General features: G+C 33.7%; 3 protein-coding genes, 1 long non-coding RNA gene and 3 other non-coding genes across 7 annotated transcripts; 4 read left to right on the top strand and 3 right to left on the bottom strand.

Annotated features, from left to right (window-relative positions):
- The first annotated feature begins 6,911 nt into the window (after nt 1-6,911).
- Nucleotides 6,912-8,792, top strand: LOC149412110 (glycerophosphocholine phosphodiesterase GPCPD1-like). The gene has a single exon (XM_089646301.1). It carries the CDS (start codon nt 6,912-6,914, stop codon nt 8,790-8,792), a length of 1,881 nt encoding a protein of 626 aa, XP_089502427.1.
- An 89,028-nt stretch (nt 8,793-97,820) lies between these two features.
- LOC149412109 (5S ribosomal RNA) lies at nt 97,821-97,939 on the bottom strand. Its single transcript, XR_016304781.1, has one exon. It is a non-coding gene; the product is annotated as a 5S ribosomal RNA (ribosomal RNA).
- A 322-nt stretch (nt 97,940-98,261) lies between these two features.
- Nucleotides 98,262-98,380, bottom strand: LOC149412108 (5S ribosomal RNA). Its single transcript, XR_016304772.1, has one exon. It is a non-coding gene; the product is annotated as a 5S ribosomal RNA (ribosomal RNA).
- A 33,143-nt stretch (nt 98,381-131,523) lies between these two features.
- Nucleotides 131,524-133,102, top strand: LOC149412107 (uncharacterized). Its single transcript, XR_016304702.1, has 4 exons — nt 131,524-131,721; nt 132,052-132,142; nt 132,247-132,604; nt 132,725-133,102. It is a non-coding gene; the product is annotated as an uncharacterized LOC149412107 (long non-coding RNA).
- Nucleotides 133,103-181,408: 48,306 nt separating this feature from the next.
- Nucleotides 181,409-183,572, top strand: LOC149412106 (uncharacterized). Its single transcript, XM_089646436.1, has 3 exons — nt 181,409-181,557; nt 182,137-182,205; nt 182,788-183,572. The coding sequence occupies exons 1-3, from the start codon at nt 181,419-181,421 to the stop codon at nt 182,922-182,924; spliced, it is 345 nt and encodes a 114-aa protein (XP_089502562.1). The 5' UTR covers nt 181,409-181,418; the 3' UTR covers nt 182,925-183,572.
- A 100,068-nt stretch (nt 183,573-283,640) lies between these two features.
- Nucleotides 283,641-283,714, bottom strand: TRNAS-UGA (transfer RNA serine (anticodon UGA)). The gene has a single exon. It is a non-coding gene; the product is annotated as a tRNA-Ser (tRNA).
- A 27,837-nt stretch (nt 283,715-311,551) lies between these two features.
- LOC149412104 (uncharacterized) lies at nt 311,552-569,245 on the top strand. The gene is made up of 8 exons (XM_089646300.1): nt 311,552-311,658; nt 364,918-365,173; nt 384,134-384,366; nt 519,525-519,626; nt 535,193-535,301; nt 546,816-546,927; nt 548,599-548,777; nt 569,085-569,245. The coding sequence occupies exons 2-8, from the start codon at nt 365,101-365,103 to the stop codon at nt 569,243-569,245; spliced, it is 969 nt and encodes a 322-aa protein (XP_089502426.1). The 5' UTR covers nt 311,552-311,658; nt 364,918-365,100.
- The last annotated feature ends 7,471 nt before the right edge of the window (nt 569,246-576,716 follow it).

Below are 576,716 nucleotides of genomic sequence, written 5' to 3'. Positions count from 1 at the left end.
GCCAAATGGAAGCTAGATTGGAAGTCTCACAGTTTTTCGTCAGTTATTTGACACAACGTTGCACCATTTCACGTTCTACCATTCATATTTCCATAGTATATTCATCGTATATGTTTTAAATGTTCAGCCAAATGGAAGCTAGATTGGAAGTCTCACAGTTTTTCGTCAGTTATTTGACACAACGTTGCACCATTTCACGTTCTACCATTCATTTTTTTATTTTATTTTTTATTTTGTTTATTGCAGAAACAAACAGTACATAATTACATAGATGACAATAGTTACAAAATTATAAAAGTTAGTACAATAATTGGTACCAATGACATGTTGCTGACATATATGCATATGAGGTATATTATACATTTTACGGTTAAGTTACATTTTTAAGTTAAGTTAAATTAGTGTGCTGGGGAAGGAGAGAGGTGTGTGTGAGTGTTTGTGTGTGTGTACGTGTGCATGTGTGTCTGTGTGTGGTTGTATGTGTTATGTGGGCGAATTCAGTGTGCTAAAAAAGTTTTTCTTATATAGAGGGAGAGAATCAAAAAATATATCGGTGTTTGTGCTTGTTTGAATTGAGTTGAATGTTTGAAGGATACGAGAAATAGGGGAATTGGCTGCAGCGTTTGTATTATTACTAGTTGTGTAAAAAAGGTTGGTGTGTCGAGTTCTTTTAAATGGGGTGTTAAAATTTATTTGGGATAGAAGTTCTGAGCAGTCTATTTCGTTGTGTATTATTTTATGGAGAAATGTCATGTCAGCTACCGTTCGCCTGGATTTCAGGGATTGGAGAGTGCAGATATAATTATTGTTGTATTTATAACCTAGGTACTTAATGAATTTATTTTGTATGCGCTCTATATTATTGACATAGTAAGTGTATTTGGGATTCCAGACAGGCGATGCATATTCCAGTGTACTTCTGACTAGTGAGGAATAAAGCATTACTAGCGTACGAGGATTTTTAAATAATTTACTCAGACGCAGTACGAAACCTAACATTTTGTAAGATCTGGTAGTGATTGAAGAAATGTGCGTATTAAATATAAGTTTACTGTCTACGTAGACTCCAAGGTCTTTACATTCGCTTTTTGAGATCACGGGTTCATCGCGGAGTGAATAGGGAAAGTTAATTATATGCTTGTTTCTGGTGAAGGACATGGTGTGGCATTTCGAAACATTGAGGTCCAAATAATTAACAGTGCAATAGTTGCAGAGCCTGTCTAAGTCACTTTGTAGCTCTCTACAGTCCGATAGAGAGATGACCGTTTTATAAATTTTCATATCATCTGCAAACATTAAAAATTTTGAGTGTTGGAAACATGAGCCTATGTCGTTTAAGTATATGTTAAAGAAAAGCGGACCAAGGTGAGAACCCTGAGGAACGCCCGAGGTTGCGTTGATTATTTTGGATAAGACACCATTTATTGAGATAATTTGACTACGATTACTAATGTATGACTTAATCCATCTAAATAAGTCACCGTGTATTCCAAGACGAGTAAGTTTATTTAAAAGAATTGAGTGAATAACGCGGTCGAAGGCCTTTGAAAAATCGGTGTACATAGCATCGACCTGTACCCTTTCGTCCATATTGCTGTGCAAATAGTTGACAAATAGGACCAGGTTAGATTTAGTAGACCGGTTTTTCATGAATCCGTGTTGGTTGGGTGTAATTGCTGTAGCGATAGTCGGGTAAAGTTGGTCGTAAACGATTTTTTCAAGAATTTTACTTAAGATAGGAAGTTGAGAGATAGGTCTATAGTTTGTAACGTCATGTTTATCGCCTTTTTTATAAATGGGAGTTATTACGGCAGATTTCCACTTATGAGGAAACGTTCCATCACTTAATGATTTTTTGAAAATTGCGCTGACCGGAATAGTGATATATTTACTACAATTACGTATGAAGATACCAGGCAAACTATCTAAACCAGGTCCTTTGTTAATGTCAATGGATGAAAGATATTTGTAGGTGATGTCTTCATTGATTTTAATTGAGTTTATGGCTATATTATTTAACGGATCAGGTTCCTTGACATCAGGTGCTAAATTTGGGGTATGATCAGTGAAGACGGTAGAGAAATAGTCAGCAAACAGGTCAGTGATCTCCTTACTGTTGTGTGCGATTTTCGAGCCGTATGTTAGGTGTTCCGGCATGTAGGGAGATTTTCTTTGCGTTTTGACAAAGCTCCATATTTTTTTTGTATTATTTTGTATAGAATGTTCTAAATGTGAAATATAATTGTGGTATGTGAGAGTAGCAATTTTCTTTTGTCTTTTTCGGAGCAGTGAAAAGGTTTGGTAATCTAGTGGGTTCTTGTGGCGTTTCCAGGCTCGAAAGAATTTCAGCTTTTCTTTTGTAATGTTAATAAGAGCCGATGAGTACCACGTTGGGAAATTGGTTGGTTTCACAACTTTCTTTGGAACAAAGTCATCTATTAAGGCGTCGATGATTAGGTAAAAGCTGTTAACCGCCGTGTTAACGTCCTGTGCGTTTAAAACAGAAGACCAGTCAGTTTTTGCCAGAGCGTCATTGACTAGGTCATAGTTGACTTTATTGAATAACTTGATCGTCTGGGGTGAGGAAGTGGTTATGGGGGCGTAAATATTGAGTTCAACTATTAAGGATGTATGATGTGCGTCCTCCGGAACCAGAGGAGAGTCGGCAGGAGTGACGCAGACTGTGGTGTTACAGAGCACTAGGTCGAGTGTTCTACCGTACCTGTTTGGAATGTGGTTGTATTGTTTTAAATCCGAATAAGATAGACAGTTAAGGAGGGTGGTGGAGCAGATGTCAGTACCACGGGGATGATATGCGGTGTTCCAGCTGATGTTAGGCATGTTGTAATCGCCAATTAATAGAAAGATATCGTTTGGATAGTTTGTGGTTAAGTCGGAAATTCTGGACGTAAGACTGTTGAGAAAGGATAAACGCTGAGTATTTGATAGCTTTGGACCGACTCCGGATAAGTACGAACAACAGATGTGAATATTAGATTTACGGCGTTTTGGGTCTTTTAATGCTAGTGAAATCCAGATGTCTTCAGCTTCCGAGCTCCACGAGTCGCGTGAGTGAACAGTAAATTCTTTTTTTATACCTATTGCGACACCACCTCCTTTGGTTTTACCCGTTAGGGGCGTGTCTCTATCTTTTCTGTAAATATTATACCTGGGGTCGAAGAGCTCGTTGTCAGATATGCTGTCTACTAACCATGTTTCAGTAATTAAAATTATATCGAATTCATTTGACAAAACATTATGATAAAACTCTTTCGTTTTAGTGCAAAGGCCACGCGCGTTTTGATAAAAAATTATTAATTTTTCGGACATAAGAGAGCGAAGTAAATTACCGATTTATTGTTGTCTGTCACAAGTCCACTGGGATATGCATTAGGCGAGTGTAACGCTTGATAATATATTGAATGTGCAAGTGTGTAGGTATGATTGTTAAACATTTTAGCGGCTGTTATGGGTAGAATGAGTGTGTTGTTGTGGTGTGTTGTGAGCGTGGGAGTAAATGATGGATAAGTTGAATTTAATGAGTTATAAAAAAAGTGAGTAGACAAGGTAGAAGGTTTTGAAGTTATAACAAGTTTGATAATTGAGCCAGGCCAGATATTAGGATTGCGGGAGAGGTATCGTTCTTCCTTATATATATCTTGGAGTTTCGCACCCATAAAAAATTGAAATTGTTAGCGATTTTAAACTCTTTCGCGGAACGTAATAGATATTTGTTTTTTCTTGTGAGTTGGTCGTTAATAAATATTTTCCCTCCGGCTAAACCTATGCTACTGCAGTCGAGTCCTTTCTTCTTCTTGATGGCGGCAATCAGTTCGTCCTTCAGTTTCTTGGTAACGAGTTTGGCCACAATGTTTCGGGGGCGGGTATCGCGAGGGGTAGCAAGTCCGGATCCATCGGGTAGAGGATGTAGGCGTATTTTTACCCTGCTGGCGTAAATAATGTCTTCTCTGTTAATCTTTTGTCCCACTTTGGTTGCAATTTTAATAATTGTGTCGGCAATGTCTTCGTTGGTGTTTTCTGAGATGCCGAAGATTTCGATGTTGTTTTCGAGCAGCTGTTGGTCGTGGTTATTGTTCCTTTTGTCGAGGTGGTTAACTATTTTCGTAAGCTCCGCAATCTCGCCTTCGAGCCTAACTGATTTTGTTTTTTCTTCTTTAAGGTCCAGGTCCATTGTTTTTAGTTTTCCTTCATAATCATCGATTTTTTTTGACATGTAATCTATTGTTTTTATGAGGTCCCTTATTTCGGATTTAAAAGACATTTGAAAGCTGTCAAATTTTAAGTCGATATGCTTCAGTATTTCGGAGTCATCAGACTGCAGCTTCTTAGGAGGCATTGCAAGTTATTCAAATAATCTTTTGGATTTGGATTCGATATTTGTTTACCTCAGTCACGGCCAATAGGAGTGAGCAGCAATAGCAGTAAGCCAATGACAAGGCAGCAGAAGAAATGGCGGCGATTACACCCAATCACAGCTGTCTAAACAAGAGTGACAGTTAGTTTAACACGGGTCACTGATATTTGGTTATAAATGCTGAGTTTAAATTTGAATTAAAAGCAATTTTTTCTGCACAGAGTCCGTGGATAACAGTCACACTTATGGATTGCACTTAGCTCTATTCGTTTTACTGGAACTAGATTCCGATGGTGTAGAAATGAACAATTTTAACGGTTAATACAACAGGTGTAACTTGAGCCGGTAAATGTATCTATGGTTGATGGAAGAAATATTTCCATAGTATATTCATCGTATATGTTTTAAATGTTCAGCCACTTAAATGTTAAAATGGAAGCTAGATTGGAAGTCTCACAGTTTTTCGTCAGTTATTTCTCAAAGTTGTGAAGTTCAAATATTGGTCCACAGACAATAGAATTTTACCATAGTATTTTTTTAGTAGATGTACACTAGATGTAAAACGTAAAAATTTTATACCCAATTGAGAAATTTTATTATTATTTTGGTAAACTAATGTTTTAAGACAAGGTTTTTTTATGCATAGCACAAAGGGTAACAATTATTTTTACAAGCAATAATTATTCGCCTGAAACACTCATCCACATTGAAAAATCTCCTGATAAAAGATACATGACGCCAACGGGACTCGAACCCGTGTCCCTTCGATTTCCGGTCGACAGCTCTGACCACTGAGCTATGGCGGCTTATCTCTTACCCGCAAAATGATTCAATATATACTAGTGTTTCATTCAACAATTACTGCTTGTTACATTTTTTCACCTGAAAACAACCAACTTTATTTTTATATGAGAAAGGCATTGTAAGTGCTAACTCTCTCACTAGATGGCATCGAGACAAATTGTCTACATTTTTAGGTGAAATACTTGAACTTGTCAAATATTAATTATTATTTTGGTAAACTAATGTTTTAAGACAAGGTTTTTTTATGCATAGCACAAAGGGTAACAATTATTTTTACAAGCAATAATTATTCGCCTGAAACACTCATCCACATTGAAAAATCTCCTGATAAAAGATACATGACGCCAATTTTATACTTTAAAACATATTTATATCTTTAATTTACAATATACTTGTTTTTCAATGCCATGCCATTTAGTGATTGTAAAAGCGCGCCAATGTAGGTACGTACGTACATTATTCAATGAAACTCGAATAAAATATTGACAGATGGGTTTTCAAACTTTGACAAAGGTGGTGAAAAACAGTGGTGACATGTAGTGAAAATATGAATAGTATTTTTTTTATTAATACCCTGTATATTGTATACAAGATTTTAATACCAAATTTGAAATTCTGTTGCCTGTGATAAACTGATGATGCCAAAATTTTGAAAGATCAACGCACTCTTGTGTCAAGGATGAAGAAAGAATGTATGCATAATGAATTAACAATGAATGGAAGTAAATCTACAGCAGCCATACTCAACATTTTTTTCTCGGGCAAATCGAAAAACAAATGGTTTCTCCATGTGGTATAGATTTACCAGTTTCCGATTACACCACTAGTTTCCAAACACTATGTATATTATAAGTTATGCATTATGAAATATTGTTTGTTGTTTGGCTGACCTAAATAACTCGTCCACTGGTAAAAAAGCAGGTACGCAGTTGCCAATCGGTTATTTCGCGCAGAAAGTAACGTGAATCGCTAGTATGTGCACTGCCGGTATTTGGAGCGTACGCATCTTTACACGAGTTCTGAGTTCTGTTAGCATCATTAGAATTCTACGCTTTATAAATTAGAAGAAATATCAGAAAATAAGAACGTGAAGAAAAAAACAATTAAGCGCCGAAGAGTCGTTTATTGTTTTCCGCCACAAAAGAAGAGAATTAAATAACATAATTGAGAAAACATCCATAAGCCGGTGAATTTCCGCACACGGAGCAAAAAATACTAAATTTTCAAGGAATTTTCCATTGCAGCGCAAAAACATTATAACAATTTTTCCGTTTCTCATTTTATTGATTGATTGGTGAACTTCAAAAATGTGTGCGATTCATCAATAAATTTATGTGTATGTTTTGTACATAGATACACAATTTATCGACCTTTTTTCATAGTTCCATAATTGCGTGACGAATATTGAAATTTAGTGATTACAATATTCTAATCATCTAATTTGTCATAAATTTCAACATTTATAAGTCATTTGAATAAATCTGTTGTTGTTGGCGAGCACCTTGAAAATATCAACTGGCTTATTTTAAACAAAGAGTGAACAACCTTTTGTTAAAGATAAGATGAGTCGTTCATAATATTATTATTGTTCTTAATATACTCGTACTTGTGGTAACCATGTTATTATTCTGAATTCGATACGAACTGTGATAAGATAGTGAAGTCGCGCGTGGTATATAAACGTATTTATTTGGGAAAAGTTTTAGTGGTATTATTATTTTTAACTGTGATAATGGAGCATACTCAAGAGTGTATCAATTGGTGCAAGCGAGGAATTCGCCGAACAACTTCAATTCCTGAAACCGTCCGGGCTGCAACCAGGGTCTGGAAATTCAGGGTCCTCGCGCCACAACTGAATAAAGCAGAAACTATTTGCATCACAGGAGACTCCGAAGAACTTGGATCATGGGAAAGCAGCAACGTCATTTTGCTCTACCGAGAAGGAACCACAAATTACTGGTCGGCAGACATCAACATCCCTTCAGAAACGGACGTCCTGTTCCGCTACTGCACTTGCATTGTTGTGAACACAACGTCTCCTGTCACCGTTGTCGTCAGGAAATGGGAAACACACATTAATCCAAGGATCATTAAAACTTCTAACACTACACCACCCGATTTCGATATTTTAGGAGTAGTCGAAAATTTAGAAGAATACGAAAATGGTTGGCTTTCCGCAGGCAAAGTTTTCCAGTTCAGAATTCCTGAAAATTCTGTAGTATTGTCAAATAAACCAAATATCAGAGTAAAACTAACTCCTTTGTCTTCAAACTTTGAGTGCGTTCCAGATAATGCAACAGAACTCTTTGATTCTAAGGAACCAGATAATGTCATTATTGAAGTTGCAAACCAAAATGGAGCCAATCCAACGTTTACCATTCAAGAGGAAACTGGTCATATTTACACCAAGGATGATTATTTAGTGTTCAATGTGACGGTGCCTATCGATGAAGTCAATCAATACAACGTGAAAATTTTTGATAATACTTCTGGTTCTCTTATTCATTTTGGATACAGCGAGATCTTGACGACTGTTTTAAAAAACTCTAAAGGAAGCTTGCAAGTTCCTGTTTTGTGCACCTCAACTAATTCCCCAATTGGCTACTTGAATATCAGTTACCTCGTAGTGCGACCAATAGTTGATATAACTTGCGATATGAGTATAAGTTACTCCAACTACTGGAATCCTGCCTGGTCAGGACTTGAAGTGGGACACCGCGGAATGGGGGCAAGCTTCAAAGTGATGGAAGCTAATATCAAACGAGAAAATACAATTGGATCTTTTAAAAAGGCAGGAGTGAGTGGTGCAGATATGGTTGAATTTGATGTACAATTAAGCAAAGATCTTGTTACAGTAATCTATCACGACTTCAACTTGTGCTTAATATCTAAAAACAAAACTGGGGGAGACTATCCTGACATGGTCCAAATGCCGATGCAGGAATTAACTCGTCAACAACTTCAAGAAATGAGAATATACCACGTTGCCGAATCAAAACTTGGGATTTTCACATTCGATGAAGTCACACCAGAACCTTTCCCATTGTTATCCGAGGTTTTTGAAGAAATAGATCCATTAATTGGATTTAACGTGGAAATCAAATGGCCACTAACCAACATCAACGGAAAATCTGAACTCGATCACCCAATAGACTTGAATCTTTATTTAGATCGAATCCTAGCTGTTATTTTGAGGTTTAAGGGAGAAAGAAAGGTCGTGATATCTTGCTTTGACCCTGATGTATGCACCTCTTTAAGGTTCAAGCAGAATTATTTTCCAGTCATGTTTTTAACCGAGGGAGCTGTCATCGAGGTTAAACAGGAAGACTCGCGATGCAACAGCACTCCAGCTGCCGTGAACTTTGCACTGAATGCCAGCCTATTGGGAGTTGTTACCAATTCTAAAGATTTGCTCCGAGATCTCTCTCTGATCAAATTAGTACGTGATGCTGGTTTGAGACACTTCTGTTGGGGGGGAGAAAACAATAACAAGGATGTTATAAATCAGATGAAAGCCGCTGGTCTGGACGGAATTATCTTTGATAAAATGGACGTGTACTCTACAAAACCGCAGAAAGTTAGTATTTTTAAGTCTGAACCAGGAGATTTTTAATTTTTATTTTATTACATTTATATCATTTTATATAGTTTTTGAAGATTTTATTTGAATGTAAACTAGGTACTTTGTTTGTAGTACACAGTTATAAAAATATATTTCTATTTACTAGTTAAGAGGAAATACATTCCTAATTCTATAATATTATGTGTACAATATTAATATGATAATCAAAACACAAAATGTAAATCAGTAAATATAAGAGGAAATTAACCATTGTACATAATTTAAAAAAAAATTGTATTTTTAATGTTTGAAACTAATGATAATGTCAAAACCACGACTTGTGTAGTTTTACTTTCAATATAACGATGTTTTTTTTTCTTTTTACCACATAATATGCTTACAGATGTTCACGAAATAACACGAAACAATATATTTTTAAAGAAAATTTGTTTGACAACAGGCTACCTTATTTTTTTAATATTGGATGTTCTTTAATATCACGAGTCCTTATACATATATTTGTTAACACTAATTTTATGTTGGCTTGACTGCTAAGCTGTTTTTATCCAGTTGGAAGAAATGTGGCATAATATGTTTAAAATGATGAAAATAAATGTATTGAAAGTAAACTTTGTATTCATCCACAAATTTATATTTCCCGTGTAACGCGATCGAAGGAATATTAAATAATTATTTAACGTATTCATTCGTTAAACATTTCAGAAACATATTTACTTTTATCGGGAAATACATAACAGTCAACCTGATAACAAAGTTATGACTGTTTTGAGATAATAATATGAAATTACAAAATACCAATCTCTTTAGCCCCTTTCAAGGGACATTCCCCTGAAAATAGCTTGGTCGGTGTTTCGTTAATTTTATTTTGTCTTCAAAATAAATTGAATAATTAAAATGTATCAACACAAAAAACGCGATATTCCTGTTAATGTATTATTTGATAATGTTGATTTTTATACTGTAAAGACAATTAAAATGATTTATGTTTTAAGAATTACGTCGTGTTGCGCAACCTCCTTCTTTAACCAACCTTTTGGAGAGCATTCTAGTTTTTTTTTTGGTTTTAGGCATTTCACCCTGAAAAGAGTGCTTTGTGGAGCATTCCAGTATCTACCATCAAGGCAGATGATGAACACTGTAATATTGTCCGAAACGTTGGCTAAAGATAGAGGTAGCGCATCACGGCATAGTGCCCCAAAAATAAATCACTAAAATACTTTTGGCCGTGAAAATCTCAAATCGTATATGTAGATACAATATTTAAGACAAAATAGTAGAGAAACTCTCCCACATTACGTTATGACGTTAATAACTGGTGTGGTTGCGCGTGGTAACGAAATTTTCGGTATTTGTAAAAGGGTTAATGAGAACACATTGATATTATCTCAGTGTAAATATTAAAAAAATAAAAATTTACCGCAAAGAGCGGTATTTCACAAGGTCGCACACTTGGTCCATTATTACTAATAATCGTAACAAATGATTCATTTTAGACTTAACCTCAAAATGTTTTAAACCAGCATAAGAAACTGTCACAAAATTGTGTATAACAATTCTAATCAAACAATAGTATTCATTAATTTAAAAAAATATACTCATCTTAAGTGAATGACGTTCCCTTGTCTATGTATAATGCATTGACTATTCACAAAAAAACACGCACAGGTTTATTATTTAGATTATTCATTTGATGAAAGGCTTACATATTTAACGTCGCGTCGGTGTTTTAGCCATTTTATCTTTTGATTTGTGTGAAAGACTCGCTCAAGATAATGTTTGTTATCTACACATGAATAAACCTTTGACATGATATTTTTATCGCTGTACAAAACGTGTTATTACAAACGTAATAATAATATACCTTTCACACGCTTTGAAAGATACGTTAATATTATTATTTTGTTTTTGTAATGCAGAAATGAATATTTACTTATTAATTACAGTAACAAAGAAAAATGGTTTTTTAAAAAAAATTTACTTAAAACCTAGTAGATACATCAAAATTTTGTAGTTTTGAGACTAGCCAATAAACAGCTTTAGTAGTAATTAATCGATTGTGGTCAACTTAGTGGTCAGTTTCATCAAAAGACCGCAAAACAGCCAGGCAGTTCGGCGGATCGTTGTTTTTATTGTCCCTTCACCGCAAACTAATTGCATATCGTGCACAGTCAATATATGCCCTTACGTCCTAAAATAATAAACTAATTTTTTATGTAACAATTTTAAAATGAATATATATAAATTTAAAAATGTATTGAGGCACTGAATGCTGTAGACATGACATCTCTGAGGCGTATGCGACGTAAAACCATGTATGATAGAATGAGAAATGTAGAGGACCACAAAGAATGCAAAAGTGATATATGCGTGGTAAGTAAGATTAATAAAGTGATGCTAAAATGGCTTGGGTATGTAGAGGAGAATATATGACGCATATGAGAATTAATACTAGATGAAATCGGAAACACCTGAAGAAGAAATGGCATGATCAAGTGAACCAGTAAGTCAGGCCAAGTCAAGAACTAGAATAATAGAGAGAGACAATAATTACTCCTTCGACATTATGGGAGGAATCTTGCGGACATATTGTTCCTGTTTAGCTAGCTGTTATCGCTGTACATCACGCTATCCATTATAAATTTTGCAGTACAATCGTTGATTTGCATGGCGCCCTTCAATGAAACAGGTCAGATTATAATCGTTTTATTCCTTTGTCACTAATTTACTTATAAAATTGCTATCATTTTAATTCCAACAGTGCTAGTGAATCTTCGACCACAGCACACACCTTGAGATATTATTATCAACCCTAAATTATAGATGATCTACAGTCTCTCGTATCTAGGATGAACGAAGTATGCATGAAGAATGAGTTAATGATGAATGTAAGTAAGTCTAAAGTAATGGTGTTTGAAAGAGATAGTACGAAAACAGTGTGCAATATAATTGTGAATGAAGAATACTTGGAGCAGGTGGATGAGTTTGTGTATTTAAGAAGTATGTTTACGAGAGATGGGAAGGCTGACAGAGATATTGAAAAAAGGGTAAATGCAGGTAATTCCGTTAATGGAGGACTGAACGCCGTTGGCGCTAACAAAAAATTGTCCAAAGAAGCGAAGTTAGCAGTCCACAACGGAGTACTGGTACCTACCTTGATGTATGGAAGTGAGGCATGGAACTGGCAAAGAAAGGATGAAAGTTGATTAAATGCTGTTGAAATGAGATCCCTGTATGTGTGGTAAAACCATGTTTGATCGTGTGAAGAATGTGGAGATCCGCAAAGAGTGCAAGGCTGATGTAAGCGTAATGAGTAAGACTAAGAAAGGGACGCTTAGATGGTTTGGGCATGTAGAGCGAATGAGCGAAGATAGGAGTGTAAGGAGGATATATGATGCAAATGTAAATGGTAGCAGAAGTCGGGGACGCCCGAGGAAGACATGGCACGATTAAGTGTTTATTATTATTGTTTTTTATTAATACATATACGTACATGCTACACATTAAACAGACTAGATCCATCCCATAGGATCCATATAGGCCAGGTGTGGCGAACCTAGGGCACGCGTGCCCGAGGTGGCACGTTTGATCATTTGGATGGCACACTAACGATTTCCAAGTTCAATTTTTTTTTTTAATTTTTAAGTATAAAAAATATTTTTTTTTGATTTGACCAGTTGTTTCAAAAATATCTGAAGAATCGTTCATATTCTTCTTTTCTTTTCAAATGTAACAGTCATTGTGTTGATTTTTTTCAAACCAGAATTTGGTTGTTTCAACTCAAATTTAACTTATATTTATACTTAATGTTCCTCGCCGAAACTGACAATTTTTCCAGAGAAATCGATAGGAATATTTTTTTTACGCTTGCAAGATGATAGGTTTATTTATGCTTGCAACACTCACAAGTTGTTTATGGAGTTCGCTGCCTGTCAAATTTTACCGGTTTTTATTGTTCGCCGTGCGCACTGTTTTCTACAAATAACACATACCTAAGTGCTGTTTTTATTCGTATTTTTTGTAAAAAAATGTCTAATCCGTATTCAGACATTATTTCTCAAATCAACAAAAATTTATTGATTTGAGTTATGATTTGGAAATAATTGAAAGCGATCGATTAACGAACATAAATAATAAAAATGCAGAAGAAGAAATAATGAGAACTTGGAAAGCCATTCCAGAAATCTTTAGCGATTTAAAAAAACTAGCGAGAGCAATATTATCAATTTTCTCTTCTACATATATGCTTGTGAGTCATTATTTTCAAAAATGAATTTCATAAAATGTGATTCAAGAACGAGAATGACTGATGAATCCAGTTGGTCGTGTGTGTTACTAAAAGTGACGAAATATGATCCAGATATTAAGAATTTGTCATCGAATGTACAACAGCAAGAATCTAATAATATGTACATTTATTGATTATGACTTATTTTTATGAAACTCTATTGTAATTTTTAAGCTTATGAATAAAATTTAAAAAAAAAAACTTTTTTTATTTTATCTATTTGGTTAATTTTTTTTACAGCTTGGGCACGCCACACAATCTAGAATTAATATTTGAGGATTTTTGGCACGCGGGCCCAAAAAGGTTCGCCACACCTGCACTAGATGATGCTAAATGCTAAAAAATTGTTCAAAGAAGCGAAGCTAGCAGTCCACAATGGAGTGCTGGTACCTACCCTGATGTACGGAAGTGAGGCCTGGAACTGGCAGAGAAAGCATGAAAGTAGACTAAATGCTGCATAAATTAAATCCTTGAGAAGAAGAAATAATGAGAACTTGGAAAGCCATTCCAGAAATCTTTAGCGATTTAAAAAAACTAGCGAGAGCAATATTATCAATTTTCTCTTCTACATATGCTTGTGAGTCATTATTTTCAAAAATGAATTTCATAAAATGTGATTCAAGAACGAGAATGACTGATGAATCCAGTTGGTCGTGTGTGTTACTAAAAGTGACGAAATATGATCCAGATATTAAGAATTTGTCATCGAATGTACAACAGCAAGAATCTAATAATATGTACATTTATTGATTATGACTTATTTTTATGAAACTCTATTGTAATTTTTAAGCTTATGAATAAAATTTAAAAAAAAAACTTTTTTTATTTTATCTATTTGGTTAATTTTTTTTACAGCTTGGGCACGCCACACAATCTAGAATTAATATTTGAGGATTTTTGGCACGCGGGCCCAAAAAGGTTCGCCACACCTGATATAGGCTAATGTCACTTTTTTTCTAACATAAATATTATATATATTCACTAAATAATTAAAATACCTAAGTGAAAACCTATTATTGGTTAAATAATCAACACTTAATACACCATACCTTGTAATAATTATAACTTTTGGTTTTCCAAATAAAATAAATAAAATATAAAAATTAATAAATAAAATAAAAAAAGTGAATCAGATACTCGAGTCGGGCCATGTCAAGAGTCAGAACAATAGAAGAGTATGTATGAATGTGAATGAGGCGAGAAGTGTGTGCCAAGACCGAGTTGTTTGGCGGTCCGTCCTCTCTGCCTACCCCTGCGGGGAAACGGCGTGATGGTTAGTTAGTTAGTCAGTTAGTTAAATTATGATTCTCATGTTCTGGTTAAATTTAATCGTAATTCATAACTTAAATAATCGTTGTTTGTTCTTGCCAATAAATGATATCTTGTGACATGCTTAAGTTGTTTCAATACTATCTGTCTCACACCTACCTCACACTGTGGTATTTGTTGTTCTTAACTTATATTAACTGTTACAATGGCGTTCAATGTGGTAATTTAGCTGACGCAATATTATTACGTTACAATGGCGCCCTACGTGGTTTGTTTTGCCATAATTGATTCTTATTTTGTTACAATGAGTTTGTGCCAAGACCGAGCTGTTTGGAGTTAATATTGAATTCTGTTAAAAATGAGAATTGCTATAATATTTTACAGGTCAAATAGTGAAAAAAAAAATTGTATCCCATTTTTTTAATTTTAAAAACAGCTGTTGGTAGCAACCTTATAAGACCAAAAGTGTTTGTGAACATTTCTGTAGGCCTGAAGAAAGCTCAATTTTTTTATACTTCTGCTGAAACTAATCAAACAGTTTCTAATGCCGAAATTCTTTCTTTAGCTGGTAATTTATTTAGCTAAGCCCAAATTGAGATTCACACATTTAACATCTTTATTAGAGGAGAAGGTAAGCATTTATATAATACAGAAATGTTAATTTATATATAAATTTTATAATGTATTCTTAAAAATATAAACAATTGCATATTTTAAAAATCAGATAAAAAAGTTGTATTCAATGATAATATGTTATTTATATATATTACAATTTTTTTAATTTGTGAAACCGAACAAGAGTTCCAACTGCTCCGAACAATCTGGCGCCAGTAAGACTATGGCATCCCCAATTAGGGAATATTATAAGGCTGAAAGTGACGATGAAGGGAAGGATGCGGGGAAGAGGAAGGTGGGGAAGTACCTGGTTATTCATATCTGGTCACCAAACACGGCCAAAGTCATTGCAAGAAACGTTTCAATTCTGAATGGTGGTCATACACCATAGCGATACTGAGAGTATCTTCCACAATGGAACATGCCACACATATAATATGTATGAAAATTTAAACGAGTAAATTGTTAAATATTTAAATGTATCAAGCACCAACCACCCAGTTACGTTACCATCCTCCTTTGGACCCAAAATTTCGAACGGTTTTGCAGACTCCATTACCAGGTCAAATGCGTTCAGAAGTAAAGTGTATTCAAGGATCAATCGTTTGTGGATGATATCCTTTCAAAGTCAATTTGGTATATTATTTGTCAATAGAGGCTACGAGATAATACTTAACACTTCTTGGTATCCGGCTTTGTGTGTTGGTAATTAATGAAATGAATTTTCTAGAATCAACGTTTAGGAATAGTCAACATTGTCGAAAAATAATCATGATATGGTATCACTATCACTTAATCAGAAATTAATACACAACAATCTACACTCTGTATATCTATACTATGGACTGCCAAAGTTTAACGAATTTAGATCCGTCGATGTTTTTAAAATTTATCAGAGAGTTCTAATTCAGTTCTGCTATGTGAAATAACTGGACAATAATTATATGATAACAGAACTTGAACAAAATCTTTTCGGAACTTGAAAATTAACCTAAAAATTTGATGAATTGCTCAAATTCTATGAAACAACTGGCCCGTAGTCTGCAATACGCACAACAACATCTATGTATATCATATTGAGGCACGACATACTTAGATCAGTAAACGGATCAGTAAAAAACCGACAAAAACCGAATGCGCTAAACTGAGAGCCCACCGATCCGTATATTTGTATTGGGGCCTGCAAACTGTGCAAACGGGTCGAGGGGCGAGCGGGTGCGATGCGATATGGATGCGATATATTTATCATAAACAGCTAGCGGTATGAGGTTTCAGTTGGTAACTAACATCGAATTATATTTTTTATTAATCGAAAAAGATTTTAAAAACATCACTTGACTCTCGATAACTAACTTGATTCACAATAGTTTGTAATTGTTTACATGTTTACGTGTCTTTCGGCTGTCTTCCCAGTCTTTTGTGGAATTTCGATTTCTATTAGTATATTAAATTACCCGTTACAATACGGGGGTTTGGGATCAAAGGAGCCTAACTACAAAAACATAGTTTTGAGATAAATGGAAATAAAGATTGGCATGCTCACATGTCCAACTGTATGCCCAACTATCTCTTGAACGGCTTTTTGTACGAGATAGAGCTTTGTGCTGCTAATAAACATGATTAAGGCATTACCGAAACCAAGCTTAACTCAAATCACCAGTTTTTGTAGCTAAGCCCCTGTGATCTTAAGCCTTTGAACAGTATCCTTATAATGATACCAATTTGACGGTGATAAGATAATGACAATCAGCGTAAAGGCGATAAATGTGAAAACAGAAATCTACGATACCGACAATTTACTGGGATCCATATTACTTCTTGATATCCGCCGTATGCAGAGAACATTTCCCGAATCCTCAAAGCACTCGGTTTAATTTGTCTATTTTTTACGGACCTGAAATGTATTTTGTTCGACGATAAAACAGAGAACAGATTATCGTTTGAGCTAATAACAATTAATGCTTTAATTATTATTTGCAGTGACGGTAGCAGGAAGAAATCAAATATTATCATACTATTCGTAACTTAGTAAAGTTTGTCTGTCTTTACTACCTTGAAATGAGATGGCCCAAGTTAATGACAAATGCATACTGCACAGGTTTCCCGTCTGATTGAACTAAATTCGACGATTACAATACATATTCTATCCCATGTGACTGGCCCATAGAATGACGAACCAATGGCTTATCGTTACAAGTTACTGTCACATCGACATAGAGCAACAAGAATGAGTGCTCTTCTATGTTCTCATTAATGACCGCATTTTATATATGCAGGTAAATATATATTGGGTACAACTTTGTATTTATTTACAAACCCTTGGAAGCCAAATGTTGAAGGACGGATATTTTATTATCGAAAAAAAAAATCACTTTGTGGCTTGAAATTTAATTGGTTCCATGATAACTGAACACAGTGAAAATTCAATTTAAACCTAACCTTACCTAACCTAATCTAACCTAACCTAACCTAACCTACTTAACCCGGTTAATAAAGCTTTTGTTTCATCACTTTCCATGACTTTATATAACTTTTTAAAGATGTGTGAATTATCATTGTGATGAATTATCTGGTCACCATTTTAATTATATGAAAATTCACATTGTTTTCAATAGCTTGTGGTTAAAAACAATGTTTTTTATCTTTATTTCAGGTTTAAAGGGATGCATCACGTCATGTAACATTTGATCGATAACAATAACAATCCTTGCGTAGATGGCTATAAGGTTTAAATTCACGCTGAAACCCAAACGCTTGTTTTGATTAATGCAAGAAAGAAAAAAACAAAAATTATTTTATATGTTATTTTGAAAAGTTTAGAGACTATTATTTAAATGTTTTATGAACACTTTATAAAAACTCACTTAGCCACATTTTACAATAAACCATAGCCAGTGCCGCCGACAGCTAATCTGGGCCCCAAGTCTAGTAGACTATACCGGGCCCCCTCCCCACAACTTACCGGGGGGGGGGGAGATAACAATTAATAAGTTCAAGAAGTCTAGTAGACTATACCGGGCCCCCTCCCCACAACTTACCGGGGGGGGGGGGAGATAACAATTAATAAGTTCATGCTTACCTGCTACTGCTAGGAATACTACTTCATTACCTTTTCTTATACCATTATACCAATCATTCGAATTTAGCATAATTATTCAATGGAGATGTTTAAAAAGTTATGGTGAATACTCAAAATAAAATACTTGTGTTTCTTGTTTGTGTGTATTTACATATTCTTCGTTAATCAAGATATCTTGAGGCTAAATTAAATTATTATATTCGAAAGACAGAAAACAGGTAACAAAAATAAATAATCAATTTTCAAAACCTATGTAATCATTGTTTTTTCTCACCTATAAAATTATGTCCCGTCTTTCCGGTTTATAAAAAAAGGTCTGATTTTTCGGATTGAAATTTTCAAAAAATCCCCAGGGTTTCAAAAATACGATTAAAAAAATAATAATAGTACAGAATGTCTTAGAATATTTTCCTTAACCGGAAAAAATTTTTAAAAATTATTATGCAAGTGGCCTATTATTGCTCCACACTTCAACTACTGATCAAGTATCCTTTTCCTCTGACATGAAAGAGAACAGAAAAAGTTTCAAATTCTCCAAAACAGAGTAATGAGAATAAAACTCCAAAGAAATAGATTTTTAAAAATAATTAAAATGTTAAAGGAACTTAATTGGTTAATCGTGAAACAAATGCTGACCTTGAACACGTTGATATTTATTCACAAAATATTAAACAACATGCACTACTTAACCTGACTAAACCATAAAACCATACCAAACTCAGCGCGCAGCGATTCCGCTATGACTGTCGCTGACGGATTGCCGACGCGACGGTCTGCCGATCGGGTCGGTAGGGCCCGGGGGTGAGTATGAGCGGGGGCGCGGCGGGCGGCTGCATCGCCCCTCCCACAGCGGGCCGGCCGGCATGGCGTGCTTGTAGCTTGAGCTGTGAGTGGCACGCTCTGAGAGCGTGTTCACACACATGCGTGGGATGACGTAATTCAGCATATCGCTCGCCATATATTCCAATTTGGAATATACGGCGAACGTTATGCCGAAATACGCTATCCCTCGCATATTATAGCTGTGTGCTGTGTGTGAACACGCTCTGACAGTTGGGCCTACGGAGCGTGCGGGCCTGGGCGACCGGCCCACGTCCGTTCCTAGTGTCATTGGCATTTTTTAGTAAAATATCCGGGCCCCGTCCCGGGCCCCCCTTAGGCTCGGGCCCCAAGTTTCGGACTTGGCTAACGTGCCCTCTCGGCGGCCCTGACCATAGCCGAAAAAGGTTTGTAAGTAGGGACTTTGATATTTATCATTTTTTATAGGCCTGATACCTTATTTTTTCCGGCTTTATGAAAAATTTCAACAAAAAAAACGCTCGATTTTTCAAAAGTCAAAATGTGTTTTACTTGCAGTATTTTATTAAAACATCTAAAATATTTAATTTATTTAAAAATACATATTTTTTTCGGTGACCCGATAAATCATCACAATGATAATTCATCACATCTTTAAAAAGTTACATAAAGTCATAGAAAGTAAAGAAATAAAAACTTTATTAACTGGGTTAAGTAGGTAAGGTTTTGTTGGGTTAGGTTAATTGTTTTTTTTTCATCGTTTCTAATGACTTTATATCACTTTTTAAAAGTGTGTCGAATCGTCACTGTGTTGAGTTATCATGGAACCACAAATACTATATCGTACATATGAAACTTTACCGAACAATTAAAACGTTCTGAAGTTCTATCTACATTTCTAAATGAGACTAACTATAGTGACATTCCTGACAGATTCATATCTTCTTCTTCATAATATGGTGGCGGACAGATCACCGAGTTAAAAATGGGGTCAGTCAACGGTGTCGAGAGTCAATTGGTTAAGCACAGATTTGCCTCCGGAGAACTGATGGAAAGAGTTATTATTCTAAATGGAGAGAAATTATTGGTAAAAAAAGGATTGCAGGCCTTTAACGAATGAATTAAATACTTAATTATTTTATTTCATTATAATATATACGCTTTTTGTAAGGTATTTCTTTACAATATTAAGACAAATTATTTGTTTGCGCCTGTTATTACACAAAACGAATATGGATAAATAGTTTTGCAGGTAAACAAACTAAAATTTTTTCAAGAAAGGCACACAAATACTGAAGACCGGATAAATCATCACAATGATAATCAATCACATCTTTAAAAAGTTATATAAAGTCATGGAAAGTGATGAAACAAAAACTTCATTAACTGGGTTAAGTAGGTTTGGTTAGGTTAAAAAAATTTTTTCATCGTTTCTAATGACTTTATATCACTTTTTAAAAGTGAGTTGAATTGTCACTGTGTTGAGTTATCATGTAACCACAAATACTATATCGTAACTATGATTCAGTTTAGGAAACTTCTAGTCGATATTATGTCAATGCAATGACAACATGTTCCCCTGCATGAATTACGTGGCTTGGCCATCCTTGTATTTCACGTGATTAATTTGATGATTTGGATGCGTTACACGACTGGGAACGGGGAATAGAGATGTAGTTTCAGTGGTTTATTGGATGTAGTAATGCTGGGACTTACACGTCGTTCGCGTACAGTGACCTATAAATTATTAAAGAATTGATAATGCAAATAATGGGTCGAAGTCAAATGTCATAATAAAATATTTTACTTCAAATATGTATATTAATTTTTTTTTTGTTATAACTTGGTGAGTAAAACCTCAAATTGAAATATTTAATTATTGAAGACAATAACAATTCCTAAACTATAATTTGAAACAGAAAAATGACAAAAAGATACGGTCACATCAAGGACTCGAATCCAGGACCCTTCCTTGCTGGGGCACCGCTCTGATAAGACTGAGCTAATAATAATTATTATTATTATTTATTCCAGGATGTGGGGAGGTGAGCGCAATCCCACACATCCCATAGACCCTATCTCCTTCGGTCATATTTAACTGTATCATACTTTGAATAAGAACTACCGTTATAGCCTTAATTTTTTCCTCACCCCACATTTTTATTAGCTGCTTTCGAACTAAATCCAATCTAGACAGTGTATTTAATAAATATATCTTATTTTAATTTTAATTTGCGACATCTATTGACTTTATCTGCAAGACTAGAATGAATATTTTATTTTGATAAATAATGCCATCACAAAGTGAAAACCTTTCCAAAGAAGTTTTCTTCGAAAAATGAATATTTTATTTTTCGGAATAACTTGTAAAATGTATTTTAACAATATTAATTAGGCTCTGGAGTGATTGGTGTAATATATATATACATTTACCATATTAGTTAATTAATACCATTCCTCGAAATATTAATATGAAATTGCTTACGTTTTCACCGTATATTCCAAATTTTTAGCTTCTTTAAATATGGCACATTATAAAAAGCAATCTCTCAAAACGTTTTTGCAAAAGGGCAAAGTATTACGCCAACAAATCACTCCAGTGGTTTTAAGTAAATGTTGTTTACCCAATTTAAATATAAACTGATTGTACTCCCTTTATGAATATGAGCTGTTCTTAATTATTGAGGTATTGAAAGTATTGAAGCATGAATAATATACGTTGCCTATTATTCCAACATAAAATTTATTTATTGAACACCCGTAGGTCTTTTACAAACATAATACTGTTACTATAACATTTAAAAGATCAATCAATTAAAATGCATTTAACCGATCGGCGATGTTATAAAAAATAAAGCGATTTAAACAAAGTAATATTATTTCATTTGTTTATAACTAGCTGTACCTTGCTACGCGTTGCTGTGGATCAGTCTCTTTGTGCAGATAGAGAACCAATAGCGCGTATTATTTTTACGTCCAAAACATAGCATTTTTTTTCGAAAAAGCATGTTTTTCCAATAGATGGCGCTGTTTTTAAAAAAAATCATGTTTTTATCTGTCATAGGTGATATCTATATTACAAACAACACACGCTTATTTAGATGCAATGTTGTGTCAAAATTTCAAAGCAAACGGTGAAGTACTTTTGGAGATATAAGATTTTGAACGAACGAACATTTTTATTTGTACAGTAAAAATATATTTATCAGCTTAAGCCATTAGGGACTTTAAAGTATTATTTTGTAATACATTGAAAAACCCATTGTCAATATAATAAACGGAATCTTTGCGAGTCCTAAATTTGATGAACGGATGGTTAGGAAATTAAATCCACACAAAGTCACCCGCTTGCAAATTACCCACCGCATAATGCCTCTCCCTTTGATGCCGCTTCTGTCGACTCTCTCGGCTCTGCGGACTGCGGACCACGCGGCTTGATTCTGACACGAATACCACTCAAACACGGTGTTGGCGAGAAAGGAAACAATTCAAATATTTTCCATAAATTTCAAATGCAAAATTATGTTTCAAGCTTTCTGGAAGAGAGTCAAATGTTTTAAATTTTGTGTTTAATTTAAAATTTGCACAATAGAGGCTGCAGTATAATGATTTTTCCTGAAGTGTTATGACAAACTCGGTATTAAATTGGAAAACAGGTACCTTGTTATGGATCCAACTATGACACTGCCGGGGTTCTTTTTCTTAAGTCGGTTTCTCTTTGCTAAGGATCGTGACCCCACTTCAATTTCCATTGTGGACATAGCTCTTACACTCCTCGTAGTTTTGCACTGCGTGGAGAGCCAAGGACACCGACGTACTGGAAGCCATTGATAATCGGTCACTCCAGAAGCGTCTTGGTGTCATTTATCTGCTTCTTCTACTTTCCACTTTGTCAAAGACTTTGATTTTATCCAGGTTCAAGTTCTCAGTTTGACTAGAAACCTGTTTAAAAATACGTTGTAGGCAGATAACAGAAAGCTTATTATGATGCCTGGCTTTTTAAGATTGGACACTTTTGTGCGTTTGGCTGTCCATGGAATCCTGGGCATTATTATTCAGCATTACGTTTCGAGGGCGTCTCTCCGCTTTCTTTCGCTGGCTCCAAGTGTTCACACGGTATGGAAATATCGGGAAAATCAGCGCCCGGATGAGTCTCACCTTGATGGTCTTAGTTATTTCTCGGTCACTTCATATCTTTAGCATTTTGCATATGACGTCTTTTGTAATGAAAGCCCTCCTTTCCAATTCTATTTCACAGCCTCCTTCATTACTTATATGCGATTCAAGATATGTGAAGTCATTCACCATTTCTAAATTTCTGATTTCATTAGGGTTATAACACATCATAGAAGATTTTGATTTCCCGGAGGCACACCTGTGTAGAACCAACTGACTCCTGATGCCATCGACTAGTTAAATAACCTCATCACCCATAAAACTATACAAAAAGAGGCGCTATTGCGTACTAATGCATCTTCAAAATGTGTTCCACTATTGGTGAAGTGGTGCACGAAGACCGGCTAGTTTCAGTTAGTGCGTTAGTAGCGTTTGAGATAAGTTGGAGGTAAAAAAGTTTAGCCTATTTTTTTGCTTCATGTCTCATCTAAATATAATGCATCAAGGTCAGCATCCCATTTCGACCACCACCAAATATCTTCCACCATACGAATAAATCTCTGTGGAAGGAACATTCTTACAATAAGCAACTCAAGTTCAGGTCGGGCAAATCTGACGCATCAAGCAGACTGGTTGAACCCTTTCCTATGAGTGTTGCTAAGATTTGGGATATAGAATTTTACGCGTTTAATCATTTTCTTGAATCATTTAAAGCATCAATTTCCGATATAAATGTTTATTGTTTTACAAAAATATTTAAAAAAATGTTTGACTTTCACTCCAAATCGATTGTAAAAATAACATAAACAATAAGAAGACAGTGTAAAAATAGCACGTACACTTAGAAATTAATAATATGTTGTAACATTTAATTAATAAATTGTTTTGATATAGAAGTGTCCGGATATTTGATATCTACCCCGTGGTTTCAAATACGGCACATGCCACGGTTAGGTTCAGTTAATACCACACAAAAATAGATTTTATAAACTTCAATAAAATTAGGTACCAAAAGTATAGCGTTATTAACTCGTACCACTCAAATCAGATTTTGGAGTATTTTAAGTATTTATTTGTAATAATTAATTGAATTATTGAACCAACACGCTAATTTCATCCATGTTTTCCGATATGACCTGGCAAGCAAACTTTTTTGTTGTTGTTGGGAAAATACAGTTGTACAAAGAATAAATTGGCCAAGTACCACTCTAATCTCTAAGTAGTCTGTCCGTTTGTGCGCTTAATTCTTCTAAATAATTCAATGGCTTTTGATGAGGTTTTCACTATCACTTAGATTTTTTCCGTAAAGTTTAAATATATAATAAATGTATATTATATTAATAGAAAGTAGAAAACAATCAGCGACGTTGGGAACATGTCAATTGTATTATAAAAATAAATTGAACCCGCACCCTCCTGATTGCCGGTCAACTGCTCTAAACCACTAAGCTACGTCGGTTTATTCCCAACATGCGAAATTATTCAATATATACTAGTATTACATTCAATTCCAATCGGTGTCTTTTATTTTTACTCGGGAGTTATTTTCAATTTGTATGGGTATTTCATTCAAATATTATTGCTTTTAATGACTTGTTATACTTTTTTATTATATTTATTTCGCTTTTTCCATTCACCCGCTCTACGTCGAATCCAATAAGTCTCCTTTTCTGAATCTTGTTCACTACATTGACATCAGCCTTGCATTTTTATGGGTTTTTTCATTCATAATTCCTTTATTTGATTTTTTTCCATGGATCTACCACTGAGTGAATCCCTACTCAGGGATCTCATTATTCCTACCGCATTCACAATAATATTATTAAAAAAAATGTACTTCGTATAATCACATGGTAGGGGTTTCAAAGAAACAAAAATATCTCCACAATGACAAAATTCACCAGCGCAATTATAGCAATTTTAAATAACTTTTTTTTTGTTATTTGTTTTTGGGGTGTTATGCCGTGTTGCGCTAACTACTTCTTTAGCAAAAGTTTCGAACAGCATTGCAGTGTCCATCATCAGGGCAGATGTGTTATTTTGTTCAAATAACACATCTGCCCTGATGATGAAGTTCAAATAACACATCTTCCTTGATGATGAAGTTCAAATAACACATCTGCCCTGATGATGAAGTTCAAATAACACATCTTCCTTGATGATGAAGTTCAAATAACACATCTTCCTTGATGATGAAGTTCAAATAACACATCTGCCCTGATGATGGGCACTGCAATGCTGTCCGAAACGTTGGCTAAAGAAGGAGTTAGCGCAACACGGCATAACACCCCAAAAACAAATAGCAAAAATACTTTTGGCCCTGAAAATCTTAAATAATATAAATAACTTGCTGAATTCCCCGACGTTGTCAGTAAATTTTCTCTTATTTTCGACGCAGTGTTCACAATTACTTCGAGAATTATCCAAATTCTGCTCTGAAAAGAGAATGGGGGTGGTTTTTTGAATTCATGAGAGGCCAATTACCTTTATTTGTTTTGAAGTTTTACCTTTATCTTGTGCAAAGTTTCATAAACTTGGAATAAATCTGTAGATTTGTATAAAAACTAAGCCCTATCACCCCACACACAACTAATTTATTTCATTACTTATAAAATGTATAGTCCTGCAATAAACTAACCAAATGTTGATGTTTGTCTTTATGTTGTTTTGTTAAACAAGAATCAATTCAATCTTGATACTAGAGAAAATATTAGTATTGAAGTAATTTTGCTACTTGCTCCATTACCACCCACCATCCTAACCTACCCCAAACCAGCTCACACCCTTCAACCTCAACCCCGGAATGCGGGCAATAAATATGATAAATCTAGCCTAGTTTTTACGACACCCGAGCGCGGCTGTGATAAAACTAGGTCTCGCTGCAGTCATTACCCCGGATCCTGATTATTCGCCAAATAACATTGTTGCTGACAAATTATCACAACAAATAATTTCATGAAACAGTTGTATTTAAGTGGTTTTGGGGGAAACATCATCCATACGCACCACTATTTGAAATATACTAAAAAATTGAAGCTATTATGTGTACACATATATAAAGTAATTCATTATAACCTAAGAATTCCCCAAATGTTTTTGTACATTCTTAGGATTCGTTATATTATTTATATTATTGATTACAATTGCATGAATTAATTTTAAAAAAAACTTTGCTTAAGGCTAGAAGGCTAGACTTAAGACAACTTCCTAACAATGTACATCTTCATATTATCATTACTGTTTCTATGCGTATTTGTGTTACCTATTATTATTGTCTTCAACAATTCTTGTGAATAATTTAATATTTTTTTCGTTTCATGTACTGTACATCATATAACATAATGTTGTTATAGCAGTCCAGTTATAATGAAAGCTTAAAAAAGGCAGGCAATTGTTGCTAAAACTGCCCTTCTTTAGTTCGACTTGTTGTTTTCGAGAGGCTTTTACAATTATTATTATAACACGGTGTTAGATATTTACTGTATGGTCATGGTAAATAAAACAACCATTCCGAATCGAAAAGTTGCTTAACATGGCTTTTGTGGTCAGATCTAAAAAGCCGGGTACTTCTTCACCTTTCTTTTCACATCTCCTTACCTCCCTACTACGTTCAGCCTCAAAACATACCCTAATTAGAGATGCGATAGTCCCGCTGTTGAGAGTGGTCTACCTTATTCAATTTTTTTTAGTGTAAATGTGTAAGATACAAAACCCCTCGACGAGAAAAACCTACGGTTTTTATAACGTATTTATGGATGTTTTACCATTTTTTCAGTCAAATAAAACAAATGGTCAGATATAAATCAAAGCTAAAATTTCAGAAAAATAAATGCTTGAAAGAAAATATTATCACATCTATACATAATTGACAGAAAGTGGAACACAAGTTCCCTTGCACTGTATACAAATTTCACAATACGATAATACCCAGCAAAGAAGTTAAAGCTCTGAAATTCACGGAAAATTAGATCTGAATTGAAGTTTGAAAAGTTTAGCAAAATATGCATGTCCAAAAAGCTTTAATTTGAAATTAAGAAAAAAAGCTTGACATCTTCAAGGGTTTATCCGTCCATCCCCAGCTTCCGTTAATTCCCTGACATTCCGAGTAATTCCGCTTCCCCACCTACACATCACCGCCCCCCTTTCGAGGACACCATCGACCTCCTAAATCTTCCACTTCCGCCCAACCCGATACCCGTGGGGAGGGATAGAGCCTTAATAGGTTGGGACGTAGGATACGCGAGGATATGAATTATTACCCCTGTATAAGAGCGGAAGAAAGTCCGAATATTTTTATTGCTTAAGAACATTCTTTCAGTGAATTTAGATTTTCTCATTCACACGTACAGCTTTTAAGTGCCCTTAAAGTGATTATTTTTTCAGGAAAACCGCGCTGTGTAACATATAATCATCAACATATAATTATTGATTTATTTATTAATTAACGCACTATCCAATCAATAAAAAAAAAAATGTGCATTACGAGAGTATAGAATGGAATAAGAAAGAAAAGACATAAACCAGAGAGATAGGGCAGAAGTGACGAGTTCAGTCGAAATCTCGCTAGGAATCCTTATAAATATAATATTTCTTCAAATGCTTAGTGAGAGACAAAAATCATTTAAACTTATATAAAAAAAAAAACAAAATCTTGTTATAAGTTGACCAGTCAACACGTCATTCTGGACAGTTGTTGATAGTATCCATAATTCGTTGAGTATTGATTGAGGCAATGCGGTTCATTATTTCATAAGAAACGAATGATATCATTATTTATTTATTTTTCGGAATAACTTTATTGTGTAAAACCTCAAATTGTAATATTTAAATATTGTCTTCAATATTTTCATTATTTGTTCTTAAGAATAACGATTAAGGACCAATTGTTTCACAAAATTTGAAAAATTCATCAAATTTCAAGTTCTGTAAAGGTTCTATTCAATTTCAGTTTTTATATCAATAATGGCCAGTATCACATTAATTAAATGATAACAAAACTTGGATGGATCTTTAACAGAACTTGAATTTTGACTTTTTTGACTTTCGACCTTTAAATCAAGTTATGAAAAGTGATAAACTAAAACTAAATTACACAGGTTATTTGGTTAAGGTTTTTAAGTTTATTTTTGTTCTTGCTCTTAATGACCTTGTCACTTTTTAAGGGTGAATTGAATTGTTACTAAGGTTAAGTTACTATGGAACCAAATTGAAATCCACCACGGATGGACAGTTTCAAAAATAGATACAATTATACAACATGTGTAGTGATCAAAATTTACTACGTTTTATGTATTTCAAACCTTTCATGGCTGAGGGTGGATCGGGTAAGGTTGTAATATGATTGTAATATTATTTTATAACACCAAGGAAGTGAAATATTCAAAGCCTTAAATGAAGTTCCAAACAGCCCTTTCTCAGAATTTTAGAAATATTTGACAACTTACAATATTAAACTACTTTCCAGATTCCAGACCTGTCCTCAAAATGGAGGACTTTACAGTTATGATTGATGGTTTCGGGAAGGTGAATATGATTGAAAATTGAATAAACAGGTCCTTCAAACCCGCTTTAATCCCTTTTCTTTTCTCTGTCTACAACCTTCGAGAACCTTATTTTAGAGCGACAGCCTTATTTCAGAATGAAACATTTGTATTTATAAGTTTGTTATTACAAGATTATCGTAAAGCTAACAATATTCTAACTGTAAGCAGGATGGAATAAATTATTTTCAGATTGGCTAGTTTTGAGTTTAAACCTTAGAGTAATTTAAGCATGTATTATTTATTCGTTAATATCACAAGGTGGTAGGTATTTTATAGTATAACATTAGCTGTTTACGTGAAGTGGGTTATTGACAGTGTTTTGGAATATTTATAAACTGCTTTCAAACAAAAAACCACAGTTGTAGTCCCAATATAACATTAACTTATGCATTTCTCCTAAGAACCGAAGGTTACTGGTGAATTTTTATCCTTCATACAACTAAAAAAATATTCCAGGGCCGCAGAAGAATAATAACAGCGGTATAGGTACTCGAGCCTCTAACTTTAATTAATTCCGACGAATTCGTAACTATAATTCCTTTTTTTCAGACCCACGGATGCAAGTTATTTATATTTAAAATTAATGAAAACAATTTCTACCTAACCATTTAAATGTTTAAATAATTTATAAAACGTTTTAATTTATAAAATTAGCGTTGAGTACCGAGATTTATTTTTTTCAGGCGATGAAGTATTAACTTCCCGAGGTATTTATTAAGAAACATCTGAAATTTTAGTAAAACGTTTATTAGATTTTATTTTAATAAACACCGCGGAAAATTTACCACTTTATTATATAGTATTTGCTAGGACAAATTCGACCGTAGGTCCGTCCCGGGCGTGTATAGCATACTTTTTCCATTTTCTATAAATATAATAGGCATGTATTAAATATTCACACATTTAAAAGAAATTTTCTAAATGACCGTGGAAATTTAGAAGAACTAAGCGCACAAACAGACACACACGGAAAACTACCATGTTTTGTACTATTTGAGATAATAATTTTGAAAGCTTACACAATGCTGTGAAAATTAGATATTTGAGGCGAATGTGTGGTAAAACTATGTGTGACCACTTTAAAATGAGGAGATCCGGAAAGAATGCAAGGCTTAGTGGTTAAGATTAAGAAAGGGACGCTCCAAAGATTTGGACATGTAGATCAAACGAAGGATGAAAGGGGTGTAAGGAGAATATATTACAAGAAAGTTGGTGGAATAAGTCGGGGGCTTCCAAGGACACACGGCGCGATCAAGTTAAGCAAATACTTGAATCAGGTCATGTTAAAAGTTAAAATAACAGAAAAGTATGCCGCGATGCACTAAATACTTGTATGTCGAGACAGACCCGTGTGGCGGTCTAATCTCTCTGATACGTTTGGTTAGTATTTAGATACGTACACCGCGTAACAGAAAACGATCTTAAAGGTAATACTAAAAAAACATAGACTGACTGATACAGACCAAATATTCAACAGCTGTGACGTACTAGATATACGCCAATTATACGTTAAAACACTACTAAACTACATTTTTGACAAAAAAAATTTCAAAATACACAAAATAACACTAACAGACCAGTTAGACAAGCGTACAAAGAAAACATAAAAACTCCGACGGTAAATTCAAGCTTTGGACAAAGACGCTACCAATACCATGCTATAAAAGCTTTCAACAGTGTAAAACTTGAAATTAAAATTGAGGAAAATAAAAATAAATTCACACACAAAATAACAAAATGGATTAAAGAACAAAAAAGACAATATTACCAAAATGTCATAGCATAAAACAAAAATAAAACCTAAACGTAACACACAAAACCAATATAAACACACATCACTCACAAACACACAAGATTTTTTTCATTGTATTATTTTTTTAATTTTAAATGTATCATTATGTATTTCGTATTTTTAACTTTAAATGTATTATTTTTTCTTTAAATGAAATATGTAGATTATATTTTCATATTATAAAATGAAGGCCTCAGCACGGGCAAGCCACCCAGTGAGGCCTACATTACTGGAAAACATAAATTGTAAAAAATAATGTACCAAATAAATAATAAGCTATTAATAGAGTGGAAGATACTCTCAGTATCGCCGTGCTGTAAGACTATCATTCAGAATTGCAACGTTGCCTGAAATGGCTTTGGCCGTATTTGCTGACTAGATGGGCAGGTACTTCCACACCTTCCCTTTCCCCATCTCCTTCCCCTCCCCACTACCTTCAGCCTCACAACATAACCAAATTGGGGATGTCACAGTCTCACTCTGGTACTGCACTCACACTGTTTTGTACTATTTTGCGGTTTCACATTTAAGCCCCGGCATACCCGATTTATACCGATTTATAACAAGTTTCTCGTTTAACTCTTTTAGTTTTTATGTTCCAAAAAAATATTAATTTTTGAAGATAAAATCTATCTATTTGTTATGCCGAACATAAGAACATTATAAGAACCAGTTTCTTCATTGGTGAGATTGCGAACATAAATATATTTTGTTACCATATAACATCCTGTACCCACTTATATATTTATATTAAATTTAAAAAAAATAATTTAATAAACGTTCACTATATGAAATCTCTCGATAGAAAAAAAATCGCATAGTAAGCTCCGAAAATTATTTAAAACACGTTTTGTTCCGTTATTTAATAAGTATTTAAAATAAAAAAAATAAAATATCATATATAATTTAGCCAGCTGTTGCTGTACAGTTTTTTGAGTAGTTGATGTATTTTTAACTGTTTCGATTTCACCGGATTTGGTGCAATGACTGATTTTTAGTTTACACTATGTGATTACCGAACAAGAGTGGCAACTGTCCGGAGCCATTGGGACTATTTGATTATCACACAAGAGTGGCACAGTCTGGAGCCAGTGGAACTATGTGATTACAGCACAAGAATGGCAACTGTCCGGAGCCATTGGGACTTGTGATTACCGCACAAGAGTGCCAACAGTCCGTAACCAGCGGAACTATGTGATTACCGAACAAGAGTGCAACAGTCCGGAGCCAGTTGGACTATGAGATTACCGCACAAGAGCGGCAACAGTTCGTAGCCAGTGGGACTATGTGATTACCGCACAAGAATGGCAACAGTCTGGAGCCAGTGGGACTATGTGATTAGCGCACAAGAGTGGCAACTGTCCGGAGCAATTGGGACTTGTGATTACCGCACAAGAGTGACAACAGTCCGTAGCCAGCGGAACTATGTGATTACCGAACGAGAGTGGCAACAGTTCGGAGCCAGTGGGACTATGTGATTACTGCACAAGAATGGCAACAGTCTGGAGCCAGTGGGACTATGGTGTAATAAAAAATAAAAATAAGTAAGAAACACGATGATCAGGTTAAAAGAAAAACAATTTAGATAAAGGAAAGAGGCTGGGATAAGTATTTTGTGTGGTTCACTAAATTCGCAAAATTAATTTTAAATATGTAAATTGCACCTGGTATTTTGGTTTCCCATTTTGTATCTGGGAATTATGGGAAATGTGCACTTTGTGCTTGCTGCAGTAGGATTCCAAGCTTCTGAACAGTTGAATTCGGAGTTCGGTATTTTAAGTAATAAAAATTATTCGTTTATTATTATAAAAAAATTGTACCTACTTAGTTTACAGAAGACTGTAAACAACTGATACCAGTTGACTGAAGTATGTATTTGAAAAAGTTTTTAAACTGTGCAAACGTGTTTTTAAAATCTTTCATTTTCTTATATTAAAGTTTATTTTTATTAATCAGGGTGCCCGGGGGTAAAGTGTGCTTACTTGGAGGGTCATTCTATACGATAGCAGGTACAAGTAAACAATGTTAATAACTTTTTTCGAAATTCGAACGTTTTAAGGTAAAAATAGTTGAATGGTACCTATATATGGGAAAAAAAATTGCATGGGGAAATAATCATTGGAATCCCGAAAAAAAATATTTTTCTTTTTTTTACTTCTATCATTATATAGAATCACGTCCCGAACTTAGCGCACTTTCCCCCATAACATCCTGTATATTTCACATGAGTAGCAGTTTTCAATGAACATTTCGTTGCAATATTATTCTGTCCTTATGTGAGCCGGTGATTTTGTTTAGAAAACGGGTGCTCGTAATGTTTTAGAAACACTACACACTTATATTGAATGAACATTAAAAAATATCTTAAAGTAAACCTTGTGCATGTTTTTTTCCATGTAGCAGCTAAAAAAACAGCTAACATTTCAATACAGTATATTAACAAAATGCTTTTTAACATATGTATGAATATAGACCAGTTTTGATGAAAACTTAAGTTATGTTAAAAAGCATTTCGTTCATATAGTATATTGAAATGTAAAGAAAACCAGTTTTGATGAAAGCTTACAAAGTTATGTTAAAAAGCATTTCGTTCATATACTGTATTGAAATGTAAAGTAAACCAGTTCTGATGAAAGCTTACAAAGTTATAAATTAAGTACAAACCTTTCCGCGCGTTTCACATAAATCCTCAAAACACAAATCACCGAAATGGTCTTGTCAACTAATGAAATTCTATCCCGGTAATACCTTTATCCGCAAAAATGAGGCACGGCATCACCTGGACCTTAATATCCCTCCTTTATATTCCCTGTATCCTTCATAAACAAAGCCCGGCCCAATTTCAGAACATTTCTAAAAGGCCTACAATATAAGGCTATAGTTATAAGGATATCCCTCCGATGGTAAAGAGATACGAGTTCTGCCATTGTTAATAACGGTCGCTCTGTCAACCTCTGCACGACGCACGTGTTTTGATTTCGGTACAAAAAGATTTCCTTTTAAAGGTTATTATAACTCATCTGCTTTTGTGCAGGTATTATTTTCACTATTTTAAATTGCCAAAGTTATATTTATTGTTTTATTAGTAAACTAAAGCAGAACCGTGAAAGATTAAGGGATATTATGTTAATAAATAACGCTTTCTTATAAATGGGATAAGAGCGGAGATGCTTTAAAAATCTTGAAATATGACTTTACTTGTCAAGATTATTCCTTTGGTTGATAATTGTGCCATGCTACGATTGATTGACGGACGACGTTGCACTGACAAGCTGGACCAGTCGATGGCATCAATTACTTTCTCGAACCGTTTTAACTATGCGCAAATGGGGAGTAGGTAGTACCCAAAATTACTATCCTCCTTATTTTAGCTTAAATATTTTACGTATTTCTGCGCAAATATATAAGTCACCATTAATAATTGACTAAATAATTGGAATTTCTATAGTTTAAAAGCCTATATGACAGAAAAATGCATAGGATCGTCGGAAAACCCACTTGGTTGCAGACGTTTTAAGAGTTAAGGACTACATGGGTACCTTAATCGGTTCCCACGTTAAGACTCTACTTTCGTAAACAAACCTACTATTAAAAGATTCTACAAGCCCCCGACTCTCTCAACACACATTTATAAATGCCAAAAACGTTTAAGTGTTCTCATCGAAGGCAGTTTGTTTGTTCTTGAAGCTAGTGCAGAGACAGCATTTATAAAAACACATACTACTAAGAAAAAAGACAGGAAAGAAAAAAAATTAACACGTTCACATGACAGCAAACAACAGAAGAACTGCCTTAGCTTCTGGCGTACCATAGGCAGTCCCAACGAGAGACAGTCAGTAGAGGGTGGGAAGGTAGCCCCTTCACATCGTCCCGGGCAGGACAGTGGCACAGACGTGACCCCTATGACGAGCTGGACCGATTGTTCTTGTACGCAGCGCATGTACATTTCATTCATTGGCCTAAATATTTCCGTATGCGACCGGACGAAGAAATTTAAATACATTTTAAAAACAGAATTCAAACAATTTTCTTGTAAAAAAATGTCCATTATAGATAGGTACCATATCGCTTGTCTGAATTTGTGTTCTATCACATCAGTTCCGATTTTGAGAATGGCTCTTAGATTCAAAACAAATCCGGGTTCATTGAACCAGAGTGTCAATCATTACCACAATCAAAAAAAGTAAATTTGATTGTCTTAGAAATTTAAAAAGTAATTCTTGCACCTAGAATGTCACAAAACTATTCACATGTAAAAACATAGCAAAATAATAATTTACAAGCATGTTTTAATATTCTCCTGATGAAGGAAGGGTACTTTTGAAACCGGTTGAGTGTAATTAAAATAAAGTGGTCAAAAACAAATGAATTTGTTTATATTATTGTTAATTATGGCGAGCCATAAAATTGATGCTTTTTACAAATATAAAATAACAATAAATTATTTCGACAAAAAAAGAACCTAGGTAAAACCATTATTTCTTATTTTACTTCGGTTTGAGTACAATATACATATCAAATAATATGCAACATGCTACAATTCGCCAACTAGTTTACTTGCACGCTTTACTTTGAAGAAGGCTTGGTTACTAATAACTGATAAGATAAGAGTATAAGGCACTATGTACATTGAACACAGAAATACTTACAAGCTACTTGACTATGATGCAACTACTGATATGCTACTCTAGCTGGATTCCGTTCACAGCCCTACCCGAATCATACATCCTTGTCCTTTCTTAAATAATAAAATTTTATATAAGTCCCATTTGCTAAGAACTGAATGTCACCCTAGCTGTTTTTATTATCTAGTTGTTTCTTTTTTTTATATTAACTCCACACAGGATTCTTATAAATAATGAATAATAAGTAGTTATGTTTAAAATATTTTTTACAATATACTGTCAAATTACCAATCTGGTAACTCATCAAATAGATATTTTTTTCTTTCTTTTTGAAATATTTTGTTTTTGTATGTTGTATTACTTTATGTTTGTTATTACTCTATGTTTGCTTCAAATGTAAATTATTAACCTCGATACAGGCTTAGTCCTAGTGAGGTTGATGTTTATGAAAAAAGTGATTTATGTATTTTTTTTGTTTTTTGTTTATTACCAATATAAAGTTTTTTTACAGGTTTTTTTTCGATGTCTGTCTCACTAGGATAAACCTGTGTCGAGACAGACGTATTTGATAAATGAATTAATTTTTACATTTTTTTTTGATACATAAAATATTTCATTACATTAAATGACATTGTGAAAAAGATAAAAAAATAATAAATAATAATAATAAATGATAATAAATGATAAATGATAAATTTGTTAATCAGCATCTAGTTGGAGTGCATACTTATGTAGGGATTTTTATAAATTTTTTGATCATAGATCTGTCTTGGCTGATGATCCAAGACTTGATGTCTGTTTTATATTTCAAAAAAAATTCGTTCAGTCTAATGGCTAGTGTGAGAGCATTATATAGCCTTGTTGCAAAATATCTAAAATTTCTCTGGCCAAAAGTTGTTTTAGCGAAAGGGATTTGTAAGAAATTATGTCCTTTGGTTCTAGTATCACGAGCAGTTTGGATATTGTCAAAAGTAGTTTTGTGTTTGAAGAGGTATGTTAGTATGTTTTTGGCATAAAGTTGCCTAATGTCCATAACACAGATTTTCCTAAAGATTTCATCCGAACTGCTTGTGATTGGTGGTTTGAGGATAATATAGTAAGATGCAATAAATAAAATAAAATACGATGTGAACTTGATCATTTTTTTCACGTCCAGCCTTGGAATTTAATACGACGTCAAGCGATAAACACAATATTTTTTTCTCAATATAAAGAGGTTGACCCTTACAAAAAAAATAAATATTGATTGTAGGGCAATCTTTGCCGCCAGGGAACTATACAAAAATGATATCAATTTGACTTTTTTTGCAACCTCAATCCTCACCTTTTCTGCTATATCATTTCTTATTTATTCCAGTAAATTTTAGCTCTGACATCATCTCTGTTATTTCTGTCGGTAGTTGAAACGTATGCAACTAGCGTAGCTTGCTACCAGCACTGCCAGTAGCGTGCAACTGACATCGAACCCGTTGACGACGCGTCGCGCAGTGTACGAACACTATAAAAATTAGTTTAACAGGAAATCTTACGTTTTAGGCAATTTTTTTGAACTACGAACTATTTATAAAAACACAGTTCTTTCGTTGTCATATACAATGATCTTCAATAGATGGGATTGATATATATTTCATTATCATTATCATTTGCGACATTCGATATCATGTTCAACACTTTATAATTACTTGTTGAAATTCTTCCTGTGAATTTCACGTACTGAAAGAATTGACCACGGACGAAATTACAGTCTAACCTTAATCAAGTGGTTTTTTAATTATTAAAATATTGTTTAATTTACACAAAAAAACACCAAACAATTTAAACATTTATTTTAATTTTATGTGAAACCGCATAAGTGTCTCAACTGATCCCAATCCCAACTGATCCCAATCCCAACTGATCAGAATCCCAACTGATCCCAATCCCAATTGATCCCAATCCCAACTGATCCCAATCGTCTGGAGCCAGTGAGAATATGGCATCCCTATTGTGAGGCTGAATATAGGTATGGGGATGGAAAGGATACTTAGAGAAGGAAGGTAGAAGTCCTGGCTATTCAAATCTGGGCACTAAACACAGCCAGAGTCATTTCATGCAGCTTTTCATTTCTGAATGGTGGTCTCTCACCAGGGCGACACTTATAGTATCTACCACTGTTGAACGTTACGAAAATATACAATAACTAACTAACCATCACGCCGTTTCCGCAGGAGTGGGCAGGGAGAACGGACCGCCAAACAATTCGGTCTTGGCACACACTCCTTGCCTCATTCACATTCATACATCGTCTCATACATACTCTTCTATTGTTCTGACTCTTGACATGGCCCGACTCGAGTATCTGATTCACTTGGTCGTGCCATGTCTTCCTCGGGCGTCCCCGACTTCTGCTACCATTCACATTTGCATCGTATATTCTCCTTACACTCCTTTCTTCGCTCATTCGCTCTACATGCCCAAACCATCTAAGCGTCCCTTTCTTGATCTTACTCATTACGCTTACATCAGCCTTGCACTCTTTGCGGATGTCCACATTCCTCACACGATCATACATGGTTTTACCACACATACGCCCCAGGGATCTCATTTCAACAGCATTCAATCTACTTTCATTCTTTCTTTGCCAGTTCCATGCCTCACTTCCATACATCAGGGTAGGTACCAGCACTTCATTGTAGACTGCTAACTTTGCTTCTTTGGACAATATCCAATATATTATTTTAAATGAGTAATATTTCAAATAACACAAATTAATCAAATTAATAAAATTTTCTTGCGCACGCCAGGATTTGAACTCGCTACCTTAAAAAGCCTTACCCCTCGACCACGGAGGCCGTTATGATAAATAGATTTTTTGACGTCTTTGATTTTAGTAGGTATAATTTTTCTCCACGTGCAATTATATCCATGTGTATTTCCGTCCGTATGTTATTCTGGAAGTGTGTTAATACTATATGAAATTCACGCCGGTGTAAATTGGTCTAGACACCTTTACAAAGTGCCCTATCAATTCTTTAATTCAAATCTGAAAGTGTGTTTTTCCATTTGCATATTAAATTTAAACAAGTAAACAAAACATTAGAGCCAAGATAAAAGTTAGCAAACCTTTTCAACGTCACCCCAATTTTTGTTGCGCTTGCGCCTTTTTAATTCTACCTCCAAATTAATCTCAACATTATCCATTTTTAGGTTATTCAAAGATAAACAAACCAACTCTTGGATTACTTTTTTGACATATAAATAAACGTGAAGTTGGCAACACGCCGCAAAATGCCAAATTTTTCAAGTGTTGCTACTGTAAAAAAATCAAATTCCATAATCCAGCGGTCGAGCTATATTGGGAAAATTTATGATTATGAGTAAAGATTTTTAATCTGACCAGTATAGGCCCCCACCCCAGTATAGCTAATACGGGGTATTATCGTCGTATTAGGGATTTCATTATGAGTAAGACTGTTGATGTTCAAGTAACTTTGCATATTTAAATATACGCGCCAGTCATTTGGTTCGTTCTTACACCGCCAGAGGTGCACTCTGTCGGCCACCTATTGCCGCGGTGCGTATCGGCCATATTGAATTAACGCGTGCTTTTTTCGCCAAACGTCAAACGTAATCACGTAATTGTGGATAATTTTCACTGTAATGTAATTAATCCAATGGATTATGAACTTTCTAAAACATATTTTCTTCGATATTATCCAAAATTGTATGAGCAGAAACGATATTTTTGAAGAAATATCATATTACATGTGGCGACTCTATTTTAGTATGAAATCGTGTCTTAATTTTTAATGTCTTATTTTTTTTGTATCCGGTCGCCTGCAAACCGAAATGAACCTTACGGTTGCTTAAAGTCGCGGGGCAGAGTGGTATTTTTTTCCTGCAGACCCCCAATGCAGAATTTATCCGAATCACATAATTTGAATTTGACCAATCATCGTCCAGACGCTAGGACAATAATACTATCAGATACTTCACTAAAACTTTTCTCATGGAACAAAAGAACGTTCTAGTATCATAAAATTTTGCTACAAACAGTGAAAGTGCATCATCATTACTATTGACGATTCACTCTCGTACTACGACCTTTATAATTTCCATTTGAAAAGAAAATAAAGTTAACATCTCTCTTCTGAGAAATTTGTATAAATATATTTTAAATAACCAATGTTGTTTTGTTTGTAGGTTAACCAAATAATAATTCTGGACATCAAAAGAGAATGGGACGTTTGAACTCGCCTCGCAAAAAAAATAATTTATGAATTTTATAATATATTTAATATTTAGTTTTATATTATGACATCATGGGGCTGTTACATTAGGTACATACAACGGTTACAATTTTCATGAAAAGTAATGTTATAAATAAACAAGAGTTGTGTATAAGAATTACTTACATTACAGTGGTTGACAGATACAAAAAAATATTCGAAAATAAATGCATATTAAAAATAATACACTATAACATTAATAATGTTGCATGAAAATTGTTTAGGATTGTTATAAACATCAAATTTGTCATGTTAAAAAATTGATATCATTATTTAATTTTTTTTAAAGAGTTACAAACATTCCCGGGTTACGAATAACCTGACAATATTATGAAATCTCCAAATACCATCACAGTAAGCGGAAAATGTTGCTTGTATTATGATGGAGGACTTGGCCAGCCGAGGAATTGAACACACTACACCTGGGTGGGACCCAAATGCGATTCCAACTCAGCCATCGACCAATATAAGCTTGCTAAATTATGTAGGCGAGAAATTGGCAAGTTGCTTCATAACTTTAACAAAAACTATAATTGTGCTTAAGCCTAGTGTGTCAAGTTGCTACTTTTATTTTGACTTGACTCAGCAATTTGCAATAGTTGAACTCCGAATTTACAGTTTGTTCTCCTTCGACCCCCAAGTGTATGTATTTTTTTTATTTTTTATTAGATAAGTGTAGTTTATTTGTTCCAAGGGTCCTTTCACTAAAAAATAATAAATCGTTTAAACCTTCCCTATGACATATTTTAATTCTTACAAAATTTTGTCAGAATTAAAATATGTTTTTGATGGCCCGGTAACCAAACGACGGAATTGTATATCCTCTAATTGGCTACGAAATAATGGTAACACTAAAATTTTCTTTAGATGTAGTAAATTTTTCAACATTGGCCTTGAAGATTTCAAAATAATAATAATAATAACATAGAATTTATATAGCGCAGTTTTGTGTTGTTTCGCTTCAAGTGCACTTAACTATAATAAACTTAAAAATAAAATTTCCTATTGTGTTCCTTTAAAAAAAAATAATAACATAATATGAAATAAAGAATAAACGGCTTACACAAAAGCAGAGAATAAAATTTAACAATAACAGTGCTATTTTAGTAGAGGACAACAATAAAAGACAATAACAGTGCACGAAAAATAAGAACTTTAAAATTAAAATATTATATAAAACAGGAAAGCATTAACATATTATATAATAGGTGGACATTAAACATAAAAGTACAATAAGGAGGAAACCGAAACCAAACAATTTCCGGAAACTTCAAAACCTGGCTTATTATAGTATATAAAGTCATTTTAGGCAAGAACTCTAAAATATCGGATATTGCTTTGATTAGTTTCGGCATGGTTCCGAAAAATGAATTTTAACTAGGCATACGGATGAAATTATTAATATTTTTAGGTAGAACATAATTTACTTTTGTGGCTTATTTTATTTATCTTAAATGTCTGTCCGTCCGGAATTATACTGATTTCAGACCTTCGGAGTGATCTTCATCTCACAATCTATGAAGATTTTCACTTTCAAAACAGCAAATGTCCGGAAGGGCACAAATTTGATTTTGTTTATTCAATCTATTCATCAGTACATTAACTGCTACTGTTGAATCAATGTAACAGCCACGGAAAATGTTCGACCATTCTCTTTTGTAAAAAACTTTATTTTTTTGATATACACACGATTAATTATTAGTCACAATGACAGTCTCAATCTGATGGAAATTAACAGAGAGATGTCTAATTCTCTAAAAGAAAATATTATTAGCCATTGTTCGAAAAACGAACAGGGGTTGGAATAGCCGACTCAAGGGCTATTCCACACAGATAACAAATAAATTAATTATATGGTTTTGACAGGCGGATGCGGAAACACAATGCGTAACGTTACTTCACAAGCAACTTACCGGTGAAATGATGGTGAAATCTGCATCAGCCTCATCTGTCAGCACTGGAATTGAACTGGTGGTTCTTTAGCACTTGTTGTTTTAAAGTAAATTGCGATAAAATACGTCTTAGGATTATTCCGATTTGACAACCGGCGATCGAGATTTGGCGGGACGAACGGTCATTTTTCAACTGGCTCGGCTCACGGCTTACCGTCGTTTTAGCTGACTTGTGCGAACTTAAACGACACAGTTCAAATTCTGACGATACGATTGGTTAGTACATGGCCTGTCAAAGCAATTGGCGTTACGGAACATTCCGCCCACCAAAATACAACAACGTGTATTTTAAAGAAAATTTAGAAACCAAAAACGGGCAATGCTGTGAAACGTTGCGTGAATGAAGAACAGTGAAAAGAGAGAAGAAAAAGAAAAAAAAAAAAAAAAAAAAAAAAAAAAAGTATTAATAATAATAATGAAAATGATAAGAAAAGAAAATAATGAAAATAAGACTAACGAAAATCGATAAGAGAGAATGCGCCGCGGAAGCGAAGATGATTAGTCACATTGACTAGGCAATGGACATAATTTGGTTAATGGTCTCGTGAGAAGAGAACCATTCGATGTACGAACCGTAGCGATACGCACAACGCCGTCGGGACCTGGGTGCAATTTGTCGACTCGCGCGAGAGGCCAGTGCAAAGGGACAGTATTTTCGAGTCGGATTATTACTACATCATTCACAGACAGTGAGTTGCAATCCTTGGTCCACTTGGCGCGCTGAGTTAGCGATTGGAGATATTCAAACTTCCAACGTTTCCAAAAATCCCGTTGGAAACGTTGAATGAGTTGCCAGCGACTCAGACGGTTGATTTTTAGATTAGTATAATCCTCGTCCGGCACGGAAGTCAAGGGTTCCAAAGTCAAAAAATGACCTGGAGTCAACACGCGTAAATCGTTTGGGTCAGAACTCATCGGGTAAAGAGGCCGAGAGTTTAGCATGGCCTCAATCTGCACGAATAGTGTCGTCAGCTCCTCGAAAGTTAACGTTTGGTTACCGATTAAGCGATAGAGATGAGTTTTAACCGATTTAACCTGAATCTCCCATACGCCACCGAAATGGGGACTCGATGGTGGATTGAAACGGAACTCAATTTGTTCTGACTGTGAAGCAGTCTGCATAAAGGAATTGAGCTGAGTCTTAGCTCCAACGAAATTCGTGCCGCAATCTGAGTGTATGACGTTTACACGACCTCGTCGACCTACAAATCGACGTAGCGCTGCAATAAAAGCTTCGGAAGACAGGTCAGAAGCGACTTCAAGATGTAGAGCCTTGGTGGTAAAACAGACGAATAAGCAAAGATAAGCCTTGTTTATCTTAGCGCCGCGATGGTTGCCGGCCTTTATACGAAACGGACCACCGTAATCAATGCCCACAATCGAGAATGGTTTGACCTGATTAACGCGAGCGGCGGGTAGGTCACTCATGAAAGGTTCTAGAGGTGCTGGATTTAGGCGATAACATTGTATACACCTTGACAGACAATGTCTTATGGCGCGCTTGGGGGACAGAATCCAGAACTGTTGTGTCAAGAAATATTGCATTGTGTTAATGCCTGGGTGACAATGTTCTCGATGTACAGCGTCTATCACAAGATAAGTAAGCTTAGATTCGCGAGGAAGTAGGGCAGGATGTTTATGCTCGAATTCAAGCCCAGATCGTGATAACCTGCCACCCACCCTGAGCACACCGTGGTCGTCAATGAAGGGATTAAGCTTCCGCATTTGTTTCGACATAAGGTTCCCCTTTTTCAAGCGCGTGATATCATCATTAAAATGTACATGTTGAGTGCGTTTAACTACTGTCAAAAGTGAAGTGTGAATTTCGGCACGGTTTAATGGAAGATACAAACGACGAGATTCTTTATTCTGTAGGTTGTAGATGAATCTAAGACAGTAACCGAGAATGCGTTGGATTTTCCGAATCGAAGAAAATTTAACTAGTAATAGGTCCACCAGATTTTCGTCCTGTTGGACAAATAACGATCGAACTCGTTCCTCAGAGTGAAGTTCGATTTCGTCGACATTGCCATCGAAAGACGGCCAAGAATCGGATGACTGGATCAGCCACGAAGGCCCCGCCCACCATAACGTGTTATCGATCAGATCGGCTGGAGATTGACCACGAGAAGCGACATCCGCTGGATTATCTCCAGATGACACGTGATGCCAAGAAGTCCCTTCGAGGGTATCTTGAATGTGACTGACACGGTTAGCTACGAAAGTCTTCCAGCGACACGAAGGAGAACGTAACCAAGCGAGCACGATGGTTGAATCCGACCACGCAAAGGTATTGGAGATCGGAAGCAATGGTACGTATAAATCTTTGACGAATTTTAATAGATCTGCTAGAAGAACTGCCGCACACAGTTCAAGGCGAGGCAACGAAATCTTTTTTGTTGGGGCGACTCGAGATTTGGCGCAAACCAAATATATTTGGACTTTATCGTCAACATCCGTGATTCGCAAGTAAACTACCGCGCCATATCCAAGTTCCGAACTATCTGAGAAGCCATGAAGTTGACACGACTCCATGTGAGGGAATGACACCCATCGAGGGATTTTGAACGACTTCAAGAGCGGTAATTGTTTAGTATAACGATCCCATTGACGAACAATGTCAACAGGGGGGGTGTCATCCCACCCAACCTTTAGAACCCACAACTTTTGTACTAGGGATTTGGCGAAAAACGTCAAAGGGCATAGAAAACCGAGAGGGTCAAAAACCCGAGCGACTTCACTGAGGATAGTGCGTTTAGTACACTCGCGATCGAGGCACAGGACTTCGAATGAAAATGTATCATGTCGTGGCTCCCACTTTAATCCCAATACCTTGAGAATGTGAGAGTTATCAACATCCATGGACACCAAGTCATTGAGGCAGTATTCCGGAGGCAGATCGGCGAGTAATTCTGGTTTGTTACTAGCCCACTTCCGCAATTCGAATTGACCTCGTTTGAACAGCTCGATAACTTCGGTTTTCGTTTGTTGAGCTTGTTCTAAGCTGTTACAACCGGTGACGATGTCATCTATGTAAATATCCGAAGTTAGCACACGACGCGCTAGCGGTAAATCATAACCTTCATCTTTGGTCAACTGTTTGACAGTACGACAAGCCAAAAATGGGGCAGAGGAGACACCATAGGTTACAGTGTTTAGTTGGTACTCTTGGATGGGTTCCGACGAATGAAAACGCCAAAATATTCTTTGGAAAGCGCGATCTGGTTCTTGAACCAATATTTGGCGATACATTTGTCGTACATCAGCAGTAAACACTACCGATGGTATACGGAATTTCAGCAAAAGCTCCAGCAGGTTCTTTTGAAGCTTTGGACCGATAAGCAAGGTATCATTTAACGAAGATCCATTCACATCTGTCGCTGAGGCGTCGAAAACCACTCTTAACTTAGTGCTAGCGCTGCCTGGACGAAGAATGCAATGATGAGGTATGTGATACTTTCCCTTGTGCAAATCTTTTCCAGGAACACGAGTCATGTGACCACTGTGTAAATAATCAGTCATGAAAGCAGAATATTGTTCACGTAAGGTTGGATTTGCTATGAGTTTGCGCTCGAGTGAATGGAATCTGCGTAAAGCGATCTCACGCGACCCTGGGAAAGAGATATCCCTTCCCCTTTCTCGGAAAGGCAAGGATACGATGTATCTTCCCGAAGATCCGTCCCGTGAGTGGTCAGTGCAGTACATTTGTTCACAAAGTTGTTCCTCAGGAGTAAGGTGTGAAGACTGGGGAATGGTGTCTAACTCCCACAGTCGCTGGACCTCTTCGTGAAGCCGGTCCTCGTTAGTAACGATGAAAGATTTCGTTTCGTGAGCAGTGTCCGAACCAACTGAACCTAGAAGAAGCCAACCAAATGCAGAATTGAAAGCTGATGGCTGACGTGGACCACCATTCACATTACCAGGTCTCAGAAGAGAAGAGAAAACCTCAGCACCCAGAAGAAGATCAATCGGTCCCGGTTTGTGACAGTCAGGATCGGCAAGAGGCAAGTTTCTCAACTGATGCCACGATGACTTATCTAGACGAACAGTTGGCATGTTGCCGCAGATACTAGGCAGCGTAAGTGCCTTGATGTTGAAGAGAACCCGTCCCTTAACACCGATCTCTAATTGAATGACTCCCGACGTGGTTGCGGAAGATTGGCCTAAGCCGCTAACTCTCTGAGAACTGGCTTGACGAGGGATGCCTACGAGCTCCGCAGCGCGATCGGTGATGAAGTGAGCTTGACTGCCCGAATCGATCAATGCGCGAAAGGTTTGGAAACGGCCGGATGAATCGCGAATGCCAACATTGGCTGTTGACAATAGTACTATGGACTTGTCTCCTAAATTGGTGAGGACCTGAATTTTAGAGTCGGAAGAAGAAGTCTCCGGGTCCGTAGACGTCGTGGGGTGTTGATGCTGATCTTCCGAAGAAGCATTTTCGTCTCGATGGAGCAAAGTATGGTGTTTTTGCTGACATTTTTGACATGTAAACAAAGATTTACAATCTTTGAGATAATGAGAAGAATGAAGACAATTGAAACACCAACGGTGTGATTGAGCAAACTGTAGGCGATCCTGAACTGACTTGAGTGCAAATACCTTGCACTTGGAAATGGAGTGGTCTTCCCCGCAACAGGAGCACTTCAGGTAAGTGGTGGAGGTCGAGGACCTATTTGTTTCAGACTGTCCTTTCTTAAGATCGCAAAGAAGTGCTGAAGTGCGTTTTTTGGCAGCCTGATTAAAGTTCCGTGCAAGAGGTTTGTCAATAGTACTGCTATCGCGAGTCGAAAAATGTAAGTCTCGTACAAGAGCTTCGCATTTGTTGTAAAGAAACTCTTTGAGTTTCAAATATGAAGGCAGCTCGGTAGGAGATTGCAGTTGTTCGAATGCACATCTTGTAGGTGAATCTAATTTCGATAGAATTAAATAACAAAGAACGAAGTCCCAATTGTCCGTTGGGAGATCCAATTCCTTTAAAATTGTTAAATCCTCGTTAAATATATCGAACACGCGACGGAATTCAAAAGGATCGTTGGGCGGAAAATTTAAATTTAGCATTTCCCGCCAACACGTAAAGGCGAGTTCACGCGCGTTACGATAGCGCGCGATTAATCTTTGATATGCTTCAACGTAGTGAGCTCCTTGTACTGGAAATGTCCGAATTAACCCTAAAGCTTCTCCAGATAAACATGAGAACAAATACTGCATGCGTTCGATGTTGGATAAAGATTTGTTTTCATGAATCAGAGCGTTAAACATGTCGTAAAATTCGGGCCATTGCTTGACATTTCCAGAAAATATTGGAATGTTTATTTTTGGTAATTTAACGTTTGTGCACGCATTCGCGGTCTTACAATCGAGAGGCTGACTGGTTAACTCCTGGTAAATTTCGACAATTTGATAATACATCTCGTCAAAGGTTTCACGAATTTTATCCTCATCAATTTCGTTTGTGTCATCTAAAGCTAATATTTCCGCGTGAGACGTTTCAAATTCAAGAACTATCTTTTCCAGAGTAGTATAATGCGCTAACAATAAGTTGCACTTAGTTGCATCGTGCAAAGCGCTTTTTGCTATTTCATGTGTCTTGACTAACCTATTATTCGCTAATGTCCGTTTCCGGCGCAATGTTTGAATGGCTGGGGCCATGTTGAATAAACGCGATTGGAAACGTACCTAAAAACGAAACGAAATAAATGATAATAATTTAATCTATTATAATTATATACGCGGTAGGTCGTAAATACTATGAAATCGTAAATACTATGGTCGTAAATAAACGAAATAAATGATAATAATTTAATCTATTATAATTATATGCGCGGTAGGTCGTAAATACTCAAGAGCTAGGTACCTACCTAATTACTGTTCGAATTGATTATTATTCAAAATTTAAGAAACATTCCACAGCACTATCCGTTTTGGCATAGATAGATTATAATCTTAAAGTTCCCTGGTTTCGGCACCAAAAATGTTCGAAAAACGAACAGGGGTTGGAATAGCCGACTCAAGGGCTATTCCACACAGATAACAAATAAATTAATTATATGGTTTTGACAGGCGGATGCGGAAACACAATGCGTAACGTTACTTCACAAGCAACTTACCGGTGAAATGATGGTGAAATCTGCATCAGCCTCATCTGTCAGCACTGGAATTGAACTGGTGGTTCTTTAGCACTTGTTGTTTTAAAGTAAATTGCGATAAAATACGTCTTAGGATTATTCCGATTTGACAACCGGCGATCGAGATTTGGCGGGACGAACGGTCATTTTTCAACTGGCTCGGCTCACGGCTTACCGTCGTTTTAGCTGACTTGTGCGAACTTAAACGACACAGTTCAAATTCTGACGATACGATTGGTTAGTACATGGCCTGTCAAAGCAATTGGCGTTACGGAACAGCCATGTTAGGAGCAAAGCATTCATAAAACCACATAGTTAAACAATTTACATCGCCAAAAAGTACAATGACATTTGTTACCTACACTAATTGAAAACATCTTAAAGCCAGCGACGTTCAATACAAAACGTAGACCAATTATTTTCAAACACAAACCTACAAAATATTTATAAGAACTTGTGCATCTCCCGCGTTATGAGCCTTTGAAGGAAAATTAGATAAACTTTTTGTTTGAACAACCCTCAACTACTATCAAGACTTTTATCAATTTCCGTTAGCTCAGTAAGCATTTGGAAATCAGCGTATCTTACTATGCTGTTTTACCAAAGTTATTGATTGATTACATTTTTTTAAGTTGTGTGTATGTAACATATTCTGTCATTATCATAAACTACACTGTTAAAATGTGTCAATACAAGTATATTGAGTAGTTGAGACGAAAAATGACAGATTGAACGTAAACAAGGGTTGTTCAGAAATGAGTTGGGCTGACGACAAAAAAAAAACAACCGCATATTGTGGCAAGATTCACCAATGATTGGTATTATTGAAGAAAATTTGGATGGATTTTGAATACAGTTAGACCCCATACAGAGAATGGAGAAAATATAAAATAGGTACTACTTACAGTAACAAATAAATATTAAACATGTTACGCTTGTATAGCTATGAAAAAAGTACAAGGCCCTGTGTGAGCTTAATGGGAAATATAAATAAAAGGATATTTGTATGGTTAATTCATGAAAAGCGGATGGACGGAGAAAGGATTGAAAATCTTAAATATTTGCTGATAAAATAAGAAATGAGGAACAAGAATAGTTGTTTAGTGTTCCATCTACTTTGCTTACTCCTGCGGTAGGTTAGGTACATTATAGCACCCTCAAAGATTTGGTTGCAGAAACTGCGCTTCAAAAATTATTCTGTTAACCTTTCTGTCGTTAAAAATACCATCATTATATATCCACGTCAGCTTTTGCAGTTACTTAATGACTCATACAAGTGTATTACTCTTTGATGAATGTGTTTCTTAGATAAGGATATTCTTGTAACTAATAGACTAGAACTTCAAGTTGATTTTGTATCAATATAAGAGCAAACATTACAACTCTGTAAATAACGCACGCATTCCAAACATTTCTTAGGTCAAATTAGAGATATTTACGGCGATTAATGAAGGTATCTTTTGCAAAGTAAATTCTTGGCATTCCTCGCTTCAACGGGACTCATTGATAAACTTTTATTAACCCCAGTTTTGGGTATAGAACTGTACCTATGGAATACAACAGTTCGTCAAGCCACACTTACTCCTTACTCCTGCCACTGAGAGATTGTCCGTAAAATCGGGTCAATCAACTAAAGTTTATTTGTTCTTTGAGGAATTTATTTATATTTCCTATTTTTAATACATTTTTAAATAACGCGCTCTAACATTAGGTACTTTTACACAATTATAATTTACACAAGAGGTAAAAGTGTGCTTTTTCTGAAACATAAGGGAATGATATACAAATTTTATTAGTTCCAAGCAAATCATGTCTGTGTAAGTGAACATTAACACTAGAACGACCGTACCTATTCTTCATTTTGACGGCTGTCCGATGTGATGTAACGATATTTTGCTTAAAGTTTATTGTACTCATTTGATTTTTTTCTTATCATGATTCTTGATTCAACTACTATGGGGAAACAAACAGATATGTATCTTATTTACTTTTTGAAATATAATAACTTTTACCAACACAGACCACTGCCGTCAATTTGACAGTTAGGGACATTAAAAGCTGAGTTTGTTTACAGCATTTTTCCTCCATGTTTACAACATAACCGTTTCACCTCGCTGAAATGATAGAAATAATCTGTCGGTCTCTTTCTTTCGATATAGCATATCATTTGAACTTAATTTGTATGTTGATTGGTCTCTGTCTTTTGGTGTCAGTTGTTAGTATTCTATCTCATGCTGATCTATATGCACTATTTCAAGTAGCTTCGTTTCGTTTGTGTTTTTGTGGATGTTTCTATCAAATGTTTACCTAAGTAAATAAATTAAGCAATTTCATTCATTGTTGTTTTATTTATTTTATATAATACCTAAAATGAATGTGATCAGTCGTCAATTTGACGGTTGTGGTCTTTATAGGTATGGTGCAGTACCCAGTCGTTCTAGCGTTAAAATACCTCCTTGGCTTCGTTATAATTAGATAATTAGCTGACGTTTACTCGGAGCTGCTCAGGTACTTAAATGGTTTGAGATAAGGTTTAAAGATAAAAAACACCCTAGTATTTTATTTTGATGTATCTCATTACGTTAAGCCAGCGTTAGCAATATAAGCACCCGAAAATACATTTTTTATGACTTGATTATAAAACATTGACTTTTCTCTACTTTTTATAAACATAATATGCATGTGTTATAGATATAAATCTTCAAAAAATATATTTAAATGCTATTCCCTGTCAAATTTCGTTATGTAGTTAAGAAGAACTAGGGACAAAAACAGACAAACGAGGAAGCGACTTTATTTTAGTTTAATTGAGATTGAGATAATTGCAGTGAGTTCTCGCAATATTTCATTTCACCATTCTGACATCAGACCAGATGTTCTCAAATGCAGTAGTCTTCTTCAATCGGTAACATGGCTAAACTTTAAACTCGAATGGATGGAACTTACTTTGACAAAGTTCCTGATGTAATTCCAACTTTCCGCGCAAATTTGACAAGCTATGACGCAGAGAGATCTGAATCCGGCTTCCTGTTTCCTATTTCCGGTTCCATCTACAACTTGTCAGTATGGTTACGGATACAAGTCACATCAAGATGTTATCAGTATCACAGCACCAAAGTTTGTGGGTTCACAATTCTGGTTAATCGAATAACTAGCCTTGCATCACATTGCATATTAATTAAATAGATTGCAATAATTAAATGGATATCATAGTTTCAGTCGAAACGTGTTACTGCGAAAAAGCATTCGAATTTATCGTAGACTAGCTAACGTGTTACTGGGGGTTATCCTTAGGAGAAAGACATACATTTATTTATTTTATATACCTTTGTCTGTCCAACTGGGAAGGATTCTCGTTTCAGGACAGCCAAATTGTGTATTTAGTACATAATATTCCCTCAATGGAATGGCGATACTGTCAAAACCAATTTCGAGAGCATTGTTGATTGCATTCAAAGTGACAGGATGGTTTCTTTATCCTAAGAATCGCAAAGATGTAATTTATTACCAGGGTCAATTTGGATAACATTAGTAATTGCATTCAGAACAGATGAATGGTTTCTTTCGGGACATCACAAGTCTGAGATTCTTTTCAGGGCATTTTAGAGAACATTTACAATTGTATAGTAAGAATTTCCACATTTATAAATCAGTATAAGACATATGAATCCTATAGTACTATATTTTTAGAATTTCTTAGTTGATAGAAATTACACATTACTAGACCAGAATATATGCCGTATGACATATGAATTTCCAATTTTAAAATTTCGAATCATTATTTATGAAACATTGTTGATTGCATTTGAAGTGACAGGATGGTTTCTTTATCCTTGAAAGAATCGCAAAGATTTAATTTATTACCAAGGTCAATTTGGATAATATCATCGCTCATTTTTTCTCTAGGCCTATTTAAGACATACAATTTCATTCTCCATTATTTTGATGTATCTCATAAGATTTAGCCAGCGTAAGCGCCCGAAAATATGTGTTTACGACTTGGTTAGTATACATTAACTTTTATCTACTTTTCATAAATATTATATAAATAAACCATAGGGAAGAAATTTTCTTAATGATAGTGAAAACTCTATAAAACTCCGTTTTGCAGTTAAGTCGAACTAAGTGCAAAAAGACAAACGTGAAAAGCGAGTTTATTTTATACTGTTTAGATACTATGTCACATTACTGGGAAAACGTCTGAAAGCGATGATAAAAAAGGTTTTTGAGAGATGTAATGTATTTTCGACTATGTCATATTCAATTTACTGGGAAATCGTTTGATTTTGACGATAAAAAAGGCTTTAGTACATTTTAATTTATTAATTATTATTGCAGACTATGTAATTACCGTTTTTTGCACTATCCGAAAATTTCCTGATGCCGTGTCCTCCACGCGAGATAGGTAAACCATTGCAAAGTTAATACTTTTTAGTCACTTAGCGCACTGATGAAACTACTCCAAATATGTGAAGATTTTGCAAAAAATCATAACCTTGTATATAATACGTCCAAATCAATAGTTATGGTTTTCAAATGCAAAAACGAAAACATGCTAACACCTTCAGTATGGCTGGATGGAAGGAAAATGGATGTTAGTCGTAGCGTCAAATACCTGGGACATATTATCACAGACGACCTGAAAGACATCGAGGATATGGAAAGGCAAAGAAGAGCGATATCCGTTAGAGCAGGTATGCTGTCAAGGCGTTTTTATCTCTGCAGTACAAATGTGAAAAAGATACTTTTCAATGCCTTTTGCACTTCGCTGTATACGTCAGAGCTGTGGGTGGATTACACTTCATCCCAATGGCATAAGATAAAAGTTGCATACAAAAATGCATATCGCCAACTATTCTGCCTACTGAGATACTGCAGCGCCACGGAAATGTTCCTGGAGGGACGAGTACACTCTTTCAGAGCGCTTCTCCGCCATCACATGGGAAGCTTATGGCGCAGACTACGCCAATCTAGTAACAAAATCATCACTGCCATGGTTGCCTCTGTGGAGTCCCCTCTGATGGCCCTCTGGAGACGGGAGATGTGCTAATATCCCCCATAAACGGCTGTTCACGCTCATTTTTGTGTTTATATTTTATCTTCTTTCACTTAAATTCCGCTTTTTTGTTATTACCAACCTTATTATTATTTTTATTACTTATTATGTATATTATTTCAAATATGGAATGTATTGCATTGCACTACCCCTGCATACATTCTGGAATAAATTCTTATTATTATTATTATTATTATTAATACACTATAGTGGCGTTAGTGGCTATGAAGTCCTCCTACAGCCGTTGTGCCCACATGATGCACAGGTTAAAGAGTCGGTGATGTGTAAATCGATGCGGTGCAGACCACCAAACACGTTCCCGCTGCATTCATTCCCTTGCGGGATGATTCCCATGATGGAGTCCACAAGGCGACCCCTAATGCCCTAGACCAGCCCACTGACCTAGTTGTTCCTCTCTGACCCTCTCACATTTGAAAAGAGAAGATGTGCCAGTTGAGAATATATTTGCTGGACCGTATTATAACTGTCATTGAAATTGTTCATCTTTTCATAGTAATGCTTGAAAATAAATGTTTTCAACATGTCTCTTTAATAGATTTGGCATATGCAAATATCTAATTATAATAGCCTCTTGAGTAGCAAGCTAAATGTCACAGGTTTAAATCCCGGCGTGCGCAAGTAAATTTTAACTGTTTAATTTGGGGTTTTTTAACAACATATATATTTAAATACTATATATAATACTTGCGGCACGTTCCAGAGTGAAATATACTCTCAGTATCGCCCTGGTGTAAGACCACTATTCAGAATTGAAACGTTCATTGAGATGAATTAAGCCGTATTTGATGATCAGATCTGAATAGTTCACCCCCACCTTCCTCCTCTAAATCTCCTTCCCCTTCTCACTACTTTCAGCTTCACAACATACCCCAATTATTGGGGATGCCATTGTCTCACTGGCGCCAGACGGTTGGGAGTAGTTAAAAGCATTAAATAAGGGCTTTTTATTTTATTAAAAGAGCAAATAATTAACAAGACCTATTTTATTTTTACATTAGGGCTTTTTATTTTATATTTGAGCTGTATTCCTTTAAAATCAATTGATTATGAGTAGTTATTACATTGAGCACGATGTCACAGCCAAAAGTTTTAAAGTGATTTATTTTTGGGGTATAATGCCGTGTTTTGCTACCTCCTTCTTTATCCATCGTTTCGGACAGCATTACAGTGTCCATCACATCTGCCTTGATGATGAAAACTGTAATAAGGTCTAAACAATTGTCAATATAAGGATATAGCGCAACAAGCATAGTACCCCAAAAATAAATCACTTTAACATCTTTATAGTAATTAAAATAAAATAACATTGTTTTTAATACCACTTTATTGTATAATTTTTTTCAATATCTACATAAAACCAACCTTTTTCGGTTAAGTCAATATAACATTTATTTATCTTCAAACCCTCTACAAAATATACTGTCAGGATTTTCTTTCAATAAAAAAGCAAAGAATTAACAAAACGTTTATTTATTAATGAACCCACTATAAACAAAACATCTTTGTGGCGTATGCACAGTATTGCACAAGCTACTCAATGAACTATGTACATATTGTGCATCCATGTTTGTTTAGTAAAGTTCAAATCGTAAAACGGAACCGCCTTTTCAGGACAATCCTCGAACAACGCTCTTAAAATATTCATTGCCATGAATATTGATATCGGGAAATTGAAAACAGAGAGCCACTTTGCTATCGGTGTACGGATTTGTATATTTGAATAAGGCCTTACTACATAAAAACCACTTCGAATTCGTTAAGCGGTGTTATTGTTACACATTGTATAAAGACTGTAAAAGTTTAGATTCGAGTTGGTACTAGTAAAAACTATCTTCAACTGGGCTCCGAAAGAACTGGTAATATTGGATTTTTTGCAGACTGACTTGTGAAATTTTGGTTATTATGAAAACATTTTTCTTCAACTGACCGATACTGCCTGAATTAAATACAAATTTTATGAAAGTGATGTTTTTCAATAACATTAGTATTTTTGTATGTTTAGGTTAATATAAACTATAAAAAAACAACGTTGATATTTCGCTGACAGTGAGTTAAAAATCTTCGTTTTTTGTTGTTGTTATTCTCTGGTAATTGTAATATATTATAAGCAATGTGACAGTTTTCTTGCAGATTCCATAAATAAAAAGAATGTGTCATAATTTCTCATCTTTACAATTTGTAAAAATTTGGGTGTTCTTTATTTTCAACTTTGTTCATTTTTGAAATTAAAATATTCCAACTTATATAATCTGAAAGGTAATTCTATTTTGTTTCTTAAAATGGTAGGTGTTTGTTTTTACGATATCTTTAAAAAATAAGTACCACATTTAAAATACCTTGGAAATATTTCGAAATTCGTTGAAAAATTTAAAGTTTATACAACAGATAAACAACCCTCTGTGGCTGTGTAAACAAGGTATATATCTTTCCCTTAACTATTTAATGTTTCTTTATTACTAATCTGTTTGCCACAAGAAAAAGAAAATAAGAAAATATCTTATTATTTTAATTAAATATTTATACCTACATGGTCGTTTATCAATTGAATTAAATTTTCATCACGTTTTTTAGTAAGACCTGTTTAATATCATGTAAATAAATTGTTTTTTTGCGGGTTTTCTTTACTTAGAATTCAATTTCGAATATAATTCTTAAGGCAATGTAATTTGTCCATGACGGAGTAGAGAAACATGATGACTGCAGGTATCTTGAATAAATTTGAAATAAAGCAAATTTTTTGATACTTAGATAACAGAAAATGTATAATTAGGTAATATATTATCATCTTTATTATTTTGTAAGTCGAATTTAAACATGACTAAGAAGTGCTGTAATAATGTTAAAAGTTTTTTTTTTTATAGTGAATACCTCACAAGAGTCCCAACTGCTCCCGTCTGGAGCCAGTGAAACTATGACATCCCCGATTGGGGGATGTTGTGAGGCTGATGGTAAGTGGGAAAAGGAAAGAGGAAGGTGGGGAAGTACCTGGCTATTCAGATCTAGTCACTAAACACGACTAAAGCCATTTGGAGCAACGTTTCAATTCTGAATGGTGGTCTTACACCAGGGCGATACTGGTAGTATCTTCCACTCTGGTGAAATTCACTCAAAGGTGTTTTAATGTTTCAATTTCGAAAGCAATCATTAATTTATGTACGTGAGAGATTTTTTTATAAATATTAACCAACTTCAGACTAGTGCATTAAATTATCAAATAGCTGAAAATATCCTGAATTACGTATACTATTCAAATCTTGCTTTAGAAGTCGTAATTGCTTTCCGGGGATTTTCCACGGAACTTGTCGACCCATAAACCCAGAACGCGGTTCGTACTATGTACACTGTGGACATAAGCCCTCAGACAGCCCGGACAGCCCAGTGGCCATTGCGCTACTGATTATGATGCAGTAACGCCCCTGTTTTAGAATGCAAAGTATCGCGGGAGCCTGAAGTCGGAACTCATGCGATAAAGTCTATTTAAATGGTAAGTGTATGGTTAGATTGGGTAGTCTTCTATATTGCTTATTATATTGTGTCATAGATACCAGTTATGCTACCAATTTCATATCGTACACACAGTCTTAATATGTGATTTCTAATTTTGCACACCTGATCAACAACCATTTATAATAATAGAACAGAGTAGTGATTGCAATGATCTATCTGTCATATAAGTGTCTACATAAATGAATAAATCTAAATAAATTACACGTTATTAATTTGAAAATAAAATAATATGGTAAACATATTTTGCACTTGTACTTCGGTAGCTTGAAGGCAATTCTTCATCTATAGTGTAAGAGCGCGCCCTGCCACTGGGCGACGGCCTGGACTATAGTGTTTTCCTATCTTCCAGTAGGTCTGACTCGTCACGGCTACTCTGCGGAGCATCAAAACTGCAAAAACATGCATTTTTACCTCTGCGAATATCTGTGAGGCGCTGCATCGCCAAGGGAAGCAGAACAGCGCTCTGTATGCATGGTTATACTGTACCCGGAGTGTGTTCATGATGCCTTGTGTGTACCTTGTCCATAGTTTGCTAGTATAAAAGCTCATGCAGTTTGGCTGGAATATTTGCTTCTTCGGAGGAGGACTGCACCCGGTGAAGCTCTTGGCAAGCTTGTTGGCTCGTGCACTCAGTACTGCATTCTGTCATTTTTATCATTTAGGTCGATAGCGACGACATTCCCCAAATATTTTATTTCGCTGTAGATATTTAGATTGGCTCTACCGAAAAATATGGGTTAAATGACAGCCAAACCAGTATATGATTTAAATATCAACAATGATCTATGATTATTTATCGTAACGCTTATTGTTTATCATTATCGGCAAGCACCCCTGAGGTGATTTTCTCACGAAAATGGCAATATTTGAAAATCTCCTACTACCACCACAGTAACCGTAAAATTATGCTTATGTTGTGATGGAGGACTTAGCCAGCCGAGGAATTGAACACACGACTCCTGGTTGGGACAAAACGCGATGTCAACTCAGCCACCGACCGGTCAATAGAAGTGATGCAATCATTATTATAATAATAAGTTGCGTGAAATTTAAAACACATTTAATTAGTTAGGGTCGTACTTAATTCCAATTGTATTTCGATTCTGTCTAGATTGTGCAATACATCAGGGTGCAGTTTTTCGAAATCAATCAAATTCCTCTTATTTTTAACGTCAAGTTTGGAAAACTCCATCATTAAGTTAGTATCAAAATTCTGCTTTAAGGGTTGGGAAAAAACAGTAGAGAAGCAGTAAACTAAGACTTAGTTAACTTAAATTAAAAATAGTCGACAGGATAGACCTCTCTGGGAAGTCTCGCATAGATTTTGCTCTGCAGGTAAGGTGATAATGAATTACAGTAATCTTTGCATTAATCAGCTGGATTCATCTGAGTTATATTGTTTGACAAAAGTGGGCACCACTATTCCTGTTTGGTCAATTTAAGACTAAAGGATTAAAATATTTCTGTCACAATAAAGTGACAGTACTTTAGAATTACAATGTGTTAATTCTTTTTTTATTCTAAATTCTACTCTTCTGAGAGCTGGTCGTAACAGATAATTTCATGGTACAAATGCAAGTGTTATTGTGCTGATTGCCGTCCGTTGCTGAATTTGGAGATTAATAAATCGCTGCAAAACTCAATGCGAGTGATATATTCGGTGAGTCTTCTATTTTAATGTATTTGGTGGCTGCATTATAATTTGTTACGTTTCCTGCAGAGTAAATTTTGTAATCAACCAATTTTTTCATAGGGAATTAATTATTCCCTGATGGTCTGTGTGGCTTACAAGCCAGATCATCACCAATGGAGATAGTTTTTAGAAAGTGATCGTCCTTTTGTTTGGACGATCAAGTGTTCCAAATTTCACTAAGCACAGAATAAATTATTGTGGATTAACAAAATAAACCTGGAAATTCTATTTTAATATTATATTGGGACTGTTAAACGTACTTTAAAATCCATCCGTTCAATAATATCCCATTTTCAAGGAGCATAGCTTGTCAGACGGAAGAAAAGTAGCCCTTGCTAAACGATTTTTATTATTTTTATTAGTCAGCCAACGTTTCCCAATCATATCGAAGGATTACTAGAAGTTTGCTTTTCCCTCCTTTGTTCCGGAACAAAGATATTGACGATTAACCGGACGGTTTCAGGGAGATAAAGTGAGTTTTAGTTCATTCTAAGAGTCAGTGTTTGAAACTTGCTCTTCCCAGCATCATAACCGCCTAGCTTAGGTAGTAGGTAGCTAGCTACTCGCAGAATACTGGATCCATTACGGCATTATGGTATCCAGGCTGGGGTAAAGGGATGGACTCATCAATTTAAACAGTTTTTTCTACAATCTATCCAAAACTTACTAAAATACCATCCTGATGGATCCCATATAACTCTGTCTTGCGCTCATTGCTTAAAGCTTCGTAATAAGCGTTAAAAAAGGAGATGATGGTTTGAAAGGGAGATATTATGTTAATGCAAATGTTGAAAGGAGCGTGCGAACAGGCGGAAGGGATAATATTTAAAAAAGAACGACCTAAAATAAAACAAAAATCTCTGAGCAAATTAAATTAATGTGTTTATGTAGCATTTAAAGAAACTCTGTGAATTTTTTCATACATAAATAAATGAAATGTTAAATAACAGAAACAAATGTTTTATTATTAATTTTCGGAGCACGCTGCAATTTTTTAAATTAAGGGAATTCCATATAATTTATTTTTCAGCTCGGCCAATGTATAGGCATTATCTTTAAAAATTACATATTTCATTTTTATGAGAGCTTTAAAAGTATGTTTTAAATCTGTAGAAATTCGGGATGTTGAGTCTTAAACTTTAACACGCACATTTTGCTGTTTTTCTCACTCTTGACATGGCCCGACTTGAGTATTTAATTTGCTTGATCGTGCCATGACATCTTCAACCGTTCACTTAATTTACACTCCTTACCTCACTCTTACTGTCCAAACCATAATAATATCATCCTTTTAATAATCTTATCCATTACGCCATTACGTATTGACATCTTTCTAGTTCTCCACGTTTTTAACACATTGATGATTAATTGAGACACATACGCCTTAGGAATTTCTTTTCAATTATTTTTTTGCCAGTTTCATGCCTCACTGTTCTACATTAGGCTTGGTATCAGCATTCAATTTTGGGCTGATTAGCTTCGTATTGGCATTATTTTATTATCGCTAGTTTCTTGCATCTGTCCTTCATTCAGTAACCTTATCAGACTTTCTAGTTTCTCGACTAAACTATTGATTACTATTATTATTACTATTCCATTATTGCTCCACATTTTAACTACTGCTCAACGATTCTTTTTTTGTGTAATTCTTTAAAATAAGCGAATAATACTTTTAAAAGTCAGTAAACTGTTAAAGGAACTAAATTGGCTAACAGTGAAATAGATCCTGACCTTGTACGCGATGATATTTTACATAAAATCAAACTACTTTCAAACAAAATTATATTAAACAAGGACGTTCACAGACTTAACAAGGACGTGCAATGAAATCAGGCTACCAAAATAGGACAAAGCGAATACGCAAAATAGTTTACTATACAAAAGAAGGGAGGATCGGTACCTAATGAACTGTATGGAAAATTCTTTCATCTTGAAAATCTACCCTCTCCCAAAAATCAAATATCACTAGTTTCTGAATTATTTTATGTGAAACGAAAAAAATTTAAGTGATACGTTTGTGTAATTGAATACCTTTTCCAGTTCCGTCTAAAGTGGTATTTTTGCCCAGTGAACTTATTTGAAAATTAATGTCAACTCGTGAATATTTCTAAATAAATCATGAACCAGTGCTCACTTATCTTATCGGAACAGGCATCTTAACTGCTCTACCATCGGGATCAAGTTAATTAAAAGACATATTTTTTGATCTCATATTTCAAATTCTTAATTAACAATATCATATTGAATCTAATTTCTCCCGTTTTATTTGCGGCTACCGTTTTTTTTATTAATATGTACCACTAGTCGACTGGTTAAGACTGGTAAGACACGAGATTCTGGGTTCAATTCCTAGTTTTAACCGTTATCTTTTAATGTTTTACTTTGTCTTGTTCTGTTTAGATTTATTAATAATATATCTTCTTCTTAATTGATAGATTTTTTTTATCATTTAAAATTTAAAAACATGTCTTCTGAATCCGGTCCTGCGTTCAATTTTTCCTCCTGCAAATCCCTTTTATATGAAACGGCTGGACTTTAATATGAACGCGTTCATTCGTAGGGACACCGGGTAGTAGCAGACAGGCGCGGGGTGCGGACTGAGGGTGTTGCCGTGCAATACCGTGTCCGGCATTAGCCTATCCCACGAGATGGAATTAAATCCGTTGATGTGGAACTTACGGACAGCAGAAGGAGATAGAGAAGGACAGTTAAGAAACGGACAAACATACTGGCAAATGGAGTTGAAGCCATGAGCTTTTCTTTCAGCAAATTTACACTCAATTGTATAAATTTAATTGTTTGACTTGTGTGATTAATTGTTGATGAAGACGTGCAGAGAACGGACAATTCTGCAAAAATTATCTACTGTAGTATTTTATAAAATATCTTAACCTAAATGTTTAATTTTTATGTAATCAATTTAAGAAAATTTAACCTACCTTTAAGTTTTGCAAAAACATAGATATTTACTATCCTTGTTAATAATACTATCTTTATTTACTTATTACAACAGTTATTACTATCTACAAATTAACTATGCCCTATTATATTCAAAACTTTGTATTTACTGTGTATTTTTTTGATACATACAGGTACATATATAATTATACAAAACATAAAACAGTAACAAAAAAAATCCCACAAAAGCGAAGCCTATGCGTGAGCATTATAAGTTATGTATTCAAAACAGTGGAGGTTACATTATCTATGGTTTAAATGGAAAAATAAATATGATAAAGAAAAAAAAATAGTACATAAGTTAGATTAATATGATTTTACTGGAGTTTTTACGTATTTAATAAAAAAACAGTTTAAAATAAGTTAATTTTTTAACGTAGATGGTTATGGCATATTTTAGGTATCAAATTAGTGGTATAAATTATGGAAAAAAATTCTCTCACTTCCAGATACTTTTTTACCCAGCTTTTGACATTTATTTTAAAAGAATTTAGGTTTTGAAACATCTTGATGGAAGTCGGCAAGAAATTAAACAATTTAATAAATTAGTTTATTAGGGAAACAACATAATAGTGAGTAGTGTGGTTATATAATTGAATCATTAATGCGAAAACATTTTGTGTCTTGGCCATTTGCGGAAAAAAAACTTATTCTGGATACCTACTGGAAATATTGAGTTGTGGAGCTTAATGGATTTATGAAGATAATTTTAGACGGTACCTAATTGTACCTTGTTTGAAGTATAGCGTCTAGATGTGCATAATTGATATCAAGTACGTAGTAAGTACGAGTATAAACATTTGATATCCAGCATCCCTTCTACAAAAAGGAACCGACCGCCACCGATACTTTAATCATAAAATAAAGATCAAAAATAAACAAAAGAAAAACAATATATTTAAAACGTGAAAATATCTTACACGCAGCTAGGGTCGAGGGTTCGCAAGTGACAATTTGTTTTTCTTCTATTATGCATTTATTAAATTGACTAAAGAACAAATAATGGAAAATAACAGCGTCAGAATCAGAAAAATTGTGCCCATCCTTCTGAAAAATGAATGTTTTGTATAGTTAGTTTTTAAGTGTGAGATGTGGAATAGTTGTGCTGTATTATTCCTAACCTAACCTAACTTTAATCCCTCCGGACCTACTAGGTAGTGACCTACTCGACTAGTCGTATTTTTTTCTATTTCACAATAATAAGTTAATAAACAACAATTGCGTAAGTGGTAAGATAAACCCCCAAAAAGGGGTAAAAAATTAAATATATCAGAGACTGGCTCTTAACTGCAGTGAATTTTTGAAATGTCTGCAAATTTAAAAAAAAATATGGTTTAACTTTTGATAGAACCTTCCTCTCCAGGAACTCGATTCAACCGCCCTAACAACTGAGCCAAATCCCAACTGGGTATGACTGACATTTAATTTATATATTAACTGATGTAATATCGTCTAATTTCAGTATGCTTGCTTTCGATCAAAAGATGTACATTCCTTACAAGCACTGTACACTCTGATGCGCAAATTTCTAAAAACTTGAACTATCTTCTTAAGTAATTAATTAAATAACTGGTAGGATGTCAAAATTAATGTTATTTTTGTAATCCGAATCTTCCCATACGAAATCACAAGCCATTTCTTGTGGGTGGAAATTTCTACCGTATTCATATATTAAAATGATTGCGTACCCCGGAGCCTTTTTCTCTTTACAAATGAACCAGAACAAACACTGTTGGTAAATATTGAAATACAAGCCAAAGGAAATCTCGGTTCAATGGTCGTCTATTTGATTTACTTTAGGTACTTCCGAAATGCTATCATATCACTCGTACGTGGTTTTAATACAATTAAATTTGAGTGTTTTAACAAAATTCAAGTTTGATTTTATTTATCGTTATTGTTAGTAATTTGAAAAACGTGTAATTTGTAAGAAAGTCCTTAATTTTTGCAAGTATTAAAAAAAATTGTGATAACCGCACCAATTGTTTTTTATTTAAATTAGCTGCAAACATTGTGTGATTTCGGAAGCGGGTTTGGTCACCGGGAATCATTTATTGGATGACCGACACCTCTGCCATAAGTCACGCCAAGTGGTTTGCTACGTTTGATGATTTAGTAGGGGTGACTGGGTTCATCGGGTGAGGTGTATTCAAGGTGCGCCTGCCCACCAGTCTGGATAAAGTCATATTTTTATATTGTTGAAGCCGAGGGACATGGCTCGTTTAGGGAGACCTTTTCACCGGTCTTTAACTGGTCTTCTCGACCGATAATTTTTCATTTCCAGAACTTCATCCCCAAATATAACATGGTCCCCGAGGGAATTTATTTTCCTCAGGGCCTTCTGTAAATGTAGTAGGCTAGTTTTTTTTTGTTCGGTATTTACGTTGAATCAAAATGTGTAAAAAAAATGCAGTGTGTGGCAAGCCTACGCACGACGGAAGTGAAACTTTTAGTATTCTTCTTTCTCTCTTTTCATTTCATTCTCTCTTTTTTTCTGTCTATTGACATATTTATAAGAAGCATGTGATAAAAAAAATTTAAAGGTTATAAAAATATGGAATTCGAACCCGGGTCCTGCATAACGAGTGTCGAACGCTCTGCCTCTAGACCGCGAGGAGAGGTATCTCGCGCGACGAGAACCGCGTATACAACGTGTACTCCTCAATTGACTTGTCCCGAGCAAATTTTTCGTTTTCAAACACGGCAAATGAATAATATCACATAACTTCTCGTTTACGTTTTATATAGGGTCGAATCAAAGATATATCGGCAGTGTGAAGTCATATCTGTCGTTTTTTAAAATATTTCCGTATATTTGTCCGTTTTGGAAAAGATCTATCGTGTTTTAACAGTCTCATGCCCGTATGAAGTCTGAATTTGAAAAACATTTCTTAATTTTGAAAAACTCACTTACGGCTGTGTTTTTTACTAAAAAAACACAGCCGTAACAGTCACGCACGTCTGCGAGTGACTCTACCGGTTCGATTTGTAAGCTATGTTTCGACCAAAATATCATATAGTCAAAATATCTAAAAGTCGCAGCACGAGAGTATTTTGTCACTTTTCCTCGTATTAAAAAAATCACAAAAAGAAAAAAAAAATAGTTAAAGCGGGGATCGAACCTCGGTTCTTCACGACGAGAGTCGGGCTAGAGAGCTTAGAGAGAAGAGTAAGTATTTAAGTCACTCTCCAGCCTCTAGACCGCTAAGCTGAGTTTGGAGAGTGACCTAAACTAGGTATATAATATTAGCTAGGCTCCTAGAGCGAAATGAACACGGTTTTTCGTGACGGTCATGAGTCGGTTTTACTCCGGTCCTCGAAATTGCATGACGCGCGTTAAGAAGTTTCACTTCAAAATGCGAAGAGAATACCAAGCAGTCGTAATAAATTATGAGATGTCATTTATTTATTCATATTTTAAATATTTCAGAATCTGTCCTGCCTAAATTTAGTAACCATTGACATATAGATGACAATTCACTGAGTTTCAGATATGAAACGACCTAAAATGGATCATATTTTGCGTCAAATTTGTGCATGTTATGCCATCGAACTTTAGTTCCTGATACAAGGACGTTTTTGAGGTTAAAATACCTATTGTTTGCATGTAAGCAGCCTTGAGCCAAAGAACAACTCCTAATCTCCACAGTAAATTCTTAACTCCGTAAAAAGGTTTTTTCAAAAAGCCGTCTTTGAATTTTGTTTATTCCTCATTCGAAGACCATCAGAGCGAATAAAAGGAAAATTATGGAGAGCATTTATTAAAAAGGACAAAAAAGTGATAAATGTAGTCGACATTAAGACTTACGCAAATTTTATAAACCTTACGAGCCATGGTTGATTTATATGCTTCACGCACGACCCCTGGGAGAATCTCTAGAGTTTCTTGGATAATATCCAGAGGATAAATTTGATCATTCATTTGAGCATCTTGGATCGCGTATTTAATGGAGAATATTAAACAGGCAATATAGGACAAAGTTATATTCTTCTGGTGTATTGTTTCAGAGGATTTATTCGAATTATTATTTCTACAGACGACCAATTACTGTGACAAAGACATATTGTTTTTGTGCTAACTTCTTGTTGTAAAAACAATAATTTCTGTGGGAAAATAGCTTTAAGAAAAAAAATTGTCTGTGATTTTAAAGGAAAAAGTTTAAAGAAATAATCAAAAACAGTAGACTAAATCGATACTGTGTTAAATGTATTAAATAATTGCCGATTAAAACTAATCTAATTAAGGTTGAGAAAGAAACATTGAAATATTTTCAGAGCGAATAGATGGAGAAATATGTTTCAGATTAAAGTACGTACAACTATCTACAGATTTAGTACATTCTATGTACGATCCAGTATCTACAGATTTTTTATGCGACACCTCACAAGAGCGCTCTTGTCCGTAAAGTGTAAAGGAAAGGGAGCAATATCGCCACTCGGTTGGGCAGCGTTGCGAGGTGGTTTAAGGTAGGGGCTATAAGAAGGGACTTATATTAATTATAGACGATCTGATACGCTTTTACATGAAATTTATTTTACAAGTTTTAAACTTGCAGATGACATAAAAATAATATTACCTAATGGTTGATTATACGTAATTTACAAGTGAATACAAGTAATTTACAATAAGAAGAAAAAAATGTAATTGCTCCCATGCGATGCTCCTAAATAATGGTATAATACTTCATAAAACCATAATTCAGTTATGTCTTATTTTAGGTGAATTTGTTTCCACGTGTATGAAGGCGAGAAATAGGCGCGCGTGTGTGGTAGTTATAGAATATATAAATAGAATAATAAGACTTAACAATTAAGAAGCTTTAGAATTTTAAAAAATCGGTAAATTCAAAAGTTAAAACTATTATTATCCAATTAAATTTAACTGTCAGCCCAAGTCTAAGTATGTTCCCCATTACTTCACTTATCCCATGTTCCCCTTCCCCACTCTCTCTCTCTCCCACAACTGACGCTCTGTCTGACTCTAGTATACTGTCTCTTTCTTTTTTAATAATTTATCTATATGTGACCTTCTGTATTTAATAGCACAATTTTGTATAACTGTTCTGATGATAGTACGGAGGTACTGAAACCGGTAGACAAAAAAAATCAATAAAATGACCTAAAACCAAGTATTTCCACTTCATTTATTCAGAACAATTTACTTTTCCTGCTTTACCTGCTTGGTTCTAATGAGGAAAAACAGATGCTGGTAGCTCGTTCCACAAACGAGAAGTCTTGCACAAAAACGAGTCGAAAATCCGTTCTCATGAAGCCAACATTAACTGTGAACGGGTGTTCTACTCGTGTACGCGCATGCACCGGTGTACCGGGAATCAATGCTACTAGCTCATTAGAGCAGGCTCTATTAAAATACCTGTAGAACAAACCCAGCAAGTTCACATTGTGTCTGTATCCATTGATTATTACAATAATATCGACAGATATCCCAAAATATATACAGTAATAACCCAACACAATCCTAAAATATCTGCGTAAATATCCACAGATATCAACTGTATTTTTTCCACAGACGACCACTAAAATATTGTCAGCAAAATAATCCGTGAATGTATTAACAAATGTCCTCAAAAATATTCACAAAACTCCACGAAAATATTCACAGAAATTCAAAGAATTATTCCAAGATATTTATTTATTAATTATCGCCCTTTTCGGGGCTTTTACATATAAATATTAAGAAATTAATCATTATTTATTGCACATACCTGAATTGCTTCATTGACAACATTTTATATTTGTTTAAAGATAAATTGAAGATGTTCACTGACTTGGTATGATTTTTTCCCTCCATTAGTATTTTGGGCAAAGAGGAATACATATGGTAGTTAGTCCCAGAATTTCTGCACTGAAATAAATCCTGACTTCTAGTATTACGTTGTGGAATCCGGAAGCTTATCAATTCTAACAATACCGGACTACCAACTAAATCATGCAGAATTTTATATGGAAATACCAAGTCAGTGAAAATTCTTCTTTCTGACTGGGCACATTCATATAATTTAACAGGGTGTTGTAGTTCAACATAATTGCTGGAATACCCCTTATAAAATTTATAAAACGTATAATTTTTTTTTTGTATTCTTTCAACAGGTTTTACATGTATAATATAATGTGGGTTCCAGACAGGAATATTGTATTCAAGTTGACTTCTTACATTGGCAAAATAAATCAATTAAATTCACTTGATATTGTTAAAATTTCTATTTGTAAATTTCTAAGATAAATTTATATATCCGGTCTTTTTTTTTACATGATATTGGTCATCATTATATTTTGTACCCTGTAAACCTTTCCCTTACTGTGCTAAATAAATCCACGCGTTCCGGTGCTGTGTAGTCAATATACATCTCAAAATCAGCGATTTAATATCGAAAAAATATGAATATTAATAGCTAATTGATTATGTTTACTATATTTTATATGAAACGTGATAATAATTGTAATTGAATTGTTGAAAACATGAAAAAACCATTGGCAGATGCTAAAAAAACGTGCGAGGGGTCCACATCTAACGACGGTTCGCGGGCGACTGGCTAGCGGCTGGCGGCTGGCACAAACACAGCTGTGCGGTCGTAGGTATCGATGATTTAAATCAAAATACAACTGCAAACGTGTGGATGTCTCATGTTCCCGCATAGTGAATTTAAGCGGGGCATCAATAACGTGTCTATTAGCGTGTGTTCCCGATTTTTAACAAATATCTCTGATTTTTAATTGAATTTGAAAACTGTGTAAACTATTATTTTTTAATTCAGTGCATAAATGAATAATGGAGGAATACCTAAAATCTAAGCCCAGAATTTATTTTATTTATAGAGTTATTAAAGTTATTAGAAGCAATGTGTAGTAAATATACACCACAGATCAGAAAAGGTTAAAAATGCTTGCCGTTACTGTATTAACAAAGCAAAGAAAACGTTTTATTCGCGGTGGCGTCAGTAGTTTTTGTTTACACGTTAAACCAGCGGGAGGAACTTTAACGCGAGTAAATGTTTTATGATGGTGCGATCAAACACGAAATTACCCACAATCACTGAAGAGATAAAGCGATAGAAATGTGACAAGGGCGTATCGATACACCTTTATTAAGGTCAATTTTGCCTTATTTTTGGGTGAAATTATTGACATAAATATCAAATAACGACTTTCTGTCTTCAACAGATAATAATCAATGTCACTGACCGATCTCTGAGTGGAAAAGTGTGTTTTTTGGGATTATCCATAGATATCCAAATTAATATACGACCTAGAAAAAGGGGAACAAATTACTTGAGTGGAATGCGGGAGGCAGCGTGACCATCCCACTTTCAGTAATTTGACAATAAATGAATCTGACAGTATACAGGCAACTCGCATTGTAATATCACAATTCGGTCATCATAAATCTTATCCCTATGCATTACAAGTCGCTTTTTCAATGGCGAGCAAATTTCTGGCTGCGCAAATTACTTTTGGTTACACAAATCGGGTAAAAAAAAGTTATGGCGTGTTTCCAAAAATTAATATATTTTTGCACGATAGTTATAATATACTTTTTTATTTAATTTTTGAAATTTGTTCTTATTTACCCTTCTCACTCAACTTTAGCGTCGCTACACTAGGCGGTTCGTTTAAGAACGAACATTAAATGAACAAACTTTGACTAATTTTAGCGAACCTGGTTATTTCACTGTGCGCTATTCGGAGGTCAATTTACGATAGATGTCATTGTTTATTCAAAGTATTCTCGAATCCTCCTGGTGCCAAAAATATGGTCACGTGGTTTGCCTCCAGCTCGTCGAAATGTTACCCAGATTTCATGTTAGAGCAAGTCTATTAATTTGAATACCTATGAGGGTACCAGTTCAGTAGAAGAGATAATCCGGTAGATTTTGTTGTAGGTGTCTTTGTGTCTCCGAAACCGTAAATTTTTTTTATTTTTTTTACTTTCTTGAGCCAGTATTTAATTTAATTGGCCTATCTGGAAAAGTGTTATTATAAACTGGCAAAATCTGTTTTTTAATCATGGGATAGATCCCATTTCTAGTTTTATTATCTGTTCACTTACAACATTAATAGCAACCGCCCTGTACCGAGAGGCTGAATAAATTTACTCCGGTTATCTTATGTAATATCTCCCACGACTTTAAAACCTTTTATACACTGAACAAAAAAATTCTAGAAAGGTATCCGAAAAATTTGTGCCGGAAAACATCGAGTCCTAAGTGTTATTCTGATACTAAAAAACTATAAAATTATTGAAAAACCTTGAAAAATGTGTTAAATCGTTGCAAAACATGAAAAAATATTGTTAAACCTTGAAAAACATGTTAAATCGTCATAAAACATGAAAAATTATTGTAAAACCTTGAAACACATGTTAAATCGTCATAAAACATGAAAAATTATTGTAAAACCTTGAAACACATGTTACATCGTCATAAATCATGAAAAAATATTGTAAAACCTTGAAACACATGTTAAATGGTCATAAATCATGAAAAAATATTGTAAAACCTTGAAACACATGTTAAATGGTCATAAAACATAAAAAAAATATTGTAAAAACCTTAAAACTCACGTTAAATCATCATAAAACAATATTTTAAAACAATAAAACACATGTTAAATTGTCATAAAACATGAAAAATTATTGAAAACACGGTTTATCGTTGTAAAACATCGACAATTATTGAAAAACCTTGAAAAATGCGTTAAATCGCCGTAAAACACTACAAAAATATTGAAAAACGTAGAAAAAACTAGAAGATACTCTCAGTATTTCCGTGGGAAACATCACCATTCAGAATTGAAACGTTACTTAAATTTCTGATGACCTAGCTTGGTGACCATACCTATATAGTCAGAAAACAGATGTCGCATAAGATTTGCAAAAGAGCTTTCAAACCTAAGCCTCAAACAGTTCAGTGAAAATATTTATCTGTTCAAGAATGACTTTATCTCCGCGGATTTCTCACAAACTCTCTCTAGCAATAAGACTCCGGCTTCAACAAAACGCTTTGACTTTTATTGTGATAGATTGACAATGGCTCTGACTTCATTAGAATGTGGTTTGAATAATCTGGACACCAACCTTGAAGTCCTCACCTTATTTTCTATCCCAAAATAATCGACAGCTAATGCCATATATGGAAAACCTAATAGACTAATCTAGTGATATCTATGTGTGAGCTCATATACTAATTTCAACTATTTTACACAAATGAAAATCAATTGCATGAGAGGCAAGTAAATATGCATGTCAATGTCCATGTGCCCAAAAAAGCTTTCTTTTTGCATATGGACACGCCGACAATTAATACACTTCTATCGCCATAAGTATTCAGTGGTTTTATATCCCCTACCGCTACCAAGCCAAACAAATCATCCCTTACCTAATTTAAAGCCTTCCCTATTAACCCTTCAACAGCTGAAAATTATACAATTTTGAAGACTTTGAGACTAGATTGGAGGATTTGGTTGGAGATAAAATGTATTATATTGTATCATAATTCCGAAAGAGAAACCTTTAAAAGGAATTAAGGGTTTTTTTTAATTTACCCTACTAAACAATTAGGTACTTTGTATCATGCATAAAGCTTCAACTCCAACATTTTATTAATTTACTCGCGATTGGATCTATTTTTTGCACGGTACGATTTATTTCGTTTACGAGAGAATTTTTACGAACAGTGCTTTATTACAAGAAGCCAAAACATGGCAAAAGGGTTCTAAAAAAAATCAAACCGTAAAAAATATTTTTAAATATAATACATGTATTTTCAATTTTCGTGCTAGTTGCGCCATCTCTTGGGCCGGCTAGTAGCCAAGTTTAAAGATTTTTTTGGTTTGACTGGGGATTGAACCTTCCTCCCCAGAGACTGGCTCTTAAACTGCTGTCAACTTTTAAAATAAAATACGGCCCCAGTGGTTGATTGGTTATTGATGGAGATTCTTTGATACTTTTTTTTTATTTTTTTCTTATATTAACTCCACACAGGAGGCCATGAAGAAAATAATTTCCCTCAGGGCCGATGTCATCTCTGGGGATGCTGTGTGGATGGTCTTTTTGTGGAGAGGAAGGAGTGAACATGGGTCTTGAAGAGTCCCATGTTTGTAGGAGGGAGGAAACACAGATGCCGGCAGTTCGTTCCACAGCCGAGCTGTTGAACTTAAGAACGAATCGTAGAAGCGACCCGTTCTCATGTGACAAATGTCAACTGTGTACAAATTTTGAGCGCGCGTTTGGCGTGTATCCCGACTACGCACCGGAAAAAAAAGGATCAATGACGCTAGTCCCTCAGAGCATCTTCCATTGTAATACCGATAGAACAAGGACAGCATACCTACCTGACGCCTGTGCTCTAAAGATTGCAGTCCGTCTGTAAAGATTGGGGAATCTATCAAACGGACCGCCCGTTTTTGCACAGAGTCAAGGGTTTTTTTCAGGTATTTAGGGGCTCCGGACCAAATTCGACAGTAGGGCGCACTAATTCACAGGGTTCAAATCCCAGTGTGTGTAAATAAATTTCATTTGATAATTTTGTTTTCACATAATAGTTTACAAATTACTATTTAAAAATAATATGGAGAATATTTTTGGCTTGTTCCAGAGTGATTCCAGACTTCCAGTAACACCCTAGTGAAAGACTATTGATCTGAATCGAAACGTTGCAATGGAAATTTAATCGACTTTAGTCGTATTTAGTGACCAGATCTGAACAGCCAGATATTTGCCAACCTTCCTCTTTTCCATATTTTTCCACTCTACTACCTTCGTCCCACAGCTCAATTTGGGATGGTACAGACTATTGGAAGTAGTTGGGACTCTTCTATGGTACTCATATTTAAAAAATAAATTACAGTTGAACATCGCCCAATATTCCCAAATTATTTACTTATTAGGTAGGTAAATCTATATAACTAGGTTTATACATATTTCTACTATGCCTATCTAACTAGGGATATCGATTGTCTACACTAGTTTACAAATATTTTACGTAACAACTGGCTGTACCCCGCCACGCGTTGCTGCGGCTCAGTATGCCTGTACATACAGAGAAACAATAGCGCGTGTTGCGTTTACGTCCAACAGATGGAACTGTTTGAAAAAAATCATGATTTACTTGTACAGGTGACATATATATAATAAGGGTATATATATAAAAGCACTCTCATATTCGAATGAGTTTAATTTCTTTATTAGAATGAAGAACGTGTGCATAACTAATAATGATACATATTATTACTGACACTATATGAAAAAAATCTTAATATTAAATTTTATCAATTCCACAAAAAAATAATTGGAGAGTCATTATTTAAAAAAAGAGTCCTTTTGCCCTTCTGAGTGGCGACAATCAAGGCTGGAACCTACCATAAGGCTTTATGGCGCCCACGTACAATGTACCTTTGGGTACCCTTCCAGTAGTCCTTCAACCCCAACCCCCAGAACCTTGGTAATACTCTGTAGCTGTAGGTTCTAGCGCTATCGAGCAAGTCTTCACCCACCACGCTTAACCCACCCCAATTAAACCTGCCTCCGAATTATCAATTTGTTTTCAGCTGGGAATAATCGATGATGAAATAGCACAAGGAATCTGTCAGATTTTAGATAAGCGCCAAAAATATTTTTTTTTAGACTTGATTACAAAACATAGACTTTTCTCTACTTTATATAAATATAATAGGCATGTCACCACAGCGCAAACATTTTATAAATATAGTGGAGTGAAATGGTTTAACGAATTACCTCTAGATGTAAGATTACAAAAAAATGTTGTAATTCAAAAACACAATTTAAAATATAATTCAGCAGTATTTCTTTAATTATTACACTTTTGAAATAATATCATAATTCTCTAAAATAATATTAGATATCCCTTTTCGGCTTTCTTCTTTTTTTCTCTCCTCCTTTTTTCTATTTTTTTTACAACAATTGTCTCTAAATTGTATTTTATTTTTCTTTGTTTAAAATAATAACGTTGTTAAAATAATAATTAATTACGTTTCTCCACATTTTTAACACGAGCGTTTGCTCAATTAAAAGGTGTGTTACTTTACTCTTTCTGATATTTAAAAAAAACTACTTTGTAATATGTATACATTATAACTGCACCTTTTTAATCCAAGAAAGAAATAAAAATAAATGTTTTATGTAAATAAACCTTTGGAGAAAAATTGTCTAAATGATAGTGAAAACGCTATCAAAATCCGTTTCGTAGTTTAGAAGAACGCGCACAAACATATACGCGGATAGCGACTATATAGATCTGTTTGATTCCAAACAAGAATATAATGTTTAACTCTTATAGTTATATCAATTATTTAATTGTTTGAAACATTTACAACGTGGTAACCAGTAATCACCATTGTGATTTTTTTTTTGTATAACACTTTTTTATTTAACAAAATAGGTAGACCAACAAAGCTGTCACATGCCAGCTTGTCTGCAGGATCCACCGAATCAAAATATTTTAAGTCTATGTCTATATTATTTATTTTCTTACAAAATAAATAACATTGTATGATTATGTGTACATGAGTAAGTCATATTTCTAAATAAGACTTACTCATATACATATTCGTAGATATTAACAATCAAGGTTTAGTTGTGACCAGATGGAGATGCTACTAGTGAAATAACAAATAATAATGAGCAAAATAAAATATAAAACATAGTCAGTACAGAAAAAGTAAATAAATTATAATCAATCATAATGAAGTAATTATGATTTTTTTAGTTAAAATACTTGATAAATTAGCAGACGTCTTTTAAAAAATATACGAGGCTGTTTATAAAGATGTCAATATCATTACATTATACGGCATTAGGTATTTCGTAACATTCTTGACATTGGATTGAAATAGGCAGTATTGATATTAAATAACTCAGGATGAAATGTTTTATGACACCTCTAATAAGGTCTGTTAGGAACTTTAACGTGAATAATACTTACACAGTAAAAGGTTTCAAGGTCGTTGTTAACGGTGACCGAATAAATCATCAAAATGATAATTCATCACATCTTTAAAATTTTATACTAAGTGATGAAACAAAAACTTTATAAACTGGGTTAAGTAGGTTAGGTTAGATTTTTTTCATCGTTTCTAATGACTTTAAATCACTTTTTAAAGGTGTGTTGAATTGTCACTGTGTTGAGTTATAATGGAACCGTTGTTAACATATTTAGTCAGTAGATGGTCTTTCCATTTCTAAAATTTATAAAATTAAAGTTTTGTAGTCGTGCCTTGTAAGATTGGAGTAAGGCGTTTAATCCACATTTGAAAAAATAATGGACTTCACAGAGTATGCCTTCTTACTCACTTTGTTCAAAATAGTTAAAAATAATTAGAGGAACTAAGCGCACAAACAGATACAGATAAGGACTTTATTTTATTCCATTTAGAGATTATAAAAGTTAAAATTTTTCGTGGAAGCTATGAAGTTGCGACTTATCATCGTAAACAATGTTAAATAGATAAGACAAAAATAATTAATTGATTCACTCACCAAACACAAGAGCCTCGTCTCTTTATGGTGAGGAAAAGCTATTATTATTTACCTTTATAACACTGTATAATATGTATAAATTGTATATTTATTGTAAAAAACATACAAAAAAAAAAAAAAAAAAATCTTGGTTGTATTGCTGGATTCTCCACAAATGTAATGTTAATCAGTGATACAAATATAATCCATCGACGTGATGGAAAGGGACTTCAGACAACGTAGGGGACCTAAATATATCCATGTCACCGCTGTTTATACGGGCTGTGTAGTGTATAGTGTATACTAGGCTTCAACTTTATTCAATTTCTCGTCATTCTGGTCGGAACTAGGAAAAGTTACACAACATTTATGTAATGACAATCAATAGCATAATACAAGTTCCTGCATATATCAGATACAGTAAAGTATAGGCGTAAACCTTACTTATACGCTGTACCAATATTTAGAGTACCTACCTAATCAATATATATTCTAAGAGTAGGTGTACAATGCCCATGCCGCTAAAACTCAGGAAAAAGTCCCGGTACGATCAAGGGAGTTATATGGTGTGGTAGCCCTTTATCTCCCATCCATGAAGAAGGTTCCCGTTTTTACCTGAAGGGCGTGCATTTAAAGATATAAGGGCTGGAAGTTTCGCCCTCTCGAGATTTCTAAGACAGTTCAGAACATACGAGAGTATTCGAGAGCATTTCACAAAATTCCAGAACATCCTGGAATGTTCAGGAATAGTCTGAAACGTTTAGGAACATCTTGGAACATCCCAGATCATAATGAACTAAAAACGGGATTAGGAGGGTGGGGCACAGGGGTCATTCCCGATAAAACCGAAACTAGCGGCGCCATCTTAGTTTTAATTCTTGCAAACGCTGTGCTCGGACGCCATCTTTAGTCGGATCACAGCGAGCGGCGTGAGCGGACGACGATTTCGGCAAGAAAGTTAAATAATCGTTTTTCAAAGTAAGTTTCTAAAAAAAATATCCTATTAATGTTTATTTCAAGAAGAGATACTGTATCTGTATGTTGAAGTAGTATTTTTTACCTGATTTGTAATGTATTTGAGGTGTATTCAATAGTTTTATTATATTTGAGTTCATTGTCTTTAACACGTAAAATTTCCGATAGCATAGTAAGGTAATATGGGGCACACGGGGCCAAGCTAGACGGGGCACAGAGGACCATTGGTCCTCTGTGCCCCCATTCTATGATCTATATTGTGTTTCAAATATACATTATTTTTGTGTTTGTATTTTGTTTCAGATGGTTTGTAACTATATAAAGAAGAAGGAAGAACCAAGTTGAAGCAGCTCGGATATGATAAAAGCTGTTTCGGCTGTGAATTTGAAGACGTTGTCAGTAAGAAAAGCATCGATGCAATTTGGGATTCCAAGGACGTGTCTTATGCGTAGACTGAAAACAGTAACTTGCGTAATGTCAGCTGCTGGACAATTCATTCCACCGTTTTTTCTCTTTCCACGTCAGCGCATGAAACCAGCGTTCATGAAGGGATGTTCATCAGGATCAATTGAGTATGCAAACGGGAAAGGATGGATGGATTCGGTCCATTTCGTGAAATTTTTGGAACATTTCGTTAACTACGCAAAGCCCTCTGAAAATAGGAAAGCGCTTTTAATTATTGATAACCACGCCAGTCATAGAACTCTCGAGGCGATAACTTTTGCACGTAATAATAACGTGATTATGATTTCTTTACCTCCGCATACTAGCCATCGACTACAGCCTTTGGATTGCTGTTTTTATGGCCCACTGAAAAATCAGCATGCACGTGAGTGTGATATGTGGCTAGCAAATAATCCGTCGCAAAGAATTTCAATTTATGATATTTCAGAAATATTTGGGAGAGCTTTTATTCGGACAGCTACACTGGAAAAGGCAATAAAAGGATTTAAAATTTCAGGAATTGTCCCATATAATCCAGATATTTTTACTGAAGAAGATTATTTACCATCTAACGTAACTGAACTTACCGGACTTCGTGAAGTTAACGAAGTTCCAAAAATCCTAACTTCAAATGATGTCTTTGAGTCTGCCATAACTAATGACATATTAATTGATTCGGCACTTATTGATATTGATAAAGAACCGATTGCCGATCAATTAAAAACTTCATTGATATCATCAGTTTCGGCGGTTTCAGAACCATCAACTAGTTTCCAGGATGAAACGAAAATTATCAAGATGGTCCAAAGTATATTAAATCAAATATCACCAAAACCCACTTCTCAACAAAAATTCCAAGAAAATAAACGTAAAATAAGGACACAATATGCAGAAGAACTAACTGGATCACCTTTCAAAAATGCTATACTTGCAGAAGAACAGGAAAAACTTAGGAAAACGCTATTAACTGCCAAAAAAAACATTAAAAAAGTTGTCAAGAAAAAAAAAAATAGCAAAAGTTATTTTTAATGCGACAGATGACAAAAGTGATGATAATTCTGAAGTTAAGAAAAACCCACATTGTATTTACTGTACAGAAAAATTCTTAGATTCAAAATCTAGTGAAGGATGGATTCAATGTAGAGTATGCAAGAAATGGGCTCATGATTCTTGTGCTGGAGCAGAAGATGATGAAAAAAATATTACATGCATAAATTGTACTTAAATTATACATTATATATATTTTTTCCTTCTTATAACTCATATTTTTTATTCCTTACTTTTGACTTATAGTACATTATTGATAAAAATTTCGTTTCCTATATAAAACCTAATTATTTTTTGTGTTCTTATTATTATTTTTTAAGTTGAAAATTGTTGTGGGACACACGGGACCACGCTTGGTCCTCTGTGCCCCAGCTGCGGGGCACAGAGGACACTTTCTCATTATGATTATTTTGTGATTTACAAAAACTTATGTACCTAAAATTTAAAAAAAGAGTTTGCCACTTTATACTGAACCCTTTGGAGAACATAGTGTAAAAATTTTATAGCATTCATCAGAGTAATAATTATTTTATCAACGATAGAATGTTAAGCTGTCCTTTGTGCCCCACTCTCCCCTACATGACGTTTCCTGATAAACTTTTAGTAAATTCGTAATCATGACATAAAATTGGCATCTCTAAATATTATAAAATAAAGTCACTATCCGCGTCTGCCTGTTTGTGTGCTTAGTTCTTTTAAACTATACAAAGAAGTTTGATAGGGTTTTCACTATAATTTAGATAATTTCTCGCGGAAGGCTTTTATAGGGTTTTTTCAATAAGAGGTGTTATTTTGATATTAAAAGAAAAAATCCATTTTTTTATATAAATGATCGAATGTTTATTTTATTATAAAGAAGAAGGTATGCCGTTAATAGTGAAAATAACATCAGTCAAATGACCACCACGACCACGCCTTATACCATATCCTTTTCATGAAATTTTCCATAACCAAATCGCAAAGTAGCTGCCTTATTTTCATCTTTGAGGTCTTGAATCGACGCTGGACTGTTGGCGTAGACCTTTTCTTTCACGTGGCAAAGGAAGAAGTCATAAGGTGTTAAATCACAAGATCTCGGTGGCCAATTGTGATCACCTCTTCGAGAGATAACACGGTTCGAAAACTTTTCCCGTAAAGGATCAATGCTTTCGTTGCTTGTGTGGCACGCAGCGCCGTCTTTTGAAAGTAAACGTTGTCCAGATTAATACCATCCAATTCCGGCCATAAAAAATCATTTTATGGCCGGAATTATACACACATAACACCTCTCAGTGGAAAACCGGATATTATATTTATTGAAAGTAGAGAATAGTCGAGCAAAGCCAAATACACTTCAGCAAATAAATAAAAATAACAATTTTTTAAATGTACATATTCCATAATTCAAAAGTAAATATAGTAGTCCCAGTAAGAGGTCGTACGTGACGTCGTCGTTCTAGTTTTTTCTGACTTTTTGAAAAGGGAAGATTTTTCGTGGAATACGCACGTGTGATCACTGTGTATCACAAACGATGCATTTTTTTTTTCGAAACTGAATCTAAAACATTCATTTTATATAGATGTTAAAAAAGATTTCAGCATAATGAGTATTGTATTACAACCTTTTTTGGTGGAAAAAATAAAATCATTTTTTAACTAGTCGATCGAAAACACTTTTTAATTGCAACAAAAATATCATGACTGAGTCATTTAGATGCTCGCTTATACCTAGATTGCATGCAGTTGGCAATGTTTTCTCAGAAGTAATAGATGTGTTCAACTGCACAGAATATAGTTATAAGAAGGCTATAATAACATATCTCAAACACAATAATCAATGTCAGGAATGATAATATTCTTGCGCATGGCTCCTTGATATCTTATAGTGTTAACTAACATTCAAATTATTATTTCTTATTTATAAGTATCATTGAATCGCTGACAGCCCTGAATTGTTAATGCCAAGTTGCGATGCCTACTCAGCTATTCCAAGTACAATTAATTTTGTGGGTAACAATAACTCACTACTGACTATTCTCATTGACACCTCATACTTCGAATTATGACAGGTCTTATATAAACCTAGCATAAAGTAGTTCAACTATTGTTTCACTGGTATATATTTAAGTTGAATTTTGAATTTTCTTACTGCACTCATAGTAATAAGTGCATCACTTGCAAAACTGTTTTTTTTTACAAATAATTGTTCTTTAATTTATTGCTATTATTATCCTGTTTACCACTGTACGCTTGTAATTCGATTATCACTGTATTGTAAAAGCCATCATAGTGCGTTTGAATAAATAAACAGATAAATAAATAAATAAATAGATAATTAAATAAATAAATAAAAAGATAAATAAATAAATAGATAAATAGATAAATGTAAGTTAGGAAGTACTCATATCTTTGTTTTACATAATAAAATTTACAATAACTTTTTTTTCAGTACGTCCATAGTTGTTTCTATTGAATTTATTATAGATAAAGTTGACTAATTCCTTTTTTTTATTTATTTATAAAAAATAATGAAAAATGCCATTTTTAGGGGTTCTTACATATGAATAGTGAAAGTTATCCAGTATTTACACCATATTCCATAACTGACCTGCCTCAGTAAAAATCTTTTGTATTTACTTTCTTTGTATTTAAGTGATACATTGAAGATTTCCAATGACTACATACATACTACTACATACGTCACAGCGGTGCTGCCAAGGTCTAGTATCTATGTGAGGACATTGTGTCAGCGCTCTATTAGCAGCAGACACATACCTGGACGGATGACGAACCTCGTGCTGGCACTGTTGGTGGACGCGGTGCACTCTCTCACTGCAGCAGCTGGTCCAGTTTCCTCACCACCTAGGATTCTTGCTGCAGATTCTCCATCTTCGTGTCACCTGTTTCTGTACTTCATTTTATTTAACTTAATTTCAAATTATTTTTGAAATATTTATATTTTTTTTGTAATACCTGCATTAACTGTAGAGCGCCCCTGAGGTAATATCTCACAAAAGCGGCGCTATACAAATCATCCAATAAATAAATAAATAATGTCGTAATTAGTCCCAAAACTTTTGCACTGCAATAAATAACAGTAAAAGTTATGCATAATCAATTAATAAGAAACTTTCTTCTTCGAAGTTCTATAAACATTCAAATAACATCTGTTTTTGGTACCATTTAAATATAGCCCATTTAAAGAAAGCCAGAATGTGTTTGAGTGTCATTCTCTAGAGCCTGGAATAAATTGCCACACTATGTGAGAATGATTTGACTCGACAGAATCCGGAGCAAAGTTTAAAACTCATCTCTTCAGAAAATCATATCTGCAGTTTCAAACCTAATTTACATAATTAAGCTAGCCAACTCGTACCTCTAAGTCACTTGCAGAATATGCTACTATTTCATGCATTAGTGTGCGAAATCCTGGATCTACCACTATGCAAAAAATCTAAAATTTTCACAATCTGCGATAAAGTAATCAACTAATTATCTAAATGTATGCAATAATTTAACAGGTCAGTAACTGAGTTGGCATCGCATCTGAGTTTCACCCAGGCGTAGAATCAATCCAATTAAACGGCTGGCTAAGTCCCCCATCACAATACAAGCAATTTCTTCTGCTTTTTGTAGTAGTTGAGGGAGATATTCGATTTTTTGTTAGGTTATTGTTAACCCAGGAATGTTTCTTTAAAAAAATATGCATTTATATTAATAATTTCTGTATATATGTATTTGTGCATAGTAAAATAAAGGCCAAGTAAGTAAAATTGGTAAAGCGATCCTGAGGAGTTTTTCGCAAAAACAACGCTACGTAAATTATTCATTTAACGTAACTTATTTTGATTATTTGACTAAATATGCATAGCGACTTTGAGGTGATATTTCCCAAAACTAAATGCGTAATTTGTCTATCTTGTTGCGACCTGTTTAAGAGGTCCCTACCAATACCTGCGTAGGGGTAGGTAAGTACAAAATCCTTGCCTGTAAAGCTAGGCGGGCATAATTGGCCAGTAAAAGCGGTCACTAGCTTTTTGTCACTGCGGCAAAGGCTAATCTAAATCGGTTTAAAAGGTCTTCTTAAATGTGTAATGTTTTTAACGTTCTTTCGTCAAAACAAAGGAAAGAAGCCAGATAGATCTTCTTACCTCAGTTCTTGTTAACGGATTAACATTTTGTTCGTTTGGTTTTATTTACAACTTCCCGCGGTTTATCAACCCTTCAATCTTAACGAATTAATATGTCACGTTGTGTCAATTTTTTGTTTCGACAGGGATTAATTCATTGAAGGATCCTTTTAATTGGTTGTGGTAAATTTGGTTCTTTTTAGATGAGGCGTGTTACATTCTGTATGGTTCGAAAATAAGACAATGACCGACTACCCTGATTTTAACTACCTTTTCCTACCTTGTTTGCTCGCCCAAACGTTTCCGGTTGCTGCAGTTGATAATGTGCTAATATAATGAGACAATTAATTACAAATTAAGTACATAAAATTCACTATAGACAATTCAATTCAAGATGCACAAGATTCTAAGTTAATGATTTGACTATGGATTGTTAGTTTTGTGAGTTATTTCTATGAGTAGGTATTTTCGGGAATAGCTAGAGACAAAACATGTGTTGCTTTCGATTGGTCTCCGTCCAAATCCCACCCATCAACGTGACCAGCTCGAGAGCAGCCAAGTTGATGGTCCAATCCCAACACCTCCAGAAATGAATTGAATATCGCTCAGCGACAGATGAGATAATGACATGTTTTGCCTCCTGCCGGAGGGTGATGAAGGTGGAATGTGGGTCCTTGGTGGTAGCTGTTGATATTGGTGTTGATGATGAATGATGAAGATTCATCTTATACCGTTAGGTACAAGGAGCTGCTCTGGTCCGGTGGCATGATAGCCTGGTGTCAGGAACCATTTGGGCCACGTGGGTAGCGCGAAGTTTAGGTCGCGTCAACCTCCCCCAAATCGATGATGAGTTGAGCTTCGCCAGCATGCCGAAAATTAGGAGTCCACTCTACTAACCTCAAACATAAACATATACTGAAGTGGTTTGCATCAGCAACGTCAGGAGTTCGGGAGTCCCGTGAACACCCCTCTGGTTTACGCTCGTAAGGATAATGATGAATTCAGCTTCAGTTTGTTCGACTTCGCCTCTGCAGTCACGCTACTCCAAATAGCTCCTGGCTCCAGTCTATACAGCTTCTCGTTCCAGTAGAGGTAATGACACATATTTATCATATGTACAATACAGAACATACTTCAAGTCTTTCGTCCACACTCAAAATAGTCATGTCAATATTTAATTTGAACGGGGCGTCCATCCGACATAACGAATGTTTCCTAGACGGGAGATTTTACCCCACTTCAAAGTCATGGTCATTCGCTCTATCGTTTGTTACCCTCCGTTCGCTTCAAATATCAAAGAATGGTAGAAATTGATATCCTCGACTTCCGGCGCTAAGGATCAGGGATACTGGAATCATCAGGTCGTGAATCTGAAATCATCCGATCTCCGTCAGCTCAAACGGTTTCAGTCGGAGTCAATTTCCAACCTAATTCTGGATGACTTCTCCTCCTATAGTGGGGTAAATACTTTGTTATGAAGCGGTGTTAAGTCTTATTTAAAAGTAATTATTTAAAACACCTCTTCAGAACAAGTACCATTCATAGCATTAATTTTGATTAAAATTATAGAGAGCACGGTCTGGCAACAAATAGACCGCCGGGCAGTCTATTGTTGGTTTCCGTTTCCTTTCGCTGGGTACTCTGGAATTGTTACACGAGCGGGACGGCCGTGTAATGATCGCACAGTCAATGAGATTATAATTCATTTTTACCCTGGATGGGCGATCGTATTAAAAAAGTGTACATCAGTATTCCTGATGCGGGTTATTCGGTTCTTTTTTACAAAAACCAAGTCGGTGCAGGCTCTATTAAATAAACGTCCGTATAATGGATGACCGTGTGTGTGTTCGTGAAGATCACAAATAATGTTCTACTGAAGTTTATATACGCGATCCCTTGCAAATCGTTATTCCGCGGACTCCGGGAAATGAAGCATTCACCTCAAGTGGCGCGATACAAGCCGTATTTTTCTTAATAAGATACGGATAATAAAATCACAAGCCAGGACGGCACCCGCTCAAGTAATCTGCCGATCAGCTCAATGGATGGATTCGCTCCATTAATGTTACATAAACGATAGACCCGATACGCTCCAGAACCGCTTATCAGCCACCTTGTCGGAGACGCTGGACCCGTCTCCTGGACCAAAGCCCTGATGGTGCCAGCTCGATCTGTCTGGGACAGACCACCGCCGGCCGTATGGAAGCTCCCCGCTCACTTTCCGTAATTAAGTGGTTAATCAGTTTTAGATAGAATTAAGAACCAATTTTTGATCCCTGGGGGTAAGTGCCGAGTCATAATATGTAACATGTTTACTTAAATATATTCTCCATGTTTTATAATGTGCAAAAACAAAACTACTGCTTTCATTTCACTACAATCAGTAGAACCTGTAATCCTTTGTGTGCCCATGCCTTGGCGACAGTTTCATGCTCTGCCCATCCCGAACATTACTCGAGGACCGAGTATTGGCGCGCAGAAAATCTGCAAAGTTCGGGATGGCATTTAATATAAAATATGGCCGGTAACAATTGGCGCCTCAACGTGTTTTGGCTCGTGGTGATTGCATGTTGTGCTGATTTTGGTGAAATGTTTCATGATTAATTGACATAATATTGTATCACATATGTCAAGTGATTTGAATATTGTTTCATAACCTCAAATACACTCAGTATTCTTGTAACGATAATTCATAATTTGCGTTATTCTATGGTAAAATCTTGCGTAAACTTTCATCTTTCATGAAATCTATGATTTATCTATGCTTTTGTAGCTGTCAAATTTTATGTCAACACTAATTGGTAAACAAGATGATTATATGGGAGGTTATGTCAAACTGTCTAATTCATAATTATTTACGATTATTTTACGATGTCATTCACTTGTTTGATCAAGGCATATTTGCGTTTTATAATATTATTAGATTTTTACGCTAATATACATAATATTAAAAACATTTATGTCGGCGTTCTACAATACAAATTGTAAGTCCACATTACAATCGATATGCGTTTTAATTACTCGTAAGTCAACAAACACTCAATATTATTTATATACATACCTACGTCATTTTTTTTCGCCCAAATTAAATGATATCTTTGATTGACAATTACATTAGGCCGACGTTTAATAACGTTTCACAATATAATAGGGTGGTCCATTTTTCGCAATTCTCATTAGGGTGGAGCATATTTTTTTTAACAATTTTTTTTTGTTTTTTTTCACAATTGTACAATAGAAGTTGAGCTAATATTACGTCTAATGATACTACAGCCGTCAATGAAGAGTTTCTTTTGTTTTATAAACAAAAAAAAATAAATATTTATTTTTCTCTTCTTTTACTTCTTTCTTTCTATCTGAACATCAAAGAACGTAATCATGTCTTCACCAATACCAATACCAAATATCAATGGGGCTTCGAAGGAGGTTCTCATTAAAGAACTTAAAGACAGGAATATTGATCCATCGTCGACTTCTCATGAGTTACGTTTACAGGCGCGCGCTTATAATAAAGAGATTAAAATACCTGCTATAAGTGAAGTGAATTCTGAATCATCGGATTCTGAATTAGACGACACAACCATTAAGAAAGCCCACATAATTAAACAAACGAAGATTATTTATAGGGACTCACACTCAAATAACGTAGACGGTTGGAAACTGAAATATGACGGAAAAAGTAGTGTAAGGGAATTCTTACTATTAATTGAGGAGAAATGTAGGACAAAAAATTTTAACCAGGATCATCTTGTACGCGTTTTTCCTGATCTTTTAGAAGGTTTAGCACTCCTGTGGTTCAGGTCTATTTACACTCAGGATTTGAAATGGGACGATCTTTCAAAACTTTTGATAAGACAATTTGAAGCAAACGACCTTCAAACAGATCTTAAGGTAAAACTATTTAACATGACACAACCTAAAGGTATGTCAGTGCTAGAATTCACTCTCAGAATGAAATCATTAAACAATATGCTTGAAGCTAAACTACCGGAATTAGAACTTTTGCGGTTGGCAAAAAAAGCTTTATTGCCTATGTATACAAATTTACTAGTCTCAAGAGATATATCGACATTCGAGCAATTGACTACTCATGCAGGCAACTTGGAATCTTATGCATCACTGTCGGATGATTTCGTATCTTTCAACGATTCTCAACCAAAAGTAGACTTACCTGTCACTAATAAACCGGAGAAATTTGATAGTACTGCTAGACAAACACCTAATTTTAATAATAATAATATGCATAGACACCAAGGTTATAACCAAAATCAGTACAGAAAACCAAATAACAACAATTATTCCAACAACTATACTAAAGTTAGTCTTGGAAACAGAGATAATAATTATAAATACAATAAACCGTCTTCTTCTACTTCTAACACATATACAAAAACTGCACACGAAAATTCTAGAACGTTTTACAATAAACCATTCTGTTCATATTGTAAACTATCGGGACACGTTATAGAAGATTGCAGGAAGAAAAATTCAAGGTCTAACAATCCTAAAGTGGGAGCTATCAATGACAAAGCTCATAAAAAGTCAAAAAACTAGGTCGGAGTCTCTCTTGCTACAAGCCGTCCTTGGCGCAGAGGAAAAGCGAGTGGGAGAGTTGGCTCCGAATAGTTGATAAATTTCTTTCATCCCCATCAACCGGAACAGTGGGCCCGCTGCCACGGGAGATGGCTATTGAAAATGATAACCGTCCTTATACTTATGTACATATTATAAATAATTTCTACAGTGGAATGCTAGACAGCGGCGCTTCATTGTCATGTCTAGGAGGCAATAGTTATAAAATTTTTAAGGAATTAGGTATTAAGTTAGTTAAAGTTAAGTTTAGTGTTTATACAGCGGACGGTTCAAACCAACCAGTCTTAGGGACAATGTCATTGCCGGTCACGTATAAATCATCCACAAAGGAAATTCTTTTCTACGTCATCCCGACATTGTCGCCTTCAATTATTCTAGGAGTTAACTTTTGGAAGGAGTTCCACATCGCACCGGAACTGTTTTCGAAAGCTACTCTTCCTGTTTCGGAAGGAAATATTAGTGGGTTGCGGGCTATTCGGCCAGCCTCATCCCTAACTATTGAAGAGAACAGGGAACTCTCTAAAATAGTTAAAAAATTCGAGTCAATTTCTTTTGAAAAAAAGGGGTTAGGTCTAACACACTTAGTTAAACACAAAATAATTACAACAGGACCACCCATCAAACAGCGGTATTACCCTCTTTCACCCGCACGGCAGAAACAATTAGAAACAGAAGTTGATGAAATGCTAAAATTAGGGGTTATTCAACCTTCTCGTTCACCATGGTCCAGTCCAGTAATAATTGTAACAAAAAAAGACGGAACAGCTAGATTCTGCCTTGATTCTCGAAAAATTAATAACGTCACGGTACGTGATAGTTACCCTCTTCCCTATATTGCGCGTATCCTAGATAAACTGGGCGGTGCCAGATATGTTTCCTCGATTGACCTCTCCAAGGCATTTTGGCAAATAGCCTTGGACAAAAAATCATGTGAAAAGACAGCATTTGTTGTTCCTGGGCGGGGCCTCTTTGAGTTCACTCGCATGCCGTTTGGTTTGAAAAATGCTCCTAGCGAATTACAAAGACTAGCGGATGCATTGTTTGGACCTGATTTCGATGATAATGTTTTTTGCTATTTAGATGACCTTATATTAGTATCGGAAGACTTGAAATCACATTTAAACTTGTTAAATCGGGTGTACGAACGTCTACGAGACGCGGGTCTCACCATTAACTTAAAAAAGTCAGAATTTTGTAAAGCCGAGCTTAAATACTTGGGCTATATGGTGGATTCCCAGGGACTTCGCACTGATCCAAGTAAGATAGATAGTATTAAAGATTTTCCTATACCGAAAAATGCTAAACAAATTCGGGCATTTGTTGGCCTGTGCGGTTACTTTAGACGGTTTATCAAGGGATTTTCAAGCATTGCAGCTCCTTTAACAAGTATTACTGGTTCAAATAAGGGAATTAGTAATTTTAAATGGTCACCGGAAGCTGAATCCGCATTTATTGCACTAAAGCAAGCACTTACTTCTGCCCCAGTCTTAAGTTGTCCAGATTTTTCGAAACCCTTCGCTATACACTGTGACGCAAGCTCCGTAGGCATTGGGGGGGTATTAATTCAAACTATAGATGGACAGGAGCACCCTATTGCTTATTTTTCGAGATGCTTAAACGTTCACGAACGTAATTATGGAATAACTGAGCGCGAACTTTTAGCCGTACTAGACTCCGTTACACACTTTAGACCATACATTGAAGGAACTCATTTTACAGTTGTAACCGACCACTCAAGCCTAAAATGGTTAGGTTCTCTGTCCAACCCCAGCGGTCGTCTCGCGCGTTGGAGTTCACGCCTATCCCAATTCTCGTTTGACGTAATCCATCGTAAAGGTACTCAACACATAGTCCCAGATGTCCTTTCGCGAATGGATCTTGCCGAAATCTCCATTATAGATTCAGGAAATATTCAAGATGAGTGGTATCAAAATATTTGGAAGGGTTGTCAAGAATTTCCCCAACGTTTTCAGAACTTCCAAATTCGGGAAAACGAACTATTTCGTCACACGAAAACTCGTTTAGCACTGTGTGAAGACACTGCGTGGAAAAAAGTAATTCCTCAAGAAAAAAGATTAGACATTTTAAGTAGTGTTCACGAGTCTATTCGATCTTGTCACCCCGGCGTTTTTAAAACTTATAAAAAAGCACAATTACGGTATTTTTGGCCAAATATGTACAGAGACATTAAACAATTTGTAAATCGCTGTACGGTCTGTAAGGCCCACAAAATCAGTACGGCCTCACCTAACGGTATTTCATCACATCCAAAAAAAGTTACACGTCCAATGCAAATGTTATCGTTGGATTTGGTAGGTCCATTACCGAGAAGTTACTCTGGTTTTACCGTTATTTTATCCTGTGTCGATGTTTTTTCAAAGTTTACCTGGCTGTTCCCGTTGCGCAAAGGTACCGCGCGAAGCATTGTGAAGAGTTTAGAAGAAAGTATCTTTCTTGTACATGGCGTACCGCGCACCATTGTTTGTGATAACGGCCGTCAGTTTGTATCCAAAGAATTTAAGGACTTATTAAATAATTATAATATACCTCCTCCGTTTTATAACTCTTATTATACCCCTCAAAATAATGTGGTAGAGAGATATAACCAAACTTTGGGCACCGCATTATCGATATTAGTTGAATCAGACCACCGTAATTGGTCAAAATTTTTACCACAAATACAATCAGCTATGAACAATTCCGTAAATTGCGCTACGGGTTTTACACCTTATTTTCTAATGCATGGTCGGGAGCAAATATTAGACGGTGATTTGCATCGTAACCCTATAGCTGATACGGAATCTAATTCACAAAATTGTACTAGTCAGAGAATCTACGCACAAAAATTAGAAGAACTGTCATCAGTTTATGAGCAAGTCTCAGATGCTTTACTAAAAGCTTATCAAAAAGGAGCAAACCATTATAACCTGCGGAGAAAACATGTTAGTTTTCAAGTCGGAGACAGGGTTTGGCGTAGAAATTTCGTCCAATCAAACGCTTTAAATTACTTTGCACAGAAACTAGCTCCACGCTTTGTGCAAAATATAGTCGTGAAGAAAAAATCAGACTTAATCTATACATTAGCAGACCTCAAAGGTAAGGAAACTGGTAACTTTCACGTGAAAGACATCGTCAAGTCAGAAAATATACCGGATTAATATGTTTCTGATAGTGCTTTGGTGGGTCTGGCCACCCTACCAAGTACTCTCAATTAATTAATATTTCAAATATTTTTCAATGCACGGGAGCACAAAGCGGCTTGATCACCCGAGTTGGAGCGACCCAGCATTATGACAGTCCTTAGTCCTGTCCTAGTTAATTTTCTTTTAGAAAATATAGAAATTACGTAAAATGGTTAGTATAATCGGTAAATAATAGAAAGAAACATAATAAATTTAGTATAACACTCTAGTATCCTACTCGAGTTTGTTACACGACAATGATGTTGTTCAGATAAGCTTATAAGACAATAATTAAAAAAAAAAAAAAAAAAACGACGTGAAATATGGCTTTGACTAAACAAGTGAAAGTTAGGTAGCATGGGATATATAAACTGCCCAAATCTTGGAATGCACGGTGATACTTTCCCACTATCCCCGTATATTCTAGGTTTCTTAATATATACTTATGTGCATATTGTATACGTTCGCCCGTTACTTAGAAAGTGAAGATGTACCGGTCCAGTACATCTTTGTTTTCTAAGCAGTTTTAAAAATTTTATTATTAAGAATTGAATTTTACCAAATATATTTTTGTTTACTTTATTATAATTATCTTGTCATGTTTGGAAATGGTATACTTATGTTAGTACTCTTGATATTTTGTTTAATAATTTCATAGTAATTAATGATACAATTATAAGAGCTGGTTCAGCATATGTCTTTTCCTGAAATTCCTTCTATAACTTTAGTTATATTAAGTAAAAGTAGGTTTTATCTATAAATTAGTACAATAATACAATTTTCTACCAATTGCACCATTTACAACAATGGATGTATACAATCTTCGACCAATGACACCATTTACAACAATGGATGTATACTACTACTAATTGCACCACATCTATAAGATTGGTTGTTGACAGTTCCACTCGATTAAACCACCTTACACACCTGCGTGCGTGTAAAGGTTAAAAGTTTTTCTACTATTACGAAATAATGCTTTCCAAGGATGATTATTTTGTCTTATTGTATAAATTCTCTTCGAAAAACTTACCCAATAACCAGGTCAGGTAGAGTAGATAGAATTTCTTCGAAGTGTGTTTTATCTCCAACGGAGAAGTAGACTCAGTGAAAAGTGAGGGTTGGTTTACCTCCCTAAAAAAGTGTTGCCTGAGTGGCTTATCGCCCTATTAAAGGGCCAGTGAAGCTTTAACGCTTAAGTTGTTTAGATGTGTTGAGAAGAACAATAATATTTTTTTATATACCTACAGGTTTACCTACAATTTTGTTTAAGAATATTTTCCGTCACAGATGTAACGCTAACGGCAGTCTTCGACAATCGTCAATTTATCATCACCCGGTATTCCGATACTGTGGGTGCTTGCAGACTCCGTTCACGTAATATCTTCTAAAATTTGTAATTAAGTTACATTAATCTTAAGTTATCTTTAAGTTCTAGAATGGATGAATCGCAGGCTCAACCATCCGGCTGCACGCTCGATGGGTGCGATTGAAGCTGCGGCACACCCATTCATCATAAGTTTTGCTATCCAAATCGTAGATTTTGTCTTATTCCTTACTTATCTTACAAATTATGATGCTCATGTATAATTGTTGATTGTTTTTTTTAGAAACCCAGAGGATCTTTTCAAGCTTAGTTATTGCAGTTGTAGTTTTTTTTAGAGTTGTATTAATGTTTGGGGACAAACATTTGTGTGGCGCGGGGGGTAATGTTATGAAGCGGTGTTAAGTCTTATTTAAAAGTAATTATTTAAAACACCTCTTCAGAACAAGTACCATTCATAGCATTAATTTTGATTAAAATTATAGAGAGCACGGTCTGGCAACAAATAGACCGCCGGGCAGTCTATTGTTGGTTTCCGTTTCCTTTCGCTGGGTACTCTGGAATTGTTACACGAGCGGGACGGCCGTGTAATGATCGCACAGTCAATGAGATTATAATTCATTTTTACCCTGGATGGGCGATCGTATTAAAAAAGTGTACATCAGTATTCCTGATGCGGGTTATTCGGTTCTTTTTTACAAAAACCAAGTCGGTGCAGGCTCTATTAAATAAACGTCCGTATAATGGATGACCGTGTGTGTGTTCGTGAAGATCACAAATAATGTTCTACTGAAGTTTATATACGCGATCCCTTGCAAATCGTTATTCCGCGGACTCCGGGAAATGAAGCATTCACCTCAAGTGGCGCGATACAAGCCGTATTTTTCTTAATAAGATACGGATAATAAAATCACAAGCCCGGACGGCACCCGCTCAAGTAATCTGCCGATCAGCTCAATGGATGGATTCGCTCCATTAATGTTACATAAACGATAGACCCGATACGCTCCAGAACCGCTTATCAGCCACCTTGTCGGAGACGCTGGACCCGTCTCCTGGACCAAAGCCCTGATGGTGCCAGCTCGATCTGTCTGGGACAGACCACCGCCGGCCGTATGGAAGCTCCCCGCTCACTTTCCGTAATTAAGTGGTTAATCAGTTTTAGATAGAATTAAGAACCAATTTTTGATCCCTGGGGGTAAGTGCCGAGTCATAATATGTAACATGTTTACTTAAATATATTCTCCATGTTTTATAATGTGCAAAAACAAAACTACTGCTTTCATTTCACTACAATCAGTAGAACCTGTAATCCTTTGTGTGCCCATGCCTTGGCGACAGTTTCATGCTCTGCCCATCCCGAACATTACTCGAGGACCGAGTATTGGCGCGCAGAAAATCTGCAAAGTTCGGGATGGCATTTAATATAAAATATGGCCGGTAACAACTTATTGAATTTGACAGGAAGGACGTCAGAAAGCGCCGAAACAACTTCATATTAGTCACGATCCCTTCGTTCTGTCAGCGAGAAAATCCTCCTCACACGCCAGCCAAGAATAGCATAGCCCTTATCCGCTTTGTTCCTTCGTCTACCAGCTAACTCAAGTAGGAAAGCCCATTTGCAATTTTCGTTCCCTTCGATCTGAACTCAGTGAAAGCGTCCTCTCACCAGCTGAAAATACTCGAAACAGGGGTCTATTCCAGGTGACTATCTAAGGCTGGTCCGCCAACACCTTCGACAGAAACCGGTGCTTGTACGGGAATAACTCAACCACACCAATAGCAGGGGAAAAAGCCGGCGCTGCTATACTAAAATAGACGTTATATCGGTATCCAGGGTTATCGACTTTGCTAACACAAGAGTCCCTATTAGGCAAGCCAAATTACAAATTTCGTTCCCTTCGCTTTTGTCGCTTTGGTAAGATAGGACAGCCTACGGAAAATTCGTACACTCCGTCCCCGTCAAACTTATGAAAAATGAAAATCTCACTTCATAGAATAGGAATGCCAGACAGATGAATTCTCCCGGCGGCTAGCTGTAACCCGCTGCGTTATCCCGATTCAAAAATGAATGAAAAGAGTGATGTTTGAATAAGTTATATTTAATTAAATATATTTTATGAATTCCGTATAACCTAATCGTTAAATATTATTACTGGAGAATTATTAAATCATCTTAAATTGCAGAAAACAAAATTGTCTAGCTCATAAACAATGTCTATTGTTGAATGATCTTAAGCGGCTTCAGGGTAACCGCTCTTAGTCCTTTTGTAATCGCCAAGACCCGGTCACTTCAACGCATTAGGTGATTTATGGCCTCCCTTGCTAACAGGTCCGGACCTATAGTGCTCAAGTTAAATACCCTTACTTCAAAATACAATTGGACTATTCGGTTTACATTAAGGAAATAAGTGTTAATAATTAGATTATAATAGACTTACCGATACATCTTAGTGTCAACAATCCAAATAATTATAAAAAAAACAAACACAGTCACATGCAGAAAACTCATGCTGTTAGAAAACCGCACCTTCTACACTAAAAGATTTTAGCCGTGTTTGCGTCCCGACGATTAATTCTTGTTGACGCGCTTCTTAGTTTTTACTAACTCGCCTATCTTAAAACGCTGACCGATCCTGATTATTCCTGACCGTCTCCCACCGTTTTCAAAACCTGACTATCAAAACTGACTACCCGCCCGCGCTCCTTAACCACGACTATCGACTTGCTTCTTCCGACCTTCAACGCTAACTGTCCCGACCGTCTCCCCGCGCTTTCAAATCCAGACTCCCAAAAACTGACTACCCGCCCGCGCTCCTTAACCACGACTATCGACTTGCTTCTTCCGACCGTCAACGCTGACCGATCCTGATTATTCCTGACCGTCTCCCCGCGCTTTCAAATCCAGACTCCCCCTTCTCAAACCAACCCCCCAAATCACCATATGCGATTTCTAATTTATGTTCTTTTGAATTCTGAATGCTTTTTGTTTTCAAAAGACAGAAATGCACTAAAGGAACACATCAATTATGGCCCTAGAACCTGTCACATTAATTTTAAATCGTTTCAAAACCAATAAATTGTTACTTCTCCAGTAGAATGTCTAATTCTTCGTTCAAAGGATGAAACTTGACTACCCCCAGTCCAGTGGCGTGTTGGCCCACCAGCATTTTAGCTCGGCTTACTATTATCAACCACCATCACGGAGGTCTCTGCCGATACAGTGCATGTTCCTTTTTTTTTTTTCTCTACCCTAATAAATCTAAACACTTGTTTTAAAATCAGTTGTCCAACATCTGGTAATCTCCTATGTCGTGAGACCAACTGAAAATTTCTTTCCCACCATAATAAATCAACAATAAAAAAAATTTATCCCAGGGCGAGTCCATCACAGCTCCCTTCTGGAAAAATAATAGTGGGAGTAGATACAGAGATAAGCTATTGTCAGCTATTATTGTTCCATCACCCTTAGCAGCAGAACACGTTTGAACTCGCCAATAATACTTTTTTTTTTCCCAACCTTCCTAGGTTTCACTCGCTCCCCACTGCCCTGTTCTTGTCGCTAAAATTGTTAAAACTCCTAATCCCTTTTACTTTTTATTTTATTTTTTTATATATATTTTTTTTCTACGAAAGATTTCCCAATCCGCCCCTGTCTCGCTCGACGTTCTTATTTTTTTTTTTCCTTGGCCGCACGCTATCAGTTAAACCTCTGGTAGGTCCGTTATGGGGCCCTTTTGTTAACTTTTTGTGTGTTCCTGCCGTTGTTAATTGTTTTATGACTGAGCATACAGTAACCAAGATCTTGAGAGTTATTTCGCACTAATTATTTGCATTTTTAAGCGTTGGGTAATTTGTTTTGATGTTTTAATTCATGTGAATAGGACTCCTTCTATATGAACAATCTATTAGTGTACCTATATGTTTTGCGGTAATTCAGTTCCGTCTAATTAGAGTGGATAATCTCTTTACCAATTTAATTGATAAATTATTTCTCGTAAAACCGTGTGCCTTATTTCCTATTCCTCCTTACAGGACGCCTGATAATAATAATTATTATTATTGAATAATTTATATAGCGCCGTTTTCGTGAAAAGCTAACTCAAGGAACCTAATATTGTAGTAGCTACTAATATTTTGATAAGAGTTTTGTTGAACAACTATGTCGTATTATAGGAAAAAGAAGTGTGGAGGGGGAGGGGAAGGAAAAAGGGGTAAACTATACAAATGAAATCTCTTTCAAACTACGCTGTCTTACATTAGCCAAACAATAACGGTGAATGGTGATCAGAACTCAAACATTGACCTCAGCGTGTCTTAGGCTATACTCTAATAGCTGGCGACCCACTTCTCAAAGGTACCGTGACCTACCAGAACCCACCACGCCTGAAGGAAAACGAATTGAGACTTCCCAACACTTCCAGATACTGTTCCAGCGTATTCACTTCTGTGAACCTACTTTACTGTCTCTAAATGGGGAAAGTAATTGCATCCCATATCACGATGCTGACGCGAAAATGTGTCATGTAAGTTTCGTCTGATGAAGTCCTCCTTCCACGTGCTGTCAGACCTACACTTCACCTCTTAGAATCTGTTGTAATTAAGCCAAGATTGCGTTGGCTTACATCAGGTTCCAGGTCGACGCCATTGGAGTATTTGATAGAACTTTAACGGGTTTATTCCTACGGAATATCGCGCGAACATCTCTTCCACATAACCTTGCAGGAACCTCGCAGGTCACCTTCAGCTAGACGCCTCCAACAGCGAATTACGCTCTTTTCATCCCAGAGTCACTCATGTCTTCTCACCCTGTCTGTCATTCCTTTTTACATTGCATAAAACCGCGAAAGAGTGAAGCTTTCAGTATGCCGCGCTGATCCGCTCAGTTCACGCTGGCGTCTTCGTCCACGCGATAGCGCAGGAAAAAAAACCATTTCTGCTTGCTAATATTTGTGTGATATTATTACAGCGAAACTATCTAATTCTCCAATTATGAAGTTTAATCGTTGGTCGAAAATCGGGACAGGGAAAGGTTTAGTAATGTTGATGACACTACCGAGGTAATTAATGTTGAATTGGTGGGGAGTCTGAAAATTATCAGGGAAACCCTAGGTATAAATATGTTTATATGTATACATATTTTTTTTTTCACGAACCCTTTATTCATAGTACGCAACTTTTATTAGAATCTTAACACTCGTGTTTCTATTACGTTTCAGGAATCCTATTATTATTCAACCGTTTTGAATTGAAGTCCCCGATCGATTTTACATTTGAACTGTGCTTAAGATGAGTTAGATTATTATTTTTATTAAATTAAGTTGATCCCTACGTTTATTATTGTAGTACATATTTTTTTTGTTTAATTTGAAAGGAATTTAATTGTTTTATTTACAAAACTTAATCACTGATTCACGCCGTAATGTCCTCATCATAACTTTATTCAATTAGCAAGTTAGGTTATATCAAAATTGAATCAATTTATTGTAGATATTCACTGCACAAGGACACGGCCTTCTTTTCATGGAAGAATACCCGTTAGGTAACGAAACATAAATACTCTACCAGTGCACACTTTTATTGTTCACTGAATTTTTTCTAACATTTCAAGATAATATAAATCTGTTCCGTCGACCACTTATAAATGGTCAAGTTCATAATAAGTTACGTAATAAGCTATTATTTGGTTTTGTCCCCCCGGGAAGAGGCTCCGGTCTAGTAGTACAATACATCTTTGTTTAGATTTTACAACCGCCTTAACTTTCTCACCGTACGTATTATTGACTTTAAAATGTTTTGTTTAAATTGCACTCTCCCTTCAAAGTTGAACTTCAAAAAAAACTGTTATCATAAGTGATTTTTTTGTTGTTTTTTCTCTCCCCAAAGTAAAACGGGCATGTGCCTAGAATGGTGGTCGAAAAAAATCCTAAATGCATGTACTAAATAATTTCAATGAATAAAGAAACATAAAAAAAAGTTTTATCTGTTAATTCAGTCCTTATCGGAGGTTGGACATCAGCCTCTAGAATGAACTGGGTTTGTGTCTACTACTTGAAGAAACTATTTTCTCCCTCCACAATGTAATACCTTTAATAACTATGTCTTATCGGAGGTTGGATGACATCATAAAATTTCGGTCGTATATTTTTATTTGGAATTTAAATAAATTAATTTTTACCCTAGTGATAAATTCACGTATAGCTCAACTATTATTGTAGAAATTCACTACCTTCCGCAGTTTTGTATTTAAAACACTGAACGATTAGCCCTGGCTTTTTATAATTTTTTTTTCATTGTCTTGAACCAAACAGAATGTAAAACATTTTAATACCTCACCTCCTGGTCCAACGGCATCACTGTAATGTTTTCCCCGTTCTCGGTATCCAGGGTTATCGACTTTGCTAACACAAGAGTCCCTATTAGGCAAGCCAAATTACAAATTTCGTTCCCTTCGCTTTTGTCGCTTTGGTAAGATAGGACAGCCTACGGAAAATTCGTACACTCCGTCCCCGTCAAACTTATGAAAAATGAAAATCTCACTTCATAGAATAGGAATGCCAGACAGATGAATTCTCCCGGCGGCTAGCTGTAACCCGCTGCGTTATCCCGATTCAAAAATGAATGAAAAGAGTGATGTTTGAATAAGTTATATTTAATTAAATATATTTTATGAATTCCGTATAACCTAATCGTTAAATATTATTACTGGAGAATTATTAAATCATCTTAAATTGCAGAAAACAAAATTGTCTAGCTCATAAACAATGTCTATTGTTGAATGATCTTAAGCGGCTTCAGGGTAACCGCTCTTAGTCCTTTTGTAATCGCCAAGACCCGGTCACCTCAACGCATTAGGTGATTTATGGCCTCCCTTGCTAACAGGTCCGGACCTATAGTGCTCAAGTTAAATACCCTTACTTCAAAATACAATTGGACTATTCGGTTTACATTAAGGAAATAAGTGTTAATAATTAGATTATAATAGACTTACCGATACATCTTAGTGTCAACAATCCAAATAATTATAAAAAAAACAAACACAGTCACATGCAGAAAACTCATGCTGTTAGAAAACCGCACCTTCTACACTAAAAGATTTTAGCCGTGTTTGCGTCCCGACGATTAATTCTTGTTGACGCGCTTCTTAGTTTTTACTAACTCGCCTATCTTAAAACGCTGACCGATCCTGATTATTCCTGACCGTCTCCCACCGTTTTCAAAACCTGACTATCAAAACTGACTACCCGCCCGCGCTCCTTAACCACGACTATCGACTTGCTTCTTCCGACCTTCAACGCTAACTGTCCCGACCGTCTCCCCGCGCTTTCAAATCCAGACTCCCAAAAACTGACTACCCGCCCGCGCTCCTTAACCACGACTATCGACTTGCTTCTTCCGACCGTCAACGCTGACCGATCCTGATTATTCCTGACCGTCTCCCCGCGCTTTCAAATCCAGACTCCCCCTTCTCAAACCAACCCCCCAAATCACCATATGCGATTTCTAATTTATGTTCTTTTGAATTCTGAATGCTTTTTGTTTTCAAAAGACAGAAATGCACTAAAGGAACACATCAATTATGGCCCTAGAACCTGTCACATTAATTTTAAATCGTTTCAAAACCAATAAATTGTTACTTCTCCAGTAGAATGTCTAATTCTTCGTTCAAAGGATGAAACTTGACTACCCCCAGTCCAGTGGCGTGTTGGCCCACCAGCATTTTAGCTCGGCTTACTATTATCAACCACCATCACGGAGGTCTCTGCCGATACAGTGCATGTTCCTTTTTGAAGTGAAACTTCTTTACGCGCGTCATGCAATTTCGAGGAGTAAAACCAACTCATGACCGAAACGAAAATGCGGGACCGATTAAAGTTCATTTGATGTAGTAAAAGTTTTGAAGTAAAATATAAATGCTTCTTAGCTCATCTCGACAACTGGCGTTTGTGGTGTAATGGTCAGCATAGTTGCTTTCGAAGCAGTTGATCCGAGTTCGATTCTCGGCCATGGAATATTATTTTTTTGTTTTTAAGGAATTTTTTTTTTTTAATGGTTGACCATAATATCAATCCACTAAGTAATATTTTAGGCCTGTAGCATAATTGAAAAGTTAAAGAATGATATAAAATTTTTTATGATGTTAACGATAAAAAAATGAAAAAAAACATAAAATTAAAATAAAAAATGGGCCAACGGCACGCGGTGTTCCCAAGCGGTCACCCATCCAAGTACTGACCGCGCCCAATGTTGCTTAACTTCGGTGATCGGACGAGAACCGGTGTGTTCAAAATGGTATGGTCGTTGGCAAAAGTTAAACAATATTAATTTCTATTCTACCTGCCAATAAATATATGAAAATTAGTATAAAAAAGCCCTAATAATATTGAAAAAATTAGCAAGGTGTGTGCGAGGTTGATAAAAATAATCATTACATACGCGCTTGAAAAAGATCGTAATTACATTAATAAGTTTGTAGGAATTTTTTTTTTCAATGGTTGACCATAATATCAATCCACTAAGTAATATTTTAGGCCTGTAGCATACTTGAAAAGTTAAAGAATTTTATGATATTATTAATTATAGTAATGATAAAAAAATAAAAAAAACATGAAATTAAAATAAAAAATAGGCCAACGGCACGCGGTGTTCCCAAGCGGTCACCCATCCAAGTACTGACCGCGCCCAATGTTGCTTAACTTCGGTGATCGGACGAGAACCGGTGTGTTCAACATGGTATGGTCGTTGGCAAACGCTAAACAATATTAATTTCTACTCTACCTGCCACTAAATATATGAAAATTAGTATAAAAAAGCCCTAATAATACTGAAAACATTAGCAAGGTGTAAATATTATATACCTAGTTTAACTCACTCTCCTAACTCATCTTCGCTGTCTACAGGCAGAGCGCACGACTGTGGTCGTGAAGAACCGAGGTTCGATCCCCGCTTTAACTAATTTTTTTTTTCTTTTTTTATAACTTTTAATTTTTTTTATCACATGCTACTTATAAATATGTCAATAGACAGAAAAAAAGAGAGAATGAAATGAAAAGAGAGAGAGAGAAGAATACTAGAAGTTTCACTTCTGTCTTGCGTAGGCTTGACACACCCATTTTTTTTTTTTTCTCTACCCTAATAAATCTAAACACTTGTTTTAAAATCAGTTGTCCAACATCTGGTAATCTCCTATGTCGTGAGACCAACTGAAAATTTCTTTCCCACCATAATAAATCAACAATAAAAAAAATTTATCCCAGGGCGAGTCCATCACAGCTCCCTTCTGGAAAAATAATAGTGGGAGTAGATACAGAGATAAGCTATTGTCAGCTATTATTGTTCCATCACCCTTAGCAGCAGAACACGTTTGAACTCGCCAATAATACATTTTTTTTCCCAACCTTCCTAGGTTTCACTCGCTCCCCACTGCCCTGTTCTTGTCGCTAAAATTGTTAAAACTCCTAATCCCTTTTACTTTTTATTTTATTTTTTTATATATATTTTTTTTCTACGAAAGATTTCCCAATCCGCCCCTGTCTCGCTCGACGTTCTTATTTTTTTTTTTTCCTTGGCCGCACGCTATCAGTTAAACCTCTGGTAGGTCCGTTATGGGGCCCTTTTGTTAACTTTTTGTGTGTTCCTGCCGTTGTTAATTGTTTTATGACTGAGCATACAGTAACCAAGATCTTGAGAGTTATTTCGCACTAATTATTTGCATTTTTAAGCGTTGGGTAATTTGTTTTGATGTTTTAATTCATGTGAATAGGACTCCTTCTATATGAACAATCTATTAGTGTACCTATATGTTTTGCGGTAATTCAGTTCCGTCTAATTAGAGTGGATAATCTCTTTACCAATTTAATTGATAAATTATTTCTCGTAAAACCGTGTGCCTTATTTCCTATTCCTCCTTACAGGACGCCTGATAATAATAATTATTATTATTGAATAATTTATATAGCGCCGTTTTCGTGAAAAGCTAACTCAAGGAACCTAATATTGTAGTAGCTACTAATATTTTGATAAGAGTTTTGTTGAACAACTATGTCGTATTATAGGAAAAAGAAGTGTGGAGGGGGAGGGGAAGGAAAAAGGGGTAAACTATACAAATGAAATCTCTTTCAAACTACGCTGTCTTACATTAGCCAAACAATAACGGTGAATGGTGATCAGAACTCAAACATTGACCTCAGCGTGTCTTAGGCTATACTCTAATAGCTGGCGACCCACTTCTCAAAGGTACCGTGACCTACCAGAACCCACCACGCCTGAAGGAAAACGAATTGAGACTTCCCAACACTTCCAGATACTGTTCCAGCGTATTCACTTCTGTGAACCTACTTTACTGTCTCTAAATGGGGAAAGTAATTGCATCCCATATCACGATGCTGACGCGAAAATGTGTCATGTAAGTTTCGTCTGATGAAGCCCTCCTTCCACGTGCTGTCAGACCTACACTTCACCTCTTAGAATCTGTTGTAATTAAGCCAAGATTGCGTTGGCTTACATCAGGTTCCAGGTCGACGCCATTGGAGTATTTGATAGAACTTTAACGGGTTTATTCCTACGGAATATCGCGCGAACATCTCTTCCACATAACCTTGCAGGAACCTCGCAGGTCACCTTCAGCTAGACGCCTCCAACAGCGAATTACGCTCTTTTCATCCCAGAGTCACTCATGTCTTCTCACCCTGTCTGTCATTCCTTTTTACATTGCATAAAACCGCGAAAGAGTGAAGCTTTCAGTATGCCGCGCTGATCCGCTCAGTTCACGCTGGCGTCTTCGTCCACGCGATAGCGCAGGAAAAAAAACCATTTCTGCTTGCTAATATTTGTGTGATATTATTACAGCGAAACTATCTAATTCTCCAATTATGAAGTTTAATCGTTGGTCGAAAATCGGGACAGGGAAAGGTTTAGTAATGTTGATGACACTACCGAGGTAATTAATGTTGAATTGGTGGGGAGTCTGAAAATTATCAGGGAAACCCTAGGTATAAATATGTTTATATGTATACATATTTTTTTTTTCACGAACCCTTTATTCATAGTACGCAACTTTTATTAGAATCTTAACACTCGTGTTTCTATTACGTTTCAGGAATCCTATTATTATTCAACCGTTTTGAATTGAAGTCCCCGATCGATTTTACATTTGAACTGTGCTTAAGATGAGTTAGATTATTATTTTTATTAAATTAAGTTGATCCCTACGTTTATTATTGTAGTACATATTTTTTTTGTTTAATTTGAAAGGAATTTAATTGTTTTATTTACAAAACTTAATCACTGATTCACGCCGTAATGTCCTCATCATAACTTTATTCAATTAGCAAGTTAGGTTATATCAAAATTGAATCAATTTATTGTAGATATTCACTGCACAAGGACACGGCCTTCTTTTCATGGAAGAATACCCGTTAGGTAACGAAACATAAATACTCTACCAGTGCACACTTTTATTGTTCACTGAATTTTTTCTAACATTTCAAGATAATATAAATCTGTTCCGTCGACCACTTATAAATGGTCAAGTTCATAATAAGTTACGTAATAAGCTATTATTTGGTTTTGTCCCCCCCGGGAAGAGGCTCCGGTCTAGTAGTACAATACATCTTTGTTTAGATTTTACAACCGCCTTAACTTTCTCACCGTACGTATTATTGACTTTAAAATGTTTTGTTTAAATTGCACTCTCCCTTCAAAGTTGAACTTCAAAAAAAACTGTTATCATAAGTGATTTTTTTGTTGTTTTTTCTCTCCCCAAAGTAAAACGGGCATGTGCCTAGCATGGTGGTCGAAAAAAATCCTAAATGCATGTACTAAATAATTTCAATGAATAAAGAAACATAAAAAAAAGTTTTATCTGTTAATTCAGTCCTTATCGGAGGTTGGACATCAGCCTCTAGAATGAACTGGGTTTGTGTCTACTACTTGAAGAAACTATTTTCTCCCTCCACAATGTAATACCTTTAATAACTATGTCTTATCGGAGGTTGGATGACATCATAAAATTTCGGTCGTATATTTTTATTTGGAATTTAAATAAATTAATTTTTACCCTAGTGATAAATTCACGTATAGCTCAACTATTATTGTAGAAATTCACTACCTTCCGCAGTTTTGTATTTAAAACACTGAACGATTAGCCCTGGCTTTTTATAATTTTTTTTTCATTGTCTTGAACCAAACAGAATGTAAAACATTTTAATACCTCACCTCCTGGTCCAACGGCATCACTGTAATGTTTTCCCCGTTCTCGGTATCCAGGGTTATCGACTTTGCTAACACAAGAGTCCCTATTAGGCAAGCCAAATTACAAATTTCGTTCCCTTCGCTTTTGTCGCTTTGGTAAGATAGGACAGCCTACGGAAAATTCGTACACTCCGTCCCCGTCAAACTTATGAAAAATGAAAATCTCACTTCATAGAATAGGAATGCCAGACAGATGAATTCTCCCGGCGGCTAGCTGTAACCCGCTGCGTTATCCCGATTCAAAAATGAATGAAAAGAGTGATGTTTGAATAAGTTATATTTAATTAAATATATTTTATGAATTCCGTATAACCTAATCGTTAAATATTATTACTGGAGAATTATTAAATCATCTTAAATTGCAGAAAACAAAATTGTCTAGCTCATAAACAATGTCTATTGTTGAATGATCTTAAGCGGCTTCAGGGTAACCGCTCTTAGTCCTTTTGTAATCGCCAAGACCCGGTCACTTCAACGCATTAGGTGATTTATGGCCTCCCTTGCTAACAGGTCCGGACCTATAGTGCTCAAGTTAAATACCCTTACTTCAAAATACAATTGGACTATTCGGTTTACATTAAGGAAATAAGTGTTAATAATTAGATTATAATAGACTTACCGATACATCTTAGTGTCAACAATCCAAATAATTATAAAAAAAACAAACACAGTCACATGCAGAAAACTCATGCTGTTAGAAAACCGCACCTTCTACACTAAAAGATTTTAGCCGTGTTTGCGTCCCGACGATTAATTCTTGTTGACGCGCTTCTTAGTTTTTACTAACTCGCCTATCTTAAAACGCTGACCGATCCTGATTATTCCTGACCGTCTCCCACCGTTTTCAAAACCTGACTATCAAAACTGACTACCCGCCCGCGCTCCTTAACCACGACTATCGACTTGCTTCTTCCGACCTTCAACGCTAACTGTCCCGACCGTCTCCCCGCGCTTTCAAATCCAGACTCCCAAAAACTGACTACCCGCCCGCGCTCCTTAACCACGACTATCGACTTGCTTCTTCCGACCGTCAACGCTGACCGATCCTGATTATTCCTGACCGTCTCCCCGCGCTTTCAAATCCAGACTCCCCCTTCTCAAACCAACCCCCCAAATCACCATATGCGATTTCTAATTTATGTTCTTTTGAATTCTGAATGCTTTTTGTTTTCAAAAGACAGAAATGCACTAAAGGAACACATCAATTATGGCCCTAGAACCTGTCACATTAATTTTAAATCGTTTCAAAACCAATAAATTGTTACTTCTCCAGTAGAATGTCTAATTCTTCGTTCAAAGGATGAAACTTGACTACCCCCAGTCCAGTGGCGTGTTGGCCCACCAGCATTTTAGCTCGGCTTACTATTATCAACCACCATCACGGAGGTCTCTGCCGATACAGTGCATGTTCCTTTTTTTTTTTCTCTACCCTAATAAATCTAAACACTTGTTTTAAAATCAGTTGTCCAACATCTGGTAATCTCCTATGTCGTGAGACCAACTGAAAATTTCTTTCCCACCATAATAAATCAACAATAAAAAAAATTTATCCCAGGGCGAGTCCATCACAGCTCCCTTCTGGAAAAATAATAGTGGGAGTAGATACAGAGATAAGCTATTGTCAGCTATTATTGTTCCATCACCCTTAGCAGCAGAACACGTTTGAACTCGCCAATAATACATTTTTTTTTCCCAACCTTCCTAGGTTTCACTCGCTCCCCACTGCCCTGTTCTTGTCGCTAAAATTGTTAAAACTCCTAATCCCTTTTACTTTTTATTTTATTTTTTTATATATATTTTTTTTCTACGAAAGATTTCCCAATCCGCCCCTGTCTCGCTCGACGTTCTTATTTTTTTTTTTTCCTTGGCCGCACGCTATCAGTTAAACCTCTGGTAGGTCCGTTATGGGGCCCTTTTGTTAACTTTTTGTGTGTTCCTGCCGTTGTTAATTGTTTTATGACTGAGCATACAGTAACCAAGATCTTGAGAGTTATTTCGCACTAATTATTTGCATTTTTAAGCGTTGGGTAATTTGTTTTGATGTTTTAATTCATGTGAATAGGACTCCTTCTATATGAACAATCTATTAGTGTACCTATATGTTTTGCGGTAATTCAGTTCCGTCTAATTAGAGTGGATAATCTCTTTACCAATTTAATTGATAAATTATTTCTCGTAAAACCGTGTGCCTTATTTCCTATTCCTCCTTACAGGACGCCTGATAATAATAATTATTATTATTGAATAATTTATATAGCGCCGTTTTCGTGAAAAGCTAACTCAAGGAACCTAATATTGTAGTAGCTACTAATATTTTGATAAGAGTTTTGTTGAACAACTATGTCGTATTATAGGAAAAAGAAGTGTGGAGGGGGAGGGGAAGGAAAAAGGGGTAAACTATACAAATGAAATCTCTTTCAAACTACGCTGTCTTACATTAGCCAAACAATAACGGTGAATGGTGATCAGAACTCAAACATTGACCTCAGCGTGTCTTAGGCTATACTCTAATAGCTGGCGACCCACTTCTCAAAGGTACCGTGACCTACCAGAACCCACCACGCCTGAAGGAAAACGAATTGAGACTTCCCAACACTTCCAGATACTGTTCCAGCGTATTCACTTCTGTGAACCTACTTTACTGTCTCTAAATGGGGAAAGTAATTGCATCCCATATCACGATGCTGACGCGAAAATGTGTCATGTAAGTTTCGTCTGATGAAGCCCTCCTTCCACGTGCTGTCAGACCTACACTTCACCTCTTAGAATCTGTTGTAATTAAGCCAAGATTGCGTTGGCTTACATCAGGTTCCAGGTCGACGCCATTGGAGTATTTGATAGAACTTTAACGGGTTTATTCCTACGGAATATCGCGCGAACATCTCTTCCACATAACCTTGCAGGAACCTCGCAGGTCACCTTCAGCTAGACGCCTCCAACAGCGAATTACGCTCTTTTCATCCCAGAGTCACTCATGTCTTCTCACCCTGTCTGTCATTCCTTTTTACATTGCATAAAACCGCGAAAGAGTGAAGCTTTCAGTATGCCGCGCTGATCCGCTCAGTTCACGCTGGCGTCTTCGTCCACGCGATAGCGCAGGAAAAAAAACCATTTCTGCTTGCTAATATTTGTGTGATATTATTACAGCGAAACTATCTAATTCTCCAATTATGAAGTTTAATCGTTGGTCGAAAATCGGGACAGGGAAAGGTTTAGTAATGTTGATGACACTACCGAGGTAATTAATGTTGAATTGGTGGGGAGTCTGAAAATTATCAGGGAAACCCTAGGTATAAATATGTTTATATGTATACATATTTTTTTTTTCACGAACCCTTTATTCATAGTACGCAACTTTTATTAGAATCTTAACACTCGTGTTTCTATTACGTTTCAGGAATCCTATTATTATTCAACCGTTTTGAATTGAAGTCCCCGATCGATTTTACATTTGAACTGTGCTTAAGATGAGTTAGATTATTATTTTTATTAAATTAAGTTGATCCCTACGTTTATTATTGTAGTACATATTTTTTTTGTTTAATTTGAAAGGAATTTAATTGTTTTATTTACAAAACTTAATCACTGATTCACGCCGTAATGTCCTCATCATAACTTTATTCAATTAGCAAGTTAGGTTATATCAAAATTGAATCAATTTATTGTAGATATTCACTGCACAAGGACACGGCCTTCTTTTCATGGAAGAATACCCGTTAGGTAACGAAACATAAATACTCTACCAGTGCACACTTTTATTGTTCACTGAATTTTTTCTAACATTTCAAGATAATATAAATCTGTTCCGTCGACCACTTATAAATGGTCAAGTTCATAATAAGTTACGTAATAAGCTATTATTTGGTTTTGTCCCCCCCGGGAAGAGGCTCCGGTCTAGTAGTACAATACATCTTTGTTTAGATTTTACAACCGCCTTAACTTTCTCACCGTACGTATTATTGACTTTAAAATGTTTTGTTTAAATTGCACTCTCCCTTCAAAGTTGAACTTCAAAAAAAACTGTTATCATAAGTGATTTTTTTGTTGTTTTTTCTCTCCCCAAAGTAAAACGGGCATGTGCCTAGCATGGTGGTCGAAAAAAATCCTAAATGCATGTACTAAATAATTTCAATGAATAAAGAAACATAAAAAAAAGTTTTATCTGTTAATTCAGTCCTTATCGGAGGTTGGACATCAGCCTCTAGAATGAACTGGGTTTGTGTCTACTACTTGAAGAAACTATTTTCTCCCTCCACAATGTAATACCTTTAATAACTATGTCTTATCGGAGGTTGGATGACATCATAAAATTTCGGTCGTATATTTTTATTTGGAATTTAAATAAATTAATTTTTACCCTAGTGATAAATTCACGTATAGCTCAACTATTATTGTAGAAATTCACTACCTTCCGCAGTTTTGTATTTAAAACACTGAACGATTAGCCCTGGCTTTTTATAATTTTTTTTTCATTGTCTTGAACCAAACAGAATGTAAAACATTTTAATACCTCACCTCCTGGTCCAACGGCATCACTGTAATGTTTTCCCCGTTCTCGGTATCCAGGGTTATCGACTTTGCTAACACAAGAGTCCCTATTAGGCAAGCCAAATTACAAATTTCGTTCCCTTCGCTTTTGTCGCTTTGGTAAGATAGGACAGCCTACGGAAAATTCGTACACTCCGTCCCCGTCAAACTTATGAAAAATGAAAATCTCACTTCATAGAATAGGAATGCCAGACAGATGAATTCTCCCGGCGGCTAGCTGTAACCCGCTGCGTTATCCCGATTCAAAAATGAATGAAAAGAGTGATGTTTGAATAAGTTATATTTAATTAAATATATTTTATGAATTCCGTATAACCTAATCGTTAAATATTATTACTGGAGAATTATTAAATCATCTTAAATTGCAGAAAACAAAATTGTCTAGCTCATAAACAATGTCTATTGTTGAATGATCTTAAGCGGCTTCAGGGTAACCGCTCTTAGTCCTTTTGTAATCGCCAAGACCCGGTCACTTCAACGCATTAGGTGATTTATGGCCTCCCTTGCTAACAGGTCCGGACCTATAGTGCTCAAGTTAAATACCCTTACTTCAAAATACAATTGGACTATTCGGTTTACATTAAGGAAATAAGTGTTAATAATTAGATTATAATAGACTTACCGATACATCTTAGTGTCAACAATCCAAATAATTATAAAAAAAACAAACACAGTCACATGCAGAAAACTCATGCTGTTAGAAAACCGCACCTTCTACACTAAAAGATTTTAGCCGTGTTTGCGTCCCGACGATTAATTCTTGTTGACGCGCTTCTTAGTTTTTACTAACTCGCCTATCTTAAAACGCTGACCGATCCTGATTATTCCTGACCGTCTCCCACCGTTTTCAAAACCTGACTATCAAAACTGACTACCCGCCCGCGCTCCTTAACCACGACTATCGACTTGCTTCTTCCGACCTTCAACGCTAACTGTCCCGACCGTCTCCCCGCGCTTTCAAATCCAGACTCCCAAAAACTGACTACCCGCCCGCGCTCCTTAACCACGACTATCGACTTGCTTCTTCCGACCGTCAACGCTGACCGATCCTGATTATTCCTGACCGTCTCCCCGCGCTTTCAAATCCAGACTCCCCCTTCTCAAACCAACCCCCCAAATCACCATATGCGATTTCTAATTTATGTTCTTTTGAATTCTGAATGCTTTTTGTTTTCAAAAGACAGAAATGCACTAAAGGAACACATCAATTATGGCCCTAGAACCTGTCACATTAATTTTAAATCGTTTCAAAACCAATAAATTGTTACTTCTCCAGTAGAATGTCTAATTCTTCGTTCAAAGGATGAAACTTGACTACCCCCAGTCCAGTGGCGTGTTGGCCCACCAGCATTTTAGCTCGGCTTACTATTATCAACCACCATCACGGAGGTCTCTGCCGATACAGTGCATGTTCCTTTTTTTTTTTTCTCTACCCTAATAAATCTAAACACTTGTTTTAAAATCAGTTGTCCAACATCTGGTAATCTCCTATGTCGTGAGACCAACTGAAAATTTCTTTCCCACCATAATAAATCAACAATAAAAAAAATTTATCCCAGGGCGAGTCCATCACAAATGTATGCAATTAAGGATTTTCTATAAAAGCTTGCAGTGATGATTCTTTTAGTTAAAAAATATTGTAACGAAAAGCAACAGTGATAATACGGGCCACATGCTTTACAGCCTGGAAACTTCTAAACTTGCTACGTGAACGAGCCGCCCTTTCTCAGCTTTTAGAACTATCGAGGCGGCACAACGAGGCGCGCTCGCGTGACGCACCGCACTGGTTAGTCAGTCTAGTATTCACTCCTTTGGTCGCAACAACTAAGCTATGTATTATTTTTCTTTGACAATCTCTTCTGTTTTCTCATTATATAGATAATTACTTTAAACTGACAATGGTTAAATTGAATAGATTTTGAGCGTATAATATTTGCTAACCATCCTGTATTGGTATCTTAGAAGGAAAAACTCGGTTTAAACGCGAACCGTAAATAGCCCCCGGCCGCAACAGGAAGTGGAAAATAATGTGTTTGAAACGGAGGGGATGAGGGTGGAGAGACAATACAGACTGACCTAAAAAAGTTTCGCAATTATTTTTAATGCGGAAAACCTTTCCAGTTATGTGAGAATTCACTTTAGCCGGCGAACTTTTGCGGGTGTTTTTAACAGGCGGGAAGATTATTGTCGTAGAAATGGCGCGTTTTATACGCAGATATATTATTTTATACTTATAATCTTCTCGGCCTTAATAGGTTTCAAAACTATTATAATGTTTGCGTGAAGTTGTTTTTATGTTCCCTAACTTGGTCCAAGCAGATTTGTTTTCTTTTTAAAATATTTCTTTACGAAATTTTGTTCCTATACTGTACCATAGTGACGAGTAGGCCAAGAAGTTGTGCTTTAGTCCAAGTATCGCGGGTTAAATCCATCATTCTACAAGTAATATTTTTCGCTTGGAGTAGATATCATTCAAATGAGGAAAAGGAAAGGCTAAGTCTTGTTGTTTCAAAGAATTTGAACAGTTCATAAAATCTTCAAAGCTAATATTCAGGTTTTGTGAAAATGCTGTTATTATTTCAGTTCTGTGAAACAACTGGACCAGAATGAAATGATAACAAAACTTTCACATAACATGAATATTAAATTAAAAAACACTAATATCTTATTATTATTCACATGACAACATTTTATATCGTGTTTTTAAAATTGAAACCAAATCTAGAAGTGAACTTTTTAATTTTTTTTCTACGTGATCAGCCTATAGAAGATTTTTATAAAAACTGAATAAAAAGTTTTTAAATTTTTCCATTTATCCGTAAAATTAAAAAAAATTCACACAAAAGACGGCTAATTTGATGTTTTGATCTCAACTGCACCAATTGGTGGTGCAGTTTTCTCTTTGTATGGCCTATGGTAGAGATTTAACTGATCCTCTTTGAGTAATTCAGAATAGGTAGACTTGATATATTTAAACCATAGTGAAGGCACACTAATTACTATTTATTGTTGCACTACTCGTACAGGTGTACCGAAGAAAGCTTTCTGCTAATAATGACAAGTAACTAAAGCAGACATACCCTTTTATACGAGTGAGCATAATTTTGCTATATCTTTCATACATGAATTTCTCTTTCTTATACTTACACATACGTTAATTGCATTTAATTTCTTTGTGTAAAAAGTCTCATTTTTGGAAATTTTTCTTATGAAAGCATTTTATAACATTATTTTCAAAAAATCTCGAAGTTTCCATACGTTATACGCCTTTGACTTATTCCCCCATAAAAGGCATAAATTCTAAAAAAAGGCAATTTATAAACGCATGTAAGCAAAAAAAAAATGGGAGAATTATCCTCCCTTGATGTCTTAAGTGCCTTAGAAGTTTCGGAACACCCTGCCCCGGATCCAATGTAGGTCACTACTATTCTCATAAATATAGGATGTGTACAAACTTGATTCGCCTTCTTTATGTTGCAGTAGGTTTAAATATATAAATAAATGTTCATTCATTTAAAGAAAACAGAATAAGTCAAATAGCTTAACAAAATGATTTACTTTATTTTTCCTCTTTAAGAACGATGGAAAAAAATTACAAAGTATTTTTACACAGATATATATGTGTGTGTTGCTCTGTACACCGCCAAATGAAAATGTAGTTTTCGAATATTATAATACATGTATAGATATGTGATAAAGTCGGTACCATAAATAAAATCTTACAAAAGTGTTGAAATCTGCACTAAAAAATAAACCAAAAACTTTCCAAAAATAATTTTCCATTTAAATATATATAAAATAAGAAAATAGAAAAAAAATCAAATAAACCAGTTTTAAAAGTGCAGATGGTATCAAAACAATATATGTTAATAGAACAGATTGATAATACGAATGCAAACATGTAATTTATAAATATATTTATATCAGAGAGATTAAAAACTATTCATATTAATTACAAAAAAATATTTGACACCACTGATGTATCTTGTAGAATTTGTTGAGAAAATATTTTGACAATAATGATCAATCTAATATTTCAAATCGTAATTCAATGAAGAATAAATAATAAAATTGGTGAATAATAATATATCTTTCTCTAAAATATTTATATCCCTTTGTTTATATTCAATTATGTATTATATATATCTAGACTTATTTTTTTTTATTTTGTATGTTTTATTGCACCTATTTTATTTTGTTTTACTACATCTTAATATTGTAAGTAATTTTGTATATTTTACTTTGTATCTGATAGTATTATTGTCCCAGCGTCTGGACGGTGTAGGCCCTCTGATTGGTCAAATTTAAATTGTCTGTTTCGGGTAACTTGAATATTAAGACACGATTCCATACTAAAATAGGATCGCCTCATAATAATACGAGATTTCTTCATAAGCATCGTTTCTGCTCATATAATTTTTGGATAATATCGAAGAAAATATGTTTTAGAAAGTTCATAATCCATTGGATTAATTACATTACAGTGAAAATTCTCCACAGTTAAGTGATTATGTTTGACGTTTATAAAAATTCACGCGTTTCTTCAAGATGGCCGACAGAGCGCACCTCTGGCGGTTTAAAAACGAACCAAATGCCTGGCGCAAATATTTAAATATGCAGCTAACAATACTTGACTACTTACCATTAACGAGCGTTTTATAAGAAGATTTCTTCTGGAAGCTTATCACTTTGTAATGGCATTTATCATTATTTTTTATATTTTTTTTTCTTATTAATTATATCTGATTTTATATTGGCATGTTTTCTAATTTCTAAAATTTCAAAATTATTTATTTGCGATGCTTTATATCCTGAGTGAAGTATTTTAAGACCTGAATTTTTATCGAAAGTGTGATCATTATTTAAAAGATTATTTGCAAACTCAGATTCACTATTTCCATTTATAGCCCTGCGATATTCTTTAGTTCTGACTTCAAAGTTTCTATTGGTTCTACCTTTGTAAAAGAAATTACAAACATCTCAATTGAGTTTTTAAACTCCTGTTTTTTTTGTTTGAATTTTGCTATCATTATTATTAAGAATATATTTCTTCATTGTTATTAGTGTAAAACGCCAGTTGAATGGTACCAGGATTGTTTATATATATAATTTTAGAAGTATCGTTATCCACAAACAGAATTCTACGCCATTGTTTATTTCTATCTTTAGAAAGACCGTTTGAAGAGAATGTGTTTAATTTTTTTATTTAGTATTTCAACTATCAATTTATTAGAATAACCGTTATTAAATGCTATTTGTCTTATGAATATATTGTTTTATGCTTATATGCTATTTGTTTTTTTCAGGTCTTAAAATACTTCACTATAAATAATTTTGAAATTTTAGAAATGAGGAAACATATTAATATAAAAGCAGATATAATTAACAAGAATTTTTTTATAAACTCTCTTTTAAATATTTTCCCACTCAACTGGTCTTTCCCGTCTAACGATATTGTAATTCCTAATTATTATAAACCCAGCCTACTCTTACTCCTCCCCCCTCCTTCCACTTCTTCTTTCCCAATTGCAATCTATATTTAATTTTTGACTTCGGTGTATACACAATAAAATGTAAACATTATAATTATTTATTTATTGGACAATTTGCATAGCGCCGCTTTTGTGAGATATCACCTCAGGGGTGCTATATTGTAATAATTTACCTTTATATATATATTTTTACTCTCCTGATGAAGGTGTTTATATAATCTAGCTTTAAACTTTATTAGATACAGTAACAGTTGTAGGTAAAGAATTACCACCAGTTGGAGTAAAATTAACACCTTTTAATTAAACCGACTGATAATGTCATCGCACAATTACCCTCCTTTTATTCATAAACACGGGTACAATTAATCAATATGTAATAATCTATTATTTAAGTCAACTTTGTTAAAACTATCTTTAATTGTGACAAACTAAACGATATTGATTCAACTTATAGACATTGACGGTTGTAACACATATTTAAGCACTGCAAGTCTCCTATGAGCTAATTATATTAGGTACGATAACAGTTAATATCAGTTGTAGACATGTAGTCAATAATAGTGTTTCATTTGAAATAATCCATCACAAATACGTAAAATTTCATTTATTCAAACAACTTTCATTCTTATTATGCGTAAATTTAGAATGTTATTATTAATTAACTCCTTCCTGTTCCCTTTTTTAACAATATATATACTCACCCTCTCTCTGTGAATGTTCTAATATCTATCTATTAAATGTAACTGTTGTCAATATCACTTAAAATGGGCGAAGCCCAAGTAAGAGCCGCCCGCAGGGCCTAGCAGAAAAAAACCCGCGGAGCGGGTTTTTAACTGCTAGTTTATTTAATTACTCTTTGTTTTACAACATGCTATTTCTGTACATCTTAACATTATAACTTAGAACATTATGACTATTATAATAAGGGCATGAGCCTAGCATGTGGTTATAAAGAACACAAAAAATGTAATCACTTAAAGTTTATGAATAAAGGAACACAAAAAAAATAAGAAGCAAATTAAAAAAAAAATGCAATCGTTCCTACGCGATACTCCTAAATAATAATTTAATGCTTCATAAAAACATAATTCAGGTTTTTCTTATGTAATGATAAAATTATATGTCTATATGTGAGATGAATTTATTTCCAAGTGAAAGAAGGCGAGATATGGTTGCGTGTTTTAGATAGTTATATCTTTGGAGGGCGTCTCAAAATATTTTTGTGGTATTATCATCATCAAACATAATTTTGCTGTGCGTCTGTCTATGGGTGACTGTTATTCTGGTTCAAGGAACTTTGATTTGTTTTAAATTGAAATTTAATTTTCAAAATTGGAACTGATGCGTCAAGAATTCAGACCAGCGATACAAAAGGCATTCATAATTTTTTTTATCGGAAAATTATTTTAATTCTATTTGCGAAATGTGAATTTATTTTGTTTAAATTTCTTATATTTAATTTGAAAAGCTAAACCAGTCATAATTTTTCAAGGGTCCGTGCTAGTTCTGTATGATCCTTCCATAAAGTTTTTGCTATTCAGAAAATATCTTTGTTTTTTTTTTTCAAAATTTTAAACAACTATTTCGTTTATGATCAACCGTATCCATGTTTAAATAAAAATAAAACACGTAAGTATTGTAACTTGACGAAAATTCACGAAAGCAAACGTTAGCAAAAATAGAATATATTTAAAAATTATCGCCAGTTAGCTCTTTACCAAGAGTATGAAGTTTTAAATGACCCGACTTTCTTGAAAGTTTTTCTTTCAGAAATTACGGCTTCCGGTTAAAAAACGAATGAACAAAATGTATGAAAGTGGAAAGTTTAAAGAAGCCTTCAAAAGCTGATTTCAAATAAGTTGATGAAGTCCCAAGATGAAATTTAAAAATTTTCTATTTCACTGTGTAAGAAAACAACTTAATTTCAAGGCAATATTTAAATGTACTTTGCACTTGTTTGGTCTCGAATCGGAATTACTAATTGCTTTTGGGAGAAAGACTACCCACAGACAAAGAAAAACTAATTTTTCAACGTCAAAATATTACAAAGCTATAGACTGTGCTGAGGTTCTGTTTTAACACGAACGTTTTGTATCTCATCGTCTGTAAACATGTTTATGTGTTGCGTTTACATTTCAAGATGGTGGCCATTTTAATGTCTCGATGAAGATTATTGTTTCAAATGTAAAATGGTTGTGTTTATTTGTTCATTCTTTTTCGCATTTTTCAATATTATGGTAGCACAAAGCACTCTTTTCAGGGTGAAATGCCTAAAACCAAAAAAAATATATATATTATGGTACCGACCTGCGAGAAAAAAGGTTGAAAAAATAATTGTCTTTGAGATAGTGACGTTTCTTTGGACAAATTGTATAATTCTTTATTTGAAATTAAAAATAGAGGTACATAAAATATGAAACTGTTCATAATTAAATCGGAAGGAATTTTATTACGTATTTGCAAATTATGTGACTCCAAGGTAAATTCTGGTAATGATTTATTAAATAAACAAATTAAAGAAACCTTATAACTGTTCACAGAACTATTACTTACAGAAATAATCCTTTTTTTCCAAGAAAATGTTAAAAATTACATTTTTTAGAGTATTTGACTAAAATCACGGTTCTTCAGAATTCAAAAAGCTTAGAAAAATACCCTTCAATACAAAAAAATATTGAATAATCCCATCTTGAAAATTTTTCATTGCTTTTATGAATCTCTAATCGATGTATTGATTAATTTTATGGGACTTCTTTGAAAGTTTATCAAAAAGACTTTGTAAAAATCTTCTGAACATAGTAAAGGACTCTTTTCTTTCTCCATTAATGATTTCTTTGAATTTTAATCTTCTGCGATGAGGTTTCTAGGAAAAAATAAACCAAGCGGAAAACACTTCACCTTTATTGTTGTATTGCCTCGTTTGAAGTTGATTTAAGAATAAATGTTTTTAATCACTTGTGTATTTTTTATAGTTCACTAGCTGACGTGACCAGCGTTGCTGCGGTTACAATTCCTTAGTACATTATTTTGATGTATTTCATAAGGTTTAGCCATCTGTTGCAATGTCAGCGCATAAAAAATATTTTTTAAGACTTGATTACAAAACATCGAACTTTTTCTACTTATTATAAATATAATATGCATGTTTTATGTGTATAAACCTTTCGAAATAAATTTTCTAAAAGATAATAAAAAGTTTATTAAAATCCGTTGCTTAGTTTAGAAGAACTAATCGCACAAACATACAGACGCGAATAGCGACTTTGTTTCATGTTGTAATTACGAGATTATGTATCATGAACTTAAGAAAACTGTTTTCACAAATAAACTCTTTACTATTAAAATTGAAGCTTTGCTTGAAATGGCTTCAACAATGCAGATCTTAGAAGCAAAGTACATCTCCATCTCCTTACCCTCCCTCACTACCTAGCACACATAGTTTCACTGACTCCAGAAAGTTGGGTGCAGTTGTGACTCTTGTGCGGTACTCATAAACATGTTACAATAATGTCTTACTATTCAGTTATATTTTTTTGATGATTAAGTAATGTTTATAAAACAAGGTATTTTATGTATAGCACAAAAGATAACAAATTATTTCTTATAATAATTTGTTATTCAGTTCTAGTTATAAGCATAACAACGTAAAACTATTTTAAGTCTTATCACAACAAGCAGTGTTAGGAATTAACTTGAATTAATTTGAATCAACGTCGGTATACCCTACATTAAAAATGTGCTAAATTAGAGTTTTGCTTAGAATATTTCAAATTTTTAATAATATTTTGACATCTTTTTAAACTACATTTTTATTTTATATGCTGGTTTGTTAAGAATCTTAAATCTTTGAACGTTTTTCACCGATTGCTTTAGACGCGACGTTGCATTCGAATAAGCCTATGTTCCACAGGTGACATCTATATTCTACATTATATAGATGTCACCTTAGTGTATTCTACATTATATAGATGTCACCTTAGTGTATTCTACATTATATAGATGTCACCTTAGTGTATTCTACATTATATAGATGTCACCTTAGTGTATTCTACATTATATAGATGTCACCTTAGTGTATTCTACATTATATATATGTCACCTTAGTGTATTCTACATTATATAGATGTCACCTTAGTGTATTTTACATTATATAGATGTCACCTTAGTGTATTCTACATTATATAGATGTCACCTTAGTGTATTCTACATTATATAGATGTCACCTTAGTGTATTCTACATTATATAGATGTCACCTTAGTGTATTCTACATTATATAGATGTCACTTTAGTGTATTCTACATTATATTGATGTCACCTTAGTGTATTCTACATTATATAGATGTCACCTCACGCGAGATCTCACCTCGCTTATTTTATTACATCTTTTTATCGGCGCCAATATCGTGCCAACAGTAATGTATTTAGTGTCATTGAGGTGAGAAGAACAAACAGGAAGAAACGAGTACCAATGATCCTAGTGGTGAGTCCTTCTTTCCATTCAATATATTATTGTCTCAAGTGCAATGGTAATAACACTAAATTCAAGGTCCTACGACAAACATTTTTACACTCCTAAAACAACAAAACATAACATCTTTTACACACCAATTTGTATGTGTACATATTTTTTACTACCCCTAGTAGAGTGAAAACTTCCGGTCTCAATTAATGCTCGGGTTTTGTTTTTTCGCTTAAAAGGTGAATTACATAGATATGCTGCTGAAATCAATGGTGAATACACACTGTTAAATTTATTTTACTTTAACAAAAACACATGAAAATTCGCTGGCTTTTGTGATGGCTTCTGAACATTTCAACTTTCCATGAAACTTTCCGAATTTTCAAAACAACCAACTCAACTCTAACTCGGCGTTTGAGATCGGCTATCGTATTTCTAAGAATTTTCAAAATTAATCAATTCTCAACTGTTGAAATTACCCTCAACGATAATCACTATCCTTCTTCATTACATTGAAGCTGTCAATAATTAAATTTGTATATGTTTACTTCACTTGGATTGACGTTGAAGAGTTTTGCCGAAATTCAAATGAAATATTGTTACAAACAGAGCAATATTGTTTGTTTTTTAAATTTTGAAGGTGATTTTCAAACGCCAATTCTAATTCCGTTATGAAAAATGTAGATGGATTTACATAAAATAATTTGAATAATGAATTATGAAAATTATTGATATTATTTGAGATTTTCACTGCCAAAACAATTTTGTGATTTACTGTTGGGGTATTATGCCGTTACCTATTTTTTTAGCCAACAATTTTGACAGCAATATAGTGTCAGGGGCAGATTCCAAATTTTTCCTGATGATGTACGCTGCAATACTGTCCGAAACGTTGGCTAAAGAGGAGGCAGCGCAACACCCCAAAAATAAATCACTGTAAAGGAAATTAATGTGCATCTGTTGTCATACATTTTATGGTGATTATGAATCCTTTATAATGTTGTTAACACCAGATACGGGTCGTATGTAATATATGATTTAACAGTACTAATTACATTTTGGTTCTTTGTTTTTGTTTTTCAATGCTCTTCTCCATCCCTCTCTCTATATATAAAAATCATTGCTCCATATTAACTGTATACATTAAGCCGAATAAATTATAAAAAATGATCTAATAAATAAATAGATATTAAAGAATTAATAAATAAAAAAAGCAACTGGCCCAACTAGTATAATCTGTCAAATTACACCACCATTTTTCACACAACGCAACGACAAGGTTAAAGAGGGTTTAAACCACTGGTTTACCAATCACAAAGCAGAGTTATTAGGTGAATATCCAGCCAAAGGCCGAGCAAAAAAAGAAAGTAATTGCATAAGTGACGGGATCCCTCGATAGCTGAAGCTGGCGCGGCCTGCTGATTTTATCATTCCCGCCAGACGTGTGGTTGTCGAGATTATTCCACGCCGTCCACAACTTCATCATTCCTACCTGATGTGTAGTTGAAGAGATTCTTAGACGCCATCAACAATTTTATCCCTAATTTATGCGTAGTTGTAGAGATTTTTCCATGCCATCGAAAACTCCAACAGCCCCACTTAAACGCTAGGTAGCGGCTGACCAGCAAGCAATCTCTTTACCACGTAAGATTATCAAAATTGTGAGCCACTTGAGAGTCCAGTTTAGTTAGGGGCGGCAGACATTTCAGGATATGTGGAACTTTCCCGCATGATCGAACCTTCCCCTGTTTATCTCTTGATAATTTTTAATAACCTTGCTGTGTTGTTGTGTGAATAAATTTGCTCTGTTCCATCATGATTCTGTTTGTTTCACTATAAACCAACAACCTTTTATGTGACAAAACCTACGCCTAGAATAGTAACATGCTCTACCAGTCGTTAGTTAGTCAGTTATTAGTACGTATTACACAAATAGAAACGTGTCAGTCACCAGCCACGGCATGTCCGATGCCATTCGTGAGGTCTGAGTTTCAACTGACCCAAGGTACCCTCAAGAAGAAGCTGGTAATTTACAGTGATTTCACTGGCGTGAACGTCCAGTACAGGTTAGGTTATTATAGTTTCAGTTAGGAAACATTATGTTTTATTCTGTTTTATAATATTTATTTTTCAAACGATTTTAAAACTTTCGAAGACCTTTTTTTACTCATGACCCTTAACACTTTCAGACTTTCACTCCATCTTTTTTTATTTTTTAACCTTTTTTTATTTTTATTATTCTTTTTAAATTCTATTATATTTCAATCTTTTGATATGTTCTTTCAAATTATTTTAATGTATTTCATATACACACTAAATCGCACATATAAAATAGGAAGTTTTATTTTTTTCTTTATTATTTTATTTTATTTTTTTTTTTTTTATAGTAAATACCTCACAAGAGTCCCAACTGCTCCCGCCTGGAGCCAGTGAGACTATGGCATCCCCAATTGGGGGATGTTGTGAGGCTGAAGGTAAGTGGGGAAGGGAAAGAGGAAGGTGGGGAAGTACCTGGCTATTCAGATCTAGTCACTAAACACGGCTAAAGCCATTTGGAGCAACGTTTCAATTCTGAATGGTGGTCTTACACCAGGGCGATACTGGTAGTATCTTCCACTCTGGAACGTGCCGCAAATATACTATATATTATTTTAATTAATTAATAGAGAAATAACACAAATTAATCAAATAAAATTTATTTGCGCACGCCGGGTTCGAACCCGCGACCTTCGGAATGGCAGTCCAATGCGTTACCACTGGACTATGCCGGCCGTCATGTACTGTATATATAATCAACCACCACAACACGGGCATGTGCCTAGCTTGGTGGTCTTATATCCATAAAATGTAATAACCAAACACAATGAATAAAGAAAAATAAAAAATAAATAAAAAATCTTCAAAATGATACAATATGCTTTTCTTTGAAGTATGGTTTTTATATACATTTATAACTATTGGGGTATCAGGGGGAGGGGGTGTGAAATTGATTTTAATGAAGTTATTTTTTTATTATTTTTTATTTTTTTTATTTTTGGGAAATCAACAGTTTACATTTTTACAGATTGTACATAAGTAAAATAGCCAAAATAAAACCAATTACTGATTTCCTCCTTGTGACTTTACGTAAGACAGCATTAGAAGAAATAATTAAATTTATGAGAAATGTGAAGTTTTAATTATATAAAATAAAAGAATTGTATAAAATAAAACAGTGTTGTTATATCCTGATTTAACGTATTGTAGGCTTAAGATAATTTGAAATTATTAATATTGTATCAGTTTAAAGATGGCTGTGATGTGCTGTAACCGTTGACGGTGATAAATAAATAAAACACTAAATAAAAGATTTTTTAAAGTCCTAAATCGTTGTAAAAATGTCATTATTATGTTGTGAGTTTGGAAGACTAAGATATGTGATGCAAGAATGATAGCGCAAATTATGTCCACAAGATTTTATAAACGGCTATTCTGGTATGTTTTTTTTACATTAGCTCCATACAGTAGCCCTGATTTCGTCGAAATGTGAAATGTGATTGTCGTTTAAAAAGTTAATTATATTGTTTAAAGGGGAGCTGGATTTATCAATTTCTTCTCCCTAATTTTACTATCAAAAATAGAATTTAAAATATACTTACACAGAATACATAATACTTCAAAATAATGAAATGCAAATCATCTGGCTATTTTCAGGAAACCGCTGAAGAATGTGAAAAGCTCAGATTAAACTTCCAACTGACTGCCGAATAGCAAATACAATAAAAAGCCGGAAGTCCAAGGCTTTTCCCAGCCGTGTCTGTAGACTCTGTAGGGTGTAGATTGTGTAGAAGTGTGGAACAGCGGTTCCTAAAAGGTGTTCCGCGGAACCTTAGGGATCCGTAAAAAGGTCAAAGTGATTCAGAGGGCGCGGGCATTTGGCAGAAACTAGGCTATAATGACTCTGCTTCCCTTTGTTTCGATACAAAAAGAACTAGACAGGATGCCACTCTAGGTCTGCGAATTCGATTGTCGGACATCAACCGAAATATTAACCCTTCAGTACCTTTGTTCAGTTCGGAATGTTTTCTCTGTATTTCAAATGCGCTATATATACCTTATTTTTTTTTAAATTTTCTATAAAAACAAACATGGTTTGAGAAATATAATAAAATTATCTTTCCGGGGTGTATGCATTTAAAATAAACATTACCTTTTCTAAACAATAAAATTTTAGTATCAAACGTGAAAAATATTTTCAAAAACGCTAACCACATTTTTACATAATTTTTTACTCCAATCGTAGAAAAATTGAGAGATATCGTATTTCAATAACATATTCGTTTTGTTTGGAGAATTTGTAACAAAACTGTTATATCACTTTTATCTCTTTGATATAATAAAGAACTAGAAATAATTTTAAAAGTTAAACCGATTGTTATGATAACGATACAAAATATGAATTATTCATTTTGGCTATTTTTAGAAATTTATAAATGGCAACCAGTATTAATGTGTGCTGCAATCTCGAAATAGTAATTATTTTTCTTTCTTAAGTCAAAAAAGTAACGTATTTTCTCACGATAGAAAAAAAGTACAAATGCATTTATAAAATATAGACGCCCGGTCATATATTACCAAAATGAGGTTCCGCCAAAAGAAACATAATATATCAATAAGTGTTCCGTAGCCAAAAAATATTTGGCATCTCTGGAAGAGCGTGTAGAAGTGTAGGGTGTAACTACGAATAGTAGTAGGGGTTCGGCAGTTCCAGTCCACGGACGGTTAAGTCAGTTCACTCTTGTCGGGAACATCAAGTCTATTCTCAAGATTGGAAAAGTTCTCGAAACCGCGATGGGAAGTTCCTCCAACTCACAATTGTTTTTTTGGCTAACTCTTGGTTGGCCCTGCAAACACAAAACTTCAACTATCTGGCAATGATCGTTAAGATTTCGCCAACGAAATATTCACAAATCCATTCGATGCCAAAAACTATTGATTCCCGATTTCTTTCTCATTTACTCACGACTAAAAATGCGTCCGTTATCTATTAATTAGTTTGATGTATGGTAATAAAGTTGATTATTTAAGAGATAGATGGCACTAGTCATAAAGCTTACTCCAGAGTCCGACAGATGTCACTAGAGTGTAACAATTACCTGTGAGATGATATTGACAGGGAGCAAGCTTCTCGCACCAGAGAATTACCAACCCTCGAGTTGTAAATTGTAGCTAAATCCAGACCTATTTTTTGAAACGTAAATAAACACAATTATAAGTAGAACCTTTTACTTTTTACAAAGAGTTACCAACACTTAAATTTGCAAAGTAAGTCAGATATAACAAGTAGATACTAGATTTTGTGGAAAATTGATGAATTTATATTCTCGTTAGATTTTTTCTTTAGAGTTTGAACACCATTGAGTTTTTAAAATATATTTTCTTCTAGCTGACTTGTACATAGCAGTGTTCAAAGTTTCTCTACTTTCTATAAGTAAAATTTTCGTATATTATGTATATATTTTAAAAATTTGGAATTTTTTTCCAAATAATAGTGAAAACTCTATAAAAATCCGTTGCGTAGTTTAGGATAACAAAGGCACACACACAGACAAACGCGTATAGTGACTTTATAATATTTATTAATATTATTATTAGCGATATCCACTTCACAAACCCTGTTGACAAACTGCTTATTTGTAGTTTATCGGAAAAATAAATACAAAAATGAAATAAAAGTTCAAGTTAAGTACCTAGGTATTTGAGCAGTGGTAGACAGTTACTACTGGTGTATTAATATTTTGCTCCTGTGATTTTTTTTCATTTATCAGTCTTATTTTATCTACGTTATTGTATAATGTGATACTAGGAGAGTTTGAACTGCAGAGTAATGGTTTCCCTGATGATAGCTAACCTCCCATAGGAGATGGGTATCGGAAGATGATTGAGTAGAGTATTTATTTGGTACAGTATATTTATATGATTATTTAGGTATATAAAAAAGCAGCTCTAAGAATTTATCCAGCTATGCCTAGCTTTTCCATTAAAAGTATTTTCATTGAAATAATATTATAAACGCAACACTCCAGCGATATGAAAATATTCGCAATATATACAAGACGCCCAGCTGCAAACGTCTAGGAAAAATGCAAGTTTTCTGTGCACAATGCCTGCCATTCGTGACTTTGAAGTTTATATTAAAAACCAATATTAGATACATTAATTCTTGAAAAAACATTTTTTTCTTGCTATCTACATTGTCAACATACATACCCATTAGAAAAAAAACTTAGAGCTACGTAATATCAATGAATAAAATTGTGAAACCTAAAAAAACTACGTGTCAAAAATTGATAGTGATGTATATTTCTATTTTTATAGTAACAACTCGTGGTGGAATTCCATAAAAATTATATATTTAAACAATTTTAAACTTTATTCCACAAATGTTTTGACCGGTTTCATCTTGGCATAGCCATTGTCAGACATGTTTAATTATTCCTTAAACTATGTTAAACTATGGGGGGGGGGAGTTAAAAGGAATGATTTAGGTACAATGATTTTCTTCTTCTTCTTCTTCAATGGCCCTACAGCCCATTTCGAGCCTTGGCCTCCTTTAACATGAGCCTCCACCGCCCTCTGTCCTCGGCCGTCGTCTTCCAATCTGCAACATGGAGTAGTCCTCTGGCATCTTTCTTGACATCGTCCTCCCATCTCAGCCTAGGTCTGCCCGCCTTTCGTTTGCCTCCCGGGTGTCTTATTAGAACCTTCTTTGGTACACGTGTGCTTGGCATTCGGTGCACATGTCCAGCTCATCTTAGTCTTTGGTGCCGTAAATGAGTAGAGAGTCTGGGGGCTTGGTAGATGTCATATAGCTCCTTATTGTGGCGGATTCTCCATGCCTCTCCCTCTCGCACCGCTCCTAAGATTCTTCGAAGTACCTTTCTTTCGAAGGTGTCCAGCCGTTCCGCAGACTTTGCTGTCAGTGTTCCCGCCTCACATCCATAGGCCAAGACCGTTCTAATAATTGTTTTATTCAGGGTTATTTTGGTTTTCCTATGGACGTTTCGGGATTTGAACACTGGCAGCAACGCGAAGTAAGTGTTGTTAGCAGCTGTGATGCGCTTTCTTACTTCTATTGGGTCTTCGTTGTCCTGCGTTATGATGGAGCCCAGGTAGGCAAACTCTTCGACCACTTCAAAGTTATAGGAGTTTTTAAAATTCACTTTATCTTTTTTTATGCGGTGTGGGGTTCTGGTTTGCATCATGATTTTAGTTTTGTTTTCATTGATTTGCAAGCCCACCTCTCTTGCTGCAGTCTCCAAAGGGTCAAACACCTCTCTTACAGCCTGTAAGGATCTTCCAACAATGTTAAGGTCGTCTGCATATCCAACTATTTGATTGCTTTTGTGGAAATGTTTGAGTCGGTAGCAATCATTGTCTTCCTCACGACGTGCTCCAGAACAATATTGAAAAGAGTGGGAGCTAAGCCATCACCTTGTTTCAGCCCCTGGGAGACGTTAAAATCCTCCGTTGTTTCACCTCCTATCCTTACTCGACATCGTGAACCAACCATCGTTGCTTTTACAAGCTTGACAATTTTGGGCGGTATACCAAAATTAAGGAGTATTTCATATATTTTCTCCCTATCTATACTGTCATATGCCTGTTTGAAGTCAACAAATAGTTGATATATGTCTATATCGAATTCCCAGCATTTTGTCAGGATTTGTCGAGTAGTAAAGAGTTGATCAGTGGTGGATCTCCCCCTTCTAAAACCTGCCTGATACTCTCCCAGCAAGTTCTCTGAATGACGTTCTAGTCTTTCTTTCAAAATTGTTGTGAAGATTTTATACGCTGTACAAAGTAGCAATATTCCTCTGTGATTTTCACATTTCAATTTGTCTCCCTTTTTATGTATGGGGCATATTATACTAGTTTGCCACTCTTCTGGTACTCTTTCGGCGGTCTATATTTTTACAATAAGATTGTGTAGCAGGTTTTTCAGATGTTCGTTTCCATAGGTACAATGATTTTATTACAATTGTAATCTTTATACTTATTAAAGTGAACAAGAGTTATCATCGTGTTAACATAGTTTATCGGTGAAGCTAACCACGTCAAGAGTATTATTACATTGAATAACGGAAAAAAAACTTTGACGCCGCACCGTCTACGACAGCTATTGAATGAGTATATCTAACGGATGACTAAATCAATTTTATGGATTTTGTATAAATAAATTAATCACAGGATAATTTTTACTTGGGTTTAATTAACGACAGTAATTTAAAGTGGAAATAATATATTATCACTACAGCAAACACACAGAAAATTATATGCTCCCTTAAACAAATTCTCTACTTTTTTAATTTGAATCAACTCAAAATAATTTACAATCTTAAATCGAGTACGGTATCATAGCCTGGGGAGGGGCAAACACTGCCGCTTTTATTATTTTTTCATCAAGAATTATAAGTCTGAAAGAAATATGTAGATTGATAAAATTTCAGCGAAAATTCGCCGACGGGAATTAAACCCGCAGCATCCCGGTTGACTGCCAGTCAGGTGGTCTAATATATATACTAACAGACTATACAAATAATATTATACTAACAGACCGAAAGATTTACTCATAATAGACCCGATATTGTTTACATGACAAAATAAAAATATCATTGGTGTCGCTATTCCTGTAATATTCAAAAATCTGTTTCTGAAAAAATAAGAAAATACACAGATTTAGGAAATGAAATTAAAAGAATTCTCAGACTATAAAAATATTACCAATTGTTATTTCGGCTACTGGCATTATACCTAGCTCTCTCATTAAAAATTTAGGCGTATTAGATCTGTCAAAGAATTAAATATAAAATGCAAAAATCAGTCATTTTAAATACATGCAGGATTACGAAAGATTTTTTATATATTTATATTGAGGGATCATTAGGATTTATAGGTCCTGTTAGGAGTTCTACCGAGTCGAACATTTGATCACTGGTGGGTTGATATGTATTGTTCTTGTATAAATAATATATAGTTTTGTATTTATTATGCTTATATAGTCAACTTGCATAATGTGAATTGACTAGATTATCATTTGTGGAAATGTGTGTGGAAGGGTTTAGTCCCCTGTGGGGAAAATTTAAGAAAATTAAACCCTGAAAATTTAACCCGGACATAAAGTCGGAAAAAAATGATCAACACAGGAGATCCTTGTAAGACAGACACATTATATCACCCATGTAATTAATAAAGATAAAACTAATAAAAATTAAACAACATTCTTTCACAAAAAGGTATTACTTTATCATACTTTATCTATTAAATCGATTAAAATGCCGCAAACCTTTCACTGAACCTATCGAACTGCTTTTATTCGACTTATTTCCAAGTGACACACCGGTGAGTATTTTTTCTTCGTTTTCTACGAAATGCTTTTAACGTCCTGGCACAAATCGATTAAAGTCAAGTAGAAGAGAAAAACGTAAACGTAGTTTACCCACAACCAACTTTCCACGTTTAGGATGACAATAAAAAGGCTCACCATTATTATTTTGGTTTTACACATTTCCATTTATAACGTTACCTGTGAATTGTTTCTCTTACATAAGTCACAACTCTTACCAACGGCATAGAGCCAGTGAGACTATGGTATCCCCAGTCGGGATTTTTTAGAAACATTTCAATTCTAAATTGTTGTCTAGCACCAGGGCGATGCTGGGAGAATCTTCCGTTCTGGAACGTGTCGTAAATATACAACATATAAGTTTTAATTAATAAATTGTAAATCATCCCAAATTTATCACATATAAAATACTTGCGCATTTATAGCCACAGTTAGTTAAAAAATTACACATTTACAAAATATTATAAACATGTCAATTTTACATAACCGCCATTATAATTGAACTTCCTGTGAAAAACAGTAATAACCTGGAAGTCATACAGAAGAAAAAGTCAGGTATTAGAAAAAAATACTTGAAATAAACTGTTGTAAAAGAATTAAATATACTGAAAAATGTATTATTTATTAATTTTCGGGAAATTGACAGTTTAAATTTATTTCAGATTGTACATATATTATTGATTGTAAGGATTATATAGCCAAAATAAAACAAATTATGGATTTCATCCTTATGAGTTTACCTCTACTGAGACAGCATAATATGAATTATGATATGAGTATAAGTTTATATATATATATATATATATATATTTTTTTTTTTTAAATAAATAATATTTATATTTTTTTGCAGCTAAACTTATACTTTTTAGTGATTTTTTTTACTATTTTACATTTTATGCTTATACATATGTTAATGTCACATGTTTTTCCTTATGTATTAAAATAAATAAATAAATTACCATGAAACTTTCATCGGTCGTAAAAGCAAACGAATTTGTTAAAAATATAACTCAGAGTTTTTAGCTAGTACTATCTTATAAAAATCGCTATTTTTTGTGCAAAATTTATTTAATGTAAAAAAATACCACTTGCGAGAAATCTGTGATGAGACTGAAATATTCCGAACAAAATATTTTTTCGTTGTTGTGAACTGAGGTCATTTGTTAAAAAGTTGTGCGACTTTGTCCTCTTTGATAATTTGCCCTTGATAAAAAAATCTTTGCTACTATTTCATGTGAATAATTTTCTATGGTGGTTGTGAGGAATGAGAAATGTTTTTCAGCATACCACAATTTTAAAATTTACCACAATTTTATTTGTCCTTTTTTTTAAATTTCCAATAATAACATAGAATCAAACAAAAATTCAATTCTCAGTGACACCCAAATATCAGCTTTTTTCTGTATTACATTCTTCAAATTAATGAGTAAGATTTTCATTAAAAAAATCCAGAAATTAATACAAATAATTAATATCGTGAGAAACCCACATGATACGGTTCAAAAGATTTTTTTACTTGTAAATTCTTGTTGAAAAGATGGGTGACTTTATCATCTTTGAAAATTTATCGTTGACACATATAGTCACATATTTCATGAATTTTCTAGGTTAGGTAGCTTGATTGTACATAGATTAAATGGGGTGAGAAATAAAAAAAATGTACAAGCTTTACCTAGATGCTTACACCATCAATAATATTTTCGTGTACTCTCAAGAATTTCAGAATTCAAGTTAAGATATTTTCAGAAACAACTATTTCTTATTCATTTAACTTTGTTTTTATACCCATCAATGTAACTTATCTATGAAGTAAAAGATAAAATTAACAAAGCTAAACAAAACTTGAAACAAAGCAAGACACAGAACAAAAAAAAGGATAACGGCCACAACTTTTCTATCCACTGTTCTGGTAAGACTACAAATCCTGGGTAATTCGATTCCTACTTCTGAAAGTTGTCTTTTATTTTCTGCGTCTTGTTCAGTTTCAGTTTCTACCTAGAAAAATTAATTTAATATCTTTAATTCTAAACATGAACTATGAAATCAAAAAATTTGACGTTTAAGAACTAGGTCCCAATGGTTGGGACACTGTCCCGGTAAGACAAAAAAAGCCAGTTCGATTCCTAGTTGTGACTGTTATCTTTTTTTGTGTGTCTTGTTTTACAACATGTTTCGTTTAGATTTTTTATTATTGTCTTCTTCGTTAATGATATTAGATATTTTCCTATGAAATTGCTTTTGTTGTCATACTTATTTCACAAAATTAACACGCTTAACCTGGGTACAGATTTTAATTATTTTTTACATTCAGAGGTTTGCGCTTAAGCTACTATTTCAGCTTTTTGAGATGCCTTTACATGAGTCGAATGTGTACAGGGGATAGAGAAACTCCACCGGTGCGAACGGATTATGTTTTCAATTAAAGAACGAACCAGATTAGTTCCGCTACTGAAAGGAATATAAGCTCAAGGTGTGGATTCTCTTTAAAACTGGAACAGTTTTAATCATTCAGCAGTGTTGGATTTATTTTAAATAATGGCATTAGAGCCTAGGAATACCCAGTGAATAAATTAGATATGAATAATTGTCGAATTCAATTAGGAGAAACGAGGCTCATCCTGATTTTGAAGGATCTGGATTAAGTAAATGTATTCTACATACCGTATTGAAACGTTATTTTCTAGAGAGATCTTTTGGTTACCATTAATAAAATCTTAGTAGCTCCATTCAATTCTATACAAATTACGAACGTTTTTTGGCCCGACTTAATCTTAATTTCAATACAAAACAGTAATTTAAGTCACAACTTCAGGGTAAACGTAAAGTTGGTTAAAATCTAAGCGTTCATTTGAGCTTTAATCGAATTATTTTTAAAAAAGTACTTTTTGCAAGTTACACTTTGAAATATTAAGAATGATTATTTGATTTCGTCCGCATAAAATAAAGAGTTTTGTCCAGTGAAAAATCAATTCATTCAAGAAAGGCTAACAATACTATGTTGTATCCATCAATCAATATTGTATTTGTAAGCATGTCTTGAGAGAGTTGAGATTTTCTTTAAATATTTAAATTAACGCCATCTATAAACGCGTTGATTATCAAGTATGTTACGTATACTCCAAAAAGTTTTATAATTTTTTTTTAATGATAAACTAACGTTTATAAGACAAGGTTTTATGCATAGCATAAAGGATAACAAATAATTATAAGCAATAATTAGTCATCCGAAATACTAATACAAATTGAAAACATCTCCCGAGTAAAAATAAATGCCGCCAACGGGAATTGAACCCGTGCCTTCTGATGTCCGGTCAGCTGCTCTGAAACCACTGAGCTATGTCGGCTTATTTCCAACCCGCCAAATGATTCAATATGTACTAGTACCTCAATCAACAATTACAGCTTATTATATTTTTTCACCTGTAAACAACCAACTTTATTTTTGCAGGAAAGGCTTTGTTAATGCTAAATTTCTCACTAGATGGCGTCGAGACATATGATATCTTCATTTATTGGTGAAATATTTTTTGACTTGTCAAATATTATAAATTTTTTTAATGATCAACTAATATTGCTTATAATTATTTGTTAAAAAGTTTTATGTTTATTAAATATTTTTTGTATCATGGTGTGCGATATGATACTTTGTACTCAGGCACATTCAAATAATAACCTTTTCTGCAATTTTATTAATAAACCGCTCACTTAAGGCGACACAATACCCTGATAACGGGGATTTGCCCCGACGCTCACATTTTAATTATTTCTGATGAGCTTATTACTAAAATCTTAAATGTTTCTCGAGGGATTCGAAGGGATGCAAGTTATTTATATTTAAGATGAATAAAAACAGGACCTTACCATTAAATATATTATGTAAAACGATAAGTACATTATATTAAATGTAAAATGTTGTAAGATAAGCGGCAAGTACCAGATTTTATTTTTCTAGACGATGAATTAGTAACTTCCCGACGAATCCCTCAAAAAAGATTAGAGATTTTATTAATGTATTCATACGAATTAATTAAAATAAAAACACGCGCGAAAATTCAATTTCTGGCCAGATACACAAAAATCAACCGCCAGAACTTCAAAACTCTGGATTATGCGTAGTATATTTGTGTGCGCGTTGACAAGGAGTTACTACGTATTGATTCAGACGCCGTCAAAGTTCCGGCCTGTAAGGTTGTGTGTCGCCCGGCCCGTCGCTTCGGTCATTTCTTTTACGTATTTTTTTATTTAATCAAACTATTACTTTGAAATCTATTAGTGAAATTTTCTGTTTTTTATAATTTAACTTCTTCCTCAAGTGAGTATATGTTTCACCAATATAAAAGAATACATTATATTTTTTTCAATTGTTTATTCTTAAAATGTGTACAGTGGTTATGTTTCAGATAAATTTGGACATTGTTAAAAAAATATGAAAACAGTTTATTTAGTAGAAGTTTTTTAATTCTTAAGTTTCTTTATTTTAATAGTTAAATATTACCTTAAATATTTTTTTTCGTAAAAAGTATTTCAAATATAATAATTATAAACAGTGTAGTTTCTTTTTACATATAAATTATATTATTTGGCTTTCAGTCACACCAATTTTTGGGCACGGAAAAATTGGAACTGATTGTGAAGAACTCAGACATGCTATAAATACCTAATATAATATTTTAACAAAAATTAAATGCGTAAATGTGTAGGCACTTGAGAAAAAAGATGACACTAAAGTATTGTCGTTATGTTATTATGTATCATTTCTAGCCCAAGTAGACTTTTTTACTATTAATCCGTTTTTTACGACACTTGGCGAGCTGGCTGGCAATCAGCGGCACAGAATGTTATAGAGTGGCCCCTTCACTAGAATCGTTTTCCTTTATTTACGCCCTACTGGGCTTTTACATAAATTTCTAATTATACAGTCATCTTAGTTGTAACAATGGTATATCTAATAAATTATGGTAAAATAAAAGGAGTTTTTTACTAAGGAGTGGTATTCTCTTATATTTCAATTAAGTGTTTGTGAAGAGTTCGTTTCATTACTAATACTCCAGGGCAATTAACGATTCGCGATCGTAATTATTCCGGTAGTCCCAATTTTTTTATATATTTTATAAACTGGTCCCCTGATGTAAAATATGAATTTCCGACCTTGGCACACCTGTGCTCGCGCCGCCATTTTGAAAAAAACCGGCCGAAATCGCTCCAAAATCTAGTTTTTCCAAAATATCTCATTCCCAATGCAAATTTCGGCCAAATTAGCTAGACAATTAAAGTAGAAAATAAAATTACTTACAACTTTTGAGAAAACAATTTTCTTCAATCTCTAATAGGTACCGAGGTAGAAAGTCATAAAGGTGCGTATATTTTTGAAAAAAACAAGTTTTTTGCGCGACTAGCTTTGGTTTTTTGTAAATATCTCGTTTCCAGTACAATTTTGTGAAAAAAATTATTGATACTAATTTTGTAGAAAATAAAATTTCATAAAATAAATAGGTATTTAATTTATGTGTTTTAACTCTAATACGTATCCAAGCTCTAATCCACCAAAACCAGTTAAATTACCCAACAACAAATTTTTGAAATTCGAAAGTTTTTTTTCCATAAAACAAAAACTCTACATCGAAAGTTTTTCTCCATACAGAAAATTAGACATATGTCACCTATAAAGTACCTAAAGTCATTCGAATATTAAAAAGAGTCATTAATCTTTTAAGTTTAGATTGTTAGATCATTTGTTGTAGATAGAATTGTGCAATTATCTCCCCAAGTTACTGCACTTACTTACGTTGAAATGATTTTCAAATTTAAGGTAAAATTGAACCAATTTATAATAAATCTCTTGGCTAATATATACTTACGTTTCAGTTAAATATGGGAAAACAGAAGACAAAAGGAGTTTTATCCCGAACAAAATTACGGCACCAAGGAAAATGTTTAGCGGAATGGAGAAGGTACTACTTAAATACACACATAAAAGTAGATCTTTGGGATACATTTTTTACAGAACATAATTGTACAATGTCAGCTTAAATAATTTTATATATGTAGATATATACATATATACGCAGTCGATAAACTTCTGAGCATATTGAATTTGGAGTATAAGAAGTAAATTAATTTTGATTTCCGGTGACATATTTTTATTTTTACCGAAATGCAGTTTTTACACCAAATAAGCTCAGGAATCGTTGGTGAAAGTTTGTCGGGCATGTCTTAATACATCTCTAAATAATTAGGGAATAGAGACAGTTTAAATAATTAACAAGTATTTCTCATTTTAGGAAAAATTCCGCAAGACTTCATCCAGATAATATTGCAAATAATAAAGAAAATACGAGTATTGTGTTAAACGCTATACCGACACTCAACATGGTAATTTTTTCACAATTTCTGTAAATATAAAGTAAATAATATTAATTTTATATGATTAAATAAGCGCTCTAAAAAAATTAACAAAAACTGACATTATTTTTCAGCACGGACCAGAGATGAATGAACCTGAAAAGTTTTCACTATTTGCTGGCTCTAGTTCTTATGACACTAACGTGCATGCCGTTTCCAGCCCAAACCTTAAAGTAAGAACACTTTATTTTAAAACAAGACTAGCTCAGTTTGTAGAAACCAGCCACCGCAGATTTACCTTGAAGGCAGCCATTTGTTTGTTTTGCCAAATATAATATAATGACCGTACATATTTACATGCAAAGCTTCCAACAAATAGTCTTCTTACAGGATGTACAAGAGACTACACCAGATACAAACGCCTGGGATTCCTCAACTTTCGGGCTTAGCACTCATGATATTGAAGTTGATTCCTTCCCAATTTCATACGAGGTATGTAAAAGCAATATAAAGAGAAACATAGTTGAATAGAAAATTCTATTTTATATGTTTGAATGATGAATCATTTTACGCTGAAGAAGTAATGTGAAAATATACTTTTTTTTCTTTTAGGTGGAAGTTTGTCAACCGTTCAAGACTGAGATGTTGATTGAAGGCCGTAGATTGGTTAACGTTGATATGTTTCTAAAAAAACTCAAAATATTTAGTCAACATTGCGAAAATTTTGGATGTAGTCTAAGAAATTTGGAAATAGTAAGCGAAAAAAGAACTGGTCTTATTTCTAAATTTACAATAAAATGCAATTTTTGCAATTATCAAAGCTTTCTTTCGACCGATGATGATTGTGCATCTTTGGATCTTAATAGATGTGCGGTGTCTGGGATTATGGCAATTGGTGGGGGACAGTACCAGTTGGAGGAGTTTTTAGCAGCAGTAGACATACCAACAATGTCTCCAAAACTGTATACGAAAATACATTCAGAAGTATCTGAAAAATGGCAGGAAACTTCTATCGATTGTATGGCATTGGCAGCTGCTGAAGAAAGGGATGCAGCATTAAAAGAAGGAAGAGTCAACAAAAATGGAACCGCCATGATTGACGTGATTGCAGATGGATCCTGGGGTAAGAGATCATACCGAACAAACTATTCCTCTTTGTCAGGAGCAGCGGCAATTATTGGAAAGAAGTTTGGAAAGGTATTGTTTATGTCAGTTCGTAACAAATATTGTTGTATTTGCGCTCGAGCAGAAAAAAAAGCCACTGAACCTAAAGGACATGTATGTTTTAAAAATTACACCGGCTCTTCAAGCGGCATGGAGTCAGATATTCTTCTCGAGGGTTTTAGGGAATCGATTAAAGAATACAACTTAATTTATGCTCGGCTAGTATCAGATGGAGACTCCAGCACGTATTCCAAAATATTGCAGGCCCGACCTTACTTGGACAATACAGTGGAAAAGATCGAATGCAGAAATCACGTGTTACGTAACTTTTGTACAAAACTACGCTCTCTTGTCACTGACACAAAATATCCCAAGAATTTGAGAAAATTATTGAGCATTAGTAATATTATGTCTCTCCGTAAGGCTGTTACCTGTTCAATCAAATACAATAAAATTTCTAACATTCCCTTGTCGAAAAAAATCGAAAATTTGCATAAAGACATTATAAATTCACCCTATCACGTTTTCGGAAACCATGACAAGTGTAGAAATTATTTTTGTTCTGCGGAAAAGACGGGTGACTCCAGTTTATTGAAGATGCTTAAAGGAAGCCCGCTGTGGCTAAGAATCGTTTTGATAACATCTGCTGTCGGTGCACATGCACGCAGTCTCATACACGATGTGGATAGCAATGTCGTTGAACGATTTAATGGCATAATCGCCAAGTTCATAGGTGGAAAGAGGATAAATTTTGCAATGAGGCAGTCCTATGAGGCACGATGCCATGGTGCTGTGGTTTCTTTTAATACAAGAGCCCCACTGTGCAATTTACAAAAATCTTTTTATCATAATCCTAGCACACGTGTGAAAATTCTTGAAGCCAAACGTCAAAAAAGAGTATTGAATACACAACGGTATATGAGGAAAAAGAATCGTGTTCTTCAACAAATGTCTAAAAATGAAGAAATTCATGGTGTCAATGTCAAGCAACCAGATATACTACCAGAATGTTTCCAGAAGAGCAAAGAAGAATTTCTTTTGAATTTAAGAGAAAATATTATAAACCGGGACAAAATCCAAAAAGAAACCATTTTGCAGAGAGATTCTGGTGAATGGTTGCAACTAAGGCGGAATATGTTAACGGCTTCCTTATTCGGAACTGTAGTCAAAAGAAGGGAAGATATTAACTGCGGACCGCTAGTGAAAAACTTGTTAAATCCAAAAAGTCTGTTAAATGTAGCAGCCATTCGGCATGGAATCGACAGTGAAAAGGTGGCTCTTCAACAACTGTCCGTTCAAGAAAATGTGACAATTAGTCCTTGTGGACTGTACATTGATTTGGAGTACCCGTTTTTAGGCGCTTCGCCGGACGGCGTTACCGAGGATATGGTTGTAGAAGTAAAATGTCCAATAACAGCATTTAAAATGGGATTAGACGAAGCTATACGTAAAAGAAAACTAACTTTTTGGAAATTAATTAAAGGCCAGCTGGTCATCAATAAACAACACTCGTGGTATTACCAAATACAAGGACAACTCCGTGTCACAGGCAAAGAAAAGTGTTTGTTCGGCCTTTGGACTGGAAAAGAAAATACAATGAAAGTAGAATATATCAGAAAGGACGATGCATTTTGGAAACAATGTATGGAAACAAAGTTGATAAGATTTTACATGGATTGTCTACTACCGGAACTCCTTGATTCCCGTTTAATGCGAAATATGCCAATCAAAGAACCTCAGTTTATAGTTGAAGCTATGCAATTGCGCCAACTTAAAAAAAGTAGGATAAATACGAAGACATGTAAATTGACTTCCACTACGAAACAAACACAATGCCAACCAAATGACTCTGAAAAGCTATTTGTCAACGCAGAACATTTGATCTTTCCAAACGAAGCAGAAGCAGCATTGTCTACTGGTACTGTACATAATGTAGAAGATTTACAAGCATTGCCTATTAGTCCATATTATAACGATCTCGGTACAATTGATTCAATCGTCGATTTTAGTAATTACTAGCAGTTTTTAGGCAGAAATCTGCTAAATCTGCAAAGATGAACATTTTTTTAAAAATAAATGTTTCCTCTTTCGAATACTGCTTAAATCACATATATCTTACCGTAATACAAAAGGAGATAGAACGACGTTGATGAATCGATCGCAGTTTGAGCTGTCTGTAAAGTACACAAAAATAGCAGAGTGGTTAAAAAAAAGGAAAAATTCAATATATTGCGTAAAAGTTGAATTTTTACATACTGCCATCATTTAATAAAAATTGTGACGAGATGCCGATATTTTACAACGCATTAGTCAATTAAAATCGATTTATTTAATTAATAAAAAAAGCGTATCGGTTCTGAGTAATAACAGTTATTTAGTTACTAAATTTACCCTGTCGAAAATAAAGGTAAGCTCCTTGTTACTTGTGACGATTTGGTGCGTTTTGCCGAGACTAGAAAAATTATTTTAACCATTAAAACTAACTGTTACAATAAAACATACATATTATAATAAAATACATTAGGTATTTAGAAGCTAAATATTGATTTAAAAATAGATTTCCTTATTCTGTAAATAGGAAAAATGTCATTAAGTATTAAATTGTATGTGGGCTCGCACGCTCGACCGACTCGTACAGTGATCGCTGAGACATGATATCTATGGCGACAATCTGACATGTAAAATAACTGTAATGTAAAAACTATTTTTTGTGTAAAAGTTTTATTAGTAAATATATTATATTTTTCTATTTTCGTACTGTTTCGTATGTGCAACTTGTAATTTTGACATCAAAATATCAATGTAAAATTGTAATTATTAACTCCCACCTATGTATTGTAAGTTCCTCCCGTCTTTCAGTGAGTTTTGTAACTCATCGGGATTGCTTTAGCAAGAAATAATTAAAAAATCATTAATAATTAAAAACATGCGAAATTAGACATATTTTTTCTTTAAATGTATTAAATAGAATTTCGCAGCACGACTCTTTTTATGATTGTAATTATCTAACTTAGAGATAGTTGAGCGTATACTTCGAGATGACAAGTTCTGGGAAGAAAAAATGCTTAATAAATTAACTAATTTTTAAATGGATTGCATTCTTGTCGAGCTTATCGATCCTGGAGTCACAAGGTCTATGAATGTTCGTGATCCTCTACATATTTTAGATATTGTATGTAAAGAACGTCAATTTGGAAAGCGTCATTTAGATTTCGACGAAATGCTAGTTTATTGAATAATTATTTTCGTTTTTTATATAAAATTATTTTTACTATTTCTAACTTATATTATAATAAATTATGGCCTTTATACAAAAAGTTGCATCTTATGCTTTTTACATTACATAATTATTTGTTTTATGTAACTTTTTGTAAACGATAATAATAAATATTGAAAATTACTGATATTTTATTTATCTTGTCATTATATTCAGATATAATTATGATCAGATATTATGAAAATGATTCGTGATTGAATACCGTATTGCTTTGACATCTGTCAATGAAGAACACGTCGGTTACGAGTCATAAGTTACTGCCTACCGTCTAGCAGTATGGTTGATGGTATCAAATAAGTTTGATGAATTAGTCGATAAGAATCATAAAATCATGAGCTCCTTCTGCAATAGGTAACGTTTCTATCGAAATTTACCTAAAACATGCACATTCAACTTAATATTACTATTCACATAGTTTGAAAGACGCCCATTATTAAGCATTTCATGTTCAAACCTTACTCATGGGTACCATCTAGTGGATTTCATCGCTGCTCTTACTTCGAACCGAGTTGACCGCGCTTGGTCAACTCAACGTGTCGTGTTCCCCGTCGCAACTTACTTCATTCCTCCACACCCCGAAACATTATAATATTTGTTTCGATGCCGCGGAGCGCAAGTGAAACTTTTTTGGCTTCGCCCACTTAAGCGCGTTCACGCCCATAACTGATATTTTTTTAGGATCTTATTTCGTCTTAACCTAACCTAACCTAATTTAACTTAACCGAACCTAACCTAACCCAACCCAACAGCCTTCCGAACGATCCTAACATACTGTTGAGTTAGAGAAATAAAGATGAGATTGAACTCAAGCATGTTATTGCAAATTGCGATCATGATTATGTCGATGCGCGTTCCGTTTCGGAAACTTTGTCTCACCTGATTAAAATCATATTTTAGAAACATTTTTTGAAAACAAACAACTCTGCCATAGGTCACCCCCAAATGGTTCGCTACGTTTGGTGATATAGCAGGGTTGCGTGAGTTCATCAGGTGAGTGTGTTAAGGATGCACCTGCCCACCATCTGCGTAATATATCAGATCAGGAGGGCTAGTTTGGAGAGACCTTTTGACCTCTTCAACTGGACTCTCGATCCATTGCCTTGCATTGCCACACAGCATCCCAAAATATGACATAGTTCACATATTCTGTGTAGGGTTGATATTAAAAAAAAACAGTTTTTAAGCCATATTCAATATTCATCAAATTTTCAGTGTCAGTATGGTGAAAGACCATCATTTACATTTGTTGAATTAAAACGTTGATTGAAATGGATTTAGCCGCTTAAGAGATCTGAATATTAAGGTTTTTCACCACCTTCTTACCCATTTTTTCCTCTATCCATTTCTTCAATAATATACGATTATTGTTACACACCCTTAATTTGGATGCCGTAGTCCCACTAGCTCCAGAAAGCAGTTGGGACTCTCGTGAAGTAGTCACGATCGCAAAAATTGTATGACGATAAAACTTCCCTACTTAAATTAGCAATCTTGTAACTAAAAGTAAAATACCACACGGAGAAAACTTAGTGATATAAAATATTGCTAATTTATTAATAATATGCTCAAATTATTCGTATTTCTGTTAAAAATGGGATTGCCGGCCTGTAACAAATGAATCGACAGATTTCCTAACAAACTATCAGTAAAACACGAATGTGTTATGAGGATAGGATATCGTTAATATAAAAATTTCAATATTATTGCATTTCGTCTTTATAATATTTATCACGAAAAGCGCAGCTGCATGAACGCGTGTTCCGAGACGTTTTGAATGTGCTTACATTTTACTAGGAAATGGCTTGCCATCACGTTTTTAATAGGATTTTAAGAAAGCTAAAAATATTTATGAAATAATTAAATAAAATATAAAAATATGTGATTCTTCAAATCCTTCGTAAGCGTACTTTGCTTTCGTGTACTAACTATTGAATGCATTTCCAAGATAATTGCATCGGAACCTGCGCATTGAAAATCGGCGATTCAAAGGCTTCTATTATGAAGCACTTTACGGCAGTCCCGCTATCCCCACGAAGCATAAAGCCTGTTAGCTGGACCAAACTTTCATCTCAACTAGGGGTGGAATTTCAATTACTCCTTTTGGCGACTACGCTGGACAACGTGAAACCTCTTCGGACTTCTGCTATGGGAGACTTAGCTGTACCTAAATATGTACTTAAGGTAACCGTGGTACACTGGATATAGTCACATAAATGTTTGTCCAAAAAATGTGTAAAAAAAATAAATATAAGTATTTATTTTGAATTTGGCATCGTTGTTGTTAAATAATATTTCAACTACCAAAATCTTTAACTTATCTTATCTTTGGTATAAGATAAACCAACGCTTAATGAAGTAAACGACTCATAGCGTAAATTTGAACATAACATTTCTTAGATCTAGGTTTTAACTTTTTCAAAAAGTGAAAAGTTATAATAATTTTGCGGCATTTTTTTTTCAGATTCAGATTTAAATAATCAAAATGTTTCAAGAATAATGTTATCTTTTCTAAATGTGTACCTACCTACAATCTGAAACCGAAAAATCAGAAAAACGATTCGGTTGAATCTAGGAATTGAACCCAAGACCTCAGCCTTGCTGTTGCTTTACTCTACCACTCAGCATAACCGAACCTATCCCCTTTGGTCTTATTTGACTATAGTGACATTCACTAGTGCTGAATAAGTAAACATCATTCTTGAAACGTTTTGATATGATCAGTAAAATATAATGGAGACGAAAAATATGTTACTCTTTCTTCAGTGTTTATCTGAAACGAATTGACATGTTTCGGATGCCGCGAAAAGGTTAAAAATAAGATCTATTATAATGATCCAAATATGAAACTTTTTCCACTTTAATTTTACTAACCGTAACCCATCCGCAACCCGTAAACCATCTTCAGACTGGTCAAACTGGTCAAAAGCTGAAACCGGTTACGGTCAATAAAATTAAAGTGGAAAAAAGATTAATTTTTCTTTTATTATAATAATATATTATAATGGAATTCCACCATGAATTGTCAGTTTCAAAAAAAAAAATTAAAAATAAGATCGATTCCATTTTTACAAATTTTCAATTTCGATTTCCTAGCTGTGGAGTGAAATAAATTCTTTCCAATCAACGGTCAATTACAATGATAGCCAATTTTCGATTTTTTTTATTATTATATATCAATCATCGTTGGTCTGATGCTTGATTAAAAACAATACGTTTTAAAATAGTTCATACAACAATGGAACACAAAGACTTACTAGACAGGTGAGGAACATGACTAAGAGGTCTATAAACCTAAAAATAAGGACATCAATAAAACTGAGATGAATTATTCAACAAACATTATAATGAGGTCTATAAACTATAAATTATATATAATAAGGTCTATAAATAAGATAAGAAAATCAACAAACATGGTGATGATGAAATCAACAAATATGAAGATTAGGTCTGCAAACCCGAAGGTGAGGAAATCAACGAAACGGAGATGAATTAATCAAAAAACATGATAATGAGGTATAAAAATCTAAAGATTAAGAAATCAACAAACATGAATATGAGATCTACCAATCCGAATGTGAGGAAAACAACAAAAATGGATATGTGGGAATCAACAAACATGAAGATGAGGTCCACACACATGAAGATTATAAATGCAACGCAGAAAGTCAAGAAACTTGAAGATGAGGAAATCAACAAATGCGAAAGTGAGGTCTGCAAATACGATGAAGAGAAAATCACAAAAATATGTTTTAACACTAACACAAAAAGTCCGCCTTGGAACAAAAATTCCGTGCGAGGAGGGTTGTGAATATTCAAATTATACTAAGTATCTTTAACTGTCTTTAAAAATAAAAATAACAAAATTGAATGGTAGACGAAGTCTGCCACGCCGAGGAAGACATTCATATTAAATAAACTCCATGGGCGAAGTACTATGATTCACTCCTTGTGACTTGAAGCCAGGATTAATCAATACTAATAGTTTCTAGCAACCAATGCTTCCAAGCTCGGGAACCTCTCTACTCTGAGACTCTTCGAGCTATAGTGCTACAGCTCTACGGCGCTCCGTTCTACAAGGCAAAGATGCTACGAAGTCTGAGTGCTATGATGGAATGCTTTTGCAATATGACTACGAGACCTATTTATGTACTTGCGGAGTTTGTTCAAGATACGTTTTTTTCTAGCAAATAGATCTATTTAAGCGTTGGCTGTGATTTTCAATGGAAACTCAATGAACGATGAAATGATAGGAGTATTTTGAATGCATTTAAGAAATTCATTATTGATGTGATGACTATAAAGCATTTTTTAGTAAGGAGGACAGTTAAACCGTGTAAATTTGACTTGTTATTGCCAACATTAACTGTTATTTGTAAAATTTATAGTAATGTTAGCTATGTTTACTAGAGTTTTTAGAAATCAGATGTGGAGAGTTATTATATTTTATTGATGAAATGTTTTATGTATGACTACTTCAACACGGGCATCAACCTAGTGTGATAGTCAAAAGAAAATGTACTGCATCATCTTAATTTTTATTGAATAAAATAAAAATAAATTTCCTTTTACTTTGAACGTCCAGTGTGCAAAATCTCATCAAAAAGCTAAAAATTCTACTATAAAGGCTAACATAGGAGGATAGGGGTAGTTTTTCAACAGTGATCTTTCAATTGTTTGGAAGATTAAGTGTGGACAATATCAGCAATTTTTTTATAAAATTGTAGATTTTCATGGAAATCAAATACAAGTCACTTGCCACGTCACATAAATAGATAAATATCGAAAGTAATTTAGGTATACGGAAATTTCCAAAACCTTTACGACGATACGATATAATTGTCTGGTCAAACGAAAGGCGGTGTGTTGAAACTGTGGCGATCTAATATATTATGACAAACAAGCAACAATGGTGGGCGGGATGGACCACTTTGTATTTAAACGAGTTTTTGTGGAGAGAGTGGAAAATAAACTGTTCTGAGCGATAAGGTTTAATAATAGATTATTCGGTGGGACGATATGCCATCGTAGCCACATCAAACAATGTAATTCATCTTGGTAGATTAAAAGCTGACGGTTGATGATTAACTGAAGAACTAATTCAATGTTGTAGATACCTACTTGCATTTTATGTGCTTCATTTTATTTATGCATATATAGTATACGCCCATACGGACTTTCACAAACATGTGCATAATAATTCAGTGGATCAGTAGAAAAATATAATGCTTACCTAAATTGAAATTATTACGGATTTATGTTATTATAGCCTTCTTGTAACTATGTTGCGTGCAGTTGAACACGTCTAAAATTATCAAAAAGCTGTTGAAAATGATGCCAACTGCCAGCAAACTAGGTACGAGAGAGTTTCTAAACGACTCAGTCCTAAAATTATTGTTGAAATTTAAAAATTTTTCTATCTAGTATTTTTAGTTGGTATGTTGCAGGTGATTATGCTCAATTAATCAGAGCAGTCTATAATTACATATATATATTTTTTTTTAAATTCACGACGGAAATAATTTTAGAGTTTTAATAATTTTAATTCTTTCATTAGGTGGTTGTAATTTATTTTGGTAGACTGAATTTATAGTTAATATATCTTTGAAATTCATGCTGAATTTTTTCAATGGAATCGCAGTGGATTTCAAGGTAAGGAGACCAGATAGAAGAATTATATTCGACTTAACTTCGAGCTAAAAAAGAATGTTTTTGCGGGAAGGGTGTACACATTTTTTTATTATGAGCTTCATTTTACCAACCAATAAAAGGCATAAAGCTGGTCTTATAAATGCGTATACATATAATTTATTATGTTCTTTTGGTTGCAATGCTGATGATGAAAAACTTTTTTTAAATAGATAAATGTTGTTATTTCCAAAAAAATTATCTGAATTCTCGTTATATTATTATTATTATCTGCTGGGTTTGTGTATTATTATACAAGAGATAAAAGACGGTACCTATTTTATATTTATTAAGTTAGTAACAATAAGTTCCTAACTCATCCATTTTATTTCATTTACATAATGGACATTTTCATTATTGTAATAAAATTGTTATTTTTTTTAATAATTTTATTTTGTTTATTTATTTTGCATCAGTGCAAAATCAATAAATTAAAGATTTACAAAAAAAAAATTTAGGGTAGTCTATAGATAATATAGGAAACGGTAACAGGTAAGTTCATGTATGTATAATTAAAAGTTAAAGGATACTTCGTACTTATAGTTGTCGAAGGAAAATATCCACGTTATTTAATCTAGTAAGTCTTTCCAGGGGCATAAATAAAAGAAAGCAAGTTCTGCACGCGGGAAATACCAAAAAATTGTGTTGGCGGCCTCGCATGAAGTTATTCGGGAATGTCTGGTAGTGATAATAAATCTTTCAGAAACCTTTAAGCCTTTAGCAATAATGCGACATCCCTCCTGAAAACTGTTTATTATGTAATTTGTACTAAGATTGTCAATTTGACTGTCCTAAATTTTCTAGTTGGACAGTCAAAGATTTCAATTTACTGTAAAATATTGAATATTTTACATAAATGTTTGATCCAGGTTGCCGGGTAGAATATTCATTTAAAATATTTTTTCAGTTACTAAGCATTTCAGGACGGTCTATACGACACCTGTGTCAAATTGGGAATTCGAGTTAAAAATCTATTCATATTGATCATCATGCGCTGATTTTTAATACATATAACACTAGTTTAATAATAATTAAATCATCATTATCCCTCACGAGACGGACGGTCGGGCAAATTTGAACATTGTCGCGCTGCGTGAACTCGCACAAAGGTCTCCAAATGTTTGTGTATAAATAATTTCAAAAGTTTTAAAGAATTTTTTTATAATTCTTTCTGATTATTTATAGTTGATCTCATACCAACCCGCATGGGAATGGCCTTATTCCTTATTTACAAAAGCGAGGTATATATGACGTCACGCAAGCCCCACTAGACTTCGACCGTTTATTGTAATATTTTGTCCGCAAACCTGAACAGTGTTACGTAATACAAGTTACCCTATAAAAAGGATGCTCACTTCAGCCTCACTCTCCCCCATGCAAACAGTCGCGGCGTATTTGGCACACGCGGCCAGATGTTAAAATCACGTGCACAATAGCAGACCGTCGGCAGCAAGCAGCGCGCTCCCCCCGTTCCCCGACCCCCGCTTGCTTGGCGGGCGCTTCCTCAGCCCAGCACCGGCCTCAGCGGTGGCAACAGGGTCTCTTGTAAACGGACCGCAAACACTCGCGATGACTTGCATAATTACGCGAACGGACGCAATCTCGTCCCAGTTTCCTAATTAATTGCTATCAATCTCCAATCATGTTCGTAATCTCGGCTCGAACCAACTCCATGGAGTCCCGTTCTCGTGTAAAATCCCGAGTGCACATCTTCATCTCAACTGCCCCGTCGCCTTCGAGCGCGGGAAGATCTGGCTCAACATGACCTTCCATACCACACCTCAAGACGAATCGTAAGCTTTCAACCTATCCCCTTTTCTTGTGTTCAATTCTCGTAAATTCATGTAGAATCCACGCTTGATCCGGTCGTCATAAATTAGTAGAGAGAGTTAGTAGGGAGATCTATGTCAACCTGTATTTCTCGAGACATTTAATATACCTTGTGCCTTTCTAATCATGTGTTATTTATTATGTGATAAACCTACCCTTTGACCTCCTAACCGATGGACGAGCCTGATGACCAAAGAAGCTGCCCGCCCCTGATAGTACACGAGCCTCATCTGCCTCTACCATTTAATCTGAGCTTAGCCAATTTAATAACCAGGTTCGATTCCCGGGTACCATATGTTAGCACTGGCGCAACGTGGATTTTTTTTGGTAATTAATCGTCCATCGGGAGGTCAAATTGGAAATAATCTTGTACTCTTTCACTGTGTTTTCATGCCTTGTGTTGTATTAACCTTTGAATAACAATGTTTTCTTCCAATAAATCATAGCTATTCTACAAACCATCGCGTCAAATTTAAAACAACTGTGTCACATTAAAGCCATTCGGTGTTTAATTACAAGTTTTACGAATCGTCACTCGACAAATTTTAAGTACCGGTATTCCATCACAAAGTGCGCAATCGACGTTTACTTCTTTTCGGACATCTCAAACATCACATAGTGATCCAAAACCACAATGGTTTACTTTCCAAGTGCAACTATTAGAGAGAATGAGCCACAATAAAAATACAATTCAACAGTTTCAAATCTTGTTCATGATACAAAATAAATTCCTTGTTAGTGGAGCCATAAGCCAGCATCGTTCTGCAAAATACATAGACAAGGAAAACTAACGCCCTTCTGTCATTTGATAATTCCGCTTTATATGTAATAAAGGTGGGTAGAGTATCCTTTTCGAAAGAAAAGTCTTGAAAGCCGACTTACCCTTTACATATAATTGAGATTCGCGTTGACGTGAATGCCCCATCTGTCACACATTGCTAATAGGCGCAACTTTGACGGGATGTAAGGAACTAGCGTGTAAATAACCAAACACTGGTTCTGCTTAAATTCAGACAATTTGTCACGAATCACAAACAAACCCTCCAATAATTGTTGAAAAAACAAACAATACTCTCTCGAAATCTGCACTTTGAATTTTTGTTTTTTTTCGGAAGAAATTTTTTCAAAAATTTTCTTCACTCATCTAGGACTTTGAAATTTTTCGGAAATTTTTTTTCAAAACGCACAATCTCAGGGACTTTTCCACTAAAATTGCAAGGAGACCCCTGGCCGTTTTGTTTTCACAAATCAAAGACTTGGAAATTTTTTTCAAAAATTTTCTTCACTCATCTAGGACTTCGAAATTTTTCGGAAATTTTTCAAAAACGCACATCTCAGGGACTTTTCCACAAAAATTGCAAGGAAACCCCTGGCCGTTTTGTTTTCACAAATCAAAGACTGGGAAATTTTTTTCAAAAATTTTCTTCACTCATCTAGGACTTTGAAATTTTTCGCACAATCTCAGGGACTTTTCCACTAAAATTGCAAGGAGACCCCTGGCCGTTTTGTTTTCACAAATCAAAGACTTGGAAATTTTTTTCAAAAATTTTCTTCACTCATCTAGGACTTTGAAATTTTTCGGAAATTTTTCAAAAACGCACATCTCAGGGACTTTTCCACAAAAATTGCAAGGAAACCGCTGGCCATTTTTTTCCATAATTGGAACTTTGAAAATTTTTCGGAAATTTTTCAAAAAACGCACATCTCAGGGACTTTTCCATCAAAAACACAAGGAAACCGCTGGCCATTTTTTTCCATAATTGGAACTTTGAAAATTTTTCGGAAATTTTTCAAAAACACACAATCTCAGGGACTTTTCCATCAAAAACACAAGGAAACCGCTGGCCATTTTTTTTCCATAATTGAAACTTTGAAAATTTTTCGGAAATTTTTCAAAAAACGCACATCTCAGGGACTTTTCCATCAAAAACACAAGGAAACCGCTGGCCATTTTTTTTTTCCATAATTGAAACTTTGAAAATTTTTCGGAAATTTTTCAAAAAACGCACATCTCAGGGACTTTTCCATCAAAAACACAAGGAAACCGCTGGCCATTTTTTTTTTTTTCCATAACTGGGACTTTGAAAAAAAAAATTTCACAAAATTCTTCACCTACCATCACAAGCAAACCCCTGGTATTTTTTTTGAAAAACAACCAGCCACACACTCAGACAATTCTTTTTTCTTCTCACAAAGTCTAAATCAACTTCCACAAAATGAATCCTCGAAACAACACCTTAGGCATAATAGCCAACATCTGCTCTCAAAGTACTCAAAGTTTAGAAAAGGAATTAAAAGACAGGAATATTTCTCCTTTCAACAAAACCAAAAACGTCCTGATTAAGTACGCAGCATTTCACAACAGGAAATACATAAAAGGACTGCAATTTCAACCCGGCAGTATAATCTCTGCAAACAAATACAATCTACGCAGGAAACATGTTACCTTTAAGGAAAACGACACAGTTTGGAGACGCAACAACACACTCTCACAAGGTGCTTTGTACTTCTCTGCAAAACTAGCTCCTCGTTTTGTTAAAGCAAAAGTGCTGAGAAAAATCTCAGATGTAGTGTATACCCTATCGGACGCCTCTGGTAAACACATCGGTAACTACCACGTGAAAGATATTGTCAAACTAGGAAGCGTGGACACATTGGACATCACCTTCACTAGGTCACACACACATAGCTAACAAAATTTTGGCTCTACCTTTGTCCCTCGAGATTTGGCTCTCGTGCAGACAAATAGCATGTCTTATCGCGTAAGTTTCATATAAAAACTCGCACTTCGACCTCTGCAAGGTAACCTTCTCATATTTTTCTAAAAACACAGAAGTGTCAACTGTGGTTTTTTTTAATCATTTCTCACCCATACATGTACTACTATGCTCTTTTGTATAAACCTTTTGTTATTTTGTTTCTTTATCACACCTCACCGTGTAATGTATATAGATTGTACTCATATTTTGTACGTATTCTTCTCTGGAACTGATCATTCTAGTCAAGAGACTTTTCTGCTTCCCAAACAATTGATGCTCCCGGAGTCGCGTCCCTGGACATTAATTGTTAGTCGTCACCATTCTGACACTTACGACACTAAATATATAATTATTTTTTGTCATAACTACCACAAAAAGTCACGTACAACTTTGTATGTAAATGTTTTTTTAATTCTCTCATGTTCCTTGTTATTCACATTGTTTTTCACATTGTTCTTTCACATTTGTTCGTCACATTTGTTCCATTGGGCTCCATCGTACATAAAACAATGACCCTTTGCAACATACACCCAATTGAGGTGAATTTTCTACCCCTGTAACTTGTAATCATAATGCGTGTGTAAATTCCAGTTTGGTATCGTCATTTGATTCATGTTTACAAAGGTGTAACAAATAAAAGTTACAATTACCTTTTTTAAAGTTTTTTCAGTTTTGTCTAAAAAATTGAATGGCGCTCAATATTCCCATTTGCTCTAATTTGTTGTTTTTTCAGAATTTGATATTGACACGTCAATTCTGAAAAAGGTTGTTGTAAAGGAGAACAAACGCCGTTTTGTCCTCCTCATCAATAACAATAACACCTTTCGGTCACATTGAGTATGTAAAATCTTAAGATCTCAACTTTCTGACCCCAATTTGTTATATTATGCACTATATTTTGACTTAATTAGCATTAATTTGCCTTGTCAAATACACCGAGCCAGGTCACTTATATTAAGTCATCCTGTGTCTCTAGGTGCCACTTGTATCAATTTGTATCATAAAGTTCACAACATTCGTGTTTGTGGCAATTTTGGCAACACCAAGTGTGTTCCCCGTTTTTGTGTTTGGTCATTTTAAGTAAGTAAAACCCAAAAAGGTCTTAAATAAACCACTACAAACCTTTTTGTAAGCAAAGAGTTAGTAAAACCAAATAGGTCTCTTCTGCTATACTGTGTGTCTCGCGTAAGACATCTTTAGGCATATGTCTTGTATTATTGCCAACTAAACGCATAAACCCAACCAAAGGTTATGCCATTGTCCTTTTTGATAATACCAAAAGCCACTACTTGATTGTTTTTGACATTGTGTATGTATCTTTTTTCCGGTATTGAAATGGTATTTTTTTATTATTGAACGTTGATACGTTATTTTCATGATACATGAGAATGTTACAATATCCACCATGAGACGAGGGATCGTTATAAAATCTAACACTATACATGAGAATGTTACAATATCCACCATGAGACGAGGGATCGTTATAAAATCTAACACTATACATGAGAATGTTATAATATCTACCGTGATACGAGAAGTTCGTTATAATTACTTTTTTACTGGCTCACATACACTGTGGCCAAAGAGATAATTTGTTCCATAAATGGTTATAAATATCTATGTTGTACCGTCCTTTCAATACTAGGGTTCTTTCGTAATTCGTTCAATTTCTACATGAGACGTGGAAACGTTATAATATTTACCATGATTCGTGCGAACGATACAATATCTTGTTGTTGTTTTCTTTAAATAAGTTGACACTATGTACTTGTTCTACCAGACGTAGATCATTTTACCCTGACTTGTCGCCCTTAATTGGGACCCTTTTGTATTACTCATGACACTGAGGGAAATGTCCTTCACTGTAGTGAGAATTTTTTGTTCTCTTCAAACAAACATGAAGCTGTGCATTCAGCAATTTTTTTACGCTAACTGATACCTGTGGACTTCTTGTCAAGCGGACCCAAGAACCATCCACTATCCATTGACCATGGACTAGCCATCAGCTTCACTGTTGGTTATGAGGTATCGTGTCGTGGGAGTTAATTGAGACAGTGACACAAAACCACCTAACTCGTTGTCTGGGAGACGAATAAGAAAAACTCCCAGGTTTGTGAAGCTTGAGCAAGGGTCTGTCATGTTCTCACAAACTGTAGAAGATTAAAAACGACCCCTAATCTTTCACCAAATACACGTGAAAGATTAGATTGTTATTACTGTGTATTCTCCTTCACCTTTTCATCAAATTCATGTATATGTGTAAAGAGTTAGGAAATTTGCTGGTGGATATATTTCGTCCTCACATGGAGATCGAATTGAGAATTAGCTCAGTCACTATCAATTTTCGCTACTCAAACCCTCCATCCTTCACCCTTCCATCAAATTCATGTATATTAGTAAAGAGCTAAGAAATCTGCTGGTTGACCACATTTCGTTCTCTGAAAAAGATCGAACGGAGAATCAGCTACATCACCAGCAGACCTTCTCGCTCAACGCCATTTTTTCCTCATCCCTCATTATTCTTGAGGTTAATTTCATGAATCTGGAAGGTGTACCCTACGCACATAGCGTATCGTCTGTCTTTAAGACAATCTTTATCCATGAAATCTGCTTCAAAAACTTCCTTTTCACCCCATTCCTAGGTAATCAACACATTTCTTGTAATTTTGAAAGTCGTAAGTTGTTATCGCTCAAGCGCTAACACCGGCCATGGAAGGCCAACTTCTTTCAGAAACTTGGTGTTACTACGGCACAACCACCTACCTGTACCTTGTAAATCAAATAGGTAACCTCACGCCAGTCGTGATAGTTTTTTTGTCTCCCCAATCTCGGGATACTCATGGTATAGTCAGCATAATAGATCTCTCTCTACTCTCTCCTCTCTAACCAACAACGTTTTTTTTGTCTTTTTGTCTTTTTGTCTTTTCTCTTGAACACAATTTGTTTCTCTCCAAACGTTTTTTCATCATTGGTCTACCAGGCAGGTAAACTTCAAGAATTTTGACTATAATAATAACCTGTCCCCGGATTAAAAAGAAGACCAGCAGCCCTCCTCATCACCTGCAAGCTGAGCTTCACTTCTTTGCCGCCTTCACTTCCATCACTCACTTCTCTCCAATCTCTGCGTACCAAAAAACACCCGACCGCACCCAAATTAGGTGTGAGTCGTGCGTGCAGTAGCAAATCAAGTTGTATCATCATTCAAACCACATTCAAAAGAACCAACCTCAGAGCATGCCAGCTCAAGGTTAGTTATGTTCCTGCAATCAACCACTTGCCATTGTGCAATCAACTACCTGCCGTTTGTACAAATCAACCATTTGCCGTTGTGCAACCAACCACTTGCCGTTGTGAAATCAACTATTTGCCGTTGTGCAATCAACCACTTGCCATTATGCAATCAACTACCTGCCGTTTGTACAAATCAACTATTTGCCGTTGTGCAATCAACCACTTGCCATTATGCAATCAACTACCTGCCGTTTGTACAAATCAACCACTTGCCATTGTGCAATCAACTACCTGCCGGTTGTACAAATCAACCACTTGCCATTGTGCAATCAACTACCTACCGTTTGTACAAATCAACTACTTGCCATTTGTACAGATCAACTACTTGCCGTCGTACAATCAACTACGGGCCATTGTACAAATCAACCACTTGCCGATGCGCAAACTCAACATAATAGCCATCACACGCATCAATCATCAATCAACTTACTGGCATTACTCCATGTCTTTACCAACTTCATTTCACCTTGACAACCACTGCCCCACCACATCAGCATAATGGAATTCACGCTGGTACAACATCAGAACCCGGACACTTCTGGCCCTCAGCATCACCATCTCTCAACCACAACCAAGAAGCACAGTTCAATTTCTATGGCCCTAGTGATACTTGAGTGCAATCTCAAATGGGTCAAGTTACAGTGAAAGTGTAACTTAAATAACTTCAGTGAAATTACGTCTACTTGGTACTCAACGAACACTACGCTCTTCAAACTTAGCTTACAGACCAATGAAATTTTAGAGTCAGGTTTTTGTCTTTTCATCACTGCATAACCTTGTATGTTGTCTTTTCATCACTGCATAACCTTGTATGTTTGTCTTTTCACCACTGCATAACCTTGTATGTTTGTCTTTTCATCACTGCATAACCTTGTATGTTTGTCTTTTCATCACTGCATAACCTTGTATGTTTGTCTTTTCACCACTGCATAACCTTGTATGTTTGTCTTTTCATCACTGCATAACCTTGTATGTTTGTCTTTTCATCACTGCATAACCTTGTATGTTATCTTTTCATCATTGCATAACCATGTACTCTTTCTTCTTTGTTTTTTTGTAAATCAACACTTTTTTTTTCTCTCTCTACTCACCTCACGACAAGATGAAGAGGATTTTTTAGCGCCTAAAGCTTCATTACCACGTCGCCTTTTACTGGCGGAGGGAGAATGTGTTACGTAATACAAGTTACCCTATAAAAAGGATGCTCACTTCAGCCTCACTCTCCCCCATGCAAACAGTCGCGGCGTATTTGGCACACGCGGCCAGATGTTAAAATCACGTGCACAATAGCAGACCGTCGGCAGCAAGCAGCGCGCTCCCCCCGTTCCCCGACCCCCGCTTGCTTGGCGGGCGCTTCCTCAGCCCAGCACCGGCCTCAGCGGTGGCAACAGGGTCTCTTGTAAACGGACCGCAAACACTCGCGATGACTTGCATAATTACGCGAACGGACGCAATCTCGTCCCAGTTTCCTAATTAATTGCTATCAATCTCCAATCATGTTCGTAATCTCGGCTCGAACCAACTCCATGGAGTCCCGTTCTCGTGTAAAATCCCGAGTGCACATCTTCATCTCAACTGCCCCGTCGCCTTCGAGCGCGGGAAGATCTGGCTCAACATGACCTTCCATACCACACCTCAAGACGAATCGTAAGCTTTCAACCTATCCCCTTTTCTTGTGTTCAATTCTCGTAAATTCATGTAGAATCCACGCTTGATCCGGTCGTCATAAATTAGTAGAGAGAGTTAGTAGGGAGATCTATGTCAACCTGTATTTCTCGAGACATTTAATATACCTTGTGCCTTTCTAATCATGTGTTATTTATTATGTGATAAACCTACCCTTTGACCTCCTAACCGATGGACGAGCCTGATGACCAAAGAAGCTGCCCGCCCCTGATAGTACACGAGCCTCATCTGCCTCTACCATTTAATCTGAGCTTAGCCAATTTAATAACCAGGTTCGATTCCCGGGTACCATAATGTTAGCAACAGCTAGGAGCTTTTCAATCATTATTTTTTCTCCTACACTTTGTATTAAAGCATTACAACATTTTCTTGATAAATATTTCACAGTTTTTCAAACTTAAGACAACTGAGTAATAGTACACTGTATCACAATAAATAACAAACAAGTTATGTTTTCTCTCTCAGAAGGGTAGAAAACATCAACATTGAAACCGGAATACTTACATCTAATACGCTTTTACAGTGATTTACAAATGGATACATTTCATGGTACGAAAATAGAATAGATCAGACCACAGAGAATATTTTTGAATAGTGTCCACTTTCCGTACTCCCGGGGCTGGCAGTTCCCCTAGGGGCGCATTTGTTCTGCGCGTCGCGGCACCTGGCGTCGGATGCCATCGAATGCATTTACAAACCTCAGTATCCCCACATTTGAAGCCTCCTCTGTAAATAAAAGAAATGTTTCTCTACAAATACTCAAAAAATAAATATAATCGTGATTTAGTTTTGGGGTATTACGTCGTATTTCGCTACGTCCAACTTTCGTCGACAACGAATAAAATCCAAGACCCACTGAGGCCTGCAAAAACCAAGGTTCCTTTTGAGACAAACGGGGTATATAAACTCAGTTTCTCTGGATGTGAGAAGCCATATTATGTAGGCCAGAAAGAACATAAGATCTTCGAAAGAATCTCAGAACACCTTATTGCCGAGCACTTAATTAAAACCAGCCATTACTTTGGGTAGGTTCCAGAAATACTAAAAATACCCAAAACGAATTGAGCAAGCCTAATTTCAAACGCAAATTATGTCCATAAAAACTTTATTAATCGTAATGGTGACGACGAAGCTAAGCTCAATTGTTTTTGGTATCTGATACTTGACGGCCATGTCAAAATAAAACGCCGTAAATCACATTAATTTATTATTAAATTTAAATACTGGCCCTGAGAGGATAAATTATTACAAATCATTAGAAAAATAGATCAAATTTCTAGGTATTTTGTGTTCAGTGCCTTACATTTACATATGCAGTATATTTTTCACGTGTAAAATTATTCCGAAATTTTATTCCGAATGAGTTTTAACGCGACTTGTAGGTTTGTACGTGTATTCGTGTTGCAAACCATTTCGCCAGCAAAAACATGGCAAACTTCATTTGCATAAATTTAACAAATTAATTTGAGTACTGCATTTTTAAATACACGTTCGTTTGAAAGACCAACAGAAATGCAATCGGAATGAAAAAATTCAAAGTGGGTTTATACGTGCTGACTTCAGCAAACAAAGGTTCATTTTTTAAATTTATAGTGAGTAAATCGAATTTAATAATGTATTTATTTATTTTTGCTAGTGTAGTTTTATTTTAATTAATTACTTTAGTCATTTAATTTGTACATCCAAGCTTACAAATGTCTAATTTATTTAATTATTGAAGATAATTTTAGCGATTTTTATGCGGAAATTTTAAACAAAAAAATATACGGTCGCATCTGGGACTCAAACCCAGGGCGATCCAGATGCGACCTATTTTTCTGTTCTAAAATCGCTAATCTTATCTTCATTAACTAAATATTTTAATTTGAAGTTTTAATCAGTAAAAATAGTCTCATTGATTATAAGTAATTACATACATACATTATTGTATTTTCTTATGATGAATATGGATCCTATTTTATTTATTTATTTTTTTTATTTGGTACTATATTTTTTACATTATAAGTTTTCCAGTAATGTTGGCCTCACTGAGTGGCTTGCCCGTGCTGAGGCCTTCATTTTATAATATGAAAATAAAATCTGCATAATACGTGTAATGAGAAAATAATATATTTAAAATTAAAAAATAATAACATTGAAAATAATCTTGTGTGTTTGTGAGTGAAGTGTGTTTATATTGGTTTTGTGTGTTACGTGTAGGTTTTATTTTTATTTTATGCCATGACATTTTGGTAATATTGTCTTTTTTGTTCTTGAATCCATTTTGTAATTTTGTGTGTGAATTTATTTTTATTTTCCTCAATTTTAATTTCAAGTTTTACACTGTTGAAAGCTTTTATAGCATGGTATTGGTAGTGTCTTTGTCCAAAGCTTGAATTTACTGTCGGAGTTTTAAAGTTTTCTTTGTACGCTAGTCTAACTGGTCTGTTAGTGTTATTTTGTGCATGTTGAAAATTATTTTTTTTTTTCAAAAATGTAGTTTAGTAGTGTTTTGACGTATAATTGGCGTATATCTAGTGCGTCACAGCTGTTGAATATTTGGTCTGTATCAGTCAGCCTATGTTTTTTTAGTATTACCTTTAAGATCGTTTTCTGTGCGGTTTCTATGTAATTGATAGCCGAGTTTGTTGCTCCTCCCCAAGCAATAATTCTATATTCTATTATTGATTGGCAAAGTGCAAAATATATTGTTTTTAATTGTTTTCTTTTATCTATGTTTCTTATGTTTTATAAAATGTGTATTGTTTTGAGAAGTTTGTTTGTGATTTGTTTGATTTGAGGTATCCATCTAAGGTTATGGTCAATTACGTTTGTTTTTAACAATTTTAATAACCAATTTTTTTAACTATGTTTCTATTGTTACGACAACTGTTTTGGCCGCCATTGTTAGGTCGCCAATGTTGCCACATTGAGACACTTACCACTTATTTTTGAGACACTTACCACTAAATCAAAGCTGAAATACTTGCAAACCACAATAAAACATAATTAAATTAAATTATAAACATTCACGTTAACATTAGCAAATCTTAAACGAAAAACGTAAAGAAATAATTTGATCGCTTCAAGAAAATGAAGCCTTGCCGGTGGGCCCCGAAGACTCACTCTCAGCAAGCAAGCCCCACTCTGAACCCCGGCAAGGCTGAGGTCCTGGGTTCAATTTTTAGATACCACTGAATCTTTGCTGATTTTTTAAGAATTGTTGATAAATTTCATGATTGATTAAGTATTAAAAATGAAATCAATTTTGTTTTTTATTTGTTTTTCCTTGAACATAATTTTATTATTTTTATTGCTTACACTAAGATTTTAATTATTCGTTGTGACTACACCGTGAAAGGTAATTAATTTTTAGAAAAGCTTAGTTCGGCCGAGGAACGATTTTCCGGCTTTTGTGTTTTATTCCTCGGAAACGTAGCTGATCAAGTCCCAAGTTGATTTGTTCCGTTGCTTAGAGCTTTTAGATCTAATGATTTTCGCTTGGTCTTCGTATTCGTCAGAATATCTTACGTGATAATACGTGAATAAAGCAAGGCGTGTTTTATGGGAGAGATCTCTATGCATTAAATGGCTATGAAAAATCTATAGTATTATTTAAACTAAAACCAATTTACGGTCTTCTAAAACTTCCTATCTCCTCTATTTTTATTACTCACGAGATTAATGATCGATTCTTAGTAATAACCTTTTTGCGTATCACGTTTAGTGGAAAAAAATCGGATTTGTGAATTGTGATAAATGTGGTTCAAAATTTGCACATTTATTATTATTATTTGCAAATATCATAGAAATGAAAATGGGTACCAATGGGCAAGCCGTGGAAGTGGCAAATATATTTGCAGTGTACGAATGCGTTGTGTGGATTTTTAGTAAATTTTGATTATACGCATATTTTTTTATATAAATCTTTTTCTTTCATTGGAATATGGCAATAAAATTAAAATACAAAAAATTTCTGACGAAAATAAGTGTAAACATAAATATAAGTGTAAACACAAAAATAAGAGTAAACATAAAAATAAGTGTAAGCATAAAAAAAGTGTAAGCATAAAAATAAGTGTGAACATAAAAATAAATGTAAACACATAAATAAGTGTACATAAAAAAATCACAAAAACAAGTGTGAACTTCAAAATAAGTTTAAACACAAAAAAAAGTGTAATAATAAAAATCCCACAAAATCAATGTGTGTGTTTGTATTATTTTGATATTTTTTACAGGTTTCTACCATTTTAGATTATATACGCATAATATATAAATGAATACATAAAGTCTTAGTTTTCTAGGAAGAATTATTTTAAACGGAGTAATAAGCAAGATACAATTGAGATTAAAAGCAAAAGGGTAAGATTTTGTCCAGGAGTACATACTATACGGATGGATGATGACTGTTAAAACTTGGACATAGACTTAGACATAGACGAAAAAAAAAATCTATTTCGGTAAATTTTAGCTAAGATTTGATTTGTTTTTAGAAGAGTTCTGATGGAACATGGTCTCTTCAAAGATTGCAAGCAGTGCATTGTACATTTTATGTGCGCTAAGATAAAAATGTCTTTCGGCTTATCTGGTTTTGCAATTGGGAACTATGTATACACAAGTACCTACCATATCTTTGGCTACAACGGTTTGATATTTTGTGAAATTGTTTGGACGCGTGTAATTAAATTTTAATAAATAAATATGATGATTTGGTTTTAATGTTTTACTAGTAAATAAATGTATCTCTTTCATTTATTTGACAAACTAATCCAAACCATCGTAATTCTAAACAATAAAATATGATTGCAGTAAAAAAATCTCTTTTCAATGTTTTTCGATTTAACCAATTTTACACTTCTAATAACCATGTAATGCCCTATTTAACTCCCCCTAATCCCACCCCTTCCATTCCTCTATCAATTTCTCTGCTGATTTGGGTTAATTTTCCCTCCCCTACCACTTACAAACCCACTCCATATGTTAATATTTTACTTTAAGATACGACTAGTCCTTTTAATTATATCATCACAAAGTAATAACAAGCCTTTAAAAAAATCAAATTAATAAACTACTCAATATCGTCTGGCAACTGGGTATCTTCTCCATATGTTAATATTTTACTTTAAGAAACAACTATTCCTTTTAATTGTATCATCACAAAGTAAAACCAACCTTTAAAAGTACTATTCCTTGAAAAATTAATAGAGTACTCAATATTTAGCCGTCTGGCAACTAGATAACTTCTCGATGTGTTAATATTTAACTTTATGATACGACTAGTTATTTTAATTATGTTATCACAAAGTAAAAACCAACCATTAAAAGTACTATATGAAAAATTAATAAAGTACTCAATATTGAGTGGTTATGGCAACTAGGTAACTTGCAACAATATTAGTTGATTAATACTAAGCCGGGAATGGACTGATGATGGAAAAATACAACTATCTTCGTTCTCCGTATTTAATTTAGTAATCAAATTCGCTCGTAAATCTCTTTTTATCTCGACGTTGAATCATCGCAATAGACCGCAGACTGGGGAGCTAAGAATACCACAATGGAGATGGTTTACAGAGCTCAAATTTTCATATAACTTTACCGATACGTGAACTCCTCCCATTTATAAATACTGGAATTGAAAAAAAGTTACTAAGACTGTGATGTACTGTTTTATTGTATTTCTTACTGAAGAAAAATCACTTCACTACCGTTAAACAGTGTTTTTGTAAGACCGGGGAGTTTCTATTTAGAGTTATTTATTTCCCGTAAAAATGCTACATTCAAATCTCATTGTATCTGAGTTTCCTCGCGAATGACTGTGTCTGTTTTTTACGTGTTATTAAAATCATGTTTTTAATGTTTTAAAAGACCCCCATACAGCATTCCAAAGATGATAGAGGCCCTGATCAACTTATACATAACCTCTTGACATATGGTTCACTTTTATCTGCGTCACGTCGGGCATCTCCTACCTTTTCTAACAATCACTTCCGAGTCATATATTTTTTCTCCTTACGCTCCTTTCTTTGTTCATCGTTTCTATTTCAACACGCCCATACTATTTAAGATCTTCAAATGAAGTGTTTTAAAAGAATTGGCATAGCGGTGTGATAACCTGTATTGCATTTTAATTTTGTTTGCTGTAGACAATGTAGACTTTGTAGACAATGTAGACTGTAAATCGGATACAGAGTGTATTATACTCTTATTTTTAAAGTCAAGTGTGAAAAATTTCATCAAGAGGTATTAAAACTCTGCTTTAAGGGTTGGGAAAAGAGGATCAGAGTGGCTTTTCAAAATTTCATTTGGACAGTCAAGTTCCACTTTTTTTGAAGCTAAATTGTGAAAAATGTTATCAGTTTCGGAATAAAACTTTTATTTGTAAAAATCAAATTCACACTGCCCGCTCCAGATATTCTCCTTTATAGAAATAGATAGATTGATATATACGTTTAAAAAATATAATGTAATGAAAATAATAAAGTTAGACGGTGTCCATTTTAAAGCCATTGTTCAGCGCCATAGACCACGGACACATTTTAAAGGGCATTATTTCAGTTTTGAATTATTATTTCAGTTTTGAATTATTAAATTTCACAATTCGTTAGGCAATTTCAGGATAAAATAATAACATTTTCACTTTTAGTCTGTTTGAAAATTCTGAATTTATATAAAACCATTGACTGCGATCAGGCCTGAAGTATTTACATCTCATTTACTGAAAGTTGTTCTAAGAAAACTGAATAATTTCGATTTGCTCGTAGATAGAATAAATGATAATAATTACTTTGAAGATATTCATCATAAGCTAAATACTAGTTAATTCTCTAATCTAAAAATAATGATATAATATATGAAATATATTACAGCCTCCATAATATTATTTTTATATGAATATCGCATAAAAATTTCAACCGGCTGAAACCAGTGGGATAATGGCATTTCTAATATTGGGTGTGATGTACACGGAAGAAACTTACACATACAAAATATTGCAAATATTTTTTTAAATCTGGTCAAATTATTCGTTCTTTATTCGTTTTAACAGGAATGCAGCCTTTAACAAATGAATAAACAGACTAACAAACAATCAATAAAACACGAATGTGTTATGAGGATGTCGGAACACGTGCTCATAAAAATTCTTTGGCCATTATATTTATCAGAAAAAGCACAACTGTATAAACGCAAGTTCCGATGTATTCTGAATTGACGAACATTTTATCAGTAAATAGTTTGTCATCACGTTTTTAACAGTATTTTAATAAATGAGCAATACTATTTTTTCTCCGTGTAGGGTTTAGGGAAGGCTGAATGAAGTTGTGATAGGAGGGGGGAGGTGGGGAAGTCTCACGTTATTCTGATTGGGTTACCAAAGACAGCTAAATCATTTTTCAAGTAGTAACGTTTCAATTCTGAATGATAGTTTTTCAGAAGTGGATTGCTGCGAATATGTTTAATACAGGGTGTTTCAACTTTTGAAATCTAATCGTCGATTCGTCATTTTGACCGTCAAGTTCAAATTGAATAAGAACAGTCTCATCATACGTTGAAAAGGGCCAAGGATCTTCGTTTAACATCATTTTGACCGGTCGCCGGTCGGTTCAAATGGAAACATTTTAGAGTCTGATCAAACGTTAAAATAGACCGAGGATCAGCGATTAACATCATTTTGATCGGTCAGTTGAAATTTAAGCATAACAATCTGATCAAACATTGAAAAGGACAGAGGATATGCGAATAATGGGACAATTAAAAGGTCAGACATCCAAATTGCGCCGATCGACGATATAATGGAGACCAAATGTGAAGTGGAATTGAAACAAACCAACCTTAGAAACACTTTTTGAAATGAAAAATTATTTTATGTAAGGAGATAGGTACCACCGAATACCTTTCACTCCAGAAGATAGGAGGAAACATGTAGTCGGCTGACATTAAAAATGCCCATCTCGTGCACAACTCCAATAAGAGACAGTCTGGATTATCACTACCTCGTAAACTCTGTTCCGCTATCAATAGGATAAAGTTTTCCCACAGCCAATGTACCTATATGATGCAGTCGGCGATGGGTGAATGCGGTGCGGTCAGGCTACCGAACATGTGGTCAAAGAATGCCGGCTGCATTCATTCTCCGGAATAATAAGGTTAACAGGGCAAAGCCCGCGCCCTACACTGGCTCACTGACCTAGATGTTCCCCTCTGAACCCCCAACCATACGAAAGAAGAAGAAGTAAGAAAATAAAATTTTGTGTTTTACTTGCGTCTTAGGCCTTATAGGTTTGTACAACCGCTAGAATACCAAAAATAATTCTAACTAACTAGCCAACAGGGTTTTCAGGGACGAACTGCCAAACAATTCGGCATTGACACACACTCCTTGCCTCGTTCACATTCATACATAGTCTCGTACATACTCTTCTTTTTTCTGACTCTTGACATGACCCGACTCAAGTATCTGATTCACTTGATCGTGCCATGTCTTCCTCGCGCGTCCCTGACTTCTGCTACCATTAACATTTGCATACACACAAATTCAGTTTAATAAGTAGGTAAAATAAAATACACTTATCGGTTATCGGTGGATGGGTGATTTGATATTGTATTCCTGCGTAGTGCGTAAAGTTATTAGTACTAAGTAGCAAACTGTGACCAGCAGAAGAGGACAACTATGTTATAACTCATGTTGTTAAGCTAGTTAAAAAGCTGAAACGCACTTAGTTCTTTCAAATGTAAAAAAATACCATTTCAATAACTCTGTCACCCGTAAACTTCTGAGAAACAACTGGATCTGAATCACTAATGATTTTTAAAGTTTACTAACGGTTTTTATTCGGAAATAATTTCTAGTTGTCTCACTGATGAAATATTATTTGTCAAAAGAAAAACATAATTACATCATAAAAAAATTTGACAACATGGGAGCAAATTTTAAAAGTATGTCAACATTAAAACATCTGTATTGCTCGTTAGTACGTAGCAAATTAGAATACAATTCCACCGTATGGTCACCGTACTACAAGGTCCATTCTCAATCATTAGAAAAGGTACAAAATAAATTCCTTCGTTACATTAATTTTAAAATGAAAATTCCAATCGAATTTATAAATTACAATAACTTGCTTGCTGAAACTAAACTTCTTAAATTATCTGATAGAAGAGTGTTAATTGATTTGCTATTTTTATTCAAAATTATTAAATCTTTAATTGACAGCCCTAATTTGTTGGAACTTATTTGTATTAATGTTCCTGCTAGGCAAACTCGCAGTAAAGATACTTTTAAATTTAACAAGAACCTCAACACTAATTATTCTATTTTTTCACCAATTCCTAGAATTCACAACCTTGCGAATAAATACTGCGAACTTATAGATATATTTGGTTTTGACAATTTTGTGAGCTTTAAAAGGCAACTTATTTCGATTCTATCGGCTAATAATTAACTTTTATAGCTTTAATAATTTTATTACATCTTCTCCCATTCGAAACCTTTCAAGTAAATTATATCCATATTTGTTTGTTTTTTATTTGCTCTACTATACACTTATAATTGTATGCATATACCTACTAACTACTTTTTATACATAACACTATGTTCCATCTCAGATCTTATTATTTCTTATTCATGTCGATATTGCTAAATTCTATTAGTTTTTGCTTTTTACAGGTGCAACTCTTATTTTGTTATTTTTTTTTTTAAATCTCTGTTATAATGTTCTTTACCTCACGAGTAAGTTACACTCTAATTTATATTGGTTTATCGATTTGTTAAACACACAATTAATACTGGGTTTAAACACACCCACTTTCTTACTTTTTATGTTGAACTTTCTTTTACTTACTATTTCATGCTTGGGTATATTTTATATTGAATCCATCTTATTAGTGTTTTGCTAATTTGCACAAAATTTTATTATATGTGTTGCTTTCTTACAATTAACTCCATTTATCTTCTTATGTTCAATTATTGTAATCATTGTAAATGTATATTTTCATGTAAAAGCCCATTAGGGCGTAAATAAAATAATAAATAAATAAAATAAATAAATAATAAATAAAACATTATTTGTTTTTGGTAGCAAAATCTCGAGGCAAACATTTTATACTTTCAGCTTCACAATTATATTATTTTTTTTAAAACATTAGCACTACTTAGGAGACCTTGGGGAATAAATGCCTCAGGGCCTATGTCAACCTTGGGGATGTTGTGTGTAGAGTTTTTTTAGGGAAAGGAATGAGAGGTTCTGGGAAAGAAAAAGGTATGAGGTGTGGGTAGGAATCTGGGAGTCAATGCATCCAGGAGTGATGGACGTATGAATCCATCGCTTCCACTGCGGTGCAAGGCTATAGGTCGAAAGAGTCCTGTTGGAGAGGTCAAAAGGTCTCCCTTAACCAGTCTCCCCACGCAGTGGGGTGACCTATGGCAGGGGTGTTGGTTATCCAATTAAAGGTTCTCTGGGCGGCGGTACCCATGACCCGCCTTCTAAATTGTAAAATCCCGTGATTTTTTAGTGGCTAGCGCAAGTGTGCAAATAAAAACAAAAAATACAACCATATAATTACTCTTTTTAACGCCTGTGGGACTTTTATATTGGATACATATGGTTACATTTCTTTACAAGGGTTAGTGCGTTTTCAAATGGCTTACAATTGGACAAAATTTAAAATAATGTAATAATCTAAACATTTTCAGAAATACATTTTTGACTTAAAATATTTTTTTAGGTTTGTAAAAATCTATTTTTTGTTTTAAAGGTGTCGATATCATTTTAAGATTCGTTTGCTCAAATTTGTTGTCTGTTGTCTATGATTCTGCTACATAATTTGTTCGTGAACGGTGACAGTGAAATAGGTCCTTATGACTAGCGTGTCGAGTAAGTACCCTTATATTGACTAGACTTCACAACGGTCAAGCTTCAAATTTTCAGTTTTAAAATAGAAGTGTTATTAGTTTATCATTTGCCAATATATTTACGATAAAATGCGTTGAGCGCTGGCGATTTTCGTCCATTTTATTTTAAATTCGCCTTTGAATTTTGACTTCTTCAAATTTTGTGAAAAAGTATTTAAAATTCAGTAAAATTAAAAACAAGGTTTAAAAAATATAGATAGTAACATCATTCCGCAATCTGATTATAATTTTAAAACAATGTGCTTACAAAAAATGCAAAAATCGCTCGTTTGTTTTTCACTTGACAAATTATTTTTCAGTCGAAATTAATTAGATCAAAAATTATCTTAGAATAGTAAAGTTGTATTTTTTTGTTATTTTATTTTATTTTATTTTATTTGGAAAACCAACAGTTATAATAATTACAAAGTATGGTGTATTAAGTGTTAATTATTTAACCAATAATAGGTTTTCACTTATGAATCGCTTGTACTGAATTAGTATTAAAAATCACATAAGTTACGATATTACACACTGCATTTAACGACGATTTAAACACGAAACCGAAAAATAAAATATTTTGACAGGTGCAAATTAAATTTCACTTTTACCTCAAAAAAATGGTAGTTTATTTGTTCGAAGAGAATGTTAACATTAAAATTAATAAACTTTTAAAATTTCCGCTGAATCCTCATTTATTATGATAATTTAATGTTTATTAGAAATAATTCCACAAAATATAGGTACCACATTAAATAATTAATATTAAATGGTCACAACCGCTGAGATGTCTTTCGGCACATATTTGAGACGCTTGTTCCAACAAACAGCTTCAAATTAGCGTCGAGGATCAAAGCCGCCAGTGTATAGAAATTAATTGCTTGGTGTATGAATATTGGCTTCAAGACAGCTAAGTCAATAATTGCCATTTACGTTGGGATCAATCGTAACATAAGATGTATTGACGCATTCAAGAAGCTGTTCCTAGAATAAAATCTTAACGCAGTTTATCTGGAGATTTGGTTTTGAGTTTGAAAAGCCTTGTGCCTCGATTCAAAATAAAATGGTATTATTGAATAAAGGTTGATCATTGATTTGTATAGTGGAAGGATTATTAAATTGAGTGTTTCGCACAGAGAGAGTGTCTGGGGACACACTCCTTGCTTTATTCAGAATCATACATCGTCTCATGTATTCGGATGTTCTGACGCTTCTGATGAACCGACTCAAGTTTTTGACACACTTGATCGTGCTGTCAGACATCTCCGATTTCTTCCATCATTTATTAACTGTCGCGCAATATGTATATTAGTTATTATTGACTAAACATCTAAGCGTCCCTTTTCCTAATTTTGTTAAAAATGCCTCTTATTCTATGATAATTTATTTCAATCCTTTCAATCTAAAAATTATGTTTGCAAGCGTAAAATAATTCTGATATTTATTATTTATTTCTTTATTTGGTACGATATTTTTTACATTTCAAGTTTTCCAGTAATGTTGGCCTCACTGAGTGGCTTGCCCGTGCTGAGGCCTTTATTTTATAATATGAAAATATTATCTACATAATACATTTAAAGAGAAAATAATATATTTAAAATATAATCTTGTGTGTTTGTGAGTGATGTGTGTTTATATTGGTTTTGTGTGTTACGTGTAGGTTTTATTTTTATTTTATGCTATGACATTTTGGTAATATTGTCTTTTTTGTTGTTTAATCCATTTTGTAATTTTGTGTGTGAATTTATTTTTATTTTCCTCAATTTTAATTTCAAGTTTTACACTGTTGAAAGCTTTTATAGCACGGTATTGGTAGTGTCTTTGTCCAAAGCTTGAATTTATCGTCGGAGTTTTTGTGTTTTCTTTGTACGCTTGTCTAACTGGTCTTTTAGTGTTATTCTGTGTATTTTGAATTTTTTTTTTGTCAAAAATGTAGATAAGTAGTGTTTTAACGTATAATTGGCGTATATCTATTACGTCACCGCTGTTGAATATTTGGTCTGTATCAGTCAGACTAGGTTTTTTTAGTATTACCTTTAAGATCGTTTTCTCTTATTATATACATAAATAAATGTTTATTTTTATTTTGAAATCGCATTTGAGTCCCATCTGCTACCAATTGTCTGGGCCCAGTGAGACTATGGCATCCACAGTGGGTTATGTTGTGAGGTTGAAGATAGTGGGTAAAGGGAAAGAGAAGGGGAAGAGGAAGGTAAGGATGTACCTGGCGATTTATATCTGGTCAACAAACACGGTGAAAGCCATTTAAATCAACGTTTTAATTCTGATTTGTGATCTTACACCAGGGCAATACTGAGAGTATCTTCCACTGAGAGTATCTTGCATGCAGTAGCGGTTTTCCCTGAGGTTCGTTTTTATAGCGAACTCCCATCAAATAGATAAGAAAGTAAGGCTAACATGTATTTTAATTTTTATCCCACTTTAAACAGGCTGCGCCATTCAAATTCCGTGTTAAATTCACCCGTTTGAATTATACTGCCCAACAGCCTAACAGCGATTGCAAAATGAATCAAGTTTTTATGCGTTATGAATTTCGGCAACCACCGGCTTCTATTTTAAGAAATAATTCTAACAAAACACTAGTGGAAATAAGAGCGGGAGATTTTGGGAGAAGTATTTTTACCAAGTTTACCAAATTTGTATTTCGCAAGAGTCAACAGATTTTTTTTGTAATTATCGTATTTTATGTAGTTATTAAGATAAGTGAATTACTGAAGATTTTACATTATTATGAAGAAAAAAACAAAAAAATAGCAAGATCATTCATAAGGTAAAGGCCTCCCTTTCTCACTCCTATTTTCTTTGTTGTAAACATGATCGTTTGATCATATTTTCTCGTTAAAAATTACAGTTCATTTGTCGGTACGCAGCACGAATCACACACCAATGAACCAGAGATTAATGACCTAGCAACAAAATACAATGCAGCGATTCGGCTAGCCAATATTACACACGACCTAATATTGGCTAGCCAAATCGCTGCATTGTATTTTGTTGCTAGGTCGTTAATCTCTGATTCATTGGTGTGTGATTAGTGCTGCGTACCGACAAATGAACTGTAATTTTTAACGAGAAAATATGATCAAACGATCATGTTTACAACAAGGAAAATAGGAGTAGGAAAGGGACGCCTTTACCTTATGAATGATCTTGCTTAATTTGGAAGTTCTAATGTTGGTATTGAATGTTCTGTAAAAGTTTACAAATGTACATCTAGTATTGTTTCACAACACGAACTGTTTTTGTATCACACACGACAATATTTTTATATTCATTAAATGTATGATGATTTTGTCGGATATGTAATGTTTTACGTTAATTATTAGGAAGGGTATTAAATATGCAACAACGACTAAAACAATACTAAAAACAAATTACGCTTCAGGCCTCTATTTGTCAAATAGTCTTGCTTGCTTTTTTCGAATGAAAAATTTAGGAATGGAACTAAATAAAGGAAAAGACAATTACGGCTGGAACTGGATTGTTAAAATGATCATAAAATTGTTTCAATATTAAACAGGAATTTATTCATTAATTTTACATTTTAGATTAAATACAAATAATATCGAAAAAAAATTCTTCACTTTTTATTCTCCGTATGAAATCCCAATGAGTTATACTTAGCTGCCAGTTTTGTTTGTCATAATATGGATCTCTAGTACTGCAGCTCTGATTTATTTTTCAGCTCTGATTTATGTATTCAGACTTTTAGATTATTCGAACAAGACCTTCCGCCATACTACGGAAGACGAAGCAAAAGTATGTTGTTCGAGAATTTATTAATACCTTCCAACAAAGTTTCAGCATTCCTTGTTTAATATTCGGCCCGTAATTATTAATCCCAAGTTTGAAGCCTCGGAGAAAAAGTTTCGAGATTAAACCGGAAGCGGTTCACAAAGGTTCAACTTTGCGTAGTCGCGAGTACCTACTCGCTACACACAATAGGCCGGAAACAGGCTTATTTTGGCTCGACAATAGCACACAATACTCAGTTAAATAATAACAACACTCAGAGGGTAACTTATTAAATAAAGGCTTTGCAGAGCAGTTGAAAGAAGAAGACGTTTTTGTTTATTGAGTTCTAAAACTTGTTTTGATTGGTATTGTTGTCAATTGGGGAGCTTAATCAATGGAACAATTCCGTAGCTCTCAGGTAAAAGGGCATATGTAATTGTTTAGAAAACTTTTATATTTTTCTGAGAAAGAGGTTCATACATTATTGACTAATATATTTCAAAGGAGTCTTTGAAACATAATCACCTTTCTTACCTATTTTGAATTATTAACCTTTTTTCAAATCTGTTGAATTGTGTAAAAATATTTTTTTTTTTAATTATTTCTCTTTACTCAAATAAAACATCAAATTATTCTTCATTTTTCAAAACAGTTGATTTGTGTAAAAAGATATATCTTGAATTATTTCCCCATACCCAAAAAAACTTATGATTTTCCTTCATCTTTCAAAGCAGTTGATTTGCGTAAATAGATACATCTTGAATTTTTTCCCTTACTCAAACATAACATGACATTTTTAATAACTTCCTTTTCTCATACCCGCATTCCGCTTATACAAAGGAATTACGAAATTCTCCTTTTAATATCACGAAAATTATTATTGTTATCGTCAAACAATAATTTAAATGTGTAGATATGAACATATAAATCGTATGAATAAAGTACTGCTGTATCGCTTTGCTAAACACATTCAAATAACCTGATTTTTTTTTAAATTTTTATTAAAACCCCATAAGAATCCCAACTGCTACCAACCATCTGAATCCAGTGAGACAATGGCATCCCCAATTGGGTATGTTCATGTTGTCAGGATTAAAGTAGTAGTGAGGGGTAGGAGATGGGGAAGAGGAAGGTGGGGAGTACCTGGCTACTCAGATCTGTTCACCAAAAACGACTTTTCAAGCAAAATTTCAATTCTGAATGATGGTTTTACACGAGGGCGATTCTGAGAGTATAGCTCACTTTGGAACATGCCGCAAGTATGCTATATGAATCTTAAACGAATAATTTGTGAAATAACACAAAACCATCACATAAAACTTACTTGTGCACGACAGGATTTGATCCGCCGACCTTTCGAATTGCTAGACGAGAACCTTACCCTTCGACTACTTAGGTATGTATCGTTTCATAACTTTAATATTTTTAAATTTACATAAAATAAATGTACCAACATCTTTCACCTAGATATTATATTTTATGTAAGGATTTGAGTGAGCACGACAGGATTTTTATTCCCAAATTTCTAATTACATCCTTAAAGCTATGAAAGTCAAATTCGAGCAGAATCACGGCTATGTTTACATTGGTCGGCTATTGAGTGGAAAATTTAGTATAAGTTTAATGGAATTAAAAAGTTGTTAGCGCGGAAGTAAAAATAAATGGCAATTTTAAAATTCTTAATTAAAATTTTGTAGGTTTTAGATACATACCGTGATGTATGAAATATACAATCTATTTAGATCAACCATTTTAAAAGGAAGCAAATATTTGCAGAGTAAAAGTTAATCGACATTTTTTTTTTAAATCTACTTTTTTAATGTGAATACCGCACAAAAGTCTCAACTGATCCCAACCGTCTGGAGCCAGTGTGACTATGACATCCCCAATCAGGGTATGTTGTGAGACTGAAGGTTTTAAGGGTAGGAGATGGGGAAGAAGAAGGTAGAGAAGTAAATGGTTATTCAGATCTTGTCACAAAACACGGCTAAAGCCATTTTAAGCAAAACTTCAATTTTGAATGGTGGTCTTAAAACAGGGCGATACTGAGAGTATTTTCCGCTCTGTAAAGTACCGCAAGTATGATATATTTTATTTTTAATGAATAAATTGTGAAATAACACAAATTGATCAAATAAAATTCAGTTGCACACGCCGCACTTTGGACGGAATTTAAAAAAAACGCGAATTAAGTGGTTTTTGCAAATGGTAATTTTTTTAATATTTATATTTTTTTTAGTGTAGTACAATAGTTTCTGCATTTTATGTGTTAATTTAAATATTTCAATAGGGCTTGATGGATGTTTGGCAACGCTGCAAAGTGTGTCGTAAGTTGGATGTTCTGCATGGCGTTTTTCAGTTCACTCCTACGCGTGAGCAGAGACGGTTGTGTAATAAGTGACGTTTGGATATATTTACAAAAGTTTGTTATGGCTGACATTCCTCAAGGTATTCTTAATTTAATTTACTAAACTATATATCAATATATCATGTGTGTGAGATTTGAACTAACATCTAATTTTACACTATTTTTGAATTTTTTTGCTGTTAAAATGCATATTTCAATTAGCATTTAGAAACAAAACATCGTTTGTTCCCATTTATGAATATATAAGTATTGTAGACTAAAGTCTCACCTTTAATGACATATATAAATTGTGATCATCTTTTGTCCTTCCTTGAACAATTTTGTTATTTTCAGGAAGGCCTATATGCATTCCCCGGAGAGAATTATTCGAGGCATTAAAAGAACGGGGTATATTAAATGCCACTTCTGTAAAAATCAAAAGAGTTTTTAATTAATTACGTAACACAAAAATACCACATAGCGGCAGGTTCTAACATTTTGAGCCCTACATTTTTCAAAAACATTAAGAATTTTTCACTACAATTAATGAAGAAATTTCTACATAAGACGATATTAATATTTTTACTTAAAAATAGTTATAATTCATTAATAAGATAAAAAAAAAATATTGCACTAATATTTAGCCAGCAAACAATTAATTCGTGTTTTTTCTTCATTCCGTCCACTGTGCGCCGGGATTTGAACCCGCGACCTTCGGCTAGCTAGTCGAGAGCCTTACCCATCGAACACGGGGCCAAAGATATTAGAACTTGTATTCTAATATCTTTGTCGATGGCTTGGGATAGTCCAATGCTCTGTAGGGAACCCGCTAGAACAGTGCGGGTATAAACTGGCCGCCCTAAAGTTTAATTTTAAACCTCATTTTAGAATTCAATATTACTAATGAGAAGGACTATGAAATCCATATTATATTTGAATACCGCACAACCATCTGGAGCCAGTGATATTATGGCAACCCCAATTGGGGAATTTTGTGAGGCTGAAGGTAGTGAGAAGGATATGAGAATCGTTCTTCACTTGTTTATTTCATATATATTAATTCTATAACAATAAAATTTTAGAAATTGATGTTATTTGAAACATACATTTTTGGAAAGACTTGAAATTAAAATAAATTAATCTATCTAGAAATAATGTAAAACAACAATATTTCAAATTAATTTTAACTTATAAAAACGTATGTTACGCTTTCTAAAGAAAATCTTAATTTCTCTTAATTACCCTCAGCTCGAACATAAGTTCGCTATTCGTCATCTTGCCTCTTAGCGACAGTCAAAATCAATATTAATCATCATCTACTAAGAAACCTCGAAACTTTCCATATTCCTTTCCAAAGAACCAACTTAACCTTCTCCCAACCTCTTGTGCGAATATGTGGACTATACGAATAACACAAAATGTAGTGACAAGATTCGGACATATTTAGCAATAGCGGCTGGAACTTTACAACATTTCTCGAATCTCTTGTTTTCACTTGACTTCATTTGACCCAAACTTAAATATCTGACGATTTTTTTTATTGTTGTTGTTTTACATATAATTTTTTTAAGTGAAAGTTTATGTTCGAGTTGGTACTAAATAAAAATATTTTAACTCTATTTTTTTAAAATCTGGCAACATTGCATTATGAACTTTTTGAAAAGATTTATGGTATGTACAAGTATGTTGTTTTCTTAAGATGGCGTTCATGGTTCAATTTCGCAAATCCGAATTATTGGTATTGTTAAAATACGTTAGTTAGTGGCCAAGAGATTAATGCAAGAACTACGCACAAGTATCATTGGCTCTTGGCTTTAATATAGAGATAAGGTACAAGGTACAAGATATTACAGCTTACTAATTGCATCTTGGAATTAACCGCTCACACCCAAAACAGTAGCTCAATAATTGATGGCACACGTGTAGTTCAAGGATGCAACAAGTTATGTAGATACATATTAATTGAGATTCACTATCAATGAGGATGACATTGCAATTATAACGTAATCAAGTTATATAATCCTTACAAATAAAAAAGTGTTATTTATTTTATATGGCAAAATTATACCCTTTTTTGTCATTTATCTTACTTATTTATTTCATATTATAGAAACAAACTACATTGGTTACGGTGTTATAATAATTTGTGATGCCTTTAAAAAAATGGGTTTTTTGTACGCCACACTGGACGATTTTTTCGTTGTGATTTGATTAATTCAAAATAATGCGCCCAGGTTATTGTTGGGCTTCTAGATCATTTAAAATATAAAGAATAAGGTTGAGATCAAAATTTTAATAAGACAAGAGATTTAACAAATTGAATTGCTCCGTAGCTAAATATTTCTGTAGGCATACCATTTTGCTTTTCCCACTATCTTATGCAACTCAAAATTTCACTTTTTCTTTATTATTTTAGAAACAAACGGTCGTTATAAGTAAGTTCCATTAAATAGATTTTCAACAAACAATTCCACTATGCCGATAGATTCAATTTTCTTAGGTACATGAAGTGTAATACAATTGGTTAGGTATGATTTGAGATGTGACAAGGTTTATGTAGGTTATACAGAACGGACAATCTCCAAAAGGATATCTGAACACTTCAAAGCTTGTAAACTCGGCCACCCTGACAAATTGGCAATTGTCGAGCAAAACGGTTCCATGCTAATTCAACACAGTGACTATTCAACAAACCTTTAAAAAGTGATATAAAGTCATTAAAAACGATAAAACAATATTTTTTTAACCTAACCTAACCTACTTAACCCAATAAATAAAGTTTTTGTTTCATCACTTTCCATGACTTTATATAACTTTTTAAAGTTGTAATGAATTATCCGGTCACCGGGAAAACATATAGAGCAGGGATGATTACGGAGGCCATTGAAATTCATAAAATTCCCGTAAATATTAATAGAGACGATGGAGCTAAGCTCAGTATTTCTTGGTATCCGGTGGTTGACGGCTACACCAGAACTAAACGCAAAAAACCACTTTAAAACTATACGTTAATGTCAGCTCTTGGAGGTTTGGAGCTGGCAACACGGTATCGCATCTTCATACATAAACACACATTTCACGTCAACCTTAGATTACACATCTGCCCTGATGATGGACACTGAAATGCTGTCCAAAACGTTGTCTTAAGGCTGACGTAGCGCAACACGGCATAATACCCCAAAAACAAAAATACTATAATGTTATACAATTACACAAATTAATTGAATGCCTCGTCGGTATTTTGTATTCCTGTATAATGTCTTACCGAAGTCAAATTGTCACTTTGTCGTACAAACGATACTATCTTGTTCAATTTAAAATATCACTATGTCTTTACTTTTCTACCAGCTAGGTAAAATACAACACAGCTGTTAAATTTATTTATTTTCATAAAATATGATACAAAAATTGAATGCTATTTAGCTAAGTACGTATTAATTTATATCTATACGATATCTTACCCAAGTTAAATTGTCAATTTGCGTGCAAGATTGTTCGGTTGGGTGTAGTTTATACAGCCGGCTGCATTCGGGTAGCCTAGTCCTTATTAGGGTAAGTCCATTAACCCATATTGACATAGGACTAACGATCTCGTCTTGGCAAACAAACATAGGCCAGTCTCTTACAAGTCAGTCTGGCATATTAATTAACTATTTGTCCACTTAGTTTTGCGAGCGGATTAAGTCCATGTATCCTCAGGCAAATGGGTGATTCTTATATGCAAAGATAATAACTTCAGGCTTTGCAGTTGCTAAAAAGCAATTGCAGTTTATAGAAAACACACCAATTAGATAATTGATTAACAACGAGGCGATAACCCTCTCCCTGGGGCATAAGGGAGATCCAAGGGAGGCGGTGATGACTTCGAGAGCAAATGAGGGGCGGTAAAAAACTTTAAGGGGGCGGTAAAAGGCCGAAATTAAGCAAAAATCTTATTATGAACCGTTCATTAAAAAATATGCATTATTGATGAAATAGTATTTTTGTTATTTTGATAATATTTCCGGGTGCGAAAATAGATGACTAAACTAGTGAAGAATCATAGGGAACTACCAACCGGTTGGTCGTGATATTTAAAATAATGAACTGTCAGATTAAAAAAAAATGTTTGTGATCACTACACATAATATTACAGGGAGAAAATAAAAACATGTTTCATGATTGGCAAGTTGGGTACTTCGAGAATGCATTTTAAGAAAATTCGAATTATGCGTATCAAATCTACGAAATAGCTATTTAGATGAATTATTTTGCTTCTTCGATGACTAAAATTTTGTTTCTCACTTTAAAACAGGCATTATTATTATTGTTTTTATAGTTTGGGTTTAATCAGGACTTTGATGATGAATAGCGCATGATAAAATTACCCCAAGCCTTCCTCTTTTTCTATCTATTTCCTTTCCCTATTCCTTCAGCCTCATAAAAAATCTAATTGGGAATGACGTAGTTCCACTGGTTCCTGAGAGCAGTTGGGACTCCTTTGCTGAATTTACTCGTATTTTAATCGAATTGAAGACGATAAAAAAATGTTACTGCAATCAAAATTGATATTAAATTTCAGGTGTTCTTACTAAAGAAATAGTTATGATTAATTAGCGTAATTGTATCCACAGATGTAAAGAAGATAATATAATAATTATCTTGTTTACAAAAAATTGTATTAGAGAAATGGCGGGCCAACGCCTATCTTGTATTGATTATGTATGGAGTAACAGATACGGACAAAATACAAACAATATTGAACGCACTACTCAGATGAAGTACCTTGGCATCGCCATTGATCAATACCAAAAATGGAATCTCCACACTCAATTAATTGCAAAAAAAAAAAGAAAACCATGCATTTTTTCAGAACAATATAAAACTTTCTCGACTTACAACACTTGAAAATGATCTACTTTACTGTTTTTCAATCTATCATTTCTTAGGTATGGAATATGTATGGTGGCACTTCATCAGCACTAGACCCAATAATAATAGCACAGAAAACCATAATCAAAATAAGCCTTAGGATACCTCTAATTACAGACTTGAACTTAATCTTTAAAATTATGAATGTGTTTGACGTTTGGCAGATATGCGTAAAAACAATCCTCACCAGCCTATATAAAAAAACACACATAAATACAACACAAAAAAGTTTGAATACTCGCTGTACTCGCAACAATAACAAAGATTTACTCCAAATTCTTGCAATGCATACAACTTTCAGTCAATGAAATTCTAGGTCATAGTAACAAGATTGTACAACACTCTTCCAACAAATGTATACTCAAACAAATTTCAAAAAGAACATTGTAATTTAGATAAAATAAATAATCATAGGGCCTTTACCGGTGCCCTCATCCAAATTCGAAACAATTGATAAAACAAAAATATTCAGCCATAATATCATAATATAAGCGAAAGTATACTCCTGCATTTAAATTAACTTTTAAAATGAATGCCTCAACACAGGCTAGCCACTAGCCTAGTGAGGCAGGTTAAAAATCGGATACAAATACACCAATACAATCAACCGTGTGACACTGCTACGCGAAGAGTGTGCGAAGAAATGACACGCTATTGATGTCCCGCTTTAGTTCGCTATGAGTGAACATGAGAAATCCACACGTCCGCAGTTGTATTTTTATTTACCATCGATACCTACGACCGCATAGCGGTGTGTGTGTGCTAGCACTGCTAGCCGCCAGTCAGTTGGTCGCGGAACGTCGTTAGATGTGGACTCCTCGCACGTTTTTTTAGCAGCTGCCGATGGTTTATTCATGTTTAAAGCAATTAAATTACAATTATTATCACTTTTGCTATAAAATATAAGAAACACAATCAATTACTTATGAATATTCATATTTTTCCGATACTAAATCGCTTATTTTGAGATGTGTATTGACTACACAGCACCAGAACGCGTGGATTTTTTTAGCACAGTAAGGGAAAGGTTACAACTACAAAAATTAAAGCAAAATTTAAAAAAAATTAATAGACTTAGAGGCTTACTTATAGCTTAGTTCTATCGGTTAGAATGAAAAAAGAATATATTTTCTATGGTAGACCATAAAATCTTTATAATTTCTTCCAAAAATCAACAGGATCGTGCTCCAAAAGTTAAAATGATTCGCAAAAGCAATCAATCAACTCTTGGACAGGCGTTAAACAAAACTTACTTTAAAAAGTAAATAAGCAAAACTGATAGTCTAGTCGTGTTACGCAGAGCGGATAGGTACAAAATATTAGTATATTTTTATGTCAGATGTAATAGAAAGGATAATGTTCTTATTTAATTATTCAAATAAATATTAATAGGCATTTTAAAATAGGTACCCACATGTTTCTTAGTACTCAGTGTATTTAGAACTCACGTCTCACATATAATCTCCTGTGAATGCAATCGTAGAGCAAAATAAAATTTATTTAATTTAATCGTTTTATTTTGCAATACATTTAAACGCCCATAGAGTTTTTATATTATATCTCATGTAAAACATATTTTTAGAAAAAATGCAAACAGAAAAAAAAATAACTATGTTCAAAGATTGATAAAAAAGGCATTTATTATATTTCAAAAGAAAATACAACTGTCCTCTATATTTCAATTACTATGATATTAGATTTAAAGCTCGATGGAGCCCCGTTTTGTCTTACTTAGATATCACTGATTACATGATAAGGCAATTTTTTCTATTGATAAGGTAAGACATTACCCAGCAGTCACCTAAATATAGGATCTTGTGGATACGTTTTTCTTATTGTGTTAGTAAAATCAATTTATATAAACATGGGTAGCTTTTTTGAGAATTACTTATTATATTTTGTACGTGAAACACAGCTTTTCTTTTCGGAACTAGTTGGAGACCGAGCCGTCCTTTAACTGGGTAGAAATGACAAAAGTGCTGAGTCACAATTTGAATTGATTTATTGTAAATAAACCAGACTGATATATAAAAAAATGGAGTGTGTGTTTCTCTATTGAAGAGGCCTAAATAAACAGCTAATCTGCAAACATTCACCAAATCAACGATTATATTAATAAAAAAATGAATGAAGTAACAAAGAATGTACATTATTTTCAGAAATTTCTACAGGTAAACTTACTTAAACCATCTGAAAGACCACCTTCAGAGTCAAAACGTTGGTGTATTATAATCTCGACTGCTCAGATCTATTGAGACTATAGTTTCCCCAACCAGGGTTAATCGTGAGGATGCAAGAACTGGGGAGGACAAAGAAATGGGAAAAGGGAATATACCTGGCTATTCAAATCTAGTCATAATTAATAATAATAATAATCAAATTTATTTCACATAAAAATCATACAATAAAACATGCGGAAACTTCGACTAGCCAACTAGGTATGGATCCTGTTTTAGGCCAGCCAAATTGACAAGTTTAGTTCATATCAAAATTAAATATGGATAATCCTATTTTAGGCAAGGCTTCAACACGAGTTCTTTTACTTTAAGGATTCTGAAAATGAAATGAAATTAAAATTAAAAATTAAAAATTCTGAAAAAAAAAAAAAAAATCATCCTGAAACTCCTGCGGATACCTTGAAAACAGAAACGTTTATAAGATGGGGTTTATATGGTAAGGCCCCCATCCACCTCAGTATTCCATTGAAAATAATACAAAACCACTCATAGTTTACATTCCAGAAAAATATAATAATATTATTTGTACCTCTATCTCGTCGGGTAGAGGTCTCAAAAAATTAGGATACAAAAAAATCACACCCCTCCCCCTCCCTATGCAATTCTATAGTCACACCGCTGAGTGGAAGGATTTTTAGTTCAATTTGTAGATTTTTATTTTTAATGACACTAAAAAAACATATTTCAACAACATGATAGATGCTTCTCAATACCGTTGTTTAAAATATTATTATATCTAATATTTATGTTAAAAACACGATTTACCTCCTGCATGAGATGTTAATTATTGCATGGTTACAGGTTCACACGTGCAATAATAAACTTCTTGCTCTTCCTGAAAAGTTATTTTGTAGTTTAACGTCTGTATTGTTATATAAAACTTTAAAATCTCTAAATAATATTGAAAAAAAGTCGCTATCAGCGTCTGTTCGTTTGTGCGCTTAGTTCTTCAAAACTAAGCAATGGATTAAGATAGAGTTTTCACTTTCATATAGAGAATTTCTTCCGAAAGATTTTTTTTTTTTTTATATTTATTTATTCATTTTCGGGAAATTGACAGTTTACATTTAATCAGTTTGTAGATAAGTATTGCATAGCTAAAATAAAACCAATTATGGATTTATTTCCTGTGATACCTCTTCTGAGAAAGCATAATATGGAATAAGTTAATTTAATATGTGAGAAAGGATGATATGAATTAAAAAAGTTTATATAAAACAAAATATTATATACGACGAAAAATTTACAAAACAATACATTTATAGCCATGGAGAGAGGTTGTAGATATAGATCAAATCAAAATAGAGATATAAGCAATCATAGCAAAAATATTATCATTATATATTTGTCAAATTATGAGGTTTTATCGTATAAAGATCCAATCTTTTTTTAAATTATTCCATTAACAATATGTTGTTAGTATCTATTTCGGAAATTAATGACTTAGGTATTTGGTTTGGTTTAACATTATCAAGCATATAGAAATAACAACCAATAAAGCTTTGAAAATGTTGAGATTTATTTTAAGGGTATCTAGTGATTTCAATAATGTCAATACTGTAAAATACATTATATATGTCACTTGTAAGGAGTCATATAGAATACAATTCCACAGTTTGGTTCCCAAATTATGAGTTCATTCACATGCGATTGAAAGAATCCAAAATAATTTATGTTTATTTAAAAACAAAATAAGATATGTTTATTTTAAAATTGGCATTCCTTGAGAATTTCTAAATAACGATAACGTACTTTTAACACATTAGCAGTATTTTGTCGGCTGAGAGAATTTTATTTTTTGAATTTTTTTTTAATATTTTTACCTACATACTGAGTGGATAAAATTCAATAATATTTTTATTTTTATACATTTTTGTTCAAGTGTTTTAAACAGTAATTTTCTGCAATATTTACCAGTATAATTTCATAAATATTGTTATACGTGGTGTCCGAAAACTCGTAGTACAAGCGGGAAACTCGTGAATCTACATCACATTTGGAGTAGATTTTGTAGTATATTTTTTTTTGATTTGAGCTTTCGTTATCGAATAAATCGAGTTAGAAGTTTTTTTTTTTTTTTTAATCAAATTCTTATAAATTATTACTGAAGATCAAAGTACCCAACTAATTAAAACTATTTGAAAGTAAAACAAATGAAGAAACTCGGATTTGAAGCATTATTTTGAAATCACCCTTCATTTAATCCGGTGTAATCATAAAATATTTCTGCTCTGTAGGGTTAAAACATCTGTTGTTCAACCCTAAACACCAGAAAAAACTTTTACCCTAAAATAGCCGAAAAATATTTTTTTTTGGTTTTTTTTTTTTTGTGAAAATGCTCAAATCAAAAAACTTTATGTTTATTTGGGTTCCCCATGTGGTGTAGATTCTCCAGTTTCCCGCTTGTACTACGAGTTTCCGGACACCATGTATATGTATGTAAAAGCATTGATAGGCGTGAATTAAATAAATAATACCCGCAGATTAAATTCACAGATATTAGAGAAAATTCTCTGAGCAAAACAAAGTTCACGTCAGCTGATAACATATAATATTTGAATTTAATTTTTACTATCAACCAAAATATATCAGTTTAAGTGTAAGTTAAATTCTAATCAGAAATGTACTGACCATCAATATACAAAATTATGTCACTCCAAAGACAGTAAAATTCAATTGAGATTAGATTTAATTGTGCCAGTGTAATTTAATGGTTCAGTTCCGGAAATTAGATATGAACCCTGAAATTTAATAGGCAACAGTTAATAGGTTTCTGTTCTTAGAATGGTCGAAGTATGCTGTAATGGTAGGTACGATAAATGATTTATTAATAATTTCCGCATTCTGTTGATAATTGAAATATTGCTTGGGGTCATTTCAGGATATAATGTTATTTGTTTGTTAGTTTTATTCATATTCTAAGTTAGTTGTATAGGTATTGTATAGTACTTGTTCAGAAAGAGCTCGTACATATGTCATTAACGCCTGTCCTCTTCATACTTACACGACCTGTATGAAAACGAAAGACTTCATGCACTGCCTCTAGCTGGATTCATTAGAGTAACAAAGTCTTTGTTTTAAAATTGGTGATATTTTCCAATCGAAGTTTGGACATTTAGAGCAAATGAACAAAGAAAAGAGTGTTAAAAGAATATGTAACACAAATGTGAATTGTAGAAAAGTCCTGGACGCCTTAGGAAGACACGGCACTATGAATGAACCAGATATTTGAGACGCGCCACGTCTAGAGTCAGAATAACAGAATAATGTGCATAAGACGATGTATAAATATGAATTTAACAAGGTGTGTGTGCAGAGACCGAGTTTTTTGGAAGACATCCTATCTGCCTACCTCCGTTTGGAAACGGGTTGATGGTTAGTTAGTCACGCCTCGAGCATTTCCAAATTTCCACAGCATTCACTCTTGTTTTACAGAAGTTGGGTAAGCTGTACAGGGCCCGCAGATACTTTAATGGTACACAACTGATGACTCTGTACAATTCGCAAGTACCCCCCATTGTTGAACTTGGCAGCCACCTCTGGTATGGAGCCTCAAAATATCTGAAAAAACCCTAGACTCTGCGCAGAAACGGGCGGTACATTTCATAGATTCACCTAAATTAACAGGCTGATTGCAATATTTAGGGCACAGGCGTCAAGTAGGTATGCTGCCCTTGTTCTACCGATATTACAATGTAAGATGCTCCAAGGAACTAGCATCATTGATCCTTTTGCCAACAACGTGCCCAAAATTTAAACACGGTTGATATTTGTTACATAATAACGGGAATTTTCCACGACTCGTTCTTAAGTCAACAGCTCGGCTGTGGATAGATTTGCCGGCCTCTGTGTTTCTTCCCTCCTACAACATATGTCTCTTCAAGACTTATGTTCAATCCTTCCTCTACCCACTGGAACGATTTCGGTCGAAAAATCGACCACTTTTATTTTTCTGCGATTGATATCGGTCCAAAAATGGACCGATTTTTCTACCATTCGTAAAATATTTATTGTAATTATTTAAAACGTTTATATGGCCAGCTACTTGTTTTATCAAATAGCTGATAATATATTCTCTTTGTCTATGAACTTATCCGTTGTCTTTGAAGTGTTATTTAACGAGTTTTCGCGGTTTTTTTATGGCGTCCTGTCAAAAAATAATTATAAATTTTCAACATTCACGAAATTTTGGACTCTTCCTAAAATGCCGTAAGTAATTAATTTATTGGGTTTTTAACGCATAATTATATATCTGTGTAATCATGATTGACTTATCTATCTTTGAAATGCGTTTTTAATTCGTTTGTTTGTATTATATTGTTTTGGTTGAAGTTTTTGTGTAAGATTACGTCAACTGAAGACGTCATCTGTTTTTGATTTACAATAATGTCTTAAATACTGCACTGGCGCATTTGAAATATAGATATTCCATCACAGTGATTCAAAACAAAGAGATATATATAAGTTTTATTTGAATTGGTTCATTATTAATACAGATATTTGCTAACCAATTATTTTAAGTCATATGTCAAAAAGTTGACTCTTTTTCACATGTAAAATGGTGTAAAGCCTTCGTCACACAATAAAAATTTAGTAATTTAGTTGTATAATTAATTAATTTGTTTACTTTTACCAAATTTGTGCAGTAACAGCTGTCGTCCAGGGAAAGGGATCACTCCACGACCCAATAATTATTTTCAAATTTTATATTAGTGCAATATTTAACAAAATTTAAACATTTTACATTACTTACATTAAGTGTTTTCAATTTAAAATATATAGAGTGGTGCTGACTGCAAGAGGAGGCAGAGGAAGAGGGAGAGGTGGGGTACGAGCTGGTGCCGGACTACCTGCACGTGGACGTCAACGCAGAGCTGCAATTGCAGCCTCGTCTGGAGTGTTAGTATTTTTTAATGTTTTTTTATGAAAGTACTTTGCTGTGGCCGTTGAACTCATCATATATTTGTATTTATTTAAACAGCGACCCTGCTTTGCTACTGGTGCGAGAGGATCGCGTCAAGGCCCTAAAGGCTGTTAGGGCCCTGCCTGCTTCCTTCCGGCTAGAGCTGGAAAGCCGAAAATTCAAGAAGCAGGCGGCGCGCATTTTGCTCCCTACCGCACCTCCAAGAAAAACTAAACAAAAGTAAGTAATCGTATTTAGATGCTTGATACAATATTATTGTTTTTTCCTGACAGCGTTCCACTCTTACAGTGAGAGTTGGTAAGATCAGCGCTCTGTGCATTTGGCACATTCAGTGCATATTTTACAGAATTCTAATTTTATTGTTTATTTACATACTGTACATACTGTTTCACACGTGAATGAGAACAATTTATATGATTTATGTAAATGTTTTCAGAATTCCATCTCCGGAGAGAACAACGTGTCCCTTTTCACAAGGGACGCCTTCACCGTTGCCACGACCCGTACCACCACCGTGGATGTCCACTCCCGCCCAGACCCAATCAACGGCTCCCAATGCACCAATTATGCCTATCCGTGCAGCATCTCCCGAGCCGTTACCTGGGACATCGCGGAGTGGGGAACTCTTCTCTCCGGAGGCCGGCTATCATAGCGAGCTGTGGGTGGACGTGCCATTCTACGAAGAATTGTCGGCGTTTGGGAACGGTGAGTTTATTTTTTGAAATGTCATACCAGGGGCTCAATATAAAATGAATTATCTATATTTTATATTGATATCCCTAGCACAGTTTCACTGTTGGTATATTGGCAGGAAATAAGCATAGTACTTAAAAATTCCACACAACACACATACAAAATGTATTGTTGTTATGACTTGGATGCATCATTACACATCTTTTTTTTCTGTAACGGGTATTGCAGAGTGAGAAATAAGACATGCCGAACTTCTTTGCGAGGGTTACATTTGATTCACCGGCTTCTAAACGGTGTAATACAGCATTTTTTTCTTAAATTGAAAAAACACTTTCGCTTCACGGGACTCATTGTGTCGAGCTTCCTAGTTAAAAGCGAGGCTGTATTGGTAGGTGGGTTTTGTAACCGGACAAATTATCATTAAAATAGGTCGCTTTACGTAGTTGGTCACTTTAAACGGATACGTTTTCCTACTAAAAGCTATGAAACCTTACTAGAGTTTACATTATCGTCACTTAAAACAGTAGACCGTTAAATGCAAAGTCATTATATCCAAATTCTACTGTAAATTTGTGTTTTCTTTTATTTCAGAGTCAGACATGGGCAGAAACAGTAACGTGGACGAGGCAGCTGTACTAGAAGAGTCTGTACTTGGAAACCGTGAGTTATAAAACTAACTAACTTACCTTCACGCCATTTCGGTAGGCAGAGAGGATGAACCACCATGCAACTCGATCTTGGCACACACACTCTTTTCTTCATTCCATACCTACCTGACTGTGCTATTCTGACTCCTGACATTGCCCGCCTCAAGTATTTGATTAATTTTTTATTTATTTTTTTATATGAATACCTCACAAGAGCCTCAGCTGGAGCCAGTGAGACTATGGCATCCCCAATCGGGGTATGTTGTGAGGCTGAAGGTAGCGGGGAGGGGAAGGAGGTGTGGCTATTCAGAACTGGTCACCAAACACGGCTAAAGCCATTTCAAGCAACGTTTCAATTCTGAATGGGGTCTTACACCAGGGCGATACTATGGGTATCTTCCACTCTGGAACGTGCCGCAAATATAATATATATTATTTTTAATAAATTTTGTGTGAAAATAACACTAATTATTCAAATATAATTTATTTGATTTGATCCCGCGACCATCGTATTGCGAGTCATAAGCCGTACCAGAGGCAGTGGGTTATCGTAATATAGACACATTAAATTAATTTGGGTTTTCTGTTGTTTCAGAAATGGATATGGACAGATCGAGCGACGAGGATGACGAAGCGAGCGACGTCGACCACGAAGAGAGCGATGAGGATACATGCCACCAATACCTTATCATAATATTATCAACGTTTCACCTAACTCCGCTATGGCCATAGACTTTATTAGACAAGACCAGGTAGATAGTGAGGCAATGCGTTCGATTCTGCCGCCTGAAGGTTACTCTTTCGATTGGTCTAATGATATCTTACGGGATAAGGGAGACTTTCACAGGCACGCCAAGACCAACTTTCAATACCGACGAAATGGGCAAACCTTTCTTAAAATCTTTGATGCAGATTTCGTTGAACTGATCGCGAGAGAGACCAACAGGTATGCAGATCAATGGATTGCGAAAAAACAATTTAAGCGTCATGCGCGTACCAATAAATGGGCTCCCACGAATAAAGAGGAAATGTATGTATTCTTGGCAATTTTAATGTATCAAGGTATTAGTCCCCTTCCTGTTGAAAAAGACTACTTCTATTAAAAAAAACTCACCGCCATGCCTTATTTCAGCCGAGCCATGGATTATAATCGTTTTCTTCTAATTAAAAAGTTCCTTCACTTCACCAACAATGAAAGTCTTTCTTCTGATGCACCATTATCTGTGCGAAGGTTACAAAAGATTCAGCCCGTCTTGGACCACCTCTCAAATAAGTTTGAGACTTTATACCTGCCCGAGCAAGACATCTCTCTGGATGAATCCTTACTCTGCTATAAAGGCCGTTTGGGATTCGTCCAGATGATCAAAACCAAAGCGGCCAGTGCGGGTATAAAGTCTTACGAGTTTTGTGAGTTTTTTTGAGTTTTTTTCTGTAAAGAGGCTTTTCCAGATCTAGTCACTAAACATAACTAAGCCAATTCAAGCAATGTTCAATTCTGAATGGTGGTCCCTCACCAGAGCGATACTCAGAATCTCACTCTATAGCGAGGCACAATGATATTATTATGTATTGATTTTCTTAAATTATGAATAAACCAATAAACTGAATACATTTTTACTATGACAAAGTGTGTAAACAATGTTTAAATCAATATACTGCTCTTTCATTGTAACCATACAACTGTAATATTGATTTAAAAGGATATTAGGGCTTAATAAATAAATAAATTATTGGTTCCATCAATTATTTTCCCCTCACCCCTTTTTTTTCGATACCTTTGCGTTTAGATATAAAATTATCACTATGATTTTATTTGCACTCTACGGTCATACAAAGGTTTGATATATATACAAATTTATCATCATTTTACATATTCCGATTTACTCTATGTAGATTGACCTTAAGGTAGCTGTCAGAAGTGATTTTTCGTCAAATATTGGTGAATTTCATCAACTTTCAAAGTATCCCCCTGAAATATTGGCAATGTTTATATCTATGATATATATCTCATTTTAAGCCTTATTTCCTCGTTTTGCACGTTATATAAAAACATGGTTACAAATCTCCAGTTCTAATTTACAATTATTTAAAAAGTAGCACCATGATTTTGACATCGTGAAATAGGCTCTCTGTATAATTCATCAAATGAATAAAATAAAGCCAATACGGCGACTATGCTTATTAATAATTGTAGACAGTTAATGTATCTTCCTAACGTTATACCAGTTTTTGTGGTAAATTTATTATATAGTATAATACAGTGATTTCAATTTTGACACGTCACGCACTCAAATTTTAAAAAATTATTTTCTAACCAAACTTTTGAAGAGAGCATAACGTACAAAAAATTATTTTTCTATTACATTCTTGCATTTGTGGTTATCAAACAGGCCATAGAGAACATAAAAACGTAGAAAATATTCTATAAAGATATTTAAAACTGCCACTGGCGGCAATTTCAAATAACAAAAACGCTAATTTCGCGCATTTATAAAGTTTAAGATTTTTTAATAATTTATCTATCAATTCTAAAAATATAAAATAATTATCAAAATATAGGTGAATTCATTGGCTGTATAGCAATACAATCAGTTTTATGTTTCCGTATTAAAATTCGGAGGTTTGATTTTTTTAATGTTGGCGGAAAATATTCAAATTCGTCGCCAAAAAACCGCGAGCAATCGGAGAAAAAAGTTTTTTGACGCGCGATCGTTCGAGTGGCTACTTAAAAAAATCCTCAACAATGTATCCCTAGAGATGACATAGGCCCTTAGAGAAATCATTTTGCTCAGGGCCTTCTGTGTGGAGTAAATGTAAAAAAAAGTGATTTCCTTATTTTTCTACCAGTTTCAGCCATTTCTAACATTCGTTTACTACTACCTACCCTAGTAATAAACAATAATATAAAGCCTTAAAACTGGAAAAAAAATCCAACCCACAAATTTTGTTTATGGTGGTAATAATTATTTAATGGGGTTCATTCTAAAACCGTAAAAGCATTATTAAAACACGATTATATTTTTTTTGCAGACGATCGAGAAATTAATCGAAAAAATAAAGCTTTCGTTGTTAATGTGTCATAAAGTTATCAAGTAAAAATATAAAATAATATTTATTGCCTAATCTTTATAGCGCTCACACTTAAGGCTCCGTAGTAAGCGTTCAAAGATGGTTTGAAAGGGTGATGTGTTAATACGAATGTTAGAGGGAGCGCGCTTATATTAAATAACGATAATAATTAAGTGAAAATAGAAAAAATATTTAATAAAACACGATTCATTTGAAATAGAGCAAAAATGTCTCGAAAATGCTTGAGTTGCATTTAAAGATACACTGTTAATTTTATCATTCCTATAACTTATTATATATCAGAAAATACGTGTTTTTAATTATTTTTGCTGATTAATTTGGGATTTTTTTTTCTATTTACGGAATGTCATTTAGTTAATGTTTCGGCATAAGAAATGTATTGATATTTTCTTTAAAAAAATATGTATTTTTCTTAGAACTTAAAAACTTAAGGAATTAACGAGAAACTTGTTATAAATCAGTAGAAATTGGGTACGCGGGTATCGAAAAATTTATCAGATCATAAATAGGACGCAATGATCAGTAAATAAATTAAACAATCATTTTATTTTCAAATTGAGCTAGTTTAATGATTTCTTTATTATTGGTTCAAAGACAAAATAATATTATAAATTCCTTTATTAGTTTTTTTTTAAATAAAGCCCTTCTTATTACCTACAAACATTGTAAAGTGTAATCGTTGTTTTATTTTTTTGCTATTATCATCTGAAAGGTATTAGGTAATTATATTAATGTCTAGTAACTGCGGTTATTCATTTGAAAACATGTTATATTAATTATCGTCTGAAAGATACAAAAATAAAATAGTGCAAATTCAAAATTATTGTAATTTTTAAAACGGCTGACCGAGCTTGGAAAAATAATTATAACTATACAGCTGTGAAATGATTTGAAATTTTCACGGCTAAAAGAATTATGCTGTGGACACATCTGCCTTGATGATGGACTCTGTAATGCTGTCCAAAAGGTTTGTTAAAGAAGGAGCTACAAATAAATCACTATAATAATACAATTTTTAGCAATATACCGACCTCCGAATCTAAATAAGCTATCATTTTTGTCAGAAATATCCTCTGTGTTTGAAAACAATATTAAATCAAATGAAAGTGTAATATTTTTCGGCGACATAAACTTAAATTTATTAAACAAAAATGATCCTATCATAATAAATTATGAAAATTTTCTTACAAATAACTATTTGAAAAAATGTATAGATGTCGTCACTAGGGAAGTAATTGTTAAACAGAAAATAAATAGTTCATGTATCGATCATTTCTACGTGCGAATAAGCGGTAAACTGCCCGCTGGATTAACCAGTACAATCTTCGCATATGTATGTGACTATAACATTGCCGATCACAACACAACAGCTATAAGTATACGCTATAACTCGGTAGATAATTTAAACTCAAATGATTATAATAAAGTTAAAATTCTTTCGCAAAAACTGGTTGATAAACATATTTGTAATTATGATTGGAAATCGTTTCTAAAGGAAACCGAATATTCTGTTATTTATTTGAAAATTAAAAATTATTTTGATGACTTGTATAAAAAAGCACAATTGAAATAAGCAAAAAATCAAAAAACCGACCGCATGCCACAAATGAATGGATATCTACTGATGCACTTTATAAAATTAAAAAAAGAGATTTTTTATACAAACGTTGGAGAAATGCTCCAACGAACAAATACTATGAAAAAGAAATAAGTGTTTTCGAAATATTTTAAATAAATTGTTAATAAAATTAAAAACCTCATACTATAATGATAAATTGAAAAATATATTTCAAGACTCAAAAAAAACATGGGACGAATGTAATCAAATTTTAGGAAAGAAATGTAAAAATGATTGTGACCAAGTTGCATCCAAATATTTGATGAAAGATCGGACCGAAGAAAGCGTAACAAATGACTTTGTTGATTATTTCTCTGACAATGTTTGCAATATGTTACATAAATGTAATCACAGGACAACTGGGTTTGAACCAGAGGAGATGCCTCAAAGCATGTACCTACCTAGGGCTAAAATTGCTGATATAGAAAACATTGTGAAACAACTTAAAAACTCTTCTCCTGGAATCGATAATATCAGAATGAGCGATATTAAAAAACATATATTAACATTAGGTCCAATTATAACCCATTTTGTAAACAGAATCTTATTTGAAGCAAAAATTCCAGATGATTTAAAATGTAGTATTATCAGACCCATTTATAAAGGAGGTGATCACACCATTTTGGGTAATTATAGACCAATCAGTATTTTGCCATCACTCGAAAAAATTCTTGAAAAATACATTCAAATTAAATTAATAAAATATTTGGAAGATTTTTCTATTATTGATACTAACCAATATGGATTCCAAAAAAAAGGGCACTGAAGTGCTACTTCAAAAGTTTGTCAGCTTGATAAATAATAATTTAAATAATAAACATCATGTATTAGTCTTATTTATAGATTATTCCAAGGCATTTGACACTATTAACCATAAAAATTGTTGAAAATACTAGAAATCATAGGAATAAGAGGGAAACTTCTAAAACTATTTGAAAATTATTTGAACAACAGGTGCATGCAAATAAAGCTTTTGAACACATTAAGTAAAAAAAGAAAAATCTTAGCAGGTGTTCCTCAGGGTTCCATATTAGGTCCTATTTTATATATAATTTATGTATCTTTTATTAAATTTATTTTTAAACATGTAAAACACTTTGTGTACGCGGATGATACTGCATTGGTGTTTTCTTGCAGTGATTTGCAATTATGTATTGAACTTTTACAAAAAGATTACATTGAACTTTTAAAATGGTCTCACGACTCTGGCCTAATCATAAATGCAAAAAAAACTAAATTGATACACATTAGATCACCAAATGCCAAGGAAAATACTATTATACCCGAAATTAAAACACACAATTCAGATTGCCTACATGTTGGTATCCCTGCGTTGTGTACATGTGAAAATATTGAACTGGTTAAAAAATATGTTTATTTAGGTGTTATTATTGATTGTTTTTTCAAATGGGATTTACAGATAAATAAAGTCTGTGAACGACTGAGATCTATTATTAGTAGATTATATAAATTAAAATTTTATGTTCCAATATGCACACTTCGAATAATTTATTTATCACTAGCTGAATCTATCATAAGGTATGGAATTACAGCTTGGGGATTTTCCTCTAAAACAAATATAAATCATGTTCAATCAGTTCAAAATTCTCTTGTTAAATTATTAGCTCATAAAAGTTTATATGAACAAAGGCATAATGTTCCATACCTTTATTAAAATCTGAAAATCCTCTCGGTAAGAGCAATTATGTGGTATAAAATAATTTTTCAGCACATAAATAGCCCTATGAGACTGGAACACACTTACAATACTCGTTTTACATTAAATGAAGGACTAATCGTACCAAAGCATGTAAACAAATATGGACAAAGAACGCTAGACTACATGATACCAAATTGTTTAAATATGTTACCTGCAGAAATCAAAAAATGTACAAATATAAAAAGAAATTTTTTGTTGAAAAATTGGCTAGCTGAAAGAAATAGTTTGTACTAGACTCTAATACAAACTATATCTAACTGCATACGCTTTAATTGTTTTTTGTTTTTATTTTTATTGTATTACACCTCTCATGATATGAATGTATACATTTGATAAAATCTATTTAAGTTAAAAGCACCCAATGACAAACTACTTTAAAGTAGTTTATTGGGACTTTTTGATTTTTGTATATTATTTTGATATTTAAAAAAAAAAAAAAAAAAAATGTGTTTATACAAAAATTTTGTAATCCGCACAAAGATAATAAATTGATCGTATTTTTGTTCAATTCTTTTTTTCATAAATTTTACAACAATATTTTAGACATTCACCCTGTCATAGAATGATAGTTAATTCGCAGCTTATCGCCACGATAAAGTAAATCTTGCTTAAAGCTTCTTTGATGGTTGCTTTATGTGACCAGATCTATATAGCCAGGCACTTTCCACCCTTCTGCTTTCCCACCTACCCTGCCAACTTTCTGGTGTGGTCACACTGACTACGGGGAGTTCGAACTCTTGTGCCATTACCGTTATAAAAAATAAAAAATACAGTGTGTGGCAAGCCTACGCACGACGGAAGTGAAACTTTTAGTATCCCCAGTCGACGCTTGTTTACACACGCTTCGGTTGTAGGCACGACATCCCTACATCATATTTCACTGTTAGTATAATCTCGCCAATATGTTAAACAATCCTATCATGCTATTATAAAAACAATACTATTTTGTGAGATATTTATCCACTCTTCTTGGTTATGTTTACCTTGCGTTAATGTCATCACTGTGTGAATCAGACTCTCTTCTTCTTTGGTGATTTTCAGGGGATATTTCCTCTTGTGCCACGAATGTTTTTTTCACTTCTATCTCGTCACTACTCATTTTTGACACTAAAACTCTGTTCCAAATCGAATAAACCACAATCAATTACGTATTTCACTCGTATTACACTCACCGCGCTGTACACGAAGCAAGCAGCTGATGCCTGGCTTGGCGTCGTTGGCTAGAGAGAGAGGAAAAGAGAGAAGAGAGAGAGAGAACGTTCGTCAGTGGCTCCCTCACCTCAGTAAGCGACTACGGTGAGAGAGCGACAGTGAACGGTGAGCGGTGGTGGGGGTCCCGTACCCCCACCACCAAATGATCACGATTTTTCGTGACGGTCATGAGTCGGTTTTACTCCGGTCCTCGAAAATACATGACGCACGTAAAGAAGTTTCACTTCGAAAAAAAACAAATGAGCCAGCGGAATAAGATTTTTTAAAAATAAATATACATCATAGCATTTCTACTACAACGTTATTCATGTTTGTTTATCACTTTGTCGCATATCTCTAAATAGTAAAAAAACAATGTCGCTATTCGGCGTCTGTCTGTTTGTTCGCTTAGTTCTTCTGAACTAAACAACGGGATTTGGTAGGATTTTCATAATCGTTTAAATAATTTCTTCCAGAAGGTTTATATATATAGAGTACCTACATGAAAAGTCGATTTCTTAAAGTCAATTTCAAGAATTACATTGGTAACGCTGGCTAAACCTTATGAGATACATCAAAATAATGTACTACGGAATTGTATAGCTTAACACGTAATACCCGGAGGTTCAAAATAAAACACATGCGGCGATGGTGGGTCCAGATTGACCCGGCTGAAATGATCAAATTAAAAGGCTTTTTAAACAAAGTCACAAACAAAAATCACAATACTAGAAATGTGCCCGAATGGTTGACAACATCTGTGTGGGACTGTGAGAGACAAAGACGGAAGGACAGAGCAAGAGATATGCTGTTTCGTCGGCTGCTCGAATTTAACTGAGAAGAAATGGAATTTTTGCGTGTTTGTATACACAATTATTCTAATAACTTTTTTAAAACGTGTCCGATTTTAATCATTTTTGAATCGAAATGTTGGTAAACATTTGATGAAATAATAAACAAAAGGAAATTAGCCTAAACGAGATATTTGCGGCAAAATCTTTTATTTAAAAAACACTGGGTCAAATCAGACCCATCACCGGAGTCGAGGTGTTAAAAAGGATGACCGGATAAATGATCAAAATGATAATTCATCATATCTTTAAAAAGTTATATAAAGTCATAGAAAGTGATGAAACAAAATTTTTATCAACCGGGTTAAGTAGGTTATGTTAGGATAGGTTAGGTTTAATTTTTTTTTCATCGTTTTTAATGACTTTATATAACTTTTTAAACGTGTGTTGAATAGTCAATGTGTTGAGTTATCATGGAACCCTTAAAAAGGCCCACAGAAAATTTGGTTATAGTATATTTATATATTATTCAGATAACTCCCAGAAACGCTGGGTATACGTCAGCTATACAAACATAAAACATTTCATTTTTGTTGATTCCAATGGATCTTCATGTTAAACACATTGCGTTTTACCAGATCCACCCCTTTGGCGTGTCTATTATCGTTTCATCTGTATTGATGAACCCCAAAAACAAAATAAACTAAAACCTCATTTCTATTGTTCGCAACTACACCCCTGGGGGTAAATCAATGAAGTAGAAACCGCCCCGCCTCTTAATGTATTACAGTAGGTACTGGGTTAAAAAAACACGGAGATAGGTGACGCGACTATAAATATATTTTTTGAAATCCAAAGGAAGCAAATACTTTTAGAGTTTGATTTAGAGTTTGGTTTGAGAGTTTGGTATTTAAAATAAACACACATTGTATTTCACCACTTTAATTGAATAAATAAATAACAGCCAACCAGGTGTGGTTAATCCCAACCTTTGTTGAGGCTTATACATTAACTAAATGAACATCTTTTCTCCGCGGGTTAGGCAGAGAGGACAGACCGTTTGTTTATTTGGGAAAAACAACAGATTCTTTTACATTCTTAAATAATCAACTTATAAAAAATACATATAATATCTAATGATAGGTTTTCACTTGAAAAAATAATTATAATAACAAACTAAGGGTCCAGTACCCGTGGGCAAAAAATATTTACAGAAAATACTAAATAAAGTAAAAATAACATCGGATATAAGACACAAGTAAATTACAATATTTCAATTTTATCCTCACACAACACCAATAATCATTAATCACCAATATATGTATATACCTACAACTAAACTGAACAGATGTTTATAAAATGAATCACTTGTAACTGGACAGGGTTCATATGAACAACATGATAACTTGCAGTATGTTATTAATTATTATTTAATAATAGCTAAGGTATCTTTTTTAAATGTTCCTAAACTACACAAAAATATGTCAATATAATTAAAATTCTTATTGTATAAGGTACAAGCTCTTGATTGATGTCTAAATGATTCTGCGGTTCTCCAAATCAGCATAATCCGAGGTTGCGTGATTATTTTAGTGTGAAATAACGAGAATTTGGATAATTCTAATTTAGTTTTTTTTTTTTATTTTAACAAAACTCTCTTAAAATAATTTTATTAACAAATAAATCTCGTACAATAGAGGAGGTTTAGGGTCAACCCGACGGCAACATTCCTTAAGACAGAATAATATTATTTACCGCGCGGGGTATCGCGCGCAGGTTTACAATGATACCTCATAAGAATGTGGGTAAAAATAATATTGTTGTTATTATCGGGAGATGCAAGCTCCCTATAATTTACTACACAGTGCCATATTTTCCTTGGGCGTCCCCAAATTCTTCTAGCGTTCACATTCGTGTCGTATTTTGTCCTTACACTCCTTTCTTCGTTCATTCGCTCTACATTCCCAAACCATTTATGCGTCCCATTCTTTGTGAATCTCAGCATTTTTCACACGAATTATCGTATTAACATGGTTTTCCGCGCATACGCCTAAGGATCTCATTTTCACAGCATTCAGTCTCTGTTTAATTTTGTAAATGATAAGTTCTTAATAATTCTGGATACAATCGCCATCTATGGATTGTTTGAATAATTGATTATTAGAAATGGTGTGAATCTGCACTAACATTCTAGAGCTCTAACCATGTCGATAAAAAGTTGCTTCTTTTTCATTGTGTATGTCCGAATCTGTCAATAAGTGTCAAGGGATTAGTATTTTTAACCTATAAAGGGACTGTTCCCAGTGAAAAGGTGTTCTTTCCTTCAGAAAATTATTACAGTAAACAGTGTTTATCTGTGCAAGGGTCGGGCCCGTTATCAATTAATTGTTATTGTCAACGTTGATATTATAAAAAGCATATTTTGTGATTCAAAATAAAAAAAGTTAAATAAAAAATACCCTCCAAGTGTTTCCAGTAAAGTCCATAAACCAGAAAAATGTACAGTCTCCTTTCATCCTTACTCTGCCAATTCCATGCCCCACTGCTATACATCTGGGTAGGTATCAGCACTCCATTGTGGACTTACCTATTAACATAAAAGCTCTGACTTAGTTAGGCGAAAACTGATTGATTCAAAACTTAGAATTAAACTTAAAATTGAACTAATTAATGTATAAATATTTTACTACACATCCTACACTCAAAAACCAACACTACACTCAACCTTTCAGATGAAATTGCACAAAATACAATAACATATTTTCAGACTTTGATGTTTTCCGTTAAATTCAAAGATTAATTTATTTATTCACTAGTTGTTCCCCGCCAAGCGTTGATGTAACTTGGCTTTTCTGTGCAGATAAAGAAAGAATAGCGTGTCTTTTTTCAAACATGTTTTTACCTGACGAAAAAATTTTACCATATTACCTGCATTATAATAAAGAAAACATCTATATTATAATGTAGGTAAATAAAAACCCACTCGCATTTGAATTCAACTTTGTGTTTAAATTTCATCCCCATTGATGAAAAACAGTACCTCACTATCAATTTTTTTTATGTAAAACTGAAAATTTGTTGAAAATTTTATAAAACGTTTTTCAACTTTAAAAATATCGATGAGCAACAGATTTTATTTTTTGAGACGGTGAATAAGTAATTTCCCAAAGCATCGCGCAAGAAACATTTGAGAATTTAGTAATACGTTCATCAGAAATAATTAAAATAGACCCCACCGAATGATCGATTTTCTAGGCCTGCTAGGGCACAGTCGACCGAAGGTCCGTCCATTTCGCCGGGCCGCGCCGAATATCGTTTTTACACAACTTTATCACTAATGTCGTTAAGATTCTTACTTTATTTTAGATATATAAATAAATTCATCTTTATTCTAGGGTATTGTCTCTTCTCAAGCTACGTTAAGCAAGCTCTACAAAACACAAATATTGCATAAAAAATGTTCTCAGGTGAACCACATACAACACAGTTTGTAATTATGTATTAGCGCAGGCCCGTCAAAAATCGCGGCATTGTATGAATCAAATTAAAATTCAATTTTGACAATGACATTTAAAAGAAAACTATTAAAAATATTATATATCGACTGTGTTTTAGTAAAATTCCTTAACAACACGGTTAGGATTTAAATTATCCAGTTAAAAAAAGTGATAGCCTACCAATTTCCTGATAAAGTGTTACATCATCAGCTGTATGCAGACTGATAGAACCTAAGCGCAAGCCAAATACTAAGTTTGGTGATCGCGCTTTTGGAGTATCTGGGACGAAGGCTTGGAATAAACTCCCTCCGGAACTAAGATCCATAACAAGTCCAACAGAATTCAGGTCTAAATTAAAAACTTACCTTTTTAAGCTGTCGTACCCTTAAATTAAATATACCATTCCTAAGAGAAAGTCCAGTTATATTCAATTTTTCAATTAAGTCCTAAATCCTGTATCTAAATTTCGCCAATAAACAATTAGATAAAGTTAATTAAGTGTTTATCTCAAGTGACCTACCAGGTAAGTATTGTACTGTATATTTTCTCCATAAATAGTTAAGTAATAACATAGATCACTGTAGAAATTTATTATAAGTTTGTACAGCGCCCTTGGGGTGATTTTGCACAAAAACGGCGCTATACAAGTCATCCAGTTTTTATTATTATTATTATATCAAGAACATGAATTTCATAGTAAATATCATCAATCAGTCATCGTATTTGTACTCATAAAACATTATCGCTTTTAACTGATACTTTGTTAGGAACTCTGTCAATTGATTCAACTCTGTCTGTCAATAATTTGACCAGATTATTAATAAATTAACAGTATTTGATATCAGAAAGTTTTCTCGGTGCAGGTTATTGCTATTATTCGGTGGTTTATTTGGTTTCATTCAAATTTGTATGGAAAGCACTTCTAGTTTTCTTCCTTATTCTATGTTTTTTATCGTCACCTTTAAAATTTTCACTGTCTGTGACTTGAATGATTTTACTAAACCACAGTCGTTATTAAAGGTAGGAACCTACTTTATCGCCCATGCTTCAATTTTGTAAAATGACTCTTAAATTCATAGCAAATTTGAGTTCATTGAACAAAAACACAAACAAATTAGAATTATTTTACACGTTCTGATGTTTTTTAACCACCTCTCCCGGATTCTAATATAAACTCAGCCGCCTTGGAGCACGTTTGTATTGACTGCATTAGCGTGATGAAATTCTGCAAAAAGCGTTTGTGACACTATTTATAAAAAGACGTACTTTTTTCCGAATTTTTTTCTAGAAAACGCTTGCGGAATACCGAGCACGCCAAATAGAAGAGCAATATTCTTCAACATCGCTGGCGCTGTGATTTATTTTTATGGCCTTTCACGGTCAATGCGCAGACAAGCAACTAACAGAAAGTTTTAGATGCGCTTAAATTAAATGCTTCTTTGTAAATATGACTTGTAATATGTAGTTAGTATTTTCTTTTTTGTTTCACTAACATTACTGATGTTTTATTGTATTTTATTGGAAAAACCAACAGTTAGGTTTTAACTGATATTTCAAATTATAAGTGAATTTAAAAGTAAAAATTGTGTGAAATTTGGGAGGCGGGTTTGGATACCGTCGCCCTGGGAACCATTTATTGGATAAGTAACACCTTTGTGATAGGTCACCCCAAGTGGTTCGGTACGTTTGGTGATGTAGCAGGAGTGCCTGGATTCATCGGGTGATGTGTATTCAGAATGCGCCTACCCACCAGTTGCGTGGCGTGCCAGATCGGGAGAGGCTGGTGTTGGGAGATGCTTTGATCTCTCCAACTGACCCATCATTTGACCCATCGCCTTGCTCCGCAGTAAGAGGTATATATACATATGCCCATCACTCTTGGAAACACTAATCCCTAGATTCCAACCCAACCCTCATACCTTTTACTTTCCCACCACTTCGTCTCCTTCCTTTCCTTAAATAGACCCTCCACACAGCATCCCAGCAGATGAAATAGGCCCGATGGGAAATTATTTTCTTCATAGACTCCCCGTGAGCGAGTCGGATATTTTTAAAATTGACGCTTAAAAAATATTCGTTAATATAAAAGTGACAAATAGTCTGTGGTGATGGTTAAATGGGAGTGAGAGGATAAGGGGGATAGATTCATAGATCTGTTCTATATGTCAATGTGATTTATTGATTTTAGGATTTAAAATATGAGTTGTTGAGTGTGACAAAAATCACGTTATCACATTGTCCGCAGCTAGCTCAGAATAATACTTAAATATATTGCTGTTTTATACTTACCTCTTCAGTCGTTCTGCCTTCTCGCCAATTCGTGTCGCTTGGGTGGGGACTAGGGAGGTGAATTTAATTAAGAACATCTAATAATTATAAGTCTCGATTTTAATAGGGTTTGTCAAGTGTTAATACTTAATCTAAATTATACTTAGATCTACTTACATCTATAACTTAACTAGTTGTCATATGGTTCGGATTACTTCTTCACTATTCGCATTGTCATTGTTCACTGTAGCTACACTGTTGTCACTGAGTTCATTTTGTTCGATGGCCTTAGTAAGGCCGAAGTCCTAGGTGGCAGCTTCTGCAGTTCTGCAGCTCAGGCCCTCCCGGCCGCGTCTGATCACCGCACTTTCTTCGCCTCCCGCCCAACATTACGTCGCCGGGCGGAGGATAACACTTGAAAATCACTTTCTCTAACTCGACTGTAACTTCTTCATCCGCCGCCCAGCATCACACAGATGGGCGGGGAGCGCGTACTTCACCACCACTCCTGTCTCGATCTCCTCTCTCTCCCGCCTCGATCTTGACTGTCTTTCTTTCTTGAGCTCGTAGGACCTGTCGCCCTACCCCGCACTTCTCACTTCTTTCTTTACAACCCCCGTCTGTCAACACTTTCTTTGTCTTTGGGCGCACACTGCGGGACATACTTAGTTTAACCTTCAAATTTATTTGTGACGAAATTTGATTCGTCACATGAGTTAAATATGTTGAATTCACTGTTTAAAATTCTAAAAAATGTATGAAGCGCGGTGAATGGATGTTTTTTTTTGTTTTGAATTGGTGTTGCATTGAGGGACAGGTAATGTGTGATTTTGGTGGTTTGTCCTACGAGCACTCAGATTGAATTCGTTCAATTGATTCTAGGCAATCTGTCAAGGAGGTGACAATTTTATAAAAATATTAATTCTGCTGAATTTCTACGATTTTCCAGTGTCGAAATTCTGAAACGCGCGCCTGACTTCTCATGACTGAGGTAAGGATAAGAGCCTCGAAAGTCTAGGTATCATAGAAAACGATATTTTTTTGTCTCAAACCTTTCTGTGTGTGATATATACCTTGGATTCCAAACTCGGAAGCTTTACTTTAAATAACAAAATACAGCATTTACTTTTATTTAATCTTTGCAGTTTCTGAGTATAAAGATGGTTTGTGTATCTGAGATTTTTTTTTAAATTTTCATCAAATAAACCGTGTGGTGTGTAAAAGATGTTATGTTATGTTGTTTTATGAGTGTAAAAAATGTTTTTTGAAGGACCTTGAATGTTAGTATAACTACTACTGCACATGAGACAATGTTGTATGGAAGGAAGGACTCATCATAAGAACAAGGGTTCTCGTTTTCTTCCTGTTTATTCTCCTCACAGCAATGGCACTGAACACATAACGGTTTGTACGATATCGGCGCGGATGAAAATGTAATAAGGTAAGCGAATTAAGATCTCGTGCGGTTCTTTTTATATCGAGCTATGCGGCTCGAGTTATTGTAACAGATTTACTACACAATGTGCACAGAAAGGTGTAGGAATCGAAGTAGGTAGGACAAAGGAACAACAATATTCTCTCAGTACAGTGGTCACATCTATGTATGTATATGTAAATTAATGTAAAATTCGTATTGGCGCAACCACCGTGTGTGTTATTACTTAGACATCATTTTGGGATAGTATGTAAATTTCTTTGTAAGTTCGTTTACGCGAATAACTTATAAATATCTAAAATTTCCAGAGCCAGTAGAACTGTATTACACTATGGGACTAGAGATGAGAAGAAGAAGATGAATGTTGGAAAGTACTTTGCTATTCAGGTCTATTCAAGAAATACGGTTAATTCCATTTCAAGCAAGAACTTTGTGTCTGGGGTGCAAATAATAATTTTATTTAAATTGTTTACAACACCTGAAACCTACGTCAATCACTGTCAGGGGTGGTAAAAATTATTATATTTAAAATATTTATCACCCCTTACTCCTTTAAAATTGTATATACCAAAGTTTATGAAAAATTGTACCAATTTGAATATTTCTGCGATAGGCCGAAACCGGTAACGCTCTATAAAAAAGAAGATAAAATTTCAAAATTTATTTTATAAATTAATCATTGTAATGTAATTCCATCACCATTTTTTACATAAGCTCCACACGGGAGATCCTAGTCATGTCATCTATGTCATCTTTGAAATTACTGTGTGGAGGGCCTTTTGAGGAGAGGAAGGAAAGAATGTGGGTTTTGAAGAGAAATATGTTATACGAGGGAGGAAACAGAGAAACCAGCTAATCATTAATAGCCGAGCTTTTTAACTCAAGAATGAGTCGTGGGAACGACCCGTTTTCACGTGACAAACGCCAACCGTACAAATTTTTGACGAATAATTGTGTATATCTCTATTAAGATTTGATTTATATCTACAACCTTTCTCCATGGCTATGAATGTATTGTATTGAAAATTTTTCGTTTTATATAATCTTTTGTTTTGTATAAACTTTTTAATTCATATTCCTTTCTTACAAATTTAATTTACTTGTTCCATATTAAACTGTCTCAGTAGAGGTAAAGTCACAAGAAGGAAATCCATAATTGGTTTTATTTTGGCTATATAACACTTATGTACAAACTGATTAAATGTAAACTGTCGATTTCCCGAAAATTAATAAATAAAAATTTGTGTGTCAAAAATGAAAATATTAAAAAGTTGTTCTTGAAGAGTGGTTCTTCCTTATAATACATTATATTAATTCAGACTTAGTACGTGTCCTGTATATACACGAAACCTACAATTGCCTCGAGGCTTTACTTTACATTCTCGTTCATAATATCTATAACCGGGAAGTTTTCGATAGTCATGAAATATATGTAGGCTTCTAAGTCCTCAGGGAAACATTACCTATCAACTGCTATAGTGATATATCTACGTATTATCTATTTGACTCAGTTTCTGTTTGCTCTCCGTTTCTACTTGTAGATAGCTTCTGCTAAGTTCCTACGTTCAAGGATGTAATGTTTTCGCCTTTTCACCATTTTCTTTTATTTTTATTTGTTTAAAACAATATAAAATTTTCTTCTCTCTTGGCTATGACCGATATTTAAAATTTTTTCTAAGGCTTTGCATATGTGTTCGCAGGGATGGAAAATTCCTCCCCTACAACACATAAGCCTCCATGAAAATTGGACCCTTTTCCTTGATATCTATAGAAAGCTACTTAAAGCTCTCTTGTACTATATATCTTTATAGACATATGTACTTAACTAATTAATACGTTATTTACGATCTTGAACGCAAATATACCCGTATTTATATTGTAATTAAATTCCATCAAACGTTGTGTAATTTTTTTGATTTATGATATAGGATTTTAATTACATTCATTTTTGTGGTAACCCCCTTGGTTCTGATCGAGGTGTTGAGGTTCACAATTTAATTGGTCTTTCCATTGCAAACCTAGACTTAAATGAATTCCCTGAATGAGCTAACTTTCCTATTGTAATTATTCTGATTCCCTGCACCCTAACAAAATCGTAGTTAAATGCTGATAAAAGATATTATACATGTTTATTTGGACAGGTAATTTAATATAACTCAAATGGTTAATTGTTAGTAAATTTGATTTTGGTGAACTCTTGTGTCTGTGTGGCACCACTCCTTTATGATTCTGCTGCTATAAGGTACATGTAAAGATTGATTTAGTAGGTTAATGTAATTAGTTAATTGCATATTTGACGAACTCGGAATAGCCCATTTGCTGGCATAATTTGGCTCCAATCCTCCATCAAGTAAACGAGATGATCGTGAGTCAACAAGAAATTTGCACAATCCTTTGACACGGCTCTTTGATTGATACCTAAGTTATCTCGTCCCAAAAAGCCTTCCACATCATCATGTACTGCATTCAAGTTTCCCCCCGGGTCTCGATACCCCCAAATTCCGACTCCTCCTTGGACTACAATTTACTTAGGGCGAACCGGTTTCGTCCTATATACAATCATATACTCACGGTTGGTGTGGACTTACGGGTTGTGAATCCTCATTCCACGTTTAAGAGAAAATGCGAGAGTGGTCTATAAGACCAAAAATGCAAGCTGTATGCAGGTCCGCATTCTCCAGTAAACAGTACATACGAATAAATATATGTATACATACAGTTTGGGAAAGGTTTATAACTCGCAATACGAGGCTATCTACCTCGCATCCCGAGCTCGGATCTCGCGCCAAGAACTCTGCGAAGCTCTAGGTCTGGTAACCGAATATATACGTACTAATAAGGTGATACTAATAAATACTAGTAGAATAAGGTCATATTTGATAGTTTGTTTTGGAGAGCTATCGAACTCCAGGCTTTTGTTTGTTTGGTTTTGACGTTTTTATTTAAGAGAATCGTCATCTCTATTTGGTTTGGTTAATGGTCTTGTTGTAGGAGCGACCACTGCCTCCTGTTTGATGAACTGTATTTGTTTTAAATTTTACCTCCAGGTTTCAACATTAATTTTGTTCATCCTATCCCGTGATTTTCCAATTGTTTCAAGTAGTTGATTGCCACATTAGAGAGTACTCGACCCTCAAATATCTCAGGCAACTGATGGGGTTTTGTATGAGCACCCAATCAATAAAATTCAAATGTTTCGTATAATTATTCGATATAAATCTGGCTAACCCGTGATTTTCCAATTGTCGATTGTGAATGATAAGTATTTGTAAGCACGCAGCTTCCAGCTGTTTCAGGTAACTAATAAAAACTGTGCGATTATCTAATCAATGGTATTCAAATGTTTCATGTAATTTTTTGATATAAATCTGGCTAACCCGTGATTTTTCAATTGTCGTTTGTGATTGATAAGTATTTGAGAACACGCATCTTCCTGCTGTTTCGGGTAATTAATAAAATCCTTTGTGACTAACTAATTATGGCCAAGGTCGTTTTCAAACTATGCGGTTGGCCCAATTCTCCAGTGATCCTTTGTTTTGTAAACAAATAATATAAACATCTCCTGACACACTAACCCAAATGTGAGATTTGTTTATTTTAAAATTCCTTAGAAGTCATTTGTGCCTCTTAACTTTTATTGCGCACTATTTATTAAAATATTTTTAAATCCTTTATTGAAGTTAAACTATTTTTCATTTTCCGAATTTAGTAAACTTACTAGGTTTAATTGAAGAATAAATATACATATATAAGTACACATATCTCGATTATCAAAATATGTTAACTAAGAGTACATATATTAATAAATAAATATAAAATATATGATTCTACATAGTCTGGAATATTAATAAATACATATTTTCTTTTTCAATAATATAGATATGTCCTCGGGTAGGTATTAAAAATCGCTACCATTTCGATGCTTCGATTAATAAATAAAATACATATATATAATTACATTACTCATATATATATTCTTTATATACAATATATTATTTTATTTTATATAAATAAATACATAATATACATATATTAATGTGTAATGCTTTGCTTTGTTGTTTTTTTTTTTAATAATTTAATTGATATACCATAATCAGCTGTATCTCCTCACTCCTAGGTCCTGAAAATTATTTATAAAAGGAAAACTCACCCTCTACAAGATTTTCCGGTTGGGTGCCACACAACAAATCTTGCCGAAGAAAATCCTACCTAATTAACTGAATTTTCCAACTAATTTCAAAATAAATCTTTTCGACTATTTATTCCTATTTAATATTTTATTCTCGCTTGAATCATATAAATTAGCTGATATTTAATTTTTCTTCCGAACGAAATCCTAATCCAGAAAACCCGTTGATTTAATAACACCTTTCTAGTTTAGGTTTTTTGAATGATAGTTGTTTCAAATTCTTTTTCGAAATGATAGACTGATGATTAAAATTCCGGTTAAAACGACAAATACTTTTAACACTGTCGCTATACGCACGATGTATTTTAATTGAACAATTTATTAATTCTAAATTTCTTTTTATCTAAATTGATAAGAAAATTTATTCCGAATTGTGCAAACTTTTAAATAACACGGCTCTTAATAAATTAAATTTTTTTCTAACTATTAATTTTAGAACAAAGGTTTAAACGTTTATTATTATCGAATCCTTTTTTTTTTTTGTTTTTGTGTTTCTTTTAACCTAAGATGAAGTATTTACTATTAATATTATTTTTTTAACCAAATTGACGTTAAATTATAATCTATTTTTAAATATCAATACGCGATCACGTTCACTTTAGATTTACGATAACAAACTCTTAAATTTAATTTGAATGTTTTCACTTTGAATGAAATAATTATTTTTAAATTTTTAATTAATTCACAATTCACTTTTTAGCACTTCTCACTTTTAACACTTTTAAGCACTTCTCACTTTACTTTTAAAGCACTGAGTTTAAACTATATTTATTTTCACTGTTTACCCAAATTAAACTGACTCAACAAAACTTCACTGATGGGATTTTCAAAGGAATTGAAACTGAATTTAAAATTTCTAACTTTTCACAAAACTTCACAGGGACTTGTTCAGAATTCAAACTTAGACCTTTTCAAAATTTAACACTTAGATTATTTCACTAGAATTTTACCAATAGACGTAGTACTGCCATGTAATAACTTTTCAAACCCTCGGCGCGACTGTCCTCCTGACTGATGAGTTCCATCTTTTATACCCCTCTCAGGTTCCAAAAGACGTATCTGAATGTCTCTTGATGCTTAATTCTATCTCCTATCAACTCGTAAATCCAAACACCCCTTCCATCAATATCGAATGTGCTCCCATAAGATGTTCTGCTTTCCGGCTCTGGGCGGTAGTTAGTTTTTATCTCACAAATCTAAGTCGATAGGGTCCGAATCGGGTAAGTCTGTGTTAATCGCCCAAGCTTCCTTTGTCCTGTGTTCATACAAAATGTAGTTAAATTCTCATGATTTTGTGTTCCTTTTTTTTCTCAATTTGCGATAGGTCCGTCCTCAATAATATATATATACATCTCAATTTTACGCATCTCGTGTGAAAAATACCTAAATCCATGTTGAAATCCCTACTATGCAGTTTAGAATTTCGATTTATCTAAATTCTACTCAATTTTATTGTCACCTATATGAGCTTTTCCATTTTCACCAGTACTTTCTCTCTTAATGCCGCAGATTTGAATTTTTCCTTATCTTTTGGATTTTCTTTTATCCGCGACGTTTTCTTGCACAATTTTCTTCTTTATTCTTATGTCATTTCTCATAACTCTTTAACTAGTTATTTTCCAAGTCGTATTTATTTATTTCACGGATAAATTTGAATTGTATCACTTTTCTCCACTTGGATTATTTCCTATCTCCGTTCTTTACCCTTCCTTTCATCTTTTCTCCACTTTTCCCGATGTGTGTGGACTCCAGGAAAATTTCATACTTCATCTATTATTAATTAATATATAATTTTCCACACTTCTATGGGAGATATACCTAATTAGACTCTGGGATATCTGTCATTTTTATTGCCTGACCCAATCTCCGCCCCATCCTCCATCCCTCACTTACAAGATTTCACATAAATTATATGTCTGGACACCTGTTTACGTTTAAAATTTTGGTACCAGACTCGTAAATTTAGTTTAATTTCAAACCTATTAATTTTTATCTCTTTTGACTAATCTAAATACTTCATAAGACCAACGTTAAAGTTAATCGCTTTTCCAATCGTTTATTACCTTAACGTAAATAAAAATCATGTTCGGATTTCGATTGTTTATTCTTCAAAATATACATGAGACCGCCAACCTTTTATCTTGGTTCGATCCCTCCGTAATATTGGGTAACTCTAATATATATCTAACCTAATAATTATGTATAATGTCTACTTTTCCTGAATCTAATCTATCGCTATATGTTTAGTGTTACTGTCTTCTTCTGATACTCGATTTTCACGTCCCTAGAACCTTCGTAGCAGCTAAAATCTCTGTATTATCCTTCCATTCGGTCGCCGCAATTTTCTAAAATGTCTATTTTTTTTTGCGAGATTTTCATTCAAAATTGATTTACCAATATGTCCGTTTCATCTTAAATTGATAACGATTAATTTCCATTGTTTCCAACACTCACTCCTCTCTTTAGTACGATTTTTATCGAACATGACACCCTCCTTCTATCATAAATAATTGCACTACAGTTGAAATTCCGCCAGTAACTTTCCTTCGCTTTTCCCGTCCCTTTTTTATACTATCACGTTTATAAATTTTCCATTGCATTTTCGTGCGTGTGTTTTTCAATTTGTAAAATCTTCAAAGCACTCGATTTCAACGGTTCGCCATCACCTAAATGTCTCGGTTATTGTAAACATTTCCTAGAGTTTGTCGCCTTGAACGTCAGTGTTTATGCCATAGTGCGTTCACCTCTAATTTTTGTGGGAACGGAAATGCAATTAATTATCTTTTTTAATGTCGGGTCCAAGGTTCAATCCTTTGTCTTTCGTAGACACACCCCCCTTCGTTCACTGATTGGTTACTCAAAATTTTTATAGCTCTTTGTTTAGATCTATTGGTTGACAACCTTCATTGTTTATTTTTAGGCCTAGAAAAGGGGAAGCCCTGTCTAGTCCTAGACGATTTTACGACCTCTCTGCTTTCGTCTTAGAACCTCGATATAATTTCAACTATTACAGGAGTCTACTGCAAGCAAGCTGGATCAATTCTTTCTCCGCCAGATGTCGTTAGTATGTCCGTTTTTCATAAATAATTTGCATATTTTCTTGCAGCTATGGTTTATCTGTTTTTTCTTTCACTGTGATTTAAAGCCTTTCATCACAGTTCCCCCCTCTGAACTCAATTTGCTGTGGCTAACGTTGTATACTACTTTAGACATCGAAATTGTGTTCAAAATGTAGTCTAGCTTTTCTCCCCCCCCTCGTTCTGTTATTCCTTTTCCTACATCACTTCCTGTTATTTCCTTTCTCTACCTCGCTCTATCATTCCCTATCTCTCTCTCCATTCTGTTATTTCCTTTCTCCCCCCCCCTCATTCTGTTATTCCCTATCTCTCTTTCCATTCTGTTATTTCCTTTCTCCCCCCCCTCATTCTGTTTGGATTGTTAACAACCTTGAACTTTGAATCACATTGTATTTTCTATTTTTTTTTTTCGCGTAGATTTTATTTTATGGAATTTTCTCTAATTTTGATAAACTCAAAATTAATCTCTTTTTTTTTTTCTGGGAAAAAAAACACGCCCCTCGACTCGCGTGTTTAGGTGGTCCTCAACCTGGTTGGACTAAGACCTCCCTCACAATGATTCATATAAAGATTGTTTGCAATCTCGCGGTCTATTGACCAACTGAAGGGCGGGTGGTCTCTTGGTGTGCAAATAATTGTTTGTTTTGGTTTTGTAAGTATTATATTTTTGTGAAATGTATATCTTTGCACGACCTCACCCAATCCGACAATCAGTGGTATACATGTTTCATTTAAACTTTTCCAGCATTTTGTTTTTTTTTTTCTCTTATTCGCTAAAATTTTTTTTTGTGTAATTTCTAATTGTCTTTTCATAGATCATTCAAACAAGTTGTTCTAGCCTAGGTGTTGTCCATCCTAATTTTTTTTATTTCATAAATGTTCTTAACTAACCTCCAATTTTCTCATCGTTCCTGTTTCCTTTTAAATTTTTTTTTTTTTTTGAAAATTTAACCTAACTATATCGTAATTTCTAATGTTCCCTTTTTATCTTTGCCTAATGTCTACTCTAAATCTATAGTTAACCTTATTTCAAGTTTCCAAAAAACTCTATGCATTGTCAATTTAAAATCTTGTTTTATAAAACGTACCCTATCCTATTTATAATATATATATTTTTTTGTTCCTTTTGTGGGTATATAGCTCCTATACGTTTTCCTTCTGTGTTCTTACTTTTCTAACAAAATTTCCCTACACACTAACACACAAAAATTTTTCCTAAACTAGAAAATCAATATTATCGAAAAATTTTTCTCTTACTCTATTAGTAAATTAGAATATGATTGTCGCTTATTAAGAAATTTGTTCACTCAACCTTAAAGACTTAAGGACGACCCGCCCCTCGCAAACAAACTGATAGTCTAATATTTTAGTAATTTTCTTTCTCCCTCCCTCCTTAAATTATATCGTATTCTAACATATTCTTATTTGTATTTCTCAATCGTTTGTTTATTTACAGTTTCAAATATTTGTAAATTTCGCATTTTATTCGTTGATTTCCACTATCTCTAAACTCGGTTTTCGTTCCTTATTACATGTATAATATTTCGCTAGATGAATTGCGCTATAATCTCCTTTTATTTCCCGAGTTACCGGATCAATTAGCGTATACGTGTTACTATAAACTTCTGACCCAATTACATAAGGTCCATCGTAAAGCAGATTGAATTTTTTTATTTCTTTTTTGAGTAGGTTTGATTGTGTAAATTTTTTCAACTTGACCAGGGTCCCAATCTCATAAGTTATTAATCTTTTGTTGAGATTATAGTATTTCTGTCGATTTGCAGCGCTTTTCTCTAAATTTTTCCGTGCTGCTAATCTTATTTCATTTATTGTTTTCGTAGATTTTCCGCAGCCTTGAGTATACCTGTCTAAACTATAAGTTGGTGATTTCCCAAAAGCTATTTCATTAGGTGAGAATCCTGTTGAACAGTGTATCGAATTATTGTAGGTTTGTTCTATTTCTTTAAGGAAAGCCGCCCACTTGGTATGTTTTTCGTGACAATAAATTCGGAAAATTCTACCTAATTCTTTATTCACGCGCTCTGTTATGTTCGGTCCGGGATTTCGTATTGAAGTATGTACGATTCGTATGCCCATCCTATTTAAGTTGTTTTCCCATTTCTTCGCGAATCTACGGTAATAATTACAAAATCCAAGAAAGGCTCTAACTTGTTTTATTTTCTTGGGTACCGGAAAATTTTTTATGGCGTCAATCTTTTCCGGATCCATTTGAACTCCCAAAGGCGTTATAATATGTCCTTACATACGTACTTCTGTGAATAAAAATTGACATTTTTCGAGTTTACAAGTCATGTTTGCTTCCTTTAACCTCTCAAGCACTGCGTTTACATGTTCAAAATGATCTTCTTGACTACCACACGTATATATTATTAAATCATCTAAGTAATTAGCGCAGAATTCCCTCACCCCTGGTCCTAGAATTTTGTCCATTCCTCTTGAAAAACTCCCTACTGATGTTTTTAACCCCTGCGGTAATACCTTGTATACGTAAGATTTTCCATTGTATACAAACCCAGTATACTTGCGACTTTCTGGACTGATAGGTATTTGAAAGTAAGCTGAATTTAGATCTATTGTGGTTATGAATTTTACACCATGAAAACGCTGTATAATTTCTGAAGTTAATGGTGGTTTTTCTACTTCCGCCTGCATTCTGGTGTTTAAGAATCTAGCATCTAAGAGTATCCTAACCGTCCCATCTTTTTTCAAGGTAAATGTTAGAGGACTAGAAAACTGCGTGGCCTCTCTACTGATGATTCCTAATGACTCCAATTCTCTAATTTTTTCATCAATCTTATCTCTGTAAGCAAATGGTACTGGGTAGGATCGCCTAACGAAAGGCGTCTCGTCCGTCATTCTTATTTCGTGAGTGTACAAAGTAGTTAGGCCCGGTTTGTCTATAAATACATTCTTATGTTTAATTAAAATCTTTTCTAACCCTTCTTTTCCTTTTGAATCTAAATTTAACTCGGACACAAAGGTCGTTATTCTACGCTCGAGGCACGCCGTATTATTTATTTCAGGGTTTAATTCAATACTAATTATTTTTCCACTTGTGAAATTTTGATTTCTAACCTCCTGTTTAGGTTTCCTATGAATTACGGATGAATTTACTAACTCTATTTCCTTCTTCCCATTTCCTGTTTTTATTTTTAACTTTCTGTTTTCTCCACATTTAAATTCAGCTGTATATTCGTCTAACCAGTTGATACCCAATATAATTGGCCTAATTAACTTCGGTATTATTAAACACGGCGTATTTATTATAACATCTCCAAATCGCAATGGTACTAGAACCAACCTAGATATTCTCTGACTTTTGTGTCCTATCGCTACTTTAATCTGTATAGTCGTTACAGGCATAATAGGATAAATTGTTTGATCATTTAAATAATTTTCATAAAACTCTTGAGAAACGCACGTGATTTGACTTCCGGTATCTATTAAACAGTGAACTTCCGTGTTATCTATCTGTGCTTTGGCTTCCGGTGATAACGGTAAAGTGCTACCCTTTTCTACTTCCTCATAATCTCTGTCTTCGAAAATGTTGTTGAACCCACTAATTTCCCTGCTTGTTTTCTCTTCGTTCACTTTCAATTGATTCCATTCATCCGTTATTTGTTGTAAAGAATTGACACATACTTCCACATCTATTTCCGCTTCCGTTCTCGTTTCTTCCGCTCCATCCTTTCGTCTTCTCACATTCCTTTCTGCTTTTATTGGGGCAATCATACCTTGTTCATTTTTTCCCAGTCCTTTTATTGGATTCCACCCCCATTTCATCATAATCTTCAATGCAGTGTTGTGTTTTGGTGCCGGCGTCCCTCTCCCTGTGTGAGTCGTATTCATGAGGGCTAATGAATCAACCCTCGACCGTTTCCCGAATTGTTCGCGATGACTAGCTCCTTGCCGCTTGTAGTTATTGTAGAACCTCCTTTTGAAGATGTCGTAGTTTCGGCACACTTGCTGCAGCTAGCGCCTCCTTCCACACTCTCTATTGCGTGAATTCTCTTCTTTATAGCGTGGTAACGGTCACGGTATTTGTCCTTCTTGGCGAACTCCTCCCCACTCCTTTTCTTTGTATTCCGTTCTTCCGGTGTGCAAACCATTGTATCTAGTTTTCGAAGAAACTCAGCAGCGACAATCTCATCTCCTGACTGCCCTGAAAACCATAGCGATTGAACTTCTTTAGGGTAATGTCTCATAATTTCGTCAACTACGCCTAACGGTGCTTCTGTGATTTTTAATGCTTTCGCTAAATCCCAATAATTCGCGAAATGAGTGAGCATGGATATATCTCTCTTGGCATCATATACCCCTTCTGCAAGACGACGGCGAACCTCATTCTTCTTTATGTCTCCCCAATAGGTAGCTAAAAAATCTCTTTCGAAATCCAACATTGTTTCCCATCGCTTGTTGTATAACTTGGCCCACGTTTTTGCTTCTCCCTTCAAATTTTCCCGTACGACAATTAATGGATCTGTACGTTTCACTTTTCTAGTGTATTCTTTTATATCTTCTAAGAAACTTATGGGGTTTTGATTTCCACCGGAAAATGAAGGTCGTTCTTGCTGCGGTAGCATTTCCACTACTTGGAGAACGTTTTTCGGCGCACTATCCTCTCCTGTCACCGCCACTGTTGTTGGTCTTCCTAATTGTTTCTCAAGTTCCTGCATTTTATCAACAAGCGGTGCTAAAGCTGCTTGAATTATTGTAGTAATATCTCCGATGTTCACTGCTGACGTCCCAGCTGTAGCATTTTCCTCGATTGCCGTCACTAAAGCTTCTGTTTGCCTCCCCATTCCACGTTTTCCCACCATTTTCTTAGCTCTTCCGAGTGTTACCGGCTTATGTATCTATATTTTTTCCTTACTAAGCGACAACCTTAATATTCCTATTTTAACTTCCTTAATTATTTATATATATGTTGCCTTTCTTATTCTATATATTTTTTTTTTTCAAATTTTCTCGTTTTTCTTATTTTTTTTTGTTTTTCTAGATTTTTCTTGTATTTCATCACCTGATTGTTCCTGTAAAATTTCAAGTTCGTTTATGATTTTCACATCACTCTCTTGTATACCCTCGTCTTGTTTGATATCCGAATATGTTCTAGTCTCCCCCTCTGACTGACCCATATTTTCACGTGCCTTCAAATTCTCGACTTGTAACGAACTTTTTCGCGATCGTTTGAATATTTCTCTCAGTTCATCACCTAAAGGAATTGTTTCGGTGCTTACCTTCGCGTCATCGAGTTTTCTTTTCTCTGCCATATTTATTTCTTGTTGAGTTCAAATCTATATTCAATTTGCAAAATTTGTAAATTCTATTATGATTTTGAAATACCTAACATGATTTTTTTTTCATATACCTATCACGATGTTTCCTCGAAATAGGTATATATATACACATATATATATATCCCATCATAAACATTCGTCAACGACATTAAAAATCTCGAGCCAACTCTGAATTGTTTTTTTTTTTCTTTGAAATTGAAACTCGAATTCTCAACTAACACTTTGTCTTTTCAAAACAACGTTTATTTGTTTGGCCTATACTTGAATTCTTTATCGAATCCATTGACTGAGTTCTCTGTGTCTTAAAATATGTCTTAATAGTCAACAACCTGATCCGAATGTCAACAAAATTATCATGAGTAAATCTTACGTTATTTCAACTTACCCGTTTATATGGTAAATTATATTATGTAAGATTAATCTTACCTCACAAAACAAAACATCAAATGTTTCACCCTCATTAATGTCTCTGTCGTTTATCGAGATTTGTGATCCTGACAACAAGTATCTACATTGGCGGCACGTAGCGCGACCATTTGAATCTAACACGTGGTCCTAATGAGTAACTATGATGTAATACAATTACACTTTTCTATTTTTATATTATTGTTATTATAGATCTATCTATCACATGATATGGGTGTAATATTTTCGCTATTTATTATGTTACAACATGATCATAATAGATTACACCCCAACATCTCAAAAGAATTGTTTCTCTTTTGTTTTATAATGATATTAATGTTAATCAAAAAAAAATTTTTTTTTTTTTTGTTAATCAATTGATATTAATCAATTTTATATTTTTCGTAATCATTATTTTTGCAAAACCAATGATATCTAGTAAGGTACATTGGGTGTTGTAAAACATTAATCAATTTAATTTCTCTAAACCTTTCTATCCTCCTCATAATTCTGTCGAATGTCTAGCGATGAAATAATAATTTCTTTTCCTGACTTTGTGAATAATTTGTTAAGTACCACGGCCCGCCGCTGGTCGGATATAAGATAAACAATAATTGTTTACGTTAATACTTCACGATATCCAAATGCAATGTTTATGTTATATTTGTTCCAGCTATCTCGTTTTGTGTCATTGTTTATTTAATCTCGACGTTTGTTATTTAATTTTTTGTTCCTCGGAGTGATACGTATTATTCAACGATGTTTCCGACTTTTTAAAATCTCGATGTTTATCTTATCAATTTTTAGATGTTCTTTGATGTCCCAATAAGTTCGATGTTTTTCGGGTTTGTCTGTTTATTAAACTTGCTTTATATCAACATTCCGATTTGTTCGATGAACCCAAAACATAAACAATGTTTTTGTTTACGGAACGCATTCCTCTCGAGTGAATGACATCATTAACCTACTTCTTTCATATTGTTTATATTATCGTATGAAAGGTATTTTTATTGACTCTAAAGTTCACGGTCATTTGAATTAACACATTTTTATTTATAAAGACACTTTTTGTATTATAAGATTTATTCGTTAACACTTTCTTTTTGGATTTATTGTTTGTTTACGTTAATCTATTTATTTTTAAATTTCACTGTATATTTATGTAATGTCGCACTTTTCTGATAATTTTTTTTTTTTGTTTTGTTAACTCTTTAATTAATTTCGTTCTATTTATTATTATTATTTTCTCCGTTTTTGCAATAGGTTGACCAATAACTTTGTTTTTTTTCTCTCAAAACTTATAAAACCTGAACCTCCTGGACACGGCTATTCAGTTGTAATGTTTCACCTTTTTGGGTGTGAGAGTAATTTTATATAATTCCTTTTTGTTTGTTTTAAAATAATATAAAATTTTCTTCTCTCTTGGCTATGACCGATATTTAAAATTTTTTCTAAGGCTTTGCATATGTGTTCGCAGGGATGGAAAATTCCTCCCCTACAACACATAAGCCTCCATGAAAATTGGACCCTTTTCCTTGATATCTATAGAAAGCTACTTAAAGCTCTCTTGTACTATATATCTTTATAGACATATGTACTTAACTAATTAATACGTTATTTACGATCTTGAACGCAAATATACCCGTATTTATATTGTAATTAAATTCCATCAAACGTTGTGTAATTTTTTTGATTTATGATAAAGGATTTTAATTACATTCATTTTTGTGGTAACCCCCTTGGTTCTGATCGAGGTGTTGAGGTTCACAATTTAATTGGTCTTTCCATTGCAAACCTAGACTTAAATGAATTCCCTGAATGAGCTAACTTTCCTATTGTAATTATTCTGATTCCCTGCACCCTAACAAAATCGTAGTTAAATGCTGATAAAAGATATTATACATGTTTATTTGGACAGGTAATTTAATATAACTCAAATGGTTAATTGTTAGTAAATTTGATTTTGGTGAACTCTTGTGTCTGTGTGGCACCACTCCTTTATGATTCTGCTGCTATAAGGTACATGTAAAGATTGATTTAGTAGGTTAATGTAATTAGTTAATTGCATATTTGACGAACTCGGAATAGCCCATTTGCTGGCATAATTTGGCTCCAATCCTCCATCAAGTAAACGAGATGATCGTGAGTCAACAAGAAATTTGCACAATCCTTTGACACGGCTCTTTGATTGATACCTAAGTTATCTCGTCCCAAAAAGCCTTCCACATCATCATGTACTGCATTCAAGTTTCCCCCCGGGTCTCGATACCCCCAAATTCCGACTCCTCCTTGGACTACAATTTACTTAGGGCGAACCGGTTTCGTCCTATATACAATCATATACTCACGGTTGGTGTGGACTTACGGGTTGTGAATCCTCATTCCACGTTTAAGAGAAAATGCGAGAGTGGTCTATAAGACCTAAAATGCAAGCTGTATGCAGGTCCGCATTCTCCAGTAAACAGTACATACGAATAAATATATGTATACATACAGTTTGGGAAAGGTTTATAACTCGCAATACGAGGCTATCTACCTCGCATCCCGAGCTCGGATCTCGCGCCAAGAACTCTGCGAAGCTCTAGGTCTGGTAACCGAATATATACGTACTAATAAGGTGATACTAATAAATACTAGTAGAATAAGGTCATATTTGATAGTTTGTTTTGGAGAGCTATCGAACTCCAGGCTTTTGTTTGTTTGGTTTTGACGTTTTTATTTAAGAGAATCGTCATCTCTATTTGGTTTGGTTAATGGTCTTGTTGTAGGAGCGACCACTGCCTCCTGTTTGATGAACTGTATTTGTTTTAAATTTTACCTCCAGGTTTCAACATTAATTTTGTTCATCCTATCCCGTGATTTTCCAATTGTTTCAAGTAGTTGATTGCCACATTAGAGAGTACTCGACCCTCAAATATCTCAGGCAACTGATGGGGTTTTGTATGAGCACCCAATCAATAAAATTCAAATGTTTCGTATAATTATTCGATATAAATCTGGCTAACCCGTGATTTTCCAATTGTCGATTGTGAATGATAAGTATTTGTAAGCACGCAGCTTCCAGCTGTTTCAGGTAACTAATAAAAACTGTGCGATTATCTAATCAATGGTATTCAAATGTTTCATGTAATTTTTTGATATAAATCTGGCTAACCCGTGATTTTTCAATTGTCGTTTGTGATTGATAAGTATTTGAGAACACGCATCTTCCTGCTGTTTCGGGTAATTAATAAAATCCTTTGTGACTAACTAATTATGGCCAAGGTCGTTTTCAAACTATGCGGTTGGCCCAATTCTCCAGTGATCCTTTGTTTTGTAAACAAATAATATAAACATCTCCTGACACACTAACCCAAATGTGAGATTTGTTTATTTTAAAATTCCTTAGAAGTCATTTGTGCCTCTTAACTTTTATTGCGCACTATTTATTAAAATATTTTTAAATCCTTTATTGAAGTTAAACTATTTTTCATTTTCCGAATTTAGTAAACTTACTAGGTTTAATTGAAGAATAAATATACATATATAAGTACACATATCTCGATTATCAAAATATGTTAACTAAGAGTACATATATTAATAAATAAATATAAAATATATGATTCTACATAGTCTGGAATATTAATAAATACATATTTTCTTTTTCAATAATATAGATATGTCCTCGGGTAGGTATTAAAAATCGCTACCATTTCGATGCTTCGATTAATAAATAAAATACATATATATAATTACATTACTCATATATATATTCTTTATATACAATATATTATTTTATTTTATATAAATAAATACATAATATACATATATTAATGTGTAATGCTTTGCTTTGTTGTTTTTTTTTTTAATAATTTAATTGATATACCATAATCAGCTGTATCTCCTCACTCCTAGGTCCTGAAAATTATTTATAAAAGGAAAACTCACCCTCTACAAGATTTTCCGGTTGGGTGCCACACAACAAATCTTGCCGAAGAAAATCCTACCTAATTAACTGAATTTTCCAACTAATTTCAAAATAAATCTTTTCGACTATTTATTCCTATTTAATATTTTATTCTCGCTTGAATCATATAAATTAGCTGATATTTAATTTTTCTTCCGAACGAAATCCTAATCCAGAAAACCCGTTGATTTAATAACACCTTTCTAGTTTAGGTTTTTTGAATGATAGTTGTTTCAAATTCTTTTTCGAAATGATAGACTGATGATTAAAATTCCGGTTAAAACGACAAATACTTTTAACACTGTCGCTATACGCACGATGTATTTTAATTGAACAATTTATTAATTCTAAATTTCTTTTTATCTAAATTGATAAGAAAATTTATTCCGAATTGTGCAAACTTTTAAATAACACGGCTCTTAATAAATTAAATTTTTTTCTAACTATTAATTTTAGAACAAAGGTTTAAACGTTTATTATTATCGAATCCTTTTTTTTTTTGTTTTTGTGTTTCTTTTAACCTAAGATGAAGTATTTACTATTAATATTATTTTTTTAACCAAATTGACGTTAAATTATAATCTATTTTTAAATATCAATACGCGATCACGTTCACTTTAGATTTACGATAACAAACTCTTAAATTTAATTTGAATGTTTTCACTTTGAATGAAATAATTATTTTTAAATTTTTAATTAATTCACAATTCACTTTTTAGCACTTCTCACTTTTAACACTTTTAAGCACTTCTCACTTTACTTTTAAAGCACTGAGTTTAAACTATATTTATTTTCACTGTTTACCCAAATTAAACTGACTCAACAAAACTTCACTGATGGGATTTTCAAAGGAATTGAAACTGAATTTAAAATTTCTAACTTTTCACAAAACTTCACAGGGACTTGTTCAGAATTCAAACTTAGACCTTTTCAAAATTTAACACTTAGATTATTTCACTAGAATTTTACCAATAGACGTAGTACTGCCATGTAACAACTTTTCAAACCCTCGGCGCGACTGTCCTCCTGACTGATGAGTTCCATCTTTTATACCCCTCTCAGGTTCCAAAAGACGTATCTGAATGTCTCTTGATGCTTAATTCTATCTCCTATCAACTCGTAAATCCAAACACCCCTTCCATCAATATCGAATGTGCTCCCATAAGATGTTCTGCTTTCCGGCTCTGGGCGGTAGTTAGTTTTTATCTCACAAATCTAAGTCGATAGGGTCCGAATCGGGTAAGTCTGTGTTAATCGCCCAAGCTTCCTTTGTCCTGTGTTCATACAAAATGTAGTTAAATTCTCATGATTTTGTGTTCCTTTTTTTTCTCAATTTGCGATAGGTCCGTCCTCAATAATATATATATACATCTCAATTTTACGCATCTCGTGTGAAAAATACCTAAATCCATGTTGAAATCCCTACTATGCAGTTTAGAATTTCGATTTATCTAAATTCTACTCAATTTTATTGTCACCTATATGAGCTTTTCCATTTTCACCAGTACTTTCTCTCTTAATGCCGCAGATTTGAATTTTTCCTTATCTTTTGGATTTTCTTTTATCCGCGACGTTTTCTTGCACAATTTTCTTCTTTATTCTTATGTCATTTCTCATAACTCTTTAACTAGTTATTTTCCAAGTCGTATTTATTTATTTCACGGATAAATTTGAATTGTATCACTTTTCTCCACTTGGATTATTTCCTATCTCCGTTCTTTACCCTTCCTTTCATCTTTTCTCCACTTTTCCCGATGTGTGTGGACTCCAGGAAAATTTCATACTTCATCTATTATTAATTAATATATAATTTTCCACACTTCTATGGGAGATATACCTAATTAGACTCTGGGATATCTGTCATTTTTATTGCCTGACCCAATCTCCGCCCCATCCTCCATCCCTCACTTACAAGATTTCACATAAATTATATGTCTGGACACCTGTTTACGTTTAAAATTTTGGTACCAGACTCGTAAATTTAGTTTAATTTCAAACCTATTAATTTTTATCTCTTTTGACTAATCTAAATACTTCATAAGACCAACGTTAAAGTTAATCGCTTTTCCAATCGTTTATTACCTTAACGTAAATAAAAATCATGTTCGGATTTCGATTGTTTATTCTTCAAAATATACATGAGACCGCCAACCTTTTATCTTGGTTCGATCCCTCCGTAATATTGGGTAACTCTAATATATATCTAACCTAATAATTATGTATAATGTCTACTTTTCCTGAATCTAATCTATCGCTATATGTTTAGTGTTACTGTCTTCTTCTGATACTCGATTTTCACGTCCCTAGAACCTTCGTAGCAGCTAAAATCTCTGTATTATCCTTCCATTCGGTCGCCGCAATTTTCTAAAATGTCTATTTTTTTTTGCGAGATTTTCATTCAAAATTGATTTACCAATATGTCCGTTTCATCTTAAATTGATAACGATTAATTTCCATTGTTTCCAACACTCACTCCTCTCTTTAGTACGATTTTTATCGAACATGACACCCTCCTTCTATCATAAATAATTGCACTACAGTTGAAATTCCGCCAGTAACTTTCCTTCGCTTTTCCCGTCCCTTTTTTATACTATCACGTTTATAAATTTTCCATTGCATTTTCGTGCGTGTGTTTTTCAATTTGTAAAATCTTCAAAGCACTCGATTTCAACGGTTCGCCATCACCTAAATGTCTCGGTTATTGTAAACATTTCCTAGAGTTTGTCGCCTTGAACGTCAGTGTTTATGCCATAGTGCGTTCACCTCTAATTTTTGTGGGAACGGAAATGCAATTAATTATCTTTTTTAATGTCGGGTCCAAGGTTCAATCCTTTGTCTTTCGTAGACACACCCCCCTTCGTTCACTGATTGGTTACTCAAAATTTTTATAGCTCTTTGTTTAGATCTATTGGTTGACAACCTTCATTGTTTATTTTTAGGCCTAGAAAAGGGGAAGCCCTGTCTAGTCCTAGACGATTTTACGACCTCTCTGCTTTCGTCTTAGAACCTCGATATAATTTCAACTATTACAGGAGTCTACTGCAAGCAAGCTGGATCAATTCTTTCTCCGCCAGATGTCGTTAGTATGTCCGTTTTTCATAAATAATTTGCATATTTTCTTGCAGCTATGGTTTATCTGTTTTTTCTTTCACTGTGATTTAAAGCCTTTCATCACAAGGAACAATCGTTATTGGCAGTTTGAAGTAAAAGCTCGTCTCGAAATGGATCGAATGATCTATAGGTTTCTTTGATATTTGTTATTACGGCATAGTGAAATTTTTTCTCGGTAGAGACATTGAAAGAATAGTAAATGCAGGAAATTCCATTATTCAAGGACTGAACGCAGTAGGCGCTAACTAAAAAATGTCCAAAAGAAGCGGAGCTATCAACCCACAATGAAGTGTTAGTACCTACCCTGATGTATGGCAGTGACGCATGGAACTGCTAGAGGAAGAATGAAATTAGACTGAATGTTGTAGAAAAGAGATCCGTGAGGTGTATTTGTGTTAAACGATGTATGATCGTGTGAGAAATGTTGAGATCCGCAAAGGATGCAAGACGAAGGCGAATGTAACCGTAATGAGTAAGATTAAGAAAGAGACACTTGAGAAGGTTTGGGCATGTAGAGCGAATGAACGAAGAAGTGATTGTAAATAGATATATGACTTGAATGTGAATGGTAGAAGATTTCGGGTCGCCCGAGGAAGACATCGCACGATCAAGTGAACCAGATACTTGAGTGCACGATGGCAAGAGTCGGAATAACAGCAGAGTATGAACGAGACGATATATGGATGTGAATGAGGCAAGGATTGTGTGCCAAGACCAAGTCCTTTAGCGGTCCGTCCTCTCTGTATACCCCTGCGGGGATGGTTAGTTAGTTAGTTAGAAATGTTTTCTTTGAAATTGTCATTAGTTTTCTTTTGGTTTAACAAAGTACCTTGGCAGGTAACTAAACTAAATACAAATACATATGTAGATCTATCAAATATAATATTATTAAACATTATAATTTTGGTTATGATTTGATGTGAGTACGTAATATTCTTAAATTCAAAAACTGTTTTCAGTGGGTAAATATAACACCGTATTTATGCCGTCGTTCTTGCAATAGTTGATTGCGTAATGGTCAGCACAGTTGATCTTTGTTCGTTTGTCGACAGTGGAATTTTTTTTTACCCTTATTTATCGAAAAACGTTTTGTTGAAATTTTGAAAATATTTATTAACTAAGTTTAAAAATTTTACGTTATTTTTATTTTACTTATTTAAATTTTTTTTTCTTTAAATTAACATTTTAATTTAACTTTTATTTTGTGGAAACTGTATATACACTCGGACATACACTCATTTCTCTGAAGTTGGATGACATTACAGCAATCAATAAAATAAATAAATTTCGGTCCTACCCAATCGGGAATTGGCTAGGTAAGTCCAGTCCCTGTAGACGAAGATTCAATCATAAGTAAAACGCTTAGTCGCCTGAAATATTGATAAAAATTGAAAATATCTCCTGAGTAAAAATAAATGCCGCCAACGGGAATTGAACTCGCACCTTCTTTTTTTTTATTTTTTTGTAGTGAATACCTCACAAGAGTCCCAACTGCTCCCGTCTGGAGCCAGTGAGACCATGGCATCCCCAATTGGGGGATGTTGTGAGGCTGAAGGTAAGTGGGGAAGGGAAAGAGGAAGGTGGGGAAGTATCTGGCTATTCAGATCTAGTCACTAAACACGGCTAAAGCCATTTGGAGCAACGTTTCAATTCTGAATGGTGGTCTTACACCATGGCGATACTGGTAGTATCTTCCACTCTGGAACGTGCCGCAAATATACTTTATATATTTTAATTGATTAATTGTGAAATAACACAAATTAATCAAATAAAATTTATTTGCGCACGCCGGGTTCGAACCCGCGACCTTCGGAATGGCAGTCCAATGCGTTACCACTGGACTATGCCGGCCGTCAAATTCTGATGTCCAGTCAGGTGCTCTGCACCACTGAGCTACGTAGACTTATTCCCAACACGCCAAATAAGTCAATATGTACTAGTACTTCAATCAACAATTAATGCTTATTATATTTTTTCGCATGTGAACAACCAACTTTATTTTTACTCGAGAGATATTTTTAATTTGTATTGATATTTTAGGTGATTATTGCTTATAATAATCTGTTATGTTATGTGCTATGCGTAAAAAAATTGTCTTATAAACATAAGTTTATCATTAAAAGAAGTAAAACAACAAAAATACAGGGTGTATCGGCACTAACCCGACAAACTTTAACCAGCTATTCCTTAGCACATTTGGAGTGAAAAATGTTATGAGCACTTTGCTGTCCGGTAACATATTTTTTCAATTAAAAACAAAAAATAAGAGTTTCCACACTACATCACTGTCATTGGCATTGCTTTTCGTGTTCAAAAGCTGTTATAAGCAAGTATGTCGAAAAGCGTCTTCGCTCTTTCGTACACACTAAATAATAGTAGTTAAAAATGATACGAATGGTGCCGTGCCATTTCTTTGTGATTGTAAAAGCGCGGCAATGTAGGTACATACGTACATTATTCAACGGAATTCGAATAAAATATTGCCAGATGGGTTTTCAAACTTTGACAAAGGATAAAACAGTGGTTACATGTGGTGAAAATATGAATAGTAATTTTTTTTATAAAAAAAAGTTACTGAACAGTTAAGTTGCTTTAACATTTTTTACTCCATATATGCTCAGGAATCGCTGGTTAAAATTTGTCGGGTACTTGCCGATACACCTGTATATTCTTAAATACACTATTGAAAATCGTATTAAAAAAGTTGAGTGAATACCTACTTCCGTTGAAGGAACCTTGGATACCATTTATATCTCTTCTTTCTGATCTTTGGTGCAGTCAATTCGAAGAAGCCTTTTATGATCTTTTCATTCGTTCATAATACTTCAAGAGGAGTTGCTAGTACATTCCTTATATTACTACAAATAGAGATCATAATATGCTAACTGACTAACTTACCATCTCACCGTTTCTCCGAAGAGGTAGGCAGAGAGGACGGACAGCCAAACAACTCGGTATCTACATTGTCTCATACATTTTCTTCTGTTTTTCCGAATCTTGAAATGGCCCGATTCAAATATCTGATTAACCTGATCGAGCTATGTCTTTGTAGGGCGTCCCCGACTTCTTCTTTCATTAAAATTTACGTCATCTTTCTTCTTACACCCCTTTCTTTGTTGATTTGCTCTACGTGCCTAAACCATCTAAGCGTCATTCTTTTCGAATCGCAATATTTCTCACACGATCACAGATGGTTTTACCACAAATTTGCCTCAGGGATATCATATCTACAGCATTCAGTCTACTTTGGTCAGTCCTCCGCCAGTTTTATACGCCACTGCTATACATAAAGGTAAGTACCAGCACTTCATTGTGGACTGCTAGATTTGCTTCTCTGGACAATGTTTTGTTAGCACCAACCACGTTCTGTCCTCCATTGGTGAAGTTTTCTTGCATTTATCCATATTTAAATATATCTATCAGAATTTACCAATAAATATCTTCCATAATAATATGCGAAAATATTATAGAAAAAGCTTTTATCGTTACTCCATTACCTAAATATCGTTTACTTCCTTTCTGAAAAGTATAAGAGATTTCTTAAAATATTCCATTCCCTATCAATTTATCGTTTTATACTTTCAGTTAAAACAATCGAACCATGAAATTCAATACAATTTTGAAAATAATCGTAAATGGCAAGTACTTTGAATCATCAAAATATTTACATTATCATACTCGTGGCCAATGCGATATTATTACATTTATTGTAATCCTCATTGAAATCGTTGAAGAAGGCATTATGTATTTATTTGGGGGGGGATCCGACCTATCCGACCGAGAGCACCCAATTTATTTTTAACAACCAAAATTTATTCAATACGCAAATAAAATTTTACATTCGCATAAAATGAAATGTCTAACCTTTCTGAGAATCGCTCAGTGTGTGACCTGTTTTATTAAATAAAAACTACTGTTATTTCTGTTTTATTAAAACATCTGTCTTGGAAGTCATTCTCATTTCTCGTGCAAATTAAATATATGAATTTATTTAATTAATAAGTGGAATCTGATTTTGAAAACGCAACAAATACTTCCAACCGTCTGGAATTAGTGAATCTATGGCATTCCCAATTGGGATATATTTTCTACACATTAATACTCTGTCCAAACAGAATATTTTCTGTAAAGTTTGGCGTTCTATACCTTTGGAATTTATTTTATATCAACTACTGACTATTATAATAGACACCTCATACTATGACAGGTCTTATACAAGCCTAGTATTAGTTCAACTATTGTTACACTGGCATATAATTCTTTTTTTAATTTTTTTATTTGAGACACAAACAAGACTTTTAAATTACATTCTTGTATAGTATAAAATAAATTTACTTACAAATATAAATGTCCCTAGGCTAATGTGTCTGCAACAATCACATTTGCACATTCACTATCAAAACTATATCATTATTTTTTTTATACACAGCTTAAAATTACAGAAATTACAAGACATAATAATTTAAAAAATATGTTTCAATTAGGTATACAGAGTGTGTCGGCAAGTACCCGACAAACTTTAACCAGCTATTCCTCAGCACATTTGGAGTAAAAAATGTTATGGGCGCTTTGCTGTCCGGTAACATTTTTTTTCCATTAAAAAAAAATAAATAAAAAATCCACACTCCGTCACTGTCATTTGCATTGTTTTTCGTGTTCAACAGCTGTTATTAGCAAGTGTGTCAAAAAGTGTCCTCGCTCTTTCGTACACACTAAATAATAATAGCTAAAAATGAGACGAATGGTGCCGTGCCATTTCGTTGTGATTGTAAGATTGTAAAAGCGCGCCAACGTAGGTACGTACGTACATTATTCAACGAAACTCGAACAAAATATTGCCAGATGGGTTTTCAAACTTTGACAAAGGATAAAACATTGGTGACATGTGGTGAAAATATGAATAATAATTTATTTATTAAAAAAAATGTTACCGGACAGCAAAGTGCCCATAACATTTTTTACTCCAAATGTGCTAAGGAATAGCTGGTAAAAGTTTGTCGGATACGTACCGATACACCCTGTTTAATAGAAATATTTATACAAATAACAATATTTGATATTTATTTTTTTATGTACAGAAATCGTGGAGATATCTCATGAAACAAGTTATATTATTTACGAAAATATCAATGTAAGCATATGTTTTAGCAATATCGTTGTATGATCGAGACATTCTAGACATAGGATTAAAATAACCAGTGTTATTGGTAAAAATTTCGGTCGAAAATATGTTAAAGTTTCTAGTGAATTTGAGCCTGGCGTTTAACTTGATTAGATGAACTATGTTACTATCTACTTGATTATTCAAAAATTTTTAAAGCATTAGAGGTCATTTATGTTTCGTCTTTTAACTAGACTCTCTAATTTGAAATATGTAAGTCTTTGTTCGTAACCGTCTAGTAGATGGTAGACACATGATCAATAAGACAAAATCCGTGTAAATTTTCTTTGCACAGATTCAAGTCAAGATACCTGTGTGATATAATGTGGATTCCAGACTGTTGGCCCGTACTCGAGAACACTGCAGATTAACGAATTGAATAGAATGTGAAAAAAATCCAGATTTTGAGTCATGCACTATCTTACTGCACTTATATTAATAACTGCATCACTTGATTTTGTATACACATTAATTGTTGTGTAATTTATTGCTATTATTATCCTGTTTACCACTGTACGCTTGTAATTCGATTATCGCTGTATTTATAATAAAGACCATTTTATGGCGTTTGAATAAATAAATAAATTAATATTGTGAGGTTTAAAGTAGTGAGAAAGGAAAAAAGATGGGGAAGAGGAAGCTAGCAATTGAGATCTAGTCACCAAACACAACCAATGCAATTTTAAGCAGCGTTTCGATTATGAATGATGGTCTTACACCAGGGCGTTACTGAGATTATCTTCCACTCTGGAACGTGCAAAATACACGTTCATAATACCTATTTACTGTATATTATTTTAAATAATAATTTGTTACCACAATTTAATCTTATAAAATTTACTTGCGCACGCTGGCATTTGGTCCCGCGACCTCCAGTTTGCTAGTCAAGAGACTTACCCCACGACCTCGAAGGCATTTCCAAAAAATAAACAGCTCATTTTCTTGATACAATAACGTTTTTTTAATTATTTTTCACGCGTGTAATCTTCGTGTTTATTTTGACTTTCTTATTCGCATTTAATAAATATTAATATTATTTTAACTACATACGTGAAGAATGCTTGAATAAATAATTGTCTTTGAGATAGTGATCACATTTAAAAAAAATGTTTTTTATTAGATAGGTAAATAAGTACCTACTTACAAATCTTATGATTTCATAAAATTTAGAACATATATTTTTTTAAACCACGCTAAGAATTTTTGGAATATTATGGCAAGTTTGCAAAAGGTCTTGAAGAATCGCTTGCCATTTTATATATGTGCTAAATTTATAGAAATCTGACAATTTGGGATGAACGGTCAATTTATGTGGATTATTTGGCTTTGAACCGCAGTAAGTAGTTCATATGGTTCCTTATTAATATTTCGAGGAATAATATTAATAAGGAACCATAACTTATAACTGTTCACAAAACTAGTAGTTACTAGTTAAATGCTTTCAAGAAATAAATATTATGTGTCAAGGATCATAATAATGACTTCGGCATTTAAGGATACACAATTTCAAAATTCCAAATAAAAAATTTTTGTCCTATTAAAGAAGCAAAAAAATTAAAGTTCTCATTTGGATACGCTTCAGCATTTTGAGACATTTTAAATTGAATACGATTACACAGCCGTCGATTCTACGAAGTTGTGAATGTTCAAGTCTAGGGGATGTTTAGAGTATGGGGTTGGGCACTGGGCACAGCCCTTAGGCCTCTCGTTACTAAGTAGGGTCGGATGAGATCTTGGATTTAATATAAGGGTAGCTTTCAAGGTCCCGCAAGCCTTATCGGTGTTACATTTCAGGGTTAGTCTGTTATTTTTGGTACATGAATAATATACCTACAGATTAAAGTGTATCTTTGGAAATTAAACTCGATTGAGGATAGTGATCCGTCATTGAGTTGAAGTCAAAGATATTAGAAAAACGAGATATGCTATGTTGGCCGCCGGACCGTAGCCGGAGTACTACCTAATTAGGGTACTTTGAACGGTATCGGGACGTGTACGCACAGAAATCTGTTCTATGTATTAGTGCGGATACCTTAGCGTAAGCGAAGGTGTGCAGTAGTATTGGTGAACAAAACCGGCGACACTCGGCAAAACAATTCCACACAGTATGAACTGCTCATAGCACATCTCGTTCTTCTAATATCTTTGGTTGAAGTGTTAATAACATTTGATTTAGATAAAATTTGTATTTTTTATCTAAATCAAATTTGGTTGATACTCGAAATATCACTTATTATTTTATCAATTATTTTAAATTTCTAGAAATACAAATGAAAAATGATTTTTTTCCAACTAAAGTTAACAAATTGTTTTAACAAATCTCTGTGAATACCACAGATGCAGAGTCCCAACTGCTCTCAACCCTCTGGTGCCAGAGAGACTATGGCATCCCCAAGTTGAGTATGTGGCTGTAGATGTGGCTGAAGGTAGTGGGAGGAGAAGGAGATGGAGAAGGGGAAGATGAGGGAGTTACTGTCTGTTTATATCTAGTCATCAACCACGGCTACAGCCATTTCAAGCAATGTTTCAATTGCTTAATAGTGATTTATTTTGGGATTTTTATTCCATGATGCGCTACCTCCTTTTTAGCCAACATTTCGGACAGCATTACAGTAACCATCATCAAAGCAGATGTGTAATTTGAAATGCTTTTTTTTCTGATTTTAAAACCGTTAATTCTAGACGCGATCCCATTTATTTACGATTTTATGAAAATTCCTTTCAACCTTATGTAGTTCAACCAATTTATTTAATTCCAGACCGGTTTCTCCCATTATAAACATCTTCAGATTGGATTAATTTCAAGTTACTTTGGTATGCTTACTGTACCAGATCAGGTATTACCGTTGTCAGGTATATTCCTCCTATGTATATATTTAGAATTGATACAGTTTTTACTGATTCTTAGTTTGGTGAAGCCGTGTAATACCGCAAACAAAAAAATATATTTATCCGGTTTTAGACGGCTACACCAAAACTAAATGCAGAAAACCACAGAGGATTCCCGCTTGCATAAGAACAGGACCTATTGCTTTTACATAATAAAATAACACAATCTCTGCGATGTGTAGGGAATAAGTACACATGTGCCCTGATGGTAGACGATGCACAATGCACACTCTGTCCGAAACGTTGGCTAAAGAAACAGGAAGCTCTATACAACATACTTACCAGTACATTAATAACGACAATACTTTTAGCCGTGAAAATCTAATATCATTTCAATTCAGGCGTCAGAAAGTGTCGTAAAAGTAAGTAGTGTTTCCAATTTTATGGTAATGGGAATGTGACGAATCAAATTTCGTCACAAATAAATTTGAGTTATAAACTGAGTGTCCCGCAGTGTGCGCTCAAAGACAAAAAAAGTTTTGACCGATGTGGGTTGTAAGAAAAGAAGTGAGATGTGCGGGGTAGAGAGCGACAGGTCCTACGAGCTCAAGAAGACAGTCAAGATCGAGGCGGGAGAGAGAGGTGACCGAGACAGGAGTGGTGGTGAAGTACGCGTTCCCCGCCCAGCGGTGTGATGCTGGGCGGTGGATGAAGAAGTTACAGTCGAGTTAGAGAAAGTGATTTTCAAGATATGTTATTCTCCGCCCAGCGACGTAATGCTGGGCGTGATGCGAAGAAAGTGCGGTGATCAGACGCAGCCGGGAGGCGAAGAAAGCGCGGTGACCAGACGCTGCCAGGAGGCGAAGAAAGCGCGGTGAACAGACGCGGCCGGGAGGCGAAGAAAGTGCGGTGAACAGACGCGGCCGGGAGGCCTGAGTTGCAGAACTGCAGAAGCTGCCACCTAGAACTTCGGCCTTACTAAGGCCAACGAACAGAACCAACTCATTGACAAAAGTGTAGTAACTGTGAACAATGACAATGTGAATAGTGGAATCCGAACCATATGACAACTAATTAAGTTATAGATGTAAGTAGATCTAAGTATAATTTAGATTCAGTATTAAAACTTGACAAACCCAATTAAAATCGAGACTCATAATTAATAGATTTTCACAATTAAATTCACCTCCCTTGTCCCCACCCAAGCGACACGAATTGGTGAGAAGGCAGAACATACGACTGAAGAAGTAAGTATAAAACAGCAATATGTTTAAGTATTATTCTGAGCTAGTTGCCGGAGGATATGTTAACGAGATTGTTACAGTTCATAGACATCAAAAATGATAGACTTGCCCTAACACGAGATCTGGGTATCATTTTGACGAGCTGGAGGCAAACCACGTGACCATACTTTTAGCAGCAGGAGAGTTCGATACTGCTGTGAATAAAATATGAGTTTAATAAATTAATAGTCGTGTAATGACCGCCGAAGAGCGCACATTGAAATCACCAGACCCTGCTTATAAAAGTTAAGTTCGCTAAAGTAGTGTAAATGTTTGCGGCGCAGACTATGCTGAGACATTTTTAAAACGAAACGCCTGGTGTAGCGATGCTAAAAATGAGTGAGGTGGGTAAATTATAACCCATTTTCCAAAGTGTCCGACTAAATAATATAACAAAACCTTAAATTTTGGAAACAAGCCCGAACTTTTGTTTACCCGATTTAGGATCTGTAGTAAAGTTTGTTACACAGCCATTTAAGACATTTAAATGTTATTTATATATTTTTACACAAAAAAAATTACATTTTGTGTTTCAAGTGAGAATAACTCCTTAGGGAGGGAGGTCTGAATAGTGATATTACAATGCGAGTTGCCTGTATAGCTTCATGTCTGACAAATCACAGAAAGTGATTACACGCAACTTGGTTTTTTCTCCATTCTTTTATTGGCTGGTCTATTATTTTGATGTCAATGGAATGGTTTTATATTTTTAGCTTTCCTGACCTAGAGCATTTTTCGTTCCTTCTTTATTCTTCCTCTTCTTTTTCTCCTTACTATCTGAACACTCTCCTGCAAACAGGGGTGTCATGGTCACACTGTTTCCGGTAAACTTGACTTTTATAGTTACACAAAAAATATCAACCTTTTTAAGAACAGACTGTCTCTATCAAACCTCTGCAAATGAAAGAAAAACGAGCTTTATCAAGTTGAGTCACCCTTGTTATTTCCAATTTGTTAATTTAAACCTTGTTTTCGCTACTACCACTCTTTCCCTGTTTTAATTAACCCTCTAAATCCCCCCACGGCAAAGAAAACACAGTGGGGCCACTGTAAATTAAGTCAATGAATCAGCCTCCTGTGTAGCGGCGGGAGCGAAGGTGTTAAGTTATGGAGCTCATAAACTATTCCGTTCAAATATGTGGGAAACGAAGGGAATGGCAATATCCTGGAGACTGCTTGGAGAATGACGTTTCGCCTATGCCGAAAAAGAAGTCTTCGTTGTTACTAAGAAGTAATATGCAGGGTGCATTAACTTCGTGAGGTGATTCTACATGATGGTAGATAGTAAAATAGAATTTTTTTTTAGAAATTTGTTTTTTTTCCATACTTACTAAAAATATTTCAAATATTTATTTTCCCATACAAACAATTCACCTTTTTTTAGCTAAAAACTACCTTATAACGTTGAAATTTCGAAAAAAAAAATTAATCTTTTCTACTTCTAAAATCACAAGAACGGCATAATATTCCATATTTATTCAGTCTCAAAATTCTTGTGGTACAAAATTATATTTCAGCACGTAAACAACCCCTTATATATAAATAGGCTAGAACACAATCATAATACTAGTTTTAACTTTAATGAAGGACTTATTGTACCTAAGCATACAAATAAATATGAAAAAAGAACGTTAAACTACATGATTCCCAGTTGTTTTAATATGTTACCTGCTGAAATTAAAAACTGTGCCCAAAATAAACAATTGGTGAACTTACTGAAGACTTGACGCACTGAAAGAATTAATTTGTAATTATTGAAGACAATATTAGCGATTTCTTTTGTCTCCAGTAATTAAATATTACAATTTGAGGTTTTACTCAATAAAGTTATTCCGAAAAATGAATTAATTTGTATTAGCTAACAATGATATATTATTCTAAAGCCTTTAAAAATTGTTATATAAATTTTTCGTAGTTTTCTTTTGCTATAGTTCTATAATATAAATTCTTCTCATTAAGAATAAAACTCAAAACTCACAAAAATAAGATTTATAATGTAAAGAACCCGTTAGAAAAACTGCTAAAAAGCAGTTTATCGCGACTTTTTGCCTTATATTTGTAAAGTGTGAAATATAGAATATATAGAATCAACCCCCCCCCCCCTCCAATAAGTCAAAAAATAAAAATTGTAACGTCTTATTTATGGAGCTTATTCTAGTGTTAATTGAAAAAGTCGGAAAAAATTGTACAGCTCTGCAAATTAAACATGGCCCGAAATAGAAGTTAAATTTTATTTTACTCCCGTAAAATAAAATTAGGTTGCGTAGGTACACGGAGAAATATTACTGATATGAAAGAATCTCGAAATCTGGTAAAATTATTCGTTTTCCTCTTAAAAATGGAACTGCAGGCCCGTAACGAATGAATTTAACGCTTTCCTAACAAATTCAAAAGTGAAATTTTATGAGGACTGTGGAACACGTGTTAATACAAAAACTGATATTTATTTCTTTATATGTTCTACGCCCATATGGGCTTTTACAAACATTTGACATACATAAAAGTTTAGTGCAACACAGTAATTAAGAAATAAAAGTTTGCTTTTAGTTACATACAAATTCAATGAAGATAAATGGTATATTGCAGAGCTTATTATTGAGGTATGTTACTATAGCCTTCTTGTAACTATATTCCGTGTATATATAATCTAGGTACAAGTGAGTATCTAAATGATTCAGTCCTGATATTGTTGTTGAAATTCAAAAAAAAATCGATCGAGTTGCTCTAGTTAGTATGTTGAAGGTGATTAGACTCAATAAATCAGTGTCACGGAAATAATTCCTACTGTGAAAAGTAATTATTTTCGTGACTTCGATTGGTAAAATTTTTTGGTGAATTTGGGTTGGCACGGTTTCTGGCTAGGAAACGAGACTTCTTGAATGGACGCCGGCGCCGGAGAGAGAAACGACGTAGATTCGATTATGTCTGATAATCAAAGGGATTGGTCTTTGATTCGCTGTTGACTGCGGTTCGGCTTGTTGTTTATCACTATTCCGTATCGCTGTAAGTACAGAGTGCGTTTCCACAATGGTTTATGTGAACACTTCAAGAAGCAAGTAATATTTAAATCATGTCGGATCAATCTTACAATCCTCACTCCATTATGAACTGGCACATGGCTTCATTACTGCCGCCGAGGGATTGCTACACGCCATTCCGAGCGATGTCCGCTTCTCCGCACCACAACATCCTGACGAACGTGACCGCTGACAAGGATTAATACCACAGACATATGAATATATAGACTAGAAATTAAAGGTGAGGGGTAAAATCAACTGTTGAAGAACGAAGGGGGTAAAGCTGACTGTGATTCGTCAATAAATCAATCTGACAGTATATAGGCATCTCGCATTATAATATCACCATTTAGTTCTTAAAAGTAAAATTTGCTTTTGAATGAATAGACATTTTTACATGGGAGTGCAAATTACTCGCCACGTTATGAACAAATTTGCGAAATCCAAATTCGGCAAAAAAAAATTTCTTCTATTTTCAGAGTCGAATATTTTGTTTACGTATTTAGTTAAGACACTTTTATAAGTGTTCATAATTTAGTTCCCAGTAACCAACGATGCGTACAGATATATCTCGATGTGATAGTATATGTTTCTACAAACTGATCCATATTATACGATGTAATTACGCTTAAAATAATGCTTACATATGGAATGTAATACGACAATTGGGTTTATTCTCTTTTTCACATCTATTTTTACAAGTTTTCATAGCAAAAGCCACCATTTTGCCGTGTTATTTCGTAAAATGCCTCGACCATAGCTCGACGCTAGTTCGAACAAGAATGATGACGTCACATTCTCAAGATTCACGGGAAGCCATACGCGAGCCCAGCCGGCTCCAATGGAACCGGTATGAGGAGTGGGGAATAATACGCTTTTAATCACTTAGGGCAGGTCTACTAATATTCATATGTCTATGATTAATACCAAATTTCAATGGACATCCATCACTTCGCTCCTCACGAGGTCACCTTCAAGACATCTGGGGATTTGATTATTGTTGAAAGGAAATACGAAGAACGAAAAAAAACAGGTTGTTGGTTTAGCTCAAATTTAACAGGTCCACAGGTATGTTGTTTTTTTTAGTTTTTGTATTGCATTTGTTACCTGCTAAGTCATGGTTTGTTTTTGGTTAAATACATTGTATGATTGCTCTTGGCCGATTTTTCAATTCATAACAAAAAATGGAACCTTTCTTTTGCACAATGACGGCGCCAGCTTTGACCCACTATAACCTGGGAAGATCTCATATGCCCCGACAATATTTTTTTTTGACTTAAGATTTGATACCCCGTGCCTCATACGTTACATCACGGCTGTCTATAATTCCATTTACACTTTTAAAAATAAAGGTCAAGTCGGAAACGAGTCTTCTGTCTGAGAGTTTTAATAATTAAACTTTGTAGTTGATATATCTTAGAGTGAGGGTGAATATATCGATAGAGACATACTAATATTGTCGCATTTCGTCATGATATCTATTATGAAAAAAACACGTGTAGATACTCTATATATTCTGAAGCACTAATACTTTATCAGGAATACTGGCATGCTGTCACTTTTTCAACAAGATCATCTTTTCCTTGTACATTTATTGTAGTTTCATTCACTTTGTGTAGAACGATACAAGAAAAAAACCTTTATTTTCACCACAAAAAAGGAAGATTTTTGCTTCTGTTTTTTCTTTCATAAGTAATGCATTGTAGTGTTTTGCAAAAAATGTTTACCTAAATACAATATTTTCATGCTTAAAATAATACCACTATAAATGTATACTACCGGACAAAGGTTAAAGAATTGTGCAAAACATTTATTTATTTAAACGCCATATAATGGCTTGTACAATACAGTGACAATCGAATTACAAGCAGTAAACATGATTATAATAGCAAAAAATTAATGTGTAAACAAAAACACTATTGTTAGTAATGCAGTTATTAATATAAGTGCAGTTCGACAATGCATAATTAAAAAGAAATATGTACCATTGTGACAATAGTTGAACTACTTTATACTATGTTTGTATAAGACATGTCATAAGTCAAAGTATGAAGTGTCTATAATAATAGTCAGTAGTGAGTTATTGTTACCCACAAAATAAATTGTACTTGTAATAGCTGAGTAGGCATCGCAACTTGACATTAACAATTCAGGGCTTTCAGCTACTCAATGATACTTCTAAATAAGAAAAATATATTGAAACAGCTTTATTGTAAAATTGTATGGTTTTATATTTACAAAATTATACCGTCCATTGTTATTCCTGGATCCGTGTGCGTAGATAGGTGCTTGGTTATGGGGTGTTGAACTATCGCAAAAGCCGAGGTGAGGGCCCGAGAGCAACGTAAAGTTTAAGGTTCGTGGTGCTCAGGGGCCTGACTTTAAACATTGACAACATCATTTCATGGTAATTTCTGGCTTGGTGATGTGAAACTTGTACCCGCGTGCTGACTGTATTACTATATACAAACTTCATGCAAAGTTATGTCTACCAGACAAAACATGTTATAATGGAACGCTGTATTATCTGTACTCAATACTAACGCAAAAATAATGTTTGCATTAGTAAAATAGTTAGCTTGCATAATCCTGTGTGTGTGTATTTAATACAAGTATGGCATATAGCCCTGATGGCGTCAATTGGGAATAGAATAAGCAAAAGATGTGTAAACAAAATTACTAAGGACGGGTGGTTTCGGAGAATTTGAACAATTCATCAAATTTCATCGTTCATTTTCGGGTTCTGTGAAAGTCCTGTTCAAGTTCTGTTATTACCTATATGATAACTGGGCAGTTGTTTCAACACCGAAATAATAACAGAACATGAAAAGAACTTTCAGAAAACATGAAAATATACTTTGAAATTTAATGAATTGTTCAAATTCTTTGAAACCACCCGTCGTAATAATAATAATTTATATGCTTATTAATGCGTGGTTAGATCTATTATTACCAAAAAGATTGAATTAACAATTTACAGAGATATTTAAACAAGGGTAAGTGAAGTTAACTTCAATTTTTTTCCAAATAAGTGAAGTTAGCAGTCCACAATGGAGTGCTGGTACCTACCCTGATGTATGGAAGTGAGGCATGGAACTGGCAAAGAAAGTATGAAATTAGAATGTATGCTGTTGAAATGAGATCCCTGAGGCGAATGTGTGGTAAAACCATGTATGAACGTGTGAGAAATGTGGAGATCCGCAAAGAGTGCAACGCTGATGTAAACGTAATGAGTAAGATAAAGAAAGGGACGCTTAGATGAATTGGGCATGAAGAGCAAATGAACGAAGAGAAGAGTGTAAGGAGGATATATGATGCAAATGCAAATGGTAGCAGAAGTCGGGGACGCCCGAGGAAGACATGGCACGATCAAGTGAATCAGATACTAGAGTCGGGCCATGTCAAGAGTCAGAATAAAAGAAGAGTGTTTATGAGACGATGTATGAATGTGAATGAGGCAAGAAGTGTGTGACAAGACCGAGTTGTTTAGCGGTCCGTCCTCTTTACCTGCCCCTGCGAGGAAATGGCGTGATGGTTAGTAAGTTAGTTTAAATTAACCCAATTAACGGCAAGACTGAGGTTGTAAATTCAATTCCTAAATTTGTCCGAAGCTTTTTCTGAAATTTCTGTTTAAAATTTTCGTTTGGGAGATAATAAAATTAATAGATGGATTAAAAGGTAAAATTATAAACAAAAATTAAGGTAAAATAATAAAATATATATGCTCGTATATCAGGGTTCGTAGAAAACGTAGTTAACAAGGTGAACTCTTCAAGGGGAGTGAGAAGTGATTGGCCAGATAATGTGACGTAGATAGAAGTCCATTTTCCACTGGGAGATTCGAATTTACTGCAATGCGAGTGGCGTTAAGTGAGCATAAATGCATTTGCAACTTATTTTGATGTATAACCGAGGTTATTCGCGCCTTTTAATAGTTCAGTTTATTTACTTTTGTAGACTACTCCTAGTATCGTCCTGGTGAAAGACCACCATTAGGAATCGAAAAGTTGCTTGAAATGGATTTAACCGTATTTGATTACCATATGTGAATAGTTTCTTTTCTATTCTATGTGAATAGGAAACTTTCTCAATTTCCTCTTCCTCATCTCCATCCCCTTTACACACTCTGTAGCCTCACAACATACACATATATAATATATATTTATTCATTTTGTAAGAAACAAACAGCTTTTATATAATATACAATGATAGATATAAATATACAAGTTAACTGAAGTCAAGCCACAGAAGTTTCTTATGTTAAAATGCTTTAAAATGAAGTTTTAGTATCTTAAAATTAATTTGGTGTTAAAGGAAGGGGAGAGGAAGAGGAAAATATTTTTTTTTATTATTTTGCTCTTAATCATTGAGTTATACATATATAAATAGTCTACATTACTTGCAATATCAGTGTGAAAAGAAGTGTGTAATCAGTGTGTTTCTGTGCGGGGAGTAAGAAGATAATTGCATTATCGAAATCGTGAATTAATCCAGTAAGTCGAAAGATTAAAAGCATAAGTAGGAAGACAGTGCTATTTTGGAAGACGTAGCTTAAAAGCTTGGCAATAATATGAAAAAAGATATTAACGTTGAAGTAGGGAACCTGACAGATAATTTTTTTAGGTGATGTTACTCGCTATAGTTTTCCCTTTTACCTCTTTTTTTATTTGTCTTTTTATTTATATCGGGTTGGGTTGATTGGGGCCTTACCGTCACTATCTCAGCATTTCTGCACCCGGTGACTACACATCTTATACCAAACATCTAAAATTGATTAATTTACACCAAAACAGCAAAACACTATACAAAACAACCCAAACGATACACAATACCCGAGCCAAAAACAAAGAACTTCTCCAAACTCCTACTTCTCCAAACTCCTACTTCTCCAAACTCCTACTTCTCCAAACTCCTTTTTTTTCGTATGATGCATGTACTAAATTAATGATTTCGCATACTATTACTTTTTATTGAATTTTATTAAATTATAAAATGGTGGCTTCAGCACGTGTAAAATACCCAGTGAAGCCCACATTATCAAATAATCTTTTGAAATAACGTTATTGTAAGATATTATAAAATATATATAAGAAAAAATTGTTATTTAAAAGTAATTAAAACCGTAACGAACTTAAACGCCCTTTGATTGGTCGGTAAGTTTTGACAGAACTTACTCCGCTAAAGTTTAGCGCCCTTCGTAGCAGCCAGATGCAACCTCTAACGCGTCCCCAACCGCTTTGTGTTTTTTTCAAGGGTAATGAGGCGACATCCCTTTATAATTATTTTTAAAATCAATCAATCAAAATTATAAATAAACTTAACAACCAAAAAACAGAACTGTATAGTAATGTGATTTGAGTGCAGTGTGTTAAAAAAGAATAATCGAAAATTTTGCTAAAAAATTCGAAATTCGCTCGCGATCAACTTGGGACACCAGATTTACTGAATGCCAGATGTTTTTAACGGAATTCTCGGAAACTCTGAAGGCCTTGGCAAGTGTTTTGCTAAGTCTAGGGTAATTTATTATCCCGACCATCGCTTTTTATTGCGGGCACAATGCACCACTTACTAACACAATCAACAGGAACAGGATTAAATGAAGATGAATTAAGGACTCGCCGAACGTCACAGCGGTGCTTTCAAGGTCTGTTATCTATGTGAGGATATTTTGTCAGAGCCTAATTAGCAGCAGATACATACTTGGACGGATGACGAACCTCGTGCTGGCACTGTTGGTGGACGCGGTGGACTCTCTCGCTGCAGCAGCTAGTCCAGTTTCTTCACCACCTAGGATTTTTTCTGCAGTCTCCATCTTCTATCTTCGTGACACCTGTTCTTGTACTTCATTTTACTAAAATTTACTTCACTTTATTTTTTTAATATTTTTATTTTTTTGTAAAGCGCCCCTGAGGTGATATCTCACAAAAGCGCCGCTATACAAATTGTCAAATAAATAAATAAATAAATAGTTCACGGTGCGAGTTATTTGCGTGCATTACAATGCGGAGAATTTGATTCTTTAACTAAAACTCATATTTTGACACATAGTTTAATAAGATGGTCCCCGATATAAAAATAAACCAGCAGAGCGGACAAAATCACGCCATGTCGGAACGAAATGCTACAACCTTTTGTCTTACATAGTATTTCTTTAATGCATTAAACTTAATTATTTTTTTTATAAATATGTAAGGAATTGAATATAAAAAATATTTTTTAATTACTTCATAGGCGGCTCTCATAAAGATAAAGATATATAGATAATACTTGATACAAGGCGCGTCAAGCTGTGTTTATCAGTCCCATTCGAGGAAATTTGTGGTTTAAAAGGCCTGCTTTGTTTCCATTCAAAATTGAAATAATTTTCTGCGGGGAATATGATATCAACCGAATGAGAATTTCGCTCACATACTCCAGCATGTTAATCATAACATTCATGGCATGAATAATTCAAATAGTTGCTTTATTAAACCACATTTTTTAATAACAGTAACCCTAATGATTGGTGTGAAAATGGCTGGAAAATATTTTTATCGAAATAATAAAAAATAGTAACAACCATTACAACATTATTTCCGGTGTAGTATCCATATGCTTTGCTTAGTTATTGGTAATGAAATACTGATTTTTTTCTACATTTTGAGTTTATCATTTTAGTTTATGTACCTACTTACTTTGGTTCACCTAAATTTTGTAAGATGTTCCGAATTCATATAGCGTTAGTCACAATTTCGTCATTAGTAATAGTTAGTAGTTTTGTGGTGAACGTATGTCTGTCGGTATGAAAGAGACAGGCATATCTGATTGAGACAGCATGACCGAGACGTATAAAAAGGCATGTCTGTTGTAACTCGTCCTCTTTTGAATATTAAGCTCTTATACCGGTCGGTGGCCGAGTTGACATCGCGCTTGGGTCCCACCCAGGCGTACCGTGTTCAATTCCTCGGCTGGCTAAGTCCTCCATCACAACACAAGCAACATTTTCCGCTTCCTGTGGTGGTAGTAGAAGATTTTCAAATATTGTCAGGTTATTCGTAACCCGGGAATGTTTGTCTTTCTTTAAAAAAAAAATAAAAAAAATAATGTCTATTGTATCAATACTTGTAGCTACCTGAATAAAACTGAATAGTAACGGAGTACCCACATTATTTTATTACAAAGAAATTTGGATGAGCTGGAAGATCACCACAATTAAAACCAAAAAAAATCCACTGAAATAATAAGATTTGTCAGTACTTAGGTACATAAATACCTTCCTACTTAATGGGGTACTATTGTAGGAACTGCTCTCGCGTATTTCAATTTTGACGTCTGGCAAGAGTTATCAGCTTGACACACTGAAACGATACGAAGCCCCCACAAACTATGGCGGCCGATTAGGAAATCATTCCGATTATAGAGATGTAATATCTCTTTCATAGTTCCTTACTACGTTCACCTTATCGTAATTACATTGTAGCGTGTATCTTGTGTTTTTAAATCTAATTAATCTATCAAACGATTGTCTTTTTTCATTCATCAATACAATCTACGGCCTTTTAGCACTGTGTTAAGGTGCGGCGTAGATACGCAATGCTAAACCGGGAATACTGTAATAATGTGATATAACTAGCTATACCCTGCCACGCGTTGCTGTGGTTCAGTCTGTGCAGGTAAAGAAACAATAGCGCGTGTTGCTTTTAGGTTAAAAAAAACCCGTGTTTGTCCAAAAGATGGCGTTTTTTTTCAAAAAAGCATGTTTTAATTTTTTTTCACACGTGACATCTATATAATATATGTATATTAAAATACATGCGTATTTGAATGAAGCGTTGTGTCAAAATTTCAAAGCAATCGGTGAAAAATTTTCGGAGAATTAAGATTTTGAACTAACGAAAACTTACATTTTTCTTTATATAGAAGATAGATTATTGATTTGAAAAACAATCTAAAACCATAAATTCCTAAACGGTTTCAACTGGCTACAACGTCATTATGACACAAAAAATGCCAACGTCACATAGACAAATTCGCCTATGTTCAAATGGTTACATGTTACATATATATAATTTTAAAGAGATAACGGACGACATCAAATAATATTGTACGGATTTAATTATTTCCTGGATTAAATTATAAAATGTTTCGTTTAACTTTATTAACAAAAAAATAAATATTACATTCATGCATTAAAATGTGAATCTTCCTTTGTCGGATTTTCAATAATTTCTGACGGCCGGCATAGTCCAGTGGTAACGCATTGGACTGCCATTCCGAAGGTTGCGGGTTCGAACCCGGCGTGCGCAAATAAATTTTATTTGATTAATTTGTTATTTCACAGTTAATTAATTAAAATAATATACACGGTGTCCGGAAACTCGTAGTACAAGCGGGAAACTGGAGAATCTACACCACATGGGGAACCCAAAAAAACATAAAGTTTTTTGATTTGAGCATTTTCAAAAAAAAAAAAAAAAAAAACCAAAAAAAAAAATTTTTCGGCTATTTTAGGGTTAAAGTTTTTTCTGGTGTTTAGGGTTGAATAACAGATGTTTTAACCCTGCAGAGCAGAAATATTTTACGATTACACCGGGTTAAATGAAGGGTGATTTCAAAATAATGCTTCAAATCCGAGTTTCTTCATTTGTTTTACTTTCAAATAGTTTTAATTAGTTGGGTACTTTGATCTTCAGTAATAATTTATAAGAATTTGATTAAAAAAAAAAAAAAAAAAAAAAAAATCAACTTCAAACTCGATTTACTCGATAACGAAAGCTCAAATAAAAAAAAATTATACTACAAAATCGACTCCAAATGTGATGTAGATTCACCAGTTTCCCGCTTGTACTACGAGTTTCCGGACACCCTGTATAGTATATTTGCGGCACGTTCCAGAGTGGAAGTTACTACCAGTATCGCCCTGGTGTAAGACCACCATTCAGAATTGAAACGTTGCTCCAAATGGCTTTAGCCGTGTTTAGTGACTAGATCTGAATAGCCAGGTACTTCCCCACCTTCCTCTTTCCCTTCACCACTTACCTTCAGCCTCACAACATCCCCCAATTGGGGATGCCATAGTCTCACTGGCTCCAGACGGGAGCAGTTGAGACTCTTGTGAGGTATTCACTATAAAAAAATAAAAAATAAAAAAATAATAATTTATCTCACAGTGATAACTTGCTTGACTTTAAACCATCGACTTTGTTCAGACTGCAAAAAACACCAAAGGAACAAGTATTTAGAGCAAAACAATAGTTAAAATTTTGTATTCATAAGAGAAATGTACCTTTTAATAAAAACTGTATTAATTTAAGTTTGGCAACAGCGCAATCAGTACTTCATAATCTTCTCATAATTCAACGCCTTATTGATTAAAAGTAACTTGGTTCTAATACCTACCTGCATTAATTACAATAATATTCCTTGAAATATTAAAGTAGCCCTCAGTGCGTTTTACGAATATATAATCCAGTTATATTCACACCAACGGGTATTCTGTTAGAAATGTAACTTTTCCCGGAGGTCAGAGTAGCCGGTTAGGCTTTATCAATTTCATGTATGCCTTTTGCTTTACCGACTAGTATTGTTTTTTTTTAAATCTTTTATTTGAATAATGCAAACACGGGTTCGGGTTAGGACTGTCTTTTCGTCTTGATGCTTACTTTTTTTAGAAAAAATATCCCTCTCGTACGAAGTATTTTAACATTCTGGTCCCTACTAGAAGTAAGTAAAAAAAATCTGCATACAATTTTGAGCAATACAAGATAAATGCGTATGACGAATGTATGGATATTAGTGGGAAGCCCTACCTCTTTCTTAACCCTAGGTAATTAAACTGTTTTCATTGTTTCATTGTAACTACACTTTCGTCAAGTGGACTACGATATAAAACACTAGAAATAAATCAAAAATATTTAATTAAGATAGGAACTTGTTACAGGGCAGAAAAGTAAGGTTGATAATGAACAAATTAATATCAAAATATCAGTCTACATAGTGACCACACATGTCAAGATTATGTGGACCACAAATAGCCTCTCTACATCTGGTGCAACGGTGTTTGGTCATCCTCCGAGCCTTGGATGGACACAGGTAGCAAATTTTACGCACGTTTGACGTAGATGGAAAAGGAGTTTCTGTTGTAGAAGATTCGCTAACATTAACAATAAATATAAGAATATATGAATGTACGTACCTTAAAATAAAAATTGTTATTTTAACTAAATTTTCGTCCAGCGGACGACGAGATGGTTATAGGGCACGTCCTAGTATGCGTGTGGCCGCAATCGCATCACGTGCTGCACTGTTTACTCAAATTAGGAAGGTAGTCAAAGGTCGGGGAGCGGAGGGAAGTAGGTGATTTCGAATTTCGCCGAGTAGCGCGTCGTCGCCTCGACGAGCAATTAGTTATCTAGGGTTAAATATGGTACTAAAAAAACTGATTATTTTCTTCAGTATGTATGGATAGTACGAAAACCATGAGACAATTGTTTATGGTTTGGTCAGAAATGACAAAATAATTATTCAGAAGACGGCGCAATTTAGAAGATAACCGATAGTAAAGACCCTTATGTAAAGACTTGGGCCGTTCTTCTACAGTGATACGCAAGTATCGAGTATCTTGAAGACTACCGCCATGCATCTGCGCGGAGGTTCAAACACAGGCGAACGTTGCCGAAATTTTTTAATCTTGCCAGTTTTCCGCGAACAACTGGTCGTAGTCGTTACCACTGAAGTCATTGAGACTTCAAACATGGCGGAGCAATTAATACATAGCAAAACGAGAATCTCATCGTCATTTGTGGCAGTCATTTTGTAACATTATGTGCGCTTTACTTAAATGCTAGGAATAACACAGCCAACAAAAAATGACAGTTGTAAATGAGGTCATGAAAGCTAGTTTTGATGTTTCAATGGGTGGTAGCGACGCGCGTCTCGTGATTCCAGAAGTGACGTGTACGGACTGTACGCGACAAGTTGTTTGCGATGTGAATACACAATTTCAGTAATGGATACATGCTTATTCCTGTGGAAGAATGGCCTTAAGGGCAAAAGATTTTTTAAAGATAGTGGTTGGGTAGTGTAAAAATGAACATCAAATCCATGTGTTTTTTAAACATGATGAATTAGAGGGAGATCAAAATGATTAGAAACATTTTCTGGTTGTGGCCAAGACTAACGCTATGTATGATAATTAAGAGGTGTTTCGTAATACTTAAATAAATAAAAAAAAAACATACGCCCATTTAAGGTCCGTGTCACTTTAAATAAAAAAAATTGTGATTTGTTGTCAAGTCAAACTTAATCTGTGTAAAACGGGGACCATCCAAAAAGGTATAATAAACCTTTCCGTTGCCAACAGGAGTACTAAAAATCTACAAAGTACTATGCTCTATATACAGGATGGGGCAAAAGTAATCACCCGATGTTCTTATGCTGTAATTTTTTTTTATGATAAACTTTTGTACCGCTTTTTAATCCGCGTTTTTGCAAAGTAAACCGATTTGTGTCAAGTTAATTATTATTTTGCGTTTGTTTACTTTACAAATTATAAAAAAATTGACATTTGGCATCATTTGTAAAAGTTATAGCGTATATATATAGTTTTCTACTTTTGCTCCACCCTGTATAATTTTTGATAAGCCCAAAGGTGAAATGTAAGCGAAAAGCCGGTTTCAAGGTGGTCGAAGGGGAGATGTGCAGGTGTCAAAAGAAGTTAAAAGACCCGCCGCATTCAGAGATCTTATAGTTTCCAACAAAACCTATAAACACATAATTGACCATGAAAAAATAAACTAAAGACCTGGATTTCAACAATTGTTTTTAAATTTATGTAGATCATTCCTTGCCACAAATAATATTTCTATCGCGAAGAAAACATGCCACACTTGTTTCCATCTTTATACGCCCACAGTGACTGCCTCATGAGTGATGCGCGCCATCTCAATCGCTCGCTCTATTACCAAAGCTGCGTAAAGAGGTAAGGTAACGTCGGCCGAAATTCTATTGCCACCCGTCACAAGCGATAAGTCCAACCACAGCCGTTGGCCGGAGACCATCTTTTTGATGAATGAATATGTCTTCATGAAATTAACTCCTCATGTACCTACCCTTAAAAATTGAATATAAAAACCTGCAAATCCTGATACAGGAGAAATATCTTGGGCTGTGCATTGATAAACACCTAACTTTTAAACAGCATATTCAAGATATTAAAGATAAAATCGACCCCTTAATTAGCGTATTTAGCCGGATATCATATCTGTTACCAAATAAATTAAAAAAGGTCTATATTTTAGCCTCGTACACTCACATTTAAACTACTTGATTGAAATCTGGGAAAATGCATGTAAAACATATATAAATGAACTACAAGTAACACAAAACAAAGTAATCAAAAAGCTATTTCATTTGAAACCTAGAACGTCAACAAAAAATATATATATTGAAAAAAAACTATTAAAATTAAGAAAATTATATGAATATAATACATATCTCCTTATTTACAAAATAAATAATAAACTCATACATACAGAACTCATTAAAACGTCCCAAGTACACACACACTTTACACGGCAACACGATAAAATACATTTAAACACCATACATACTCATTATGGCAAGCAATCCATTGGTTACGAGGGGAGCAACATATATAATTGCCTCCCAGACGAAATTAAAAATGAAAAAAGTGTAGGTACATTTAAAAAAAATTGTTCAGTTTTATGCTCAATCAACAAAACAATGAAAGTGAATAATACCGTTGTGTAATATATTTAGGTGTAATGTATTCGTTATTTCTAGTTAAATAAGTGAAAAATTTATTTTCTTTAATCTAGAATATAAATATATATAGTTTAGTAAAATAAGAATAATTTGCAATGTAATGCACGAATAACTTGAAAAAAATGGCACAAAATGCTAAAATGCTTGAGCTAATAGTTACCCCACGTTGAAACTAGAGTTTTATTTTACATCATGGCATAAAACAAAACAAAAAAATTGCGCTAATCATCTATTAAAAATGTATTGAAGGTTAGTAAAGCTCCAAACTTATTCGTCTAAATCTCATTAAATAATTATTCTCACCCCTACAGAGTGATTGAAAACTGCTACATGATTATTTTCAAGCTTCGAAAATTGAAGAGAAAAAACCTTTTCACATTTTTTTATGAATTTGAGAGCTTATTAATAATTCAATACAAAAAATCTGAAACTTTGAAGTATTAAAAAATTTCCTCTCCTCCGTTAATACAGTCTTATTTAATTAGATATCCAAGATTTTTTTCAACTTCTTTCGTCGGAAGTTTAATGTTTCGAATATATTTTTTTGATAGTATCATTAAAAAAATATATTTTCACGGTTTTGAATCACTCGATTTATTATTGAGATAGCTGTCATTAATTGATTTACCGCCATACCGAAAATCGGCCTGTCCTATAAAACGGAAGCCCTAAACGCGATTTATAAGCATTTAATTTGGTCGAATATTCCTTTAGTACTTGCCATTTCATTTCCAAACCAAACGCCACGACTCCGGACCGGCATTCAAAATATTTTCTGAATAACGAATGAAAGATTCATATCTATAAAACGACACGCGTCTGTTATTTAATGCCACAGTTTATAAATATTTTTGCATAAAACATTATTATAACATCGATTGTTTGGTGCCATGCAATTTATTTCTTGTTCTTAATTATCTGTTTTTAAAAATTTCTAAAATATAATAATATATGTTTTTTACTTACCAACGGTAGTGCCTGTAAGTAAATGAAAAACCAGTATAAAGAGAATACGTCACAAGAGTCACAACTAATCTGATCCAGTAAGACTATGGCATACCTGATTGGGTTATGTTGTAAGGTGAAAGGATTGGGGAGGGGGAGGAGATAAGACGAGAACTTTGGGAAGCAGGTACCTGGCTATTCAGATCTATACACCGAACACTTCTAAAAAAAAAAAAAAAGCAACGTTTCAATTAGGTCTCTTAATTTAATCTACCAGCGTGCCGCAAATAAATTTTATATTACTTTTTTGTTGTGGTGGTTTTTGTGTTGTTTGTTGTTTTGTGGTTGTGGTGGAGATTTTTGTGGTGATGGTTGTAGTAGTGGTTGTTGTGGTGGTTAAATTGAAGGGTTGGTGGTTTTAAGCTCTAAAATCTAGTTTTAATAATGAGTTGATTAATTAATAATGCAAAAAAATCAAATTATTTAAGCCCTAAAATAATAGACAATGCGCCAGTATATATTTCAAATTTGTAGATGAAAATACTGTGTTTTCGTACATGTAAGTATACACGCTGTAATTTCAGCGTAAGAACTGTGTATTTATTTACACAGGAATACTGCGTCTTTACCTATCAAGCGAGGTGAAATTTCGATTACATCAAAAACAATATTGTATTTTGTTTACTACAAAAAAAGGTACTCAAAAATTTGTTTTAGTAAGACATAAAAAATTCGTTGCTTAATAACTTCCCATACTCGACACATTTTTGCTAATTTTGGTAATTACTGTGTTTTTAGTTACGACAACAGTATGTTTTTGGTTATTATTTTTATCAGATCAGATATGCCTCGTTTCGCGGGATACAGCACACTGAGTATATAGTCCACTTTATTCTAAAATTAAACAAAACAATGGCTCCGTTTTATTGTTTGACATGTCCAAAAGCCGTAAATTAAGGGACACCGGGAGGGCAAATTTACGGCACTTAAATCTCTCTTTGATAAAATTTCACGTATAAGTAACTACGTTTTTTGGGGCGTTATTGTTGTTCGTTCATTCCACGTTTTTTTCACTTTTTATTTGGATTCCCATTGACGTTATTACGCCATTTATTATTATTTATGCAGATTATTATGAGTGTTACGCCGGTGATGGGATCGTGCAGGACCATTTTCACGGATGGGAAGGCACATTATAACGCCATAAAGGATCAGACCTTTACCTTTACAATTCGTAGTTTAATTTTTAATTTGATAAATAAACTTTCTTTAAAGCTACTTTCAGCAAACATCGTACGATCCCACCATTTATACAATGTTTTTATGTTTGGGTCATTTCCATGTAGCCGCTGTAGTGGGACAATCGATTTAAGATCGCTTTGCATCTTAATTTGTTTAATATTGTCATTACTAGCAACTTTGCAATGAATTGATAATTATTGGCTTCTAACTAAGATTATCGTGGCTAATGACTTACAACTTGACATAAACTGCAATTTACCTACCCCATTATACTAAAGCACTGGCCTTGACAATGTGGGATTTAAAAAAATAAATAACTAAATACATTATGCATTTATAAAAAGATACAAAATGTATCCAGAAAATCATATTAAAGGCAGGGAATCTGTTGAGTCTACTTCACGTGGAGAACCAAAAAAAAAAAATACTTTTTTTTTTTTCGGCAACCAAAATGCTAACACATTTCAAAATACATTTAAGAGCAGATATTAACCCTTCAGCGAACGTTAATTAACAAATTTCAACTTCAGACTCGACTTACTTGAAAACGAAAAACCAAATAAGTAATAGGTTATGCAACAAAATCTACTTCAAAGGTCCTGTATATTCTTTTATTGAGAGTTTCCTGGCAACGTGTGTTGTTACTTTGTTTTAAAGATAATAAAACATTTATTTATATTTTACTTACTGTTTAAAATTATTTTTAAATTATTAAATGTAATATTTAATTATGTAACAAATATATGATAATGTAAAGTAATTATGCTTTCCAATGGTTCCACTCGTAAAAAGCTTAAAGTAAATCACTTATCACAAAATATTTATATATATATATTTTTTTTTTATAAAGAAAGACAAACATTCCCGGGTTACAAATAACCCAACAATGTTTGAAAATCTCCTACTACCACCACAGAAAGCCGAAAATGTTGCTTGTGTTGTGATGGAGGACTTAGCCAGCCGAGGAATCGAACACGCGACGCTCGGGTGAGACCCAAGCGCTATGCCCACTCAACCACTGACCGGTCTGACCGGAATATTTTTATTTTTTTTTAAATTTTATTTTATTTTACAAAATAGGTAGAACAACAAAGCTGTCACATGCCAGCTTGTCTGCAGGATCCAACAAATCAAAATATCTTAAGTCTATGTCTATAACATTGTATGATTATGTGTATATGAGTAAGTCTTATTTCTAAGTAGGTACATTTCACAGATTTTATTTTATTGCAGACAATCGCAAAATATATTTCTAAATATTTATTTCTTTCTTTCTGCCGTACTGTATGTAAACCATACAGTTCTTTTGCAAATGCACATGAGTATTTCGAGAGCATTTTAATTGGAAAAAGTTCTTAAATTAAGTGGTATAAACCTTCAAGTATTGATTTATCATAGCTATGAAAATATTTACCAACATCCACAGTTTATTTATTGTGCTTATAACGGCGTCTTTTCTTAGTTACGTGCTATGGAAACGTTTTTTTTTCTTCTCTTTGTGGCGTTCATTTTCTTTACCTTTGTCACGGTACAAGGAAATAATGACTAGTTTCAAAACAATGGAACGGCGAGGTACAAGAGATGGCACGACACTTTGATATTTAACTACGAAATATCCTTTTATGGAGACTTTACTGTGCCGTACGTACATTTACTGACTGCGAAATTCCACACATAAAATGTAAAGGAGCAATAATATTTTTGCTTGATTCTTTAATGACAATCAGTGATGGTTCGTGGCTTATCTCATTTGGAGTTCATTCGGAAATTAAAAAGTATGAAAAATCCTATGTTGGTCTTTTCCACAAGTGTATTTTCCCTTAATTTAAGGTAATTACATCACATCATTCCTTCATAGATTAATTATCTTTATTCTTTGGCGGAGTAGTTAAATATAATATCCTAATTGGACACACATATTTTAAATCGGAAAATCATAATTTACAAAAAAGAAACTTAGATTTTTATACGACAATAACATCTTTAAAAATTAACTTATACATAACATTAATATAACACAACAATTAGACATAACAACTAAAAATATGACAACAAATTATTATAAGCATTAATTACTCGCCTTAAATATCCAAAGAAATTTAAAATATCTCCAGAGTAAAAATAAATGCCGCAGACGGGAATTGAACCCGCAAATTCTAATGTGCTGTGAAGTGGTCTATATTTGTAGTCGGGAAATATTTTCAATGTGTATGGATATTTCAGGAGAGTAATTAATGCTTACAATCATTTGTTATCCTTTGTGCTTTTAATAAAAACTTGTCTTATAAACATTACTTTATAATTAAAAAATAATATTAAAATACGACAATTATAGAAAAATAATATTACTCCATACAAAATTGGTGCTTATAAATCTCATAAACGCTATGCACTCAAGCTGCCAATAGTAGATTTCCAAGATTTGCAGGTCTACCGCTTTGAATCCACAAGTGAAGTTTGTATTTTTTTTTTATTTTTTTTTATTGTGAATACCTCACAAGAGTCCCAACTGCTCCCGTCTGGAGCCAGTGAGACTATGGCATCCCCAATTGGGGGATGTTGTGAGGCTGAAGGTAAGTGGGGAAGGGAAAGAGGAAGGTGGGGAAGTACCTGGCTATTCAGATCTAGTCACTAAACACGGCTAAAGCCATTTGGAGCAACGTTTCAATTCTGAATGGTGGTCTTACACCAGGGCGATACTGGTAGTATCTTCCACTCTGGAACGTGCCGCAAATATACTATACTATATATTATTTCAATTAATTAATTGTGAAATAACACAAATTAATCAAATAAAATGTATTTGCGCACGCCGGGTTCGAACCCGCGACCTTCGGAATGGCAGTCCAATGCGTTACCACTGGACTATACCGGCCGTCAAAATATACAGGGAAAATATACATGAAGCTAATATACAGGGTTTTCCAATAAGAGGTGTTATTTTGATTTTCAATCGTAAAAGATTAATAAATTCGTTGCTTGTGTGGCACGTAGCGCCGTTTTGTTGAAAGTAAACGTTGTCCAAATCAATATCATCCAATTCCGGCCATAAAAAATCATTAATCATCTCTCGATAGCGCAATCCATTCACCGTAACTGTTGCTCCAGCCTCATTTTCGAAAAAGTAAGGTCCAATGACTCCGCCGGACCATAAACTGAACCAAACAGTCACACATTCAGGATAGAGAGGCTTTTCAACAATAATTCTTGGGTTTTCCGAGCCCCAAATGCGACAATTTTGCTTGTTGACGAAGCCACCGAGGTGAAAATGGGCCTCATCACTCAAGATGATTTGCATTTGATTCACTCAAGTGAATAATTTCAATGAATTGTTGAAGCGTGTATCATTTTTTTTTATTAATGACCTAGTTTTTACTTGTCAAATGTCAAAAAATGAAACCTTCAAAAGTAAGATCTACCGAAATAATGAGCTATTCAAAATAATACCTCTTATTGGAAAAACCTGTATATGCCAAAAAATCTCATGCTTGCTTTTTTATTGTTCTTTAAGTTTCTTCCCCTTTAAAAAACAACTAAACAGTTTGTCAACAGGATGTTCACATTCAATTACAATGTAAATATGTATATATAATATATAATTCTAATCAAATAATATTATAATATTTTTATATATAATATTTTTTAAATATTTATGTTGAGGGATCAGTAGGATTTATAGGCCCTGTTAGAAGTTCTACCGAGCCGAACCCTGTGATGAAAGGCTTTAAATCACAGTGAAAAAAAAACAGATAAACCATAGCTGCAAAAAAATATGCAAATTATTTATGAAAACGGACATGCTAACGACATCTGGCGGAGAAAGAATTGATCCAGCTTGCTTGCAGTAGACACCTGTAATAGTTGAAATTAAATCTAGGTTCCGGGACGAAAGCAGAGAGGTCGTAAAATCGTCTAGGACGACTGGTACTTCCCCTTTCCTAGGCCAAAAAAATAAATATTGAATTTTGTCAACCAATAGATCTGAACAAAGAGCTATAAAATTTTGAGTAACCAATAAGTGAACGGAGAGGCGTACACCAAATACAGACAAAGGAATGAACTGTGGATCGGGCAATAAAAAAGATAATTAATGGCTTCTTCTTTCCCACAGAAATTAGAGGTGAACGCACTTTAGGGTCAACATCGACTTTCAAGGTGACAAACTCCTGGGAATGTTTACAATGACTGGGACATTTATGGGGTATCGAACCGTTGAAATCGAGTGCTTTGAAGATTTTACAAATTGAAAAACACACGCACGAAAATGCAATGGAAAATTTATAAACGTGATAGTATAAAAAAGGACGGGAAAAGCGAAGGGAAGTTACTGGCGGAATTTCAACTGTAGTGCAATTATTTATGATAGAAGGAGGGTGTCATGTTCGATAAAAATCGTACTAAAGAGAGGAGTGAGTGTTGGAAACAATGGAAATTAATCGTTATCAATTTAAGATGAAACGGACATATTGGTAAATCAATTTTGAATGAAAAATCTCGCAAAAAAATACACATTTTAGAAAAGTGCGGCGACCGAATGGAAGGATAATACAGAGATTTTGAATTGCTACGAAGGTCCTAGGGACGTGAAAATCGAGTATCAGAAGAAGACAGTAAAACTAAACATATGGCGATAGATTAGATTCAGGAAAAGTAGACATTTTACATAATTATTAGGTTAGATATATATTAGAGTTACCCAATATTACGGAGGGATCGAAACAAGATAAAAGGTTGGCGGTCTCATGTATATTTTGAAGGATAAACAATCAAAATCCGAACATGATTTTTATTTACGTTAAGGTAATAAACGATTAGGAAAGCGATTAACTTTAACGTTGGTCTTATGAAGTATTTAGATAAGACAAAAGAGATTAAAATTAATAGGTTTGAAATTAAACTAAATTTACGAGTCTAGTACCAAAATTTTAAACGTAAACAGGTGTCCAGACATATAATTTATGTGAAATCTTGTAAGTGAGGGATGGAGGATGGGGCGGAGATTGGATCAGGCAATAAAAGTGACAGATATCCCAGAGTCAAATTAGGTATATCTCCCATAGAAGTGTGGAAAACTATATATTAATTAATAATAGATGAAGTATGAAATTTTCCTGGAGACCACACACATCGGGAAAAGTGGAGAAAAGATAAAAGGAAGGGTAAGAACGGAGATAAAGAATAATCCAAGTGGAGAAAAGCGATACAATTCGAATTTATCCGTGAAATTAATTAAGATTTGTGAGATGGAAACTGACCACCGCCTTGAGCCGGAAAGCAGAACATCTTATGGAAGCACAATCGATATTGATGGAAGGGGTGTTTGGATTTACGAGTTGATAGGAGATAGAATTAAGCATCAAGAGAAATTCAGATACGTCTTTTGGAACCTGAGAGGGGTATAAAAGATGGAACACATCAGTCAGGAGACAGTCGCGCCGAGGATTCGAAAAGTTGTTACGTGGCAGTACTACGTCTTTGGTAGGATTAACAGTGAAAAATCTTTAAGTGTTAAATTTTAAATAAGCCCTGGACTTAGGAAAATTTTGTGAAAAATACAAGTGCTAGAGTCAGTGAAATTTAATAAGTCAGTTAAATTAAATCAAACAGTGAAAATAAATACAGTTTAAACTCAGTGCTTTAAAAGTAAAGTGAGAAGTGCTAAAAAGTGAATTGTGAATTAATTAAAAATTTAAAAATAATTATTTCATTCAAAGTGAAAACATTCAAATTAAATTTAAGAGTTTGTTATCGTTAATCTAAAGTGAACGTGATCGCGTATTGATATTTAAAAATAGATTATAATTTAACGTCAATTTGGTTAAAAAATAATAATAATAGTAATAAATACTTCATCTTAGGTTAAAAGAAACACAAAAACAAAAAAAAAGGATTCGATAATAATAAACGTTTAAATCTTTGTTCTAAAATTAACAGTTAGAAAAAATTTAATTTATTAATAGTCGAGTAAATTAAAAGTTTGCACAATTTGGAATAAATTTTCTTATCAATTTATATAAAAAGAAATTTAGAATTAATAAATTGTTCAATTAAAATCCATCGTGCGTATAGCGACAGTGTTAAAAGTGTTTGTCGTTTTAACCGGAATTTTAATCATCAGTCTATCATTTCGAAAAAGAATTTGAAACAGCTATCATTCAAAAGCCTAAACTAGAAAGGTGTTATTAAATCAACGGGTTTTCTGGATTAGGATTTCGTTCGGAAGAAAAATTAAATATCAGCTAATTTATACGATTCAAGCGAGAATAAAATATTAAATAGGAATAAATAGTCGAAAAGATTTATTTTGAAATTAGTTGAAAAATACAATTAATTAGGTAGGATTTCTTCATCAAGGTTGTTGTGTACTACCCGACCGGAAATACCTTGACGTGGGTGAGTTTTCTTTTTATAAATAATTTTCAGGTCCCAGGAGACACAGAAGGGCTGTGAAGTGGAAGTATATCAATTGAATATTAAATTAAAACAACAAAACAAAGAATTACACATTAATATATGTATATTGTATATTTGTATATATATTTATAAAAATAAATAATATATTGTATATAAAGAATATATATATGAGTAATGTAATTATATATATGTATTTTATTTATCAATCGAAGCATCGAAATGGTAGCGATTTTTTAATACCTACCCGAGGACATATCTATATTATTGAAAAAAAAAAAGTATTTATTAATATTCAAGACTATGGAGAATCATATATTTTATATTTATTTATTAATATATGTACTCTTAGTTAACATATTTTGATAATCGAGATATGTGTACTTATATATGTATATTTATTCTTCAATTAAACCTAGTAAGTTTACTAAATTCGGAAAATGAAAAATAGTTTAACTTCAATAAAGGATTTAAAAATATTTTAATTAATAGTGCACAATAAAAGTAAAGAGGCACAAATGACTTCTAAGGAATTTTAAAATAAACAAATCTCACATTTAGGTTAGTGTGTCAGGAGATGTTTATATTATTTGTTTACAAAACAAAGGATCACTGGAGAATTGGGTCAACCGCATAGTTTGAAAACGACCTTGGCCATAATTAGTTAGTCACAAAGGATTTTATTAATTACTCGAAACAGCTGGAAGATGCGTGTTCTCAAATACTTATCAATCACAAACGACAATTGAGAAATCACGGGTTAGCCAGATTTATATCAAAAAATTACATGAAACATTTGAATACCATTGATTAGATAATCGCACAGTTTTTATTAGTTACCTGAAACAGCTGGAAGCTGCGTGCTTACAAATACTTATCATTCACAATCGACAATTGAAAAATCACGGGTTAGCCAGATTTATATCGAATAATTATACGAAACATTTGAATTTTATTGATTGGGTGCTCATACAGAACCCCATCAGTTGCCTGAGACATTTGAGAGTCGAGTACTCTCTAATGTGGCAATCAACTACTTGAAACAATTGGAAAATCACGGGATAGGATGAACAAAATTAATGTTGAAACCTGGAGGTAAAATTTAAAACAAATACAGTTCATCAAACAGGAGGCAGTGGTCGCTCCTACAACAAGACCATTAACCAAACCCAAATAGAGATGACGATTCTCTTAAATAAAAACGTCAAAACCAAACAAACAAAAGCCTGGAGTTCGATAGCTCTCCAAAACAAACTATCAAATATGACCTTATTCTACTAGTATTTATTAGTATCACCTTATTAGTACGTATATATTCGGTTACCAGACCTAGAGCTTCGCAGAGTTCTTGGCGCGAGATCCGAGCTCGGGATGCGAGGTAGATAGCCTCGTATTGCGAGTTATAAACCTTTCCCAAACTGTATGTATACATATATTTATTCGTATGTACTGTTTACTGGAGAATGCGGACCTGCATACAGCTTGCATTTTAGGTCTTATAGACCACCCTCGCATTTTCTTTTAAACGTGGAATGAGGATTCACGACCCGTAAGTCCACACCAACCGTGAGTATATGATTGTATATAGGACGAAACCGGTTCGCCCTAAGTAAATTGTAGTCCAAGGAGGGGTCGGAATTTGGGGGTATCGAGACCCGAGGGGAAACTTGAATGCAGTACATGATGACGTGGAAGGCTCTTTGGGACGCGATAACTTAGGTATCAATCAAAGAGCCGTGTCAAAGGATTGTGCAAATTTCTTGTTGACTCACGATCATCTCGTTTACTTGCAGGAGGATTTGGAGCCAAATTATGCCAGCAAATGGGCTATTCCGAGTTCGTCAAATATGCAATTAACTAATTACATTAACCTACTAAATCAATCTTTACATGTACCTTATAGCAGCAGAATCATAAAGGAGTGGCGCCAAACTGACACAAGAGTTTACCAAAATCAAATTTACTAACAATTAACCATTTGAGTTATATTTAATTACTTGTCCAAATAAACATGTATAATATCTTTTATCAGCGTTTAACTACGATTTTGTTAGGGTGCAGGGAATCAGAATAATTACAATAGGAAAGTTAGCTCATTCAGGGAATTCATTTAAGTCTAGGTTTGCAATGGAAAGACCAATTAAATTGTGAAACTCAACACCTCGATCAGAACCAAGGGGGTTACCACAAAAATGAAGGTAATTAAAATCCTATATCATAAATCAAAAAAATTACACAACGTTTGATGGAATTTAATTACAATATAAATACGGAAATATTTGCGTTCAAGTTCGTAAATAACGTATTAATTAGTTGAGTACATATGTCTATGAAGATATATAGTACAAGAGAGCTTTAAGTAGCTTTCTGTAGATATCAAAGAAAAGGGTCCAATTTTCATGGAGGCTTATGTGTTGTAGGGGAGGAATTTTCCATCCCTGCGAACACATTTGCAAAGCCTTAGAGAAAAAATTAAATATCGGTCATAGCCAAGAGAGAAGAAAATTTTATATTGTTTTAAACAAATAAAAATAAAAGAAAATGGTGAAAAGGCGAAAACATTACAACCCTCTGATATGAAAATATCTGGAGTCGGTGAATTATTTTCCCATTTGATCTCTGGTGAGTTGACGTGTTGTTCTTGTATTGTTTTGTATTTATTTTGCTTGTATAATGCACTTACATAATGTTGATTGACTAGATGATCATTTGTGGAAAAGTGAGTGGAAGGGTTAAGTTTTTCCTTTGGGGAAGATTTAACCCGGACAACTAAATCGGAAGTTTAAAATAAATAAACAAAATTTAATTTATTATTAATAAACATAATAATGTTGTTGCTTATATTCAGATTATTACTATTGGCACACAGTCTAAAAAAACACTAAACGTACATGCTAATTAATTACAAATATTGATTTATAGTTATGATTAGTATAAAGTATTTCTAATTATGAGCCATGTTTTCAGCATAATATATAGGAATCTATTTGAGAATTTATAATTTTTTATGTTAAATATTTTGGGCACGTTATATTTTAGAGTTCGCTGTCTATATTTATTGCTATATTTTAAAACAAGCATGCCTTCATTCTTTGTGAACCTAGTTTTCTGCACATGTTCCAATTTATTTTTATGTTTAGAGTCAGATACTTCTAATATCTTTGGTCAGATACAATATTTTGTCTCATAGTAGGGCCTGCACAGGCAAGATATTTAAGTTTCGATACAAATATGAAATATTCATAATGCACATTTGGAATTTATTTCGGACTGGCTCTCGGCAGTCTTTATTCTGAGTGGGGGATATTTTAGAGAGCAATTTGAATGGATGTGTGGTGAAATTATAATACAGTTTGCTTTATCTCATTTTATTATCATTAAGTGGTCTCTATTTTATACATTACATTGTAGACAAAATTGAATAGATTCAGAAAAAAAGGATAAAATATATTTCTTGCAAATCGCACAATCGATTTAATAATTATCTCGATGGAACTGTATTTTTTAAAATTGATTCATTGAGTATACATAGACAATTTGCAGATACTGTGTTGCTAGGTACATAAAATCGTTAACAAAATTACTGATTCTGATCCAGAATTGAATTGAAAGTACCTGTATAAAGTTAGGACTTGTGAACAAAAGGGTAGATTCCTCTGTTAAAATAGTTTTATTTTAAAAGAGAAGAATTTGAAATTACACCAATTTATTGCTATGTTTTTTCCAAAGTCTAAATTGCTAAAGACACTCTGTGGAGATCACTCCACCAACGGAGAGCGAACTATAATTGTCACTTTGCGTTCCTTTAGCTAGAAAATATCGGAGTGAAGTGAGTTTCCTAATTAAATTTGGAACTTAAATAATAACCTAATTTCGCTGCCTTTAAAGAAGGTGTAAACTAGCGCCATCTATATTCTAAATCATTTACTCTTTATTAATTATAATTGGTTTGAAACTCGGAGCAAATTTCAACATACTCCGGGCCAAATAGAGCAGATATTTTTCAAAACTCGCGGCTTTTACTTTTAATGAAAAAACTGTAACACAAATTCAAATAAAAATGTTTGCTGTGAGGCCCCGTAGTAAGCGTTTAAAGATGATTTGAAAGGGAGATATGTGAATATAAAGGTTGGAGGGAAAGCGCAAATAATAAAAAGCAATAATAATTAAGAAAAAATGCCGAAAATATTTCACTTAACACGACTCGTTTCAAAAAGAGCAAAAATCTCTCGATAAATGCATTTAAATATTCACTGTAGTTTTTTTCATACCTTTGACATAAAATAACAGAACAAAACGTGTTTTTTAATATTTTGGAAGCTAACGGATTTTTTTCTATCGAGGGATTTTTTACATAATTACCGTTTCGGCATTACAAATGTAAGGATAGTATCTTAAAAATGGCTTAGAAGATTGTGTTCAACATATAATAACATCCTTTCTCACGTTAATATTTCCAATTTGGGAAGCGGGTTTTAAACTTTTCTGCCATAGGTCCACTCCAAGTGGTTCGGTATGTTTGGTGATTTAGCAGGGATGCCGGGTTCAGGATGCCTATAACCAGCAGCTGCGTGGTGTGCCAAATCAGGAGAGGCTGGCTTAAGGAGACCCTTTGACCTCTCCAACTGGTCTCTCGACCCATCGCCTTGCGCCACAGTGTGAGGTATATTTATTTATTTATTTATTTTTTCATGTTCTCCATGAAACGGTTATTCACCAATATATCATGGAGAAGATTACATATTAAAAGGTTTACACAGGCAGTTTTACTATTTTGTCACATGTGTTATAAGATAGTTACTGAATTGTCTGTAGGTGACATTGAAAATGTCGATGGCTAATGCAGAGTTGTTAAGCAGTTGAGTCGCTCTGTTTATTGGCGCGTTCTGATAGGCAGTAGTCCTCGCTTTTGAAGCATATAAGAGTGCATGGGATCTTCCTCGAGTATAATTGTTAGGGACATAAAAGTTAACCTCTTTCAACATAGGCGGATTGTGTATTGTCCCAGAGATTAACTTAAAAAAGTGTTTGCCTAAAAATATTTTTCTGCGGGCTTCTAATGTATTAAAATTGAGCATTCCTGTTAAGAACAAGGATGGATACAGGAATGGATAGTATGTATATTCCCTCATATACAGGTAACGCATAAGCCTTTCTCGTACTTTTTCTATTTCTAAGATAAAGTTTTGTTCAGAAGGGGCCCAAATAATGGAGCTGTATTCCAGGATGCTGCGGACAAGTGCTTCATATGTTCTCCGTATTGCATATGTCCGTCACGGTGACCGGATAACTCATCAAAATGATAATTCACCACATCTTTAATAAGTTATATAAAGTGATGAAACAAAAACTTTATTAAGTGGGTTAATTTTTAAAGGTTTAATTTTGTTTTCATCGTTTCTAATGACTTTATATAACTTTTTAAAAGTGTGTTGAATTGTTACTGTGTTGAGTTATCATGGAACCGTCCGTCACATATGGACACACTGATCAGTAGATTCATATCCAACCCTCATACCCTTTACCATTCCAAAACTTTCTCTCCTTCCTTTCTTAAAATTTTTTTTCCACACAGCATCCCCAAAGATGAAATATGCCCTGAGGGAAATTATTTTTATCATTAAATCATGCGTGGGATTAAGAATAGAAATAGTTAAACAATCCAAAACGAAGTCACTGGCGATCCAACAATTACATCAATTTAATCTACGTACATTCCCAACGGTTTGTCAGGAAGTTTTGCTTAACGAAATGGATCACACAAATGGTTTAAATTTTCCACTTACATATATAAGTCATATTTTAATATAGTTACATTAAAAGTTTTCAATGTAGTTTCCTCAAAGTAATCATCTCACGCCTAAGAATATAATTGTATAACAAGTTTACGTAAACGTACACCGCATCGACTACGAACGGATAGACAGGGGAATAGATGGTAGAAGGAAACGATGGTATACCAAGAGGAATTAATAATCAAGAAAAAAATCAGATGAGATGTTGAGAAGCTTTCAAAAAAGTTTATTCTACTATTGATTTTAGAACAATAAAAACAAAGCTTCAATCCTTGTATAGGCAGACTGATAGTACCTAAGCCAAATACTAAGTTTGGTGATCGCCCTTTCGGAGTATCTGGGTCGAAGGCTTAGAATAAACATCCTCCGGAACTAAGATCATAACAATTCCAACAGAATTCAGGTCTAAACTAAAAACTTACCCTTTTAAGCTCTCATACCTTTAAATTAAATTTACCATTCCTGAGAGAAAGTCCAGGTATATCCAATTTTCCAATTATGTCCTTAATCCTGTATCTAAATTTCGTTAATAAACAATTAGTTAATGTTAATTAAGTGTTTATCTCAAGTGACCTACCAGCTCAATATTGTAATGTATACATATTATCTCCAAATATAGTTAGTAATAACATAGATCATTGTAGAAATGTATTATATATTTGTACAGCGCCCTTGAGGTGATTTTGCACAAAAACGCCGCTACACAAAATCATCCAAATATTATTATTATTATAGGTCTAATAGATTCTTCAATAAAAAAACTCAAGTACACCCAAGTTTTAATTTTTTTTTTAATTAATAAAGAAACACAAACATTCCCGGGTCACGAATAACCTACAAGTAATTTAAAATCTCCCACTACCACTACAGTAAGCGGAAAATATTGCTTGTGATGTAATATGACGTATTGAACACGCTGCACTTGGGTGGGACCAAAACGCGATGTCAATTCTGACCGACCGGGTGAATTTGGGAGCCACTTCTGGACTGGATCCCCATAATACTTGATTCTTTGCAAAATAGAGCTGTCCGTCTGATTTATAATCCATTGTTAAAATACGGATTGCCATTCTAATGCACATACGCAATGTGAGCATGTTGAGTCTGTTCTACAGGTATTTTAATGGTGCCTGCTCTAAGTGGCTGTCAGTATTGATGCCCAGTGCGCGTGCGTGAAATTCGACGTACACCAGCAGAACACCCATTCACAGATGATATTGGTTTCATTAGAACGGGTTTCTTCAAGATCCGCATTAATAAAACCCTTTTTTTTCAGCCCCTACCTTAATCCGCCTCACAACCGCCGCCCAACCGGTTGCTCCATAGCTCCCCTGCCTTAACATTGTACAGACAGGGGCGTTTTTTTAGGTGTCACATAAAAAAGGGCTCCCCGAAATCCTGTGGGAAAAACTGTCTAAAACTTACTTGCAAAAACCATTTATTTTTCCTCTATAGACGATAATTAAACGGCTCGCTTTTTAATTTCAAACCGGACATTTTTTCTATATAATTTTGTGGGTAGGAAGTTTTTAAAAAAAATACAACCACGACGGAGATAATAATACGAAAATCCCTTTTTTTGTTAATTACGCAATATGATTTGGGTAAAAATATATTACCAGTAATTCACACTATAACTTTACTCAAAATTTTTGGATTAAGAAAATTAATTGATTTCTTATTTAATAAATCAAAACCAAAAATTTCCTCAAAAAATCATAAGGTGTGTAAGTACTTATACCCTTTGTACCTACCTAATTATGAACCACTTACTCAAACAATTTGTCCAAAGAAACGTCACTGTCTCAATGACAATTCTTTTTTAAGATTGTTCAGGCATGTCTGTACCATACATAATATTGAAAAATGCGATTAATTAAATATACCTGACGATTTCAAATTTGAAACCATTAAAACGGGAAAAAACTTGAAATAGATCGTTCAAAAAAATTAACAGAGACGAAATGTCAAATGGTCGAGATAGATCAATACTTCGCTGCACTCAACCAATTACGTACCTGTAGTTGAAATTTATTGAAATTAAATGAATGAAATAAAAATATATTGAAAATTTTTGCTATCTCACATTTGGCATTTTGGAGAAGGTGTGAAATATTGGTAAAATTGACATGTCCTTATCGATTCCCACACACTTTTGTGATATTAGAACTCAATATTATCGTATGCATCAAAGGCAAGAGTTGAAAAAATACTTGCAACCATTCGCTTATCATAAAATGTTCCAATTGAAAGATTTTTTTTTTTTTTTAAATTCTGTAGTAAGTTCTTTCATCCGATACAAAAACAAAAAAATTTGCTACACTTACATACTACACTTACATATTCCATGAGAAAGTAAGTTTCTACAATAGAGTGATGTGTTTTTAATGCTTTGAATCATTTGGAAGATTCTATAAATCAACAACCGATCGAATTCCAATGCTTAAGATCTCATGTTTTAATCTCCGACCTGGCAAGCCCTGGGATGAGTTTGTTAATAGTCTATTAATAGTCTATAAGACGTTAATTAACATCCCTGTAACGCAGCAAAAAGATGATTCCTTGTTTCACGTATTCCTGAAATACATATCTAATGGCAGATTTAGTGGCTTCTGTCGGCATTTATTATCCGGGTTCTTCCTGAGAATTCTTGTCGGCTGAAATTAGTAATTAACTCGTAATTAGAGTATCCTGCTTAAAAAGCATTTTTATTAAGCGAAAATTAATTGGATTACCTATTCCAAATTCTGTAATTAGTGAGAACATTTTGAGTGAATTTTTTAAAAATATCATTTATTTATTTCGTAGCCGATGTCTTTGAGAATTTAAAGAATTATGATTATTTTTACTTTGTCAAAATTTTTAGTTTTTAGCGATTTTTCACTTTTTTAAAGTCAGAAATTCATTTAATTACGTGGTATATTACATTATAAGGTGGGTTTTAATTTCAAGTTGCCATGTGTGAATTTAGAATTGAAAAGAATTTTAGGTACAAATTCAAGAAACATGCTATAAAAAACTCATTTTTGTAATGCCAAAGGTTTTTTTATGTGAATACCACACAAGAGTTTCAACTACTTCCAATCCTCTGGAGACAGTGAGACTATGGCATTCCCAATTAGGGATTTTGTAAAGCTGAAGGTAGTGGGGATGGGGAGGAGATTTGGAGGAGGAGTGCCTGGCTATTCAGATCTGGTTAACGAACCCCGCCAAAGACATTTCAAGCAACGTTTCAATTCTGCATGGTGGTTTTACACCAGTGTTTCTTCCACTCTGGAACGTGCCCCTACTAAACTTGATATTATTTTTTAAATTAATAAATTGTGAAATAACACGAAATAATGAAATAATGTTTACTGATTTGAACCCGCAAATTCCAGCTTGCTAATCGAGTGCCTTACCCTACACCACGGAGGCTGTCAAGAAAAACTCACTGGTAAGAGTTTTTTCATTACACAGATGTTCTGCTTTATATTTTAAAATCAATAACTAAATTTCATTTTATGAATATTGGATTTTAACTTTATTACAAATCGGAATAATGTATTATTTTATAATTTTCCTTTGTGGTTTTTTGCCACTTAGGAAATATGTTAATAATAATACTAATAATATTAGGCTTATTTGTATAGCGCCGTTTTGGTGAAAAATCACCTCAAAAGCGTTTTAAAAATATATTTATTAGTTAATAAATACAGCTAGTTTACAACTAGGTTTAATAATATCTAGTAACTATTTCTAGTCACTTACGACAAAGGCTCATCACTACTGACTTAAAACTATTGACTTACATCTAAGTATGTTATTCAATCTTAATACATAAATGTTATATAATTCAGGGTACTTTACAAATAAATTCAGCTAACTTACAACTATAAATCATAATAATAACTAGTGACTTACATATACGTACGTTATTCATAAAATTTATTCCATTAGAGAGAGTGCAAGAACAGAATTTTAAAACATTTATCATCTAACCATACCATATTATAACGTGTTCTTTTTAAGGTGATTTTAAAGTAATCAGAAATGAAGTTATGTAAAATATATAAGTATTAAAAAAAATAAATCTTAAAATATCAATATTAAACGAAAACAAGATTTTATTACTACCCTTGTCCAAATTATATAAACAACCCCTAAAAGAACGCAGTTTATCAAAATATCTGAATGATGAATATTCTTTCCTTAAACACGATCATGGAATTACCAGCCAGGCCTCAATGATTTCTGAAAAGGCTTTATAAAAGTATCTCTTCTCTTAATCAGAGCCGTTTTGCTCGGAAGGATTAAAGCACCCTTGAAGGCTGCGGAGTGCGGAGCCTCTCTAGAAACCTTTTCCACTATTTAAGGAGGCTTTCACCGAAGTCGTATCGAAAGTAAAGTTTCCCCCCGGCAGAGTGCGCCCAAAAGTTAATTTAAAGCGAGAAAATACTACCAGATCGCGTTAATGAGGAAAGCCTTGGCGCTAAAACCATTACCTTACTACTTGACAGGGACTTTAAACGTTAGAATATGGCTACAACAGCGGTGAGTTTGGTTTGAGACGGTAATAGAATATTTCAATGTGAAACCGAAATACAAGATCCACTGCTCGGAGAAAATTGAGTATTACTAATATTCTAACATCCGGTTATAAACGGGATTGCAAGCCATTTCCTGTTAAACTTTTAGTAAATTCCTAATATAACATGTGTTCGGATTGTACAATGCACCTGCATTTGCCCTGATATTATATAATGACGAAATGCGAAAATATGATGAATTTTACGAAAATGTGTTTTTTACTAAAAGCTTAACAGGAAACCTATCAATTCAATTATCGTTAATGGCCTGCAGTCCTGTTTTTAACCGAATTACCAAAAATTTTAAGAAATTCGTAATAAATTAGTGATATTTTAATCTGTAGGTTTTCTCCTTGTCTAGAACCTTTGATTGTTCTGTTGAAGTATTCTCCTATCGGGAGTTAGCTATCATCAGGGAAATTTTCACCCTGCACACCGTAATACAAACGACTGATCAGTCTCGTTGAAGTTACATTCATTTAGAAGCCAGATGGTTCAAAAAATATTTCTCTTCACATTTACTAATACATTTTACAACAGAAAAAATTCTTTGAGGTACGTAATGTAAAATAATATTTGTCTAGAAATCTTCTTCCCAATAGCTAGAGGGATATATAAAGAATCCGTTTGGGTCTAATTCCTCAAATGCGCCAATCAAGAGTGTAATGTTTCGCCTTTTTCACCATTTTCTTTTTTTTTTATTTGTTTAAAACAATATAAAATTTTCTTCTCTCTTGGCTATGACCGATATTTAAAATTTTTTTCTAAGGCTTTGCATATGTGTTCGCAGGGATGGAAAATTCCTCCCCTACAACACATAAGCCTCCATGAAAATTGGACCCTTTTCCTTGATACCTACAGAAAGCTACTTAAAGCTCTCTTGTACTATATATCTTTATAGACATATGTACTTAACTAATTAATACGTTATTTACGATCTTGAACGCAAACATACCCGTATTTATATTGTAATTAAATTCCATCAAACGTTGTGTAATTTTTTTGATTTATGATTTAGGATTTTAATTACATTCATTTTTGTGGTAACCCCCTTGGTTCTGATCGAGGTGTTGAGATTCACAATTTAATTGGTCTTTCCATTGCAAACCTAGACTTAAATGAATTCCCTGAATGAGCTAACTTTCCTATTGTAATTATTCTGATTCCCTGCACCCTAACAAAATCGTAGTTAAACGCTGCTAAAAGATATTATACATGTTTATTTGGACAGGTAATTTGATATAACTCAAATGGTTAATTGTTAGTAAATTTGATTTTGGTAAACTCTTGTGTCTGTGTGGCGCCACTCCTTTATGATTCTGCTGCTATAAGGTACATGTAAAGATTGATTTAGTAGGTTAATGTAATTAGTTAATTGCATATTTGACGAACTCGGAATAGCCCATTTGCTGGCATAATTTGGCTCCAAATCCTCCTGCAAGTAAACGAGATGATCGTGAGTCAACAAGAAATTTGCACAATCCTTTGACACGGCTCTTTGATTGATACCTAAGTTATCTCGTCCCAAAAAGCCTTCCACGTCATCATGTGCTGCCTTCAAGTTTCCCCTCGGGTCTCGATACCCCCAAATTCCGACCCCTCCTTGGACTACAATTTACTTAGGGCGAACCGGTTTCGTCCTATATACAATCATATACTCACGGTTGGTGTGGACTTACGGGTCGTGAATCCTCATTCCACGTTTAAAAGAAAATGCGAGAGTGGTCTATAAGACCTAAAATGCAAGCTGTATGCAGGTCCGCATTCTCCAGTAAACAGTACATACGAATAAATATATGTATACATACAGTTTGGGAAAGGTTTATAACTCGCAATACGAGGCTATCTACCTCGCATCCCGAGCTCGGATCTCGCGCCAAGAACTCTGCGAAGCTCTAGGTCTGGTAACCGAATATATACGTACTAATAAGGTGATACTAATAAATACTAGTAGAATAAGGTCATATTTGATAGTTTGTTTTGGAGAGCTATCGAACTCCAGGCTTTTGTTTGTTTGGTTTTGACGTTTTTATTTAAGAGAATCGTCATCTCTATTTGGGTTTGGTTAATGGTCTTGTTGTAGGAGCGACCACTGCCTCCTGTTTGATGAACTGTATTTGTTTTAAATTTTACCTCCAGGTTTTAACATTAATTTTGTTCATCCTATCCCGTGATTTTCCAATTGTTTCAAGTAGTTGATTGCCACATTAGAGAGTACTCGACTCTCAAATGTCTCAGGCAACTGATGGGGTTCTGTATGAGCACCCAATCAATAATATTCAAATGTTTCGTATAATTATTCGATATAATCCTACTAACCCGTGATTTTTCAATTGTCGATTGTGATTGATAGGTATTTGTAAGCACGCATCTTCCAGCTGTTTCAAGTAACTAATAAAAACTGTGCGATTATCTAATCAATGGTATTCAAATGTTTCATGTAATTTTTTGATATAAATCTGGCTAACCCGTGATTTTTCAATTGTCGATTGTGATTGATAGGTATTTGTAAGCACGCATCTTCCAGCTGTTTCAAGTAATTAATAAAATCCTTTGTGACTAACTAATTATGGCCAAGGTCGTTTTCAAACTATGCGGTTGACCCAATTCTCCAGTGATCCTTTGTTTTGTAAACAAATAATATAACCATCTCCTGACACACTAACCTAAATGTGAGATTTGTTTATTTTTAAATTCCTTAGAAGTCATTTGTGCCTCTTTACTTTTGTTGTGCATTGTTAATTAAAATATTTTTAAATCCTTTATTGAAGTTAAACTATATATTTCATTTCCCGAATTTAGTAAATTTACTAGAAGTTAGGTGAAAATAATATAAATATATATATATGTACACATATCTCGATTGTCAAAATACGTTAAATAAGATTACATATATTAATAAATAAATATAAGGTATATGATTCTACATGGTCTTGAATATTAATAAATACATATTTTCTTTTTCAATAATATAGATATGTCCTCGGGTAGGTATTAAAAATCGCTACCATTTCGATGTTTCGATTAATAAATAAAATACATATATATAATTACATTACTCATATATATATTCTTTATGTACAATATTTTATTTTATATTTATAAATATATATACAAATATACAATATACATATATTAATGTGTAATTCTTTGTTTTGTTGTTTTAATTTAATATTCAATTGATATACTTCCACTTCACAGCCCTTCTGTGTCTCCTGGGACCTGAAAATTATTTATAAAAGGAAAACTCACCCACGTCAAGGTATTTCCGGTCGGGTAGTACACAACAACCTTGATGAAGAAATCCTACCTAATTAATTGTATTTTTCAACTAATTTCAAAATAAATCTTTTCGACTATTTATTCCTATTTAATATTTTATTCTCGCTTGAATCGTATAAATTAGCTGATATTTAATTTTTCTTCCGAACGAAATCCTAATTCAGAAAACCCGTTGATTTAATAACACTTTTCTAGTTTAAGCTTTTGAATGATAGCTGTTAAAATACTTTTTTCGAAATGGTAGACTGATGATTAAAATTTCGGTTAAAACGACAAACACTTTTAACACTGTCGCTATACGCACGATGGATTTTAATTGAACAATTTATTAATTCTAAATTTCTTTTTATATATTTTTATAAGAAAATTTATTCCGAATTGTGCAAACTTTTAATTAACTTCTTAATAAATTAAATTTTTTTCCTCTTACTATTAATTTTAGAACAAAGGTTTAACGTTTATTATTATCGAATCCTTTTTTTTTGTTTTTGTGTTTCTTTTAACCTAAGATGGAGTATTTACTATTAATAATTTTAAACAAAATTATAATCTATTTTTAAATATCAATTCACGAGCACATCCACTTTAATTTAACGATAGCAAACTCTTAAATTTAATTTGAATGTTTTCACTTTGAATGAAATAATTATTTTTAAATTTTAATTAAATTCTTAATTCCGTAATCACTTTCTGCACTTCACTTAACACTTTTAAGCACTGAGTTTAGATTATATTTATTTTCACTGTTTAACCAAATTAAACTGATTTAACAAAACTTCACTGGTGGGGTTTTCAGAATTTAGAAACTGAATTTAAGACTTTTTACAAAACTTTCTAAGTCCAGGTACTTGTTCAGAATTTAACACTTAGATTTTTCACTGTTAATCCTACCAAAGACGTAGTACTGCCACGTAACAACTTTTCAATTCCTCGGCGCGACTGTCCCAAAACTGGTGTGTACCGTCACTTTATACCCCTCTCAGGTTCCAAAAGACGTATCTGAATTTCCTTTGGTAATCAATTCTATCTTTTACCAACTCGCAAATCCGAACATCCCTCCCATCAATATCGATTGTGGTTCCATAAGATGTTCTGCTTTCCGGCTCAAGGCGGTGTTCAGTTTCCATCTCACAAATCCAAATCGATAGGGTCCGAATCGGGTAAGTCTGTGTTAATCGCCCAAGCTCCCTTTGTCCTCTGTTCATACAAAAATGTAGTTAGAATCTCATGATTTTGCGTTCCTTTTTTTTCTCAATTTGCGATAGGTCCGTCCTCAATAACATATATACAGATCTCAATTTTATGCATCTCGTGCGAAAATTGTTTAAATCCATGTCGAAATCTTTACTACGCATTTTTGAATTTCGATTTGTTTAAATTCTACTTAATTTTATTGTTACTTATATGAGCTTTTCCATTTCCACCCGTACTTTCTATCTCCATGACGTAGATTTGAGTTTTTCCTTTATCTTTGAATTTTATTTTTATCCGCGACGTTTTCTTGCACAAATTCTTCTTGATTCTTATGTCATTTCTCATAACTCTTATAATTACTCATTTTCCAAGTCGTATTTATTAATTTCACGGATAAATTCGAATTGTATCGCTTTTCTCCACTTGGATTATTCTTTATCTCCGTTCTTTACCCTTCCTTTTATCTTTTCTTCACTTTTCCCGATGTGTGTGGTCTCCAGGAAAATTTCATACTTCATCTATTATTAATTAATATATAGTTTTCCACACTTCTATGGGAGATATATCTAATTAGACTCTGGGATATCTGTCATTTTTATTGCCTGACCCAATCTCCGCCCAATTTTCTATCTTTCTCATACCAGGATTCACATAAAACATATGCATTGACATCTGTTTATGTTTAAAATTTTGGTACTAGACTCGTAAATTTAGTTTAATTTCAAACCTATTAATTTTAATCTCTTTTGACTAATCTTAATACTTCATAAGACCAACGTTAAAGTTAATCGCTTTTCTAATCGTTTATTACCTTAACGTAAATAAAAATCATGTTCAAATTCCGATTGTTTATCCTTCAAAATATACATGAGACCGCCAACCTTTTATCTTGTTTCGATCCCTCCGTAATATTGGGTAACTCTAATATATATCTAACCTAATAATCATGAAAATGTCTATTTTTCCTGAATCTAATCTATCGCTATATGTTTAGTTTTACTGTCTTCTTCTGATACTCGATTTTCACGTCCCTAGGACCTTCGTAGCAGTCCAAAATATCTGTATTAACCTTCCATTCGATCGCCGCACTTTTCTAAAATGTGTATTTTTTTGCGAGATTTTCATTCAAGATTGATTTACCAATATGTCCGTTTCATCTTAAATTGATAACGATTAATTTCCATTGTTTCCAACACTCACTCCTCTCTTTAGTACGATTTTTATCGAACATGACACCCTCCTTCTATCATAAATAATTGCACTACAGTTGAAATTAGGCCAGTAACTTTCCTTCGCTTTTCCGTCCTTTTTTATACTATCGCGTTTATAATTTTTTTCATTGCATTTTTGTGTGTGCGCTTTACAACTTGTAAAACTTCCAAGCACCCGATTTCAATGGTTCGATACCCCATAAATTTCTCAGTTATTGTAAACATTCCCAGGAGTTTGTCACCTTGAAAGTCGATGTTGACCCTAAAGTGCGTTCACCTCTAATTTCTGTGAGAATCGAAATGTCGTTAATTATCTTTTTTTATTGCCCGATCCACAGTTTATTCCTTTGTCTGTATTTGGTGTAACGCCTCTCCGTTCACTGATTGGTTACTCAAAATTTTATAGCTCTTTGTTCAGATCTATTGGCTGACAAAATTCAATATTTATTTTTAGGCCTAGGAAAGGGGAAGTACCAGTCGTCCTAGACGATTTTACGACCTCTCTGCTCAAGTCCCGGAACCTTGATTTAATTTCAACTATTACAGGTGTCTACTGCAAGCAAGCTGGATCAATTCTTTCTCCGCCAGATGTCGTTAGCATGTCCGTTTTCATAAATAATTTGCATATTTTCTTGCAGCTATGGTTTATCTGTTTTTTTCTTTCACTGTGATTTAAAGCCTTTCATCACAAGAGTAAGTGTTTTATGTTATACATTAACCCGTCTGCAGTCGCTATGGATTAAGAAGATCCGAGATCATTTTTAAATTACGTTAAAATGATAACAAAGATTCGTTCAATGCTGATATTCTTATTACCTTCAAAAGGATGTGTAATATGGGTATTTTAAATTATAATGTCACATCAGAAAAATGTAACGTTATTACATTTACACGTAAAAAACAGCCGATTAATTATACTTACAAATGAAACCATGTAGCCCTACAACGAGTAGAATCAATCAGAGATCTTGGAGTACTGCTTGATTCTAAAATGTTATTTAAGGACCATATTGAACATATTTTAGAAAAAGCTTATAAACAATTGGGATTTATTATACGCATTAGAAAGCCTTTCACTATAGCACACGCACTAATTCAGCTATATATGTCATATGCAAGGTCAAAACTCGAGTTTGCCTCAGTCATTTGGATTCCTCAATATCAAACATACATTGATCGTATTGAAAATATCCAATCCACACTTATTAAACACCTATCGTATCGCTTTATTGATCACCGGTTTGACCCTGCCGCTTTATATAAACGCAGAAAAATTTCTGATGCCCTATTCTTATACAAAATCGTGAACAGTCTTGTTGATTCATCATATCTGCTAGAAAAGATTGCATTTCGTTGCCCTGAACACAACACCAGATCGAACGACTTATTTAGAACACCACACTGTAAAGCCAAATATGCGCAAAACTCTTTAATAGGACGTATCTGTAAAACTCACAATGCCTCTAGAGATGTAGAAATTTTCAAGTGTAACTTGAAAACAGTTGGGCAATTTTTTGTTAAAAATTTCTAATTTTTTCGCAATCAGCCTCAAAATATCTCCATTTGTAAATTATTGTAATGTGTTTATATATTCAATAAAAAAAATATATATATAAAAAGCAACTTACTGAACTGATAACTTAATATTTTTTTTGTGAAATAATCTTTGTTTATTTTATGGTTTTTATTATAATCATGCGAAAACTGTATTACTACTTACTCTTTAATTGTTTTTAAAACATTTTGTAATTCCTTATAGTGTTTATTCTTTATATTTCTTTGTCATTTATAAATATATTGTATAGGTGCAAATAATGAATCAACGACTAGAATTAATGGAACATTATTGTTCTAATATTGTTAATAATTGCTGTTTATGCTAAATATATAAATGACTGTTTGTTTCCTAAATAAAAAAAATAAAATCTCAAATCATCTGCTTCTAATGAAGAAATAAAATATTATGTTAAAAAACAAAGCGCCCTTAGTTTGATTACAGAACCATGGAAATATCATAGTTTCCCTATCAAATTGCATATACAGGTATACTTGTACTTGTCAGGTGATCAACTGTGATTAGTGTTACCTGCCTAATTAATTATTAAACTCGATGACAATGATCATCAGCACCAAATTACGCCGGAGGCACTTACGCGCGTCCATGAATTGGTGATTATTATTCACTAAATGATCGCATCATTACCGCATCAAATCAACTAGGAGTGTTAAATTAAATGTTTAATTAATTATGTACGAATTTTTAAATGTTTTCGTAATTTTAGCAGTGACCAATATTCTGATGGTGTGTTTAAAAAAATGCAGTAGATACGGTACTGAAAATTCAAGAATTCAATAACACTTTTGAAGAAGAAAATAATGCTAGCAAATCAAAATGAAACATGTAACCCAAGAAAATAAAATGATAATAATCTCACCTGGGAATCGAATCTAGGATTTTTTTCTTACCGGGACAACGTCTTCATCCACTCGACCATTGGGACCTAGTTATTATATAACATATGTTTCGATCTCATTCTTTGAAATCTGAACTAACAATATTTTTTAATTATTGAAGACGATATTAGCAATTTCTAAACGAAAATCTGAAACAGAAAAATCAGAAAAAGATACGGTCACATCTAGGACACGAACTCAGGACCCTTGTCTTGCCGGGACACCGCTCTACCACTGAGCTAATGGGACCCTATTCCCCTCGGTCACTTTTAACTGTAACATACTTCGAATAAGAACTACCAACATTGTCTTCATTTTTTCACCGCACATTTTTTTTATTAGCAACTATCTTATCAATAATACTTGGATGACTTGTATAGCACCGTTTTTGTGCAAAAACACCTCAAGGGCGCTTTATGTATGATCGCAAGATTCAACCCGAACTAAATGCAATCTAGACAGCATCTTTTTTAGATAAACCTATCTAATTTTTTTATTTTAATGTGCGACATCTATTGAATTTTTTGAAAGTCTAGAATGAATATTTATTTTTTGGAATAACTTTATTGATTAAAACCTCAAATTTTAATATTTAATTATTGTAGACAATATTAGTCCTGTTCCTGGGTTCGAGTCCTAGATGTGACCGTATCCTTTTCTGATTGTTCTGTTTCAGATTTTCGTTTAGAAATTGCTAATATTGTCTTCAATAATTAAATATTACAATTTTAGGTTTTACTCAATAAAGTTATTCCGAAAAATAAATAACAATATTATCCTCAAATAATTCTACCCATATGTTTAGCTGCAATTCTTTTCTTACCGTTTTGAATGATCACAACAATCTAAAGAATTGGTTTGTAACCTAAAATAGATTCTCGGATAAACATATCCGATTTTTATTTACCTATATGGGACACCTTTTGACTTTTTATAAAAGTCACTGTCTTACTAATTCGCTTCTTATACGCATATTGCCATAGTAATAAGTGTATTTTATCACTTTTCTAACCTTACGCACCGCGTAATATTTACACCGCGTTTATAAGTAAGGGGTAGATTAATATTTATTGCTTAAATTTGTTCCTATAAAAAAACTTTTTTTGAGTTCCAATTGTTCACAACCAAAGTAGTTGAATAATTTTATCAAAGATAATCATTTTATCAAAGAATAATAAGTTATGAAAATTTGCAAGCAACAAACACCTATTTGTATACAGACAAGTACGGTTTAAATAAACATTTATTATCTTTGAAATTATAATAGAATCAATATTCCAACTAACCTCTCGACCACGAAGACGGCCTCCGTGGTCGAGGGGTAAGACTCTCCACTAGCAATCCGAAGGTCACGGGTTCAAATCCCGGGGTACACAAGTAAATTTTATTTGATAAATTTGTGTTATTTCACAATTTATTCATTAAAAATAATATATAGCATTGTTGAGGCATGTTCCAGAGTGGGAGATACTCTCAGCATCGCCCTGGTGTAAAACCACTATTCAGCATTTAAATGTTATTTGATATTGCCTAAGCCGTGTTTGGTGACCAGATCTGAATAGTCAGGTACTCCTCCAACTTTCTCTTCTCTTTTTCTGTCCCCTCCTCAAAACTTTCAGCTTCTCAACATACTCCGATTGGGGATGTCATAGTAATATATGGATGTCATAAAAAAAAAAAATTAAAAAAAAATTTTAAAAAAAAATGTAACAAGCAGTAATTGTTGAATGAAACACTAGTATATATTGAATTATTTCGCGGATAAGAGATAAGCCGCCATAGCTCAGTGGTCAGAGCTGTCGACTGGAAATCGAAGGGACACGGGTTCGAGTCCCGTTGGCATCATGTATCTTTTATCAGGAGATTTTTCAATGTGGATGAGTGTTTCAGGCGAATAATTATTGATTGTAAAATAGGTGTCATAGTCTCACTAGCCCCAGACTGTTGGAAGCAGTTGGAACTAAATTAATAAAAAAATAAAAAGTCTTCAACAGGTATTTATTCATGTCTATGTGGTGTAACATTATTTTTATCGGTTTTAAAGCTAAATTCGTTTACTGTTTTGTACTTGATGTAAAAACTCATCGGGATTAAGATTTACTATCGATTTACTTTAGACAATTATCAACAAGATCTGAAGATTGACTAAGAAAATTATTAAACCTTAACTAGATTCAATGTTATAATTATTGTCCTTGTGTAGAAATACTCTAATTAAAACCTCCCAACCACACAATAGTACAATACGAACATTTCGCTTATACGGTAACTTTTTCTCATCTCTTTCCAGTTTTTTCCCCCAGAACTAATCACTTCATCTGCCTTACACTCAGTCGCACTACGCATAATCAAACCATTCCCTTTCTTTCTTCCTCCTTTCTATCATTATATTCCTCCACTCAAGTGTGTATTTACCAAGGATATAATTTTATTTTTTTTTATTGTGTACAAGTTTGTCAATTCTCAGCAGCTGTGCTTTTGTGAGTTAAATCTTTTATTCAATTTTGTTATTCAAAAATGATATCGAAAAAGAGTAAAAAAATGTACATTAGAAAAACTTCGTATTCAAGTATAGCAATGAACACAATATTTTTTAATAAAAAGAAGTACTTTTTTTTATCCTTGTATTATTTAAGTGGGAATCATCAATCCAAAAAAAATATTTATTTTATTAATTTAATGGGATAATATGAATGATATTTAAAATTATTTTCTTTTAAAAATATTAAATTAATGGTACATTCTTCAACGTATATCTGAATTCTTAACACAATCAGTTACAATTTTGAAAATGACACTTAAATTCAAATCAAGCATGATTTAACAAAACATAGTTACGTAGAACTGAATTAGGTAGGTATATAGTGTTGAAAACATAATAATTTTCGCTGTTTTTTTTATAAATGCTTATTATTTTTTAAAGGCTTGTTGTTCTTGGTTAAATTTTTGCCTGTGTCGCACAATTATTTTTACATGGTGATATTTTATTATAAGATTATTTCGTCGTTTTTTGCACAAACTATTTAAAAAAAAAACAGATTTGGCTCCAAAAGTGATTGATAACTGTCTCCAATCCAACCGTTCGCCTTCCCTTGGGAGTAATAAATGAACTACAAATACAAAAATAAATATTGAATAATGTAAGTTGTTATTTAGTATAAGAAAGGAAAATTATAGGTGAGAGGAGAGACAAAGGGTATGCGGGAAAACAGAATAGCTAACCAGGATCATATTAACAAAGGTAACTGTACGTAAAATTAATTGGTTATTGATTATTTAATTAGTAATAGGTACGCAGATGTAGCGGATCTGTTTAACTGCACAGAAGCTAGGTACAAAAAGGCTTTAATATCATATCTTTTAAATCATGACCAATAAAATGTAAGTCTACTCATACTTACGTAAAAAGTCAAATAAATATGAATATAAAATGAACTGCCTGGGGCAACTGAGGAAACTTGGGTCAATAATTATAGTCAATATGGTGAACCAACAGCTTGATTGGCACTTACCTACTTTCAACCAAAACCTGAAAATAAATGCATACATTTTAGCTATTGTTATATATTATATCATGTATCTATACTATCATATATTTGAATCAATACTAATCTAACCTAGTCTACCTATAAGTTTTGCATGGCACTTGTATCTCTAACTTTTTATATCCATCTAGAGTTTCTGTTAATTGTATATTTTCTGATGTCACTGTTAATAATTTACTGTTTATGGTATGTTTTATACCGTTGATATTAAAATAAATTAATAGATTAGGTATATCGTAAATTAAGTAATTTTAATTTTGAAGATAACACCGGTAAATCTAATCGAAACATGTAACAGAACAAGACACAAGATTATGTAACCCCACAAACTCTTCGAATAAAAACTCTGGGGTTAACAAAATACTTTGGACATTTATTTAGTGATAGATTACAATAAGCTCGGATGGCTTTATTTGGCAGGCTGTAGGAATGATTCCGGGCCTCGGTTCTGGGCTTGCAATCATCTCAATCCCTAATTCGTAAATGTTTTATTCAGTATTTAGACGTACTTGTACCGTAAATAAATAAATTTTAGAGTTGTATTACATTTGTAAATCCCTACGGTCTAAAAAAATATTTTGTCTTCGACCAACCCTTCGGCAGAATTCTTTATTTTATCATTGAAGATTGAAGAAAATATTAAAGAATCTAAACAAAAAATGACACATAAGACATAGGAAAAAATTTAAACAGTTGAAAAAATTGCGATTGTTGTTCAATTCAGTTTCGTTTCATGTTTTGTTTCATGTTTCATTTCGTGTTTTGTTTCATTTTTCGTTTCGTGTATTGTTTTGTATTTCGCTTAATTTTTTGTTTCATGTTTTATTTCTTGTTTTGTTTATATTTATTTATATTATCTTCTTAATTAAATATTAAATATAACTTTAGTGTGTGTAGCTTTAAGGCGCATTAGAAATGCACTGTTAGGTAAAAATAATAGGTACCTAAATTAAACATTTCACGAAGATGACTGCAAATAACACAAATTTTAAAAAAAGCTGCCAAAGACAAGCCACAGTACAAATTGGGTTGAGAAGTATTTGCCTGCTTAAGAAAAATAATACAGATTGGGAGATTCCATGGGAGACATGCTATTAAGAAGAAGGCAGCCACAATCTCCAAATTGGGATTTGAGCACCAAAAATACTCGGTACTTACACCTTTATACAATACAATTTTTTTTTCTATTGGTGCCCTTTTTTACTCATTTAAAGTACGCTCTAGCGTGTTTAAAACGCACTTTATGGAACGCGCGTTTTTTAAAGTTACCATGGCAACATCAACAAATCAACAAAATGTGAAGTCTAAATATCAACTTTAACTATAAATCTGACAGGAATATTTTAAACGTCAAATGTTTGTGTTTTTCATTTCCATGACAACAAGATATTGTGATGTCACATCACGAATTCATTAATCAATATTTCTTATTTCCAAATTTTTAATAATAATATCAATATTTATGTTTTCAAAGTGTACCAATAAAAAAAAATAGCGTAAAGTATTCGTGGATAACTGGTCTTTAAAACACTTGCTTTATTTCGAGCACTCGGCTACGCCGTCGTGCTCGAAAAATCGCGCGTGTTTTAAAGACCTGTTTATCCACTTATACTTTAATATACTAATAAAGTTCAAGTGAGCATGATAAAGAAAACGTAACTTTTTGATTGGTGATCGATAAACGCTTTTCTATTTGGTTAATCTTCAATAATGTTCATTTTTCAATTTCACCATCTTATATTTAAAAACTAATTCTAAATGAAATAACATTTTTTGAATCATTGAAAGACAATTTCATGTCGCTTTATGTTTGAAAAGAATATTTCAAAAAACGTGTTTCTTTATATCAAACCGTCAAAAAAAAATACAAACAAACTTCAAACTTTTTCAATCATCAGCAAACGAACGCTAAAATCATGTTTTAATAAATGTATAATTAGTTGGTCTCAAGATACAACAAAATAAGAGTCGTGTTGTTGAGACAGAATTATGTATTGTATTCAGGGTTAATTTTTTAACACCCACAAGTGAAGATGAAGTATATACGGTGGACTATATGGGTGGTTCACAAGCTAAGTGAATCAAGTACAAAAATATTGTATTTCAGATCACAACATGAAAGATGTGTTATTGATAACTTGTAAATAAAATATAATAAAGCAAACCAATTTCCTTGTACTTGTTGAAAATAATTTCCTGGTTTTTGGGAGAATTCAGATGAAAATTTAGACTTCGTAGGGGCAATTTGTTAAAAATAATTACGTTGAATTTTAATGTAAAAGTTTCTGAATAATTTTCTTTTCAGAAAACGTATAGTACGGTTGAAATAATTTATTAGGAAAGACTGACAATGAAAGAAGTTAATGAATAAGTAATAAGTTAATAACAACTCATTCAATTCTATTACTTTTAAGGGATGTGAAACAGGTATATATGGCAAGCTTTTAAATATCTCTATTAAGTATTAAACAAAGTCACTATCCGCGTCTGTCTGTTTATGCGCTTAGTTCTTTTAAACTATGCAACGGAGTTTAATATGGTTCTCACCATTATTTAAAGAATTTTTTCAGGAGGGATTACATATATAATACATGGATATTTTATTTATTGAAAGTAGAGAAAAGTCAAGCAACGCCGGGTGAACGTCAGCTGGTTTTGAATAAATAAAAGCGACGAACCTACGATACATCTTCAACTATTTTTAACAGTAAATAAATATTCAACATAAAAAAACACTTCGTTTTCATCATTTTTTATTGTATATTAAATTATAAAAAGTGAAAAGATTTTTTTTTATTTAATATCAACGGTATAAATATACCATAACAATAATTGCATGTCACATTATATACAAGCACAAAAAAATGTTAATTTATTTATATTTTATAGAAATGAACCGTACATCAAATGATGGAAGAAATCAAACACTTTGTGGCTTGAAATTATATAAAAGCTTCAATCTGTTAACTGCAATGGTGAATTTTATTCCCATTTGACTGGTTTCACCATGAATGGAGGTAATTGTTTTGAGTGGTAGAAGTTCATTAAAAATATATGTTTATGTTAAAGAATAAGTTTTATTGTTATCAGAAAATGCTTTTGTACAAAGTAAGAAATGTATTAAAAATAAAATTGTAATTTTACCCTTACAGAATTAAAAACATTCAAATATGCACGTAGAAAACTGAGTATTGCTAAATCTATTTCAATTATTGTTAATCCGGGTAATTTGTATTCCTCATAAACTACAGGGTTTTCCAATAAGAGGTGTTATTTTAGGATAGAGAGGCTTTTCAACAATAACTCTTGGTTTTTCCGAGCCCCAGATGCGACAATTTTGATTGTTGACGAAGCCACCTAAGTGGAAATGGGCCTCATCACTCAAGATGATTTGCATTTGATTCACTCAAATGAAATTTAATAATTTCAATGCATTGTTGAAGCGTGTATCCTTCCATTTACTTGTCAAATGTCAAAAAATGACAGCTTCAAAAGTAACATGTACTGAAATAGTGGGCAATTAAAAATAACACCTCTTATTCGAAATTGGTATTTGTAAATTCCTAACATATCGGAACACGTTTTCATGCATCGGCACTTGCCTTTATAATATACAATAACGAAATGCGTAAATATTATGATTTTTTATGAACACGTGTTCCAACATCGTGATTTTGATAAAAGTTTATTGATGTTATCAATTTATTCAATAAGTGCCCGCAATCCCACTTTTAATCGGATTACGAACTATTTGAAGAGATTCTCAATAAATTTGTAATATTTAAAATCGGTAATTTTTTTGGGTGTGTTTGAACCTAGTTTACTCAAAATTAATAAGAATGATGGATTTGATTCCAGGGCTGGCCCTGTGTGGGCGCAATTAGAGCAGGCCGCTACAGGCGCCGAATTGTTAAGGCGCCAAGGCGCTGATATTACCTTAAACCACACAGTCCCAACACATCGCAGTTGAGATTATTTTTCACAAAAATGGCGCTACACAAAAATAATAGGTACTAAATACTAGATACTAACTATTTAGTCCACGGGTTTTCAGACGGGGCGTCAAATTTAATTCCTAATACGTTTCCATGTATTCCTGGCTCCGAAGGTGTTTAATGGGTTCAAGCAGCAATGCAGTGAGGTTAAAACAGACCCACTTCAAAAACAAATTACCGTATGGCTAATAGAAAGTGGCAGAACTAAATCGGAAATCTTTCTGAATGAAATTATTGTATGACTGAAGAAAGACCCTTAAGTGAAATCATTCCGACTTTATCCCTATTATCGTATATAAATTTTCATTTCCGATTTTATGTCCGGGTTAAATCTTCCCCATAGGAAAAAACTAAACCCTTCCACACATATTTTTCCCCAAATGATCATCTAGTCAATCTAGACTATGCTAGTGCATTATATAAGCAAAATAAATACAAAACAATACAAGAACAACACGTCAACTCACCAGAGATCAAATGGGAAAATAATTAACCGACTCCAGATATTTTCATATCAGAGGGTTCGGCTCGGTAGAGCTCCTAACAGGGCCTATAAATCCTACTGATCCCTCAACATAAATATTCAAAAAATCTTATTTTTAAAATGACTAATTTTTGCATTTTTATATATAAATTTTTTGATAGATCTAATACGCCTAAATTTTTAATGAGAGAGATAGGTATAATGCCAAAATAATAAATGGTAATATTTTCATAGTCTGAGAATGCCAAATTCTTTTTATCTCATTTCCTAAATATGTGTATTTTCTTATTTTTTCATCAACCGATTTAAGAATATTACAGGAATTGGGAATAGCGACATTAATGATATAAGTTATTTTTTTAAATTTTGTCATGTAAAACTATATCGGGTCTATTATGAATAATCGATCTTTTTTTTTTGATTTTGTATTACCATTTGTATTATGATATAATATGTAAAACATTGTTTTATTGTTTTTATATGTTTTCATTTATGTTACAACCATAATACGGGCATTTGTCTAGTTTGTGGTATTATTAATAATAAATAAATTATGTGATGATATCAGATAGTTTTCTGTAAATGTTGAAGAGTCCACCTCTGTCAATTCAATCTAAATTCTTGTGATTTTTTGTGCAGTTTTTTGGTACTAATTTCTTTCTGGGATTTCAGACTTTCTTGTTATTAATGCCCCATGGCCTCAGGTTAAAATGCCGGTTTTGTTTGGCGGAAAAGCAAGCGAAACGGAAGCCGAAATGGCGTAATTTCGTTAGCACTTTTACTTTTCGTGACAGCGAAAAAGCTAAGCTAATAATGTTGTCGGTTTAAAACTCAGATGTGGGAAATTATGTCGTTCCACTAATTTATTAACATTTTTTTGCGAAAGTTTTTTATCAAGGACTCTCCTTTGAGGTGTTTTTTATAGGACCCGTGACTCGGCCTCCGACAACTTTACTGCAAAAACACATTTTGTTTGCTAAGTATGGAATTAAATTCAACTTGTTTTTGTAGTAATGTTGAAATTGTAGAAGATTTTAAAAGAGCAAAGATAAACACATAAAATTAAAAGCTTCATTTCAAAACTGTTGAGTAATAATTAGGACGGGTGGTTTCAGAGAATTTAAACAGTTCTTACAATTTCAAAGTTAATTTCCAAGTTCTGTAAAAGTCTTATTCAACTTCTGTTAGTATATCAGAATGGGCCAGTTGCTTCACAGAACTGAAATAATAACAGAACTTGAAAATTTGAATATGGTAGACTTTACCATAATATTTGTAAAAATTTGATACCTTAAAATAATTTTGAAAATGTGAAAACAACAAAATAGTTAAACACGGAACTTAGAGAAATTTACACATCTCAATATACATTCTATGTATCTACCTAGTAGGTACTACTCATATGAATCTATACCATAGGTAAAGTTTTTGTATTTAAATAAGATCTTTAATATAAGAAAGATTAATTATTTTTATATTAATTATTTAAAATTGTTTGAAACCACTGATTTGTTGAGTGTTGTGGCAATAATTTTTCACTAAAGTGTTATTAGCCGGAGTTCAAACAAGAAGAAAAGAAAATAATTGTGGAAGAATAATATATAGTATTGGTAATAGTATCTACCTACGAAACTGAAACAAATAAAATATCATCATTATTTAATATTTTCTTATTTGCTTACCCAGTAATAATTACTTTGATTTTATATCCATCTTTGCGGTCGAGGGGTAAGCCTCTCGACTAAGGCTGGCCGCATACATACGTTTTCCGTATTCGATTTCCGAATTCGTTTTCCGTATTCGGACATCCGAATGCACGGAATCAGTAGAAAATACATTAACTGCCGCACACGTTCGTTTTAGTTCCGAACGGAACAAATTCCTTACGCACGTTCCGAACGCGAGCCGGCGCGTTCGGAGAAACCGAATGGAAAAAACCTAATGACGTCATGCGGAACGCAGCTATTGCATACAGTTTGTTTGTGCCGACGCAAACGTTCGGAAATTTCTGTTCAGTAATTCAGTGTTGCCAACGGATCTTGACCTAATATCGCCGTTTCTCATACATAAGGTAGCGTAAAGTAGCCGAATTTGCTGTTAGGTGGGACATGTTTAAAATTGATGTTTTTACGTGAAAATAAAAATTTCGTGGGGGGGGGGGGGGGGGGTGGCTAGAGAATTTCAAAAAAATAAAATTTGTCCTCAGAAAATAAACAAATTTCAAGAAAATATAAAATTTGTCCCCAGAAAAATAAATTTCATGGGGGGAGGGGGTGGCTAGAGAATTTCGGGACATGTTTAAAATTGATGTTTTTGAAGTAGCTTAATTGGCGACCAGTCGCCTTTTAGATTTTTTCGGCGCCGATTCTCGCTCTGAGTAGCCTAAATGGCGATATATCGCCCTTGTTGGCAACACTGGTACTGACGTTTATACATTCCGAATGAAGAAAAACGAACGTTTGCGCTATTCTCACGGAATTCCGAATACGGAAAACTTATTCGGAAATCGAATACGGAAAACGTATGTATGCGGCCAGCCTAATACGAAGGTCGCGGGATCAAATCCCGGCGTGCGCAAGTAAATTTTATTTGACGAATTTTTGGTATTATACAAAGTATTCATTTAAAATATTATATGGTTTACTTGCGGCATATTCCAGAGTGGAAGATACTCTCAGTATCACCCTGGTGTAAAACCACCATTCAGAATTCCTACTCACGCCGGGATAAGAACTCACGACCTTCGGATTGCTAGCAGAGGTTGTCGAATATGATAATGAAAACAGAAAAATACTCGTATTGAGAAACTTTACAAAGCAGCAAACGATTATTATGTGAATACCGCACAATAGTCCCAACTGCTCCAAACCGTCTAGCATCTCCAAGTGGGGTATGTTGTGAGACTGAAGGTAGTAGGAATGAAAAGGAAATGTGGAAGAAAAAGGTACCTGGCTAATCAGATATAATCACCAAACATGGCTAAAGCCATTTCAGACATTCTTTCAATTTTGAATGATGGTTTTACACCAGGGGGATATTAAGAGTATCTTACACTCTGAAACGTGCCGCAAGTATACTGTTTATTACTCCTTACATACTAACACTAAACCAGTCCTTAATTCCGACATACACCAGCACAAAACACGATCACAATCAAATCAAATATAATTATCGTCATCTACTTACACGACTTAATTTGAAATTAACTTCTTAAAATACATTGCACATAAGCAATACAACGCAGTATCTAGTAATCTAAAACTTCCGGCAACGAACAAAAAAACACTGGCAAAAGCTCTTAAAAGCTATTTCCTCAGCAGTTTTATTAATGACTGACACATCCTTTCTTTGGAACTCCAAAATAACTTCTGCGTTTATTTATTTTAATGTATTTATGTTGTCTTGTCTTTAAACTAATGTTGTCTTTCCCGAAATGAATAAAACATCATAAATTTGTTAACATTTTGTAATGTATTATCTTGTGATAAATAAATAAAATTATTTTAAACGAATGACTTGTAAAATATTCTGCGCATGCCGGGATTTGAACCCACTTGCTAGTCGAGTTAACCATGGAGGCAGTCGAAACCTGATAATAAAAGCATTATTTAAGACTACTGTATATATCTAAAAAGCTTAATGTACATTTTATTACGCAGAATCGTCTTGGAATATTAAATCACCACAGAGTTCTTATTTAATGTTGCAAAATAAAAATATTTTATAACCACATTATATTTTTAACATTTCTAAATACTATATATCCACATATTTGATGTGCGGGTGGAAAGCATATCAAATAAAGATAAATAATATCTTTGTGAAAAGAAGCCAAACATCGGAGAAGAAAACACAAATATTTAATCAAATAATACCTTCTCTCCTTTGTGATATCAAAAGGTTATACACGGTGTCCGGAAACTCGTAGTACAAGCGGGAAACTGGAGAATCTACACCACATGGGGAACCCAAAAAAACATAAAGTTTTTTTTTTGAGCATTTTCAAAAAAAAAAAAAAAAAAACCAAAAAAAAATATTTTTCGGCTATTTTAGGGTTAAAGTTTTTTCTGGTGTTTAGGGTTGAATAACAGATGTTTTAACCTTGCAGAGCAGAAATATTTTATGATTACACCGGGTTAAATGAAGGGTGATTTCAAAATAATGCTTCAAATCCGAGTTTCTTCATTTGTTTTACTTTCAAATAGTTTTAATTAGTTGGGTACTTTGATCTTCAGTAATAATTTATAAGAATTTGATTAAAAAAAAAAAAATAAAAAAAAATAAAATCAACTTCAAACTCGATTTACTCGATAACGGAAGCTCAAATAAAAAAAAATTATACTACAAAATCGACTCTAAATGTGATGTAGATTCACCAGTTTCCCGCTTGTACTACGAGTTTCCGGACACCCTGTATAAATAAAATTCAATAATCGGCTTATGCAATCCATTTTTGAAAATTCACATTTACGCGGAGCGATAAGCAGTAAAATAAATTATATAATTAAATTAATTCAATTGGTATGTGGTAAATATTCGTTATTATTTTCAAATAAAATTTTATTGGAAATTAATTAATGCAAATCGTGGAAGCGGAAATGAATCAACTTCCCTACATCCAAGTTGAAACTCGGCTGATTGACTCGATGTAAATGACAATGCATTATATATTTTGTTGGCAATATACGCATTTCTCTGAAATTACAGCTTTATTTTTTAGACATAACACTGTAATATATTATAATAAAACAAATTTTTCCACTTAAATTTTATTGACCTTTACCGGTTTCAGCTCGTTAAAGCCATCTTCAGACTGGTACTAATTATTCTTAGTCTACGGTTTATATACACTACATATGTGGGAGGGATAGCTTATATAATTACCATTCCTACTCCAATGAAAACATGTATCCCTTCAAAAAACAATCAAAAAATTCCCATACATCATAATAACGATTTGAAAATAAAATTACGTCATTAATAATTCATATTTCTTGTAAGGTTTTTCCTTGAACAGTATTGAAGTGAGCTACAAACCTAAGGTAATGAGCCAACTGGAAATACCAAAATAATTTAAAGTTTTGTAACAAATGTAATTAATATAATTGATTAAAACCCTTGTAGACCAACCCTCCCCCATATGTTGTCTAGAAAAAAACCATAGACCAAGAATATTTTTTACCAGTCTGAAGATGGCTTCAAAGAGCTGAAACCGGTTACCGTCAGTAAAATTAAAGTGGAAAAGGTTTCATATTTGTTTAATTATGATATATTATAATAGAATTCCACCATGAATCGTCAATTTCAAAAAATAGAAACAAAACAAGTGATTTTTTTCTTAAATATTCACAAAATTTCCGGAACAGGGTTAAATGCCCGCCATTTTCCTTAAAACCATGTTTTCAAATAATTTATAGTACGGTTTTTGTAAAACTCGTAAATTGACGCAATTTGAAGTGGCGCCATCTACTTTTCAAACAGTTGTTAATCTCGTCCACGATGGTGTATGATATAATATGTTATATATTAAAGGATAACAAATAATTATAAGCAATAATTAGTCATCCGAAATACTAATACAAATTGAAAATATCTCCTGAGTAAAAATAAATGCCGCCAACGGGAATTGAACCCGTGCCTTCTGATGTCAGGTCAGGTGCTCTGTATCCACTGAGCTATGTCGGCTTATTTCCAACCCACCAAATGATTTAATATGTACTAGTACCTCAATCAGCAATTACTGCTTATTATATTTTTTCACCTCTAAACATCCAACTTTATTTTTGTAGGAAAGGCTTTTTTAGTGCTAAATTTCTCACTAGATGGCGTCGAGACATATGATATCTTCATTTATTAGTGAAATAATTTAAACTTGTCAAATATTATTATTTTCTTAACTTATTTAATTTTAACCCTCAGGTCGCATAGCATTGAGGCACTTTTTTCTTCGTTGCACCGATATAAAACGCAAAAAATACACTTGTATCACAATATAAAAATAATATAATAAAGTATGACGCTGAGACACGAGGCGAAGCAAATCAAAATGGAATTTTGTGTTTTGAAAAAAACGGAAAATATTAAAATTTTATTTACAAAATAATACAAATTTTACTAAAGATATTTCGTTCATAATCCCTTTTTACATTAACAGTACTATTAATACAAAGTGTCAGCTTATTATAGCGCCATTTATTGATTCAATCATCGCAACAACTTTCGGTTACCAGTCGGGGGAGATAGAGTTCATTCCTTAAACGGTGTTGACTTCGTCTTTTCAACGCGATTTACGTATGGTGTGCATATATGTGAGCTTTAAAACACGTTCATTCTATGATTAATTCAGATCATATTCATATCCTAAATTACAAAAGACGCCCCCTAGAAGTCGTGGGTTGAATTCGCCTCCGGTGAAGATTATGAAATATGGGAGGAATTTTTCAATACCTCGCGGAGTAATTTGGTTTTTGCTTCAGACGTTTGAACGCAAAAAAATGTGAAAACCTTCTACAAAATGTGCTCATATCATTGCATAAATAATAAACTGAAAAAGTGCCCTAATAATACAGAATGAGAAAACAAATAAGTTATTTATAACATCGCTTTGTTGCACTATTCTCTTGCCATCGCGCATACCTTGTTAGAAAGAGATTACAATAGTTACATCGCCTTTGTTATTTTATAAACAACATTATGAAATTCTAATCGTCTTTTTTTATGTGTTTATTCAGTTTTTTTTTATTTGTACAATATTTTCTCTTACTTAAATCCTACAAAACTTATCAATCAGTTTAATTTTAAGAAAGCTCTCACTTTTCCTATTTATTAGCTTATAATAATATATTTAATTTCAACTTGATATCTTGATCCTCAATATTATTTGTTTTTATTTTTCACGGAGGTAGAACGATCTAATTTTCGTTTTGATTTTTGAATAAGATGTCTCATTTTTATTGTCTTCAGGTAATGCGTTAAATAATTCCGGAATTTTATGTCTTTTTGTTCTATCTCCGTATACATTGATCAGTATTCGTGTGACGCCATTGTTGGTAGTCTATTTCTTTCGAATTTTCACTGGTATTATAAACATTCAAGATGCCGCGTTCAGCCAAATAGTATCTATAAAAGTGTTTCGAATAAAAAAAGAAAAAAATGTTTTTTAATATTGAATTCAACTGAGAGTTTATTTTTAATGACACCAATCGCTCAAATTTTATATTTTATTCTTTTTTGTACAAATATTTTAATTTCATAATAAAAATACATAGGCTCAGCGAAAATGCGTCGCGGCCTGAGGCTAATAATGGTTTAACTATTTAGTTTCAATTATATCGTTGTTAATATTTATTTAAAAAGCCTGATATGTTTATTCACATAAATATTACTTGAGCATCATTAAATGATTAATCATGTACCTGCAATGATTATTAAAAGCCTTGTGAAAAAGGTTAAGCAAAAAGTTGCGTTGCGTTTTGTTAAGCCCTTTCATTTTAACATCTATATGTATAATACGTTTGTGATATAAGTGTATTTTTTGAGTTTTAAATAGTTACAGCGAAAAAAAAGTGCCTCAATGCTTTGCGACCTGAGGGTTGGAAGTCAACCAAGAACTCTTCTGTTTTCAAAAGATTTTGAAGAACTTTTGGTCAACAGATCATTGAATATAACTCGAGGAATGAAGCAGTGCCCCCAACATTATGTTACCGTATTATTAGGTTAAGAGTAAAAAAAATAATATTATGAAAAATCATGTATCCAAGTTTTAAAAGTATTTGTACAGAGTATTAGGCCTCCCAGAAAAATTATTATACTCTAATGCAGTATTGTACCAAAAAACTTCATGTATTTCAATAGAATGGGTTATAAGTAAGGCATAATAATTGTTGTCCCCAAATGTCAAGCCACTGAATAATAAGTATTGAAACGATCTGGCATTGCCTCCTTTTTTAAGAAACGTTGGCTATAGAAGGAGGTAACGCAACAAGGCATAATGCCCCAAAAACAAATCACTTTAATGAGATAGTATATTATTCTGATTGCCAGTGCAAGAACCTACTTAGTAAATTGCTGTCGGTACTTGTCAGTTGAAGTGATTTTAAAATTCAATTAATGTGCGTATTCTTGCGAATTAATAAAGACATTATCATGTTTACGAAAATATAAATTAAAAAGTGAGCGTTAATAAATATATATATAACATTTAGTTAGCGATTCTAGCTAAGATTTTTATAAGAGGCAAGGAAAATTGTGCGTCAAAACCTTGATATGCAAAAATTTCTCAAATTTTCAAGATCTATGAAAATATATTTTTAAACATCAAGCAATAAATACAAATTTTAAACGATTTCTTTAAACAAACATACAAATTTTACGCGTTCATGATTTTAAGTTTTTTTTTTAAATTAAATAACCCACAAACGTGTGATAAATGAAACGTGGGTGGATTTATTAACTTTAAGCATTTTATTTATTTCCGCATTAATGTTAAATTCAAAGACAAGGCTTGCTGTTCTCTATTTTTTAATCTGTGTTTATTATATGTCTGTCCAAAAAAGAAAAGGTGATAGAACGAGGTTTGTGAATGATATACCCGATTCATCTTAATCTTTGACTTAATCATAACTAACCATCACGCCATTTCTACAGTTGTAAGCAGATATGATAGACCAACACAAAAATCGGTCTCGACTCGAGACTCCTTCTTTTATTCACATTGATGTAAAAAATATTGAAAAGAAGATAAGCGCAATAATTTAATGAGAATTTGGTCGCTGGTATTTCAGGCAGTTAAGTTTTATATCAATATTACAAAATGAAATAGTAGAGGTTATTATAGACAGAGGTCAAAAAGGAATGTTATTAAAGAAAATATAAAAACCTAAAACTTAATGTTATTCAATTATCAATAAGTTCATAAGAATGTTTCGCAAATTTCCCAAACCCTTATTTAATTTAATAATACGAATGCAAATTGAAAAGAAACGATATAATTTTCCATCCTTTTGGGTAAGTTGGAAAAAGGTTTTCTCAATACCTAATTCTTTTTTTACCTAGTTTAGCTCCGGGCATATATTCAGATAAGCCAGTTTTGCCGTTTTCTCGATATAATTCTGTGGCGGAGCAATTTGGATAAAATATTTTAATTCTTGGCTCCCTTCTTTTTATGGCATCCTGGTAGTTTTAATATGTTTTCCACGCTTTTTATACCGTTATTCATGACTTAACATAAAATTTGTTGTTAATTTGAACAAAAAAAACTTAATAATAATATAATATTGTTAATAAACGGACCCCGCAAAACCACATTCTTACAAACGTGATTCTCATATGTATCATTTTACCGCTTATGTATCATGATCGCTTGTTAAGACAGGTGTGATGCGCAGTCACGCGATACGCTGCTATATAAGTGAAGTGATACGGCCGCTTTCATCTCGAGTAGCTTTTTGCCAGGTCATCAATATATATTTATTTATAAGTTACATATTACGCCAAATAATGATACATAATATGTATTGGATATATGCACAATGATATTTACTAGTAAAATTTATAGTGATGAAAAGCTGCAATACCGGCGTGAATACATTATGGCCCAGTCAATAAAGCAATCAATATTAGTTTCTCTATAGGCAGTGCCTGTTCTAAGAAACTAATCATGACCTTAATTTGTGTTGTTTGGTGCGTTATTTCAAATATTGTAAAATAAAAAAAAATATAAATATATATTTATTAATCGAGTGATGAATTCAGCGATGAAACCTGTGATGAAACATGCAATGAAACTTATGATGAAACATGCGATGTAATAATCACTGATGAAACTGGCGATGTTGTGTTGATTTAAGAGATGAAGTACGCGATGTAATCACTGTTGAAACTGCCGATGTTGTGATGAATCTAGTGATGAAGCACGCGATGAAATCACTGTTGAAACTTGCGATGTTGTGTTGAATCTAGTGATGAAATCACTTGTATCAATTAATTAATGATATTTGAAAATATATACGATCATATAAAAATTTAGGACGAGAGTGCATCCACAACTTGATTGTGATCTGATACAGAAATTAATGTATGTATTAAAAAAAATAATTGAACCTTCCTCTTCGTGGACTGGCTATTGTTAAATTGCATTTTTTTGTTTTTTTCTGTAACTACGAGGCTGCAATGAATTCCCTGGTGAGAGATGTTAGTAATCGTCTAATCGAACTTTCTAGGTTCAATCGAGCTGTTTACTATGATCGTTCTTTTAGTGTAACAGGCCCTCTCATCTGTAATAGACTTCCCTCACCTCTTACTAATCTCCAGAATTTGGCTGAATTAAAACGGGCTTTAAAAACAAAATTATTTAAAAAATCTTACCATTTATAAATTTTAACTTCTTTTCAATATTTTATAATAAGCCAATATTCTAAAACTCCCGGTAATTGTTTGGTTTCGGTTGTCTCCTTATTGTACCTTTTTAAAGTGTCTGCTCAGAAAATTCTCATTTCTGAGCACAAACTGCCTCCTGTTTTATATTATGTTTTAGTTTTAATATTCGTGTTTTGTCCTGTCCTGCTGTTATTGTTATTCTAAGTTTTGTCATCACTTTGTATAAACAGTGTATTTAGTGTTAAAATATTAGATCTGTATTGGGTAAGGTCCACAGTAGGAATAATTTTAAGAACAACTAATACTGAATTACCATTTTTTTAATGTTTGTTATACGAGTAGTTAAGCGCACTTGAAGTGAAATGACCTTAACTGCGCTATATAAATTATGCCATGTTATTATAATTATTATTATTATTATGAGCGGCTTATGATTTTGTGTAAGTTTACTTTTTCAATAAATAAATTAAATAACATTTAAAAAGTTTTTTTGGTTTGACTGAGAAGTGAACCCTCCTCCCCATATGCTGGAGTCAATTGAACTAACAACTAAGCCAAATCCTAATTTGGTAGGACCGACATTTATTTCGTATATGTATCAACTGCTTTAATGTCATCCAATTTCACAGAAATGCGTGCAAGTGTGTATTGCCATCAAAAATTGACAGAATTAAATTTATTTATTTATTTATGTCTATTCTTGAATACACATTTTACAATTTTTTACAGTGGTTTATATTGTAGTACAGAGAAAAAAGTACATAAAAATAGGTATAAAAAATAAAGAACATAGGTTGATGTAGGTAAAACTGTGTGTGGTTGATATTGTATGTTACGTGAACACCTTACTAGGAGAACCTGTGCTGAGGTGTTTACGTGTTTGTGATTAAGTGTGACAGGTATTTATGTGTTGTAGTAGAAAGTTTTTTTTTTTTTTTTTTTCACAGCAAATGTTATAGTGGTTTATTTCAGCTTTACAATATAATATTATGATCTCTCAATTTGTACATGAAACGAAGTTTTAATCTTCCCGTTACTGATCTTGAAAATTTCCTCCATTAATATTTGAGTAATTTACACGTTTACATGTAGAAAAGTTTTCATTAGCTTACAATATTTTTTGGAGATATATTAATGACCTATACAAAATTAACCATGCATTTTAACGTCGATCACAAACTAAAAGTATGACAAAACGGAATATGATAATAACTGGTTACGTTAGGGAGGGTTTGGTTTTAGGTTAGGTAAGGTTAGGTTAGATTAGTGTGTGTCAGTAGAGGTCCGTGACTTTTCAGTGAGCTAGATCAGTAAGAAAAATACAATATTAGTGATGTCGTTGTAGCCGAAATCGGTCTTTTAAATTTCTGTTTTTTTAAATATTTTTTCAGTTCGAGGACGATTTTCTTGTCCAAGCTGAAAGAATCCTGAAAAACTGAAAAAGAAAATTATTTAAAAAAAAATATTTTCAATAATCTTTCAATCAATTTATCAATCTTACCTAGCTCGCTGAAAAGTCAAAGACCGCTACTGGTGTGTATTGTGCGTTTTTACTTCAATTTTCACCATTTTTGTGTTTTGCCATGGATATTTTTCAGCTGTCATTCGAAATCCATCACTTTTTCAACATTCTCTAATCAATTACCTAACATCTCTGATACATGAACGGCAAGGTATTTTCCTGCAATAGCGCATTAGCGTTACCGCTCAGAAAGTGAAGTTAGCCGGAGAGGTCTCCGCCAAGTTTACATATAAATTTCATGCCAATTAACTCCGCAGTAATTAACGTTAACTTAAGTGAGAGTAGCGTGAACGGCATCCTCTTAAAATAGCGAGGAAGTGAGAGGAACAAATTATCGGGACCTCACGGGAATAAGGAACTTTGTCAATTAAGTTTAAAACTTTTCGATAATAGAAAAAAAAACTTTTAAAGACATACAATTTATCTACATAAAATTACCTTATGAATAATGAACAGTTGATACCCACTAATGAATAGAAAATCGACGCAATAGAGTGGTTGATCGCAAAACTGGTTTGTATAAACTGCCGATATTGACTGATTTGGTTTTTGTAAATGACTTTAGGTCCGAATGGCCAAGTGGTTAGAGGCGTTTTTTTTACAAGACAGATCCTGGGTTCGATTCCCGGTTGAGACCTTTACTTTAAAAAATATTTATATGTATTGTTTTGTTTTATCTTACATTTAGATTTATTAGTATTATCCTCTTTTTTAATGTTTTATTTACCTTAAAGTTTATTGTTTTACTTTAAAAAATGAAAATATTTCTCAGTGGTGTAATTTTTTTCTCGTCTCACAATACACATTAATTCTAAAGGTAATACAAAATAATGAATTAATAATATATATGTCTAACTATTTATTTATTTTTCGTTGTATCTTTTTTTATTTCTAAATCATTCCATAGTACTGATATATTTAAAATTGTATGGCGTGTGGGTAACTTCCCCATATTCTGGAGTAAAAAAATTATTTTATACCTAATGGGGGTATTGCACCACCTTCTTGATAACTTATTCAATGTATAACGTGTTTTATGTTTTACATTTAACGATTTCATTATAAATAAAGTCCAAGTTTACTATTCGGTGTCAGAACCTTTACTCTACTGGATTCAATTCAATTCAATTCATTTCAAAAACATTACAAAATTGTTAATTTCAATGCGTTTTTAAAATATTTTTATAATAAGAATTCTTAGATTAATATAAACAGTGTGTATATCAACTATACAAGTGAAAATAGAGCTTGCCTTTTAAAGGAAGCTTCATTGATGCTAAAAATGTCGATATCCGAATTGATTCTGTTCAACAGCAAGATTGCTCTCCCCACAGGCATGACAATTGGCAGGCCGGGAGATAAAATAGTCTATGTTGTCGGTGACGTAGATAACCATCGGGAACATAGAAATGAATGCTCTCTATGATGACCGAGTTTTCAAGCCATCCACGAATCAGTCTAAAGAAATGTGTAGCAATGCGCACATCTCTCCTGACCCGTAGATAGTTCATTCCGAGCATACCCAAAAGAAAGTCAGTGGGATAGAGCCACGGGTAGTAGCCATACTCCCTCATGGAGAGAAATCTCGAGAATTTCTTCTGAACTCTCTCCAACATGAGAGAATACTTTACCTGGTGTGGACTCCAAATCACCGACCCACTTTCAAGTCTACTCCTTATTAAGGAATTAAATAAAACTATAAGCACCCGGTTATCTCTAAAATTCCTTGCAGTGCGTAGAACAAAGCCCAGAATTCTAAGTGAAGTGCTACATGTCGCCTTAATATCGCCGAAAAGAGGAGTGGGCCTAAATTACTGCCTCGGGGTACCCCCGATCGAACAAAGAAATGTTTAGATTGGAATAGTCCGTGACACACAAACTGTTTCCTGTCTGCAAGATAGCTAGCAAAAAAAGTAAGTAGTCTTATGGAGAATCCTATTGTATCAAGTTTATTGAGTAAAACGTCGTGATTTACAGTATGTGGCTGTATGTCATTTAAGTAAGCCGAGATTTCAACCTATTGCAAGTATATATTTACAAATATCTGTTACCCTGTGAATAAACTATCAAAAAGATGGTAAAATACCCTCTATTACTATAAAAAAGCCCCAAAAAGGGTGTTAAATAATTAAATAAATAATATAAAAACTTTTCTAACTCACTTACAACAGTATTTAAAATATATTTATCACGTTAGCTTCACACAACTACTTCTAATTCACCTGCCATCGGATGGATTGTATTTATTATTCCCAATTTTATGCCACACGAGGACAATACAGAAGACAATACAATATTGTCCTGTACCTGTTCCTTAAACAACCTCGACCGCACAGAGTAGGACAATGGTACAATACCACACGGAGAATAATGAGTATTGCTAATTTATTAAAAATCTCTTCAAATGATTGGTAATCCGATTAAAAACGGGATTGCAAGTCGTTTCCTGAAAAACTTTTAGTAAATTACTAACACGTGTTCATGCACCTGCATTTACGTTGGTAATATACAATGACTAAATGCAGAAATATTAAGATTTTTTTTTAGTACAATATTTTACATTTCTTATTACAATTTACTAATTTCGGCCTCACTGGGTGGCTAACCCGTGCTGAAGTCTCCATTTTATAACACAAAAAATATTCACAATCATTTATAGAAAATATATATAATAATGTTCCGAAATCGTGATAATTCGTACGTATTTTACGAAAAGTTTATTTGGAAACCTATCAATTCGTTCGTTATAGGCCTACAATCTCGATTTTAACCGGATGACGAATAATTTGCCGAGATACTTAAGAGGAAGCGACAAGCCAAAAATGTGTATATTCTTGTTGTACCTTATATTGTCAAAAATGTAAGTAATAGGCTAAATTAAATTAAAATCGCTTGGCAAACGGAGTATAGAAACGTTCGATTTAAGCACAAAAGTGTTTTTTTTTAAATTTATTTTGTAAATAATTTTATCAGAAACTAAAAAAGTTAATCAAAGGAAACTGCCACAGAAGTTGATGTTGTTTCCTTTACGCGTTCATACATTTCTATTGAAAAAAAATATTTTTTAGTAGTTTACATTCATATTTTTATTGTGTAATATTTTTTTTTATACTCTACTCAGGAGAAACGATAGGAAAACTTTCAATTTATCTAAAGTATATTTTTTGGCATTCATAATTTACACCAATTCGTTATAAACGTTGAAATTTAAAGTTGGGCGTCTTGTACATGGCTAGGAGATTCTTCAACAGTGACCAGCTGCTGACCCTGTACAAGTCTCAAGTCCGCCCAACTATTGAATTTGGGAGCCACCTTTAGGCTGGTGCCCCGAAATACTTAATAAACCTGCTTGAATCTGTGCAAAGGAGAGCGATCCGTCTGATTGACAATTCGATGTTAACAGACCGATTGCCTTCTCTAATGCATAGACGCAATGTTGGCATGCTGTGTCTGTTCTACAGGTATTTCAATGGAGCCTGCTCCAAGGAGCTAGCAGCATTGATTCCTGATGCACCGGTGCACGTGCGCGAAACTCGACGGACACGAACTGAACACCCGTTCACGGTTGACGTTGGCTTCATGAGAACGGGCCGTTTTTACGACTCGTTTTTGTGTAAGTCGGCTCGTATGTGGAACGAGCTACCGGCATCTGTTTTTCCTCCCTCCTATAATCCGAGCCTCTTCAAGGCCCGCATTAACAAATCCCTTCCTACAGCCCCTACCTTATTCCACCTCACAACGCCGCCCAACCGGGTGGTGACATAGTTCCCCTGTCTGTACACTGCACAGGCACTACACTGACACTCTTGTGAGGTGTCACATAAAAAATAAAAAAATAAAATAAACATTTAATATGATTTAAGATTTTCACGGCAAAAGTATTTTTGTGATTTGTTTTTGGGGTGTTATGCCGTGTTGCGCTAACTCCTTCTTTAGCCAACGTTTCGGACAGCATTGCAGTGTCCATCATCAGGGCAGATATGTTATTTTGTGTCACAGGTGTGTAGATGTGTTTGTGTCATAGTCTCAGATGTGTTAAATAACACATCTGCCCTGATGATGGACACTGCAATGCTGTCCGAAACGTTGGCTAAAGAAGGAGTTAGCGCAACACGGCATAACAAAAAAAAAAATATATATATATATATATATATATATATACATTAATCAAAATAGTGATTTAGCATTTAGCTTCGCCTTAATAAATTAGCAATATTCGTTATCAGTAATTTTTCTCCGTGCACAATTCAAACGTGGAACGCTGCGAAAAAGGATATACGACGACGCGCGTTACGAGCAAGTTTGATAAAAATATTAGGTCTCATGACCGAATTTTTTTAAAATTTACTCTTTTTTCCCTGGGGGTATTTAATTAGACGGGCTATGACGGTGGCTCGACTTTCGCGAGGTGTGGCGAGAGCTTTAGTGGTCTACAACTGAGAATAAAATACGAGTATAAATCACCATCAGACAGTGAGAGATTAATTGTTCGGCATAATATGTATATGAATTATGTATTCAGAAATAAAAAAAATGCATGAATCGTGAAAACTTAGATACCGATCACCTTCTTACCACAATGATTCAATAATTCTTTGTTAAAATTTAATTAGTCGATGGCACTGACGAGAAATACCAACAGAAATTTGTAGAAGGCGAGTCTCGTTTGCCCAAAGTGAGAACAGTTTTACATTCTTTGTTTTTTTTAAATATATTAATTAGTAAAACCTCATTTTTTATATTTAAATATTGGATATAATATTCGTGATTTTTAAATGAAAATTTTAAAAAGTAAAAATGGTCACATCTGGTACTTGAAACCAGAAACGCCTTGCCGGGGCGCTGCTATACCAACTGAGCTAATGTAACCCTATTTCCTTCGGTCATGTTAAACTGTATCATACTTCAAATAAGAACTACAAACATTATCTTGTTTTTCTCACATTGTACATTTATATTTTTATTTTCATTAACCTATTTAAAGTCTAGGAGACGAGAGGTATTTTGTAACCAAGTAAAAGAAAAAGCGGCCTTATAAAAAACGTTGTGAATATCATTCAATCGATAAGCTACCGTATATGTACTAATTGAAAAGTAAAATGGAAACTAATAGTTTGAATAATAATGAACTTGAAATAACAATTTTTAATTTTAGAATTTCGGAATTATTGCAAGGTATTTTAAATGTTCTATATACTACGTCTACATTATGAATATGTTGTAAAAAAATACCATTTTATAAAGTAAATAAAATTATTTTAAATTTAATAGTATTATTGTTAAGTTCTGCAAGTATTTTATGGTTTTTGTTATTGTTACAGCTGTTTCGGCTTTCAAGGTCATTTTCAAACTGTGGTTATAACCACGTTAAGACGACTTATTTATATGATTCTATTTTACCCTTTCCCAATTTAAAATGATTTATTACCGGTTAAACCGATTTACTCATAAAATAATTATGACAATAGATTTCATATTCTGTGGGGGTATTTTGAAGTTTGTTTTCGCCACATTAATGTTATCTAAATTGTTTAATAGTGATGTGGCTGCTATTAATGTATTTAAATCTGAAAAAGGTTTGAAACCACTTTTTTCCATTTCTTTTAAGAGAATTTTTTTGTTATGTTGAATACTGAACTTATTTTGTGATTACCATTTTTTATTAGTCTTATTGCGGTTATTTTGGGATGTTCATCAGTCTTTTCCTCAATTCCTGTTATTTCAATACAGTCATCAAGGTTTGACTTTTCGAAGCAAGCCAGTCTTGTTTCCAGATGTTTAATAATTTTACCTATGTTTGCCAAATCATTTCTTAAGCTCTCAACTTCTCTTTTAACTTCATTCATGGAGTCTAAAGAGTAATATCATCATACAGATGACAGAAAGTAAGTGTACTGAATTTTTGTAGGTTACAAATCTTTTTATTGAAACAAAAAAATTACATGGTTACCGTAGTACATATGTAAGCTATTTTTCGACATAGTCGCCATTCCTCTCAATGCAGGTGGTGAAGCGGGGGATCAACTTTTTGATGCCTTCCTCGAAGTAGTTTCCCGCCAACACCTTCGTCCACTTTTTCACCTCCTCCTTTACCTCCTCGTCGGTTAAAAACCTTTTTCCACCCATGTACAGCTTCAGGGAGGTAAAGAAATAATAATCTGAAGGTGCTAGGTTAAGGGAATGCGCGGGGTGGTTGAGGATATCCCATTTAAACGAAGCAAGCAGTTCTTTCGTGGCGTTGGCCGTGTGTGGTCTGGCATTGTCGTGCAGCAGGCTGACTCCCTTTGTCAGCATGCCTCTCTTCTTGTTATGAATCACCTTCCGCAATTTTTTTAGGGTCTCACAGTATCTTGCAGAGTTGATGGTCTCCACTTGAGGCAGATATTCAATCAAAATTATGCCTTGACAGTCCCAAAATACGGATGCCACAATTTTCTTGGCTGAAATTGTGGTTTTGAACTTTTTGGTGGAGGGTAAAGACGTGAGAACCGTTTTTAAACTCGCGATACCACTTGTACACACTCGTACAATTCATAGCTTTATCACCATATGCAGTTTTAACCTCATTATAAACCTCAAACGGAGGTTTTTCCTTCCAAACGAGATAACGGTGTAACGATTTGAAACTACTCGCCCCGGTGTCAAGCGCTTGGAAGAACTAATTAACTCAAGAAGCGTGCAATTGTGAACACAGCCACGGCCGGGTACTTAATCATAGACATCTGAGATTGCAAGCCAGTTCTAGGGAATTCGGACATCAGTCAGGACGCGCGTCACGGAACGGATTCCAAAGAGATTTGCGCCATCAAAAACGTGAGCGATTGTCATCATGCTAATTAGATTTCACAAAATGGTTTACTTTAATTTTATAAATTTGTTCTTCACAAGATGATTGGGAAGAGCTGGCGCCCTATATAATCAAGCAAGATTAATATTTGAGATGTGAAACTTATCCTTTTAATTTTTACTACCCGCAGATTAACATATTAGTATTGTATATTCGCATCACTAGTCAGATTTTGTTTAACGATCTGAACATGCCCTGATCTTAATAATGAACGTAGAGTCTCTTGCTATTTAACTTGATAACAATGTAATTTAATAGATGATTAAGTATTTTGATAATTAAACTCAATAAATTTTGTTCTGAGCATTGACGCAATTCTTTAATTTCTGAGTCCCTTATTTAAGATTGTGCAACACATGAGTTATATGTTTACACACTTTTCAGAAATTACACACCAATAAATCTCGGTACATTTGGCCTCCCAACGTGGTTTAAACCTAGTGATGTGTTATTTTGTGGGTAGGATGTAAATTTGTGCTCAATGTTTTTTAGTGTAGTTAAAAGTCTCAAGTGTTAATCTTGCTAATTTGTGAATTTATGATGACAGTCGCTCGCGGTTTTTATGCTCTGTGGATCTGTTTCGTGATGATATTCCATAATTAAATAATCATTTTACAAAGTTTATATTTTTGAGTGTCCCCTCTAGAACTCTAGCGCTCTGCGTTTTTAACTGTTTATTGACTTACAGTACGCTGTAGTCAAATTTTTTTTTGGTACGAGGCAAGATTATTGTCGTCGTGTATATTTGGTACATGTGCTAATTATTTATTTCATACCTACATAGCATAGTTTCTTCACGTCATGTCGGAACCGCAAATTGTTACGAGGAGTCAGGCCAAGATTCAGGATTCTGTGACAATGCTGAATAAAAATGAAGCTTCGCCGGAGGGACAGGCGGAAACGCAATCCTCTTCCTGCAAGCCATTCCCCGTGCACAAATGGAATCTGGTTTTTGACGGATCCACATGCGTACGCAATTTCATAGAACGTGTAGAAGAACTAGCAGATTCTCGTGGTGTAAGTACCAATAATCTATTTTCTAGCGCGATTGAATTTTTCACAGGCGATGCTTTGAACTGGTTCAGGGTGAACCGTTTTACTTTTAATTCATGGTCAGAGATTGTTGCGGGTTTGAAGGAGGAGTTCGAACTCTTGGACCATGAGAAACGTCTTGTAGCTCAGTTAAGAACTACATGTCAAAAACCCAAAGAAAACCTGGGTTCATTTATAACTACAGTCTTACTATTGAATAATCGCCTCTCTAAGAAATTGCCGGAAGAGGAAATATTAGAAATTCTAATGTGTAACATATTGCCAAGATACATAAATAAACTTTCTCTTACAGTAATAACTATTATAATCCTATATATGTAATCCTATGCAATAATAACTATTATAATCCTATTGTCAAAAGAAATTAAAGGTATTTCATAACAACAATCAAAGCGCTCAAAACGTGAATTTCAGAGAACCAGTGAGATGTTTCCGCTGTGGTCAACCTGGTGTAAAGGCTCCTGACTGCAGATGCAAGAACCGAAAAAACTAGCAGCCCGGGTTGCCTGTGCAGTGGGCGAGGAGACGTCTTCTCTACTGTGCTGTGTGACTCCGGAGTGGTCTAATTGGCTTGCTGTCGTGGAGAAATTCTACCAGAACCTTAAATGTTGTTTGGGTAGGTCTTAACGTTTGATTTTCAATTTTAAAAAAAAAATATATATATAAATATATAAAAATATTAGCCTGTATCTTACAGTGGGAATGTCACTTCATGCTTGGGTAGCCTCTGAAAGTGAATTTTTCTTTTACATTGCACATGTTTTTTAAATAAAACCGCTGAGGCTTTGTACAGCTCGTAAGGGTTGACTGTAAGGGTGGGGTTGATGTACATATTTACATCTTATGTCCATAGGGCATAGAGGGCCTGTAGCGTGTGGATGTTTTTGCCTACATGAGACAGGGGAACTATGTGCTATGTGATATAGTGAAAGCAATTGGCTTTTGTTGCAATTTTTCTCGGGAGAAAAGTACTACATGCTTTTTAGCCTCTGAGAGTACATTTTCTTAAATGCCGCCATGCTTGTATAAGCCTCTGAGTGTGCACCTGATGAAATAGTAGATAGTGTTTTGGGCACTTTTTTTTTGGAAGGTGATAATTTTTTTTAAAAATGGAAAATCATAACGTTAATTTCCTTGTGAGAGCGTGTTTTTGTTTTGTGTTTTCTTTTGTTTTTTTTTAAAAGTAAAGGATTAAATTGTCGTAAATTCAGTAATTCATACTATTTCCAGAATATAGAGGATTTGTTGGAAACTCATAAACAGTGTTTTTATGGTTAGTTGTCCATTGATTTGATTTTTTTTATAAATTTGGACTATTTTGGTCATTTTCCTTCTCTATTATAGAGGATTTATAGGAAACTTTCTTTTTGGATATCAAAGCAAAAATTTCTTTTCAATAAATTTAATAATGTAATATGCTTGCAGGTGCGTATTTTAATAATTTTATATATTTTTGTTTCCACTATGCGCAATAATGGAAGCGATTAAAAGATTCCATTTAACGTAAGACCATGACTAAAACTTATGTTCTCACATTGAATGCAATTTTATATTTGTTTATGATGTTATTTTGTTTGTCCGTGTCCAGGTATTACTAATATATGTATTTTGCTATTTTTATACTTGTTCAGTGTGCAAGGGTGACCTACCCTTACCCTTACGCATTGAATGTGTGCATATGAATGTACATAGTACTAAATTTTGTAAATTTATATATTCAAGTCATCAAATTTTGATTAAGTTTGGATGTGTGTGAGTACATTGTACATCCGTTTGGGATTTTTGATGATTTTCATATGTACTTTTATCATATTCATTCTGAAATGGTTATGTAATTAACTGGTTTCAAGATGCGCTTGCTAGTCCGAAATGGTGGGCGTATCTTCAAAATAGTTTATAGTAGAATACAGTTGGGTATTATGTTTCGTTGTCTTGTTCTGTTTCTTTGTCTTGTTCTGTTTCATTATGCTATCATTAATAAGTTTTTTTATGCCCTTTGGGGATGTTACATACTGTAAGCTGGAGAAATAGTGCATTTTCAATTGCATGTGGTACAATACTGTGCCTATATTTATCAAATTATTAATGTTAATTTGGGTTATCCCATTCATTAATCTATAGTATCAAATGAGTATGTATATTCCTTGCAGAAACTGCTGGATATTGGTTACAATTTTCTTATAATAGATTAAATGATTTATAGTTAGTACTATTTATTATGTTGCTTTGAGTTAGAAGGCAAACCGAAGAGTTCATTAAGAATCTTTGGCATTGGGTTACTATTTTCATCACATGATAGCAATCAGATGCTTAGAATATCTATTTAGTAACTTTAGGAAGTTATGAAACCCTGCCAACGGTTTTCTATGTAATTTCTTTTGGTAGTGCTTATTTTATCCATTTGGGTTTTTTTTTTTCTTTTGGATTCACATTTTATGTTGTTTTTCATCCTTACAAATTAAAATAAAAATAAATATAAATTAATTAGATAGAGAGATTTGAAATCCTCAACACAAATAAAATGCATGTGGCATATGCCAACGTCGGTTTACTTTTAATTTTATTTTAAAGATAATAAAGCTTCCTTCTTCGGGTTGCGGGGGCCATTCTTGAGCTCGGAATGACCTCAACAAGTCGAACTAGCATTCGATGATTCAATCAATACCTTGTTCTTGATCGAATCATGGAATGTTAATTGGTTCTTTATTCTTAGAGATTTACAAAATAGAATAAGAATAATTCAATTTTACTGCTAATTTCATCATCGGATTACATTTTAACTGAAAATTTAAATTTTGATTTATACTATACTACATTGGGGTATTACAGAATTTGTTTATTCACAAGCTAATTTATTTCTCAAATTTTATCAATATCAAAGACAAAACTTATTTTCACTCAGATCTATGGGAAGGATAATAATGTTCATCTTCATATAGAAATCTTAATATCTATTTCACAGTTAAAGTTTAAATTTTTAAACTTTGAAATAACTTGTTAGTAAAATTATAATAAAATTTATTTATAAAGATATTTAAAATATCATTCTATTTTAGAGGAGTGACATCTAAGTGGGCTGTTTTGAAACTTCAATTTATAACTTTATAACTAAACAATCAGTTCTAACTTAAATTTTTTTCTAATTTTCATCAGTAAACCATTTCATTGTTTAGCTTAGTCTTCGCAACATCAAGAATTAACATCAATGTTAAATCGCAATCATCACTACACATTCAAGACCTTAACATATACTGCCCGGTGGAATTCATTGCTGCTTTTGGCCAAAACAATTACAATCTACATGGAAGGAAGAACTTCAAATTCATATGGACATCTTTACATAAAATGGACCTGTCATCTGCACTGGACAATATCAAGAAGACTATCAAAATTGAACTTCAACTTTCTTCTTCTACATTGATCTTCGGCTTTCATCTGTATACTCTTTGGATGCTCATCCCAGCAGTTTCAAAATTCATCATGGCCAGATTAGGAGGAGGAGTTTCGCCTTCATACAATCACCAAACAAACCTCTAAGCTGATAATCACCACTTCTGCCTTCAAGACCTGGACCCTGTACTTGACCTTCATATTGGATATAAATTTCCTGGTTTCAAGGATACATTCTGAAATCAATTTTTCCAGAGCATATCACCTATTGGCATGATCAGCAAGCTTCCTGTCTTGAAATGTGTAAAGGCGCCAGGAGGGCCTCAAATTTCCTTTGGAAATTTTTTTGAAGGGAAGGGAGTAATGTAACGATTTGAAACTACTCGCCCCGGTGTCAAGCGCTTGGAAGAACTAATTAACTCAAGAAGCGTGCAATTGTGAACACATCCACGGCCGGGTACTTAATCATAGACATCTGAGATTGCAAGCCAGTTCTAGGGAATTCGGACATCAGTCAGGACGCGCGTCACGGAACGGATTCCAGAGAGATTTGCGCCATCAAAAACGTGAGCGATTGTCATCATGCTAATTAGATTTCACAAAATGGTTTACTTTAATTTTATAAATTTGTTCTTCACAAGATGATTGGGAAGAGCTGGCGCCCTATATAATCAAGCAAGATTAATATTTGAGATGTGAAACTTATCCTTTTAATTTTTACTACCCGCAGATTAACATATTAGTATTGTATATTCGCATCACTAGTCAGATTTTGTTTAACGATCTGAACATGCCCTGATCTTAATAATGAACGTAGAGTCTCTTGCTATTTAACTTGATAACAATGTAATTTAATAGATGATTAAGTATTTTGATAATTAAACTCAATAAATTTTGTTCTGAGCATTGACGCAATTCTTTAATTTCTGAGTCCCTTATTTAAGATTGTGCAACACATGAGTTATATGTTTACACACTTTTCAGAAATTACACACCAATAAATCTCGGTACAACGGATGACGCCGCGTATTTCGCATTTGGCGGGAGATTGGATTGACATTTTTCACGAAACGTGTTGTCGCGTTGACACTTCTCAACGTACTGACCTTGAACAGGTCTCGTTGCGGAGGGGAAGAGTCAGGCTACACGTAAGTGTAGCCAACATATCGAAAATAAAATTCATTCGGTCGTGAGAGCCTTAGTACACTTACTTTCTGGATATGCCTCGTATTTTGTACAAATAAATTCGGTTGTCTTTTGAATTTTTTTTATCAATATTTATATATTTAAGTATAATAATTTATATATATTTAAGTGTTTGAGTTTTTATTTTCTTTAGCTAAATCTACCTAAGACGCAAATTTCGGAAAAACATCTTTTTCTGGGTCAATTCATTCAGGTGCAGTATACTTTTTTTGTTTATGGACCTTGTTATTGTGTTCAGATTATCTTCATGTGGAGAGCTGGTTTTTTTTGCTCGAACTCATGGTCACCCTGGCAGTAGAATTTTACATATCTGAATTTATATTCACCTACACATGCGTAAGACATTTATGTTATTAAAAAATCCTTTTTATTGACTTTTTGCGGTGAAAGTCAAATAAAAAATTTAATATCCCAAATAACATTGCTTTTTACGATATCATGAAACTATATTCAAAACATTATTATTGGATTAAAACTGACGAAACACAAATAATAGTGAATAAATTGTATTATACTAAAATAATAAGGAATTGGTGATAAGAATAGAAATAATTATCAAAAACATATTTTAAATCACACAAAATAAATAACAAATCTAAGCTGTCATTTTCCCGGGAAAAACACTCTCATTGCGCATCTGGCGCCAGTTTGTCAAAAGGCTATGCTGCCGGATCTTTCTCAGCCAGTTAAACACATTTTTAATAAGTAATAAATTGCGTAACAAAAACACTGTTAATAGTTTTGGTAATTATAGTTTTTTTTAGTACTTTAACTGTCATAAAATACGAAAGCGATACAGATCAATTCAATTCGTGTTCTTTTAAGTAACAGCTTCTTATATCGTTTAAATAAAAGAGTTTTGTGATCATTATTATTCCCAAAAATTTAACACGAATTTAAAAAACGAATTTCTTTTGGGGATATCGTAAAATATCAGAACTTATATTTTTTTAAGGCTACATATACCTACTTGTAAATCGGAAACAATTGATCCAATTAGTTACCTTTTTTTAAATAATTTTATTACTTCACCAAAGTTAAAATAATGTAATGTTTTCAGGTAAAAAAACCGATCCCATCGGCAAAAAGTGTCCAATTTTTTGATATAAAATGAATTGACAGGGCAATTTAAATTTAAAACGGGAACGAATTTGATAAAAAAAATAGAAGATGCGCGATATAAAATAGTTTTTTTTAATATTTAATGTATATTAATTATTATAGTCGTCATTAGTTTACACCTAGATGGTGTGGTGTGAATTGTAAATTACTATTGTAAATTCTTTTGGGAGTGATGTCTCTACTTCAACTACTTCATAACGATTTTAACTTTACACTCCGATCAGCACAAATAAGCAAGCTGGAGAGGCCTGGTTTATTTACTAAGCACTTGCTTAGAGTTCAGAATTTTTATGGCTTTAATATTAATAATAAGTGAAATAGTGGCAATATCAAGAACTCAAGCTAAGAATACAAGACAAATATTTCTCCGATTGTGCTAGTAATGGGAGAAGCATAAGAATTTAATTAACAGTTTATAACAATCAACACACATACGGGTTGAGACTGTTTCTTTAAGTATTTAATTTATAGTTCATAATAATCAAATAGTGAAACTGTTCGAGATAGTTTCTTTATGTAAAACTTCCGTATGAAAAAAGCTGTCTGGTTTGACACGATCATCACTGAAAAAAAATCAACAAATAAGTAGCGGTACACAAAATCATTAGTGTATGTTGTTTAAGTTAACTCCAAATGCGCATAATAACGCCAGTCAGCAAATATACGAATTTCGTGACACTAGAGCAGGAATCTTGTTTTTGGTAGATTTTCATGTCAACCCAAAAAAGCGAAATATTATGGTTGTAGAATCTCTTGGCTGTCCTGCGTCCCGTCATTTTCTTTAATCTTGACAAACTGTAGGTATGTAGATTAAAACTGCACACTTATAAAAGGATAAATCAGAACAGTTAAATGTGAATTGGATTTGACCGCAGCTCTATAAAACACACTATTTTTTTTTATTTTCAAATGTAAAATTTCTAAATTGTGTTTTACATCACATTTTGGAGTGAGTGGTTAGGTATATAATGTTATTAATATTCACTGAATTGTGTTTTACATCAGATTTCGGAGTGAATGGTTAGGTATAAAGTTATTTATTTTCACTTATTGAAATCCGATTTTTGCAATGAACCCACCTACTAACCTATTATAATCTTGATGGATATATATATTTTTTTTTTGTGAAACCGCATGAAAGTTCCTATGGCTCTCAAACTACTGGAGCCAGTGAGGCTATGGCATTCTCAATTGGGGTGTATTGCGTGGCTGAAAGCAGGGTGTTGGGAGGAGATGAGGAAAGGGGAGGTTGGAAAGTACCTGGCTATTAAAATCTGGTCACCAAACACGGCTAAAGCATTTCAAGCCTCATTTCAATTCGGAATTACGGTCATTTACCGGGACGATACTGAGAGTATTTTCCACTCTGAAATGTGCCGAAAATATACGATATATTGTTTTAAATAATTTTAACCAACATTTTTTTACAAATTTGGGACTAATTTTTTTTTTTTTTAAATATTATTTTAATAAACTTCTTGGCTTATAAAGTCACCCCGCTCCAAAAGGTGATTTTAATCACCATATTATTTTAGGAACCAACACATAACCAATATTTTTGAGTATATAATAACAAAAAAAAAAATTGTAAACATGAGGTAAAATTTAAGTACACAAATTTATTGTATTTTTATAAAATATTTATTTAGTTTCAAAGTCGAATATTGGTCAAAGTAACCCCATGTTACTGTAGTGTAAATTATATTTTTAAAAAGATTAGAAATATTTAAAACCTTCAGAAAAAACTTATAGTAATAAATTAATGTAATAACTAAGAGATTATTTTTTTTTTAATTTTGTTTTTTAGAAAACAAACCGAGATTAAAACAAAATATTGAAACATCGATTACTTGAAAAAAATATCATGTTAGTATTTCTAAGAATTCCCGACCACTTTTTATCATAATATAATATTCCATTTCTTTCTGAAAATAATCTCAGGATGACATCATTATTATTCAATCAATCATACAATAAGATTTTTAAACAAGAAAATATGTTTTTTCTTTAATGGTGGTGTCGAAATATCTAATGTAATTTCTTTTGAAATTGTATTTCCACGAAAATTTTTTGACGTCTTAAAATTAAAAGTTGTGGAAAAAAAAATGTGTTGGCATTGCGATAAATATTCGTAAGCAACATTATAAAATAACATATTGTGGAATAAAGAAGGAAACTAGAAATTCCTTGCATAATGTTTTAAATGGAAACCAACGTCGCCATTGACTTTTGGTTCTATCCACAGACATAGGAATTAATAGACGAGAAGATAATGGCGAGGGGTAAAATCAACTGTTGAAGAACGAAGGGAGTAAGGCTGACTGTGATTCGTCAATAAATCAATCTGACAGTAAATAGGCATCTCGCATTATAATATCACCATTTACTTCTTAAAAGTAAAACCTGCTTTTGAATGAATAGACATTTTTACATGGGAGCGCAAATTACTCGCCACGTTATGAACAAATTTGCGAAGTCCAAATTCGGCAAAAAAATTCGGTTCCATTTTCAGAGTCAAATATTTCGTTTAAGTATTTAGTTAAGACACTTTTATAAATGTTCATAATTTACTTCCCAGCAACCAACCAGCTTTGTGTTTCGCGTCCAGACGTTTCTCGATGTGATAGTATAATATGTTTCTAAAACTGATCTTTATTATACGATGTGAATATGCTTAAAATAAAGTAAAATAATGCTTATATATGGAATATAATACGACAATTGGGTTTATTCTCTTTTTCACATCTATTTTTACAAGTTTTCATAGTACAAGTCAACATTTTGCCGTGTTATTTCGTAAAATGAACCGATGATGCCTCGACCATAGTTCGCACAAGAATGATGACGTCACGTTTTCAAATTTCACTTGAGGTCATACGCGAGCACAGCCGGTTCCAATGGAACCGGTATGGGGAGTGGGGATAATACGCTTTTAATCACTTAGGGCAGGTCTACTAATATTCATATGTCTATGGTTCTATCCCATTAAGCAAGCCCTCTCTTAAACTTGCTTTACATCATTTTCGCCATGATAAAACACATTTCTGCGTAATTTTAAATTTAAGCAATCAACGTTGGACTTTTGGATCACGAAACACGCCCACAAGCAAAGTCTCGTTATAACTCGACCATTTTGAATTTCATCTGTCTTATTTGCTTGTACGTTCCGTTTCTGGTTCAAGATGGTGACAATTTTAATGGTACCGCAAAATGTTATTTTTGCACTAATCTGACACCATCTTGTTTATTTGGACTTTCTTATTCGCATTTTTTCGATGTTATGGTAACCACGTACTACCTTATTGCCTGAAGAAAGCTTGAATTGTCAGTGAGATAGTGTTGTTTCTTTAGCCCAATTGTATGATTACTTATCAATATATTGAAAAATGCATGAACGTTTGTCTCTTATAGACTCAGAATTTATTTATTTATTTATTAATTAACGCCGATTATTGCGGCTTTTACAAAAGAATAACAAATTGTTTTACGTATGAATACAGAATATACATAGATAAAAAAAATTAAATATAAAATATATAAAAGAGAACAATATAAATAGTAGTATCAACATAAAACAGTACAATGAGTAGGTTATTATAAATACAATACAACATATTATAAATCCCAGATATTATGTAATGAGTGTTAAGAAATTAATACTTTAAAACTATATTTGATTAAAGTCAATCTGAGAAGCGCTGACAGACAGTTTTAATTAAGTAGTGTTTGTATGAGGTTAAACTAGCAATGTTTATAGGTTCATCCAAAACATATTTATTTCCAAGTACATGTAGGCGATTCATTATGGAATTGAGTTCAGCGTTAGATCCTGTATTGTTGCAATGATAGGGTAATTTGAAACGAACTGATCGACTAGGTACATAGAAACATATTAACGAAAGAAGTTCAGGGGAGTTCAACAGGTTGGTAACGATTTTAAATAAATAAAACAGGTCAAAACAAATTCTTCTTTCTTTTAATGTATCGAGTCCCAATAATTGTAACAGAGAGGGGTAATTAATGTTTTCGATGAATATTCCCAATTTAAAATTAATATAACGTAAAAATTTATGTTGGACTCGCTCAAAGGAATTCTCATGTACACTGTAGTAAGGACTCCAAATGGTGGTGTTAAATTCTAGTTGGCTTCTAACAAGTGAAGTGTAAAGTAATTTGACAGTTTTTAAATTTTTTACATCCTTAACAAATTTCACAGTTTGCTGTTATTGGCGTCGGTGGTGTTTAGAGAGAGGTTTGATTGGTTTAAAAAGTCGGGGACGTCCAAGGAAGGCTTACAGCATTATCTCTGCGATGGAATAAGATACGGACTCGAATTACATACAATTTACAGTATATATATACAGTAGTGAATGTTGGAAGTTGGGCATGGCACGATGAAGTGAAACAAAAACTTATTAAAGTTAAACTTTTCAATTCTTCAGATTAATGTTATTAAAAATATTAAAAAAAATATTTTGCAAAAAAGTTTTCAGGTATATTAGAATTGACAACCTCAAAACTTTACTCCAAATCATTCATAGACCCAAGCAATGCCGGCTACACGTCAGATTTATCAAAATCACTAATTTTGTTTTTAAATTAATAAGAAAGTTAGAAAAATACCTTTTCAGACGCTAGTTCTATTTTCGTAGAACTAATGATTGTATGTATAAAACCACAAATATTAAATGGACCGCCAGTTTCTTTTTTTTTTAATTTTTTTTTTATATTAACTCCACACAGGAGGCCCTGAAGAAAATAATTTCCCTCAGGGCCTATGTCATCTATTTCCCCCGTATGACGTGGAGTACATCCCGATGCCGGATCTTCAGCTTTTTCATATAGAAGCCGCAGTGAGGAACCGACGGCGGAACAGCACCTCCGTCGTCGAGGGTTGAGTTTTCCGCAAACATTTTACCTAACAGGTTTGCCTTTTCGGTGGCGGTGTTTGCTAGTGAGCCGTCAGGTCTGGTAAGAGGTGGCAAACTGGGTTTGCAAAAATTTCGACCTATTGAGACCGCAAGCGACCAGAATGCTCTGCTGCCATGCGGGCAGGCAGTCAGCTTTTTGCTGATCTGCAGGTCGTGTTCGAATTTTGACCTATTAATGATGCTTTTCTTGCATTCCTTTGCCGATTTGTTGTATGCTGATCTGCTTTCGGGCGTTCAAGATGTGTTGTAGGCTCGGTAAGCCGCGTTTTTTCGTCGAACTGCTTCGGAGCATTGTCGACTGAACCACGGCTTTGAGCCCACACCAGTTTCTTTAGTAGTCGATTGTATGAAGCCATCCATCGCCGATTTGATGACTTCACCAATCTCCTGCTGGGCACATCTTGAAGGGTCCAAAGTCCGAAAACAAACAGCTGACTACGGAAAAGCGTTCTGCACAGAGTCAAGGGATTTTTTTAGGTATCTTGGAGCTCCAAACCAGAGGTGGCTGCCAAATGAAACAGTGGGGTGCACTTTTGATTTGTACAGGGTCAACAGTTGTGTACTATTATAATTTTTTTTAAACTAACCGCATACAGGACGTCTTGAGGAAAGTAATTTCCCTCAGGGCCTATGTCATATTGGGAATACTGTTTTGAGGGTCTTTTTAAAGAAATGAAGGAAAGAAAGTTCTGGGAAGGAAAAAGGAATGAGAGATGGGTAGGAATCAGCAAATCAATGTGTCCAGGAGTGTTATCTATCCATCCAGCTGCAGCGTAAGGCGATAGGTCGAGAGACCAGTTGTAGATTTCAAAGGATCTCCCTAATCCAGCTTCCCCCTGCTGGCACGCCTCGCAAGTGGAAGGCAGACGCATCCTGAACACACTTCTTCCGATGAGCCCGGGCACCCCTGTTAAATCATCAAAAGTAGCAAACCACTCGAGATGACCTATGGCAGAGGTGTTGGTTATCCAATAAATAGTTCCAATATCTGGTTAGTTTTAAAGTACAGGGTGCGGCGGAGAGGACGGACATTTTTGAGATGGGTAGTACTTTCCCCCTCCGTCTACGAGAGAGGTGGGGGAGTGCCGCTTGACTCGTTTGTTCCTTTGCATTGTTTTGCCAGTTGCCGTCATGGAGCCGTGGACGGTGGAGCACCGCGTTTTCGCCTATGATTGTTTCGTCCGAAATAATGAGTCAGCCACCGTCGTACAGCGTGAGTTTTGTCGCCACTCCAACATTCATCGGAATAGAGCTATTCTCTTTCAAAACACCATCCTTTGTTGGGTTTAATCACTTCGCAGGCGTGGTGAACTAATCAACAGAAGACCAAGAGGAGCTCCGCAAACAGTTCGAACTCCTGAAAATGTTGAACGCGTTCGACAAGCCTTTCTTCGCAGTCCGATTCGATCTGCCCGGAAACATGCTGCTGTACTTCGCCTCAGTGATCGTTCGGTAAGGCGAATTTTGCATATGGATCTCCGTTTTCACCCATATGATATAGAGCGATGTTGGAGAGAGTCTACGCGAACTTCCAAGAATGCCTCCAGCACTGCATCAACGATTTCGGCCACCACATGCCATAATTTTCCACACTTGACTGTCTCAAATGCTATTTCCTCACGAACCTGATTCCATCAATAAATTTGTTTTTGAGTAAAATTTAACTATTTTATGATTTTTTTAAAACCGTCCGATCTCTCTGCCGCACCCTGTATAAGTATGTGAGTACACCCAGTTTCTGAGATGCTAACTCTGGATTCGATGAAACCCTCGTGCCTGAGCTGGTCAATTAGAGTTACACCAAGCATATCATTGAAAGGCATGTTGGTAAGATTGATCGCGTTGAAGGTGACCAGATTGTCATTTCTATCCCTTAAGACGTAACCAGACATGATTGGGTCTTAAAAACATTAAATTCGACTAGATTATTTTTACCTCAAGAGAAAACCCTCTCAAGGGAACTGTCCATTCTCTGCTTTAAAGACTGTACTGTCTTTGGCATAACAATGAATTGGTGCACACGATAAAAGGTTATTGATGTGCAATAATACAAAGATATTTATAGAATCAATCTATGTGGGACGTTAGCATTTATTGGATATATTTTAATCCTATATTTTCTTCGCATCTCTACATTACCAGTTTATAAACACAAATAATCTTTTTTCATAGCCCATTATCTTCCTTCAAAACTTTTACCGTTTGCTACAAAACCACGATTACAAATTATAAACACTTTTTATAAACCAAATTGGTGAAGCTTATTTAAAAATGTATTAAAAGCAATATTTGCAAGTGTGTATCAGGTGTGTGTAGGCGTAAACTTGATGGTGTAGGTAGATAAAAAATGGAAAAACATGTGTGTTATATGAGGGAAAAATCGCGAAAGCAGACAATCTTTCCAAACCAAGGCGTTGAGAGCAAGATCAATAAGTTTAAAAGGTTCAAATATTGAAATACGTGCAATAGTTAATTAACGCAACTGGTGCATTGGTGCCGAATAAAACAGTGAAGCTTGTTCTTCGGAGCACCGTCCATCAAATATCAATAGATAAAATACTATGTTTCTTCCTGACGCCAAACGAAAAAAAATCTGAATAAAGTTTGAAATTATTTCAACATATATATATTTATCACATTAGTTATGGAAAATGAAGCATGGTTCCAAAATACAGAATTAGTACCTGTTATAAATCTGTCAACATATTAAGATAAATTAAAAACAGAATCCATTCTGAAATCAATTGCTTTTCCGCTTTCCAGTCATTCCTCGCATCAATTCCCTGCGTATCGCCGTGGCCAAACGCCGGCGTCCCTTAGCGAGGCTGCGCGTCGCTAACGGCGGCGCCGTAACGAATCCGCTATCCGTTAGTCCCACTCCGTTAGTACCGGCCCGCCCGCCGCCCTGGCTGCTCGCGATCCTAGAGAACCTCGAGCATGCGCACAGCTCATCTAGATACTTCCGGAGTGCGCAAGCTTTGTACTTCCGCCGTTACGGGAAGATACTATACGAATATAGTTCCGGTGCGCGTAGTGGATTTGTTAAACGCGTGATTGACAACCACACTTGTGATTTATGATTAATGTTCGACAGCAGCTTATTAAACCATGGACTCTTTGATCGTGAACAGACTTCAGTATCTTGAATATTGACTAGTGTTGGATTATCAGGAGACTATAAGTATGTGGTAATGATAATTACTTTTTGACAGATTTGATAATTACTGTTACACCAACAACACAGCTTTTTCATCACGTAAAGCATTTTTTTAAAGTTTCACGTTTATCGAAAATTCTTGTGATCCATATTAAGGACGGTTTGTTTCGGAGAACTTGAACAAATCTTCAAATTTCAAAGTTAATTTTCAAGTTCTGTGAAAGATATTTTTAAGTTCTGTTTTTATTTCAGCTCTGTCAAGCAACTAGCATATAATGATATATTAACAGAATTTGAATAGGACTTTCAGAGAACCCGTAAATGAACGTTGAAATTTGATGAATTGTTCAAATTCTCCGAAACAACCCGTCCTAAGTAACTAAAAGTTAATAGTATTTGCAAAAAAATATTGAACCAGAAAAATTATTATAAAATTTAGTTTAGTTTCCTTTTTTTTACTCTCGTTCTTTTCTCGGATTTTGTTCTCGGATTTTATAAAACAATCCAAATAAACATCACGCCATTTCCTTAGAGGATAATCATATTCCTAAAACCAAAAATCTACCTATTTGGACATTTAAAAATATTTTTTAAACGCTGTGTATTTTTTAACCAAATTTCAAAAATGAAAATTGGCATTCATACGTTTTCCTAAGTGTTGATTTTTTTGTGCTTTGACTCTTAAGATGACCCGACTCAAGTATATGATTTACTTGATTGTGTGTTCATATTGTTCGTATTCTTATCTTTCTCGAGCATCCCTGACCTTTTGTACCATTCACTTATATTTTACAATATTTTACAATATTTTACAAATTTTCTCAAATATCAAGCAAATTTATTGAAAATAATTTTTTCTATTTTTTATAAAAATCACGTTGAAGATTTGGTCAGATTTACAGGACCAACCAAAAGAATTAAACATTTATTAAAATGCTTTCACCCATGATAAAGTTTTATTTGTATTTTTGTTGTTTTGGGAGATACTTTTTGACTGACGTAATTCCTTAAGGGCCTCTTCGTCCTGAAATACGGTCGCAATAAGGCTAAGCCACTTAGGTTCTAAGAGGTAAACATAATAAAGGTCTTTTAAGAGAAGATGCACATGTCGTAAAACAACTGTGAAGGAATTTAGTTAATAGAAAATCGTCCTATTTTTATATATGCAAAAGTTTTTCATAGACAATTTTTAATTATATTGGTTTTCTAGGGGTAAAGTGAAATTGTGGAAGGTGATTTTTCAAGAAAAAATAAATTTACAAATTATTTAATTATTGTATTATTGATGGTAGCCCTAAAACAGGTGAAGACCTTTTCGATTTTTTTTAACAAACGAGACAATCTTTTAACCTCGGAAAACGTTGTAATTTTTAAAAAGTTAATTATCTTTTTTACTTATATCCCTAATTTAATTAAGAACATAAAATATTAGTTTTTTTAAAAGAATTAACGGTGTTCAAGTTATAAAACTGTTTATTAAGTAAATGTTTTTTTATTGAAGTAGAAAAACACGAAACAGAACAAGACAGGGAAAACTAAAAATAATATGAACTAGGAATCAAACCCAGGATATCTTGTAGTACCAGGACAGCGGCGAAAATCTCTCGACCATTGGGGCCTATTTATTAAACGTCACATTCAGAATTGACAATATCATATTGAAACTAATTTTCACTTTCAACTTTCTAAATGATCGCAAGGTTATAATGAAATTGATTAATAACCTAGAGAGTGTCTCGGCTAAACATATCCGATTTTATTTATGTTAGATACCAACTAACATAAAAAAATGTATTTACAGTTTAGGAAGCGGGTATGGGTACCACTGCCCCGGGAACCATTTATTCGATAACCCACACCTTTGCCATTAATCCCCAAGTGGTCCGGTACGTTTTGGTGCCAGGGTTCATGGTGGGGGAGGTTTGTCCAGGTCTTGACGGCGGATGTTTTGTCCACCAACTCCATAATAGGTGAGATCGGGTGAAGCCGATTGAGGGTGACACTTTTGTCGTCTTCAGCCGGACTCTCTCTACCCATTGCCTTGCATCGTAGTGGGAGGGATGGATTCATACGTCATTCCTGGACACGCTGACTCCCAGATTGCTACCTACCCCTCATACCGTTTGCTTACCCAAAACTTTCTATCCTTACTTGTCTTAAAAAGTCCACACAGCATCCCCAAAGATGACATGATAGAAAATTTTTTTGTGGCCTCTTGTACGGGGTTTTGTATATTCTAAAAATGTACAATTTCTTTTCAGTTTTTTTTTACTCTAAATTTTAGCTAGTAGCTGTATTTATATAATTACTTATTCATATTCACTCTGTAAGTAACTTATGGTGAATAAATATGTACCTAGTAAACTATTATTTCATTTAATCATTGAAGATAATATTAGCAAATCTCAAAGAAAAAAAATTATGAGTAAAAATTCCAGTGGTATCTATGAATTAAACTCAGGACCATAGCTTTGCCTTGGCTCTCGGTCCTGGGTCCGATTTCTGCGCCCGTATTTTTTCTCATTGCTCATGATTTATTAAAAAAATTAAATATTTTCGTAAAATTAAGGGGAGCGAGTGAAATTTTCTTTTAAAAGTATCTGTGGTTTATGATGCCCAAATACCTTGGAGTTTGAATTAGACGCTATCCATCTGAACCCAGAGTCTATTGTCAAAAAACTATAAAAATTATCGGATTATTTGGGCAAATATGATAAAAATAAATATGATCTACCGTAATAATTTCGCACCATTCTGGAGTGAAAATTTCCCACAATATTACCCTTCCCGTTCTTTCGTCATAGAAATATTGTTTGATAAGGTTATAGATCTTAATAGCCACGTACCAAATATTTTGTTTGTCCTTCCACTCCCTTATTACATATCCTCACAATACGCTCTAACTTGTGATGAAGTATTTACCGAAAATGACTAATCTAGTCTCCTCCAACGGAAATAATATTTCCAACATAACTTCCATTTGCTTTGTATAACTCTAAGTATAGATTGTTTCATAGAATTTGAACAATTCTTCAATATTAACCAGTTTTTTTCACAAAACTGAAATAATAACAGAACTCAAATCAAACCTTTACAGAACATAAAAATTTACTTTCATGTTTGATGAATTGATCAAACTCTGTGAAACAACCCATCCTAAGTGACCAGCTCAGAAACTGGGCGTACTGTACATGACCCGCGGATACTTCCATAATACTACAAAACTGCTGGAAGCCACCTCTGGTCTGGAGCTCCAAAATACTTGAAAAAATCCTGACTCTGTGTAGAAACGGCGGGCCATTTGATAGATTCCTCTATTTTAACAATCATACAGGTTGGTATGCTGTCCTTGTTCTACCGGTATTACGATGGATAGTGCTCCGAGGAACTAGAGTCATTGATCCCTTCAGCACCGGTGCATAATCGGGAAACACGCCAAAAGCGCGCCCAACATATGTATACTGTTGAAATTTGTCATATAAGAACGGGTCGCTTTTACGACTCGTTCTTGAGTTCAACAGCTGGGCTGTGTAAGATTTTTCCGGCCTCTGTGTTTATTCCCTTCTACAAGGGTCTTGAATAGCTCCTATAACTCCTTTTTCTCTTCAAAAATACCCTCCACACAGCATCCCCATAGGCCATTAGCTAAATTAATAATCTCAGTACCTCCTGTGTAGGGTTAATGTTAAAAAAACTTGACTCTTGGTTACTGAAACTCTCGTACAGTATAAATCTTTTTCTTAAACTTTGTAGTTATTGTATTGTATGAACCAAGCTTTTCTAATTTACAATAATATAATAAAATGACCTATTTTATGACTTCAAGAATCTGAATAGAATGCAAGACCGATGATTCCCTTTTGTATTGGATGCAAGGTTTGGACACGGTGGATGTATCAAATAATGAGATGTCGGGAAAATATACGGAAAACCATTTTATTTTATATGATTTACACGCAGTAGAGCTTTTACAAGGAATAGTAATCTTACGCCATTGCCAAGCAGAAAAGTTAAATCTTCCCTTTTTTCTCTAAAATAATTGTAGGAACATTTTAATCAGTTTAGAATGTATTTTTAATATTTCTTTACCGCAATTATCATTGATTAAAACATAAAACATATTTATGTTTGTATGTTTAATTTTAGGATTCACTTTAAAATAAAGAAGAAACACTTGTACTTGGAAAAACAAGGTTCTATGGTGAAACAATTGAAATTCATGAAAAATTGAATATGCAGAACGTATCAAAATTTAATCAAATTTATGTTTACAAAAATAATGTTGGTTGTTGACAGGTGAAACAAAACTTAAAAGCAGTAATTTTAGATTGAATTACTAGTACATATTGAATTATTTGTCGTGTTCGAAATAAGCTGAAGTAGCTCAGTGGTTCAGAGTACCTGACCGGATATAAGAAGGTGCGGGTTCAATTCCTGTCGGCGGCATTTTTATTTTTACTCGGGAGATATTTTCAATATGTATTGATATTTCAGGCGACTAATTATTGCGTTTAATCTTTTGGGCTGTGCATAAAAAACCTTGGCTTCTAAATAATCACAGTAATTAAGTTTTTCACAAATATATTTTTTAATTTACTTTAATTTTTCTCTTACCTTAGTCTTCCACCCCCACCAAAGTTGATGTTCTCTCTCCCTCTTCCAGCTTAACTATATTAGCTTATTTAGCTTAACTATATAGTACCCATACACCTCTGTAATTAATATAATATGTTTTTATTAACCCTGATGAAGGTTCGGGTTGAACTGAAACCGGTTGGTTATAAATATATACAATAAAGTGATATCCAAACAAATTTATTTTATTTTAATTATTATAATATCGTTTTTCTTTTACTATCTCAGTTTCACGCGAATGGCAGATGGAACCTTGATGTCCCAAGCGTATTAGTTCTAACACAATTCAAATGGAACTTTGTTGCTCTAAAATATTTATGTATGGCAGATAGAACCAAGTCATTCATAAATTTTCAAATGGAACTAAGTTTTTATTTACAAATAACTCAAATATAAACAAATATAACTGTATAGATCCTTACATCTGCAATACATTTCAAATACAACACCCATTTCTATATTTTAATCCCTTAATTTCCTTTCATACATTTCTCACATTCCTCAATTGACTTAATTCATATACAATATAATACTAATCAATGTTTAATTAATTATTAACTTATTATTAGTTACATAAAATAATAACTCGGAATTGTATTATTTATTAACTATATTGTATATTATGAAAATCTTCAACCTGTAAACTTCACCCGCTATAACACAAGGGCATCCCTAGCATGCCAGTTTGATGTGTTGGAATGCAAAATGCATGCATGTAAGTCTTGATAAAATTAAAAAAATAACGTTTTTTTTAATTGCCGGCAACCTGGGCGTTTATTGTAATAACATGATCAATATAACAAACATGAAAGTAACCCGCCTCACTAGAAGATTTCTGTTTTGAGGCGGGTACGTATATTTGCTTATACATACACATAAATTTATACAAATATAAATCTCGTAATAACATATCAAAAAATAGTTTAAGCAACAATATTAGGTATTGATAAACTAGGCATGCGTAAAACATAAGCAGTTTTAATAAGAAAGATTAAATCCCTATAAATATAAATAACACATGTATTTAAACAAGGAATGAGAATTAGACTAAGAAGGGATTGCTAGAAACTTGCTGATGCATGCCCTTTTTTGTGTAGTAACCATATGTTGAAATGTTTAAGTAAACTGTTTGGGTGTTTATGAGTGTTGCAGTAAGTGGTTTCTTTTAGGAAGGTGTTGAAGATGTAAGGTGCTAGGAAGGATTCGTGCTTTTTGGCAAAGGTTGAATTAATTTTTGGAACTTGAAATTGATTCTGTGATTTTGCCCTTTTGTTATGTGGGTGAGTTACGTGGCATGGTGAGGATTTTATGCAGTTTATTTGAATGATCTTTTTAATGAATAGTTTCCTAATATCTAGTATATTATTTGTAATTAGAAGATTTTCCGTTGGATGCATATATGGTTTTTTGAAAATAATCCTTATTAATGTTTTATGAATTGTGTTGAGGGGATTAAAAAGCTTGTCAGCGGCTCTCCCCCAGGCTGATAAACCGTACGTTAAAAGGCTTTGACATAGCGCGAAGTAAAAAAAAATAATTGTTTTCGTGACATGATGTTTCTTATCGTTTTAAAAATAAATTATAGTTTACGGATTTTCTTAATGAGGGAGTAATGTGAAGTTGCCAGTTTAATTTATGGTCCACTGTTAAGCCTATATACTTGATGTTGTCAGTATGTTCTATTTTTTCGCAGAGGTTGTATGAGGATTTTGAGGGAGTATATGGGTGAAGGTATAAAGGCAGAAGAGTTTTTGGTTGCCCAGTGATGGTTTTGCTAAAAGTTAGGTATATTGTTTTGGAGATGTTGAGGGTAAGTTAGTTTTGGTCGAGCCATTTTTTTTTATTTCTGACATACCGGTTTCCGAATTTTTGAAGTCCTTTTCCCAACTTGGACCTTTGACTAAAATTACCGTATCATCTGCGTCACTAATTATCAGATAGTCGATAGATGCCATTTTAATCTCAGTAAGTTCGTTTATGTAAATGAGAAATAGAAGTGGATCAAGGACGCTACCTTGAGGGACACCATACTTGTTTTCTTATATGTATATTATATATATATTTACGAATGGAAACTCATTGTTTTAAAAAATACATAATTTAAATAAGTATTTTAAATGGACGTTGTTGCATAATTTTTTGCAAAGTTACAAAGATAGGTTTACAATTTTGGTTTTAAAGGGAAAACATTCTAAAAAACTTTGTGCAAATTTTTGCCAAATGTGAGATAGAACCTTGTTTTACGAATCTAATCGCTATTTTAGCATTTGGAAGCCTAACTCATTTCGCGGAACGACGCACAAAAATTATCTCTAATCTGAAATGGTCAAAAGAATTAACAGTACTTGCGGCTTTCATAATGTTAATGTGGCGAGATTTTTGAATTTCTTCCCGGTGCTTTTAACGCAATCATTATTTTTTATTCAAAGCATTCCCTTTCACGTGTCTGTGGAAATAAATTTATTTATTCCAACATCAATGTTGTCTCATACACAAGACCCCATTAACGATCCATTAAGACTTCAACAATTTTTTTATAATTATCTCTTTTTCATTTAAAGAGGCTTTTTACGTATTTGGCACATCAATTCTGATTTTAATACCCTAAGGTCTCTTTATGAAAAAGAGGATATTATTTGACTAACCACTTTTTGTGGCGGTTTTCGCTTCTTTCAAAAAAATTTTTGTGTGTTAGAAGACTTTTTGAAAACCATTAATATTGGTGTATGCTGAAATTTCAAGTTACAGATACGGATATAGTGGAACTAGCAAAACTTAATTATATTGTTTTATTTAAAGATAAATCACTTGTACGAACGAACTGTAAATAAAATAAAACAACACATATTATCTATGGATACACGAGAAAAAAAAGATCTCCAGACGTAAATTCAAGCGTAGAATTCACTACACCGGGCCTTTATTGCCTGTCTGATGTTCTATATCGTGATAAAGCACAAACTTATTACATTCTCTCGTCAAAAAACATCCTTTGTACGTAACAAAATATTATTCTCATTCTTTGAAAACACTCCCCTTTTTCATTGAATTCTTCTCTTCTCCGCGTTATTTGTACAAATGTATTTTTTCTAGATGAAAGCCCTTCCCCGGCGTTTGTAATCTGCCGACTACAGCCTCCGATGGACCAAAAGAAGGCTCCGATCGAACGAGAAGATTTATCAAGCGAGCCTTAATTCCTTTGGAAAACAAATAGCCCACCCTATCGCGGGCGACAGTGTAATTCAGCCTTGTGAGGGTCGTTAATTACATATGAGACCCGTTTTTAAACTCGCCTGAGGATCCTGAATATTAAACTATTTTAATTTAATGCTTCAAGGTAGTTTATCGCTTTATGAAAATCGTTAAGTTTGGTCCATAATTAATTACAATCTCCCTCCTAAAATTCATAATTTTCGTAAAATTTTATCTTTTTATGTGTTAAAAACAGTAATGTTTCGGATCATATAGATGGCGTTACTTCCGTTGACATCAGTCAAAAGCTGTACATATTTAAGCAAAAATACTATCAGATAATACGCACTTTGCTAATACATTTTCATAAACGATTACAAATAAATCAAAAAAAAGTTGTAATTACATGTTAAATAACGCAAGACTTTCAAAATTAGTAAATCACCTGAGCTTCGAACACAGGACAAATAATTTAGCGTTATGAGAAATTTCTTACTAGTTAATCGGAGTTTTTAAAACTCCATATCTAATGATGGAAATATTTCGTCTTGCTGCTGAAAAACAGATAAAGTTAAAAAAAAAATTGCATTAAACTGCTTATTTTTTATTGTTATTCAACAACGCCTTTCCGTAACAAAGCACTCTTATTAATAAAACACGAATATTATAAAAAAAAACATTTAAAAATAATTCAAACAAATAATGATAAACATTTTTTTAATACGGTTCAGAATACTTAAGATTACCAAATGAAACGGGTAAAGATTATCTGCGAACTTTTTATCTTGAAGTTGACTCATTCTGTCGAGTTAATACATTTAGGGAGTTCCCGAGAACAATTAAACAGAATGTTGAAACTAGCAATTTACCTCCAGAGTTTCAGTTTAAATTTTAATTCAAGAAGACCCTTGTCCTCGGTACACAATTAAATGCGCACTTACCGTCAGATTTTTCACCGCAACTGATAACTCCCAGTCCGGACAGAATAAACAAAGATAAAAGAAGCCAGAAACCAAAATAACACAGACAATCTCTTAATTTGCATTAACCTAAATACTTTCTACTAGTGATGGAGTTATTCGAAATATTCGTTTAGAATTTTAGAATATTAATTGATACATGTAAAATCTTTTAAATATTAATAACCCTCTTGTCTTTCTCTTCCAACATTCACTCCATTATTTGACGGCCTCCATGGTTGAGTGGTTACAATCCTCGTCTTCGAATCCAGAGTTTACAGTTTCAAATTCCGGCATGCACACAAAAAGTTTATGTAATAAATTTGTGTTATTTATTTTACAGTTGATTTATTTAAAATAATAAATATAAATTATCGAAGAAAGCAAACATTTTATAATATTCTGCTTTACATCGTATCACATATCACATCACACAAATGTTTTTTTCTTTGTTTAAAAGTATAGTGGTTTTATTTTTTTTTAAATCAATTTAAATACTTGAATACATGATATTAGTTAGGATAGCGTTAGGTAAAAAACTTAATAATTCCCCTTTTCATTAAAATATCATTATCTTTTTTTAACGCATAATTAATTAATATAATATATTTTTTTCGAAACAACGTTTCAATAAAAATAATTAGTGCTTCTTTTGACTATTTAACAGAATGTTAATGTTTCGAAATCGTACACTTCGATAGTAACAACTTATTGACCTAGAATATTTCGATTACCTCAACTTTTCTCTACGCGTATGTCAATCTTACCTAGTCGGAATATTTTTCATATTTTATTGCACTTTTACATAACTCTCTTAGTTCATGATTTCTAAATTTTCTGTTTCATTCTGTGAACTGGGAACATGTATGTATGCAGAACCGTGAATTTTATATAGGCACGTAAGCACTTCCCACCCTTTGGTATTTGCAAAGCATAAAAATATTAAAAAAAATCAAACTCATTAAATTATTTCTAAAAAATAAAAACGTGCGAATTTCCGCTGCGAATTGCGGTTCCGCGCGCGTCCTACTCTTCGTGTTACTAAAACGCGGTAAAGGTATTAACTGTTTAGTGCCACTAATATCAGACTAAATTATTCAAGTCTCAGTTACTTATTGCGCAGCATATTATGTACCTACATGTGCTGTGCACGGTATGTGCAATCAAGTGATGACGCTTTTGTGTAAGTGACATCGGTTAGTTCCTATTAATTAGTACTTGTAATATATGACTTTCTTCCATGCACTTGTGAGGTCGAAAATTTTGTCATGTTATTTACAGGAAAAATGTTTTTTTAACGTTTTAACGTGTAATTATGAAGAAAATGTGTATTTAAATTTAAAAAATATAAACTTACCACGTATGTGTCTGTAGTTAAGGATCGCAGGGTCTATCTTCAAAAACATAGTTTAAATAGTTTTTTATAAACGCAAATATAGATTGGAATACTCATATGCACAACTGTATGCCCAACTGATATGCCCAACTGTATCTTTTAAACGGCTGTATGTACCAGATAAAACTTTGTGTCACTTATAAATATGATTATGGCATTACCAAAACCAATCTTAACTTAAAACACCAGTATTTGTAGTAAGAACCCTGTAATCCTAGGTCACCGGTTTATAATATACATCAATTAATTCGCTGCTTTTCATATTCCCCACCCTGATTAATAATTTTATGTAAGCCACTGATGTATGTATTATATTTCAAAGCAAACATTTAATGGTCTACATTGTTTTTTATTAAAAACCATTCAATTTCTTAATCGGAAAAATCCTATTGAATAACAACATGGAGATATAACAAACAAGCGCATGTCTGGATTCCATAAAAATATATAAAGAGAGCATGAATAAATTATACTTACCGTATGTTTTGAATAATTTATTGTGGTAATTATTTTAAACATTTTTTATAAAAGAGTGCTTACTAGCTAATACCATGCTATACTATTGACATTTTATTTGTTTTTTCAATACAAATGGGCTTACTTTGCAAAATTTACCAGATTTTATTCAACATTAAAGAAAAACTCTCCAATTGCTTTCAGAAACTTGATCGAAACTAAACACGCGGCGTGTTTTTTTTCGAAGAAAATTTATGTAGGTATCCAAATATATGTAGGTACTATACCCAGGTAACTGAGAGGGTACTATAATTCGTATTCAAATAGTTATACGTGCAAATATCGGATAAAATATTTTTGGATATTGGTAAAAATGTTTGTAACTGGGTAATTTAGATTTTTATGAGAATACTTCTCCAGCCTTCAATGTTGTTGATATTTATGTTGTAGGGTATAATGTCAGTATAAGACCGAAACAGATTTTACAGGTTACTGAAACTTTTACCAAAAATATGTTTTCTTCGTAGAAAATATGTATTGAATATTGTCGCTCGTTAAAAATAATGCATCATAATAATGTCACTGTTACTGATATTTATGTTCAATATAATCAAATATACTTTTACGGTTACTTTTCAGCTTAATTCGAATAAATAATTTTTTTTATGAAATTACCGTTATTTTTGAAGTGTTAAAAGAATATCGCGAATCGTCTTACTTGATAACTTTTACAAAGAGTTTACATAATAAGTACCTGATGTTTTACAAAAAAAGTTAATAATCATTAACTGTATTGGTTAGTGGTTGTATTTTGTAAACACCTCACTAAAAGAACAAGTGCTGAGGTGTTCACATGTTTTAGGTAGTTTTATTATGCTGTCACAAGTAAAAACACTAAATAAATTGAGCTAAATTGATAATTTAAAAGCTCTATTGCTCATGATGCAAATGTTTTTGCGAGCTGTAAATATAAGTTAAATAATGAAATCTCCTACATATAAAATATGGAACTGAAAAAGGCTACCCGCAGCAAACAATCAGTTGTTCTATGATTACTCTTTTAACAATTGTGCTGAACGAACAAATACGGGAAACAGATTTAAAAGATATAAACTCGAGTGATTATCTCGTAAAATTGAAATGACATTGTGCAGGATACGTTATAGGGAAACGCCAAGCATACTGCAAACTTCATATTATTATCTGAAGCCTTTGATCTAAAGTTTGCTGAATACAACGGTTTAAAAGTCGTTATGTTTGACTTTGCGCTGCGACAATGGAACACAGCCTTCGGAGGCTGTAGAAACTGTAAATTCAGACGTTTACGGGCCTTCTGCCGGCTTTATTGACGAGATTCGTTAGACACTGCAGCAGAGCCGCTGTAAGGAGAAGATTTTACGATCGTGGAATAAAGAAAGATAATCAGCGTATTTGTTCGTCCGGGCGGGGCTTTTGAAACGGATTTTATTATCCTCGTAATAAAATTCATTTATATCATAATCCCATTATTACTATACATTGTTTTGCATTCCCCGTGCATTCTTCCCGGGATCAGTAATTCCCTCATAAATGGCACAAACTTGTGTATGGCTCTGTAATCTCTTTTCTTCTTGATTATGTCTACCATTACAGAACATATATGTCTTTCTTCTGTACATACTACATTTAGTATCAGAACTCCACTGTGAATGTTATTCTTGCTTTTTGGTCTACTTGTTATAATTCACTCCTACAGTCAAAAACTAGATGTTTGACCGCTCATCACATTTCACCCGACAACGGTTTATTAAATTTTGTGTTGTTTACAAGCATAACTGACCCAATCATTGACATTTATTACGGTCATATCAAATGTGACAGTCGGTTAAACAAGTTTCCATTCGATATTGCTTGGCTTTTACAATCTTTTCGTTTTTATTATAAATGTATTTATTAAGGTATAATATAAAATAATTAAATATACATTTGACTGAACTAGAAAAATGAGAGAATACTGAGATGGATTAGCGGAAGAGGATTAAGGATTACTAGAGATTGCTAAATCCAATTTACCACTTTCTAAGCAAAATCTTTCCCACAATTATCTTTAAAATCATCAGAAGATATTATATAAAGAAAAACAACGAGTGTTAGCAGTTAAAGTTTTGGATGTAGCTATAAATTTGTGGTTACTATTTAAATAAAATGGAACAATATTCCTTTATTTGAACCACTATATTTTATTGTTTTCTATTAATGCTGACGGGTTTCGGAACAACCATTTCTTCCTCAGGGCAAAATACATATTGAACCTAACATTACAATATGATGAGTAAGGATAATATATTATAAGGTGTAGAAGTGGGGGTGGAGGTGTGACTAGATATAAGTGAAGAGTGGGGGAAGAGATAGAACGGAAGGTGAATGAGAACATATATTAGACGGGACTGTAAGATAATTTGATTTGTTTATTGATAATAGACTCATTATTTTTATGGATTTTCCTATTTTTTTAAGTTATCTAAGCGTTTTCCTTTATTATTAGTGCTGAGATTATTTATCCTTTTTTTTAAAAAAGTTGATTATTTTCAAACGTATGGTGAAATACAAAAAAAAATATTTTTAGGACACCTTAAATGTTCTTTGATTGTAAAGTCGAAAAGATGACTTGTTTTCACTATATTTAATGGGGATGATTCATCTCCTCCCTCCACTCTGCATTAATCCCTAGCGACACCTCCACCTCCACTTTAACACCTCATAATATAATTTCAGACATTATTTTGTAATATTCAGTTGGTATATATTTTTTCCTAGGGCCTTTCGTTGGTTTTTCTTAAATCGGTGGGCGGTAATCTAAAAAAATACAAAATGGTTGAAATATAGAAATGTGGTTTAATTTATTCATCAGTTTAAGTTTTTAACAAAACTGAAGTGCCTAAAGATGCTTGTAATACACACAATAATGGTCAAATAAATAAATTGACTCTGTAAAGATTTAATTTGATACTTGTAGAATAAAATATGTGTTATATTAAATTCATCAATGTTAATAGTGTTACAAATATTTCAGTTTTTTGCTTTGAACATTATTAATGCGAAGCTAAATGCTAGGTCACTATTTTCGATCAATTTTTATAACCAATTGGTTTACATTATGAATACCAAAAATATAATTTCGATAAATTGAAGCTTTTTCTATCATTTCCTTTGAGTAGAATTCAATAAAAAATACAAATATAAAATTCCAAAAAAAATATTTTTTCAATAGAAATTTATAAACGCTTTACAATATTATGGCTAAGATTATCTGTAACAGTTTCCCTTGTTAAATTTTTTCTTTCTTATAAAATTGTTGAAAAATATATATAAATCACTTTTGCGCTTAAAATCGAGGGTTTCTAGACTCGTCGTGTTTGCCAAGCGATTATGATGTCTATTACCTATATTTGTGGCAATATGAGGCATAACAAGAATTTACTTATTTTTGACATGCAGCTTCCTCTTAAAGTTTGAAATCACATTCAGAATCAATTGGATGATATAAGGATTTACAAATTCAGATTTTCCCCATTAAATTTTGCCACATTTCATTTTCAATTTGTGGGTGATGCCAAAGTTTCTCTGTTAAAAAGTAACTGAAAAACGGTAGATTGTCGAAGTTAAATAATCATTTGTCAATATGACCAGTCAAAATATCGTCAAATAATATAGTACAGAATGAAAGAAAAGAATCCAATTTATTGTTATGTACTATGAAATCAGATTAGGTCACATACAAAAATACGGTGGATGCTATCAAGTTTCTACGTCACGTATCGTGGTCAAAACAAACTGAAAGTTCGGACCGCTCGGTACAGATACCGTAAAAAAACTTACACGATCCAATCTTGCAAGTCACACGCGAAACTATTTTGAAGGGGATCTAACTGCTAGAAGTTTCCTATTAGATTTTGAGAATAATACATAAATACATTATTCCAAAATCTCATTATCATTTTTTAAATTCACGTAATAAGTAGCAGGTTACTTTTTCAAATCATTTGTTTGAAATGAGAACTGATGACCGGTCATCAGCATTCGAACATTATATTTATTTAAATACATACGGCACAATATGTTCCACTTACATAAATATAAATATAAACTTAAGAGTATACAGCATATAGTTTTAAGTATAATATACGGTATAAAGTGTGAGGGTTAAATATAAAGTATAATTTAGGGTATAAAGTTAAGTTAATTATAAAGAATAAATTATAAAAGAAGAATTTATGATGTTTTATGATTTTTTATGTTTTTTTTTCGCCAAATATGTTTTTATCATCCAAAAGGGGTGCCCACGAAAAATTACAAACTCTGATTAACGGGATTCAAGTAGACCAATTTTTGAAAATCTCTAACTTCTGACAGTGACGAACATATATATAATGGAATTATGCCTGTTAGTTCGATCATCTCCAGAAAAGTTCCCACAAAGAAACTCAACACATAAACACGCTACAAGGTTCACAAAAAACAAGGCCATTAAAGTATTTAATAACCTTCCACGTAGCATCAAACAAATAACCGACATACTTAAATTTAAATCATCACTAAAAACATTTCTCTTAAACAAATGTCACTATACCTTACATAAATTAAATACCTCTGTTTTTTATTTATTTTATATTTACATACATTTGTTAACATGTAATTGTTTGGTTATGTAATATAATGTGTATTTGTTGGGTTAGCTGACAGACATAGGAATTAATAGACGAGAAGATAATGGCGAGGGGTAAAATCAACTGTTGAAGAACGAAGGGAGTGAAGCTGACTGTGATTCGTCAATAAACCAATCTGACAGTAAATAGGCATCTCGCATTATAATATCACCATTTACTTCTTAAAAGTAAAATCTGCTTTTGAATGAATAGACATTTTTACATGGGAGCGCAAATTACTCGCCACGTTATGAACAAATTTGCGAAGTCCAAATTCGGCAAAAAAATTCGGTTCTATTTTCAGAGTCGAATATTTCGTTTAAGTATTTAGTTAAGACACTTTTATAAATGTTCATAATTTACTTCCCAGCAACCAACCAGCTTTGTGTTTCGCGTCCAGACGTTTCTCGATGTGATAGTAACAACTGATTCATATTATACGATGTGAATATGCTTAAAATAAAGTAAAATAATGCTTATATATGGAATGTAATACGACAATTGGGTTTATTCTCTTTTTCACATCTATTTTTACAAGTTTTCATAGTACAAGTCAACATTTTGCCGTGTTATTTCGTAAAATGAACCGATGATGCCTCGACCATAGTTCGCACAAGAATGATGACGTCACGTTTTGAAATTTCACTTGAGGCCATACGCGAGCACAGCCGGCTCTAATGGAACCGGTATGGGGAGTGGGGATAATACGCTTTTAATCACTTAGGGCAGGTCTACTAATATTCATATGTCTATGGGTTAGCTGGAAGCTGGAAGAAATAGGATGGAACCTATAAGCTATACCCTTTGTACTTTTGAAAAAAAAATTATTTGCCAAACAGATTATCAATTATTAAATTAACGATAGTATAAATAATAATATATGCTTAGTTACCTATCTATTGATACTTGCGGACAAAAATAAATTATGCATCTTTTATATGATAACAGACTTTTGTGATCAATTTTAGAGGATTTATTACCTTATCTATGCAAGCGAAATATAATAGAATTTTTTTTAGATTAGTGGCAGGATTGTTGCAATAATATGGTGAAATGAGTCAAGTTGGTCTACTAGGTACATAATTCAGGGGAGTCAAACCAGTTATTGTTGATTTTAAATATTAAATCATTAAGTATTCGTCTATCTTTTAACGATGAGGGTCGGATTGTTTGTAATCGAAAATCATAATTAATATCATCCGCGGGAATTCATAATTTAAAATTAATTGTTCTTAGAAATTTTCGAAGAATTCTTTCAATGGAAATTGTATGAAGGGTTCCATATAGAGGAGTTGTATTCTAAATGGCTTCTTACAACATTTGTATAAAGTATTATGAATGTATGAATATTTTTGAAATGCTTTGAATGAAGCATGAATTATCAGGTTTAATTTGTAGAACTTCATTTTAATTTGAAGTTTTTCTTTAATGTTTTCAAAAATATTGCTTTTCAAATATTTTTTTTCATTTCTAAACGAGTTCTTTTGTGTATTTATTTTTACAAGAGATAGCTATTTTGCCTTCTGAAGGCATTATAAAACTGTGGTTAGGCCACTTACAGAGATATATTTACATTATTTTCTTAAACTCTTGGCACAATTAAATTAAAACTAAACTTAAATTAATTGGTTTTCAAGTACATTGGTTATTAAATACCCTTTAAAGTTTCCATAATTATTGTAATATTTAAATTTGTTTAAATGAAGTTATTGTGTTCGTACAAACAGGTCTCTAACTCGTCTTGGAAGGACTTGGACAAGGAATGGTGACTCGATAGTCGACCTAACTAGAAGCTAAACAATTATTTTACAAGCAATAATTATTCGCCTGAAACACTCATCCACATTGAAAAATCTCCTGATAAAAGATACATGACGCCAACGGGACTCGAACCCGTGTCCCTTCGATTTCCGGTCGACAGCTCTGACCACTGAGCTATGGCGGCTTATCTCTTACCCGCGAAATAATTCAATATATACTAGTGTTTCATTCAACAATTACTGCTTGTTACATTTTTTTCACCTGAAAACAACCAACTTTATTTTATATGACAAGTTCAAGTATTTCACCAAAAAATGTAGACAATTTGTCTCGACGCCATCTAGTGAGAGAGTTAGCACTTACAATGCTTTTCTCATATAAAATAAAGTTGGTTGTTGAGGCACACATAGGTACTTTTCCAAATCTTTTTAAAAATTAATTATATTTTAAATATCAGTAATTTCACTCTGGATTTTGTTTTAAGTTGGACGGTTGAAGAGATTTCTAGGTGTTTGGTTTCTTCCTTGTTGGTATAAGAGTGGATAATATTTCTGGGAACATCTTCGTGTTTAGTTATGATATCAAGTATTTGTTTAGGTTGACAATCAAAGTATTTAAATTAATTATCAGATTTTAATTCGAGCAGTTTTTCTGAAAAATTGAAAACACTATAAAATCGCACAGCAACCGTTACGTATAATACTAGTAGTCTTAGCAGTTAAGTACCCTCGCGTCATGTTTCTTATTAAAATTTGACAGCCCGTAACGTTTAAGGCGATGCACTACGTCGTGTAATATTTTAAATTGAGCCGCTATAAATAACAACCCTTACGTAGATGGCGATAAGGTTTAAATTCCCTCTTAACACCATCCGCCTGTTTTGATTTATGCAAGAAAAAAACATTGCCAAAAAGTGCCTTTTATTTTATTTTGTGAATGTTCAGGCCTAATAATAACCTAATTTGCCACATTATGCAATAAAATCATAACCTAAAATAGGTTCGTAAGTAGAAGATTTTGAACTTTAAAGCAGTTTTCATAGGCCTTTACTATATTTTTTTCTGGGCTTATAAAAAGACTTATCTAAAAAATACTCGATTATTTCAAAGACCAAGATGTGTTCTACTCGCAGTATTTAATTAAAGCATCTGAAACATTTCTAGGCGACCAAATTTTCAAACCAAAAATACATGATTTTGCATTACTACGTATGGCATCGCCTTAAGGCGAAACTTAATGCCAAATCACTATTTTGATTGATCTTTATAACAAATTTGTGTTCACTATGAATACCAAAGAATATGCTTTAGATAAATTGAAGGTTTTCGAGAATCGTTTCGCTTGAGTAGAATACAATTAAAAAAAAAAATTCTCAGTAAAAAATATAAATGTAAGCTACAATTTTTTTTTTGTCAAAAGAAATGTATGAACGCGTAAAGAAAACAACTTTTAAAAAATACAGTATTATAGCTAAGACTATCTTTGACAGTTTCACTTAATAAACTTTTTTTGCTTTCTTATAAAATTATTTACAAAATAAATAAAAACCAGTTTTGTGCTTGAAATCGAACGTTTCTAGACTCCTTTTGTCAAGCTATTTTAATGCCTATTACCTACAATATAAGGTATACCAAGAATATACGCATGTTTGGCTTGTAGTTTCCTCCTGATTGTCCGGAGATACACACACATACACATATTTACCGATAAACGAATTACAAAACGCTTGAGTTCGCTTAACCAAATATGCGGATGTTACGACGGTTAGAACCCCGTCAGATTCAGGTGGCAAAACTGTGATGAAAGAAAAGTAAAATAAAAAACTATAAGAGATATTGAAAGGTCGAAAATGGGTTCGTGGTAAATACGTTTTATAGGGGCTTATATTTATGTAACCCCCAATAATTTATTTTTAGAAATATTCCTTCAAAATTTGACGTCCATAACACGTCCAAGGTTAAAGACCTGATCTCTTATCATCAATCTTGGTATATTTTTACAAGGGGAAATGGGAAAATGTTTTTCGCACCTTTTTTATCTTAAATAATGTCAAATTCTTTCAATCATCGAATGGAATCTTTGGTGTAGATGATTCTTTAATATTGTGATATGTAACGCGTCAAAAACTAATCAAGATATCTTTCGACAGTTTTGAAAGAAAAAAAAATGGAAAATATAAGTACCTACTTCTCTACATAGCTGTTATTTGTATAATGTAAGCTTTTTTTTAATAAATCGGACAAGAATTTTTATTATTTTAAAGAATTTCCGCGGCTGAAAATCGAACTTCAACCAACTAATTTAAAGGCAACTGTTTTGACGGTTACACCACAAACTATTTTAAGAACGGGGTGGCATCAATTCATAATATTTACTGAAAATAAGGAATTGTATTTTAAAATTTTAGAATGTTACGCAGATACCCACATCACATTATTGCTAACAAACAACCAAAGTTATATTGTTTAATAATACGTATATCAAATTATGTTAACATATTTCGAATTGAAATTTAACTTCAGCGATCTACCACAAGGTTTCATTCGTTATACCCTCTGATATAAGTTTTTTTTTTTTTTTATAGTGAATACCTCACAAGAGTCCCAACTGCTCCCGTCTGGAGCCAGTGAGACTATGGCATCCCCGATTGGGGGATGTTGTGAGGCTGAAGGTAAGTGGGGAAGGGAAAGAGGAAGGTAAGGAAGTACCTGGCTATTCAGATCTAGTCACTAAACACGGCTAAAGCCATTTGGAGCAACGTTTCAATTCTGAATGGTGGTCTTACACCAGGGCGATACTGGTAGTATCTTCCACTCTAAACACTAAATAACTAAGCATAGTGCCGTTTCTCCGCAGGGGTACGCAGTGAGGATGGATAGTCAAAAAACTCGCTCTTGGCACACATTCCTTGCTTCATCCACATTGATACACGGTCTAATACATACCATTTTGTTATTTTAACTCTTGACAGAACTAGACTTTAGTATTTGGTTAACTTGATCGTGTCACGACTTCCTCGGGCATTCCCGACGTCTTCTACAATATACCTACCGATACATAAAGACTATCAATAACTTTTACCTTAATACTTCCAATGAAGACATAATTTTTACACATTTTAGGACTTCGCCCTTAATTGGATTGAAAACATGAAAACCAAAAAAGATGTCACATTGTTTTATATAATAAGATAATGAACGGAACTTTTAAAGGATATATTATCATTATGATGATGGTTTACCTTTGATTTCTAGTCTCGGTAAGCTTTTTTTTCGATTTGTTTATTCCAGATCTCAGGGAGAGTGGTGTAATCCCACGAGTTCCACATAACATACAGTTTAAAAATATATATTGTAAAATAAAAAAAATAAAAAACATGTGCAAAATAAAAATAAAATGGAAAAAAAGTTAAACTTTTAGACATTTATGACATCGGGAATTGGCTCCATCGCTTGTAAATGGGACCCTGCCAGAAATCGAGGGACTCGATTCTCCATTCCGCGCCGCTTGCTATCGCCGTCGAAAGTGTACAAATTGGTCGACATTTTTATTCTTGATTTTCGTCGACGGTACATACTTACATAAGCCAATCGTCAAAATTCAAACCACTCGTGGTTCGATTGAAATGACTTCGTCGAGAATCGAGGTCCAGCTATGCAAATATCATATCTCCATCAAAAATATGTATTAATTTATTTAATTTATACTTTTACATACTTTGCAGGGCATCATTTTTGAAAAATTACAATTATTTATTTAAAATTAACATAATATAAAATACAAATAAGTGACAGAAAAATAAATAATCTGCCAATATCCTCCAAAGCAGCAATATTAATAAAAGCGAATAAAATTATTATAATCAACGTAGAAATATGTCATTGGAGAAAAAGATAATTCTAACAACTCTAAACGAAACATAAAACAGAACAAGACACAGAAAATAAAACAGATAAGGTCATAACTAGGAATCGAAACCAGGATTTCTTGTCTTACCGGGATATCGTCTTAACCACTGGACCATTGGGACCTAGTTATTAACAATATTATCTTGCAACTAATTTTTAACAATATTTTTGGCAGCAACTTTTTTTGAATGATCACAAATTTCTAATGTAGAATTAGTTGGCACAAGCGTTTGAAGTTTAAAAAATTCAAATTATTGTCAAATACATCCATTTCATTTCAACACTAGTTACGAAAACTGTGCAAAAGTTATATTGGGAATGCAAACCATAGTTGGAAAGAAATGTTTATAAATAAAATATTATTGTTTGTCTATTTTATTGCATAGAGATCACAACAATCGAATTCAGATTTAATTTTTATTTTTTTTTTATTTTAATATGAAATTATTAAAAAAATAAAAAAATAAAAATTTCCAGATAATTTAAAAAAAAAACTTTAAGTTGGGTCGTTTATTTTTCGCCTGTTCTAACGTTTTCAATTATGGCGAACCTGATATTTTTCTATGGCAATATAAAACGAATTCAGGTGTTGCCAGGAATTCTGCGGGTCGCTAAAGACTTCCATTAAATGAAACCTCTTCATTTGTGGTTAACGTTTAAACGCTGTGCTATTAAAACTATTAACATGCCTCAGTTACTTTTCACTTAGCGATAATTGGAGACAACCGGTTGCAATTGAAAAGTAGTTTTTTGACCGGTCAGTGGTTGAGTGGGAATAGCGCTTGGGTCTCACCCGAGCGTCGCGTGTTCGATTCCTCGGCTGGATAAGTCCTCCATCACAACACAAGCAACATTTTTGGCTTTCTGTGGTGGTAGTAGGAGATTTTCAAACATTTTTGGGTTATTCGTAACCCGGGAATGTTTGTCTTTCTTTTAAAAAAAAAAAAATATATTATCGGAAAAATTATTATTAAATATTAATTATTAATCGGACCATGTCCAATTACAACACATTACATTTTATACAAAGTCAATATAAGGAGAAATGTTACAATATAAGATAAATAAATATAAATTACAGCCATGACAAAATAGGGTACAAAAGCAATAAAGATAATGTCAAGTCAATAAAGGAATAAAATTTTGAAGGAGTTCACGACTTCTGCCACATCAATTCAAAATATTATTTGCGATTATCACTGACAAAAATTATTACGACTTACGCCAAAAAAAATAAGGGCATGACTTGAGTTGACAAGTTTAGCCATTCTAAACATTAAGGAAAATTATTTATTGTTTCTGATTAAACGCGAAGTAATGTAGAAAGGGATGAGTAACAACAAAATAGGTGAGTAAATCATACTGTTAATAATTTAAAAAAAAAACAGTCCTTTCTTCTTCTTTTTAAAGAAGAAAAGTTTAATTTGAATTCAAATTCTTAGTATGATTAATCGCCTCTTTCTAGCCCTAACCTCTAAGCAATTCCCTGTAAGAATCGATGCTGTACGGATTCGATATGATTAATATCAACATCATAGAATCTAGACCAAATAACGCAGGCATACTCTAGATTAGTGCGAACTAATGAACAGTAAAGAGTTTTTAGTGTTATTATACAGGGTTTTCTAATAAGAGGTGTTATTTTGATATTCAATCGTAAAATATCAATGGTTTCGTTGCTTGTGTGGCACGTAGCGTCGTCTTGTTAAATGTAAACGTTGTCTAAATCAAAACCATCCAATTCCGGCCATAAAAAATCATTAATCATCTCTCGATAGCGCAATCTATTCACCGTAACTGTTGCTACAGCCTCATTTTCAAAAAAGTTAGGTCCAACGACTCTGCCGGACCATGAACCATACCAAACAGTCACACGTTGAGGATAAAGAGGCATTTCAACAATAACTCTTGGGTTTTCCGAGCCCCAGATGCGACTATTTTGCTTTTTGACTAAGTCACCGAGATGGAAATGGGCCTCGTCACTCAAGATGATTTGCATTTAATTCACTCAAGTGAATTTTAATCATTTCAATACGTTGTTGAAGCGTGTATCGTTCCATTTTTATTAATAACGTAGTTTTTACTTGTCAAATAACAAAAAATGACAGCTTCAGAAGTAACACCTACCGAAATAGCGGGTTATTCAAAATAACACCTCTTATTGGAAAACCCTGTATATTGAAGTCAGAAGTAATTCTTTTGATGAAGCAAAGTAGTTTACTTATAATCTAAAGATGTGATAAGGTCCGTAGATAAACTAAGATCATTTAGTTTATAATCAAAAGTAATTGGTTTCTTTGCTCGATAAAATGTCATAATTTTGCATTTATCAACATTTAGTTCGAAGTGGTTGATTTTAAACCACTCGTTTAATAAGTATAATGTTTAATTAAAACACAAAACCTTGATAGTATTTAATTATTTTGATGATTTTACTGTCGTCTGCGACAATATCGTAATATTTATATCGGGAACTAACGAAATAGTAAAGAGAGAATCTGTTTTAACAATAGATTTTCGCAAAAAATATCAGATTCTTGACTCCATCATTAAATTTTATAAATTCAAGACGAGCTTCACGGTTGACCGGTAAGATTCTTGACTTCAAAGTTCGTCGGTATTTTAGATTCAAATAAGTTTCGTTCGTGCGTATAACTCATCTTATTTTTAAAATTAAAGAAAATAATATAAATAATTATAAGACATCGAAAGTTCCCATTCTCTTTTTCTTCCGCCATCCAAATTATCCGAAAGATGTTAACGGGGGGGGGGGGGAAATAATTGTTTTTTTTTTAAAATAAAACAAACACTTTTTATTTAACCACGAATATTTATTATTTAACACATCGACCGGTTTCGCTTAGACCAAGCTTCATCAGGATATAATAATGACTAAATACTAAGACAGAGTTGTTGGTTATATATAGGTTGACAGACAGAGGGAGAAAGAATATAATTAGACAAAGATAACATTATTTGAAAGCGATACAAAAGATAATCAATAAGTGGAAGGGAGACAACAATATACATGTAATTACAAGTAAATTTACAAACAATTAATGGTAATAGATTATAAAGGATTTTTTACATTATCATAGAAATTAAACACAATTAAAATAGTGGGTATTAATTAAACATCTCAGAACAACAATATATAGTATCATGGCTTGAGATGAATAGCCAAATACAAAGTGTTTGTTTTATTTAAAAAAATATAATTTCTAACCACAAAGTAATTGCTTCTTATGGAAAATAATTAGATTTAAAAATATAACGAGTAACGCGATAAGTGTTTTTTTGGCTAAATTCTCAAATTGCTAATATAAAATACCCATACGTACCTAGTCAGTACGTTTCATAGTGCTAGATACTCTCAGTATCGCTTTGTTAAGAAGACCTTTCAGAATCATACCGATATCGATACATTTAAAATGAATATGAATAACGAGGTACAAATACATTAATGAAAGTGGTCAAAAATAACTCGTCAGAAGATTTGCTTTTTGTGTAAAGTAGCTCCACACAGGAGTGCCTGAAGAAAATAATTTCTTCCTCAATCTTCCTCTAATCTCTTCATCTTTCGAGTTGCTGGAGAGTTCTTTTAAGGAAAGGAAGAAGAGGAAGTTCAGGAAGGAAAAATAAATGAGGGGTGGATAGGAACCGAGGTGTCAGTGGGTCTAGGAGTGACTTTCTTATTAATCTATCCCTCCTACTGCGGTATACTCCTACGCTACTCTTACTATACGGTAGGAGGGATACGATGATATTCCTACGGTCGAGAAAGTTCTGTTAGAGGGGACAAAAGGTCTCCTCCAACCAGTCTCTCCCGATCCGGACCGCTACGCAGTAAGTGGACCTAAACAAACCTTACCTAACGAATCCAGGAAACGCTGCTAAGTCATGAAACGTAGCGAACCATTTTAGGTGACCTATGGCAAAGGTATTGGATATCAATTAGATAGTTCCTGCGGCGGCGGAACCCATACCTGCCTCCTAAATCTAGTGGTAAAAAAAGGTTCATCAAAGTAATTAATTTCTTGTGAAGGTCTTTCAATTTTATTACAAAAGAGAACCTTAACATTGTTTTCATTCAATCTAAACCAAAAAACACAAAGGTTTTATATGTGTTGGTGTTGTGATAAAAGTATTGTATAGCAAACCAAGAGGCAATTTCTCATATCGACAGATTTTCTGATTGGGATTCTGGCCGGTAGGCTGCGTGATTTAAGATTTAATGAGCACAAAACATCATCAATTTAATTTCCCATGAGGTAATCTAACTTATTAAATATAAAACGTTACGTTTTTTTCTTTTGGACACGGTATAGATCATATTTCTCACCAAAGCATCAAGGAAGACACGACGATTTCTGCGAGACCACATGAGTTTTTCCCAAAAGCGAATAAATTTGCCTTAAGGGCTACGGATAAGAACACATTTTTTTTATATTTGAATGACATTTATATTAATAAATGCCACATGTTTAATGCTAGCATGGCAGTTAAATGGACAACATAAAAGGTTCATTCGATCGAGTCAAAATTATTCACAAAACGAAAAGGATGGAGAAAACCTTACCTTCTGATTGCTGTTGGTTTCTTGATCATCCCATCGCATGGATCACTAAAAATGTATAGGTGTACACCTCATATAATCAAAATAAGTTTTGTAATGGATTGCACTAAACTACATAACAAGAGATGATGAATGATGCACCATCCAAAAGATTGAATTGAGTTCAAAGGCGAATATGCGAGAGATGCAGAGATGATCGTAGTTTTGCCACGACAATTTTATGACATTTGTGTACAGTAAATTTTCATATCACTGGCGACGGTATGTATTTTCAAGTATTTTTTTGTTCTTTCTTCCCATGTAAGACTTTAAGGAAGGAGAGGAACAAGGGAGATGACAATATTTTAAATAGGATCTTCGGATATGAAATATTCCTAAACCTGTTAACATTAAACACCAACAATAAATAAGATTTAAAAATTTTATATGTAATTGATTAACGATGCATTTTTATTTCAATTCGCGTGCTATACCTGTGTCATATCACGCTATATGCATCAAGCGTTTTTTTGGCTAATACAGATTATATTATCGAAGATATTCATACGGCAAGAGAGGGCGTCAGGTCAATTGGAGAGCAATTTGTACGGGTCTGTCACCTTGATCCGACAGCTGATCTGATGGCAGCTCCATAATTAATGATCTGACTCTCACTCTGCCCACGTCATGTAGCCTTGCTAGCAGATCACGGCATATCATCATCGCCACGCCCATAATTATAACACATCATTTCTGGTGAGACAAGTCTGTATGGCATTGTATGGCGAGCGATATGGTGACATCGGCTATGCCCAAAAACGCTTGATGCGGATAGCGTAGTGTAACAGTACCATTAATACCTACTCATTCATATTATTTATTTACCAAACATACTCGCTATGTCACACAATTATCTCGATAGTAGCAAATGAAATAATTTTAACAACTGTCCAAGGATGAGCTCTGGCGTCGAGAAATTTGCGCATATTTTTTGTATGTTAAATTTCATGAATAACGCTACTCTTTTAGTTCTAAGTAAAATTAATTTGTTTGATGTATTCATTTAACACAAATTCGCGATATTGGATGTTTATAGTTAAGTATTTGATTAATACCATTCCTCAAAATATTAATGTTTAAACATATGAAACTGCTAACTGTGGTTTAAAGCCAATGAATCCAATCAGCTATCCCATATTTTTAACATTATTGCAAACGATCGCTAAAAACGATTTTGCAAACATGCTATAATAGTACGCCAAAAATCACCAACTGTTGAAACTCTGATAAAGCCATATTTTTCATTTAGGTTATTTGCAAATTAATATTATTTCCACTTTTTCAATCATCTATTCTCAATGGGTACGTTTCCTCAAAACGAAGCACTCATCAAGAATAATTTACCTCGTGGAAATTGTCATAATATTACGGAACGTGTACGTAAATTCACTTGACGGTAATGGTTCATTACTCTGGGAAACTTTGGGAAATACCTCACTTTGCAGAAGCAACTCCTCGCTACTTACTATAAGTAGTTGAGGATATCATAGCTTCCAGAAAATTGATAATACCTATACTTAACCATTCTGTACTTTCATCACTTTAGTAGAGTTAGGAATGTTTTCTGTGTATTTCAAATGCGCTATATAAATATTTTTTTCCGTTTTTTACTGTTTTAAAAAATATATATAAAATTATATTTCCCGTGTATGATTTTAAATTGAGAGAACTCGATATTTCAAAAACACGTTCGTTTTGTTTGGGGAATTTATAAGAAATCTGTACCATCGCTTTTATCTCATTCGTATAATAAAATAGTAAGAAATAATTTTTAAAGTTCAACCGATTGTTACGATAGCGGCGGGAAATATGAATGATTCATTTTGGCTATTTTAAAGATTTTATTCATGGATTCCAGTATAAATATTTGAGGCAAACTGAAAAGGATTATTATTTTTGTTTCTAACGTCAAAAAATTAAGTTTTTCCGCATGATATAAAAAAAAATACATATTGAACTTGAATCGAATTTGGAAACGTCCGAGGACGACAAAGACTACCATCGACAAAGAATACCATCGACAAAGAATACCATCGACAAAGAATACCATCGAGTGAATCAAATAACTAAGCTAGGTAATGTCAAAAGTCAAGATAACGGAAAAGAAAATGTACGAAACGATGTATAAATGCGAATAAAGAAAGTAATGCCAGGATAAAGTTGGGTGGCTGCGTTATTAACCAATTCTTTAAAACTTTGTATTCATTTAAAAAAGTTAGCTCCCAAAAATTTGATTTTATTTATTTTATTTTATTAATTTGATTTGGTATTATAATTAGGTCCCAGTGGTCAAGTGGTTAAATAGGTTGTTCCGGTAAGACAGAGATTCTGGATTTGATTCCCAGTTGAGACAGATCTTTTAATTTTTCTACGTCTTATTCTGTTAATTTTTTATTTAACTTTAGTTAATCTTCTTCAACGATATATTACATTGATGGATATAATGCTCCCGTCTGGAACCCACATTTCAACATTTATGTACAAGCTATTGAAATAATACAAAATAAATTCTTACGTTTTATAAGTTTTAAAATAGGTATTCCACAAATTTTGCTGTACCTACCACTTTTAAATGAAATGAATTTTTTTTTTTTCAGATAAGTTAAAGACCTTTATTGACTGAAAATTATTACTTTTTTTTTTAGACAATGTGTAGATAGTCCCACAAAGCTGCCACATGGCTGCTTGTCTGCAGGTTAGCTGCTTGTCTGCAGGTTAGCTGCTTGTCTGCAGGTTCAGATTCTATATAAAAATTCTAAATGGTGTACTTGATATTGCAGATTTGCTTGCATTGATAAGTTTTCGGTTTCCACTACGCACTACTACTAGAATTCTGGATTGATCTCAGTGAATAAATTCTACTACTGACTACCATATGTATTTCTCATGGCCTAGAATACTTTAAGAGGTAAATAATTATATCGAGTCAATGGGTATCTTTAATTAATCACTCAACAAATTATTGTTATTGAGGCTGTTTAGTAATGTATAATAAATATGTACTGTGTTAATATATAAATTTTACTATTCACGGGTAAAAGTCCCTAAAACGGGCGTCAGTAAATTAATAAATACATAAGTTAATTGAAGTTTTTAAAGCAAAATTTATTTCAATAAAAAAAAAAAAGTTCTTACAAAGACCACTGAGATTATAAGTGTTGACCCTCTCCGGACTAAATATACCCCGTACAATAAATATATTTAGAATTGTAACACTTTATTTTTTTATACCACATGTTATACAATTTGTGAACAAATAAATGGTCATAATGTTTGGAAGGGTACCGAGATAAACAAACGAATCAGAATTCAAATGCATTTAGCCCAGCCATGAAACAAGTCATCATACCCAAGCCGGATATCCAACCCACAATTAAGCATCAACGCAAACACACTGCGGGGGTTAAATTGCTGGACCTTTTCCCTTAAACTTCTCGCTTAATCTTGAATAATTATGCATATATTTTCGCAAACATTTAATACTTACATACAAACTTCCGCTTGGCATTCACCCTTTCAGCATAGAACTGTGAGATTTGGAGGAGAAAAACATTTAGACATTGTTATTAAATTTTGTAATTATCGTGGATTGGTATTTTAGGGCCATGGATTTATTGTGATGATTTTTTAATGTGTCTTAGTATAGGCAACAATTATTTCATTTCAGTTGTTTCTGATGCTATTTTAGAAAATTTTCAATAATAATTAATGATCTTTATGACTTTCCAGTGGTCACTTCTCCGTGGTCAAAGGGTTTTGCTCTTGACTAGAAAATCGAAGGTCACGGGTTCAAATGGTCGCAACTCCGTGGTCAAGGGGTATGACTCTCGACTAGCAAATCGAAAGTCACGGGTTCAAATGGTCGCAACTCTGTTGTCAATGGGTATGGTTCTCGACTAGCAAATCGAAGGTCACGGGTTCAAATGGGCGCAATCCCGTGGACGAGGGGTATGACTTTCAACTGGCAAATCGAAAGTCACGGGTTCAAATGGTCGCAACTCTGTTGACAATGGGTATGGTTCTCGACTAGCAAATCGAAGGTCACGGGTGCAAATGGGCGCAATTCCGTGGTCGAGGGGTATGACTCTCGACTAGCAAATCGAAGGTCACGGTGTTGACCTAAGACCACCATTCAGGATTGAAACGTTGCTTGAAATTGCTTTGACCGTGTTTGGTTACCAGATCTGAAAATCTAGGTACTTTTCCACCTTCTTCTTCCCAATATCCTTCCCTCACTATCTTCAGCCCCACAACATACACCATTTGGGGATGCCATAGTTTCATTAACTCCAGACGACTGTGAACAGTTGGGAATCTTTTTAACATTTTCTTTTTTTAAAGAATTTCCAAAGTGATAAAGTTAAGTGTCTATATTTTTCACGTATTATGGATCACTCCTTTCACTAAACAAAATTACTGACTTACATTAGGAAAGAATGTAATAATGCATAAACTTCACACCGCAAAATCTTGTAATATAAGCAAAAAAAAATTATAATGCCAACTAAAAGAGAAAAAAAGTTGTTTCAAATGCCATTTTCAAGAGGATCTGTGGTTTTTCACGGCTCTGCCCTGGTACATTCTTAAATCATGAAGTTAGTGTCTGAATAAAAAAACGCATAGATTTTATGACATTCATCTTCAATCTAAATGATTTAAATTGTTATCCAATGAGCATATTGATTATGTCTTCGTATGAAACTTTAACTTAATATTTTCGAATATATATTCATATAAGAAAAAAATTATCTCAGTAACTTGCAGTACGAGATGACGTTAATGAAAATACATCTAAATGTGACGGAATTAATTAAATTTATTTAAATTGCAGCATTTTTAGTTTAATATCTTCATAAATAAGTTATCATGTTTGAAAATTAAAAAAAAATCATACTGTAAAAACCTTTTTCTTTCTAAATGCTTCTATATCCATGTCTTCTAAAAATAAAAAATAAAATGGTATGACTCGGGATTCAACCTTTCTACCCACGAGTCTAAAACTGACCATATTCTATTTAGAATATTAACTATTGTAATATCATCCGATTTCAGACAAACGCGTGATTGCCACTAAAAGTTGATAGGGTGCATTGTCATTGACAATGAGTTTCATTTCGATTGAATGTCAAAAAGTGGATTAATTTCCGTTTAAAAAATTTGCAGTCATTCATTACTGACAACAAAAGTGAAATTCTAATAGACTAATTATAAAAACACAACGATTTTTTTCTCTTCGAAACGAAAATGAAGCTAAAATTTGCAGATGTTTAAAAAACTTATGAAAATGTAAGGTTTCCCTCGGCGGTCGTCAAAATTTTGTTATAATTATAATTGGATAATTTAAAAGCGCCGTTTAAACAATGACCACAAAATGGTGAAAAATCATCTTGCCTGTAAATAAATATTTAAAAAATACCTCGTTCACAACTTTGGTTTTGGTTTATCAAGGTACTTTGTGTTGCACTACCTATTTATATTCGTGGTACCGTATCCATTATTTGAGATTCAGAAGTCTCCGCTGATTACCGTTAGGGGTTGTTATAATGATGTTGGCTTTCAACTTTGATCCTTATCCTTAGAAACTTATTTGTCCCTCTGTATTCTTAATGACTGCGGTTTGTAGTTGCCATGAAGTCTTGTTGCTGCCAACTTCGCTTTGGTAACTTAAATTGGGTAACGTGTAATATTACATGCAAACCTTTTGAGAGTCTATAAATTTCGAAATAAAATCAGCGATAACCTCTAAAATACGATATTTTGAACTTAAATTCTTAATGTCTAGACATTATTTAACCTTAAAGGTTGTACGTAAGTACTTTTGTTATTGATTGTAAATCATTATTAGGAATTGGATTTTTGTAATTCGGCTTATTTTATTTATCAGACTGTTATTTTATAAATTTTAATGTTGTGCATAGCAAAAAACACTAGAAACTTACTGTAAGATATTTAGGTACTTAGACTTAGATTTTATGTTTATTGAGTAATTGATTAAACTAGACAATTTAAAAAAAATGCTATCCGCGTCTGTTTGTTTGTGTGCTTAGTTCTTCTAAACTACTCAACGGATTGTAATAGGGTTTTCACTATCATTTAGAAATTTTTTTCCGAAAGGTTTGTACATAGAGAACATTCTCATTTTATTTATAAAAAGTAGAAAAAAAACGATGTTTTGTAATCGAGCGAAAAAAAATATCTTTGAAAGCTTACATTTGGAAAATAATCTACTATGGAATTGTAAACCTAAAAAAAAGTCGTACAGAAAAGTCCATTGTCTTATATTTCTAGCTCCTAAGAATAATTGTCAGCAACGCCGTATGTACGTTGGTTAGTTGGACACAAACTAAAGAACAAATGACCCAAATATAACCCTTGTAAATAATCCAAGAAAAATTATCTATTCTCAGCTCTTTGGCATTTTCAAGAAACCGTACTGATATAATTCCTAAAAATAATTCAGTGATTTACCAAACATTTTTTAAGAATTCATTTACAAAACCGGGTTATAGTGAAAGGTTATTAATTGATATATAGGGTGTATCGGCACGTACCCGACAAACTTTAACCAGCTATTCCTTAGCATATTTGGAGTAAAAAATCTTATGTGCACTTTGCTGTCCGGTAACGTTTTTTTTAATAAAAAATTTATTATTCATATTTTCACCACATGTCACCACTGTTTTATCCTTTGTCAAAGTTTGAAAACCCATCTGGCAATATTCTATTCAAATTCCGTTGAATAATGCACGTGTGTACCTATATTGGCGCACTTTTACAATCACAACGAAATGGCACGGCACCATTCGTCTCATTTTTAACTATTATTATTTAGTGTGTGCGAAAGAGCGAAGACGCTTTTCGACATACTTGCTTATAACAGCTGTTGAACCCGAAAAGCAATGCCAATGACAGTGATGTAGTGTGGAAATTTTTAATTTTTTTGTTTTTAATTGAAAAAAAAATGCTACCGGACAGCAAAGTACCCATAACATTTTTTACTCCAAATGTGCTAAGGAATAGCTAGTTAAAGTTTGTCGGGTTAGTGCCGATACACCCTGTATAGTATTGACGTCATTATAAATCAATTAAGACACACCTGCGTTCATAAACGGCAAGTGCCTTAGGTAATTGATTTTCTAAATAATTCAACATTTTCAAAAATATCAATTAATCACTTTAAACGTCAACCAAATAAAAAATAGTGTAGAAGTAAATAAAATGATGAAAATAAGTCGTCTCAGTATTGCATGACAACAGTTTTAAAATGGCCTCGATCAAATTAATAATATTTAACAAATTGTATTAAATTTGGTTTAGTTTAAATTTACAAATAAATACGTAGCTGTTACTGTTAAGCATTTATTGTAAGCACATCCAATTGAAATACATTAGCTAACATCATCTCTATCTTGAGCTTAGGAATTAATAATTTTACAGTTCAAAGAAAGATGGCAGATGACTTTTTTAATGTGAAACCGCGCTAGAGTCCCAACTACTCCGAACCGTCTAGAGCTAGTGACACTATGGCATCCCCAATTGGGGTATGTTGGCATGTTAATAGGCTGAAAGTAGTGGGAAGGGAAAGAAGATGGAAAAGGGTAATGAACTATGTTCTTGGTTATGCTGATATGGTCACAAAACACGGCTAAAGCCATTTCAAGCAACATTTCATTTCTGAACATTTAAATAAATTTTATATTATTTAAATATAAATAATAACATAATAACAAATAACAAAATAATAACAAATATACTTTATATTATTTTAAATGAGTAGGTAAATTGTGAAATAACACAAATTAATCAGTTTTTTTTAAAATTTAATCAAAATCAAATTTAATAATAAAATTATTAAGTTCTGCAAGTATTTTTTGGTTTTTGTTATTGTTACAGCTGTTTCGGCTTTCAAGGCCATTTTCAAACTGAAAGCCGAAACAGCTGTAACAATAACAAAAACCAAAAAATACTTGCAGAACTTAATAATTATATTATTAAATTTGATTGTAATTAAATTTTTTTTAAATTAAATGGAGTTCTACGAATTAAACACAAAAACAATAAACAAATTAATCAATAAAATTTACTTGCGCACGCCGGGATTTGAAGCCGCGACCTCCAACTTGCTAGTCGAGAGCCTTACCCCTAAATCACGGAGGCCGTCATTCGATTCAGTATTTTCTTAAGAATGCTAAATTCTACTTAAATTTAATTTGCTTACTACATATTATATTTCTCAGGCAACTAAGCTTTCTAGAATATGTTTTATTTTATTTTCTTCCGATTTCGTATTAAATTTAATTTACCCTTCATAATAAGAACTTTGACGTAGTCTGAATCATAAGACCCTTTTATTCCTGGCCTTTAAAAAAAGGCACAAATAAAAATCCATAACGTCACAGTCATGAAGCAGGCAAGCCGAAGAAAATGTTAACGGAGTCAGGAAAGTAAGATTTTATGCTCCCGATAAAATTTTATATCGATACGGGAGAGTTTTCACAGATGGTGCCGTAAAGTTATAAAGGCTTCTAATAACATTTACATGTACGATGAACGTATAGATAATACAGATTTTTGGCCTTAGATCTTATTGATATTCTTTTATAACATAAAGTTACCATGGTGAAGGTGAAAACACCATGATGGAACTTTTAGTACCTGATTATCCGAGAATTAAATGGAATGATCTCCGCGTTAGGCTACGAACTAGGTAGAATAGTTTCTACGAAAAGGCAGTTTATTTTCCTTAATAGGCTCTTCGTTATTCTCTAAAAACTGAATAAGAAAAATCATCAATGTTCATTATTGAAAGTGATATTATATAACTCGTAAATTTTTCATGACATTTGGAGAGTGTTCAAATTGTTTGATATAACTAGAATTCACGATTTGAGAGGCAGTATGAGTACCGTTGCCCCGGACACTATTAACTGGATAACCAACACCCCTGACATAGTCACCCCGAGTGACTATGGTGACTTTGGAGAAACAAGAGTGAGTTTGGTGACTTAGCAGGAGCGTTGGAAGGACCCACCACTTTCCCGTCCTGGTATAGGTGACTTACTGTCACCCCTTCGGGGCTCTCGCGAGGAAGCTAAGTTTTTGGTATAAACGACTCTACAATTTCTTAAAAAAGGACTCAAGACCTTCAATGTCTCCGCATACGTGGTTAGGTAGCGTTATGCAAGCGCCAAACATAATACAAAAGGGGAATAATAGTTGTTAAATGACGGAAATTTTTAAAATCAATAATGATGAGCTGGTGGAACACGTCACTGAAAAATGATGACGTATATGTTCAGCCGGCACTACGTCTCCTAAATAAACAAATAAATTACAAAATGAAATAAATGTATGTATATGGTCTGAAGCTGGGGAGACAGTAAATGGCGAAGCTGCATCCCTCAGTGCTAGGCTGTCCCCGGGGCACGGAGTGGAAATCCGATTGATGTTACTATGCCTTTTTACCGCGTCCTTAAACTGGGTGGTGCCTTAAAGACAGTAAGCGGGAAAGGGGAACAACCCAAGACCCCAAGGAGAAAAACGTCGAGTTTCAGAGGCAAAACGGAAGGTCGTGGGGCTTCGTTCCTTCTTTCTTCAGTTCTGCCCATGACCAAGGGTGTGGCGCTGGCAAGGAGAGTCAGCCCCTCCTGTCTATACGTCATCTGAACGTATGTGGGGATAGGTCTGAACTAACCCCTTTTGGGGATTAGGACGTTACATTACAGACACGGAGTTCAGCGGTGTGCCGACACAGAACATGTGAAACTTGTCCAGCATAAACCCCCCTATATAGGGTCCAGAGAGCCGGAGAACGCAATCTCCAAACCACCGTGGAGATTCTCCTCAACTTAAGGAATAGCGCCTGTGCCTTGCTGAACAATGCCTTAACGTGCGACAGAAAGGAGGACAATCGATCTGAAGTAACGCCTTAATATTTTATATTTCCGACAAATCTGATAGAGGTATCCCCCATTTTGATGGTCGGGTTCCTTGTTCTGCTTAGGAAGCCTTTCATCAGGAAACCCATGGTTTTGTGGGGAGCGAAGGTCTTGCGGTTTCATTAGATTTAAACCCTCTTCAGCTTTGCTCTCGACTTCTTTTCTGCTGTTCCCCGAAACCAAGAACAATTTGTCATCAGCATAGTCTACCGAGACACTTCCTTCAGGCAAGGGTAACCTGGAGGAGTCGTCAAAGTTAATATTCTAGAGATCCGGGGCCAAGTTGGAACCTTGTGGGCAACACGTCCACTTCACGTTCTATGGTGGTGTCTCCAAAGGATATGATGATTGATCGCTCTGAGAGTTAGTTGTCGATCATTTTAAAGAGTTGTTTGGAGCAGCACTTGTTTTTGACCTTGGTGTATATCAACGGCCACCATGCATGATCAAAGGCATCAGTAATATCGAGGAATATTCCCACACCATACCTCTTTGTACAAACCTTCACTCAATCGAGCGCAAACAATAAAGCGTGCTTGGTGGATTTCTTAGGGTCGATTCCAAATTGCCTGTCAGTAGAGGCCGAAAGAGTCTGCCGTATTAGTGTTTTGATTAGTTTTTTCCAGAATCTTACCCATTATAGGTAAGAGAGTAATAGGATGGTAGGCCTTGATGTCATTCATCGGTTTATTGTTTCCCTTAGGGATAATTCTGAGCACGCCTCTCTTCCATTCCGTGGGGAAAACCCCTCTTTTCATGCACGTGTCCATCACTTGGAAGAGTTTCTCCCTAGCGTAGATCCAAACTTGCTTCACTATCGAACCGTTGAGCCTGTCATGCCCTGGTGCCTTCTTAGGACCCAAACCCTTAATTATTAATTATTAATTATTATATCTAATTCTTGTCTATTGACTCAAATGAAGCTATCCTCTTGGGCAAGGTCACAAGGTGGAATCAATGAAAACTTATAGGTGTCTTACTTTCCCAGGCGTATTGTTCCTGAATGAGCAAAATGTCAAGTTTGAGGTCAAGCATGACCCGCTGCAGCTCCTTCGTGTTTTTCCAAACGGGAACGCTGCAGGTTGATCTGACCTATACAAATGGGGTCAAGTGGATCCATAATCGGTCATACGGACTTGGACTTCATTAGCGGCTTGGTAGGCAGGGCACATCCTGTCGCCTGTAGGATGAGAAGCAGGTTTTTTGAATCTGGTACACGTTGCACAGACAGCAGGCTGTACCTTTCTGGGGCAGTCTTCAAAGTTGTGCCCCACTTCAGTGCGTTGGCGGCAGTTCTCTTTTTTCTAGGTGCAGGCCTTACTGATGTGTCCGTATTGATGGCATTTGAAACACCTGGATGCACTCAGGTAGTCCCGAGTGCGACAGGCGTTCCACCCAAGATAGCACAGCCCGCTGTCAATGAGTACTTTCCTTGTATCAGTGTGGCTGGTGATGATCATGTTCATTGTCGCCATATCTCTGCTGCCAAACAGGGAGACTCTCCTCATTGTGAATAGGTGATAATCCTTGGATGTTTTGTTTTTCCCTCTAGGTTGTTAGTGCAGATTTCATCAAAGAGTGCTTGGTCCTGTGAAGTGTCGCCTTTCAAGACGTTGTAGACAACTATTTTGGGAAGGCGGCCAAAAGTGTTGACCATTTTGATGCCTCCCTGTGCAAGTTTTGATTCCACCTTCTAAATATTCTTTCGTCCTTAAGCATTGGTAGTTTGCAAAGCCAGTCCTGCACCCTTGATTTTCCTCGTTCGCACGACCTGGAAACCGTCGGATTTGGGGTTAAGCATTTTTTGGAGAGATTTTTCTAATTCATCCGAAGTTTTACCCTCTAGGACAACCGGATAGAATATTACAGTCTGGAGACGAGGGGGAACTTGTCGCTGTTATTCATTAAGAATAATGCATTTAGAGGAGGGTCCTGATGCCGCCGTATTCGCGTATGTGTGTCGTACTAGTTGGGAGGTCAGCTTGGGGTCTATGATGGGGAGGGTGTGGGTGATACCTGTTAGGTTGTCGATTTTTTTGGCTATCTCCAGTTGGCCATTTAAGATTTCCTCCACAAGGTAAGCCTTTGAAAGTACAGCTGTGTAGTCAATCATTAGGTTGGTGTAATCTACCATTAGGAAATCCAGGATTGTAGAAATTTCTGCCTTGTCCAGTTTATTTAACTTGTTGCTGCCCTTAGATATAATTCTTCGCAGTTTAGTTAGCCTTTTGTTAGCCGGGACCACACGCTTTTTGGTCATGGTTGGGGAGCTAGCCGGTTCCGCTTCCTGTGAGTGTTTCATAATTGTAATGGAAGTGCCTTGCAGCGCAGTTGTATTCCTGGGGGTCCTATTCGACAACTATTTCCTCCACTTCACCTTCGTCTTCCGTATGTGAGAGGTTTTGTGTGAAGTTTTGGAGTCGTTCACGCCCTGTTTTTTTTTTGAAGATCCTTGAGTTGAGCGCTGTAGAAAGCGATTTTTTCATCTCAACTCTTGTTTTTTAGTGCATTTTTTTACCTGGGTCCCCATACTCTTCCGAGGTCTCCCACTATGTCTATTGGATTCCTGACCCAAAATAGCCTCAAAATCCATTTTATTCACAAAATCTCCAGAAATGGGGAAAAAAACTTTTTTGTGGAAAGTTCCCTCAGATTGTATAAAAACTCACTGAAAGTAGGGAAAAACAATTAAAATAAAACACTCAAAAACTAGGCGGATATTGTAATAAGGGTATTTGACGAGGACACTTTTTGCGTGGAATTACATTGCGCACTTAATAGTGTCAACTGTGATCCTTCAACACTAACACTGAAAAAGTTATGAGCACTAAAGTGGGGAGTATCAGGGTTTGACCTAAGCCCTCTTTTTTAACTATATTAAAATGAAGATAAAAAGCACAGTTATGGTTAAATTTTGGTGAGGTTTTTTTAAGGTGCACCCAGGTACTAAGCGCAGGCAAAAGTACCCCTTAGGGGGACCTAAGGGGTATGGGGGCACGAAGATGGCACCCTGAAGGTGTTTGTCAAATCAACTGTCACTTAAGAAATTTGAAAATGTTTGAGAAAGTGATTTAAAACACTGAAAATCACTAAACAGAAGCTATAGGCTTGTAGCCCTTCACTTTTAGTGCGTGGAGAATACTTTTAAGACGCGATTAGCACAATTTATCTTTTTTTTATGATTAAACTGCGCAGAGCGTGGAAAAGTACCGCTGTTCCGCTTGAAGGCAAGAACTGAAACTTAGCAGGAGCAGACGCATCTGCTACCCAGACCTAGAAAAACCTCTTCCCCCATGAACCCGGGAACAGGAATTGCTACGTTTGGTGACTTAGCAGGGGCTAAGTTGTGTTATCCAATAAATTAAGTATGGCAGGGGTGTTGGTTATCCAATAAATGGTTCCCGAGGTAACGGTACTCATACCGCCTCCCGAATTGTCGACTTAATCGGTAACATGTGGTAGCAGCCATCCGGCAAATCAAGAGTTCAATTCCCGTTGACATCCAAATCTTTTTTTTTGTCCACCTTCTTTTTTTTAACATATTATTTGCGTAAATAAATTATAAGGTTGAAATCTCTTCTATTAATTGTCATGTAATACGAGTCACTGCCTGTTTAAGGCAGAATACAGAAAAAGATCTGGGGTGCGATTAATTCTAACTTTCATTATTTCGGCTGGGTTTATTCAAGAAAAAGAGGCTGAATTATTAAAAAGAACCTAATTAAGTTTTTCGTCTGTCCGCTATCACCAGAAAATCGTTCTCAAAACAATACATCATTTAAAAGGTTCCATTTAATTCTTATGAAGAAACCCCATTCACGTTATCCTTGGAACTCTTTTCCATTCTCAAGTTTGCCCAGTCAGTTTTCAGCGACGAATCTTTTTTTCCATCGTTCATTGTTAACGGCCTTATCAAAGTCATTAATTCAATACCTTTTACTTGTTCCTTTTAAAAGATTTTAAGTCTTTTCTTTGTTTATGTTACACGCTGTGAACTAAGCCGACTTAGCGGGGACTTATTTAGTTAGTTTCATCTGGTGTTATTTTATTCTTTTTTCGTATCGGAAAAAAGTTGCTTAAGTATTTCTTCCTTAGGAAGTTTTTGTGTCTGACTTGTCTTTTATTGTTTGGAATTCCTGTTATTTGTAAATTTAGACAAAGTTTAACTGGATTGAAGAAACAAAAAGCTTTTTTGATCAAAACATGGGAAAATATCGTTATATAGTCACGCATTGAAAAAGTTTTTTTTTATTTAAATTCAAAAAGCAGCAAAAAACCAAAATAAATGTTACGATTAGATAGAGAGAGAGGGAATATTAACAATGCTAGGCTCTATGTACTCCACAAAACAATTATATTTATAAAACCTGAATATGCTCTTCAGAACCTATTACTAATCAAAAGTAACTAACTAACCATCGCACCACATCCCTGCAAATGTAGGCAGAAAGGACAGTCCGCCAAACAATTCGGACTTGGCACCCATCCCATACCTCATTCACATGCATATATCGTCTCATATTTAGCCTTATGTTATTCTGACACTTGAAATGGCCCGACTCAAGTATTTGGTTCACTTCATCCTGTCATGTCTTTTTCACTTCTTCCACCATTCATATTTATATATATTCTTCTTTCATTCACTCTATATGTCCAAGCCATCTAAGCGTCCCTTACTTAATCCTACTCAATTAACTGACATCTGATGTATTCCCCTTTTTATTCCTACTCATTAAGCTAACATCTGATAAAATCCACTTTATATTCATGCTCATTAAACTAACATCCAATAATACGAGTATCTCCTTTGTTTTACTCCGCTAACATCTGATAAAATCCCCTGTTTATTCCTACTCATTAAGCTAACATCTGATAAAATCCACATTATATTCATACTCATTAAGCTAACATCCGATAATATCTCCTTTTTTGTTATACTCCGCTAGCATCTGATAAAATCCCCTGTTTATTCATACTGATTAAGCTAACATCCGATGGTATCTTTTTTTTTTGTTATACTCCGCTAACATCTGATAAAATCCCATTTTTATTCCAACTCATTAAGTTAACATATGATTAACTCCCCTTTTTACTCCGACTCACTAAGCTAACATCCGATTAAAGTCGATGGAAAATGAAGCAGAAAACAAAAGAGCAATTTTTTTAACAGAACTCGAATAATTCTTAAAATTTCAAAGTTAACATTCTAGTTCTTTGTAAGACTTAATTTTATTATTGTAAAACAACTAGCCCATAGTAGAATACTTACAAAAGTTTCACAAAACTTCAATATTAATTTTGAAATTTGATGAATTATTCAAGTTTAGTGAAAAAATTGTCCTTAGACGTTTTGAACAATACTCTTTGAATTTGTAAACTTTTCTAGACTTAGATGTATAAACTATAATTAACTTTACCATTGTTTAAGTTTAAATGTGAATAAATTTTAAAACCAATTACTTTTCCTCCAAGTGTCTGTACGTAAGTAATCGGTGTTTTGCCTAGCAAAGATATTTTCAAAGCCAGCCAGTGGTAAATGAATTTATTAGAAAACTTATGGATATATTGATAAATTGATAGTAAGTTTAGCATTTTTATTTTTATTGCCAATCACAATTCCAAAAGAAATGGCCCATTATTATTAATGATCGTTTCCTTAGTTCTTAGTTTATCCGGCAGTGTTTAGCGTAAAGCTGTTTATATTTTCTTTTTTTGTAATGTTCCATAATTTGCGTATGTCATCATCATTAAAGAAATCTCTAATATATATTTGAGCCAATTTCGCAAAATTTTGTATTGTAATACTCTTTTATTTGATAAACATTTCTTGGAATGGCGAACAGACGGTATTATTTAATGTTTTGAAAATAGATAAAGGAATTTTTTTTGATTCCAATATAAATTTAGGATATATTCCAATAGAGTGCAAAAAAAACCGTGCAATAGTTCAACAGATAAATGGGATTGCTGATATATTGGTTATTATTTTTGTGAAATCAAATATATATTATTTAGTGTCCGGACACCTAGACTCTATCCTGGAAATCGAAAACTGAAAAAAATTTCTGCATTTTCATCAAACCATGAGTGGATAACATCATTTTTTACGCGATTGATAAAATCTATAATTTTTCTCCCAACAGTACCTTCTGTATGGGACAAATGATTTCAGCGCAAACACTATAAATTTGGCATTATAACATTGCTTGATCCCTAAGTTGTTCAGGAAGAGTTCAGTTTGTAATGACAGCAGAAGCTTTGCAGGAGTAATATGAGTATATTCAGTACAAGAACGTATTACTTTTCCTGAGTACTGTCGGATGAGGATTGAAAAATGGCTGCTTTACCAATCACCTCTCTATTTATTGGGCAAAACTGTACATTTTTGACAAGTTTTTAGAATGTGGTAAATATTTTAAAAGGGGTGATTATCCTTATCTCCTCGCAGAAATGCATGATTATGAAAATATCTTATAGTCCCTGATTTGTCCTAAAATTCATTAAATGAATTGCATTGGTCTCACGCTTGAAGATGCGTGATAAAGTATGAAAGTGTGAAATATGATAGTATTACATATTATATTCGGTATACGGATATGTTAAAGATTTTTTATCAAAGACGTGTGACACAAGAACATATAATTTATCACGTCCAATATACTTACCAACACACTTATTCCATTATTACTTACATGTCACTTATTTTTAATTTTGTGCGTTTTAACCCTAGATTAATAACCTTATCTAAGAGAAACATTATTCATAAACATTCATCTGACAGACGAATAAATTTAAGTGACGAGTTTTTGGGTACTTATAAACAAAATAAATAAATTAAGTATGGCACTATTTAATATGTTTAATTAGGTAACAAAAAAAATAATAAACGAGTTAAAATAAAAATTCATCGGTACATTCCACACACATGAGGCCGCGATGGTCCATGCACATATACTATTTGCATTGGAACCTTGTCATATGCCGTTTTTTTATAATCACAATAACCACAAACTTTTTTTTGAGTACCACTTGGACCAGTTGTGGCAATGGTAGGCATTTTATTTAAAACTTCGGCCATTTTCCTTTTTAGGCATCTCTTCAAAGTTGGCGTTTCGTGTCTTTTGCGTAACCATGTCGTTATCACTGTCGGAATCTGTCGGGACAATTCATCTAATTCCGCATGATCTTCGACATCACTGATTTCTACATCCTTTTGCTGACTGGTTAAATCATCATCATCAGAACCAGATAAACGATTCAAATAGTGATCAATTTGCCGATCATCTATTCTAAAATAAAATAAAAAGATTTGATGTAAAATACACACAATAATACATTTTGAACGATAAAATAAGATGTAACTATAAATAATAACTCATACAGAATAATATCATATACTTACTTTTATTCTGTATAACCAGAACTCATCAAAAACAATGTTTTCAAAATAACTTGCAGTCTCGTCAAAAGTTACACTATTCATAAACATTCGTCTCTTAGACGTTCAAAGGTCTATAACTTGTCCACAAGACTTCACTGCGAGGCAAGCGCACCCGCGTTACTAATGAACAAGCGATCTAGGAAAGTACTTGAGAGGTCATCATTCTATCTCTTTCACTCGAGACACTAGAAACAAATTTACGTTTTGCGCGGTCTATGGGACGAATGGTTATGAATCTAGGGTTAAAATTGATGTTTCTAAAGGTCAATATTGCAGCTATTATAATGGCATCCACGGTGGACTGGTTACTATCTTGACTACCGTCCAGAGATCGCGGGTTCAAATCTCGACAATTTTTAGATTTAAAAAAATATAGATTGTTCATTTAAAAATGGTGACTTGATCTTAAAAGCCAGTCTACTTCTCGACCTTCTTCTTTCTCATCTCCTTCCCTTCCCACTACCTTCAGCATCACAACAATGCCATAGTCTTACTGGCTCTAGATTTCTAGATGGTTGAAGCAGTTGGTTTTTTTAAATCATTTAATATTTATGGTAATAATTACGGAAATATTTATGGCTTACTTTCCATAAGGGGTCTATGATTTTCAAAGTTATTTTCGTTTCTCGTTGATGGTAACCAAAAGCTGTTTCAAAAATTGCTGTGATTGTGTACCTTATGTTTTATTTTAATAATTTAATATTCAATCCTTCTCGTGTCCTTCAAAGTCAGACATCGTTCAATGATTCCCGTTTTACTAAATCTCCATTACTCAAAAACCACCAGTTACCTTTAGTCAATCTCATTAATGGCTCTGCTCTCTGTTCTCTGTTACTATCATCCAATCAAATACGCGATCGACGATGCTTGAGTTCTCAACAATTCACTAGACTTGTTATGTAATATTATTAATTTATAATTATTTTTGTCTTATGTGTTCAAGGGGGTCAAACACCAATTGACCTAAGCGAAGAACCGCCCCTGCGTAGTATTTTTTATTTGGTTTTAATCCCAGCTTTATTTTACAATGCTGAGCACTTACCATATACTAAACATGTTTGCCTGTACTGAAGTTATTTAACTTAGAATTCATTCAAGTCATGTGTCCCGGTACTTTACATTTATCCCGGGAATTGTACGTAGATAATACATAGTAAATTTAAAGCCAAAATATTTGAAATTATTTTCTTCTGTGATTTCACTGTCAAAGCGTCACTGTTGTCACGTAAAATCAGTATGTTAAATAACGAAAACTTTTGTTTAGTTTATCGTTTCTTTAAATTGATTCATTGAAAGATTTTTTTTTTATAAAATATTATTTGGTATTACACAATCGATATTGACGATGATATGGATCGACACTCCTTAACGACAAATGGCTACCAAAAATTATAAATATATGGACAATGTAGAATTAAAATAGAATTTTATTTTGATACACCTGCATTTGCAGTCCTCATATATTTTTTGATATTAAAAAGGGATTAATTTAGTTAATGAGGTCTTTTTTTTTTATATTAACTCCACACAGGAGGCCCTGAAGAAAATAATTTCCCTAAGGGCCTATGTCATCTTTGGGGATGCTGTGTGGAGGGTCTTTTTGTGGAGAGGAAGGAGTGAACATGGGTCTTGAAGAGTCCCATGTTGTAGGAGGGAGGAAACACAGAGGCCGGCAGTTCGTTCCACAGCCGAGCTGTTGAACTTAAGAACGAATCGTAGAAGCGACCCGTTCTCATGTGACAAATGTCAACTGTGTACAAATGTTGGGCGCGCGTTTGGCGTGTATCCCGACTACGCACCGGTGCCAAAGGGATCAATGACGCTAGTTCCTCAGAGCATCTTCCGTTGTAATACCGATAGAACAAGGACAGCATACATACCTGACGCCTGTGCTCTAAAGATTGCAGTCCGTTTGTTAAGATTGGGGAATCTATCAAACGGACCGCCCGTTTTTGCACAGAGTCAAGGGTTTTTTTCAGGTATTTAGGGGCTCCGGACCAGAAATGGCTGCCAAATTCGACAGTAGGGCGCACTTGCGATTTGTACAGGGTCAGCAGTTGTGTATTATTAAAGTATCTGCGGGCCCTGTACAGTACGCCCAGCTTCTGAGAGGCCAACTTTACTCTGGTTTCGATGTAGCCCCCGTACCTGAGCTGGTCACTTATAGTTATACCAAGCATGCCAATGGAAGGCCTGTTCGGAAGATTGCTTCCGTTGAAGGAGACTAGATTATCATTTGGATCCCTTTTAGACGTAATTAATCTTTAATTTCGTAATTCGATCTTTAGCCATAACTCATGATATTCTGAATTCCTTTTCTCCAATCTCGAACTTGTTAAATTGTTTGAGTATACGACGTCTTTCAATTCTACGAGCTTTGTTAGTCTGCGTCCTTTCATTAAACCAGTCATTTTGAATAAAGAACAACATAATTCAAAAAGCTATATGTACTGGCAGTTAACCAAAGCTCAGTTCATTGGTTGCCAAGGCGCCGCGCTTAATTTGGCGGCTTTTATCCACCGGATGTCGGAATAGATACGCTGGATACGCTGACTGTGCTCGCAGATTCCGCATAAAGCCACATAATAACTGTAGATGACAGATTTAATCAAAAATGTATTGATACAGGATTTTATCGATCTACTATGCTAGAGTTCATTATATGGACTGAGAGCTTACTAATTGCGTTCATCAACTTTCTTAATTCTAATAACGCAATTGAACATAGCCAGAATTGCCTATTATGTGCCATGACAACAAACTTGAATGATTATACTTCCCTTGACAGATTTACTGATAATCTCTGCCAAGTTAACAAACTACCCAATAGAGATCTTATAATGTCAACGATCTCGGCCGTATATTATAGTTTTTATGAGTGCGTAAGCCAAGCGAATGGAAGTGAAACGTAACACTAAAATCTAGTGTTTATGCTGAGACCCTAAAATGAAATGACCCATTAGTTTTTAAACTGATTGCTTCGAGAACTCGTCGTCTAAATTCGTGTATTTTTCAGTTCCGAGATCCACACACAGAAGTCAAAAAAAGCCAATAAAATCACGTAAATGTTTTTATGGCGCTCCGAAAATGTGAAAGGTTCCGTGCTTCTTTTGAGAAAAGTAATTCGCTTGTATTATCAACGACAAAGCACTTGAGTTTTTTTGTTCTTGTCTTCTTAGCATATCAACCATTGAGTGTTTAGTTGTCAAAGATCATTGTTTCGAATAAACATTAAAGTTAAGTATTATTTTACGATCGTAAGAAAATAAATTCACACATATTTATTCTGTTTTGTATTTAATACATAAATGTAAATTAACAAAAACTTTAAGTTTTACACTGAAAACAATTAAATTTCACTTAGAAAATAAACATACAGTCATCATTCTAGCGTTTTGTTCTAGGAAATTCAAACATATTATCGCCGAACTTTATTTTAAAGCAATTTTATCGAAATATTTTTCGCATCGAACATCTAAAATGTTCCACCAGCAATGAGTTTTATCTCATTTATTACTGTTAAATAAGTGATACATCAAAACTCATTAGTTCGTGATGGGATTTTGAGCTATAAATAGTTGCTTGAACTTTAAGAAGAATATATTTTTGAAAAGCTTTATATATTTTATGACACCGGTTTTTATGACGGCCTCCGTGGTTGGGGGGTAAGACTCTTGAGGCTTGGGCAAGTAAATTTTATTTGATTTATTTGTGTTATTTCACAAATTACTCATTTAAAATAATATATAATATATTTGCGGCACGTTCTATAGTGGAAGATAACCTCAGTATTGTCCTGGTGTAAGACCAGATCCCTAGATTCTCACCTACCTCTCATAACTTTTTTTTCTCAGAACCTCGTCTCCTTCATTTCCTTATAAAGATTCATGAGAAGAAAATCATTTTCCTCTAAATAAAGCTTCACTACAACTGCTTACTTAATTTGTTTGATTTCTGAACTATAGAAGGCGTGGAATTAATTTTCTGTCTTCTGCTTCTTTATCGCATCCATGTAATATAGTATTGTAGTTTGTAGTGACTGAAAGCAATTTAATATTTGCGTTTTATGACCAACGAGGGATTTCCAACATATACAGACGTCTTCATAACAGGAAACTTCAATCTGAAATCTCCAGATAGTTGAAAGTTTGAAATTGCGATTGCTGACGTGGAATCATGAACGCAGTGCTTATATTTATTAAAATAGATGATCCGTTTACGGACATAATATAGATTCAGATAATATTATTACAAGGTGCAGCAAAACAGACAGCGCAGTTTGGAAGAGCGGTATATCCTGTGTGGTGGGGGCATGAAAATGGAAGGGGCCTTCACAAAGGTCGTGCCGTTTTCGGTCGTTACCATGGTTTGGTCCGAACAACACCGTGGCTTCGCCGCCCGCACGTTTCTTGGCTGATCTTCAATCTTCAAGTAGTGAATGAACTAAGTTTTCAGCACTGGGCTGAAAATAACCCAAGGCAACTTCACACGAGAGACATCTTCACTTCCCAAAAGTGACCGTGTGGTTTTCGTTTTCCAAAATTTCGGGTGATTGGGCTTTATTTTTTTGAGGAGAACGGACCAACCGTTTCGATGTTGGATTTTTTTTATGAACGTCAATTGGAATAACTATCGGAGAAAATAGATCTTGAAGACATCTGGTTTCAACAAGATAGTGCTACGGCCCATATTGCGCGAGTTTTAATGACGAAACTGTGGCAGATGTTCCCTGCGCGCCTCGTTTCTCTGACAGCTAAAATGTCTCGCGCGTTCATCTAATTTGAGCATTTTCAACACCTTTCAGTGGAGATACCTGAAAGTAAATATTTTTAAGCATCGGCCTCACACCTTGAAGGAACTCAAGGGCCAAATTCGGGAGGAAACCAACGCTAAAAACATCATAAATTGCCTTCATCAATGTATCGCTGCTTGGGGCCATCATTTTTCTAATGTCATCTTTAAGATTTGATGCGTAAAACGGCATGATGTATCGAATATAATAAAATAAAGCATATTACTGTCAGTTGCGTCGATTTTAATTAATAGCCCTTCAAAACTGCACTTCTGCCTATTGTCACTCTGTCTATTTTACTGCACTCTTTATTTCGAACTATTCTATTATTCCTCTAATCAGTCGAATAAATTGTCAACCGCAATTTTTAAAGTAACCCAACCTTTTATTATAAATTATATTACAAACTTTCGTAAAATAGGATAAAAATTAAAATATTTCATTAATAGAAATGTTAAAACCGCCATCGGGTTTGATATTTGTAGCTGATTTTGATTTCGATTTTTACACAGAAAAGTAAATCATTTTATTCAATCGTTAGAGTTGTTTTATCTTTTTAATTTGGTGGTGTTATTATCGTATATTGTTGAAATATAATGCAAAAAACATTTTTTTACGCTGGAGTAAATAAGTTTTAATAGTGAAAACCAAAATTGATTTCTCTTATAAACATGATTGTGGTGATTTTCTCACGAAAATGGCCATATACTAATAATCCAATCATAATTAATAACACTCAATTAAACGAAATTGATACCAATACCTATATAAGGAACGAAAGTTTTCACATTAATTTACCTTGCACGGCAGTGGATTTGATGAATCACAAGTACGTCATTCTTGAAGACGGTGACTCTCAGATTACTATCCACACCACACATTGTTTTCCTTCCCAGAACTTCTTCTCCGTCCTTTCCCTTCACACAGCATCCCCAAAGATGACATAAGTCATAAAAATAATTTTTCAAAATCTCAAGGAGTTAATGTTTAAAAAAAATCATTTGAATATTGATGGACTTTTAGCGTACTAATTGGTCACATTTTGCCATTCAATAAGTATAGGTCGTAAAATGATATTACCTATCTGAAGGACGGCATCGAGGAGCTGAGCAAAATATTTTTTTTTTATTATTTTAATATAGATCATATGGGTTACATTAATACATACATATTTTGCAAAATATAATATTTAGGTTCATAATTGGTGATGTATATCTTATCAGAAAAGAGGAGCTCGTGTGCCTGATAAGGGAGCCACGATTCTTACTTAGATTCTTAAATGTAAACTATATATAATAATATATATTTTTTTTTAACTATATATTTTTTTATTTTTGTTGTTGTTTGTTTTTGGGGTGTTATGCCGTGTTGCGCTAACTCCTTCTTTAGCCGACGTTTCGGACAGCGTTGCAGTGTCCATCATCAGGGCAGATCCGGTAGATCCGAAGATGTGTAAATTTTCGTTGTCGAGTTTGTGCTTATTTATTTGTGGCCTGGGCCCGTCCAAGTGCGAAATGCCAACGGAAGTGGCGACATCTTGGGGCGAATTCTGAAAGCACAGTATTTATGTTAGTCTGGGGCCCATCCAAGTGCGAAATGCCAACGGAAGTGAAATTTTTTACTCTAAATTTTTTTGGAAAAAAAGTTTGATTTAATTTATTTGTTCTTGTTGGTTCGTAATACAGCGCAATTCTTAGGAAAATTATTGTTGTTTTTTATGGCTTGGTAAATATAATGGTTTTGCATTTGAGTTGTTTTAAAGATTGGCGTAATAAATTGATTTCCATTTCTCATCAGTTTGTAAAAAATTCCTTCAAGTCTTTTGTCATCTTTTGGGATGCTGTGTGGCGGGTATTTTTTAAGAAAGGGAAGGAAATGAAGTTCAGGGAAAGAAAAAGGTATGACAGTTCGGTAGATATCTAGAGATCAGCGTGTCCAGGAGAGACGGATATATGGATCTATCCCTCTCCTATGGATGAACCCGAGCACTTTGCTAAATCAACAAACGTTCAGAACCCCTTACGGTGACCTATGGCCGAGGTGATGGTTATGCACCAATTGCGACATTCAATATTTCATAAATGTAAAATGGATCAGAAATAAACCGTCCTTCAAATTTTTTCAGATTTTTAAAAATCATTTTGATATTCGATATTTATAGCTAAATGAATCCTTTGAAAGAAATTAAATCGAATCCATTGAATTTTTTAATGGTAAAGAAAACGATTTTATTTATAATCCTTCAATCATTGCTTGCCACTGAATACATTAAGGCGATCCACTTCGACGTATAACATTCGGAAACGAACAAAATCACGCAAACCTTACACAGATGGCAATTCAGTAGTAAATTACAAGATATTATCTACTTGGAGTACTTAATTTATTAAGGCACCATATTTTCTATGCCATCAAATTTAATCATTCGATCATCAAACCAAAAGCACACGACTTTGTTGTCCTTCATCGAGGCAGACGTGTTTTTGTTGTCGTTTTAATACTTTTGGCCGTGAAAATTTCAAATTCTCAATTAATAATGTTCATCGAATTACAGATACTTTGTTCAATTTCTAATATTTCTGACGTCGACCCAATTTCACATTTACTCTAGAATAATCAAAGTTGTAAAATTCAAACAATAATACATTTTCCAAGATAGCAAACCCTTTGCGGTTGAATATTATTATTAAATAAAACAATGCTTCTATAGAATTATTTACTTTTAAGTTCATTTTAATTTGACTTATTCTCATTATGTTTTTATGGTACACTCACTATGTTTTTCTTTTTATTTTATATTTCATAATGTTTCTTATTAAATGTAATACATTCGGCGTTACGAAAATTGCACCTATTGTAAGAATTGTTGCAGTCTTGATCCACGCCTTCGGAAGAAGCCACCAGTCTCTTGAAACCGTTAGAAATCAGTCAAACTGCAAAACGCCTTAAGTTTAGTTGCCGAGCAACATCACACTGTCGCATCACTGATTGCAGTAGTGCCACCACTTGAGCGGCCTCGTCAGCAGTGGTGTCCATTTTAAGGCTTTTTTTCTAGTGCTAATTATTCACATAAGTTCTCTTCAACGTTCGGATAGTGAATGACCTACATTTGACGTAAGCTGCGCTTTTTGTATCCCAGGAAGATGACATTAATTGTGGCACCTGTAAATAGTATATCCACAACTTTTTTTTTACGTCCCGTCCTCAAAAAATTTTTATCGTTTATGAATTGATAAGAATATTGTTTGGGTTAGATGTATTGGCTCAAGCTCGGAGAAACTTACACTGGAAATAAATTTTCGAAGATGTGTGATTTTTGTAACACCGATTGTAGTTGTGTATATCCCATATCACCGTCTCGTGAGTTTGAACTACCTTTCCAGACATTTTGGATTAAAAACTTAAAGAAATGTAACTAAAAAAACACTGTATTTCTGTAAATACACTGCTCAACTTGAAACCTATTGTGGCTTAAAACTAAGTCATCTCTTATTTGATTATGAACTTAACTATAAACATAAATTGTTCTGGATGGTGTTTAAATCCATCAATGAAATGGCCCCACCCTACATCTCTGAACTATGCGTCCCGGAAAACCCTTGTCTGAGGCAGTCAACTCTTAGATCAGCAACATCATCAACTGTAGGCAGACTGATGGAACCTAAGAGCAAGCCGAGTACTAAGTTTAGTGATCGCGCTTTTGGAGCATCTGGGCCGAAGGCTTGGAATAAACTCCCAATAGAATTCAGGTCTAAACTAAAAACTTACCTTTTTAAGTTGTTTTACCCATCAAATATATGGATATCCTAAATCCTGTATCTAAATTTCGCAAACAAACAATTAATTAATGTTAATTAAGTGTTAATCTCAAGTTACTTACCAGATAAGTATGGTACTGTATATTATCTCCATACATAGTTAGTAGATCATTTAAGAAGTGTATTATATTTGTACAGCGCCCTTGAGGTGATTTTGCACAAAAACGGCGTATTATCAACAAATTCACTATGGAATGATTTACCCGCCTCGTTATGATCTCCCTCCCAAAACATGGGACTCTTTGAAACCCAGGTTAACTCCGTCATTTCCTCCAAAAAAATTCTATACACAGCATCTCCAGAGATGACATATGCCCCGAAGAAAATAATTATCTTTAGGGCCTCCTATGACTTGATGTACAAATAATAATAAATAGTGACTATCTTAGACTTATTATTAGACTAATATACAAATAAATTGTTTACATCACTTTTATATATATAACCTCTATGTGTTCATGAAACATGTAGAGGTTATATTTATTAAAGTGATGTAAACAAAGATATTTGTGTGTTATTTTAATAAATAATGATATCACAAAGTGATAAGCTTTCACAAGAAATTTTCTTTGAAAAATTAATTTATTAAATCAATCATCAGATTTTTTAAATTCCATGTTAGAATATTTAATAATTAACCAGCTTCAAGTATGTGGAACAAACACATATGTGAACTTGTTAATCGTATTTAAAAATGTATTAGAATATTTATTAGATTAAGAAATATTCTTAAAATCGATAATATAAAAAAAAATTTAATACGCGCTAGTCCAGGCATTAATTCAGTATGGAATTATTGGATGGGGAGGTGCATATAAAAAAAATGCAAGCCCTGTAAAGGTAGTAAAAATAACAATTTATACAATAATTTTGAAAAAACAACCTACATTCCTTTCAGCAACAATGTTCAAAATTGAAAACATTTATTAAAAGACTTAACATTACAAGTATTCAAAGACAATACATGGAAATAACTCAAACTATATAAACGACATAAATTTAACAACAAAAATTAAAACTATATACAACATAAAGACATAAATATAACAACAACAATTAAAACTATATACACAATAAAGACATAAATATAAAATTAAAATTCCTATATTTTCTACACAACAAAAGCACAATAATTATATTTACAAAGGGGATAAAATACTTTCATATTTTTTCCCGAGGAATTAAAAAATAATAATAAATTTGGAATGATTCGACAAAAACACAAAATTATTTAAAAAAAACTGAACCATCGTAACATCATTAACAAAATACATTAACTTCATTTCGAATCATATTTATGTTTTATAATATTACCACATCCTGTACTATAAATCTATAATATAATAATAAATCTACCTTTCGAAAGATATAAAACTTGAAAAATTACAATATCTGCCAAACAGAAATTTCAAAATTCAGAATTATTAATATCAATATACAAGTAATTCCAAATTTAAAACAGATATTTCATATTCGGAATTACTAATTTCAAAACACGAGTATTAATAACGGTACCTATTTTATCGCTTATGTGAGATGATTTATGCTTATCGGTTCAAATTTATAAATTTAGAAGTTCATTGAACTTGAATAATTTTACTCGTTACGAAGGAATATTTCAAATAAATCAACCAAAGATTACAACCGAATAATATATGAGTAATAATATTTTGAAATTGTTAAACAGCTTAAAAGATCTTTATAATTAATATTGTGATTCAACTTTATTAAACGCGATAGCAAAGTGACAGAAAAACTGCTTTATTAAATGTGAATATAATATTAACTATTGTGATGAATGGTGGGAAAAAGGAAATAAGTGAAATCAGTGTTTTAAAATGTGGGTGATGGACAATTATTCCTAGACGCCATGGAGTTCACGTACCTTTACCTGGGATTAATCTTCTCCTGGCTTACGACTGCTTACTCTAATTCCACGGAAGGTAAGATTATATTTTAATTTGATTGCTCTATAGCTTGTTTTTCTGATTGTTTCACAGGTATGAATATTTGTTACTTAGATGCAACGTTTTAATGTGCATTTAATTATAAATTGAATTTATACGTAGTCAAATAAATCATTTAAAACTATCTAGCCAAAATAGTTCGGAATGAATACACAGCATTGGTATGTAATTTTAAAAAGTTGTTTATGAATTCAGACAGGTGATGGAGTACCTACCGATAGTATAATTTTTTAACAGAAAATTTTTGCCATTTTCAAAGTGGAATTGATTTGTTGAGAGAAAATTATCTGAAAAAGAGATCGAACAATATTCTGTGAAGTTATTGTTAATTGTGCTCTCTTTTACAACATGTGTCTCTTTATGACGCATGTTAACTACCTTCACACAGATCCCCACAGATACTCCAAGTGAAATAATAATTACCAGTGTAGAGATAATATAAAATTAAAATAAATTATGTAGCATTTTACATGCAGCAAAAAGAATTCGCATTGCCTTGTGTAAACCCGATGCCTTAAACTACCCGCCTACAAACCGAGATGAAAGCACACAACTTTATCGATACATAATACTTTCACAAATATTGATTTAACGTCAGTTCGTACGAGTTCCCACCACAGAGTAGTTACGCCATGGTATCTGCTAAGGAGTAGAAAATGTTTATTTAATTGTTTCCAACTTATTTTTTTACATTAGCTCTATACAGGAGGCCATGAGGAAAAATTTCCCTCTCGTATTTAGGGAATGGTGTTTGTAAAGTCTATGGAGAAAATTTTCGAGTTGAGAGAATGGAAAGAATGAAGGGTGAGTAGGAATCTGGGGGTCAATGTGTCCAGGATTGACGGACATATGAATCCATCCCTCCCACTGCAGTGCAATGCGATGGGTCTAAAAAGAGTCCGGCTGGAGAGGTCAAAAGTCTCCCTCAATCAGTCTCTCCCGAACCGACCCACCACCCAGTAGGAGGGTAAACGCATCCGCCGTCACGACCTAGACGATCTTCACCACCACAAACCCAGGTAACCCTGCTAAGTCACCAAACATAGCTAACCACTTGGGGTAACGTATGGCAGGATAATACAGTAAAACCAGTTTCCTTACAAGTTGTTTGAGTACTGAACTTATTGTTTGTACTGGTCAGTCTGTTTTTTAATAGAACGATTATAGAACTTGATTATCTTCGCTTATATGCGCGGTGTAAAAACCGAGTAGATTTGTACTGTGAAAGGAATTAAAATGAATTAATTAAATTTAAGTGATACATTTTTTTACTGTTGAATATTGTGGAATTAATTCACCTCGGCTTAATTAAACAGAGATTTATTTATGTCAGTCAAACTAACACTGAATTTTTTTAATTAAATCATGAAAAAATTTTACTCAAAAACGTTCATTTTTGTAATATCCGTACTTGTGTAAATTATTCTCATTTAACGCTTTTAAAATAGGAACATTTTCCGGGAAATTATAAATCGCGTAATATGATTATCATTTTTTTCAAAGGGAGTAAAAACTATAGAGAATTGAAAATATTTTTTCAATGGATCCTTCCGATAATATTTTTATTTAATTAACATGTCAACTACACACGACAAAGGAAATCTGGAAAAGATATGCAATTTTTAAAATTGGTTCGAAAAAATACGGTTCTTTTGTTAAAATTATTAAAAACTCTCACACTTTTTCCTGACAGGATAGAACGCCGTATATAAATCTATGATTTTTTACACCCTCTTTACATCATCCATATTCATACATCAAATTATAAGTTAGCACTTTTATTCCGACTCTTGAGATAAACCTACTTCAGAATTGATTCTATCAATTCGTAACGTTGGGTTCAGGATTTTATGTTTCATGATAAATATATTCATTCACCTGGCACATAATATATTATGTACGGTGACCGGATAAATCATCACAGTGATAATTCATCACATCTTTAAAAAGTTATATAAAGTCATGGAAAGTGATGAAACAAAAACTTTATTAACTGGGTTAAGTAGGTTAGGTTAAGTTAGGTTAGTGTTAAAATTAAGTAAAAATCCAAACCAGAAGTTGAACCTGAGTTTGGTAGTGGTTCAGATAGTTTGGACTTTTAACGACAGATGGCAGGTTGTTGTTTTTCTCCCTCCAACAGGCTGAGATTAATAAAACGCCTTGTAACGCCATTGTCATTCTCTTCTGCATTTTTACTTCACAAAAAACAACATCTCAGTCCGTTGAGAAGAAACTAAAATAAATATACATGTGGTCCTTCGAGCCGGATTGAGATGTTGTTTTTTGTGAAGTGAAAATACAGAACAGAATGACAATGGCGTTACAAGGCGTTTTATTAATCTCAGCCTGTTGGAGAGAGAAAAACGACAACCTGCCATCTGTCCTTAAAAGTCCAAACTATCTGAACCACAACCAAACTCAGGTTCAACTTCTGGTTTGGATCTTTACTTAATTTTAACAGTTAGGTTAAGTTCAATATTTTTTTTCATTGTTTATAATGACTTTATATCACTTTTTAAAAGTGTGTTGAATTGTCACTGTGTTGAGTTATCATTTAGCCCTCCTTCTTTAGCCAACGTTTCGGACAACGTTACAGTGTCCATCATCAGGGCAGATGTGTAATTGACAGTGGTGAAATGTGTGCTTTAAGTACGGAGTCTTCTAGAGGCACATTTGTAAAAAGAGACACGACGTCAAAGCTGACCAGAATATCTCCTTCTTCAGTCTTAACTTTCTTAAGGTTACTGATCAGATCTGTTGAATTCTTTAATCCACGATTCGGTTTTTCCAGTTTGCAACTGCAGTAATCTCGAGAGGTGTTAGGACAGTTTGTATGTAGGTGCACCAATAGCGCTGACAATCGGTCTCATTGGGATTTCCTTTGTGTGTATTTTAGAGAGACCGTACAGGGCAGAAGTTCTAGAGGCTTTTACAAAAAGCTTAGATCAATCCTCTTTCCTGATGCTAAAAGCTTTGACTAGTTCCCTTGTCTTTAGGTAAATCTTGTTAGTGAAATTGTTTTTGATCTTCTTATAGGTGCCGAAATCGCACAAGAGGTCTTCCATTTTCTTTATGTAGTCTACCATATTAATCACGACAGTGGCATTTCCTTTGTCCGCTGTCAGAACCAAGATATTAAATTCATCTTCAGATTGGTACAATTATCTCATAAACTATCGTTTATATACACAACATTCATGGGAGTTAAAAGGTGTGATAAACAATGATTTTATTACAATTATATGGTTTTTCACATCATCGTTGCTATGTCGTCACTAGCAGGCATAATTACCTCGATTATACAAATTCCTTTACAATTTACTAGGGAATACCGGGAATATAGGGAATTGGCCGGTATCCTTTGCTATTATTTTTATATTATTGGTAAGATGGGATTTTTTTATTAATATTTGTATTGTGTTAGACATTGAAAATATTGACTCTAAATTAGGATAATAAATATTTACGTGATATATGTACATGTGACATTATTGTAATGGAATGCTACCACAAATTGTCACCGTCAAAAAAAAAAAAAAAGTATTATTGAATTTGATTGTGATTAAATCTATTTTTCGGAAATGCATTTAATTTCCCCGCATGAAACAATTTTTCAAGTCAGCATTATAAATGAAGGTTTGACGATATTTAAAGGTCAATACACTTTAGTTAAGTTCATAAAACAATTTTCTATTTCTAAACAAAATCACAAACTCAGCTGGGGTTTATTGATCAAGAAATTGATAGCAATTTTCTTGACAAATTGTATGAAGCAACGGCATATTAAGCTTTTATCGTTACGCTCGCGAAGAAAATGTTCCATTGACAAAATTTATTAATCAGTAAAGTATCAACCGAAAAATGAAAAACATTAGATAGCCAAAAGGTAGTAAAATTATAGATAATTATGAGAATTTTTTAAGTTCTTATTTTTAGATTTCATATTTTACGTAATCACGAACATTTTGTTTGCTAGGATTTAACGAACTCGTATTTATTTCACCAACTAACCTGTCAAAGTTTATTTGTATCCTGAAAACGACTTGTTTTTGTTGTTTAATGAGTAAGCTGCATATACAGAACTTACTTTGTGGGACATTTTTTTATCAATATTGATCAACATATTAATTTTAAAGCACAAAACACCGCCACCAAGCACTAAATAAATTCAATTTACCGCCATTGAAAGGATTGTCTACGTCGGCTAGAGCTGTTGGAGTATTTGGTATTAGTACCTAGAAATGTCGAGAGTCGAGGCGGTTAATTATTCTGCTAGTGGAAAATAGTTTATTTTACCAAAATTTAGTAAATTGAGCTTGAGTTTAAAAAAACTGAATTGAGCTTTGATTAAACTAAAACTAACAATCACGCCGTTTATCGCAGAGGTAGGCAGAAAGGATTAGCTCAGCACTCAATTTTGTCTTCTTGCTACCTTCACTTTCAGAAATCGTCTCATACCTACCTACTCTTGACTCTAGTGTTTTATTGACATGATCGGGCCATGTACTCAAGCGCCCGACTTTTTATACTGTTTATCCGCTCTACATGAGCGTATAACAGAAAAAAACACTTTATACACATATAAATGAAGTCCCGGTGAGGGTTTGAAATTTTGTTTAATAATCTGCAGTTTTATTCAGAGATTAATGTAGTTTTGCTGACTTGATTTGCAAAACGAGAGGTAGTTCACTGTATTTGATGATTTAGAAAACCACACCAACCCCTCTACCCACCCCTTTAAGTTTTATTTTGATAGATGAAATTTTGAACACTTTGAAAAACTCACAGTAATTCCCTTCAACGCCCGGGACAATAACTAGTTTATAGATAAAATAAAGAATGATGGAGTCATGATCAATGGCGACAGTTCTGGGTATTATTATGTGTATCAGTAAACTGGATTCTAATTTTTTTCCGTATTGTAAAGCCAATTTTTTAAAAGTCATTTGGTAAAGATTCCTATGTAAATAATAAAATTTAAATTACATCACAGTGCCGTATCCTTGGCAGTTTTATGAACTTATCATTTTTTCACGTTTATAATGATCTCGTTAAAACAAATTGTTAGGTTTAATGCGATCTGCTCGTTACTCGAGTATTTTTAGTCGAGCTTATAGCTCAGCAGACTTTCTAAAGTTACGTAGGTACTGGCCACTGGGTACTCTGCATAATGAAAGTCGTCATCGACATCAGGTGACGTCTTCATGTTGAAATTGTCTAAAAATGAGGAAAACACTCCTGACTTGTGCAGAAATGGTCTGTCCGTTTGGTAAATATGCTTCTCTAAAGGCCCCGTAGTAAGCTTTCAAAGATGGGTTGAAAGGGATATATGTAAATACGATTGTTAGAGGGAGCGCGATAATAATAAAAAAATGATAATAATTAAGCGAAAATATTTAATAAAACACAACTCGTTTGAAATAGAGCAAAAATCTCTAAACAAATGCTTAAGTTGCCTTTAAATATACATTTTGAATTTTTTCATGCCTATAACATATTAAATAACAGAAAAAAACGTGTTTTAAATAATTTTCTGTGCTTACTTTGCGATAATTTTGTATGGAGGCAATTTCGTATAGTTAATTTCTCGGCATAACAAATGTATAGTTATTATTTTCATAAATAACTTTTTTTTTTTGAAACAGAAAAACTTAAAAAGTTAACAACAAACTTGTTATAAAATGCGTCGGGTGGAAATGCTGTCCTGGTTCTACCGGTATTTCAATGAAATATGCTCCGAGGAACGAGCGTCACACATCCCTTTGACACCAATGCACAGTCGAGAAACGTGCCCAAAGCGTGCCCAACATTTACACACAAATTTGTCACATGAGAGCGGGTCGTTTTTACAGCTGGTTGTTGCTGGTTGCTGGTTTTACAGCTGAGTTCAACACCTCGAATGTGGGATGGTTTTTCAGCCTCTTTCCTATAACATGGGTTTCATCAAGACCCAGGTTCACTCCTTTCATCATCAAAAACATCCTTCATCATTCCCAAAGATGACATGGGACCCGATGGAAATTATTTTTTTCAGGGCCTCCAGTATGAAGTTTTGAAAAAAAAATATATATCGAAAAAGTGTGATCAAAAAAATTCAAATTTTGCATTATCATCATCATATTAAAAATTTGGAGATCCGAAAATATTCGTAATGGTTAAAATGAAGACAGGTAGGTACATTTAGTTGATTTGGGAATGTAGAGTGGATGAACGAAGAAATGAGTAAAAAGAAAATTTAGAATGATGGTAGAATAAGTCAGGCATAAATATCGAGAATGATATTAAATTTATTTTAATTATTTGTACATGAAAGTTTATAAATGACTAAATTATTATAATTTTTAATTATTGAAGACAATATAAGTGATTTCTAAACGAAAATCTGAAACAGAAAAATCAGAAAAGGATACGGTCACATCTAGGACTCGAACCCAGGACCCTTGTCTTTCCGGGACACCGCTCTACCAACTGAGCTAATGGGACCCTATCCCCTTCGGTCACTTTTAACTGTATCATACTTTGAATAAGAACTACCAACATTGTCTTCATTTTTTCACCGCACATTTTTACTGGCAACTATCTTTATGTATGATCGCAAGATTCAACCCGAACTAAATGCAATCTAGACAGCGTCTTTTTAGATAAACCTATCTTATTTTTTTATTTTTAATGTGTGACATCTATTGACTTTTCTGCAAGTCTAGAATGAATATTTATTTTTCGGAAGGGTCCTGGGTTCGAGTCCTAGATGTGACCGTATCCTTTTCTGATTTTTCTGTTTCAGTTTTTCGTTTAGAAATCGCTAATATTGTCTTCAATAATGAAATATTACATTTTGAGGTTTTACTCAATAAAGTTATTCCGAAAAATAAATAAATTATTATAACTATCAAAGAATTACATTTTCTCTAGTATAATTTGAGAGCTACGATCCATCTTGAAACTACCAATTAGTGAAGACTTTGTAGATTCCAGGAACGCATTTAAATACTCGTATTTCATCCTTCTGTAGAGAAAACTATTTTGCGTATTGGCTTTGTCCACTTTGTTTTTCATATAATTTTGTTTCCAAATTGTTTTTCCAACGGGTTGTTTGTTATCTTATATAAAAAATATCATCGGTTTCAAGGTCAGTATCTACTTCACTGTTAGTCAATTTGTTTTCTTTAAAATTTTTGTAACTTATGAAATTTTATTTCACCTAAGTATTATTACCATTGCTCAAAAAAAAGAATCGCTATTGAACGAAAATTTTATTTACCAAGAATAACTAGAAAAAATAAATGTTAATGTTCTTTCTTTAACTAAAAACTCTAGTTCTGAATTCACCGTACAACGTTGATTTGCTTCCAGGAAAAGTTTTATATTTGAATACCCGGCAGCCCCTCGTTTAGGCAAACAGCTATTCTGGTTTTGAACTTTCTTTAGAAATTTAATCGTTTTCTAAGGACGGGTTGTTTCGGAGAATCTGAACAATTCATCAAATTTCAACGTTCATTTTCAAGTTCTGTGAAAGACTTTATCAAGTTCTGTTTTTATTTCAGTTTTGTCAAGCAACTAGCCTACAGTGATATAAAAACAGAACTTGAATAAATCTTTCACAGAACCCGAAAATGAACGTTGAAATTTGATGAATTGTTCAAATTCTCCGAAACAACCCGTCCTAAGCGTTGAAAACTTTATTCAATATTCAAAATTTTGTAACATATCCACAACCTAAGAAATCCACGTACCCATGGCGTTTGTACCTGTAGTGTGTCGTTTGTACCCGTAGTGTGTCATTTGTACCCGTAGTGTGTCATTTGTAGCCGTAGTGTGTCATTTGTACCCGTAGTGTGTCATTTGTAGCCGTAGTGTGTTGTTTCTACGCGTAGTGTTCCATTTGTAGTCGTAGTGTGTCATTTTTACCCGTAGTGTGTTGTTTCTATGCGTAGTGTTCCATTTGTAGTCGTAGTGAGTCGTTTGTACCCGTAGTGTGTCTGCGCATCAATAGCAGATTTGCTAATAGTTCACCGCACTTGCCCGTATTTGATTTATTTTGTACCTTAAAAAATGCTCATAACATACTAAATTATGCATCATTCTATTATTCAAACTTGTCGTTTGGACACTTGAAAACATTATTATTTTACAATAGAATCACATCAATTTGTTTTCGACCACTTTATTTCAATTATACTTTTAGAAGTACCCTTCCTTCATCGGGAGAAAATTAACATTAGCTTAAAAGATATCAAGTACAGATCTATATACATATTCGTAGGCGTTGCAGTAGGAGGTGACTAAAGGTAAGAGGTAAGTAAGAAATTTTTGGGAAAACATTGCAGTTTATTAATTCAATTCATATTCTAGATCACATTATTCTAACTTGCTCTAATCGCTCTAACCATCCTTTGCACACCTGTTTTCCCTTAGACAATAGCAGTTCCGCTAGATCTCTACATCAGCATCATTTTGAAAGAGCGCATATATCGGAGCCATTCCGCGTAAATTCTAGAAAACTACCTTGTTTAAATAATTTAGCGCTAATTTGCAAATATTCTAAACAAACACCGAGGCGAATCATCTTATCTTGTCGCATAACACGTCTACTTCAAACAGAACTCTCGTCTAATGTTTAAACCGTGGCTTATCCACCTACATATTTTGTAATTCTCTCTCTTGTGCGGATAGCTGGAATCTGGAATCCCTTAAACCGCTCAAGGAACTTTCCTCGATAAGCCCGCGATGGGAGGTAATCTGCGCTAAGTATAAGACAGATTAAGCAGGAAGTCGAGAGGAATGCCACCAATTGTTTGGAAACGGAAAGATTTCTGGAATTCAGGCGGCTGTCAGATCAATATGATTATTTGCAATCGTGTTATATTGTTCAAATTAAATGTTTTACTATTTTTTAATGATAAACTGATGTTTATAAGAAGAGGTTTTATGCATAGCATAAAGGATAACAAATAATTATAAGCAATAATTAGTCGCCTGAAATATCAATACAAATTGAAAATATCATTATATATATTAAATATTGAAAAATAAATGCCGCCAACGGCAATTGAACCCGTGCCTTCTGATGTCCGGTCAGGTGCTCTGAAACCACTGAGCTATGTCGGCTTATTTCCAACCCGCCAAATGATTCAATATGTACTAGTACCTCAATCAACAATTACAGCTTATTATATTTATCCACCTGTAAACAACCAACTTAATTTTTGTAGGAAAGGCTTTGTTAGTTCTAAATTTCTCACTAGATGGCGTCGAGACATAGAATATCTTCATTTTTGGTAAAATATTTTTGACTTGTCAAATATTATTATTTTTTAATGATAAAATAATGTTTATAAGGCAAGGTTTTGTGCATAGCATAAAGGATAACAAATAAGTATTATTAATACTCGGGAGACATTTTCAATTTGAATTGATATTTTAGGCGACTAATTATTGCTTATAATTATTTAAATGTTTTATTTTATGTCAACAGATAACAAAGAAATCTTCTTCATAGAAGAAACAGGTTTTTTACGACACAATGAATGCGATAAATAAAAGACAAAAATATATAAAATTACTCTCCATTTTTAAGAAAACAACGTTTTTAAAAACTAATATTTATCAAAATCTACAAATACAGACATGGCACGATCGTTATGTATGACGAATATGTATGAGACGATGTATGAATGTGATTGAGGATATAGGTGTGTACCAAGACCGAGTTGCTGGAAGACGGCGTGATGGTTCGTTAGTTACTAGTTATTAGTACCAGAGAGAGGAAGTGACGTGACGACATCACTAAATACAAGGCTGATGTAAGCGTAATGAATAAGATTAAGAAAGGGAAGCTCAGATGGTTAGAGATAGAAGTGTGAGAAAAATATATTGAGCAAATGTGAATAGTAAAAGAAATCGGGGATGCCCGAAGAAGACATGGATTAAGAGAATCAAATACTTGAGTCGGGCGATGTCAAGAGTCAGAATAATAAAAGATTATAAGAGACGATGTATTAGTGTGAATTAGGTAGGGAATGTGTGCCAAGACCGACTTGTGTGGCGGTCGTCCTCTCTGCCTACCCCGACGGGGAAACGGAGTTATGGTTAATTTGTTAGTTAATTAGTTAATGTCGTGTGTGACGTCATCACTTTAGTATCTTCTGTCTTTTACGTTTTCATACAAGTCGATGTGTGAGAAGGAAAACGATGATAACGAACGACGATGATTGCCGATGCGTACTAGTTGTCTCTAGTACTAGTATCGATATTGCTTACGACGACAAAAAGATTTGTTTATTTATAATCTTGAATATTTTTTTCAGGTGATTCGAATTTAAATACAAATTCGTGTTTTTCATTCCATTTCTAACGTCAGGACCCGTAAAAAATATCCTTCACTTAAATCTGACTGATTTCATTTCGAGTGAAAGAAGTAATCAAATATCGATTTATTTCGCATGGGTAGTTGACTGTCTACATGAGTTTTTGAAAAACCATCCAACCTCCTTTTCCCACCTCTTAAGGCTCTAATAACAGGGGTTTGCTCAACGCTCAAATTTAAATTAATGCTGATGAACGTATAACTAAAATATCAAATGTTTCTAGAAGGATCCCTACAGATGTAAGTTATTTATATTTAAGATTTATAAAAACAGTACCTTACTATTAAAATGTTTTGTGTAAAACGTTGTAAAAATTTTAATAAACGTTTCTCAACTATGAAATTAGCGGTAAGCACCTGATTTTATTATTCTCGTCAACTTTCAGAACGTTAATCAATAATAATTCAAATAAAACCCATGGAAATATCGATTTTCTAGACCTGCTAGGGCAAAGTCGACCGTAGGTCCGTCCATTGCGGCGGGATGCGAGCAGCATATTGTTTTTACACGACATCATTACTTATGTCGTTATGATTCCCACTGTATTTTAGAGATTTGATCGTGCAAATTCAACGGCAGGTCTCTCCAATAAACCAGGGAAACGCGTCGGGCTGCTTTACTTACGTCCTTACGATTCTGGTTTTATTTTCGGGTATTGGTCTTAACCACAGACATAGGAATTAATAGACGAGATGATAATGGCGAGGGGTAAAATCAACTGTTGAAGAACGAAGGGCGTAAGGCTGACTGTGATTCGTCAATAAATCAATCTGACAGTAAATAGGCATCTCGCATTATAATATCACCATTTACTTCTTAAAAGTAAAATCTGCTTTTGAATGAATAGACATTTTTACATGGGAGCGCAAATTACTCGCCACCTTATGAACAAATTTGGGAAGTCCAAATTCGGAAAAAAAATTCGGTTCTATTTTCAGAGTCGAATATTTCGTTTAAGTATTTAGTTAAGACACTTTTATTAATGTTCATACTTTACTTCTCAGCAACCAACCAGCTTTGTGTTTCGCGTCCAGACGTTTCTCGATGTGATAGTATATGTTTCTAAAACTGATCTGTATTATACGATGTGAATATGCTTAAAATAAAGTAAAATAATGCTTATATATGGAATGTAATACGACAATTGGGTTTATTCTCTTTTTCACATCTATTTTTACAAGTTTTCATAGTACAAGTCAACATTTTGCCGTGTTATTTCGTAAAATGAACCAATGATGCCTCGACCATAGTTCGCACAAGAATGTCACGTTTTCAAATTTCACTTGAGGCCATACGCGAGCACAGCCGGCTCCAATGGAACCGGTATATGGAGTGGGGATAATACGCTTTTAATCACTTAGGGCAGGTCTACTAATATTCATATGTCTATGGTCTTAACGCAGAATTTTGATACTTCTTAATGAAATTTTGCACGCCTTTGCACGGACTTTGGATGTTAGAAGAAGTTGTGGACGCCCGTGGTTGACTTGACACATTATCTCTGCACTGGAATGAGATATGCAGTCAAATTAAATCGCGCATGATGTAGTTTTTTATAAGTAACAACATGGTATACAGTAACGAATAGTAGAAAACGTGGGGGGGTGTCTGAGGAAGACTTAACGCATTATTTCTGCACTGGAATGAGATACGAAGTCGATTTAAAATAGATATAATGTAGTTTTTAACAGTAACAATATGATACACAGTATTCAACGATAAAAATAGTCGGGGACGCCCAAAGAAGACATGAATCAAACAATTATTTGTAGTAAAATGCGATATGACTAATGAACAAAGAAAGAGTTACGAGTATTGACATAGAAGTAATAGTTGATTAAATCGGTAAAACCTAAGGAAGACATGGCACGATCAAATACTTATGGTTGGTAAAATGTATCGTTTGTGATGTACAAAGAAAGGGGTGTAAGGATAATGTATGATGTGGAAGTGTATGGCAAGAGAAGTCGGGAATGCCCAAGGAAGACATAACATGGTCAAGTGAAATAAATTATTATTACAATACAATAATGTCATTTCTAAAAACTAAAATTTATAACCTCAAAACTTTACTCCAAACAATCGATAACCTCGAGCAGCTAGTAAAAAATATGACAACAGCCTTGTATAATTTGAGATAAACATGGCCAAAAATATTATAGTTATTTATGTTTGAGGTATTACGCCGTGTTGTGGTACCTTCTTCTTTAGCCAACGTTTCGGACAGCATTACAGTATCCATCATCAGTGCAGATGTGACAGGACTCTGTTATGCTTTCCTAAACGTTTGCTAAAGAAGGAGGTAGCGCAACACGGCTCTTACCTCAAAAATAAATCACTATAACAAGAACCTTATTTACATACCTTTTATTTTATTCTATTGCCTGAAATATATAATATACCTACAGTGAAACAATACAATATTATAATCTGTAGTACTTACCCTTAAAATTAAATGATGTAAACAAATTTTGGACTATCTAAATCAGGAAATGTTAAATCTTATTCAGTTTAAATTTCTAAGAAATATTAAATATAAACTTTGTCTACTTATTGTCGTAGAATCCATCAATTACAACCACTTGATGAAAGAATTAAAATTGTTTAAATTAAACAGAAGTGTTGTTTCCGTTTTGGCTTTCAATTTAATTTTTTTAAATGGTATTAAAGACAGCCCTGAACTAAAAAATAGACGATCAAAAATTATTTTAAATGACAACAACAATATCATATTTAGATATTTACTTGTACCTAGATTGCATTCGGTTGGCAATACTTTCTCTGAAACAGTAGATGTGGAATTTAGTTACAAGAAGGATATAATAACATACTTTTGTATGTGTTCTATTTCATAATTTCTTTTACAAATGTTCCTTCTTTAAGATGGATGGATGTGTAATATTCCACTAAATAACATCATATATTTGTAAAAGCCCGTATAACGTAAATATCTTGCATTTTTCTTTGTGATCGATGGAGTTGAGAGTTGTTTGCAAAAATAGTGATGAACAAGAAGAATATAAAGTGGTAAATCCATCATCTTTGTACTTCGCAGGTGTTACTCGTCTTCGATAGAATACAGAAGCGCGTAATAACTCACAAAAGTGTGGACGGTAAAAGCTTAATAAAATTGCAGTAAATTTACACCTGCAAACAGACATTAAAAGAACCCCATACAAATATTTGTGCAAAACGGGCATTTGAATGCTTTAGAAGGAAAATCTAAGGTGTATCTCGGGGTAGTATTATCTGGTTTAGTATCGACATAAAATATGCCATAAATCCAGCATAAAATCGTTTCTGCTGTTTTGCTAGACTAACAATGGAATTGACTTGATATGATCAAACACATATACATAATAATAATTTTTGTGGTGTGTCTGTGTATCCGGTTCAATGACCCCTATATATGATATTTACTTGTTTTTTTCAAAATTTGAACTAATTGTGGAAACTATGCAGACAAGCGACCACGGCCTCTGTGGTCAAGGGGTGTGGAGAAGCAGTCGATTTAAAATTTAAAATTTTATTTAAAATTATTGTGAATAAATTTTTAAAATACATAAATGAATTAATTAATTTTTAATATATATAATGGACAAAAGAGACCTGGTCATTTTTGGATGGATTTTGCTCTACAGGTGAAAGGTTACAGATTACCGACACCTTTTGGATTGATCAGATGGATTCATCCAGTTTGCATCATTTGTCAAAAGAGGTCTATTGAAGACTAAAATGTTTGAAATATTTTTTGACAATAAATGTCACAAATCACGGCAGTACGTATTGTTACAATGTGCTGATTCATCATTAATAATTCTACTCTCTTGAGAGCTGGTGACACATTATAATCTCCTAGTGCGAACTCAAATATATTTTGTGCTGATTGAAGATCAAGGAGCAAAACTCAATTGCGAGTGCTATTTTCTAGTGAGTCTTTCTGTTCATATGTATTTTGGTGGCTTGTTAAGTTGTCTTTCTCCTGCAGAGTGAATTCATTGATCGATCCATTTTTTTTCATAGGGATTTAAAATATTCCCTGATAGTCTATGCTATTTACACGCCAGATTATCACCAGGGTGAGACTCTCGACTAGCAATCCGAAGGTCGCGGGTTCAAACCCTGGCTTTGTTGATTTTTTGTTACTTCACAATTTATTTGTTGAAAATAATATATAGAATACTTGCGGCTCGTTCCAGAGTGGAAGATACTTTCAGTATCGCTCTGGGGTACCGCCATTCAGAATTGAAAGGTTGTTTAGCATAAGCCGCATTTGTTGACCAGATTTGTTTAGTCAGGCACTTCCCTCCAACATTTACTCTCCCCCATCTCCTTCTCCTCCACTCTACCATCAGCCTTACAACATACCCCAATTGGGGATGTCATAGGCTTACTGGTTTTAGACGGTTTGGAGCTCTTGTGCTTGTATTCACATGTAAAAAGAAGGCTAAAGAAGGTACCAAAATTATTGTATTCATTAATAATTCAATATTTGAAATGTGTGTTTCTTTTGTTTAATATTTTGCAGATATCGTAATAATTTATGCACATTTACGATGTTTATTCGGAAGATAAATTTCTGATCATCTTTAAGCTTGAAAATGTTTGTTTTTAATGATCCATAGGAAAATATTTTTTTTATATTAAATATGATCCGCTTATAATGTCCTGTGATTTTTCATGGGTCTGCGCGAGTATTAAATAAAAAGTATCATAAAATTTCAAAAGCTGTTTTTCCAGCAAGTAATGGAATTGGGTTGATATGTTCATGTATTTATTTATTAATTTTCGAAAGGAATATGTATTCAAAAATTTATACAAAACAAAAGATTATATAAAGCGAAAAATTTACAAAACAAAACATTTATCAATACATTTATAGCCATAGAGAAAGGTTGTCCATGTAAATCAAATCACAATAGAAATATTAATAATAGATACATTACATTATTCACAAACCATCAGAGAAATATTATTTTATGGTCCTCTTGAATTTGGTAAATTCGCAACTGAAAATATCCACCTTGGATTACTATTGTAATTATTACATAGTCCGTTCATGCAAGAATTCTGCTTAGAGCTCGTTCCGCATTGATCCACCCTGAACAGGACGGAAGAGCGTGTTGAACGCGCAGGTACATTGAATCTTATTTAGCAACTCTAAGCATTGGATATTATTGTTAACTACTTTATACAGGAATAGTGCAGTTATTTAGGTATTTATGTTCAAACATTTATCCACTCGTGCGATCTTTAGTATATTATGCCAAGTTTTGCATTATGATTTTAGCGATCGCTTGGCATAATGCGCCAAATTTATAGAACCTAAAAATATGGGATAGGCGTTGACATTTTGCTGGATTTATTGGCTTTAAACCGCAGTAAGTAGTTTTATAGGTTTCTATATTAATATTTTGAGGAATGGTATTAAATAAATAACATAATAATGTTTGTTGGTGACACCAATCGCTCGATTGGTATATGAACTTTCAAGTAATCAAGAATCTTTAATACTTTGAATAATATTGTGTAAAATATAAGCGACTCAACAATTTAAGTGTGTAGTTGAAAGTTCCTAATGATATAAATGTTAAAATATGTAACGTTTCTTTTTTTTAAATATTCACGAATTTCTTACCGGGGGATCTTGCTATTGGAAACTTTTAACGATAAAGGTATGATCTTTTTTATTGTAAAACGTTATTATTTCCTTCTAAAATTGGTAGATCCTTATAAATTTTAGACGAAAATTTATATTTAACTACTACGAACTTATAAGTGATATTGGCAAGGGGACAAACTATTTAAAATTCCTATGAATTTTCAAGTTCAATGTATTTAAGATTTTAATGAAATTCGCACAATCTGTGATATAATTAGGAAGGTTTCAACTTTTTTATACCTATGAAATGGTCGTCTAAGATATTAATAATTATACACCTATACTACCGACTGAACTACATATTATTACGTGAGTGCTTATTTATTTATTATCAAAGGTTTCAATAAACTCACTAAGCCGTTCATATCAAAGTCAAAGGAGATTCGTAGAAATTGGAATCAGTAGAAATGTTTGCAAATACAGGGAATTAATATAATATTGTGTGTGGTATAATACGGAGTTTAGGATTTTTGTGTTATAATACAGGGGCCCGTCTACAAAAACATAGTCTAGAGATAAACGCAATAGGCCCAACTGATATGCCCAACTGTATTTGTGTGTGGCCAAATGTATTTATGTATTCCCAATCGTATTTATGTATTTTCAACTGTATTTATGTATGCCTAAATGTATTTATTAAACCACTGTATGTACGAGATAGAGCTTTGTATCACTAAGAAATATGATATTACAGAAACCAAACCTTAAAACACAATTTTTGCGCTGCAATCCTAACCCTCTTCTTTTTTTTGGAAAACAATCAGATCAGTGGCGGTTCTTTTTAGTAAGACGATGAGGTTTATCCCAGATATTCCAATGAAAAAAATCCTACAGTGAAAAATGCTTGAAACTTTGTCGTCATCAAAGAATGAATTCTTTAAACATAAAAAACAATTATAAACATTTTCAGAAATATAAAACAAAATATCGAAATCTGAATAGTTCGCACGGACGAACTGACATCCGCTTCGTAATATTTCAGGTAGTTCAAATGCATTATTGCATACTAACGTACACGTAGAACAATAATTGACACACACCACTAGAGATCAAGCCATTGAGCATTGGCCACGCGCAGTGCGCACTGCGCACAGCGCAGTCAGAGGACGTCACCGAGCTTTTTTACTTGAAATTAGTATTTTATGTATTTGGATTCGTTCCCTAAGAATTCCACCTGACCACTCATGCAAACTTGTATGTTTATCTCATAGAGTTTGGGAGAAATTTTAAAATCCTCTGGCAGGGATTTGACGATTTGTTAGTTTTGGGAGGGAATCGCGAACGTTAAAATTATGTTCTATTTATGATCTTGCAAATTATAGCCTTATTATTATTGTTCTATATTATAAATTGGTATACATCTATAGAAATGATTAAATTATTTTGTGATTAGACAGATGCGCATGACTTAGGTAGTGAGATTTCAGTCTACATAAAAAAATCCTGTCCCCAACATTCCCAATTCCCCAATTCCTCGAGCCGCCACTGCACGACGTTTACCTAACTTAATTTTTTATAATTTTAATTTTTACCAAACTTTATTTTTGTAGGAAAGGCTTTGTTAGTGCTAAATTTCACACTAGATGGCGTCGATACATATTATATCTACATTTGTTGGTGAAATTTTTGACTTGTCAAATATTATTATTTTTTTATAAAGATAAACTATTTTATCATTTTTATAAGACAAGGTTTTATGCATACCATAAAGAATAACAAATAATTTTAAGCAATAATTGAAAATATATCCCGAATAAAAATAAATGCCGCCAACGGGAATTGAACCTGTACCTTCTGAAGTCCGGTCAGGTGCTCTGAACCACTGAGCTATGTTATTTTATATCGTAACAAATATTGGATCCCTTAATACGCCACTGGCAGATATGCATATTAACGTATTTCAAGAAATCGCCTGTATTAGCGTTTAGTTTAACCGCAATATGATCTAAGAAACCAGAAGTACTGAGAAAATCATATCGTGAATTAATTATTGTGTTTCCGCTCGTGTGGGTAGATAAGTGGATACGCTCGCCACGTGCGGGTACATCCAGAGATAATCAATAACTTAATACACGTAATAAAGAGTACCACATCTGCCAAGTTCAAAGTTATCGATTCAATCACAATGGTACTTAGATAAATACAGACTCGTAGATATTCCGTAATTAAATTTGAATATTATTATCTGAGGCATAAAGTGAAAATCTGTTTGTGTGAAGCAGCAAACACTCTCAAAGGATGAACTTGCCAGAAATTTGATATTATTATAAAAAAGTTGAATTACAGACATTTTTTATTTTATCTTTCACTTTCTTAACATAAAGTACAAATAAAAATACAAATCTTAATATGATTTTGTACTACCAACATAAATTAGAACATTTTTATTTTGCTCGCTGATCTTAAAAGAACAAACAGTTTTTTCTCATTCATGTTGTCGGACAATTAGGAAGGAGATTTTTTACATGTACAACCTCATGACCTATGTTTATTTTACTGTATGTATCTATGGTTAATTTTATTTGCTTGTGCAGTGTTTATGTACTTATGATTTTTTTAATAAATATTGTGTTCTTGTGCATAAATGGATTTTGTAGACTAATTGCAAATTGCAATTGCATTTTATGATTTTCAGTAATTTCGTTTCTTGGCATAATTTTTTTGTAGGAGTATCACTTTTTATTAATTTACTCAATAATAATACATGCATTTTATGCATGTATTTATTTTAGAATTAGCCTACTTTTAAGTTAATATTTTGATTCTTTAGCGTTACCTTTACGTACCGCAGTTAAACTTACGTCAAGAAACATTGTTTGCATTCTTAAAATGTAAGTGATGTTTCATTAGCAATGTATTAACATTTATTAAATTGTTTTTTTACTTAAGCCAGTAAACTTATTCCAGGTGGCTCTACGACTCGCGTAGACACCGAGAGTGGCATCGTAGCCATGCCGCTACGGTCCGACGACGGAGCGGGTGCTAGCGACGTCGACGCTTCGCTAAACCGGATAGACGGGGGCGTCGCGGCGGACTTCAGCCACATGTACTTCGGCACGGATAACAGCACGGTGATCACATCGCAGACCGGCTCTACGGCGCACCTGCCCTGCATTGTTAACAACGTGGGAGACGGGGTGGTGAGTACAAAATTATTTATCGTTTCTACTTATTCCTTAGTCTTTTCAATAATACACAACTACTGACCATGTACAAAGCGCAAGTGAGCCCCACTGTTGAATTTTCTTTATTCTTATCCCGAAATTCTTTGGAAAAACCTTTGACTTTGTGCAGAAACGGGCGCTAAGTTTGATATATTCCCCAATCTTAACAGGCGGATTGCAATCTTAGAACACATGCTTCATGTGGAGATGCTGTCCACGCGAAAAGTGTGTTCCTCGTCCTCGCCTTTCTCGTTTATAATTATGATGCATGACATTCAATAAATTCACAGGTACAAGAAATTTTGATTTATTTTTTTTAAATAGATTACTTTTTAAATACAATGTTTAAGTAGCAGTTAATTCACAGTCCTCATTACTGGGGATTCCTGTTCCGCGGCGGACTGTAGGTTGTTGTATGGTGTTACATCATGATTTTCTCATCTTGATTATTGTTTAATTTCTTCATCTTCATGTTTGTTGGATTTCTTCATCTTCATGTTTCTAGTTTTTTTTAACATTTTACAACATAACACATAAGAAATAACACAATAAAAGAGAAAGATCCCAATAAATAATTTTGTAGTAGTTTATAAATGGGTGCTTTTAGGGTTAAAATGGTTTTCTGCTGTCAATGAAAACAAGCATCATCGATCCCTTCGGCACCGGTGCATAGTCAGAATTACTCTAAAAGTGCGCCCAAAAATTTTATTCAGTTGACAATTATCACATGAGAACGAGTCTGTTAGCGCTGAGGATCGTGACCCCGACTCCAATTTCTTTAGTAGACGAGGCTCTTCTGTTATTTACGGCTTTGCGCTATGTGAATAGTTGCCGATATCATATCGGATAATGCAGATCTAAGAACTAACTTTTCCAATTTACGGTAAAACCCATTTTGAAAAAAAATACATTTTTAGTTTAAAGAATTTTCTCGTCGATATTTTTTATTTTTTTACTACCCACTTATTTCCAACTTCACTTAGATAACATAGCTTTATAAATAATAATCATAAAAAAATTATAAAGCATCATTTTTGTGACAAAAAACACCTCAAGGTTGTCGTTAATATATAGGTGCGATTCCAAGTTAATAAATATGTCCTGATAGTCACAAACCGAATGTCGAGAGTCAGGAAATTATAAAAACTTTTCAATATATGAAGCAATAATAAGGCATTTCATGTCATAATTAATAAAGCTGATTGCATTCCCAAATAAATATGTTACCTTTCCCATTTTCTACATTTTCTCTGCATTTTGTAAGTACTTCCTTACTTCAGTGAGTACAGAAGTTTAGTTCGTTTCTCTCGTTGAGCTTCGTTTCAACCAGCTATTAAGAAATGCATTGGTAAATTTGAGAACTTTTTCCAAACTTTGACAGTGTTTTTATTTCCAATAATATCGAAGCTGTAATACATGAAACCAATAATTCATTGTGTTCACATCATTATTGTTTATTTTTAGGTATACTTGTATTCATATGATTACTGTTTATTTTTATATTTTTTCAGATTAACTTAAGAATTAATTATATTCTATTATCCTGGATATAGCATACCTGCATGGGAAGTGTGAGATTATACTAACCTCCCCACATCCCAGAAAACAAATAATATTTATTATTATTATCATAAAACCATGTTTTCTTCGTCAAGCTAAACGTATAATGATTACTAACAAATTTATCATAAAAATAAACTATTAGTTTTGAAACATGTCGATCTTTTTTATTTAAAAGTTATTTAAATTAAAATTACACCACAAAGTGAATTTGCAATTTTTTGAAGAAACAATATAAGATCTCTTCTATGAAGTACATTATTATACTTCATAAGATCTCCACCATGAAGTACACGATTATAAAAATAAAATAAAAAAACGATGATTGAACAAATTATAACTTACCAATTCATAAAAAGGTTTTATCGGGAATCATCAAACAACAGAAAAATCATTAAAAATTTTCGAACTGGAAATATTCGCTTTTTGAGCGAACGTCTTAAAAAATTTGACTACAATTCCAAATTCCATTTTATTTATTTCATAATTCCATATCACACAACCATTTCTTGAAAACCTGTTACTGTTACAACTCTTTTACATGGAAGCCAACGATTTTTTTATTATACCCAACTAATTATGGGTATATTATTTGTTAAACTGTTTGGTAGGAAATTTCAAATCAATAGAAAATCTAAATAAAAACAACTTTTCACTATAATAATTTATTCCAAGTTATTAAAATGAACTTATTTTCAGTGTTTTTTAACTACGACTTTCATATTATGATCAGTGAAACACTTCCACTATTTTTCAATATTGTTATACCACGAAAATACTTGTCATTTCAAAAATAGTAACGAATCGGATACTGCGAATTCTAAATGCAATAACTTATTTCGTTGTCTGGCTCTATCCCGTGGATTACGTAGCAGCTATTACTCTGCAAAACGGCTTTACGGCGCATCTGCTTCGCACGGTGAATAATACGGGCAATAGCGTCCTGACTACTGAATGAGGAGAGCCTTCATTTAACACTTAGAGTTAAAGTGTTGGACTACTCACTACCTACACCCACTTTACCCAGTACCTACACTGTATAGAACAGAGGTTCCCAACATTTTTCGGATCGTGAATAGCGACCCCACGGTGTTCTGGGAATTTATTTGTGTGCTATTGTGTGGATTCTGAAAATTATAAATTGTCATAATTTTTTCACAAGGTTAATGATATTATTTATGGCCTCCGAGGTCAAGCAGTGAGGCACTCAATTAGCAAACTGGAGGTCGTAAGTTCTAATCCCGGCGTACGTAAGTAAATTTTATATAAATATTTTGTGTTATTTCACAATATGCTCTTTTAAAATAAAGTAGATGATATTTGCGGTACGTTGAGGGTGGAAAATACAGTCAGTATATCCCTAGTATAAGACCACCATTTGTATTTGAAACGTTGCTTGAAATGGTTTTAGCCGTGTTTGGTAGCCAGATTTGAATAGACAGTTACTTCCCCGCCTTCTTCTTCTCCATCTCCTACCCTTCCCCACTTCAGCCTCACCGTATACACTCACCGGGGAAGACATAATCTTACTGAATCCCAGCAGATGGGATACTTACTTATTAAGAAATTTAATAAGTTAGTTTTGTATGTTAGAAAGGAATCATGAAAGATGTCTAAATGTAGTAATTTTTCGTAATGGGTGTATGTTGTGACTGCGTGAGTAATTACTGAGTTGTTTGCTGCATTGGTATTGTTGGCTTCAATATGAAATAGAGTGTGCCTGGTACGCCTCGTTGGAACATTTAAACCAATGACGGATAGCAATTCGGGACTATCTATTTTATTATTTAGCAGATTTTGTAGAAACAACATGTCTGACAATGTGCGTCTTTTTTGTAAAATTAACATATTATTTGCAGTTTTGTTGTATTTCTTGAGTAAATGTTTCGAAAATTTATTCTGTATACTTTCTACTAAATCTATGGATACATTATATTGAGGATTCCATATTGTGGAAGCATACATATAATGAATGACAATATGTTCATTAGCTTATTGCGCATTAATGAAGCTAAAAAAAACATATTTTTTAAGTGACATTTTTCGTGTGCCAATATCCACTCACGGTACAATGTTTTAGTTCTTATTTATTCAAACTCCCGGATATTGAACATTCAAACACTCGACGTTTAGAATATAATATATTTTTTAAATTTTATAGATATTTGTTCAACATCCCGCCAAACTTTGAGGTCTTGAATGTTCAATCTCCACTTTCAAGCCGGCTAGTTAAAATGAGCGGCCATGTTGATTTTTAGTTGTTTTCTAAAAACTAAATTGTTCTAAAAATACGTTTAATTGCGAAAAAAAACTTTTATGGAACTGAAAAATGACTTCACCGACTCCAGAATCAATAAACCTTAGACCAGTAGCTCAAATAGAGAGGTGAGTCTTCAAATTATGTTATTTATAGGCTTTTTCACCATATTTTACATGAACGTCTCGAATTTGCTAGGCAAATATACAGAATGCTTCATTTATTATTTATTTATTCAATTATTTATACAATATTTATTAAAGTTATAAACATTTCCTGTTACATATTATGTTTTAAACGAAATGACCAAAATCGAGATTTTTTTTAGAACTTGCCTGTAAAAACAAAAAAAAGTATCCTGTAATATTAGCTAAATGGTCTATTGAACATACAAGCACTAAGGCAGCGTTTTGTTGGAAAAATAAGCTTTTTTAAACAGCGCCATCTGTTGGACGTAAAAAAACACTCGCTATTGTTTCTCTATTTGTACAGACATACTGAGCCACAGCAACGTTTGGCGGGGTACAGCTGGTTTTATATACAAACATACGTATTAGAACACTATCTGGTAAGACTGTACAACCTGTAAGTAATTAGTTATAACAAAAATAAGTAACGTCCCACACACACACACGCACACGAGTGCAGAAATTCTGAGACTAACTACCATATGTATTCCTCTTTGTCCAGAACACTAATGGAGGGAAACAATTATACCAAGTCAGTGGACATCTTCAATTTATGTTTAAACAAATATAAAATGTTGTTAATGAAGCAATTCAGTTATGTACAATGTACTGGACACCTACGCCATTGACATCGACTGTAAAATGCCGGTTTCCTCTCGGGGGTACCTTGGGTAAAGATTTGCAATAAAACACAACTTCGTGAATGTCGTCGAACAACTGATTGGTTGGGCCAGTTGTTTGCGAATTTATTGGGTTCGAATTCAACAATTTTTACACGTGTTAATGTGGAGAAATTATTCTTATATCTAAACAAAAATATTATAAGGCGTCATAGCGCCGAGAATTAATTACTAAGGTCCCAAAGTTTGTCATGCGAGAAATTCATCCTTGAACTAGCGATATGACACGTTTACGGTGCTTTAAATTCTTAGCAAGATGACTCTCGTGCGAGATAAGCCTCAAAAGATTCGGCATCGTAAAATGTGTGATATCAGAATATTCATTTTCTTAATTACTTAATAATTATTAGGTACATCCATCTGCTGTCCGGTGCATACAATATATAATGTATATTTCTTAATATTCTAATGTAAAAGCCCCGAAAAAGGGCGTTAATAAATAAATAAAAAAAGATTTGTTTTTCAAATGTAATCTATCGTTTAAATATTAAAATTAATATATACTCATATTTTTAGTCTGCGGAGGTGACCCCACAGTAAACCCTTCGCGACTCCATATGGGTCGCGACCCCATATGTGGTCGGGACCCATTAGTTGGGAACCTATCTTGCAGAGCCGTATAATTTAGACACTGTAGACGGAACTAGCAGATGCCTGGTTATATAACTTAAAAGCATTTTGGTTGCGGTGACTACTACTTAAAGCATTGTATGGTGATTTAAGAGTATTTTAAGTATATATATTTATTTATATTTACTGCCCGTGGCCCTATCCTACTGACTTTCTTTAGGGTATGCTCAGAATGAACTATCTACGGGTCATGAGTGATGTGCGCATTGCTACACACTTCTTTAGACTGATTCGTGAATGGTTTGAAAACTCAGTCATCATGGAGAGCATTCATTTCTATGTTCCCGATGGTTATCTCCGTCACCGACAGCATAGACTATTTTATATTCCGGTCTGAAGAAATAAATTGCCAATGGTCATGCCTGTGGGGAGAGCAATCTTGCTGTTGAACAGAATTAATCCTGATATCGAAATTTTTAGCATCAATGAAACTGCCTGTTTACCCACTGTTTGTATTATTGTTAGAATGTTTATTACCAAATGTATTTTAAAAACGCATTAAAATTAACAATTTTGTAATGTTTTTAAAATGAATAAACTGAATCAAATTGACTATTGACCCTGATGGAAAATAATATCTCGGGCGTTTGTCATCTTTGGAGATGCTCTGTGGAGGGTTTTTTTTAACCCTGAGAAGCCGGGTAATATTTTTTAAATACCGCAAAGCCAATATTGAAAATTATATTTCATATAATTGACAGACATCTACAATGTCAACGTTTTACTTGGGTATTTTCATGGACAGTATTGAAATGCGTTCAAATTTTCAATAATCTCTTTCTACACACTGCACATTGCAGGGCAACTGAAGGTAGTCATGATTTCACTGAATTGCTATTGTAGTTGGTCGAATCTTAAGGGTTAAGGAAAGAAGTACAGTAAGTTCTTATATAATAATAATAATAAATAATTCTTTATTCCAGGATGTGGGAAGGTTAGTGCAATCCCACACATCCCATAGGGGGTATAAGTAGAGATAATATTTACATCACAGAAAAATATAAAATAGATTAAAAATAAAAATTAAAAATTAAATTAAAGCAGAGAAGCACGGAAATCCATCGGATCTAAGATTATGGGATCAAGTATCTTTCTCCAATGGTCTTCAATGCTCGATCCTGAAGTCAGACGGGATTCTATGATAAGAATATTTCTGGAATGGTTTATCCTTTTCCTCAGTCCTGCAATCCTGGTTCTTACTTCTATTCCTTAGTCCTACTTCTTCAAACTGATTCGTGGATGGTTTGAAAATCCGACTATCATGGAGAGTATTAGTCTATATGTTCCTGATGGTTATCTCCGTCACCGACAGCATAGACTGTTTTATCTCCCGGCCTGCAGGACCAACTTGCCTGCAGGTCATGCCGGTGGGGAGAGCAGTCTTGCTGTTGAACAGAATTAATTCGGATTTCGACATATTTAGCATCGGTGAAGCTGCCTTTAAAAGGCAAGCTCTATTGATGCTGGTATAGTTTATACACCGCTAACTATTATGTAATACCATTTCACAAATGTACTTAAAAACGAAATAAAATGTAATTTTGTAATGTTTTTAAAGGAATAAACAAATTGAATTGAATTAACAGAGCTGTAAATCCTGTAACTCGCTCTTCTGTAAACATTGAGGAGGCACTGCAGTGCCTGGGGAGTCCGAACATCAATCGGTAAGCGTTGTTATATTGCACATATCCATATTATTATTTCCCATATCCCCCACTGATGATTAAGGCAATCAATCGTCCTACAGGAGAGATGAAAGCATCTCTCTCAACCATTCTCTCCTGATCCGACCCGCCACTCGGCTGGTGGACGGGAACATCCGCCATTAAGACCAGGATAAACCATACACCAGGAAACCCGGCACCACTTCTAAGTCATAAAACTAGTGACCATAGCATGTCATGGTAGGTTTATCCAATGAATAGTTCCTGAGGCAGCGGTACCCATACCCGCCTCCTCAATCGATGAGTTAATCATAAAATATCACCAGTAAATGAAAATCTTTATATCTCTCTTCAAATTTATTTTTATTTTGTTGTCTGTCTCACTAAAAACTCTGTACTCAAGGGTCAAGAAATTTAACCACTCTTTTCTGTGTGATCTTTCTTAATTAACCTTCAAGTATACAAGGTTTAAACCTTTAAAATGGTGATTGGCTTACACATTGGAAGCTCTCAAATTTAGCTACTCCCCAAAATTTAAAACATTTAATTGATTTTCAAAACATTTCCAGTCCGTCACGTCATGACCTATATTTTTTTCGTTATATTAATTGTTAAAAAAAAAAAAACAATTTGTTTTATTTTATCCTATATTTTTCTATTTTTAAATTTAAAAAAAAGACATCTCTTTTATAATAATATGTGGATAGAAAAAATCCTTATCTTAACGGGGTTGTTAAGTTTTATTTAGCTTTATTTGTCACTGATAGAATGAATACTCCCCTGACCTCTTTTCATAATTATTCCAATCTCTTACTATTGATTCTATTTACTTTTTAAATCAATTTTATCAAATGTTAACTCGCATATCACGGTGAAAAAAGCTTTCGAAAGATTTAGGAAATATATTTTATAACAAAGCTTGAGCTATCAGCTGTCAACATTATGAAAATCTCTATAATTTACAATTTTGTAGTAAATGGCTTTATAAAAACCATAGACATAAAGTCGTAGACATGCAAATTGATAGACTCTCCCTAACATCAAATCTGCAAATTGTTTCGACGAGCTGAAAGCAAACCACATGACAATATTTTTGGCACCAGGAGAATAAATTGACGACGGAAGAGTGCACTTTGAAAGAACCAGACCAGGCGCATAAAAGTGAAGTTCGCTAAAGTATAGCAACGGTTTGCAGCGCAGTCTACTGTGGGACTTTTCTACGCAGGGTCAAAAAATCGAAGCGTTTCAAATCGGCTTACAAAGCGAGGTGGATACATTATTACACATTTGTAAAAGAGTCTAACAACAAAACAGTGTTAAACAGTGTATCAAAATATAATGTTTCGGAAACAAGCCCGAACTTTTGTTTACCCGATTTGGGATACATAGTTTTTTTTATTATTTTTATATTGACTCCACACAGGAGGCCCTGAAGAAAATAATTTCCTTCAGGGCCTATGTCATCTTTGGGGATGCTGTGTGGAGGGCCTTTTTGTGGAGAGGAAGGAGTGAACATGGGTCTTGAAGAGTCCCATGTTGTAATAGAAGGGAGGAAACACAGAATTCGTTCCACAGCCGAGCTGTTGAACTTAAGAACGAATCGTAGAAGCGACCCGTTCTCATGTGACAAATGTCAACCGTGTACAAATGTTGAGCGCGCGTTTGGCGTGTATCCCGACTATGCACCGGTGCCGAAGGGATCAATGACGCTAGTTCCTCAGAGCATCTTCCATTGTAATACCGATAGAACAAGGAAAGCATACCTACCTGACGCCTGTGCTCTAAAGATTGCAGTCCGTTTGTTAAGATTAGGGATTCTAGGGTTTATCTAGTCAAGGGTTTCTTCCGAAAATTAAGACTGAAATGTGTGTTTTCCATTGTAAGGAGAACTAGTAAATTGTACCCAGATTTTATTTCCGATTGATATTACAATGCATGTTACCTGTATACTATCAGATTAATTTATTGGCAGAAAACCAAAAGTGAGACGATCACGCCGCCTCCCGCGCTCCGCGCTATATGGTTTGTTCCCCTATCCCTAATAGGCTCGTCTATTTATTTCAATTTCTATGGTAAAAAAATAGAATTTGAGAATGCCCGGAAAGTTTACGAAGTAATTTCTCTGATAAACCTTTTGTTCAACGGTTCGTTGATCATGATTAAGTCTTTGTAATTATTTTTCGTGACGTATTTTAGTCGTCTGGAGGTCAGCCTAGTTCTTTTGATTGGAGGTTGAAGGTCATTTAATACGGCTTCGAATTTTGTGGATATTGAGAAATGCAGTAACCAGAGGTAAATAAAGGTCTTAAATGATATTTATTACTAAAATGAATTGCTTAATGGAAAACTTTGAAATTACCGCATAGCTTCTTTGGAATATAGTAAATTATGTTTTTGGTTAATATTGCCAATATAATTTTTAGTCTGCTTTGCACCCAGAAACCCGACATAAGAGTTATGTTTAATGATAAACTTATGTTTATAAGACTAGGTTTTTTATGCAAAGCACAAAAAATAACAAATTATTATTATCAGTCGCCTGAAATATCCATAAAAATTGAAAATATATCCCGAGTAAGATAAATGCCATAATGCGGCATTTATTTTTAGTTTATCATTAAAAATAATAATATTTTACATGTCAAAATATTTCACCAATAAATTTAGATACAATATGTCTCGACGCCATCTAGTGGGAAATTTAGAACTAACAAAGCCTTTCATACTAAAATATAAATTTATTAAATATATATTTCGTATAAAAATTTGGTTGCTTATAGGTGAAAAAAAATAGTAAGCAGTAATTGTTGATTGAATTACTAGTACATATTGAGTTATGTGGCGTGTTGGAAATAAGCTGACGTAGCTCAGTGGTCCAGAGCACCTGACCGGACATTAGAAAGTGCGGGTTCGATTCCCGTCAGTGGCATTTATTTTTACTCGGGAGATATTTTCAATTTGTATGGATATTTCTGGCGACCATTATTGCTTATAATAATTTGTTATTCGAAATAAGATTTTTGTTTAAATCTGCTTTAGGTTTTCACTATTTTTTTTTACATTAACCCCACACAAGAGGTCCTGACAAACATAATTCCCCTCTGGGGCCTATGTCGTCAGATAAGTATAATCTAGGAGTCTAGCACGTGAATTTTAAAAAGGTGTCAATAATCGGAACATTGTTCAATTCTTATTCGAATAAGTAAGGTAATTTATATTTTTGAGAAAATGGTAGATTTTGTTGAAACTGGGGTTGTGATAAAATAGTTTCTTTTATTGAGGCATGGCAGATTCCCTTAAATTTGACTAGTAATAGTTCGAACAGTGTGAGATCTATGTTTGAGGATGGAAAAAAATCAAATAGAGGAATGTGGTTTATAAGGGTAAAACTAAGACTGGATACTCCTTGTTTTGCCAAGAAATCCACTATATAGTTACTCACGATGCCACCATGTCCTGGAATCTAAATCATAATTTCCTTTTTTCCAGAGCTTTGAATGGAGGCTTCCAGCGTTTGAATTAGGCATTTAAAGAATCGTCAGTTAAGAGAAGAGGACTGGATTTAAGTTTTTGGAGGGAACTTATATGATGAAAGAGAACAAGGGAACGTTCAATAATATTTTTTTGAAGATTCAATTATTGCAATGCACTCGGCTGAAAATATTAAAAAATGGTTTGAATTTGAATAAAATATTCTGTCATTGGAGTTACTGCGGTTAAAGTTAATACATAAACCAAAATTAGATTTGGAACCGACATCACAAATTTATGTTTCAAAAATGTCCAATTATTTAATTATTCATATGCGAAATCACCGTCAAAAGGTTTGTAGCGAGATAGTGTCAACCCTCATTGTAGTGAAATGGAATAGAGTACGCCATTTTGGACGGCTTTTACGGGAACAGAATATTTATATAAGCTGTATGAAAATAAAACCCACTTCGCATTGGGATGACAAGCGACGAAAAGGGTGCGTCGGTCTCATTCTAACCAAGGATCACTGTTTGCTCGGAGGATATATTATTAAATGTTTTGGGGCAAACATTGTCAACACCAAAATGGCGACAGACAAAATATAACCCACATGAGAATCTATTTAATAATATCTCAAAATTCTGACACCAATTGGTGGCGAGATTAATACAGATGATTCAATTCTTCAAATTAATCCGCAAATAATGCAAGGCATTCATGCATGCATCCCCAATTGGGGTGTTGTGAGGTTGAAAGTAGAGGGAAGAGGATGGGAAAGCAGAAGGTGTGAAAGTACCTGGATATTCATCAAACACGGCCAAAGCCATTTAGGCAATACTGAGAGTATCTTTCACTCTGGAACGTACCGCAAATATATTATTTTAAATGAATAAATTGTGAAAAAAACACAGATCCATCAAATTAAATTTTCCTGCGCACGCCGAGATTTGAATCCGCGACCTTTGGATTGCTAATTGGGAGCCTTACCCCTCAACCACGTAGGCCGTTAGTTAGTTATTATAGATTATTATGATTCTGACGTCAGCTTTTCAGACTTCGTGATATATTGTTAGGTGCCTTTGTACAATCAACATTTTTTGTACTGGACCCCGCAATGTCTTTCTCGGACGTCTCCAACTTCCTCCACCATTTACTTCTGTGCACTACAATGTTAATGTTAAAAAACTACATTAAATCGACTTTATTTTGACTTAGTATTTCATTCCAGTGCAGATATATTGCGTTCAGTATTCTTCGGGCAAGCTGATTTTTCTACTATTTAAACCATTGTAAATCCTCCTGGCATTAATAAGAACAATCTTTGAAATTTGTCAAAAATTTTTGATCGATTCCTTTTCGAGTTTAGCGAACACAAAGAAGAATAACCGAACTATGGTCCAGTCTGCCCGTACCAGCGCAGTCGCATCTCTAGTACGTTGTGAAGCATGAAGTTGGGAGGGAGAGGAGACGGTTGAGATAAACTTGTTTATTCAGAATTGGTCGCTGATCACGTCTAAATCCATTTAACGTTTCGATTTCTAATTGCAAACATTCAACAGCGCAAATGTGGACCATACCTACGTAAATAAACTTTTTTTACTATCCTTGTGTATTTTTTCTTCAGTAAATGTTATCCGATCAATCACAGTCGCCTTTCGTCAAACGGAGAAAACTTACTGATCTGAAATATAATCAATTTATTAAAACTCTGGTCAAATTATCCCTTTTCCTGCTAAAAATGAACGAATTCACAATTTTCCCAACAAACTATAAATAAAACACGAATATTTTATGTGGAAGTCAGAAAACGTGTTCCTTCAAAGTAATAGTACTTTCACATCTTGTCCATGATATTTATTCAGATAAGCCACCTGCATAGAACACGTGATCAAATATATTCTGATTGACTAATATATTACTAGGAAATGGTCCGGCAGTCACAGTTTTAACAGTATTTTAATAAAAACTCGTTTTTCTCCGTGCACCAGATGTGAATATGTAGATGCTTTCATACTATCTTACACTTGCGCATTTCGTTCTCCCCCCCACCCCTTCAACCTCAAACATACTCCAATTTTGGATGCCGTAGAATCACTGGCTTTGGGCATTTAGGACTCTTAAACGACATTTAAATAAAAAATATTCACCAAAAGTTTCACATAGTGTGTACAAAAGATATTGGAAGAACGAGATATGCTATGTTGGCCGCCGGGCCGTAGGCGGAGTACTACCTAATTAGGGTACTTGAATACTACGGGACGTGTACGCACAGAAATCTGTTCTATATGTATTAGTGCCAACTGTAATACAACATAATACTGTAATACAGACAACGATACGTCCTTAGCGTAAGCGAAGTTGTGCAGTAGTATTGGTGAACAAAACCGGCGACACTGGGCAAAACAATTCCTCACAGTACGAACTGCTCATAGCACATCTCGTTCTTCTAATATCTTTGGTGTGTACCTTCGGTCCCAAAATTCATAACCATTTTGCCTGGGAGAGGTTATTTTTTCATTATATGGTGCCAAACTTCCAGTTCCTTTCAGTTGTCTCATCATTTTCCTCATTCTAATCTACACGTAATTGCTTCCTAAGAAATAATCTTCTCTCTGTATTCTTATCTAAATTTATCCTATTTGTTCTAACAAAAGCAATTACATTCATAATCCCACCCATTCTTCTCCGTTTATTATTACAGAGAAGTGTTTATGCATTATTAATACATCAAATTAATAACCTCTTATAACGATGTCATTGGGGTGGAATTGTCAAAAATTACCACGAAGGAAGCAATAAAGGGTAATTTATTGCTATCGAAGCTCTATCTTATCCAGTGTCCGCAGAATCCCGGGTTAAAAAGCTCCACTTATCCGAACATTCATCATCTCAATCCGTACCGAGCTTCTGGGGGCGATTCAGAACGATTTCGATAGATAATAAAGTCGATAATAGATGAAAGACGGCCTCTTGACATTTATTTATTATTATTAAATCTTTAACTGTTTGCCAAAGTTCGGCGTTTATTTGCTCTAATGCCTTTTGATGACAAACAATTGCGAGACTACTAGAAGATGATCTATTTATACGAAAAAAGTTGTCATCGCTGGCGTTCGATAATATTTTCCAAATCGTTCGTTATCAAACCGAATATTGCAAAAAAATTATCAAATTTATTTTGATTGATGCTCTCAGTTTAATTCTGGTAAAACAACTTTTACAAACGAAAGCTTATTAAGGATTTCTATGTTTAGTACTAAAAAAATATGGTGGACCTTGATTATAATAGTAGTACCTTGCCTTGTTCCTTACACCCTTTTATATTTTGATTCCTATCTACAAAATTATCTTTGTCCACCTACCTACCTAATAACGACATCAATCAACCTTAGTACATGTGTGAAGGTCTTAAGTTGAAATTCATAAGTCATCCAATCAACACTAAAATTGTATTTGATTACGGAGCCCTTGTTCGACTCTGTCGAAACTGAAAAGCTATTATTAGCTAGCAAATTTCTGTGATGGTAAATAGAATTGAAATTAGCCAGCGCAATTAAGAAGAGCAAGAGAAGAATTAAGGGTAAGTTCGCATTCCTGATTTTCCACTTCTTTCCGCTGTGCAACGGGTACCCCATGTAAATACGCCCCCAACAGATTTATTGAAACAATTAAAAAGTTTTTCCACTTATTTTATTCTTAACCATTACTGGTATCATTCAGTATATCCATCTTCAGACTAGTACAATTACTCCTTTAATTGTACTAGTCTGAAGATTGCCACTATAGGTTGAAACCGATATAGGTAAAAAATAAAATTTGTTGAAAAAGGTTAAACATATCGTAAGGCTGTAATTACGTTCAACAAGATTTGATTATTCGCATGCATTTCAATTCCCCTCGCCCATTCGTTCAAACTCATAAGATTATACAAACCACCGCTCATGGTTGTAACATTCAAGTAGGTATGAGGTAGATAAACATTACAACCAATTAATTTTTTCTCTTTTTATATGTAACCGTACAAAACTTCCAATTGCTCACATCCGCGTGAAGCCTGTGAGACTATGGCATCCCCTATTAAGTTATGTTGTGAGGTTGAAGGTAGAAGGGAGGGAGAGGAGATGGAAAAGAGGAAGGTGAGGAAGTAAGTGGCTCATTTCAAGTAACGCTTGAATTCTGGTGGTTTTACACCAGGGCGATAATGAGAGTGTCTTCCGCTCTGGAACGTTCCGCAAATATATAATATATTATTTTAAAACACAATTTCATCAAATAAAATTTATTTGCACGCGCCATGATTTGAACCCGTAACCTTCGGCTTACTAATCTATAGTCTTACCCCTTGAGCACTAGTTAATCTTATCTTTAAATATTTTTTATAGAATATTATTTTTTTGTGTTCTGAATCTTCCCTCCGTCCGCCGGCAATCCAGAGAATAGTGAATGGATAAAGTTGATGGCGGGGGATGGTTGGAATATTTAGGTCATCCCTAGCGCCCAGTACCTCGCGCCCGAGTGGCCAATAAGAAACGCCACCAACCCTCGAGGGGTAGTTGGTACCGAGAAAGGAACGAATTAGGGCTTCTATTGAATATTTGCGATAATTTGGTGTCGCGTGTAATAGCACGGTGATGTGGGTTATTAATTAATGGCTTTAATTTTGTCGAAATATTGTTAAGAACGTATGTAAATTTTCACAGTTAACAAGGGCTAAGAAAATTATTTAATGAATTTAAAAGGTCTCATAAAACAAAAAAAAAGTCAATTACTGGACATAAATTTTTGGACCTTTTACAAACACGTACAATGAACTCAATAATTAGTTTAGTGGTTATGCTTTAAAAAATTCTGTAACATGTAATAAAATACATAATATATTTTTTAAATAACTTGTATTACAGATTTACATAATACTATTGCAATACACATGACATGATTTATATAATACTATTACAACACACATGACATGATTTAAATAATACCTACTAATACAATACACATGACTTGATTGATATAATGCTAATACAATACAAATGACATGATTTATATAATAATATTACAATACACATGACATGATTTATAAAATACTTTTACAATACCCATGACGTGATTTACATAACTTTAAATATTTTAATAAGAATAATTTTTTTAGAGTCCTTGCCTGAAATGTCTATGGAAACATTCAAGTCTAATGCTGAAAATATCAAGAGACCTAGAAATTTCATTTTAAAGCAATACACCTCTTGTCTTGCTATGTTTGGCCAGAACGTCCGTTCTACCATATGGAATATAGAGCAAATCATAGTGGCGACCCTGGCGGTAGTTGTTCGGTAAATTATAACATTTCGGGAGTCACAGGCGCTCAATAACATAGTTTTTTTTTTATTTTAAATGCAGGGCCCCTTCCTCCTAAATTGAAGACCTTCGTGGCGCGTTTCAGAGAACAAATCCATGAGATGCATAAATCACGGGTTCTCACCACGCATTCTCATATAAAGGAAAATTGGAAACTTTTTTGGAATTTTAAGCTTTCAAAATTTCAATTCAAAAGGTAGAAATCTTGTAAAATTAATTAAAATATAAACTCATGTCGGAAGCTTAGGACGGGTTGTTTCACATAAATTGAACAATTCATCAAATTACAAAGTTTATTTTGAAGTTCTGTGATGGTACTATTCAAGTTTTATTATTATTTCAGTTTTGTAAAGTAACAGGCCAGTAATGAAATTATAATAGAACTTAAGTAGAAACTTCACAAAACTTTAAAATCAACTTTAAAATTTGATGAATTGTTCAAATTCCGTGAAACAACCCGTCCATACTAGTTATATTCTAGCGTAATGAAAACAGTTATTTGTTTTTATCATTTTTGTCTTAAATAGACCTCTTTTGACAAATGATACAATCCGGATGAATCCAACTGATCAATGCAAAAGGTGACTGGAATCCGTCATCACTTACCTGCAGAGCAAAATCTATCCAAAACTGACCAGAGGTGCCTCTTTTGTCCATTATATATATTAAAAATTAATTAATTCATATATGTTTATATTTTAAAAATTAATTCACACAAATTTTAAATTTTAAATCGACTCCTTCTCCAGTTTTGATCAAATTTGTTGTTTTATCATTGATTAAAATATTATAATAAAAATTAATTAGTATCGTCCTTCCTGAGGTAATTATTTTATTGTTCTACGCCTTATATTCTGGAAAAAGAATAACTGGAAATTGAAGTGGACTCTCAGAACAAACAGAAAAGTAAAATTAAATACTCTACTATAAAGAACAAATTAATGAATTTAGAGAACCGGAGACGAAAAGAACTCGCTTTATTAAGGTAAACTTTTTTCATGGACAAATTGAAAAAAATGTTACGCAAAATAGTTCAAATAAAAAAAATACACGAAATAATGCGAATAATACCTTTACACAAATAGTTTACCTTGTTAAAAAGTCCAGGATACGTATTGTTTAAAATTCCATTTTTGAATATAATGTAATAAGTTAATTTACTTTTAAGAACAGCAATTTTCAATTTCTTACTTAGTGGTTTGTATATTTTTTAAAAATATATTTTTGATGTATTTAATGAGCGTGTTTCGTGTTCCAAAATTTGTCCATTCTTTGCTTAAATTTCACATGTAGAACATTGTGTCACAACCATTACGGAATTAAAATAGGATGACGATGTAATTATGTCAGATTAATGTATGATAGACAGATCGTGTACTAAAAGTCACTGGCGATTTTGGTTTAAATTAAAATCTTTATGGAAGTCATGTCTTGTGTTCTTCTTTGTTCGTATAAATACTATAAAAAAGACTTTTCATAAAATTTTAGGTTATTACTATGCGTTATAAAACTGTTTCGCCTCTTAACAGAAAATATAATTGTTCACGCAACTATAAATCTTCCTTTAACACTGTCTTTGCTTTTTCCTATCCTATTTTTACCTACAAGTTCCTTTCATTATCTGACTATACCCACGTGAATGTGTGATATTTTACAAAAATAAAAGTGACTGTCAAACCATTTTTTATTGATGGAGCTTGTTGGGGACGGATATAGCACCGTCGCAACGCGGAACAATAGGATTGGAATAGGTTCGGAATGCCGACTTACCCTTTTCTATTCTTCCACGGTTTTCAATTCTTCTTTGCGCTGGTTCACAACAATTCACAAATTTCACCATGCGCGAGCTCACGATGGCTTTGATTTCGACACGGTCGATAAAGGGGGCTCCGTAATCAAACGATGTTGACAGGACGAATATTTTTACTCAACTAACGTCGGCATAGGAGAGAAGAGGAGGGGAGAGGTCGATAGGCCACAATAATTTTACAAAGGATATAAAGGTAGGTAGCACGATGCTAGGTGCCAACATTTCCGCCCACCTAATTTGAACGAATTAATAATTATGATACAAAATTTAATAAAAGATAAATTTAAATATATACATAGGTAAATTGTTCATTCAAGTTGTATCCGTAATGCCTCGCAGAAAACAATTAAAAAAAATAACTTTTACTAAATTAAGTATAACTTTTCGAATAATGGTTCCTGGACCATAACAAAATTTTTGGTTTTGAAAAATATTTAAAATTGCTAATAACTCCTTTGGTCTAGAATCTGAGTAAGAAACAAAACGAGAATTAGAGTATAGACATCTAAACAACAACAAAAAAATATATATATATAGATCCCAATGGTAAATAAAATAAAAATAAAAGACCACAAAACTGGAAAATGAAAACGTATTCTATTATAGATGTATATCTTAAGAATTATCACTAATAATAATTTTATTCTTCCGGTAACGGGCAAAGCTTTATCACTGGTCGAACCAACGAACCAGATTGAGTTTTAACAGTAGCTACCCTAACTATTCCATCCTTACCGGGATGAACGTGGATAATTTGTCCTAATACCCACTTCATCGGTGGAAGACGATCGTCCTTTATTAACACTAATTGACCTTATTTAATGTTTGGATTAATTTTGCACCACTTTGATCGTTGTTGAAGCGTATTTAAATATTCTAAATGCCAACGTTTCCAGAAATGTTGCGACATCTTTTGGAGATGTTGCCACCTACTTAAACGATTAGACGTGGTGTCAAGAAAGTCATATTCAGGCAAACCTAGTAGGAATCCACCGATTAAAAAGTGGGCCGGGGTGAGTCCATTCACATCCTCGGGGTCTGAGCTCATTGAACACAAAGGGCGGGAGTTGAGGATGGCCTCAATTCTAGTGAGAACTGTCGCAAATTCTTCATAAGTTAGAACGGTCTCACCTATCACCCGTTTTAAATGGTATTTTACAGATTTTATCCCTGCCTCAAATAAGCCTCCGAAATGAGGACTTGCTGGAGGGTTAAAAGACCAAATAATGCCGCTCTGAATTAGATGATTAGATATAACATCACGCTGTGATGCCAAGAATTTATTTATACCGAGTAGGTACCGATTTGCACCGACGAAATTGGTTCCGTTATCGCTTATGATTTCAGAACATAACCCTCGACGATCTGTAAACCGGCTAAGGGCTGCAATAAATGCTTCAGAAGATAAATCAGACACGATCTCTAAATGAACTGCTTTCGTCGCCATACATACAAATAGACATAAATAACCCTTTGACGTTTTTGCTCCCCTACGTTTGTGATCTTTCAAGGTGAAAGGTCCTCCGAAATCTACACCAACTCGAGAAAAAGCACGGCTTTGTTGCACTCGAGAGGTAGGTAAATCACCCATTAGGGGAGGTAGCACCGAAGATTTCATTTTATAGCAGACAATGCATTTCGACAGTTGTGAGCGAATTTTGTTCCGTGCAGCCACTATCCAAAATTTACGCTAAATAGTGAATTGAAGGCTTCGTGGCCAAACATGAAGATATTGTTTATGATAATAATCTATAATTAAATAAGCTAAATGACAGATTTTCGGAAGTAAGATCGGAAATTTACTTTCATATGACAAATTTGAATACTTGAGTCGACCGCCCACCCTGATAATACCGTGGCTATCAAGAAACGGTTTCAAGTTTTGAATTTGCGTTGAACATGGACTGCCATTTCGCATATTACGTATATCAACAGAAAAATACGTTTCCTGTTCAATGCGTACGATTTTCATAAGCGAATCATTTAATTCGCGAGAACTTAGATAAGTCGAGTTTGAATTTCCACTACCAGGACGTTTCTGACAATTATTTACGAAACGCATTATCCAAGCGACAACGCGTTGCAATTTATAAAATGAAGAATATTTACTAATAATCGAATTAGGTACTATTTGAGATGATACAAACGTTTTAAGGTTGCATGTTTTGAGTTCTGGTATTTCTCCGTCAGATTGATTGTACACAGCTGAACAAGGCCAGAGTGCTATTGGTTGGTGAAGCCATTTTGGTCCCGTAAACCACAAAGGGTGTGATATAATGTCTGCTGGGAAAAGCCCTCTTGAACCAGAATCGGCACAATTTTCCTCCGAGACAACATGCTTCCAAACAGCATTTGGTGTATTTTCCAGTATTTGTACAACCCTATTAGCGACAAATGTTTTCAATAAATATGGCGGCGTTTTTAGCCACGCTAGTACAATACTCGAATCTGTAAATAGAAAAACGTTTTCTATTTGTTCGGCAAACTTTACAGATGACATAATATACTTTACAAGTTTCGTGAGAAGAACCGCCCCACATAATTCTAGTCGTGGAATTGACAGGGTTTTCAAAGGAGCGACCTTCGATTTTCCCATTAAGATGTGAGTGGTATTGCTATTACGCTCTAATAAATATACCACTGCAGAATAACCCAATTGTGAAGCGTCACAGAACCCTACGGGGAAAAGACGACTTGTCATCACCGTGTTGTAATATCTAGGAATATTCAATGTTCGAAGTAATGAAAGTTGACTTACAAATTTACTCCACGTATTATGAATATGTGGTGGAACATCACGATCGTCCCAATCGACACCTAACTTCCATAGTTCCTGTAATAGACATTTTGCGAAAAATGTCACTGGGGTGATGATCCCAAGTGGGTCGAATAAACGAGCTACCGTTGATAAAATTGTTCTTTTTGTGCATATCTTATTTGAAGGTAGATCGACCTTGTAGGTAAAATTATCAGTCGTTGGACTCCACTGAATGCCTAATATTTTAACAATTTGATCAGTTCCGGCGTTATCAAAAGAATGACCATCTTACTGGTGCTCTTGCGAAACGTGATCCAAAAGTGACGGTGTATTAGATTGCCATTTACTAAGTTCTAATTTCCCAAGATTTAACAATCCAATGATATCTTGTTTTAGTCTGAGGGCTGTGCTAATCGTTTCTGTCCCTGTTACCAAATCATCTACATAAAAATCATCGCATAGAACCTTGGCAGCGTCAGGATACTTTGATCCTTCATCTTGTGCTAGCTGGCGAAGGGTACGAATGGCCAAGAATGGTGAACTAGACAACCCGTACGTTACAGTTTGTAACTCGAAATCAATAACCGGTTCATTCTGAGATTCTCTCCACAAAATATTTTGGAATTTACGCTGAGATGGAATAATTAATATTTGCCTATACATCTTACAAATATCAGATGTAAATACATACTTATGAAAACGAAAATTTAAAATCATACGTGGAATTTCAGTTTGCAATTTTGGACCGTTCAATAATAAGTCATTTAGAGATAAGTTATTTGGTTGGGTTTTTGCCGACCCATCAAAAACCACACGTAGTTTTGTAGTTTTACTGTCAGGATTCAAAACACAATGATGAGGTAAATAGAATGCATCTAAATTCCGAGGTACCCGTGTCATGTGTCCCAGATCCTCATATTCTTGTATAAAATTTCCGTAATTAATTTCTAACATGGGATCCCTTTTAAAACGAATTTCTAGTTAGTTCAATCGCGATTCCGCAAGTTTTAAGGAATTTTGAGAAGGCATAATTTCTGATTTTGTTAATAATGGTACAACATATCTACCATCACATTCTTGATAGTGATTCGAAGCGTAGATTGTTTCGGCTAATTCGTCGTCCAGATTACTCGTCACAATTGAAGGTGTTTCTTCAATTTCCCAAAATTTTCTAAGAGTATTGCTTAACGAATTTGTTTCAACAAATAAAGACGAAAGTGTTTGAAATGACGAGTTTTCCATCTTCCCCATTATAATGTAACCAAATACACTGTTTACAGCACATGGAGAGCCGTGAATTATTTCATGGCCACTATTAAATATATCCAAGTATACGTCAGCTCCTAACAAAAGGTCTATTTTGCCCGACATGTAATATGATTCATCAGCTAATTTTAAATTTTTAAATTGTGACGTTCCACTCGATGGTAAATCATATGACGGATGATTAGAAGTGATTTCTGTAATCACGACAGTTTGACATTGAAGGATAGGCCCTTTTTTATTTCGAGGTTTTATAAAACATTTTGTTTTTCCATGACAAGAATTTATACTAGAATTTCCTAAACCGTTCAGTGAAATACGATGTTTTTTAATTGACAAACCCAAGAGCTGGGCACATCTTTCCGTAATCAGAGAGACTTGGCTCCCACAATCCACGACGGCGCGGATAGGTATATAATCATTATATTGATTTCGGACCTCAAGTTGTACAGTTCCTAACAAAACGGTAGAAACGCTCGGAATCGTTGTTGCGGCCAGGGTTGCACTTGAATTATTAAATTCATTTTTGCCCGATGGTTCGGCGGCAATGTGCAACATTGAATGGTGTTTTTTATTACAAACCTGGCATGTGAATTTTGATACACAATCTTTTACATGGTGTTGTTTCAAACAATTGAAACAACGGTTCAAAGTTTTAATTTTGTCCCTCCTTTGATGGGGACTTAAAGATGTAAAAGATGCACATTTGTAAAGAAAATGTGCACCTTTACATAATGGAGAATGAAGGTTATTATCATTCTTATTGGCAGATAACAAGTTTTAAACGAACCTTTTTTCTCTTTTGTAGTATGTGGAGATAAAATTTCTAAAATTCGCGTTTGATTTCTCAGAAACTCGAAAATTGAATCCAATTCTGGAATCTCTTCACCGGGCAATTTGGATTCAAATTGACGTTTAGTTGTCAGATCCATCGATCGTATCATAATATGACCAACAAATTTATCAAAGATATTTTCTATCTTCATCGCCTTTATAGCGGCGCAATTCTCTTGAAACGTACTGAGTAACCGCGCTATACCTGACGCAGACTCGTTTTGTAATATTTTGAAATTAAGGATTTCATCAACATAATGCGTGAAAAGAATTCTAGAATTTTGGTATTGATTTACCAGAATATTCCAGGCAATGTCATAATTCTCTTCGATAAGAGGCAATGATTGTATAAGTGCCAGTGCCGGCCCTGTAATAACTGATAAAAGATAATGGTATTTTTCTACATTAGTGTATGCATTGCTGTCATGTATAAGACTTTTAAATAATGAATGAAATGAGCACCAACTTTTAATGTTACTATCAAAAGTGGGCAGCTTTATCACTGGTGCACGAATCACCGAATTACTTGCCGTTTTTGGAATTGAATTTTCATTATTACTAGTGATAACGCTTTTCATTTGCATGATCTCGAAATACATTGAATCAACATTATTCGCAATGTTTCCTAGTTCTGACATTTCTGTAATCTTGTCTAATGACAGTAATTGTTCCTCAATCTCGTTTTGAACTGATTCAAATTCTTGTAACCAATCTTTTAACTTTTCACATCTAGCAAGAAACGTATCTTTTTTCTTACTATCATCATAAGTGCTCGCTATGAGCTCTTGCGTAATACGAATACGAGATACTATTCGCTCACGTCGGGATTGCAACAAAAGTACTTTTTTCTCAGCCATTGTATTGAGAAATTAATCTGCACAAAAATGCCGAGTGAATACAACAATTTATTTGAAATATTAACAAATTTGTCACCAGTTAAGTATTTTTTACTACCTACAGGCAATTTTCGCGAACAGCACGGCTGACGCGAATTTTACACATAGATCAACTTTTATGAACAATTTAACCTTGAAATAATTAAATTAACCACAATTTTTTTCAATTAATATAAATTATCAGGCTCGAATGACCAATGTTGGGGACGGATAAAGCACCGTCGCAACGCGGAACAATAGGATTGGAATAGGTTCGGAATGCCGACTTACCCTTTTCTATTCTTCCACGGTTTTCAATTCTTCTTTGCGCTGGTTCACAACAATTCACAAATTTCACCATGCGCGAGCTCACGATGGCTTTGATTTCGACACGGTCGATAAAGGGGGCTCCGTAATCAAACAATGTTGACAGGACGAATATTTTAACTCAACTAACGTCGGCATAGGAGAGAAGAGGAGGGGAGAGGTCGATAGGCCACAATAATTTTACAAAGGATATTAAGGTAGGTAGCACGATGCTAGGTGCCAACAGAGCTTGTTTGATGAACATCTGTTGTTATCAGTGCTGTATAATATCGACTCAGGGTAGAAGACCTGTGCAGTGAACATATTCAGCTCCCTCAGTGTGTTTCGTATCCAACTTGGATGTTATGGAAGCTTGTGCGTGAAATCATATCTCCTGTGTGTGAAATCATACCATCATCATCTTTGAAGAACATCAAAGGGGTAAGTCGGATTCCTTCCCTACTTCATGTTCACCATCTCCAACCATAGTTTTCAAGTTCTCAATTAATATTTTACAGTTCAACCTTAACTCGCTTATTGAGATCACAATAATAATATGTTAATTGCAGTTTTAATTAATATTTTTTTTATGATACGCCGCACAAGAGATCCTAACGCTCAGAGCCAGCGTTAACAACGATGCGAGGGAAATTTTAATGCTACAGTAAGCGGAAAAAGAGAGAAAATAAGTGGAAGAATGATTTGAAATAACCGCCAGTTTAATAAAACAAATTTAGATAAATTAACATAGATTTGATTTTCACTCTCATTAATAGTATTGCTTATCCAATGTTTTATTCGCATTCGCAATGTCAATGATTGTTTAACTCCTTTGAACTTTCAAATCAGAAAATATTTTTGTAAATATCAAATTTTTATCTAAGGCAATATTTGCCAGACGATTGAGTCATAAGTAATATAACGTTAAAGGTTGCGGACGATTGACGTCGGATTGACGCGGCGCGACGAGGTTAGCGACGTCTCAATTAACGAATGTCGTTTTCAGACTGGAAACCAAATTGCCAATCAAACATCACATCTCTGACGTCACATTTTACCCTCGATATGATGATGAAAAAGAATAACACGTTATGCGATGTAAAGTAGGTACCCAAGGGTTGACGTTATTTACTATGTACTCAGCAATTTAAAGGCTTTATGATGTTCAAAGCGGTGTGCAGTTGACTCACTAGTTAAACACTTGAATGCGCAGAAACGGTCGGTGAGATGTAATTTTTCTGAGCAATAAAACACAAGTTAAAATAATTTAAATAATTGCGAACAGAGTCATGATATCTATATTGTGCTGTAACAGATATACTGGGGTAAAAACAATGCAACAACAACTCAATATTATAATGTGTGGCAACGTTTAGTCTATAATATCCTAGTATTTATACATAAGTTAAAAAATAATTTTTTACCACATTACATATATTTAAAAACGTATTAGTATTAATAGTTATCCATGGCTACCTACGAGAAGCTGCAACCATTTTCGGCTTTCTAAGGCAAATTTATCGGCAACACAAAACAATATTCATTATAATTGTTTCAAAATGTTCAATAAACTCTCTTTAAATGTTAAGGAAGCTAGTGTGATGTGTCTCAATATTGTGAAGTCCAAATATTAGTACGTAGGTAATAGAAAATTATTATAGTGGTTTTAAAATAGAAATACACTTGATGTAAAATGTTGATAATAATGATTGGATAATGCACTTCACTTCCAGGGTGCCTTATTCACGTATTGTGAAGTCCAAATATTAGTACGTAGGTAATAGAAAATTATTTTAGTGGTTTTAAAATAGAAATACACATGATTTAAAATGTTGATAATAATGATTGGATAATGCACTTCACTTCCAGGGTGCCTTATTCACGTATTGTGAAGTCCAAATATTAGTACTTAAGTAATAGAAAATTATTGTAGTGGTTTTAAAATAGAAATACACTTGATGTTAAATGTTGATAATAATGATTGGATAATGCACTTTACTTCCCGGGTGCCTTATTCACGAATTTGGCAATAAACTTGCATAGGCAGTAATCACTTTCCCTTTACTAATACATGCGTTTTAAATTTAAAGCAACCGATAAACAACAACAGACAACCAATTATCTTACTTTACTGGTTATTGATAAGTTGAGTTAAGTTTAAAACAAGTTAATAAGTAAGGCCCACTGTGGTTAGACACACGAGTAAAAATAGTTTTCTTAAACATACTTAGTTTATTGAGTTAAAGCGACGCACTACGTCGTGTAATATTTTAAATTGAGCCGCTATCAATAACAACCCTTACGCAGATGGCGATAAGGTTTAAATTCCCGCTCAACATCATCCGCCTGTTTTGATTTATGCGAGAAAAAAACATGGCCAAAAAGTGCCTTTCATTTTATTTTGTGGATGTTCAGGCATAAAAATTTAATTTTTTTTCGATCATTTTATAAATAACTTAATTTGCCACATTATACAATAAAATTATAACAGAAAATGGGTTTGTAAGTAGGAAATTTTGAACTTTAAAGCAGTTTTAATAGGCCTTATACATTATTTTTTTAGGGGCTTATAAAAAGACTTATCTAAAAAAATCGATTATTTCAAAGTCCAAGATATATTCTACTCGTAGTATTTAATTAAAACATCTGAAACATTTCTAGGCGACCAAATTTTAAAACCAAAAACACATGATTTTGCATTACTACGTATGGCATCGCCTTCCTAAACAGATATAAATCACCAACCAGTTTCTGTTCAACTTGAACCTTCCTTGGGGCTGTACAAATATTGAAATTAAATTAATTTATGCTGCTCGTATGTTTTTTTAAAAATTATTTTTACATTAAGTCTTTCTAGAAAAATTCTTATACCTGATTTTTCCTATATGGTGGAACCTAAATATACAATTCATAATATTATGGATATAAATAAAAATGTATGTTTCTTTGTTTTTACCCTATAGAATCCAAAACTACTGGACCGATTTGGCTGGAAATTTTAAAATTTGTTCTTATTAGTGCAAGAAGTATTTTGAGAGTACTTTTTTTTATTTTTTTATTTGGTACAATATTTTTTACATTTCAAAGTTTTCCAGTAATGTTGGCCTCGCTGGGTGGCTTGCCCGTGCTGAGGCCTTCATTTTATAATACGAAAATATAATCTACATTATACAATTAAAGATAAAATAATACATTTAATCTATAATCTTGTGTGTTTGTGAGTGATGTGTGTTTATATTAGTTTTGTGTGTTACGTGTAGATTTATTTTTATTTTATTCTATGACATTTTGGTAACATTGTATTTTTTGTTCTTTAATCCATTTTGTAATTTTGTGTGTGAATTAATTTTTATTTTCCTCAATTTTAATTTCAAGTTTTGCATTGGAAGTGTCTTTGTCCAAAGCTTGAATTTACTGTCGGAGTTTTTATATTTTCTTTATATGCTTGTCTAACTGGTCTGTTAGTGTTTTTTTTGTGTATGTTGAAATTTATTTTTTTGTCAAAAATGCAGTTTAGTAGTGTTTTATCGTATAATTGGCGTATATCTAGTACGTCACAGCTGTTGAATATTTGGTCTGTATCAGTCAGTCTATTTTTTTTTAGTATTACCTTTAAGATCGTTTTCTGTGCGGTTTCTATGTAATTGATAGCCGAGTTTGTTGCTCCTCCCCAAACAATAATTCTTTAATTAATAACTTTGAATGGTAAAAATAGTCGGAGTCGCCTGATTAAGACTTTACGCAGTATTTCTGCACGAAAATGAGACACAGAGTTGAATCAAAGTCAATATAATGTAGTTTTGTTTGAAATAACAGACTCTCCACTCATTTACGGCTCCAAAGACTAAGATGCCGGACATGTGCACCGAATGCCAAGCACACGTGTACCAAAGAAGGTTCTAACAGGACACCCGGGAGGCAAACGAAAGGCGGGCAGACCTAGGCTGAGATGGGAGGACGATGTCAGGAAAGATGCCAGAGGACTACTCCATGTTACAGATTGGAAGACGACGGCCGAGGACAGAGGGCGGTGGAGGCTCATGTTAAAGGAGGCCAAGGTTCGAAATGGGCTGTAGCGCCATTGAAGAAGAAGAAGTTTGAAATAACAATGTGGGATAGAGTAAAGAAGGGTAGAAAAAGTCAGAAATGCCCGAAGCAGATACGAATCAAATAATTATTTGTGGTAAAATGAGGCGTACGTGATGAACTAAGAAATAGGTGCAATAGTACGTGTGATATGGAAGAGAATGGTAGAGGATATCGGGAACGCCCGAGGAAGACATGGCACTATTAAGTATTCCCCCTGATATAAAGCGAATAGAAAATTTGATGATTACAAATCAAGAATTAAAATCTGGCTGAAAGATTTTAATTAAAAAAAAACATTAAAAACGACCAAACTAATTAAACAGAATTGAAAAACTTCAACCTATCATTCAATGGTACACCGTTTAGTAAAAATCCCACTATCAGCTGTTAATTTTGAAATTGGACTGTCAAAAATAAAACAAATTCTCTAAATAATGGTTATTCGACACACTTAATTGATAAAATAATGAATAAGAAACTTAAACTCATTTCAACGAATACATTTTTATTTGGTACACCTGAAACTAATAATAAAATCATAAATCCCTTTCAATGGCGTAAAATCTTATACATATCCAATTTTTCTTCACTTAGTACAAAAAATTTGCCTACCCACATTAAACCCGCGTTCTATACTGATAACAATTTGGGAAAATTACTTAAAAATACTAAAGATAAAGATCACAAATTTAGCCACTCAGGCATTTACCAACTATGTTGCAATGATTGTCCACCGTTCTACATAGGTAAGACATCTAGAAATATAAATATTAGAATCACGGAACATTTAAGATGTTTAAATAACAATAATTTTTCAGAGTTTGCCAATCATCTCATTTCCACCGATCATACTTTTAGTAAAGATACAGGGGTTAAAATTCTTCACCGTAGTAACAAAGGCAAAAAATTAGATAATTTAGAAGCACTTGAAATCAGAAAATCCCTCAATAATAACTCCAGTATAATAAATAACCAAATTAATCTGTCTTATAGTCCTATTCTAGACATATTTCCAGTTCTTCCTGGAATTCCTGTAATTACCCCTTGCACTTTGTCCACCCCTCCCTCAAACACTTAACATTTTTGTATATATATGTCAATATTTTGTGTAGTAGATCAGTTTTTAATATTCTCCTGACGAAGGAAGAGTTCTTCCGAAACCGTTAGAGTGAAAATAAAACTATAGTGGTCAAAAACAAATTTATGTGTTTTTATTGTGAAAAACTTCAGTTTACCTCAGCATTGGTCATCCTAGTGAGGAGGACTAAGAAAGACAATTTACTATACCTACATATATTTAATATCATATTTTGTATGTGCAATGTTTAAATTGTCGCTATAATAAAAAAACGGGTAGCCGTCAGCTAATATTCCTTAAAAACAACACCAGACATAAAATTTCAAATATTTTGTTCTAGTCTTATACCAACGTTATATTAGGTGTGGTTCCACCTCTATTCAGTCACTTGTGATAATCAACACGTATTTACGGTTTCTCGTATTCACCTTGAATAATACCTAGTAATGCATAATTAATCTCACTGATTCGACGATTCGTCTATTGTTCGCCATATATTACTGAGACAAAACAATGGCAAAGCCTTCAGCTGAACAATTGCCTGAGTATATCTCACCCTTACTGATCTGCGTCGTCGACCACTAGCCCGTAAAAGGTACTCTTAGAATACAAATGTTCGATGTTGGGGGTGTTCTGAATGCGAATTGATTTAAATTTTAGAGAAAAAGCGCACCGAAGTTCCATCGGCAAAATCCAATTGGCTGAAAAATTACTGCGTAGTAGCTCGTGGAGAGGTTTGAATATTCAGGTGTAATAGAAAAAACCCAGTTAAAAACATTATGGCGTAAACAAATATATATTCATATATATCAAAAAAAATTATGGCTTAAGCAAATATGTATTCATATATATCAAAAAACATTATGGCTTAAACCAAACGTTGGTTCTTAATATACAAGTTTTACTATAATTTTTATACGTAGCATACAAAACGTCGTTTTAAAAAAGTATAACACCATCACATCGTTTGGTTGGTAAGAATGAATTTGTTTGTCCATCACAACTAGTCTACTTGAGTAATATATCTATGGTATACAACATCTACATCTACAAATTTGCAACCCTGATGGTTGCAAATTTGTAGAGAATTTCCTAAATTGCAGGAAATTTCTAGGATTTTAAAAAATTGTATTTTGTGCGGGGAAAATCTTTCTGTAATAAAAATGCGGGGATTTTGGGCAATAATCGATTATCCAACAATATCCAGCTATTTAGTATAGAAGGTCATTATTGATTAAAAAAATGGACTGCAATAATTCTCTGACATAATCCAAAATCGTCACTTTGTGTAAAGGAAAGAGATATATATCTAATATTTTTTTTAAATACTATTCCATCATCACGTTCATATTTGTCATTTGTGTTTTTTTGATTACACTAGCCACCACCCATATTTTAAGATTGAAATTGGAATCAGCCAGCAATTTTCATTTTCTGCAGAGACTTTTAAAATACATGTAAAACTTACGCTTATCCACATTTTATCAAGATGATGAAAGTTTTACTCTTACGAAGATCTAATATATCTTATTATTATTGGTATTGGTCCTTCCATGATATGTTTTTCAAAATTTAACGTACGTTCCTTGCAGTCCTGAGTATGTAGTTCTTTGCCATTTTTTTTACGAAGTTTTTTATATGTTTATTTTATAGCAGTCATGGTAATGTTGTTATGATCAGATTATCTAGTCTTTCCCAACATCTTCTATTCAATTAGCAACATCAGGTAGAATTCAGTGAATGATGTGGACAAAAATAAGTCTTCGGTGACCTCGTTCGAGTCTCAAATCACGGTCCTGGTTGATCAACGAGTGACGCTTTTCTATAAAGTGCGTTTATGCATTAAATCTCTATTAAAAATTGAACAAATAAGACAAACTTGTACTATAATTTTATGAAACTTTAAACAGCGCACCATTCAAATTCTTTACTTATCCACCCGTCGGAATGTATTCGTATTGCCTAAGAGCGATTCCGAAACGAATCACAAATCCCATAAGCGCGTTATCTACGGGACCTTCCGTCATATTCTTAGGTTCATACAAAACGTACTGGTGGCGCCAGAGCGGTAGACCTGCAAACCTTGGGAATATACTAACTGCCTGGGTGCGCAGCACCTACCAAAATTGTGTGCGAAAAACTATTTTGCAAGAATCGACAGATTTTTTTTTTTTGATTTCGTGTTTAAGTTTTTATTAAGTTACACCAACACGAATTTTCCATGTATCTGAGGGGTTTTTTATTCCTTTTTAATCTCTGATTGAACTCCCGATGAGCTTTTCATGAACCGACAGTGATCCATACACACTGCTTTATTATCATAAAACATCTACGAAATTATTCAATTTCAATAAACGAGACGTGTTCTTTTCAAGTTCAGTCTAAGATCCAAATTTAACGTTGTAACTGAAAGTGCTTTTACATAGAAATATTAAACATCGAAAAAAATTTGAGATGAAAATTTTTGAAGCTGGATTTATTTATGAAGCTAGCTACCAATCTTTCAGGGAATATAAGAAAAGGCTTACATTATATATTTCACTGTGTCAACATTCTTCCGAAAAAGCGACGATTCTTGTCAAAGTATCATGATTTTTTAAGTTTCAAATGAAGAATCTCTCAACAATATTTAAAGTACCACTTTGCTACCGTGTCACCGAAATTTTTTTTTAAGAAGTTTAAATTTAAAATGAATGTTCGTGGAATTACTCAAAATGAACAAAAATAGGTCAATAAACGACTATCGGTGGAAGATAATGTATTACTACTTTATTTCCCAAGAAGTCAATGTTTACCACTAATACGCTGATCAATAGAATTCACTGATTTACCAAACCATATCTGTAATCTGTATGGAGGAATAACCGATAGTGCTGACAAAACAGCGAGTTAAGATATTTTTGTATATAAGGTGTAAATCTAGATCATAAAATTCAGTTAAAAATTAATACACTCTACGTAATTGACGTGTTTGTCATTTATCCATATTTCTCACATTCGTAAGACGCCTCATAATTCTCATATTCGTAAAGCGTCAGGATAATTCTCCAGCAAAGGACGAAACAATGGATATAATAGTCCGACTCTTTTTTTTTATTTGAAACCGCACAAGAGTCCCAACTGCTCCCATCCGTCTCGAGTGAGACTATAGAATCACCAATCGAGGTATGTTGTGAGGCTGAAGGTAGAGGGGAGGAAAAGCAGATGTGGAAGAGGAAGGTAGGGAACATGGCAAAAGCCATTTCAAGCAACTTTTCAATTCTGCATGGTGGTCTTACACTAGGGAACGTGCCACAAATATATCATATATTATTTTAAATGAGTAATTCGTGAAATAATACAATTTAATCAAAAACAATTTTTTGTTTTTTAATGAGTTTTATTATTCACAATGTACATTTGTTACTTATAAATTTTATTAATTAGCGACCGGTTTCGATACGTTCGTGTCATTAACTAGCTATTTTAAAACTAATTTTTTAAGTACAGAAATATGGGGTTTTATTTAGTTTGATTCTTTGGTGGGAGGGGATTTGAGGGAGGGGGAGGGGGTTGAGAAGGAAACGGAGGGAGGAGTCAACATAACGGGGAACATTGTCAATAGAGGTGATTTGCAAGGTGCGATTATTTTATTAACTATATTAATGTTTGAATAAATTTTTTTGTTGATTTCTAATGTTTCTAATGCGCACAAATTAAAATATTTATTAATGTTAGAATGTTTAAACTTAGTTTTATCCCGGTTGAAGCTATGGCCTGTCTCTATCAAATGATTAGCGAACTCGGAGAAATTATTATTTTTTAAACATAGTTCGTGTTCCCTAATTCTGGTTTTGAAATTTCTAGTAGTCATACCTACATACTGTGAGTTACAATCATTAAACTATAAAGTGTATATTCCATTTTTATCTTATTTATTTTGAATGCTAATTAATAAAATTTATTAGTAACAAATGTACATTGTGAATAGTAAAACTCATTAAAAAACAAAAAATGTCTAGAAATTGTTATATAGTGAATGCCAAAGAAATACAAAAAAATAAATACAATTTACTTGCGCACGCCTGGATGTGAACCCGCGACCTCCAGTTTACTAGTCGAGAACCCTACCCCTCGACCACGGAGGCCGTCGACTCCTTTAAACAGACTGAGCGAGTTGTCTCCGTTTTACTTGCGATCTCGCTTACCTACTGATGCCGTCGGCCGGTCTGTATAAATAGGCCCAACGCAGCGAGCAGTCTGTCAGTCATTATTCCGACAACAATTTGCAAGTCTCGCGAGTGATCACGGAGAGGGAGTGTGTAGCGAGAGATTTATCTAGATTGTCTCTCCAGTTGTAAACAACACGACCTACCTATCTACTTGCGAGTGAACTACCTACTCGCAACGTATTGTCGTAGGTAGCTCTAGACGTCGCGAGTAGGTACTTCACTCGCAAGTAAATAGGTAGGTCGTGTTGTTTACAATTAGCGAGACGGTCTAGATAAATCTCTCGCTACATATTTATCGGCTGCCTCGAAGAGAGAATCGATTTTTTTTATTAAAATGTTTAAAATTGCCCATTTCCTCGATTTTAAATTCACAAAATCTTACAAAAAGTAGTAGCTCTTTTAAAAGACCGCTTATATAGTTGCTGCTTTTTTAAATTACTTAAGAATCATTAAGAACTACTTATGCATGGTTAAAAATAATAAAAAAATATGCGGTATTGTGACTCTATCGGCTTGAGGCCATTCTTCGGTGACTCCAAACTTAACTTGTCACTAGTTATCATGTAATTTAGAGTATGCTTGTGGTGTATAGACTCTGCTCTGTACCAAACTAAATACAAATCTGAAAAAAAAATCATTATGTACCCACATCTATTCATAGGTGGCATGGAACTTATCCGATGTGTATGCACATTTATACTTGAGTCAACGATAGCTATAGCCTAGAAATCAGATATAATGCCAATTTTGCAATACTAAACTAAAATAAAGGTTTGCTAAATACAAACTGGCTTTACAATGAACGGTTAATTTTTAATTTTAATTATAAAAACAAAATTACTACACATTGTTACAAAACTACTTTCAAAGTACCTTTGGTACTAATATAGTTATCATACACAATTATTGAACTCCTTTGTACAACAGAACTCTCTTTAACAGTTTGCACTGAACCTGCTTATACCGTCCATACTTAGTTCATTATGTAATGTACACTTTTTATTGTACTCCTGAACCACTTACCTATAACAATGTACACATGTAAAAGCCTTCAATGCGTGAATAAATAAATAATGTGATAATTCTATTAATAATTCATTCCTCTTAGAATCTATGCCGTACACGTTCCTAGAAACTTCAACCGTAGTCTTCATCACAACTTGTTCAAGACTCTAGTAAGGCACAGCTAACGAGATGAAACCAGAGGCCTTGAGAACAATTAAAAATGTAATATTTTGGGATGTTTTGTGGAGGGTCTTTTTAGGGGAGGAAGGAAGGAAAGTTCTAGTAAAATAAAAGATAAGACGGTTAGATTGGAATCTAAGGATAAGTGTGTACAAGAGTCAGAACGTATGAATATATCCATCCCACTCTGGCGCAAGGTGATCAATTAGAGAGGTTAAAGGGTCTCCCCTAACCAGTCTCTCCTGATCTGGCACTCCACGCAGCTGGTGAGCAAGCGCATCTTGAATACACCTCACCCGATGAACCCGATCACCCCTCTTCAATCACCAAACGTAGAAAGCCACCTGAAGTGACTCATGGCAGAGGTGCTGGTTATTCAATGAATGGTTCCTTCAATGATTGCCTCCTAAAGTGAAGGAATGGTATTATTGAACGAAAATTCTAAAACAGTTGATATTTAATATAATTTATACACTGCAGAGTAATTTAAATAAAAAAAATGAATAATCAATTTGTTTGATAAAGAAAATAAAATTAGTTTTTTCGTAAAAAAAAATTTACAAATTACAAAGCACAGTGAATTTTCTTATACATTTTCCCTCTCCCATCTCAATTTCCACTTCATCCTGTACGTCAAGCGTAACAGAGGCGGCGCGTGGCGGAAAGGAAGAAGGCTCCCTCACTGAAGTAATTTATGATGCTGGGATCCCGCTTCGGGGTTTAGTAACAGATGTTCCGCCTTACACAAGATGCAAGTGGTGCAGGGGCGGTTACTCAACCGTAAAACGTTATTGGTTAGATGGTTAGCTAGTAGGATGGCAGAGTCTGGACTGGATTTATTTCCCATTAAGGCGTTTTACCAGAAATAATGTAGACGTTTTAAATTGATACTTTCACAGCACCGGCAAGCTTATTGTATACAAGTTCTGCTAGTTTTAGCTATTAGTTTGCGTCAGAACTGTATCAATGTTCGAAGGGTGTAGTTTGGTGAAACTGGTGCCACACCTAAAATTAAACTATAGGAGACATTTTAATACCATGATTTAAAAAAACAAAACAATCTGTTTTTGTTCGTTCCTTACCTAGGTAGTTTTTTATGAGACTACAAGAGTCTCAATTGTTCCCAACTGTCAGGAGCCAAAGATACTATCACATCCACACTTGGAGTATATTGTAAGACCGAAGGAGTGTGGAGGGGAAGACGATAGGGAAAGGAAGGTGGGAAGTACCTGGCTATTCAGGATTAGTAACAAAACACGGCTTAAGCTATTTCAAATAACGTTTCTGTTTTCAATGGTCGTCTTTCATTGTGGCATACTGAAAGTAACTTCAAATCAGAAACATGCTGCAAATATGTTATAGTTTACATATAATCAAATGAATAGATAGTGATACAACAAATAATAATGATATTTTTAAACAATTTTAAACGTGTTAATCGACTTTAAAAATTTTGTAGCCAAGGATTGTATCCACTCAATTAGGCTTATTATTTCATTAAAACAATGGTCAAGTCGTCTCATTCCTTTAAAATAATCTCCAAGCAGATTTTTAACAAATAAATAAATAGTAATTATTTTTATAAGCAATAATTGTTCGCCTGAAACACTCATCCACATTGAAAAATCTCCTGATAAAAGATACATGACGCCAACGGGACTCGAACCCGTGTCCCTTCGATTTCCGGTCGAAAGCTCTGACCACTGAGCTATGGAGGCTTATCTCTTACCCGCGAAATTATTCAATATATGCTAGTGTTTCATTCAACAATTACTGCTTGTTACATTTTTTCACCTGAGAACAACCAACTTTATTTTATATGAGAAAGGTATTGTAAGTGCTAACTCTCTCACTAGATGGCGTTGAGACAAATTGTCTATTATTATTATTATTATTATTATTATTATCTATTGAGAGAGTTAGCACTTACAATGCCTTTCTCATATAAAATAAAGTTGGTTGTTCTCAGGTGAAAAAATGTAACAAGCAGTAATTGTTGAATGAAACACTAGCATATATTGAATAATTTCGCGGGTAAGAGATAAGCCTCCATAGCTCAGTGGTCAGAGCTTTCGACCGGAAATCGAAGGGACACGGGTTCGAGTCCCGTTGGCGTCATGTATCTTTTATCAGGAGATTTTTCAATGTGGATGAGTGTTTCAGGCGAACAATTATTGCTTATAAAAATAATTTTAAACGTGTTAATCGACTTTAAAAATTTTGTAGCCAAGGATTGTATTCACTCAATTAGGCTTATTATTTCATTAAAACAATGGTAAAGTCGTCTCATTCCAATAATCTCCAAGCATATTTTTAACAAATAAATAAATAGTAGTTGTAGTTAGCCCAAAGAAACGTGAACCATAAACAAAATAAAAACTTTTTAAATATCCAGAAATGATTACAAACGATACGCCACTGTACGATGCAGAGCTCCGTTAAAAGCAGTGGGATGGTCCGAAAAATGCATTAAAGATCTGGAACCTGAATTGATGCAGTAGTGTGGGTAAACAAAACTTCCAGTAAATGGAAGATGCAGAGAACTCTGGAATTGTTAGCATTGGAAAAAGACATTAAAGATATGGAGTCTTCAATTTCAACATCTTGGTTTGCTTGTTTTGAAATTGGCGTACCTACTACTACCATCTTTAAAAGCGGAAGATGTTGATTTTGCAACGTAAGCCTTTGTGGTGGTTACTATCTTTGGTCACCAATCGGAGGTCGAGGGTACAAATTCTGACCTATGCAAGAATTTTTTTTTGATGATTTGTATTAGGTATTTCACAATTTATAAATTAAAATAATATAAAGTATATTTTTCGTAATGTTGGTTTCTTGAATTGGCTTTACCCACCAAGTGTTGTCATTTTCTGGCTTCAGATAATTCAATTTCACACAAATTCCGAACAAATAGATAAACAAACCTATAACAGCTAACTCAAATATTTTATATACAAGTCCGAATAACATTTTTTATATTAAAAAATTCATTATTAAAATTAAAAAGTAAACTTGAAAGCCAGTAAAGATGAGGAAATCACAAAACTTATGAATTAACACCAACAAAACCTACAGTCTACAAATTATGAAAACAGGGAAATCAACAAACATGCAAAGGAGATTTAAAAACACGAAGATGACGAAATCAATGAATGCGAAGACGAAGCCGACAAACATGAAGATGAGAAAATCATGTAACACCAACACAACTATCTAAATTACTCCGCAGGAAGGGAATCCCTATTGAGGAGGACTGTTATTTAATATTAACTATATAACGACTATATGTGTTTTCAACATTAGTAAATTATTTAAAAAAAATACTAAAATAAGATAAAGTATTACCACTGTCATAAAATCACTATAATCCCACTTTGAACCTCCGGGAGAACATAGATAGGGGTTAAATACTGCGCTTTTACCTCTCAAAACTAATCTACCGACCGAACAGTATAAACTTGAGTCGTACTAAATAGTCATTAGAAATCCTCTAAGCCTCTCGAACTGTGAAATGACTAGTGTAGCAGCAAAGAGGCTCGAAACGGGAACGGCCAAATAATCGAGAAGACGGCGCAGCATTGATTCGTTCTGCATTAATTATCATATCAACTCAATGGCTTCGACTCTGAAGAGATTTTCAAGAGAACTCCGAGGGATTAATTGAGAAACGTTGCGTGGGATTTGTATAGAGAGACAATAAGCCAAAAATCATTCTAATATTGAGATAGTTGCGTTTTAAAGTGTTGGTATGGCGTGAAGGCCCTATTGAATGATTTATTACTATCTAAAAATGTTATTTTTTTGTTTTTCATTTTAAAAAACCACGCTTCACACTGTTCACACTGCTCCTGACTGTCCAAAGCATATAAGATTATGGCATCCCCACTTGGGGTAAGTTATATAAGATTGTGGGTGAGGATAGTGTGGGAGGTAAGAAAGATCTGTAAAAGGAAGGTTTGTGAGTACCTACCCGCTTTTCACATCTGGTCCCTAAATACGTCCAAAGCCATTGAATGGCGGTCTTTCACCAGGGCGATACTGAGAGTATCTACCACTCTGGTATTAATAATGGCAATCATTTAAACATTGATTTATTGAATAGTTACAGTAGTTAAAAGCTTTCGATATTAAAATAAATAAATTAATAAAAAAAATAAAAAATTTAAAAAAAAAAATTTAAAAAAAATCTAAAAAAGTAAACAAATAATACCTCATTCAATACATACAAGCAATTGCTTGTTATGGGAGAACATTAAAACAATAATAATATTTAAAAAAATATATTATAAGTAAATTGACTAAATACCCAGTTAGACTCGAGAATAATTCTCAACTAACCGGGAATTTTAATTAGTTTATATTATGTATTATTTTATTATATTGTATCTTGTATTATTAAAATAAAAGGAGAAAATAATGTACGTCAATATCAAATCTACAATCTAAGCTTTTACTCAAATTATACGATCTGAGGTTGTCTCAATAACAACATGGGAACGTTGAACTCTGGTGTCATGAAATTGTTAATTTTTTCCGCAAATCGAGACAAGCCATCGTGACGATTGTCAGTTGACAATATAATTTAATCAGTAAACTATGGAACTGCAAAATATCCATTGTAAATACTAATGAAGTACGAGAATTTATTTCAAACTCTTCAGAAACCGACTGGAAAATTTGGTCCAATACTTCGTGCCATGTCTTTCTTAGATATTCAGAATGACATTAAACCAAAAATCTTGTTCGTTCTGTGATAGGCCTCATTTAAAGCAAGTAAAAAATGTCCTGACAAACCCAGTTCCATCTTTACCACAAGGACACAGGGGGCACGAGCACAGGATCACACGTTTCTGTTGTTTTCCTAATGTTTTTAGCTTTAAAACAGGGCCCCAAACTCAGTGCAAGGTCAGCCCTGCTTTGCGCTGACTTGTCAAGGCGCCAACGAGCCAAAACGATATTCTGAAGAAATTCTCAGTATATTGGGTAGAAATTAATTATTTTCCTCAGTCTTCTCGATTTCACGATTAAAAAAAAAATAATAATAATGAATCTTCATGTAATGAAGTTGTGTACAGAGATTGTGAATTTCTAATTTCGGTTGTGGATCTGTATGTAATTGTTACTCTGATTCAATCAACTCGGATTGTGATGTTTTGAATTCAAGTGTCATTTTGAAAATTGGAACTAATTCTGTAAAGAATTTATTAAAATAGACAACTTACCCATAATCTATAAAATAATATTTTTGCAGAAAATAATCTTATTTTGTCATTTTCAAAATTGGAACAAATTCTGTAAAGAATTTATTAAAATAGACAACGTACCCATAATCTATAAAATAATCTTATTTGTCATTTTCAAAATTGGAACTGACATGTCAAGAATTCAGACAAGCGATAAACCACCCCAAATAACACAATATCTTTTCACAAGAAAATTATTTTATTTCTGTTATTGAAAAGTTAAATGAGATTTCGTGAGAATTCAAGGACTGCACTTTTTAATTTTATAGAAAGCGTCCTTTACAAACCAGCTAGATTTGATATCATAACATCCCGTGATTTTTCAGGGGTCTCCGCTAATTATAGAATTTTCATTTCTCTCTGATGTCGTTGAACGAAATGTTTTTGCCAATTATTTTTATTACAAAATATCAAAAATAAAGAAAATATTTTCGGTTCGCCAATGATAAATAGAGATCTACTTTAATATTTCATCCTTTACCCAAGTTATGCAGCGGGTTTTCTGGCTAGACTCTCTTAATTTTGAATAATGTGGGGAAAAATTCTTGACTTGATTAAATTGTTTCTTGCAAACCATTTTTACGAACATTCTTGTGGTTAAGAGAATGTTTTTCCAATTATAATAAACAATGCAAAAATTCTACTAAAAGGAAAAATGATATTTTACTTCAATCGTTTTCAAAAACTTGCGGTTTTTTATCATTAAAAATATTGAATTTATTATTCCTTGAAAATTGTTATGTCCGCATGGAATGAGCAACTAGAAATTTGGCGTTTTCTAATCTATGCTGTGTGAAAATTATCTTAATATATTAATAAAAAAAACTTGCTGACGTGTACCCAGCGTTGGTGTTGTGAATGATTTAGAGTAAAGTTTTGAGGTTTTGAATTCTATGATAAACATCGATTTTTAAAAAGATAATATGCATGTATTATATATCTTAACTTTTTGGAAGAAATACTTTTAATTTTAAAGAAAACCCTATTTTTATATGTCGGGTAGTTTAAAAAACAGACGGACTCGGTTTTATTTTATACTATTTAAAGAAAAAAAAATCAACCTCCGTATATTTGTTCTCTAAAAACACAAAAAAACATAGTTAATCGATATCGCTGATAGTTTCAAAGTTTGTTTTTATTCACAGACATAGGAATTAATAGACGAGAAGATAATGGCGAGGGCTAAAATCAACTGTTGAAGAACGAATGGAGTAAGGCTGACTGTGATTCGTCAATAAATCAATCTGACAGTAAATAGGGATCTCGCATTATAATATCACCATTTACTTCTTAAAAGTAAAATCTGCTTTTGAATGAATAGACATTTTTACATGGGAGCGCAAATTACTCGCCACGTTATGAACAAATTTGCGAAGTCCAAATTCGGCAAAAAAATTCGGTTCTATTTTCAGAGTCGAATATTTCGTTTAAGTATTTAGTTAAGACACTTTTATAAATGTTCATAATTTACTTCCCAGCAACCAACCAGCTTTGTGTTTCGCGTCCAGACGTTTCTCGGTGTGATAGTATATGTTTCTAAAACTGATATATATTATACGATGTGAATATGCTTAAAATAAAGTAAAATAATGCTTATATATGGAATGTAATACGACAATTGGGTTTATTCTCTTTTTCAAATCTATTTTTACAAGTTTTCATAGTACAAGTCAACATTTTGCCGTGTTATTTCGTAAAATGAACCGATGATGCCTCGACCATAGTTAGCACAAGAATGATGACGTCACGTTTTCAAATTTCACTTGAGGCCATACGCGAGCACAGCCGGCTCCAATGGAACCGGTATGGGGAGTGGGGATAATACGCTTTTAATCACTTAGGGCAGGTCTACTAATATTCATATGTCTATGTTTTTATTAGTGTTTAGATAGTGGTTTGGAAGGTAGAAGTCGGCGGCGCCCGAAGAATACTAAACGCAATTTCTCTGCACTGGAATGTGTTACTGAGTTGAATTAAAGTCGATGTAATGTAATTTTTTTATCAGTGACATTGTGTTTTATAATAGTGAATGGTGGAAAAATCTGACACGCCCGATAATGATCTTAGTAATACCAAAGCATTGCGGGGTCCACTAGTTATTTATAATAATATTTTGTTTCGTTAATTATGATCAAATGAACAAATAATTTTTTGAGTCACGGAAACATTTTGTTATTTCCACAACAGCATTCTTAATTTAATTTTTTTTTATTTAATTTATTTTTTTCTTAAATCTGGCGGAAAAGTCATTACCCTATCTAAAGATGTTCCTGTTTTTGCAAATGGTGTCTTAACTCTTTGAGTGCCTGAGTTTTTTTTCAGAAACAAGAAAAATATAGTATCTCATGGTTTTCTGAAACAAATGTCCCCATATTTTGCATATCGCTTGTGAAGAATATTCCTTATGTGTCTTTTTTTTGTTAGATTGCGATCTTTATTCCAGCAACATTTAACATAAATATATTGACAGATCCCATTTTGGCTATTTTGCTTGGACGAGAATACATTATTATTTTAATATATATTTTTTAGTAATTAATCAAACCAGATACAGAAAGGATTATTTAAGTAATCGCAGCGCGAAAAGATTACGTTGTTTTTATTAACGCGAGATGTAAGTAGTAGACTACCGGAGTACCTTCCCGCTGTCGCTTGTATAAGGTGCAAATGCATCGAGAATCATCCAGCAGGTAGGTAGATGGGCATTATTTACGGTGTTTCACTACTATGTTCCAATGCAATTCAAGTTGCACTTAAGAACATTCCTGAATATTCTAGTTACTATAGCTACAATATGTTGCCGCCCATACGCTAAAGATTCTAGCGGTCGTCCAATGTCTGTAGGAATAGCGCGGTAGTTTCAGGTACCGTCCGGTTTGACCTCTAGGCAACGGTTGAAGTGTCCAGTAGGTCCTACCACGGCCTAGGCACCAAGGCACACTACTGTGTACTAAGTAGTACCCGCCGTCCAACTCGAGTAGTGGCGTACCACAATACATTGATTTTTAATTACATGCTTACATTAATACGTTTTTTTGGTTAATATGGATCCTACAAACTAGCTTAAATCTATCAATTTGTGGAAATTTTATAGGTTCCGCATCGCAATATTGCATTCTATAGAAAATATATATTGAAAATTATATTTATTTTTTTTGTGTATTGGTTTTGTCTTTTTTTGATAGCCTAATTTTATTGCATGTACTTGTTGCATATCACACTGTTTATCATTTTATGTGAAAATATTATCGCGTTCAAGATAATGATTACTTCTCCCTTTGAGCGAAGCAGACACATTGTTTCATTTCAAACAGCTCTTTTTTATACACTATTCAGTTTGTAAAAATGAGGTAAAGCATGTTTTTATATGTGCTGTTACGTGCCGTAACCGTACGATTTTTAAAAGCACCCAATGGGTGTCACTCGTAATAATATTCAAATATTTGGTAAAGCAGATAATCTTTTGAATTTCTCTTGTCTGGGAGAATTTCATAAATTAGATTCTTCGAGGTCTCAAATTAATGCTTATTTTATGTAGGAAAGTGTAAACTTTTGAATACATAGTTTGTTTCACTGGTTTTAAAATAAGCTCCATTTACGTGAATACCTCTTAACCGTTAAAACACCGTTATATTCAACATGTTTTTATGCTTTTCTCCTTAGAGAAATCAAGTTACTAACCAGATCTCACGAACTTGAGATAAATTCAATAGATTGAATGGGGCAGAAAGAAAGGGGTACATAGTTCGTAACGTTACAAGTATATACTTCAAGCTTTGAATTCAATTTAAATGCAGTAGTACCATGCAAGTAACTCTGTAGAGGTAGAATGGACGTCCGAATACGACTTTAATTAGCATTTTAACTATAAGCTTCAAGCTGCTGACAAATCTATTGAAGAAGAAGCTCGAAAGGGTAAATTGCAGCGGACCAGTGCTGCGCCAATGTAAATTCAACTAAGCCGTATATATTATTCGCTGTGAATAATTTGGCATCGGCTAATTCGATTAGTCAAAACCTCTTTTAGGAGAAAAGTATTTTCTGTATTTTAACGTACCTAATGTAAGCAATATAGTACTAATAAAACTGTATTTTTGTATTTTATAATGTCTCTTAAAATTTTTAGTAACAAATGTTCTTAAATTTGTCGATTATAACAGGTACCATTTAAACGCCCAGTCAAAAAATACCTAGGCATAAAAATGTTAAGCATTTATGAAACTTTTCTGACATAGGTATCTCCAGGTGAATCTTCATATAATATGTATTTTTTTAATGTTTTTATGATATAAGCAGCTTAAGCCAACGATCAGTGAATTATAAATACCAAATTTGATTTGTACTTTTTGTACATATCACGTGATTTAAATATGTAGTATGCTTGGGCTGCACTATTTCGAGAATAGTGTGATGTTCAAACATAATATTTTGCTTCAAAAATAATTCTATTTCAATGCTTTAGCAAAAATGGTGTAAGTAAAAAAGAAAAGAGCAAGTAAAGCTGCAAGTAAAATTATTATGGGTAGTATAAGAAGCCTGCAAAATAGAATACAAGAAGAAAAATAACCATCGCGAAGACTTCAGTAGAATGCAGTGATTTTTTGGTTAAGACGAGACAATACCTTCAAATAAAGCCAGAATCTTAACGACGTAAGTGAAGCAGCTGTGCACAAAAATATGCAACGCACGGCCTTGGTGTATTGGACAGATCTGCGGTTGAAGTCGCCCTATCAATCTCATAAATAAAGTGGGAATCTTAAACGACTTAAGCGATGAAGCCGTGTAAAAACAATTTTCTGTGCGCGGCCAGGCGTAATGGACGGACCTTCGGTCGACTTTTCCCTATCAGGCCTAGAAAATCAATCTTTCCGTGGGGTTTATTTTAATTATTTCTGATAAACATGCAACTATGTAACGTATACTTGTACTGTGCAGAAGATACCTGTATCCAGGTGCAGCATTTGGTTTTCATGTGTTTATAAACTCTTAATTGTATATTATTTGTGTGTGAATAGTAAGTACTTGCAAACTACTTTCTAACCCCATATGCAGGGATATTGGTTTTAATATTAAATCTAGCTTCATTTAAAACAAAACATTGAGTCCTTGTGAGGGCCTTGAAGAAGTAACCAACTGTTACTTATACCAAGGCGGTAAAGTGGTTGGCCATCTCCAATGATGAACGTATTACTAAGATCTCTCGGAAAAATAACAATTTATTGTCTAGAAAAGTAAAATCTGATGCTTACAGCTAATTTTCTAGTTTAAAAACGTTTTATAAAATTAACAAACAATTTAGGTACATATTTTTTATAAATTGCAATAGTTCTGCTTTTATTAATCTCAAATATAAATAATTTTTAATTTTAATTACACTCTACCGGTTTCGGAAGCACCCTTACTTCGTCAGGAGAATATTAAAACTAGAGTTGTCTAAAAGAAATTTATATAAATTTTTATCGTACATTATACGTACGAGCCGCAAAGTAAATGCTTATTACCAATATATAAATAAATTACATCGATAGATCCCTCTAGAAACATTAGAGATTTTAGTAATACGTTCATCAGTAATAATTATTAGAGTCTGATGTCGCCTCCAATAAAGATCAACATCATTATGTTGTAAATCACATCAAAATTCAGAATGGGATGTTTATAACTGATACGAAAACAAAATAAGCTTGCGTCGGTTGAACTTACAACACTGATAATGGTAAACATCTGCCCACTACTTTCGCCCACAAGTTTGACTGATGTGCGTAAATTGACTGAATTAAAGTCGTTTTCATTCAAAGTATTTTTTTTAAATTACGCAGTCATTAAGCTAACTAAAAACACGTCATTAACGATCAGAATTAAAAAAAATACACACTCTGTTCTGCTATTGCAAACAATTTTACGAATAATCTATCTGTAAATTCTGTACAGGTAGTTAGGAAAATATACAAGGTTTGTGATGAAAAAAGTTTTTTGAATTCAATACGAAGTACGTAGCTAGTGGATTTTTAAGTAAAATGTTCGAAAATGTCATCGCTGTTTTTTTTTTTAAATTTTCAGCGAATTTTTTTTACGTGTTACATAGAATTTAAAAGATTTGGTATAGTTTGAAAAATTATTGTCATTGGAAATCTCATCCATTTTTTTTAACTACCCGTACAGAAGTTACAGATAAATCATTTTTAGTATAACTGAAATTGACAGGCTACGAAGTGATGTTCAAGGCTACTTTTGAACAACGTGTTGAATCTTAATTTTATGTGTGTGAAGGTAAATATTTACAGAAACATAAAAAATAATTAACCAAAAATAAAGAAACTGAAATACAACATGGATATTTAAAAACGTACCTTCAGTAATATTAGCCACTAAAAGAAGAGCACCAATTACGCAACCGATATTTCTGGGACGGTGGATGGTAATGATGACTATTCATTTGGTAAGAGTACATTCCAAACCGAAGATTGCTTAATGATAGTCAAATCCTGATAAGAGACGGCAACAGATTAATAATAAGTAAAGCCTACATATAACAGGAAAGCCTTTAATCTTAAGAGTTTTTTAATGCTCCTTGACTTTTTCTTCCTGCAGAAAGTCTCAAATTGTCTGCCCTCCACTTGGAAAAAATTCCGCGTTTAATTGCATAGTCACACTTTGAAGAAAAGACGCTTCCTATTACAAAGGATATTTTTTTACTAAGCGGCCAGACAAAATTAGCATCCTAACTCCTTTGAGCAATAAAAGTGCGGTTTCCTGTAAAGAATTATCTAATTTGAAACTGAAGACAAAGGTATTAGCGTTTAACGAAATAAGCATTCTGTGAACGTTCACAAAAACCACATTTCTGATGTTATTTTCTGATGCATCTAGCTAAGAATAATACAACTGTGGTTAAATTTTGATTGATTTTTATATTTTAATTTGACAACAGATTTTTGAGAGGCCAAAGTTTTTTTTACTACTTGACCCCATAATAATGGTAATTACGTAATTTTGTATGGTTTGTTGTAATGTTGACTTAGTATATTTTATATTGGTGTTACAGGGGTTAAAAAAATTAATTACTAATTTAACTATCAAAAAGGAAGCAGTTCCTCACATGAATGAAACACCCCACTGTTATATTTCACTCGATTTAGAATTTGTAAAAAGAGAACACTTATAACAACTCATCAATAAAGAATAAGTCTTAGATGTAGTGTAAATTGTGCCCAAATGTCATACAAATAAGTTGTTAGCAATTAGTAAAGGTTTACAATAAAAGCTTATCTTTTTAAAGCTGAATAAAAACATTAAAAAATAGTAATAAATACATACTGTACAGTGTCAGAAAAAAATTTGTTATAAAGAATGGCAGGATACAAAACAACTCTTCTGTTAATCCACGTTTTATCGAAACAAACATGTGTGGACACATATATGATCATATTTTTAGTAAGAAATGCACATGTCGTTTTGCTGTCCGATGATGTATTTTTTATTCAACTAAACGATTAAACATAAACAAAATTTATCACACGTCACCACTGTCACACTGTTAAACAGTCGCAACGGATCACGTGATGCGCATCCTGTCTCATATTTATGGAACTGCTGGAGCAAGACGGGGTACGTATCATTTGATACATTAGATTTTACTCAGTGGCAAGGTACGATAGAAAAGCATTTTACTTTATTTAAAAAATATATGACATCAGACAGCAAAAAGACTGGAAAGGCAGAAATTTTAACCCCGGTTAAAATCTTTCGGTACGTGCTGATAAACCATAAGGTACAGAATACTGTGCATATAACGAAGAAGAAGATTTAGTTTTACAGGCAGATTCTTTATGCTGGTTTAAAAAACAGGTATAAACGGATAATACATTATCTTTATATTCTTAAAAACAGTGTCCCAATTGGTAGAGTGGTTTTCAAAAGACTAGATAAAATTTATCTCCTCAGGAAAATGTAACGAAAACAACCAAATGCCTCACGCATGAAAAAGGGGATCGAATCATCCCGAGATGGCAAGGATTTGATACAAAAAAACAAAGAAAAATCCTTTTCCTCCGAGATAAGTGGATGCAATTTACTGAGTCACACTGGAGAAAGTTTATCCTTAAAAAGGCAGGTTTTTAAAGAGCTTTTCTGAGGTTTTTTACATCTACGAGGCCCGGGATAAAATCTATTAGGGGTATACAGGCGACGTGTGCCCGTTTTTTTGTAAACGTTTCGGAAAAAACTGTTTAGGAAAGAAAACTTTTACTCGTTATGTTTGAAAGGGTTTTTTTTATCGCCCTGTCTCAAAAATCCTTTGCTCGGATTGGCCAGCGACACACAAAATAGATAAAAGACAAAGTTTCAGCGTAAAAGTGTGACTTTCAAAATGTTTGGCTCATTTTTAAACCCAAAGTGCCATCAACATCATTGTACTAAACAAAGTTAAAGCATAATGTGATATTAATTATGGTAAATTATGCATTAGGGTAGCTTCAGTAGCGTAATGGTACAGATATGGCGCAACTAATTTTAAAGGGTCATGTGATCAAGTCAGTGCCACCGAGTAATGACAGTTTGCAAATGGCGGTGATTATTGTTGATACTCGTTGTTACTGCTGATTCGTGTGTTATTTTACTGCAAACATATTAAATAAACAGATTAATTAGAATATTTTAAACAGTGAAGATTACTTAGCGACAGTACCGACTTTGTAATTTTCACAGAGAATTATTCTTTCCAGTTTGTTTACTATTTAATTCCATGGATAAAATGCAAACAGAGTGTTAAAATATTTTATTACATTACGAATGAGCGGAATTCTTTCGTCGACGGTTGAAAGTAAAAAAATTATTGATATTTTTTTGTTGCATGACCGGTATACAGCTGTATACGGTAAAATTTTTCTTACTAATTCCCTACACAAAAGAAATGTGTTTTCTAAATATCGAATTCTTTCAAAATTATGGACATTTCATGTCAAAAATTTTTTATTACATCTCTTTGATATTATTTAGAAATAATCAATGTTCATTTCAAATGCAAACATTTCAAACGTAATATTATTTAGTTTCTAACTTGGTATTTTTTAACGATAACTTAAACAGTAAAATATTTGTAGAACAATTACAATAACCTCGGAAGCATTTCGAAATTCCATAAAATTTCACCGTGTCAAAATTGTGTAGAATTAAGTTAATTTATTGTTTTAAAATACTACTCATGCTGTTTGTATGTAGATTGCGCAGTTAAACGCTGTATATGTATAGAGGAAACCACTGAACGAGCAAGAAAACTTAAAGGAACTGCGAAGACAAAACCATCTAAACCAATAACACGACAAACAGGCTTTATTCAATGGAATCTACAAATCGGGCCAACCAGCTCATATAATCACGAATAAATCGGCTTTATTCCCACAGAGGACTGTAAGCGGCCGTGTATGGCTGCGGAAGAAGCGGCGAACTCAATAATTTATGTTGTTTTCTAAGCCAAAGCCGTTCGCTATTAGAGAAAACAAGAGAAGATGTCGGTGGTGTCTCTGTGCTTCCGATTTACCGTCTTCCGGTTAACAAAAGGGGGAAATGAATAATTATTTATCTCGGATTCATGCAGACAAAACCATTGAGAATTGATTGTTATCTACAGAGTGTATGTAGGTTTTTAGAACAGCGTAAAGCTTTTAAATCATATTAATGTTCATGTAACACGTGTTGATTTACATAACATATTGTTACATAAAGTTTTCAAGTCAATATAAGTTGCTGCCACCAGCTGCGATCAGAATTACATTCCCTACAAGTAAGCTTATTTTTGCAGGACAGTTTAATTTAGGATGCAATTTGTATTGAATATAATTATTAAATGCATGACTCCTTCTTTCTGTTATTTACAAAATACCCTATCGCTTAAAGTGCATTAATTTGTAGTATTTTCTAAAAAAAATTATGTGTTTTCTAAACATTATTCACCTCAAGAAATGCAGAAAATAATCTCCGTCAGTTGCCAGTTCTAGAAACGAAAAAATCAATGTTGTCCCGAAGGCAAAAATCAGTGATAGTGCAGAATCGAAATACGCTTTACGATTCCTCCTCGTCCAAGGATGAATACCACATTTTTAAATTTGTGGATCCATCGGTCATCAGCTAAAAGGATGCTCACTTCTTAAGGCCATCTCTAGGCTGTTGCATGCTCCTTCTATTTGGACTCTTCAGGTTTTGTGATCCGATCACAGTTGCTGCAATCGATGTCTCTAAAATTTCCAGGCTTGGCAATATAATCAATGCACAGTAGTTAATGCGCAAATACTGGAGGTGCCACGGAAACCATAGATAAAAATTAAGTAGAAGTGTCTAGACACATAATATTTACAAAACATACATTTTTTTAAATGTGTTTATTTCAAAGTAAACAAATGTGTTCCGTACACAAAAAAGTTTTAGCAAATAAGAGTAGATGAATTAGAAAATATATGTCACCAAAATTTACCGTCAAATAGGAATTTAACTTGCGTTTGGGAAAGAAGTGCATATGTTGAACTGACTACTATTTCCATGTAATAAAACACAAGCTTTACAAATGAACAGAGCCAGTGGGACTACGGCAACATTATTTTATTCACTTTTCGTAAGCACAATAAAATGATTGCATCCCTCATCGTTAATTTGTCTTTTGTAATAGTTCCTAACAAACTTTGGAGGTGTGAATTTTATTGCCAATTTAAGTGGATTGTAGGTTGGATGATTCTGCGGTTCTCCAATCCGCAGAATCCATGGTTGCATGGTTACTCTCGGTGTGTAAAATCATAATTTGAATATTTTATTTTTTTTACAAACTCACGATACAGTAATTTACGAATAAAATCAGACCGCGTCAGTTATAGGGGATTCAAAACTAAACCGGCGGCTTAAACCGCTGGAGACAGAGTAATTTATTTGCCGCGCGAGGCATCTCGCGTTCAAGTTATAATGATACCAGTCGCACGTGCATGTAGGAAAGGTAAATATCAATGTCATTTTCGGGAGATGTCAATTCCCTAATAAGTCACCTTTCACTATTACACTGTTACGCTACGTCGTTTCCCCGTAGGCAGGGATAGCGGACAGCCAAACAGCTCGATCTTTACACTCACTTCTTGCATCTTTCATATTCGTTGATCGTCTCATAAACACTTCTATTATTCCGATTCTTGACATGGCCCAACTCAAGTATCTGATTCACTCGATCGTGCCGTGTCTTCCTCGGGCTCCCTGACTTCTCTACCATTACAATCGGGTAAAATATTTTTTTTACCACACATACGCATCAGGGATATTATTTTAACAGCATTCAGTCTAATTTTGTTCTTCCTCTGCCAGTTCCAAGCCTCACTGCCATACATCAGGGTAGGTACCAGCATTCCATTATGGACTGCTAGTTTCACTTCTTTGGATATTTTTTGTTAGCGCCAACCAAGTGTAGTTATCTGTTGATGGAGTTTCTTGCATTCACCCTTTTTTCAATTTCTCTGTCAGCCTTTCTATATTTCGTAATATTACGTTTTCGTATTAATCTTGAGTCAGTTCGGTTGATTGTGATTGATAGTAAATTACAAAACGAATATTTTAGACATATATTTATGCACACATAAAAGATGTTTTTTCGTAAGTAATGACTTTGTGGTTAGACATTCTTTATTTAAATGAAATACTTTGTTTATTAACAACGAATTTTTATTAATTATCACATCTACCAGTTTCGCTTCAATCAAGCTTCATCACGATGTTAGTTATCAATAACCAAAGTTAATAAACAAGGTATTTTATTTCAATTATAGATTTTTTTTTAAAATGAAGTATTTTCAACTATGAACATACAATTATTGTGTTTTCTTTTTATTTATTTATATCTGACTATCTATAATAAACATTGCACAGTCCCAACTGCTCCCAACCTTAGATCCAGTGAAGCTATGGCATCCACCATACTGGTATGTTGTGAGACTGGGAGTGGGAGGGGGATTAATATAGTGAAGAGGAAGGTGGGTACCTGGCTATTCATATCTGGTCACTAAACAAGCATAAAATCATTTAAAACCAATTTGATTCTAAAAGGTGGTCTTACACCAGGGCGATACTGATAAAATTTTCTACTCCAGAACGTTCCGCAAATATTCTAAATATTATTGTAAATTAACTTTCTTGATTTTTTCTATACTTTCTATAAAATATAATATGCATGTATCATATACATAAGCCTTTCGGAAGAAATTTTCAAAATGATATTGAAAATCTTATCAAAATCCGTTGCGTAGGTTAGAAGAATTAAGCGCACAAACAGACAGATGCAGAAAATGACTTTAATTTATACAATTTAGAGATAAGTTGTTAAATAAGGCAAATTAATCGCATAAATTTAGTTGCACGCCGAGATTTAAACTCTAAAGGGCCTTACCCACAAAAATCATAGCTAAAGCAATTTCAAGAAACGTTTTGATCCTGAATAGTGGTCTTTCACTAAGGGAATAAAACAACTATCGTTAACTTATAATAAGGTAAGCCACTGACAACTAATTGTTAATTTTGACTGATCCAATTGAGACTTTTACTTTAATTTGAATAACTGTTGTGTTCGTACAAACAGGTCTCCAACACGTCTTGGAAGGAGTTAGTAAAAAAGTGGTTCTTTTAGATTAATCAGGGATTTATTAAAATTACGCGTATTATAAAGGTGACTCGATAGTCGACCTAACTAGTAAATGGCTAATTGGAATCTGAAACAGTTAGGACGGGTTGTTTCGGAGAATTTGAACAATTCATCAAATTTCAACGTTCATTTTCGGGTTCTGTTATTATATCATTATAGGCTAGTTGCTTGACAAAACTGAAATAAAAACAAGAACTCGAAAATTAACTTTGAAATTTGAATAATTGTTCAAATTCTCCGAAACAACCCGTCCTAGTTTCTCTGAGAGCCTTGCCACTGGCCCTGGCGACTACTGGTCACTGGCTCCATCTTGCGGACTTCCACGCAAGCTCTATGCACTGCCATCTGTGCGTGCATCTATGAAGATCTTACTTCCCAACAATAACGTTGAAAGAAATAATAATATAAGCAATTTTTGTACAATAAATTCGACATCAAAAATAAATTCCACCTCGATAGCATCGTCTATCTCAAAATATAGATCGAAAGGCTCTACGGACAGAATATACTCGCCTCTACGGTTCTACAATATGTCCGTAGCTCGTAGCTAGTAGTCATGATTATATATTTTATCTCTTTCCTAAGAAAACATCCTAAAAGATACTTACTGCGGTGGAACCCGTTTAAAAACAATGACGTAGCATTTTCGGAAGTGGAGTAGTCTACGATCAACATTAGCCTTTTCAAGAATAAGTACCTAGCTATATCTTTAAGGGGTCTAAATGGATCTACCTATATAACAAATTTTTTAATAAATATATTCAAAATCGCTTTTCTAAAAAATATCCTTCCGTGTGACACGCGTAAGAAAATTGTTACATTACATTTGATTGACATGTCAATTTCCTGTGAATAGGGAATTAGGTGGATACATTCATTGGTGAGTGGTTTTTTTTCGAGTGGAAAAAATACAACTTCAATTCCATTGTAAGAAATTTTTAATTTGAATAAAGATTTCTGTCGAGTAAGTTACGTTATTATTATTTGTACTATGTACTAGCCGGCGTATAACTTGACAACTGGGTGCATGTTTCAGGTGGAAATATTTTTTTTTTGTATTTTTTGGGTATTAACTATGGAAGATTTTCTAGACATTTTTATTTTATTGAGTTTTATTTTTCAATGTACATTTGTTGCTTAAATTTTGTTTACTTTGCTACACGACATACGGTTGTGACAAAACCGGTAGCAAAGTAAACGAAATTTAAGCAACAAATGTACATTGAAAAATAAAAGTCAATAAAATAAAAATGTCTAGATTTAAAAAAAATAAATATTGTTTTAAAGTTTTCTTCAAATTATTCGTATTCCTGTTATAAACTGGATTGCAGGAATGGGATTAACGAATGAATGGATAGGTATCCTGATAAACTTAAAGTAAAATACCAATTTTTTTCACGATGTCCGAACAAGTGATTTTTTGCACTTCATCATAACATTTTATGCTTACCCAAGTAGATTAACACGTGTTCCGATATTATTATGAGTTTACTAACACTTTATCCCAGTCACGTTTATTAACAGGATTGCCAATAACATGAAGAGATTTTAAATAAATCACAGCATCACTCATTTTTCTCCACGTAGAAATTTATCGTTGAATTCTTTTTTCACTCTCTATTAATATTTTTAATCCGTATTAATTTTCACTATATTTCTATCGTCTGATATAAAATGAAAATAAGTGATATCAATTATAATTTTTCTTTAAATTTATTTCATTTAAATGTTGCTCAATGGTAATTCAGGTGGGTTATTACATTAAACTCAAATTGTGGCGGGAGGGTTATATCAAAATATACACTTTTTTATGGGATTTACATTATTTAAATTATTTGAAGCTTTACTCCTCGATGTCTTATATCGAGGGACGAATCACGTTTAGAAAGATAAAATCTAATCAAATTCTTGTACTATTGTACCACCAAATTGGCTTTTCCTCTCCTAAACAAGTTGATTAATGAACCCAAAATATAGTATATTATGAAAATAAATACCAGAATAAATAATGGAATTTCCAATGTACATGAGTTCCAATTACGTCCTCTGTCTGCGAATTGTATGTAAATTTCTCTAATAAACAACAAACAGTGTTTATCTCAAGTGACCTCCAGAAAAGCATAGTGTGTCTACAGTATCTGCCTATACAGAATATAAATATTTGTAAATTCTAACGCAATATCACGTTCATTGGTCGAATGCATCATACATATTGTTTTGTATTAGTGAATGATGAACCGGTGCACAGAATCGTATTTGTACGATCTACGCGGCCAAAACTATGTTTATACTGAATTGGTATCTAAACAATGTAAATAAATTAAAAAACAATTTTTCACAATAATTATATACATATTCAAGATTATATACTTTATATATTTACAAAAAATCAAAAAAGTACAATTTTCGGTCTGTACAAAGGGAAATAACAATAAAAATGCTAGTTTATTGGCATTCTTCATCACTCTCCGATGAACTTTCTGATATATTGGGGTCTGCAGGTGCAAACATGGCCAAAGTTTCAGGTAAAAATGTTCCAGATTTCCTTTTTTTACAGTCCGCATGCTACTTAGCATAGGATCAGAAGTAAGTAGAAGGCGATTAAAAATATCCTGATTACAGCTTTCCCTTGAAAATTTCCTCGCATAATCTTGGCGGTAACATCTAAAATGTTTGTTGCGATCCTCAGCTGCTTCCTCGGAAAGCTGTCCGATTGGTAATAATGCCTTTTCGATGATGACTGCGCCATGGACTAAAAGCTTGTGCATTGTTGGCGTCATAGGGTGCCAATCATATAGGTCCACATAAACGCGAGCCGTTTCTGAAGCATATTTTTCATACTTTACGGGATCAATTTTGAATCCGATTGAAATTGCTTGCAATATGACTTTTAGTCTGTAAATTAGCTCATAGCTGATGCCAGTTATTTTCTCAGCTAATTTGGGGTCCTCAAAGAACCTTCTGCTGGTATTGCCATCATTGGAATTGCCGAAATTGGACTTAGGCATATCTATTATTAGCCCTGTTTCATTGCGAAACCTTCTTTGTATCTCTTTCTTGGTTTGCTCTTCTAGGTCTTTCTCCTCCTTCGATTTCCTTTCCCTGTATTTTTGAACTTGGAGTTTATAGGCTAAATGCTCCTCTCACTTAAGTCTTCGAACGACTTGGATGGCCGACCTGGCCGTTTTTGTGTCTCAACTACAGGTATTTCAAAAGTACATTTACTGATTTAATACAGACTGACGTAATTCACGGCAACCAATATGGATTTATGAAAAATAGAAGTACCCAAGATGCAATTGCCAAACTATCGAACATAATCCAAGACACATTAGACAAATCTTTGAAATGTCTCGGAATCTTCATAGATCTTAAAAAAGCTTTCGACAGTATTTCTCATGATAAACTTATTGAAAAATTGAATTGTGTTGGGATAAACGATAAAGCTCTAAAATGGATAAAAAGCTATTTATTTGAACGATGCCAAGTAGTCAAGATAAACAACTCACTTAGTCTACCACTAACAAGCAATTTCGGGATACCGCAAGGCACAGTCCTAGGCCCCCTACTATTTATAATTTATGTCAACGATATTTTCAAACTACCACTTAACGCAAACATAATATCCTATGCCGACGACACAGCTATCATAGTGAATGGGATCGACTGGAATATAGTTAACGAACAAGCAAATAATTGCATGAACACATTGAAACAATGGTTTGATACAAATCTTCTCTCATTAAACACTAACAAGACATACTATATACATTTCTCAATTAACAAACTACAAACACTCCCTAACACTCAAATAATTATTCACAATAACAAATGTAATAAAAACATATGTATCCAAGGCTGTTCAATATTGAACTCAGTATCAGAAATTAAATATCTCGGAGTGATAATAGAACAACATATGAAGTGGAAAAGACATATAAGTGAATTGGTCAAGCGTATCAGAAAGTGTGTATACATATTCATAAGATTTAGAAATATTTTAAAAAGAAATAACCTAAAAAGAGTATACTACGCACTAATCCAGTCGTTAATTCAATACGGAATTATTGGATGGGGGGGGTCATACAATAAGATTCTGACCCCGATCAAAGTGGTCCAGAAACTAATCCTCAAAGTGATCCTCAAGAAACCCTCCACGTATCCAACAGAAATGCTATTTACAGATTTCGGGGTGCCCCGAGTAGAAGATATATTCAAGAAAAATGCAATTATCCAAATTTATAAAGATAATATAATCAAAAAATTTGAAACCCACTTATCTAAAAGATATCAATACAATATCAAAATTCCAAAATGTAATACCAAACAAATGCAAAATAACTATAAATATTTAGGAATAAAGTATTTCAACAACCTTCCGATTGAAATAAAGAAATTAAAGGATATTAACATATTTAAACTAAAACTAAAGTTACTCTTTCAGAAATAATCAATTAAATAATTGCCTGTTTTTCCCTTCATTGATATTCATTGATTTTATTATCAGTCTATACTCATCTCCACTGTATTTAGATTTTGTCTCTTTATATATATTGTTCATATCATATATATACTTACTTATAGCATAATGATATTCTATTTTTCTTATAATTAGTGTAACTCTCTCACCAAGCACAAGAACCAGTTTCTTCATTGGTGAGATTGCGAACATAAATATATTTTGTAATGTTAATATATACCTTATGTACTCACATTATATCCTGTACCCACTTTATATATATATTAAATAATAATAAAAAAAAAAACATTCTAGCCAAGATTGGTTGTATTTTAGAAAATAAGCTTCTTTATAATGAGCTTTGACCAACTTTTGTTTCAGTTCCGATTTTAAAAAGGCAAAACCACGTTTCAATTTAATAATTTGGTCTTCATTATAATTTTCACATGACAAAAGTTGATCTTTTAGATAGTTTAGATTTGCATCTAAACTAGGCAAATTTTCCTTCTTCATGCGGTCGAATAAGTATTGTCGAGTCACAATCTTTACTCCTGATGCACCCTCTGAACCTAAAACAAACATACATTAAGTTAAAAGACACTAACAAACATTTCCAATTTTATACGAAATTTCGCTACATATCTCTAACGCCTCAAAACTATATTTATCCGGAAGTTTCCGGACACGATTTTGATACTAGTTATAAGGAAAAGGATCAAATAACAACCTGTAATAATAACCATAGCCCGATCTACCCCTATACATGAACAAAAACACTAGTAAAGAAAAATATTGAAGGAAATCAGGGTACGAAAAAGACATTTTTTATAAGTTGAAATAATAATCTTGTTTTGTAGTTTACCATGATTTTTATAATGTAATTTGTAAGTTTCTTACCTTCTTCATTAGAATCCATCACTTTCAATTTGTAACAATAACTTGTTAACATAAAAAATAACTCGGGAAGTTCGTATAATAAAGCACGTCGCCGAGAACAGATACGTGCACTAGGTGAAATGGTTCAATTCCGGCTGACACCACGGGTGCGCGGTGCGCAATACAAGGTAGAACAGGGACGGGTTCTGTTCACGGGTTAGTCCTTTGTTCGGGGAACCGGTTTTTATGAATAGTATTGTTATTTTGAGATTGGGACTTTTGGCCGCGTAGATCGTGCAAATACGACTCTGTGCGGTAGATGCAATCCGTTAGCCACAAGTTCATTATAGTTTGTCTAGTGTATAGTTAGTGATAAAATGATCATTGTTGAAATGTATTATGTATTTATACGAAGGTGGTCTGAAAAGTTTCCGACCTAACAATGAAGCAAGGTTTTTTTTCCTAATTTTTTATATTTATTTTTCATCATGGTCTCCTTGTAACTCTACACTTTTATCCCAGCAATACTCTCATCTCTCTAACCCATCCAAATAGTACTCGGCGTTTATCTCTACAAAATAATTGTTCAGAAAGGTGATTGCCTCCTCATTTGACGAAAATCTCTGTCCACCGAGCACAGTTTTTAGATTAGGAAACAAAAAATAGTCGCTTGGTGCTAGATCTGGTGAGTAAGGCGGATGGTCAAGCATTTCAAACCGTAATTCATGGATTTTTGCCATGGCAACCGCTGAGGTGTGAGACGGCGCTTTGTCTTGTTGAAACGGGATTTTCTTTTTCCGCAAATTTGGCCGTTTTCCGCAATTTCTGCATTCAGCTTGTCAAGTAATGATGCGTAGTTTGCTCTTGTTATAGTCTTTCCTTTTTGAAGATAATCAATTAAGATAACTCCATGGCTATCCCCAAAAACAGTCGTCATCACTTTCCCAGCCAAGAACACAGTTTTTGCTTTTTTTGGAGCCGGTTCCCCCTTTGCAGTCCATTGTTTTGACTGTACTTTTGTTTCGAGCGTATAATGGTGTATCCAAGTTTCATCTACAGTAATTAATCGGCGCCAAAGCTAGGATTTATTGCGCCTACACTGCGCCAACAGAGCGTTGGAAATGTTCATTTGAACACGTTTTTGGTATAACGTAAGCAAACGCGGCTTCAATGCGCGGACAGCTTTCTCATGTCTAAATCTTGATTTAATATGTGACAGACACGTTTTTTGGACATTTTTATAACCTCTGCTATCTCTTTGATTTTAATTCGGTGGTCATCTAACACTATTTGGTGAAGTTTAGCAATGTTATCGTCAGTTGTTGCAGTTTTCGGACGTCCCAAAAATTCATCGTCTCCTAAGCTTCTACGGCCACGTTTAAATTCAGCTGCCCAAAATTTCACTGTGGTAAATGATGGTGCAGAGTCCTCATACACAGAGTCTAACTCATCTTTGATTTGCGTAGGCGTATTGCCTTTCAAAACCAAAAATTTAATAACAGCTCGATACTCAATTTTTCCATTTTCACAAAAACACACACATCGACTCACTTAAACAACTGTCATCTAAAAAGTGCGAGTCCAAAATGGCCGAAACTTTGGTGAGTAACTTTCAAAAGATGCACAACTTTATTCACTAGCTTTTATTGACGAGTACCGCCATCTTTGCGTTGAGGTCGGAAACTTTTGAGGTAATTTTCCACAATAACGGCGCTATTCAAATCATCCATGTAAATATATGCAAAGGAATAATTACTAATAAGTACCTACCTAGAAATGCTATGATTCCTTTGTGTTTGAATTATGAATTTTTATTTTATTTTATATGCTTTTCAAATGTCATTGATGTGTTGTCTTGGTTTCACATTAAACAGCATTATTGTTTACTCACTATGTGGCTGAAATTTGAGTGATTGAAATATTCAATTTGTTTTAAATAAAAAACATCGACAGTTAAAACTTGAAACGTCGTTTTTTTGTATTTCAGAGTAACACGTGGTTTAATTTGTCTTTTTTTTGTTTCTTGTTAGAGCAATCCCGATGTGTTACAAAACCCATTGTGGGACGAGGCGATTTTATAATACAGAAGTGGAAGTTAATAGGTACAATTTAACAATGGTATTTGGATGTCAAAATTATTAGTTTCTCATAAGAAAGCAGTACAAAAATAGAAAAATAATCATAATTATAAATTTCACATACAAAAATATAAAAAGGGAGGTCAAGTAGAACAAACAAGGAGAAACAAAAAAGGAAACAGATATGGATATACACATAAGCACAAAGTCAGGGTGGGAATTTACAAGAAGGTACATACCCACTAATACATTGGTGAAAATAGATTATGCTCGATTATTACAAACACATGGGATAGAATCGGAGAGAGAAAAGAAACAAACCAAGTACAACACGACAAGAATTATGTATTTTCGTTTTAATATGTTTTTAAAACATATTCTTTTAAAGCCTTATTTTGAATTTTTTGACTATGGATGTTTTTATACATATCTGGAAGAGAGTTATAGAGTGTCTAGGAAATATAATTAAGAATTTTTTTTTCATATTTTGTAGTGTGTGTTAGAGGAATGCTGATTTTATTGTTGTTCCGAATATTGTGGTTATGGATGTCTTGATTGTAGAGTAGCTTAATGATAGTGTGGGTTGATTGTTGTGCAATCTGTAGGATGGTGGTCGTGATTTCATGTTTGGGAAGGACTGTGATTGGAAGGATACTGGAAATTGAATACATGTCATTGATATGTATGTCCCATTATTATTATACGTGGGAGATAATGCGATTTTTACATACTAATTATTAATATCTCGTGCACATTTAGAACAAAAAAAATTAAAGAGATAATCAACATAACAAACATACGAACTTAAGAAGAAATAAATAGTCAGGAAAAAACAATAAATATGTAGCATCGAGAAGAACCCATTGAATAATTAATAATAAGCAGCTCGAAGCTACTTAGGTACGTACTTGAGGTACGTATTTGCAGCCGAAATCAAAACAAAGCAACCTACCTGCTTCAAGTATCTACCGGCGACAATACGTCGCAGTCCGTCTTTCACATTACGAGAACTCGCCAGAAGGTTCGAGTCTAAGGCCTAGGCATAAGTGCCGCGCCGCCGAAATTTCGCGAAAGGCCCAGACTGAGCGAGTGCCTCAAATTTAGTTGCATTCATCTACCTACTGTTGTCATCGGCCAAACAGGATAAATAAGCCTGACGCAGCGAGCAGCATTATTAGTATTCAGTATTTACTATCGTCGGCTACTACTATCTACCGTACTACGTACCCAGTTTCGCGAGCATTCCATAGTATTGTGCATAAATAACGTGAAATATTGCGATTGTAAATCAGCTTTCAACTTATCAATAAACGCTATACCTGAGTTGGGGAGATCTTTCATTTATACACCACGATAACCACAAATATATACAATTTATTCACCCCTAGAATAGTCAAACTATTATCAATTTATGTCTAACAGATATTTTCAGAATGCCTGCTTCATTTAAAACAATTTCATGTGTGTCTTCTTACATACAACTATTTGAATTTCAATTTAGTTTTTGGAATGAATTAATGCAAATCTTGGCATTGGAAAGTAATCCACAGACATCCGATCGAGCTGAAACTCAGCAGATAGACTCGTTGCTAATGACAATGCATTTTATCATATGTTCGTGTCAATCACGTACGCACAAGCCAACATATGCGCATTTATCTAAAATCTGACGCAATTACAGCAGTTAATACATGAAATAAATGTCAGTCCTACACTATCGGCATCTGGCAAGATTGGTAACGCGGTGTGCTTTGGTTCCTGGAAATGTCAAATATTCTTCGTGTGATCTTTAAAATTCTAATCATACAGTCTTTTTTATCCTTCGGTAGATTTGAATGTGTTTTTTCCATTACTTAACGATAGAAACTTTTGAAGAAATTAAGGTACTTAAAAAAATAATTATGTTTTTCGTTAAATTGATACAAATGTTATTTTAGACACATATTCTAGCTGATAATCAATATATAGCATTGTCAAACCAGTTTCAGTATATATTACAATAGATTTCTACTCTATGTGCAAATTACTGTAAAACCGACAGCAATGCGAGATAGGTTTATTTGAATTATTTATATCAATTTCTGTAAATCAATCTCTTCCATTTTTAAAACACCAGCAAGGGTAGACCTCTTAAAAGGGGTTCCTTCAGAAAAACACCCAGTTCCTGTCCGTATACGTAACTCTAAAAACTTTACCCGGATTGTAAAGTGAAATGAACAAATTAAATAAAGATAATACGATCTGATATTGCAAAAGTGTTTTGAATTTTAATATGTCACCAAGAAAATCTTCACTTGCTGACACACAGAGCCCAAAAAGCAACAATCTTTGACCACGTAAACATTTAATAATCTGAGAGCTCACACTTCGATGGTTTTAGCGACATCAAATGATTATCAGATAATAATTAATTGTTAACGTCCTAACACGATTTTAACTAATTCTTTTCAACTACAAGGTTTTTCAATAAGAGGTGTTATTTTGAATAGCCCGCTATTTCGGTAGATGTTACTTTTGAAGCTGTCATTTTTTGACATTTTACAAGTAAAAACTACGCCATCAATAAAAATGGAACAATACACGCTTCAACAACGCATTGAAATTATTAAAATTCACTTGAGTTAATCAAATGCAAATCATCTTGAGTAATGAGGCCCATTTCCACCTCGGTGGCTTCGTCAAACAGCAAAATTGTCGCATCTGGAGCTCGGAAAAGACAAGAGTTATTGTTGAAAAACCTCTCTATCCTCAACGTGTGATGTTTGGTGCGGTTTATGGTCCGGCGGAGTCGTTGGACCTTACTTTTTCGAAAATGAGGCTGCAGCAACAGTTACGGTGAATGGATTGCGCTATCGAGAGATGATTAATGATTTGAAGCATTAATCGGTGGCGTAGTATGGTCGTGGCGATGAAGCCGATCGACAAGATCGACACGCTTCGGGTGGAGACCATACTGACTGGTAATGTTCAACAATGTGTTATATACTGACTGGTAATGTTCAAAAATACAAATATCTTTTTTTACATCAATTTTGTTTATATACACCTTCTACTTGTTTCGTGAACAATGTTCACATCATCAGGATTAAATATACACATAAAACAGTAAAATTCTCATTCGGAATCTACTTATTATAATATACACCAATGAAAAACTCTGAAAGTTTATCCCATAGACTTTAAGAGTTTTTCATTGGTGGATATAATTAGGCAATCATATGACGTCACAATATTTTGGTTCTAAGTTTCAATCGTAGTTATACCCCCCTGTTGTAGACTGTTGATTGGGCTGGGAGCTCGTGCAAGTCTGACTGACTAAATGAACTATAGGGCAGCCTTATATAGGAAAACATGCGTTTAATATAGCCGGGAATATTCCAACAGTCTTGGGTATACTGGTGTGCCATTGATGCGAGTCTAGAAAGTTCTTTGTATAATGCGCGCTCATTATACTGAAATTCTCGAACGTTCTAGGTTGAATTTTTCCAAAGCCAATATAGCATCAATAAATTAATAAAGCTAGGCTCATGTGTATAGGGGATGTATTATTGTGTAGTTGAAAGGCTTTATAGGTTATTTCTGTGGTACGAACAGATTTTTTGGTAGGTATCAATTAGTTTTTATCACTAACGCAGAAATAAAATAATCTAGTCAGAAAATTACATTTAAACAAATTATGTGGTGTTTGATATTTTAAATAAATTAAATAATTCTGTAATTATAATCTAAAGAACTTTTCAGTTGTTTTTCAAATCAATGTTAAATATCTGAAATGTTTAGAAGTACAATACTGTTAACATTATACAATATCGAAATCTTCAATTCGTAATTCGAAAGTCTTTTGATGTTCAATGAAATGAAAAAGGGCTTAGCGACATTTTTTAAATGTCATTCAGCTTATGACGATCGTTTCGCAAAGAGTAAATGTCAAAAATAATCTTCTTTTAACCTTTCGATGATGTTTGTGAAAAGGAGTTTAAATTTCTATTTTGTGGAAAAGTCAATCTAGATTCCGACAAAAACATACATCCTAGAACGGGTATTTTAAAAAAATATGATACATTATTGTAGTTTATACATAAATATCATTAGAAATGCCCTTTACAATTAATTTTTAACATACAGTGTTATGAACAATAATGAATCTCTTTTTCTTGTCGACGAACCTGATTTAATAACTTTTAGTTAATAATTTGTGTAGCGCTACAACAATCTTCATAATCCTTAAAGCATTTATGGTGAACTATCACTATTATTTTGTTATTATTTATTTCCCCAAAAATCAAAGATGGGTATTATAAGGTGGTTCCAAACGTAGACTGGACTAAATACTTCAATATTCAAACTCTATGGACAAAGACATATTAATTACCTACTAAGCAACTACGCTCTTTGATCACATGCCTACATAATTCCTCCTCCTCCTTTATACCAAGCCCATATCGAAAGAATAGAAAAAAATTTTAAACACATAAATTTTAAACTAAACTTACACTTATCAAATTATACAGAATCCATTAAATTTCATAATTTTAACTCCCTCCAAACTCGACGTCTAATTTTTGATCAAATCTCATTGTTTAAAATCCTAAATATTCGTCTGGACTCACCAGAACTTACCAATTTAATAATTCTTCATATTCCGTTTAGATCAATCCGACAATCTGATTTATTTTATCTACCCTCGTGTAGAACAAACATTAGAAAAAAATCCCCAATTCCTCGTATATGTGAACAATATAATACAAAATTTTACGGCAGTGACATTTTTGGTAATAACCTAAAGAAATATCGATATAAAATAATGCGTACGATCGATTATTAATATGAGTGTGGAATGTATCGGGATCATATCCTATCCTCTTCCTATTTTCCTCTTCCTCTCTCCTTCCTTTAACACAAAATTAATTTTAAGATATTTAAACTTCATTTCCAATGAACTTTAACAGAAGAAACTTCTGTGTCTTGACTTCAGTTAACTTGCATATTTATATATATCATTGTATATTATATAAAAGCTTTTTGTTTCTTACAAAATAAATAAATAAATAATTGAAACAATTCACATAGAATATACCAAAACATATTAAACTCAATTGTAACGTTTCGGTCTGGATAAAAACAAAAGATACACCATTTTCTAGATACATTCGAATCCATTTGAACTTCACATTGGTTGTAGGTATGAATGATAGCAAATCTTGGAGTCGCAAACTAACCAACTTCCCGTATGCAATCAAGCTAAAACTAAGCAAGTAAACTTGCTATCGATGACAAATCATTCTATCAACTTTTCGTGGTAATCATGTACACACGGATATAAGTATTTCTCTGAAATCGAATGATATTACAGCGGTTAATATACGAAATAATTGTTGGTCATACTCGATTGGCATTTGGCGAAGTTGTTAGCGTGGTTAACTTCAGTCCCTGGGAAGGAAAGTACAATCCTCAGTCAAATAAAAAAACATATATATATTTTTTGTTTTTGTTTTAAAAGATTATTTAAAAGTTCACAGCAGTTTAAAAGCTAGTCACTGGGGATGAACATTAAAAATAAATGTTTTTTAGTATAAAAAAGGGTTGCGGGTTAATTTATCACCAAATTTAACACCAAATAAAACATAATAAAATTATATTAATTAGAATTATTGTCAGTATAGTAAGGTGTTCTTGAAATACTATAGTATTTTATGTCAAATAATATTATTAATCATTTAAAGTAAATAATACCATTTTGACTACTTAAAAAAACACAATATTATGAACACTTTACACAATTTTATATGTATGATGAAAAATAAGTAATTAAACTTATATTATTATTTACGTACAACTTTAACTTTTTGAATATTATACCCATCAATGTAGTAAATATTTGAAAGGGAAAATTATACCCACAAATCTTAACAAAACATGAAACAGAACATGACACAGGGACTATAAAGATAACGGTCACAACCAGTGCTAACATTAAACAAATTTCATTATTGATGTAGTCTGCAATTTTTTATCTGTTTTTTTTTAAGAAAACTTTCAGGAATTCGGTGTAGCGCAATGTCAAATTGAAATTTGCGGAAAATCTTCATAACATCACATATTCACATCAATGATGTCGAATTTTATACTTAGTACTCTATTACACTCTAAAGTCACGAGCCACCACTGGTCACAACTAGGAATCGAACAATGAGATCGATAAATTTTACATTTAATAATTAGGTCCTAGTGGTTGAGTGGTTAAAATGCTGTCCCAGTAAGACGAGAGATCTTGGGTTTGATTCCTAGTTGTGACCGTTATCTTTTTTTATTATCTGTGCCTTGTATTGTTTCATGTATCGTTTAGATTTGTAAGTATTATCTTCTTCAATGTTATACAAGATTTTCCAATAAGAGGTGTTATTTTGATATTCAAAGAAAAATGCAATTTTTTAATATAAATTATTGAATTTTTATTTTATTATAAAGAAGATGGTATGCCATTAATAGTGAAAAATATCACAAGTCAAATGACCAACACGACAACGCCTACAGGACCATATCCTTTTCATTAAATTTTCCATAACCAAATCGCAAAGTGGTTGCCTTATGTCCTCGAAAGCCTCACGAATTCCATATTTGAGGTCTTGAATGGGCTGGGCTGTTGGCGTAGACCTTCTCTTTCACGTGGCTTCAAAGGAAGAAGTCGCAAGGTGTTAAATCACAAGATCTCGGGGGCCAATTGTGATCACCTATTCGAGAGATAATGCGGTCCGGAAACTTTTCCCGTAAAAGATCAATAGTTTCGTTGCTTGTGTGGCACGTAGCGCCTTCTTGTTGAAAGTAAACGTTTTCCAGATCGATACCATCTAATTCTAGCCATAAAAAATCATTCTATGGCCGGAATTAAATACACATGGAGAAACAGTCGATTTAAAATTTAAAATTAGTGTGAATTAATTTTTAAAATACATAAATTAATTTTTGGGGATCAGGAGAGAGGCACGAAATGAAAGAAAGTTGTGAAGGTCACATGTGTTTATTGGTGAGTCAGTTGCCGTGACGAGGAGATGATGTAGGACAAAAGTTGAAATACTCCGGTTGCTGCGATGATGTGGTGGTCGAGCGCGGGTCAGTGAGTCGACGCCGGGCGCTGGTGACCGGGACTCGATGGAGGTCAGGCACTGGCGAAGAACGTAGGTCTTCAGGCACTCCAGTGCTGACGAGACGGCCGAAGGTGCGACGGACCTTGTAGGCGGTTGAACGAGAACGGCGTGACCAGTGAGGATGCTGCGTGTCCTCGTGGTGGTCATGGTTTGCGTGGAAGAAGCGCTGGTCAGAGACGCTGGAACCAGGGCGCTTGTAATCCGAGCAGCGCTTGGCAGGAACGGCGATCTGGACAAGGCGCTAAGATGATGTCCCGATAGAGTCCATGGTGGTACGGGCGAAGCCGGGTATATATTGTCCTTCGCGGGGGGCGCGGGGGCGCATCGTCACTCGTGAGATTAGTACATCGTTGGCGGCAGGTTGATGAATGACTGACTGACTCGCTGCGTCGGGCATATTTATACTACACGGCCGACGGTAGCAGTAGGTAGATGGATGGCAACTAAATTCTAGGCACTCGCACAGACTGTATGTTTCAGGAACCTTCGATAGCGTGGCAATTATGCATAGGTGGCAGACTCGTTCCTTCTGGCGAGTTCTCGTATGTGTAAGACGGCTCGTGACGTATTGTCACCTGGTAGACAAGTAGGTGTTTGAAGTACGTAGGTTGTTCTGTTTACGTTGCGGTTTGGACTGCAGGTACATAATTCGGGAGTAGGTACTAAGTAGGTCGAGCGGTTTATTATTAATTATTTAATTAAGATTTTTCTCGACGCTACAAATTAATCAATCTTTAATATATATAATGGACAAAAGAGACATCTCTGGTCATTTTTGGATGAATTTTGCTCTGCAGGTGAATGATAACCGATTACCGACACCTTTGCATTGATCAGATGGATTTATCCAGTTTGTATCATTTGTCAAAAGAGGTCTATTTAAGACAAAAATGATTGAAATATTTTTTTGTCACAATAATGTGCAGTGCTTATTATTTACAATGTGCTGATTCATCATTAATAATTCTACTCTCATTATAATCTCCTAGTGCGAACTCGAATATATTTTGTGCTGATTGAAGATCAAGGAGCAAAACTCAATTGCAAGTGCTATTTTCTGGTGAGTCTTTCTGTTCATATGTATTTTGGTGGCTGGGTTATAAGTTGTTTTCTCCTGCAGAGTGAATTCATTGATCAATCCTTTTTTTCATAGGGATTTAAAATATTCCCTGATGGTTTGTGCTATTTACACGCCAAATTATCACCAACACATAACACCCCTTATGGGAAAACCCTATATTATTACTATTAATTAATTAAATTTATTATTTTTAAATCTTCCTAATAAACGTTGATTTATCTTAGTTGTATATTCCAATTTTGGAGACGAGTATGTGTACTACCGCCCGAAGAACCATTTATTGGGTAACCATCACCTCTAACATAGTTTGCCCCAAGTGGTTTGTTACGTTTGGTGACTTAACAGGGGTGCCCGGGTTCATGGGGTGTGGTTTTTCTAGTTTGGCGGATGCATCTGCCTGCTTGTGCGTGGTGGTCCGGATCGTGAGAGACTGGTTGAAGGAGACCATTTGACCTCTCCATAAAGACTCTCTCGATCCATTGCCGTGCACCGCATAGCGGAAGGGATGAATTCATAGTAATAATCTCATACCTTTTTACTTGTTCCTTTCCAGATCTTACTCTCCTTTCTTACTTTGAAAATCCCAACACACAGCATTCCCAAAGATCACATAGGGCAATCGATTGAAATATATTTGTAACTTTATACGACATTTAACCAATTATAATAATTTTATTCAAACAAACCTTTTAACTTCAGTCAAGTAATACTCACAAAATATTGAGATGAATTTAGTTTGTTTGGATTAATTCGTTGAAGGACGACGTTGTGACGTCCGGAAATGAATGAAAATTTTAATATATTACCTTTCGGTTCTCCCAAATACTTTCACCCCAGCGTTAAATAAACCAGCCTTCCCGGAAGGCCAGAGCATGCTTTAACAAAAGGCAATTTTAAAAACTATTGAGTAAGGTACTTCAACGCAAAAGCCAGATATTGAATTTTAAATGAAGATACGAAATGGATATTATTTTTGATTTGTTGGTCAATTTATTTGTGTTGAATAACATACTAAATTACAGTCAATAGAAAAGTAACAACTTATTAGTAATATTTTTTTTAAATTAATTAACCTTCTTATCCAATCGAATATCGACTCTTTCAATGATTGGTGTAAAATTAATTGCTTGAAACTAAATGTCGATAAATGCAAAATTATGTCCTTCTATAGATCAAAAAAACCGATTGTCTTCGAATGACAAACTTAATAATATTTGCTTAGGAACTGTTACACCTATTAAAGACCTTGGTGTCTCTCTAGATAGCAAGCTTTCTTTTAGGGATCACATAACTGTAATCGTTAATAAATCCCTCAAACTACTTGGTTTCATCACTAGAATCACTTCGGATTTCAAAAACGTAAATACCCATAGAACTCTTTACTGCTCCTTGGTTCGCCCCCATCTTGAATATGCTTGTGTTATTCTTATAACTTTTTATGCTGTCCACATTCGACGTATTGAATCTGTTCAACGTCGGTTCTTAAGAGGAATTGCTAGGAGGCTAGGTTTAGAAAAAGGCAAATACTCATATGATGAAATTGAACTAACTCTAAACCTCTCTCCTTTGGAAGTCCGTCGGGAAATAAATGACCTCATTTGCTTCTTCAAAATTATAAATGGTATTATTGATTCACCTTCTCTACTGCAACTCATTCCCTTCAATATCCCCTCGCAAAGACTCAGAAATAATGAACTGCTCTTCCTCAACCATCATTCGACAAATTATGGATATTATTCACCATTGTCCAGAATGTGTAGACTGGTCAACTCAAGTCAAAACCTTAACTTTTTTGGGATAAGTCTGAATGATTTTTGCCAGTCGCTAAACAAGTGACGGAATATTATAAGTGTCCTGTGGTCCTGACCCACGGCGTATTCTTGACTTGATTCGACTTGTCACTTTATTTTCTTATATTATATCTACCATATGTCTTTGCTTTCATGTACCTTTGTCCACTCCTGTAATTTTCATTTTACTTTATTCGTGTTATTATTTTGTAATTTGGACGATGTCCGTTAGTAAATAAATAAATAAATAAACAAGCACATGCTAAAATAAAGGTCAAAAACATATCTGCCAGTAAGTTGCAAATGGTGTAACATAATATGACTGTTTTTTTTTCGATAGGGAAATTATTTTTAAAAGTTTTTATTTCGTTTGATATAATCCACTTATCGAGTTTTTTCAATTAACGTTTAACATTTTTAATTTCAAACTTGAATTTTACTCAGGATGTTAACAGGAAGCAAATTACACTGCCAGACAAAAAAAATCAAATCTCGTAAAAATCAGCCATTAAAAATAAGAGAAAGCTTGAAAATGGGTATCACGAAAAAAAATGCTGAAGATAAACGTTCTCTCAACAATGTCTGATGAAAGGTTCGTAGAACTCTCACTCAGTAGTTGTAAGTTGATACTAGAAAATGCTTGCTTTCCTGTAGAGAATTTCTGATAGTTTTGTATTCTCCTACGTATCTTTACTGCCAATTTTCGGCCACTGGGCTTTATGAACATAATTCATATTAAAGCGATGCACTACGTCGTGTAATATTTTAAATTGAGCCGCTACCAATAACAACCCTTACGTAGATGACGATAAGGTTTAAATTCCCGCTTAACACCATCCGCCTGTTTTGATTTATGCACGAAAAAAACATGGCCAAAAAGTGCCTTTTATTTTATTTTGTGGATGTTCAGGCATAAGAATAAAAAAAAAATTACTATCATTTTTTAAATAATTTAATTTGCCACATAATACAATAAAATCATAACCGAAAATGGGTTCGTAAGTAGGAGATTTCGAACTTTAAAGCAGTTTTCATAGGCCTTTACATTATTTTTTTCTGGGCTTATAAAAAGATTTATCTAAAAAATACTCGATTATTTCAAAGGCCAAAATGTATTCTACTCGCAGTATTTAATTCAAGCATCTGAAACATTTCTAGACGACCAAATTTTCAAACCAAAAACACATGAATTTACATTACTATGTATAGCATCGCCTTAAGATTTTACAAACGTTTTACATAAATAAATAACATTTTCATTCACAATTAATTATTTTTGCTTTGATGGAGGACTGAGAGGTTTGGAATGTATCGAAAAGGTCTGTATATAAGTATTGGTAGTTCAATGAATTCACACTAGTGGTGGGTGATACGAATATCTGTTAGTGCTATGATTGTCACAGTGGAAAATATGGTGCATGAATATTTATAGCTCTTTACAAATGAGGGCAGTATATAAAGTTATTCAGTAATTTTAAAAGTATGAGAATTTTTCCGGGAAGAAAGTAACGGTTGTTTAAGATTGTTAAAAGTTTTATACATATTGTAATTGCAATAGATTTGTATTATTTTAGTATTTATGGTTGATTATGTTGTTCTTCCTTTTAGGCTATACGACTTCCATAATTCATCACATTCAGGCGTAGAATTGAAACTTCCAGAAGGGCAGAAATCTATTGTAAGCAATGCAGAAGAATATGCCTTACCACCTTCAACACTGTTACCTTACTCACACTACACAACTTCAGACTCACAACGTAGCTCAATTGTTTGAGATGCCATAGTCCCACCGGATTCGGGTAGTTAAAACTTGGAACGTGGTACTCACGTTAAAAACGTGTTTTAGTTACGCCATTTTCACCTTACACTTCTCATACACAACACACATAGAGATAAGACCGCCATCCTTGGGAGATAGTATTGTTGTCTTTTCTGTTATTTCCAACAAATCTTGTCTCTCGCCTTCTCCCACTTCACTTTTCAATTCGCTCATCGCTTTTCTGCAGAAACAAACTATCGCTTAATGAAGTTCATCGCCCTCTTAGTGGATAGCTATTCGCAAATAAAGATTAACTGGATGAAGCAAAAAATTTGCTCCAAATACACGATCAATTCTTTTCCCTTTTCTTTGCAAAATATTTATCCTTTGTGCAGTGATCATTCTTAACAATCAACGGTTATTCGATTACACATTTACACAACCATGTGTAATTGATCGGTGAACCCATTTTTTAAATTAGTAAAAAATACTATATTTCAATTGAATAAAACCGTTCCGAAAAAGAGAATCCAATAAATATTAGGTACTTTACGTTTACCAAAAGTTTTACATCGCTACACTAAAATTAATAAATTACGTAATTTTCAATAAAAATCTTGTACTACTTTAATAAAATCCCACTTTTCCGTATAGCTACGCATTGTGCCGAGCTTATCTGGAAATGTCGATAAAAAGTTATAGGTACGCTTAACGAAGTTTGAAACATTATGTTACCTCGCGAGTTTTTTAACAGGAAAAGTTTTAACGACCGAAAAAAAGATTTTTGAAATTGTCAGATCGGTATCGAGACTCTGGTTAAGCTGATAATACCGAAAAATGTTCGGTAAAGGATACATTTTGGATTCCCTTTAAAACGGTTAAAAGTAGAATCTTTAATACATATCAGATAATCTGTTTATTAAACTCTCAAACAGTAAGCTCTGGCGGAATGAAATATACACGTTTGAGATTTTAAGGTCGCCTGTTATGATCTGAAGATTTCCCGGTCAAAATGTTAGCGTGATTATTTTTTTGGTTATAATTCCTCGGCGATATCGGCCCTGATGATGGACACTGTGACATTGACCGAAAAGTTGGCCAAATAATGACAATCCAAAAATGAATCAGCATACTATAGAATGCCTTGTGTTAGAAAAGCGAAACGTTAGAAACGTACTAATTTTTTTTTTTTGCAAACGTTTATATTCTCAATTTTTATTGAAATAAAATTTTCTTTTGACTTTTGAAGGTTATATCCAACAATATAAAATATAATTAAAGAAAAAGTTAAATATAAAAAATATAAGCAAAACATGAAACAGAACAAGACACAAAAAAACTACAGTGTGTGGCAAGCCTACGCACGACGGAAATGAAACTTTTAGTATTCTTCTCTCTCTCTTTTCATTTCATTCTCTCTTTTAACCGAATGTTAAAATTAATTAATTTTTTTACACTTCTATCTCGTCACTACTCATTTTTGACACTAAAACTCTGTTCCAAATCGAATAAACCACAATCAATTACGTATTTCACTCGTTTTACACTCACCGCACTATACACGAAGCAAGCAGCTGATGCTTGGCGTGGCGTCGTTGGCTAGAGAGAGAGGAAAAGAGAGAAGAGAGAGAAAAAACGTTCGTCAGTGGCTCCCTCACCTCAGTAAGCGACTACGGTGAGAGAGCGACAGTGAACGATGAGCGGTGGTGGGGGTCCCGTACCCCCATCACCAAATGATCACTGTTTTTCGTGACGGTCATGAGTCGGTTTTACTCCGGTCCTCGAAAATGCATGTCGCGCGTAAAGAAGTTTCACTTCAAAAAAGGTTAAAAATTTTTCGCAAGATAATATTGTTGATTTTGAATTTAATATATAAGATCGACAAATATTACGTATAATAATTGAGTGAATAAAGACGTTGTCCCGGTACGACAGAGATCCTGGGTTCGATTGCTTGTTATCTTTTTTTCATTTTTCGATCTTGTTCTGTTTCATGTTTCGATCTTGTTCTGTTTCATGTTTCGATCTTGTTCTGTTTAATGTTTCGATCTTATTCTGTTTCATGTTTCGATTTTGTTCTGTTTCATGTTTCGATCTTGTTCTGTTTCATGTTTCGATCTTGTTCTGTTTCATGTTTCAATTTTGTTCTGTTTCATATTTCGTTTAGATTTGTTAGTGTTATCGTCTTCTTAAATAATTTATATATAAGAATTCCACCTTATCACATGTCACAGAAAAGGAAACAATTGTCATATTTTCCCTAAATATTTGATGAACAATCGTAGTACACATTTATAAGATTTGTATATCTCTGCGCAAATATGTACCAACGTAGTGTATGCTAGGAACCAAACATGTTCAGTTTGTACGAGTATATTATTTCTAGACGTACGTTTATATCTGTGACCTTTGTTGACTCTGTTCTTCTATCTCGTGTATTATTCTATGTTTTCTTATTAACCTCAAATAATATGGAAATGTAAATACAGATGAATATCTATCTCAGATAGGGAATAAAATCCACAGTTTCTGTAAATAATAACCCAATTAGAGTCCCAACTACTCTCAACCATTTGGAGCCAGTGAGACTATGGCTTCCCCAATCGGGATGTGTTGTGAGGCTGAAAGTAGCGAGGAGGGAAGACAATGGGAAAGAGAAACTTGACTACCTGATCTGGTCACCAAACATGGCCAAAGCCATTTCATTCAACCTTTTTAATCTGAATGGTGATCTTGAGAATATCTTTAACTTTATCTTTTAGTTGTTTTCACTTGTCTATGGACAAGTGAAAACAACAGCTGATTCTGACAGATCCATATTTAATGACAAAAGTACTGAAATTTAAGCAAATTTAGCAAGTAATCAAAGTTGAAACATATAAACTAGTGAAAAATTAATCAAAATAATAGTGTATTTCGTGTTGACAGTGCGAAACAACTTTACATATTGCCCTGAAAAATTACGCATAACGAATTCACTGTCATTGTAAGCTATAACCACAGACAATTTATGTTTTTGAATTTTTGAAATCTTTTTGAATTTGTGAAGAGGTTTTTTTTGTCATAGACAAATAAGTTAAATTAATTTTAACTCAATAAGGGGTATTTCTGAACAACTATAAGAAACCTACCTACAAACTAAGATATAAATCAACCAACATGTCTAAAACTCGCAAGGTTTGCAGTGCAAAGAAAGATACATCTTCACCTTTAGCAACCACGTCTGGCCCTATTGATTCACCGTCGGCGCATCAGTCAATGATTAACATTGACACTGACTCATTAATCAATTTTTTTGAGTCGAAACTTGAAATCATGCGCACTGAAAACAAGAAAGCAATTGACGCTGTTCAGTTAAAATTAGATGCGCTATCTAACGAGTGGAAGGACCAATACACAAAAATTCTGGGATGTGTGAGCGTTCTCCAAGAAGAAAACTCAAACCTCCGGCAAGAAGTCCAGTCACTCCGAGATGCACAAGATGAGATGGAGCAGCGCAGCAGAATATGCAATGTAGACATCCATGGGATTCCCGAAGCAAAGGGCGAAAATTTGATGACATTAATAGAGAAAATAGGATCCAACATTAACGTCCCGCTTCCAAGTAGCTGTGTGGTTTCTGCGCATCGCGTCGCTCGCGGCCACTCCTCGCCCTCCAACCGTCCGCGCAATATAGTCGTACAGCTATCCACAAAACGACTTCGTGATGATGTCATCGCTGCAGCAAGGACTCGCCGCGGCCTTACCACGGAGCAATTAGGATTTGGTGCTCCCACCACCAATTTTTATATAAACGAGCACCTTACATTGAAAAATAAAATCCTATTTGCCAAAACACGAGCCGCCGGAAAAGCTAACGGCTTTAAATACATTTGGGTGCGGAACGGCAGTATTCTGGCGAAGAGAAACGACCTCTCTCGGGTTTTCACCATTCGCCGTGAGCGAGACCTTCAAAAGATAATCACACATGATCAGCAAAACATGTGACTACAAACATGTTACTGCTGTCTTTGGTATCCGCTTTCTCACAGTATTCTGTATCCTGTAATTTGTTTCTTTCAAAGCTACTTTATATTTTTGTTTAGCGCGCAATATCCCTATAACTTTAAACCAATACCATGTTTCTCACATATTCATTCACATTCTAAAATGTCAACATATTTCACATTCATTGATCTAATAAGTAGTCTATGTTTTTTATGTAATTTCGAAGCCTCATATGCCCTGCATAATGTATCACTCGTGCGATTGTGGAATATGTCAAACGGCACTCCCACTCTGGTGAAATGATCTCATCATCATCTATAACCGTTTATTACCAGAACTGTGGTGGTATTAGGACCAAAACCCAGGAGCTACTAATTAATGTATTATCGAATAACTACGACGTTATAGTTCTAGTTGAAACATGGCTTGTAGCAAATATAAATACTGCTGAATTCATAGATTCGCGTTACACGGTATTCCGACGTGATAGGGACCGTACACTCACTGGTAAAATGGATGGAGGCGGTGTGTTGGTAGCAGTGCGCAAGGAGCTTGCATCTTCCCGGCTCGAAGACTGGGAAAATGGTCAAATCGAACAAATCTTCATTTCTATTCCGGTAAGGTCTTTCAATCTCATCATATGTGCAGTATACATACCTCCTGCCTCACAACCTACGGTCTATGATACGTTCTCCAAAAACCTGGAATCTGTATATTCATCACAACCAAATAATACTTTTTGTGTACTAGGAGATATGAATCTACCAACTCTGACTTGGTCATTTTCCGAAAACAGCAGTCAAGGTCTCGCCTCCTCAAATACGGCTGCATCGAAAACGTTGCTTCAAGCAATGTCATTGATGGACTTATTCCAATATAACTGTATACCTAACCATAATGAAAAATACTTAGACCTCGTATTCTACAGTCGTGAAACAAATGTTACACGTAGCATCAACCCTCTCATCTCAGAGGATAGACACCACCCAGCCCTTGAATTTGATTTATCCTTCGTAATTCAACCAAAAATCAAAAACAAAATACAGCGTAGGCGCAATTTCAGGAAAGCTAATTATGCTCAGATTAATGAGGACATTAATTGTATTGATTGGTTATCTGAAATCGCAAATTTATCAGCCAAAAAAGCAGTAGATCGATTCTATTTAAAAATAAACAATGTAATTGATAAGCTTATTCCAGTATTGGCACGACGAAATGACAAATTCCCCATATGGTTTACTCCAGAACTTATTAGGTTATCAAGGAAAAAAGATAAAGTCTGGCTCAAATGGAAGACATATAAAGGTCTTTCTGATTATCGTGAATTTTCCTTCTTACGTGCTACATACAAAAAACTGACTTATGAAACCCGAAGGTTATTTTTTGACAACATCGAAAGTTCATTTCAAAATAACATCAAAAGCTTTTGGTCATACATATCCTCATTAAAATCGTCTGATGGATATCCTGCTGCAATGTCCTTCGAAGGGCGCAAATCTAACGATGCCCAGGAAATTTGTGATATGTTCTCTGAATTCTTTAAGTCAACATTTGAACCTTCCTCTATCAATGACCCAATTATTAACATTGACCAACTTGAGGAAGTTCAGGACTCTGGACTTGCGCACATTCACACAATTAAACTAACGGAAAAAGAAGTGCACTCGAGTTTAAAATCAATGGACATAAACAAGGGTGCGGGTCACGATGGAATACCGGCGTTTTTCCTTAGATCTGCTGCGTCGTCACTGTGTGTGCCGCTTACCATAATATTTAATAAATGCCTGAGTGATGGAGTTTTCCCTGATAGGTGGAAGTTGGCCTATATTATACCGGTCCACAAGGGTGACTCGCGTCAAAGAGTGGAAAACTATAGACCAATATCCATTCTCTCGGCGATCCCTAAACTATTGGAAAGACTTGTCCATAACAATATATATCCCCAGCTTGCTGCCAAAATTACTGAACAACAACACGGGTTTGTAAAAGGCAAATCTACCATGAGTAATTTACTTATTTACTCAAATTTCTTATTTACTAGTATGGATCGAGGCCACCAGGTAGATGCAATATATTGCGATTTCAAAAAAGCTTTTGACAAGGTTGACCACCTTATTCTTATCAAAAAAATTATGTACAACGGAATTAGAGGAAATTTATTACGTTGGTTTATCTCATATTTAACAAAAAGACAACAAGCCGTATCATTACGAGGACACACTTCTACATGGGAACCAGTTACTTCTGGCGTGCCTCAGGGGTCAATCCTGGGTCCGCTGTTGTTTATTCTTTTTATTAACACTGTTACTAAATGTTTCGTGCATTGTTTATATCTTTTGTACGCTGATGACATAAAAATATTTGCCATTGTTCGGAATCTAAACGATTGTCTGCTCATACAAAGCGACTTAGTAAGGTTCGAAACGTTTTGCAATGAAAACAAAATTTACCTAAGCTACAATAAATGTAAACAAATAAGTTTTACTAAAAACCACAACGCTATCAAACACAATTATTGTATTGGTAATTATTTACTCGAGCGCGTTTACTGTATAAGAGATCTAGGCGTTCTTTTTGATTCCAAACTCCACTTCGATGCGCACATTGATAATATTGTGAATAAAGCTTACAGCATGCTAGGATTTGTCATCAGAAACAGCCGTGAATTTCGAAAACCTGAAACATATCTTCTTCTTTACCACACTCTGGTCCGTTCTCAACTTGAATACTGCACCTCCATATGGAATCCACTTTACGATATCTATAAAGAAAATATTGAAAGTATTCAAAAGAAATTTCTGCGTTGCCTCAATTACAGAATGAGCGCACCCAAACGCGGGTACATAAATATGCTCTCGAGTTATAAAGTCTCCACTCTATCTAACCGGCGAACATACCTTGATCTCATGACTCTGTATAAAATCTGTAACAACGTTATTGACTGTCCCGACTTACTGAAATTAATAAACTTCAAAGTACCACCCAGAGTAACAAGGCTTAACGACTTATTCCACATTAGCAGGACGCGTACAAATGCTGGTGTCAGGGATCCAATCAGAAGAATGTGCGAATCACTTAATCAGAACCAAAACCTCAAGGACTCTGACTTATTCTTTGATACACGCACTACTTTTAGTAGAAAAATGAAGACTGTTTTCCTACAAAGTTCATAGTAAAAAACTTAGACATACATACTTGTTTAAATATGTATATATTTTTTAATTTCTGTTTAACATTGTTTATCTATTTATATATATATATATATTATTTTTTTTTTGTTTTACTCTCTAAATTTTTTCAAAATAATTTGTAAATTCTTATAAGGATATTGCGCATTTCTTTCATATCTCTATTTGTAAAATAATATTCTTATGTATATATTCCCCTATTTATAAGTTAAAATATTTGTAAATGTTTTTAACTGCTGTTTAAGTTAATTCGTGAGAAATAGTTTGGATGCAGGTAAATTCTCTAGTTGATGTTTTGTATATTCTTGTCAATTGATATCTGTATCTGTTTTTTCTCCTAAATAAAAAAAAAAAAAAAAAAAAAAAAAAACTCTGGAACGTGCCGTAAATGTTATATATATTATATTAAATGAGTAATATGGAATAACACAAATTAATCTATTTTTCTAGAAAAAAGGTACGCAAAATAAATGCGAGGTTTTCAGAATTTTCCGAGTACTTAATTAAAAGCGACCAAACTTTTAATAAGAATACGGGGGTGCATCTTCCACATAAATATGGAATCAGTTTGCGCCTTAATTATTACCTAACTATAGAAACAAAATTATAATCAATTTAAACATGAACTGAGTAGTATTATAAAGGAAGAAAAATTAATTTTAAGTATAATTTTAAAGTTGTTCCCTTTCTACCCATGTTCATATAACCACCCAACCCTCCCAACCACCCCTTAATCTTATTCAACACACTCTAAGATCCTCTGTCCTCCTCTTACATTCTTTCTATTTCTCTTAATTTTTCGTGTATTTTAAATGTCTGTTTTAAATTAGTTAACCCCTTCGAAGATTTCATATTTTAAAAATAAATTTTTACTGAACAATTAAAACAGCCACCATATTCAAACCAGAATCGGAACGTAAAAAAAATTTGAAAAATGCAAAATGGTTGCGTTAAAATAGGACTTCACTAAGCTCGGTCAATGATAATTTCTAATCAAAGGGTATGACCATAACTAGTTGATATAATGTATAAATTATAATAAGTTCTTAAAAAATTAACTTTCAATTAATTTAATATTTTAATTTTATTCAAATATTTACAATGTATTATATTTCCATCAAATAAGTTGATAATAATACAGGGTTTACCAATAAGAGGTGTTATTTTGAACAGCCCGCTATTTCGGTAGATGTTACTTTTGAAGCTGTCATTTTTTTACATTTGACAAGTAAAAGCTACGTTATTAATAAAAATGGAACGATACACGCTTCAACACCGCATTGAAATTATTAAAATTCACTTGAGTTAATCAAATGCAAATCATCTTGAGTGATGAGGCCCATTTCCACCTCGGTGGCTTCGTCAACAAGCAAAATTGTCGAATCTGGGGCTCGGAAAACCCAAGAGTTATTGTTGAAAAGCCTCTCTATCCTCAAAATGTGACTGATTGGTGTGGTTTATGGTCCGGTGGAGTCATTGGACCTTACTTTTTCGAAAATGAGGCTGGAGCAACAGTTCAATGGATTGCGCTATCGAGAGATGATTAATGATTTTTTATGACCGGAATTGGATGGTATTGATCTAGACAACGTTTACTTTCAACAAAACGGCGCTACGTGCCACACAAGCAACGAAACTATTGATAAATATCAAAAATTTAAAAAAAACTGGCCAACAGAAAATTGCAAGCTGATGTCATTCTTTTTATTTTTAACCCCTCAAGCAAATTCGTTCAGTTTCAGGAACAAATAGCTATTATCCGTCGAGTCAATTTGATCCCTTTTGGAAACGTTTCATAATATGGTCTAAATACGTCCGAATAAGTAAATAATCCGAATGGCAAATAGCGGGTGATTTAATTTCGTATTCCGTAATAATGTCAATACCAATTCGTTTATAGACTCCCTGAAACCAAATAGTAGATATTTTTAATAGCACCCAAAGAAACTGCGAAAAAGCATTTCACTTATTTTTTGAAAACATAATAATAATAAGTGTTTTATTATCTTTTTTTTGTGTAACAAATAGATATAATGATATCCTCACTGGGATCTCCCGTGCTAAGGATTTCATTTACATATTATGTATAATTTAATTATAAGAAAATTAATATTACATCATATTTACAAATAAATTTAATTATGAACAAATATCATGCAATATAATTTTTTTTTAATAATTTTTAAATAAGTAAGATGTTTTATGATATACATTAACATTAACATGAAGTGTTTTTTGGTATTGTTATATATATGAAGTGTTTTTTGGTATAGTTCGTTTGTTTCTATTTTAGTCTTTGTTTGATTTCAGTAAATTTTCTATTTCATATCTCCCTATGTTAAGTATCCTGCTTTTTATTTCAGATTTAAATATTAAAGTGTTGAGGTTTTTGAGTGTGAGTGGTATTTTGTCGTAGAGTTTAATACTATGATATAAGAAGCTTTTTGGCCCAAAAGTTGTATTAGTAATTATTTGTTGGATAAGTTTTTGACCATGAGATCTAGTGTTTCTATTGTGCGTGTTTGTTGTTATTTCTTGGGTTTTGATGAGTATAGTATAGTTTTAGATTATAGTTGTTTAATTGACATGATGTTAAGATTGGTGAAGATTTCGTTAGTGCCAGTTCTTACGGGAACTTTCAGTATAATTTTCATTAAGGCTTTTTGAGATTTAATTAGTGGATTTAGTATGTTTTTATTTGCACTGCCCCATCCGATAATACCGTATTCTAACAGTGATTGGCAGAGAGCCATGAAGATTTTGGTGAAGTCTTTTTTAATGAGCACATTCCTGATAATTTTGAAAAAATAACTTAGTTTTTTAATTTTATTATCTAAACAGCTAATGTGATTAAGTATTAGTTATTAAGTTACATTTAAAAAAATAATTTTGTAAATTTTAGTTAATTTAAATCACATTACGTACGTTTACTCTGTTTAATTAGTCTGTAGTATTTTAATGCTTCCTGATGGCTAATGTCTTTTTCGGGCGACTCTAACTTCTCCTACCATTCACTTTTGTATACCACAATGCGGCTTTAGAAAAACTACAATATATTGAGTTAAATTCAATTCCGTATTTCATCTCCATGCAAAGATAATGAGTATAGTCTTAGTTGGGCTTCCCTGACTTCTTATGCCATTCAAACAAGCACTAATAAGAACAAACTTATCGATATCGATCGACTACTTTTCGAGTTTTGCGAGCACAAACATACGTAGGCTGCATTTTTATATTTTAAGATTATTTCAGGTACTTGTACCCGAAGTAAACAAATAAATAAAACAAAGACACTTCTCATTCTTAGGTCCAAAACTATACAACTTTATGCCTGATGCTTGGAAAAACGAAAACACAGCTATTCTTCATAAATTGACCACTTATTGGTTTCATCAATTAAGTAGAAAGGAGAGTGAACTTTTACTACACAAAAAATGAAATCAAACACAAACCAAAAACAACAACAAAAACTCCAACAAAAAAAACATGTAAAAGATACCTTTATGTTCTAATCTTTATCATTATGTGTATATAATGTACCTACCTAGTATTTTTAAATTAGAATGCTACCCAAGCAGCAGTTAATCTTATGTTTAATTTGATATTTTATTTTATTCTATTTCTTCTCTTTGTTATTCATATTTATAAAAAAATATGTTAATAGGCTAAGGCACCAGTTAATAGTACATATACCTATTATTTCATTATTATTTTAATACTTACTTATCAAACAACTTATCAAAATGTTAATACTTGGGAATCCTCCTAGTTGGGCAGTCAAAACATTTCTTAAATAATGTATATAAATGTATAATCTTTTACTAAATAAAAAAATAACAAAAGCATGTCTAAAGTATGAACTAAATACATGTTATATATTATGTCTTATTATTTACACAAATTTTAAACAAAAATAATGTAAAGACGTCTAATTATGTATTTGTTCAAATCATTTGGTGATCTCAAATATTAGGGTTACTTCCTAAAACCTGTATACAATTTATTGGTCTTTAAACTATTGGTAAAGATTTCTTTTTATCTATTGACCAAGTTTTCAAGTCATCTAACTTGAAAACAGTTCCTAAAGTGCCCGAAACATTTCCCAACTTTAGGGCGGCTGGGTAAAAGGTAAAACTGTTTTCACAGGAATTTCGTCAAAAATGTTGATTAATTAATCAAAGTCTGGCTCAAATTAAATTCTCATGAAACATTATTTTACCTTTTGATGTGAATTAATTATTTTTTTTTTAGAAAAAATTCTTCCATGGAATTTTTTTTTAATTTGCTGAAAGAACAATTGAATTTTTAAGTTTTTTTATTTTTTATTTCCATCATGTAAAATGTAAAACCACCTTACGATATTAGTGCACTTTTTTTCTGGACTCCACTTGCGTAATACACTTATAATGGACCATCATATCATACAAAATATCACTTACTGTTGATGCCATTTTTTTCATAGATCTTTTTGTATTTCGATTTTGTTTTCTTGGTTGAATCAATAAATTAATAAGTGGAATCTTAGAAGTGAAAATTAAGCCAATTTCTTACATCCTATTGCACTGAAACTTGGCATATTGACTCGTTAAAGACAATGCATGCTATTAACTTGTGACACTCGCGCACATACTCGCGCATACAACCAAATAAGATACAGCTTAAATGAATTTCGACCGGTCGGTGGCCGAGTTGACATCGCGTTTGGGTCCCACCCAAGCGTAGTGTGTTCAATTCCTCGGCTGGCTAAGTCCTCCATCACAACACAAGTAACATTTTCAGCTTACTGTGGTGGTAGTAGGACATTTTCAAATATTGTCAGGTTATTCGTAACCCGGGAATGTTTTTCTTTCATTTTAGTAAAAAAAAAAAATGATAGCGGTGTTCACTCATTATGGTCAGTCCCTGGGGAAGAAGGTTCAATCCTAACTCAAAACATTTTTTATTCTTACATAAATATTTTATTAATAATAACTGTGGACATATTATAATAAAAACACTTTACTTGTTTTTTACGTGTTGATGTTTTGAATTCTAGATAATAATATAAACTAAATAAGTTTATACACAGAGTTAATGGCACATAATCGGTTGATATTTGCATCTCTTGCTACACATAGACCTCTTATTATGAGTTCAAATAGTTTTTGAAAAAAAAATGATAAAAAAATAGCGTTTTAATAGTTGCACACAAAAGATGCACACACAGAGAACATAAATAAGTTTATACACAGAGTTAATAGCACATAATCGGTTGATATTTGCATCTCTTGCTACACATAGACCTTATATTATGAGGTCAAATAGTTTTTGAAAAAAATTATTAAAAAAATAACGTTCTAATAGTTGCACACAAAAGATGCACACACAGAGAACATAAATATGTATATTATTAGTTCATGGTTGAATTTCAATACTTTATTGTATTTTGTATAACCGACAAACAGAAATTGATGAGAAAACGTCATAAACTTTAATATTTGATATTTAAAATCAACATTGGATAAAGTTAGCATCATGAGGTCTAGTATAGTCAAATCTATAAATTAACAATGTCGGATCGATGGCGTAGCTTCCGATACTTCTATACCGATCCATAAAACCAAATGTCAATACGATATTGACGTAATCCGTCATCTAAATTAACAATGTCGGATCGATGGCGTAACTACCGATACTTCTATACCGATCCATAAAACCAAATGTCAATACGATATTGACGTAATTTGTCATCTAAATTAACAATGTCGGATCGATGGCGTAACTAGCGATACTTCACCGATCCATAAAACCAAATGTCAATACGATATTGACGTAATCCGTCATCTAAATTAACAATTTTGGATCGATAGCGTAACTACCGATACTTCTATACCGATCCATAAAACCAAATGTCAATACGATATTGACGTAATCCGTCATCTAAATTAACAATGTCGGATCGATGGCGTAACTACCGATACTTCTATACCGATCCATAAAACCAAATGTCAATACGATATTGACGTAATCCGTCATCTAAATTAACAATTTCGGATCGATGGCGTAACTACCGATACTTCTATACCGATCCATAAAACCAAATGTCAATACGATATTGACGTAATCCGTCATCTAAATTAACAATGTCGGATCGATGGCGTAACTACCGATACTTCTATACCGATCCATAAAACCAAATGTCAATACGATATTGACGTAATCCGTCATCTAAATTAACAATGTCGGATCGATGGCGTAACTAGCGATACTTCTATAAAGATCCATAAAACCAAATGTCAATACGATATTGACGTAATCCGTCATCTAAATTAACAATGCCGGATCGATGGCCGAACTAGCGATACTTCTATACCTATTCATAAAACCAAATGTCAATACGATATTGACGTAATCCGTCATCTAAATTAACAATGTCGGATCGATGGCCGAACTAGCGATACTTCTATACCTATTCATAAAACCAAATGTCAATACGATATTGACGTAATCCGTCATCTAAATTAACAATTTCGGATCGATGGCGTAACTACCGATACTTCTATACCAATCCATAAAACCAAATGTCAATACGATATTGACGTAATCCGTCATCTAAATTAACAATGTCGGATCGATGGCGTAACTACCGATACTTCTATACCGATCCATAAAACCAAATGTCAATACGATATTGACGTAATCCGTCATCTAAATTAACAATTTCGGATCGATGGCGTAACTACCGATACTTCTATACCGATCCATAAAACCAAATGTCAATACGATATTGACGTAATCCGTCATCTAAATTAACAATGTCGGATCGATGGCGTAACTACCGATACTTCTATACCGATCCATAAAACCAAATGTCAATACGATATTGACGTAATCCGTCATCTAAATTAACAATGTCGGATCGATGGCGTAACTACCGATACTTCTATACCGATCCATAAAACCAAATGTCAATACGATATTGACGTAATCCGTCATCTAAATTAACAATGTCGGATCGATGGCGTAACTAGCGATACTTCTATAAAGATCCATAAAACCAAATGTCAATACGATATTGACGTAATCCGTCATCTAAATTAACAATGCCGGATCGATGGCCGAACTAGCGATACTTCTATACCTATTCATAAAACCAAATGTCAATACGATATTGACGTAATCCGTCATCTAAATTAACAATGTCGGATCGATGGCCGAACTAGCGATACTTCTATACCTATTCATAAAACCAAATGTCAATACGATATTGACGTAATCCGTCATCTAAATTAACAATGTCGGATCGATGGCGTAACTACCGATACTTCTATACCGATCCATAAAACCAAATGTCAATACGATATTGACGTAATCCGTCATCTAAATTAACAACGTCGGATCGATGGCCGAACTAGCGATACTTCTATACCTATTCATAAAACCAAATGTCAATACGATATTGACGTAATCCGTCATCTAAATTAACAATGTCGGATCGATGGCGTAACTACCGATACTTCTATACCGATCCATAAAACCAAATGTCAATACGATATTGACGTAATCCGTCATCTAAATTAACAATGTCGGATCGATGGCCGAACTAGCGATACTTCTATACCTATTCATAAAACCAAATGTCAATACGATATTGACGTAATCCGTCATCTAAATTAACAATGTCGGATCGATGGCGTAACTACCGATACTTCTATACCGATCCATAAAACCAAATGTCAATACGATATTGACGTAATCCGTCATCTAAATTAACAATGTCGGATCGATGGCCGAACTAGCGATACTTCTATACCTATTCTTAAAACCAAATGTCAATACGATATTGACGTAATCCGTCATCTAAATTAACAATGTCGGATCGATGGCGTAACTACCGATACTTCTATACCGATCCATAAAACCAAATGTCAATACGATATTGACGTAATCCGTCATCTAAATTAACAATGTCGGATCGATGGCCGAACTAGCGATACTTCTATACCTATTCTTAAAACCAAATGTCAATACGATATTGACGTAATCCGTCATCTAAATTAACAATGTCGGATCGATGGCGTAACTACCGATACTTCTATACCGATCCATAAAACCAAATGTCAATACGATATTGACGTAATCCGTCATCTAAATTAACAATGTCGGATCGATGGCCGAACTAGCGATACTTCTATACCTATTCTTAAAACCAAATGTCAATACGATATTGACGTAATCCGTCATCTAAATTAACAATGTCGGATCGATGGCCGAACTAGCGATACTTCTATACCTATTCATAAAACCAAATGTCAATACGATATTGACGTAATCCGTCATCTAAATTAACAATGTCGGATCGATGGCGTAACTACCGATACTTCTATACCGATCCATAAAACCAAATGTCAATACGATATTGACGTAATCCGTCATCTAAATTAACAATGTCGGATCGATGGCCGAACTAGCGATACTTCTATACCTATTCTTAAAACCAAATGTCAATACGATATTGACGTAATCCGTCATCTAAATTAACAATGTCGGATCGATGGCGTAACTACCGATACTTCTATACCGATCCATAAAACCAAATGTCAATACGATATTGACGTAATCCGTCATCTAAATTAACAATGTCGGATCGATGGCCGAACTAGCGATACTTCTATACCTATTCTTAAAACCAAATGTCAATACGATATTGACGTAATCCGTCATCTAAATTAACAATGTCGGATCGATGGCCGAACTAGCGATACTTCTATACCTATTCATAAAACCAAATGTCAATACGATATTGACGTAATCCGTCATCTAAATTGAGTACCTGGATGCAAAAACGACCTCGTTGCAAAAATCGTGTTATGAGATATTCGCGTTTAAACATTTTCAACTAATATAATTCATTAACTATAGTACTTTTGTTCAACAGTATTTTATTTTATAATGAACGCATCTTTCTTCTGTAATATTTTTAATGTTTCGGACAAAAAACATCTATCCTTTGTTTTTTAAATTAAAAAAATTAAGAATGATATAGAGGTGCTTCTTGCATAAAACTGTTTTATCCTTATTTATATGGATAAAATAACTAGAACTTCATTGTTTTTCTTATTTTAAGTGGTTAAATAATAAGAACATTGTTGTTTTTATAGTATTTAATTTATTATAATGCATCTAAAATAATAAAACATGAGTTTTTAAAACCAAAATAAAATTATTCAAGAAATGTAATTTTTTAAATTTGTTTTATAATATTAATCATCGTTGTTTGAAGACTCGTCTAATACAACTTCTGGATTATAAGTAATATTGATAAAAGATAAAATATTCTGAAGCCAATTTGCATTTTGCGGCTTCATGAACTTCAAAAGACCCAATAAGTTGTTTTTTCTTGCTTTTTTGATTCCGGGTTTCTTCGCTTAGAGACGAAATTAAACGTTTTAGCACCAATTTTCTTTCCGTTTTTTTGTAGATATGATTGTCAACAACAATTTCTATTGTTTAAGATGTTTCTCTTCCACTTATCTTCATTTCTAGGCTTCTTCAAACCTATTTTTTCGTTAGAAGAATCAGAGCTGTCAGATGCAGTGGACGCCATTTTGTATTTGGTATAGTAGTAAGATCTAGGATTTCAACCCACTTGACGTTTTATATGCAAGAAGGACTGTTCAAGTAGGACAAAACAAATGTTTTTAGCATAATCTGTAGACAACAGACCAAACTGATTTTAATACAGTGGGTAAAGAAGGAATAGATCGAACAAATAAAACGTTTTACCGAAAAACGACCTCCGGTCCCTGAAGTCGTTTTTGCATCCAGGTACTTAATTATTAATAATAATAATATTTGTTTTTGTGCAAAATCACCTGAGGGCCTACTCTGTATCTTTCAGGTTAACAAACCAGTAAGTTTGTAGTTTAACCTTTCCTTACGGAGTAAACATCGTCTCTGATTAATAAAATATACCCAGTAAACACAGAGTTCAAATTTTAGTTATTCATCCACAATACATGTGTGTTTTGCATTAAGTAATGGTAATATACAAATATTTACCGAGTGTATGGCACCGGAGGACAAAAAATTCTTGAACACCGTAATGGAAGGGTTAATACGGGTTTGTGACGTGGCTAAACCGGCGGCAGGTAAGTTTTGAAAGATAGGTACAGAGTAGGCCTCAGTTTGCTAGTACTAGCAGCGATGTTCGCGAGTATGGTAAAAATATGATTTCAACTGTCAATAAACAAAAGACGCTGCTTTTAGCGAGGCCTCCAAGGTGTCGAATAAGCTGTCGATTTGCATGACTTTTGGATAATTTCGTTCCTTTTGCAAAATAATTGGCTAATTAATGAATGAAGATTAACTAACTAAGTCATTAAGTTGAAAGAAATTGTATACACGATCCATGGACGATCGAAACGCGATCAATTGATTCCGTTCTAATTTGGAAGAACAAAAGTTGTTAGTCATTACAAAGACATCATGGACCAATTAACTCCGTTTTTAATGTCAAAAAGTACATGTGGACTCTCAATGTATATAAATATTATTATTAAAATTCGATATTGTCAAGGTATTAGTTTTTTTTTTACTTTAGCATAGCCGTCTGACGTTGTTTATTGTATTGCCCGCGTTTATCCCATTGAAAGAGTCCATAAAAATTTTTTAAGGTTTTTATTCTCGCGGCTCTATGGACGTTACCCTTGGCTTGACCCATCGATTTATATATTAGGCATGACCAATTACCACTCCCTAGAGACACGCAGAGGTGTTGCTTTGCTTAAATATTTTTTCCAACTAATAAACGGTCACTTATCTAATAATGAGATACTGGCCCAATTATTTTTTTTGTACCAGAATGTCACTCTCGAGAACGTCATCACAATCTTCTATATAGTAGAGCAAGCCGCACTAATTTATTTTTTAACTCACCTGTGGGGAGAGCTACGTGCTTTTTGAATGCGGTAGATAAAAAAATACATTTATTTTTTGTGTCCTATAGCGCATTTGCGAGATTTTTGGCATTGCATATACACTGCATAAATGGTACAATTATAACGTCTTAGGCTTTATTACCTGTAATTGTTATAAATAAATGTACAAATTATATAAATAAAAAAAATAAAAATAAATTTGCATTACGATAACGGTTGGCGTATCAATAGTTCGACCATGCTAGCTAAATCACTACAAATTCGTCGGTAGTTCCGCCTATCGTTCAGATATTGTAAAGTTATTGATATTGAGTTGCTGGCAACACTAGAGTAATTAGACATTCTGAATCATCGATATTTACTAAAAAATATTAACCAAATGGGAATTTTAAATTTAAATACAAACACTAAATTGGCAGTACATATTTACTTTTTGGCAAGTTAGTTATTTGGTCAATGATATATTTAACCATAATACGAGAAATACGAAACAATCCTCAGAATTTCAGCTCTCCAAGTTGGAAAGAATTTAATTGATCGCATAAATGACATATTTCAATTCTAGGAGTTTCGTTAATCTGGCTCCATTCATCAAAACGAGTAATTTCACATAAAAAACGTCACCAAAATTGAACTGACAGCCTAGGAGATTTGGCGGGCTTTCCTTGTCGGAATTTCTTATCAATCGTTGACCGTGCTATGGAATGTTGCTAACTGACCATAGATCACTAATTTAGTCAAAAGCGTATTGATATGTATTTATTTAACGCCTAGAGGGTTTATACATGTGGGTGGTACAATTTTAATGAAAGACAGTTTTGAAACATGAGAAAGAAATAATAAAAATAAAATTACATTAAGAAATAATTTATGCAAGAAACAAAATTAAAAATAACAAGAATATAAATAAAAAAATACAGCGATTTGACTGGTTTACAAAAATATAACCTTCATTTAGGAATAGTGTTGAAATAAGTCTTTTACGTAATCCAAAAAATTCACAAAGCGCCTAAGTATTGGTTTCGCTTAGTGTGAAACCGTTGTATTGGGGAGTTTGCAATGTAATTGAGCTTATGAGTGTTGCAGTGGAATAGTGTATTTTGTTGTGAAAGTTCGCAACAGTCGAATTTAGTGTTTAGAATCTTGAATAAACAAGTTAAGTCGTTTATTTTACGCCTGTCTTCCAATGTGTGTATTTTTAGAGTATTTAATAAGAAATGATATTGTTAGTCTTCTAGTGGGATATTTAATTTAAAATTTATAAAACGTAGATATTTTTTTTCGTATTCGCTCAATGTTAATGTGAATTTTGTAAGAGGGAGACCAAACTAATGAGTTGTATTCAATTATGCTTCTAACTAGAGATATGTATAACAGTTTAATGGCTTGTATGGAGTTAAAGTTTTTAGTTGTTCTTAATACGAAGCCTAGTGTTTTTATGCCTTTGTTTACAATTTGGTGGATATGATTGGCGAAACCTAGTTTTTCATCCATAGGGCTTAATAGATCGTTCGTGCTAGACCTTCTGGTGGCGAGTTTTTGAATAATCAATGTTCCTCAAGCAAGGTCTAAAGTGATCTACGATAAAGTGATATTTGAAAATATCATTGGAACTATGAAATGGCAACATGTCAAAATTGACAAATTTTGGGTCCTGATATGAGTATCTCGTGTTCGAGATGGTTAACCAATTTAAAGCTATTTTCTATTCGAAAATGTGATCTCTCTCCACAGTTGAACATCTAAGAGTATTTTTCCCCTAGTAGAGGAGTGATATAAGCTAAGATCCAAAGTGGGTGTATTCCAGATGCCACTTTTGAAGAAACACGCTTTCGTTACGTGATCGGGTTGAACATTTTTGATAAATAAAATTCCCATGGGAGCTTATGTGTTGTGCTTGCCTGTGATCTCAAAACAGAAAAAAACACTGTGGAGATGGACTAGTATTGTTATTGGTAAGCTTTTTCATACTTAACATTAATAAAAATTATGGAACCGATGAAGAGCATGTTGAAAAAAAACTCCGCATAAAACTAAATAAATAAATTTGCTGGAACAAATAAAAAAAAACATTCTCAGATACCTACGTCTATATGCGGATGCATGGAACCTATCTGAGGTTCGTGTACCATATAGACTTGCTATAGAAATACACTATGCAAACCAGACGTTATACAAATCTTGCGGTACTTAATTTTAATATAATTCGTAGCTCTATTGATGCCCGAAAACTTCAGAAGTAATCGTCGCCATAACTTTTTCAAGATACCACACGGCAGAATAGGTTTTCTAGCTCAGCACAGTTTGATACTAGGAATGATGCCGTTGAATGAAATTACTGAAAGAGTTGATGTACTTAATTCCTCTTTAAATAGCGTTAAGATTTTTTTGTAAAATTATCATCCCAGATGTTAAGAATATCAGAATGAAAAGATTAAGCTGTAATTGGATGAATAATCTGTCGTTAAATTTCAACATTCCATAATAATTCCACGTAGCTTTTAAGTATCTCTCACTAGATATTATTATAATTCTTAATTGTAAGTTAATTACATATGTAATTTATAAGCCTTAGTCGTAAGTCAATAAAATATGTTTTATATACATACTACCCAATTACCTTTCCCTGTCTGACAGTTTGGAATACCTACATGATTGACGATACAAGATTTTATCGATACTTCGTCATTATAAAGACAACCTGCGTAGTATACAGTGACCCTGGGTGCATATGTATATCTCAGAATACTGAGAGAACCAGGAATCAGTTTCCAATTATAATTAAATGTTAACCATCTATCCAAAGTAGTTATGCCAAATTAAAAGGTTACGAAAACATTATGTACAGTCCACCACAAAAATCGATTTACAAGCAATGTGCGACCACAAATAGAGTAAATTTTTTTGTGGTTGTTTGTACCCCTAATCCACAATATTCTGATACTAGCCCACAACTATCCGTTTGTTTTATTACTATCATTGTTCTAGCCAGTATTTGTAATAGCTCAATAAAACAATAATTGAAAATGTTCAATGAACATTGTGCATGGATGCACGTGGGTGACTTACCCTGATTCAGGATTTAACCAGAAATTTGAATGTCTACAATTTAAATGGTCAGCATAATATCGAGGTTTTGGTCAGCTCCAAAATGTTTTCTGTCGGAAAATTTAGTCAACTGAGAAACTATTTAAGGGCAGCAATTGTAACAAGATTGATCACCAAATACTGTCAATTGCTAGGCTAACTTAACCTTACCCAACCTAATCTTACTTAACGTAACCCAATGTAACCTTAACACGTATTGAACCTGATACTTTTTCTTTGCCGACAAAAACATTGCATGATGTCTAACATTTAAAATGATTAACCATTTGATTCATTCTTATTTTCACTAAACATTTAAAAGCTATAAGTTATCGATATACCTATTTATTAAAAAATCATATGGAAGAAGACAATAGGCCCACAGATGAGATGGTCTAAGGAGAACTGCCAAAAATCACCAAAAGTTGACATAGGAGGAGGCAGGAAAATGCATTTTTCATAATTTTCCTACATTAGTATTTAATTTAAACTGTATTACGGCGAATGTTACACATGATTTATAAAATGAAAGAAATTTGGAGCAGGATACACTATTACTTGATTGACAGATTTTGAATGTTTTCGTCCTCATAAAATTCAGTTCATCTCCTTTTCTATCATTATCAGACATAATTATTAAGATAGAGAACACCAAATTTGCTATTAATACTGCGTTTTAAAATGGTAAGCGGTGTATTATAAAGAATATTCAGACTGTTTCGTCACGCCATTAATCATCTCTAGCTTCGTTCTGTTCCTCGCCAATTACGGAGTAAGGACTCAAACCTTTAACTTGAGTTTGTGCATTACTGTGCGAATCACCGCCAGCGGCAACAAGTCTGCAAAGGGTTTCAGCCTTATCATGACATAACAATTCTATGAGATTATAATTTTTATGTTCAATTTTACGTATTGAAAGTTCTATTTTTTTATGTGAATACCTACTGCACAAGAGTTTCAACTGCTCCCAATCGTCTGGAGCAGAGACTATGGCATCCCCAATTGGAGTATTTTGTGAGGCTGAAGGTTGTGGAGAGGGGAAGGAGATAGATAAGAAGTAAGTGAGGGAGTGCCTGGCTATTAAGATCTGGTCACCAAACACGGCTAGAGCCATTTTAAGCAATGTTTTAATTCTGAATTGTGGTCTATAAATAGTGGATAGTATCTTCGACTATGCAACGTTCCGCAAGTATACCATATATTATTTCAAATGAATTAATTGTGAAATAACACAAATTAAACAAATCATTTACTTGCGCATGTCAGTATTTGAAGCCGCGATCTTCGACATGCTAGTCTAGAGCCTTACTCACGGAGGTCGTATATCAGTAACTACTGATATCATTAGCCGTAAACATTTTGGAAAATATAATCATTGCAAATGTTGATCGCCGTGTGTTTCTTCAGTGATTAGTATTTTATCTTGATTAGTGAATTTTTATCCAATTATCTAATACCATCAATGTGAGGGCCCCACTTAGATCGATCAAGATAATCAAACTTGCGTGTGAGTACAATCGTGTGTGTACTCTGTGAATGGTTAGGGAAGCGTAATCATATCAGGAGCACAGTTTTTCATACAGCAGAGAGGGGACCCTAATCCTTTCATAACGTAGCGCGTTCTATCGTGCACCGTACAAAAACTATTTATTATTTTGGAACCAAAAGCTTAAACTTTCCGTCAGCTTTCTGTAATGTTTAGGAAATTTATCAATTGCCTCGTTTTCGACTTCTAAGTAACTGTAGCGGTTACGTCACCGCTCCTAGGGTCATCATATCATAACCAGATTGAACGAGTTAAAAAGTTGAGACAACAATCAGTCTTCCGAAACTTCAATAATAATATCGGGACCGCAATACGTAAACTGCTGATTTGCATACAGGGTGATGCAAATGCTCATACAATGAACCGAGTCAGCGATCCTGCGGGTTTGAAGTCCAGACGCTACTCCAACCCGTGGCAGACAAGAACAAAGGAATCAGCAGCTATATAAGCGGTGGAGGACCTAAGTAGTGTTATGAAACGAACTTTCTTAAAATTAAAACATTCAACCCCGTAATATTTTCTTAAAATCAAGTACTTTGTATTTTTAAATTCTTTCATATGGTAACCCCTTGGGGGCGTTGACCATTATCGGGAGAGGCGGGGACAACGAGCGGTCCTCAGCTCGGTTGGAAGAGACACCGGTCTCTTTGGATTCCAGCGCTGTTTGCGAGAGGTTGTTACGTGCTCCACTTTGAATTCGAGACTTGCTTTGCTAAAACAGTGTTTGTCAATTAATTACTAGTACATTTCGATTCATTCTTTCTACAGTGTTTGTCAATTCATTACTAGTATATTTCGATTAATTTTTTCTACTGCCTGCTCCCTGGACGTCTACAAAACTACAAAAACTGCGGTATCGTTCCTTTATTTTTTTATTAATTTCTGTCTCTGCTTTCTGCCCACTAATTTAACATCATTCTTTTAACCGTCCACAAAGAGATTTAAGCTTTTCCTACGCGTAGATTCCTGTGCTGTAATTATATAGTCTTTTTGAAGGCATTTAAAGGCACCACAATAATAGTGTTTTATTTCCCAGATACCCTTTGTTCTACCCACTTCTAGAAGGCGTATGTTCTCTCTTAATACCAACGAACTGAAAACACGGTACCTGCTCGAGCTAGCCAGGTATTCTTGAAGATATAATACATTTCTATACGCGGTTCGATTCCGTAGAAACTCTTTATCTAACACGCGGTTCGATTCCGTGGAAACGCATTATCTAACACTGGACCCAGAAACGTGGGGCTTTATTTGAGAGAATCGCTTTCCTGTTGTAACTTTTTATTGTTGTCGTGATGTTCATATATGTGTGTAAATAATTGTTTTTCCTACATCTAGGTACCCCTGTGTTTAAAGTCAACGCGTGTTTTGCATTCTTCGCCATTTTTTACTCATAGCGTCAGTGTGTTTAAAGGCCACGTGTTTTCCGTAATAACCACCATTTAATATAAACGTTCGTGAACTGGTGTTTAAATTCAACGCGTGTTTTGCATTCTTCGCCATTTTTTTTTACTCATAGCGTCAGTGTTTTTAAAGGCCACGTGTGTTCTGTAATAACCGCCATTTAATAAACGTTCGTGAACTGGTTTTTAAATTCGACACGTGTTTTGCATTCTCCGCCATTTTTTTACTCATAGCGTCAGTGTGTTTAAAGCCCACATGTGGTTGGCAGTCACCATTTTGTAAACGCTTGCGCCGTTCCGTTTTAGCCCACGCGTGTTTGGCACGCATCGCCATAGAATCATAGTGTCCTTTAAAAAAAAAAAATAAGAAGAGTTTCGACAAATACTTAAATCTTGCGACAGTTTGCGTTCAAAAAATAAAATAAATTCCGCGTGTTTTCCTAACAATTTATAATTTCCTTCCTACCCTTCTGTGTATAATTTGTTGCGGATTCATTCAAGTATTATAAAGTTAGGTTATAGAATAAACTCAAAGCGTAATAATACAGGTACCTACTTGTGCGGTTATATTCGTGTAAAATTTAAAGACAAAAGATTTTAAAGGTTTCTTTCTCATTTTAATATAGCTAAATTGGGTTTTGGAAAAATAATTACTTCCCAGAAATCTGTCCAAGGTGGGCCGGTAGCCTTTTGTGATACCTGGGAAAAACCTAAAATACGTTAGTAACAGATTTTATAGGTCGTGTTCATTTTAATATTGCAAAATTGGGTTTTGGTAAAAATAATTACTTCCCAGAAATACGTCTTGAGCCGGTAGCCTTTTATGCTAACTAGAAAAACCGCGGACAATAATAAAGGGAAAGGGCGTACCTGGAATCTATTCACTACTTAGTTTTGTCTCAATAGTACACAAGTAATTTTAAGAAATCAAGTCGGCTAATTTAAATAAAATTAATAAAATGGACGCCTTAATTCGCTTTAAGGAAGGCATTATCGTCCACGTTGATTCTTCAAGCGTTCCGCAACTAAAAAGGGCATTGAGAAAACGTGGTATTGTCGGGAGTAAAGATTTGCCAGCTTTACAAAAACAAGCCCGCCAGTTTAACAAGGCTTTCGTTCGGCGAATAAAACCCGCAAACGATAAGGTTGATCCTATGCCGTGCGCTGATACGGAAGTCCGGGAACGGCCAGTAGAGATTAGGTATATTCTGAAGGAAACAAAGGTGACAAATTTCGCTTCTTGGAACCTTAAATTTAACGGAACGACCGATGTCAGAGAATTCGTAAGCCGTGTGGAGTTATTAACCATATCCCGGGGTGTTAATTCTGAGGAAGTTGCTAAATGTTTCAACGAACTTTTAACGGGAATGGCGCTGCTATGGTTTCTCTCCTTACCGAGAGAGAGTTTATCCTGGTCCGAACTTAAAAAGCTCCTTCTCAGCAAATTTGAACCGCCTAATTCTAAATGGGAACGTAAACTCGAAGTTTACGTATCCAAACAAGCGCATGGGAAGACGGCTAGAGATTTTTTTATCGAAACGCGTCATAAAAATCACATGTTAGAATCGCCCATGTCGGAAGAGGAGCTGGTGGAAACTCTCAAACGTGGCCTCCTCCCCCAATACGCTAGTATGTTGACCATGCATAGCAGTAGCTCTATCGAAGATTTAGAAACCGCGTGCACGATATTCGAGAGCTACCAGAAACAAGCATCGCGCCCGCCCCGTGAGGCGAGATCGGGAGGAAATAGTTACCTCAATAGCGTGGCTTCATCAAGCCCTGCAGCTCTACCGGCAGACCCCGGGAAAAATAGCTCAGACAGCGGTTTTCGCAATACTCGCGAACAATATAAACATATGAGGGCGGGCGGTAGCCGCCGTTACGAAAATAAGCGTAATAACATATCCGACCATCCGTCACCTCAGTCAAGTTTTCTCCCCGCGGGAATAGATTTAACCCGACCACCGCCCAGAATACCGAATTCAAAAAACTAATTTCCAGCCACTCAAATAGCCCCCTTCCACGACAAGGTGACGCTGGCCGTGGACGTATTGAGTGGCTAGATGACCAAAAATTCTTAGAAGAAACGGCACATCTTATGGAAATTGAATGCATTGAAGCCGTAGACGGTCGCCCTTACGCGCAGTTTACTATAAATAATGTGCCCTTTACGGGATTATTAGACTCGGGGGCAAATGTTAGTTGCCTAGGAGGAAATTCGTACGCGTCATTCATTCAATTCAATTCAATTCAATTCAGTGCCGGCAACCCGGGCGTTTATTTATTATTAGTTATGTACATACATGATTTTTCTCCTTACCCTCCTCACTAGACAAAGTCTGTTCTGAGGCTGGTAACTAACAATTTCTAATTACATAAAAACAAATAAGTGGTTAAAAAAGAAAAAAAAAGAAATATAAATATTATAGTAAAAATAATAATAATAAAATAAGAGGAAAATCAGAAATTAGAAACAGAGTAGAAAAAAGAAAATATATAATTTTAGATATTAAGAATATTACTTATCTCTCTTCTTTCTTTGACATTCAACCAGTTTAAAAATCTTTTGAATACCCAATTCAAATTATTAGATGCGACATAGGTCTTTGTTTGGGCTACAAACTTATTGAATATATGTGGTGCCAAGTAAGATTCATGTTTTTTGGCAAAATTTGATTTGATATATGGTACTTGTAATTGATTGTGTGTGTTTGCTCTTGTGTTTTGCGAGTGAGTTATGAAGTGTGGTGATATTTTTATGCAGTTTTTGTAGATGATCTTCTTTATGAATAGTTTATTTATGTCTAATAGGTTATTGTTGATCATTAGCTGTTCTGTCGGATGTTGATAAGGCTTTCTGAACATAATTCTGATTATTGTTTTATGATTAATTTTAAGTGATTTGAGATGAGTCTCTGCTGCTGCTCCCCATACTGAAATACCATACATAAGAATACTTTGACAGAGTGCAAAATATATATTTTTTAGCTGAGGTAGTGACATAATGTTTCGAATTGTTTTGAAGATGTAAGAGAGTTTCCGTATTTTTTTTGTAATTAGGTTGATTTGGAGATCCCATTTTAAGTTATTGTCAACAGTTAAACCGAGATATTTAATATTTTGCGCATAATCAATTTTGTCACAAACACAGCGTGAGTTAGTTAATGAGGTAACTGTGCAGGGGTGAAGATGAAGTTGTGGGTGACTATCTGGCTGACCAGCTAATGTTTTACTGAAAGTTAAGTATTTAGTTTTAGAAATATTTAGTGTCAGTAGATTATTTATTAGCCATCTATTTACTTCAATCATCCCTGTTTCCGTGTGTTTGAAGACGTTTTCCCATGATTGGGCTTTGAATAAAATTACAGTGTCATCTGCATAACTGATTACTTTGTACTCTATGTTCCCTAGGCTTATCTCAGTTAGACTGTTAATGTAGATGAGAAACAGTATGGGACCCAAGACGCTGCCTTGGGGTACTCCATACCTGTTGCCTACTTTGTCACTTTCTTGATTATTTATTTTTACAATTTGTTGTCTATTTTCAATGTAGCTAATGAACCATTTTAGTGGTGGACCTGTTATGCCAATGTTTTTGAGTTTTTGTTGGAGTAATTTGTGTGAGATGGTGTCGAAAGCTTTTGCTAGGTCTAAGAACACTCCTAACACCTTTGAACCGCCATCTAGGTTTTTCACTATGTAGGTGGTGATGACAGTTCCGATAAGGCGTCTTCTGTTCCCATTTTCGCTCTAAACCCGAATTGACGGGTGGAGATCAGTTTGTGTTTATCAAGGTATGCGAGCAGTCTTTTTTTCATAGTTTTTTCTAGTAGTTTCGATAGCGAATTTAGCAGAGTGATTGGTCTGTAATTTAAGATAAGCGTTTTGTCTCCCGATTTATGTATTGGAGTAATACAACCTATTTTTAGGTGATCGGGGACAATGCCGAGGCTGAAACTTTGGTTGAAAATATGTTGAAGTGGTATAAGTATATGTTCTCGGAGACTAATCAGTATATGATTGGAGAGGTTATCTGGGCCCACAGCGCAATTTGGTTTGAGAGAAATAATTAAATCTGAGATTTCCTTTTTAGTTATTTTGTGAGCATAAAACGAATGATTTGGTTGTATGGTAGAGGATAGTTTGGTTAAAGAGTCTTCTGTTGTGCCGTTTTTTAGAAGAATTTTTTCAGCTAAGTTAGATCCGACTTTTGCAAATTGGGAGTTAATAAAATTAGCTATTTTACCAGGTTCATTTTTTGTAAGGGTTTTGTTTCCATTTATTAACAGTACTTTGATCTTCGAGTCTTTTTTCGGATTGGAGAAAGTAATATCTTTGACGATTTTCCAGATTTTTTTGGGATCGTTTTTGGCGGATTTTATTTCTTTTTTGTAGTACTTGTATTTGGCTTGTTTGATTAATTTATTACAAAGGTTTCTATATAGCAGGTAATTATTTTTTAGTTTGTCGTCATATGGGTTTTTGCGCACTTGCATGTGCATTGTGTCTCTTTTATGAATGCTGTTTACTAATCCTTTCGTGATCCAGGGTGTTATTTTTTTTTCTTTATGTGAGTAGTTTTTCGGGGTATTTTTTGTTGTATGTTTAGCAATGTAGGTTCCAACTGTGTTCATAAATGTGTTCAGCGCGTTGTTTGGGTCGGGTTCATTTATTACATTTGACCAAGATTCCTTATGTATGTCCTCTATTAGGCACTTAAAATTAATTTTGTCTTGTACGGAGTTGTTTTTTTCATCTTTTTGTTTCTCGTTATGATGTATGCTAAGTGTAGTAGTGAAATGATCTGTGACCGTTGATCGAATAATGGATGAAGATGTTTTTTTCCTAGTTTTAACAAATATATGGTCAATACAGGATTCAGAGTTTGACGTAATTCTTGTTGGTGAGTTGATTGTCGAATTTAATCCATAGTGAGTAAGTAGACTTAAGTATTCTGTGGTTATTGGTTGCCCGTTTAGTAAGTTAATATTCATATCCCCTGCAATAATTAATTGTTGTGTTTTTTTGTTTTTATCGAGAAGTTTATTTAAGGAGTTGAGAAAAGGTGAGAGATTGTTATAGCTTGGGGGTCTGTAGACGGCAAATATGGAGATGTCTGTTCCGAGGGAGATTTGGATACAGTTTGCTTCGGTTAGGTTGATTTCTGTTATTGATGGGTTTAGTGAATCTTTGGCAAAGATTACTATACCGTCGTTTTGATTTAGATGTTTAGTGGAATGGAGAGTTGTATAGTCTTTTAAGTTTAGGTTTGTGTACGAATCATCTAACCAGCATTCAGTCAAGATAATAATGTCGAAGCTTATGTTTATTTCGTTCAAGAGGACCGAGAAATTATCGAAGTTCTTTCGAATACTTCTAATGTTTTGGGAAATTATGTTTAAGTTGTGTTTTTCTGTAAACAGAGAATTAAATTCTGTCGCTTTGTCAAAAGTGTGTTCTGAGTTGTTAAATGTTTCTGTATCAATATTAAGTTGAGTGATCATGTTGCGGTTGCGAAGTTACATAAGTTGATCCATACAAAGTTCACACATTTTGCTAGTGGTGGTAAATAATGAGTAGTATAGGAGTAAAAATTGAGAGTAAAATTAATCAAATACTTTGGATAATATAAACTTTTAAAAACATAAAATTTCATGGTAAAATAATTAGAATACTTTGGATAATAAAATAAAATCCTTTTAAACCATAAAATTCGATGGTAAAATAATTCAAAGATTTTGGATAATAAAAAATATTTAAAACAGTTACATTTGATGTTAAAATAATAGCAGTATTTTGGATAATAGAAACCTTTAAAAACATAAAAATGGATGGTAAAATAATGAAAATACTTTGGATAATAAACACCTTGAAAAGCATAAAATTTTAAAGGGAAATAATTTAAGTACTTTGAATAATAAAAACCTTTAAAACAACGAAATTTGACAGTTATATTATTCAAATACTTTGGATAAAAAAAACCTTTGGTACAATATAATTTGATGGAAAAATAAGTTGAATAATTTGGATAATAAAAACTTTTAGAACAATAAAGTAATATGGTAATAATGATGGTAAAATAATTCAAATACTTAGGATAATTAAAACATTTTAAGCAATAGCATTTGATGGTATAATAATAAAAAAACATTGGATAATGAAAACCTTTTAAAACATAAAATTTCATGGTAAAATAATTAGAATACTGTGGATAGTAAAATAGAATCCCTTTAAACCTTAAAGTTTGATGGTAGAATAATTCAAAAACTATGGATAATAAAAAATATTTATAACAGTAAAATTTGATGGTAAAATAATAACAGTACTTTGGATAATAGAAACCTTTAAAAACATAAAATTTGATGGTAAAATAATGAAAATACTTTGGATAATAAAAACCTTGAAAAGGATAAAATTTTAAAGGAAAATAATTTAAGTACTTTGAATAATAAAAACCTTTAAAACAATAAAGTTTGACAGTAAAATTATTCAAATACTTTGGATAATAAAAACCTTTGGTACAATCTAATTTGATGGAAAAATAAGTTGAATAATTTGGGTAATAAAAACTTTTAGAGCAATAAAAATTGATGATAAAATAATTCAAATACTTTTGATAATTAGAACATTTAAAACAATAGCATTTGATGGAATAATAATAAAAATACATTGGATAATAAGAACCTTTAGAAACATAAAATTTCATGCTAAAATAATTAGAGTACTTTGGATAATAAAATCCTTTTAAACCATAAAATTTGATGGTAACATAATTTAAAATACTTTGGATAATAAAAACCTTTAAAGGTATAAATTTGTTGGTAAAATAATTAAAATACTTTGGATAATAAAACGCTTTAAAGGTATAAAATTTTATGGAAAAATACTTAAAAAACTTTAGATAATAAAAACCTTTAGAGCAATAATATTTTATGGTAAAGTGATTAACATAATTAGAGTAATAAAAACATTTAGAATAATAGAATTTGATGATAAAATAATCAGAATAGTTTGGGTAGTAAAGACATTTAAAATAATAAAATTTTATGCTAAAATAGTTAAAATACTTTGGGTAATAAAAACCATTGGAAAAATAGAAATTGAAGTAAAAATAATTAAAATACTTTGAAAGACCTTTAAAACAATAAAATTTGAAGGTAAAAATGTAAAGATAATTTGGGTTATAATTTGGGTTATAATAGAAAATGATGGTAAAATAATTAAAATAATTTGGGTTATAATAGAAAATGATGGAAACATAATTAAAATAATTAGGGTTATAATAGAAAATGATGGAATAATAATTAAAATAATTTGGGTTATAATTGAAAATGATGGTAAAATAATTAACATAATTTGGGTTATAATAGAAAATGATGGAAAAATAATTAAAATAATTAGGGTTATAATAGAAAATGAAGGAAAAATAATTAAAATAATTAGGGTTATAATAGAAAATGATGGAAAAATAATTAAAATAATTTGGGTAATAAAAACATTTAAAACAAACAAATTTTATGATAAGATAACTTAAATAATTTGGGTAAAAAAAACATTTAGAATGATAAGGTTTGATGTTAAAATAATTAAAATGGTTTTGGTTATAAATACATTTAGAGCAGTAAAATTTGGTGTTAAAATAATTTGGATAATAAAAAGAATTAGAAAGATTTTTGTAAACAAAATCGGTAGAAATAATTAATGAAATGGGACTTGTAGGGGAATAATATAGTTGCAATGATTGCAATGTGTTAAATAATTCTGCCATTATGATTTATTGCAATACAGGAAGTTTATAATAGAATGCTCAGTTATCTACAGTTGAATCCCCATTTTTTTCAAATCATTTTCATGTTTTATTTCTATTATTTTTTCCCCAGTTGCTTTGCGGACAAGCAATTTATTAGACTTGAACCATACAAATTGATAAAGGGTTTCTTTGGCCCTTTGCTTCGTTTTCCACATCAGTTCCTTGAAGTAAGGAGAGAGTACTTCATTGATGAAGATAGGAGAGGTTGGGTTTAAGGTTTTGGCCTCTTTCTTTAGCGAGAGTAACGATTCCCTTGTTTTTTGGCTGTACAAGGCAATTTGTAGTTTGACCGGGGTGTTCCGCCTGCGATCTTGGGTCCTGGTCACCATGCGGATGTCTTGTAGTTGCAGGGGCAGTCCTAGCGAGCCAGCTACCCGAAGAACGGCCTCCGCGGGTTGTTCTCCCGTCCGTAAGTCCACACCCGCTATTTCCACGCTGTCGGAGAGTTTGACTTGTTCTAAATCCGCCAGTCTACTTTCCAGGGAAGAGATTCTGTTGTTTTTTTTTTCGTTTTCTTCACGTAGGAATTTAGCTTCTTTATAAATGTCCTGTACTTGTTTGAGGTTTAATAGCATGTCTTCATATTGTTTACAGATGAATTCACTGCTTTTTTTGAGGTCATTAATTTCCTCCTCAAACATTTGTTTTATTTCAAAAATTTTGTCATCAAAATGTTTAGTGAGACGATTATATAAGGAGTCGGCTTCTGATCCGAATGTAGCGGACGATGTAGCAGGTGAGTTCGGTCTGCTTTTGCATTTTGGGCATTTCCAGATTTGTTTATTTTTTAATGACATTTTTTTGAAATTGATGTCTGTGATATTTAAGCAATTGTTATGGAAACCGATGTTGCAAGTGGCACACGTGAGCGCATGGTCATTTTTGGTGATAAGGTTTAGGCAGGCTTCGCAATTCATTGTTGGTTCGCTTTTTTAATTTTTTTTTAGATAAATATTCGGAATAGAGTAGGATTCGGTGGTTAGTGCGGCCTCTGTGTGGTGATCGAGCTAATAGATTTGTAATGTTTGTAATAATGTTCTTGTTATTGCTCGCAGACACAGATGGCGTTAAATAAAAACGAAAATAAATAAATAAAGGTTATAGTGAAATTTGCTTTTTTAACTTATTTAACTGATCTGGTATGCACTGGACATAACAATTTAATTTATTTCATTTATATATTTTAATTTTCACTGTCTTGATTTAAATATCTATAGGGAAATATTTTTATGTGGGTTGATTTTGTTACACTTTGTAAAATAAATGTCAAATGTCACAGTTTGAATGATGTTTTTAAATAGATCATTTAGAACAGATTCGTGTATTTTTGATTAGGGACGGCTGGATGAATATACGTAGGATAAAGCACAGTCGCCACTTTAATCCGTTCTGGGTTCACAGAACACTTTTTAACAAATATTTTTTATAATTATGTCGGGAGATGAGGAAAACACGATATCACTCTGTTGTATTATTATTGTAACTGATAGTATGATAGTATGATAGTATGGGAGTACCAATGAAACCGTATAGGTCTCCGGTGATCACGGCTGATGCAAGTCACCAAACCGTGTTAGGTGTGTTATCTCTGCCCGTCACCTGCAGTGGATACACCGCTACTATAGATTTTTTAGTCATACCGTCATTATCACCTAAATTTATCCTTGGTACCGATTTTTGGAGATCCTTCAACGTGGCCCCAAAGATCATCACTCCGACGGCGAGAAGAGTTCTTTTATCGCCTCCGAAAATAGACGAAATCAGAACCCTTATCCCGGTTGAAAATCTTACTCCCTCGCAGGCCGATAGCTTACAAAATATCACGAATAAATTTCAAGATATCTCCTTTGAAAAATGCGGCCTCGGGCTGACTCACCTTGTCGAACATAGCATTGAAACCACGGGACCGCCAATCAAACAAAGGTACTATCCTCTTTCACCGATCAGGCAGCAGCAATTGGAGCGAGAATTAGACGAAATGTTAGCACTAGGCGTCGTGCGTCCGAGTCGTAGCCCCTGGACGAACCCTACTCTGATTGTGACCAAAAAGAACGGCTCGGCCCGCTTTTGCCTCGACAGCCGCAAGCCCAACTCGGTGACCAAGGCTGACGCTTATCCTCTGCCATTCATTCACCGCATTTTAGACCGATTGAGAAATGCGCGGTACATCTCCTCAGTAGATTTAAGTAAGGCTTTTTGGCAGATACCGTTGGCTAAAGCCTCGTGCGAAAAGACAGCGTTCGTGATACCAAACCGCGGAATGTTTGAATTTACCCGCCTACCCTTCGGGTTGCGTAACGCGCCGGCCGAGCTTCAGAGATTAGCCGACAAACTTTTTGGACCCGAGTTAGACGAGCAACTTTTTTGCTACTTGGACGACCTTATAATAGTGAGCGATACCTTTGAAAAGCATATAGCCACTCTCCACTTGGTGCAGGAACGATTAAAGTCGGCCGGGTTAACGATAAATTACGAAAAATCTGAATTTTGTAAGTCTCGCCTCTGCTACTTAGGGTTTGTCATAGACAACGCAGGGCTCCGCACCGACCCAGCCAAAGTAGAAGCAATAGAGAATTTTCCCCGTCCTGTAAATTCCAAGCAAATCAAATCATTCATTGGGTTGGCTGGATATTACCGGCGCTTCATAAAAGGTTTCTCTGACATAGCCGAACCACTGACTAAACTCACCGGTTGTAGAAAAGGCATAAGCAACTTTAAGTGGTCCGATGAAGCCGAGCGGGCCTTTGTAACTCTCAAAGCCGCCTTAGTATCAGCACCGGTGCTAAACTGTCCGGATTTCAATCTCGATTTCTGTGTACACACAGACGCTACAAACTTAGGCATTGGGGGAGTACTTACGCAAAATTTTTCCGATGGCGAACACCCCGTTGCATATTTTTCCCGTTGCTTAAATAAAAATGAACGAAACTATGGTGTCACGGAAAAAGAACTTTTGGCGGTACTGGAGTCGGTACGTTATTTCCGCGGATACATAGAAGGCGGAAAATTTACTATAATAACGGACCACTCGAGCTTAAAATGGTTACACTCTCTAGATAACCCTTCTGGGAGACTGGCCCGCTGGGCCACACGTCTTTCGCAATACTCTTTCGATATTGTTCACCGACGAGGAGCACTTAACGTGGTACCGGACGTTCTTTCCCGCGTTGAACACGGAAAAATATCAGCTGTCAGCACGCCACCGGCTACCACCGATACCTGGTACCTAAGCACTTATAACAACTGCCTAGAATCCCCGCAGAAATACGCGAACTACACTATCCGCGAAGGGCAGCTATTTCGACACTGCCCTGCCGCGCTCTCTGTACGGGAGGATTATTCGTGGAAACTCGTTGTACCATCCGAACAGCGGCAAGCTCTAATAGTAGAAAATCACAATTCTGATAAAGCTATTCACCCCGGAATATATCGCACCTATAAAAGGCTTAGCCTAAGACACTTTTGGCCGGGACTGTATCGCCAGGTGAGCGAATACATATCTAAGTGCGGGATATGCAAAGCATACAAGCATAGCACGTCCGCCCCTCTGGGACATATGAGCACCCAGAAACGTGTGGACAGACCTCTACAGGTGTTATCCATGGATCTGATAGGCCCTTTTCCGAAAAGTTTCGCCGGGAATATGCATATTCTTAGTGTCGTAGATACGTTCACCAAATTTTGTTGGATATTTCCGTTAAAAGTCGCCAAGGCCACAGCTATAATCAAACTTTTAGAAACACGTATTTTTTTACTGCATGGTGTGCCTCGTACCGTGATATTAGATAACGGGAAAGTATTTATTTCACGAATATTTAAGAACTTTTTGAGTAGTTACGGAGTGCCGGACATATTTTACAACAGCTATTATACCCCGATGAATAACGTTGTGGAACGGTATAACCAAACGATTGGCACGGCCCTGGCCATAGTGGTAGAGAAAAATCAACGGACATGGTGTAAACATCTGGATAAAATTCAGGCGGCTTTAAATAATTCCGTAAATCTAACCACTGGATACACGCCATTTTTCTTGGATCATGGCTATGAGCAGGTACCCCTCGGTGGCCTTCATAAAACTCCATTCCCCAGAACCACGCTAACAACGAACGAATACGCCGACCGGCTAGAAGAACTATCCGCCGTTTACGGCGATGTCGGTGACGCTTTGTTCCTGGCGTATCAAAAGAGCTCCGAAAGATACAATCTTAGAAAAAAACGCGTGACGTATTCCGTCGGTGATACGGTTTGGAGGAAAAATTTCGCTCAGTCAAATTCCGCTGCTTACTTTTCTACCAAACTCGCCCCGCGCTTTGTGAAGACTAAGGTGATTAAAAAGGTTTCCGACGTCATATATGTGTTGGCAGATGAGTCAGAAAAAATCTTGGGTAGATACCATGTAAAAGATATGGTTAAATTAGGTAGCTCCGCGGAAAACCAGACCGATTCTCCTATACCCTAACTGTGACCCCTTAGGAATTTAAAAACAACAATTGGCAACCTACCCCAATTGGATTCTTGGAAAAATCTGTTTGAAATCTGGTTAATGCGATGAATATTGGAAAGCCAGTTTTGTTGACTGCCCGGATGGGAAAATATTCTATTTTAAAGGGAAAATATTCTATTTTAAAATTCGCAAGGAAAGATAAATAAGGTACAAGTACTCATTGAACATGCACATCCACACAATACACGGCACTGTCTTCGAGGGGGCCCCTTCGAAGGCAGTGTATACAGACTCTAACATTACAGTCACTCCGGAGTAATTAACCGAAGGCGGCTAAATACACGACACTATCTTTGAACATTCCTACACGCAGTACGACATTCACATTGTGTCTGATTCGTACCCAGTTCCTACTTGCTATTAATTTGGTGCAAACTTCACCAACTTTATTAAAACACTGAAAAAATTATAAAATAATTATTTGTGACTTCGATCCTATGGTTGCTTGTTAGCCATAAACAAGATGGCGCCCATATCGGTATATATATTATTATGTAATAAATTCTAACCCATTATAATCCATCGTATACGAAAACTTCAAAGTGCAATGACTTGCGACAAAATATTTTTAATTTGTTTTCTTGTTCTTGTGTTGTTCATTTTGGGAGGTTTTTTTGTATGGATGCAATGATTTTGCACACAAATAAATAAGGTCCACAGCACTAAGTATTTGAAAGATACGTCTTGTATTATACCTATGTCAGCAATTCTTACAAGATTTCTGGCGATATGTAGGTCACTAAAGGAGGACGATTTTGATTTTACTCGTATGTTGTGCTATCTTCAAAAAGCTATCTGGACCATTAAAAGGTAGATATGCTGATTAAAAAAAAAAAAAAACTAAAACGTTGAAGCCGATTGCACCGAAACAAATCCGTACCATTAAAAGGTGGATATTGATTTTCGTGTGTGTTTTTCAACTTATATTGTTTGTTTTGTGTTATTTCTTTTCAGCCATTCTTCAAACAGCTATCTGGACCATTAAAAGGTAGATATGCTGATTAAAAAAAAAAAAAAAACTAAAACGTTGAAGCCGATTGCACCGAAACAAATCCGTACCATTAAAAGGTGGATATTGATTTTCGTGTGTGTTTTTCAACTTATATTGTTTGTTTTGTGTTATTTCTTTTCAGCTTGTCTTCAAAAAGCTATCTGGACCATTAAAAGGTAGATATGCTGATTAAAAAAAAAAAAAAAAAAAAAAAAAAAAACCACTAAATGGTAGACGCCGATTGCACCGAAACAAATCCGTACCATTAAAAGGTGGATATTGATTCTCGTGTGCGTTTTTCAATGTATATTGTTCATTTTGTTTTTATTTCTTTTCAGCAATGACCATACGGAAGCATATTCGAACCGTTAAAAGGTGGATACTGATTCTCGTGTGTGTTTTTCAGCATATATTGATTATTTAGTGCTAATTAATGATTTTAGTATGTTTTTTGCCTTATGTATAAAATATAAACATATGTGTGTGCGTCACGATATACAATGGGAAGTTCTGCCTGTATACTGCTCCCCTGTGCAACTATATTTACTATTCAATATTAGTTTCTCACTCCTTATGTGAACGCGATTTTTTATTTTTTATTTATTTTTTTGGTTCATTGCCCACTGCTTATTTGCATTTTTTTAATATTTTCTTATGTTTCGCTTTCATGTTAACGCTTCTCCTTGAATCGTTCCCGCCGGGGATCGAGACATCTACGCCATGACGAACGAGTTTACGCTACTGCTTGCGGCCCTTTGCAGAGAGAGCCGATGCCATCACTTGAGAGCCGATGCCATCACTTGCTGCTGTTGCTCTTACGATTGCCCCCATCACTTGCTGCTGTTGCTCTTACGATTATCACCATCACTTGCTGCTGTTGCTCTTACGATTATGTGCACCGTATTACCAAAAAAAATGTATATATATATAAATAATAATATGTAAATTTTGGGCGTAGGTTTTTAATGCTGAATCTCTATGTGGATGACTCCTTTGTAGCTTTGGTCAAAGGGATTTTAAGCGATTTAGAGTCAAAAACTTTCATTCCCACGGCAGTTTTTTCGTTGTGTTTTCGGGGAAGTGTTATGAAACGAACTTTCTTAAAATTAAAACATTCAACCCCGTAATATTTTCTTAAAATCAAGTACTTTGTATTTTTAAATTCTTTCATATGGTAACCCCTTGGGGGCGTTGACCATTATCGGGAGAGGCGGGGACAACGAGCGGTCCTCAGCTCGGTTGGAAGAGACACCGGTCTCTTTGGATTCCAGCGCTGTTTGCGAGAGGTTGTTACGTGCTCCACTTTGAATTCGAGACTTGCTTTGCTAAAACAGTGTTTGTCAATTAATTACTAGTACATTTCGATTCATTCTTTCTACAGTGTTTGTCAATTCATTACTAGTATATTTCGATTAATTTTTGAAGTGAAACTTCTTTAGGCGCGTAATGGTTTGGGGACGGAGTAAAACCGAGTCAGGATCGACACGAAAATGCGGGTACCCCCACCACCGCTCACCGTTCACTGTCCCTCTCTCACCATATGCGCTTGTTGAGGTGGGGGAGCCGCTCACGAACGTTCTCTCTCTTCTCTTCTTTCCTCTCTCTCAGACACCAGCGAACTGCGCCACGCCAAGCATCAGCTGCTTGGTTAGTATACTGCGTCGTGAGTGTAATACGAGTGAAATACGTAATTGATTGTGGTTCATACGGTTTAACAAAAGAAGTTTCACTTCTGTCTTGCGTAGGCTTGACACACCCACTTTTTTTCTACTGCCTGCTCCCTGGACGTCTACAAAACTACAAAAACTGCGGTATCGTTCCTTTATTTTTTTATTAATTTCTGTCTCTGCTTTCTGCCCACTAATTTAACATCATTCTTTTAACCGTCCACAAAGAGATTTAAGCTTTTCCTACGCGTAGATTCCTGTGCTGTAATTATATAGTCTTTTTGAAGGCATTTAAAGGCACCACAATAATAGTGTTTTATTTCCCAGATACCCTTTGTTCTACCCACTTCTAGAAGGCGTATGTTCTCTCTTAATACCAACGAACTGAAAACACGGTACCTGCTCGAGCTAGCCAGGTATTCTTGAAGATATAATACATTTCTATACGCGGTTCGATTCCGTAGAAACTCTTTATCTAACACGCGGTTCGATTCCGTGGAAACGCATTATCTAACAGTACATAATCATTCCACATCGTTCCACTCAACAAGTTCGACGCGACATCATCCCACTCGAGAAGTCCGACTCGGCGAAATGGAGGAATCGGCCATTATGGCCGGTTCCCCCCGCGTTATGTTTAGATCCTTCTTCACCTCAACGCCCTGGCCCAGGCTATCATTCCTGGCCAGCGCCAACCTCACGCGCCTAGACCATCGTCGCTAGCCTGTACCTTCCGCTCATCTGCCGACCAGGTCCATCGCATCTTCGGCCACCTCGTTCACGCTGAAGTACCCGGAAGACTCCTCGCCTTCATCAATGCTGAACAAGTCCACGAGTCCGATCTCCATCAACGCGGTGTCGACCCACTGACCCGCATCTCGACCATTCTACCGCAGTCATCGCTGACTACGCTTGGTGTCATCGTCATCATCGATCCAGAGCCATCTCCCAACTGCGCAACTCAACTGATATGTTATACTGACTCTCAATAAACGCTGTGACAACAACATCATATTTTATTGTCTCACTACCAATTCCCATATAACTAAATTAAAAAAACTTAGAAATTCGTGGAACTTTTTAGTCGATTGACTTTTGTAGTGGTTAGAACTTTTAAAGTGAAAGGACGTCGAATTAATAATACATATAAGTACATCGTATTAAGTGAAACAGTAGGATATTATCGTATTTATCATGAAAATTAAGTAGTTCGACGCCCGTTGTGGGAACCCACCACATTTTATCCAACTGCATGAATAAATTTTGCATCATAACTTTTACTTCAAATTCGTAAAGAATTCCAACTGCTCAGCGGGTTAGAAATATGGCATTTCCATTATTTGTAAAATGTCGCGATGCTGAGTGATAGTCATAGGGAAGAGTGAGATAAAGCGATGGAATATATTTGGCTATTTAGATCTGATCGCTAAACAAAGCTGATGCCACTTGGAGAAGCAGTCGATTTAAAATTTAAAATTTAATTTAAAATAAGTGTGAATTAATTTTTAAAATACATATATGAATAAGTTAATTTTTAATATATATAATGGACAAAAGAGACATTTCTGGTTATTTTTGGATGGATTTTGCTCTGCAGGTGAATGATAACCGATTACCGACACCTTTGCATTGATCAGATGGATTTATCCAGTTTGTATCATTTGTTAAAAGAGGTCTATTTAAGACAAAAATGATTGAAATTTATATTTTTGTCACAATAATGTGCAGTGCTTATTATTGCAATGTGCTGATTCATTATTAATAATTCTACTCTCTTGAGAGCTGGTGACACATTATAATCTCCTAGTGCGAACTCAAATATATTTTTTGCTGATTGAAAATAAAGGAGCAAAACTCAATTACAAGTGCCATTTTCTGGTGATTCTTTCTGTTCATTTGTATTTTGGTGGCTGGGTTATAAGTTGTGTTCTCCTGCAGAGTGAATTCATTGATCAATCCTTTTTTTTCATAGAGATTTAAAATATTCCCTGATGGTCTGTGCTATTTACACGCCAGATTATCACCACCACTTCAATAAATGTTTAAATGATGACCTATCTACTCTTCCACTCTGGAATTAATCTAGGTATTAATCTAGGTTTTTTCGACAAGGGTACTGAAATTAAATCTATAGTTCCAAGATAGTTTATATTTGAAAATTGATAGTGATCAAATTCCTTCTGTATACTTTTAATCAATTCTATCTGGGGTGTTATCGTTCATCGCCAAGACGACCAATAAATAGGTAGGTTTGCTAGCAAAACAATTGTCTCGCAATGATATCCGATATTTTAGAGTTATGAGCTAAATGTAGTTTCCTACTACCTGCCCAACAGATACAATCTTTATGCGAGTATTTTTTAAACGACATTTGAACATGATTTGTGAAAGTTGATAACCAACTCCTCTGCCATGGGTCACTCTTCGTGGTTCAGTACGTTTGGTGATTTAAGAGGGGTGATCGGGTTAATCGGATGAGGTGTTCAGGATGCGCCTGCCCACCACTTGCGTGGTGTGCCAGATCGGGAGAGGCCAGTTTGGGGAGACCCTTTGACCTCTTCAACTGGTCTCTGAATCCATCTCCTTGTGCCGTAGTGGAAGGGATATATTAATATGTTCGTCACTTCTAGACATACTGATCGCTAGATTGCTACCCAACCCTCATACATTTTACCCACCCAGAACTTCTTATAATTCCTTAAGGCGATGCCATACGCAGTAATGCAAAATCATGTGTTTTTGGTTTGAAAATTTGGTCGCCTAGAAATGTTTCAGATGCTTTAATTAAATACTGCGAGTAGAATACATCTTAGCCTTTAAAACAATCGAGTATTTTTTAGATAAATCTTTTTATAAGCCCGGAAAAAAATAATGTATAAGGCTTTTGAAAACTGCTTTAAAGTTCAAAATCTCCTACATACGAACCCATTTTCGGTTATCATTTTATTGTATAATGTGACAAATTAAGTTATTTATAAAATTATCGAAAAAAATTTAAATATTTATGCCCGAACATCCACAAAATAAAATAAAAGGCACTTTTTGGCCATGTTTTTTTCTTGCATAAATCAAAACAGGCGGATGGTGTTAAGCGGGAATTTAAACCTTATCGCCATCTACGTCAGGGTTGTTATTGATAGCGGCTCAATTTAAAATATTACATGACGTAGTGCATCGCCTTAATTAACAAATACCCTCCACACAGCATACCTAAAGATGAAATAAGCACTGAAGAAATGTTTTTAGAGCTTTCTGTGTGGGGTTTAATGTAAAGCAAAAGGAATTTTTATTAAAAAAGAGAAGTGTTAGAAGATGTGAGCTTTTCCTAGTGCCACAAAATATTGATTATTTGAAGTCCTGGTTTTGAAAATACAATAACACTTACATTAGAACAACATTTTACTGAAGAATTTTTAGATGTTATCCTCAGAGACACAAAGGTATTTTAAATATATGTAATTTATTCCTTGTCGACAGCTTTTCAGCGTAGGTTGGTAGGGGCCGTACGAACTACAAATTATTCCCGGAAAACTTCAGCGAAAAGCAATTTGAGCTCCATCGTCTTGGCAGGAAATGTCGCACGAAAGCACTTCGACACTAAACGATTTTTAATATTTTTGGCAGCTGTGAAGATTTTTCTATGACAAATTAGCGCGTATCGAACAACCCTTGAACACTGTTCAAGATTTATTCAGTGTCAAGTTGACTGGCTTTTAACACGTTCTGCCGTTTTTAAGTATACCTCCAGGTATCGGGCAATATAACATACATTTTTTTATCGACCGATCAAGCACTTTTTCACAAAGATTATAAAAGTTTATTTTTCACTTCTATTAAAAATATTAAAATTGATTTTAAATGAATTATTGATATTCAAATAAAAACGCATTTTCATAATTTTCAAGGGTACAAAAAAAGTAATTTATGAAAATAAAAGGGATCAAATTAGGTAGTAAGTTAAAATTAATTTTTGTAATTGGTGTACCTACACTTATTTTTTATCTAGTTTTTTAATAAATCATTGATATTCTTTTGTAGAGTGAACGTTGACATTATGATTAAAACATTTGTATTATTGGTTAAAATACACGGTGTCCGGGGGTAAAGTGCACTTACATCAGGCGATGATAGTACATGATAGTAGAAGTAAAAAAGATAAATAAATTTTTGAAAATTCCAATTTATTTTTCCCATACTGAAATTTTTTCCATAGAACGTTTATTTTCTTATACAAATAATTCATCTTTTTTTTCCTAAAAACTACCTTGAAACGTTGGAATTTCGAAAAAAGTTATTTATCTTTTCTATTTCTAATCATGTAGAATCACACCCCGAAGTTAGTGCACTTTACCCCCGGTAATATAAATATAATCTAACATTAGCTCCATACAAGAGACCTTGAGAAAAAAAATCCATCAGGGCCGGGGGATGCTGTGTAGGGAGATGCTGTGCAAGGTGATGGGTCGAGAGAGTCCAATCTCTCCCGATTCAGATAGTAGGTAGGCAAACGCATCCACCGCCCACACCTAGACAAACCCCACCCCATGACCCCGGGGAACACTGCATCAAACGTAGCGAACTACTTTGGATGACCTATGGCAGATGTGTTGTTATCCAAAAGATGGTTCCCAAGGCGACGGTACACATACCCGCCTACCGAATTGCGTAAGAATAATAACTATCAAATTTTTACTTGTTATTTAGTTATTTTGAGAAATAATCTTGCCCAATTACTTCATTATTTGTATTGGGGTAACCGGATAAATCATCACATCTTGAAAAAGTTATATAAAGTCATGGAAAGTGATGAAACAAAAACTTTATTAATTGGGTTATGCAGGTTAGGTTAATTTAAGTTAGGTTAGGTTAAAAAAAAAATTCATCGTTTCTAATGACTTTCTTTCTCGCACGAACTCACTTTCTAAAAGTGTGTTGAATTGTCACTGGGTTGAGTTATCATGGAACCCTGTTTTGGATATCTGGATTATTCGTTTTTCAATCCAAATTTGTTTGTTTTTTTATAATTTTTTTATAATAAACATTTAGGAATTTGATTTGGCAAATACTGCTTTTTGGTAAGTACAGACGCTTTTCTAAACTCTGAATAAAGATTCTGTCATCAAATGAATCAAAACATCATTTTACAAATTGTCTTATTTTTTTAAGCTAATGGAGATGAAGTTGAGCCGAGCCAATACGAAATAAATATTACACCAAAGAGCTGCACAGATTTTTTTTAATCAGAAAAATCTATACAATTTCAATTTTAGTGCCAAACTTTCTTTTAATTTAACTGCAATTTCAAACATTCCGGTCATTAATACAAAGTTTCTCAATCACATACATAAGATACTGCTAACTTTGCCAATTATTCCGCGCTACAATCTCCGGCAAAAAGTTGCTGTGTACCAAATGATCGTAACACAGCATCCCGGGGGTGGTGCAAGTAAAACAGCCCTAACCAGCCAGAGTAATAAACCACCCTAAAGTTATCGCCACTCCCCTCAGTACTTGATATAATATGATAGTCTTGGCGGGCAAACAGATCCTCCCTCGAACAACAAGATCATATTGAAGACAAAAGAGACATTTCCCAAAGACTTGGGGGCATCAAATCTCTATCAAGCTCTAAAACTATATGTATTATATTCCAGAGGTAAAGCAGCTTTGGTCTTACAGACGAACTACTTCGTTTCCTTTGGTTTTATAGAGTTACTTACAAGATTTAATATATTATTTAAAGCCGGTCAATAAAAGAAGCAAGTTTGGCTGATCTAAAAATATATGAATACTGATTTATGTTTGTGAGACAGAATTTATTTATTTATTTAAACGCCTAAAAACGCTTTTACATAAAAGTGATACACGATGCAGTGTACATAAGAGAATGTCTATATTATATAGGAAAGACTAATAGTATATAAATGTTATCCATTATAAAGGAGGTACAAAATAGATCTATGAATACATAAATGTAAAATTGTGATTCCAAGTATACTTAGAATATATGAAAAAATAATTTAAAAAAATGAAACAATATTAGTAAAAAGTAAGAGTAACATAAAATAAAACAGAATTTAGAACGACACTACATATAAGACAAAACACTAAAACTACATTACCTAATTTACATTGCAGGTCTAATTTGTAGGATTCCAAAAAGTGTTGGTATAGATATAGATTATGATTAGTTCTATAAATGGAGTCAATAAATACAGGATGTATCGGCATGTACCGATAAACTTTAAACAGCTAATCCTTAGCTAATTTGGATTAAAAAATGTTATGTTCACTTTGCTGTCCGGAAACATTTTTTTTAATAAAAAATTTACAATTCATATTTTCACCACATGTCACCACTGTTTTATCCTTTGTCAAAGTTTGAAAACCCACCTGGCAATATATTATTCTAGTTTCGTTGAATAATATACGTACGCACCTACATTAGCGCGCTTTTACGATCACAACAAAATGGCATGGCACCATTCGTCTCATTTTTAGCTATTATTATTTAGTGTGTATGAAAGAGCGAACACGCTTTTTGACACACTTGATAATAACAGCTGTTGAACACGAGAAACAAAACCAATGACAGTGACGGAGTGTGAATTTTTTATCATTTTTTGTTTTTAATTGCAAAAAAATGTTACCGGACAGCAAAGGGCCCATAACATTTTTTACTCCAAATGTGCTAAGGAAAAGCTGGTTAAAGTTTGTCGGGTACGTGCCGATACACCCTGTATAACAATAGTACCCACATACTCGTTGCCCATATCATGCATCCTATTGGTCTGTGAGTGTTTCTGATATTTGACTGTGTGTGTATTGCAGAAGAATGTAATATTTTATCTTGTATTCCTAGTCGGCACATGGAATATAGTGGCAAAGATGGTAGTACTGTCAATTAAGTTGTTAATGACTCTATGTAACACAATCAGTTCTGAAATAATTCTCATGTCAAACAGTGTTATTTGATACAATTGATTCATCAAACTGATATAATTAATGTTGTCAATAGGAATCTGAGCTTAAAATTTACGTACCTAATTAATAACCTTCAAGTGATGATTTTATAATTTACGCGAACGGGCACATATTGTTTGCATTTTTTTTGTCTAGGATGAACGTAATTTGCAAATTAAATAATGCATAGAACGTATTTATTTAGTATTTCACCTAAAGTAGGTCAACGGTCAGTGACTGAGTTGGTATCGCGTCTGGGTCCCAGGGCCCAGACGACGTGAGTTAGATTCCTCGGCTGGCAAGTTTACAAGCAACGTTTTCCGCTTACATTTGTAGTAAATCAAAGTAAAAATAGGTTTATACGGAAACTTTACTGGTTCACGTAACCATGTAAATTTAAATTATTTCATTAAAATATGTATAACAGTTTGTTTACCTTAAACTAAAATAGTTAAAGGACATTTTCAAATATTATCAATTTATTCGTAATCCGGGAATGTTTTAATTTATTCTACATTAAACATTTTTACATGAGTATTCGAACGAGGAAAAACGAAACAGTTTGAGCAATGGGTGAGATTACAGATCAGTGTGCAAGAGTGACAGACATATGAATATATCCCTCCCGATGCGGCGCAAGGCGATGTATCGAGAAACCAGTTGAAAAGGTTAAAGGATCAAAAACCAGCCTCTGGCTAAAAAACTTTTGGGATATTTCATACAACACAAAGTATGTTTCCAATAGTGCTAATATTACCGAACTCATTCGGGTGACATAATATCTGATCTACTAATGATGATAATGTTACATTCGGGTGACATAATATCTCCTCTGCTAATGATGATAATGTTACATTCGGGAGACATAATATCTCCTCTGCTAATGATGATAATGTTACATTCGGGTGACATAATATCTGATCTGCTAATGATGATAATGTAAAATTCGGGTGACATAATATCTGATCTGCTAATGATGATAATGTAAAATTCGGGTGACATAATATCTGATCTGCTAATGATGATAATGTTACATTCGGGTGACAAAATATTTGATCTGCTAATATGATAATTTTACATTCGCGCATCACAATATTTGGTGAATTATTATCAAATAAATGTATACACGTTTTAATTTTTCGGAATAACTTAATTGAGTAAAACCTCAAATTGTAATATTTAAATATTGAAGACAATATTAGTGATTCTTAAACGAAAATCTGAAACAGATCCTTTTCTGATTTTTCTGTTTCAGATTTTCGTTTAAGAATCACTAATATTGTCTTCAATATTTAAGTATACACGTTTTATTTACTTGTTTATGTATTTCAATTGGTGTTTGATATCATTTATTAATATATATTTTACGAATATTTTTAAACTTCATACAAAAATGATTATTGTGCTAATTCTTTCAAAACAGTCTTCTAGATCTATAGTCTTTTAAAATGGCGTGACTCCGTATAATCGATGAAACCTGCTCACAAAAAGGGGAATTTTCTCGCTTCTCTTAAATCTCTTTAATGTTGAGTTACCAATGATTCAGCCCCCGAAACGCCACTGGTCGGGAGAGAAATGTGTGGCTTTCCTTCTTCTCTGACCTAACAAACTAACCTGTATTGCATGTAAATACTGTAAATATACAGAACAAAAGGAATTAACTTACAAAATATATAAGTTCGTGTGCCAAGATCCGCTCTCCCCTGCTCACAGCAGTTAGCTGCTTTACTTGTAGCACCGGGGACAAATAGTTATAAAGTTATCAAGCTTGGGGACTTACGTCCATTATTGAAGAATTATTACTATCTTGTAACCGCTTGGAAGATGAATTGCCGACTAACCTCGCAGTTGATAGAGAAAGGGGCTGAACTATTCCTAATAAGAAAACTAACGTAGTCTTGTGTTTGGCTCCGGATAAACAAACGTTTTGGTGGTTTATTTGGATATTGTTGAAAATTTTAGTGAAAAGATTTTTTTTAATACAGCGAAGGAGTAAAACAAATCACAATAATTAAAGCCTCTTGAAAAATATTTCGTATTTTAAATGCAACAAATATACGAGGTTAACGTCAAATTCATCGCCGTAGAGTGAAGTCACTAATTAACAGTTATGAGATAATGGGTGTTTTGTGGTTGCAATTTAAAACGTGTTTTTTTATTTGAATACAGCGAAGAGTAAAAAAAATCTCAACAATAAACGCCCCTTAAAAAATATTGCGTATATTAAATGCAACAATATTCGAGGTTGACGTCAAATTCATCGCCGTAGAGTGAAGTCACTAATTAACCAATTGACAGCTTTGAGATAATGGGTGTTTTGTGGTGGCAATTTAAAATGTGTATTTGAAGTTTTTTTTTTAAATATTGTTTATTTAATGGTTTTTAAGTCTTAGTATAATAATTTAACAATTAAATCTTAAAATTGCGTAGGCACATTTGTTGAATTTTAGCAATATGTCTTTGATTTTAAATGTAGGCCATTTTTATTTAGTTTTAGTGATTTGTCGCTTGATGGGATTTTTGAGTTTAAAGTATTTATTTTATTATTTTATTTATTTATTTTTATTTAATTACATAAAACAGGCATGGTGCCCAAAAATTTACATACACGGATGTTTAAATACATAATAATAACAAAATGATAATAACAAAAATAGTAACAAAATGAATAAGCTAAATATGCAGAAGTAAATAACAAATAAAAATAGGTAAAAGGTAAATACAAATATGTTCATAAACGATTTGTTATTGTCACACCTACTGGTGAGACACTGATTAGGTAGGTACAATGTTGCTTCTTTTTAAATAAAGGGCTTCATCACAATTTCAGCTTAATATGATTAAAGGTAATACATTTTTTAAGTATTTTTTCAAGTGTTTAAATTGGTCATTAAAAATGTCTATTTCATTATTAGAGCCATGTATAATGTTATAATTTCTTAATGTTCGCGGTACAGGGGAAAATATCCTGTATTTGTGTAGTAGGCTTTAATATAGAAAATGTCTTTCATCCTCCTTGTTGATTTTCTTGGTGGTATATTGATGTTAATTTGGGATAAAATGTTTGGTGTATCAACTGATGCATGTATAATTTTGTGAAGGAATTTGTTTCTGACCGTCAGTGAGTGTAGTTTATAGTGCAAAATTCGGTCATTATATGTTCCAAATTGACTAGATAAACCTTCACGATAAGCAATTACACGGGTTAGTTTCCTTTGTATGGATTCAATCCTATAATTATGATTCTCATAATTAGGAGACCAAATTGTTGATGCGTATTCGAGAATACTTCGCACTATTTGACAACAGCAGTTAGAAAGGAACGATTTTTGTTAAAATTAGGCTTAGCACGCAATACGATTGAACGCAAGCGGTTTTAGATTAGCCATACCGCCAAACCGCGTACAAACACCCACAGCAGCTGGCGTTTTTACTTAATTCTACAGGGTTTTCCAATAAGAAGTGTTATTTTGAATAGCCCGCTATTTCGGTAGATGTTACTTTTGAAGCTGTCATTTTTTAACATTTGACAAGTAAAAACTACGCCATCAATAAAAATGGAAAAATACACGCTTCAACAACGCATTTAAATTATTAAAATTCACTTGAGTGAATCAAATGCAAATCATCTCGGGTGATAAGGCCCATTTCCACCTCGGTGGCTTCGTCAACAAGCAAAATTGTCACATCTGGGGTTCGGAAAACCCAAGAGTTATAGTTGAAAAGCCTCTTTTTCCTTAACGTGTGACTGTTTGGTGCGGTTTATGGTCCAGCGGAGTCATTGGACTTACTTTTTTGAAAATGAGGCTGGAGCAACAGTTACGGTGAATGGATTGCGCTATCGAGAGATGATTAATGATCTTTTATGGCCGGAATTGGATGTTATTGATCTGGACAACGTTTACTTTCAACAAGACGGCGCTACGTGCCACACAAGCAACGAAACCATTGATCTTTTACGATCGAATACTTCTTATTGGAAAACCCTGTATTTCAGTACCACCCTGGATTTTAGCGAACAGCGCGCGTTGTGGTTTTGGTTTTAACTGCGCTTGCCCAGTTGATACTGAATCGAAAACCGAATTATTGTAACCGCTGTGCGTGTGCCACCATACTATACACATATACTATAAACCATACTATAAACCAATATATTAGAACTTTTATAATAAAACAATAAACATCTAGCTATTGCACCTCTTATCAAATTATTTCCTCAAGAAGATTACACCTATTATTGACACAATAATAGGTGTAATCTTCTTGCAATTACTACAACTACATTATTATTTCACATATAATTACTGTAATCATTCAGTAAAATTTTTATTTTTATTTATTTATCAATTTACGAACTGGCTGGCTTATGGAGCCCGCTAATTCGTGAATATATAATAATTGAATGAATGAATAAATATAAATATACACTAGCTTTTATGTGTCGCATAGATATTATATTAATACAACTACTACCTAGTATGTAAATATAAACTTAAACATTTTATAAATAATTTTCGTCTTTATACCTTAGAAGGAGGCATATTCTTATTTTCTTACAACAGGCTTATACCTACAAACTATCATGTTTCCATTTGCTTTTTGCTTGCTTTTATTTGTCAAATGATGAAGGTTATATTATTGCTTTTACTATTTTATACTTACAATATTTTTTATTTAAACTATGTAAAATGGCAGACTGGTCGCCCTCGATTTAACAGGCCATGATAACCAGTCAAACGCTCTATATTTTGTTAAAAATACATATTCTTATTTTTGTACAACAGGTTTATACCTACAAATGGTTCAATGATAACTCAACACACTTTTAAAAAGTGATATAAAGTCATTAGATACGATGAAAAAAAATTTTTTTTAACCTAACCTAACCTTACCTACTTAACCCAGTTAATGAAGTTTTGTTTCATCACTTTCCATGACTTGATATAACTTTTTAAAGACGTGATGAATTATCATTGTGGTGATTTATCTGGTCACCGTTTATTTAAGGTAGGTAGTAGAGATTATTCTAAGTACTCATTGAACCGACCTAATCCTTGTAAAACAAAATCTAGTGATTTTACATAACCTTTCATGGTGATGGCATTATTCCACGGATGCCAACGACAGTGAAGGTTAAAACGAAGAAAAGCTATAAAAAGTTTTGAGTGGATATCCAACCGAAATAAAAACTTGTCAATATATTCCTGTTATGCTTATATTATTTTTTTGTATCTTCATTAAAATACATATAAATACGTCAACAATTGTTACGGAGAAATTTTTAAAAATCACAGTATGTTCTTTACCTCCAAAAATTCAAGCCCTTTTGAAAGCCTAATGAATATTGTAAGACCAATATTTAAAATAATATTTAATTTTTTTAAAGTTTTTAATCGTATAAAGTAGGTACGATCAATTTATGATTCATGCATATTACTTATTGATACACTAAAAAATATTATAATAATCAAATAATAGAAAACACACAAACAAGAAAAAAAATGTTTCTACCTGGAATTTATTATAATAGAGAAATTTTTCCAGTTTGGATAAAAGTAAAAGCGGTGCCAATATTAAAAGAAAAGTCAACAGATGTAACACAGCAAAAAAATATATATATATATATTTATCCAAGACACTATCGCATTACATTTAGTTCGGAAAGAATCTTGCAATCATATAAAGATAGCTTCCAATAAAAACATGCGTTAAGAAAATTGAGATGATGTTGGCAGTTCTTAGTCAAAGTATGAAATAGTTAAATACTACGGAAAAAATAGTCGAATAGAGTCGAATTAACTTGGCGGTAGAGCAAAGCCCCTGCAAGGTTGAGGTCCAGAGTTCAATTCCAAGATGCGACCAAATCTTTTTCTGATATTCCTGTTTCAAATTTTTCAAAGGGTAACCAATATATTTTTTAAATTGTTAAAAGATATCATTATCATCTGGCTAGCTGGAAATATATTTTTTTTTTGTATTTAATTTCAGTCGGTAGCCTAGTTGACATCGCGTTTGGGTCCCACCCAGGCGTAGTGTGTTCAATTCCTCGGCTGGCTAAGTCCTCCATCACAACACAAACAACATTTTTAGCTTACTGTGGTGGTAGTAAGAGATTTTCAAATATTGTCAGGTTATTCGTAACCCGGGAATGTTTGTCTTTCTTTAAAAATATATATATTTTAACTGTGTTTTTACACATGTTTTCACTACAGTGAGAATAACAACCCACTTATTATATAAATATCATAAAAACCTACTCAGTTATGAGGAGGATACATAATTATAAATATATATTTTTAAATGATATATAAAAACTCCTTTATTTGAAATATAATACCAAGAAAAGCAAAATATATACAGAGAGCCTATTAGCCCAATAATTTTTATTAATAGTAGGACTTTTTCTGAAAATGTCTACTTCAGCACACACTTTATATTACAGTCGACACTTTTGTCAACTGTAATATAAAGTGTGTGCTGAAAATGTCTACTTCAGCACACACTTTATATTAGAGTCAACACTTTTGGGTCAGAGGGATAAAAAATGTGATCTTTTTAAATTTATTCGGGTAAAACATGTCATGGCGTCTTACGATAGGAATTGGGAACATTATTCATGTCAATATTGCTTAGACTTCATGTAGCATTGAGATGACCTTGAATTATTTTTTTTAACATATTAAATCATCAATTATTTTCAGAGTATTTATGTTGAAGTATTCAAGACGTACGTCATATATCATTATTTAAACTTTTTTCATTAATGAATAAATCAATTTAATGAAAATAAATCACTACGTATTAACCATTATTAATTTAATCAAGATAATTTGTAAATAAAAGTGTTTTACGACTAATTGTTTTCTTCGTCGGGATAAACGTATAATATACGTTGGTTTTGAAACATATATGTTATTTTTATTAAATAGTTATGTTACAGAGTTATTAATGACGCCACAGAATGTATTTTCAGTTATAGAAAAAATTAACAAATCAAACTTTGTCTTGACAAAGAAAGGATTTTCCGAAAACAGGAAAACTAATTTAATCTGGTTGGATTTTGATGTTCTGTGATGCCTGTCACAGGAAAAGGCAAACAGCAGCTAGCTAGCAACCAGTACGTAATATGTATTATATTGTACCAAACTTTGGTCATTATAAGCCACAAAGTTGAGCGCCGCTTGTAACATGTACCACGTACGTTAGGGCGGAGTGAATTTTCATTTTTTTAGAATTTCAAAATCTCTGTATACATAATCACTGATCCTATACTATAAGAGAACAAAACACGAAATTTCATTGACCTGCAATTACATCTTCAGGTAGTGCGGTTAACCTTAAATTTACAAAAATCCATTTGTTCACTTGTTACTAGAGATCGGCATAAAATGCAATTCAAGTAACTGTTTTTATTATTATTTATGGGTGCAGGTGTGTCGGGCTACTGTTTTCCTATTTCGCAACTCTTTGTAGAGACTTTCATCTAAATAAACAGTCGCAAATTGTCTTCAAATCAAAAAAAAATTGATATCACACTTATTTACTAAAAAATGCTTAACACAAAAAATAAATTATTGTGTCCCATGTAAAATACTGTGTACCGATTAATTGTAATTTTATGAAGTACTTTTTGTTAGAGTTATTCTTGAATAGTGGAAAAAATGTTTCGATTAGAGATGTTTATGATAGAAAAAGTGTGGGAGAAAACTTCTGTTCTGTATTCACGCATTAACAAATAATACGTGGGTCAATGATTAAACGTTGTTAGGGGCCGTCTGTTTCAACAGAATGCTAAATCGTGAGCTAAGTTAAAAATTTAACTGTCAGTTAAAGTAACAAGGATGTTAAATCGGACCGCGCGCTGTTTCAAGTGCCTTTTTGCAAAAGTAACAGTTACTAGTGTGGCCAGTCTAAAAGGCAGAATATTCCTCGAAATTACGTGTAAAAACGCACGGCATTATTTTTTGGTACGGCCACACCGAAGATTAAATATGATCTCTGGTTAAGTGACTGTCAAATAGTGTCAAAATACAGAAGTTTGTTGTGCGTCATTATAACCTCTTCCGACTTCTTGTTTGTTATTTTGTTCGAATTTTTTATTTCAGAATTTAATTTTTACTTACATGATGAAGATCGATTTATAGTTTTAGGAATAATTTCTTGAGAGTATTGGAGGGGCTAGTTTCCTTTGATTAATAATTCCAACCAAACTTTGTAAAAAAAGTTATATATTTATTACATAGTTTCTTTTCAATTATAATATGTATATTGAAACATTATATACAGGGTTTAATATAATAATAAGTTTTATACCAAAGTTTATGAAAAAAAGATATATCTACTTTTATTACATTGTTTTGTTCCTAGAAAAATGTTTCTGTGGGTATTTAAAAATAAATGACGACCTGTTATAATATATACGATATTACACGGAAAAAATATAATTTACTTTCCAGTAGTCGTAATATCTCCCTCAATTTGATCCGTCACAAGCTTTTGCAAGCTCTTTCGACATGCGATACCGTGCCAAAAATTCGGAATCATCCCAAATGACCATATTATTAACACGGGGTCGAAATGTTTTTGGCTTTCACTGTAAAACATTTTGCATGACGAATTCATCTTCACTACTGTCATCTTCGATAATATTAATCATGATTAATAATCGTTTCGTAACAACACTCAACAGAAGAACCTTACGTATAGAACTGTCAAATATGTCAAAATGGCGGAGTAACTCGAGAATCGCCAATAACTCGCGAGTAACTCTCGGATTTCGGGAAGTTAAAACAAAAGTTAAAAGTGACGTATAACCAGGAGTTAAATTGATTGAAAAACGCATTTTGGTGAAATTTAACTTTAGCATTTACTTTTACTCTTACTTTTACTATAGCTAGCGTTGAAACAGACGGCCCTAGATAATGGGTTTCCACGGACTCGAACCGCGTGGGGAAATCAAATATACAATATTCACGACTTCCGGGCTAGCTCAAGCAGGTTTTGTGTCTTTAGTTCATTTGTACGGAGAGAAAACAGCCACCTCCTATAGGTCGATAGAACAATGGTGTTTTTGGAAATAAAACAATCTAGTTATAGTGCCACAAAATGTCTTCAAGAAGACCTATATTACACTACTTGAATCTACGCGTAGGAAAAGCTTAAATCTCTTTGTGGACGGTAAAAACAATGGAAAATGATGTAAAATTTGTCGGAAGAAAGCAGATACAAAAATAAACAGAATAAAACTGGAACTATACCACAGGGCGATGACTTTGTAGACGTCCAGGGTGGCAGCAGCGGCAAATACTGACTCGAATTATACTAGTACTTAATTTTTGGTGACAAACACTTTCAAAACACTGTTTTGCAAAGCAAATCTTAAATTCCAAGCGGAGAAGCAATACAACCTGTGCTGACGAAAGCTAGGAATCAAGAGAACTCTCCTCGCCCGCACTTCTCGAGGCTGAAGGCCTCACCCCGCCTCCCCCGATCATGGTTGACACCCCCATGGGGTTACCATATGAAAATATTTATATATACATAGTTCTTGATTTCAAAAAACATTGCGGGGTTGAACGTTTTAATTCTGAGAAAGTTCATTTCATAACAACGTATAGAGATTTTAGAATTCTGAAACAGCGAAAATTTACTCCACCCTAATGTACGGATTATGTGTGTATATTGTGACGGTGCAGATGGCGCCCAGAGCTAATACAAGTAGGTGAAGCGAACCTTTCATAGCGGCATTTCAATGGAGGTTTTCTGAAACATATCCAATATCACAACGTGCAATAGTAATTCAAAAGTTTCCCCATTGTGATAGGTTATGGAAATTTTAGATTTGCGTACATTATTACTGCGAGCGAAATACCCAGAATAGCGGCGGTGAAACTTATTTCGAAGCAAGCAGTTCTAGAGAGAAACTTTAAGTTTTCGGTTTCGTGTTTTTTATTTGTCTTAAAACAAATCGAAATTGAGCTGGGAATCAGAAATGGTTCCAGTTTCAAATGAAATTTATCAAACCGATTGTAAAATATCGATTTTAAATAATCACGTTATGTTTTTGAATTAGCAATGGATAAAAAAGCAGTAAAATATCTACAATACTCTATCGTTAACTTTCTGAAATCTCACAATTGTAAAAGGGGTTCAATAAGAGTAAAATAAGAATCAGCATTTAATAATGTTTTCAGAAGGCGAAACATTTTGTGAAAATAAATTGCCTAGTGTTAAAAACAAATTCCAATATAACGAATGAAGATTTTCTACAGAATTAACATAAAACCATTAGAAAAAAAAAACAAAGTATTCTTTTCTACCGACAAGAGTAATGATAAATATATGCATAACTAATTATTTAGCTTATATTTTTATATGGTTTAAAAATTAAATTCAACTGAAAAAAGTTTTCATTGATTATTAATAAAAGTAATGATGATATCTTCAAACGTGATAGTTAAAAGCGATAAATGATTCAGTATTTAAACGTACCTACGTGAATTGTTTTTGAATACCAGTAGGTACTTCAACACCACTCAGGGCGTGTTTGAAAGCCTTAATGAGTATAGCCAAAGTTTAATAAAGGAAGATAAGTCATTTGTAGTTAATATTATAGAAAAGTTTGGAACGTTTTATTTGAAAGTTAAGTAGTTCTTGAGCAAGCGAATTTTATTAAAGTGTTTCACCTCAAAAGCAATTTTTAAAATTAAAGATAAGTGAATCCGATTTCGTCTGAGATACTTTTCATCAATAAAGTAAAGTTTGCAATGCAATACTCAATGGGTAATCCTTTATTGGCAACTAGCTAACGTGTACCCAGCGTTGCTTGGGGTGTAAGTGTGGCTTATCTGTAGGCTTTTTCAAGATATATAATTCCGTACTACATTATTTTGATGCATTTCATAAGGTTTAGCCAGCGTTAACAATGTATTGCCCGAAAATATATTTTTACGACTTGATTTTAAAATATCGACTTTTTTAAAATTTCTATAAATATAATATGCATATTTTATATATGTAAACCTTTCAAAAAATTATCTGAATTATATTGAAAACCGTATAAAAATCTGTTTCTTAGTTTAGAAGAACTAGGCACACAAACAGACAGACGCGGATGGCGACTTTATTTTATACTACTGAGAGAAACAGACAATTTCTTGAAATTAAACGACTTTTTTCACAAGGGGTCTTTGATCTAAACGCTTGAATGATATCGCAAATTGATTTTGAATCTTCCAATGCACTACAATTTTACGGTGAATTTGATAGAGACACCTTGATTTAAATGATTTTAAATGAGTAGTGGAGTATGGATCAATGGGAAATTCAGAAGGAAACTCTAAATCTTTTAAGGACTGAATTGTTACATATTTTAGTTCAATATTGAAATCATTGAATTAAAACATACCTACAGAATGGTGGATATTTCGTTCTTTTGAAATCGACAGAATAACTGTAGTACTGAAATATTGACCGATGATGTAAAAAAATTACCTACTTCAAACTGAAATCAACGAAACGACGAACAGGGTAAAATATTGTCACAAAGAGTATAATTTAAATACTTACTAACTAAATACAAAAATTTTAAACAACAGGCTGCCTCAGGACAAGAAACCCTTTTGAGGAGGACTGTGAAAAAAATTTAATCTATACTTATATTATATTTTATACCTACATCATGTACAAACTTTGCAAATGCAACTAATAAAAAAATGGCTTTCTATGATTTCAGTATCATAATAGTAGTTATTATACTTGCGGACAAATTCAAAACCAAACGCGCAGTGGTGATGACCTGGATTGTAAGCCACACAGACCATCAGGGAATAATTAATTCCCTATGAAAAAATGGGTTGATTACAAAATTCACTCTGCAGGAAAAGTAACAAATTATAATCCATCCACCAAATACATAAAAACACAGGACTCACCGAAAATATCACTCGCATTGAGTTTAGCAGCGATTCCTTAATCTTCAAATTTGGCAGCGGACGGCAATCGGCAAAATAACACTTGCATTCGCACCATGAAATTATAATCTGTCACGAAAAGCTCTCAAGAGAATAGAATTTAGAATAATATTGAATTAGCACATTGTAATTCCAAAAGTACTGCCACATTATTGTGACAAAAATATTTTAATCCTTTAGTCTTAAATCGACCAAACAGTAATAGTGGTGCCCTCTCTTGTCAAACAATATAATTCGGATGAATCCAGCTGATTAATGCAAAGATGACTGTAATTCATTATCACTTTACCTATAGAGCAAAATCTATGCGAGACTTCTCAGAGAGGTCTATCCTGTCGACTTCTTTTAATTTTAAGTTTTAAATTTTAAGTTAACTAAGTTTTAGTTTACTGCTTCTCCGCGCAGTATAATCTCCAGCGCTCAAAGCATTTTTCGTGTAAATGTTGTCCAATACAATAAATAATTAAATATGAGTAAAAATGTATGTAAAAGCCCCTAAAAGGGGCGTTAATAAATACATTTATCAGCTATTTGCCTCAAGGTTTGAATATTTCAACTTGCAAACTAATGCAATTACACGTAACACTTTCGTCATATTCGCAACAATCTCGATTCATCTTATCTGGAAGCAGCTGGAGCAGGAAAATGAACATTTCCTAGTAAATCGCTTATTAGCATCAAACTCCTCAGCTCAGTGCAAACATGCAAACTTGCAAATACCTCCTTTGTTTGTTTAGCTTATTACAGTTGGAGACAAGCCTGCCGATTGCGGGTCACAATATACTAGAGCGTGTAAGCAAAACTTATTAAATACTAGCGCCGACGCGTGAAGACTCACAGAATATAATGTTATTAAATGTTGTTAGTTGGTAAATAATAAAGCATTTTCGACAACGGAAAATGCGCAAAACCCTGAAAAATCACAAAACCTGACATTAGTTGTCAAGATAAATTTAAACAAACTCACACTAGAATTAGATAGATTTTTACATTAGCTTCACACAGGAGGCATTGACGGAAAAAATGCCTTAGGGCCTATGTCATCTTTGGGCATGCTGTGAAAGGAAGGAAATTAAGTTATGGGAAGAAAAAAGGCATGACGGGTTTGTAGAAATCTGGGAGTCAACGAGTCCAGGAGTGACGGACTTATGAATCCACCCCTCCCACTGCGGTACAAGGCAATGAGTCGAGAGAGTTTGGTTGGTGGGGTCAAAAGGTCTCCTTCAATCAGTCTTTCACAATCCGACCAGAGAAGCAGTATGTGGGCATCCGCTGCCAAGACTTAGACAAACTTCACCCCATGATCTCGTGTACCGCTGCTAAGTCACCAAACGTAGCAAACCACTTGATGCGATCTATGGCAGAGGTATTGGTTAACCAATAAATGGATTAGAATATCAAATAAATGGATTGGGTATCCAATAAACGGAGAATAAATGAATGGGTTCATGTGGTAAGGTTTGTCTAGGTCTATTAGTGTCTTTTTTATGTATTTCTTTGGCATTCAACATGTAAAAATTTCTAGACATTTTTGTTTTTAATGAGTTTTATTATTCCAATGTACATTTGTTACGTATAAATTTTATTAATTAGCGACCGATTTCGACACGTCCTTGTCATTAACTAGCTATTTTAAAACTAAATTTTTAAGTACAGAAATATAGGGTTTTATTTAGTTTGGTTCTTTGGTGGGAGGGGATTTGAGGGAAGGGGAAGGGGTTGAGAGGGAAACGGAGGAAGGAGTAACATAACGGGGAACATTGTCAATAGAGGTGATTTGCATGGTGCTATTATTTATTAAATATATTAATGCTTGAATTATTTTTTTTTGTTAATTTCTAATGTTTCTAATGCGCACAAATTAAAATACTTATGAATGTTAGAATGTTTATAAAATTTATAAAATTGTACGTAACAATAAAACAAATAAACGTTTAGTAAAATTTATACGTAACAAATGTAGATTGGAATAATAAAACTCATTAAAAACAAAAACTGTTAGTGTCTGCCTACCAACTGCGTAGCAGGCCAGCTCGTTAGAGTCTGGTTGAGGGAGAACTTTTGATCTCTCCAGTGGAACTCTCTCGGAACATCGCCTTGTACCACAGTGGGAGCGATCCGTTCCGTCACTCCTGGACATACTGACCCACAGATTCCAACCTACCCCTCATACCCTTTTCCTTCCAAAAATTCCTATCTTTCCTTTCCTTAAAAATCCGTCCACACAGCATCCCCAAAGATGACATAAGAGGGAATTATTTTTTCCTCAGGGCCTCCTGTGTGAGATTAATGTAAAATAAATTCCAGCGCATTGTAAATCCTGAGTTGTTGGGTGAAATTACCACCAAAAAGTACTCTATATTAACCAAATTACAAAAAAATTCTTTGGATTGACATGGTTCATAGTAAAAATTATAGATAACTTGCTCCCGACTTAAAAAAATTAAAACTACTCTTGAAAAGTTACCAAAGCGAATGAACTCAAAAACATATTCTAGATAAATTTAAATATTAACGTTTTATCTTGTTATTTCAAATGTTTTTTTTCTTTTCTCCTCTAGCTTGATTATTATAAAGAATCACTTTAATATGTATTTCTCTTTAATATTGAGTATATTTATAAGCAGGTTTATTTCGTTCGTCACTTATTTTATACTTCAGAACTCATTCATAGTATATTCGATTGAATAATATGTTATCGCCAAATTCTACGAACAGTTATTTTTATGTGTCAAGTAAATATGGAAAGAATCTCGTACGTCAAGAAAACACATTCAAATCTATTACATTTACTTTGTCTACCTGACTGAATGTATTAATAATTCATTTATTAAAGCTATTTCAAAAATTACACGGTGTCCGAAAACTTATAGTACAAGCGGAAAACTGAGAAACACATAGAGAACCTAAAAATACTGTAAAAAAAAACTTTTAGAGAATTTTAAACGATGAAATTAGCATCCAATCAATCGTTTGTTTTTAATTCACATTTGACCTAAAATATTGGACTAGATTTTCTCTAAAATGAGAGCGCAAATCAAAACAAAGTTATACCTACCACAAAATCTACTCCAAATGTGAATTAGATTCACCAGTTTTATTTATTTACCACGAATTTCCTGACACCACATATCAAATCTTCATAAATTTCTCAGAAATGTTTAATTATGTTTTTATTTTTCTCTGAAAATCTGTGCTTCGGATTTCTAAATATCTTCTCGTTTTTCACATTCAGGAATGTCATATTTGATTTACAGCATATTAATATAAAATATAAAAGAAAATGTTATTTATTCGTTCAGAACATGTTCATCCCTTTAGGAAACAAGATACTCGCTTTTTTCAAGAATCAATCTTCTCTATAGCAGGAATCTCCAATCTAATATAGGAAAAAGGTTTTTTTATCACACATCTTGCCAAACTTCCAGGGCCGGCTCTATGCGGGCGCAATTTGAGCAGCCTGCTCCGTGCAGAGAAAACTACTGATATGAAATAATATATTTTTTTAAATGTTTCAAATTAATAGTTCTTAAAATTAATACTTAACAGTCATAATACATCGCCTTTAGTACTGTTTTTAACAAAAACGCGCTAAACAAAAATACATGTACAAATATTATTGATTAATTAGGCGTCAACTGGCGTCTAAGGGGTGTCCAAATATGACTCGCGACAGGCGCCGCTTGGCTCAGGGCACACCCTGCGAACATCACGGAACCGGTGATAGCATGCTACATTTATTTCTGTAATGCATTAAAGTGTATAAAAGTATAAGATAACAGAAGGTCAAATAACAGAAGATGGTTGGGGGGTGGTAAGCAGTTACTTACTACTTTAGTCTGGTAATTTAAAATGAACAGAAAATATCAACTATTTAAATTATCAAATTAAAAACTAAGCTTCTTTTTCAAAACTTTCAGGAATTTCCTCAGACCCATGTCTCTTTTCCAATCAAGAATCCGGTATTACCGGATGGGAGAGTTCAAATAACAATATCGTAAAATCACTTATTAAAACCCAAAAAGTCACAATGGAAATTATTTTGAAAGTTTCTTTAGGAATTATCACTGACGAAACTTCGACAATTTTAATACGATGTCATTTAAAAATTTCTACAAATACTTTTTTTTCCCACATACAAAACACGAAAAATAACAACTAACATGTGTATTGGAATCACTAGATCTTAGGGTTAAAAACATATCCAACAAGCAACTACAAATAGAAAATTTGGGCAAAAATGTACTATGATACTAGACTCTATAACAAAATTCCATTCTCATTCAAAACTCGCAACAATATCGTGACATTTAAATCTCAAAGAAAAACTGGATACATAACATAGGGTGATCAGAAATAGAAGATATCCTAATAAACAATACAAACTTAAACCGAAACCACTAAATCCACTAAAAAACACCTTGTAATATATTTATAACTATTTCAGAAAAAACTCAACGGAATATATTTTTAATTAGTCGATATTATTCATACCACTAAATTTTTAAAATATGTAAGTGATGTAAATCCCAGTTAGGATATAATTCAAGAAGTTTTCTAATCTGAATGGCTGGAAGTCTCTCTATAATGTAAGTACCACATTGTAATAAGGTGCAAATAATCAAAGCCTTTAATATATTTACTTTGTTTTTATTTTTGTATGTGCGACAAGATCACTAATCACAAATCCTAATAATAATAATCTAGATAGAAATAAAACATGACGGATAAATTCTCTAGACGGAAATAAAATATCATGGATATTTTCTCTAGATGGAAATAAAACATAATGGGTAAACTCTCTAGATGGAAATTAAATATCAAGGATAAATCCTTTTTAGAAATTTCGCAAAGTCTTCCAAAAATTACAAATCTCCCAGGACCAAAAAAACTAATCTAAAGCTACAGATCTAAAAAACAGTGGATTGATAGTGGATATGGAAATAACATACAATAATTTTTTTTTAAATAAGAAGGAAAGGAAGTAAATCAACACTATACAACAAATAAAATTAAAATATTTCAAGAGAAATAACAGAAAAAGATTATAATTTTGACATATATAATATATTATGATATTTAAGATATCATGGGGAACTTAATCCCCTTATAACTCTAAACCTTTTAGAAACATCCATTTTTTACTGTAGCTTTAACCGACCGATTGCTACTTCCTTTAGATCATTTTGGGAATTAAATAGCTTTAATAATAGTATCGCGGACATTACGTCAGGCTGTTATTAATATCGCAAAAGTGCATTTAGGCGAATGATGCTTACTTTTGAGGATGCATTTAAAATGTATTGATTGTATTTTCTAAAGATTAACTTTATTCAGCACACCAATTATTTACAAAGCGATTAAATCTAAAGGTTTCGAAACACGAGAGGTTGTGATGTAGGAATTATTTGTCATACAGCAAGTTGCTCGAAACAGAATGAAGTCCCTACGAATACTTTCAGAATGCACTGGTTGGTTCACTGTGCGCATGCGTTTCAGTGGAGCGATATTAGAAATTGCCAGTGTCTAAAATGAATAGTTCGAACAGTAGCTAATTTTAGCATTACAACAATTTACTCTGCCAGATATAAGCATTTCGCTTGAACTCCAAGACTTCAGTAACCAAAAAAAAATGTCTGTAATCGTTGTTGAACTCTAGTGGCATTCTATTGTGTTTTGTATGTAAATATTTGATGTGTAAATATCTCGGCGTCGTATTTTATATGTTTTAATAGTAAGTATATTCGACTGATAATAAGATTGAGGTTTTGTCTTGTTGCAGGTTTCGTGGATCCGAAGAAAGGACCGTCACCTGATCACGGTTGGGGTGACGACGTACAACGCGGACCAGAGATTTCAGATTATACACCTGCAGCACACGGAGGTGAGAAATACTTTGCAGTATAACTACTCAATACCTAAACCTGACAGCGTGCGAATAATGTTTCATTACATTTCTTTGTCAATGTTGCAATTATTTTAATTTATTTACTCACGCTATGAACGCTTTTACATGTATAAAATATTTCATGTAAGCTGACAAGGAATACTATAACGAGTGTTTATTACATAGAATAATAGGCCGAGTAGAGCATGAACAATACTAGTTATCGTTGAGAGTAGTTGAACATTCAATTAGGGCAATTTTTTATTTATTTATTTGTAAGAAACAAACAGCTTTTACATAATATACAATGATAAATATAAATATACAAGTTGACTGAAGTCAAGCCACAGAAGTTTCTTATGCTAAAATTCATTGGAAATGAAGTATTAATATCTTTAAATTAATTTTGTGTTAAAGGAAGGGGAGAGGAAAAGGAAAATAGGAAGAGGATAGGAGATGCTCCCGATACATTCCATACTCTCATATTAATAATCGATCGTACGCATTACTTCATATCGATATTTCTTTAGGTTATTATTGAAAATGTCAATGCTGTAAAATTTTGTAGTATATTGTGCACATATACGAGGAATTCGGGAATTTTTTCGAATATTTGTCGTACACGAGGGTAAATAAAATAAATCAGATTGTCGGGTTGATCTAGACGGAATATGAAGATTTATTAAATTGGTAAGTTCTGGTGAGTCCAGACCATTATTTAGGATTTTAAACAATAGATTTGATCAAAAATTAGACGTCGTGTTTGGAGGGAGTTAAAATTATGAAATAATTTTTGTGTTTAAAAATTATTGTTTGAATTCTTTCTTTTCTTTCAATATGGGCTTGGTATAAAGGAGTCCAGATAGGTGTACAGTGTTCCAGGTGCGGGTGAATATATGAGATGTAAAGGGAATATAGATTGTTTATGTTGTGGAATGGTTTTGCTATGCGAATTATAAATCCCAGCATTTTATTTGCTTTGTTAATGATTTCATCAGTGTGTTTGGATAAAGTTTAATTCAATATCCAGTGTTACCTCAAGGTCCCTGATATATTTTACTTCATTGATATGTGTGCCGTTTAGTGTGTATAAATAAATGTTAATTTATGATATTATCGTGAAATGTCCCCAAAATGCCTTTCCAAAAATCAAATAGAAACTATTTAATTCACAGAAATTAAATGTTTCATTGTCATAAAATGGCCACTCAACAACATTTTATTTTTTTGACTGTTGAAAGGTTTCCGTTTAACGCCAATTCCAAGTTCTTTTCTGCTTTTGATCAAATTGTGATCAACGGAAGAGGACAATTATCATGTTGATAATCTTGTCAACTTATTACACTTTAATAAATAGCTGAAATGCTCCCAAAAACGGCGTTTGACGGGGAACTTTTTCATTTAAAAAAAAAAAATGGCGCTGAATAGCCATTTGATGACTTTGTCACGATTTTTTGTGAAACAACTGAGCCATGCAAAGAAACTTAAGATTTTAACATAAAGTTAAAAACATATATTAAAATATACCTAGCTAAATAAATATCTAACTATAACTAGCTAGCTATAACTTAGCTAAATAAATAAGATCTAAGCAAATATTTCTGTTCTCAAAAAATGGCAAATCATTGAGTAAAGAGCATCCATATTGACACGTTTATTTTTCATAGGCCATTACGATAAAATTGTTGGTAGGTATATTCTCTTTATATTCTTTGATCCATTTTTTTCAAAAGTAAAAAATCGAAGAACACTCAAAAACGTGACTTACCTTTCCAGTTGTCACAAACAAACCACTAATCCAAATAGCTGATAATGCTAACATATGATAAACATATGTGTACCAAAATAACAAAAAAAATCGATAATCGAATGTACACAGCCCGCGAAAATTCTAAATTCACCTTTTCTTTTGAACAAACCTCGTACATATCTGTACATTGATTTCGTAATAGATTGCCATAGAAAACTCTAACGGTATGTGGGTTCAGAATGTATGTTCGTACATAAAATATTTTATTGAAAGCACTGAGATTATAGTGAAATCATAAATCATAAAATTTTGCACGTAACAACCTAATATATGATGCATTTTCCGCAAAATCCATTAACAAATTGAATAAATCACAACGGTTTTTGAAACTGCACAAAATGTCCTATCTGCAAACCGAGTGATTAACGTAATGGCATCTACGAACTAAAGCAAGGCAAGTTCACTCAAAATATACATTTGGTTGTTAGTTAGTAGGTATGTGTGTATACCAGCAGGTTACAAACTGCGAACAGTATCCGCTTTAAATTGAATTACACGGTTTTTGCTTCCGGCAGAGCAACGAACTGGCATTATTCATGCTTTTAGCACTTTTAGCGCGAGTACTTTGGAAATTCAATCTGGAACAATTAAAATTTAGCACGAATTACGATAGTTGTTACGAATGGAATGGGATTATTGTGTGCTCTGTACTGGGCAGGTTGTATGGAAGTAATTGAATTTTATTTTTAGTTAAGCTTACGATGTTTAAGTTGCTAAATAGTTTCAACACTGCTCAACAGATATCGTTAGAGTGTGTAGTTTCAAGTTGGGATATTTAGTTTATGTAATTTTAAGAATTCTCTGTAGGTGGCAATAGTAATACCACATGACAGAGACAATAAGAGTTATGAGTGTTGCAGATGCGAGCCGATTTCCATGGCATCCATACAAGCATCTCAGTCAGCGATTCCTCCCTCACCAGAATAACGTAGAGCATCCTATAGAATGGACATAAGTCCTGTTTGATATTGATTGTAAATATCTCACAATAATATTTAAGTCATAATTTCAGACCAACCGAAGTAATTATTGAAATCTTCCAATCATCAAATCTATTTTGTAAAATTTTTTTAAATTTATTTATTAAGTTAAAGAAAAATTTTACATTTTACTTTCTTGAAATCAATTGATTTTGGAATAAAAAATTATGATTATTTTTGTATTTTTATTATTATTAACTTAAATAAGTAATTACAAGTAGTTTTCTAATTTTTTTCTGATAACTTAAAATTAAACAGTTTTTTAAAATACATTTATACTCTCCGTTTTAAGGTTATTTTTGTTTATTTTTTATTAATCTTTATTTTATTTATTATATAAGTACATTTTTGTTTATTTGTTACAATATATGATCAAATATTTCAAGACCCCTCTTCCATAGAAGCATTAGCTTGTGGCTGGAAGAGGAGTGTACATTGTTTTATTACAATAAGTAAGTAATTAAAAATAAAATGATTTTAAACTTATCTGAAGTGAGTTATTCTTAAGATTAATTCAATTGGAAACATTTTTATTTTTTGTAAGTTCATCTGGAAGGAGATTGTATATTTGTACACCCTCGTGGCCAATGCCTCTTTTGCCACTTTCAGTCCTTACAGTATTTGTGTACAATTAGTTATGTTGTCTAGTATAATGTTTGTGTACTTGTGACGTTTGTTTAAATGTTATGTTTTGAGTCCATTTTGGATTTTGTAGATTAGGAGGCATATGGTGTATTCGTACAATTTTCTTATTTTCAAGAGTTTCATTTCCTGATATAGTTTTTTTGTTGGAGTGTCCGGGTTATAATTGAAGAGTTTTTTTATGACTTTGTTCTGTATTGTTTGTTAATGTATGTGTTTCCCCATTTTTCTATTAATAATTTAGATGGGACTGGATTAAACTAAAGTATAAGCCCCTCTTTACATCTGTTGGTAGGAGATGGGCACCAAATACCAAAATACCTACCAAATACACCAATTAGTGGGATGATTTTTGCTTTTAATTTTTCTACGTGTTGTTTAAATGTCAGATGTTTATCAATATGTAAGCCAAGGTATTTTTGCTGTCTAGAATAAGCAGCTCCCTTTCTTTTATTTGTAAAGGTTTATGCGACGGTATTATTATTTTAGGTGAGCTTAGAATCATGTAGCCGGTTTTATTAATATTTATTGTTAATATATTTCTTATAAGCCAACTGTTTAGTATAGTTAACATAATTAACAGTTCACCACAGTTTTCATATGTATGATTATGGGTAAATCCAGTCAACAGCATTTATTGCCCTTGTATTTGTAAAATTGTGGTTAATAGAATAAAAAAGTTATGGAGGTACACAAGTCTATCCAATATATTTTTATGGCTTTCCTGCCAATGTCGGGTCATGAAATATCCATTTTATAAGTGAAGTATTATGAGCAGTATTTAAGGACTCTAGCAGACACTAAAACATCGTAAAAGACTACCCCAAAGTAAGTCTACCAGTCAGGCTTGAATAAAATAATAGGAAAGCGGAACGATGCTATAAAATGATACTTTCTTAATACAACAGATACAAAAAAACTAAAGTAAGTACCTACCTAATGGTAAGTTCAAAAAAATCTAAATCTTTTTGACACGTAGTCCAAATAAGCTTGTCTTTTGTTATCTTCGACAAGAGTAGGAATAGAATAAGGATTTTTTATTAAATTATAGTCAAACCAACTGGCGCAGTTTTATTAATATTGACTCCAAAGAGCAACAACGTATATTCCGATTTAAAAATTGGACGTTAAGACGATCACAGCCCATACAAAAAATATAACAATAAATTGGCGACAGAGCAACAACTGTTGTGTTCGCACATAAAGTTCTCCAACTCATCGTGGAAGGAGATTATAGATAATTGGTTCTTTGTGATAAATCAAGGATTTATTAATACTTTGCCGATTAGAATGGTAACTAGATAGTCGACCTAACTAGTAGCTGGGTAATTGAGATCTGAAATAATAAGTTTGTCTGAGAGCATTCTCACTGGCCCTGGCGACTACTGGCCACTGGCTGCCATCTTGTGGACTTTCACGCAAGTTCTATGCACTGCCCTCTATGAGTGCATTTGTGAAGCTCTTACTTCCCAACAATGAAACACGGTCCTTTAACTCGTTTGTTCATTTTATCTATTCTATTATGTCGGAAATGTTATTTTTTCTGTTTTAAAATTTACAAAAAAACAACACTGTCCGGAAATACGTCGGATTTGTTTATATTTTAAAATATGTAACGTAAAACCACAAAGCTTCCACAAAAACTGTATCTTTTTTTACGAAAACTTATTTTAATATTACTTCCAAAAATACTATTTAGAAATACTGGTTGCAACACATTGGAATATTTATTTGCTTTTTGGTTATTACGCCTCACTCAGACAAATAAATAAACAGAGAAGTTGGAAAACAAAGATTCAAATGGAGAATCATTCATCAATGCCAAAAAATAATATTCGATTAATTATTATTTTTATAAGCAATAATTGTTCGCCTGAAACACTCATCCACATTGAAAAAATCTCCTGATAAAAAATACATGACGCCAACGGGACTCGAACCCGTGTCCATTCGATTTCCGGTCGAAAGCTCTGACCACTGAGCTATGGGGGCTTATTTCTTACCCGAGAAAATATTCAATATATGCTAGTGTTTCATTCAACAATTACTGCTTTTTACATTTTTTCACCTGAGAACAACCAACTTTATTTTTATATGAGAAAGGCATTGTAAGTGCTAAATCTCTCACTAGATGGCGTTGATACAAATTGTATACATTTTTTAGGTGAAATACTTGGACTTGTCAAATATTAATTATTATTTTTTTGATAAATTAATGTTTTTTTTAAAGACAAGATTTTATTTATGCATAGCACAAAGGATAACAAGGACAATCTACGAGAAAGAAATTGAAATAAATTGAATAGAAAATTAAGATTAAGATTCATTTCATTCAAGTCAGAGCTTTCGACCGGAAATCGAATGGACACGGGTTCGAGTCCCGTTGGCGTCATGTATTTTTTATCAGGAGATTTTTTCAATGTGGATGAGTGTTTCAGGCGAACAATTATTGCTTATAAAAATAATTGTTATCCTTTGTGCTATGCATAAATAAAATCTTGTCTTTAAAAACATTAATTTATCAAAAAAATAATAATTAATATTTGACAAGTCCAAGTATTTCACCTAAAAAATGTATACAATTTGTATCAACGCCATCTAGTGAGAGATTTAGCACTTACAATGCCTTTCTCATATAAAAATAAAGTTGGTTGTTCTCAGGTGAAAAAATGTAAAAAGCAGTAATTGTTGAATGAAACACTAGCATATATTGAATATTTTCTCGGGTAAGAAATAAGCCCCCATAGCTCAGTGGTCAGAGCTTTCGACCGGAAATCGAATGGACACGGGTTCGAGTCCCGTTGGCGTCATGTATTTTTTATCAGGAGATTTTTTCAATGTGGATGAGTGTTTCAGGCGAACAATTATTGCTTATAAAAATAATTGTTATCCTTTGTGCTATGCATAAATAAAATCTTGTCTTTAAAAACATTAATTTATCAAAAAAATAATAATTTGATTAATTATTTCAAAAACCTTACAAACTTATTATTTTTAGATGTGTGTGTTTTTTAAATACATTTGTAATGAAGAGATATTACAAATAAATAAACAGTGGGTGTATCAACTATACTAGGAGTAACAGATCTTGCCTATTGAATGCAGCTTCAATGATGCGAAATATGTCGATATACGAATTGATTCATTAGCAAGATTGCTCTCCCCAGCGGCATGACCATCGGCAAGTTAGTCCTGCAGGCTGGAAGATAGAACAGTCTAAGCTATCGGTGACCAACGGGAACAAAAAAATTAAATTCTCCATGAGCTTTTAAACCATCCATGACACAGTCTGAATAAATGTGTAGCAACGTCCCTTCTGACCTATGATGGTTCATTACGAGCATACACAACATAATTTTGGTGAGACACGAGTAAAAATAATAATATTTGGATGATTTCAATGTCGCCGTTTTTGTGCAAAATCAACTAAAGGGCGCTGTACAAATATATATGTAAAGGAATGAGTACTAATAAATACCCACCTATAAATGGCTAGGATTTCTTTGTGTTTGAATTGTGAATTTTTATTTTATTTTATACGCTTTTCAAATGTCATTGATATGTTGTCTTGGTACACATTAAACAGCATTATTGTTTACTCGCTATGTGGCTGACATTCGAGTGATTGAAATATTTCATTTGTTTAATATAAAATAGTTTCTTTGTATTTCAGAACAAGATATGGTTTAATTTGTCTATATATAATACTTTTCTACAGTGATCTATGTTATAACTAACTATATATGTACCATACTTACCTGGTAGGTCACTTAAGATTAACACTTAATTAACATTAACTAATTGTTTATTAGCGAAATTTAGACACAGGATTTAGGACATAATTAAAAAATTGGATAAAATTAGACTTTCTCTCAGGAATGGTATATATAATTTAAAGGTATGACATCTTAAAAGGGAAAAATAATTGGCGTCATGTATCTTTTATCAGGAGATTTTTCAATGTGGATGAGTGTTTCAGGCTAATAATTATTGCTTATAAAAATAATTGTTACCCTTTATGCTATGCATAAAAAATCTTGTCTTAAAATATTAGTTTACCAAAAAAATAATAAGGAAAGTTTTAAGTTTAAACCTGAATTCTGTTAGACTTGTTATGGATCTTAGTTTCGGAGGAAGTTTATCCCAAGCCATCGGCCCAGATGCTCCGAAAGCGCGATCGCCAAACTTAGTATTTGGCTTGCGCTTAGGTTCCATAAGTCTGCCTACAGCTGATAGCCATATTCCCTCATGTAGACGGCATACGGTGTTATTTGATACCAGTGAAGCCTTGTAATGGATGAAAATATGGATGCATAACCACATCAAGTTAATTGCTAAGATTTTGAAATCCACCAAAAACTACTGCAACGGCAACGAATTGGCACAGAAAGAGGGTGTTAACGTGTTTTCTAATTATAAAACGCGTGAATGTTTCTTTATTGTGTACTCTAGTGTTTATTCAAGGAATGTTATAATTGTGGATAAGATGGGGAATTGAGTAAACCTGAGTCTTAACAATTTGTACTCAATTAATTTTCTGTGAGAAGATAAGAGATATTGTAGATTAGAGATTAGAGAAGAAGAGAAATATGTCACGCTTACAGCTTTGAAATCACGTATTGGTGCGAGTGCAGACACGCTGAGTTTCTGTGGGTAAACTCAAAGAGAGCATAAGAAGGTAAATATATCTTATAGCTAAAAAAAATACCAAGTCGTAATATAAAAATTTTAACTTCGCTGTGTTTTAAAGAACCATCTATGAATGCAAATCGACAGATCTAATCACTGTAATACGAAAGCCAGAATTCATAACAATAATAAAATAACATTTGCATGGCGCAGTTTTGTGTTACATTACTTTAATGTACCTCAGTATAAAATTATTAAAACGTTTGCTTCAAAACAACAGATTATTACGACGTTTACAATATTTTGTGTGTGTTAACTGTTCATATTTTCAAAGAGAGTCATAAATATGAAATGCGTCAAACTTTAAAATACATGTTTGAGAAATAATCAAGCACGACTTTCAGGTTGCCCGTAAAGTGTGCACTCAAACAGTGTTTAACTAAATACTGGCTGGACGCAAAAGTGGAGTTGCTAATGTTTGTTCGGCGGAGGAACCCTTTAGATAAAGTAGGAGAAAGTTTCTGAACAGCGTGTGTTCTGTGTTGTTTTGCCGACAGAGGCGGACTAGTCTGACATCCTTCACCTTTCGGCTTAAAAAAATGAACCAGCCTCGACATTAACTGTCAGATATACTTGTATACTGTAAACTTGTTGTTCTTATTACATTACGATGATCGTATTTCTTGCGTTCTAACGAAGTAAGGGTGCCACGGTAAAAAAATGTGGTTAAAACAAAGTTTCATTAGCTAAATCTTGGCAAGCCGGGTCGTAACAGTTTTTAAATATGTTTTTTTTAACGTTTTGTTTGTGTGTTCATAAGCATGAAATAAAACTTTTAAGACGAAAAATTTTATCGCTTTGAATTACAGTGTGCAGATAACCTGATAAATTTATATTTAAGTATTGCATAAAAAAGGTCGCGCAGCGTTCTTTCTATTAATAGGTGTATGTTTTCTTACCTCGATCTTGTAGGTATGTATATTCTCACTGTAAAACAAATTCCGTCTAAAATAAAGCTTTCGCTGTAAAACAAATCGTGACTCCCACTCCAATTTCCACAGTGGACAAGGTTCCTCAACTCTTCCCGGTTCTGCGTTGCGTAGAGACTGGAGAGCAAAGGACACCAACGTGCCGGACACCAGTGATACTTGGTCACTACAGCGCATTGGTGACTTTCTTCTGCTTCTCCTGCCTTTCACTCAGCTAGTGACTATGAGTTTCTTCAAGTTGGAGTCTTTAACTTGGCGAGCAACGTATCCAAAGTATCTTGAAGTACGTTGTAGGCTGTAGATAAATAGTTGAAAGCATATTGTGAACGGCCAGCTCCTCCAGAATAGAGTCATTTATGCGTCTGACTGCATTTATCACGTGTAGCCAGCCATTGGTTGGTTTTTTTAAATTCTTCAATCTACCCAACTTTCTGAAGTGAAACTTCTTTACGCGCGTTATGCAATTTCGAGGACCGGAGTAAAACCAACTCATCATCAAAAACCGTGATCATTTCGCTATAGGAGCCTAGCCAATATTATATACCTACTTTTGGTCGCTCTCTAAACTCAGCTTCGCGGTCTAGAGGCAAAACGCCCGATTGTCGTCGTGAAGAACCGAGGTTCGATCCCCGCTTTAACTATTTTTTTTTTCTTTTTGTGATTTTTTTAATAATGATTTTTTTTAAAGTGATAAAATGCTCTCGTGCTGCGACTTTTAGATATTTTGACTATATGATATTTTGGTCGAATACGTAATAACCGCGGTCTAGAGGCAGAGCGTTCGACACTCGTTATGCAGGACCCGGGTTCGAATCCCATTTTTTTATAACTTTTAATTTTTTTTATCAACGATTTGTAATAATGTAGTAAAAAATTAGATAAATTTGTTAATTTAAATTTAATTTACTGTATGGTACCTATATGATATTTTGGTCGAAATATAGCTTACAAATCGAACCGGTAGAGTCGCTCGGTATTTTGATTAATTATTTTTATTTATCAACGATTTGTAATAATGTAGTAAAAAATTACATAAATTTGTTAATTTACCTTTACTTTAATTTACGGTACCTATATGATATTTTGGTCGAAATATAGCTTACAAATCGAGCCGGTAGAGTCGCTCGGTATTTTGATTAATTATGTTTTTTTATCAACGAATTGTAATAATGTAGTAAAAAATTTCATAAATTTGTTCATTTACCTTTTCTTTAATTTACGGTACCTATATGATATTTTGGTCGAAATATAGCTTTCAAATCGATCCGGTAGAGTCGCTCGGTATTTTGATTAATTATTTTTATTTTGAATCATTAAAATTACTAATCAAGGCCGATAACGCGATTGCGCGGGACAAGTCAATTGAGGAGTACACGTTGTATACGCGGTTCTCGTCGCGCGAGATACCTCTCCTCGCGGTCTAGAGGCAGAGCGTTCGACAATCGTCATGCAGGACCCGGGTTCGAATCCCATATTTTTATAAATTTTAATTTTTTTTATCACATGCTACTTATAAATATGTCAATAGACAGAAAAAAAGAGAGAATGAAATGAAAAGAGAGAGAAAAGAATACTAAAAATTCCGTCGTGCGTAGGCTTGCCACACACTGTATTTTTTTATTGCTTCTTTCCCTGTTTTCAAATAGATACATTATTGATTTAACTTATATTTTATCATGCTGATTTATTTTAACTGTAAAAATTTGGATGCAAAGATACTTAAAAACTATTAATTAATTTTGGTTTATATGTAATTAAATATCTATTCACTTACAAGTTAAATACGAGAAGAAGTTCGTTAAGAATTTTCTTAGCGGTCATTTTATTGTTCGTTAATCCCAGAGCACTAAATTATCTTTATTTTATTGTTTTAAATTTTAAAAATGTTGTATTTTCCGTTCGTGATTTCAAGGAACTTTAACGGTTCTGCGGCAAAATAATGAACTGTCCGTACTTGTTGACAATCAAAATGTGGTGACAGCTGACACACTTATCGTATTATTTCTTCAATTCAATTGTTCAATTGTAATAATAAATGTAAATTTTAATAGTTGTTACGATACTTTGAAATTAATATTATTCGAAACCGGAGAAAAAAACTTTAAACGTTATATTTGTTAATCGTACAGCTAACACATTTTAACTCTAAATAAAACAAGAACTTTTAAACCCAAAAGTGCTATGAACTGATTTTGGACATTTGTGTCGTTAGCATGCTTTAATTCTAAATAAACCATTAATTTAATATAAAAATTTACAACTAAATGTAATCAAATGTCTAATTATGAAATTTGGTGGAATAAAAAAATTTAAAGTAAACTTAGTATACAAGATTATAAAAGAGATGCTTAGATGTGTTAATGTAGAATGGATGAATAACGAAAGCAATGCGAGGACCTTTGACGCGAAAATGAATAGAAAACATGGCACTACCAAGTAAATAAAATGATAAGGTCGGTTTATGTCATGGTTAATAATAACGAAAGTAATGTGAATGAATTACTCATTAAAAATAATATAAAGTATATTTGCGGTACGTTCCAGAGCGTAAGATACTCTCAGTATTGCCCTGGTGTAAGACAACCATTCAGAATTCAAAAGTCGCTTTAAATGGCTTTGGCCATGTTTGGTGAGCAGATCTGAATATTTCAGATATTAGTATAGACTTTCCCACCTTCCTCTACCTCATCTCCTACCCCTTCTCACTACTTTCAGCTTCACAACATATAACATACCCCAATTTAAGATACCATAGTTTCTTGTGTGGTTTAACATAAAAATTTAAAAGAAAATACAATAAGAGATTAATTCAATTTCTTCTAAAGGCAATTATAAATACATTTACGTGGTCCGGTCCTGCGCGCCATCTACCAGCAAACCGGTATCACATAAAGTGCAAGTTTCATAACGTTACATCTAACATTATGTTAATGTTTTATTTGTGCTGCATTACGCAAAGTGTTGCAAATGAGTTTGAAAATACGCCAAATTTATAACTCGCACTTGACGCGGGTTTGAAACTGAATTAGATGGACATTTTCCGAGCGTTTTACCGAGTGAAATTAAAATTAGTTTAGCAAAAGAAGTTGTGGATAGTGGTAAAGCGTAGATCACTACTTTTACAAGTTCGCTGTTAACACACCTTTAATAGCGATGTGGCTGTTCAATTTGCGAGTAGGAATTTGTTATTGGGTGTGTAAAATAACAAATAGTAATAGGTTAAGCTAGAAAATAACTTGATCTGTATAAATAAACTATTTGACGTGTGGGCGGCGTTGCTCTACTTTTCTATACTTTCAATAAATATAATATCCATGAGTTATATACACAAACCTTTCGGAAGAAATTCTCTAAATGATAGTGAAAACTCTATCAAACTCCGTTCCATAGTTTATTTATACTGGGTTTTTACAGATGTTTTCACTTACGTGAGAACTATCCAGTAACAAAAACTCAGTTAAGTTACAGGCAAAAATCTAGAATTTACATACATACAGGTAAAAATGCAATTAAATACATGTTAAGGTTGCGTACAATTTAAAAACCAAGCAAACAATAATATGAAATTATACATAAGTTCAGTAAAATGACAAATAATACTAGGAGAGACAAGAGACACGAGAGTTACAGTGATACATAATATAATTATCTTAACATATTATTTAGCAGCAGCAGATTTTATTTATTTTATCTCATTAAAATCAACAGTTTGCAATACGCCTGCTTTATTCTTGTCAAATCTACTTAACTAGAAAACCAGTTAAAGTATTAATTAACAAAATAATATATTAACAAATGAACATGTATTACATTTATATAATTGGTGACAGGATAAATCATTATATAAAGTCATGGAAATCGTTATATAAAGTCATGGAAAGTGATGAAACAAAGACTTTAAAAACTGGGTTAAGTAGGTTACGTTAGGTTAGGTTAATTATTTTTTTTCATCGTTTTTAATGACTTTATGTCACTTTTTAAAAGTGTGCTGAATAGTCACTGTGTTGAGTTAGCAGTCGAAAAGTATGTAAAAAACTATATACAAATATATTTTACGAATAAAGGAAACAAAAAAAAATACATAAAAAAGGAAAATATAGAGGTAAGCTTCTACAGGTCGTACGTATTGCGGAACGAATTCATAAATAAACCACTCACTAGATAGATAGCTTTGGGCTTCAGATAAATATTCATTTGAATCCTACTTATTATAATATACACCAATGAAAAACTCTGAAAGTTTATTCCACAGACTTTCAGAGTTTTTTATTGGTGGATAAAGTTAGACAACAATATGACGTCTTAATTTTCAATTTTCGATCGAAGTTTATCCCCTCTGATCGCATATAACGGATGTATTAGCCGTAGTACGGTGTAGTGCGTCCACTGTATTCGGATTGCCGACGCGACGGCCATTATTTAAAATCGGATTTTCATAGCAAACGGATGAAATAAGCGTGCGTTCTGAATGCAAAAGCCGGCCGAGCGGGTACGTCCTCCGGATCTGCAATCCATATAATGTCATCGGCAAGAATAATTGCCCCTCCAAGATTCTGCATCGACATTACCGGCATTCCGATGCGTGCGGCCCGTCCGGTGCGAATCGGCGGACGTACGTGTATAACTAACTGTACAAAGAATTGCGGATCCGTCCGATGCATATGATGCAAACCTGTCGTCCGGTGCGAATCGGCGGACGTACGTGTATAACTAACTGTACAAAGAAGTGCGGATCCGTCCGATGCATATGATGCAAACCTGTCGTCCGGTGCGAATCGGCGGACGTACGTGTATAACTAACTGTACAAAGAAGTGCGGATCCGTCCGATGCATATAATGCGGACCTGTGGACGCTTATCTTAAACATGACTTGCATTAATCAAGGTTTTTGTCTGATTTGCGTTCAGACTGAGTAAATTATACAATAAAGGTGCAGTCCTATGCTGAATTAAAACAAATAATAAAATTGAAATAAAATTAATGTGAAATGATCTTGCAATGAAACTAAAAAATACATATAACCAAAGAAATAAGTCAGACAAATTCAACACAACGAAAGTTAATTCTTCAGTGAATTGCAGTCTCGTAGAAAATAAATAAGAAAAGAAAGTATTTAATAAAATAGTGAAATGTCCTGCATAATTGAGTTGAGGGCGGATAAGGACTGACGCGACGCGTGACTAGAATCAAAGAGGGCAATCTAGGAGGAGAGAAGATATTTTTTGGTTCGTCGTATTGATTTATCCGCCTAGAGGTCACTCAATTTAAGACGCAAATTTAGGCGCCACGCAATAACAATAATATTTAGAAGTTTTAGCAATACTTATTTTCTGAAAGAAATTAATAATAAACATAAACTATTTGGAGGTGCCCAAGAAACAAGTAAATTTTAATTGATTACTTCGTGGTATTTCATAATTTATTAATTAAATATAATACAGAGTGTTTTTTCAGCACGTAAGAGTGATAGATAACTTCATTATCGCCCTGGTGACAGACCATAAATGTTTGGTGACAATATCTGAATAGCCAGATACTTCTCAGCTATTTCCTCCGTATCTCTTTTCCCTCACTACTACTTTCAGTCTACATCATAACCCGATTGGGGATGCCATAGTCTCACTGACTCCAGATGGTTGGGAGCAGTTGGTACTCTTGTGCGGTAATCACAAAATAAGTTTTATAAACACATGATGATTTTTTCCAAATTTGTATTTAACGTGATTTTTATTATTGAGTCAATATTCATGCTATATCCCTAGCTAATTTGTTTTTAACACTTCGCTTGGGCATGAATGCAACATACAGCGCACTTGAGATGATTATTCACAAAAATGGCGCTATACAAATTATCAAATTATTTTACTTCATTTAATTTATTTTAATTCATTCAAAAGTTTTAATTAATTTGTATTAATTTTAGACTTCCTTTAGAAACCATAGTCATAAATTCGATTATGGTTTCAGGTTACAATTATCATTGTGTTATAAACAGATTACACAAAATTGGTAACTCTTATGCTATGTTAGCTGATTTTTTTTAATATGACTCTATTGAAGTATTAATCAGTCCTAAGTAATGAACTAATAAGTAATGAATGAATTTTTGATGTGCATATTTGAACGTTGTCATTGCATAACAGTTTTTTAGTTTTTGTTTCTTCTTCATTCCTTTAATTTAGTTTTTACTATAGTAGATTCTTTTTATAATGTCTTGTTTAGTTTTATAATTATATATATATTTTTTTTTCTTTTTTTCTATGTTTTAACATGACCAAAAATCACCTCAAGGGCGCTTAACAACTTAATTTATGCAATAACAATTTATGTGGATACAACAAACAATCAAAAGGAATATGTGACAAATAGAGGATAGGTAGTACCTACCTAACAGAACGTTCGTAGATGATTGCCTTTTCCCGAGCAAAGGGAAGTGGTACTCGAATTAGCCACCCAGCACACGTCCCACATACGAGTATCTCATTGTTCTAACCGTTATTTTTCTGTTCCCAGGACTGGACCCTACAGATAAAGTTCGTCCAGAAGAGGGATGCTGGACTATACGAGTGCCAGGTCTCGTCACACCCTCCCACCAGCATATTTATACAGCTCAATGTTGTCGGTAAGCTTCTTCCTTTGTCGGGCTGACTATATTACCTATTTAAACACTGGAGAGATTATTAACGGTTAGAAATGTGTTCTGGACGCTTTTGTATGCTCAAAGTAAGCGCAATTGCTTTAATAACTAGGCATAACCGATGCGTTTTGGGTATTCCTAGGACTTCAGAAACAAATCTAAAGAGATGGATGATTTCCAGCTTGGCAAACCATATTATTTCAGTTAATATTAGTAGAGACAACGGAGCTTATCATGGTAATCGATCTATTTTTACAGTAGCTCTATACTAGAAACCCCTCAAAAAATAATTCCCCAAAGGGCCTATGTCGTCTTTAAAGATTCTGTCTGGGGGATCTGTATATGAAAATAAAGGAAAGGAAGTTTTAGGAAGGAAAAGGGTATAAGGGGTGAGTAAGAATCTGGGAGGCTGTGTGTCCAGGAGCGACGGACGTATGATTCCATCCTTCCACTGCAGTGAAGTGAAGTTCTGATATTGAAGTTTGGAGTCCTGCTGGAGAAGTCAAAGGGTCTCCCTCAACCATTATCTCCCGATGCGGCCTGCCACGCAGTTAGTGGGCAGATGCATCAGCCACCAAGACCCAGATAAGCCTCAACCCACGAACCCAGGCACCCTTGCACCACTAAACCTAGCGAAAGTTTTGAAATACCTATGGCAGAAGTATTGATTCTCCAATAAATGGTTCCCGTGCGGCAGTTGAAACTATACCAATTTGACGGCTATCCCAAAACTAAATGCCGAAAACCACATTAATTTAACCAAACCTATGAGGATTATAGCGCGCAACATGGTATCACTTATATACACACTTCACCGCGATTGACACTGAAAGCATGGTCTTTCAGAAACAATTTTTTCCTTACCGAGAAAAAACACGACCTCTAAGGGCCTTACTAGTAAACCGGTTTTTAATTTTACACAAATAATAAACAACTATTAATTTGTGGTAAATATTTTTTTATCCGTTGTACAAAATTTAAAACAAGTAAGTCTATTATAATAGCCACGTAACATTTTTTAATACCCACCAGAGTTTAAAATTCTGAGGTGCAAAGAAGTCGTTATAATTATTAAAACAGACTGATACAGACCAAATATTCAACAGCTGTGACGTACTAGAGATATACGCCAATTATACGTTAAAACACTACTAAACTACATTTTTGACAAAAAAATTAGATTAATTTTAATTTCAAGTTAGACAAGCGTACAAATAAAACATAAAAACTCCGACAGTAAATTCAAGCTTTGGACAAAGACACTACTAATACCATACTATAAAAGCATTCAACAGTGTAAAACTTGAAATTAAAATTGAGGAAATTAAAAATAAATTCACACACAAAATTACAAAATGGATTAAAGAACAAAAAAGACAATATTACCAAAATGTCATAGCATAAAATAAAAATAAAACCTACACGTAACACACAAAACCAATATAAACACACATCACTCACAAACACAAAAGATTATATTTTAAATGTATTATTTTCTCTTTAAATGTATTATATAGATTATATTTTCATATTATAAAATGACGGCCTCAGCACGGGCAAGTCACCCAGTGAGGCCAACATTACTTGAAAACTTTGAAATGTAAAAAATATTGTACCAAATAAAAAAAACACGATTTTTTTAATAAGAATCCAGAAAATCAAAAAAGATTGACACTGCACTAACTGACACATTTGCTAAAGAAGGACAAAGCGCAAAACGGTATAATGCTGCAAAAATTAATCACGATAATACTTTTAATCACGTTTTCAATGACACCAAAAATATTTATTAAATTATTGAAGACAATATTAGCGATTCTTGAATGAACATTTGAAACGGAAAAATCATAAAGAGTTACGGTCGAATCTAGAAATTGAACCCAGAACCCTTTGCCTTGACGGGCGCCGCACAGTGGGCCGAAAATCGCTTTTCATAGACATAGAGACTTGAATTTTCAAGGGTATTTTTTTTTGGCTAGAAATGGATTCTGCTGATCATTACCATGCTAAAAAATGTCGTACGAAGCAATTGCGTGTACAAATGAATGAGTTACACTTTTTAATGTTGATGATTCATTTAATGCTTAAATGCTTTTAGGCTTGCAGTGTAAATAAAATATTGTAAACTAGACAAAGCATACTCATATGTGAAGCATTAAAATGAATCATCAACATAAAAAAGTGTTTTTTTCAACTTGAGGATTTTTTAAAAAATATCGCAAGTTGCGCCACAATACGAAGTATATCAAAAAAATACAAATAAATAGTAGTATACCTGTGTGTAAGGATATAATGGCTAACTTTATGATTCCAGAGATAGCCTCATTTTTAATGTCAGTGCCATACAAATTTTTCTTAAAAAAATGATAACTCCTTCATTTGTACACGCAATTGCTTCGTACGAAATTTTATAGATCAGCAGAATCCATTTCTAGCCAAAAAAAAATACTCTTGAAAATTCAAGTCTCTATGTCTATGAAAGGCGATTTTCAGCCCACTGTGCGCCACTCTACCAATTAAGCTGATGGGACCCTATATCCTTTGGCAAAAATATTTATTGTGTTGTATACGTAATATGCCAATTTTTCTCCAATAAATGACACTTCTGTCGGTCAATCTCTTCAGTGGACTGTAGGTACAGGAATGTACTTGTTTGTATTGTAGGTCTTGGAAAGGGAAGTAATTGGTAGTTAATTGAATAGTTTTTATTTCAGACAGAAGAGATCATCTCAGATATAAAGATTTTAAAGAAATAGTTTTGCAATTCAATTCAATACAAGCCCATTTTGATCATAGAAATTGGCTATCCGCTTTGTTCTGGAGTTGGATCTCAACATTTTATCGATTACCTATTTTTTCTTCAAACAATTAAAATATCTGTATTATTACAAAACGAAAGTCTGTCGTATGAATTCCTTATCTTTTTAAACTATGTTTTTGCTAAACAGTGATCAAAGGTCAACAATTATGTAATTTAACTAAACAAATATGGTCAAATATATATATTTCATTTAAACTGTACACAATTCGAGTGAAGACTAAAAGTGATAAAAGAGACATCGGTCATGAGTTAACTTCTTTTAACTTAAAATAGAAAAAGGATAATATAAAAACTTTCTAATTTTAATTACGATCAATGGTAGAGTGGTCGAATGTGGAGAAATTGGTGTGATATGGTTAATGCGGTAGAAATTAGGGTAAAAATTTCTGTTCACTTTCACAATATTTTATCCATCTGGATTCACTGAAATGTAATTTTAGCTACGTTTTCTCGAAATAACCTTAAAAACAATTAATGTGTTTATTTTATTTAAAAAAAAAAAAAACCTATAAGATCAGTTTAAATGACTTTACAACATGTTGTACTTTTAAGACTTTTCTATATTTATGAAACCACTGAAAAGTATAATCCCAAAAATGTTACTGGAAGGTTTTATTAAACCACAGTCGATATATGATTTTTGTAGAACGCGAGTTCTTTTTTTAATTACTATCTAATACGATAGGATCAAAAATGAGTCTAAAAAAATCATTCAGTCCCATTTAAAATCAAAAAAAATAGTTATTGCCAAATATACAGCAGCTAAAATCACATAAAAAACATGGTGCTTCAAATTTGCAATACATGCACATTGCTCATAGGTTTATAGAACTGATCTAATGTAGGTATATATTGTTACTCGTAGAGTCCTTAAAATATTTAATTTAGTATAGACTTTGTCAGAATAAAAAACAGTTAAAAAGTATATGTAATTACTTCTCATTACTTATTAATTACTACAGTGCAAAAGTTTTTTTTTAATATCTACCAAAGCTTCTCATAAAGAAAGCAATTTCAATTTTATTTAATTACAAGTATATGGCGTATTATGCGTATACGCAAGCCAAGCCAAATTTCTCTGCCAAAAAAATAACCAGCATCTTTATAAGGCATTCCCGAACAGGAGAATAAATAAAAAGAAAAGGGCTAATAAAAACAAACAAAAAATCGAATGCAAGCCAAGAATGTGAATATTTTTTTGTGAAGTAATAAAACCTTAATAGCAATACAGAGGCGTGCTCGGGCAGTGTTTTTATGTATTATTATTATTATACATTTACATACATGGATCTTGCTTCCATGATTACATGAAATTTCGGCAGGCGGGTATGGTTACATAGTATATTATACAACCCAGTAACCGTTCATTGGATAACCAATACCTCTACCATAAGTCACTCCAAGTAATTCACCCTTTCACGCTTTTCAGTGTGAGGATAGATTCATATGTATGTCCTGGATACACTGTTCCCAGATTCCTACCCACGCCTCATACATTTTCCTTCCCAGAACCTCCTCTCCTTAAATTCTTTATAAAAACCTTCACAAAGCATTCACAAAGATGACATAGGTGTATGTCGGAACGGAACGGAAAATATTTTTCTTATTTATGTGTCGAAATAATACTAATAAAACAATAAGGATCGAAAAACATATAATATTTTATTAAGTCTGTCAATTTGAAATCTCACCTACTCGATTGTTTCTTTTAAGTATCATTATTAAAGACTTTCGAAACAAGATTCTAAATAGATTTCAAATAAAGCTTTGGTACCCAACTACCAAATAACTTATTTGTCGGTTTAAAAATAGTTTTTTGTGCTGAAAAAAAATAGTTAGGGTTGGGTTGCATATAAACGTCAATGATCTAACAGCGCCATTTTTGTTCAATTGATCGGTTCCTATTAAACACCGATTCTCGGTGAGTTTCAACTTTTGATTAAATCTTGATTGAACCCCCGCATACCCAATTTCTATCGATTTATAGCAAGTTTCTCGTTAACTCTTTGAATTTTTAAGCTACAAAAAAGTTATTTTTGAAGATAATATCTATACATTTGTTGTGCCGTTGATTATATGAAATTCCTTCGATGGTCAATCGCAAAGTTAGCTCCAAAAATTATTTAAAACGTTTTTTACTGTTATTTAATATGTTATAGGCATTAATCTAACAAATCTTTAAATGAAACTAAAGAATTTTTCAAGTGATTTTTGCTCTGTTTCAAATTTTCGCTCAATTATTATTGTTTTTTTTTAAGGCGATGCCAAATGTAGTAATGCAAAATCATGTGTTTTTGGTTTGAAAATTTGGTCGCCTAGAAATGTTTCAGATGCTTTAATTAAATACTACGAGTAGAATACATCTTGGCCTTTGAAATATTCGAGTATTTTTGAGATAAGTCTTTTTATAAGCCCAGAAAAAAATTATGTAAAGGCCTATGAAAACTGCTTTAAAGTTCAAAATCTCCTACTTACGAACCCATTTTCGGTTATGATTATATTGTATAATGTGGCAAATTAAGTTATTTATAAAATGATCGAAAAAAAAATTTATATTTCTGCCTGAACATCCACAAAATAAAATAAAAGGCAATTTTTGGCCATGTTTTCTTCTTGCATAAATGAAAACAGGCGGATGGTGTTAAGCGGGAATTTAAACCTTATCGCCATCTACGTAAGGGTTGTTATGTTATTGATAGCCGCTCAATTTATAATATTAGACGACGTAGTGCATCGCCTTAATAATAGCACGCTCCCTCTAATATTCGTATTTACATATCTCCCTTTCAAACTATCTTTGAACGCTTACTACGGAGCCTTAACTACCGTCAAAACATAACGATCATGTTATTATGCTTGTCAGCTAATCACAATGTCTTATTATTTACATATTTCTTACTTTTAACCTTCATGTTTTTGAGTTGTGGATATAAAAACGCATGACCCTGCTTTCTGCTAGCGCCTGAAAATGGCAATTGTCTGGAGCAAATTGAGAGTGAACTGAATGTTTTGAGAACGCAACGTCGCGCGTCGGATGTTACAGAATTTGACTTTTACTAAAGTTTACTAGCCAGAAACTTAACGAGTGAAAAAGCAGCTGTCAGTAATGTTATCTTGACCACATTATTTTAGAATATTGTCCTTGACCACCTTATTTTAAATTTAAAGGTTCTTTAACAGTTCTTCAGAAACCTTTTTTAAACTTATCTCGAGATCTTTTATTACAGCAAAAAAACAAACTTAAATTTAACAATAATTACGGTGAAAGAACCCTTACTATATTGTATGAAAATATTAAATAAAGTACCAATGACAAAAACTTACTATTTATACCTCTAAATTATGGACGATAAGTGGTCTCTAATCTGTATTTGGGGTCAGTATATTTTCGATTTTAGATCTTTGTGATGTATCCAGCTTTTTATTTGAGTTGTTATTGTTCTGAGTTTTTGAATTAGAGTGGGCTTTTGTTTTAGAGCTTAGTATCATAGTACAAGAAGGTTTTTTTCCCAACGTTCTATTTGTAGTCGAATGTTGGATATGTTTTTGACCCTGAGATCTGGTGATTCTAATATAGCCGTTCGTTTTTTATTTCTTGTGTGTTTGTATTTATTAATGTAAAAGAGTATTGTTTTAGATAAGAGTTGTTTAATTGACACGAAATATCATGGAAGATTGAAGATTGAAGAATCGAAGATTGTTGAATTGATTTCAGGATATTGTCATTTGCACTGCCTGGAATTCGAACTTAATTACGTTTTGCAATTTGACTGAATCTAATGAAGTACCTACCTTTATTTATAAATCATTTGATATACTCCGAAATCTTTTATTACCCACAGCAAAACAAAACCTTTTTTTGTAACCTAAACATCTAAAAGAAAGAGTTAAAAAAATAGTAAATTAAAGTATACTGAAACAAAATTGACTAACTACGTATTTTTTTACATTAACCCCATTCAGAAGACACTGAGTAACATAACTTCCTCAGAGTCTATGCCACCTTCGAAGATGGTGTAGGGGGTTCTTGTATGGTATGGTAGCTTAATTAAGGTTGTATTATTTTTTGAACTACCGAAAAAATCGAACCCACAATAATTTCTTAATAGTTTAAGCCGATTAAGGATGATTAACTCACCCCATACAATAACCAGTATGATGACGTTTGCCTGGTTATTTTCTTTGTGTGTTTTCCTTGATATCACATTTTGCAACGAAAGTTTTTGCTATGTCAATCTTTCTTGGGGGGAGTTCCCGTATCAAGTAAATATTGGAAATTGAAAAAGGTTAAATCGTGTACTTTTGTAAAAAAAAACTCTCAGTTAATATAAAATTATTATATTATATGTTTATAAATTATATTATAAAGTATGTCTATCAGTTGGGTACGTCTGGTCTCATTTTAAATACGTCAATAGATTTCTGAAAGCAATCGAATTTTCTCTTAGGGCCCGTTCCCACTTCCGTTTTCAAATCGGAGGCGGGTCCCGTTTTAAAAACGGATGGCCAATGGCCCTGTTCACACTACCGTTTTAAAAACGGATCCGTTTTAAAAACGGACCATACTCTACGAAAAAAAATAATTGTCGATTCAACAAAAACATGTTATTTGCTCATTCTTCAGTAATGGTGCCCAATGGACGACGATGAAGCTCTTGTTGTCATGTTGTACTTATTAAAAAGAAGGAAAAAAGTGAAAAGAAAATTTTTAGTACACCCAATCATAGCCGAATGATTTTCCGTAGGAATTTTCCAAGAGTTAATTGGTGAGTTGAGAAGTGATGAACTAAAGTTCTTTAATTATTTTAGAATAATAATGATTGGATTATTTATATAGCGCCGTTTTCACCATGAAAAATCACCTCAAGGGCGCTTAATGGCTTAAGAGAATGTCTATCACTTCCTTTAACCATCTACTGGAATGAGTTTCAGAGAGCTTAACATATCAAAATACAAAATTGAGAAAGTGCATTTATTTTGTCCTGAAGAAAGGCTATCGATATTTTAAAGTAAGAAAACAATAACAACTCAAATATTTTTTATTATGTGTTTATTTAACTAATACGCTCTTCCGTGCATCTCATTAAAGCTTTAAAATTTAAAAAAAGTAAACTTAAAAAAATAAAAATAAAAATTTTGATGTACAATAGTTGTGTACACCAAGTGTTTTGTTTTTATTTAGTTAAAGATAAAATATTACCATACTCTTTCTTCGACCAGTGGTATTAAATTTTCGGGATTTATTTCCTTATCCATTATTGTAGTTTTGATTTATTTACTTAACAAAATAACCAAATACAAGCACGCAGCGTGCTTGCTTCCTTGCGACAGGGAGCGGGCGGGGAGGGGTCGGGGTTTGGCGGGGACTCTGCCGGAACGACTGGACGACAAGTGTGAACAGCTCCATACAACACTATGAGCGAGCGTGTTCCGACACGATTTGAAAACGGACGCGCTGCGTAGGCGATCCATCCGACAAAAAATGTCGGATCCGTTTTCAAATCGTGTCGGACAAGTGTGAACAGCTCCATACATCCACTACAGCCACTAGGGCATCCGTTTTTAAAACGGGACCCGCCTCCGATTTGAAAACGGAAGTGGGAACGGGCCCTTACTAAAAGAATGCGACCATTTCATATGACTATTAGGATAAGGATATCTGGAGATCATTTTTCGTATGAAAGTAACATAATTGCTTTACTCAATTGACGAGGGTAAGATCATTTTTTTTATTATTTCGCTTTTAAAAAATTGTTATGAACTTAAAAAAACTATTACTCTTGATCTATTTTTCACATTATAATTTAAAACTATTAAACAACCTATGTTGAGTAATATATTAGAAGAAAGGAGAGTAAGTTTTTACTTTTTCTTTTCTAAACAAAAAAACAAAAACAAAAAAAAAACAAAAAACACAAAAAACAAAAATAAAACAAACCAAAAACAAAAACAAAAACCAAAATTAAAAACAAAAACAAAAATAAATATAATATACACCAAAATATGCGCTGCAAACGCAAGTTACCTTCCTTTATCGTTTAATCCTTTATTATATGAGTACGCACCTATAATAATAATAATGAATTTTAATATGCATGCTAAACAAACATCAGTTAACATTGTTTTAATCTATTTTTTTTATTCTCTTACTTCTCCGCTTTTTTCTTTATTTTTCTTTTCTCTCCTGTTTTTGTACAAAATATGTATGCTGATTCGTCTAAATGTTGACTGTCCTAAAACGGGAATTTCTCCTAGTTAGACAATCAAAACACTTGGCAAATTTATATTATGTATTTGTTTTTCCTGTACTAAATAAATAAATAAATTATCATAAAAACTTACAACCAACCTGCATCATCATCAGCAACATACGAGTTACAAGTTTAAAAATATTAAGACATCTAATTATTCTAACTTTGATACTGCCAATTATTGGTGAAATTTCATCATAATCCTATAATGATAAAATGAAATATTTCAAAACTTTTTTCCACTTATATTTTGCACACTAAAGCAATTAAAAGTTGATTCATGATTAAGCCGTTAATATCGAAATTCTTTTATTTTCTGCAGAACATATTCACAATAATTCTATATTTACAAAGGAATAAAATATTGCAGTAGTCTTCCCGAACTCGTAGATAAAAAAAGTAAATTCTGTTATAAAAACTAATACCCGTTACATCATCAACAAAAAACAGTAATTTAATGTATAAACATATTTATATTTTTTATTTTACCACATCCTAATACTAAGATATATTATTGTACACTCTTTAATCTTATTTATGTTCACTAAAAGGCCATTATAATATTTATTTTTGAAACAATAAAATTATTTAACTAAAAATGAAAAACTTTTATAATTATTAAAATTAATAATTTAGATAAATAAAACACTCCACTCAGTTTTTGTAAGACAAAAGAATACTAAGCAACAATAAACAAATTGTCTACTCTCTTTTCAACACAAGCTTTCCCTAACAAGAATAAACTGCATAGTCCTAATAAAATTTAGGGATGGATTGTTCAGAGAATTTGAACAATTCATAAAATTTAGAATTTGATTTTCAACTTCTGTGAAGGTTCTATTCAAGTTCTGTTATTATATAATTAACTCCCCGAAACAACCCATCCTAAGGACGAATGTTTCAAGAAATTTTAACAATTCATCGAATTTCTAAGTTTTAAAGAATTTTTAAGATTTGCAAGTTTTGTGAAGGTTCTATTCAAGTTCTATTATTATATCATTTTTGTTCAGTTGCTTCACAAAACTGAAATCACAACAGAACTTGAAAAGAAACGTCACAGAACTGGAAAATAACTTTGACATTTGATTAAATTTTTTTGAAGGCCTCAGTACGGGCAAGCCACCCAGTGAGGCCAACATTACTGGAAAATTTTGAAATGTTAAAAATATTTTACCAAAAAAAAAAAAAATGAATTGTTCAAATTCTCTGAAATAACCCATCTTAAGAGTTCGAGTTGAAAAATCATCTTAAATATGCTGAAATCCTCCATGCAGGGTTAATAAAAACAAAAACCCTTGCAGAACGTAATAATAAAATGATTTAATTTGATTTACTTTACATTAAAAATATATTTTAAATAGAGAGCAGTTTATAATTGAGCAGAATTACAATAAACGAAGCAGGCATTTGAAGACTAAATTTATTTTAGTAAAATTATGGGTTAATAATTTCTAGTTCGTCGATCAATTCCATACCCTTTAATATTTTTAATTCACTTCAAACTTTCGTCTAAAATGTAACCTTTTTAACCTTTTACCTTTGAACCGCACTTTGTGTGTCTCTCAATATAATCACCAAAACTTGGCAAACTGGCTTTACGGATCAAGTTCATATAAATTAAAATTACATGAACTTGAAAGATGATATTGTCATTATATTTGTATATAATACCGCTTGCTTAATTTTAACCAAAACCGAAAGATGCATTACGATTGTGGTAATAATGATAATAATAACATAATATTTCATTTACATTTTTACTCCAAATAATATCAGGAATCACTGGTTAAAGTAAGTCAAGTATGTCCCTTATCACCCTGAGTGTAGAATAGAAAATTGATATGTGAATAGAAAAATCTTGAAATAAAAAATCACAGAGCGTTTCAAATGCTTATCACAGAGATTTTCTGTTTCGTGTTTAAGAATGTGCGTTTGTTTGTTTAAGAGGAAGCTACAAGCCAAAAATTTGTACATTCTTGGTATACCTTATATCATATTTAATAGGCATTAAAATCGCTTGACAAACGGACTCTAGAAACGTTCGATTTCAAGCAAAAAACTGGCTTTTATTTATTTTGTAAATAATTTTATAAGAAAGCAAAAAAGTTAATCAAGAGAAACCATTTCAGATAATCTTGGCTATAATACTGTATTTTTTTTAAAATTGTTTCCCATATGAGTTCATAAATTTAATTTAATTAAAGATATTGAAAAAATATTTTTTTTAGTAGTTTGCATTTATATTTTTTACTGTGTAATTAATTTTTTTATTTGTATTCTAATCAAACTACGCTATAGGAAAACCTTCAATTTATCCAAAACATATTTTTTGGTATTCATAATGTACACCAATTCGTTATAAAGATTAATCAAAATAGTGCTTTGGCATTAGGCTTCGCCTTAATAGTGTTTTTATTTTTGTTTCAGAGGCCAGAGCTCAAATTTCCGGTCCATCGGAGAAGTATCTGAAACCAGGCTCCACGTTACGACTGCAGTGCGTTGTTCTCAAGGCAACGGAAACGCCTTCCTACATATTTTGGTAAGAACCCAGTAACCTATTTTGATTGTTTTGAAAACATTTTTTAAAAAAGTCCAAAAAGACAAATGTTGTATCGTATTAATTCCATTGTTTTATTTACACGCAGAAAAATCACTGCTTCATTATTCTATTCAACATTGCAGAGGGCGACTTTATTTTAGTACAATAAAATTAATTAATTAGACGTATCTGCAAAACATTCTACACCCTCTTACTAGATGTAAACATTTTCAACTGTACCTAGAAAAATTATATGAATTCAAACTGGCTGAATCTACATCTTGATGTTAAAATTAAAGATAGATACTCATCTTATATTATTCCTACACTTGTAGAAAATTTAATAGATGTCGCACATTAAAATAAAAAATAAATAGACACTATCTAGATTCCATTTAGTTTGGGTAAAATCTTACAATCATACTTAAGATCCCGGCAAAAGGAAGAGGTCCTGGGTTGAATTCCTAGATTCAAATTAATCTTTCGTTTGAGAATCGTTCATATTGTTTTCAATGGTTGAATATTATCTATCTTCAATCTAGAGTTGCAGTATGAAACTTTCCATCCTACTGCACAATGTACAATGCACATTTGCTCAAGGCACTGACGGCACACAAACTTAAACCCAACCGTTTCAGAGGGACTATCATAAACGGTGGTTGGCCGTATCGAAACTATCACTTAGCGGTACTTCGCACCTTAGTTGCTAATATTGTTAACCAAATATGTTTAAACTTAAGTGCAAAAGCGATCACGTAATAGCAAAATGAGAGTAACGTATTGATATTTAGTACAATGTAATATGTAAAAGAGTTCACTGAAATATAGATAATGTATATAATAAAACGCTTTTGTTGTATTTTTATTCTTATAAAAACAAAAATGACCTAATTTTTTTAAAGCTCATACAAAACTATATACAATATGACCTTAGAACGGGGTACCCCAGTTACGACACATTATTTACGACATTTATAAAAAAATATAAAATAAAATAAATAGAAAATTATTATTATTATTATTACTAAAAACATTTTTAAAATAAGGGATTTAAAGATTTAAAAATTTTTTTATTAAAAACAAAAAACAATTGATACCTTAAAAAATACCAAAAAAAATTACATTAGGAATAAAAAAAAATATATTAAAATAATAACATTGTAATAGTATATTTATTTATTTTGAATTTCACGCCCAGCTGAGTTTTAACATGTTTATTTTTTTAACACAAAGAACATCAAAAAACAAAATACTGATTAGGAATAGTACAATAAATAAATAAAATTAGTCGAAGCACAGCTGTTTAATCAGGTTGCTCTGCTTGACGATATAAATTCTACCAAGGCATGTTTACTGCTCAAGACAATCGTCAATGACATACGTACGACACCTTTCTCTGACTACTTTTGTTGAGATTGGGACTTTTAGCGTCAGAAAAGAAATCAGTTGGAAATGTAGTAGAATAATTGAATTAAGGATTGTTGAATTGCTTTCTCTTACGCAAATATATTTTAATGTCTTTTGTCGTCATTCAAAACGTGTTGGAAGGAAGAGAACTATGGTTGATGACGTACGTACGACATCTATCTGTGACTACTATAAGTACTCACTGATGAAATTACACCGAGATGAAAAATAGAAATTGAAATTTGAATGGTTGTCCTTCCGCAGGTACCACAATAGCCGCATGGTGAACTTCGACATGGACCTCGGTGTGAACGTCAGCACGGACCTGACGACACGAACCAGTTCCCTTACCATCCCTGTAACCAGCGCCACACACGCGGGCAATTACTCATGCACGCCGAACAACGCCCACCCCGCCTCCATATACGTCCATATTTTTAATGGTAAGTACCTATCCAATCAACATGGTATTATTTTATGGAATCATAAAATCCCATTGGCATCGGGCACATGAATTTTTCAAATTGTAATATGCCCTGTTTTCAAAGGTGACCGGATAAATCATCACAATGATAGTTCATCACATCTTTAAAAAGTTATATGAAGTCATGGAAAGTGATGAAACAAAAACTTTATTAACTGGGTTAAGTAGGTTAGGTTAGGTAATGTCAAAAAAAAAATTTTTTGTCATCGTTCTAATGACTTTATATCACTTTTTAAAAGTGTGTTGATTTGTCACTGTGTTGAGTTATAATGGAACCGTTTTCAAATATAGCACAAGTTTTTAAGACACACTGTAAACTTAATACTCCTTTTGAAAATATAATAAAATTTCGATGATTTGCATAGCGCCGTTTTTGTGCAAAATCACCTCAAAAACGATGTACAAAAATATTACATATAATACATTTCTACAATGATCTATGTTATTACTAACTATATATGGAAATAATATACAGTGCCATACTTACCTGATAGGTCACTTGAGATTGACACTTTATTAGCGAAATTTAGAATCAGGATTTAGGACTTAATTGGAAAATTGGATGTTATTGGACTTTCCCGTACTTATTTTAATAACGCAATGATTGTGTTTAGGAAAGAAAAAACCAAATTTTATGCTGGGCGGTACCACAGTACAAGGTTTAAATCAGAATTCACTTTCATAACCTATTACTGTCTAATGAAAAATATAAAATTATCAAAACTATTCTACAAATAATTGGTATTATTTTATTGACAGCCCTGCATTTTTATAATAATTGTAAAAATTTACATTATTACAATTGTTGATTGTAATAACGCAGGGTTCCCTTCTTAACAGACCTGCATTATTACAATTGTCAATTTCATTACGTGTTCCCAACGGAGTCACACAAACTAAACATATCTTTTACTATAGCAATAATGTTAATATCAATTAGTTAATAAATTCCCTTGTACCAAGCATACACAACTTAGATAACCAACATTCAAAGGTAACAGATATTATAATAACCGAAAGAACTTACAAAAAAGCACGTTTTCCACCAACAAAATAATAGATTGCATTTTGTATTTTGTTGCCAATTTAAATAGTGTTGGTATAAAAAAATATTTTTATCTGTACCTAAGCGAAATAAATAAATTTATCTACTCAAGCTGAATTGCCATAAAAACTGTATTAAACATAACTGTTTCCAATTATAACTAAAATAAATATATTTGACGGAAAATTCAAAGCAAAAAATTCGATCTATTCGAATTAAAGAATCCGAAAAAGTAAATCTTTTCATTTCCTTTGATTAAAAAATCAATTGAATATAATTTTGACTAGCGCCAATAAGGTTCGTTTATCCTTCCACAAGGTCAAATTACTGTTAACCCCCGATACCCAAGTATTGATTTAATCAATATAGCTGTAAATAAATGTTTATTTCTCTCGTCCGACCGTCTTTCTGAAACTCTTCGCAAGAGCCAAGTACAAAATAACTTGATCAAATAAAAATAAAAACGTATCACTGTAAATTTTTTTTAGACGCAACGTGATACAGAAACCATAACCTCAAAATTCAAAGTCACGTAGTTGACCATTGTATCATTGGACTAAACAGGCGATATATATTTTAAAAAAGGTTTCAAAATAGGTAATATTCTAACTAAAATTTATATTCGTTTTGTACTATGAATTTTTATATTTGAAAATTTCTGATTTTTTCAATAACAATTCGACATCCGTTGCTATCGAATATGACATGTTCTATAGTAAGTTATTTTTGAAAATAATATAAAAGAAATGTTTTCTTTAAATATTCTTAGAAAACCGCTTCTCGAGGATTGTCCTGAAATTCTGCCATAAAAATGCTATTTTATTTTTATTCAGGTCACAATTTATATTTATATACAAATTTTAAAAACATTGCTCCGTTCTCAATATGCTCTCCAAAAATTTTCTCTATCAAAACTTATCCGAGGAATATTATGATCTTTTTCAATATTTTTCAATATTATTTATTAAAATGTACATTTCTAAATTATATATGTGCAACTTACCAGGTAAGTAGGCTATTGTATATTATCTACATATATTTAGTTATGAGAGATATGTATTATGTATATAATACATATACAAATAGCGCCCTTGAGGTGATTTTGCACAAAAACGGCACTATAAAAATCATCCAAATATTATTATTATAATAATAGAATATTAAGAAGAGTGCCTTTGATGGAATTGATTTTTATACAAACCTATAGTTTTATTCCAATATTGATGAAAATTTTCAAGCTTGTTTTTAAAATAAGAGCAAGGTCTATTATGAGATTTCGAAAAACCATCCCGTTAAGGGCCTGCAATACGTTTCAACCGGATTACAAACAATTTGAAGAGATTTTTAGTAAATTAGGTAAATATATTTATGATACAAATCTACTGTTTTATTCCGAGATTGATGAAATTTTGCACACTTCACATTCAAAACAAGAGAAAGATCACTATCTACATGATATTTCGAAAAACCACCCCATTCCCCTTTCCCACCTTTTTAATACTTCTTTATGAAATTTTGCTTCGTTCGAAATTGGAAAAAATTACAGACAAAATATTATTTTGTTAGTTTTTTACATAATTTATGTATGACTACCACAATACAGACATTATTTTAGTACGGTTGTTAGAAAATCGTCAAAATTGTAATTAAAAATTATATATAAAATAAAAAATAACTTTGTGTAACAGGCAACTAAAAAAATCTAATTTATTTTACTTACTTAAACAATTTTTTGTATTGCTGTTATAACATTATGGCATGAGCTTTTTAAGTCAACACCCCAGGAAAAAATTCGGTTCCCTGAGGGTTAATTGAATTGAAACACGTTGAAATGAAATTGAATCGCAAAGCCAAGATGAAAGCATTTTATTTTATTTTAACGAGATGTTCCCCAGACGATTCAAATTACGAGACCTTTATAACGTCTCAAAAACCCGCCCCCGAGCTGTGAAACCGCTCGTTCGACGCTTACGGTCATTAAGCTATGGCGAAGTTATGTTTTGGAAATAGAACCCTGGATATAAAAGACGTCCACAGATACACAGTATTATTATTATTATTATTTCTACGGCATCTGGTATCGAATTCTAGAAATAATATGTTACAATGAGATATTATTTTGATTAATTTAGAAATAAAATATATTATATGTCAAACTATTGTTTGTTCGTGTTGTCTTTCTTGCTATATGTGTACGGAGTCTGTAGGACCATGTATCTCCAATTGGTATATTTGGTAGAATATCTCATTTTCTTTCAATTAGTTTAGCTTAAGCCAGGCCCACCAAAATTATCTAATAGAAATAACCGCACAAGAGTCCCAACTTCTCCCGACAGTTTGGACTATGCCATCCCCAATTGGGGTATGTTGTGAGGCTGAAGGTAGTGAGGAAGAGAATGAGATTTTTTTTTTTTTTTATAGTGAATACCTCACAAGAGTCCCAACTGCTCCCGTCTGGAGCCAGTGAGACTATGGCATCCCCAATTGGGGGATGTTGTGAGGCTGAAGGTAAGTGGGGAAGGGAAAGAGGAAGGTGGGGAAGTACCTGGCTATTCAGATCTAGTCACTAAACACGGCTAAAGCCATTTGGAGCAACGTTTCAATTCTGAATGGTGGTCTTACACCAGGGCGATACTGGTAGTATCTTCCACTCTGGAACGTGCCGCAAATATACTATATATTATTTTAATTAATTAATTGTGAAATAACACAAATTAATCAAATAAAATTTATTTGCGCACGCCGGGTTCGAACCCGCGACCTTCGGAATGGCAGTCCAATGCGTTACCACTGGACTATGCCGGCCGTCAAAGATGGGAAAGAGGAAGGTGGAGGAGTACCTGGCTATGCAGATCTGGTCATCACACACAGCTTAACCAACGTTTTAATCTGAATGGTTGATACCTACTGATATTGTACATTTAAGTGAGAAAAAATCTTAATAAATCTCGCCGCAGACAAAATTGTTTTTAACATTTTTTACTTTATAAAGTAAGGAATCACCGGTTTAATTAAGTTAAGTACGTCCTTAAAACTCTGCGTATATACAGATGAAATTAAATCATCAATACTAATTGGTGTAACTGCTAAGCGAATTCTTTTCGATCGTATTCCAACAAACTCGAAATCAAACTGAGGAATTTCATATATGAACCTAACCTATGTCGGGTCCCCGTGCAAGCCCGAGTTTATCTGTCTTTCGAGAAATTGGGCGTCTTGTACAGGGCTAACGGATTTTTCAATAGTAACAAACTGCTAACTCTGCATATATCGAAAGTACCTAATTCCAACAATTGAATTTGAGAACCACCTCTGGGTGATGCCCCAAGATACTTGATAAACCTACTTGCTTTTGTGTACAGTGTCCATCCGTCCGATTGACAATCCGTTGTTCACAGGCCAATTGGCATCCGTAATGGAATGCAATTCAAAGTCTTTTCCACATGTGTTTGAATGGAGCCTGATCTATACCTTTTTACAGTTAATATTGATTTAATGAGAACATTTACAACACCTATTTGGTCCCCTTAATATAAAGTTCACTCCAATAATATAGAAAGAGTTCAGCACAAATTTCTTAAGTAAGTAAATTTTAAGCTCGGAATTCCTATTGATTACATTTTATGTCAGTTTGATGAATCAATTGCATCTAATAACACTGTCTGACAGGAGAATTATTTCAGACCTGGTTGTGTTACACAGAGTCATTAACAAATTAATTGATAGTCCTGCCATCCTTGCCACTATTAAACTACATGTGCCGTCTAGGAATACAAGACAAAATATAACATTCTTCTGTAATACATACACGACCAACTATCAGACACACTCACTGACCAATAGGATGCATGATCTGGGCAACAAGTATGGGGGTGCTATTGATTTATTTATTGACTCCATATATAGAATTAAGTATAATCTACACCAACACTTTGTTGAATCCTACAAATTAGAGTAGCGTTGGTAAATTAATGTTTTAATGTTTTGTCTTATATGTTGTGTTGTTGTAATTTCTTTTTTACTTTATGTTTCTCTTACGTTTTACTAATATTGCTTCATATTTTTTAACATTTTCTCATTATACTTGTAATCACAATTTTACAAGTGTGTATTTTTTACCTTCTTTAAAATGGATTACATCCATTTACTGTCAATATCTCCTGTATAATACATATTCTCAGTATCATCATGTATCACTTCTATATAAATAAATATAAATTTAAATAAATATGACGTTTCTTCGACCAGTTTTCGTGAACCGGCATTTCTTTTTCCTCCTTCATTATCTCTTCAAGACCCGCATTAATGAATCGCTTTACATAACTTCTACCTTTTCATTTTGGGAAGCGGGCTTGGGTACCGCCGTCCCAGGAACCACTTATTTGGATAACCAATACCTTCGCCATAGGTCACCCCAGGTGGTTTACTGCATTTGGCGATTTAGCAGGGGTTCCCGGGTTCATCGGGTGAGGTGTGTTCAGAATGCCTGCCTTCAGCTGCGTGGGACCCTTTCACTTCTCCAACTGGTCTCTCCACCAATCGCCTTGCGCCACAGTGGAAAAAAACCTTAACCTCACAACGCTTCCGGCGGCTATATACTTTCTCTATATTTATACTGTTAAGACACGGGCGCTCTTGTGAAGTAAAAAAATCTGTATAAAAATAAAAATAACCAACTTGCCATAACATTTTATCTGTAAGGGTGAAGTACAATTTGGCATCAAATCTACACTCATATTCCATAGATCGTCTATCACCCAGTAGTATTATATTTCTTTTTTATCATTCGCATTTTATTGGGATACATGTTGGGTTGGAGATGTCTATGATAATCAGAGTCACAAAATCTTCTGGCAGATAAAATCCACAAAAAGCGAAGGCCCTCTGTATTTTTTTTTTCTTTTGAAAGAGTTTTTCAATCAACTGAAAATTTTATGCGTCTGTTTTGTACTATGGCTGAAACCAAGTGAACTAATTTATTTTGAATGAATGCCTCCGCAAACAGCCGGAGATTGAAAAAGTCCCGGCCGTGGAAATTAACTGAGCTGTTTATTTATTTTCAAACTGCGGAGTTCACCCTTTCCACAAGCCAAGAAGAAAATAATAAGAATGAGATATTTGGCCCAGTGGCATTCAATACTGAACGGAACCCTGACTGTATGCAGAGTTTTTTGAAGCCAGATGTAGACAGAATTTCTTTTTTCGAACTTCAAGAGAAATCAATATTTTGCTTTAAAGGTGTGAAAAGGGGACGGGGGTAATGTTTCAAAATCTCATGTAAACAGTCTTATAACAGACTTAGACAGTCGTAAGTATACAATTATTTAGCAATCGTCATTAACCTGTGGGTCATTGTGCCGTGTTTCATTTCTTCCTTAAGGCAACATTTCGGACCGATTTACAGTATCCATAATCTGGGCTGATGTGTAGAATGTGTAGAATGTGATGAAGTGAGTGTTTATGTACGTAGAAGTGATACAGTGTTGGGCACATTAATTTTTTTGCCGTAATTTCAGTATAATAATTAGTTAAATGAATGTTGTTTTCGGCGTTTAGTTTTGATAAAGCCGTCAAGTACAGGACAAATAACTATTAAGCTTAGTTATGTCGTCTATGTTAATATTAAGTGGGACATATAGATTATATAGTGTTGTAATATTTTTAATATATGTGGATCGTTTTGGATTCAGGACTTCAAAATATTGTTCAACTGCTAGGTGAATTGTACTTCTCCACCATAATACATTATGCTGCGTATCATTATTTTCATACAAACGGAAAATATTCCATTTGTGAAGTAGTTATTTATAGCTAACCTTTATAATTATTAGTAATATGTGTTATTATAGCCTTCTTGTAACTATATTCCGTGAACTTAAGCACAGCTACTATTTCTATTTCAAGGTGTCAGGTGATGATTTTAGTTCAGGTAGCCCCACAGATCGTAAATTACAGCCGGAAGGCCCGCTGGGTGGCGACGAAAGAACGGCCATTTTCAAGGAATGCCAAAGCCCCGGTGTCTTCCGGACCAAACCATGGTAACGACTGAAAATAGCACGACCCTCCCAAAACAATGAGAAGCCTTTTAGTTTCCTACCCACACCAGATGGGATGTACCGGCCCTTCAAAATTGCACTGTCTGTTTTGCTGCACCCTGTACTTTGCACAGAACCATGATATCACAATACTTATATATTTTACTCAATAAATACGTTTTTTTTACTTTCGAAGCATTGCCTGTCCAAGACTTGTTTGATAGGAGGCGTATCGGTGAAATGCGTTATCCGTTCCGCACTGGAGAGGGGTATTACACATCCCCCAAACGAGAGTTTTGACACACTCTATAATTTAGGTAATTCTATAAAATAAACTGTTTCGTATTACACCTGTATTTAAAAAAAATGTGTATTTATCTTTTTTTAACAAATTTTTCCCCCTTTCAAAAGTTAATTTTACTTGAAAGGGCTAAAATAACAGGAATTTGAGTTACGCTCAATTTTTTCTCACACCATTTTGCATCACTTAATGATTGACTGCTGGGCAAAGATGAGTGATATCCAGTTAAAACGGTAGGTATAAATAAATTTCAACTAATATATGAGTATCACTACTAGAAAGAGCAACGGAAAATACACATACGGGGGACTTTAGTGACCCCCTTTAAGGTGATATGTAGTTCTTACTTTGAAACGATTTTCATGTAAATGTACAAACATTCTTATATTGTTTGTAATAGATTATTTCAAAAATAGAATTTAGTTTCTTTGTCTTTCATTCCCTAAATGTGTATAATCGTAGCTCCTGGTTTAAGGCTAGCTAACTACGTACTTTCCCAGTACTTTTCAACTATTGAAAGTCCTCGGAGTTTCTCCATTAAAACTTCCCTGGGAACGAATGCGACGCAAATATTATTATCAGGCTGTATTTATCAATTTGTTTTTAATGAGGAAGTCCATGTTCAGTGCTTAGAGTTTCCAAACTTTTCATTGGTTGGAGTGTAGAGTTGAAGGATAATACACATACAATATTCTAATATCGCAAAGATTTTGTCAGGACTAATTCCACAAGCGTGAATTTAACGTACGAATTGTACGTTTATAACTGTCAGAATTAAACACATGCAGAGAATTTCACCTACAAGAATATTACACTCGTGTAAGAATAATATTTTGAAGCATTTTACTCTCTTACTAATTATATTCTTACGCTCCCGTTCAACTTTGGTGCGGTAAAGCCGGCCTTGAGCCTGGTTTAAGAACGTTTTAACCAAGCAAATGCCATGGTAAAAATTAAACTCGCTGCATAATATTTACACTGCGCTTATAACTGTGCGTCTTGTAAATTACATAGATTGTTGGAAAAAAATTCAAAGTAAGTTGGCTTATGTTTTTTGACTTCCGAAATTCTAGAAGGTGTAATTCTCTCCGTCTGTAATTTCATCCCTTTGTAATTTCGCTAGCGTAATTCTGGTAGTGTAATATTGATACGCGAAATTCGTGCCTTTGTCGTTTCGTCGTTTAGTCATGGAGGCTCACGTTAAAAGATTATAATCAATATTCTCCCTCTGGGCGTTAAATAAATAAAAATAAAAATAAATATAACTGCACCCAGCTAAAAAAAAAAAAAAAAAAAATAGTTCTGCTCATTTGATAAGCATTTCTATGAAATCCAAAACCCTTGTTTACTAGAGCCAGTATTAAATGACTCTTAAGTTTTAAACCTCTGATACGTATTACGCAATGCTATTGATAAACAAGAGGAACTTAAGTTAAGTATATTTTAAAAAAATCAATCTATATTATTATAATCTATCGGTTCCTTGTGAAAGCAAAGAATAAAAAAGAAACTTGGAATGCTTTCCACACAAATTTGAACGGAAACAAATTTGCAATTGACTTAGTACCTTTTGGTTCTAGATCATTTAACACAATTAATATATCTCTCACCTGCATGAAAATGTTGATCGTCATCAATTTAATGTTGTAATCATAAAAAAAACAGTTTTATATTGATATACAGGCACAAATCGGGCTTATATTTGGATCAGGAAACACGCCTACACGACACTTCTTGTGTTATTCTTTATTCTATGTAAAAATATATTTACAGAAGGCAGTTTTCTAATGTCAGACGAGGCCAAGTAGACTACTAGTTTAGAAAGTTTTATTTTTCGATTAGTCATTACAAAGTTCTATTTATTAATCTGTTTGGCATTCCACAACACTAATATAGAACTTTTAAGTGGATACCGTACAAGAGTTCCGAGTGCTCCCAACATAACTTAAAATAAAAATGAATTTAACCAACTTATAATTTACTAATTTCATGACGAAAAAAATAATAGTTTCAAATGACCAACCAGTGTGGTCGACCTTACCAAAACAACATTAAAACACAGCAAGGGACACAAATATCTAATGTACAGTATAATAAATACCGAATGCTTGGTCATTTCACCCAACTAAAACCCAAACATTCATACTAAATCAGGTATATTCTACCGCAAAATGACAACCTACTAGCTACCAAGCTCCCTCTAGCGTAGAATGAGGTGACTTGTGTCAATTGGGATAAAAGTCTCCGGAAGTGTGGCGAAATTGGACAGGAATTGCCGCACAGTTCCCAAACTTAAGCCTTTCAGACCGCCTCACCCAGCCCGGGGCAAAGTTACCCGATATAACAGTGGTACAAAGTTATTACGGGTTGAAATTATTTCGACAATTATTATAATAAATTATTTCTTTTGTTTGAGTTAACCCCTTAATCGCGGTTAAATTTCAAAAGTTTTGACACAGTCGGGAAGCATTAGTTCGTTTAACACGACTAGAGGTCAAAAATGACAACACCCCAAAAATAACATAGCAGTTTAAATAATATCTTTATTTGTTCGAAATATTGTATATTTTGTAAGTTTACTAGTTTTGCGAGGCGGGAATTGAACTGATTTTATTAGAAGACTATTTACACAGTTGTGTAAAATTAAAAACACATTTATTAGTAAGGCGGTATAGGTTTAGAAGAAAATGAACTGTAAGGAATTGACGCAACCGATGGCGATGTAGTGAAAGATTAAGAATATTAATATTAATATTAAAGATTATTAATTCTCCTGGGAGTACAATGCTTTATATAATATACTATATTCTGTATTGTATACTTTTAATGAATAAAAAATAAATAAATAATAAATAAGTTTTATCGCAGCAACGTTTAAATCTTACAGCACAATGGGAGTATTTTCACAATCAATGAATATTGAATTGATTTTTCTGAAATTATTATCGTACCAAAAATATGTAGTTTTATTATTGTCTTTCAGTGGAAGATAGAGTTTATTTTTCTGATAACGACTATCCTACCAAAAATATGTAATTTTAAGATTTTCATTCAGTGGAAGATTGAGTTTATTTTTCTGATTACGATTATCGTACCAAAAAGATGTTATTTTAAGATTTTCATTCAGTGGAAGATTGAGTTTATTTTTCTGATTACGATTATCGTACCAAAAAGATGTAATTTTAATTTAGTGGAAGATTGAGTTTATTTTTCTGATTACGATTATCGCACCAAAAAGATGTAATTTTAATTTAGTGGAAGATTGAGTTTATTTTTCTGAACACGATTATCGTACCAAAAAGATGTAATTTTTGATTTTGATTTCACTGAGTGGAAGATTGAAGTAATTTTTTTGATAACGATTATTTATTTATTTATTATTACACGCCCTAATGGACTTTTACACACTACAAAGTTTAATAGTAGAGTATCACAGTTATTATAAATTCTACAAAATTAAAATAGTAAAGGAAACATAATACAACGAAAAAAGAAAAAATATTAAATGTTATCGTATTAATTAATTATCGTACCAAAAAGATGTAATTTTAAGATTTTTATTCTGTGGAAGATTGAGTTTATTTTTCTGATTACGATTATCGTACCAAAAATATTTTATGTTCAGCTTTTCATTAATAAATGTTGATTTGTGAATAAAAATTAAAAACCGCACATTCCGAAAAGGTTCCCACTAGTTATAACGTCATTGTGACGTAGAAAACGCTACTGGCTGATAAGACGCCTGTCACAAATGTTGCCCGGCGTAACGTCTACGCCGCCATATTCATTAATAAAAATGAACATGTCGCTTAGGCGGCAAATCAAAAAAGATACGTGAACGCCTCAGCACAGGTTATTTTAGTGAAATATTCACGGAACACTCCAATACAAGGGTGGCCAACCCGCGGCCCGCTGCGTGTCTAATCGTGGCCCGCGGACCACATACACAATTTTTTTCTTTTAGTGTAGATAAAACCATCAAAAAAATATTCAAACGTTCGTTGTTCGTATCATATTTCGTATATGGAAGTATCTCATTAGTACATATAGTACATTGATTCAACTATCAGTATTGCACGTCTTGCGAGTATTACATGTTTTGCGACTACTGCATGGATTCGAAAAATTACTATAGGGAATTATGCATCGAAAATTTTTGTGGGGAGTTACCCTTCACAGAAATGTGGTATCTAGCACCGAGTGAGCAATACCCCATACAATAAGTACAAGTGCAAAATACTAGGGAACAGGTATTTGAACTAGGTATTTATTGATACTTGTACCAGTTGTTCCAAGTATCAAGACGAGCTAGTACGACTTACCTCTAGTACGGAACGGTAGGAAATCTCATTTCTAAAATCTGGCCCGGCGGCTGAAAAGGTTGCCCACCCATGCTCTAATATATCAATAATTTATATTAATCGGAGAAAAATGAGTACGACTTTTTTATCAAGACACTTTAAAAAAAAAACATAATTCATAATACTTAAATTCTTTTTAATGTTTTATAATAAGCCATACTCTAAAACTTCCGCTGTTTTTTTGGTTTCGGTTGCCTCCTTATTGTAACTTTTCTAAATGTCTACTCAGAAGATTCTCATCTCTGAGCACAAATGTGTTTATGCTGTTTTGTGTTATTTTTTTAGTTTTAATGTTCTTGTTTTGTCCTGTGCTATAATAGCACTGTTATCGTTATTCTTTGTTTTGTCATCGCTTTGTATAAACTGTACATTTAGTGGTATATTATTAGATCTGTATTGGGTAAGGCGCACTGTAGGAATAATATTTAGAACATGACCACTAATACTACATTACTATGTTTATGTTATAGTAAGGCGCACTTGAAGTGAAATGATACCAAATTGCGCCATATAAATGCTTTTATTATTATTTTAAAAGATAGATTGCATGATCATTTTCAAATAAAATATTAGTCACTCAGAATATACAGGGTGTATTGGCAAGTACCCGACAAACTTTAACCAGCTATTCCTCGGCACATTTGGAGTAAAAAATGTTATTGGCGCTTTGCTGTTCGGTAACATTTTTTTTCCATTAAAAACAAAAAATTAATAAAAAATCCACACTCCGTCACTGTCATTTGCATTGTTTCTCGTGTCCAACAGCTGTTATTAGCAAGTGTGTCAAAAAGTGTCCTCGCTCTTTCTTACACACTAAATAATAATAGTTAAAAATGAGACGAATGGTGCCGTGCCATTTCGTTGTGATTGTAAAAGCGTGCCAACGTAGGTACGTACGTGCATTATTCAACGAAACTTAAACAAAATATTGCCAGACGGGTTTTCAAACTTTGACAAAGGATAAAACATTGGTGACATGTGGTGAAAATATGAATATTAAATTTTTCATTAAAAAAAATGTTACCGGACAGCAAAGTGCCCATAACATTTTTTACTCCAAATGTGCTAAGGAATAGCTGGTTAAAGTTTGTCGGGTACGTGCCGCTACACCCTGTATTTGTTAAATGGACGAGATGCAAAATTATTATTATTTTGAAGAACACTTGTTTTGACTTCCTAATAACATATTCGTGCCTTACTGATAGTTTGTTTTGAAATTTATCAAATCATTCGTTATATACCTCCAGTACTAAATTAACAGGAAAACGAATCATTTTCAGACAGATTTTTAATAAATTAACAATATTTCATATCAGTAAATTTTCTCCTTGTAGATACATATCATTCTTACTGTTACATTTAGTTTCATAATATGGTACAGATTCAGTATAATATATAATGAAACATATTTATAATAATGAATATTTACAAAAAACTTTTACATAATATTATAATAAATTGCATTAATTTATATCATAATCTAACTACTTGTCCCGGCTTCGAACGGGTGTTGCGGGTGATTTAGCAAATTGCGATATCTTCTTAGACAATATACCATTTATATCCAAATTTTAAGACAAATGTATCTAAAATGAGTAATTGGATAAGGATTAAAACTATATCGGTCAAACACGCTTCGTAAGTCATTTTATGTTGCGCCTAATTTTAAATTTATGATATCTTCTAAGATATTTATTTAAATGATAAGCTGTGAAGGAAAATTTTCTTATACATCAAATGCCCAACGTTACTAACATATTTAATTGTGAAAGTACTAATATTATATTGTTCAAAATGGTGTCGCAAATCATCAATTATATAATGTTTAAGATAACAGTGTACTGTGGGTTATCCTTGAGACATAGATATATACCATTTCAGACTTTTCTGTAAACCTTTTTAAGATATTCAATTTCGTAGTACATTATTTTGATATCTCTTAAGGTTTACTCAGCGTAAGCAATATACGCAACAGAAAATATATATTTTACGACTTTATTACAAAACATCGACTCTTCATTCTGTAAATATAATATGCATGTATTATTTGCATAAACTTACCGGAAAAAAATTTCTAAATGATAGTGAAAATCCTTTTAAAATTTGTTGGGTAGTTTAGAAGAACTATGCGCACAAACAGACAGACACAGATAGCGAATTGATTTTATACATAATCATAAAATAAAATTTACATTAACATGTTACCCATCACATAGACTAGATCCATCCCCATCCTACCCCTCCCTTCCTCCATCCCCTCACATCCCCATAGGCCAATGTAACTTTTTTCTCTTATATTCACTACATAATTAAGATCCATCAGTGGAAACCTATTATTGGTTGTATTTTATATTACTTGTACTGCTATACTTTATAAAATATTATAACTGTTGGTTTTCCAAATAAAACAAAAATTAAAAAATTAAAATACTATTTACAGATTATTTTAATTAATTTATTATTCAAGATTTTCACGGCCAAAAGTATTTTTGTTATTTGTTTTTGGGGTGTTATGCCGTGTTGCGCTAACTCTTTTTTTAGCCAACGTTTCGGACAGCATTGCAGTGTCCATCATCAGGGCAGATGTGTTATTTTTGAATAACACATCTAAAATAACACATAAAAAATAACACATCTGCCCTGATGATGGACACTGCAATGCTGTCCGAAACGTTGGCTAAAGAAGGAGTTGGCGCAACACGACATAACATCCCAAAAACAAATAACAAAAATTTATTATTCATTTATTCATTTTATACACGAATAAATTAATTTAAATTTCATATTTATTGCTCGAATTTTAATAAAATGCATTTAAATCGTTTTTGCTTCCATACTCACATCTGGCCCATCTCAGATTGTTTTCTTTGAATAAACTGATAATATCTGACTAAAACCACCTACAGTTTCTATCCTCTTGTCTGGGAAACTCAACTATTGTTTTAAGGTAAAGACAACAATGTAGACTGGCATAGACTATTTTATTCATATCTCGCTGTATGTTAGGCTAAGCCTTTATTATATGAAGGTTGAGACAATGTCTAGCTCCCGCAACCTCTTTTAATACAATTAAGGTTAGGTTTCCGGTCCATTTCAGTCGTTTTTCCTAGACCTCAGAGACAATTTCGGGCCAAAACAACTCCATTTACTCGAATCTCATCTCGAGGTATGTTGAACCTATATCAGTTTTTGAACGGCGGGTAACTAGATAAAAATGGAACAGAGACAAAATGGAACACGACAAAATAATATGTTAGATTAGGAAAGGTTCCCACAAACAGTTCTCCAGCTCGTTATGGAAGGAGATTTTAAAGAATAAGTTCTTTATATTAAATAAGGGATTTATTCAATACTTCGCTTATTACAATAGTGAATTCGATAGTCTACCTAACTAGGAGCTGACTAAATGAGATCTGAAAACACTATGTTTTTCTGGAAGCAGCCTAACTGGCCCTGGCGACTACTGACTACTAGCTGCCATCTTGCGGACTTCCAAGCAAGCTCTTTGCACTGCCCTCTATGAGTGCATCTGTGAAGCTCTTAGCTAACTCACTTTCCAACATTTTATTTTATTTTATTTGTAATGTGCCAACGAAAAATAGCAAATAATAAATACCAATTTCCAATAATGGTGTAATTATAGGTACGTAAAAATAAAATAATAAGTTTGTACCTAAAATATAAACAAAAAAATGAGATTTGTGAAGTCTAGTTAAAACTAGAGATTATAGAAATTGAGTGGAGAAGTTCTGGGGGCCATCGATAAATACGCTCTGAATCGACACATCCGCACAAGAAATTAGAAGAAGATCGTGTTGGTTATTGGAAAGAAATATGGAAATTTTCAGCGTTTTTTAGTAAACGGTAATTAATATTGATTTTGATTGTGGCCAAGAAGGAAGATTCTGAATGGTTATTTATAATAATTTTGAAAAGAAATTTTATATCATTTTTTTCAAACAGATGATTCTACATGATGTTTGAAGTAAAAAAGAAAATGACTTTTCATCAAAATTCCATTGTTTTTTTTTCCCGCACAATTATATTTTTTCAGTACAAGAATATATATATTTTTCCATACAAACAATTCAACTTTTTTACTTCAACCACCATGTATAAGTTTTTGCACTTCACTTTGAAGTTTAAAAATTTTACTTTTTACTTTACTTCCACCTGAAGTTTTTGCACTTTACTTTGAATATATTATATTGCGTCAAAATGAACCTGGGACTTCATTGAATTATATATTACTAGTTTTTATCGGCAGCTTCACTCGCATGGTATTAGAAAGAAAATAGTGTAAAAAGAATTTTCCCATGAAATATTGAAATATAATATGTTTCTGGGAATAAAAATTAACCCAGTTCACCTCTCAGTTTTGCAACTATTTCTATGCAAAAAATATGTCAAAAGATCGATCCGTTGCAACGTGAAAGCAGGACAAACAAACAAACAAATACGCTTTCACATAATATTTTTAATAATTTGGGATTGGGAAATTTTGTGAACTCAAGAAGGCCAGTTGTTTTCATTTTTCTATGGCTGAATGTTGAGGAAGACAGAGAATGATTTTGGAAAAATGCATATCTTTTGACTTTTTTTATTGCCATCAATTTTAATATTTAGTCCATTTTAATTAAAAAAAAATTTAAACTTAATTTTATTTTTTTCAACAAGTTCTGCTGTTTAATTATTCTTACGTGTGACGGCTGTTACGCATTCCGAAGGCATTATCAAAAATCAAAATGTCAATTGAAAAAGGATTCCAACGCTTCCAAAATTTGATAAGAATTGAAAGTTCTGTAATTTGAGAATGCTTCGTTTATGTTAGGTACATGATTTGAATATAAAAGTAATATTTTTTTCTTTTATCTGGATAACTTTCCGGATATTAGAGATTATATTAGATTATGGGATAAGCAAAGTTGGAAGATTTAAAAAAAGGGTGGAAAATTATCCGGACCATTCACCTTACAAACATCTTGTTTTTGAAAATTTTAAGTAAACCTTTTAGTGTATAAGACCAAGACCAAGAGCAGAAGTATTTATTGGCTATTTTTCTTCAATGTTTTGTTTTGTCATGGAACCTTTGCAAACACAGCCACTTATTTTCTTTAGTCCTCTGTTCCACTCTTCACCCGCCGCATAGTTTCAACATCCGCAAAGGAATACATTTAAAGTATTACGCGAGTGGTAGGTTAACATGGAGACTTATGGCGATTTGGAATTCAAGACAACCGACTAACCTCATTTTGCAAAGGCAGCGAGGAGACATTTTTCAGTTTCCAGGAGATTTTAACAAGACATTTTAGTTTTGAAGAGAAATTTTCAGCAGAAATTTCAGCTTAGAAAATTTCAAAGCAGAAATTGTCGTGACGTTTTAGTGCACTTTGAAACATTTTATGTTGTGTTTTGTTTAATATTGTATGGTTGTTGGTTTCCATAAAACGCTGCGAATTGCATGTTTTTAGTTCTCATATCAGTTGATTGCAAAGTACTTGTTGAAAGAATGAATTTGACCTAATTTCCTCTTACCCATATTGTTTTGTTTGATTTTATGTTTAATATATTATAATATTCGGACCACAAACAATAACAAAGCAAGTATTTGACGAAGAACGGAGTTTAAATTACTATTTTCAGTGAAGAATAAACCAAGCACATTAGAAAAAGATCTCGAGCAATGTAGAATTATTATTAACGAAAAATGCTGTATTTATAGGCAAACATAGAGTAATTCGATATCTTCATTGAAAATATAGAAACCTATTGTTTCACCCTGAATTTGGTACGATTGGAATAGAGATTTATTTTGAATAACCAAAGCCCAAGAAAATATACCGCCTACACTCCGAATATTTTTAGAATATATTATAATAGAGATTTACTCATTTTAATAATGTGCTAACTAAGCGTACTCTAAAAATTTCCTACTAATTTTGTACCTTAAATCTATGTGCATAAAAATATCAAAAATTCTAGTTACAAAATATTATTTTGAAGACATAATAATATTATTTTTTTATGTAGGTACCTACTGTTCATTTTTGGTGCGCTCCATCTTTTAAACATTTTTTCCACAGAATAGATAGTACCCACCAGAAATGCCTTTCATCTAGATTTGAATGAAAACCAATGTATCCAGTGACAAAGTACCTACATGATGCTTTTTGTCCATTTAGCACTCCCTCTATTTCTCTTACACTTGTCTGACATCATATATCGCCATCCAATTCAATCAAAATTAAAATAAATTGATTATGATGAACCACAATTGAGCATAGCTATGCAGAAAGCAGCCATTCCACAATTTTGTCAAAAATAATATTTTCTTATCATCCGACGAAGTAAGGTCAATTCTAAGTTATACTAAAACCAATCCGGCCACTTTCTTATACAAATTCATGGTAATCGCCTTCCAAAATGTGTATTGATCACGAAAAACAAAATTTAAAATTTTTCGAAAAGGACACACGGTACTCAAAATCCTTTTAATGAGGTTATTTTTTAAAACATATTCACCAGAAAACAGTCAGAGTCAACAGAACAATATACCTAACGTTCCAGCAATGACATTTAAACATGACTGTTCTGTACAGAATGCATATCTAAGATAGTAATATCAGACGATTGATTGCTGATCTTACATTTACTAATGTGTATTCTACATAGAATAAAGTCAGACCTGAAAAACAACAATATCTTTAAAAATCTACACTTGAATCCGTTTTAAAGTTATTAGACTTTGGTATCCATTGTTAGATAATGCGTTTCCACGGAATCGAACCGCGTGTTAGATAAAGAGTTTCTACGGAATCGAACCGCGTATAGAAATGTATTATATCTTCAAGAATACCTGGCTAGCTCGAGCAGGTACCGTGTTTTCAGTTCGTTGGTATTAAGAGAGAACATACGCCTTCTAGAAGTGGGTAGAACAAAGGGTATCTTGGAAATAAAACACTATTATTGTGGTGCCTTTAAATGCCTTCAAAAAGACTATATAATTACAGCACAGGAATCTACGCGTAGGAAAAGCTTAAATCTCTTTGTGGACGGTTAAAAGAATGAAGAAATGAAGTTAAATTACTGGGAAGAAAGGAGATACAGAAATTAATAGAATAAAGCAGGGAACGATACCGCATGTAGGTTTGTAGACGTCCAGGGGGCAGGCGGTAGAAAAAATGAATCGAAATATACTAGTAATGAATTGACAAACACTGTAGAAAGAATGAATCGAAATGTACTAGTAATTAATTGACAAACACTGTTTTAGCAAAGCAAGTCTCGAATTCAAAGCGGAGCACGTAACAACCTCTCGCAACCAGCGCGGAAATCCAAAGAGACCGGTCTCCCTTCGTTCGGAGCTGAGGACCCCTTTGCCCCGCCTCCTTCGCTAATAGTCACACCCACTGTAAACGCAACCACGGGGTGGCCATATGAAAGAATTTAAAAATACAAAGTACTTGATTTTAAGAAAATATTACGGGGTTGAATGTTTTAATTTTAAGAAAGTTCATTTCATAACACTATATAATATAAATTCTAACTTTAAAAAAAGATACAATGTAAAGGAACGATAAATAAATAAATAAATATGGTATCCAACGGTCCCTACAAAGTACCTTTACTATATACCACGTCAGTTCAAAGACAATTTTTCTCCCTAGCTCCTAAAATCTTTAACCTTATCCCTGAAAACCTAAAAACCGTGAGTCATTCCCATACATTTAAAAAACAAATTACGAAATGGATCCTTACACACGGAATACATTATAACTACAATATCCATTCATTCTACATTATATCAATTTAATCACTTTTCAGACAAAACATAATTTATCCTTAATCCCTAACATAATGGAATAGTATGTACATAATTAATTAGTGTAATCTATTAACTAATAATTTTTCATCTTCCTATAATTCTCTAACTTCGCCATCCTCTTCTTGCAATCCAAACTAGCTATACATCATTTTTCTTATTTTTATTTTTTATATTATTTTAATGTATACATTCTATGTCCGCAAACTGTAAAATTCACCCGCCATAGCACAGGTTATCCCTAGCATGGAGGGTGAATTATCACAAAAAACCACATTTAGTCTCTTAATCATGTTACAAGAAAATAAATAAATATATTATTTAAGGCATTTTGAAGTAAAATACATTCTGGGTATTGTTTAAATTTGATTATTCAATATTCAGACGAAAGTGCTTTTATCTCAGTTTAATTTTTGGGGGTTTGCATAACTTCTTTTAATTTAAACAAATAATGTATCACATTTCTGGTGTGCTTCCATTGTATGTCAGCAGCATTCTAATAAATTTAAAAATAATAATTATAAGCAAGAGCATCAATATTTATTCGCCGAAAAGGCCATGTCTAATAGAAAATTATATTAAAAGCCTGTAAATCCAGTCAGTCTCATTCCGAGAAATCAGTTCAATTTTAAAGTATTCCTTGAAGCCAGTAAATGAATTACTCGAAACGTCTACGAAATTAACTTTGAAATATTGTTTCAGGAGAAAATCCGGCTGCGATGCAGAGTTCCGGAGATAGAAGCGGGATTGCATTATCCTGTTACATCCTGTGTCTGATCTCATCTGCATCCGGTCTATACTTGCTAAACCTACTGCTGAGTGCCATCTCGAGTCTAAGCCAGATAAGTCGGAGAATGAGTTGACCTCAAGGCCCTACTTAAGGTACACTCCTAAAAATCATCGGAAAAGTTGTATAATAATTGTATAATAATTTATGATTAATTTTTGTTACAAGTATATGGAGTGATTATTATTATATTATGATTTTATTGTAATTTATGACATTTTATTTATGAAGTTAAAAAAATGATTATTGTAACGAAATGATGTTTTCGCAGTGAAATTGTGAGACTCAAAAATGTATACTAAATGATTTTAAAATGGAATTTTAATCTCAAGGAAACAATGCATCCATTGAACATGGTCCTATTGTTGAGTGCTCCGTTGTTACCTTGTTACCTTTCTCTGTTACATACCTGTCACACCCTTAGAATTAAATAAATTATTTTTACAAGTCAAAAAGCAGGTTCATGAAATGATAATGCGGAAGTCTCCAAAAACCTTAATTTCAAAAATATGAATTCACTGAATTCACTGTACTTTCAGAAGAAATAATTTAGACTGATTTGACCATCACGCCGCTTCTGCAGGGATAGGCAGAGAGGATAAACCTTCACACAACTCGGAACTGCACACACTTCTTGTTTCATTCAATTTCATATATTACATCGTCTCATACATACTTTTCTGATATTCTATTGACAAAATGAAAAAAAAATTGTAATAGAAATTCCATCAAATTCTTTGCTTTGTAATCGTTTTTTTTATCGAGACTGGTTGAGTTGTCATCTCCTGTGACTAGGCAAAAAGGCTCAATGCTCAGCCAAACCAAAAAAAAAATTAAAAATACATTTTATGTGAAATAATTAGTCGCCTGAAATATCAATACAAATTGAAAATATCTCCCGAGTGAAAATAAATGCCGCCAACGGAAATTGAACCCGTTCCTTCTGATGTCCGATCAGGTGCTCTGAACCACTGAGCTATGTCGGCTTATTTCCAACCCGCCAAATAATTCAATATGTACTAGCACGTCAATCAAAAATTACTGTTTATTATATGTATTGTTTTATTGTTTATTTATTTAAAATTTACGGCACAAGTGCCATTTACATACAGATTTTTATTTTATTTTTTTACAATTAAATTTAGTTATTATTTTAGTTTAGCAATGACAATAGCCTGTTATGTAGTGACCTCATTCAATTGAGTGGCGTTAAAATGTGTTATTAGTGCAGCTTTATACTTTACAAGGGGAATATTAAAAGTACCTGCGATTTTAGCATAAAAGTTCCCAAGTGTGTGCAATCTATTTATAACTGAGTTATATCCTGAGATTGTGGTATAATTATCATAATAATACATACTAGAGGACCTTGATCTAATGGTAGGTACATCAAATTGAATCAACATTAATATGTCAGGGCTATCCAACTGATAATTTATAATTTTGTATAAAAATACAAGATCAAAAATTTTTCTTCTATCTCTTAACTTAAGCAATTTCAATGAATGTAATAAGAAATCATAATCTATTGTTTCTAAAGGAATTCCAAGCTTAAAATTAATTCACCTCAAAATGTATGTATTACAGTAAAAAAACTTTTTTTAAGGGTTGATTTTTTATTCTTACTTTTTATAAATTTTACATTTTTGGGGTGGTTTTTTTTCTATGTGACATATATTTTGTTGTTTACAAGATAAGGGGGTAACAATGGATCAATCAACTTTACAATTTAAGTTATGTATCTTAATTACTAAGTGAAGTTCTGTAATTATATTGTGTAATAAATATTGAATATGAAGGAACAGTTTTACAGGTGACTTTTCCTATTATTTAACGATGAAAATGACTCTTGTGATTTATATTAGGTGAGCGGTTTTGTAAAGGATTGTTAGGAAATTAAATGTATTATTAATAATATGTGTTTGGCTTATTTAAGAATATTTACACAATCTAAGAAAATCTTTATTTTAAATACAACGTTAGTAATAAAAAATATTAGTTAGTAATGTGTGTGTAATTTAAGTTTGTAAATAAGTCAATTTTAAAAAGTCTTAAAATTAATTTCAGAATGTTAAATTGTTAGAATAATATAGTTTTATTTTTAAATGGGATTTCGTTATGTTTTAATAATATTTTGGCAAATTCATATTGTTTTGATTAAATTTCACAATTATATCTCAATCTGTAATTAAAATTTTATAAAACTTGTTTATATTACATACGTACAAATAAAAGATTTATTTTAATGACGGGTTATTTCACAGAATTAAAATAATCAAATTCAATAAAAGATACTATCCAATTACTGTGAAACAACTGGCTCACAACGAAGAACTGAAATTTTCACTTTTAAATTTGATGAATTGTTAAAATTCTGTGAAACAAGCCGTCCTAAGTGATTTTACTTAACAGTGTATTTTAAAATATGTTGTAACGCAATTTGTAATCTATAAAATTCACTGTAAAATATTTGTAATAACTAATGAATGATAAAGTATTATTTATTTAAACTAAAATTAAAAGAGAATCAGATTAAGTAATGAATATTTGATTAAATCTAAATTAACTTGATTTAAAACGTTGGAGATATAATTTTTATTTAAATTTATAATTTGGCTCTTCATTTTTTTTTTAATATTTCATTTATAGTCCCAACGAAAGTACAGAAATAAAGAATCCCAACAGCTCCTAACCGCCTGGAGCCAATGATACTATTGCATCCCCAATAGGGGTACGTTGTGAGGCTGAAGGTGGTGGGGAGAAGAATGAGACGTGAAAGACGAAGGTGAGGGAGTACCTGACTATTCAGATGTCATCATCACACACTGCTTAAGTCATTTAAAGCAACGTTTCAATTATGAATGTTGGTCTTACACCAGGGTGATACTGAGAGTATATACATTTCCACTACTAAACCTTCTGCTATCTTGACGTCAGCTCTAAACACTGAAATATCATATCACCTATCAGACCCGCATTTTTCGTATTTTTTTATGTACCTAGTATTATGTTTCTTATATTTTCAAAAATCTTTTCCTGACGACACTTAAATTAACATAGGTTATTTGAGCCAGGTGGTTTTTTTTGTTAAAAGTGTAAAATATTTCTGTGGTTCAAAGAAAAAAAGTATCGCATCTCTACATTTCAGTTATTATTTTTTTTGATACATTGCAAATCTCATTGTTCAATTAAAAATTGCATTCGTTGTGACGAGTATATTATCAACGGGAAAGGAAATTTATTTACTTATTCTATTTTGCAAAAACGTTATACAAACCACTACATTGCAAAAGCTATAAAGAATTTTAAAAAAATGCATAATAAACATATAACATATACAAACAAACATGTGGGGAAAAAGATTACACGTAGGTGTGCACAGTTAAAGATTAAATAATATTTCGTGATTGAATTGTGAAAAATATCCACATTTCCTGCAAGGCAGTTAATTAACCTAGTGAGTTTTCCCGGGGGCATCACCATTGGTAAATTAGTTTTGCACCTGGGAAAAATCAAAAGCCTGTGTTGGCGGCCACACATAAAATTGTTCGGGACATAGATTTCTATTTTATCCAGAATGTCTGGTATTGATCATTAACCGATCAGACGCTTATAAGCTATCAGCAGTAATTCGACATCCCTTCTAGAACTAAGGCTGCAGATACCTAGTAATCTTGAGAAAAAAGCTGTTGAAAACATCAAAATCTCATGTAAAGGTATCGTAAAAATTTTTATTGTATTTTCTAGACCATTAGTACATAGACAGTGTCTTCTGACTCCCACACCTGAGATCCACTATTGAGAATGCTATGCACTAAGCTCAAGTGAAGCAACCTTATAATTGCATGGTTTGCCAACTTCTTTGAATTGTGTATGACAAAACCCAACATCTTTGTGTTTGATTTACAAATATTTTTAATATGAACATGAAATTTCATACACAATTTTTAGGTGTTTGCAAGTCTCCATTTGCTTCAGAGATTTTTGCAATTCAATTATATGGTCTTGTTTTACCTCGTGAAGGGTATAACTGAACACTTTTGGAAATTAAAACCAAATTTATTATCAGTACTCCAGTCAATAATTGCATTAATATCATCATGGATCATTATGCAGTCTTCTAATAACATTTTTCTCAGTTAAATGTCGTTAGCGAAGAGTAAAAAAAGAACGAATTAGATTTTTTTAATTTATTTACTAAAAATAAAAACCACGAAGGTCCTAAATTGGATCCCTGTGGCACACCAGAGTTTGTAGGATTTGCGTCAAAGTTAAACTCACCATAGTGCACGAATCGTTCCCTTTCACCAAAGAGTTTCAATATGTTATAATATAAGGGTTTGAATACATTCGCAAGTACACTTTCGGTCTGAGGGTATATTTATAATCATTGTTTCTGCTCTCTTGTAAAATTTACTAAATGAGATTGTTTTGAATATTGTGTATTTAAAAATTAATGTTTCTTTGTTTGTCCCGTACGCATTCTTCATCCGATTTTGCTGAAAATTTCAAAGTTTGTTTTGCTAGTGCAAGGAGTGTTTTGAATGTGAGAGTGATTTGAATGGTAGAAGTCGGGGACGCTCGATAGACTTAACGCTTTATCTCTGCACTGGAATGATATACAGAGTAGAATCAAAGTCAACATAATAAAGTTTTCAACAGTTACAACGTAGAAGTTTTTTAACTACGTAAAGAGAATGGTAGGAAAAATCGGGAATGCCCGAGGAATACATGAATCCAATAATTAATGTTGGTGAAATGAAACGAAGGTGTAAGGAGAATGCGTGATTAATGGTTGAAGAGGTTAAGGACGTCCAAAGAATACATGGCACGATCAAGTGAAACAAATACTTATTGTAATACAACAATATTTTTTCAACTCAAAAATGCACCCAGTTGTCAGGTCCTCAAGAATTCAAAATCTCAAAACTTTACCTCGGACCATTTATAAGTACAATATAATATGGTATAATATAAAGTAGAGTGTCCCGGTGTAGGTTTGTTTTTAACGAATCTCAAGATTGAATTTTGCACACTTGACTTCCTTCATGAGGAAGGTCACTGTCTAGATGAGATTTCGAAAAAACACCTACCCCCTTTTCCTTCCCTTACGGTGAAGTTTTTGATACTTGATGATATTTTGCACGCTTGACGTTCAAAATACAAGTAAAATTAATTTTTCCTCTGTGCAAAGCTCCGGCAAAGCGGGGGAAGTCAGCTGGTTATTCATAAAATCGATGGAGGTGAATTATATGGTTTGAGTTTATGCCCCAGAGCCAATGTAAAACAAGAACATTGCAAGTATTATTATGAATTCTGATACGCTTAGGTATCTGCGCCAAGACCCAGGTGGCACTCTCCACTCAAGTGCAGCTCCTCTCTGCATATTAAATCATACTTGGTGTGTAACGCCCCGTCAATTAAACTTGGTTTATTACCTGGCAGAAAGCAGGTGTTGCCTAGTTTTCATATTAATTTCAGTTGCTGATAAATGAAATAACAGTTGGTTGAAGAATTAGTTTTCGTATGTGGTGGCCTGCTTTTGATGTTTGCTGTAATTAAATGGGCAGAAGTGTGAGCTGGTTTTTTCTTCATCAATATTTTCAGAAATAATTTAGAGTTCTTTTAACCTGATAGAAAACTTTGGTTTTTCAAATAAATAAAAAGAGTAAAAAATGTACTATAATTAGAAAAGATTTCGTAAAAAATTAAGTGAAATCTATTTTTTCAAAACAATTATATAATTCGTAAATAGGAAATAACTTGGATTTCTTCGTGTATTTATATATACTACAAAAAGTTCTACTTTCACATTCTATTTGAATGATGCAGGTAATATAAAAAATGAATGGACTATATCCAGGATGAATGAAAGTACACTGTACGTGCAATGATTTTGTGATGAGCTTAAGTAAGTCCCAAGTCATGTAATTTGATTTATTCTACATAAACTCTACACAGAAATGCAACGATATGAGTTATATAGTAAAATTGTGAACGATGAATTCTCGGAGCTAGTGGATAAGTTTATTAACTTTGAAAGTATGTTCACTAGAGACCGAAAGGCTGATAAGGATACTGGAAGAAGTAGGATTGCAGGAAATTCAATTATTGGAGGACTGAATACAATTATCGCAAGAAAACTTGTCAAAATAAATAAGTCTAGAAGTGAGAAATGTTATTCCGATCATTATGTGTCAGTAAAGCAATGAATTGGCATAAAACTTCTGAAGTAGAATAAATGCATTGGAAATGAGATTCGCGAAAAGGCCGTCGTTAAGTTATATAATAACCAGATTATTAAAGAGTCGAATATATTTTCTAAATAAAAATGTAGTGGCACTCATTACAAAAATAAATTTGTATTTTTTGTAGATTTGGTACCCTTATAATACCGACAAAATTAAAAATACAGAACGATTTTATTTAAGTTACAAAAAAAAATGATTTCTTTGAGTATTACCCATCAATTCACAAATTGTTTTTTGACACTCTGCAAGCATAAAAAGCGCTACAAAGTTAATGGATTACCCCCTGAAAATGTCAAAATCAGGAGTTCAATGATCCGCGTTTAATGCCCGCCTGAAAATCCTGAAAAAGACTTTCAGGATTAAAAAAGCTTTTTGTATTAACCCGTGTCTCTTTCATTAGAAACAACACACCTGGCAACGGCTGTAAAGGACATCTACAGATATGTATACTTGTATACGTATCAGTAAGACAAAATGTAAAACATATCCAGAATTAGTTTGATCTGTTAAATGTGAAAAAATAATGTTAAATGGTAGCCTTTTTCCCTGTTATTACGTCATCACACGTCGCATTATTTTGTTGAATTACATTACATTGCATTATTATTGTACATTATTTTACGGATTTCTAATTATTTCTATATCAACCCTACTTTGACCAAGCTTCTCATTAATATATAGTAAATAGAACAAATAATATGATATCTGTTTGCATAGTACGCACAGCTTGTGATGGAAATTAAGTTGAAAAAGAAGAGACTCTTATTTAGATATTTTAGTTAGAAAAGCTTTGTAAATTTTATGATGTAAGTTAGAAGACTTGTTTATACAAATATCAGAGATTAACTGATGATAGTTTTTAGGTTTATTGTAAAAATTGTTGTATTAGCTTTATGATAATCAGTATTGTTGGCTTTTAATTTTCTGGTTTGTGAATAAAGATACTGTTTTGTATTTTTTTATAATTTTGGTATTCAATACTCATATAAACACAGAAATATTTTCACTAATTTGTTTCAGTATAAATATATATTTACTTTTTCTTTATTCCTAACACATTTAAGAAAATGCGCTAGAGCAAGATTTGACCTTTGGAAGTGATTGGATATTTTAAAATGTAAACATTTTTTCACTTTTGATTTATGATCTATTAATTGCCTCGCATACACTATTATGTTTTTCTAACTCCTAACATGATCCGTCTCATATAAGTATTTGATTCATCTGATTGTATCGTATTCTTGTGGAAATGACACTCAAATTATGTATTTATTTCACTTACAGAAAAAAACACAA

Source organism: Hesperophylax consimilis, chromosome 24 (assembly GCF_061612785.1).
Source record: "Hesperophylax consimilis isolate HC1 chromosome 24, BYU_Hcon_1.0, whole genome shotgun sequence".
In the NCBI taxonomy this organism is placed as follows: domain Eukaryota; kingdom Metazoa; phylum Arthropoda; class Insecta; order Trichoptera; family Limnephilidae; genus Hesperophylax; species Hesperophylax consimilis.
This window is presented reverse-complemented; position numbering and strand designations above follow the sequence as displayed.

Coding starts and splice junctions, on each gene's coding strand:
- LOC149412110 (XM_089646301.1), top strand. CDS start 6,912: ATGGAGCATACTCAAGAGTGTATCAATTGGTGCAAGCGAGGAATTCGC.
- LOC149412106 (XM_089646436.1), top strand. CDS start 181,419: ATGCCTATCCGTGCAGCATCTCCCGAGCCGTTACCTGGGACATCGCGG. Junction 181,558..182,136: donor ATTGTCGGCGTTTGGGAACG/GTGAGTTTATTT, acceptor CTTTTATTTCAG/AGTCAGACATGGGCAGAAAC. Junction 182,206..182,787: donor AGAGTCTGTACTTGGAAACC/GTGAGTTATAAA, acceptor CTGTTGTTTCAG/AAATGGATATGGACAGATCG.
- LOC149412104 (XM_089646300.1), top strand. CDS start 365,101: ATGGAGTTCACGTACCTTTACCTGGGATTAATCTTCTCCTGGCTTACG. Junction 519,627..535,192: donor TACACCTGCAGCACACGGAG/GTGAGAAATACT, acceptor TTCTGTTCCCAG/GACTGGACCCTACAGATAAA. Junction 548,778..569,084: donor ATACGTCCATATTTTTAATG/GTAAGTACCTAT, acceptor ATATTGTTTCAG/GAGAAAATCCGGCTGCGATG.